Source organism: Ochlerotatus camptorhynchus, unplaced genomic scaffold, assembly GCF_037179485.1.
Source record: "Ochlerotatus camptorhynchus isolate MF236.1 unplaced genomic scaffold, CSIRO-AGI_Acam_v1.1 ptg000328l, whole genome shotgun sequence".
NCBI lineage: Eukaryota > Metazoa > Arthropoda > Insecta > Diptera > Culicidae > Ochlerotatus > Ochlerotatus camptorhynchus.
Window position 1 is genome coordinate 1,220,280 of NW_027040816.1, and position 565,724 is coordinate 1,786,003.

General features: G+C 40.4%; 10 protein-coding genes and 1 long non-coding RNA gene across 22 annotated transcripts; 5 read left to right on the forward strand and 6 right to left on the reverse strand.

Moving 5' to 3' along the window:
- Positions 1–29,393: 29,393 nt before the first annotated feature.
- On the reverse strand, positions 29,394–235,278 carry LOC135708171 (potassium voltage-gated channel subfamily H member 4-like). The gene is made up of 10 exons (XM_065230172.1): positions 234,576–235,278; positions 188,052–189,069; positions 113,044–113,274; positions 61,163–61,284; positions 60,913–61,103; positions 60,663–60,831; positions 60,495–60,600; positions 59,976–60,008; positions 43,721–43,969; positions 29,394–29,450 (listed from the first exon to the last, which is right to left on the reverse strand). Exons 2-9 carry the CDS (start codon positions 188,125–188,127, stop codon positions 43,932–43,934), a joined length of 966 nt encoding a protein of 321 aa, XP_065086244.1. The 5' UTR covers positions 188,128–189,069; positions 234,576–235,278; the 3' UTR covers positions 29,394–29,450; positions 43,721–43,931.
- Positions 70,713–75,159, forward strand: LOC135708119 (protein tolkin-like). Its single transcript, XM_065230065.1, has 2 exons — positions 70,713–70,929; positions 71,060–75,159. The coding sequence occupies exon 2, from the start codon at positions 71,229–71,231 to the stop codon at positions 74,769–74,771; it is 3,543 nt and encodes a 1,180-aa protein (XP_065086137.1). The 5' UTR covers positions 70,713–70,929; positions 71,060–71,228; the 3' UTR covers positions 74,772–75,159.
- On the reverse strand, positions 98,266–101,003 carry LOC135708121 (mucolipin-3-like). Of its 2 annotated transcripts, none has more exons than XM_065230066.1 (2): positions 100,712–101,003; positions 98,266–100,603 (listed from the first exon to the last, which is right to left on the reverse strand). In XM_065230066.1, the coding sequence occupies exon 2, from the start codon at positions 100,560–100,562 to the stop codon at positions 98,544–98,546; it is 2,019 nt and encodes a 672-aa protein (XP_065086138.1). In that variant the 5' UTR covers positions 100,563–100,603; positions 100,712–101,003; the 3' UTR covers positions 98,266–98,543. The 2 variants fall into 2 exon arrangements, with proteins under 2 accessions (XP_065086138.1, XP_065086139.1); XM_065230067.1 differs by having other exon boundaries at positions 100,707–101,003.
- Positions 235,279–252,415: 17,137 nt separating the features above from the next.
- LOC135708122 (uncharacterized) lies at positions 252,416–290,435 on the reverse strand. The gene is made up of 4 exons (XM_065230068.1): positions 289,789–290,435; positions 268,777–268,967; positions 268,235–268,705; positions 252,416–253,523 (listed from the first exon to the last, which is right to left on the reverse strand). Exons 1-4 carry the CDS (start codon positions 289,904–289,906, stop codon positions 253,209–253,211), a joined length of 1,095 nt encoding a protein of 364 aa, XP_065086140.1. The 5' UTR covers positions 289,907–290,435; the 3' UTR covers positions 252,416–253,208.
- A 30,871-nt stretch (positions 290,436–321,306) lies between these two features.
- cyst (cysts) lies at positions 321,307–418,419 on the forward strand. 9 transcript variants are annotated; one of them, XM_065230102.1, is made up of 24 exons: positions 321,307–321,477; positions 322,951–323,052; positions 335,507–335,923; positions 335,984–336,090; positions 336,147–336,319; positions 336,378–336,507; positions 336,576–336,709; positions 350,808–350,879; positions 365,694–365,800; positions 365,861–365,931; positions 366,016–366,071; positions 386,943–387,014; positions 387,656–387,821; positions 402,896–403,590; positions 403,655–403,787; positions 403,859–404,016; positions 404,076–404,188; positions 404,614–404,637; positions 404,797–405,737; positions 405,801–405,966; positions 406,027–406,132; positions 406,205–406,325; positions 406,394–406,491; positions 416,684–418,419. In XM_065230102.1, the coding sequence occupies exons 2-24, from the start codon at positions 322,998–323,000 to the stop codon at positions 417,129–417,131; spliced, it is 4,563 nt and encodes a 1,520-aa protein (XP_065086174.1). In that variant the 5' UTR covers positions 321,307–321,477; positions 322,951–322,997; the 3' UTR covers positions 417,132–418,419. The 9 variants fall into 9 exon arrangements, with proteins under 9 accessions (XP_065086174.1, XP_065086177.1, XP_065086178.1 ...); XM_065230105.1 differs by having other exon boundaries at positions 406,397–406,491; XM_065230103.1 differs by lacking the exon at positions 321,307–321,477 and adding an exon at positions 321,486–321,540.
- Positions 418,420–435,192: 16,773 nt separating this feature from the next.
- LOC135708184 (uncharacterized) lies at positions 435,193–440,960 on the forward strand. Its single transcript, XR_010518285.1, has 2 exons — positions 435,193–435,327; positions 435,380–440,960. It is a non-coding gene; the product is annotated as an uncharacterized LOC135708184 (long non-coding RNA).
- A 12,046-nt stretch (positions 440,961–453,006) lies between these two features.
- Positions 453,007–463,224, forward strand: Zip48C (Zinc/iron regulated transporter-related protein 48C). 2 transcript variants are annotated; one of them, XM_065230165.1, is made up of 4 exons: positions 453,007–453,198; positions 454,328–454,398; positions 461,664–462,734; positions 462,800–463,224. In XM_065230165.1, the coding sequence occupies exons 3-4, from the start codon at positions 461,746–461,748 to the stop codon at positions 462,876–462,878; spliced, it is 1,068 nt and encodes a 355-aa protein (XP_065086237.1). In that variant the 5' UTR covers positions 453,007–453,198; positions 454,328–454,398; positions 461,664–461,745; the 3' UTR covers positions 462,879–463,224. The 2 variants fall into 2 exon arrangements, with proteins under 2 accessions (XP_065086237.1, XP_065086238.1); XM_065230166.1 differs by lacking the exon at positions 453,007–453,198 and adding an exon at positions 454,167–454,251.
- A 14-nt stretch (positions 463,225–463,238) lies between these two features.
- Positions 463,239–478,101, reverse strand: LOC135708169 (retinol dehydrogenase 12-like). The gene is made up of 5 exons (XM_065230169.1): positions 477,872–478,101; positions 477,192–477,804; positions 463,606–463,673; positions 463,416–463,532; positions 463,239–463,357 (listed from the first exon to the last, which is right to left on the reverse strand). The coding sequence occupies exons 1-5, from the start codon at positions 477,934–477,936 to the stop codon at positions 463,249–463,251; spliced, it is 972 nt and encodes a 323-aa protein (XP_065086241.1). The 5' UTR covers positions 477,937–478,101; the 3' UTR covers positions 463,239–463,248.
- Positions 478,102–495,932: 17,831 nt separating this feature from the next.
- On the reverse strand, positions 495,933–526,697 carry LOC135708168 (retinol dehydrogenase 11-like). Of its 2 annotated transcripts, none has more exons than XM_065230167.1 (5): positions 525,957–526,697; positions 497,001–497,106; positions 496,777–496,937; positions 496,299–496,703; positions 495,933–496,236 (listed from the first exon to the last, which is right to left on the reverse strand). In XM_065230167.1, exons 1-5 carry the CDS (start codon positions 526,061–526,063, stop codon positions 496,020–496,022), a joined length of 996 nt encoding a protein of 331 aa, XP_065086239.1. In that variant the 5' UTR covers positions 526,064–526,697; the 3' UTR covers positions 495,933–496,019. The 2 variants fall into 2 exon arrangements, with proteins under 2 accessions (XP_065086239.1, XP_065086240.1); XM_065230168.1 differs by lacking the exon at positions 525,957–526,697 and adding an exon at positions 514,411–514,460.
- Positions 526,698–533,137: 6,440 nt separating this feature from the next.
- LOC135708156 (protein MTO1 homolog, mitochondrial) lies at positions 533,138–535,671 on the forward strand. Its single transcript, XM_065230153.1, has 5 exons — positions 533,138–533,244; positions 533,296–534,970; positions 535,036–535,139; positions 535,225–535,285; positions 535,359–535,671. Exons 1-5 carry the CDS (start codon positions 533,174–533,176, stop codon positions 535,452–535,454), a joined length of 2,007 nt encoding a protein of 668 aa, XP_065086225.1. The 5' UTR covers positions 533,138–533,173; the 3' UTR covers positions 535,455–535,671.
- A 96-nt stretch (positions 535,672–535,767) lies between these two features.
- Positions 535,768–544,048, reverse strand: LOC135708160 (synaptic vesicle 2-related protein). Its single transcript, XM_065230158.1, has 6 exons — positions 543,528–544,048; positions 543,339–543,463; positions 536,860–536,923; positions 536,676–536,801; positions 536,145–536,620; positions 535,768–536,081 (listed from the first exon to the last, which is right to left on the reverse strand). Exons 1-6 carry the CDS (start codon positions 543,999–544,001, stop codon positions 535,787–535,789), a joined length of 1,560 nt encoding a protein of 519 aa, XP_065086230.1. The 5' UTR covers positions 544,002–544,048; the 3' UTR covers positions 535,768–535,786.
- Between the last annotated feature and the right edge of the window lie 21,676 nt (positions 544,049–565,724).

Consider the following 565,724-nt stretch of genomic DNA (forward strand, 5'->3'; position numbering starts at 1 on the left):
TCCTGACTAACCTCTCAAAATTTGAACCCATTTGGTGAGAAACTGAGATGGCACAAACCATTTGAAGTTTGTATGGGAATTACTATGGTAAAACTAAGATTTTTGTTCGTGTCTATCTAATAATTCACCATATCGGTCTGCTTCAAAAACATTTAATTGTGCTTGTAGGAAATTTTCCCAGCTACAACTTTGCTCAAGACCACTTTTTTATTAAATGCTAGGATCGAAAGTTATCAATGGTTCAATGCGCTGATGTCTTATGATCATGCTCAATCAACTGCTCAGCAGGCAACATTGGTGTTTCTTGGCCGTTGAATAGGACACAAAAATCATGGCTACTATGTCACACTGCAAAATACAGTGCTGCCTACAGAGCAGCTGGTTGATCTTGTCATAAGTTTACCAATCTCTTAAATAATTAATAACTTTTTACTGTCTCGTTTTACATAGAAATGATCTTCAGCAAAGTTGTAGCTGATAAATTTTTTTATAAGAATGGCTATCAAACTGTTTCGCAGCTCAATATGGAAAAAGACTAGAAGGCAATGAACAAAAAGTTGAGATTTCCCATAGTAATTTACAAGTAAACTTCAAATGGCTTGTGCGAAGTCTGTTTCTAACCAAATGAGTTGTAACTTTGGGAGGCTAATCAGGACCCGATTTGAAACCATTTAAGCACTGTGGAGCGAAAAAGTCAAATTTTGCATCAGTCTACTGCAACATCAATCCATGCTGCAGTAACTGCGCTCACTAACACGCCACTTCTGATTGCCCTGCCGATGGAGCCGTGGCGTTAAAATGCGCCAACTGTGGTGGTGCACATCAAGGTTCCGACAGACAGTGCTCCAAACGCGAGGACTTCAAACGCATCCGAAAGCAGGCGTCAAACAACAATCAACCAGGAACCCCAGCATTCAGGTCGGAGGATTTCCCGCCTCTTCGTGCTCCCCAGCAAAGTCAAGCAAATGCGCGAGTGCAACCCACTCCTCTCAAGAAGCTTCCGGTGATTCTGCTGGCCAAAGCTCTCAATCCCCCTGGATTCTGGAGACAACCAACAGCGCAAAACAACAACCCCGATCTGTTCTCAGCGGATGAACTGATGGAAATTTTCGTCAACATGTCCGGTGCTCTTCGTAAGTGCCGCAATAAGCCCGAACAGATCCAAGTCCTCGGTAAGTTCATCATCCAGTATGGCGTCTAAACCGCTAACTATCGTCACCTGGAATGCTTGCTCTGTAAGAGCAAAAGAGATTGAGCTTGCCGACTTCCTCCGCAAGCACAGCATCGACGTGGGCCTTCTAACCGAGACCCATCTAAAGTCCGGCGACAGCTTCTGGTTGCCTGACCACGACATTATTCGGCTTGATCGCACCAGCTCCAGGGGGGGGGGGGGACTGGTGTTGCGGTCGTCGTCAAGAAAGAAATAAAATACCACACTCTGTCCCATATCCACACCTCTATCATCGAGGCCCTAGGTGTGGAGGTGGAGTCGTCAACTGGATACGTCCAGTTCATCGCCGTCTACTGCCCTCGACAGTGTGCCGCCAGCAGTGGACTAGCGGCTAAATTCAAGAAGGACCATCCACCATCGCCCGTAACGGTTCCCGCTTCGTAGTAGGAGGAGATCTAAACGCTCGCCATGAGGCCTGGTGGAACTACCAGCAGAACCAGAACGGTTGTCTGCTGTTCGACCACTCACAGCATGGGTTTTAGGATGAGCCAACATTTATCTCACCGGCGGGCAACCTATCGACGCTAGACCTGTTCCTGACAAATATCGGCTTGTCTAAGCCGGTAGCCTTGAACGAACTCAGCTCCGACCACCAACCGGTGGTGGCTAAACTGGGCTGCAACGTGGCTCCTGCTTCAAGCCTGCGCAAGGACTATCATCGCGTAAACTGGGCCCAGTTTGGACGCGTGGCACATCATCGACAACCCGCCGCTTGACTCCGTGGCGGACATCGACCGAGCGTTGGAGGGACTCCACCAAGCCATAACCGTGGCTGACAAGGCGTGCGTCCGACGAGTTCCTGTGAGGGGTAAGTTTATTGCCATTGATTCTCACACCCAACTCTTGATTCGCCTGAGAAATGTTCGTAGACGCCAGTTTCAGAGGACTGGAGATCTAGCGAGGAAACGTGAAATTGCCGATCTGAACAAGGAGATTGCTTCCAGAATGGTCTCACTCCGGAACGAAAGTTTCTGGAGTTTCAGAATCTGGACGACCGCTCCAGACCATTCTGGAAAGTTGCCAAGGTCTTAAAGACGCACCCCAAACCCATTCCACTACTCAAAGATGAAAATGATGACGATCGGCTCATAATCACCCCTCAGGAGAAAGCAAATGCGATTGGTGAGCATATTGCCAAATCGCACTTGCTTGGCTCCAACATCCAAAGTCCGCTCGAAGTTCAGGTTGAGCAATGCGTACTGAACCTTGATTCCTCCCCTTGTGCCATCAGAATCACAGTGGAACAGATTTGCTCAGCGCTGAATGCACCAAAAACATGATGGCCCCAGGTTTGAAGGAATATTCAACCTAGTATTGAAAAATCTCAGCATGAAGGTTCACTCTCTGCTGGCTGCTGTCTTCAACAGATGCTTGGAACTGCAATACGGAAGACAGCGAAAATCATACCTATCCGCAAGCCCGGTAAGGACCCAACGCTAGCTTCAAGCTACAGACCAATCAGCCTCCTTTCAGCGCTGAGCAAATTGTTCGAGAAACTTATTCTCAATCGTTTGCTCAAGTTTGTCGAGGAAAATAACATTCTCCTTCCGGAACAGTTTGGATTCAGAAAGGGGCACTACACCAATCACCAGCTAGTGCGGGTGATGAATAACATCCGAAGTAACAAAGCTGTATCCAAGTCCACAGCCATGGCCTTGTTAGACGTTGAGAAAGCGTTTGACAATATCTGGCACAATGGGCTTGTATACAAGCTTTGTAACTTCAACTGTCCTTTGGATCTTGTTAAAATCACCCGTAACTACCTTCAGCAAAGGTCGTTTAAGGTATTGTTGAATGGTTGTCTTTCAGACACGTTTTCCATCCCAGCAGGAGTTCCGCAAGGCAGTCTGCTGGGCCCCTTGCTTTACAGCACTTCCGACATTCCTCCCCTCGGTGACGGTTGCGTGTTTTTCCTGTTCGCAGATGATACCGCAATAGCCGTCAAAGGAAGGTTGCCTCGCGAAATAACGAACAAACTTCAACGATGCCTTAACGCCTTTGCTGATTATGCCACCACGTGGAAAATCAAAATCAATGCTTCCAAAACACAAACAATCATGTTCCTCCATCGGCAATTGCTCAAACTGAAACCGGCTCCATCTTGTACTGTAATAATGGATGGCACAAGGGTTGAGTGGTCTGCCGAAGTAACCTATCTCGGGATGTTGTTCGATGAAAAGCTTCTCTTCCGCTCGCATGTGGAGTAAACTGTAGTCAAGTGTTCTGCCTTGGTTAGGTGTCTGTATCCGCTGATTTGCCTCTACGCAGCTCCGGTGTGGGAATCATGTGCACAGACTCACAGGAACAAAATCCAGGTTGCTCATAATAGAGTGCTGAGGATGGTACTTGATCGTCCTTTCGACACTAGAATAACAAATTTACACGAAGAGGCAGGCATTGTCAAAATAGATTCCAGAATTAACGAAATTAAAACGAAAACGAAAAAAAACTAAATTTGCACAAAAATGTAATTTATAAGAACATGCTTTGATAAGAAATTTGTATATAGTAGATTAGGTGGTTATAGTAGTTATAGGTTAGTTGTAGTTGTAAATAGTAGTTATAAGTAGTCACCTTTTTCAAATTTAAAGAAACCAATCCCACCATTTAAACAGCCCTGATAGGACTAGGAACTGTAATTTATAATAATGGAAATTTCAAAGAAACTTAAGGGGGTAGTCCACTCTGGCGGCATGAAAAATGGGCCATTTTCATGATTTTTTTTGAGGGTGAATAACGATCAATTCAAAAAAAGAATGCATGGTTTTGTCAATTAAAATGTCCTCTTTAATTGAGATTTTTTTGGCGCGATTGGATGTCTCCTGTAGCCGCTGCACCAGGTTCCCCAGGAGACCTCCCGTCTGTGTCGTCGCGGGGTGGGACGTCTGGCGGTTACACCACTGGAGCTGGAACAACGCATTTTTTTGTGGCTATTCTCTGATAGATGACCCAGTCTTGTATGAAGCCGTTTTTGATTTGGTTGAAAAATATAAATTTGGCGACGTTTTGAAAAAAAAAAAACAGTCCGTTTTTGTACCCTAAAATTGGAGATAAAAGCTTGCACCAAAAATCCATTTTTGATTCTTTTGAAAATCGGCTATGTACAAGACTAAAAAAAAGGTACTTAACTCGAAAATTCAATCGCCGTTTAAATCGAATGAGCCGTTTCTAAAATACAGCGCCCAAAAACATCGTTTAGAGATAATCGCGGCAGCAGTTGGAACTACTAAGACACGCCGTTTCGCCGGTAACGGGCGGGTACTCCGAGCACTCACCTGAGCGCGCTTGGAGCGTCTGGACATGAGTCCACTAATCGGCCTATAACTTTGGAACGATGTCATTTGCGGACTTGCGGTATATATGTCAAAGTAGACATTCCAAAGTATTTTTTAAGCCAAAAATTTTTTTTTTTAATTTCCAGAGTGGACTACCCCCTTGAGTTGAAATGACGCATCTGTGTCACTTATTATTATTATAGTCCATCTGACTTGATAGTCTCAATGAAACACTTAAATCTAAATGTAGTCACTCATTAAAAATTAAAAATTGGCCGACAGCAAACGATGACGAAACCTGGAGGCATTGATGTCAAAGTCAAATAGGTCAGAGGCTTTGTTGAATTGATGAATCATGGCGACAAAGGAATTGTTTGCAGCATAGTTGGTTGGCTTCATGTAGCAAGGTTCTCGGACGGAGTGTTCGGGCAGGAGCATACAGATTAATTTTGGCCAGTAACTCAGGAACATCATATTCTGTGAGTAAAACTTTAGCAACGAAGACGACCTGCGATATGTTTCGTCGCTTAGCAAGAGTATCCAAACCCAGTAAACGACAGCGGTCAGCATACGGTGGTAAATTCAGCGGGTCACTCCATGGAAGATAGCGCAGTGCGTATCTGACGAATTTGCGTTGAACAGCTTCGAATCGTCCACTCCATACTGCTTGGTAGGGATTCCAGACAACACACGCGAATTCCAGTAGTGAGCGTACCAATGAACAGTAAAGGGCTTCAAAACACAGAGGATCACGAAATTCCTTAGATATCTTGAACATGAATCCAAGCTGACGATTAGCTTTGTCTATCATGGTTGAGAAGTGGCGAGTGTATGTGAGCTTTTCATCCAACATGACACCGAGGTCTTTAACGTGATCGACACGTTGAACTGCAGTCCCAGCAACGTTATAATCAAACAAAACTTGATAAGTAATACATGTTAACCACACAAGTACTAGAAATAAAGATCATTTAAAGTCAAAAAAAAGCCTCTTGGAAATGATGCTGTCACCTATACTGAACACGCCAAGCGTAAGCGGCCATCGATGTCGTCTACGCTTTGAAGCGACAGACGAACACTGTACAGTTTCAACTTCACCAACTTTGGCAACAAAACGGCTCTTTTCTGGGTCAACAAGTTTATTACAGTAAAAAGTTGGAATAGAATTTTTCTGTGTCTGTTTGTCCATATTCAGAACCTCACTCCTCCAACGACCACACAAAATGCTCTCCAGAGTTTTAATCTTGTAACCAAACTTGGAAGTGATTCCTACAAGTGACGCCTACAATTCAAAAACGGAAAGAGTTAAGATAATAGATGAACGATCAATTAAAAGAACTAAATTTTCTTCACATTTGTTCCGTGCCTTAGCGGTCCTACGTCTAGCTCCCGTTCGTGCCTCTAGCACAGACCCATCTACTTTTATCCGTTAAAACGACCAAAACGACAGCAACATGAGTAATCATTATCAGCGAAATCACAACATCAAATTTAGATTTCAATTTGATCTTAGACTTTGCTCGGGTACTCGAGCAACGTCTGAGATCAAATTGAAATCTAAATTTGATGTTGTGATTTCGCTCATAATGATTGCTCAGATTGATGTTGTTTTGGTCGTTTTAACGGTTAAAATATCAACATTGAGAGCTGTCATTTAGATGCTGGACTTTGCTCGGGTAGTCATACAATTCTCTTCCAGGCCCATAGTGCACTGGATGTGAATCACTTTGAGATGGGAGCAACTTACTGGATATCAGTGAGCAGACGAGTTTTGGTTGAAGCACAACGCTGTGCATCTTATGTTCTGTCATACTGAAGGAGGAATGGCAGTTGAGATGCACATACCACCTGTGGAGTGCAAAGTTATTTGTTAAATATCAGTTTTGAGATAAAGACTAATGAAGTATTTCGACATTTCGTGTAACTTCCGATTGGATGAAAAAGGTCTTCAAAACAAACACCGTTTGTTTTCGCAGAATACCGACACAGACTAAAATGTACGACCCATTTACGATTCTCCCGCAAAACAACAGGACGATTCCTTCATAACAGCAGAAGCAACACCTCCACACATACCGTGTATCAAATACACACGTACGGCTACAATCTAAGCAATTCTCTCTGATTCACCCCTTTGGCTCTCTTTTCTCTGTCTCACTCTGTCCTTTGCCACATGACCATCATCCACCTACACTTTTGCAAGGACATGCACAAGCACAAGCCTTTCATACATCACCGACCGACCGACCGACCGACCGGTCGTAGGTCCTTGCGATTCCGAAAGCACATCTACTAGAGCTACTAGGATCGGTATTAGCTAGGTAGGGGAGAACAGCCCATAATGCACCACTGTTTTTCGCTGCCTTTCCATTATCAATTCTGGAATTGAATGTACCCAAATCCTAATTTAAGTATTAAACTATCAATGCTGCATGTTAAAGTCAGGAATTGATAATGTGAAAGCAATGAAAAACCGCTTGGATCCATTTTACTTCAGGCGTGTGTTTTGGCCTGTCCTACCCTACCCACATACATCTGTGCTCCACATTCAGAGAGGGAGAGTGGATACCCAACTAGGGAAAAGACTCCCGTGGTCCTTTTCCGAGAGCGACTGGGAGAAATGTATTGAAATTCCCTAAACGGATATGTTTCGTTCAATTGCATACAACTTTATGGCTTGTTGTTGTTTTTGTTGTTGTCGTTATTGCAATTGTTGCTTTGCCGCCCCCCCCCCCATGATGACGATAATGATGATGATGATGATTGTGATGAGGGGGTAAAACTCTCTCGTATCTTGTATTTGGGTGGTCGACGCGCGCGAAAGTGGGTGGTTGGGTTCACAAAAGGATCAACGCAAGAGTGTCTAAAGTTCACACAACCGAGGGGATTCCCGATCGGTATGAAATTTTGATGCTGCTGCTGCTGGGGGAGATTAATTACAAGCTGACCTAGGTGCACGTGTACTTTTGTTGATTAAAGCACCGTAATGCACCGAATACGGGGCCTCCCTCAGCTCAGTCGGTAAAGGCGCAGCTACAAAGCAAAGACCATACTGGAGGTGGCTGGTGGAATTTTCCGGGTTGTCAAATTTCTCGACTTTCCTGAGCATACACAACTATACTAATGCAAAAGTGGTATAGAGACATCAAAAACTCTCAATTAATAACTGTGGAAGTGCATCTTAAGCACTAAGTTGAAAGCACGCTATAAACTAATATAGGCTGTTCCAAAAAGTATAAGCACACTTTCAAAATAACAAAAAAGTAATGTTTTTTTAAGTTTTAATAATTTTATTTGGCAAATCATATTTGTATTTGTATTTCAAATGATATTTTACTCTCGTTTAATCAACATATTTAATCATAGCCAAGACTCTTAACTTTTCCTCGAACATGACCCATTAGCTTCTGCACAGTGGTACTTCCCACCATTTTTACCACTTTAGGCCAATCTTTTTTCAATTTTTGGATGTCGTCCGCTGGTTTTATTAATTTTCGAAGCTTTGCTTTGGTTAAAGCCCAAAAAGTCTCGATTGGCCGTGCCTCCGGGCAGTTCGGCGGATTCATGTCTTTCGGCACGAAACATACATTTTGACTTTTGTACCATTCTAAAGTGTCCTTTGCGTAATGACATGACGCCAAATCAGGCCAAAATACTACTTGACCTTCGTGCTGCCTGATCATCGGCAACAATCGCTTCTGGAAACATTCCTTAACGTATTTCTGAGTGTTCATCGTCTCTGTTGTGATGCACGGACTAGATGTTTTACCACACTCGCATATTGCCTGCCTTCAACCTTCACGGATAGAAATCCCCTTATACCTTTTGGCAAATTTCCATTGCTGATTATTCATAAATTGTATAAGTCAACTAATAAGCAGACGCCTTGCAAAAAGTTAATAAAGATCATGTGTCAAATGAAATGTATAAGCGGTCACACATACCTTCTATGCATTCTAATAGGACCTATGTGGCTTGTCTTATGGAATGTATAAGGCTGATGCTTTGGCAAAAATGTTTAAGTGAAACGCATGAATCAAATAATTGATTTTCGTTTCGTGTTCTTTCCCAATTTTTCGGTAAAAATTGCCTTCTCCGTTTCGGGGATGTCCTTGCCTTCGCTTACAGTATAGAATTGTGGTCCGAGAAGCGTTTTGTAATCTAGTTTCACGTACGTTTCGTCGTCCATTATTATACACCCAGAATTTTGACACAATAACGAATCGTAGAGTTTGCAGGCCCGTGGTTTCATGGACGCGGCCTGTTTTGGGTTCCTTTTGGGTTTTTTCTGCTTCCGGTATGTTTTTGGCGCGCATGACGTTACTCGACGAGGTCCCTAGTTTTTTCGCAACATCCCGAACGGAAGTCGCTGGTTTTCGTTTGTAGGCATCCCTGTTCTTTTTATCGATATCCGGACTTACAGGACCGGACTTCCGGCCACTCTTCGGCGCATCTTCAAACGTACACTGTTCTCTATATGTTTTAATCGCAGTTCGTACCGCTCCGACGCTTACAGCCTCTTCTTTAGCCAATTTTCTCAAGGAGAGTCCGCTCACAGTGCACCATTTGTGCACGATACTTTTTCGTTGTTCCGGAGTAAGACCACGCATTTTGACAGGAAACACAAAACTGAGCACTTTTTTGATGCTATGTCATTCAGAAACGAGCAACCAAAGGACGCAGCCAAAACATGTTGAATTATTTCATTACATTCAAAGTGATCGTTAAAATAAGGTGTGCTTATACTTTCTGGAACAGTCTATATGCTATAAGCAATAAGCTTGAAGTTCGAGGAAGAAGAAGATGAAGAATTCACCGAATACCGGACAGTCTTTTAATTCGAACACTTCATATTTAATTAAAGATTACATCCACTTGGCAACATAATTATTATGTCAGTAGATCATGGATGACACTATAGGATCGTACGTTGTATTTGGAACAATGGAATTTGGCAATGATAATCAACTTTTAAAAGTGTCCGGATGTTGATGCATTCCGGTACTGTTGGAATAGTTTGAAAGTTTTCAGGGATTGTTGTAAGACCACCCGAAACGCACCAGTGAGGTAAAATGGAATTTTTAATTTTATTTGCTTCATTTCCTATATTTTGTCTGCACCGTATATAGTTGTGTTTTGTTGATCGATTAATGAAATATCTCGGCCAGAAGAAAATAGCATGATTATTGCATCTTGTGATATTTTGTTGCACAGATTTTTGTAACAACGGTCGTTACTATTTAGATCCCAGATGTAGTTAAAAGGGGGTCTCCTTAGCTCAGTCGTTAAAGGCGCAGCTACAAAGCAAGACCATGCTGGAGGTGGCTGGGTTCAATTCCCGGTCCGGTCTAGAATTTTTCGGGTTGGAAAATTTCTCGACTTCCCTGGGCATAGAAGTATGATTGGACTTGCCACACAATTATACCAATGCAAAAATGGTGCAGGCATCGAAAGCTCTCAATTAATAACTGTGGAAGTGCATCTAGAACACTAAGTTGAGAGCACGCAATAAGCTAATATGCCATATGCAATAAGCTTAAAAAGCAAAGAAGAAGAAGATGTAGTTAAAAAACAAAATATATTATATTAGTAAAATATTTTTTTCAGTGTTCCTGATCTCCAAGTTTTGCCAAGTGCTGAATTAGTAATAGTGACTCACTCTTTGAATAAAATTCGTTTTTAGTGTAGTTTTCCGTCTCAGCTTTCTAGTGATTCAGAATGCATAAAAGGGTGGGGCATAGCAAGCCGTTCCATAGAATAATTATTCAAGTAATTACAATGCTAATCTTAAAGCATATGGAAATAGAGGTACTGTCTGTTATTTCAGTGCTTGGTACTGAAATCTGTAATCTGTGATAGGGAAATCCCTTTTTTCCAACCGCAGAAACACTCCTTTTTATGCAAAATAGTTGATATGCCAAAACGCCCGAAATCTTAAAAAAGCAATATTTAGAGATTTTTTTTACTCCATCGGTAGATTAAAGATTTACCGAGAATTGATTGGAGGGATTTCAAGCTTACATATTCTGATGCTTTATTCAAAAACAGCTCGTTGCAAAGGTGAGTCTCCTTCCACCTCACCGCTGGTTGTCAAGGTGATGTCACTCATCACGCCGTCTGATGTGAAAATCAGCGGAGGCAGGTCAGCATCCTGATTTTTAACTTTAAAGTTTAAAGCAGAACGATTCGCAACCAAGTGGTTTTCGATTATGACTACTGGGTTAGGGAAAACGTTATTTTTTTTTTAATGAAAACAGTGATACATATTTTAATACATTTATCAAAAGTTTAACATTGAAAACTGTTTTTTACCAGATTCGTAGAATTATTTCCTATCGGTGTGGATATTTGGATTTTTATTTCATCAATAGATGACAAAGTTATAAGCGTTCAAAACCTTACACATTTCGTGACGGTCGCCATTTTAGATTTTAGATTTACCCCAGGTATTTTCCCGTAAAACGCGGCTGACCGAGGACTCGTACCATGACTCTTGTGATTAAAAGGCATATAAGAAGCGCTCGTAGTCGTCAAGGGAACTAATTCGTCTGCCCTTTATGCAAGCCGTCTTCCATATGAGTACAAGTACATGAGTTTGTACAGGAGTGTAAACTCGTTCATTGTAATTGAGTACAAACTTGTGTACAAATGGGCTTGTATGTACATATTCGAACATAGCAATAAGCGAAGCACAAGTGATTGCAAAACATTCATGCAATTTATACACATGTTGTACCGTGACGACTGTGTACGAATGTTTTGCACTCACTTGTTCTTCGCTTGTTATGTTTGAATATGTACAAACCCATAGACGAGTGCACGGATGGATTTTAGTTCACTCACTCGAGAAAAAGTGGCACAAGCTGCGGGCAATGTTTACTAATCATGAACACTGATGGCGGTAAGCTTCAACTTGGTTTTCCTTCAATAGTGTTCCTTATTGGACGATCTGCCAAATGTGTGTTAAGGATAGTATTGGTTAACATCAACGTCGACAACAAAACAACCTGTCATTTGTGATCGGGATTTAATCCGAGGATAATACCGGTTGGAGCTGAATAATGAACATTTATGGTGGTAGTAATCCTATATACAGATTCGCGGATATATTTTCAAACGATTTGGCCACGTGATATGTTTTGTTCACAAAAGCTGCCAACACTTGCCACGGAGCAAAATGTTCCAGCTTTGTGCGTGACTTGATCTTTGTCTACGCTACGAGTTTGTTTGTTTACGTTGTTTGAATTCTCAGTGCCCCGAAACGTGGGTAGATCACCTTTTCGTGGTTGGTACGTTACGGGATGTAAGATCTACCACTAGTTTGGCTACTTCAATCTAGAGGAACAGTATGTTTCAGTAATCAAAGGAACACATCTTAGATCTTGTTACTTTTTACTATATGCCTTGTTGATAGTGACAAGACTCGACTTTGTCCACCGAGGATGATCTTGAAACAAGGAAAAAATGAGTTAGTTATCTATGTGATTTCTAATCTTCTATTCGTTGTCCTCTAGTTTGAAGTGGTTAAGACTAGAGTTCTGGTGCATGGTCATTATCGGTGTCATTGCTTAATTTTGTTTGCTAAGGAGGCCAATTTTGACCGACAGAAGAACGTGCCTTTGGAGGGTGCTCTCACTCTGCGAAGGGTATAAATAGCGGAACCTTTCAATTAGAATCGATTCCTAGCGATGAAGGCAAAAATGGGCAAGCAAAACCATGAAGTTTGACACCCATATTGCTATGGTTCCAGTTATGGCCCCAAATGTCCACATACCCTGGGGCACCCAGAGCTTGCTCCAAGATTGCCAGAGCAAGTCGTGGATCTGATTGAACTTCCATGGTCATAGACAAGCAAAACCATGAAGTTTGACACCCTTATTGATATGGTTCTGGTCATGGCCCCAAACCCCCGGGGCACCCAGAACTAGCATCAAGATAACCAGAGCAAGTCGTGGATCTTATTGAAGTTCCATGGTCATACATGAGATTTGACACCTATATTGATATGGTTCCACTCATGGCCCCAATTGATCACATCCCTCGGGGCTCCCAGAACTTGCTCAAAGATAACCAGAGCAAGCTGTCAGGTCCACGAACTTCCATTGTCATAGGCAAGCACAAACATGAAGTTTGACATCCATATTGATATGGTTCCTGTCATGGCCTCGATTGGCCACTTGCCCATGGGACCCAAGATCTACTCCAAGATGACCATCGCAACTCGTGATTCTGAAAATGCTTCTGGAGATATCGAGCTGCCAAATAATGAGGATCGATACCTGTGTTGACGTTATTCAAGAGATTAACATTACGTTTCGCATTACCGGAACCGATTTCACAGAAATGGCCAGATCTCGGTTGTTTCTCAACCGATCTTGGATCTTTTACCACCAGTGAATTAAGAATTTATTCTAGTATTAGAAAAAAAAATGCAAAATTGAGGAAAAAATAACGCTCAAGAAAATACTAAGCGATGATTTTTTTTTACATGCCTCCGAATAAACTGGAACATTTCATCGGACTGGTTTATTAAAATTTCGATAAATTTCCAGGATTCATAAAATTTGGATCATTTTTCGAAAAGTTATGGTCATCTGAATTTTGACAAAGTTTAGCCTGTCTTAATTATTTTGTCTACCCCAAGGGGTAGGTCACTCCGCCCACCAATCTCTTTTTTCCTTGATTTGTTTTCCGTTGATCTCATTTTCCGTGCTGAGCACCAATGCTACCGACGCCAGGGAGGCAGCTCCCACACCTGGACCCTACCTATCGACCCATGAACTCATGAACCGGGGACCAACGGCTTTACTTCCCTTCCGAAGGAAGGCGTGATCAGAGATGTTATGCCTCAGAACACCCCGGCAGCGCCGACTGGGACTGAACCCAGGCTTGCTGGGGTGAGAGGCAATCACGCTTACCACTACACTACCGGCGCCGCTGTCATACCAATCTTTGGCCATCTTTTTTTTTTCCAGTGTGCGCAGATGTGCCGATTGTGGCGGTCATAGAGCAAGCTGCGATTGTTTATAAATTACCCATCCCGGCAACCCGGTATTTCTGACACCTTGAATGTTTTGGTTTGATATCGCAAGGATAAATCGGATTGAGGATGATGCGGGTGTTGGTGTTTTATGTTCATAGGTTTATCAGTCCTGGGTTTTAGGATTTTATAATGCTCTCAAAGACAGACCAGAAACCTAGCCTATCGCACTGTGGAAAACAACGGTCTATCAGCGGCCGGAAAGAGATGGAATCGGTGGGGAACATTGTTGTAGACCGACTATCTAGAGGATGATGAATTGACTAACTGAACTGCTGGTCTGAGTTCCTCTGGTCAAGCAGCACGTAATGTTGTGAAAAACTTCAATGACAGTTATTCAGCAGTGCTCCCCATTTATTTACAACAACCTAATGCCTACGAGATTGTACCCAAGCTGTGCCGAATCTAATTTCGGCACAATGTGCTGAGTGACTTACCCCTTGGTCTACCCCCTGTACGTTCAAGCTGAACATTCACTTTGATTTTTGTACACAACCTCAACATGGTACATACTTTCGTGAAGACTGTCTAAGAGTGATAAAGGGGATGTTTCATGCACCAACGAAGGCTGTCAAGCGCTGGCAGCCTTATACCAGAATAACCAGAAAAAACCACCCACGGAACGTATCGTATGAGTGATACTGTTTGCACCATCGTTCAAATAAGGTTCCCGTTTCACCTGTGCATACAATGCCTTGGTTTTCTTTGCATGCACGTAAACTATAGCTCATACCGTAGTAGGCTGTGTATAAAAGAAAATGATTTACTTAGTTTGACAGTTGCACCATGACGAAGTGGCAGCGTATTCGTGATTTGTCCCACGCGCAAATTGCCGTGGGAGTGTCCCAGTGGACCGTCAAAAGGGTTTTAGACCGAGAAAAGAAAGGACAACTATCCGCGAAGGTGGCCACAGGTCGTCCGAGGTCAGCCCGGGCTCCGAGGGTTATCGCTGCTATCAAAAGGAAGATTCGGGTGAATCCAGTGCGTTCAATATGGAAAATGGCAAAGGAACACAGGATAAGTGACTTTACGGCACGGAAGATCGTAAAGAAAGATTGCGGGGCGAAGTCGAGGGCACGGAAAAAAAAAACTCATAAGATTACCAACCGCATCCGGGAGCTACGAGTCGAACGATGCAAGAAAATCTTGAACTTCCTTCAGCGAAAAATTCGGTAATCCTGTTCACCGACGAGAGCATGTTTACCGTCGATCCCGTATCAAATTCCAGAACCGACCGGTACATTAGTTCTCTTCCGGTAAAAGACGTGGCCGACGAGCACAAGAACGTGTATCTGACCAAGCATCCTGCTAGCATTATGGTGTTTGGATTGGTGGCTTCCGATGGCAAAAAAAAATGGACCCGGTGTTCATTCCAGAAGGCGACAAGGTCAACACGGAGGTCTACATCGGGATTTTAAGTAAGTATGTTCTTCCGTGGGTCAAAGAACAGTACGGTCCGAAACCAAATGTTGTATTTCAACAAGATGGGGCTCCGTGTCACACCTCGAACCGCTCTCAGAAGTGATTGCAGGAACATCTTCCGTTCTGGGTGAAGGATATGTGGCTGCCATCCAGCCCCGATCCTAATCCGCTGGATTACTCAATATGGTGCGTCATGAAGGCCAAGGCCTGTTCTAAACGCCACCCGAGTACAGCAAGCCTCAGACAAACATTGACCCGTACCTGGAGAGAAATGGATCCAGACTACATTATTAGAACCTGCCGTGCATTCCGGAAGCGTGTGGAGGCCGTAATTTTTGAGATTTATTTTTTTTATTTTGACATTGCTCAATGGTGCAAATATTATCACGCATAAGGTAGCTGCTGTCGGAACAGTCGAAACTGCTGCAGACAAATTGGATTCCGCAAACATAAACAGAAAAATTTCATTTGGTGCTCGTGCATATGTGTGCGTAAGAGTATTTTTTTTAGACTGCGTTCTTTTTCAAAATACGAGATTTTTTCTGTAATGCTGAAGTCCGCGTATTACAGTTATATCCGAGATTAAAATTGCGGATAATACGGCATGGTGCTTAGCAAAATCAAGGATAATTCGAGATATCCGTATTATCTTCGAAGGAGCTCACTGCTTTAAATGTGTGAAGAGTCTTTCATAGTTTGCTTTTGAAATATCTTCGCATGGCTGAAGGCTGACTAAAAGTAAATTGGTACGCCCCTCGCGCGCCGCTAGCAAGCCTCTAGTGTTGGGAATTGAAAATCTTTCACAGTGGTTTGTTTACACTTCTATATAGGAAAACTGGTGCAAGTTTGATCAAAGTAGTCGATCGTGTTCAGAAATAACGTCAAATGAAACTCGAAAGAAGAAAAAATATTGTGCACAAACAAAATAAAAAATCCGGAGTGGTCCGCTTCCAAGCTGGCTAACGTGCTGAAGATGCCGAAAACAGCAGTTTGTCGAGTGCTCAAAACCTACAAGGAACCCCTAAGTGTGGAAAGGAATCAGCGGACCTACGAAAAAACTGGAACCAGGGATCGTCAGCTGCGCAGCAAGGTGTTGAGGTGCGTTGAAGCCAACCCCGGTCATTCGATCCGAGATGTGGCCAGAAGGTACAACGCCAACGCCACAAAGGGTGTGGAACATCCTTGCCAGGGAAGGATACAAGTCGTACAAAGCCAGTAAACATCCGAACCGGCACATGAAGCAGAATTCCGTGGCCATAAAGCGTGCAAGGCTCTTGTATTTACGACCGTGTTTTTATGAAATACTCGACGTACGAAGCAGCTTCCCGGTCAAAAGTATTACATCGTCGCGGCTGGACGTGGGGATGTGCCGGGAAGGTTCAAGTTTTTGTTTGCCGACAAGTTCGCGAAGAAGGCCATGATTTAGCAAGCAGTTTGCAGTTGTGGTCTGAAAACGGAACCATTCGTCACATCCTCTTCGATGAGTTTAGATCGAATACTGCCTGAAAAAGCGTTTATTGCCTTTAATCCTCAAGCATAGGGGCAAAGTCATCTTTTGGCCAGATTTGGCCAGCTGCCACTACTCCAAGGTGGTTCAGGAGTGGTATGCTGCCAAGAAGATTGATTTTGTCCCTAAGCTAATGAATCTTCCGAATTGGCCGGAATTTCGACCAATCGAAAAATACCGGGCAATTTGAAAGCAACGACTTCGACGAAGCGGCGGGGCAGTCAAGGACGTTCATCAAATGCGGGCAAAATGGAAGAAATGCGCTGATTCCGTGTCCGTTTTCACTGTGTGGGCGGCGATGGGCTCCATCAAGAGGAAGGTTCGAGATTTCGTTCAAACTGGAGAATTGTAACCATCTAACGCTGTAACTTTGAAGTTTTAAAAAAAAGTACTGTAAAGCAACCATTAATGGACTTTTTAAACGTATTGAATCACGAATTATAGGTCTTTTTGTGCGTACCAATTTACATTTAGTCAGTCTTTAATCAAACTGATATTTGAAATGCTTTCGTCTGAGTTTGAAAAATAATGTTCCCATTATGTACCAAAATCGGAAAATTAAAAAACCCTGTTCATTCTCAGGGAGTGAAAAGGGAGCTCCAGGGGTGCATAACACCTTCTGCACCCGCTTTTCCCAACGCCAATGCGTGTTGCTCAGTGTTTGATCAAACACATTTTTGCTTGAAATCAGACACTTCTTCTAGTGGAGCGACAATAGGTTGCTTCCAGCACAGGATGGAAAGTTTGAATTTAATAAATTTAATACGATTTTCAGGCCGGTAGGTTAAAAACTTTCGGTGTCACATTTTGATTTTACGCCACCAAGCTTAAATTCCTACACCGTCGACTAATCTCGCTAGGCAACTATACTCAATCTAGCACCTAATCATAAATTCATCAACGTGATTCTCGAAACACTCATCGGAATGCGGCTTCCTTCTCACCTTCCTATCACACGGAGCAGAATTCCATCACGGAACCTGAAGAACGTCTCGCTGCACCACCAAAAGAATCCGACACAGACATTAGACGGCCAAGGAAGGCAAAACGGAAGACAGCTCTCGAAGAATGTTTGTCCCAGCCATATGGGGACAAACTTCTAAGACGGAACAAGAATGGGGCAAAACCAAAAAAAAAAACCGTCGACAGTTATAGCATAGGCAAACGACAATTCTCACCGTGTGCCTGTGAGAAAAAGGAAGTCCCCCGAAGAAAAATGTGCACTACACTTGCTACTCGGAGCCGCCTGGTGTGTGCTCCTTCAAATATTGGCATTGGCCTTTCTTCCACCTACCCAGGAAGGCGACGACGGCTTGACTACATCCAACATGCTCCGGAGAGCGCTTTTCAAATTTCCCTAAAGCTGAATGTATAATTAAAATAGAAGATGTCGGCGCTTCCTTCTTCTTGTTTGCTATGAAACGGACTAGCTCTCTCCAGGACGGAAGGAAGAGACTGGAAAAAAAGCTAACCGGCCATGTGCCATGCAATATTGTGACAAAAGTCCATGTGTGCCGTCCAGCTCGAACCAAGGCCCAGACGGGTGAATTAGTGTGATGTATGGGCGCATAACTAAATGTGCGGTAGCCGAAATGTGATTTTAGTTTTTTTTTTTTATATTCTCCGTCCGTCGTCGGCTTTACACGACTTTCAGGTTTCGATCATAAATCTTGGCGATCCCTTCCTTTTCGAACCATTTTCCGAATATTTGTGTTTGGGCAAAAGCGGAGAAAAAGTTCGCAACCATCAGCACGTGGTTGGAGTTCCTGGTTAGAGTGAAGCTTTATTTCTTTCGTTGGTTTGCATAATATGAAACTTTTGCACACGAATTCCTCGACTTTCAAGACATGCAATCACCCCAGCAAAGGTAGCGTGAGCCGATGATTGAATTTTTGTCTTTGGGCTGGCTCACGCCGAAGTTCCCGCAATCATTCCTATGCTAAAGTGGTTACATTTATGTGACTAATATGCATAATCTTTTCGTAGTGAGTAATAGCTCAGTTTACTTGGCTTTGTTTTATTGCTAGGAAATAGCACAACCCAATCGTCACCTTAGCCCGTTACGCGCCAGTTAACGGCCTTGGAACAGTAAATACTGCAGTGCGAAGTAGCTGACCCGGGGCTAGGTGTCCATTAGCTCGTCAAGATGGAAGATATGTTGATCAGTTGAAGATTGATGGCTAGCACCAACTCTATTGCAAATATTCATATCACTAGTCAGCAGGGCCGTCTTTAACATTTGTCGGGGCCCTGGCTTTTTGTTATCATTGGGTCATTAAAGCTTGTTAATAATCATTGTTGGCAAAATCATCAAACAACTGATATTTTTTCCACTCTCATACGCTCTCAATATCACCCGTGATATTGGAACAAAATATTGATTTTACAGGCTCCTTTGATATTGCGAGACTGTTCATAAACATGCCGATGGACCTATTTCTATGCTGTTTGAGATAAAATATAAATGATCTCAGTCCGATTTTTTTTTTAAATTGTGATTTAAATATATGGAGAACTGACCATCACCAAACCTGAACCATGCAGCATGGATCCTTTGGCCATTCCTGCGATGCGTTGTGCCAACGAACCAACTTCATTTACATTCGAGGTGAAATTTCAATGAGCCTAACCCGACATTTTTATTAAATTGTAGTTTTAATTATTTATATGGAGATTTGAACCTTTTCAACACAGAACTGAGATCCGGAAATAATTTTCCTAGTTTTTCGAACTGCCGATGGGCCATCTTAAATGATATTTGAGATGAAATGCTATTGATCGCAGTGCGAGTAAATTCTAAAATTCTTATTTTCATGATTTATATCTCATTATCTTAAAACTTTATGGTTTGAGTTGGGAAATTTTGAAAATTTTGTTTGACTCCGTTGCTTAAAAAAAATAATCATAGAACAGGTTCAAAGTATTTCCTGAAGTTTGGAGAAGGTTATAGATGTCCTGAGATCTTGATTGAGTTGAGAGCACTTGGAAAAACATAACTATGAAACGTGAAAGTAGTTGACGGCACTTCGTATAAAGGGTGTCCACAGATAAATTGCATCACTTTAAAAAAAAGCTGTAACATTTTGCCCTTTGGGTTAATTCTAATGAAAATTTTGGGTGAGATGGCCTCAGCGTAAATTGTTTACACTGCGTGAGTTTCATTGTGAAATTTCTAGTAGTTTTGAAAATAGAGCGCGTGCGCGAAAAAATGTTGCACTCTCACCTGGACAACCCGCATCTTTCGCACCGATCCATGTGAAAGATGTTGGGAATCCAGTGCAAGAAAAAGTGATCCGTACTGCGTTGAAGATCACAAGCGAGTGGTTGCTGTCTTCAAACGCAAATCCAACTATTCCGTTCGGACTATCGCGAAAAAACTGCAACTGACAAAAAAGTTCCTGCAGAAAGCCAACAACCTGCAATGAACGAAAGAATACGACAGCTATAACGCGGGCACGTAAGCTGTACACACAAATGTTGACAAAACCACACTGCTGTATCATGGACGTAAAAGCGGACTTCAAACAAATTCCGGGAAACCAGTAAGTGACTGCGAAAGACAAGTTCGATGTTTCAGAGTCCGTCAGGAAACCGCAAGTGTCGAAGTGCTCTAAAAAAATCATTCATTTGACTGACGATTTATTCGTGCGGAAAACGAAGCAAGCCTTTCGTAACAACACACTACGAAAAAGACGTGTAAATTTCAGTGCCCTGAGACCAACACATGCAAGCGGCCCTTTTGACATAAGAATCAGTTGAAAAGGACGAGAAAATCAATTCAATCAAACGCACTTTTCGTCGAGTTGCATATGTTTCAGTTTCAGGACACTTAATTTTACATGCAATGTTTGTTTACGTTCCATGATTTACGTCAAAGATGAATTACGTCTCGTGTAAAAATAATAAATTCTAAGTGCGAAGTACAACCGTAAATGAATGAGTGCCTGAAGAAACGACTGCTTCCGTTTCTGAAATCACACAACGCTCCTACATTTTCTTTTGGCCGGATCTAGCCTCTTGTCACCACTCCAAGGACGTTCTGGAGTGGTACAAGACGAATGAGGTCAATTTCGTGCCGAAGGATCCCAATCCCCCAAACATAAAGCGCAGGTTGACGTAATCTGTACGGACCTAAAGGCGGCTTTTGACAAAATTCATCATAAAGTGTTGCTCTGCAAGCTATCGCGGTTGGGAGCCTCAAATCGATTGGTGTCGTGATTGTCATCGGACTTGACTGGCACGTTAAACACGGATCTTATGTTTCATCGCCATTTGCTAGCACGTCCGGTGTCCCTCAAGGAAGGAATTTGGGACCGTTATTGTTTGTGTGCAAGCTCGTATATGCTGATGATCTGAAAATCTATGTGGTGGTACGCTGCATCGAGGACTGCTTTCTCCTGCAAATGTTACTTAACATGTTCGTTCACTGGTGCTGCTCGAACAAGCTTGTCATCAGCGTCACGAAATGTCATGTGATGACCTTCTATCGGTCCAAAGACCCGAACATTTATGAATACCACATCGATCTCTAAGATTGCCAAGGATTTCACGGATCCACACTGTCTAAAAGCACTGCATTGTTCACTCGTAAGGCCGATCCTAGAAAATGCTTCAGCTGTATGGGCTCCAAACGACGTAACATGGAACCTAAGAATCGAGCGTGTGCAAAAAAGATTCATACGACTTGCGCTCAGAAACCTACCGTGGCGTGATCCTTTTAACCTTCCAGGATATCCCGATAGATGCCGTCTGCTTGACCTCGAAATGCTTGATCGAAGACGTAAGCTACAATAGGCTACGTTTATAGCTAAATTACTCAACGGTGACGTCGATCTTTGTCATCTTCTGTCACTGCTTGATTTCCGTGCTTCTGGTAGGATGTTACGTCAGCAATCCCTGATGCAACCGAGCTTTCATCGTACTCTCTATGGCTACAACCAGCTTATTTGTGCAATTGCTCTTATGTTTGTATCCGTCGAATCCGCGTTTGATTTTGGTATGTCCACACCTCAATTTGTGAATAGAGTAAGAAGACTTAACCTTATTTAAAATAACGAATAGTTTATCCATTAAGACAACTTTGTCAGATGAATTATTGAATAAATAAATACCGGAGTTGCAGCCGATCGAAAGATACTGGGCTATAATGAAGCACGAACTCCGTAAGCATCCTAAAATCGTTGCTACGGAGCAGAAAATGTTGAAGTCATGGTCTCATGGGCATTAGAGTTATGCAAAATTTGAAATTTTCGCTCCACAATACTTAAACGATTCCAAATCGGATCCTGACTAACCACTCAAAATTTGAACCCATTTGGTGAGAAACTGGGATAGCACAAACCATTTGAAGTTTGTATGGGAATTACTATGGTAAAACCAATATTTTTGTTCAATGGCTATCGAACTGTTTCGCAGCTCAATGTGGAAAAAGAATAGAAGGCAATGAACAAAAAGTTGAGATTTCCCATAGTAATTTACATGTAAACTTCAAATGGCTTGTGCGAAGTCTGTTTCTAACCAAATGAGTTGTAACTTTGGAAGGCTAATCAGGACCTGATTTGAAACCATTTAAGCACTGTGGAGCGAAAAAGTCAAATTTTGCATCAGTCTAATGGGCATGTTCATGGTCGTCGATCTTGTTTTACGTACTGAGTACCAATGCTACCGAGTACTTCGGCGAGTACTTCTAAGTGATGCAATTTAACTGTCGACATCCTTTAAGTTAAGAAGCATGGATAAGGGACCTTTGCAGATGTTCAAGGAACAGTAGAGCAATTTTTCCACCCCTCAGATTATGGTGGCAAATGCCACCTCTGTCACCTGTACTGTACTTAGTGCATTCCTTATTAACCGTTCTAATTTAATCTTTAGCGTATGACCTTTTCCGAGTCGTGAACAGATTCTTGCCAAAAATTGGTGTTTTCGATGTATCACATAATATGAATCAATTGCTTCTGTAAATATGGTTCAGAACTGATTCTGAAGTAGCTGATCCGAAATCAGCAAACGGTAATATGATTCTCGAAGAAACACGAGATGAGCATTATTTGCTTGTCACAGAAAAGTTTTTCTCCAGAAAATTTGTTCTAGAACCGATTCCAAAGAACCCGGAAAGAACTCATCATCGTCTCCAAACCTGATATTTATTTATTTATTTCGTCAACCAACGTAGACTAGTACAACTAATACAGTTTTGTTTTCTTAAATATATATTTATATAAAAAAAAGTAGTGTCAGCTGTCTTGTCTTTTCTTTTATGAGTTGTTATTTCTTATGGAATAAAAATATTGCTTTAGTTTATGCCGAGACATTGTAAAGTCAATGGTTTCGCTGTGTTTATTGTAAGAGGCCATCATGCGGTTTAATGGCCCATATTTTGCATAATTTGTGCGATGATGTTTTATGGCAAATAAATTTCGATTTCGGAGTTGCCGAGTGGGTGCATGGAAGTTTAATTTTGATAAAAGTTCTGTTGAGTCAATTCGCTGCGAAACGATATCATTTACAAATGAAACCATTGCATATTCACGACGCTCTTTTAATGTTTGTATGTTTATAAGCATGCAGCGTGCTTCATATGATGGAAGAGGAAATGAAGTCCAACCTAATTTACGAAGAGCGTATAATAGAAATTGTTTTTGTACTGATTCTAATCTTTCTTCGTGCGTGATTGAAAATGGAGACCATACAATGCTGCAATATTCCAGTATTGACCTCACATAGGCAATATATAGTGTTTTAATTGTGTAAGGGTCCTGAAAGTTATAGCAAAAGCGCTTGATAAAGCCTAGCATGTTATTTGCCCTGTGAATAATTGTATTGTAATGGTCTATGAAACTTAGCTTAGAGTCTAAGATAATTCCTAAATCCCTAACTCTTTCACATTTGTCTACAGTTTGATTTCTTAATGCAATTGAAATATTTGAAGTTGTTCTTTTTCTACTAAATGATATTAAGTTACATTTTTTTACATTCAATTCTAGTAGACTTTTTTTTGCACCATGTGTAGAATATGTGTATTTCATTCCGGAATATATTGATGTCTTCTTCATTTCTTATTTCCAAAAAGAGCTTCATGTCGTCGGCATAAATAAGCAATTTAAGTTTTTTGAGAATGTAAGATATGTCGTTTACGTATAGAATAAAAAGGAGAGGTCCCAAATGAGAGCCTTGGGGGACGCCTGAAGTGACTTGAATTGGGCTCGATTTCTTTCCGTTGAATTTAATTATTTGTTGGCGGTTACTTAAATATGATTCAAGCCATTTCAGGAGCCCTGACTTAATTCCAATTTTTTGCAGTTTAAAGAGTAACATTGGTATGTCAATGCGGTCAAATGCCTTGCTAAAGTCTGTATAGAGAGCTTCTACGTGGTTTCCATTATCCATTGCATTCAATGAATAGTCTATAAATTCAAGTAAGTTGGTCGAAGTCGAACGACCCTTGAAAAAGCCGAGTTGCATGTCAGTAATTCTATTTTTGATTTGGAGAATTTTAATTTTTCGTTGATAATTGACTCGAAAAGCTTAGGAATGCAAAAGATAATGGCTATACCACGATAATTACGTACGTCAGATTTTCGACCAGATTTAAAGATAGGTAATAGAAATGAGCTTTTCCAAATTTTAGCGAAGGTTTCAGATTCCAGGGACATATTAAAAAGCCAAAACAATGGAGCAGTGAGTTCCATTGCTAGACATTTAATAAATACTGGAGGAATTCCGTCAGGTCCAGAACCTTTTGAGGCATCTAAATTTTTTAAAGCCTGCAAAATGTCCTGCACTTGAAGTTGATTGAGGCCAATGTCCCTTGAAAATTCTGGATAAAATGCAAAATAATCGCGGTCATGATCTTCTTCAGAAAATGTCGTATAAATTTCTTGAAAAAAATTTGCGAATATTTTACTTTTTTTTCCGAAATATCACCGACATTTTCGTCTAGATGCATTATTGAAGGAAAATTTGTCAGATTTTAATTTCGTTTTTACGTAATTAAAGAAGTTCTTTGGACAGGACTTTATTTCACGTTCAGTTTTTGCATTATATTCTTCAAATGCAGTACTGATAGCTAAATTCAGTTGATTGCATAGATCCAAATAAATTAATAAATTATTACTACTATTGTGTTTTTTTATAAATTTTATGTGCTTTTTGCTTCCGATTTTTCAAGTTTTTTATTTGTCTGTTGAACCAGACTGGATTTTGTGTGTTTCTGTTACGTCTTTTTTTCTTCAAAGGTATTTCTTCCGAAATTATTTCTGTTAAAATTTTGTAGAACACGTCTATACAAATTTTGACATTTCCTACATTCCTTAAAATTAATTGCCAATTGACACTGTTTAATTTAAATTTTATTTTTTCGTAGTCTGCTAATTTGTATTCAAAGACTTCTTCGTATTCGCAGTCGTTGGGTCTTTGGTTTTCATGCATAAATAAAGAATATTCGATTGCTGTGTGATATGGGTCATATGATCTATGAACTATGATTCACGCCTTTCTGGGATGAGGTCTGAGAGTAGCAAAATTTTGCTTTCTTGACATAAATTAAATTGAACCAGATACAATCAGCTATTAAATATGAAATCAGAGGCCAAATAAATAAACTCGATCAACTGCAAACAATGTAATATGTCTGGTCAAATAACCATTTTGTTGTGTTTGTTCAACTATTTTCCAAATATCAGACAAATGTAATGGCTTAGGCAAACAAATATGACAAATAGTATTATTTGGCAAAACTTACGGGTCAAATATTTGACGTGTGGGCAAACAGTGCGATATCAGTTTTAAAACAGGGCAAGCAAGATGAGATGACTTCGTCATGTTATTCAAAGTTCCACATATGTCATGTGGTATTATTGTGCTTGCCACACAATATACAAATCCATGCATTGGTTGACATAGACGGCTCTTAATTAATAACACTCGTTACAGAAGCGTAAAAAGCTTAGAAGAAGAATAAGCTTTATGTCTCAGGATTTGAAAAGTTATCGGTCTATATTGGTGTACCATCGATGGGTTTGAATGGTGTGAATTTCTGCTTCATTCGAAGGGAAATCTCCCAATGCTGTAGTTTGCTGCTAAAATATGTCTTACCTCATGGAGCTTCTGGAGATGAAAGCCATGAGTTCTGGTTTTTCAAATAGCATAGCATACTTTGATCAAGTCGACACATACAGGGTTATTCTGCGTGACGAGTGAGGTGAGACGACTCGAGTCAACAAGCTCACGCGATTCTGACAGGCGAATGAAGTGAGAAAGGTCACCTCGGATGAAATCTCACTGCATTCTTGCAGTCAAAATTGAGCGATGATTGTCATTCTCAAATTTCATTCTAATTCTAATTGATAACCAGTGGAAATGGAAGCGAAGAAGTAAGTTTTTTTTCAAATTTCACGATTCGATTAAATTCAACAAATTTGGTGATGTCTGAAACCACCAATCCGGTCTATGTTTGGATGGCAGAAAGTAAGTACTGATTGATAATTACGGAGTGATTCGAGATTCGAGTGTATCTGCTTTTGTGAACAATGGCTCCAATCACCGATGTCTAACGAACAAAAACTGGCTCTCGCAAACAAACTATACCAACTGTGATGCTAGTTTTCGGAATTCAGGTTTGATACGCGAGAAATCGGTGATTATAGTCATTGTTTACAAAAACAGTTTTTCCCAACTGTCAAATTATGCCAGAATTGTGTTATTGCTTATTTTGTGTTTTAATGTAATTCATTGTATGGAATGATAATAAGTAGAAAACCAATAGGAAATTATCCCACATTAGCATTGAGGCACGTGTGACGGAAGGAGGCCCGAACCAGATGGCAAATCTCACATCATGTGAGGAAGCAGTTGTAGCACTGCTTTAACTAGATAAAGCTATTGCTACTGAAGGTAAGTTTTTGCATATAAAGTAATTGGAAAGTAATATAAGTTGTTTATAGGCAACGTTTTTGGGTTGGGACTGACTGTCACGTCCTCACGATCGGCAGATCAAGTCGATGTTGATTATTGAGAACCTTCGTGCTCTGGAATTTCACGATTAACAGAGCAGTTCGTCAAGAACCAGATCCAGACAGCAGTAATGAGGAGAACATTGATCCTCAGGACGATGCTGGATTTCCTGATGAAATGCCGATTTTAATCAACAAAGTGTGCAGAAGAAAAACCAACGTGCAGAGCTGCTGAAAACGCAAACAGGATTTCTTAAAGAAATCCGAGATGGTAAAAAGGACTTATCACGGTACTCTAGGAAAAGATATTATTTACAGAAGAAAAAGAACCTGCTCGATCATTAAAATGCCCTATGCATGTAGAAAAAAAATACAATACAAAATGGCCCTGCTGAATTAGAAAAAGAAAAAGTTCGAGCTATTGGAATGATCAAAAATGCTCTCGCAACGTGGGGCTTTAGGTAGTGATGAAAACGTCGCTAGAACTATTCCACAGTCGCAGTCAGTTTATGAGCAAAAGAGGGACGCACATTTTTGCCTGTAGACCTGGAGACATACTTCAAGTCTCCACGTACATCGTACGGGTTAGGCAAAAATGTGCGTCTATCTTTAAAAAAAAAACTGTCGCATTAATGGCCCTCCGCTCATTTTCAACTTCTATTCAATGTTCATACTGCCGTACTCTAACGGAACTATCCACCTACCCTCTTCTAAAGATCATTCTCTAGCTAATAAATCATCACACTAAAGCTTCACGTTAGCATTTCCAACCAACTCCAAAAATTTATTGAAATTTCGCTAAGATATGGCAATGTAAAATTGGGGCAAATTGACCCCAGATTATAGGTTACGTTGGTTTTTTTTGCACAGACGAAGGGATAATATCTGTCCGCGCGGATTTTCAATAACCTCCAAAGTCAATTGTGAACTTTCCATGTGATGTTTCCAAAACGTGGAAATCCCCAGCAGTACTGTTGTATGTTTGAAAAAAAAAAAATATTCTCAAGGGTCTCTTGAATTACTCTTGGGAGGTTTTTTTTATTATTATTATAGTCACTTTAACGCTCTTGGGTCATTCGTGACTGGGAGGTTTTCAGTTTTTAGTCTAGATGTATGTAAAATATTCTTTAATGGCATCATACTCCTACCTACACGGATTCCCGGATTTCTGAATGTCGGGTTACCTTGACGTCGGCTAGGGCCAGTAATTAAAATTAATCTGAGTTACGCCGTAGAGGGGGATGAGGGGGGTTGTAGTTCTGTCGCAAATGATGTACCATGGACCTCCGATAATCTGACCGTTTTTAATCTGAACACAATTTTGCCATGCAAATTAAATATTACTCCAATAAGGCGACCAAAAACTCGCTTTTCTGATGGTAATAGCTCAAGAAACAATTTGGGTTCTTTAGAACATGAGTTGGACTTGTAGAATGCTATAAAACTTCTATAAAGCTTGCAATGTCACTTGGGAGGGCTATGGGATTTTTTTCCGCATTCTCGGTCGAGGAGCTTCTGGAATAATTTTCTCAAGCCAGGAGTGTGGATTTGAGCGAAACCGAAGCGAACAATAAAACAGGACAAAACCCTTCATGTATACATGCATGTATTGGTGGGAGGTGTCACTGAAAGCTACACATAGCAAAAATGCACTGAGAAAATGCATTTTTTTTTGTTATAATAAATGCACCTTAAGTGATCTGCCCCTAGGCCCCGAGTGAGCTGTGTCGCATAGACTGCTTGTCATGAAAACAAAGGAAGCAGATTATATCATTACTGCTTTCCACTTCTGACATAGCGTTATCATTCGGTGCGTTGATCGCTTGTCATTTTGTCATTTTGAGATATGGGTAAACTATGTTGGGAGTGACAAGTTGACAAATGAACAAAATCGATCGGATTAATGTCGATGTTGTCCATTTGTCAACTTTTCACTCCTAACATAGTTTACCCATTTTTGGGCAGGTTCAGTTTTTACATTTCTGCATAGAAGAAATTATTTTTATCAGCACTGGCAGAATGTCTCCAATGAGCAAACGAGCAGCATCATGCCGCTGGGTGTTCCATCTACAGTGAAGCTCAGCACAATTTAAACAATAGTAGAACTAGTAGAAAACATATCAGCAGCAACAGTGCATTCATCAGCAGCATCAAAGAACACATCATCAGCAAGAAAACCCGCAGAAAATTACCAAATCGTCCAAAGAGTAGTAGTGGATATCGAAAAACACAAAATAATAGTGAAATGAACCATAGCAACTCATAAAAGGCACCCAGCGTTCATGGTCCGTTCTGGAAAAGCCTCCTCGAGTTCTTTCTTATGAACTGCACGGGCTTCCATCCAAATTGAATGCAAGTTCAGATCTCTTGATCAGATCTCGAATTGATCGCGTTCAAATGCATCACTGCAAATGGGTATAGCTTTAATATAAGTATTGTGTTGTGATACGAGGGACTCGGCTGCCTTAGACAGCCATTTTTGCTATCTTAAATAAGTACTTCTACGCTTGTTGCAAAACGGTTATTGAAACTTGTATACTACCAATTTAAGTCATAATCAAGCTTATGCCACTTATCACGATGAAATTGTGCGTCTCGGGTATTATAAGAACTAGGTAGTCAATTGATCGGATACTCTGATAGCAGACATTTTCTTTCATTTGCAGTTGAGCAATCAATATCATCAGCTTGTTGCAGTATCAATAACAAGTTCCACCTACCTGTGCTACTTTTTCACCCATATTTATTGTTTGTCTTGTTCCCTGAAAGTATTTCGCTGATCCATTATCCTGCTGCAAAGATAAGATGAGAGAACAATACTTCAATCAGTCGAACCAAATCTAACCATCGATTGAGCGCGGTTGTACCTTAGTTTTATTAGAGTCTGAAGGCACATTAGAAAGTGATGAACTGGTCCGCGGCTCGTGGCTCGAGTTCTGCTTTAATGGCACTGCTTTGTAGCGTTGGAGGTCGCTCTCGGACGAAACATACGGAAAATACTGTCGCGCATGGTATCCCGTGGGTCCTTGAGATTGGGATGCCACGTCACAAACAGAAAGCATAGAAATACGACAGCGACGACGAAGCCGTGCATTTGGGGATAGATATGCGGAGAAAAGACACGTGTTAATTCGATTTTGGGTTGCTCTCGATGCTCGGCTGGAGGTGGGATTTTTTTTTTCTTTTCTTTTGGTGGCATTATTTGATTGACAAATACGAATGAGGGGGCTCAGGAGAACGAGCCACCGTAAAGTAGGAGATCGGAAACGGAATATTTACAACATGGATCTACGCAACTACGTAGCTATGGGGGGGGCAACAAAGAGCGAGATAGGCGGTAATTTACGCACGCAAGCAATGACTCAAGATGCGGTGAGAGGGATGAATCGCAATAAAATTGATTGATTACGCATGGAAAGTAGAATAGAGGGAAAATTGATTACACTACCTTTGTGGCATGCCATGGTATCTACTTCATGAATCATTATTACAGAGAATGCTAGGCAATGTGACAGCAGGGGTTACTTTGCTGAGTTGCCATGGCGAGATACTATCGATCTACGAGTGAGAAGAATGCTGGAGGTCGTTTTGAATAGGGCCTATTTATTTTAAATTACGAATCGCGTTAGAAATCGAATCACGTTAATCGATTTTTCGATCGACAAATAGGACCTATTCAAAAATGAATCGAGAATGGATTTTTTGTTCGATTGGGTAACTGCGATCTGCTTACTCGTTTCCGGATTGAGGTTAGGGTGCACTTCCTCTCTGTAAATCAATAATTCCGGATGCGGTGGATCAATTAGTGTTATTAAAGCACGTTTCGCCTTCTTCCCATGCTCGCTCGCTCGTACGAATACGTCAAGGGCAATTCGGTTGGATGGCCTTTTCTCGTTGATGATGGTCCAGGCACGCCACGTGTGGGTGACAATTAAACACAAACATTGCGCCCTCGGATTCACCTATTCCGGTACCTACGTGCCTACACACAACAGTCGTCGTCATCGTCGTCGTCGGTGGCTGCAATTTAATTAGCCTGCATATTGCAAACCAAGTGACTCCATTTCCTAATTGAGCAAAAATTGGCAGCTCAGGTGTCGTTGGTGGGTACATGCGATAGAAGCATGTTTTCAGTGTGTGTGTTTGTATGTTTAGAAAGGTAGGGAACGGCGGTGGATGGAGCTTTCCGTTGATGATCATAACACGAGTGGCATAGTGGCTATTCTAGGTCACGAGAGCGATACAGAGATGTTAAATGAGGAGGATATCAGCTGGCACCATGAATGTAGTGATGAGACCCAAACGCAATGCTACTCGGTTGTACAACGTGTTGGTTAATGGTCTAGCGGGTTTTAATCTTCCGATTGGTTGAATAGGTTTAAAAGTCCATGATAACCGTCTTCTTAGAGCATTTTTTTTTATTTGTTGTACAGTCAACTTTCTTTATCTTGATATTGAAGGGACCATCGAGATAGGGAGAGATCGACATTGAGAACGATAATTTCTTAGCCTACTAGTTGGATTCGGGAAGCATAAGGTGTCAAAAAGTGTATTTGCTTGTCTTGCATCGAAAGCAATCGATATATCGACTGATTCGAGATTTGGGCGTAATTACTTGACTAAAAGATATTGTTTTCCCACAGTAATGTATATACATACTTGAAATGGTTCTGTTTGATTGTGGCTTCTTCCAAATGAGTTTAAATTTTGGGAGGCTAATCAGAACCCAATTTGGAATTGTTTAAGCACTTTGGAGCGAAAATTTTAAATTTTCAGACGCTCACATTGCCTCATATTGGTAGTCCATTCACATAGGAGTATTGAGCGTAATCCCAAAACTTGTTAACTTAAAAAAAAAACATAGCTCAAAAATGAAAAAGAAATACATCGTTGATTTTCTTATATCTTGTGTAAAAGAGCCTTAATTTTCAAGGAAAAATTTAAAAACATAATGCGCTCTCTTTCTTTAAATCATGAAAACCATAGAAAGCAATTACAATCTATGTTTTTTTGAATTCAAATTTATAGTTTCATTATATTTTTCCTATAAATTATTTTTATTTAACTTTCATTTTACATTTTGATCTTTGAAATTGGCCCAGTGGTTCAAAATTGAGGGTTGAGAATTGAGAGTTTCCATTAATTCTATCCATCCACTGGCGTTTGCGAAGACCATCACATGGTCGATATAAAACGCCACGAAAATAAAGCACCTACACACCCAATTTGAATTTGAAATCCAGTGAAGACATTTTTTCCCGCAGATATTTTGAAGACATTTCATGATTTGTGATTTGGCTTCCGAAGGAATTCCAGAGAAAGATTTTTTTTCTAAATAAATGAATATTTTGACTTCAGTTTAAGTTCCTTCTTGGTGTAGCTTATCAATTATTATCTATTAAAACATATCTACAGCACTTAACTAAAATCTTCGATTAGCTGGATATCTTCTGAATGCTTCCTGATCAGGCAGCCTTCTTGGAAGACTATTTTAGAGACGTTATTAGTGTTTTTGAACAATCGAATAATTAATCAACGCGATGTTTTAAAATAAAAATATTCAGATCTGTAGATCTTTTGAATACTTCCTGGCCATCTTGCCATCTAGGAACAATATCCGAGTGTATTTCCTTTAACTTATCTGAACTTGTTTCAATTTTTTTTTTTGTTGAGCTATCTTAATTCTACCAAGTCCTCAGAACATCAATAAACTTCACTGAACTTCCGGAAAAGCCCTCCAATATTCTATTAATATTTCTGATCATCTGGGATGTCCATGATATCAAACGAAGTTCAAAAGACAACCAAGAAGCTCATTGGGCTTTTTTGAAGTAAGATCTCTTAAAAACTGCTACGAAGTTCCTTAACCTGAAACGAAGGTTTCTGAAGTTCCTAGAAATTTGCTGAACCTTTACGAAATGTTTTGATCTGCTTCGGAATTCCCTGAACCTTTTCATGAAGTTATGCGTAGTTCCACGGTTTGCTATTTAATTTGCTTCTTTCCTACAAAGCTCGTTGCACTTCTAAGAAGAGAATATCCTATAGCTTCTAAAAGGTTTCCTGAACATCTACATAATTTCCAAACGTTCTTGAAAATATCCTCAACTTATACAAAGCTCCTGAATATGTCTGGAATAATGGAAATCTTGATGCTTGTTTTAAAATTCATTAAAATACATTAAAATGACATATTCTGGTCTGTTCCCTGGGGGTTCTCTGAAGTTATTTTCCGAATTTCTTTGAAGATCTCCTGGAGTTATTCTTAGATTTAATTGTAATCCTCCTTTTAGTAAAGGGGATCACCCCCTAAGTATTCACCATAAAATTACGAGGACTTATGCTCTGATTTCAAATGTGTGATTGAAAATAACTACGAATATTGAATTATTTTTAATTTAAAATGCATTTCATTGTCATGCCAGGTGATCTTGTTGGTCGTCTAAGCATCTTACAATACTTCCAAAGAGAACCAGTGATGAGTATGAATGGATACTGGATGAAACCAGAGAACAACTATGAAATTCCCTTCAACGTATGTGAAACGGTACGTTCGGATTGGGAAACTGGTGGTCCTAACGTTCGTCAAGGCTCAATCATGTATTTCACAGATGGCTCAAAAATTGGAATACGAATAGGTGCAGGAATCTTTGGCCCTGGGACAAATATTTCAGTTGCGATGGTACATTTTCCAACAGTGTTTCAAGTGGAAATTGTAGCCATACTTGAATGTATACATGTTTGTCTGAGGAGGAAATATAGATGTGCAAATATTTGTGTTTTTTTTTTCTAATAGTCAAGCAGCGCTGAAAGCACTGAGTGCCTGCAAATGTACATCAAAGATCGTCTGGGAATGTATTCTCTCGCTTCGGCAACTGTGCCAACGGAACTCAGTAAACTTATATTGGGTACCAGGATACTGGTGCATTGAAGGGAATGAAAGGGCAGACGACCTAGCAAAGTTAGGTTCCAATTCACAGTTTGTTGGCCCAGAACCATACTGTGGAATATCATACTGTACGGTAAAAATGGAACTCAAATGCTGGGAAGAGCAAAGGGTGCTGACTGTCACAAACTGCAACCAGTCGAAAAGATTTATAACTCCTAAGAGCACCCGCACCAATGCGTTGCTTTTCGGGCTACTAGTTTGACAACTTTAGCCTTTGCTATTTTAGTTAGCAACCGATAGTTGCTAAACTTATCGTCGAACTTCGAACTGAAATTGATCACAGAGTTTCGTGATTATTTTTTCGACGATATTGATATACCTAACCAGCATGCGCACTCTGGTGGTCACGAAACTGTCCTCTGGGAGACTTAGAACATCCATAAAAGTGGTCAATTCATAAAAATGATCGAAATATCGATCTTCGTATGCTCATCTTATAAAAGTTGCTCACCAAAATGCATAAAGGCATTTTCGGATGCCCATCTGGATTACTAGATTAATTATTTTCGCTTGTGAATGTATTAAGCTCGGTTGGTCGAATTTAAAACGGTAGATCTATTAACATCAGAAAAAAAATCGAAACTTTTAAAAAGTTCTGATTGATAGAAATGTAGGGAAGTTAAAAGATCTTTAAGAGTAAGTTTTGACAGCTCCAGGGCAATCTAATAGATTTCAGGAAAATTTATTTCAGCGAATATCAAGAGTTTCAGGGCAGTTCCATTAGATTCAGGAAAATTTAAGCTTAATAACGGGGGCCTCCTTTAGCTCAGTCGGTAAAGGCGCAGCTACAAAGCAAGACCATGCTGGAGGTGGCTGGGTTCAATTCCCGGTCCGGTCTAGGAATTTTTCGGGTTGGAAAATTTCTCGACTTCCCTGGGTATAGAAGTATGATTGGACTTGCCACACAATTATACCAATGCCAAAATGGTACAGGCATCGAAAGCTCTCAATTAATAACCGTGGAAGTGCATCTAGGACACTAAGTTGAGAGCACGCAATAAGCAAATATGCCATATGCAATAAGCTTAAAAAGCGAAGAAGAAGAAGAAGAAGAAGACATATGAGTAGGTTACGTGAACTACGGGTAAGTTCTGAAAATGTTAGGGCAGTTCCATGAATATCAGGATAACTGTGAGAACTTGAGGGACGTTCCTAAAACTTTAGATTCGTTTCTAGATCTTTATGGCAGTTCCATCTATTTCAGTGAAATAAAGGAAACCATCAAGAAGTTCCGAAGATTTAAGGATAGTAAAAAAAACTTCAGGGAATGAACTTAAAAACATTCAGAAAACTACACAGAAGATCTATGTTTAAAGGGAAGTTTAAAGATCTTCTGGTCAGTTTCACTAATTTCTGAACAATTCCAGAAACATCATTAACAACATCATAAGGGAAGTTCCGTCAGCTTTGGGAAACAATAGAGATCTTCAGGAGAGTCTGAGGAATGAAAAGAAGTACTGAGAATTTCAGGAAGTTTTATAGGTAAACTGCGGGAACAAAAGGGAAGTTTCGAAAACTTCCGGAAATTTTGGTGAACTTCAGGATTTCCAAAGTGGTTCCAGAAACTTCAGGAAACTGCAGGAACTTTTAGGAAAATTTGAGAAATTCAGCGATATCCAGCAAACAGCGAATTGACATTTTAAAGAACCTCCAAGTACCTCGAAGAAGTTAGACTAGATAGCTTTAGGGAACTTAACTAAACATAACTTCTTGAAATTCAAGAAATTCCAGACTTTCTGGGAAGTTCAAAGATTTGTTTGGTCCGATAAATTCCGGTCAGTTCCATAAACTTCAGAAAATCCTCAAGAATTTTTTTGACATAACGGCTCCGGTGGTGTAGTGGTAAGTGTGATTATCTCTCACCCCAGCAGGCCTGGGTTCAATCCCAGTCGGCACCGCCGGGATGTTCTGAGGCATAACATCTCTGATCACGCCTTCCTTCGGAAGGGAATTAAAGCCGTTGGTCCCCGGTTCATGAGTTGATGGGTCGATAGGTAGGGTCCAGGAGCTGCCTTCCTGGCACGTCGGTAGCATTGGTGCTCAGCACGGAAAACAAGATCGACGGAAAAAACAAACCAAAGGAATTTGTTTTTTTTTTTTTTTACAGTTCTGTTTAGTACAGGGTAATACCAAGAACTTCAATAGAATTGAGAGTATTTCAGGAATGCTTCTAAAGCAGAAGGACTGATCAGACTAAGAAAAGTCCAACTTATTTCAAGGAAATCGAAGAATGTTTAAGAATTTCCAAGAAACTCAGGGAATTTCCGAAACTTCATCAAAGTATCAAGACCTTTATTTCAATTTCAGCAACATAATAGATGTTACATGAGCATCAAGCAAATCTGAGATCATTTTAAGGGAGTTCCATGGTTTTCAATGCAGTTTAAAGAACTGCAAAAATGCAGGAACTTCAGCGACGATTAGATTATGTTCAAGAAAATCACGAGATCTTTTAAAATGTTCAGAAATCTTCAAGAACGTCTAGAGACCTTCAGAGAAGTATATAGATTTTTTGGTAGTTTCATTATATTTTGGGAAGTTTTTGGAACTTTATAGATGATTAGAGATCTTCATATCAGTTCCATTTATTTAAGGAAAATTGTATGATATTTCAAGGAATTCAAAGGAATTATGTGATATTTCAAGAATTTCATGAATTTTGCGATGCTTCAGAATCAATGCGAGGTCTTCAAGAAATTTTATAAATCTGATTAAAATTTCCGGAACAATAGAAAAATTAATGAACGTCAGGAAAGATTCAAAACCTCACCGAAGTCCAAATAAAACTAAGATTTTTACGCGAATTGTCTACTTTTGTGGATGTTCAAAATCTTCCAGCCAACCACACCGCTACCTGATTGCATATGCTTGTCCTAGATCCTAATTCATACATGTAGCTTCAGAATAAGTGAATTGTGAAGCTCTTGAATCTTTTTTATGAACTGATCACTTTTACGCATGGTCCGGACCTCCCGAAAGACCGGATTGTGGCCAGCAGAGTTCGCATGCTGGTCCCAGATCCAAATTCATTAATGTAGCATTAAAATAAGTGATTTAAGAAAATACAGAGCTCTAGGATGTTTTCTATGAATCGGCCCCCTTTACGGATGCTCCGGATCTTTCGAAGGACCGTTTCATGGCCACCAGAGTGCACATACTGCATGGAATTGGCCAATCAGGAGCTGGTTCACGTTTGACAGAAAAGTGGTTTATGTTCGCCCCCGTATTGTCACCTCTTCTCTTAGATAAATCTAGCAACACGGTAGCAACGCAACGCAAAGTTGCTATTTGAAACAAACGTTAAAAGTTTGTTTTGGTTTTTGTCCGCCTTGATTTTGTTTACGTGATTTTCGGTGCAAGCGGTGATTTTGAAAGTGTTAATATTACAGTTTTTTTTTAACAATGAGTGCTTCAAAACGCGGATCAAATAGGACCCCGCAGGAGGATGAAGCATTGGAGTTTTGCCGCAGTAAACGTTGGAGAAGAGCACATTTATGCTATTGTTGGATCCTGGCATTCCAAAGAAAGCGTGCCAAATCCACAGATCATACGACGCGACCGCTTCGAGGATTACTGTAGGTTTTTTCTCCTTCCCTTTATACTGCCCAGTCCAAGCAGTAGGGCAGTTTTTCCACTGCCAATGGCAGCAATCCAGCGATCCTAACATACCTGGAAAGCCCCGCTTTTCTCCTACTTCAAGCAATTGTTGCAAATCCATTTGCGTTGGAGAGTGCAAGTATTCCTCGCTAAAAATTTCATCAACAGTGCGACACAACTCAAGCAGGCACTTCCGAGCTGTTGACTCTTCGATTAGGACGTGTTCGTCAATAGCATCCGATGGTGAGCCATATGCGAGTTGCCGAATCATTTGCAGTACATTTTTGGATGCATATCAAACCCCTTTTTTCCTGTGACATCAGGTTTTTGACGGAAATATTCGTTTGTTTCCATCGCTGTTTTGATTTTCAGAAACAAATTCCGATTCATCCGAAATCGCCGTCAAAACCGTTCATTCGTATAAGTTGACATCTCAGAAAAATAATCTTCATACAAACGAGTTGCTCCTTCCTCTGCATATCTGTTAACCCTCCGTTACTCGCGCTGTTGTACTTTGCACAACACACATGAGTTTTCCATTGCCATTTTGTTGCTGAGTTACTAATCGATCTGAAACCAACGAGTATTCCTCAAAAAACTTGTTTTGATCTAAACAAGCTAAACTTTGATTACAGTAAACACCTAAGAAATGCGGATAATAGGGAAAATGAAAATGGAAACCGCGTAAACTGTGACCATACTACATGGGATTTGACTTAATTGATTATAACATGGAATATATCGAGATCCTGACCAGATAGAAAGTTACTGTCTCCGATAAAGTTGTTCAGGAGATCATAGCCTTGTCGCTGGCGGAGAGTAGTTCAGAATTTTCTCACTACGTAGCGCTAGTATACATGTGAAATTCTCGCATGTGATATAAGTATCTCGAGATCCTGACTAGCTGTCTTTCACAAAGTTTTTCAGGAGGTCAAAGTCTATTGCTTGGTGCCCAATAGTTCAGAATTTGCTCACTACGCGACGCTAGTATACACGTGAAATTTTCATAAAAAATATCTCGAGTGCCCAACCAGATAGAAAGGTTCTGTCTTCGGCATAGTTGTTCAGGAGGTCAAGGCTTTTTCGCAGGTGGACAGTAGTTCAGAGTTTTCTCACTTTGCGGCGTTACTATACATGTGAAACTCTCAAAGTTTTTCAGAACATCAAGATCTTTTTGTTGGGTGACAATAGTTCAGAATTTTCTCACTATGCGGCACTAGTATATACGTGCGTTTCTCGCATGTTTAATAGCTCGAGATCTTGATCAGCTAGAAAGCTGCTGTCTTCGGCAAAGTTGCTTAGGGGGTCAAGACTTTTTGGCTGGTAAACAGTAGTTAAGAATTTTCTCACCACGTTGCGTTAGTATACATGTAAACTTCTCGCATATGTTATATCTCAAGACCCTGATTAGATAGAAAGTTACTGTCGACGACAAAGTTGTTCAGGTGCTCAAGGTCTTTTGGCTGGTGGACAGTAGTTCAGAATTTTCTTACTTCATGGTGCTAGTATACATGTGGAATTCTCACATATAAAATATCTCAAGTTCATGACTAGATAGAAAATTACTGTCGTCGGCAAAGTTGTTCAGGATATCACAAAATTTTTGTTCGTGGACAGTTGTTCAAAACTTTCTCACTACGTATTGTTGGTGAAATGTAAAATTTTCGCCTGTGATATATCTCTCTATCCTGACCAGATAGAAAGTTACTGTCGTAGACAAAGTTGTTCAGGAGGTTAAAGCCTATTTTTTGGTGCACAATGTTTCAGAATTTTCTCACCCCGTGGCGCTAGTATACACGTGAAATTTTCACGTATAAAATATCTCGAGATCCTGACCAAATAAAAGGTTACTGTCTTGTACAAAGTTGTTCAGGAGGTCAAGGTTTGGCTAGTGAACAGTAGTTCAAATTTTTCTCACTGCGCTGCGCTAGTATACACGTGCAATCCTCATATATGCTACAGCTCCAGATCCCGAACAGCTAGAAAATTACAGTGATCGGCACAGTTGTTTAGGAGATCAAAGCTTTTTTACTGGTGAACAGTAAATAGTTCAGAATATTTTCGGTATGTGGCGCTAGTGTGCATGTAAAATATTTGTATATGCTATAGCTTAAGGTCAGGAAGTAGCTGTCATCGTCAAAGTTGTACATGCGGCAAAGTTCTTCCGGATGATGAACATGCAAATGTGTTTTGTTCAAAGCTCTCTCATTTTACGTCCAATTTTTGATCTCCTTAGGTTATTTGAATGGTATGAATGGTAAAGCATAAGGGTTCTGCTTCTTCTTTCTTCTTCTTCGCATTTCAAGCTTATTGCATATCGCATATTAGCTTATTGCGTGCTCTCAACTTAGTGTTCTAGATGCACTTCCACAGTTATTAATTGAGAGCTTTCGATGCCTGTACCATTTTTGCATTGGTATAATTGTGTGGCAAGTCCAATCATACTTCTATGCCCAGGGAAGTCGAGAAATTTTCCAACCCGAAAAATTCCTAGACCGGACCGGGAATCGAACCCAGCCACCTCCAGCATGGTCTTGCTTTGTAGCTGCGCCTTTACCGACTGAGCTAAGGGAGGCCCCGGGTTCTGCTACTACTTTTAATTTATCTTTTTTTTCAATTCAATTCTGAGAAAATTAATCATGATTCTTCAGAGTAAATTTTGAAAAATAGTGTAACTTAAGGTGAACCTTTGGTATACAACATTTAAAAATGATATTGAGCAATTTGGCTCTTCGTATTTCGATTCAAAATCTTTCAAATGTTCTAAAAAGAACGAAAATTTGATGTTTTTAGGGGGTGTCCTTAAACTTATGATCGGGAGTGTACGGTTTTATAAATTTCTATATTTAACTGAGCAAAAGTGCCTCACTCTCTGAGTTAGTCTCGTTGTCCGTGTACATTTTTTTTTTGTTCTAGACCCCTCGATAAGACATTTTGAAATTAGTCTAAAGGAAATTGACTCTAAGCATTCATTTGGTTGAATTTTCAGTTATATTGATATTTTAAGATAATGTTTTCCATCTGAGATACGTGTTACCACTAATTTATCAGAAGTATACAAGCGGAACGAAAAGAAATCCAGAATATATTTGTCTTATCCCACTTAGGCTGATATAAATTGTATTTTTTATTTCTGAACTACTGTTCATCAGCCAAAAAATCTTTATCTCCTTAACAGCTTTACCACATACAGTAAATTTCTATCTGTCCAGGATCGCAAGATATTAAATATGCGAAGACTTCATGTATATCCAAGCACCGCGTAGTGAGAAAATTCTGTACTGTCGACCAAAGAAAAAGTTTTGATCTCCTGGACAACTTTGCCGATGACAGTTTAGCAGTCTCGAAATATATCTAATGCGAGAATTGCACGTGTATACAAGCGCAATGATGTGAAAAAAAAAAATTTCTGTCCACCAGCCAAAAGGCCTTGGCTCCCTGAACAACTTTGCCGAAGACAGTAACATTCTATTTGGTCAGAATCTCGTGATATTTTATATGTGAAAATGTCACGTGTATAGTAGCGCCGCTAAGGAAATTCTCAACTTTTTGTACTCCAAGCAATAGGCTTTGGCCTCCTGAACAACTTTATCGAAGACAGTAAGTTTCTATCTGATCAGGATTTCGAAACAAACCACATGCGAGAATTTGACGTGTATTCTAGCGCTACGTAGTGAGAAAATTTGAAACTACTGTCCACTAGCGAAATCTATCTGATCAGAATATTTTACATGCGAGAATTTAGTGCGTATACTAACGCCACGTAGTGTGAAAATTCTGAACTATTGTGCACCAAGCAATAGGCATTGACCTCATGAACAACTTTTTCGAAGACAGTAATGTACTACCTGTTCAGAATCTCGAGCTATAGCATACGCGAGAATTGTACACGTTTACTAGCGCCACGTGGTGAGAAAATTCTGGGCTTCTGTCCACCAGCCAAAAAATCTTGACCTCCGGAACAAGTTTGCCGAAAACATTAACTTTCTATCTGCTCAGGATCTCGAGCTATTGTATATGCGAGAGTTACATGTGTATACTAGCACCGAGTAGTGAGAAAAATCTGAACAACTGTCCACCAAGCAAAAAATCATGACTTCCTGAACAACTTTGCAAAAGACATTTACTCTCTATCTGGTCAGGATCTAGTGATGTATCACATGCGAGAACTTAGCATGTATACGAGCACTACTTAGTGAGAAGATTCTGAACTACTGTTCACCAGCAAAAAGGCTATGATCTCCTGAACAGCTTTGCCTAAGACAGTAACTTTCTATCTGGTCAGGATTTCGAGATATTTTATGTGAGAATTTCACGTGTATATTAGCGCCGTGTAGTGAGAAAGTTGTGAACTACTGTCCAAAAATACCAAAAATACTTGACTCCCTGAACAAGTTTGCCGAAGACAGTAGCTTTCTATCTGCTCAGGATCTTGAGCTATTGTATATGCGAAAATTGTACGTATATACTAGCGCCACGTAGTGAGAATTTTCTGAACTACTCCACCAACGAAAAGATCTTGACTTCCTGAAAAACTTTGCCCAAGACAGTAACTTTCTATCTGGTCAGAATCTCGAGATATTTTGTATGAGAATTTCACGTGCAGCGGCGCGTATTGAGAAAATTTTGAACTATTGTGCATCAAGAAATAGGCTTTGATCTCATCAACGACTTTGTCGACGACTGTAACTTTCTATCTGGTCATGATCTTGATATATATCACATGCGATAATTTCACATGTATTCTAGCGCTACGTAGTGAGAAAATTCGGAACTACTCTCCACCAGCAAAAAGGTTATGATCTCTAGAACAACTTTGCCAAATACAGTAACTTTCTACCTGTCAGGATCTCGAGATTTTCCATGTTGTAACCAATTAACTCAAATCCCACGTAGTACGGACACCGTTTACGCGGTTTCCATTCACATGTTCTCTATTATCCGCATTTTTTGGGGGTCAACTGTGATAAAAGTTTAGCTTGTTTAGTTAAAAACAAGTTTGTTAAGGCATACCAGTTGGTTTCATATCGATTGGTAGCTCGACTGCAAAATGGCAATGGAAAACTCACACTGTTGTACAAAGTACAACGCGCGAGTACTCGTGTTACAAAAGTTGGCGCGAGTAACGGAGGGTTAATGTTCGGCCGTTTCCCAGGCTAGGGAACCACCCCTACTTTTTCAGCATTCAAGAATCCGGTTCCCTGCGCATACAGGAGTAGCTTCATAGCAAATTGTTCTTCCTCATCACTGGATTCTGAGAAATACTCAAATAAAATATCCTCGTTCTTCATTTCAAAATTCTAGATTGATTTTAGAGTAGTTCCTAAATCCATTTTTCGATCAAAGAATCGATCAACTTTATTCGGTTTCTACCGCTATCTGAGCGATGGATTTTCAACATCGACACATGCAATAAAAAGCTCAAACATGGAACTGTTGATTGCAAGTTTCGGTATTGCAAATCCATCGCTCAGATCGCTGTAGAAAGTAAATAAAAATAATCGATTACTTGATCGACCAATGAAGATAGGACCTATTCTAAAATCAATCGAGAATTATTGTTCTATCCGGCAGGTAAATTTAAAAGAAACTCAAACAACAGCAAACAGCTGTCACTCTTTCAAAGTTCTTCCTGCAACGGTGATAGCTATCAGCATTAGCTACTAGCGGTGCGAAAATTAGAAGGTAAATTAACAACTATGACAGCAACGGCCGGTGCGTAAATCGATAGTTAACTAAAATAGCAAACCACCAAAAAGCTCTTAGAGCTCAATGAAAGAGCTCTTAGTATATACACTGGCCTAGTAGCTGGTCACTGTCCTAGTAGATATGACATGAAGAACATTGGTCGGGTTCAGAGTGATATCTGTCGTTTCTGTAATTTTGAACGTGAAACCTCGGAACATTTGCTCTGCAGTTGGGGTAGATCACAAGCGTAGATCTAAATTTCTTGGAAGTATTAGCTTACAACCTAGTGAAATTTGGTCCATATTATACCGGACTGGAAAAAGATGTGTCCAGGCAATTAGTCGTCCATTCGTACAAATTCCATGCAAATGCTTTAATTTCCGATAATTATATTACTAACGAATCGACTCTAGAATCCTCAGTATTTGTTAAAAAAAAAAATTGAAAAACATGAATTGCTGTAACAAATATTTAGAATATACTTAAAAAAAACTACCAATGTTACCCCGTTTTACGGTACTCGAATGATGTCCGTTTCTTAGCTTTCATGAGAATTAGTTTGAGATTTGAGCAACTATTTATTTATTTACAATTCAATCCGCTGCTACTAATGAAAAGTTCAATCAAACAGGTTTTTATTTTATTTTACTTATGCACAATTTGCAACTCACCGGTGGGTCGTGACCCATAGGTTGAGAAACGCTGTACCTGTTATACCGTATTTCCATTCGCACAACCAACCCAACAAAGTCGTACAACCAGCTGCGCACTGCCTTCTCTCTGTGTGTATGTTTGTGTGTGTGGTTGGGACCCATGATAGGAAATGTGTTTTCTCCACTGCTGCGAGGGAGGGCATCACTTGACGGACGGAAATGGTGGCTAACAATTACACAGTTTTCCTAGTACAGAGGCTTTGCATCGAGCTTTTCTACGTACATTGAAGCACATTCCACAATCAACCGCATTTATGCGCATGATACACATTCATAATATAGACAGAGCGGAATAGGAGTAACACCTAGATATCGGAAGCACACCAATTCTCTTCCTCGATCGATACTCACCTTGCGCGGGAGGTTCATGACCATCATCGCCGTCATGCTACTCTTGACATTTTTTTTTTCTACAGATCGCAAACAATCGTAAACTTGTCTGTACAAAGAAGAAGTATGTAGGCAGAAAGCTCGTCGGGCAGCAAGCGAGCTTTCACACATTGGCGCTGCGAACTCTTGAATGGGAAGCGATTTTGCTTTGTGGCAATATTGTACTTTTTTTTTACTGTACGATTAAACGTGATTTTGAACAAAATGCAGCTGAAAATAATGAAATTTTGGATCGTCTTTAAACTTCAAATGGTAAGGAAAACGAAAGTGAACGAAAAACAATTAGATAGTAGGCGGTGAGGTTCATGCAGCTACCGGATGCTTTAACGAAAACGAGAAAAATGGGGAGGAAAACATAAACAAAAAACAGAATGGTTCGCCGGGTTCACTCAACAGATGTCACACTAATCCTAGTGACCCTTGAATTTGTGTTGTGATGTTTTTTTTATTTGCTACATTCTATTTCGCGGAAAGAAATATGTGCACAAGAAGAAGCGACATTCCCCCGTGCCGAGTCGATCCGGGACGGGGGGCGCCGGGAAGTACGGCAATTTATCATCTAAGTATGTTTTGATTCGATAAAAAAGAAGTAGTAGTAGTAGTAGTAGCAGTAGTAGAAGGAGAAGTAGTTGAGTAGCAGAGTTGCAGTATGAAGAAAGTTTGACCTACTTTGATCTAAGATCAATTGGTGGCATATTTGGAAAATTTTACCTCGCATAAAATCGTCTATCGTATGAGCACGCTTTTCTATCAACCCTCGACAATTTTTTGCGTGCGTACTTTCATAAGACTGCATAAGTTTAGTGTGTTCGGGATCTACAATTGGAGAAAAAAACAAACAAACAAAATACGGAGAAGCACAAAAAACAGGGGGGAAGAAAAAGAAAACGAAGAAAAACCACACGAGGCACACGCACACGCACATCAAAAACACATGGTAGTAGGTAGGGTGGGGTGGTTCAAAGGCAGGTTCAAAAGGTACCAAAAACGAGAGAAAAAAGAGAACGAGAAGAAAAACAATCTGAAGTGAAAACGGAAATGCTTTCACGAAATCGAATTTTTTTGGGGGATGTGGAAAATCGAATGTTGTATGCAAGTGGGTGGTGAGTGCGGTGGTGGTCGCTTACAAGAAGTATGTTTTCGAATATGTATGAATGGTGCTTGTACGGAATACTTATGTTGTTGCATGCAAACTTGAAAGCGGCAGCCGGGTGGAATACGCGATTTGCAGGCAAACGGCCGATTGCGGTGGGGTGGTGCAGCAAATAAAGTAAAATGAAGATTATTTTGATTAATTTGGGACTACTGTTTTCGAAGACTGTCTAGCTTATGGGTGAGTAAGGACTGGATCGAAAATAAGTTGTAACCAACATTTTCCTTCCAAATGAGAAAGAAAAACATTTTTTTTTATAAAAAAAAGATCTTCGATTATGTGTGTCACGTCCTTCTTTAAAACTTAACAAAGAAAAATAAACCAAAAAATATTCTTTAATGGACTGGTATCACGTTAGATTTAGTTTCTCATATTAGATTTTTGACAGTGCATTCTCGTGTTTTTGAACGCATCGTTACAGTATTTTTTTTTTTACTATTTCAACGTTTCAGAACTCTTAACATCCATTTAAAGATGCTCTTTAAAATTGCCATTCAGCATGAGAAATCGGCATTCAATAGGTTGTAGTTTCGAACCAGTTGAATTAGGTTGCTTTCGACGGAAGTCTAAATTTCTCAGTTTTTCTATTTTTCAGCGAAAATGACGTTTATATTGTATTCTAGAGATTTATTTCCGTTCTACGGATTAATTTAAAGAAAAAAGAACTCTTTGTTTGTTCCAAATTCAAAATTAATTACATTCCATTTAAACCTACAGCTGTGTTCGATAAAATAACAGCGCATGCCGATTTTCATACAAAATGGTCAACTTTGACATGATGTAACTTTGTTAACTTATGATAATTTGAACTGAAACGTTCACCAAAGAACTACAAATATGTTCAATTTTACGATCACAAAATACTAAATTTTTGGTAGCACTTGCTTTTTTAATTTTTTTTTGCAAATCCCGTCAGATAACTTTCATGTCAGGATCGTGTGTTCTTTGATATTGCCTCCTACGGACATTTTTAAGGTGGATCAAGAGCTGAAGATCGTCGTCTATTATAATTGAATCAAATTCAACCTCGCATTTTGGTACTGAGGCAGCTCAGTGCCAAAATGCTTGGCAATCAAGTGTGCTATGCGCGCTGCAAACAGACGTCAACAGCAACGCTCGGTGGGTTGAATTCGTATTTTACGCAACCGTTAATTAGCGACCCAACATGATGTGTTTAGTACGAAATTGCGACAAAACTAAACAAGATAGAAAATTGGTGTCTAAGAGAGAGTTGTAGAACGCATTGAGAGGCATCTTTTGATTAGACAAAACAACACACTTTATTACGTATTTGTTTGAATAATAAGGAAAAAAACCCGTAGGAAAACATAATTTTTAAACTCGTTTATCCCTAAAATGTGTTTAAATGCAGCTTACTTAAAGCAGAAATGAAACTATTAAGTAGGAAATTAATCAAGCTGTCCATTGCAGTTTTGCACTAAATATCATAGTTTTCGAGTAAAAGCCTATTTATGGCTAGCATCCCTCCCCATGGACATGGAGGTTGGCAGTACTGAAGCAAAGGGTTATGTTTAATTTCTTTATATTTGCAACGATGATGATTTCCTATAGTGATACATATCACCTTCTTAATGCTTCAGTATGCCTCAAACGATTAATTCTTGGTTGTTAATAGAACTTCCTTGATGAAATCGGCTGCTTCATGCAGACTGAGCAATAATATCAGATTTGTTCTGTATACAGAGGAACTGGGAGGTCTTATTAGAAACTTCTCACAAATAAAGTAATGATCTTCTAGTAAATTTTTCATATAATTTTAATAATATTTTATTTTATTTAAGCATATTATTTTTGTTACAGTCAATTAGCATTAGCATACGATACAAGAGATTTAATATTACTTGCTCGTTTTTGCGTAAAATAATCAATATTTATTTTACTTGTAACTACCATTGAAAGTTTTTTTCAAGTTTTTTTAGTAGTCACGTTTTGTTTGTTGTTTCTTTCATGTAATTATCGTAAATAATAGTCATTCAATAATAGATAGTTCATCCATATATTCGTACTTTGACGCGAAACGCTGTGGATTATGAGATGCTCGATGACCCTGGAGGGATCGATTTTGCTTACTGAGCAGAAAATCATGAATTTAACCCCAAGTTCTTCCACAGCACAATAAATCGCCACCATCATTTGTTTATTTGATATTGAACATTCACCTCGGCAACTATTTGCATATCAAGCGAAAACGTAGTCCTGTATTGTCGTGAAGCGTTATGGTTCTGAGATGCTCGATGACCCTGGAGGGATCGGTTTTTGCTTACTGAGCAGAAAATCATGGGTTTAATCCCAATAAACAATACATACTTTTGGTTGCATCGCCAACTTGAGGTGAATCCTAACCGAATACCCTACCCAACCCTCCAACTCCGTAGCACTTATGAGGGTGTCGCTAAGTCGGTGGCCTCTCGTCAAGTAAGTACTACATCAACATTTCCTTCCCGATACCTAGTTATGGTAAAGATGGGCGAGGCCGGGAATAGCAACAGTCATGCTTCTGTTACTCTTGTTTAGATTGGAACCAATGTTTACTCCCCAGCATTATTTCTGAAAGTAGTCTAACTGAGAATTTCAGAAGAGACGTCAGTGCCGCTAGTATCCAAACTACGAAGTATATCATAACAACGCTAACGCTAAAAGCCAATTTATGGCTAGCATAGACCAAAACAGGAAAAGTTCAATAACTCAGTAATCTTTGAGATTTGATCATATGCGTAGAACAATGTTTTACTTAAAATATGATCTTCTATCGCTCCTTAAATTATTTGCACTAAGGAACCGAATAATTATAAATAAAGAACGTAAATTATTATGGCAATACAAAGACATTAGTTCAAGAAGACGAAGAAGACTAAGACACCCTTGATCTCCTTCCTCATTTACAGCTGGTATAATCAGTTTGACATATCGAAGTCCTACTATACCACTTGAAATCACTGAAATAGGGTCGATTTTTGATGATCGAGCTCCACATATGTTCGGTCCCAAGCTAATCGAACCCCTCATTTTATCTGTCAAACTTTCATAGCGAATCAAAACAAACATAGTGTAGTACTAGAATTTCGACTAGAATGGGGTACGTTAATCGTTTGCTTGGGACCAATAGGCTAGTCAAGTAGTGAGCCAAATTTAAATCGTTAGTTTCCTCCGGTTGGTGGTAGGCTGTGCGTTTCACAGAAGGGTATACATCAACATATCGATTTTGCTTTACCAAGCTCAATCTTTTCTAAATCAGGTCCTGATCAATTTACCAATATTTAAGGTCATTCGGTTGCGAATTTATACTGCACTGGCCCTTTCAAGTTTATGTGGGATTTACTATGGGAAAAGTGAACATTTTGTTCTCATCATTCTAGCGTTTTCCATAATTATTTACGGGTAAGCTTGCTGTCCCCAACAAACAATTCAGAGTCACTAATAAGCATATGGATTGAATAAATGCTGTACAACAGTGTACAATGCTGAATAAAACGGGTTGTCGAAAAAAAGCTCATTGAGTTCGATAGATGCACCTTTGTTCCGCTGTTGGCTCTGATCTGATTAATTTATTCATTAAAAGCTTTATAAGCTTTGGCTGTCTTCCCGATTCAACACCAGCAGTTTGATCTAATAATAAACTGAATAAATGTAATTTTCACATACATTGACGCTTTAATTCAACTGTTCACAATTGATTTAATAAAATGCTTTATTAGACGTCTAATAATTGTTTTCTAGCTAAATTATTAGATTCCATTGCATTGCTTTACAATATTGCTGAATAAAGATGAATACAGTCAGCATTATCTCAATTATACCACTATGCGACCATGTTTTAATCGTATGCAGTCTCACAACAAGACAAAATCAGTAGAGTAGTGGTTACCGTTTCTGATTTTCAAGTAGAAGGTCGCGAGTTCAATGCCAACCTCAACCATTTATTTTTATTTATGTTCTACGTCAAATTAATTTAAATCGCAATCATCGATCACATCAATCACGACATCGAATTAATTGATCTAGTTAAGAAAAATAACCCAGCATCCTTTCCTTAGAAATTGGAAGGTGAAGAGGTAACACTGGATTCGTTCCAACAGGACCTAGAGCTGGAGCTAGAGTTGTGATCGGGAGTGCTGATAGATATTCAGTTTCATACAAGCTTTTATTAATTATCCAGCTGCCAATATGATGTATTCTAGGATAGCTCAGATGGTAAGGCAAGGGGCTGGTGATCAGAAGGTACTTGGTTCGAATCCCCGTTGAACGATGACATGTGTTTGTGTATGTATGTAATAAAATTTCTAATATCTGCTAGTGCGTGCTTCGCAATGAAAAACAATCATCACTATCACTAAAGGAAACCCCATCACCTGTCTCCCGTTTTTATTTTCATGTTAATGTTCCCGCAGTTTGATTAATCGTTTATTAAATGCATGATAGTGTCTAATTAAACGTTACTTCACATGAGAATCAAGCAATATGTAACAGTATCGCTGCTTAAGGAAGCAATGATGGTGTTCAATAAACACTGAATAATCACAAATTTGATTGAATAAGTTCTGTACAACTCATGCAAGTCGAATAAAAGCTTCTCGACATACCTTATACAGCACCAAAGTAGTTCAATGTTGGTTGAATAAATTCTCCAGATTTGTGTGAACACAGCTTGAGCAGAAGTTATGATTAAAAATAGTACAAGTATTATGAAGCATGCAGTTGAGTAAAATCGTCAAGAAGTCGTTTCTTCAATAGGCGATTGCTTGTTGGGTCTCTACTTTTGTAAGATTTTCTCAACTACAGCTTTGCTGAAGGCCATATTTTAGCTTCATTAACTGAAAGTCTTTTTGATAAAGTAACCTAACCTTACCTATGCCCAAGGAATTCGATAAATTTACTACCAGAGTGTTTTTTTTCTGAAAAATTCAATTCAGTTTCCTACAACTTTGATTCAGATGTAATTTTGATAAGATGAGCCGTTTTCGTGCTATGATTTATTGAAAAAAATATGAATATGCCCTTTTGAAAAATTAGGCGACAGTCAAATCGGCCGACTTTCAGCCAGGGCTGGCAAATGTCATTTTCAATGAAAGATCTCACGCGATATTTACAGAGATACTTCTGCCACTATCATCGGATGAGAAAATGATGATAGAATTTTTTTTCAAAATCTCATCGAATTTTTTGTCATTACAGAACGTGACAGTGTTGTGTTCATCGTAATTACAAGCTCATTTATTGCTTTTAATGTTACTAGTTCCAAAGAATTGTTAATACTATATTCACTCTACCGATTACATACGGTTGCTTGCTTTAATTCATCTAAATCAGTTAGTAGTGTTGATTTCAAAATCGCTTAAGAATTATTCTCATGAGTGCTTGATCATTGGAAAATGACAAGAAAGCCAATGATAGGTAGTTTCGTCTCGTGATAGTGAGAGGGCCTGTTTTCTCATTGTGACATGACGGCCGTAATATTTACCAGCTCTGCTTTCAGCACAAACTTGGTTCATTGCCCCTAGCGAACAATTATGAGCAGTTCCACGCGAAACTCGCAAATCGTATCGGATCGGTGTTTTTAGATATACTTGTTATTTAACAAAGTTGTTTGTTATAGCCAAGATTACTGCCAAACATTCCATTTCACACATTTGTTTCCTTAGCCTGTGTTCTATTTGGTGCATTTTCACTTAAATTTGTCAGATGGAAAATTTTCAAATAAACCTGCTATTCCAGCAAACTTATTTCTGACAGACAAGGAATCAACTTTCACAGTTACTCTTTTACGCTTTTCGTTAAAAAATATTCTCAAGATTGGAAAATAGCCCAAATTACACGATTAGTAAATTTTAAGCTATGAACATTTCGAAAGTAACAACACTGAGCAATGTAAGCATTATGATCGTTATGATAACTGTTGTCAGTATTTTCAAAAATACTATTTTTTGCCAGTAGTCCACACGTTATCTGAGCTTCAATTTTATATAAAATATTTTTTTTTTCGAATATGCAATTTGAGATATTTTGGTTTTTATTTCAGTGTTATTTTTTCGAGAAAGATACAATACTGCTCCACAACTTCGCCAAAGACCCTATTTCGAACAAACAAATCGTTCTCAAGATAGTTATTTTAGAATTAAAGGATATCATTTTGGATGAGCACTTTTTAAAGTTCGTTGCGTACAATACTAAGCAACCAAATGTGTAAAGTGAGATGTTGGGCAATAACACACAACTGTGCAAAATTTCAAATTAACGGTTGGTTAAAAAAATCGACAAACAATCGTCGCTCTTATGCGAAGATTCATGAGAGGTCAAATCTCAAATTGGTTTAGTTTTATGGTATTTGGCCGGGCACTGTTCGACTGTGTTCCATTTGGTAAATTACCATCTTTACACTACATCCGCAATCCAAACGATAACCCAAATGATTGAACTATTCCACAAATGGTTTGGAGGAAACACGTCGTTAAGCAAAATAACCATATTTTTTTTTATTTTGTTAATTTGTTTATTTGTTTATTTAATAATTCAACTGACAATTAATGTCTTAATGAATAAAACTTAATCTAAATAGTTATGGTCAACGAAACGAAAACGGTCAAGTAACCGGTGACGAAACACATTTGCTGATACGTTAAAGTCAAATTCGCAATAAAAGTAGTTAAATTGTCGGCTGATTGCACGAATTGGCTCATTCTGCGTATAATTTCTGCCTCGTGGCTCCAAAAACAGAAATTCGCGTTGACGAAGAGGTCTCTCAGGAGCATACATATTTAGCTGGGCCAGCAACGTTGGACAGTCGATGTCACCCATGAGAAGCTTTCCAGCAAACATAGCTTGAGCGACCGTCCGTCGCACCACTAGCGGTTCGATGCCCAGAAGACGGCAACGCTCCTCGTACGGTGGCAGGTTCGATGAGTCACGCCAGTTCAAGAAACGAAGAGCATATCTCACAAACTTTCGTTGAACAGATTTGATTCTAACGATCCAAGTGGCTTGGAAAGGGCACCATACAACTGCACTTGATTCTAATATAGACCGCACAAGTGAGCAGTAAAGTGATCTGAGGCATAACGGGTCCCGCAACTCATCGGCAATTTTGAAAATAAAACCCAGTTGGCGATTGGCTCGGGATATGATGTCGTTATAATGGATTTTGAAGGTGAGTCCGCAGTCCAGAGTAACACCGAGATCCTTTATTTGTTCTACACGGGCAATGCAACGTCCAAAGAGCACATAGTCAAACATAATTGGTTCGTTTTTACGGTGATAGGAGATGACGTTGCATTTTTCGATGCTCAGGCCCATCAAATTTCTCGTGCACCAGTCAGCGAAAATACATAGCATATGCTGGAGATCCCAACAGTCCGAGAGGCTTTTGATAATTTTGTAGATTTTGGCGTCATCTGCGTAGAAAAGACGACATCCAGATGGTAACAACAGAGCGATGTCGTTTAAAAAGATCGAAAACAGCAGAGGTCCCAGGTTGCTGCCTTGCGGGACTCCCGAGTTGTTGGAGAAAACATTTGAATCTGTCGCGCCAATCTTGACTCGTACAGAGCGATTCACTAAGTACGATCTGAACCATTTCACAGCCGTAGACGAGACACCTAGTATCTCCAACTTAGCAAGCAGGATTTCATGATCCACCCTGTCAAAAGCGGCTTTTAAGTCCATGTATGCAGCATCAACTTGCCATCCAGCGTCCAAGCTTCGCAGACAGTCAGAGGTAAACTGCACCAGGTTCGTGGAAACCGATCGCTTGGGGGTAAAAACCATGTTGGTCCGTATCGATATAATTTTTACAGCACATAAACAGAGCATCATTTACAATAATCTCGAAAAGTTTAGAGCAGGCGCACATGGAGGAAATCCCACGATAATAAGCGACATTCCGTTTGTCTCCTTTTTTGTGAATTGGAAACAGATAGGAAAGCTTCCAGCGGGAGGGGAATTCACTTTGCTGTGCCAAGAAATTAAAAAGTCGCGCAAGTGGAAGGCAGAGGTTGACTGCACATCGTTTTAAAACTGACGAGGGAATTCCGTCAGGACCAGCGGCGAATGAGTTCTTCATTTTGCGTGTTGCGGCTATCACCATGTCTTCAGTGATGTGAGGTATGTCAAAACTAAAAACATCACGTGGCATCCCGGAGGTTGCGACCAACACCTGTGTCGGTGAAGCGGAAAAATCGTGGAAGACTTGTTTGAATTGACGAGCAAACAAGCTGCATTTTTCACTTTCGCTGCAGGCCGTATCATCTCCGAGGAACATGGAACAAGGCAGCCCGGATTCTTTCCGTTTTGAATTTACAAACGACCAAAAACCTTTCGGGTTCGACCGAAGGTTCGCTTCCGTGCGTCTCACGTGCCGATTATAGAGGAAGTGGCTGTAGTTTCGATAGTGACGACTTGCGAATTTAAACTGTTGCTTGTAGAACGGTAAGCGAGAGCTGCAGTACCTTCGGAGTGCGGCGGAGCGCTGACGTTTTAGTTTACGTAGGCGTGGGTTCGACCATGGAGGCTTCTGCGGGGGACGTCTTGCTGGGACAGTGCGGAAAATAACTTCTTCCAGCGCAGAGCTGAAACAATCCACAGCATCATTGACACTAGCGGCCGTTTCGATACAGTGCCAATCTATTTCCGCAAGCGCATTGTTCAATGCAGTGTAATCGGCCCGGCGAAAGTCCAGAAAGGGTATCCTTAAATTCGTCATCAACTGATGAGCATCCATATGACTGTCCTCTATCAGATGACAGCAATTTAAGGATAGGATGACTTGCAAATGCTTCAGATTAGATTTATGCGATTATTTACATTTCCATGTTGAATAGCCATGAACAACCATTCTATTATGGATACAAACATCGTTTATTGGTAGAGGAAACTTCCTCCACCACGAAATATAAAATCTTCGGTTTCAACGGTTTACCAATGTTTGTATCATCTTTGATAGCGATGACTATGTTTCTACCTCGTTTGTCAGCTCAGATCAGCAAATGACGTTCGATGGAATTATTTACATCATCATTTTGGATGATTTGCGTTATGGGGCTGAACCAATGCCATATGCATTTCAATTTTAGATGACAATCATTCTGCAGAGAGCATTACGCAGAGAGCATAAGACTAGAAGGTCCCGAAATAACGTGCACAACTTTTTGGGTCAGCTCTGGTACTCTCTTCGGCCTATCTCGAAACTTAGGAAAAACCAATAACCCCTCATTTTATCTGTCAAACTTTCATAGCGAATGAAAACAAACATAGTGTAGTACTAGAATTTCGACTAGAATGGGGTACGTTAATCGTTTGCTTGGGACCAATAGGCTAGTCAAGTAGTGAGCCAATTTAAAATCGTTGGTTTCGTATTGATTGTTGTTTCAACTGAGGTCCGCTCGCTTCTCGTATAAATGTTCATCCTGTATTCGGGAGGAGCATCATCTGATCGCAAAACAACCATCATCCAGTTGCAGCTATCATTCGAAAAAGCGATTTCGGTTTCGATTTGAATGGTCTGAGTTTTCATTCGAACAAAGGATGATGTTTTGGTACAGTGTAGAGAAAAACGATTGAACGTCAAAAAGGTCTATGCAGATACATCGGCAGTGAGCATGCATAAGGGCGTAAACGCGATGATCGATTCTCTTCGTCTGTTTTCTCTTGTGTTAATGTTTTTGATGAATGTCCGTTGAAAATTAGTGCATGGTGTTTGACGGAGTTGACCAATGATGCCATTATTGCAAAATGATTTTTATATTTTAATTTTAATTTGGTTCAGAGTTTCTACCACAGTTAACACCTCGTACATCATTTTTGCTTAACACAATAAAAACAACCATAAACAAACAAAAATATCCATCCCTTAAAGCACGCCGTGGACCCTATTTTCCAACTTTCCTTCGCAAATATTAACAATTAACAACGCCATTGACGTCAACATTGATTCCGGCATCACTGCCAGTCAGATTGATGTGATCCCTCTGTCCTTTTTATTCTACGATTGCTACTGTCAAATCGGCCAATCAGCAACTGGCTCGGATTTGACAGAAAATTGGCTCAAAATCGCTACCCGATTGTCAAGTCCCGTCCCAGGTGTTAATAACTCGCTTGGATTAACGTTTCTCGGTGCGTTTGCTGGAGCTGGTGCTGTTATAGTACTGCATTGAACAAATTCTTGAAAATTGTTTCGCTTAGCTGTAGTAATGCAAAGAGAAAACTGATGAAGAGAATCGCTTTTATGCATGTTCACTGTCGACATTTCTGGCAGACAAGGAATCAATTTTGACAATCACCTTCGCGAAAATCGGCCGGTGATCAAAAGAAAGATTTTGGAACACTGAGCCTGAGCATTAGACTGATGCAAAATTTGAAATTTAACTTCACGGTGCTCAAACGGATCCTGAAATTTCGCCTCCCAAAATTTGAACTCATATATCACGCGCATCATTTGATAACGGCACAAAAGCTTTTGTAAACACACTTTTTAAGGCCCTTTACACGCGAACCGAAGTACGCTCACGCAAACCTACAACATCATTGAAAAGGGGCAACTCTCACCTTTCCGAAAGTGGTATTGGTTTGCGTGGGCGTACTTTGGTTAGCGAGTAAAGGGCCTTAGAAAGTTTGCTTACAATTTTTTTTTTTTTTAATTCTTTATTAAAGAGATTTTTAGCCTTAGGCTAGTTCATCTCTAATTTTTGCTTACAAATGCTTTTGTGCCATTATCAAATGTTACGCTTGATATCAATAAACTGACTTGGCACAAACCTTATGAATTTTATGTGGAAATTACTATGAGAAAACAATTTTTTTTTATTGATTTCTATCTCAAAATTAACCATTCCAATCTCTGCTTTTATAATTGGTAACTGTGCTTCTAGAAAATGTTCTCAGCTACAACTACAACGATCAAATGTAAAGAGCAAAAGTTTGATGATTCAAGTCACTAATGTCTTATGTTCAGCAGGCAACATTGGTGTTTCTAGCGCGTAGAATAGAGCACAAAAATCATGGCTACTATGTTACACTGCAGAAAACAGTGTTGCCCACAAAACAGCTGCATGATCCTACCATAAGATTATCAATCTCTTAAACAATTATTGTCTATTTAATTTCGCGTTTGCTGAAAAACGATCTTCTGCAAAGTTGTAGCTGAGAAAATTTTCCATAAGAATTGCTATAGATATTTTTACAGTGCAATAAGGCTGCCCACGAGACAGTTGCGATCAGCTGACTTTATTATTTACCAAGAACTTTTAACAGATCACATGTTTTATAAGAGACGCAAGGAGAGAATATAATAAAATCTGGTTGCTCAGCCAACAAAGTCATTTGGTCTGCATGGTTTGGCAACCCGCAATTTGGTGTTTACTTTGAGTGACTTTTAATTTGAGCGAATATATTTTTAATCATTTCGGTAGTATCGGTATTCAAACGAAGTATTTGACAACACTAAGTGAAACCAAATATACTTCATTGGAGCTGAGTACTGCGAACTAACTCAAAATGCTTGTCATCTGGGAGCCGAGTCAAACTGTCAAACGGGAGCCAAACATTCAAAAGAGCTCAGAAGTCACGTAGGTAGTTACTGTTTGAACCACAAGTAAAGGTGTTGCCACCTACTGAAAACAAATTAAGACCCCGGCGTAGTGGTTAGCATCCATACCTCTCACGCCAAAGTCACGAGTTCAAATCTCACCCCCGGACAAGTCACGAATGACCCAAGAGCGTTAAAGTGACTATAATTAAAAAAAAAAAAAAAAAGAATTATAATTATGAAACTGTCGAAACATCAACCTTAGTAGGCGGATAATGTATGCGTGATGCTCGAAAAAGTGTTTTTATTTGATATTAATAATGCCAAAACTGGGTTGCTGAAACAAGAATGTAATGAAAATTTATAAGAGTCATGTGAGCTTTGTGGGCAGGTGCACTCCCATCACCATGTATACGTTATTTTTGGAGCAGAGGAGGAGGAGCCAAGAGTTCATTTGACAGCATGTATATACAATTTCGTGAGCTGTTTCAACAAAACAAGATTTTCAAGATGTTTTCTAGCTCACTTGAAAAATAAAATCGGCTGAGTTCACAGTACTCAGCATCGGAGGGGACATTTTGTAGAGCGTTGCGCAAAATTATGCAATCTGTGGTTCGGCTTCCTACCGTGTATGAATGAAATCTCGATTTTTTTTTCGAATGGACGTATCTGCTTTTGTAAACAATGTATTTGCTCGTCGATTTAGCTTAACTGGTAGCTCACCCACGCATGCACTACCTGACGGTGGTGTCAGTATGCGTGGGTGAGCTACCAGTTACGCTCAATCGACGAGCAAATGCATTGTTTACAAAAGCAGATACGTCCCTTTAAAAAGTAATCGAGAAATCCCCTTTGAAGTCTTTTACCAAATTCACTATCTTGACAGATTACACTGGAAACGCCTTGATCAACGTTACAGGGCCTGTGTATATGTTTTTCGTTGCACTGGAGTGCACATTTCGTGAGAACATAACGAAAATGCATCTGGTGAATAACAATTGATAATTTTACATAAATATTTGCTTTTTGACATTGAGGGAAAACATTAAAAAATCTCAAATGATTTTACTTGTGCTTTACAATTGCAGTTTTCATACGCAAACTTAATTATAACCACGTTTGACGGTTCGATTGGAACTTTTGGGTTCAGTCTTCGCGCTTCTCTTATCGTCCCTGTTTATTCTCATATGAATTTCTGCTTTGCTTATGTTTACACTATGCACCATTATGACCAGATCACTCACACACTCTAGATTTCTAGCTGTCAGTTCCACTGAGAAACGTCTCTTGGATTACCTTATATGGCAAAATGTTAGAAGACAATGAACAACTAGTTTGGATTTCCTATAGTAATTTCCATGTAAATATCAAATGATTTGTGCCAAGTCAGTGTCTTATAAAATGCGCTTTAATTGTGGGACGTTAATAAGGACCTGATTTGGAACCGATTGAGCACTGTGGAGCAACAATTTTAAATTTTGCATCAGTCTACTGAGCATCCATCTATGAGTGAATCAAAGCAAAAGTTGACATCATGTCAAAACTCCAACTCATACAGGTAGCTGGTATGGAGCTTTTTGACGTTTGATCAGTGCACACTGCTGATCCATTTAAATCGAACGAGTGCGATCAAGAGGGAAACAGATTAGTGGGGAAAACAAACCGTCCATTCATCCATGTGTGCTAGATAGAGAAAGACGCTTAAAACGTCAAAAGGTCTATAACTGTGAAGATTGGTTAGTTTACCTAATTTGAGGGTAGAAAAGGGTTCAGGATCATTAGAGCCTCACTACGATGATCGATTATCTTTATCGATTTTCTCTTTACATTATTACAGTTAAGTGAACCAATTTTTCGATTTTTTCATTCCAATACAGTGAGTAAAAATTTATATTAGCATTGCATCTAGGCTCTTATGATTCTGAGAATGTGTTCCATTTGGTGAATTTTCACTTAAATTTGCCATTTCGAAAATTAATTAGGATGTTCGAAAATCCCTCTGTTGTCGATTGGCCGATTTTCGAGAAGGTTTTGGTCAAAATTGATTCCTTTTCTGTCAGAAATAAATCTGCTGGAATAACAGGTTTATTTGAAAATTTTCCATCTGTCAAATTTAAGTGAAAATTCACCAAATGGAACACAGCCTGAATGTTAAATATTTCCGTTTTAGGGAAATCATTTCATCGCAACTGACAGCCACAGCATGCTATCCAGCTTTCCATGCTCGGTAATGGCGGCCTGTTTGTATGAATAAATGTATGCTTCACTGTGCTTTTTGAAACTAACTGGAGGGCGTATGTTGTTCCATTTTCTTCTGTTCCTGAGAGAGAGAAAAAGAGGGGTAAAAATCCGAACATCCAGATAGTGTCAAAAATCACAGTGAAGGATACATTTATTCATACAAACAGGCCGCCATTAACGAGCATGGAAAGCTGGATTAAAGCTGATAATCTGAAGCCAAATGATGATTTTTCTCTGAATTGGCAATATGATTTTTGTTTATCAACACTGTGAAGTTAGTCAACATACAGTAAACTTTCCATTGGTCGGTGTTGAAGGCACTAGAGAGGGTCTAGTATAAGAGAGGAGACTGGCTGGTTTTGAGCATAACGAACTGTCAAAGCCAGAGCCAACCGAACAGCGACTATCTTGACTGCCTTGGCAGTGTTGCTAGAAACCACCTAGGCATCCAGCTTTCCATGTTCGGTAATGGCGGCCTGTTTGTATGAATAAATGTATCCTTCACTGTGCTTTTTTACACTATCTGCATGTTCGGAATTTGACCCCTCATTTTCCCTCTCCCAGGAACGAAATAAAAATGGAACAACATACGCCCTCCAGTTAGTGTCAAAAAGCACAGTGAAGGATACATTTATTCATACAAACAGGTCGCCATTACCGAGCATGGAAAGCTGGATAGCAGTTTATTTTTAATCTGCTCTTCTCTTATAATTATCTTTATACCTCTCTAGAAGGCACTATGATAACACTAAAATATATTAGATGTAGAATATGCCATACCCTCTCATAGCCAACAAGACTATTTGCGGGACTGCAGTTCAATCCACAACACTCGATTAGATCACAACGTTGATCGACAATGAAACGGAAAATGAATCAAATTATACAACTTGTTGAAACAAAGCGCTAGTACAAACATGTGCAAACAGATAAGCACGCAACGATCACAATTTCACAAAGAACAATGATATTCAACAGTTCAAAAACAGCACGCCACATGCCACAAACAACAGGGCAGCGAATTACCATCACAAATTGCAATTATCCTTTTTTTTATTTTTCATTTTTAATCAAACACAATCATCAGCTGGCACACGAAACGTCAACAACAGCAACACTACACGATTGATCAACTGTGAGGTATAAAATGTAACAAGTTCAAAAAACCAAAGAGTAAAACTAATAATCACAAAACGAACGGGGAAGAAAACTCCAAACGGGGAAGAACAGACTCCAAAAGTACACAGCGGAAATCAACAAATTGAGGTTTTAAATAAAATGTTTATTACATTCGTAAGGCGATTGCTTGCCAAATTGCAGCGCTATGAATATACATACGAAAAGCTTGTCAGTTTGTTTTTTAGTTTCACTCGCTATTCAACAAATATTTGCATATGTTTGTATTTCTTCGGACGGGTGCTAGCTTCCGTCGCCGGTATGGATCATGGCATATTGGATTGACGCAAACTGGCACCCAGCCCTAATTAATGTCTGTTGTTCTGTTCTTCGATTGATTGTAGAATGAGTGTTTAGTATTTGATTGCTTTTGAAAATCAATGCCAAAATAGATCGAAAAACAAAGTTCACGAAAATCATTCAAAAAATCACGCAACGGTGCAAAATATGTGTCTCTTGAAATCAGCTTGTAAGGCATGGGGAAAACGGAACCAAAAAAGTTCGTTAGTTGAAATCAAATTCAAAAGTGAACTGTCAAAAACCAAATCGAGTAACTGTGTGTCTTTGCATGGGGGGGTAATGCATTATTTCGCTTAATTGCGTAGCGGCCAGTGTTGCCAGACTATACCTACGTTTTGATTGTATCTCAAAGTCTAAACTTTTGGTTTGCTGAAACTCTGGTTTGGAATCGACGATTGGTGTCGGAAGCTCGATCGTTGTCGCTTCCACTTTGGCCACCTAAAAAGGGGGATTCGATTGTTAGAAAACGAATTCTCTTTTAAAAAATGGGTGAAACGAACCTCCGGGGCAGTTATCACAATTTCTCCTGGTCCACTGAGCGTATCGCCATCGGTATGAAGCGCTTCCAGTTCCTTCGTCCTCGTCAGTGCCGGCGTCGACATCGGCGCCCAGATGTTCGTCTCCACCTTGAGCACCGTCGTTTGGCTAACCCTGTCACTGCAAAACCCCCTAATGTTTGCGGGAAAGTTTAACCGTTAATTCACACATTCAGACTGACCATAAGTCAAGATCCAAAAAATCCAATCATACATGAAATTATACCTCTCAATCGCACTCTTGTTGATGCCCACTTCCTCCTCCTCCTGAGTGGCATCGGATGGGGGCGTGAGGTATCCGGCCAACCGGAGACCCCGATCCCGCAGAGCGATGTGTCCGATGCGAAACGATTGTCGAAAGCTCGCTCTAGCGCGGTCGACTGAAAGAAAACTGCGGTGGTGAGTCTGCAAGGGGTAAGAAACCGGAATAAGAATGTACAGTGCTTACATTTACTCAACTTCACCGGCTCGATGGGGTCCGGGCTGGTCGGGTTCGTCAGGTCCTCGAAGTTGATGATGAACAGCGAGATGTCATCGACCTCGGACCGGATCGGGGCAATCACTTCGGAGCACAGGAATTTCGTTCCTGGAAAAAGGAGAGATGGAGGAAATTGTGGAAATGGTTATAGTTTGGTCGTTTGAATCAATGCATTTTTTAATGATATTGAACGGGGGTTTGAGGAACTGCTAAGAAATAATTCGGGAAGTGTCGCAATCCAAATGCTTGAATTGTCCATACTAACGAGGTTCGGTTTTGACTTCCGGCCTCGACAAATTGTTCCCGTTTTTCGAAATCATGAAATTTGAGCATGGAAGTCATTAATAATCAATGTTCGAGAGTAAACAACACCCACCCAGGAATACAACACTGGTGTTACACCACTACCGGGGTTGATAAATCTTATCAACCAATATTGAGTAAACAATTACCAACACATGCTAGTTGTGATCGGGATCCAATTCAGAAGAGCACTCATTGGGTTCTAAGGCTGTGTTCCATTTGGAAATTTTCACTTAAATTTGACACTTCGAAAAGATGTTCATAAATCCCTCTGTTGTTGATCGACCAATTTTCTAGAAGGTGTCTGTCAAAACTTATTGCTTGTCTGTCAGAAATAAGTCTGCTGGAAAAGCAGGTTTATTTGAAAATTTTCCATCAGTCAAATTTAAGTGAAAATTCACCAAATGGAACACAGCCTGGGGGAAAAGTCTGAAGTGGTTTTGGATAAACGAGGAGGAAATAAGCCGAGAAAACTAGCGAATTAAGGAAAAACGAATTGAACTTTTATTGAAAACGTGTTTTACTTTTTGTTTATACTTCTTGATTGGCGCAGTAGAATAACTCACAGGGGCGTATCAAAAATAGGGGCAATTAGGGTACTGTGATTACACACTTAACACCCCCTGTTTAACCACAGTAGTCTCCAGTCCCAACCTGGTGCGGAGTCCTCTGAAGACGGTAACCGGTAGACCCTTCGTCATGATGTCCGCGTCTTGGTCTTGGTCCGAAGAACGAACTTGATACTCCTCAGCGATGTGAATGGTATGGGGCTTTCGATTGAACATCCAAGATCTCCAAGCATTCTCTTCATCCATACGAACTGACACGTGGCTGTACATAACGCTGCCAGTTCTGCTTCGGTGGACGATAAGGCGACCGTTTGCTGCTTGCGTGTCAGTCAGCTCACGGTGCATCCGTACACCTTACAAACACATCCCGTTACAGATCGCAGGTCTAGATTATTGTTCGCCCAATCTGCATCGGAGGAGACTTCCAATAACTGTGCGTTTGGCTGCTTCCGGTAAACTGAACCAACATCCAGCGTTCCTTGGACGTACCGCAATATTTGCTTCAAATAGTTCCAGTTGGGACATGATTGGAATTAGCTGAAATAGTCGATGACCGCCGACAGATTCGGTCTAGTAGTGAGTGAAGCATAAATCAAACAGCCAACGGGCTTCGGTTACGGCTTGTCTGTCCTCTGTTTCTCATCTCCCTTACTCAACTTCAAGCGATGTTCAATCGACTTGAATTCGCTCATCCCGAAACGCTTGAGTAAACCCTCCATATACTCCCGTTGACTTATCTTCAGCACGGCCAGCTGTCGATCATCATGCCTAAGAACTGCTTGACTTCACCAGCATCCGTCTCTTCAAACTGCTCCGACAATCTTTTCTTTACCATCTGTAGAAGCTGCAGTGAGGGACTCCAGATCCAAATGTGTAGAGGCATTGATCGTTGGCACTACGAACGAAAAGCAACTGCTCGACGAACGATGAAACTTTTCATTCCATGTCCGCAACGCTTGTTTCAGGCCATAAAGTGCCCGGTTCAACCTCCAAACAAGTCCACTCCCCTGCTCAAACCCGTCTGGTTGAGCCATGAAGATTTCCTCCTTTAGCTCGCCGTTCAAAAACCGTTTGCAAAGTATCCATCTTCGCAACAGGAGAGTAGGTCTCACCATAATCAAAACCTCGTTTTTGGCTAAAACCTCAAGCGACCAGTCTTGCTTTGTACTTCGTGCATCCGCTAGATTCACCGTGCTTTACACGGAATACCCATTTGCACGAGATCACCGAACGTCTTTCCGGTTTCTCAACAAGAGTCCAAGTGCTGTTACGCTTCAGCGAATTCAGCTCGTCTTCTATTGCAGCTTTCCAATCCTTCCAGTGATCACACTCCTGCAGCTCAGCGATTGTCCCTGGAATTTGATCAAAGTAAATAGTTGATGTGCAATCCATTTCGAAATCCTGATGCCACGCAGGGTCACAGCGGTTCCGCTGAGGTCTACCATGTAGCTCGCTCTCAGCTTCCTCTGGCTCAGACTCGGTAACTTGTTCCTCAGACTCTTCCTCTTCCTCGAAACATTCGAAATTCCCGTCGGATGTACCCTTTTCCGCGTCCGCTGATTGAACACTGACTTCGTCATCTTCATCACCGCCTGCAGAAACGCGGATAAACTCCACCAGGTTGCCTTCAACGAAATCGACATCGCGTGCAACTACAATCTGCTTCTTCACGGGATTCCAAACTCGGTACCCATTCTGGCGATATCCCAGCAAAATGCCTCTCCAGGCTTTCGCGTCTAGCTTCCGTCGCAGTTCATCCAGAACATGAACGAAAACCTTGCTACCAAAAACTCTTACCTTGGATACATTCGGTTTCCCGGACTACCACCGCTCGAACGGGGTTTGCTTCATGCTCAGCGAACTAGTGGGATATCTGTTAGTCAGGTAGGCCGCTGTCAACACAGCTTACCCCCAGAATCTCTTTTCCGACACCTGAATCCTCCAACATTGCCCGAACGAGCGTGCGGTTTCTCCCGTTCGCTCACGGCATTGTGCAGATGTAAACACCCCATACCCAAGTAACATTGCAAGCTTTATGGAGGATTTATAGCATTCTACAAGTCTAAATCATAGTCTGCAGAACCCTTATAAAACCAAAGTTGTTACTTGGGTATGGTAATGTTCATTCCCGATACCATGCCATACTGAACCATCTGCTTTAGACAGTTCTCGTTCAGATGGCCGAACCAGAGGTGCAACAGTTCCGAACTCTTCCGAATTTGACCTCACACGACAACAAGGCTTCACCGTTATTGTGCCCAACCGAGTAGAAATCAAGTATGTACAACTTTTCGCGACGAGACGCACTCGCGACGACTTCGGATCCTCGATAGACTTTCGCTTTCCCGGACTCGAACACCACACGCATTCCGGCTTTTTCCACCTTCAGCACCGAAAACCGAAATCAATCTGTTTCCCGTCAACGACCGAAATCACTTTCACAGTGCCAGTATGTTTCGCCACTATCGTCTCACCGTCCTTTGCTATTGCAATCTCGACCGGTTTCTCCAAGACAAACTGCTATTCCGTCGTCCGCTTCGGCAACGTAGGCTTTAGACTTTTGCTGCTTCTTCTGACTTACATGCTTTTTTCCGATCGAAGCAATCGATCTGCTTATGCCCTTCCCTCTTGCAGTGAAAACAAATCAGCTTCTTCTGCTCGACTACATCTGATCCGGAAAAAGCTGCTTCTCCGCTCTGCGATGGAACCAATTCCATACCTAGCCGCTTGGTTTCTTCATCCAGCAATCTGCACTTCACAAACTCGAGCAATAAATTCTCCTCGGGCATCGTCTCGAGTGCCGTTACAATTCCGGAATACGAAGACCGGATGTGGCAAACCACGTCCAAATCCTCCAGAACAGCCAGTTGAACGATATTCACGAACCAGCTTATCAAAGTGGAGAAAATGTTGTTGTAGTTTTCCGCCTTAGAACCACAGTTGCAGCATCTCCCGCTTCAAATGCATGTGGCTTGCAATGCTACGGTGCTCGAATACTCGATACAAGGCGTCCCAGATATCCTTGGGGTATTGCTTCCCTTGGATATACTCCAGCTGCGAATCATGAATCCTTGAAACCAAGCAAGGACTTGCTTCTGCGGTCTTTCTTCGTACGCTTCTCCGATTTCTTCGCCTTTTCCGCTTTCACCTCGTTCGTGTCGTTTGCCAGGACAATCAGGTGTATTGGATTGGATTCAGGTTAAGTTGGGAACTATGCCGCTAGAGGTGCTTCACTTGACGGGCGTTATAATATATGGAACGTTGGACCCTTGTTAGAATATTTCGTGATCCTGGCCATACAGAAAGTTGCTGTCTTGAGCGAAGTTGTTCAGGTGACCAAGTCCTTTTGGGTGGTTCAGAACTCTTTCACTACGCAGCGCTAGTGTTCACACGAGCTTCCTGTATAAGCTGTATCTCAACATGCTGGCCATATAGAAGGTTACTGTCTTCAGCAAAGTTTTTCAGGTGATCATGTCCTTTTGGATGGTGGCCATAATAGTTCAAAACTCTCTCACTATGCGTCACTAGCGTACAAGTGAACTTCCTGTATAAGCTGTATCTCGAGAACCTGGCCATATAGAAGGTTACTGTCTTCAGCAAAGGGGTTCAGGTGACTAAGTCCTTTCGGATGGTGCTCATGGTATTTCAGAACTCTCACACTACGCGGCGCTAGTGTGCATATGAACTTCCTTAATATCAGAGTTGGTTGGAAATGCTAATATGAAGCTTTAGTGTGATGATTTATTAGCTAGAGAATGATCTTTTTAGAAGAGGGTAGGTGGATAGTTCCGTTAGAGTACGGCAGTATGAAAATTGTATAGAAGTTAATATGTTATGTCTCGAAAGCTTGTCCATATAAGATATTGCTGTGCAACGTGAGAACAGAAACCGAAAAAGAGATGACGTGTAGAGGCTGGAAATCGATGTCAAACGCCATTTTGGAATCAGAGATGACGGCCATCGGTTCGAGAAAAACTGTTAAATACGCTACAATATAGATATTTTTGGAAAGGAGACGACGTGTAGAGGCTGGAAATCGATGCCAGACGCCATTTAGGAATCCAAGATGGCGGCCATCGGTTCAAGAAAAACAGTCAAATACCCTACAATACGGGTATTTCCGGAAAGGGGACGACGTGTAGAGGCCGGAAATCGATGCCAGACGTCATTTTCAAATCCAAGATGGAGGCCATAAGTTCAAGAAAATATAAAATTCCGCAATATGGGTATTTTCGGAAAAGGAACGATGTATAGAGGCCGGATACCATTGCCAGACGTCATTTTGGAATCCAAGATGGCGACCATTGGGTCAAGAAAAACTGTCAAATACACTACAATATGGGTATTTCTTGATAGGGAATGACGTGTAGAGGCTAGAAATCGATGTCAGACAATATTTTGGAATCCAAGGTGGTGGCCATCGGTTCAAGAAAAACTGTCAATACCCTACAACAGGATTTGCCGGGGATCTTCCAATATGGAATTTTTCTCGATTTCTGCTGAGATTTTCTTTAGACATTCTTTCTTATCATTCAGGCCTATTCTGTGAATCGTGTGACTCTCTGTCACTAGTGCAGTGACAATAATCACCTTTTGCACGCAATAATTTGATTTGCACGGAGAGTCACCTCACACGACGTGATTTTTGTCACCTCACTAATGCAACTTGTTCATCGCAGAGGCCCCGGTGTGATGTGTGGCCTTCCGATCGCTCAACTGTAAGACCTTACTGAATTTGGAAATTTGACTCGCTGCACAGTGAGTTTCGGCGCACTCAGTGGTTCCCGCTTGACGACCCTAAAGCAATTTGCTGTTTAGCAAGATCCTCGCAAGAGCCTATGGGATTAACCAACTACAACCACAGGGTGCTGCCTGCAGATGCAAAGCATATCTGAATCACGCTTTAAATATATGAATATATTTGCAATCTGAACTACTAGTAACATCTACACTAGACTTTTGAACAAATTATGGACAAGCTAGCAGTAGTAATAATTGTGCAATGCAAATTTCTGGAAATTCTTGCAGGGATGGCTCTGAGTCCGCACTAGGTACTCAACGTGTCGATTAGATGACCGTCGATCATCTGTTCATCCGTTCGAGTTCTTTGTTTACTTTAGATCGATAGAATTTCACATGATGTTGGTGACCTTTTCTTCCTCCATCGATCTGGCTACGACTTCGTTTCTGCACACCTGCAAGGAATCAGTAATTCAAATTGTCATCGAGTCAGAATCTTGTGGAACGGTCGAAGTTGACACACTTTGGCCCACAGCTAAAACTCTTGGCACAGATAACGGTGTGCAGAGTTGAATACCCCTTAACACGACCACCTTTTATCTAACAGGCTTACATTGTCAAGTATCGCCTCTCTGCGTACTTTGCAACGAGTCCTAGCGATTTGCCAACCAGTCCAAAACACTCACTCTTAAGTCAATCACTAACAAGTCCGATACCACCTAACGACTCCCCATCGTCTCCAAGCTATTCATCGTCGCAAACCACCGGTGCATGGTATTTTCCAATATCTGCATATTCACCCATAGCTTATACTTTCCCAACTTCCCCAACTATTCAACAAATTTCCTTTGCATATCGAGTAGCAAAACCTACTTTCTTTAAGTTCAATCGTTCAATCCATTTCGTATAGATTTCGTCAAATTGTCTAGCTTCTCATTATTCACCAATTTGCAATAACCAGACCAATTTGACAGATTTCAGATGAGCTACAAGCCTCAAATAGCTTCAGTAGAGTTCTCTGAATTACACTAAACATCTCAAAAGTGTTCTGCATACTTCATAGAAGATCAGATAACTTCAGAGAAGTTCTACGAACTTGACTCTGCTACCCTAAGTAAAGTCCTTTGCATTCTGATGAAGTCTGCCCTTCTTCAGAGTAGTTTCACAAACTTTCTCTTACCAATTTCCTGTATTCTGAGTTGTGTGAGATATTAAGTGGCTTGCTGTCGTGGTGAAGTAACATCCTAACTAACAATTTTAGCAGCAGACTAGCCTATACAACCAAAAAATGGCTTATTCAGATACTTTTTGTCTGTATAACCCAAGTAACCAAAAGTTCTGATAAAAGGCTATTTGTGGCTTAAGCAGCTTGGTTGAAGGTGATCTATAGAATTCTAAGCAGCCTCATTTTCAAGTCGTTATAAGAACTTGAAAGTTCCGGTACCCTAACTGAAGAGCATTCTAAGCAGCTTCTGGTGGAACTTGGATGGAACTTTTAGAAAATAAATTAAAAAAAAAAAAGGTTTTTTCTAAAGGCAGGTATTAATGTATATTGATTTATCAGCATTAGTAGTAGAATTGGAGCTGTTTGAAGAATTAAACCCAGTCCTTCTGCGTGAGAGCCCCAACACGAACCGCTACGTCATCTGAGATATATTCAAGTGAGCTGTTGTCCCGCCTGCTATTGGAGTTTTCAGTGCCAGCTGACTAACTTGAATACGAAACACAACACCTTGATGAATTTTAAATTGGTGTTTGCCCGCATGGTATTCCAACACACTTGTGGCGCAGTGGCTAGCGTTCGTAGATCGCATGCTGAATACACGGGTTAGGATCTAGAAAATTTCTCTTCATTTTTTTATGTTTGGATAGAATGTTCATGCACTGCATAAATATAAGAATTATGATTTATTCGGGCCATTGATCATTTCATATTTACGCACATTAAATTTTGTTACTAATAAAGACTTGTGCAGATTGCTTCATGTGGCTTGACAGTTCTGTCGGAACTTTATTTGAACTTTATGGAACTTGAAAGTTCTGTCGGAACTTTATTTGAACTTTATGGAACTTGGAAGTGATTTTAATCGTTAAATGTGGAACTTTTGGTTAATTGGGAAGCTAGTATGTAGCTAAAATCGTGTGTTGGGATGTCACCTCAACCTTAGGCATGATATTTTAAGATCACTGAAGATTAAACGTGAAGTTCGCAAAATTCGGAGAAGTTCTCAGACATTTTTGACGGTCGAATAGTTTCTCTGAAGTTTACAAAACAACTACGAAGTGCGTTGAACTTCTTTAGAGTTTACAATACTTCATTGAAAATCACAGAACTACTCCTAAGGAGCATTTAAGAATTCCTATACAATTTATGAATGATCTGATAACTTCAAGGGATGTTCTCTGAACTACAATCAAAGCTCTTTGAAGTTCAGGCGAAATTCTCTGAACTCCAAGGGAAGTTCTCTGAACTGAACTGATGTTCACAGAACTTTCAACGAAAAGTTAACAGCCCTGCTCTGAAGTTAAGAGTACTTAAAAAAATCCCCAAAGTTCACAGAACTTCCCTGAAGTTCACAATCAAAGTTCCCTAAGTTAAAGCAATTTCCGACTAGAAGTTTAGAGAACTTTATGCGAGTAGTTGAGATCTTCCGAGGAGCAGTTCAGCGAACTTCTGATGATATGTAATCATGCGACGAGAAGCTCAGAGAATTTCCGACAAGAGTATCAGAGAACTTCCGGCGAGTAGTTCAGACATTTTCCGAAGAGAAGTTCCGAGAAGTTCACAGCACTTCATTCAAGATCTCTGAAGTTCCGACGAGAAGTTCTTCAGAGAAAGATCGATCTTGACGGATCGATCTTATTTTCGGCTCTAAAATCGATCCATTGATTAAATCGGAACCAAAGAATTGATCTTTGGTAGATCGATCTATTATGATTTTTATTTTAATACGCTTGGTTACGTTGGTACCCCAAGAAATTCATTCCTTTATAATATTCAATTAAATTTTGTCGTGACGCCGCGTAGTGTGAGAGTTTTGAAATAACATGAGCACCATCCGCAAGGACTGAGTCACCTGAACAACTTTGCTGAACACAGTAACCTTCTATATTGCCTTCTATTGGTTCTCGAGATACAGCTTATACAGGAAGTTCACTTGCACACTAGCGCTGCGTAGTGAGAAAGTTCTGAACTAATATGGCCACCATCCAAAAGGACTTGATCACTTAAACAACTTCGCTGAAGACAGCAACTTTCTGTATGGCCAGGATCGCGAAATTTTCTAACAAGGGTCCAACGTTCCATATATTATAACGCCCGTCATAAGTAATATAAAAGTGAAGCGCCTCTAGCGGCATAGTTCCCAATTAAACCTGAATCCAATGGCACAGGCTTGTTGGTCTAACCCACTACAACAACTTTGTCCAAGACATTATATGGTTAGGTATTGAAACAAATGAGATAATCCATTGAATTAAAAAATACGATGTTCATCATTAAATCAAGCTGAACAAGGAGGATGCAAAGAGAAAGCAGACGAAGCGAATCTGTCAATATTACTTAGGACCTAATGCATTCTTCAACATCAGGTACAACATTGTCCCATTGTCCCAAACACATACTACTACCCAGGAAAAGCACGAGGATCACCGGTTCCTCCCATCAAATCGCATCACCAAGAGTGCTTTCAAATGGACACAGGTGGTTCGCCTCGTCCATGTGTCTGTGAAATGAATGTTGCATACAAGTTCTCTCTCTTTCATATACATACCTACACGTTACGAAAATAATCATCAATTTAAAGAGACCAACACTGTATAACACACCACCACATGCTGGAAATCACGCGAAGACGATCATCGCTGTTTGTTTGTCCAGCAAACACGCTCGTCGCCATCTGAGCGTTGGTCTCGCTGCTCGGTTGGTCAGTCGTGAGTGGATAGTTTACGAAACCGGTCGCGATCGTCCGCAGCTCGATCGTTTTTGGTTTATCAACGCACTTGCAAACGAAGCGATAAGTAAGAAGAGTCTGCTATCGCGTTCGGATTTTGTGTGATAAGTGTTGCAAATCCCCTATCAGCAAGCTGAAAGGAGCTGGGTCAGACGGGAAGGATTCTCAGAACTGTTTTCGTTGTTCGGGTGAGTGTGTGCGTGCTGGAAAAAAGTGCGTTTCTTTATCAAGAAGATGATCAGCTTGAGTTCAGGAGATCGAAGTGCTCGCTCATCTGTTTATGTTTTCGTTTTCTCCTTCTCTTTCGCTTGCCTCCAGGGCCTATCATCGGTCGTACTGAGCGCGAGACGTAAGATGTGAGCAGCATTAGCAGTATCAGTATCAGTGCTAGTGAGTCGAATTAAAACCAGGCGCATTCGAGTAATCGAGGTTCGTACGAGGAGGTCACGAGAAAGGTGTTCCTTGTCGTAGGGCGTAATCTTGCACGATGTCGTCCTTGATGGTTCGTTGTTCCTGGCGGAGGCAGAGGCGCCTGGAAGGGATTAGAATGCTTGTGCTGATGCTGGTGGTGATAGCGGTAGCGATCAAGGTGGAGGGCGTTCAACGAACTTACACAGTTGACGAGCTACTTCAGAGTACCTTCCCAACAGGGATATCCAACGATATAGACATGGATCCGTGCAAGTCGAGCGGATTCATGGGTGATATTGCACTGCCCAATGTGAACTATGAGAGTGAGTTTCATAAACAAAGACTGAAGCAGCGGCAGGAGGAGGTGGAGGAGGAGAGGTTGAAGAAAGAGATCGAAGAAGGGCTGCAGGTAGAGGCAGAAGGGCTTACCACGGTAGTAGCACCTGTTCGGTTGAGAGGGCATCCTAGCGATAAGAGAAGTGGTAGTGAGCTCGTGCGACAATTGCAGAAGATGAATGAAAACAAAAATGTAAAATCCAGGAAGCGACACAACAAACGTCGAATAAAGGATGATAATCGTGGCAAAACAAGGGAGGTGATTGCCACAAATGTTAGATCAGTTTCTAGGAAAATAGGGCAACAGAGCAATGATCGTAGATCGAGTGGAATAGGTAGGAAAAGGAGTTTAAAGCACAGGAAAGCAAATACACCCCGCAAGGTGCGACGATCGAGAGGTAAACAAGGCGATCGGGTGCTGCACCGATCTACGCGGGCAGCTACGGCAAAAAAGGAGCGAATTTGGGACTTTGGAGTGATCCCCTACGAGATCGATGGCAATTTCAGCGGTTTGCACAAAGCTCTATTCAAACAAGCCATGCGACATTGGGAGAACTACACGTGCATCAAATTTGTTGAACGTGATCCGGAGGTTCACCCAAACTTTATCGTATTTACCGAACGTCCCTGTGGATGTTGCTCGTTCGTGGGCAAGCGAGGCAATGGACCTCAAGCGATATCGATCGGTAAGAACTGTGACAAGTTTGGAATCGTGGTTCATGAGCTGGGCCACGTGGTGGGATTTTGGCATGAACATACACGCCCGGATCGCGAGGATCACGTTGTGATCGAGAAGCATAACATCATGATCGGACAGGAGTACAACTTCAACAAACTCACTGACGATGAGGTCAATTCTCTGGGTCAACCGTATGACTACTACTCAATCATGCACTACGCAAGAAACACCTTCTCCAAGGGAACGTACTTAGACACGATCCTACCCGTAGACCTTCCAGGACAAAAGCGACCGGAGATTGGTCAACGGTTGCGCTTGAGTGAAGGGGACATCATTCAGGCCAACCTGCTGTATAAATGTGCCAAATGTGGTCGAACATTCCAAGATCACTCCGGGTCGTTCACTTCACCCAGCTACCACTCGAAGATACCTCCTGCCGATCCGGAACGGTGCGAGTGGCGTATAACGGCAACCCACGGGGAGCAGATCGTGCTGAACATCACCGATCTGGATATCTTCAAATCGGAAAACTGCCGAACGGACTACCTGGAGATCCGAGACGGGTACTGGCACAAGTCTCCTTTGCTGGGGAGATTCTGCGGATCGGGCCGTAACAGCAATCTGATCGTGTCCACCGGAAGTCGCATGCTGTTGAATTACGTAACCAGCTTCCGGCAGGCCAGTATGCGAGGCTTTGCCGCAAACTACGAAGCGATTTGTGGTGGTGACATCAACCTGGAGAACGGAGGTCGACTGGAATCACCCAACTACCCGGCGGATTACCTCCCGAACAAGGAATGTGTATGGAAAATTACAGTGCCGAAGGACTACCAAGTAGCGATCAAGTTTCAGTCGTTTGAGGTGGAGAACCATGATAGTTGCGCGTATGACTACGTCGAGATTCGTGACGGTGATTCACCGGAGTCCAGGGAGATTGGCATATTCTGTGGGTATAAACTTCCTCCGGATATGCGATCGTCGGGGAACACCATGTACGTCAAGTTTGTTTCGGACGGGTCGGTGCAGAAAGCTGGGTTCTTGGCGACTCTGGTCCGGGAAGTAGACGAATGCGAAAGGATGGATCACAACTGCGAGCACGACTGTATCAATACGCTCGGTGGATACGAGTGCAGTTGTCAAATTGGCTACGAACTGCACAGCGATCGTAAGTCCTGCGAGAAGGCTTGTGGTGGGATTCTCACACAACGGACCGGAAGTCTTGTGTCACCGTCCTTCCCGAGGGAGTATCCGGCGATGAAGGACTGTGCGTGGGAGATTGTCGCTTCGCGACAGCACAGGATCACCTTGAATTTCACACACTTTGACTTGGAAGGGAACGTCCACTATCAACCTTCGGAGTGTGATTACGATGCTGTTTCGATCTACTCGCGCATCGGTGAGGAAGCATTGAAGAAACACGGAACGTTCTGCGGTACGAAGCTTCCTCCGGTGATCACGTCGGAGAGTCACATTCTTCGGCTGGAGTTCCGTTCGGATAAAACTATGCAGAAGACCGGCTTTGCAGCGGTCTTCTTCACCGACGTAGACGAATGTTCCGTGAATAATGGCGGTTGTCATCACGAGTGTAAGAATACGGTGGGATCGTATGAGTGCTTCTGTCGAAATGGCTATATTTTGCACGACAATGGCCACGATTGCAAAGAAGGAGGATGCAAATTTGAAATCGCCACCGCGAACGGGCAGATCCTCAGTCCGAACTATCCGGATAACTACCCAGCGAAGAAGGACTGCATCTGGCATTTTACAACTGCTCCAGGTCACCGGATCAAGCTGGTATTCAACATTTTCGACGTTGAGTTGCACCAGGAATGCGCGTACGACAACGTCGCTATCTACGATGGAGACTCGCAGGAGAGTCACACCTTGGGACGATTCTGCGGAGCGAAGCTCCCGCACCCGATTTCCTCTACATCCAACGAGATGTACATGGTGTTCAACACGGATGCAAGCGTACAACGGAAAGGCTTTCTCGCTACTCACTCAACCTCCTGCGGAGGCTATCTGCAGGCCACCTACGATATCAACCACTTCTACTCACACGTTGGGTACGGCGACGTAGTTTATGACAATGGCATCGACTGCGAGTGGACCATCGAAGCCGATTCCGGTCGTAAGGTCCAGTTGACCTTCCTGACTTTCGATTTGGAAGAGGAGAAAACGTGTTCGTATGATTACGTGGAACTGGCCAGTGGATTCGATGATACCACAAACGGACAGCTGCACGGTAAGTACTGCGGTAATCGCCTACCGCCGGAAATAATTTCCATGAGCGAAGTCATCGTGGTGCGGTTCCGTTCGGACGATACGGTCGGGTTCAAAGGCTTTTCGGCAGCGTACGCCGCCATCAGCCCGTACGACGATGAGGAACTGTCAACGGCCGAGGAGACGTACGAAAGTGCGGAACAGGCGGCACCGTTTGCCGGATCGTTACGAAGCATGTTCATCAGTCAAGATGAATACGACGCAGATGATGACGATAATGCCGGGGAAGATGATGCGGATTACGCTCCCTACCACCACAGAAATAAAGTGCAATTAGGGGTACTCAACGGGCTGGAAACGACTCAACCGGCAGCAGATTGATCAATTTGTGCGTGGAATACTCATTTAGTTTATTGATTTGAAACGACTATAATGGGGGCAGCGGCACTGGATGCGAATGGATGGGTGGAAGGTCGACAAGAAAATCAAGTTCAAACTCCAGTTCCTAGGTTGTTCAATTTGTGTGCATTGGAAGCTTGCTTCTTTGTAACATAAGAAATGCAATATGTTTACTTTTAGGTTATGAAATTGAATAGACTGAAATTAGTTGTAAATACATACGGTAGGTAGAATGAAATTCATTTCGCATTCCAGTTGAGAAAACGGCCTTATCGGATTTGTGTGAACAATGGTGATTCACAGGAATCAAATGGGGTTTTCGGTTTTGAATTCCCAGCATAACCGAATAATGATTGCGCTGCTCGGAAGGCTTATCAGTTCTGAATAATAAAACAAGTTTGAAACAAAAAAAAATCGCCACCAATTATTTATTCCGTTGAAAGTCCATGATAGTGATGAATGATTGTTGGTGATTGGTGAAAATTTTCTGGTTGGTAACAAATTGTATGCTTCGCCACGCATTGAAGGAAGTGATTGTATTTTCTAGTTCTAGATTCGTTGCTCAGGTCCTGTTAAATTATGTTTTTCTCTTGCTTCTCAGTAGCTGCCTAGACCTTTATTTCGAATTGAACTGCCTTCAAGGAGAAAAAAATACTACCCAAAATTAGAGTTCTTTTTACTTAATATTGAGTTCAGCCTCTCACTTGCACTCTTCAATGTTGTCAAAAAAGGAACGAGAGGTTCAACGCAACGATATAGTTCAGCCCAATAAGTTACTTTTTGAGTAAATTGCATATTCTCAAATTTACGCGAATTAAACTTAACTTTGGGTAGAATATACTAAAGAGTAGGTAATTTTGTTGCTGGTGTAAAATGGAAACTACTTTAAGCGAATTTCTCAAATTTGGGTAATTGGGCTGAACCCCGGAATTGAAGGAAAAGTACTAAATTTTGGGTAGTTTTTTATCTCCGTGTACACGGCGAATACTACTCCTCTTCTTCCCCAATTCTAGCAAATAAAAAAAACTATGAGCATTTATGATGGAACTTATCAATTTTAACGTTTGAAACATACACGGCGAATGAAAACGACCCAAATTTGAGTTTAGTTCACTCATAATCGCCAAAAGTGCAGGAACTCAGCGATGATTAAATTTTGTCTCATGGTTTCCTGTGGAAAACCTGAAAAAAATCTGCCGGAAAATGAGGAAATTGACGAAATTTTTATTCAGTCTCGGAGTAGTATCAATTGACTGAGTGAATCCAATCTTTACTTTTCTCAAATTTGGGAATTTTTCCCTGGAAAATCCTGGTAAAACCTGGGAAAACATGAGACAAACTTTACTCATCGTTGAGTTCCTGCACTTTTGGCGATTATGAGTGAACTAAACTCAAATTTGGTTCGTTCTCATTCGCCGTGTATGTTTCAAACGTTAAAATTGATAAGTTCCATCATAAATGCTCATAGTTTTTTTTTTGCCAGAATGGGGGAAGAAGAGGAGTAGGCTGTGCGTCCGTACGGCCGTGACGTTTGTTTTCTTTGTCGCGTTTGAAAATTTGAAAAAAATTAAAGTTAATAATTTATGTGAGATAGTTTGTCTCGTAATTGGAGCACATTTTCCGCGATTCGAAATTCCAGTGATGACCTGTGTTATATTTATACATGGGTGCTGATCCGGTCAACAACTACCATAGATGGACCTGGATTTGATTGCCCGGTTCTGGGTCGCCACCAAAGCCGAGATTCAAGACGTTATTTTCACGAGCAGCTCAATTCCTGGCGCAAATGGCCAATCATCAGCAACGGAAGATCTTCCATTCGGAACACCACGAGTGCACGTACATCGACGGTCTGCAGGACCTACAATATCTCCCAGCTTGTTCCTGGGGCCGCTGTCAAGCCAGCAAACCCCCAACGTCCCATCGTTCAGTGCGATCATGTTGCTGAGGTAGGACTTTCAAGTGCCAGATTACAGCTTACAGCTGACAAACGTCAAATGGAAATCGGGAATTTGGTTAACATTGGAGGCAATTAGTGAGATCCTTCCATTACACTGTATTTTATATTCCATTCATTACATTGCATATTACTGTTACATTCACTCATAACCTAGCTCGGAGCGTTTGATACGGTATGTCCACGCATCCTTCCACCCCTGAAGATTCACGAAATGCATCGCTGTTTAGATATACCATGCCAGCACCATATTTGACGCGTTCCTAATGATGACGCACTCGTCTATTTTGAAAAGATATTTTTTAAAACCTTGTAACACCATCATCCCTAGAGCACTGAAACTAACATTTGCATAAGAGCAACCGTACCAGTCGTTGCCATTTGCGGCACTATTTTACTTACGCACAGCGTTTCTATTTTGGCTTAATCACTCCTCTCCACACCGGTCGTTGCTATCAGAGTCATTATTTAAGTTACCGTTTTCCACACCGGCAAAACAAACTTTTGACGTTTATTAAAAATAGCAACCGTCTGATGCGTTGCTAAATTTATGAACTCACTACTTCCCAAGGTGCGGATTGCTATTTCCCCCACCTGAATAGCAACCTCCGGTACGCAAGTAGCGTTATGGTAGAGGTTAGTAAATGTGCCTTATTTACTCATTGGTACGGTTGCTCTAAGTAACATTAAAAAAAAAATATTTAAAATAGTCGAACATTATGGAGTGCTTCGATTTAGGAACTGTACGCTGATATATGGTCGTTAGCAATTTTTTAAATATATTTTTATTAAATTTCAAATAAATTTTGTTTCTCCAAATGTACTGGGTTTAGAAATCATCTAGTAAAGGTTTAAAAATTAATTCTGTAAAAACTTGCTTGACTACTTCAGTCCATTGTAAGAACTGACATTACATTTGTTGTAAGAAAAATTACAGGGGATGTATAAAATTGACTCTTAGATTTGATGTTCACCCCGTTTCTATTACATGTTGCCATCAAAGAGACAAAGAGTGCAGACATCAAGACATCAGATTTTACTACAGTTCAAACAGCAACAACACCACGTGCCAGTATGCTTTGACTGGTTGAAGGTGTCGCAACATCGCAATGACACGTTTGAGTGTTCGGTTTTTTTTAACAGACCAAAACTCGCCTCCTCCATTAAATTTCGCACAAAACGAGGGTTGCTATTAGTAACTGGTTTGCACAGGGGGGTGTAGGTCGGTCGCAATCCGATTTTCTTATGTGACTTGTTTTCATGTTCTGCTGCAAACTAGGAAAGTAGTACGCACAAAAAGACCTGTAATTAGTGATTCAATAAGTTTAAAAAGTTCATTAATGGTTGCTTTACAGTACTTTTATTACAACTTCAAAGTTACAGCATTAGATGGTAACATTTCTACAGTTCGAACGAAATCTCGAATTTTTCTCTTGATGAAGCCCATCAGCGCCCGCACAGTGGAAACGGACACGGAATCAGCGCATTTATTCCATTTTGCCTGCATTTGCACTGCTCCGCCGCTTCGTCGAAGTCGCTGCTTTGAAATTGCCCGGGAATTTCGATTGGTCGAAATTCCGGATAATTCGGACGATGGGGACAAAATCGAGCTTGTTGGCAGCATACCACTCCAGAACCACCTTGGAGTAGTGGTAGCTGGCCAAATCGGGCCAAAAGATGCTTGCGGATGAACGGAAATACACTCTTTTTCAGGCATTCTTCGATGTAAACTTGGGATGTTGTAACCGCTTGTTACAAGATTTGTATGATTTTTTATTTGCTTAATATACTGTCACATTTTTATAAGTTATTTGGTGTTGGTTAGTAGGATTATTAAAATATTATGTATTAAGGGGTTACGCCACCCTAGGATTTTCAAAAAATCTTTTTTTTTTTACAAAAAAAGGTACTCTGAAGTGTCAAGAATCAGGGACAATTGGTTCCATGTCGAACAAATTAAAATTCCGAAAGTTATAAACGAAATTACAAAACTTTGCATCACGCACCTAAATCTGTACCTCAAACTTCAACCGCGTTTTTTTTTCGATACAACATTTCTCTCCGCGGCCCACACGATAGCATCTGCAATTATGACTCAATTTGATCTAGACTTTGACCACAGACTTTGACGATTGCATTCTCTGATTAATTATCTAGAGAAGTACATACGAACTTTTCAATTGATCAAAAAATGCAATTGTGGTAAACAATTTGAGAAACAAATTTCAGACGAAAAAACTGATTTTTTGCAAAATCAAGTCCCATTTGCGTAAAATTAAAAAAAATTTCATCTCCGTATGTACTTCTCTAGGTATTTTTATATAAAATAAGAAAAACCACTCGTTTTTGTTCTAGGTTCATATTTACGACGAAGAAAGTGTGGGCCGCGTAACACTACACGGGAAGCAGTGCCAGGAACTCGCAGTGCTGCCAACTGCCACACATGGCTTCCCCTTTTGAAAAAATACTGTAAGCACCCCTAATTATGTGTACTATAAGCCCATATAAGTTAATTTAGTATGTGACTTTATTAAAAAACAGAAAAAAAAAAATTAATGATGTTGGTGCATTTTTCTGTATTCTAGAGTGGCGTAACCCCTTAAAATATTGTCAATTTGTCAGTAGAGAATTGTTTAAACTTTAAATTGTATAACAGTAAAGTGGGGATAGGTTGCAGTGGGTGCAACTACTACAAGGAGATGCAGGCGGGAAAATGAAGAAAGGATTTTTCTGATTGGGATATAGGATGGAGGGATGGAAAAGCGAAGGGACAGAGGTCAGATAGCCCACGAACGACCCGCCATTCCTCATAACTATCCAGGCGTTCACGTGTGAAAGGTGTTGAACAGTTAAAGTGCTTGAAAAGGCCAGTAGCGAGTGGTAATATTCGAGTGTGACAATTTGCTGCAGCTCAGCTCAATTCAGGTAAATAGTTCTCTGCCCAATCTATAGCTAACGGCTGAAATAACGTCCATTCGATACCTTCACAGGACCTTTTGTATTACCATTTGGTACACACCGCCTGATCGCGCACGGGTGGGATTCCTACGTTGTGTTGATACGAAAAGAAATAAAGCACACCGATTGTTCGACCGTCCTGCCATGGCGGAGGCATGTGAGATACTGTTTATTGTTTTATGAGGTTTTGTAGTCTGTAGTATCGATACTGTGTGTAAGGTAAATGTACATATATATGACGTTGTACAAACACCGCCATTTTGTCCGTTGACAAGAACAACCGACGCGCACGTGATCCGGCTTAGCAGTCTCTAGAGGCCGCTAGGTCTAAAAGCAAAGGAACTAGCCTTCCTCAAGCCAGACCAAAAATAATAATAATCGGCAGGAAGGAATTGGTGTCGGGAACCCTCCCTAACCGCCAAGGAGGCGTTCCCCTCTCGGTAGAGTCACTCCGGCCTTGCCTGGGCTCTGCCGATGTAAGTCTTTGAGGGAAGACGCCTGGGAGGACCTATAGAAGTTTCACGCGCCAACGAAACTGCTTCCTCATCCCGCCACTCAACCAACGTTGACCACGATCGCCACACTGGATCTGGCAGAATTCGTAGCACAATGAGTCTAGCGAGCGCTCGACCAACGTCGTCCAAGCCGTCCATCTTCAGCATCAGTCGTCATCATCAGCAGTACCGGTACGTTTTTTTTAAAGAATGAACCACCCACTTTACACCCACACCCACAATAGTAGTAGTATAAACCAACCCTCTCAAACAATAGTTGTCCTCAATAAATTGAACCAACTGTGGTTCAAAGTTGCATTTTTTCCACAACTTAAATCAGGTGACAGTATTCTGCACGTTTGGTCGCGTAGCCCCTCCGATTGCCCAATAGTAAGCCAACCTTGAGACCCAGCTCGAGAGGTCCCTTGCTATTGAGAACTTACCGGGAACAGACAGTAGAGCTACGCTAGTTACAATGTCATCGTCGATGATGTGACGAATGGTTCTGTTTTCCGGTCACAACTACAAATCATGACCTTCTTCGCGAAATTGTGAAACACAACCTTGAATCTTCCCGGCACATCCCCACGTCCAGTCGCGATGTAAACATTTTGACCGGGAAGATGCTTAAAATTGAGTTTGACGTATGTTTCGTCATCGATCAAAGTGCAGTCCTTGTGTTTCGTCAAAACACGGCTTTTTGGCCACCGAATTCTGCTTCATGTGCCGGTTCGGATGTTAACTGGCTTTGTACGACTTGTATCCTTCCCTGGCAAGGATGTACCGCACCGTTTGAAAGTTGGCGTTGTACTTTCTGGTCACATCTTGGATCAAAAGACCGGGGTTGGCTTTAACGCTTGCTGCGTAGCTGACGATCCTTGGTTCCAGTTTTTTCGTATGTCCGCTGATTCCTTTTCACACTCAGGGTTTGCTTGCCGGTTTTGAGCACTCGACAAACTGTTGTTTCGGCATCTTCGGCACTTTAGCCATGTGGGAACCGGACGACTCCGGATTTTCCAGGTGTTTGTGCACAATATATTTTTTTCTTCTTTCGAGTTGCATCTGATGTTATTTCTGAACGCGATCGACTACTTTGACCAAATTTGCACCAGTTGTTCTCTATTGACTTCTTGACGCAAGATCTCACTAGTACAATCTAGCTAGTGTAGCCGTGTATAATCGATTTGTTTATTATTTTCATCCACGAAATCAGCTGTCAAAGTGTTCGACTTGACAGCGGTTTGTTTTTTTTTTTTAATTTTCAACCAGTAAAACGCATGTATTAGTGAAACTGCTCACTAATACTAACGGTGGTAGAGAACTCTATAGAAGTGTTAACAAACCACTGTCAAAGATTTTCAATTCCCAACACTAGAGGCGTGCTAACAATTTACTTTTAGTCAGCATTTAGTATCTCATTATTTTCAAATAATCCAGATATGTTTCTGACATACACAATACATAGCTGCCGATTTTATTTTTATATGAAATTTGTAACACTGCAAATTGGGCAAAATGTACTGCGACTAAATTGTATACCTCGGCTGACAATCGGTGAAGTGTGAACAATGTTTTAACAAAATTTTCGTTATTTTATAAATTGCTGTTATGGCTCGAGTGAGACTTGCCTTTGATAAAAAAACACGTCTACTGAGGATTCATATTTCTAAAAAATCATCTATCAATGAAACAGTCATCGGTCGTCATTGAAAAGCAATGCAACTATGTTCTGTCAATCTAATTGAAACTTGTATTGGCTCTGTTATCTTGTGAATTATAGCTATAACGGTCTCTTTTCTTCTCTCAATCTATGGAATTTACACGAAAACTATGTTTGAACAAAATTTCAAGAAAAGTATAAGGAACATTATGCCATAAACTACACATTTTTATATCATATGGGTGGAAAGTTCTTAGAACAAATACTTCAAAAATTTTCACTTTTTAAGATATCTTCGAGCATGAAACTAATAAAATCACTTTGAAAAGTCAACCTTTGGTAGATAACACATTAAGCTTTGCTATGAAAGTTGTTTCATCAGTTTTCGTTGTTTCAGTCACGATATACAAATATTATAAGCCGTAAATTACCTTAAAAACATAAAATTAACTTGTACCTCCTAATCATCACCGATTTTTCTGAAAATATGCACAGAAGTTCAAATATACATGACGAACAGTAATCACGGTTGACCCGGTGCATCCTGAACATTTCTGTTAAAATGAACAGGTCTACTGAACATGTTATATATATTCTTAAGAGGCAACTAACAGTCAGTCTCAAAAGGTGTCATCAATGATGATAATCAAAAAGTGGGATTGTGACAAAGGGTAACTCACTCTGCCACCTTATGTTTAACAACTCCAAAATCACAGTTCGACGCACTCCAAACACACTTCCACCAGAATTTTCTATTAATTCTGGCACCACTTCCATGACTGCCATGCGTTGCCAGATATACCGATTTATCGATACCGATATACAGATAAGGTTCCTCAGAATACCGATTTTTAAGATTTTATCCGATTTATACCGATTTTTTAAATAATCAAAATTATTATTGTCTGCCTCCAGTCGAATTTGGGAGAAATTTTGTGTGAGTGACTTGTATCTCTTTGAATACCTCATATTTTGTTAGCCCTCAAAATTCTAAAAAATCATCTCTAAAGATGTCTTATGCTTGATACTCTTTTGACTAATGTTTGCATTTTCCTCCTTTTGATTAGCCACCCCTCAAACGAGAAATAGTCGATGGCTCTTTCCGGTAATTCCTAGGGAATCGAGAAATATTTTTTAAACATTATTTAACTTCCGTTTCATCCAACTTTCCCTGGAATTTTCTTCCACCTTACCTTGGAAGCTTCTTCAGCCTTTGCTCGAATGATTCTTTCATCATCTCCTGCCAGTTTTTTCAACTTTCCTGGAACTTCAAGGATGCTATCTGATTTTTATTGCGGATCCACACTAGCTGCAGGAACATTTAATAAGTTCTGCAAGTTCAGAAAAGTCCAGACTTTTGTGTTAGTTTCGATAAATTAAAGACAGTTTCAAAAACTTCTGTTACAATTCGAAAACCCGGAAATTTCAGAAAAGTCCAGCGAACTCCAGTGAACTTAAGAAAACATCATAAACATTTTGGAATCTTCACAAGCCTAAAGAACTTCAGGGAAATTTAATGGTTCAGGAACTTTAGTGAAGCTCAGAGAACATCAGGACAGATCAATTAATTTCAATGAAATTGCTGAAATTATAAAGGAGTTCCGAGAAACTCAGGCAATTTCCGAAAACTTCAGCAATGTCCTGAGGGGCTCATGTAAATTTAGGACACGTAAGGGAAGTTACATGAACAGTAGAACATTGCGAGTACATTTTATGGGAATTTCTGTACTTTTTTAATGGCAGTGTCGATAACCTATGAAAATTAAAAAAAAAAATCGGGAAGATCAATGCTTCAATGCTGATGTTACAATAAATTCGAGAAATTTGTGAGAGCACTTAAGAGATTTCGTAATCTTCAAGAAAGTCAGGAGACCTTAAAAGATTATTAGAGATATTCCGGTGGTCACAGTCCCTAATTTCATTGAATACGATGAATTGTACCATTGTTAGGAGGAACTTGTTGCATGGTAACTTAACTATTTACTATTTAGGAGTTTTTTTTACATCGATAAGATTAAATCATCGCCAAGAAAAAACTAGCATAGCATAGCATAGCATAAACCAGGTTGTACAATGTCGTAGGTGGTACGAGCTCCAAACTGTTGTTAAGAAGGAGACCCACCTTCATCCGTTGCTGTTAGATAGTAATTTGTGATTTATTACTACCTCTTAGATAAAGAATGTGGCTCCGTCCAACAGACCAAAGCTGTCCTGGCCACGTCCTTGCATCTGATGGGGAAAGGGAAGGAATGTTAGTACGACACTTACTTAAGAGGGCTGCAGAGAACTCTATGACCCCTCATAAGCGCCACGGAGGGTACTAGGGAGGGTACGCCCAAGGTTATTAATAGTATGTGGAATAGTAGATTAGAATGAAGATTCGCGTTTGGCCTAACTCCCACTGTCTGGCAGTGGCATTATGGATAAAATCTGCCTGCAATCATTTCTTATGACTGCAACAAGCTTGAACCCGGGAGTTAGAAGGTGACAGCTCTACCGCAGCTACAATAGCCCAAGAACGCAAGCTTTCCAAAGCTATTTTCACACATGTTAAGCCCCGATCCAATACATAATCGATGCAAATATACACCATTGATAATGTACTGAAACTTTCAATCAAGCAGTAGTGCAAAACTTGATTGACGCGTATTTAGTAAGTTTAAAATGATCGTCTTGAATTAGATGGGTATTTCCTATAGAGGACAAAGGAACGAAAAGGTAAATAAACTTAGCTGAGCGTAGCTACGCGTACACACTACGAAAAAGTCATGTAAATTTCCGTGCCCTGAGGCCGGCACATGCAAGCGGCCAAATGACATAAGAATTGGTTGAAAGAAACGAGAAAATCCGAGGGGGAAGACAGTGAGAAATTAAGAGCAATCCAGAGTAACTCTGAGGAACTCTTTTGCTCTCTGATGAAAGCCGGTGATCTATTCCGTAGCTACACGTAAATGCTGTAAATTCATCGGAAAACATGCTAGAAAAACAAACAACACGCAATAACGTTGCTGTTTTGATACAAAATAAATGGGGCTAGGGGGGCGTCTGTGTGAGGTTTGGTGGAATAGTTTGTACGTTTATATTTCCCTGTTCTAGCAACCGAAACCCTCACAGGATTCATCCTCAAGTAATGTTCCTACTAAGCATCTGGATGCCCAGTGCTACGATAGCAAGATCCCGGTCAATTTCATTGCAATTGCAAAGAGGAAAGCGCCCTGCAGAAAGCCATCATCAGAGTGATCTTAGGAAATAGCCAAAACTTCATTGAACTGGTAGAAAACGAGATCATTTCCATATTTAAATATTGCATCCATTTATTTTCTTCATTCATTGTTTTCGTTTCGTTATCGAACTGACATTTTCATGGTTAGATTTCAAAACTATATGCCCTACTAATTCTGTTTTCGTCACAAATTAGATCAGATCCAGAGCAAACCAGAGTAGCTCTGAGCAACTCTGTATAAAAGAGGTACTCAAATGAAAGCCGTCTTCCCCCCGAGAAAATCAATTCAATCAAACGTACTTTTGGACGAGATGCGTATGTATCGGTTTGGGAACACTTAATTTTACATGACATGTTTGTTTACGTTCCATAATTTACTTCAAAGATGGATTACGTCTCGTGTAAAAATAGTTATTTCCAAAGGCCCAAACGCAATGTAGACGGAAGCGGAACGAAAACGGAAAGTTTGACAGTTGTCACAAATGACATCAAGATGCCTAACCGAAATCGATTTGATTTTAACTAGTTTTCAATTCGACAAGTAGCCTTACTCAGATCGGGCTTTTCCGCTTCCGCTGTCATTGCGTTTAGGCCTTAAGTGTGTAAGTTAGAATAGTCGGCACCACATGCAACGAATAGGAATTTGAAAATTTTTACTAAATGCACTTTTCAATATCCTCTCTGTACTTTCAAATTAACACTTTTTAAAAATGAAATTGTAAACTTATAAAATTTCCACTAGAACGAAAACGACGCGGCAAAACAAAAACACGTCATTTTCGCAGCGCGGCCTACTTCGATCTCAAAAATATAAATAATGATAAATCTACATATTTTCTCTTCTGGATAAACCGGCAACACGACTAGTGGAAATACCATACACTTATAAAATAAATCACATTACCGGTGGAAAATATCCATGTGAATTTCACATAACTTTCATATGATCCCATAATTGGATATTGCTCCACTAAATCACATGAACGTTATGTGTCCAATGAAATCTATATGATTTCTCATATATAATTTCTAATGCTATGTGATATTCAGGTAAAAATCATTGTTTTTGTTTTTGAAAAAATACTATGTGCGTTCCTAATAGAAACTAAGTGAAAACTTTTTTCAGTGTATGTTCGGCCATATGTTTATGCTGATGTTTACAAACAAACAGCACACTGTAGCTGTGCGTGACTTTTATTTAGTCAATATAAGCTTCCAGTTGGACACACTGCTGAGCGCCGCCTACAAAAGGTACTCTCCCAAATTCTATGCCGCTGCCTGTCACCATTTGCAAGAGAGTTCGTGAAGCAATGCCAAGAGGTATTCATGGATGCCCGCGCTACCACGGACCAAATTTTCGCGATTCAGCAGGTTCTGTATGTCTTGGATTCAAACTCTCACTCTTTTATCAGTCATTTGTGGTCCTGAAAAGGACCGATGGAAAAAGGAAGCTTTAAAACTAGTTTAGAACAATGCTGTGGAAATTTGTCCTCGATGTTCTAGGAGATGATAGCGGTGCGGAATAGAAATATGTATTAGGGAAAACACATCAATCACAGAATCTGAACCTACCGGACGGTACCTACGTTTAAGCTTTTTGATGCAAATTTTAAGCCTGCCAGATACATCACGCTGGCAGCATGGCAAGCGAACATTCAATGAAAATTAGCTCTTAAAAAACAATCATTTATGGTGGTCCCGAAGAGAACCATTTTGTCGTGATGGTTGAGTAATGCTGAGCTATTAGGGTGTTCAACACGGATGAGGCTGACGAGCTGTATGTTGTTTGGAACGAGGGTGACACGCTCGGCATAGATGGCCCACAGTGGCCCACGACGAGCAACTGAATCCGATCAGTGGTTGAGGGCAGCCTTGATAGCTAGCTGCTTACGGGGAGCCTTTCGTTGTGTACTGGAGAATACGACCACTCACCACACGAGGTGATTGAATGAACAGCGCTCGGTGAGATCGGATGGAGTTCAATTTGGAAATCTGTGTTAGGGAAAGCGCTTTCCTCAGGTGACCATTTTATTATCATAGCAACACTTGCACATTATTGCAATATTCAATAGTGGCATTTTGAAAAATGATAAATCCTTAATTTTAACAGATTCGTAGAAAAATTTCCTATCGATTTGGGTATTCAGAATTAAAATCCATCATCTGTGGATCAAAATCAGACCACTTTCATGCCACAACCGACTTTGGATTCTGAAATTGTACTGCCAATGTTGCCTTAAAAATATATGGGATGTTAGATTTAAACACATGGGAACGGTCATCCGATTGATGACCTTGACAAATGGCCAAACTTTTTATCAAATTTATGGTAGTCCTGAAAGAGACCGTTTTGTCGTGATGGTTGAGTAATGCCGAAGACAACAAGTCAAGAAGACTGGCAAATCTTCCATTTTCCACAGGTACAATGGCGTAATCTGTCGCTCAAAAGTAAATGCTTCGAACGAATTTGATAGCAAAGATTACATTCTCAGAAGAAGGGTTTGTGTATTTGCTCATTTTTCTATGCGTTGCTTCCACCTTCACTCAAGCGCAGCGCCATTGTATCTGTCGCTTGGATTCTGGCAAAGTTGCCATTTTTTTTTTGATTTGCTGTCTTCGGTAATGCTGAGCTATTAAGGTGTTCAACACGGATGAGGCTGGCGAGCTGTATGTTGTTTGGAACGAGGGTGACGCGCTTGGTATAGATGGCCCACAGCGACTCACAGTAGCGGTGAGGCTTCTTCCTCCTTCTTCGGTGTGAATGGACGCTCATGTGGGATGCAGCTCGCTGCTTGCGGACAGCCTTTCGTTGTGTACAATGTTCAACGCCACGCGCCGAAAGCACTGCTACTGCTGCTGACGACCGACCGGACACCTCCACCAAACACGGTGATTGAATAAGCACCGTTTCGTAAGACAGGATCGAATTCGATTTAGAAATTTGTGTTAGGGAGCGCGCTGTTTGCAGGAAATTGGTGATAACTTTGACCAACAGTTGGACATTTGTGTAATTTTCAGTAGTGACCTATTGAAAATTAATAAAGTGCTCAATTTAGCAGATACTCCAGAATTAAAATCCATCCGCTATTGACAGAGTTATATGTGGTCAAAACCGTGGCGTGGCGTAACAAGGCGAAATGGCGCCCATGGCAAGTACTGAGATCGCCCCCCCCCATGAAAATGTACTGAATCATTGAAGTATCAACCGATTATCTTTAACCTATAAAAATAAGTATAACCACAAAATAAATCACATTGTATATTTTCAATCATGTATATTAACAATCATGTACATTAGAAGAAACTGACGTCTGCGTCCGTTCTAAACGTGTATCTTCCTCGCCTTCGCTGCGGCAAAAGCATCGATAATGGAGTTAAAATCAATCTTCTCGACCTCTTCCCGTTCAACACTCAGCAAAGCAAGGTCGCTCAACCGATCCTGTCCCATGGAGGCTCGAAGATAGTTTAAAATCAATTTTAATTTGCTGAAAGATCTTTCGCAGCTCGCAATCGAAACAGCAATCGTTAATAAGATCTGAAAGGCGATTCGAAGATTCGGGAACACGCTCTCATCTCCGTATTGCACGATGAACAGCAGAACATCTTCAGGTCGTGTTAGTTTGACGTTCGTCCTCGTACTGATCATCATTCTGAAGTCCAAAATCTCCTCGTACAGCTGCTCACCATCAACATCACGGTTGTAAGTCTGGCCGAAGTTCTCGCACTTTGTCTTCAAGATGTCCCTGCTGATACCGGTACATAATCCCTCGACGTCGAGAAGAAAGCCAAACTTCGCATCAGTGTCGTGCAAACGAGTGAATCTGTCCTCCATCTCGGTGTGCAGGCGGTCGATCGTCTCCTTCATAGCTCGTTCGATTTCCTGCGTTGTTTTCAATCCAGCATCTTTAGATGTTTCACCAGCCATTGTCTTCTTTCGTCTTGGTCGCCTTTCCGTCTCAACCTCCCACTCTTGACAGAGATTAAGCCCAACCTCCAGAGCTTTACTCACTAGTCTTTCCCTCTCGTTGTAGAAATAATCTCGTAGGCTTTCCAGGTCTAACGCGGCATCGTGGAAGTTCATCGCCGGATCTTGCAACCTTTTCTGGACTCGGACACGTTGGTCCAAAATCCAAGTAGGGTCAAAAATTCAGGAGTCAACATCCGGTTGTAGAGCTGCCTCGCTTCGCTCCGTGTGTCTGTGGTCTCCGTGGCACCATCCATCATGGCTTGAAGGACTTGGAGTATCTCGTCGAGGTGGTTGTTAATGGGCTTCACCGCTTCCACCCTTGCGCTCCATCTGGTTGTTGACTCCGATTTCACAACTTTAGGAACAGCAATCTTGAGTTTTTCCCAGCGCTGAGTCGAGGAGAAAAAGAATACGTAGAGAGCTTGAATGGTCCCAAAAAAAGTCACCATCATTACGTCCTGTTTGGCTGCGTTGACACCAACCAAGTTGAGTGAGTGATTGTCGCAGTTCACGAAAACTGCCAGGTGATTCTTCTCGATGATCCTTTGTTGAACACCACTTTTGTGTCCCGCCATCACAGCAGCGTTGTCGTAGCACTGCGACCGGCAATCCTGGAGGTCCATACCGTCTTTCTCCAACTGGCTCAAAATGGTCCCAACTAAGCTCTCAGCGTCTTTCATGTTGATCTGGATGAATCCTAGAAAAGATTCTGCAACACGTACCGTTTTCTTTGTAAAATCCACGTCCACATATCTAACTACTTCTGAAACTTGCTCACGGTGTGCTTGATCAGGGGTCGAATCAAACATGATACCAAAATATTTCGCTTGACGGATCGTTTCGAGCATATTTTCGCGAACAATAGACGCCATCAAATGGATAAACTCGTTCTGTGTGGCTGCCGAGAGGTAAGAAGTCGATCCGGGACGATTTTTGGCATTTTTGAGGTGCGCTTGCATGACAGGGTCGAAGGCGGCGAGAAGTTTCAGGAGTCCAAGAAAATTCCAGACGTTAGAGGCGTCGTCCGACTGGAGGGATTCTCGGTGTCCTCGCAGAGCCAGGTTTTGCGTCGCAAGAAACTTGATGCAGTGAATAAGTCGTTCCAGGATGTCTCGCCATTTTTGTTTCTCCACATCAATCTCTGACTGCAGCTCCACATCGATCAATCCTTTGTTCTCGGCCAAAGTCCGTTCCATTTGTTTCCATTGAGTGAAGCATTCACGATGATTCTTCGACATTTCATGAACAGTCATGCGCTCAAGTGCTTTCCAATGATTGAATCCGCATTCCTGCTCCAAACTCGACTGAGGGTTTGATCGAGAAAAGAGCAAACAGCAGATGCAGAAAGCTGATTGCTTTGCTGGAGAATAAACTAGCCAGGACCGAGTCACCTTCTCCCCTTTTGAACCAGGATTTGTTCATCGACCGGTTGTTTGTTGGTGCAAACGGCCCCTCGTCGTTCTGGAAATAGGTGAAACCCAACTGGACTATTTCCACTCTCAGAGAATCAGCAACCTTGACTTTTCCGGCAGCACCGTGGAATTCCAGAAGTCCAATGTCGTGCATATTGATGACATTTGGAATGACGGGTCCCCTGGGATCTTGAGCAGCGTCGCCAGCATCTCCAACCGTGGAACTGGCAGTGTCCGGTTCAGCGTGATCTTCAGTGGTTGCGGTGGATCTGTCTGATGTTTGGTCTTCCGGCTCCATCTCTGATGCATTAGAGTTCAAAGCAGCCAAACTTGACGACGATGAAAGGGGATCTGTAGGAGCGGGCTTTCCGAAAAAACTCTTCAGAAGCTGACTTGACTTTTTGGCTTCCTCTGTCTCCAACTTGCGCCTTTTCCGCCCCTCCGCACCAGACTCCTTTTTCTTTACAAGCGTACGTTTCATCGCCGTTTTCTATACGCTCTATAATATGCATATGTTTTTGATTAGACGAATAATTTTCAAACCTGACATTCACGAACTACGACCCTTATTATTCTTACCTCACATTTAACTAAGTTTTAGGTTGACTAAGAGTTATTGGCGTTCTTGTCGAGTGCAGATGACAATCTGAAGCAAAAGTAACAGCGTTAGTGATAGAACGAGGATATTACGGAAGTAGTTGGACTGTTGGACGTTACTGTACACAACGTTTTAAAACGTTAGATAAGATAAGTTTAAAAACGTTTTCAAAACGTTCAAACCGTTTAAATACAATGTGAACAAATCAAAATGTTTGATTTTCAAGTTCATAAAACTTTTTCAACACGTTTATGTAAAACATTCTCATATCGTTATTGACTATCGTTCGACTACATTTTAAACGTAGTTGAAACGATTTAAAAACGTCAGTGAGACATTCTTCTCACATATATGGTATTTCATTATCACGATAATACCCAAACATAAATACTTACTTGCAGACATTAATTAACAAACATACTTCATGATCAATTGATTACCTCGGAGCTGAAAAGCACGACGACGAAAATATGAGTTTCTCTGCTGTTTTTATTGAAGCGACATCTACATGAGAGGTCGGTATGGTAGAAGCCTTTGGCTCACTGCTTACCCCCAGTTACGACTGCTGGTATCAACCGCGATGCGGGAGATTTCAAACCGCTTATAAGAATAGGATCACAAATCTCGTTAGCTTACGCGCTTACAGCGCATTGCGGACTGTCAATTTACAGTCACGTTGGAGGCGAACCAGCCTAAGGCTGAAAGCCTCCTAAATAAAGCTAAATAATAATAATAATTTACAGTCATAATTATCAGCATGTTAATATTTATGAGAACAGTCGATGGAATACTGAAAAAATGAGTTAGTTTTTTTTGCGATAATTTTTTATGACCTTACAAACTAAATATCCGCCGATCAGCGAGCCCGGCGGGGGAGCAATCCGCCCAAACGAACCTTTCCGCAACGTCGGGCGCCGCTCATTCGCATCGGGCGCACTTTTCGTTTTCCGTGGGCGCGCTACGCGCCCAAATGTCATTCGCCGCGGCGCCCCCTCGACTGCGAAAATTTCTAGATATCATTAGAGTGGGTTTTTTTGTGATCGCTTTTTGCGCCCAAAATGGTTTTGTACCCAAAAAATTTCCGCAGCCAAGGGCAAGTGCCCTACCCTAGTTACGCCACATTACAGAACCTGACCACTTTTCGTGATGCGGCCAAATTTGGATTTTTGAAATTGCAACCTCGAAAGCCGAAATTCTACGTCAACAAATTGGACTCTCAGCCAAGGTTGCAAAGACTCATTTCAGCTAAAACAATGTTTTTCTAAATTATGAAATAATTAGATGCCATGATCAAATTTTGAATTGGTAGGATACAAGAAGAGGTTGCAAAGAATGTGTTTGACATATTAAACCTGTTTATTTCACTTCATGAGAGTCACAATCAGCGATTTTTCACAAACTCACTCACTCACTCACTCACTCACTCAGCGATCAGCAAATCGCTGATTGTGACTCATAGAAAGCAAAATTTACAGGTTTTATGTTTCCAACGCATACTTTGTAACCTCTTCTTGTAAGTTACAAGTAAAACATGCCATCATACCATCTGTTGGTTTTATTATTCCGAAAAACATTATTTTAGCTGAAATGAGTCTTTGCAACCTTGCTCTCAGCAAAACCGAAAAGTCGAAGTTTTGTGGATTTTTGGGTCCAACTTTATGTCTTGATGTCTTTTTTAAAATATTTTTGCACGTATTTTTTTTTTTAAATAGAAAAAATGTGTTTTTTAGATTTAGAAAAAAACAAAACGTAATTTTTTTTTTTTCGTAGTGGTAAACTTCCCTAAATGTGAGATTAGCGTCTATAAGGCATTTTACGAGACGTTTCGAGTCAGCTGTTTTTTTTTTTCTGTTTACCTATTTTGACGTTTACCAGCGGGCCGATTTGTTGACATCAGTTGATGTTTATAATTTGTACAGCGAAAGTTCTTCGGTGGTCTCAGTTTTTTGTAACTGCAGTTGCTTGTAGCGTTTTACAATGGGAAAAACACGATTTAGATGTTGTGTACCGGGATGCTCGGACAAGTGCATAAAAGGAAAGCAAGGAACGGATAAATTCTTTCGTTGTCCCGATCCAGATCGCTTAAGTTCGCCTTTCTTACGGGCACAAGCAGAACTGCAACTCGATGCTTGGCGGAAAGCAGTTTCCGAATATTTGCCGTCTACTGGTCGAATTTGTAGCAGACACTTTGTATCAGGTAGGTGTGTTTGATGAATTAATAATATGAAACATCCTGTTACAATAATCTTGTAATAAACATTGAAATGCCCATCTCCATTGTAGGTCGACCTGCTCAACCGGCATGCAAAAGTGACATTGATTGGATTCCCGTACTTTTGCTCCCAAACAGAACGTATAATGCCGTTCCGGAAGAGGCATTGGGAACGACCAATACGGCCACCGACTGCAAGTTCGAAAATCCAGATAAATTGTACGATGGTCACAAGTCCGCATCCGGAGCAACTGATACCGTCAAGTTTGTTGAAAATAAAGAAAATGATTCGGACGCTTCCTCATCATCTTCCGAAAGAACCCTCTCTTGTATCTCAATGCATAATGGTGTAGCATCATCAAAATATAACTTTCAACTTGTCTTTCGAGCTGTAGACGCTTCTTGTTCATCTTCAGAATGCACTCTCTCTTGTGACGGTATGTATCTTGTTTCATGAAAAATGAATTTTGTTAAAAATGTATGTGATCTTTTTTAGGGGATGATCAGCTTCCTCTCGATGAGCAGCAGTTACTTTATGGGAATCTGTCTAAAGGAGGTGGTGATGACCCTATTAAGAGACGCAAACAGCAGACACGTAATATGGCAGTTCAAGCAACACCATTCGTTAGAAGCCATTTTACGCAGACCGTGTCAGCTGAAAACGACGATCCCACCACAGATAATAAAGCTGCTCAGGAGGTTAAGCGATTGGAAAAAATCATAATGCGACAAAGCATGGAAATGGAAGATTTAAAAGAAACCATAAGACGAACGAAAGTTGATATGCAAAGCTTGAAGGAGAGACCATTGGATATTAAATATTATACGGGACTCGACAACTATCATGTTGTAGAAATTATTTTTCGAAGCATTGAACCATATATGGTTGCCCCGTTAAATCTGACTAAGGAGCAGGTTTTTCTCATGACACTGCAGAAGCTTCGATTTGACTATTTTTACAAATCACTAAGTATTGCCTACGAAGTGTGCCCAGCAACCACCTCTAAATACTTTCTTTCAACTATTTACACTTTATACAAAACATTTCATAATGTTGTTCACTGGCCGTCGAGGGACACCTTAAGAGAACATACTCCTCAGTGTTTCCGTGATTTGTTTGGAGATGAAACTTCGATCATAATTGATTGTTTCGAAATTCGTGGTGAGCGATCATCAAACCCCAATGGTCGGATTACAAAAAAGGAAACACTTTGAAATATTTGATTGGAATAAGTCCAGCAGGATGCGTGATTTTTATTTCAAAGGGTTATGGAGGTAGAGCTTCAGACAAATATATTACTACAACGTGTGGATTCTTGGGTGATGTTATAATGTGTCTGAGGGTGATGTTATAATGGTGGATCGTGGATTTCTTATAGATGCGGATATTAAAAAGAAAAATGCCAGATTGAATCTACCAGCTTTCAAAAAAACAGGGGCTCAGCTAACAGCTTTAGACGTGGAAAATACCAGGAAAATTGCAACCGTTAGAATTCACGTCGAACGAGTGATTGGACTAATCCGTGCGAAGTATCAGCTATTGAAGGGACATGTGCCAATGACCCTGATCATGCGAGAACATAACGGGGTTATGGCAATGGATATGATAGTGTATGTAGCATCGATTCTCGTCAATATGTGTAAACCCATAATTGATTAAAACCAAATAGGACAAAATGTTCTATTTGTCCACACTGTTTCTTGTATTGAAATAAAAACAATTCAAAAATTTCTTCAAATCAACTATCAACACATTCTGTACATTTTCAGGACGTCTGCATTATTCTCGCTTCCTTGTAAAATACTTTCCCATTAGCTCAGGTAATACCACAGCCTTAAAAAATATGTTCGCTTTGAATACTGCTTGCTTCCAGTACTCTTCATCTTTTGCTACCTTGATAAGCACATCTTCCTGTTTGGTCCATACGTAAAAGTACCCATAGTCAGCTTCGGTTAGCATAATTTGCGTCTGAACTTGCGCATAGTAGTCGTGTGTTGTGACAAGCTCGAAACCATCTGCTGTTTGTCTAATGTAAGGCTGCGGCTTCTGCGAGAGCTTAATAAGAACATCTGTCTCGTCCTTAAATTTGAAGGGACACTTAATTTCAAGGGGAATCTTTCTGCAGCAACCACAAACCAGGAGCCCATCAGGAGATGCAGCTATCTCAGGATGTTGTTTGCTTATTATCAAACCCGTTTCGATAATAGAAGCGTCTGCGTGATTTTTAATCAAATAAACAGATAGCTTGTTTAAAGTGACTTTTTCCATATTCTTGCCATAACGCGTTGCTTGTGTAGAGAAATACGTTGTGTCGGGATAGCAAATGGCTTTTAAAAGTGACAATGATGGAGCGTCTATTTTTGTCGATACAACCTTTTTTAAAATTGATGCAGTAATTCTTCCAATACGAAACTTTTTCCACAGGTCACATTTCCATTGTCCTCTCGTTTTTGTCTCAACTTGCAATTGGACTTCTTCATTCATTGTCTCTCGCATTGTGTCATACAAATCACCAGCATTAAATCTCAGTCGTTCAATAGACATATCCATTAGTGTTTCGTCGTACAAGTCATTGAGCAGCAAGCAAGATTCGATTTCGTTCTCCTGAGCATTCTGCAAGCACCGAAAACATTTACTATCATTTATGCAAAATATTTGCATTGCAGTACACAGAGAATTTAACTGATAGACCTCGTTGAAAATATTTCGGATGGAAGGATGGTCAAGAGTTGGAACATTTCCATATACTGCATCTGTACTACTGCGAGTATAACCAAAGTCTATTTCTTGGAGGGGTTGTTGCAAATTTTCTTTTAGCGTTTTACTGGGCCTTCCCCATTGCTGCTCTACATCGGGAAATTAACGGCATCTTAAGATCAATTAATTATGTTACCTGATCGCGCTGAAGATGATGCAGTTTTCAACAGTTTTGCTGCGATATGTTTAGGAGTTTTTTTCGGAGGCATTTTTAATTTTCACTTTCACACGATACAAAATCAAAATACGACCAAAATCAAAACAAAAACATCATACGTAAACAATAACAATGCCTCGAGCGCGTTCGAGTGGCCCGCCAGGAACTGTCATCAAGACGTCACGTAAAATAGCTTATATTCAATGGTCAAGTCAAGTGAGATATATTGGATTAGTACTTGACCAAAAGTTATCTTTTAATGATCACATTGAGGGCATTCTAGCTTAATGTAATAAATATATAAATGTAATGTTTGTATCCTCTGATAAACAGGAAATAAACTTCTGGTAGGGTAGAGAACTACTTCGGCCTAATCGCCCATTTTGGGCCTATCGAGCAGAAAACTTCAAATAAATCCATGATTTCAGAGTTAACAAGTCAATTATGCGGTTGGTACGATACTTTAGTTAATAAGCTACCGAACGAAGTCAATGAGAACGCGTGATATGAAGGTTTGCACCCATTATTCCAAAAAACAAAAGAAGAGCTCCGACCGAATCATGTTTTATCTTCATCCGATAGGCCGAAGTGAATTCATTGGCGTTTCAATGGCGTTTCAAAGCGTTAGGCCAAGTTTAGAACCCGTAGGCCGAGTTTGGCGTCAAGAAGCAGTGTTAGACTTTTGACAATATCTCATCAATTGGTTTCTCTTTATCAAATCTTACGGTACATACGGAAAGGTAAATAAATTTGGAAGCCATCAGTAATAATAACATTCCGTTTGGTGCTAAACTGCGCTAGATTAAGAAAGACTAAGTGCGGGTTGTGCTTAATAGGCCGGAAATGGGGTAGTTAACCCTATTCAAACAAGATTTAAGACTGGCCATGCTTTATACTGTGCCAATATAGTCTAGTTGTTGCACTATCTGGAATTAATCACTTCAAATGATTCCGAACAAAGTTCTGACGATGATTTTGAAGTTGCCTCCCTGGTACAGTACTATCGACGTACATAAAATTTCGGATGTTGAGTCCTACAAAATATTAAAAAATTACAGGCAAAAATCGTTACAATCCTCACTTGCAACGATCAATTCCCTTTACATTTAGATAAGATTTACAGGGTACGTGACGAATTTTTGCAGTAAATTTCAAATAGTAATTTATCATGCTTGTGCATCATGATTTAGATATATTTGGCAGCACTGGATAGCTTATACTGTTAGGTGTAAGATTTAAACAAACAATGTTGAGTAAACGTAAAGATGTCGAAACAAGAGAGCAATCTGTCAGCCGTTGTCGCTTTGTTGCGCGCCGGAGTATGCATGAAAGAAATAATTCGGTCGGTAAATGTGTCTGAAAGAACAGTGTATAATATTAAAAAAGGCTGCTAATAAAGCACAGAAATGGCTTACGGAAAATATTTCGTAAATTTGGGAGGAAGAAATTTGGCCCCCAAGCAGTCCCGATATCAATCCGTTGGATTATTTTGTATAGGGCGTCGTCCAACGGGATACCAATAGAACCCCTCACACCACACTTAAGTCGCTAAAAGCTAAAATCAAGGCAGTGATGACATCTATGGATCGAAACATTTTAAAACGTGCATACTGCAGTTTCCGGAAGCGTCTTACTACAGTCGTCGAAAGGGAAGGCAATTTTTTTTTAATAAATTTACTTACAACTTCCATATATGCCATTTACTGCAAAAATTCGTCACGCACCCTGTAGTTTTAATTTTTAGTTTTAAGATGTCAATTGTTATACTGACATACAGGCATAGACAACCTGTTAAAATCCTGAATTGCTTAAGCATAAACAATGTAAAAACACTTAGATATATATCATAATACTTTAGGGTGGTAAATTACTGTAGTATCTGGAACAATCTAGATTAAAATAAAATGTATTTTAATTTGAATATGGAAAAAATAAAGAGTAAAAAAAACAGGTGTAAAACTATTCCAAGACTTTCCTGGGGGCATGCCACAAAATTGAAGATTATGTAGAGGATTTTCGGTAAACAAAAAGAATAGTATTTCATAAGAATAGTGGTAATTTTATTTCATCACATAAAATTCAATTCATCCCCTTATTTTTTGAAGCATTGTTATTTCCCCAATGCTATAATATTTGCGTTATATTTGAGCGGCTACGAAAACGAATAACTACTATTTAACCTAATTTTACAATGGCTTGCTGGACAGTGCTCTAAAGAAAGGGATTTCTAGTTTTTGGTAGCAGTTCCAATTTCAACTTACGGGCTAATCGTGATACATAACAGTGAATGTTAAAACAAAGCCTGGAATATTTCTCCGGGTACAAAATATCAACTTGCAATTAAATTCGCTACTTTATTTACGAGACATAGCCTTCGGCGGAGGAGGAAGACGACGCCTTCGGTATGAGGGACGTGTATCCGGTTGGGCCTCGGTCGCGATTGCTTCGCCAAAAGCAAAATATCCGTTTCAGAGACTCCAGAAAGCCGATTCTTTGATCACAGTCGAAATCGTCGTCGCGGAACACTCCGGTGGAGAAGTCGTTCGGGTGGTACGGACCAACGAATAGCCTCAGATCGGACTGCGGGAAGCCGTCCTTGTAATACTTCTTGATCGTGTCGTAGGCGTCCATGATGACCGAGATGAACAGCGACAGGACCACGTAGATATACAGGCTGGTGAAGGAGTAGAGATAGATGCGGCAGAACCACCACAGCATGACGGATTTCTCGGACATGATGGTGAAGGTGGCGAACATGTCATCGCCGTTGATGAGGGAAAAGAGGCACTCGGAAGTGGTGGAAAGGGAACGGAACTTGATGTGGTAGGGACCGAGGACGAGCCAGCCGCAGAAGGTGAAACCGGCGTAGATCAGGAGAGCGCACAGCAGGAATCGGAGGATTTTAGGGGCGGCTTTCTTCAGGGTAAGGATGACGACATTATAGGTTTTGAAGAAGCCCAAGTATCGCAGGACGCCGAACCAGACCAGTAGGTTGCCTATGCCAAGCAGCAAGGAGCAAAGGTTCCAGTCATCGGCGATGAAGTGTTTCTGCTCGATTTGCTCTTTGAGGGCCGAACCAATGATAAGGAGGACGTCGTTGCAGACGATCATGATGTACCACATGTTGACGAATTCCATCTTGCCTTCGAGGGTGAGGTCCTTGCCGTACACTTGCTGGAAGAAGTCGGCGGTGATGATCCGGAGAAGCTGCGCCCGGTAAATGGCACGAGCGCAGAGGGCGAACGACACGACGCATATTACGATTACCAGAATGTTCAGGGCGCTACGGAGAGCGTCATCGATTTGTGAGTTTTTGATGAACTCAACGTCTCCGTGGCAAATGAGACGCATGGGTTCCGCTTCGAGTTTCAGCGTCATTTGACCGTCGTGATCTTGGTTGTTGAAGAAGATGAGGATATCGAATTGGTAGCAGTCCGGGGCCGTTATTGGGCCGGCAGCTTTAAAGTTGACCGTTTTGATGGCAAACTTAAGTTCGGCCTTCACCAAAGCCGAGAAGTTGATATGGATATCTTTCTGGTGGAGATACTTGCGACTACCGATGGCCGTAACGTTGCTGTCCAGGTCCAGACAGAGCGTGTCGATTTCCGGGTTGAAAACGTAGCTCTCGTTGAATCCGAAAATTGTACCGTCCTTGTAGCGGTACAAACAGAACTGCATCGGAGGCATAGTGTTGTCTTCGTTCGGGTAGGAGTACGGCCCAATGGCTTCCGACAGATTTGCGTAGCCATCGATTGCGTAGTCGATGGTTTGGAAGAATTCATCAATCGCATAGACGGAAAGCGGTCCCGTCTCCGGCGGATAGGTGCTGACTTCCATTGTGATGTCCCATCCCCGAAGGAACATGTGTGAGAACGTAATTGTATTGTCCCACGTGTAGTTCACGTGCATGTATCGGGAGTGCGCAAAAAGGCACAACTGGAGCGTGACCAGTACAATCTTTATGACCTGAACGACAAACTTGTAGGGAAATCGTCTTTTAGCTTGCCATTTCTCGATTGGATTCATGAAGAAAAATTGCAGCTTCCTACGTAGTCGTTCCTCGCTCAAGGACGTCTGCGAGCCACCCAACACGGGTGATTCCACCACCCCCTCATCCGCCCTTCCTCCGTTGATATTCATCTCGTTGCAGTCTTCCGTGAAAACACTACCAACACTATCACATCTGCCCTTCAATGCAGTTTCTCTTTGGTGCACTGCTGCTCCGACTGCACCCGCAGAACTAGAACTGTAGTTGCTGTTGCTGTTATTATTGATTTTCTGCCTTACCACCAGCTTTTCATTGTCCGTGCGAATATCGGATGTCGCCTTTCCAAGTTGCCCGTTTTGCTCTGTAGACGATGAAGAATAGCTGCTCATCTCAAGAACGCCGAGGCCGCAACTGCAGGAAGAGCTCACCACTGTTGTTTGGACAGCCAGAATGGAAAGAGAAAAGTGGGATTTAAGGGGACACAACGTTATCAGTTTGTTTGTTGACTGTAGCTCTAGCTCTAAGGAACACACATCACCACAATACAGCCACTGCGGCCACCATCACCATTATTGGAAGGTAGTTTTATATCACTGAGTAGTTTTCACATCGCTCACAGGCACGGGACGAACACTTTTTCGAAAAAAATGTAGGCAGACTAATCAAGTTCGAAGCATAGAACACACAGAAAACAGTGGTTAATGACCATCCGACAGTAGATAATACTTTCTTTCTTCTGTACGATAGACCAGCAGTTTGGGTCGATTGGTTTTGCTATAGAGCTCACCACGAGCAGGCAGTTGTCAGACGAGTACTGAACTCACTCGCAGTATATTTGCATCGTCATAAAAGCCAAAGACTCCCAGTGCAGCACCACCAACAACAACATCTGGCATCTGGCAGGCGGGCATCTTGCTCGAGGTACAGTCAACCGAACTAAAATTGAGTGTTCTCGACCCGGAGAGCCTCCATGTGACCAGGTGAGTCAGAGCGAATAAGCAAGCCATTGTTTTTGTATGGCGTAAGCGCGTGTTTGCCAGACGAAGATGGACGAGGGCCGGGTGCGCGCATGTGTTGTTTGTGAAAACATCGTGGCAGTGTCGGAGAGAGCGTTTCTCTCTCTCTCTCTCTCTGCCTCTCTTTGACTCACTGCCACTTTGGCTCTCTGCCGGAAGAGATGCATTCTGATTAGGTTCCAGGAAAGCTTTTTGGTGCATCACACAGCGCTGATGGTGTGCATGTAAACAAACAGGTATCGATAGAATTAAGCCCTCTAGTAAAAGTCTGTCCCAATCGAAGTGTCAAAATGTACTGGTTTTCTTATTTAAAAAAAAAATACAATAGCGATTAGTGACGTTTAACGCTCGCACACTATAATGGGTGTATCGCCGTATAAAGTTGTTTATTATTTTCCTCTGGCTAACCTAAAAAATGTATGAAATTGGATCTGTCAAAATGAGTTTGACAGCGATCTGTTATGTATTTTCCTCGGATTTTCACAAACACGCTCTCACATATCGCACCAATACAACCGGACGTGAAAATCTCACCACCCGAGCGATACCCCAGATGATAGAACTATTCCACAAATGGTTTGGATGATACCATGAACACGTAGTTAAACAAAATAACCATTCAAATTTTCCTGATGAATGAGGGTGTCTTAGTGGAATAATTGTGTTAAGAGAGAGAGAGAGAGAAGTATTAGTAATTTCCATTTAATTCCACTACTTTATTTGCTTATTATTGACGGATACGCGTATTTCGTCTACAATGTGCAGACTTCTTCAGTGTCTTGTACTAGTTCGAGTATTAGTATAAGACACTGAAGAAGTCTGCACATTGTAGACGAAATACGCATATCCGTCAAGGATAAGCAAATCAAGTAGTGGAATTGGCGTTGACGGCGACTCTGTAGTTCTTTACTTCTATGGTAAAATCCATAAGCAAGCTGTGCGTGAAACATGGCGGCCATCGTACCAACAATCAATACAAAACTAACGATTTTAAATTAGCTCACTACTTGACTAGCCTATTGGTCCCAAGCAAATCAATTAACGAACCCCATTCTAGTCGAAATTCTAGTACTACGCAATGTTTGTTTTGATTCGCTATGAATGTTTGACAGATAAATTGAGGGGTTATTGGTTTTTCTTATGTTTCGAGGGGTGATACGATTAGCTTGGGACCGAAGAGTGTACCAGAGCTGAGCCAAAAAGTTGAGCACGTTATTTCGGGACCTTCTAGTCGTAGAGTTACCTCTATGATCGTACTATCAACAATCAATACGAAACTAACGATTTTAAATTGGCTCACCACTGTAGTAGCCTATTGGTCCCAAGCAAACGATTAACGTACCCTATTCTAGTTGAAATTCTATTACTACACTATGTTTGTTTTGATTCGCTATGAAAGTTTGACAGATAACATCAGGGGTGTGTGGATTCATGCAGAACATGCAGGGGTGAGTGAAATAGCTTGGGACTGCTTGGGACCGTTGTTCTGGTACTGAGTGAGCCAAAAATAATAATGATTTTCTTCGGGACCCAGTGGTCTTAGAGTTACCTCTATGGTACTATCCTTTCATTCCAATGAAAATTTCCATAAGAAACTGTCAATTTTTGCTAGAATAGACAACTTCTCGACGGTGCCGTCAACGCCAATTAAATGGAAATTACTAATCCTTCTCTCTCTTTCTTTATACAAATTTGATTAGGGTTGCTCGATTGGAACAACTTTTTGCAGTTTTCTGGTTTCAGTCAGTCCATACTTTTACTAGAGGGCTTTAGATAGAATGGGTAGTGTGATGGGTAAATCCCACTAAATATGAATTACAGTAATCTCTACATTTATGCGGTGGGTGGTACGGTCCACCTACAGCTATTTCTCTGCAGTCCTTCAACCAATTGAGCTGGTGGTCTGTGGATAACTAGTTTATGGTTGACACTAATCACATACAATAAATCAAAGTAACTAATTGGTTGAAGGATAGCCAAGAGCCAGCGGTGCGTGGACAGAACCACCCACCGCATAAATGGAAGTATTACTGTATGCCTTTTTCAGACAGGGTGTCGACTACCCGGAAAAATCTGGAAGATCAGGGAATCTCTGGCAATTTCATTCAAATTCAGGGAAATATTTCTTAAACACAGAAACTAACTAATAAGCATGACTGACTTCGTTAGTTCTTAACAAATTAATTACTCAGTGTAGTTTGGTGTAGTTTGAGGATGGCTGTCCATTTAAAATTTTAAATAGAGTTGCAAACTTGTGGTTCCTCAATGCTTGATGATACATTCGATGATTTTGGATCTAATATAAATTCAGTTTCCACTGGGTTGATACAAACTCATTTCCGTAGACACTACACACTTATCCAGCATTTAGTTGTTCGGTATTTTTTTTATACTGGGCTTGCACCGTAAAACGACATTTTTACTGAAAATTCAGTTCAAATCTGGGAAATAACTGACAATCTGTAAAAACAAACTGAATTTCGGTAACGTTTGATACAAAACACTGTACACAGAATATAAATTTACTGAGAAAATCGGTAATTCTTAATTTTTCGAGATTTCACGAAAAGTCAGTAAAATTAAATACTGTGCACTAAGTAGTTCTTATTTTTTTACTGGCCAGTCAGCAAAATGATCAGTTTATTTTACCGACCAAGAATTGTAAAATTATAAGCTGTCAATTTTTTAACCGCCACCAGTTTGGCTCCAGAAAAATCCGGAAGCAAGTTATCAAGATCGACAATAATTCATTGGCTGGAATCGCAGAATGGATCCAAGTACGTACGAGTATGAATAATTTGGCTTATGGTTTGTGAAACAAATATTTTCTTTTCGTTTAGATGAACAATCCAATACCAACATCAAAAACCCAACATTTTTCGTCCGTGGAAAATTTCCAGAAGACATCACCGATGGAATTACCTTCTGGAAGAACGAGACTGTTCCTTGGCAAAGGAATGTTTCCATAATGTTGTGAATGTCTCTGTTTTCAATGTTGACTGCACCGAGCGGCCGAGCGACAAGCAATAATTATTCTTGTATTCCTTAAAACAGCTTTTATCGGGGTGCGGGAAACCAACTACGAGTTTCTCCGTAGTTAACATTCCCCCCTATTCTGCGAGTCACGTGACTCTCTCTCACCGGTGAGGTGACAATAGTCACCTCGTGTGAGGTGACTCTCCATTTGATTTACATGGAGAGTCACCTCACAGAGGTGACAATTTTCACCTCACCGGTGACAGAGAGTCACGTGACTCGCAGAATAAGGGGGATTGATTTTATGGATAACAGCAACCCTACCAATTCTAAATATATGAGTAGTGCAACATTTGCTAACAAAAATTGAAATAAATGAGTTTTATGTGCGTCCAATTATTATTAGAATGAAATGTTTATTTTTCACCTAATTAAGCTTTTAATATAACTGGGTTACCCGGTACAAGCATGCACAAAATAACTGACTTGCCAGTTTAATTGTGACAAAATAACGATCACATTTACTGGGCTTTCCAGTGTCCAGGCAACTCGCATAAATTACTGGATATACAGTTTTTTGACAGATTGACTTTTACGGACAGTTCGGTAATGATTTGTTTTGCTGTGATGATTACTGGGCGATCCGCAATTCAAAAACCCAGTAAAATTTTACTGCCTCCAGTAATCTAAAGTTAGTGTGTAGACGTTGTTAGCTGTTGCAAAATTTAACCTCATAATGGGTATGTGCTGTTCTTAGGGTGTGAAGAGTGCTGTGGTTGTGGGTAGTCGCGGGTAGTCGATGACTACTTAGCTCCAAAAAGAGTAGTATCTATCCGAAAAAGTTAAATACTTAACATACACTGCACTAGCTAAGGTTACCTTCGAATACTTGCGCCCCTGATTCGCAAATCTCTGATACACATGTTCAGGTGAAAATTGAAAAATCCCTAAATTTGAAATGGCTTGCGCTCCTGGTAAACATGTGCAGGGACAAATTGATAAAAAATATTATCATTTGAAGTGGCTAGTGCCCCTGATATAAACGAAAAGGAAAATAAATTAAATAAATGTAAAATTTGAAATGACCCTGGTATACAAAATCAGAGAAAATTTTAAGTTTGAAATGTTAAGTTTGAAATGATTTGCGCCCCTTGTCCACATGTTCAGGATGACAAAAAAGTGATAAAAACCTTGAAATTTGAAATGGATCATAGTCATGTTCAAAAAATAATTGAAAAATAATAAATTTGAAATCGCTTGCGCCCGCTAAGGTTGCATGATTAGGGATAAAAAAAATCGTTAAATTTGAACTCATCAAGTCGTTTAGAACTTTTTTTGAAGTAAATCATTACCTTTTCAAGTTCCAAAGACGAATAAAATCAGAACCATTCAGTTCTTTTAGAAGTGATTTTGAAGTGGTTAAGAGCTATCCGAAGTGATTTGAACCTTTCCTTTGTGATTTAGTACTTTTCGAAATGATTTCGATCGTTTGTGAAGTGATTTGGTACTTTCCAAAGAGATTTTGGACATTTATGAAGTAATTCAGTGTTGTAGGAAGTGATTCCGAATATTTCTGAAGTGATTCAGTTCTTTTAGAAGTTGTTGTTTTATGAAATGCTTTAGTATTTTACGAAGCGAGTTCGAACTTTTCTGAAGTGAATCAGTACTTTTTCAAGTTCCAAAGAAACAAATTCTATCTTCCCCAAGCGTATTCAGCACGATTTTCAGCTTTTTCAACATTTTTTAGGTGTTGCTGAACTTTTAGGGGGTTGATGCAACATTCCAATGAGTGTTGCAATACTTTTCTATGCGGTGTCACAATGAATAAAGCTGCAATTGTGGCAGTAGGAGTTGTAGAGAACGCTCTAGACAAATCCATGAGGTACATCCGTTGGAGATGGCTCAATTTTGTCTGAACTGTTCTTACCTCTCATTTCTACCACCACGCAAAACATCTAGGCCAATATTGGTCGCATAACTGTTGTGTAGGTCCATTTTATGTACTTAGGTATTAGGCCCCAGGTTTTTCCAATGGTTGTTCTGCATTGGCCAAAGGTCATGCATGCTTTTTTGACTCTGAATTCAATTTAGCTTGACTACTCACATCGGTCTCACAGCCAAACCAAACTTAGAAAATAAGACAGTAGATGTTCTGTTTGGATTAACCAAATGACCATCATGGTGAAACCAACGTTTAATTACTCTAAGAGCGTTCTGCAATTGATGTATAAAGTGCATATGCACTAACCAACTACCAGAATGAGATAGTCGTCTACTAAACCACAGGTAGGAAAACCGCTGTTCCCTCAACAGCGTATCTGCATCGAGATTCATTCCACAAAAGTGGTGGCATAACTACTCCTTGAGGGCATCTATGCACACTAAATTTCAAAATATCTGCTTGGTGTGGAGCATAGATAGCGGTTCTTGATCATCTGGTAAATGCAATTTGTAATAAGGTTGTTGATCTAATTTCCATTCTACTAAGCATAACCTGCACTTAACCTCTTTTTTTTCGAACGCATATGAACCCAATTATTCCAAATTTATTTATCTTTCCAAACGTAGACTGTAGATGTTCAAGGTACATTAAAGCGATTTTCGTGGTGTGGTAAATGCCACCTTCACCACCTGTAGAGTACGGTGCTGCTCATCGTGCAGCAGCGATAAAATGCAAATATTTTGCAACATACCATACCAACTATTTGAAACGTCATTTTTAAAGATCGTTATTTTAGGCAGACTTATATTTTAATGGCGCAGGTCAAAATTGGGTGCACACAGCACAGGAACACAGCACTGGCTGTGAACCATTTGCTGAGTTACATTTACCTCGTGGTTAAAGTGACATTTCAAAAGTTATTTTCTATGTTCGAAAATCCCTGTGGTGTCGATCGACCGGTTTTCGAGTCACGGTTGTCAAAATTTAACTTCTTGTCTATCAGAAATAACCATGCTCGGATAGCAGGGTTCATCGATAACTTTAATCTCATCATCATCTGTCAAATTTTAACCAATAGTTAAAAACAAAAATCGCCAAATGGTTCAGAGCCTTAATAAATGTTACACCTAATTAACCACTTCATTCGAGCAGATAAAATGACGTTTACTACCACTCGAACTTTCAAATGAAACATTATTTTAAGATTTTTTCTTCTAGAACCTCGAGAAAAGTAGCCAACATTTGTGCGTTTCACAAAAAAATAGAAATTAGTTGGTCCAGTTTTGTGAAATCGCTGGTAGAAAGTCACGCCAAAACTGCTTGACAAAGTGGTCAATTGCATCTGACAACATTTCAACTTCGAATAGCATTTTCCAACAAAAAATCAATTCATAGAGCGCATTGGAGCGCATTAGAATAAATGCAAGAATGGTAAAAAGTTAAGAGAAGAGGATGATTATTTTCTGAATACTTGTAGTTCTTGTTCCTTATTTTGTTGTGCACAGCCTGATTAGCTCAGAGAATTAACTAAATGAGAATTTAAGATAATGGTTTTGCAAGGATTGTTTTTTTTTTGCTAGTGCATATAAAGGTTGAACACGAAAAACCCCTGACACGAAAGTCTTGTTGGGGTTTAAAAATGCGTTTTATTTTTCATAGTTCAATGTAACAGCTATACATAAGTAAGTATTTTGCTTACTGTAAGACCATTGTTGGAGTCCTCCTTCTCAATCATAGGCCATTGCTCAAACTTTTCTTCGTACACGGTCGATCATCTTTTGCACGAGCCCTGTTCCCACTTGTTTGGCTACCAAATTCCATTTCCGCTTGAAATACTTCAGGTCAATTGAAGTTCCACGCTTTTTTTCAGCATGTGCTTTACATTTGACCAGTACAGTGCTTTCCCGATTTTGTCAGCTTTTTTTTTTAGCGATTTTGTCAGCCTGCAGATTTCACTAAATTGTTAAGTTTTTAAACATGAATTCTCAAACTCTACGCTATGAATAATTGTTATTCTTACACATTGCTGTAATGTGATTGTTAGGGAAAGCTAGGGTAAAATGTGCATACGGGATAAAATTAACAATTGACGATTTTAAGTGCTTTTCTATTCAAATATAAATAAATTTAACGCACAGGTCTTTCATCCAATGTACCTTTTGAATTTTAATTCATTTACGTTAATGTAATATAATCCTACTAGGAATTATAAGTTTTGAATTGTTGTTTGCTGGAAAAATCACTTTTACTTTGGAAAATCTGTTTCTTTTTTTGCAATTGTAATAAAAACATTGCTTCATTGTCAGTAACAATTATGCTTAGAAAATAAAAAAAGTGCATTACTTATTGCATTGAATTGTTTGATTGACTTTCAATTTTCAAGAGATATCGTCATCGCAAATTCTCGAATTCAACGGAGATAAACAAAATCGTCAATTGAAAGGGACAAGTTTGGATTCCGGAAAGGGAGATCAACGGTGGATGCAATTCGGACAATGGTCAAGAGAGCCGAGAAGGCATCCAAACAGAAGTGAAGAGGAGATCGATATTGCACCGTGATAACACAATAATGCGTTCAACAGCGCAGCTGAAAAGCCATTGCCAAAGCGCTGCATAGAATGAGGGTCCCTGACTACCTGTACAGGATTCTGAGGAGTTACTTCCAGAACTTGTTTCTGGTCTTCCAGACAGACATGGGACAGAGATCGATTAGGATCACAGCGGGAGTTCCACAAGGCTCCATCCTTGGTCCTACGCATGCCTTTGCCTCGAAGCGCTGGGAGTGATGATCGATGACCGGCTAAACTTCAACAGCCACGTCGAATATGTCTGGGAGAATGCTTCGAAGGCCATCAACACAATAGCTGGAATTAAGCTGAACAACTCTATTCCCAGCAATATCAAGAGGCGTCTTCTGGCTAGATACTGAAGTATGGAGGTTCAGCCTGGTTTGCAGCACTGGAAACGAAGCAAAACCAAAGGAAACTGAGCTCCGGCTCATGGCCATGCGCATCGGTTATTACCGATTCTTTCGACCTAGGTGAACAGAAAACACGTAGAAGGCAACCACCACCGGAAGAAGTTCATGTCTGGCCACGGCTGCCTCAGGAAATACCTGCATCGGCTCGGACACGCAGCGTCACCCCTCTGTCCGGAGTGTGGCAACGTGGATGAAACGCCGGAGCATGTGGTCTTCGACTGTCCAAGGTGCGAGACAGTGCGAAGGGAGATGCCTGTCCTTGACGTAGAGAATGGCTTCGATGAAATGTGTCCAGAGGAAGGCACTTGGAATGGAGAGAAGAGCAGCGGGGGGATTCAGGCAGAGGAGAGAGTAAGGAATGGGCTTTTTTACAAATAATAGCCATATGTAGGACAAGGTGGGGTAAAACGCACCCTGGCGTTATACGACCAACAGCGTTTTATCTCGAACTATTAACAGACTAATTGATATAAACAATTTCCCAGATGCCTGTTCTGCAGTTCTTCTAGTAAATAAGGGTGGAACTCCATTAAATTTGTATTGCAAAACACGGAAATATGCGCGTAATTTTTTCTCGATTTTGTCAGTTTCCCGCTTTTGGCAGCCTAAAATTTGAGAAGGGGCTGAAATAATAAGGAAAGCACTGTATTCCTCAACTGGCCTTAGTTCCGAAGTATTGGCCGGATTCATCTCCTTGGGAACCACTGTGACGCCATTTTTGCTGTGCCACTGTTTGGTGGAATTTGAGTAATGGCATCTTACCAAGTCCGCCAGAATAGGCCGTCCACCTGATGCTTCTCCAGAAAAGGCAGTCGTCTCTTTCGTAAGCACTACTCCTGGTAAATTTCGTGGTCCCAGAAGTAACGAAAGTATCGCTTTTCAGCACACAACTGCAGATTGCTTGCCAAACAAGGGGGAATTTCGACTTCTTTTTGATTTTACATTCTTTAGGGGCACTCTTCCGGTCAACCGAAAACTGCCAGTAGCAGATAGACCGGGATTTTCGTTTCGAGCGTGCAGGATCGAATCGTGACGTGCTTGCTCCGGTGAATCCATGATGTAAACAAATGAACTTATCCTCACAACCTTTGCCTACTATGATTCTATACACTTTTGGCTTGAACTTTTTCGTGTTCAACTTTTAGTAGCAGTTTTAAGATTCAATAATGATGCAAAGATACCTAGGCAACCGTAAAAAAATAATAATAAAAAACAATGATTATTAATATTAAAACATTTTTGACGATTATGCGCAATTTCCCGAGCTACCTGGATAGGGGGGGGTGAGCACCTATTTGTTGTATTTTCATTTTACGTTCAATCATAAGCCGGTGGTGTATTGGTAAGCGTGATAACCTCTCACCCCAGCAGGCCTGGGTTCAATCCCCCCCCCCCCTTCGGAAGGGAAGTAAAGTCGTTGGTCCCCGGTTTATGAGTTGATGGGTCGATAGGTAGGGTCCAGGTGTGGGAGCTGTCTCCCTGGCGTTGGTAGCAGATTTCGAAATGTTAGTTAGTTTCTTCTCTTTACAATTTGTCGAACCTCTTAACGGAATCCCTTTTATGAAGAGCTTTGAGTGTGTTGGTCCATTTCCTTCAAATTCCGTTATAATCAGTGCTGAAAAATATCAATATCAATACCTACAAAATGCTAAATTTCATTAGCCACCTGATGTCAGTATCAGTTTACATAGTGATAAGATCAATATCATTCGCGTCAATGTCAGTGCGCAAATGACATTGACATCGTAAAGGGACAGCTGATATTAAAAGCTTGCGGCAAATGTTTCTTATACACGCCATTTAATCGAGAACCGATCCTTATGAAACTCTTAAGTAATATTAAAACAATGCAACGGTTATACAAAAAAGTTGATTTATTAGGATAAAAGTAAGATTTTCAACTTTTCCCCAGTGATATTCATATGACTAGTAATATTAAAGCCGTATCGTCTGATATTATGCTTACCAATAATATCAGTGTCGGAAGTGAAATTAAGTGCTAGGCCAATATATTACGTCAATTTACATTGTTGACAGCACGCAGCACTGGTTATATTTGCTTATCTTTTGACAGATACACGTATTTCGTCTACCACTTTCAGACTTCATCAGTGCCAAGTACTCAAGTTTCTTCTATTATCATATTAAATTACAGTAAAATATATTAAGCATGGTTCTCGTACAAAAAAAAAACCCTCCGTTCCCGTTAGGTAAAACTAGTTTCGCGGAAATCGGGAAATGAGAATTCTGGTAATTTCCCAGTTAGGAAACACTAGGTGGTGTGATTTCAAGACCAAGAAAGTTTGAGTTTGGCCAAATGTTTTCAAAAGATTATTTTAATTCTCAATCCCTCAAAATCTGTCGAAGAAGTTCCTCATCTTGTTGCATTACATCACAGATTACATGCCTGAAATGAATAAATTCAACATAAATTTTAGTTGTATTTACAAGCCTTCATAACGGAAGAGGGATATAAATCTCTAAGAATATTTAGCTAGAACAAGTCAGAGATAGGATCAACTGTCTCCAGAAATTTCCGTGACGATACGAGTCGAAAAGGGTGAACAGAAGCGGGTTGAATTTTTATCGTCTGGTGTTGTTGTGATGATCCATATTTAGCACAAAAGTGGCATTGCTGAATGCGGTCTTTTATTTAGCTGATCATCCCAGGTCAAAATAGGTTAGTTCTGGCCAACTTCAAAGTTGATTCTATTCTGACGTACAGGGGAATTGGATATAATGTCAGCCTAAATGCCCCTAATTTGGGCCCATAAATACATCAGCAATCGACTAAATTTTCAATAGCGACTGAAAATATCCATAAGTACCGCCCGTATGACGCGTTCATCTTGATAAAATTGATAAATAGCAGATTTTTAGCGATGGGCCCAATCTTAGATCCATAGGCCAACATTAGAGCAATTTCCATATGAAGTTTTTCAATGAGCGATCGTCGAAGGGATGCAGGAACCACCACATCTCATTTTTTTCATACTAGGATTGTCCAATATACCCCTTTGGAATGACTCCCTGTTATTGTCTGGAATCCCCCCTGGACTGTCATGAATCCTCCTAAAAATTGACTAAAATCCTCCCTGGTCCTGGGGCTGTGATGAAACCTTCTTGGGACTGTGCGGTTGCTAATGTTTGCAGTACTCGAACGTCATCGGCATGGCAGTCAAGCAAATCGTCTCTGGTTGTTCCGTATGGTCACTATAAAAAAGCCTTCCATCGATTTTGAGGGGGTAGCTAGTGCAATTGACCTTCCATTGCCGAAATATCTTCCCAGTTAAACATTGCAAGCGCACCGTTTAAAATGGTGCTGAAATACGTAAATTTGCTTTGTGGCAGTATCGGTTGCTGTGTGTATTTGATGTTGAGCTACGCAAGCTAATCAGAGTTACTCAAAATTAACTCCTATTTTACTCATGAACAAAAGCTGTTTTGCCCCAAAGTTTTATCAGTTACATGCTACCAAATGTCATAATTTTCGATTGCTGAAAGAAAACAGTAAATAAAAACTGCTGAAATCTTTGCTGAACTTCAGTAAAATGTTGTCATTTTGACAGAAGTTAGAAGATTCAGCAGCATTATTTTGCTAGAAAGTTTTCTGATATTTCATCAAGTCTTAGAATCAGCAAAATTTCACTGATTTTCTTTGATTTAAATTTCGTGTGTAGTTCTAACTACCATGCAATTTCTGAACAGGTATTAGTCGTGGAGACTCTAAACAATTAACTATTTAGATTTTTCGGATAGGTAGCTCTGTATTTTAGATTATAATCACCCAAAATCGGTCCGATCCTTTCTATTGGTCATCCTGCGGAAGTCCCCCAATAATGATTGCTTAACCTCATTTTCATCACATTCATGCAGTCATCGCCAACGAATGAATAAGACATCGGCCGACTGTTTCTAATTAAGAGCATCAAATCGCCAACTTCATCTACACTTACCATTCTTCCGGTAGTACAGGATCTCGAAGTGCTTCTCCTCGCCCTTCCGGAGCGCCTCCTTGATCGACTGGACGACGGCCGGGGAGGTCATCTGGCCCTGCAGGAACTCGGTGCAGGCGGACCGCTGCATCACCTCCGCCCGCGTGAAACCGGTCATCTTGCAGAAGCCATCCGAGCAGAAGATGATGTGGCACGATTCGGGCTGTGCATTGGCCACTAGAAAGCTACGGTCTGCAATGTGAAGGAAAATCGTATCGCATTAACTATTCATCAGATTTTGTCAAGTCCTAGGCTCTACAGCCGTAGGGGCTATGTGCAGCAGTACCTAGCCATTTCATAACTGTGGGTGGGTGGTGAGAATCGGATTGTGGAGGTGGTGGCGTTGAAAGGAACCTGAAATCTGCCTGCCATGCACGGCAAACCTCAGCTCAGGGCTGGATACCGTTTAATAGGGTCGATAAGGTGCATGGTTTTCATGTTTGATTCCGGTCTCTATTAAATTTAATTGCCGATAATGTTGGGCATTTCCGCCCAATCAGCAAATGATCGCCTTTCACTCAGTAGGATTGGATGTCATCTTGACACGGCATAGCCAATCAGGGTTTGCTTTGATAGGATTAATTAAAATTCGTTGCATTCGGTTGCTTGTTTAGGATGTGGTGACGTGGCATTCTTCGATGAAGTGCAATTTCTTCACTCAAATTTGTCTGTAATAAACATGTTTTTCTCTCTCCAAAAATCCTCGCGTGACCTTTGATGGCACTCAATCTATTTTCAACTCAATTTTCCTAGTCATAAATCACTCCCTACTACGAATTGGCTCATCGCACCTATAGCACATAACGATTGGCCCTCCATACGACAGAACGCAGATAAATATTTACGACCCTGTCTCATTGCAATCCGGAGAGAGGGAAAAAACCCAAACGAGCGGAAATTTCCCCTCCCCCTCAGAAGACAATTCCCTCACATGACGGGCAAGCCTGCAATGTTTCTTCCCGGTTGCTTAGGTATTTCGGCACTAGATAAATACGCTAGTCTTAATTTATTGAAATATTTAAATAATTCCACCATTCTGTTTCACCTCCTTATATATTGTCGCTAGTCATGCCAAGTAGATATAAAAACCACATTTGCGTTAAAATCTGCATTGTAAGAATTAGCCGCTTCGTTTCGGGTCGAGCAACATTCCGGCAGCAAGGCTTGGGGTTAGGGCAGGGCTGGCGACGAAACGGCAAAACGACAAAAGGATTAGAGCTGCGGTTTCCACCTTCGCCGGTGTGTCTGTGTGAGTGTATGGTTATTTGTTTTTGTGTGTTTCATTAGTGCAAATGCCTGCCTTCTCTTTCCCGTGTGTTTTGATTTATTGCAGCAACCCCAGAAGGCAGTGGCTTTGCTCTAGTCTCTAGTGTATACCTACAGTGGGGTGGGATAGCTCGAGGCTTCATGTATGTAAATGCGCGGGGCTCAAGAGATTTGATAGTTTAACACTGACCACCACCGGCGACCTAGTTGCTACCTCCCTGCTACTGGTCGTGGTAGTGACTATGTTGCTGCTGATGACTGGAAACATGGCTCGTGCTTCGGAATGCGGATTTGAGGTTATGTTACAGGGATGGGATATGCGCTTTGAGCTTAAAGTTTTTCTTAGATTTAGAGACGTTGATTTCTAAATCGTTAATGAAGCGAGAATTAACTGCTGTTTAGGGCTCGAAAAGTTTTCACGAGCGTCCTTTCAGTATATGACTGAATTACATTGGAACAATCCTCTTGGATCGTTTCATAGGATTTCTTCATCATCCTTAAATTTCTGCAACGCATTTGTCAGATTTACATTCTCTGTAGTTTTCTACATCACAGTCCATTCCCTTTTTTTCCATAAAACCACTGCGACCAGTAATTTGACCTATGGTAGTATATCCCGTGTCTTTAGTTTAAAGCATGTCGTATTACTCTATCACTATTGAGAAATGATGAAGAATTCGGTTTTGATACAGTTGTCATTCTTGCTTTATCGCAAGGAATCGATTCTAATCCTCGGTGGACAAAGCCGAGTCTTGTCACTATCAACAAGGCATAAAAGTATCAAGGACTAAGATGTGTTCCTTTGATTACTGAAAATCCTGTTTCCCTAGTTTGAAGTAGTCAGGACTAGGAATCGGTGGTAGATCTTACATCTCGTAACGTACCATGGAAAAGTGATCTATCCACGTTACGGGACATTCCCTCTCTTAGCTCAGTCGGAAAAGGCGTAGCTACAAAGACCATGTTGGAGGTGGTTGGGTTCGATTCCTGGTCCAGTGTAGGAATATTTCGGGTTGGAAGTTGGAACATTTCGCGACTTCCCTGGGCATAGAGTATGATTGTACTTGCCACACAATTATACTAATGCAGGAATCGGCTCCTCTATGATGTTTCACGACGCCTGAGCGGGGCAAGGATGATCCCAAGGATGCCTGTGAAAGATGCGACTGGACAGTTGCTCACCGACCCCACTGACCAGTTGAAACGTTGGTTTGAGCACTTTGAACAACTTCTCGAAGTTTCAACGGTCAACCAACCATCGACATCTCGGCATGATCCGCTAAGGTCAACACTGAAGCTCCATCATTGCAGGAGATAGAAGCAGCCATCCAAAGTATGAAGTCCAACAAAGCCCCGGGGGTCGATCGCATATCAGCAGAGATGCTCAAAGCTGACCCCATGCTATCCTCACAAATGTTGCATCAACTATTCGTCAATATCTGGGACACCGCGACTTTTCCGCCCGACTGGATGCAGGACGTCTTGGTAAAAGTCGCCAAGAAGAGGGATCCAACTGTATGCGACAACTGGCGAGGCATCATGTTACTGTGTATTGTTCTCAAAGTTCTGTGTAAAGTTATCCTCAATCGGATACAGAAGAAGATCGACGCAACTCTCCGACGACAGCAGGCAGGATTTCGTGCTAGAAGATCCTATGTGGACCGCTCCGCATCATATTGGAGCAGGTCAATGAGTTCCAAGAGTCCCTGTACTTGGTATTCATTGATTACGCAAAAGCTTTCGACCGACTAAACCACGAAAACTTGTGGGGCGCTCTGAGACGCAAGGGAGTCCCGGATAAAATCGTCAACCTCATCGAAGTGCAGTACGAGGCTTTCTCATGCAGAGTGTTGCACAACGGAGCTTTGTCTGACCCGATTCGGGTAATCGCGGTTGTGAGGCAAGGATGTATATTATCACCGCTACTGTTCCTCATCGTAATCGAAGAGATCATGGTTGGAGCCGTTGACCGTGTACCGAACCGTGAGTTGCTGTGGCAGTCTATTACCATGGAGCATCTCAACGACTTCGATTTGGCTGATGATGTTGCCTTATTAGCACAACGGCGCTCTGACATGCAGAGTAAGCTCGACGACCTTGTAGAACGCTCCTCTGAAGCAGGTCTAACCATCAACGTCAACAAGAGCAAATCGTTGGATGTCAACACGGAAAACCGTTCCAATTTCACGGTAACTGGGCAGGCAGTGGAGAAAGTCGAAAGCTTCCAATATCTTGGCAGCCAGATTGCGTCGGACGGCGGCACCAAGAGCGACATAGGTGCTCGGATTAAGAAGGCGAGGGCTGCTTTTACCAGTTTGCAAAATGTATGGAGAGCTAATCAGATCAGTCGACGCACCACAATCCGAATTTTTAACTCGAACGTGAAGTCTGTGCTGTTATACGCCAGTGAAACATGGTGTGTATCAGCGGAGAACACTCAGACGCTACAGGTGTTTATCAACCGATGCCGTACATAATTCATAATTCATAATTCGTTCCTGGAGGCCCCACAATTGGATCTCAAATTCCGAGCTTCATCGTTTGTGCCATCACAAGCCGATAGAGACAGAAATTCGTGAACGGAAGTGGAGGTGGGTCGGAGCGGAAACGAAATCTGCAAGCAAGCACTGGACTGGAATCCAGCAGGACATCGCAGCAGAGGCAGACCCAGAGGCTCGTGGCGGCGGAACCTAAACAGTGAAATTAAGAACGTTGACCGAAATTTGACTTGGGCACAGGTCAAGGCCAAAGCTAGTAATCGCCCAGGATGGAAATCTTTCACAAAGGCCATTCGAATCCCTGGAGATGCGCAGGATCGTTAAGTAAGTATGTAAGAAATCGGCAGGCAGGCAGGTAAAGGCATAGAAAGCTCTCACTTAATAACTGTGGATGTGCATACATATAGAATACTAAGTTGAGAGCACGCAATAAGCTAATATGTGATATGCAAAAAGCTTTAAATTCGAAGAAGAAGAGAAATAAGACTTAAATACCATGGAATTCTAATCCTATATTTTTTTTTGGATTCTTGACCTTCCTCCTTTCCCTGCGTAGACAATTGTCCATACACAATTTTTAGACAACGTGACTTAACACTGGGCCTTTTGCGTGACGTAAATAATTGACGTTCCCTTTATAAAGAATACTTTTGACCCTTCTTGACGGCACCGGTGGTACAGTGGTAAGCGTGATTGCCTCTAACCCCAAAGGCCTGGGTTCAATCCCAGTCGGCACCGCCGGGATTTTCTGAAGTATAAAATTCTCTGATCAAAGCCGTTGGTCCCCGGTCCGTGAATTGATGGATTGATTGGTATGGCCGACGTGTGGGAGCTGCCTCCCTGGCCTGGCATCGGTCGCATTGGTACTTGGTATGGAAAGCAAGATCGACGGAAAACAAATCAAAGAAAACAAAGTTTTGATTGACTTCCAATTTTTAAGAGATTTTGTCATCTTCAGCTTCAGCTCAATCAGCCCTGGAAGGTTCTGCCCGGGCAATAACGGAATAAAATCAAATCGATCCCAAATCCTGGGATTTGTGCAAATTCCAGAAATTTCCCGAAAATTGAGAATTTATAAGCTGCAAAACCTAAGTGGAATAGCATACAACATCAAGTTGCTGGTGCGATTTATCAATTTACAATCATTTAGTCAAGGCAGCACAGTATTTAGTTGTATTTAAAAAAATATTCTTCGACGGCTTGAAGCCTATTTGATTTGTCAATGAAGCGCGTCGAGATGCTAGGTTATCAACGTCTGAAGGAGGTTTGAGCATTTTATGACGTAGGATTACGTCTTTCGACAACATATCGGGGTTGTAATTTCAAAAAATCAAAATCGACCGCGTTACGAAAAATGGTCAGGTTATGATCACTTATAAATCTTTCAATAGCGGATGGATTTAAATTCTAAACAAGCCAATCGATTGGAAATTTTTCAACAAATCTGCTAAAATGAACACTTTCAATTTTCAATAGGTCACTATTAAAATTATACAAATGTCAATGATGATCAAAATTATCACAGATTGCCTGCAAAAAAACGCTGTCCTTAACACAAATTTCTAAATCGAATTCCATCTGGTCTCGCCGAACGGTGCTTATTCAATCACCGTGTGTGGTGGTGTCCGGCTGGTCGTCATCATCATCAGCAGCAGCAGCAATGCTTTCGGCTCGTGGTGATGAACATTGCTCTCCAGTACACTACGAAAGGCTGCCCGCAAGCAGCGAGCTGGAGCCTACATGAGCGTACATTCACCGAAGAAGGAGGAAGAAGCCGCACCACTATTGATCGGATTCAGTAGCTTTTCGTAAGTCGCTGTGGGCTATCTACCGTATGCGTGATAATGTCTGCACCATCGTACAAATAAGGTTCTCGTTTCACCTGTGCATACAATGCCTTGGTTTTCTTTGCATGCACGTATCCTATAGCTCATACCGTAGTAGGCTGTGTATAAAAGAAAATGATTTACTTAGTTTGACAGTTGCACCATGACGAAGTGGCAGCGTATTCGTGATATGTCCCACGCGCAAATGTCGCAAAAAGACATTTCAATCGCCGTGGGTGTGTACCGGTGGACCGTCAAAAGGGTTTTAGACCGAGAAAAGAAAGGACGTCCGAAGTCAGCTTGGGTTCCGAAGGTTATCGCTGCTATCAAAAGGAAGATTCGGTTGAATTCAGTGCGTTCAATAAGGAAAATGGCAAAGGAACGCGGGATCAGTGACTTTACGGCACGGAAGATCGTAAAGGAAGATTGCGGGGCGAAGTCGAGGGCACGGAAAAAAACTCACATGATTACCAACCGCATCCGGGAGCTACGAGTCGAACGATGCAAGAAAATCTTGAACTTCCTTAAGCGAAAAAAATCGGTAATCCTGTTCACCGATGAGAGCATGTTTACCGTCGATCCCGCATCAAATTCCAGAACCGATCGGTATATTAGTTCTCTTCCGGTAAAAGACGTGCCCGACAAGCACAAGAACGTGTATCTGACCAAGCATCCTGCTAGCGTTATGGTGTTTGGATTGGTGGCTTCCGATGGCAAAAAAAATTGACCCGGTGTTCATTCCAGAAGGCGACAAGGTCAACATGGAGGTCTACATCGGGATTTTAAGTAAGTATGTTCTTCCGTGGATCAAAAAACATTACGGACCGAAGCCAAATGTTGTATTTCAACAAGATGGGGCTCCGTGCCACACCTCGAACCGTACTCAGAAGTGGTTGTAGGAACATCTTCCGTTCTGGGTGAAGGATATGTGGCCGCCATCCAGCCCCGATCTTAATATTGCTGGATTACTCAATATGGCGCGTCATGGATGCCAAGGCCTGTTCTAAACGCCACCCGAGTACAGCAAGCCTCAGACAAACATTGACCCGTACCTGGAGAGAAATGGATCCAGACTACATTATTAGAACCTGCTGTGCATTCCGGAAGCGTGTGGAGGTCGTAATTGCAGTAAGTGGAAACTCGATCGATGATTAACATAGTTTTAGACTCTGAGAAACATCCCCCCTTTGAATAAATTAAAAAAACTCGAAAACGAAATTTTTGAGAATTTTTTTTAAATTTTGACATTGCTCAATGGTGCACACCACGAATACAACGTGCCCACACATAATTTTTTCATCGATTTCAAATCCGCATATGACACAATCGATCGAGGTCAGCTATGGCAGATTATGCACAAGTACAGATTTCCGGATAAACTGACGCGATTGGTCAAGGCGACGATGGATCGAGTGATGTGCGTTGTTCGAGTATCGGGGAAACTATCGAGTCCCTTTGACTTTCGAAGGGGGTTACGGAAAGGTGATGGACTTTCGTGTCTGTTATTCAACATCGCGGTAGAAGGTGTGATCAGAAGAGCTGGGAAAGACACGAGTGGCACGATCTTCAGGAAGTTCATCCAGCTTCTTGGCTTCGCCAATGACATTGACATTATGGCACGGAACTTTGAGACGATGGCGGAAACGTACATCAGACTGAAGGCTGAAGCTAGGCGGATTGGACTTGCCATCAACGCATCAAAGACAAAATACATGAAAGGAAGAGGTTCTAGGGAAGACAATGTTAGTCTCCCACCCCGAGTTCAGATTGACGGTGGCGAAATCGAGGTGGTCGATGAGTTCGTGTATTTAGGCTCACTAGTGACCGCCGAAAATGATACCAGCAGAGAAATTCAAAGACGCATTATGGCAGGGAATCGTGCCGACTTTGGACTCCGGAGGACGCTCTGGAAATTCGCCGCCGCACGAAGTTGACTGTCTACAAGACGCTGATTAGACCGGTGGTCCTCTACGGTCACGGGACCTGGATTATGCTCGTGGAGGACCAACGCGCCCTTGGTGTTTTCGAACGGAAGGTGTTGCGTACCATCTACGGTGGAGTGCAGATGGATGACGAAACGTGGAGGAAGCGAATGAACCACGCATTGCACCAACTGGTGGGAGAACCATCCATCGTCCACATTGCAAAAAATGGGCGACTACGGTGGACTGAGCACGTCGTAAGAATGCCGGACGAAGACCCAGTGAAAATGGTTCTCGACAGTGACCCAAAAGGAACAAGAAAAAGATGCGTGCAGCGGGCAAGGTGGATCGACTAAGCAGAAGGTGACCTGCAGACCCTTCGCAAACTACGAGGCTGACAAAGTGTGACCATGGATCGAGTAGAGTGGAGACGTCGGACATCAGAGGACAACAAGGCCTTAGCCTGATTGGTAAGGTAAGTCATGCAACATTCATATTTCATTATGCACCAAATAACAAACAATGCTGGGATTGGGAGGGACCATCAGGGCACCCGATTGAAGCGATTTGGATGGAGGAGTGGGAATGCCAACTTCCTGTTAATAACATTTTGTGGATAAAGGGTGGGCTCTTCTCCCCACTCATTGAGGTATCTTCCTGTTTGGGAGCTCCATCTTTTTGACCAATTATGCCAGGTTGCTAGAAGGAGATTATCAAGAAGACTGGTAACTTTGCCAGAATCCAAGCGACAGATACAATAGCACTGCGCTTGAGTGAAGGTGAAAGCAACGCATAGAAAAATGAGCAAATATACAAACCTTTCTTCTGAGTATGTAATCTTTGCTATCAAATTCGTTCGAAGCTTTACCGTTCGTATGAGAAAATGGAAGAGTTGCCAGTCTTCTTGATTTGTTGTCTTCGGTTTTTGTCAACTATTATGTTATATTTTTTATGAACGAGCGAAACTAACTGTTGTACTGGATTGTTACTATTTAAAATCCTTACAAGTATGAGACTTATTATTTTTACCCAAATAGTGACATATAAAATCTGCGGCGCGGAATTTTTGAACTTTGATAGGGAGATTAATATCACTAAACTAACTTCAACTAAAGTTCAATTCGATTTAACGTAAGCATTCTATATTAAAAAGTAATGAAAAAGTACCAGAAGACCGATTCAACTCTGTCAGGAATCTTTGTAAGCTGAACGATAGCTAAATTTGATGCTATTACTTAAATTTGTTGCTAAATTCGGATTAATCTTTTAATCGTTTCACGATGTACGAACACCCCCCAGCCCCTCCCATTGGCGCATCATACGCCATACGTTGTCGTTCTCTTCGACGGCCCCGTCCATTTCAGCATCAAAAACCACCATAAAACCATGAAAGCCGCACCCCGACAATCGGAAAACATGTTCACAAACACGCCCGATGCCATCATAGAGGCATAAAACCATCGAAAGCCGGCATAAAAAAAAGGGTAACCTTCTCGGGGCGGATCAGTCCTAGGACCTTTCTGAAGTCGAAAGTTCCGGCTAATCAAGTGGGCCTCGATTATGTCCATGTCCGTCCGGTCGTTCGTCCACAAGCTGACCGAAAAATCATCAACCAAATTGCGCGGTCGTCATCGTTATCAGCTATCAAAGGAAGAAGCAGTCCCGTTTTCGAGGAAAACCGATTCCACACGCTCGTCGTTTCAGGTAAAGGTTCATTTTCACGCTCTTTTCTCCACAAAATAAAGGAAAGGAGGTGCGTGGTGTGTGACATATAGGTGTGTATTTATGTGTATGCGAAGCTCAAAAGCGTTTACGATGCTCGGCGCGGGTGCCATTGAATACGAAACGGGCAAGTAGCCAACGACGGTTGCTAGGTTGGACCGAAACGTTCCGAAAGGGAACAAGCATGCCATGGCGGGTGGAGTCGGCAACACTGGTCGAAATAGAGTTTTTTTTGCTATCCCCTCGTTTTGGGTAAGTGTATCACTATGCATGGAGCAATTTTCTCCCGGCCCTAATGGTGATGTCGACGAGGACAGTGCCGTTTTATTTCGCGTATCCTTTTTCATTCGCCGTACCTACTGGCCCTGTCTTGTGTTGTTTTCAAATATTGCTTTCGTTCTGTTTGTTGTGATCATCGCACGTTTTTTTTTTTGGACAAGAAGAAGCCTCAATTTGCCCTGATGTGGCTGGCACCAGCAACCAAACGGACGGACGGATGTAGGCGGTTGCTTTTCTTCGCCTCCGTCCGTGTTTTCATTATACTGCAATAATTATACTTTATATCGTTATAGTTATGTGCTGAAACGTCACGATTATTGTTGCTGCTGAAACTATGACACATTGTGTGGTAGGTAGTGGCTTTTTTTTTCGTTGTGTTCTCTCTTTGCTTTAATGGGTTCAGGATAGTAGGCTTTGGAGGAGAAAAGGTGGAAGGTTGCAAATATCGGTCAGAAGCATGAACCCCCTCTCGGTAGCGGAGGCTTTTGGGTACATAACATACGAATTATTCTAAATTGCTCGACCTGCTGCTACTTGGGAAAATATTTATTTGCGGTGTTTAAGGTCCTGACGGACGTTGATAGTGGTGTTTAGGATTTGCTATTTTTGAAAAGAAGGGTTGTTTATTTGCACTGGTGAAGCTAGGTCGGGGTACGTCGGAGTATTTAACTAAGTGTTTTTATTCTACTCCTGGTGAAACAATATATTAACTATCCCGGAGAATTTTCAAGAACGTATTGCTCCAATTCGTTTGACTAAGAAAATCAAACCCAGTCAAGCGCAATGACAGAGCCGAACAGGTACGAACCATTTGAAGGGTAAGCCTTGGGGAACTCTTGTACCAATTAATTTAAATCTTCAAGTATGATAGGTAAACTTAAACCACCCTAAGTACAGTTCCAGATGAGCCCTAAAGCATGTTAAAAAGTCTTCGAGACACGCTTCAAGATAAGCTCTAAGAAGTTTGAATCCATCTCCATTCAATTCAGTAGGAATGTCCAGGGATCCCTGAGACAAATAAAAATCACGCTTCGATTTTTTTTTTTGACGTACGACTACGTCTTTAATTTCTATACTGGGGTACACTTTGTGAAAACCGAAAATGGGTCATGAAAAAAAAATTATGAAAGATTTTGAACATTAATAACTCAGCTGCCCCTGGATCAATTTCAATAATTTTATCACCAATCGATCAGAAATATGTCCACACAATGCTTCCAACTGATGATTTTCAACAAGAAACTATTGAAAAAGTGGTAATGTAAAGCATTATCCAAAGTACAAATAAAAAGTGATAAAATGGCCCTTTTCTGGGCCAACAAGCTCATAACCGTAAAAAGATAGAGTAGAATTTATCTGCCTGTTGGTCCATATTCAGAACCACATGCCCCAACGACCACACAAAATGCTTTCCAGAGTTGTAATCTTGTAAACAAACTTGGAAGCAGGGGTGCAAGTGATTTTGATCGATTCTCTTCATCAACTTTCTTAAAAAAAATACTAAAAATTTGGTACGCCTTCATTTCAAAAACGGAAAGAGATAATCGATGATCGATCAATTAAAAGAACTAAATTTTCTTCACATTTGTTCCGTGCCCTATTGGTCCTACGTCAAGCTCCCGTTCGTGCCCCTAGGCACAGACCCTTCTACTTTTATATCCTTAAACGCAAATCTACTAACATTGTGCCCAAGATGAGCGGATCAGATAAGTCGCGCATTGTGGAAGCGGACATACAAAGTCGCGCAAGCGGATCAAAACGTCGCGCATTTGAAAAGCGGATCGGTAAGGTCGCGCATTGATGAAATAATGACAAGTTTCTATCAGCGGATCATACGATCGCGCATCCGAGACCGGACCGAAAACATCGCGCATTAATAGCATAGAGGTAACTCTAAGACAAGTAGGTCCCGAAGAAACGTGCTCAACTTTTTGGTTCACCTCTGGTACTATCTTCGGTCCCAAGCTTGTCGAATCACCCCTCGAAACATAGGATAAACCAATAACCCCTCATTTTATCTGTCAAACTTTCATAGCTAATCAAAACAAACATTGCGTAGTACTAGAATTTCAACTAGAATAGGGTACGTTAATCGTTTTCTTGGGACCAATAGGCTACTAAAGTGGTGAGCCAATTTAAAATCGTTAGTTTCGTATTGATTGTTGTTAATAGAGCGGATTGGAGAAAAATCACGCAGCGAATCTCATGATCGCGTGGACCTGAGAGCAGAGCCTAGAACCTCAGTATTACTAGCATAATCGCTCTTATAGCGAAACACTCACGCTAATTTGAATGTTTGCGCTTGTCATTTAAGAATAATACAAGGTATTTAAAAAGAAAACAAAATGGCGAATGATGGCAAATATGTTCGAGTGGTTGACGAACCAATCGACTGCGCTGAGGAAGATGTTCCAATTGACTCTGAGATGATGGATAACCGAGAAATCTCCAGTAGTGACAGCAGCAGGACCTCAGAGGAGAGTGATGCTAATGACTCCGATACCGACACACACGATGACGAAAAAAATCTAACTCGGATGGTGCATCTAGTGCATCTGCATATTCATCGAGATCGCCATCGGTTAGCTCATCTACCCCTGAAGCAATCCCCACCGAAAACGCAACCCAGGACACATTGAAACACACCACCCAAGTAACAATTTAGGTTTTATGAGGGTTCTGCAGACCATGATAAAGACTTGTAGAATGCTTTAAAGCCTTGATAAAACTTGCAATGTTACTTGAGCAGTAACGCCGAACGGACGTATGGAGAAAATACTGTCACCCTGAGCCGTTTTCAATCAAATTCTGGACCGAAGATGACTGGAAGTCCTGATAAGGGTTGATGCATATATTATTTCACGCTCTAAGGGGGGGGGGGAGTCTAAGATTTTTTACAAGCAATGCTTTAGGTATAGGAAAAACGTCACGATAGAAGGGGGGGTAATCTTTTGCTCGATTTAATGTGACATAATTAATGCATGGGCCCTAATAGCTAGAACTTCTCTAGCGAATTAAACGCTTGTGCAAGTGTCGGTGTAAGTTCCTCCTCCAGCATCCGCTGGGACCACATGAAACCGTTCCCAGGTGGCATTGCCGCCAATAAAATGTGGGATGAATGGAATTGTTACATTGACATCTTTGAGATAGGTGCACCCAAGGTAACTACATATAGATGTTCTAATGTGTCAAATTCATGATTCAGCCATGTTGGATATTTTTATGGGACAGCGACCGAGTTTGTTTACAATTTGCTCTAAAACCTAGCTTTTCTACCCGCGCACAGAGGAGTAACTGGAACAAAAACCTGGCCAAAATAAGAAAACAAGATTTTCTTGATTTTTCATGCTTCTATATTTTTTTTATATATTTCAATATATGCAGCATAAAGTGGCAACGAAATAAAAACGTTACATTTTGTTTACAAATTTTGAGACGTGTTCAAAAACTGAAGAAATTCGAAGCTTCTTGTTTTCGAAAAAGTAACCATGTAATAATTACGCCTACCAGATATAAACAATTTGAACAAGAGTTAAGTGTTATAATAAAATGGATACTTTGGGATCTTTTCTAACAAGTTATGAGATAAAAACCTTTAAATTTAAATAATGTCTTATTTTTTCAACAATATGAAAAAAATGTATTTTATATATTTTTTTGTGCTGTTTCAGACTTGAAAAAGTTGTAGAATCTTGCGCGATCAGATCATATAATCTATAGACGAATGAAAGTTCACGTTATTATGAACACATTGACATTGGAATCTCGTCCGGAGTCGTCCGGATTGGCGATTGCGAGCCATTTGAAAATGGCATGTTTTGCATCATTTCGAGGCAAAATTTTATCCCTTTATAAGGTCATACTTCTAGAAAACTTCCGTAGCACAACGGTTTTCTGCAGATACCTATGACAAACTTACCGAGTAATAATTCTGTCCTTCTTTAATCTATTACATCAATTGTGGTACTAGATTAAAATTACACTTCAGTAAACTACTCCCGGTTTGATACCCATGGCCAGCATCATTTTACTAATGTTACTAAGTTTTTAAATCTAGTACCTCAATTGATGTACTAGCTTAAAGGAGTGTAACGCTAGAAAAACCATGTTTATTTTTTATAATTTAAGGTTAGAGTAAGGTTGCTTTGCCTTGTAATTCAATGTTTATCACAGACCGTTTACCCCATAAAGTATTTCACTTTTCATGTAGAAACTGTAAATTTTTAAAATTAGCGAGTGCCATTTGGTTGTAATACTCTCTCATACACACACACACATTTACCCATTCGATTTTACATACACATAGGTTCGTTTAAGCTAAACTAGCAGAGCGTCTTAGAGATTTTCATGTCCGGTTGTATTGGTGCGATATGTGAGAGTATGTTAGTGAATATCCGAGGAAAATACATAACAAATCGATGTCAAACTCATTTTGACAGATCTACTTTCATACATTTTTTAGGTTAGCCAGACGAAAATAATAAACAACTTTACACGGCGTTGCTCCCGCTAGTGCGCGTGCGTTAAACGTCACTAATCTCTATAGCTGGCGATAACGAATGAAAATAAAGCAGAATGTGTGCACGGTAACTGCTCAATATTCAATACAAAGATTCTAACTAATCGAACGTAAGAAATCGCAAGTTATGTTATTAAAACTTTCGTTATTTTTTATATTTTTTTTTCAGGGCAATGATTCTTGGCTAATTTCTTTACTCTTTTTTGTTGAATAATCCTTATATTAAGCAGAAGAATAAAAAAATCCTACTTTCAAAACCCATTATGGATGATGAAAGGCCAGATATGCACTGCTAAGTAGATGGATTTTAAAATTTAAAGTTAACAGAAGTCTAAAAACCTATTATTATTAAATATTTTAATATATATTAGCAGAAAATTGCTCAAAACCAGTGAATATAATTTTGGCCAGGTTTTTGTTCCAGTTACTCCTCTGTGCCGCGGTCTCCTCGCCCATATATTGTCAATCCCAAAAATGGTTGGAATGATACCCCGAACACGTCGTTAAGCTCTCTTTTGTATATTTACATATGAGACAATTGTGATTCCAAAATAGAATCTTGGAAGCAGTCGTACACTCTAAACTAATTTTTAGTGAAGACTTTCCCCATGATTCTCATGTGACCTCATATATTATCGGGACAGTGCCAATTTTCGGCCCAATGCTTCTCAGTGCGGTGTGCTGAACATTAAGCACTATCGCAGGGACTCGTGGTCAGCCATGATGAGCGTTGTGAGGACAACGAACTGGACACTGCATTCTCGTCAATATCGGGTATCGGGTATATTCCTTTCCGGCTGATGATCAGTTATTCACACCTACAAATATGAATTCACCTTGCTTGCTTGAAAGCTTTCTTGACTTATATCGTAGGTCGGTGCAGCAGTGCTGATAAAAATGATTTCTTCTACACTCAAATTAGCTGGAAATCGACTGGAAACCAACTATGTACCTGCGGGACTTTAGTGAAATATTCAATTTACTGGAAATCTTTGATACGATCGAAGTAGGCTCTGCTAGTGGACGGTTCGGATTTCCTGCGCTGTCAATCTTTCGCATAAAGTTCAAACGAACATTTTCCTTTTGGGCGGTGTGTATAGTGTGATCTGTGAAAAATATCGCTACGATGACAAATACCTTGAACCTTCGGGTCGTGTTGCGAGCCGCGAAGTGAATTTTTGGTTGAAATGAGAAGAGGTGGTCGAACTAAAGTTAGTGCTGATTGGGAAACGCGGTAAGAAGAAAACAGAAGAGAACGAAGATCCGTCTACGGCGTTCGTTGCGATCATTACATTTTTATCTATAAACTAGCTGAGTGTGCCTGGCCTTGCTCGGGATTCAATATTAGCTTGAACTTAAGCTCCGATTCAAAAAAGCAGGCTATATTTTTCGGTTTCATTTGTATGGAAGCTTATAAAAATTGCCCCCCTGGGAGCTTTTGGTGAGATCCTTCAATTATACGATATTATATAAACCATTCACATATGATTGTTAAATTCATTCTAACATAACTCGGAGCGTTTGGAACGGTATGTCCACGCATCCTTCCACCCCTGTTGATTCACGAATTGTATAGCTGTTTAAATATATTTATTTAAACTTGAATTATTTTACAGCATCATCGTAAGAAAGTTTGAACATGCTGAGAGGTTAGCACATATCATCGGTAAGAGACGTGTGTGTGAGAAAATTTGCGAAAAAATCTAAATCTAATATCAGTGATCTCCGTTTTAAATAATTCAATTAAGGTGTGACTTGGCTCTATCTTTTGTAATTTTATCTAGTTACATTTTTGTTGAAACAAAGTTATGAAGGTCTTATTTTTCGGCTCCATACAGTTTATTGAAAATAACAAAGGTTATTATTTTTTTTGAGTTGCCATCCATCTCTCGAACCGATCAGTCGCTTTATCACCAGACACTATATTCGAGATTTTTTTTTTGTGCGGCGTGCGAGCGTGTGCTTTTTACTTTACTATGAAAGTGTTACGAGAAAACTGTGTCGTATTAGACACATCGATCCTTCCCAAGCGACCGTGTATTTCAGTCATAAAAACATTCATGGACAATGAGCTGCAGCTCGATATGTCACTTGCAGTGATGCGAAATATCATGACACTCACGTGACACTCGTCTTCGCATCAACCGACTATCGCTGACAGATCGTTTTGTCACGCAGTGAGTGTTAGAGCCATGGCAAACAACAATCACCAGTAATGGTCGCTGCTCATAAGCAAAACGTTACACTCGCTGCTGATGATGAAAAGCACAACGAAAACAGTGAAGACTTCTGCAGTACGATCATGAGAAAAAGCGAAACGACAGAAGAAAATGAAAACAATGCCTACGCATTCCAAGTTCGTCTCGGCAGGCGCGACTGTGTGAGTTACAAACAAAGCAGGCAACATTAAATGAAAGCTGTTGGGCTCACTCATCAACACACTCACATATGCAAGCAAAGCAACAACTGCTTCAAAACGAGCACAGATGAGTGTCGTGATTGTCGGGAATGACTGGATCACAACAGAAGACGACATTCACCAGTTGCTTTTTACTTCTTTCGTCAACTTGATGGATTGTCATGGAGAGAGCTTCGACGAGCACATTGATAAGAATGTACAAAGCGTTACTACCATCAACTGTTTGGCGATCGTGATTGTGATAGGTCGCAACTCTGGTCGCTTGTGACAAGTATCCAGCCTCACAACATAAAGAACGTTGTGTACAGTCATGAATCCTTATTGCCGGGGTAACGGAGGCGTGAATAAGGAACCGCGAATAAGGATACCCACAGCTTATGGGATTTTCACTAATGGGGACTGTAGTGGATTATCTCATTTGTTTCAATACATCAAGCTATACTGACTTCGACAAAGTTGCTGTACTGGATTAGACCAACAAGTCTGTGCCATTGTATACAGGTTAAATTGGGAACTACGCCGCTAGAGGCGCTTCACTTTTATGTTACTTATGACGGGCGTTATAATATATGGATCATATTTCCAACCTAGAATATTTCGTGATCCTGACCATATAGAAAGTTACTGTTTTCAGCAAAGTTGTGCAGATGATCAAGTCCTTTCGGATGATGGTCATATTAGTTCAGAACACGCTCACTACGCGGCGCTAGTGTGCAAGTGAATTTCCTGTACAAGCTGTATCTCGAGAACCTGGCCATATAGAAGGTTACTGTCTTGAGCAAAGTTGTTCAGGTGAATAAGTCCTTTCGGATGATGGTCATATTATCTCAGAACTCTCACACTACGCGGCGCTAGTGTGCACATGAACTTCCTTAATATGTTATGTCTCCAAAGCTTGTCAATTTAAGATGTTGCTGTGCAATGTGAAAAAAGGAACCGGAAAAAGGATGACGTGTAGAGGCCGGAAATCGATGTCAGATGCCATTTTGGAATCCAAGATGGCGGCCATCGGTTCAAGAAAAACTGTCAAATACCCTACAATATGCATATTTTTGGAAAGGGGACGACGTGTAGAGGCCGGAAATCGATGCCAGACGTCATTTTGGAATTCAACATGGTGGCCATCGGGTCAAGAAAAACTGTCAAATACCCTATAATACGGGTATTTCCGGAAAGGGAACGACGTGTAGAGGCCAGAAATCGATGCCAGACGCCATTTTGGAATCCAAGATGGTGACCATCGGGTCAAGAAAAACTTTTAAAAACACTACAATATGGGTATTAAAAAGTTAGAGACAAATGAATGTAAATGAATGCACGAAATGAATGTAAATGATTTTCCATCACTGCATATGAGCCTTACAAATAAACAGGCTGAAAAAACAACAACAAATAAACAGATTGAAAAAAAAAATGAGGGGAGGGGGGTGACAAATGTCTACGGTTCATACAAATTTTAAAAAAATTATGCACGATTGTCTTCGCGGGGGGAGGGGGTCTAAAACCTCAAAAAATCGGTCTACGTAGTTTATGCACAGCACCTTAACTAATATGAGTAATTCGCATTGGACAAGAGCCCTTCCACAAGAGGTTCCACAAAGTCAGCAAAACTTCTTCAAAATTTGCTGCACTGCTAGAATGTTACCTGAACCTTGCCTAAAGTTCTACGAAGTATGATGAAGATCCATACGGTCGTTCAGAACGACTCAAATTTGAGTCGCGTCCACTCAATTTCGGCAAAAATAGATTTACTCAAACGTGAGTTAAATTTCCCGGACTCTTCCAGCCACATTTCTGATCGAAATACCAGGGTTGACTTCAACGCACCTCAACACCTTGCTGCGCAGCTGACGATCCCTGGTTCCAGTTTTTTGAAGGTTCGCTGATTCCTTTCCACACTCAGTGTTTCCTTGTAGGTTTTGAGTAAAGAGACTGAGCGCATTGTATGAATATTTACGCCCATTGTTCTCAAAACAAAAGAAGCGCTCCTAGCGAATCCCCTTTTTCTACGTTTATCCGTGGGACGAAGAAAATCTAATGGCGTTTCAATGCGTTAGGACGGAATTGAAACTCGTAGAACGAATTTAGAATCAAAAAGCAGTATTAGATTTTAAACAATATCTCAACAATTTGTGAATCTTTGACAGGAATATTCAATTTTTTGTTTGATCTCGTTCAGAAAAGAGAGGTAAAGCGCGGCTTGTGCTTAGTAGGGCGAAATTAGATCAAAACCCCTATGTTTAGTAGTATGAAAAACCAATATTCTTTTTGTAAATGCATACTGCACAACATACTGAAACAGTTCGAAAAGGTCACATGCTGTAGATTCTTTGGGAAATTGTGGACCTCAGTTTGCCCCTCGTTGCTCCAAAGGACTAAAACATTATGTTTTTAAACTTTCGGTACCTAAGCTATTCAGTCTAAAAATTACATATTGCTCCCATTTCTTCATTTCTGGATCGATTTTGATGAAACAGCTTCCAATCAATCGAAAATCGATTCTAGTTTTAGTTTTTTTTTAAAGTAGTGGATATTTTTTGAGTTATATAAAAAAATATTTGAAAATTTCTTGTATTTCTTAACCATAGTTCTAACCCCACGTAGAGGAAATGGCTCTAATGTTGGCCTATGGATCCTAGATTGGGTCCATCGCTAAAAATCAGCTATTTATCAATTTTATCTAGATGAACGCGTCATTGGGACGGTACTAATGGATATTTTTGGTCACTATTGAAAATTTAGTCGATTGCTGAATTTATGTATGGGTCAAAATTGGGGGCATTTAGGACGACATTACATACATTTTCCCTGTTCCTTAAATTAATTTAAAACTCAGCCAGAAATATGCTTAAACTTGCACCAATTCCTGATCGATTGAAAAAAAATCATCTATATCGGTCAAGAACTGATGAAATGGAAGTAAGATCTAATTTTTACGCATAAAAGCTAACTTAGCTTTTTTAACATAAACATTTGTGATGTTCAAGGGGTTGGAAGGGGTTGCATTAATTTAGTAGCTAAGTAGAATTAGTAAGAGTTGGTTTATTGTTCTTAATATAGCGTGCTTATGAACGGTACCTTTTTGGATTTGCTTAAGGTGATTTCGATGGAATTAATTTTGTTTCATTTACCAACCATTTTATTTTTTATATTGTGTAATATACACGCATAAAGTACTCATGGGTAAAAACAGACACATTTTGAAGAAAAGTGGCTTAATTGTTTACCCATTAATGATATCTGTTATCCATTAATTAGTAACTGTTACTCATTAATGGGGTAATAAATACTCATTAATGGGTAACAGCCCAAGTAACCAAAAGTTCCGCATTCAAAGATAACATTTTTGTGAAAATTGTGAAAATAATTCAAATAAAGTTCCGACAGAGCTTTATTCCCAAGCAACCAAAAGTTCCGCACTAAACGATAAAACCTTTGATCGCGCACGGATAGGACCCAATTTGTACGTTGTGTGATAGTTGAAAATAACGATTTTCGATCGATTTACCGTCCTGCCATGGCGGAGGTAAAAGTACTACAGACGTTTATTTACTGTAACATAACAAGAACAGTACATAATAAGCTATTACAATGATACGAGGACAAGTGTTGGCACAGTACCTATTTTATGTTAAGGGTAGAGGCAGTAATCATGGACCCAAAGGTCAGGACCAATAGCGTGGAAGGAATTTATCGAAAAATCATGGTTCTCGGTAATAGAATGGAAGTGCACGCAGTAGTAGAATAGAGGTAACTCTAAGACCAGAAGGTCCCGAAATAACGTGCTCAACTTTTTGGCTCAGCTCTGGTACTCTCTTCGGTCCCAAGCTAATCGATTCACCCCTCGAAACATAGGAAAAACCAATAACCCCTCATTTTATCTGTCAAACCTTCATAGCGAATCAAAACAAACATTGCGTAGTACTAGAATTTCGACTAGAATAGGGTACGTTAATCGTTTGCTTGGGACCAATAGGCTACTAAAGTGGTGAGCCAATTTAAAATCGTTAGTTTCGCATTGATTGTTGGTAGTAGGTTTTTTTAGATTTGTGGGTAGTTATATTTTTGAGTGCATGGGGGAATGCTGTCAACAATGCTGTCGGTTTGTTTACCAACAATAGCTGACGTTTTGTTTTAACCTAACTTTTTTCCTAACCTGAACTTCAGAGCTAGGATTAATGTCATTGTTGATGTTGATCAAAATGGAATCAGTTTTATCACTTAATTGTTGGGGGTCCAACTAGAAATCATGCAAGGCGGACCCAGATACGATCCTTGTGTAGTGAGGACCGAATGGACCAGATCCCGCCAGTCAGATGATTGTCCGCGGGAAGATTGTTCAAAGGAGGATTGTCCGCATGAGGATTGTTTGAAGGAGAATTGTCTGCTACCGACGAGTCAAGGAGTACGTGGAGGAAGAAGATTATCCGGAACTCTGAAGCTCTTTATATGTTCCAGGGGGAACGATACATTCGGATGCATCCTGTATCCCCATCAAATTTATCCATAAAATTCTGCTTATATATCCAGAACATCAGTCAGAACTTTTGTTCTCTAGACATCTTTATTCGATTTTTTGTCTATTTTTCAGTATATCCTGAATATCCCTGTTGATCCTTCTGTCTATTCCGAAAAATCTTTCAATTCCGCTCGCATGCCGTCACAGTGTTGCCATATCTTTTTTGAAGCAACATGCATCAGGATGAGTGTCGTTCCCCAACGTTTTCCTTGAACGTCATTGATTGTCTCTGAAGATCTTTCCTGGAACTATCTTCCTGCGGACAATCGTCCAGTGGACAATCTTCCTCTGATCAATCTTCCTGCGGACCAGTGTTGGAAAAGTTCGCGATATTTCACGAAGTTCACCAAGGGAAAAGATCGCAAGTCATAGGGAACTTTGATGAACTTTTCCATCACTGCTGCGGACAATTCTCTTCCTCCAAATAATCTTCGTGCGGACAATCCTCTTTCGAACAATCTTTCTGCTGACAACCCTCTTTCGAACAATCTTCCTGTGGACAATCCTCCTACGGACAATCCTCTTCCGAACTATCTTCCTGCGGACAATCGTCCTGTGGACAATCGTCCTGTGGACAATCTTCTTCTGAACAATCTTCCTGCGGACAATCCTCCTTCGAACAATCCTCCTGCAAACAATCTTCCTGTCGACAATCTTCCTGCGGACAATCCTCCTACGGACAATCCTCTTCCGAACTATCTTCCTGCGGACAATCTTCTTCTGAACAATCTTCCTGCGGACAATCCTCCTTCGAACAATCCTCCTCCAAACAATCTTCCTGTCGACAATCTTCCTGCGGACAATTCTCCTGCGGACAATCCTTCTTCGAACAATCCTCTTTCGAACAATCCTCCCGCGGACAATCCTCTTCCTCCGGATAATCTTTCTCCTCGACTCGTCGGTAGCGGACAATCTTCCTGCGGACAATCCTCCTTCGAACAATCCTCCTGCAAACAATCTTCCTGTCGACAATCTTCCTGCGGACAATCCTCCTACGGACAATCCTCTTCCGAACTATCTTCCTGCGGACAATCTTCTTCTGAACAATCTTCCTGCGGACAATCCTCCTTCGAACAATCCTCCTCCAAACAATCTTCCTGTCGACAATCTTCCTGCGGACAATTCTCCTGCGGACAATCCTTCTTCGAACAATCCTCTTTCGAACAATCCTCCCGCGGACAATCCTCTTCCTCCGGATAATCTTTCTCCTCGACTCGTCGGTAGCGGACAATATTCCTGCGGACAATCCTGCTGATAATCCTCCTTCGAACAATCCTCCTCCGAACAATCTTCCTGTGGACAATTCTCCTTCGTACAATCTTCTCCCGAGCAAACTTCCTGTGGACAATCCTCCTTTGAACAATCTTCCTGCGGACAACCCTTATTCGAACAATCTTCCTGGGTACAATTGTTCTTCGAACAATCCTCCTGCGGACAATCCTCCTGGGGACAATCTAAATATATGATGTTCAAGGGTCCTGGAGCTAATGAACTATTAGATTAGATAATTAACTATTTTAACTAGTTCCGCTTTTTTTTTTGTTAGCATCCATGCCTCTCACGCCAAAGTCACGAGTTCAAATCTCAAAATGGCGAAACAAAAAGAAACGTGCTAAGGGATATGACACACCTCAATCTGACTGCCACGGCAGCGGGTACCGCGCTTTTTTTTGCTGGCGCTTTTGCTGGCAGTTGTGCTGTCTTTGTCACTTTTGACACCTGTTCTGGCACAAATTGCTGTCTTTTGCTCTAGTACCGGGTGCACCAGGTACACTAAAAAAAACAGCTAGGTGAACCAAAAAAAAAAAATCGCGTGAAGGAGGTCCTTACCCTTTGGGTCCATGGCAGTAATAGCAACAATCAATACGAAACTAACGATTTTAAATTGGCTCACTACTTGACTAGCCTATTGGTCCCAAGCAAACGATTAACGTACCCCATAAATTCTAGTACTACGCAATGTTTGTTTTGATTCGCTATGAAAGTTTGACAGATAAAATGAGGGGTCATTGGTTTTTCCTATGTTTCGAGGGGTGAATCGATTAGCTTGGGACCAAAGAGAGTACCAGAGCTGAGCCAAAAAGTTGAGCACGTTATTTCGGGACCTTCTAGTCTTAGAGCTACCTCTATGGTAATAGTCGCCTGCACGAACAACCTGTAATGTCCCATAAAGTGCAAATGAAGTTCCAAAACAACATTCTGGCTACTGTAGAAGCTATAGAAATCACACGAGGAACTTCAGGCTCCCAAAAGTTCTGATGCGTACTCCTAGTTACTTGAAGTTCAGAAAAGTTCCAAAAAGCATCCCCAAGCACTTCTTAGGAGCTTCAGGCAAGGCTGTAAACATGGCCACAAAAAAGTTCCGAACAAGTTCCCAGTGGAACTTCTTAGCAACTTTGAAGTTTCTTAAAAGTTCCCTAAGTTCCCCTTTTAAGTTTCTTAAAAGGTCCGTCATAGCCCACATGAAGCAATGCGCACAAGTCTTTATTAGAAACAAAATTTAATATAGGTAAATGTGAAATGATCAGTGACTCAAATATCATAAATGTTCAAATAATGGACGCAGTGGTTTTACCATAGAGGTAACTCTAAGACAAGTAGGTCCCAAAGAAACGTGCTCAACTTTTTGGCTCACCTCTGGTACTATCTTCGGTCCCAAGCTTGTCGAATCACCCCTCGAAACATAGGAAAAACCAATAACCCCTCATTTTATCTGTCAAACTTTCATAGCGAATCAAAACAAACATTGCGTAGTACTAGAATTTCGACTAGAATAGGGTACGTTAATCATTTGCTTGGGACCAATAGGCTACTAAAGTGGTGAGCCAATTTAAAATCGTTAGTTTCGTATTGATTGTTGGTTTTACTCCCCTCTTCATTGTCATAATTCTTATATTTATGCAGTGCATCAATATCCTATCCAAACATAATAAAAAGTAAATAGCAATTTCCTGGATTCATATTCAGCAAGCGATCTCCAAACGTTAACCACTGCACCACAAGTGTGTTGGAATCCATGTGGGCCAAACACCAATTTAAAATTCATCAAGGTGTTGTGTTTCATATTCAAGTCAATCAGCTGGCACTGAAAACTCCAACAGAGCTCACTTTAATATATCTCAAATGACGTAGCAGTTCGTGCTGGGGCTCTCACGCAGAAGGACTGGGTTTAATTCTTCAAACAGCTCCAATACTAATGCTAATGCTGATAAATCACTACACGTTCATACCTGCCTTTAGAAATAACTTTCACAAAGACCTGACTTTAGAATTAACTTTCATAAAAGTGCGAACTGAATACAAAATTGGTGTAGAGGACAAAAACCTTTCTTTAACATATTTTCTAAAAGTTCCGTTCAAGTTCCGCCAGAAGCTGCTTAGAATGCTCTTCAATTATGATACCGGAACTTTCAAGTTCTTCTAACGCCTTAAAAATGAGGCTGCTTAGAAGGCTATTGACAACTTTCAATCAAGCTGCTTAAGCCACAAAATGCCTTTTATAATAACTTTTGGTTACTTGGGAGATACTCATTGATGGATATGTTTTATCCATTAATGGATAGTTTCAAGTAAGCGTGTAGATTAATTATCCTTACAATATAATTATCATCTTCACTATAGACTAAATAATACTGAGCTTTTCGATTAGGCACTGTTCACAAGCTACGTTGAAATTGTTGATGCAAGAAATGTTGACCCTTTCTACCGCTGCATTGATAATCATCAGTACAAATCTTTAAACAGATGAAGGACCATATACACTCGAACATTCTCCAGCGTAGACGGCCACTAATGATAACAATAACTTGTTTTGTTCTGATTTCTTTTTAAATAATTTCTGCCCGTTTATACTCAATATCCGAGTAAAGCATCTCAGAAATAGTTAGTATGGGGTTTAATGAAACACAACTGATTATTTATTTTATTTTAGCTATGTTCGTGATGTCCTGAATAATGAATTTAGCATCCTAAATAAACAGAAAAATATTATGAATTAATATAGCTTAACAAATAATCAATCAATGCGTTCATCAGAAAGATAAGATTACACTTTAGGGGAATTAGTTCACATTTATCATGACTTCCGACGTCAAAAATTACTTAGGGGAATTTACGTATTCTCGTCAATCTAAGCAGCGTCCGAACTTCTATTAGCGATTTCTCAGCGTCACACACATACATGACAGGTTTGTTTGTTGACATTTATCTGCTGCTTGCTGTTCTACCAATTACAATCGACAGAATTGATCAAAACGGGTTGAACATGTTTTTACAACGATCCAAACTTCTCAGGTGAGAGTGACTATTGTCGGCAGTCTCTTTTTCTTCGGCACCCTTTCCATTTGAACTGCGTGTTAACCAGCTGTTCTATTATCGGCAACTCGAAATCAGCCGTATTTTGTAGTGTGTATGTTTAATTTAAAGAAAAATATGGCATAACAGGATTGCACAGTCGTAAAAATGTAATCAGATTGAAGCTGAAAAGGTAAGGAATCGGCTTAATACATTCAGCGAAGAGTTTTGATGGGAAAATACAGTGAAATTAACGTTTCAATTTCGGTTGCCGAAAATAGTCAATGGGTGCCGAAGCCATAATTTACCCTATACAAAATATACTTTCAGCCAGATTCTGAAACATTTTAGGTTTTGTCCAACTTTTGTATGGAGGCCCGCCACTGTGCGGTGATCAATTTGCCACCGGATTACGGTAATTGAAAACCAGGGATTTATTTTTTTAAATTTAAAAATTCATGGACTAAGACGTGATGGGTTTTTTTTCAATGCACTGTATTTTATTTGATACGAGGAAAAAGGTTAATTCCTCGTCCCCTCCTAGCTACTGCTAGGACGATTTGAATACGGACTTTGCGTGCACTACGTTTGAGCGTTCTATTTGGAGAACATCTTTTGGACGTTTGTTTATTTAAAAAGCAGCTGCGAACATGCGGCGGAGAGACGGACAGGTTGCATATAATTTGTGCTGGACGGTTCTCTTATCCGTGGCACGCACTTGTTTGTTCATTTTGTGAGCTCTTCAGAGTGTTGCAGATCAGTAGTGTGGTTGACCTCGCTCAGTCCCATTGTGTGAAACATTATTATAATTTATACAAACTGGACAAAATTTCTCATTCAGAAATGAATAAATTAAAGGACATGAATTCCACCTCCCCCCTCCCCTTTTCTATCCATCCGGATGCCAATAGATTCCAAATCGGCGAATCAGGACGAGCCAATGAAATGATCCGTGCAAATTTGCATTTAATGGCAGCATTTCATATGCGTTATTGCATCGCCACGTGCTGCACTTCCCAAGTCGTAAATACTCTCCAAGTATAAAAGAAAATCCTCAATCACACACCCCCGCGAAGCTCGTTTGCTAAAAATACCGAAAGAGAGCGTATTAAACAGCAACAAAATAATTTAGACCACCCCTCCCAAATACGGTCGATGAGAATAACTTAGTAATTGAGTCGAATTCAACTCTAAATTGGAACAAAATTGAAGATACTCAGTGAGAAAAATGTTCCTCCACAAAACTGCTTGAATGTGAGGAAGTTTGACCAAAATTTTACTCATTCTTCATATTCAAGAAGTTTTTCCTGGTTTGCAGTTTTGAGTGAAATTCGACTTAATTCTGAGTTACTCTCATTGGCCGTGATCACTTTTGCAGCAGTACCGTTTTCTTTCGCCGTTCTCAGCCCGCTAAGCCTCAACTTATTGCTCATCGCAAAACCATATGTGCGTGTGTGTGTGTGTGTGTGTGTGTGTGTGTGTGTGTGTGTGTGTGTGTGTGTGTGTGTGTGTGTGTGTGTGTGTGTGTGTGCGTCTGTGTGTCTGCAGAATGGCGACGATTCCGATTCTCAGTTGGCATCGGATTTTGGAGCCTCAATGGTGCTTGCTGCGTTTTTTCCATGTCGTTTTTTTTTTCGTTTTTGCCGCACTACCTAGGTACCTACCAACCTACTCCTGCTGGGGATTCCAAACTGAAGTCGGTGTGAGTCCGTCTGAACGGTGCCTCGGGAATGTTTTCTGCTTGAATCGTTTTATGGCGATTTTCTCAGATGATGGTGCTTCTTGCGCCAGGACGAATAAAGTCGATACCCATTAGAGTGATGCAAAATTTGAATTTTTCACTCCACAGCGCTCGTCGGGTCCTTATTAGCCTCGCAAAATTTGAACTCATTAGGAAAGAAACTGACACTGGCACAAACCGTTTGTATGGAAAATTCTACAGGAAAATCATTAAATTTTTATTGTTCATATCTCTTTAACATATTGCCGATTTAAGTGCACAGAAAAAAATATTAATGAAAATATTTAAGTGCACAGAAAATAATAGAACTGGTGATGTAAACATCCATCCATGCAAACATTCATGCATGTAAACTTCCTTTTCACGTAAATCAGCAACTTGTATGAAATGTTGCTTACAAAGATTGACGGTTGCATACAATTTATGGAATATCTCATTTGATGTCTCATAAATTTACGCGATCTATTACGTAAACTTGAATGATATATAACGCTCCATTTATGTGCATCATAGTAACGGAAATTTACACCACTTTTTCGAACTGTGTGGATCGTCAAAATACATGAACTGAATAGGCAATTGTTGAAGAACACCTAAAGTTCTTGCAACCAGTGTTGCAATCTGCAGTGATCGTGAAATTTTGGAATATTTTTCGACAGTGAGCATGCATAAGGGCGTATACGCGATGATCGATTCTCTTCGTCGATTTTCTCTTTGCATTGCTACACACCAAAAAATTCAGAATTTTACTGGCGATGTAAACATCCATGCATGCAAACATTCATACATGTAAACTTTCTTTTCACGTAAACTAGCAGCTTGCAAGAAATGTTGCGAACAAAAGTGGACAGTTGCATACAATATATGGAATATTGCATGACATGTCTCATAAATTTACACGATCTATAATCTAAACTTGTATGATATGTGACGCTCCATTTATGTGCATCATAGTAACGGAAATTTACACTACATTTTTTTAGCTGTGTACAGCTAAGCGAAACAGTTTTCTAGAATTTGTTCAGTGCAGAGTTGTAACAGGTTGTATTGGCTATCACAAACAAACGCAAACCCTAATTCTAGTGAGTTATTAACAAAAGAGAAAATCGACGAAGAGAATCGATCATCACGTTTACGCCCTTATGTATGCTCACTGTCAATTTAATAAGATGTGTTTGCATTGTCCAAAAATTTAGTAAAATCCATCACATTTTACAAGCTTGTGGTTTATGAGCTAACAAAGATCAATACGGAAAAACTCACCGAAAATCATGGTGAAAACCTTTAATTTGTATTTTGGTTGGTGAGACCGGATGGAAGTCAACTTTGAACTCTGTGTTAGAGAAATTGCTTTTTGCAGGCAATCGGTGATAATTTTAACCATCATACCAACAGTTGCACATCCGTGCAATTTTCAATAGTGATATTTTGAAAAATTATATAGTCTTAATTTTAACAGATTCGTAGAAAAAAAAAATCTATCGATTGGCATATTAAGAATTAAATCCATCATCTCAGGATCAAAATCGGACCACTTTCTTGAGCTTTGACTTTCAAGACATCATCGAAAAAAGTCATTATTTATAAAAGCTGTTACGCCCTTATTCCAACTCTATCTTGATATGGAAACTGACATCCGATTGATGACCTTGACAAATGTCTAAAAAAACTTTTTTATAAATTGATGGTGATCCTGAAAAAGACCGTTTTGTCGTGATGGTTGAGTAATGCTGAGCTATTAAGGTGTTAAACACATATGAGGGGTGTGAAGTTGTTCGCCTCCTTGTGGTGCACCCTGGAAACGATGAACCACCAGTGCTGCGGTACTGATCCAGTCGGCTAATCGAACAACAAACGAAGGGATGTGCCAGACGGCGCCTTGCGATCGATGTCAGTAAGATCGCAAGTATGTTTACTGACACACTGGCCGTATGTAGGAAACACAGCGGAAACTTCTCATAAACTACGCTACGGGCTGGCGGCCAAGGTATTTCATCCTCTTAGTACAGTCGGGTGGAACCGACCGAAACGACGTTTGAGCTAATGCCTTGTCCGTCTCCGTCCCATAAAACCCTGGCAGGCCTTAGAATACGTTCCTTCCGTGCCACCCAGTTGGGAGACTGCGGTGGGAATAGGTTCGGTTGAGTTATTCCCGTCTTACGCGATCCAGCTCTGAACATAACGCCCCATGAAGGCCTATGTCAACCCTTGTCATGGACCTCACTGCTTGCATAGGCACCCATGGGGATCAATCAGCGACTATTCCAATTGCACGGCTAGGATAGCGGTCTAAGGGGGACCCAATAGTCGGGATGATGGATCATAATCAAAATAGCTCAAAATTCCAAACCCCCAGAGAACAAGTCGCCGAGGAGGTGACCGCGAATCCATTCGCGAAGGGTGGTCTAACCAGATCTCCCCAACATAGTGATCCGAACAAACGGTCGAAATCTCCGCGAGACGCAAAGACAACGGTTGAGATCGGTGGACAACCGGAGGAGCAGCCGATGGACGGACCCAGGCTAATCAGAGCCATGAATAGCTTTGGGCCCGTCCCTAGGTTGCTGGCAATCGCGGGACAGCTCGACGCCATCATTGAGTTCACGAGCACGCGGAACAACATCGCGAAGGACCTAAAGCAGGCCTTGTGACAGCTCCGCGCAACCGTGAATGAGGCCCAGGACGACCACGAGCGGCTTAGGAAGCGACTAGAGGTCGCCGAGAGGGCGGAACAGAAGGAGCCGAAGTCTACCCAGACGGACGCCTTCAACTTCGCGGGCAACAACACGATGGCCAGCGAGGCCCTCCACTTTGCCGTTACGCAGGGACAGAAGCGCGGTCGGCCCTCGCCAGTAAACCGAAAGTCTCTGCCCAGGTGGAGTGCGTGGCGGTGGCCCATCAGTCCACTGCAACAGTGGACGATCCGCAGAAGAGGGCTGAAATAGTGAATAAAATCAGTTGAGAAAAATAGCGGCTCCAAGCAGGGTGGTAAGCAGGGCGCTCCCCCGAAACCCCCGAAACCCCCGGACAAAAATGCCACCAAGAGCAGCTCTGCCCAAAACAGGAACAAGATGAAGGGCGAGGCTCTCATCTTTAAGACGGAAGCGTCGAAATACGCGGAAGTCTTGAAGAAGATGAGAACGGACGAGCGTCTTGCGGAGATGGGTGGCAACGTGCAGAGCATCAGGCGCACTCGTACTGGCGAGATGCTCCTGGTGCTCGAGCGTGGCGCTAAAGACCAGGGACCAACCTACCAGAAACTGGCAAAGGAGGTCGTTGGTAATGGGGTGCAGGTGAAGTCACTAGGCTCGATGATCACCATCCAGGTCAAGGACCTGGACGAAGTGACGAAGGCGACCGAGATAGTCACGGCGCTCAGGGAGCAGTGTCAAGTCGAGGTATCGCAAACAGCGATTACCTTGAGGGAGGGACTGTTTTCCACCCAAGTGGCTACCGTCAAGCTCTCGGTAGCTGATGCCAGAAAGGCGGTAGCCATGGGGAGGGTGCGAATGGGCTGGTCGGTTTGCCCCGTGAATATTCCCCGACCGGTTACAGCTTGCTTTAGGTGCTTCGGCCAGGGCCATGTGGCTCGGGACTGCAAGAACACCGACAGAAGCAAGCTGTGCAGATGGTGCGGCTCGGAGAGTCACAAGGCACAAGGTTGCCAAAAGCCGCCGAGGTGCACTATATGCGCGGAGAAAGGGAAATCCCCTACCAACCACATGGCAGGTGGCCCACGCTGCCCATGGGCCAAGAGCAATGCTCAGACATGTTCGAGGTAGCGCAGTTGAACCTGAACCACTGCTCGGCTGCCCAGCGATTGTTATGGCAATCGGCAGCGGAATGGGGAGCGGATGTCGCAATCATCTTCGACCCGTACCGCATCCCAACCGACAACGGGAATTGGGTCATGGACGCGTTGGGGATGGCGGCGATATGCACGATTGGGAGCTTCCCCATTCAGGAGGTAGTCGTGTCCAACTCGAGCGAGGGATTCGTGATCGCCAGGGTTAATGGAATATATTTAAGTAGCTGTTATGTTCCGCCCAGGTGGTCTATCGAGCAGTTCTCGCAGATGGTGGACAGACTCACTGCGGTACTTGTCGGTCTAAGTGTTTGGAGGGCAACCTACACTGGAGGGTCGATGAGGGTTACACCCATAGTGACCATCAGGCGATTCGGTACAGTGTGGGGCCAGGTGAGAGGCGAGTGGCAGGAGGAAATCCTTCCTGCGCTCGAGGCTGGTGGACGTCGTTCTTCGAGGAAGAGGTCTTCGGCGAAGCACTGAGGCGGGAGCGAATAACCCCGGATCTGACGGGGGAAGAACTGGTAGCAGCGCTGACAAGGGCGTGCGATACAACCATGCCTAGGAGAGCCCATCCCAGGCATGGCCATAGACCGGTGTACTGGTGGAGCGAGCCGATTGCTATCCTTAGGGCGTCTTGCCTCCAGGCGAGAAGGAGGATGCAACGAGCTCGTACGACCGCATCTCGGGAGGAACGCCGCGTTGCTCTTCGAGCGGCTGTGGCGGCCCTCTATAAAGAGATCGCCAGACGCAAGCGTGCGTGCTTTGACAGCTTATGCCAAACCGCCAACACCAAACCATGGGGGATGCCTACAAAGTGGTCATGGCAAAGACCCGCGGCGTCGCGGCACCCCCGGAGAGATCGCCGGCGGTACTGGCTCCGATCGTTGGGTTCTTGTTTCCACGTAGGGACGTAGACTCCTAGCCGCGGATCCCAGGCGCGGATCAGGGAGCTAGAGTGACGAACAGATAACTTAGCGATATTGCTAAGTCGCTGGCGGTGGGCAAGGCCCCGGGCCCAGATGGGATCCCGGTTGTGGCTCTGAGGGCGGCCGTTGCGGAAAATCCAGACATGTTCCGTTCTGTTTTTTAGACCTGTCTGGACGTAGGCATCTTCCCAGATGCGTGGAAGCGGCAGAGGCTGGTGCTGCTCCCGAAGCCAGGAAAACCCCCTGGGAACCCGTCAGCATACAGGCTCATTAGTTTGTTGGACACCACTGGGAAACTGCTTGAGAGGGTCATCCTCAACAGGCTGTCGGCTTACACTGAAGGTGTAGACGGCCTGTCAAGCAGCCAGTACGGGTTCCGTAAGGGCAGATCCACGGCATCATCCAGACGGCAGAGGTGGTCCACCGGAAACGAAGGTGCATTCGTTACTGCGCGGTGGTAACCTTAGATGTGAAGAACACGTTCAACAGCGCGTGCTGGGGGGCGATAGCCCGCTCGCTACACCAGCTCCAAATTCCCGGAGGGTTGTACAAGATTCAGGAAAGCTACTTCCAGAATCGTGTGTTGACGAAGAAACACAGAAGATGGCGAAAAATGCGTAAGAGTCAACGCAGCAGTGCCACAAGGCTCCATCCTGGGCCCAGTGTTATGGAACGTCATGTACGATGGACTGTTGAGGATAAGATTCCCGGTAGGCGTGAAAATTGTAGGTTTTGCCGACGATGTCACGCTGGTATTCTACGGGGAATCCCTCGAGGAGGTAGAGTTGACAGCGGCTCACTGCGTCAAGCTTGTGGAGGAATGGATGAGATCCAGGAAACTGGAGCTCGCCCATCACAAGACGGAAGTGGTCGTAGTCAAAAATCGCATGTCAGTACAGCATGCGACGTTGACAGTCGGCGGAAGCACAATTAGGTCTGTGCGCTCTCTGAAACTCTTGGGGGTTATGCTCGACGATAAGCTCAGCTTCGGCTGCCACGTCGAGTACGCCTGCAAGAGAGCGTCTATGGCTGTGGAGGGATTATCCCGTATGATGTCAAACAGCTCGGCAGCGAATGCCAGTAAGCGCAGGCTCCTCGCCGGGGTCGTAGTATCTATCCTCAGATACAGAGGACCTGCGTGGGCTGCGGTACTGTATCCTGACTGTCACAGGCGGAAATGAGAGAGCACACACAGGCTAATGTTCTTGAGGGTGGCCAGTGCATACCGAAATATCTCGAGGGAGGCCGTCTGTGTCATAGCAGGGATGATGCCAATCAGCCTTATCATTAAGGAGGATGTGGTGTGCTATGACGCGAGGACCGTTCGAGGGGTGCGCAACAACGCGCGAGCTGTGTCGACCGCGAGATGGCAATCGGAGTGAGAAAACTCCACAAAGGGGAGGTGGACTTACCGCTTGATACCTTCTGTATCAAGCTGGGTCAACAGGCGCCACGGGGAAGTAAACTTCCACCTGACACAGTTCCTGTCAGGCCATGGCTGCTTTAGGAGCTACTTGCATAGGTTCGGACATGCAAGTACTCCCATCTGCCCCAGGTGTACTGGCGTTGAGGAGACCGCCGAACACGTTGTGCTCGCCTGTCCACGCTTCGAGCCAGTATCGAGGGCTATGCTATCGATATGCGGAGCGGATACCAGTCCGGATAACATCGTTCCTTGGATGTGTGGTACCACTGAGAACTGGAACGCGGTGGTGACTGCGGTCACCCACATAGTTTCGGAATAACAACGACAGTGGCGTGCCGAGCAGCAGTTGCCTACTGCCCGACTAGATCGATATAGTATTGCCAGATTATTTTTTTCATTATCGGCAGCTTCTCAAAACTTTTATCGGTAGTTATCGGTAGGCTGTCTTAAGAAGGCTTTCCCGGTACTTGAAACCTTTGTGAGGGGGGGGGGGGGGAAGACTGCTTCAGAACAATACACTGTCTTTCAGTTCTTCTGCTTTAAACGTGTCGAAATCAATATTTCTTGTTCTACGATCAATTGAGCGAAAACGTTCGCGACAGAACTACAAATATGTTCAATTTACGATTACAAAATACCAAATTTTTGGAAGCACCTGCCGGAAAGTGAGACACTAGGTAATATTGTTCAAAATAATAGTAGTACTAATAATTTGCATTTCAGCTCAATCTTGCGATTTTAAATTATGACATTACTCAAAATTCTAACAATCCCCATCCAATTAACATATGTACATAATAGATAAAAATGTTTAAAATATTTGCGGTACATAAAAATTCAAATCAATAACTGCTATTATTTCGACAAATTTTACCTAGTGTCTCACTTTCCAACAGGTGCTTCCAAAAATTTGTTATTGTTTACTCGTAAAATTGAACATATTTGTAGTTCTGTGGCGAACGTTTCAGCTTATTTGATTATAAGTTAATAAAGTTACATCATGTCAAAGTTGACCGTTTTGTATGGAAATCGGCAAACGCTGCTATTATATTGAACACAACTGTAGGTATTGAACATTTTTCAAGATTTCTAAAAATCTGTGATTCTCGGTAGGAAAAGTGAAAAATCCCGAAAATCGGTAGGACTACCGATAAATCAGTAGGTCTGGCCACCCTCCCGATGTCAATCCGGATGAGCAAAACGTACGGCGGCATGCAAACGGCGGACTGAAACCGATCAGCGGTTGAGAATCTTGATAGCGGTTGAGAGCCTTGATAGCTAGCTGCTTGCGGGGAGCCTTTCGTTGTGTACTGGAGAACACCACCACTCACCACGCGGTGATTGAATAAACACCGTTTGGCGAGACCGGATAGAATTCAACTTTTAAATCTGTGTTAGGGAAATCGTCTTTCGCAGGCAATCGGTGATTATTTTAATTATCATAGCAACAGTTGCACATTCGTGCAATTTTTAATAGTCACATTTTGAAAAATGATAAAGTCTTTAATAAGGCAGATGCGTAGAAATATTTCTGATCCATTGGTGATAAAATTATTGAAATTGGTCCAGGGGCAGATGAGTTAATAATGTTTAAAATGTTTCATATTTTTGTTACATGTTCTATTTTCGGTTTTCACAAACTGTACCCTCATATATAAATCACAGACCTAGTCCTACGTCAAAACTTTGAAAATGAGTGCGTGGAAATTGAATAAATCGGATGCCTTCAGTGCTTTTGAACACGATGAAAATGAAACGATTGCAACTCCTGGAGCATCTACAGTTATGGGCTCCCTCATTTAACATAAGGCACAGTGCGGTGAAAGAGCTCTTAAAAATATTGAACAAGCGGCTTTCCGAAACCCTTCCGAAAGATCCACAAGCCCTTTTTAAAACAACGCAGACAGTTTCACTAAATCCGGTTGGAGATGGTCATTATTTGCATCACGGCTTTACACCTTGTATTGTAAAAGCTTTTAGTAGAGGCAATGAGCATTTCTTACATCTTGATTACAAGAGAAAATAGAAGGATGATGATTACAAGAGAAAATAGGAGGATTTTGACAGGTTGCCAAGGTTTTTGTTTTGTTTTGATTCGCTGTACCTAATAACCAGCAAGCTAGCTATAGAGCTAGCATATAACTTAACGCTCTCAAGTTGGACTAGGAAATGCTAAGATACAACCATTAAGTTTATGTTATGCTTTAGAATTCCAATCTTTATGACGACGAATGTTTGAAACAGGATCACTTAATAAACAGATTAGCTGTGAGGTTGACGAAAGAAATAGTCATAGTTAAGGAGGAGAAAGAAATCGTGTTTGGAGTCACAGAGAGAATGAGGAAGTCAGAGCCCTATATTTTGGAAATAGTCGAGAAAGATAGTGAGATGGAATTTTGCGCGGTAATTACAAGACCTCATTTCAAGCATAGTTCTAATAATCAGGCATTTAAATTAGCGGAAGACAGGTACTTGACTGAAACAAAAGAAGAGTATTACAATTTTAGCTTACAATCATCTAAGGAAGTTCTTAAGATTAAAAAGATAGATGGAGATGGGAATTGTCTGTTAAGAGCTGTGTTGGATTAGCTTGGAAGAGTGAAAAACGAATACTATATGTCAGATTGCAATGTAGCAAAGCTTCGTTATTTTATAGTTAATTACATTAAGATAAACAGGGAACGTTTTGAAGTGTACCTAGCAGAATACATTGAATTAGAAGGAAGTTTTGAAGCGGCGTTGGAGAAGTTGAACCAAAATGGGTATTGGTTAGGACAAGAAGCAATAATGGTAGGGGAAACGCTCCTATAGTTGCGGTACGTTAGTAGCGTTAGGCTCCTATAGTTGTGTACGGAGTCTCCATACACAACTATAGGAACCTAACGCTTCTAACGTACCGCAACTATAGGAGCGTTCACCCTACTAGCAGAAATTTTTGAGGTAGAAATTAAAAAGCTAGATCAAAATGGAAATATGTATGAGTTCGGAGAAGCTCAGAGTGGAAGGAAACAGCTTAGACTATCTACGACAGTATAATTGATAGAACAATAGAAAATGTTTCAACTATAACTCCCGCTCAGGTTTGTCATACAGAAGTTATCGATAAGAGAAACCAAAATGATAGAAGTAAGCCTTTAAGTAGGTGTGCAAGCGAAACGAATAAAGTAAGAGAACCAGCAATTTTCAAACAAAAGAATGAAAGAAATCGAAATAATTCTGAATATTCGGTTGAAAGCAAACCAGTAGAAAGGAGCATAGGAATAAAAATTGCTAGTTGGAATGTAAGAGGGTGCAAAACATTAACCAAAAGGACCGAAATTGACGGTACGTTCGATGCATATGGAGTAGATGTAGCAGTATTGCAGAAAGCAAATACCCTAGGGAATCAAATACACACAGCGAATTTCACTTGGATGGTGGAAGGCAACCATATTAATAAGGCAAGAGGACTAGCAATTTTAATTAGGAAAGGATCAGGAATAAAAGTTGTTCATATCTAAGAAAGAAAAAGAGGCATTATGTGGTGTAAGCTTCTAATAAATGGAATTAATTTAATATTAATAAATGTCCATGCACCTAATGTTAGACAAAATACATTTTTATCTAATCTTAGTGATTTAATATCAAAAGACAAACATAGAAAGAACTTGTTGATCATGGGTGATTTTAATGCACAACTAGGAACAAAAGACATGAGTAGTGAGGACCATAAATATATAGGAAATATGATCGGTCATGATTTCTGTAACGCAAATGGAGAACTGCTCAAATTATTCTTGCATACATCAAAAATTAAAAACGTTTCATCCAAAATAGGGAAGGATATAAAAGTAACTTGGAAATGTAAAGACAAACAAAGTCAAATAGATCATATTCTAGCTCCGCAGTATAACAATTTTAAGATTAAATTTATTAAAGGATATTGGACGCATGTCAAAACGGACCATAAACTGATTCAAGTTGGCATTTCACTTATAGATGTAGAAATTCAAGCATCAAAAGCAAAAGAATCATCTCGCATCTGTATAGAATTGTTTAAGGATCCAAGAATAAAAAGATGAAAATAGCCACTTCTAGCATATTAAGAGTAAGTAAAATCCCAAGTACACCAAAGCGGAGAAAAGCTTTTAATAATTTAAGAGATGCTCTGAGATTTTCCAAGAAACATCCTGACATGCAGAACTATAAATACAAATGAGATAATCGCAAACAAGATTTAGCTCAAGCTATAAAAGACCATAAGGAAAAGGAAATTATGTTATTCTTTAAATAATTAAACGATTTTGACGTAGGAATGAGAATAAGAAAAACATACAGTTATCTAAAAAACTTCAGGAAACAGAAGAACAACAAGGCGTCAAAAATTAGTACACGAGTATGGGATAATATTTTGAAGGATTGTCAAGGGCCAGAAATAGATTTTTGTAATGAACACGATTACGTGCCGTTACCAAACCCTCCTACCTTAGATGAAATTAGATTTATAATCAATACTTCTAGTAATGGAAAAACGCCAGGGCCAGACCTAGTTTAAATTATGAAGTTGGTATATGTAGAAAACATAATGCCCAAAGACTGGAACAAATCGACGCAAATTCGCATTCCAAAAAAGGCAGGAGCTTCAGAAGCCGATCATTTTCGTAGAATATCTCTTTGTAATGTGGCTTATAAAGTAAATGCTAAATGGATAGGTAACCAGCTTCGAAAATTCACAGGCGATCCAGGGCTCCATCACGCAGCATTTACAAGAAGTAGATCAACAGATGATCATATATTCATTGCTAGGCGAGTCATGGAAGAATATTGGAATGCAGGAAACAATCTAATTGTTTTAGCGTTGGATATCAGTAAGGCATTTGATACAGTAAATGTGAAGAGTTTAAGAGAAGTTTAACTTAATTTAAATGTTCCATCTAGATTAGTTGACAGGGTGTTATTATGTGTTAAGAATGAACTCACTAGAGTTTTATGGCAAAACCAATTTTCTAACAATTAAACAAGGATGTCCCCTGTCACCTCAACTTTTTAATTATTTAATACAAGATGTTCTTAAAAACGTTGCAAGAGATATTTCTGAATTAGAATTGATCGATGTAGATTGCTTAAAACTGCCGATAATTTTAGCATTTGCCGATGACATATTAATAATAGCAAGAAGTATAAATGAGTTAGAGAATATTCTTAAAGTACTAGAAGAGGAGCTATCCAAAGTAGGTCTTAAAATCAATAGGGAGAAAAGTCAAATTTTAGTCAGATACCCAAATGACAAAGCAGTACAGCCAAACGAATTAATGCTTAATGGAACTGCTTTTAAAACTAGTGAATATATTAAGTATTTAGGAGTTTGTCTGACAGCAACCCTAAACAGGAAATTAACCAATAGGCATAGATCTATAGGCACTTTGAAAACTTCAAAATTAGTTGTAGATTTTTGTACAAGATTTCATCCGAGCTGGGAATTAGGAAAGCTTATATATAATACAGTTTTGGCGTCAGCGTTATTATACGGAACTAAGGTAGCGGTATTAACAAAGAAAAACAGGGTGGCACTAGAAACTACGAAAAAATTATTCTAAGGAACATTTTTAATAGCTGTAAAAAACCAAGAAAAATGAAATTTAATGCAAGAAAAATTTTAGCAGGAAAAACAATAAATAGACGAGTTAGGGTAGGCAGAATAAGTTATTTTGGACATATCAGAAGAAGAGAGATGAATCATCCACTGCAATTGGCGTATAGATTCAAATTCAACAAAAAAAAGAGGGTAGACCAAGCCTTACTTGGAGGAAATCATTAAATCATGACTTGGATATATATGAAGAACTTAATATAGAAGAATGGGAAGAACTAGCTAAGGACAATGAAAAATTAAAAAAAAAAGAAAGTGGAAGAAATTTATAATAATGAGGATAGCGAAATTTCAGATGGTGTATCGACAGAGGAAGAAGATCGAGGAAAAGGAAATTATAAACACTGGAAGAAAAAAGGATAAGACAGAGAATGTGTAGCAAGGACTCTTGCAAAAAAAAACTAGTCCTGGTTGTATCTCTTTTTCATTTGCATGCATTCCGGGTGACGAGCGAACATGATGAAGAAGATGGCTTTATCACAGAGCCCCGTCTCGGAACGAGTGGATTGTTGAACGACATGGTCTACGATTTAAAATTGGTTTCTGTAATGATAAGTATCACGATTTTCATCGAAATGTAAGTATTATTGACAATAATCATTACAATCAACTCGTATATACATTGAAATACATAAATAAAAGGGAAGGGACGGTCCAACAGGGCACCCGATTGAAGCGATTTGGACGGGGAGAGTGGGAATGCCAACTCCCTGTTGATAACATTTCGTGGATAAAGGGCGGGCTCTTCACCCCACTCATTGGGGCATCTTCCTGTTTGGGGGCTTGTCTTTTTGACCAGTTGGCTGATTAAGTTGCTGGAAGGAGATTCTCTTGTTTCGTAGATGCGTATAGGCGACTTTGCCTATCGATCTACCCAATCCGTTTTTGGCCCTTCCTACAGCGACATGTTGAGGACAATCAGAGGTTATTAAGCTTGATCAAGACAAACAGAGAAGAGAGCCCACTGCTCTCGGACTTAGTTTCCGTGCTACAATTGGTGGTAAACCACTATCATGCATCATGTATTTAGAATTCCAATCTAGGAGAATATGAGGCATTCTTAAGGAGCAGCTAGTTATAACAAAAAAAATGTCGCCGTATGAGAAAATTTCACACAATATGAATAATTACGCTCTAACTGGCAGGCGACAAAACACTTACATACATCTACGTATAATTAAATTATATGTTACTGGTCATTGTTCATCAATAATAACAGTATAAAAAGAGAAAGAGAGAGCGAGAAGGATTAGTAATTTCCATTTAATTCTACTAACTTATTTGCTTACCCTTGACAGATACGCGTATTTCATCTACAATGTGCAGACTACTTCAGTGTCTTGTACTAATACTCGACTGGTCGACTGGACTAAGACGCCCACATTCATCAGGAATAATAATGGTTTTGTACTAGATAGATGATCTTTTAATGATTCTTTAATGTATGGTGCTAATGTAGACAAATTAAAAATATCCCTATATTTTGATATTCAAATGGCGTACACGTCATGCTCTGAAGCAAATAGATTGGTTCCAAATTGTAATAAAGTCGTCTTATTTTCAATATACAACAATATCAGCTATTATTACAAACTGACATTGATCATGATTTCACATCAAACATCGAAAGAATAAAACCGCAATAAAATATTTCTCAAAATTAACTATCATCCAAATAAACCCAACTTAAAACCTCCAAGGTTGTCAAAATGTTTTGCGTATCATGTTTTATCAGCTTCTTCAGGAGTGATTTATGAGGTTGTAATATACTTTTATGGCAGCATCAAAAGGTTGTTAAAACTTACATACAAGGAGGAGGTTTTATGCTTTGATTTTTAACAACCACGTGTAGAATGTCATAAAGCTTACATAAAACCTATGCTCTAAGGTAGTTCGCATATCAAGTTTTAATGATTACATTAAAACTGGGCCAATTGGCGGTTTACAGGAGGTTTATAAGGCAATGTGTTCGTCAGTGACGGTTTTATAATTTTGTTATATCAACGGCTTTAAAACTTCAATAAAACAAACATTGTTTCTTGGGATATTCCAAATTTTGCATCACTCTAATACCCATGTGCGTTGAGGATGAGAATGACGTAGCGTTTGGCTGGCATGCATCTCGGACCTCGGACTCGGCACGTTCGAAGCACCTAAGTAAAGGCATTAAGTATATAACGGCGTCGTAGACATGTGACGTGCTGGGGCTGTGAAATTGGAAATGTACGTTCTGTGCACTGTTCACTGTTTCGGTAGGTACATAACGTAGTTATTCCCACAGGTTGAGCTCCGATTTGAAGGCAATCGTTCTGCATTACGCTATCAACCATCAACAATAGAATCGGCTGGTGCAGTTGATAACCGCTCGGAAGATGCAGCCAGGTGGCACCAAAAGGCGTGGCAAATGTTTTCGTCACTGTGCGAGAATGCATGGAGCTTAGTGTTTCTTTGCCAAAAAAAATATCATTTTTACTCCAAGAGTTGGTATATGAGTTTACAAATCACATAACATAGTTAAATAAACACACTACCTATTTCTTGAAATAATCGAAGAAGGCTGATTTAAGTTTCATTTATGCTTTCCGTCCATGAAAGGGACTATGTTCTGGCGTTTCTTCTTATTTCCTTTAATAACCATGGGACATGGCCATTTGCGATGAAACTATTGCGTATAGCACTTTGTATGTCTTCTAGAATGTTTCTTCATTTTTAGAGTACTTGATTTGGGATGTGAAAAGTTTTGATTATGAGGGAATATACACTAGGGTGGCCCAAAATAACACTGTGTCCGGAAACCTGGGGGCTCACCCTCCAAATGATAGCCGTGGATGTTACAACAATCCCAACAAACAAATGAGAACACTTATAAAACATCTAAGTTGATCAATCGTTGAATAATAGCTTCCAGAGTTGAACAAGAATGTAGTTGTATTGCCATTTGGTTAAAAGCATGGAGCGCATTTGAATGATTGTTTCCGTTCGGTTTAACTATATGCTTCATAAGACTAACGGTACCTTTTAAAGCACCTCAGTTAAACCGATTGACAAGACCTGTATAGAGCGTGGAATAAAATATAAATATAAATTATGTGGAGTGCTATTTAGCTAGCCGAAAGAAGAATGATAAGTAGAATAAGAAACTGCAGGCACTGGATGGCAAATTACCTCACTTCGATGAGACATGTGAAAAATCGCATCATTCCCTCCATCTGGTTTGCTTCTAGCATCGAAAGTGCGCATCACTCACAGAAAACGACCAATTTACATGTCCTAAAATTAAAACTTGTCCCATTCTCCGAGCCACATCAATACTGTCAATATAAATTTCCCCCTTGGGTCAGCTCCCTGTCCATTTATTATCAACCCATACTTTAACCGCAAGCAATTCAAACCCCATCCCACATTTCGAAACTGACCGGAAAGCTCATCAACCGAACCCTTCCGATCGTGTTCGGCATCATGCTGTCCAATTGGTTCGAATTTTCCTGCGCTTTCGTGACTCCTGATGCCTTGCTGCAGCTTGGACGGACCGCTCTACTGCTGCTGCTCTGTTCTTGCCTGCTTCCTTCCGATATGACACCACTATGATGATGATGATGATGATGATGATGATGATGATGGCGATGACGACGATGACAGAGTCCAATTTTCGCAGTTCTATTTCGGTGAACATCAGCACAAAAGCCAAGGAGCGAACGGCCATTTAACGACTGTTTGGCTTTCTAAAAGTCAAATCGGAAATATGCATACATGACCACGCGCGGGTGTGTGTTTATTTTGAAAGGCAAATTAAAATCCACCTTTCACACACCACCCACTTAATTTACAACGTTGCAGAAATTCCGGTTCTCTTTCGGACTAAGAAGCATAATGTAGGTGGTTTGAGGCTGTCAAAAAGTTTGCAGAGAAAAGCGCTTAGCTGGAGGTTGAATGATGTGTGCAAAATTGGCTTCCGTGGGCTGCTGCTGTTGCTGTTGCTGATGGTGATGGTAGGCATAATTTTCACGCTCTGCTTGGGGGGTTGGTCATTTTCTGAAGAGTCACGTCCATCCTTAAGCACTTATGGGCCGAGGATTCTCACTTCCCTCTGCCACACGTCGCTGGCGCTGACGAAGATCGCTTGTACAAATATTGGCAAATGCTTTTTGTTTTGTGCATCATAAGCAGGACTAAAAATATTCATGATTTGTTCTTGCACCACTATGCTGGGAGGCTCGTGCCGCGGAATGCATCGTGTGAGGTGTTTGCGGATTCTGTTTAGAGCTCACAATGTGAGAGTGATTTATAATACTTGGATCATTCAATGCGGTATCCGTTTAGAAAAGATTGTTGTGATGGATATACTGTTCTTGTGGCATTCATAAATAAGAACGTCAAATCACCTTTACTCAATTCATGGCCAAAACAAAATTATCATTTTGATTCTGACAGCTGTTACCCATTTTAATCACAGTACAAAAAATCAGACCTTTTTTAAAAGGGTATGATTTCAATAAAATTCTGAGAAGATTATTTTTTAAATTCCAAGTATAATTCCAATGGCATTTAGAGACGAACATAGACCGGAAATCGAACCCCTTTACTAGCTAGGCTATCTGAGGTCCAATACATCTATCACCGTTCGTAACTTCACGCAATTGATACCTTGTGGTAGGATTAAAGAAACGTCGTTTTGAGGTGCCAGTTAGCATTACTTCAAAACGACATTTCTCAAATCGTTCTACAAGGTATCAGTTGCGTGAAGATTTGTTCATGGTGAAATTGAATTACAGTATTCATGACTTGCGTGTATTTTCCGAAAAAAAAATCCACAATCTCCGAGCTCCACAATACATTGCATGTCCATTACTTCGTAAAGCAAAACAAAAAATAAAAAGCTTCCAGGAAAACGTAAATTGTGTACCCTACAATTTCCCGTCCCCCAAACGATCCATTACAAACGCCCTGTAGCCTACAAACTACCGAGGCCGTGCAATTCGCACGGAGAATTTCACTCACCAGTCTCTCCCTCTATCATAATCAGCATCTAAAATTATTAAACTTTTCCCGACTGCAGTAGAAATTAAACTTTTTCGTCCCCCAGTCAAAACTTGAGCAACTTTTATCGCCCCGTTCAACATGTCCTCTACTTCCTCTATGGGGTGTGCGATTTTGCTCTATCCGATATCCTACCCCTCGGTCCCCCTTCCGAGTTCCGCACAATTTCCGTGCGGACTCACGACATCACTAATTCATATATGTAGCAGCAGTGACACACTAATAAAGATTTTTTTTTCTCTGTCAGAACTAGCCACGAAGCTTCAATGAATGAAAAGCGAACCATACCTCTATATGCGGAGTCGCTTCATTTGCTCCCGTTAGCTTTGGGTGTCCCTGTTGGTACTTTCTTGCGCTCAGTTCCTTTGCCACCCTTCGAAGCATTTGTTGTTGTTTGGGTGGCGTCAGGTGTGCGGTGGCAAATTGTGATTAAATATGTAAATTTATGAATATACTGCAGTAAATGTGTTTAACGGACCGGGCCATTACTCATGTTTGATTCAGGTTGAGCCCTTCTCGGGCTGCTGCTCGGCCGGGTCTGTGCACGTCCATCGCCTCACGGTGCGGTGGTGCACAGATTGCGCCCGCAAAGCTCGATACCGAGACCACCGAAGAACCGCAGCAACGAACAGCTCTCGAACGGAAATGTAGCCACGGTTGACAGCTGCACGGGGGGAGGAGGAGGAGGAGGTGGTTCACGAAGTGTAGGCGATGAGGATGGGTGGTTGGTTAATCACCAGAAGCACGGTGGGAGAGATGGCACTCAGTATGACCACAAGTGATTTAGTTTTCGAAAGTCGTTTCTTACTAAGTCAATTTTTGAACCAATTCCTAGGTGGTATTCTGAATATGCCCAATGTGATCAAAGGACACTTGGTTTGGCTGTCGTTAAGCTTTTTTTAACTCTGATGTAATTTGATATTTGGTATAAATGTTTTCAATTCGATGCCTACAACCGTGCAACTACACTTACAGAATTTAAGCTGCTTTAAAAGCTGTTTATTGAGTATTTATTTTGTTGACGTTGGACTACGTCTGTGATTTATATATGGAGGTACATTTTGTGAAATGGAACATGTTACAAAATTATGAAAGATTTTGAACATTAACAACTCAGCTGCCCCTAGACCCATTTCAATAATTTTATCACCAATCGATCAGAAATATTTCTACGAATCTGTAAAAAATTATGACTTTATAATTTTTCAAAATTTCACTATTGAAAATTGAACGAATGTGCAACTGTTGCTATGATATTTTTCGTATATTCCCTCCGGTCTCACCAAACGGTGTTTATTCAATCACCGCGTGGTGAGTGGTGGTGTTCTCCAATACACAACGAAAGGCTGCCTGCAAGCAGCGAGCTGCACCCTTCATGAGCATCCATAGAAAGAGGAAGAAGCCGCACCGCTATTGATCGGAATGAGTAGCTCTGCGTGAGTCGCTATTGGCCATCCATGTCAAGCGCGTCATACTAAAGAGTTAACAAGTTAAGAGTGCAGTTAACAAATAAGATTTATTATATAGGACCCCGTAGTCCTACGTCACCATTGCGTACAACCGCATAGGGCTGTCCCTTGTAGTTTTATGAATAAATAAATAATGTATCTTGACAAATTTTTTTTCCTCTGTTCGGGACCTAAGTTTAGCGTGTCGTATTACTCCATCACTATTGAGAAATGGTGAAGTATTCGATTTTTTTTACAGTTGACAGATCCTACTCTAATTGAAAGGTCCCGCTATTTATACCCTTCGGAGTGTTGAAACACCCTCCAAAGGCGCGCCCCTTTGTCAGTCAAAATTGGATTCCTTAGCAACAAAATTAAGCAATGACACCGATAATGACCATGCATCAGAACCCTAGTCTTAACCACTTCAAACTAGGGAACAACGATAAGAAGATTAGGAATCACATAGATGAAGACAACTAACTCATTTTTTTTCCTTGTTTCAAGATCATCCTCGGTAGACAAAGCCGAGTCTTGTCACTATCAACAAGGCATAAAGTAAAGTAACAAGGACTAAGATGTGTTCCTTGGATTACTGAAAAATCCTGTTCCCTTAGTTTGAAGTAGTCAGGACTAGGAATCGGTGGTAGATCTTACATCCCGTAACGTACCACGAAAAGGTGATCTACCCACGTTACGGGGAATCTTGACAAAGTTACCTCTAAGGGATTATCTTGTATGGACACTGTCATAAAGACATTTTAGTAATTTGTGTAGCATACTCAAAAAACTACATTGTTCGCCACGATGGTCATGATGGATTTTTAGTTTTTTTTTGTAGTAGTAGGTAGTAATAGAAAAAAAAAACTTGAGTAGTCTACAATGGTTTGAGCCTCGCGTGCGAAATACAGGTATAAATGGCTGGAAGTCGGTTCCCTGGATATGGTCCTGGCACTGTGGAAGCTTATACGTGTAAATCCCGGGTCCCGTGTAAATGGAAGTATTGTCGAGAATTGTACTCGCACTCTTGATAACTGGTTACACCTGTGAATGTTTTGTCTGGAAATCTGGTTAAAATATTTATATTTAATTATCTTAAAGATAACTCGTCCAGCTCAAACCTTTGTGGGACCATCATCATCATCATATGTGATAGGTATTGGTTTCAGCCAGGACCTGGATACTTATTCTGGAGAATCAGTTTGTTTGTCATTGATCTTGTTATTAAATTCTGATGTAAATTTTGGTCTTTCACATAATGGGTATTGGTCCTAGTCAGTTCCTAGCCACTTCCTGGGGGTACTTGGAACATGGACGGATGCAGCCAATGTGGTTCTCGGCACAAGATTTCACTGTTATTGATTTTGTATTTGAATTCTGATATAATTTGATATGTCACATGCTGGGGTTTGGACAAGTCAGAAGCTAACCACTATGGCCGGATGAGACCAATGTGGTCCCGAGCACTCGATATGACCAATGAACTTGTTGCTGAATTTTCATGTGATTTGAGGTATCGCATGATGGATTTGGCTCGATTTAGGTAACCTCCACTCTCGTAACTCATACAATACCTCCGGAACCAGTTGATCGAGATTGGAGTTCAATGAAACCATAGTAGCTTTCATTTGGCGGTTCTGGAGTCGAATTCGGCTCAGTAGTTGCTGAGAAACATGAGCAAATTAATTTCGTTATCCACTCACAAAAATTTTCCCATCTAGTCGAGTTGAGTCTATTGGTATATGACCCTTGGCCCTCTGGGCCTTGGAACGAAAGTCGGGTTTTCAAGTGATATGTACACTGTAAGAAGTGTATAAAATAGCTATGCTAAGATGTTCTTGAAATTTCTTCATTAACAACAAGAAAGCATTGAGCTTATGTATAGTTCAATTCGTAAAAAAAAAGAACATAGATACCAAATTTATAACATCCTACGTGTCCTACAAAAACTAATCCCAGAAAATTATTCAAAAACCACGTTTCCCGATTCCTGGGACGCTCGATTTATTTTCCAAGAAACATGTATTTTTTATCAGAATGCATACTAGGTAATTGTTACTTTTTACAAAAAATAGGCTACACCACTCCTGGACTTTTTTCCATACGAAGAACTATCAATAACACTTAATAATACTCAATAAAAAATAAAAAATAATCTACTCAATTTGGTAAAAAGTGCAATTACTCAAAAGTGAGTTGAATTTTCCGGGATTTTCCTGGAAAAACTTCCTCATATTTGAGAAGTTTTTCCTGTTTTTTTTTCTCAAGTTTTTTCCCGGAAAACTCAGCTCACTTTTGAGCGGATCGAAGTGTGCCTTGGCCGCGATTAAACGTGTTTGTTTTCTATTGTCGGGATTTTTTGCGATAATCTTCTGTCAGCGCTACGCCATCCGGAAGAATTTTCGTTTGAATTATTTCCAAATGTATAGTCCAGTTCAGTTTTTACGTATTCAGTAACCGTGTTGTGCCAGTGTTAGTGATTTAGACCGTGAAATCAGCATGGAAAGAAAAGATTCCCATTGGTTAAACCCTGTTAAGCCGTGCCGTTCTTTTCTGGATACTAATTTGGTGAGCTCGTTCCTTAATTTTTGTGGTAATTCTATCGTAAATATTTTTTTTAAATCATTAAATACGCGTCAATAAAATTTTGCGCTACTGTTTTATAGAAAGTTTCAGTACATTATCAGCATCGATACTGTACTGGAGCGGGGCTTATTGTAAGCAAAATCTTCGGAAGCATGCGATCTTGAAATGGGCTAATGGGTATACGGTGGAGCTGTCACCTTTGAACTCCAGAGTTCAAACTTTTTGCAGTCATAAAGAAATGGTTACAGGTAGATTTTATACATACATATTTTATACAGACCACTGCCAGACAGGAGTGTGATTGTAGATACATACAGTACATACAATAAATGAACGAATGAAAAATTGCATCAGTCAAATGTGTCAAAATTAGTCTGTTTTTTTTTATAAAATCTTTATTCTAATCCTAACATATAAACATGTCTAACAAGCTAAGCTATTCTAAACTAATTACAGGCATTTATTTCTAAGAAGAATTTGAAGCTAGGCAAGGAGATCATATGTCGTTCTGTTTCCAAAATATATTAACTAAACTGAACAAATTTTCTTAGAATCATAATTTTGTCATCCCTGCTAAACTCTTCTAAGGTTGGAGCTATCAAACTGGAAAAGGTTAAGAAGCGCATTAAACGAGGATCAAATCTGTTTAGTAAATGTTTAATAAAATATTATTATTATTATTTAGTTTTATTTAGGAGGCTTTCAGCCTTAGGCTGGTTCGCCTCCAACTCTAATAAAATAGTTCCATGACTGATTGACCGAAAAACGTTTACAAAATATATGCTCAAGATCTTCGAGGAATCCGCATGAAATGCAATTAGGGTTGTCAGCAATACCTATGCGATACAAATGAGCTCTATGATCAATTTTCCTATTATAAAGTAAATAAAGAATAGATTTTTCATTTGAGTTCAGGTTCTTTAAGTTAATATTATTCCAGACACGTGGCCAATTGTTTTGTTCTTTAGTTTCAATAGTTGGTCTAGGCAATGATCCAATTTTATCAGAATATAGTTTTGTCATAGAAAAAGGTTGTGTTAGATCATGTTCGTAAAACAAATTCATGAAAGAAGGATACATATGTGGTAATATAGTAACAGGTTTCCTAATGACTACTGACTGCTGATATTAGGCAGAATATAATTTTTCAACAAACACGTGTCGGTCGAATTAGGATTTATCCCAGGCTACTATTGTAGAAAAACGTAATTGATAGATATTGGGCGGAACGCGTCGGAATGTTTAGAAAAATAGGGCGCACGCTTGATCCGGTTTAAGATACATTGTTGACTGCTTTCGGGAACATGATTTCATTTTAATAACTTGTTTACTTGTTTAACCAGGGCTTAAGCAATCGTCACGTCGGTCATAGCTTGTTATGATAGCCTGAACAATGCGTAAAGAGCAAACAACGAAACATTGAACGTCGCGTGAAAGTGGAACTTAATGAAGGCCTAAGTGCTCTTTCGTAACTTTTAGTTTTCGGATTAGAAAAATCATCGGTTGCAGGACAGTGTGACCGATTTATATTGGATAATCCAAAGCTATGTTGATCATTATAACATTAAATTTTGAATAACAAATGATAAGACAATCTTTTTCAAATGTCGTAATAATACCTCTGACCAAGGAAAAATGATTTATATAGTTTTCTTAAAAGTTGACAATACAAATACTAATGAGGAAAGGAATTCCGCATTTCCTTTTCACAAGTCCTTTTCCTCTCCTTCCCTTCCCTTCTTCTCTTTTCAGAAAGCGAGTAATGGCGCTATAACCATATGCCATATAGGGCTAGGACAAGAGTTAGTGCTCAGGTCCCAACCGCTAGAAGAAAATGGTAGCGAGCAAGGGCGCTATAACCTAGGTGAATACAGCATTCCCTCCGTATAGGTTACGTCCGCACACCGCTCTCTGTTGTCCTTCGACTGAGGTCGGCTGGATCGATTGAGGGATGGCAGTGGGTTGGCGGTGCCGTCCACGCTTGTACGGAGGGAGGACTGTACGCTCGAACACAAGGGGTAAATACCTGTGTTCCATCCCAGGAGATCGGACAACCAAGGAGTGTACATTAACTTTCTTAGCTCTGTCACTTCCAACGATTTATATAGCCTATTTTCAAATCCTGCATACGGAGCGGTTGGTACGGTATGTCCCCGCTCTTTGATTACCTGTGGATTAAATGTTAACCACTGTCTATACTTATTAAGTAGACATGGTAAACATTCACTTCCACAAAAAATAACTAAACGCTACACAATAGGCCTGGCCGCTTTATTGTTTGTTTCACATCCTTGATGTGCAGCAGGCATTAATAATGACACGAAAAATGATAGATGTATCATTATCCAGGATTCTTTCAAGTACTGGCTGTGTATGTGTAGACTAGACTAGACTAGACTGTAAAACTCAGCTCACTTTTGAGCAAATCCAGTTTTGAAGAAATAGAGTACATTAAACTCAATTTTGAGTCGATCTGATCGACCGTGTAGAAGAAAATTCCAAAGGGAGTTGACAGAAACTTTCTAAAGAAATTTTAAAAAAACCAACAAAAATCTAAAGAAGTTGGACGAAACTTCCTGGTGAAGTCAGAAAAACTTTTGAGGAAGACTTCTGGGGTAAGCTGGCACAATCTTTCGGTAGATTTCAGAAAGAGCTTTTTGGGGAATTTTGAGAAAAGTGAAATACTTTCAGAAGGTGTCGGAAGAATCTTCCGAGGTGTACCAGACGAGATTCTAAAGGAAGTCGTGAAAAAGTAGGAGGCAGCCTGCGGTGGAAGTCACAAGAAACTTCCAGACGAAATCTGGAGCAGTTCTGGAGGACGTTGGAAGACATTTTCGGAGAAGTCATATCGTGAACGTAGGTTATTCCACGCAGCTTGACAATCAATTTGAAATTGTGTATGCCTTATGTATGCTCTGTGCCACTGTCTAAAACTTACAGGTGTTTGTAGATTATAACGCTCTGAAAAGGCGAGGAAATAATCAATGCTAAGTATATATTAAACAGTGCAGCAAATTCGAAAAAAAAAAAAATATATGCTAAGGTTGCAATTTTAATTAGGATCTACGCAGCTAGGCCATATGGAAAGTTACCGTCTTGAGCTAAGTTATTCAGATGACCAAGTCCTTTCGGACGGTGGTCATATTAATTCAGAACTCTCTCACTACGTGACGGAGCAGGGGAAACGTGTAGAGGTCAAAACTTAAAGTTGGACGCCATTTTGGTTGGCCATTTATTTAAAAAAAAATTAAAGGGTTGTGTACTAGACACGACCGCAGTATGACGTAGAACTACGCAAAATTGATGTATGCATTTTTGATTATTATACTTTATCTTAATTTTTTAAAGTATTTCAATGTTTCGGTTATGGTTCAAAACTCGCGACAATTCATGTTAACATGATCAGACGGTTCATGTATTTAAATTTAATGTAATGGTTAAGAATTGACAGAATTTCCCCTACATAACTACCTTGGGTTGATCAATGTTGATTTACATTGTATTGTACACTAAATTTGACATCGTAATCGACTACAATAGGAACTGAAACTATTTCGTCACACATATTTTGTTGATTTGCACCTCAGTATAGTACACAAAAACGCCATGAATGTTGTTGGATAAAACATTTGCCAAAAAATACATTAATTTTTTCAGTAGCTCCATCATTAGTTTTAAGTTAGGTTTCTGAAGCAGAGAAGAAAGTGAAGATTGAAAAATTTGTGATTTGGTTAAAAAGTCTAACTTTCTAGTTTCTAATAACACTAAAAAATGAACAATTTTCTCAAAATAGGATTTTATTGAAACGCGGACTCTTAATCACACAAGCATTCCTGAGTAATTGCTCTAATTGGGTTCTTTAATTTTAAAAAAAGTGTGTCGATTTTTATATATCATCTGAAAAAGCTTCGTTTTTTGAGCACAACGATCGAACGAAACCGTAGACTTTCATCTCGATTTTTAAATCAAAGTTTAAAGCAAAATTAACTCCACTGTTTGACACTAAACTAACAAATTGACAGCTCGCTCCCACACAATGTCCCACCGAGGGGCGCTAAGATGGTGATATTTTCTAATGTAATCGCACTTATTTAAAATAGTTCCAGTTCTCAAATTTTGATCAAATTTCGGTTTCATGTTTAATGTAGATTGCGAATATGCCTTTACTTCAATACCCTTAAAAAACCCAATCGGAAACAGTAGATAGGGCTTCTTTCGCTATGATGCACGGTATATGCATTTGGGTTAACATCCGACGCCCCTCCTTCTTTACATATTCTGCACAAAAAATACTTTCTAAGCCCCACCCCTGACAGGATTTCCCGCCGTTTTTTTTTTATGAATGGGGCGGGGCAGAAAGTATTTTTTGTTGAGAATATGTAAAAAAGTATGAACTTCGGATGTTTATCTAATTTCATACATAGAGGTACCAGATATGTTTTACAGTCAGTTGGTGGTAAATCACCCACAGAATAACATCAAAATATTGTGAGCGATTTTTTTCAGAGGCAGTAGTTGGGTAAAAATTAACGGCATTAAACTTATTTTTTTACTGCATTGTAGTTTGCTTTACAATTATTTCCCGTCCATGTTTTTTCAGGTTGTCGTTGTAGGGGGGGGGGGGAGGGGGGGTTTGAATAAATAACTTTTCCTGGTTTCGTATTAGGGGCTGTTCATTAGCTACGTAGACAATTTTTTGGGGTTCTCAACCCCTCCCTCCCCCCCTCGTAGTTAATGAACAGCCCCTTAGTCGAACGGGACCCAAGTCACCTTTAACGACTGACTTGCTCCTCCTTACTGTAGGACCAAGCGCTACGCCGTCCGAAGCGGTAATGAGCAGAAGCGCGACAGCAGTGCTGTTTCATATCTTTTCAGAACGATGTGCCACCAAGTGGTACTCGATCATGATGATTGGGTTTGGAAAAAAACACGTATTTCATGAAAACAGTGATAAAATTATCATTTGTACATTTTTCAAATGTTTTATTACAGAAAAATTAGAAAAAATATTTATTTCAGCAGGTTTGTAATGTAATATCCTATCGATTGGCGTATTTGGATTTTAATTTCATCTATAAATGACAAAGTTACTAGCGTTCAAAACCTAACACTTTTTCACCACACATATTTTTTGATTTTCACCCCAGTATAGTCGACAAAGACGTAGTTCTACGTTAAAAAAAACTTTTAAGCACCCTAATATACGTGTGTTTTCGCCATCATTATAGAATAAAAATATCCTTGCGAAATCATAAAGTCCCCGCTCTGAAAATACTCATATTACAGGGTATTTGTCAATTTTTTTTTAAAACCGATAGCCTCCACCGTGGATTCCCAAATGGTGGCAGCAATTGATATTCGACTACTACACGTTGTCCCCGTTCGAATAATATCCATCGAAGGGGTCCGCATTCTAAACGTACCCATATTGTAGAATTTTAAATTTTTTTTTATAAACCGATTACCACGATCTTGGATTCCAAAATGGCGCTGGACACGTCGTTCTCGTTCCGAAAACACCCATATTGTTGGATATTTGACAGTATTTCTTTTAAGCTAGATATTCACACCGATATACAGCAGTAGCAAATCTCAAGCACTGCAGCTTGGGAGAACCAAAATGACGGGGATCAGGAGGAAGATCGATGAACTCTGTGTGTTTGTAAAGGCTAAAAACAACGTACACAAATAGATCAAGCAACTTGTAACCGGGATCGATTACAGCATAACCGGGAATTCCAAGAGTGGAGAAAAAAAGCCTAAAATGCCGAAAAGGCTCTGCGGAGGCCAAGGAGAGAATAAGGGTGGCTGAAGCACATGATACGCTGAAGGGATCCACAAATCCACGATCTGAAAAGGGAGATAGAGAAACGTAAGGAGATGAGGAGGAGCCCAAAAATCGCAGGAACGACGAGGAAGACATCAAGGAAATAATGAGAGGAGTAAAGTGGAGAACCAGAAGGAGAGGAGGAAAAAACAGAAGGAAGATGCAGTGAGGAAGAAGTAAGAAGAAAGTCAGGAAGAAGAAGGAAGACATGAAGAGCAAGAAGAAGCCTAGGCCTCGTAGGGAGAGAAGCAAGGGTGACGCTCTGGTTGTTGAGGCGAAGGATAAAACGTCCTATGCAGCACTCCTCCGGAAAGTGCGAGAGGATCCGTAGTTGGTGAACATCAGGCGAACCCAGAAAGGCGAGATGTTATTTGAGCTGAAATGGGACCCTACGGTTAAGAGCGCAGCTTTTAACACTCCGAATACGGAGCCTCCGAAAAGCGTGAAACGGCAAATTTGCAATGGCATAGCTTAGCCATTTATTGATGAATTTCAAAAATTGCGATACCTCTAGAATTCCTAGGGTCTTTAGATTATTTTGATCGTAAAAAGATTGAAAATAGGGTGATCTACTTTTTAAAAAAGCGAAAAAAGTCGTTACAGGTGTGTTTATGGGCTTTGCCAGTGGCTTAAGATCTATAATTTAGATTAATGGGCACAAATGTTCATTATTAGCCACCATACAGTCATGATTCCTACATATGGATCCTGGAGACAACGGAACGGTCCTCCGGAAGTTCCGGAACATCCGTAAAAGTGGTCAATCTATGAAACTGATCCTAAAACTCCGCGTTTTTTCGAAAACATTTGGAACTGTGATATAAGAAAGAATTTGGGGTCGTGACATAAACACCCCTAAAAGTGGTCCATCGATGAAACTGATACTAGTGCTCCGCGAGGTTTTTTTTAAGACTTACAAGTCTGTGGTAAACATGTTTGGCATACACAGTTTTCCTCACGAACTGCTCATTTGCTAATAACTTTGCACAGAGTTGACTGTATTTGTTTTTGCGTTGCAAAAACAAGTGAGAAATGCTCGCTGCACATCTCGAACTTCAAGTGTAAAAAATCATTGGTGTTATTAACAAATAAGCAGTTGGTGTGTACAACTGTGCATGCCAAGCATGGTGGTTAATCCATAAAACTGAAAAACTTAAAAGTGATAAATCCATAAAACTGATCCTAGAGCTCCGCAGTTGTTGTTTTTCAAAAAATATTAAGAACTGTGCTATAAGATATAATTTGGGGTCATAACATAAACATGAACCTCCGCGAGATCCGAAACATCCATAAGAGTGCTAACATATAAACAAGATTGTTGATTGGCTGATGCCCATAGCCATCCGGGCCATGTTTATGTCACGACCCAAATTCATTCATATGTCACTGTTCCTAATATTTTTGAAAAAAAAAAACAAAACTGCAGAGCTCTAGGATCAGTTTCATGGATGGACCACTTTTACGGATCTTCCGGAGGACAGTTCGATGGTCATTCGGGTCAATGTTTATGTCACGACCCCAATTTCTTTCTTATATCACAGTTCCAAATGTTTTGGAAAAAAACGTGGAATTCTAGAATCAGGTTCATGGATTGACCATTTTTAAGGATGTTCCAGATCTTCCCGAGGACGAACCCCAATTAATTTATACATGACAGTTATAAGTATTTTTGAAAAAACCGCGGTGCTCACTCCAGGATCAGTTTCATAGATTGACCACTTTTGTGCAGGTTCCGGATCTTCCGGAGAATGGTTCAATGGCCACGGGTTCATGTTTGTGTCACGACCCCAAATTCTTCCTTATATCATAGTTCCTAATGTTTAAAAAAAAACCGTGGAGCTCTAGGATCAGTTTCGTGGATTGACCACTTTTACGAATGTTCCGGGTCTTTCGAGGACTGTTCCGTTGTCTCCAGGATCCATGTATAGAAACCATGACTGCATTCTGGCTAGTTATGAACATTCGTGCCCATTAATCTAAATTCTTAAAAGATCTTAAGCCACTTGCAAAACCCATAAACACAACTTTAAAAAAAAACGTGTAACGACTCTTTTCGCTTTATAAAAAAGTAGACGACCCTATTTTCAATCTTTTTAAAATCAAAATAATCTACAGACCCTAGATACCACAATTTTTGAAATACATCAAGACATGGCTATGTTATGTTATTGCAAACTTGCCGTTACACGCTTTTCGGAGGCTTCGCGGTCGGCGTAAAGTTTTTTACCCACCGTATTCGGAGTGTTAAGAAGCTCGTTGAAAAGTCTCTTGGCGAGACAGCGAATGTAAAAGCCTTATCCCAGGAGTCAGTTGTCGAGTGCAGGGATCTGGACGAGATCACGACGGAAGACGAGCTGAAAAGTGCGCTGAAGGTGCAATGCAACCTGGGAGCCGTACTGATGGCAAGTTGGTTGAGAAAGGCGTATAGTGGCACGCAGATGGCGTCGATACGACTTTCTTCGGATGCAGCTAACGAGCTGCTGAAGACAAGCCGAATCAATGTTGGGTGGTCAGTGTGCCCGTTGAAAGCTATTCCTTGGGTGTCTAAGAAAATGGAGAGATGCTTTAAGTGCATGGGCTTCGGTCACCAGACGAGAATCTGCAAAGGCCCTGACAGATCTGATCTGTGCAGGGAATGCGGAGAGAAGGTGCACATTGCAAAAGTCTGTACGAAGCAACCGTGGTGCATGCTCTGCAAAATGGCCATGTGACAGGAAGTTTCAGGTGGCCAGAGTTAAAAAAGGCGATGGTGGGCCAACAATAATGGAGGTAACTCAAATAAATCTGAATCATTGCAACACAGCACAGCAACTGTTGTGGCAGTCGATAACGGAAACAAAGTCCGACGTTGCAATCATTTCAGAGCCATATCGAGTCCCTCTCAATAACATTAACTGGGTGGCGGATAGAGCAGGAATGGCGGTCATACAAGTCGTGGGCAGGTATCAAATTCAAAAAAGTAGTGGCGGACTCATACGAAGGTTTCGTGATCGCTGATATACCAACGTAAGAGGGTATAGCCTGCTGGAAACTCTAGCAAAGTTGAACGTCAGTCTGGCCAACTTAGGAACCATCAGCACCCTCAGCAAAGATGGTAGGTCGAACTGGGGAGTGAGCGAGGAGTATTTCCATACCCAAGTAACATTGCAAGTTTTATCGAGGTTTGTTGGTTGGGTAGTTATTTTGTTGCTTGGGTAGTTATCATTAAGCGATCCGGTACAGTAACACAAACTTTAAAAATATATTTTTTTATTTATTTTTTTTTATTATTATTATAGTCACTTTAACGCTCTTGGGTCATTCGTGACTTGTCCGGGGGTGAGATTTGAACTCGTGACTTTAGCGTGAGAGGTATGGATGCTAACCACTACGCCGGGGTCGCCCCCTTTAAAAATATATATATTTTTTTTTGTGTAAGCACAGATTTTTTTTTCAATATGTCTATATGGACCGTAGCATACTGTATTTACGTTGGCATCAAAATCCAATTCTTTGAAAATATTTTAGAATGTGAAAAAAAAATACATAACTCAGCTTATCATTTACCAATCCGAAACCTGATGCAATCCCAATCCACTTATCCATCATCCTACTGATTTATCATGGTAGTTCCGATAATTTCTCACTTCCACTTCCGGATTCCTACAAAGCGAGTATTACCGCAGCACATTCTTTGAGGATGAATGCTTGAGCAAAGCATCATCTGCGGGTCCTCTCTATAACCGTCATCAAAAAGGGGGCTGTGTCATTTCGTGTTTCGCCGAATGGGTCGTTTCGCCGAATTTTAATCTAAAAGAACTGGTCATGTTTAAAAGAAGAAAGCATTATTATAAACCAAAAATATTGATTGGTTCAAAAATTCTTAAATCAATACAACTCAGAAGAACAAAAACCTTCATAATATTTTTTCGAGACTGATTTCAAAAATTACTGCTCTTCGGCGAAATGACCCATTCAGTGAAATGAAGTGAAACGTCCTTCTCCCGCTCCCATCAAAGAGAGTTTAGGACCTGAGTTCAATTTGGTAGATCTATACTCCATAACGCATCCTGTGAAGGTTATCTGTCAGCGCTACACATTACATGAAAAAATTGTGGATTTTTTTTTATCTAGGTCAATTTGGCTTATCTAGAGCAGTTTTTGCAAAAACAACAATTGCTTCCTTTTCTTCAATTTTCTCACGAGCAACCGCACCAACTTTTACCAAACTTGGTCAGATGAAACTAGAACTCACGAGCCAACACTGGTCAAAATTTCAGATAAATCAGTTCTGCTTAAAAGTAATTGCGATGGGTTTTTCTTTTTGAAGTTAGTGCCAATTTTGCAGTAAAAAATGTTCTGTCCAGAAAATCATAAAATATAAATTTTTACACAAATATACAAAATGATTTCCCGTATGATCCAATTTATTCCAAATGTTCATGTAAATCCTGGTGACCAACAAATTGCGATTAGTCGATACATTGGTCCTCAGAAATTCGAAAAAAATGTTGTTTCGTTCCTTATTGCAAAATATTAGACCCATATTTTTATGTTTTATGATTATGGTGAGGCTTTTTTTTCAATATTTCTTAATGTTTGAACCACTGTGCCAATTGCAGAGATCAAAAAATTAAATGATAGGTAATTAAAAATAACTTTAAGATAAAAGAATATAATAATACAGAAAATTCTAGATTTTGTGTGAAAAACATTTATTATATTTGCTTTTATGGTTTTCATGGATTTTAGATCGAGTGAGCAATATGTTTTTATATTTTCTTTTAAAAATAAGGCTTTTTTACACAACATATAAAAAAATCAGCGACACGTCTGCATTGTTTTAAAGTGACAGTAACATGGTCTCGAGTGTGATAAATCTGAAATTGTTACTTGTGAGGTCACCGTATATTGAATATTCTAACTCAATTCAGTTATATATTTAATTCGAGTCTTCCAGATTATTGAAGATACTTGGCATTTCTGATTTAAGTAAACATTTGCTTGATTTTCATGATTTCTACCATTCATGATTATATTGTTCACACACTTTCATACAGAAATTCTCCCACAGTGTACACAAGCAGCAAGTACCAATGTTAGCCGACTGTGATTCCTCACACCGAGCCAGTCGGCCTCATTTGACACTCTCTATCGTTGTTTTGAAACAACTTCTATCGCACCACCACCGGAGGCACAGCACCATTCCATCATCTACACACATCTAGGTACGTACACCTGTCTACGAACAGTTGCTTCTGTCCGTATGTTTGCCAACCAGATTTCCACTTCTCGGTCGAAATTATGATGAATGTTTAATTAGGTTCTCCACCTTGTTTAACCATGATTTTTTCACCAGAACGGATCTCCTCTTGACGGATGGGAAAATTCCTTCCACTCCCAGCAGCATGGCAGCCTATGGGAGTATAATTAGGATGCATCACATTTCACGCCATCAAATAAACAAAAAGGTTTAGTGGCAAAAAAGTGGAATTGGAATGGCCAAAAAAAAAAATTACCTCAGGGACCAGCGATTCGATAAGAAGGTCATGGATTTATTGACAGTGCTGCGTCGGCTGTCACTCGGAACAAAAGCGGTCCGCGGTTATAAAACTGAAAGCAAAACGAGCCCCCGCTCGCACCTCTGTTCAGAGCCAGGACGCAAAAGCTGTAAACAACGATTGTTCATTATTTAGATTGGCATCGCACACGACCGAAACGGATTAGCTCCTGCGAAACCGGCCGATGATGAATTGCACCGGTTCTTTGGTTGGACAGGATGGGTGCGGCAGGAGGGACTGAATTTTCATAAAGTTACAACCAGGTGAGGGAGGGAGGAATTTATATTTTGGACAGACTGCTTGCTGATGTATTGGTACTGGATATTTTATTCTGCAATTACCTTTGATGAATATTTTAAAACTACAACTGTAGTTTGTTTTGGTGCATCCTATCTGATTGGAAGAAGTGGAGTCGTCATTGTATTTTCCCTGCCATTTTACATTAGACGACGACCGCTTTCTGTTATCTGAGCTGATGTATCAAAATAGACTTGGATTGAAATTTGTTAAAATGCAGCAAAGTAAATTTCACCGAGCACTCCGAATGCGATGCCTCCGGTAAAATGTGTAACGTCAAATTGGCAATGATTGAAAAATCATAGCTCAGCAATTTATCGATCGATTTTATTCTATTGATATCGAAAACAAAAATCCAAAGTCTGTAGTTTCAAATGGAACAAATAGATTTGGATTTTGTTAAAAAACGGTTGAACAATGCTTTTTTTCAAACATTTCAAGTTTGCCGTTACACATTTTACCGGAGGCATCGTGTTCGGAGTGTTAAGCTACTCATGGAATCAAACAATTTTAGCTACATCAAGCAAATCTGCAGCTAAAATTGTTTGGGTGGGTTCTAAGGTTTCTCTTAAGTTTTTGGTGCTTTCCTGTACTTCCTTCAATTATTAAGAACTTTTCGGAACTTCCTGAATGTTCCGGAAATTTTCCTTACATTAATGGAGTTTTCGTATTTTCCCATTACTCCTTGAAACTTCTTGATAGTTCTACACTGAAAACGAATCTTACTCGAAGCGTGAGTCACTTTTACTCATTCGTATGGAGAAATTTCTAAAAGCGTAGATTACTCATGCGCAGAGAGGCTCACTTTCTGAGTTAGTTTCGTGTTCAATGTGAAGTTAATTGAAGTGCTCTGAACCCAAATGATAGAACTGATTAGGATTCGATCTTGCTCGACCTTTCCTTTACCTTCTTCTTTTTCTTCTTCTTTTTCTTCTTCTTCTTCTTCTTCTTCTTCTTCTTCTTTGCATTCCAAGCTTATTGCATATCGCATATTAGCTTATTGAGTGCTCTCAACTTAGTGTTCAAGATGAACTTCCACATCTATTAATTGAGAGCTTCCGATGCCTGTACCATTTTTGCATTAGTACAATTGTGTGTCAAGTATAATCAGGGAAGTCGAGAAATTTTCCAACCCGAACATATCCTATAATGGACCCGGAATTGAACCCAGCCACCTCCAGCATGGTCTTGCTTTGTAGCTGTGCCTTTACCGGCTGAGCTAAGGGAGGCCCCTTTCCCTCTGAAATTCTTTGGACTTCCCTGAAGATAAAGCTCTGGATTTTTTTTTTCAGGAAATAATGGGACTGTCTTGAAGCTATTGAAAATTCATGTTTAATGGTTCCCGCTTCTTTTCGGTATTCATGGAACTTCTCTTAAGAATCCGAAATGTTCCAGAAACTCTCGAATCTTTACTAAAGTTTTCGGATATTTCCTGAGATTCCCTGAGTACTTTCATGAAAGTCCTGTAATTGCATTGTAATTAATTGCTCTGATATTCTCTAATGTTATCGAAGCTTTCATTGACAATCTCTTCGGAAGTGCTTCACTTAAGTTCTGAAATAAATGGAAAAGTCCATACAATTTTAAAACATATCTGAAGTTACTGAAATATTTTTAAAGTTTTTTTTAACTTCTCTCCTCGATATTCCCAGAACTTCTTATTTTTTTTATATAATATTGAAATTCTTGAAAGTGTCCTAAATTGTTCGGAACGTGCGCTTGTAGGTTACTTAATTTCCCCAAAAGTATTTACTTTATTTATTTACTTCATATTTATGGCTTTGATACGTTCCTTCTGAGTTAAATTGAGAGCATTCTCCACCTCTACCTTTTTTGCATTAGAATTACTGGGTGAACAATCATATTCTATGTCCAGGGATGTGGAGACATTTTCCAACCCGAAAATTCCCTCGACTAGACCAAGAATCGAACCCAGCCGCCTGCAACATGGTCTTGCTTTATAGCTGCACTTTTACTGACGGAGCTAAGGGAGCTCCCCTGGACTTTCCTAAAAATCTTGAAATATCCCTGATGATATTGGAACTGCCTTCTAGATTCCCTGCAAAGTTTTACAGTTTTTCTCAAGGTCTCAGGACATCTCTGAAATTTGTTTGACTTCCTAGAAGTTCTTCAAATATCCCTGAAGTTCACAGAGCATTTTTAAACAATTTGAAATGTCTCTGAAGCTAATAGAACCACCTTGAAGTTCTTGAAGCTCTTAGTCCTGTAGCTCTGGGAGTTTTCCTTTTGGATCCATAGGTTGTTCACAAAACTACCCAGACACTATCGGAACTTCCTATCAAGTTTAAGGAAGAGTTATTATTTTTGTGAAATTTATACGCTACCGATGATAAGTTTAAGGACACCCCAAAAAACCATGCAAATATGTTTTGTTCAATTTTCGATCTCCAAAGGTTATTTGAATGGTATTAATGGTATAGCATAAGGGAAGGTCCATTAATTATGTCATGCATATTTGGCCCATTTTTAATCCCCTCCCCGCTTTGTCACATATTTTATATGGACCCTAATTGTTTTTTGTAAGGCTCGTCACAGTTTACAAAACCCCCCCTCCCCCCTAAAAGTGTGACATAATTAATGGACGATTCCTAAGTGTTCTACTACTACTTTTATTTCGAAATTTGGCCAACCCAATTCTGACTTCGGTTCTGATCACTTTCCAGTGTCGTCTGTGTGTCTTTACAGACAGATGAAGGTTGCAGGTTCGTGTGTGTCTTTACAGACAGCTTCGGGCTGTGACATCAAGGACAGGATACTAGAACATGTAGATGATAAATTTGTTTATTCTTCAGTTTCAATTAGCTTTTATATGTATTGACAATTTCTAACTTCTTTTCACCTCTTGAGAGAGCTGGACTAATTCGTGAGTAATGTTTCAAATGCAATGTATTGTGGTGAATATAGATTCGAGAGGGAATGGGAGAGAATGGGAGCGTAGTACGATGCGCGAGTGAGTCGTTCTAATTTCCCGCGCCTCGACTAAGAACTAGGTTAAAACAGTGTTGTAATTGGATTCCTTTTTGCTTCTGCTACGTTCTTGGACTCGACCAATGTTACCACTTATAGTGTATTGATCGTGAGGAGTGATGGGAAACAGGTCTGTGGTATGGTTGAAATGTTGCAATGATTCAAGTGTAATGAATTGTTGTTTTGTCAAATGTAAGATGGGAAATGTGAACTAAACCTTCTAGTGGAAATTGGTTGGGTAAGGCATGCAATGGAAATTTATGATGTGCTGTGTAACATGGGTTTTGTTAGATTGGTTTTCTCGTGGGAAAAGATTTGTATGAGGAAGGTTGGTTACACCAGTAGCCTTAGAAATATCCAAGTAATAATTTCTATTCTTAACAGCTCTACTTTCAATTACCATAGAGCTTATTGGGAGCAATATCGACCGTTTATGGAACATAACTTTGAAATGTTGGACCGATTAAGATCTTCAAAATCATACATGATCGAGTTGAACCTTGAATAAATATTCTGAGAACTTTTTGGAAATCCCTAATGACTTGCCAGTCTTTGAAATAATTTCTGAACAATCTGTTATTTTAGAGAATAGCTGATTTGTGATTTGAATTGCTGAGCATTTGTTAATCTTCAAAATGATTAACCTAATCAAGCTGAAGTCTTGAAATAATCTAGATAGAGCTGGAATTAGGGCGTAACAGCTTTTGTAAACAATTTCTTCTCACGATGATATCTAGCAATTCAAGGCATGCCCACACAAACCATCATTACCGTCGGGTAGGGGAAGTCTTACCCTACATGATGGTGATGTTGATTTGCTTGAGCGAGCCTTGACTTTCAAGACATCATTGAAAGAAGTAATTGTTCACAAAAGTTGTTACGCCCTAATTCCAGCTCTATCTTGAAATATTTTGAGGATTTTTTGGAGATTTATGATCACCTAGGGATCTTTGCAATAATTTCCGAGCAAGGGAAATGTGATTTGAATTGTTGGGCAGTAGAAGATCTTCAGTATAATACACGATCCAGCTGAAATCTTGAACAAATAACTTGTCGACTTCTGTGAGGTCTAGATATTTGTTCAAGACTTCAGGTTGGACAGATTTTTTTCTGAAGAATTTTTACTATCGATCACGCCACGTTGGAAGATCTAATCTAACTGGATATTGATAAACCTTGAATAAGGTGTATCAAGTATTATTCTGAAGATTTTTCACTATACAACAATTGAAATCTCAATGCTTAAATATTCTCACATTAACCAGAATTCTGATACACTTTTCCATGGAATCAATTATCGACATATTGCCCGCTGGATATTTTTTTTTATATTTTTAAGATTTCTTGTTTATCGGGTTTTATTCTGGAGATCATAAATATTCCAAATAAGTAAAGTCATAATCAGTAAAAAAAATAGAAGGGTATGTGCCTAGGGGCACAAACGGAAGCTTTACGTCGGACCGCTAGTGGACGGAAGAAATGTGAAGAGCATTTAGCTCTTTAAATTGATCGATCATCTATTATCTTAACTCTTTCCGTTTTTGAATTGTAGGCGTACCATATTTGTATTATTTTTTCAAAGAGAAATTGATGAAGAGAATCGATGAAAATCACTTGCACCCCTGCTGCTTTCAAGTTTTGCTACAAGATTACAACTCTGGAGAGCATTTAGTGTGGTCGTTGGAGGTGTGTGGTTCTGATTATGGACAAAAAGGCACAGATAAATTCTATTCGAACTCTTTACTGTAATAAGATTGTTGGCCCTGAAAAGAGCCGTTGGTGATGATTTAACCTCCGAAACCGTACAGAGTGCGTCTCTGTCGCTTCAAAGCGTAGATAACATCCATGGCCGCTTTCGCTTGGCGTGTTCAGTGTAGGTGACAGCATAACGGGTCTCATTTTCCAGGAACACCTTCAGCACACCTCGTAGATCAGACTGGAGATACGTTTGACACCGCCACGGCGAACCAGACAACGGATGGTGGTTTTCACAAAGAACCTTGCGATGACGCTTGGCACCTCCTTTACCAGACCCTTTCCTCCTTTACCAAGACCAGTCATTGTTGCTTGTTAGGTAGAATATTGAACTTCCTAATCTGCCACCACCTTCCTACTGCTGCTATTGCTGCTTCTTCTGCCTGCTCACCACGCCGTCCGAAGAGAAAATGAGTTGAGGCTGGACAGCAACGCTCTTTTATATCTTTTCAGGTTAAAGCAGAATGATGTGCAACCAATTGGTACTCGATTATGACGACTGGGTTTGGGAAGAACGTGTATTTTTTTGAAACCAGTGATAAAATTATCACTTTTTATTTGTACATTGGACAATGTTTGACATTTAACACTTTTTCAATAGTTTCTTATTGAAAATCAACAGTTGTCAGTTATCAATGCGTAGAAATATTTCTGATCGATTGGTGATAAAATTATTGAAATTGGTCCAGGGACAACTGAGCTATTAACGTTCAAAATCTTTCATTATGTTGTTACATGTTCCATTTTTGGTTTTTACAAAGTGTACCCCCATATAGAAATCACAGACGTAGTCCTACGTCAAAATATCACAATAAAATCCTCTGGATATACAGTGAACTCTCCTTTACTTAATTTCTCCCTAACTGGATGGAAGTCTATGCTACTTGGACCATTCTTCCCATAAAAAATTCCCAAATTTACCTCTCTATCTCGATATCCTTCCGTAATGGTCCATTCAATATCAAATTAGGACGAAGTGACTCTATATTTGAATAAGATTTGCATAAAGCCCTCTAGATGTTTTTTCAAGACTTATAGTTCACCATGTATCTTTATGAAGATCGGATTATGAAAGAATACGAATAACATTTTGCAGATATTTTTTTATAATATCCAGCAATATGAAATTATTGCAGACTATTGAGGTATTTTTCTGTAGACCTCCAATAGATCATCATTTCAAATAACATTTATTGGATATTTGCTCATAATGCCATGTTGACAAGTTCGTCATCTTAGATTCCAAAATGGTGGTGAACAACGAGTTTTGACATCTACACGTCGCCTTCGTTCCAAAATTACCCATATTGTGGGTGTTTGACCGTTTTTTTAGAAACCCGATGGCCACCATCTTGGATTCAAAAAAGGCAGTGGGCATCGAATTTTAACATGTACACGTCGTTCTCTTTCCGGAAATACCCACAGGGTAATTGACAGTACATATTTCTAAAATCGATGGCCACCATCTTGGAATCTGAGAAAATGTGTGTCGATTTATGTTGATATAACTGGTTCTCGGCAATTTGGTTACCACATTCTTAGATTGAGCCACTTTTTGAAGGCTATTTTTTTATTTATTTATTTTAATATTTCTCATCTGACTTTGATCTGAAATTTGATAATTTGATGGGGAAAAGCCGAAATGGCGTAAAAACCCCACATCTTTTCACAATACACAATACAAAATACAAAATTAGGAACATAAAATTTAAGAAACATGATGTCAGCAGCAGTCAGAAGCATAAAATGTGTAATTGGCATGGTCCATCGTTGGAAGCAAACCTCGTCGTCAAGTAAAATACAGAGAACATGAAACAAAAAAGATCCAGGCAGCACATTTCTTAAGCTGTGAGAGCATTGGAATGTTACTTACCTGTTGCAAAATGCAATTTTGCCCATCATTGCACGTCGAGTTATTCCAATTTTCAGTAGATTTCATCCCTCGTGCAGACTTCGTTAAATTCGGTTACGAAACGCAGCCGCAGAAATGTTGAAATCGAAGTATTCGTAGAAGCTGTTAAAACTAGCAGACATGAATCTTATTGGATCATGCAGGCCATAATTTGATGCGCGCGTCCCAAGATGTAAGAAATTCCTTGTCCGCAATGGTCGTTCAGGAGCATAAATTTCTAATTTTCCTAGCATACTTGGAGAGTCGATACCGCCCAAAAATACCTTAGCAACAAACACTGCTTGAGCGATAGTGCGGCGTAATGCATAACGTACGAATTTTTTTCTGGGCACCAGATGACATCTCCAAATTCCAATATGGAACGCACGAGAGAACAGTACAGTGCTTTCAGGCATATTGGATCACGGAATTCATCAGCAATCTTGAAGATAAACCCGAGTTGTCTATTAGCTTTAGCGAGGATCTCAGAATAATGCAGCTTGAATGTAATTCCAGGATCAAGCGTAATTCCTAGATCGCGGATACTGCTCACTCGTTGCAAAGGTTCATTGTTGATTGTATAGTTGAACTTGATTGGCTTCTGCTTGCGATGAAAAGAGATGATGCTGCATTTTTGAATACTCAGCGTGACGAAGTTTCTGGAACACCAATCCTCAAAGTCTTCGATCATATGCTGTAACTGTAAACAGTCAGTAAGGCTTCGAACTACAACATAAATCTTAACATCATCTGCATAGAAAGAAAGACAGCCAGCCGGAATAATCAATCCAACCTCGTTAATGAAGATTGAAAATAGCAACGGTCCTAAGTTGCTGCCTTCAGGGACACCGGATGTATTGGTGAAAGAGTTTGATTGTGCTGCTCCGATTTTCACGATTTGTCAAGTAAGACTTCAACCAACGAATGAAGCCCTGTGACACACCAAGCTTATCCAGTTTAGCTAGCAGGATAGCATGATCAACTCGATCAAAAGCAGCCTTCAAATCCGTATAGACGACATCTGTTTGTGCTCCTGCTTCCATATTACGAAGGCAGGAGGATACGAATGGTGCTAGATTTGTAGAGACAGATCTCTTAGAGTAGAACCCATGGTGGTCCGGAGAAATATAGCTACAGCAGCTTGCAAATAGGGCGTCATTAATGATTATTTCAAACACTTTAGAGCAGGCACAGAGTGAAGTGATTCCGCGATAGTTTTCAATTTTGCGCTTTACTCCTTTCTTGAATACTGGGGACATAAAGGAAGATTTCCAACTCCTAGGGAATTCACCTTGCTGCAGTGAAAGGTTGAACAACTTCGTTAATGGCTTAGTAAGTGCGGAGGAACATTTCTTCAGGATACATGCGGGGATCCCATCAGGACCAGCAGCAATCGAATGTTTCATCTTGTTAATGGCAGACTCCACTAGCTCCTCGGATATCTTAAAGATGTCGAAACGAAACACATCATTTGGCGTGTCTCTGGTTGCCTCGTTCACTTGATCCGCTGAGGCAGTTGTGTCGTTGAAGGCGTGTCTACCAGAAGGTTACATTTCTCGAATGGAGTGCGCGCATGTCTATCTCCAAGAGAGATTTCCGTAGGAAGGCCAACTTCGTTTCTCTTAGTGTTGACAAACGACCAAAACAATTTAGGGTTGGTGCAAACGTTGTGCTGCATTCGCCTAGTATACCGTTTGTAGAAAAACCGATTATACTTCCGATAGTTGTTGCTAGCTCGAGAAAACCATTGTTTTGTGAGAGCGGTGCGTGTTTGACAGTATTTTCGAAGGGCTGCTGATCGCAGTCGCTTGAGGTGACGGAGTCGAGCGTTTGACCAAGCGGGTTGTAAAGGAGGTCTTCGTATTTGTTCAAGCGCATGAGTCAGTGCAAGAAAGTCTGCTTTGCGGAAATCAAGAAGTAGCACATCTTCGGTGGGTTCAAAGCTGATGGGAGCATGGAGGCTGATGGATGTTTCCAACGCGGGGTGATTGGCATCAAGACTTATCAAAGGATCTGCAGCTTCAGATACCAAGCATTCCGGGAGAGCGAGCTCGTTCGCCAGTACAACGTCAAGCAGTCGAGCATTCCTATTTAAAACGGTGTTGATTTGCGCTAAGACATGCCAGGTTGAAACCATCAAGTAGAGTGCCACATGATGCAGATATACTTGAACGAAGAACATCAACAGTTGACAGCTGATTGTTCATGTCTGTATTCCAAATCAAGCCAGATTGGTTGTAATCACCGAGAAGCAGAGCCAAGTCATTGTTGTCAAATCGAGATAACACTGCGCCAATTGAGTTGACATGGTTTTCAATGCAGTTTAGGTCAGATTTTCGGTCCGGTGGTAAGTAAATAACCCCCACGCTAACTGTTCTGCTCGTAGTTTTGATCTTAACCCACAGTTGCTCAAGCGAAGCAGTGATCGGTGTAGGGTCGAGATAGCAATTTAAGCGCTTTGCAACAGCTATGAGTATACCACCTCCACGAGATTTAGTGTTGTTTAGACGTCTACGATCATTGCGAAATACTGTGAATAAAGGGTGATACGGTCAAAATTTGGTCAATATCAACTTGACGTATTTCTTTCAATTTTGCATTTAAAAAACCTGAACACCCCTCATTTTGAAGGTGTGTGTGTGTAGAATGTTGCTCCTATTTTGATTTTGGAATTCACTCTTCAGTTGTCAAAATGCCGTCCAAGCAAGAAGAGCAGCGTATCAAAATTTTGCTCGCGCATCGCGAAAATCCGAGCTACTCGCACGCAAAGTTGGAAAAATCGCTAAAAGTTGCCAAATCAACCGTTACAAATGTAATTAAAGTGTTTGGGGAACGTTTGTCGACAGCCAGGAAGTCTGGATCGGGGGGAAATCGAAAACCGGAAGCCGCTGAGACGACAAAGAGAGTTGCCGGTAGTTTCAAGCGAAACCCTAACCTCTCTCTCCGAGATGCCGCAAATAAGCTGGGTGTATCGTCTACAACCATGCATCGAGCCAAAAAACGAGCCGGACTATCGACTTACAAGAAGGTAGTGACTCCAAATCGCGATGATAAACAAAATACGACGGCCAAAGCGCGATCCCGGAGGCTGTACACGACGATGCTAACGAAGTTTGACTGCGTGGTAATGGACGACGAAACCTACGTCAAAGCCGACTACAAGCAGCTTCCGGGACAGGAGTTTTATACGGCAAAAGGAAGGGGAAAGGTAGCAGATGTTTTCAAGCACATGAAACTGTCAAAGTTCGCAAAGAAATATCTGGTTTGGCAAGCCATCTGTACCTGTGGCTTGAAAATAAGCATTTTCATAGCTTCCGGGACTGTCAACGAAGAAAATTAACGTGAAAGAGTGTTTGAATAAACGTCTTCTGCCTTTCCTGAAGAAACACGGTTGTTCCTTACTGTTTTGGCCGGATTTGGCATCTTGCCATTACGGTAAAAAGGCCAAGGAGTGGTACGCCGCCAACAACGTGCAGGTGGTTCCCAAGGACAAGAACCCTCCCAACACGCCAGAGCTCCGCCCAATTGAGAAATACTGGGCTATTGTCAAGCGGAACCTAAAGAAGACCAAAAAAACTGCTAAGGGCGAGCAGCAGTTCAAGGCAAAATGGCTTTCTGCGGCGAAGAAGGTGGACAAGGTGGCTGTACAAAATCTGATGGCAGGGGTCAAGCGTAAGGCCCGGCAATTCGGATTTGGAAAAGCGGAAGCCTAACTGAATATTTTTTCTGAATTTCATACTAATTGAACTTGAAAAAGAAATTTAATTTGATTTTTTAAATAAACGATTTCACCGATTTAAACGCGTTTTCCCTTGACCAAATTTTGACCGTATCACCCTTTAAGCTGCCGAAAAGTTGCAATGAATTGATTCGACCGTCAAGCCACGTTTCGGTAAGCACCACAGCATCATAATTGCACTCGAGAGCAGCCAGGAAAAATTCATCAATCTTCGTACGTAACCCACGAACGTTTTGATAGTAGATCAGCAGTTCACCAGGTGATCCAGATTGAAGCGCAGAAGTACGTTGTTCGGCTAGTGACGATGGTTGACTACCGATGGATAAATTGCCTGATTGCACAAGCTGGAAGCCTCTCTCACCAGATCTTATCATAGAAGTAGCTCTAAGACCAGAAGTTCCCGAAGAAACGTGCTTAAATTTTTGGCTCAGCTCTGGTACTATTTTCGGTCCCAAGCTAATCGATGCACCCCTCGAAATATAGGGAAATCCACGAGTCCCTCATTTTACCTGTCAAACTTTCATAGCGAATCAAAACAAACATAGTGTAGTACTAGAATTTCGACTAGTACGGAGTACGTTAATCGATTATTGCTTGGGACCAATAGGTTCCCAGTTGTGAGCCAATTTAAAATCGTTAGTTTCCACCGGTTGATTCAACTGAGTTGATCATTTGACTTGCCTAGTCTAAACCCAGTTTTAGTAAAGTAGAAAACTGATATTGGCCCTTATTACCGATGTCACTTCACAGTTCAGTGACAACTTATCACGCACGGCGAAACTATTTCATTATGGGCGGCACAGTCGACTGTCAAAATATATGAAAATAGTTTCCCTATTGTAAAAATTCTCGCGTTTCTATACAATCGCCTGACGAATCAGGTGCTGGATCGCGTTTGGCAGAAAAAATGGTTCAAAAAGTCCCCATATTACCTCCTCTTGCTTTAATGTTATTTGCTTGAAGGGCGAAATGAGAGGCTAGGCTGATATTACATCCCGTAATCCCAGCAATCTGAATGGCCGTCGTGTGCAGCCTCGATCAAGGGTGCTCGAAATTTCTACGCCCACTTAGTTTTGAATAAGAAAAAAAAATGTTGAGGGTTGTGTCCAAAACACGACCGCATTGTTGACGTAGAACTACAAGATTATTTTCCTGCTTGATTAAATAATATATAAATGACAAAATAAATGGTTAAGAAATTTAATTGAAAATTGAAAACCCTTGATATTTTTCACAGATGTCCCTTGGAACTTTCATTAGAATTCACTTGAAATTATCTTTCTAATTTCCTCAAAATTCAAAACTCTCGGAATTTCTTTGAAGTTCTCATAAGAACTCTCTTCACATTTTTCTCGGAATTTATTTAGAATATTCATTAGAAATTATCCTGTAATCCTCTTTACAATCGTCATGTAATTTCACACAGAACCACCTAATAATTCTACTTTGAACTTAAACAATTGTTTTGGCAGTTCTTCAGAATGATTGTATCCGCAAATTCTAGTAGTTGAGAAGATTATTATTTTCCAAATAGAGGACGAAGTATATGTTTTCCCGGTTCGTCATCGAAACTCACGTACTTCTCCCGGTGATTTAGAATTTCCGGCTATTCCCGATTTCCCAGTTCACTGGTCACCCTGTGTTCAGTATAAAATAGGTCTTATCCATCTGAATAACATTGCTAGAGATAGCAATCTTCGAAACACAGAAAACGAAACTAACTCAGATAGTGAGTAACTTTTGCTCATTCGTAAGGATGCATACCTAAAAGCGTTGGTCACTCAGCGCATGAGTAAAAGTTACTCACCCTCTGAATAATATTCGTTTTCAGTGAATGTAGACTGCTTAAGTAAGCCTTTTGAATCAAATGCTACTAGCGCTGCAAAGTGAGTGAATTCTGAACTAAGAGGCCAATCATGCAATAGGTATTTTCCATCCGAATAACTTCACTAAACACAGAAACCTGCTTTCTGGCCGTGTGTGTGTGTGTGTGTGTGTGTGTGTGTGTGTGTGTGTGTGTGTGTGTGTGTGTGTGTGTGTGTGTGTGTGTGTGTGTGTGTGTGTGTGTGTGTGTGTGTGTGTGTGTGTGTGTGTGTGTGTGTGTGTGTTTTTATTCAATCTTACTTGCCTGCAGTGGTATTATAGAAGAAATTTTCTTACAACAATCCTTGATGTTATAATTTAAAGCAAGTTTAGTCCGGGAGTTAGAAATCGTTGGCTCCATTGCAGATTCAGTAACCCATTTCAGAATGTCTGGTAATTCACGTCCATTCCGAGATTACTTTCCCATACAATAAGCCCCGCATGTAAACACTACCGTTATCCTATGGATAATGGTACTGCAAACACACTTCCAGATTTCGAAATGTGATGTTTTGAAATCCGGCGCGTGTTTAGTAATATATGGAAATCTGCATTTATGATTGATTTATTATCAGATAGATCTTACCAAATTCTGCCTCCAAAAAGCACCACCTAACCCGCGGTAACCTAAAAATTCTTCTGCGTTGTTTTTACAACCGAACACAACATTTTGAATCACATGCGAAGCTTTTCATTTGCACCGAATTTTTGCCTAACACCTCATTCGCGTGCATCCTCTGGAATGCAGAACTCCAGCACCAAGAAAAGAAAAAAAAAATACTCGCTAAAACTCTTCTTGGGAGGGAGGCAAAGCACCAAAAACAAGCGAAAATAAAAACCGATCAACGCTTCACCACAGCTACTCGAAACAAATTCTTGCTCCAGAGTTTTCACGTTAGTTACAATATCACTAAAAAGTTTCTTAAACCGTGATGGATCCTAATTTACGCTTATCCACACGAGAAAACTAATCTTTGACCGATCACAGTAGAACTGGTAGTTAATTTTCCAAAACAAATCAAACAACGCAGGTAGCGCCAAGTCCTCTGATGCTTCCAAACATGATGACTCATGTATTCTTTCGCGATTCTAAAACTTCTCGGAAAGTGAGAAAACCACCAATCACACACGTATAACCGTCCGGGAGGCAGAGTGCCAGCGCTAACCCGGCAAATGCAGCCGAAAACTATGAAAACGACGCACGCACAAAACAGAGAGCAAACTTTAAACACAACCGTATCCAAAGGGGTTCGAAACTGCACTCGAGAAACCTGCTTTCTGGCCGTGCTGTCAAATTAAAACATGGAATTTGATGCTAATGGCACACTGAGCTTGACTATCCAGTATCCAATTTCTAGCCGAGATGGCAAGCTAAATCTCGAGCTAAATACATTGAAAACAAATATTACTCAGAGAATAAGTCTTTTCTTACTGATTTGTATGGAGATTTTTTGACGTCGGACTACGTCTGTGATTTCTATATAGGGGTACACTTTGTGAAAACTGAAAATGGAACATGTAACAAAGTTATGAAATTTTTTGAACGTTAATAACTCAGCTTCCCCTGTACCAATTTCAATAATTTTAACACCAATTGATCAGAAATATTTCTACACATCTGTAAAAATTATTAATTTACCATTTTTAAAAATGTCGTGTGCAACTGTTGCTATGATTATTAAAATTATCACCGATTGCCTGCAAAAAGCGATTTCCCTATCACAGATTTAAAAGTTGAATTCCATCCGGTCTCTCCAAACGGTGTTTATTCATGCTTTTCGTGAATCGCTGTGGGCCATCTATGTCAAGCGCGTCATACTCAAGAGTATAAACAGAAAGAACACCGCTCAAATTTATCTTCCCACACAAAACACAAGCTCCTACTACAGTTAACCAATAAGATTTATTATATAAGACCACGTAGTCCTGCGTCACCACTGCTTACAACCCCATAGGGCTGTCCCCTGTATTTTTTTTTAAATCTTAGGTTACTCATGCGTTGAATAACCTACGCTTTAAGAAAAAAATTCATACGAATGAGTAAAAGGGACTCACAACAGAGTAAAAGTTATTCACTCTCTGAGTTAGTTTCGTTTTCAGTGAGCAACGCAACCAACACCCCTGTTTATCACTTGGCAGCCAAACGATGATTGCAGTCAAACTTTCTAACGCTTACTTAAGCATTTGGATTATCATTCTATGTCCCTCCTTTTTTCTGTATTTAGCTGTTGTAGGTGAATGAATAGAAAAATGCTACGATGCCCACGCTGCAACGAAGACGTTCGAGGTCGACCCGTCCAACGTGTAACGCTGAATGATTATGCGACTTCGGCTTGAACAACACAATACGAGAAAGAAAAGACAACTGGCTTTTTACTCTTTAATCTCTATCTCTAACTCTATCTCTATCTTACGCACTTCAAATCGCCCAATCACGAGCTGGTTCGCGTTTGACAGAAAAGTGGTTCGTTTTCGCCCCCCGTATTGTCTCCTCTTCCTCTTAGGTGTTGTTAGGGACCCACTTTCTGATGATTGTGTTAGGGATGAGCACCTTGTGGTCGAAGAAAATGTATGAGAAATTTGAATGTTTCCATATTTCTTAATTTTTTGCTATTTAAATATCTAGCATTTATAGTGTGTGACAAACCACACTAATTTAATAAAATTGCCGAATCCAAAATAAAAATTGCCGAGTTACAAGTCGACATACAAATCATCAAAATCCATTGATTATTGGGCCAAATTATTTGCATTTAAAGTCCAACCAATTTTCGTTGCATTTTCCTGAATCGGCAAAGACGTAGTCCTACGTCAAAATCAATTTTCGGAGCTGGTTGCTAATGGAGTAACCATGAGTAACCACCATAAATCCCTACGAATTTCAATCACCAATCTAAAGACAAAAAAAAAAACGATGACAGCACCGTTTCACTACGTCCTCAATCATCATTTTCGCTCAAACAATCGTATCGATACAAGGTAGGCATGAGGTAATTGAATCCTGCTCACGGGGGCTCCATCCAGAATATCAACACCAGAACAATCACCATCGACACCCACGATAGGAGAAGGAGCAGGGAAGCGAGGTCGATCGGTGCTCGGTGCAACAATTAATCATAATATAACATCGCACCACACCACAATCCGATTAATGAATGCGGCTGGAAATGGGAGGAAAATGGGCTATGAATGAGTATCCACTTACTATGCGTATCAAATTTCCTGATTATCGTTTCAATAAGGGTCGTCTTGGGAGCGACGTGTCCTCTTCTGACAGGCATTTTTGCACTTGTTCTTTTTTTCCTTTCCTTCCTTTGGTTGCTGTTGCTTCTCTTTTCTTCTTTTTTTTATTTGCCGCTTACTTTGTTTTGCGAATCACTTTCTCACTCACTATTCACTACGAGCGCGTTTTGCAACGAATGGGGTTAGGGGAACTTTTGTTTTCGCACTTCTAGTCGTATTATAAGTAGGCTAATAATACGAACGATATATTGGTAAATTTCACTAAGAAAGAGAGCACTAATAACTTCTTTTTTTTTGGTGTGTAGCTTGGTAATTTTGTTGTTGCTATTTTCTACTGCTAATATTACTATTGGTTACGGGTGTATTCGTAGTATTTAGTTGGAGTAACGAAATGATTGCATTGAATTTGGGTATTCTGCTCTACGGATCTGATCTAGTAGTTGTATTCGACGATAATTTATTTTGCTACTATTTCTTTATTTTCTTCGTTGAAGGCAACAATTCACTATCGATTATTTGCTGTATTTTCTTCTTGCGTTATTTTTTTCTCGTTTTCGAATAAATCCACTTCATTAACACAAACACGTGAGACCGACTTGCACAGTAGCTAGAGAACCCGCACCAGTACTAGCACTTTCTCTTCATAGTAGGTCGCGCTCCGATGCTAAATCTTTTGATTCTTCCATGCTGCCCTCGACGGAGTGGGCTTAGTAGCAGTCGTCGTCGTCGTCGTCGTCTTGGCGGTTTTCGTCGAGTTTGCCAAACACAATTTCGATCTTGGCAAACGCTGGCTCGGCTTCATCTTTCCGCCTGCCTCGGCATCTTCTTCCGCGGAACGGGGTGGCCCAGCTCAGCAGCTCCTCAAACAATCGGGTCTAATCCGATTGGCGTATTAATTTCAGACTCACTCAGTGTTGTTATTATTTCGACTTTTCGCTGAGCCAGACAAGTTCAGTTCTGCTTTCATGCACTTTCCGTGACTGCAAAAAAAAAAGAGAAAAGAAAATGAGAAATCTAGGATAACAATTAACCTCGCACTGGAATTCCACCATGGCACTCCGTGAAAAACAGGGAGATTGAGGTGGCAAAAATATTTGAACCAAAATCGCGGACTCTGCTCGTGCTCTCCTCTCTCCCTCTCCCGGCCACTGGAGTTGAATACTATTTTTTACACTCTTCCAACCAACGAATCCTTGTTCATCTGTTTGTAATTTATTGATTGTTTATATTTATTATGTTTTTTATTTTACCTCAGCGCTTCGGGAAAATAGCAGCAGCAACGGATGACTATCCTTGAATGAATGAACCCCGGCCAATGAGGGTGAGCCCATCGAACAATGTTCTCCATTGTTGCAGCTCGAGCCACCCTAGTCCCCCTCATTTTATTGCGATACATTTTTTTTTTTTACATGCCGACAAGTGTTTAAAATTATTTGATTCGTCAATCGACAGACAATGTTTTATGCATCCGTGAGCAACAGAATGTAGTGCAGCGAGTGTATCATAGTAGGCGAAACTAAAAAGCGGTGGACGAATTTGAACTCCCAAGTGGGACGCGGGGAAAGCTCGCAGCAGGCGCGGTGTGACGCGATGAGAAGGAAGGAAACAAAGGAATATGGCTTTTGCCCATCAGGGAAGGATCATGGAAGTGTATATTGTAGGTTGCTGGCTGAGCTTCCTACACAGCTAGTAGTAGATCAAAATGAAATATTGGGTCCGTGATTTTATACATTCGGCCATGACGGTCGAAATTGATATCGTTACTGCCTACGAGTACCGGAAGTAGCCTTCGGTTGTTTGGCGATGGTCTCGTGACATGATGAGGCACCTAATTTTAAGGGATTCCCGTGGAGCGTTAAAATTTATTAGCTTGAAGTGGGTTAATTTGCGTGTCTGGAGAGCATCGGTTGTTGTGAATTCAAGAACTGCGTTCTATAGGTGGTTCAGGTTTGCTTGCATTTATAAACGCTATTTCGTCCTGGGAAGCCAATGTTCATCAATTACGTGAAAAACATCATAGACAAATTGCCACAACTTTATTATTCCATCAACCTTTTTTGCTCATTGATAACATTATGATATAAGAATTAAAAAAATGCACTGAATCCTGCAATAGTTGATTTTACATGATCATTACAAAGAGATACAGAGATCGATTGATCTGTACGTAATACTCAAGGTGTTAAACGAATATATTTTTAAGCAGTTTTTTTTTTAAACTGTGTTCAAGTGTCAGCTTGGCTGATAGTGGGGTTAGAAATTTCATTCGTTTCCGATTTCAAGCAGTCATGGACGTGATGGTTTGAGGATGTTATGAATCTGTTTTTAAAAATCATCACTCGTGTGACATTTTCTAGAAGCTGAAATCTCCACGATTGAATTAACCATTTATGTTTCGCTATATTAAAAGGTACAAAGGAACTAAACTCGTTCTAGGGGCTGTTCATAATGTACGTAAACAGTTTTTTAGAATTCTTACCCCCGCCCCCTCCCCCTGCGTAGACAATTGTACATACAAAATTTTTAAAAATTGTTTGGGTCGTGGATAATTGTCAACACCCCCACCCCCCTAAACTGTCTACGTAGTTTATGAACAGCCCCCTAAATCAAGGCATATACGCATCGCCAGGCTTCCAGAATTTCTTTAACTCAAACGTGCGTGCCAGCGGTGATACATTTTCGTGACTAATGTGGCTGGTAATTAAGGCAACGGGAGAAAGATTTCAATTTAACTATGCTAAGTTGAAGGTTATATATGGGTAGTGTATCCTAAATATAGTGATAACAATAAAGCATGCAAGCGTTCAATCTTTATGACCATTAAGTGACAGTTACTTCGCCTCATCCAGTATATTGAAGAGACCATCGAGTTAGGGAGGATATTGAGATAGCCTAGTCTGTATCTCCAAGTTGCAGGCGGCGGGTTCAATTCCTGATCCGGTCTAGACAAGCATTCGGGTTGAACATTTTCACGACTTCTCTGGGTATAGAGTATCATTGCTCAAGTAACAAATTTGGGTTTATTATTGTCTTGTAGACCATGGTTTGGACCCTGTGCTTTGGTCAGATATCGTATAGGGCGTCGTTGTGCCAATTTGGTCGTGGCACATTTCGAATATGAGAGAGTGATTGCAGTTTGCTGAAAAGTGCCTGGGTAAAATGCAAGTACTTTCGATGATTACTTGTAGCTGTTACAGTGAAGATATACACCCATATTCTCGTTTATGTTTGAACGTGTTTGTCATACAGAAACATTTTTATTTGATTTTATGTGGTATAGGGTTTCGGGCGTGGACGGGCATATGGGTGATAATATTAAGTTTACGTTAGGATAACGTTAAATAATTGAGAAATGTGTCGCTTCAGTTTGAGAAGCACTTCAATTCGCAACCGATGAACCATTCTGAGGGCCCACATTACTGTGCAGGTGCCGTTTGTTTGCAGGGTCCAATATTGGGCAGTTTGATGTTTAAAATGTACCATCAGTTAAAATTGTATTTTTCAGCTTTATCTTTATACATTCGTAAACTCCGTACAGACTATGGCTTATATCATGTAATATGGGCTTTTTTTTTCCTTTGGTTTGTTTTTTTCCGTCGATCTTGTTTTCCGTGCTGAGCACCAATGCTACCGACGTACCAGGAAGGCAACTCCCACACCTGGACCCTACCTATCGACCCATCAACTCATGAACCGGGGACCAACGGCTTTACTTCCCATCCCAAGGAAGGCGTGATCAGAGATGTTATGCCTCAGAACATCCCGGCGGCGCCGACTGGGATTGAACCCAGGCCTGCTGGGGTGAGAGGCAGTACTGTGCATCATCATAACGGTTATTGTACCTTGACGGTCATCCTTATATAACCGTCACATATCAAAAATGACGGTCAACTAGCATATCACTTGGAAACACCTTTACCTCACTAGACCGTCTTTATCATAGCCATATATGACAGTTAGATTAAATGACAAGGAGAGAGTAGCAAAATCATTCACTCACTGATCATCTCTGTTGTACATTTAAAAGTGGGAAGTGAGAATAATGCTCCCTCATTTACCTGTTCTTGTTAAAAGCTGTTAAGTTCAGAACATACGAAGCATTTTGATGAAAAAGTTGGATTTTCATTTTCCTTGTAACAAATAAATATGTGGGTGCTGTTACGTTACAATGTAAAAAAAATATCCATTTATCTTCAAAAATGCAATTTCTTAACTTGCCACTATCACTTTTTTATATTCCATCGGCAATATCAATACTCTCTTACGTACGCGTCATTGCGTACGATGCTTAATAAAGGGTGATACGGTCAAAATTTGGTCAATATCAACTTGACGTATTTCTTTCAATTTTGCATTTAAAAAACCTGAACACCCCTCATTTTGAAGGTGTGTGTGTGTAGAATGTTGCTCCTATTTTGATTTTGGAATTCACTCTTCAGTTGTCAAAATGCCGTCCAAGCAAGAAGAGCAGCGTATCAAAATTTTGCTCGCGCATCGCAAAAATCCGAGCTACTCGCACGCAAAGTTGGCAAAATCGCTAAAAGTTGCCAAATCAACCGTTACAAATGTAATTAAAGTGTTTGGGGAACGTTTGTCGACAGCCAGGAAGTCTGGATCGGGGGGAAATCGAAAACCGGAAGCCGCTGAGACGACAAAGAGAGTTGCCGGTAGTTTCAAGCGAAACCCTAACCTCTCTCTCCGAGATGCCGCAAATAAGCTGGGTGTATCGTCTACAACCGTGCATCGAGCCAAAAAACGAGCCGGACTATCGACTTACAAGAAGGTAGTGACTCCAAATCGCGATGATAAACAAAATACGACGGCCAAAGCGCGATCCCGGAGGCTGTACACGACGATGCTGACGAAGTTTGACTGCGTGGTAATGGACGACGAAACCTACGTCAAAGCCGACTACAAGCTGCTTCCGGGACAGGAGTTTTATACGGCAAAAGAAAGGGGAAAGGTAGCAGATGTTTTCAAGCACATGAAACTGTCAAAGTTCGCAAAGAAATATCTGGTTTGGCAAGCCATCTGTACCTGTGGCTTGAAAAGCAGCATTCTCATAGCTTCCGGGACTGTCAACCAAGAAATTTACGTGAAAGAGTGTTTGAATAAACGTCTGCTGCCTTTCCTGAAGAAACACGGTTGTTCCGTACTGTTTTGGCCGGATTTGGCATCTTGCCATTACGTGCAGGTGGTTCCCAAGGACAAGAACCCTCCCAACACGCCAGAGCTCCGCCCAATTGAGAAATACTGGGCTATTGTCAAGCGGAACCTAAAGAAGACCAAAAAAACTGCTAAGGGCGAGCAGCAGTTCAAGGCAAACTGGCTTTCTGCGGCGAAGAAGGTGGACAAGGTGGCTGTACAAAATCTGATGGCAGGGGTCAAGCGTAAGGCCCGGCAATTCGGATTTGGAAAAGCGGAAGCCTAACTGAATATTTTTCCTGAATTTTATACTAATTGAACTTGAAAAAGAAATTTAATTTGATTTTTTAAATAAACGATTTCACCGATTTACACGCGTTTTCCCTTGACCAAATTTTGACCGTATCACCCTTTAGATCTCAAAACTGACACAACTCTCAATTGACAAGCTCACGAGAATTAAATAATGTCAAAACAAATAACTTTTCAACATGGTTACGTTTCAGGACTAACATCAAATGTTTCCACTATGGGATTTCACAAATTTGACAGTACCCTCTTAACTGGTCTATAAATTTATGGCCCTTAACAAACTTGAACAACACATACGAACTTTGCGGCTGTATTGCATATTTTACAGCTGCCGCTTACATCGCATGTGTTTGTTTTGCGTTGGTTGTAAGCGTGTGAGTGAAAATTAGCAGACAACAGAAAAATGAAAAGTGAAGTAAAAAATCTTAGTTTTTTGAATTGCTCCGAAAAATTGCAAGGACCATCATGGAACCAACAGCTGGACCTTCGACTTGTCAGTGCGCTGCGTTTTAAAAGCAAATGAACAAACTGACGTTTGACAGAAAATAAGCATAAACAATCATGATAAAAAATTCAAAGTAACGATTTGCAGATTTCTTTGTTGATGGATACCAATGGTTGCTTTGATTGTTGAAGAAAATGTGTATTTATAATGAACCGTGCAATAATTCAAGACCAACAATTGCAAAGGCCCCAACTCCATTTTGTAAACAAACCTTGCAAAGCCATTTTATCGCGAACCGAAGTCCGCCAACACAAACGAACAAAATTAAAATGTAGGGAAAATTCTCCTCTTCCCGATTCTGATTTAGGTTTGTGAATGTAGGTTCCGTTTCAATATACATATGACATATACAATGACTTGTTCAACAGTTCAACGTTTGATTACTCAGCAACAACACCTCTAGCTACAATTCATATTTAGAGGGGAATTCCTATTTACGCAAGGATTTTTTTACGGATCTCTTGATACTTGGGAATCGGTAATGTGGATACGATATGCGGTCCAATGAGATGTATACAGGTGAGGAAATGATTGTAAAATGGTATTCGTGTAGTGCAAAATATGTTATAGTGTTTGTGAAGTATACCTTCCGTGACGTCAAACTCCACTTTTTTCATGCCAATTTTTTTGGAGTTTTTCGTCATCACCGATTGTTTACCTCTTTTTTGCTACTAATACCAACAAATACCCTCTTGTGCCACACCTGTATATATCTCATTGTATGCGGTCAGCATCCTTATTATTCGAGCTCAAGCGTCACGGTATCCGTAAAAATAAATAGCTGCAAAATCTATTTCCATGAATAAGCATTCTTGACTGCAGGTAGTACGTGTTCATGCAGATATGAATTCTCACAATAATAATTTCTGGTAAGACTTTTTCCTTGATACATCTCAACTATCGCCTTATCCGTGATTTAGGAAGAGGAATGACCGTCATAACCGTATTTATTAATGAAATGAGATGACGGTCAATTTATATGACTTTTTATTTTTCCTCGGTGATATGATGGTACCACATGATAGATGTTAGTGATATTGCGAATGGGTGAGAAAAGCAAAAAACGATATCTCACGGTTGTTGTATCATACTGGTGAGAAGTTTTACGGAGAGAGGGTTCTCAGTTGTTTTGATTATTAACCGTAGGAATCTCTTTTGTCAATCTAAAGGCTGTCAGTACCGTGATGCAACTCAGCACTGGTGAGAGGTAATCACGCTTACCACTACACCACCGGCGCCGTTCGGCATGTAATATGGGCTGTCTTGCAATGAGCACTCATACATCTAGTTGTCACTGGAAATCCTATGTGTGAGTGCTCATTGCGGGACAGGTTATGTTACATGATGTAAGCCATAGTCTGAACGTACTATTAGGCGTTTCTTAGAAGATTATCATGTTGGTGTACGCTGATTCAAAGAGCAAATGGTATGGTAACATTGAGCTGTCCATAGTTGGGCGTTGTTGAACTTGTGGTACATGCACAACATTTCATGTGAGTACCAAAGTAACCATATAATCACAAAATAACTTTAAATGTAGGTTCATGGTAAGACAATGCCACTGCGATATGTTTAGTTGGGTAGTCAGATGAAACTATTACTTTAAAAAACTAATCCTGGTTGTATCTCTTTATCGTTTGCATGTAACACTGTTTGATAATACTAACCGCACCGAGCCTTCATTCCGGGTGGTGAGCGAACCTGAAGAAGAAGAAGTTTACCATAAACCCCTTCTCAGAACGAGTGTATTGTTGATGGACCTGGTCTACGATTCAAGAATGGATTCTGTGATGATGGATATCACAAAAAAGGTAAAATAAGTAGCACGATCTTCATCGAAATGTAAGTATTATTGACAATAATCATAACAATCAACTCGTAAATACATTTAAATACATATATAAAAGGGATGGGACGGTCCAACAGGGCACCCGATTGAAGCGATTTGGACGGGGAGAGTGGGAATGCCAACTCCCTGTTGATAACATTTCGTTGATAAAGGGCGGGCTCTTCTCCCCACTCATTGGGGCATCTTCCTGTTTGGGGGCTTGTCTTTTTGGCCAATTGGCTGATCAAGTTGCTGGAAGGAGATTCTTTATTGTTCCGTAGATGCGTATAGGCGACTTTGGCTATCAATCTACCCAATCCGTTTTTGGCCCTTCATACAGCGATATGTTGAGGACAATCAGAGGTTATTAAGCTTGATCAAGACAAACAGAGAAGAGTGCCTACTGCTGTCGGACTTTGTTTCCGTGCTACAATGGGTGGTAAACCACTATCATCATCATCATTATTATCATCTTGTAGACCATGGTTTGGACTTGAGGAATACTGCTTATCGCCAGCTAGAAAATTTATCTGGAAGGGGCTTGCTTAATTTTTTTCTGTGACCAATAACACTAGTTTACAAAACAACATAAAAAATGTGAACTTTAGTGGTTGACCAACGTTTCTAATGCAAAATCCTACGCTGAATTCAATGCCGTGGTCAGAAAAAAAATTAAAGTAGAGCCATTTTTGAGATATACAAAAATTTTGATTTTTGAATTTTGGACAAAAGTACGATTACTAAAATGTCAATATCTTTGGAACTAGTGCACCAATTTTAAATCTTTTTTTTATGAAAATGAAGCTAAATAAATCTGCTATCGTTCACTAGAATATTATGTCTTGATTAAAAATTTAATTTTGAAGTTATTTAAAAATTTACTGCATTTTTTTTTATTTTTCCTGCGAATTTTCCATAAAAATCTTGTTTTAATCAACATTTTTAATGGGATAAAAAGATTCAAAAAATCATTCCATAATTTATTCTTAAAGTCCATTAAAAACTGGAGAAAATGAGCCTTTAATGGAAGAAATCGGTTGGAAATTGTCGAAGTTATGAAATTTTTTGTAAAATCATGGAAATTGAATGTTCTAAGATTGGCCGTTGTCCCGCTCCTAGGTTCATGTACCACTTCCAGTAAGCCTTTCTGCGGACGTGTACGCATACGGTGCATTTCACTAACACTACCAGCTGTCACGCAAAATTAAACGGGATATTTTCAACAATATAATTTACGCTAGTGTTTGTGAAACCGCTCGGCGAGAACCTAACGCAACCAACTCAATTTGACAGCTTTCTTTCTTTAACATTGCTTAACGATGTATACGACAAACGTGAATTCAAGTGTAAAAATGATCCTCAAAAGTTTTGTTACCCGTGTGGCAACTATATATTTACAAAATCGGTCAATTTCACTGCTTCGTTTCAAACTGCATACAGGCTTTATTTTAAAATTGATCCTGGAGACTTTGACGAACCGTGGATTCCAAAAGTATTATGTAGTTCGTGCAAAACGTGCTTGGCTAGGTGGATGCCAGGCGCAAGGTAAATTGATTTTTTGAATAACTTTCATATAAACAATATATGTACAGCATGGTAGTGCTTTGTTCTTTCCTGATCGACATTATCTTACTTCATCTATTTTTGATAAGTGTTAATGTCTTACTTACTAACTCACTTATTTGTTATCTGTCATTCGCTATTTGTCCTTTGACATACCAACCATATGGCGTCGACCGTTTTGTCATGCAACGGATTGTTATTTCTGCTTGACAAAAGTTAAGCAACAAGGACGTCACAAAACAGTTGAGTATCCACAAGTGGCTTCTATGACAAAACCTGTTCCACATTCAAGTTCGGTCCCGTATCCTGTTTATCCAAAGCGGAAACGAGCGCCCTCTGTTGAATCGACCGTTACAAAAAGTGAGGAGGAATTCAAGGAGGAATGCGAGGAAGACTTCGAGGTGGAATTGGAAAGAAACCCAAAACTGTTTACACAATCCGAATTTAATGATTTGGTGCGAGATCTCGACTTATCGAAGGAGAAATCCGAATTGCTGGCATCACGCTTGAAAGAACACAACATGCTGAGCAAGGAGGTCAAAATTTCTTGTCACAGGAATCGTCACAAGAAATTTGACAAATATTATTCTACAAAGGATAAGGCATGTTTTTGCCATGACGTAAACGGCTTATTTGAAGAGTTTGGTGAGCCATATGATCCAGCTGAATGGCGTTTATTCATCGATAGCAGCAAGTTGAGCTTGAAAGCCGTTTTACTGCATCAAGGGAATGAGAAACCTTCTATTCCATTAGCTCATGCCGTTAATATGAAGGAAACGTATGAATCAATGGCTCTATTGCTCAATTTGATAAATTACAATCAACACAATTGGAAAATTTGTTCCGATCTTAAAGTGGTTGCCATGTTGACTAGATTGCAACAGGGATACACAAAATATATGTGTTTTTTGTGTAAATGGGACAGTCGAGCTCGTAAAGAACACTTCGTCCGAAAAGATTGGCCAAGACGGAATAATTTCACAATTGGTAAAGACAACGTTAAAAATGATCCTCTTGTGGTAAAAGAACGCATAATACTTCCACCACTACATATAAAACTTGGGCTATTCAAAAATTTCGTCAAAGCGTTGCAAAAAGAAGGGCCGGCATTCCAGTACTTGAAATCAGTATTTCCAAATTTATCTGACGCAAAGATAAAGGAAGGTGTATTTGTTGGCCCACAGATCAAAAAACTGCTCAATGATTCCGCATTCAATACAGTTTTGACACCAGATGAGGAAGAAGCGTGGAAATCGTTCCAGCGTGTTGTCACAACCTTTTTAGGAAATTTCAGAAGCCCAGATTATGAGGAAGCCGTCGATGAATTGCTCAAAAATTATGAGAAAATAGGTATAAATAAAAAATATTGTGTTTGTTACATATAATTAATTTCAAATCCTTTTATTTCACTGAACACAGGTGTGAATATGTCTTTGTAGATACATTTCCTACATTCTCACATGGATTTTTTCCCGACGAACGTTTTCATTAACAAATGAAGATGATGGAACGTCGTTACCAAGGGTTTTGGGATGAAGCAATGATGGGTGACTATTGTTGGTTTCTGATTCGAGAAACAAGTTCAAAACATCGAAGACAAAGTCATTCGATTCTCAATCATTTTTAATAAAACCTAAATAAATTTCTTTTGTATCAACTCGGTTTTAAATCCTGATATGCCTTAATCAAATTGATATGTAGAGAAAAGAATCTCCCATGAAAACTTTACATGCGATTTGGATGCTTACAACGACACCTAGAAAAGGAACTCTAAAGCTGTTGTATTTCAGAAACATTTTAAGTGTTTTACAAAAATGCTCATAACTTCGACAATTTCCAACCGATTTCATCCATTAAAGGCTCATTTTCTCCGGTTTTAAATGGACTTTAGGAATAAATTATGGAATGATTTTCTGAATCTTTTTATCTCATTAAAAATGTTGATTAAAACAAGATTTTTATGGAAAATTCGCAGGAAAAATAAAAACAAAATGCTGTAAATTTTTAAATGACTTCAAATTAAATTTTTAATGAAGACGTAATATTTTAGTGAACGACAGCAAATTTATTTAGCTTCATTTTCATAAAAAAAGATTTAAAATTGGTGCACTAGTTCCAAAGATATTGACATTTTAGTGATCGTACTTTTGTCCAAAATTCAAAAATCAAAATTTTTGTATATCTCAAAAATGGCTTTACTTTAATTTTTTCTGACCACGGCATTGAATTCAGCGTAGGATTTTGCATTGGAAATGATCATCACCTTACCGAGTTCAAAAATGCTGTAATCTAGTGTTATTTTCTAAGCGTTAACAACTAGTGGTTAAGAAGACAAAGGCCCCGTAATATCAGCATCCTTGGTTCGATTCCAGTCTGCTCCGTTTTATTTTTTTTGTATTGTTATTTTTCATAAGGTAAATTAATTAAATTCATTCTGAATTTAACTAGCTAAAAAGTACAAGGCAATCTTGTCGATATCGATTGCTTACTTCGCGAAGCGTACCGTGACGGATTTGTAATCACTTTGGGTTTGAGTGCTTAAATACACAAATCGGTTGGTTCTGAAATATTCTATTAGAAAAAATGATGCAATTTTACAAACTGATTTGAGTTATTTAGCGCCGTTCCTGTTCCCAAATATTTATATAGTAAATTACGATAAAACTAATTAAATCAAGTAGGGCTCTGCGCTGCTTCCTCGTTTCCGTTCTATGTGCTAAAAACCATAGAAACATAACTTTTCCAGATTAATTACAATTGATGTTGACATATTTGCGCTTATGCGTAAAATGAGCGATTTTAAGCGAAGTGGAGCACGGTGAAGTAGTGCAGAGCCCTATTCCCGTAAAGAGTATCTTAAATCCAAACGATTTAGGATCGTTAGCACCTAAATTTTATGTTTCCGCCACTTGGGCATAGCGTGCGCATGTGAAGTAAACTGCATTAGGAAAACATCAAAAATTTTATTTGCAGCTACACGATGGTCACCCAGTGAAACAGCAGGGGGTTGAGGCAGACCCAACAAGCCGTCCTGGAAAAAATATAAAGTTGCAAATACCGAAGAAAGAAATGCGGATCGGAACAATCGGCACATACCTACGCGACGAAATAAGGACTACGATTGGAACTGTGGATCGAGTAGAGTGGAGAAGACCATAACCTGATTGGTAAGGTAAGTAAACCGCTTACTGCGTGATCACAAAGCCCACAAGCAGATTTTTTTAGTTTTCTTTCTTTTGAAAAATCGAACTTTGGGAGGGGGATTAAGCTCAAACGTGACATCACATTTGTTTAGGTTAGAAAACATACTTTTAGATAAATCGCACCGTGCAAAAATAAGCACTGTTATTTCGAGTTTAAATAAAAATCTGTCATGATCAAGACCAGATTGATAATTTGTATAACTGAGTACCCTGAAAATAAATCTTACTCAGAGTATGAGTCACTTTTGCTTATTCATATGTTTCTTTTAACCTTCATTGTGGGGATTTTTAGCCAACAGTCATGCGCTGAGTGTCCTACGCTTTTGGAAATTTATCCATACGAATGAATAAAAGTGACTCACTCTCTGAGATAGTTTTGCTCAGTAGTTCTGCAGTTCAGAAATTTTTCACTACGCGGCACTAGTGTACAAGGGAATTTCCTGTCTTTAGATCCTGATCATCTATCAAGCTACTGTACTTGGGAAATTAATGGTGGCATCGACTGGGACTTGAGGGGAATTGCTTAGTTTAACGGCTTTCTCAGTCTTAAACACTCTAACGAATACTATGTAATTGTGGCCAGTTGGGGATGGATGGTGAGGGTGCCTCCCCCGCCACCACTGCCAAAAAGATGATCGTCGATTTGCTCATGTACCTACTGGGGAGTTTATATAAAAATTAAAAATTACATAAAAATTACCACTTTAAGTCTGTTATTTGACGCTTAGCATCTTCAACAATGTTAATTGTTAAATTTACGCATGAAGTGATACAAACATAAATAGTTAAAGTTATAATTATGCTTCTCAACACCTTTGGCTCTCCTTTCACCTACATATGCATCCACGCTTCTATATTAAGAATCAACTTAGTCCTCATTCATTTTTGGCAGATTTCAATCGACTAGTATAAATGATGAATCATTCTATATGACATATAAGTATATATTTAAATACATACACAAAAGAGTCCAACAGGGCACCCAATTTAAGCCATTCGGACAGGTAGAATGGAAATGCCAACTCCCTGTTGATAACATTTCGTGAATTAAGGGTGGGCTCTTCTCCCCACTCATTGAGGCATCGTCCTGTTTGGGGGCTCGTCTTTTTGGCCAATTGTGCGATCATGTTTCTGAAAGCAGATTCTTTACGTATTTGAGACTTTCCCTATCAATCCACTCTATCCGTTTATTAGAGGTTATTGAGCTTGATCAAGACAAACAGAGAAGAAAGCCCACTGCTATCGGACTTAGTTTCCATGTTACAATGGGTAGTAGACCACTATCATGCATCATGTATTGCTCCTTATCTAATGGGACAATCTATTTGGTTGATATAAAAAATCCAGAATAAAGTTGTTGAGATCATCCAGTAATATGAAAATATGGGTGATTAGCTATCATTTCCATTAAAAAACTCAGTTTTGACAAAACGCAACTGGAACTGACTTGCGATGAGCAGCAGTATACTCTAGATCATCATCTTCAAAGAAGTTGTTTACCGATTATAACCGCCGATTAAAAGAACAATCTAGTGAACAAACTATACCAAATGATAGAGGAACCATTCATCTACCTGTTTGTGTTGTTAGATTTTTAGATTGAGTTTTAATTCGCGAGAAATCGTCAAATGAAGTGTTTGTTTACAAAAGCAATTACGCCCTAATCTCGAAGTTCTCCGGATATATGGCATAACGATGAACGTGCATATGAACTTACGTTTACATATTGATCTACATATAACAATCGGCATACGTGCTAAGTTGGTGTGATGAGAGCAAATTTGTACGTTTGTGGTTGTGTTTGATTTCCCTTTTTTTCTCGAAATATTTCAAAATTTGTCTAAGGTTGTGTTGGTGCTGCGATAGTGATTGTATTTGGTGAGCTTGTTCCAGTTAAAAACAATCCGTTTGTTTCCTAGCGGGATGAGCTCGATCGCGCGTGATATGTTTTGCGGTTTCAGATAGAACATAGGAAAAGCAATACTGTCGGCCACTATTGTTAGAAAATTTACCTGTTAAATCTTGGGCAATAATGCTTTGGAGTGTTTAGAAAAAGTAGAATGCACGCTTGATCCCGTTTGGCTGGTTTCGAGAACGTTATTTCATTTTAATATCTTGTTTTATCAGGGCCTTAACAATCGTTACGGCGGTCAAATTTTGTTATGATGTAAGAAGCATGATAGCCTGAACAATTGAACGTCACGTGAAAGTCGCTGCCTAAGTGCTTTTTGGTAGTTTTTAGTTTTGGAGTGGCAGTCGGTTGCAGTGGCTTGCTTTCTGAGGAGAAAATGCGGTCCCAAGTCCTTAAATAGATATATGGTCAAATCGCTATATCGTATATTTTGCGAAACTTCGTCCTCGTCGGTGCTTGGTTTGAATAGCTACAACAACTCGAGTAAAGGTATGATGTGATATGAGGTGCTCGGTGGCCTTAGAGCGACCGTTTTTGCTTACTGAGCAGAGCATAATGATTCTAATCTCAGGCCCGTCCACATTCAAGATTCGTTAATCGCTCCATTTGTTAATATGACTACATGGTCATAACAACAACTCGATGATTAAAAAGGAGTTCGTTTTTGCTTACTAACAATCCCAAGCTCCTTCGCGTTATATGATCGTTATGACATCAATTCAGCTTATCATTTACCAAAAACGAACCCGATTTTGACTAACACAATAATCTCTATAACTCGGTGGAAATTCAGAGTACTCAAACCACATTTCCCTTTCAAATTTACTGTAACTCGATATCCTCTCTAACTTGATTATCCCTTAAATACCGGTTTAGAGAGAGAGTTCACTTCATCTTTCTTTCCCTCTCTCATTTTCTCTCATTCTTTATCTATCATTATCTCTCTTTATCTATTGTTCTTTCTCAATCTCATACACACGCTGCATCTAGCACATGAATACTGATTGCGATAGACCAATTCGACAGTGAGCATGCAAAAGTGCGTAAACGCGATGATCGATTCTCTTCGTCGATTTTCTCTTTTGTTAATAACTCGCTAGAATTAACGTTTGTCGGTGCGTTTGCTGTTGCTTTTCATAGCCAATACAACCTGTTACAACTCTGCATTGAACAAATTCTAGAAAATTGTTTCGCTTAGCTGTAGCGTATACGCCCTTATGCATGCTCACTGTCAAATTTATAAGCGTAAGTCCATATGCGTGTTCATCGTAACATCATATATCTCAAGAACGTGTTTACTTATACATGGATAGGTTTCATTTGAAAATTGAATTGATATTTAGGACTTGGACCACTTACGCCACATTTAAATGTTAACGAAAAATGCAAATTTTGTTAGGCGTTACTTAATTAGTCCCAGTGATCATTTTCCACATGGGAAAACATGCCTCCGAACAATTTTGAATAATAAGCCCCTATCTAGCGCTTTATGCCATCCTCACACTCGTCGACAATCACCAGGATTGTTTGTCATTCTAATCGGATATTATTACTTTTGTTCTGATGTGTTTGTTTTTTGGATCAAGTAAATAAAGAATATTTTAAGATTTCGATGTTTTGATAATAATATATTCTGCATACAGAATAGATATTATATAATTGATAAACCTTTTGAAAAACAGTATCAAAAATAAAGATACTGAAATCCACCAAAATCACGAATCTTCTACGTGATAATTCTGTATAGCTTAGGCATAGTTAAATGAGTGCCGTTATTTCCACATAAATAACATATTTAGATTTTTGTAGGTGAAAACTCCACAGTTGATATTTAGAACCTTGTTAACTTCAAATGACCTAATTTCCAAGTTATAGCCAAATAAGCATAAATCCTAGGGAGGATGATGAGGATGATGATGATGATGAGCAATGAGGAATGAACTGTCCTGCGTGGAGCAATAAGAGAAACTTCAACCGCACCAATATTGATGGCCTATGAACAAAAGAACCTACATTAAGGTGTTTCGCTCTGAAATCCTTATTCTCGTTACGACTTCGAAACTTTAAGTGCACAAATATCAATTGAAATTTCGAAGTGGAAGTGCATGTACAGCCTACGTGGTGGCCATTTGTGGACTCTACAAGGAATCACCTTAAACTCGTTGATTTAAAGATATCTTCACCAAAAGCTTGCCATCATAATTCAACGCCGCAATCGTAGCCATCGCTTCGTACAGGCCTGAAAACTTCTGGCAAAACTCCCCGCCACTCCAATCAGGTCACCGAGCAAAGTAGCCCGACGAGCTTACATTCAGCCAAGTCCATCAACGTCCTCGTAGTTCTCCCGAGAGATTGCTCCCCTCACGTGCAGGTCGAAGAAAGCCTGCAAACTTTTCCGCCCGATTTAAAACAATTATTCCTACTAACAAAATTAATGTACTGCAGTCGTATTTTCTCTATCTCACTTCCCACCTACTGTCCCTTCCTATTGCTTCCAACCTTCCAAGAAAAAGAAAAAAAAAAGTGCTTCACTCTTAACCCGCACTGGCTTGACCTTAGTAGGCCGTTCGGTCGCTTTCTGCTCTGCATCACCAAACTTCTGTTGTTCGGTTTGCTGCTCTGCTCGGGTGCTTGGTAGGCTTCTGCTGGCGAGTGTGTGTGTGTGTGTTATTGTCGCTGGCTTGGATCGGAACCAATGCTTTTCACTCTCAGCCCTCGAGCGGGAAAAAAGGGCACCGGCAGCGGAGGGGCTTTAGAGAGTGTGCTTTTATGCGCCGCCGGCTGGCCAAGATATCACTAAATCACTTCTGTGGCGACTGAAATATTCTCTCGTGTTCACGATTTTTTATTTTCCAACTGCTGCTGATGCGGTTTTCCAATGTAGCATGTAGCAATCGCAGTGCTAGCCAGCAGTTGTAGAGATTATTTGTAGGCTCTGGAGGATTTTAGAGAAAAATATTTTTCTTTGTTCTCGCGACCGAGGTTGGAGTTAAAAATAGCTTGAGATCTGATGCAATTTGTCGGGGAAAAAAAGGGAAGCCATCCTGACGCCGTCTTGGTGGTGTGAGCGCTAACGGACTTGTTTTGCCGTTCGAAGTGACCTTCCGGTATCCGCGGAGGAAAACAACAGCTTTCAAGAAGAAATTGAAAATATTTACAACGCTTCTGCAGCGTTTCATTAAGAATTCAAATGGAGCACAATCTGCGAACCTTTTACGCTAGCTGTCATGCTAGGAAGCAACGTTCTCAGTTTGGATTTTAGCTCTTTATCAGGTCTGCCTAGGGACGTTCCGATAGTGCAAATACTTATAGAGGAGGGTACACTCAAAAATTACGTCATCATCATGTGTCTCACACTTCATTGAGCACTTATTGTGAAACGCATCCATTTTATGTGTGAATCTTATGCTTTGAACCATACCTCCCGCACTATTGGTTCGAATTGTGACACACTTGGAGTCTATGTGCCTCACATGGTGACATCAATAGCTTTGCACAGCATAGTTCAATGCTCAACAATATTCCAATTTATAGACTACTACTTTACCGACCCTAAAATTCAATTCGATCTCAATGGGCCGGCTGTCATATATGAGGCTGGTTGATAAGAATGCAGTCGCAACTCATGTGTTCGATTTTTACCATGCAGAACAAGCAATTCACATAACATTTAAATGCAAAACACTCAAATCCATCTGTTTTGAACAATAGTATGCAGGCATGGAAAATCATTGGCATTCATTTCGTGCATTCATTTACATTCATTTTCCTCTAACTTTTTTCATCAGCAGCATTCCGCAAAATGATGTATAGAGCTTTAGTAGGTTTTGTTATTAGCTACAACTTTTGTTAACAACTCAAATCCGTATCTCTTATGCATGACAACCCAGAGCAAACAGAATCCACTACTGTTTTTTCAGTTAATGTATTTTACATTCACGAAAAAACATGTGCGAGTTCTGCCCGCTCTAATTCATGATGCATAAGATATACAGATTTGAGTTATGGGCAAAAATTGTAGCTAGTAACAAAACCTACTAAAACTCTATACATCATTTTGCGGAATGCTGCTGATGAAAAAAGTTAGAGGAAAATGAATGTAAATGAATGCATGAAATAAATGTAAATGATTGTCCATGCCTGGTAGTATGATTCAATGTGCAATACACTTGAAAAGATAGTGAAAGATTTTCAACATTTCAAAGTTTGGAACACTAGAAATCAACGTGTAGATCACGCTTGATTTTCGCTGACAAAAATCAACAAGCAAACATCTGCGGTTGATTTTGCAAGCTGTGATGTTGCAGCTCAGAATATCAAGCTAACAAAACTCACCAACTGCAAATCTCACCAAAATGTGGTCAGATTGAGTTTCATGATTTTTGCTTTACACCTGAATGCCACCGAAATTTCAATAAAGTTGGGTTTGGACTAGGCAAATCAAATGATCAACACTCAGTTGAATTCAATTGGCTTGAAAAGTTGAGCCTGGTTCATTTTTTTTTCAATTCAAGCGCGTTGAACAAGTCAGTTGAATGGCATGGCTTAAGCTGGTTTTAGACAGGGCAAGTCAATTGAGCAAGTCAGTTGAATTCAACTGACTTGAACGCGAATTGAACGTGTAAACCATGCCATTCAACTGACTTGATCAACTTACTTGAATTGAAAAAAGTTGAACCAGGCTCAACATTTCAAGCCAATTTAATTCAACTGAGTTGATCATTTGACTTGCTTTACACGTTCAATTCGCGTTCAAGTCAGTTGATTTCAACTGACTTGATCAATTCACTTGCCTTGTCTAAAACCAGCTTAACGGCTGGCAGAAGTCCCTTCGTATCTGCCATCGATGAAGATTAAAAAGAGATACCAAACTATGCTTTCTCTTTCTAAGAAAACGATGCGGAACGGAATCATTTTTGTGTCGAGTCAGCTCTCAGCTTGATTTTTGCACGTTGTGAATAGTCTCGCAATATCAAAGGAGCTTGTAAAATCAATATCAAGCATGATATATTGTTCCAAAAAATGTTATTTGATAAATTATTTTGCCAACACTGGTTTAAACACTTCAATCAGACGTGTGGACTTTTTTAGTGTAGCAGAAAAGGTCGTTGCGAGAGCATTTCCGTCTAACTTCAAAAACTGTCGTATTAATGGCCCTTCGCTCATTTTCAACTTCTATTCAATTTTCATAGTGCCGTACTCTAACGGAACTATCCACCTACTCTCTTCTTAAGATCATTCTCTAGCTAATAAATTATCACACTAAAGCTTCATGTTAGCATTTCCAACCAACTCTGAAAATCATTTATATAGGGGAATTTACGTATTTCCGGCAACCTAAGCAGTGACCTTCTTTCTATAGCCTTTTTCTCTAAGGAACGCACACATATGCAGTATTAGTTTGTTTACAATCTTTTGCTGCCAGCTGCTCTAACAATTTCAGTCGAAAGAATTGTCAAAAACTGTTTTGAAACTCTTTTACAAAGCTCCAATCTTCTCTAGTGAGAGCGAGTATTGTCGGCAACCAGTTTTTCTTCGGCAACCGTTCCATTTGAACTGCATGTAAATCTGCTGTTCTATTATCGGCAACTCGAAATCAGCTACAATTTGTAGTGCGTGTGTTTCATTTCAAGAAAACCTTGCTAGATTGCTTTTTCTCTGTGGTAAAAATATAGTCAAATTGAAGCTGAAAGCATAAAGAATCGTTTGCATGCATTCAGCGAAGTGTTTTCGTAAGAAAATCCAGTGAAAATAGTGTTTCAATTTGGGTTGCCGAAAATAGTCTGGCATGCCGAAGCCGTCATTTCCCCTATATATTGAAGATTGAATGGAACAGCAAAATGGTTTACATCAAAATAAGGATTTTTCACAACGCAAGTTAAAGCATTCAATGATATACAGTCGATCGTTTGCACTTCACTCATTCAGTCCAGTTGATGTACATTTATGGTTCCAACTGAGACTCGAATAGTGTATAGTAGTCAAGCAGTTTAGTCCGGTTTTGGCTCGCTCAGTCGAGTTGTTCGAGTTGCGCGTTTGTTCGTGTCGTAGTGCCGGTTGCATCGTGTGATGGGAAGGCAGCGCTCCCGGAGCAAGCTCCGTGAGAAAGTGGAGAATAGTGGTGAAGGTAGCTCGTGCGTACCTATCACAAATAGGTACGCTACTCTTCCCACCGATGTTGGGAATGCCCTACCAGCGGAAGTGAAGCGGACGAAGAAAAGGAAGAAGAATCAGGGCCAGTCCGATGGTGCGAGTGGCCGTGACACCATGACGAACGTCAGCGACATCGGTGAATTCGGCGGTACCGTCGAGCATGAAAATTCTGCCGTCCCGAGTACGGCAAAAGTCAAGCTTCCTCCACTGGTGGTGATGAAAGTGCCACTCAACACGCTCATTGGCGATCTCACATCGCTGGGTGTTGCAGCTGAATTTAAGCACCAAGGTGATGCTGCGTACCAAAGCGGAGTACGAAGCAACCGTGAAGCATCTGAAGGATTCCAGGGCGGAATACTTCACACATGACATCCCCGGTGAGAAGCCCTTCAAGGTAGTCATCAGGGGCTTACCGAACTTCAACCCCAAGTCGATCGAAGAAGAGCTTAAGGACCGTTACAAGCTAGCCCCAATCGCAGTCTTCCGGATGACGAGGAGAGACGAAAACGTGAAAACGTACCCGGATTGCCTTTTCCTGGTTCATTTCCAGAAGGGAACGGTGACGCTCAATGCGTTGAAGGCCATCCGCTCCATCAACTTCATCATTGTTCAATGGGAGCCATACCATGGCGGCCGTCACGACGTCACCCAGTGTCAGCGTTGCCTGAATTTCGGAGCTCATCAAGGGTCCGACCAACAGTGTCCCAAAGGCGAGGATTTCAAGCGGATCCGAAGGCAAGCGTCCACAAGAAGCCAACCAGGACGGAAGAAGGAAAACACTCCGCCATTCAGGGTGGAGGACTTCCTGCCTCTTCGTGGTACGCAACACGGTCAAGCAAATCCACGGGTGCAATCCGGCCCCCGTCAAGAAACGTCTGGTGCCTCAGCTGGACAAAGCTCTCCATCCCCCCCTGGATTCTGGAGACAACCAGCAGCACAAAACGCCAATCCCGATCTCTTCTCTGCGGATGAGCTGATGAAGATTTTCGATGACATGACCAGCGCTCTTCGACAGTGCCGCAACAAACCCGAACAGATCCAAGTGCTCGGTAAGTTTATGATTCGGTATGGCGTCTAAACCGTTAACTATAGTCACGTGGAACGCTTGCTCTGTACGAGTCAAAAAGTTCGAGCTTGCTGACTTCCTCAGCAAGCATAGTATCGACGTGGGCCTCCTATCAGAGACCCATCTAAAGTCCGGCGACAGCTTCTGGTTGCCTGACCACAACATTATTCGGCTTGATCGCACCAGCTCCAGGGGGGTTGGTGTTGCGGTCGTCGTCAAGAAAGGAATAAAATACCACACTCTGTCTCATATCCGCACCTCTATCATCGAGGCCCTTGGTGTGGAGGTGGAGTCGTCGACTGGATACGTCCAGTTCATCGCCGTCTACTGCCCTCGACAGTGTGCCGCCAGCAGTGGACTAGCGGCTAAATTCAAGAAGGACCTGTCCACCATCATCCGTAACGGTTCCCGCTTCGTAGTAGGAGGAGATCTAAACGCTCGCCATGAGGCCTGGTGGAACTACCAGCAGAACCAGAACGGTCGTCTGCTGTTCGACCACTCACAGCATGGGTTTTAGGATGAGCCAACATTTATCTCACCGGCGGGCAACCTATCGACGCTAGACCTGTTCCTGACAAATATCGGCTTGTCCAAGCCGGTAGCCTTGAACGAACTCAGCTCCGACCACCAACCGGTGGTGGCTAAACTGGGATGAACGTGGCTCCTGCTTAAAGCCTGCGCAAGGACTATCATCGCGTAAACTGGGCCCAGTTTGGACGCGTGGTAGACAGGCACATCATCGACAACCCGTCGCTTGACACCGTGGAGGACATCGACCGAGCGTTGGAGGGACTCCACTAAGTCATAACCGTGGCTGACGAGGCGTGCGTTCGACGAGTTCCTGTGAGGGGTAAGTTTATTGCCATTGATTCCCACATCCAATTACTGATTCGCTTGAGAAATGTGCGTAGACGCCAGTTCCAGAGAACCGGAGATCTAGCGAGGAGACGTGAAATGGCCGATCTGAGCAAGGAGATTGCTTCCAGAATGGTCTCACTCCGGAACGAAAGTTTCGGGCGGCTTGTCCAGAATCTGGACGACCGCTCCAGACCATTCTGGAAGGTAGCTAAGGTCCTGAAAACTCGTCCCAAGCCCATTCCACCTCTCAGTGTCGAAAATGATGACGATCGGCTTTTAATCACCCCACAGGAGAAAGCAAATGCGATCGGCAAGCATGTCGCTTCATCGCATTTGCTTGGCTCAAATATCCAAAGTTCGCTCGAAGATCAGGTTGCGCAATGCGTTCAAAACTTAGATCCCTCCCCTAGTGTCGTGCCTCCGGCGGATATGATTACAGTACAACAAATTTGCTCAGCGCTGAAATACACCAAGAACATGAAGGCTCCCGGGTTTGACGATATATTCAACATGATCTTGAAGAGACTCAGCATGAAAGTGAAGTCTCTTCTAACCGCTATCTTCAACAGATGCTTGGAACTGCACTACTTTCCAAGCATCTGGAAAGTAGCAAAAATCATACCAATCCGCAAGCCCGGTAAGGATCCAACATTGCCTTCAAGCTACAGACCAATCAGCCTCCTTTCAGCGCTGAGCAAATTGTTCGAGAAACTCATTCTCAATCGTTTGCTCAAGTTTGTCGAGGAAAAACATTCTCCTTCCGGAACAGTTTGGTTTCAGAAAGGGGCACTCCATCAATCACCAGCTAGTGCGGGTGATGAATAACATCCGAACTAACAAAGCTGTATCCAAGTCCACAGCCATGGCCTTGTTAGACGTTGAAAAGGCGTTTGACAATGTTTGGCATGACGGGCTTGTGTACAAGCTTTGTAACTTCAACTTCCCATTACATCTGGTTAAAATCACCCGTAACTACCTTCAGCAAAGGTCGTTTAAGGTATCGTTGAATGGGTGTCTTTCAGACACGTTTTCCATCCCAGCAGGAGTCCCGCAAGGCAGTTTGCTGGGCCCCTTGCTTTACAGCATTTACACTTCCGACATTCCTCCCCTCGGTGACGGTTGCGTGTTTTTCCTGTTCGCAGATGATACCGCAATAGCCGTCAAAGGAAGGATGCCTCGCGAAATAATGAACAAACTTCAACGATGCCTTAACGCCTTTGCTGATTATGCCACCACGTGGAAAATTAAAATCAATCCCTCCAAAACACAAGCGATCATGTTCTTCCATCGGCAATCGCCCAAACTGAAACCGGCTCCCTCTTGTACTGTAACCATGGATGGCACAAGGGTTGAGTGGTCTGCCGAAGTAACCTATCTCGAGATGTTGTTCGATGAAAAGCTCCTCTTCCGTTCGCATGTAGAGAAAACTGTAGTTAAGTGTTCTGCCTTGGTTATGTGTCTGTATCCGCTGATTTGCCGCAGATCCCGCCTCTCAAGGGTAAACAAACTGGCTGTCTACAAACAAATCATAGCATCTGCGGTCCGGTGTGGGAATCATGTGCACAGATTCAAGGGAACAAAATTCAGGTCGCTCAGAATAGCGTGCTGAGGATGGTTCTTGATCGTCCATTCGACACTAGAATAACAAATTTACATGAAGAGGCAGGCATTGCCAAAATAGATTCCAAAATTAACGAAATTAAGACTAAATTTGCACAAAAATGTAATTTATCAGAACATGCTTTGATAAGCAATTTGTATATAGTAGATTAGGTGTATATAGTAGTTGTAGGTTAGTTGTAGTTGTAAATAGTAGTTATAAGTAGACTCCTTTTTCCAATTTAAAACAAACCAATCCCACCAAGGTGGTCATTCTCTAAAACAGGCCTGATAGGACTAAGAACTTCAAATAATAATTAAAATCTCAAATGTACTAAAGTTTAAAAGACGCATCTGTGTCACTTGAAAATTCATACATGTAAACCACGCAAAGACAAGAAATAAAGATCATTTAAAGTAAAAAAAAAAAGGAACAGCAAAATAATCTCGTAGCTCTACGTCAACGATGCAGTTGTGCTTTGGACACAACCCTCAACTTTTTTATTTGTTGACAAATTATTTTGTATGGATAGCTGTGACTTTTTAATAATTATTGTATCACTTCAAAAACTATTTTTGTTTGTTACGGTGATGATGGATTTTTATTATTTGATATAATAGGAGTAGATTAAAAAAAAAGTTGTATACAAAGGTTAAAGCCTCGCGCACCTTTCACGGTTATAGAGGAACAAATTTAACATTTGATAACCTTGATTTAGTAATAAGTTTTCTGGCAAATGTTAGGGGTTCGTGAGTATTCCTGACATTACTGAAAATTATGATAGCATCAGATTGTGGGGTTGCTAGTGTAATAGGATGCTTTGTTGATTGTTCATTAACTCTTGATTGCTTGTAATACTTATGATTATTTTAGGTGGACGAAAAGGCGAACTAAGAGGTGGACGCCTGAGCTTTTCCACATTTATATCGCTGTGAAGCAACTGTAAACTCTAGAGGGAATTTATATCTGTAACTGAAACCAGTTCGATTTTGTTTGCCAACCTGGTTAAAATGTCATATTTAATTATCTTAAAGATAAATCGTCCAGCTCAAATCTTTGTAGGGGTAAGAGGTGGGACCATCATCATCATCTAACACTGACGAAGGCATGGATCATTATCATTTGAGAAAAGCTATATCTCATTCAATTTAGTGTAACCTACACATAAACGGAGCTCTGGTTGACATTCCGGCGAAAAAACTAAGCCAACCCGACACCAGCCTGACTTCTACCAAACCCCAACCCGATGTTGACCCGAAATTGACCCGAGATAAACCCAAAATTTACACGATAACAACACGACATTGGTTCGACATCGACCTTAAATTAGCCTTACATTGATCCAACATCGGGTCGACTTGTCTGTTCGGGACCATTTTTCTGGGTTTCTTCCACACTCCATTGTCGTATATCAAATGATAGTGAGTGACTCAATTGATCATTTTGTCAAGCTTCTGCATTCATGTTCCATCAGATGTCACAGCTGTTGTTTGCGATGACATCTATCGGAAACTACCCACGGTCTGTTTTTCTATAATTGTTCACAGAGGACACTGCAGTGCAAAACATGTCTGGTACCTCTATATATGCATTTAGATTATTATTCGAAGTCCCTCCTTTTTTACACATTCTGTACACAAAATAGCTCACCCCTCACAGAATTTCCCGCCGAATTTTATGTATGGGGCGGGGCATAAAGTATCTTTTGCGCAGAATATGTAAAAAAGGAGGGACTTCAAATGATAAAGCAAATGCATATATAGAGATACCAGACATGTTTTGTAGTGACAGATACTCTATTTTGTAATCTGTGAAAGGGAAATCACAAATCGAGTGTCAACAAAATACATGGCATGTTGAGAGATTGAGCTTGTGAGAGAGAATTTCTCTCTAAAATTTGAATTTTTTTGGCTCTCTGGGGACTGGTAGTAAAGTGGGTAAAATTGTATGGGGAAAAATCATTTTTAATTAATTGTAGCTTGATTAACTATAATTTCCGGGAAAAAAACTGAACGACAAAGTCCCTGATTAATTTCTTTAGGTTGTCATTCACTTTTTTTCACCTGAATATGCACCGAAAGCGAATTAATCCCACTTCTCTCAATTTCTATATGGGGATTTTTATCACTTCCTACCAGGGGAACAGCGCCATCTCTGTGTAAAATGGTCGAACAAAATGATTAATTGACAGTGGCAATGCGCTTCGAATGAGAAAGGGGCTCTTCAAATTATGGTCATGTGAGAATGGTTGTATTGGTTCATCATCCATCGAATGATATGAAAATTTACAGCACTTGACAGCGCAGTGACCACTCAAGTGTATACTTCTAGAATAAGTAAATTTTTCGACGAGTTTTCTTATTTTCGAAAAGATTTATAAAGGCTCGGAAAATTTTACTCAGTCCACAAGAAAACTACGTTTTTTAGAGTATACTTCTAGAAATACTAAAAAGTATTTTTAATAACCTTTCATTTGATATGCTGATCATTCAAATCGGCCCAGTGGTTCAAAAGTTATGACTTTAAAAAAAATTCAGTTTTGGAAAAAAAATTTAAAAAAAGATTTTTTGGCAACCCTAACATGAAAATGGTCACCCCATTGAGAAAAAAATACGGGTCTAATATTTTTCAATAAGGATCCAAACTACCAATTGTTACGAAATTCTGAGAACCATCATATCGTTTTGCTATGGAATGGCTGTATATGTATGTATATAAATTCGTATGAGTGTAACTCACTCAATTTTGATCCAGAGATGGCTAGACCAATTTAAATGGAACAAAATGTTTTTCAGATCCCCATAAATCGCTATTGATTTTTTCCCGATCGAAATTATAGTTCCGAAGATATGAACAAAAATGTGAATTCCAGATTCCACTGGGGAATTCGCAAAAGATTGATGCATCAAAAATTCATCATGCGACACCTCAAATCACCTCAAATGGCGGACATATTCAGACCCAATGATCATAATGGTCTCTTTCAGATGTACCGGGTACCTCCGGAAAGTGGACAGATTCTGAAATTCGTCGTGCGATACTTCAAATCACTCAACATAATGATTAGTGCAAGTATTAATATTGATTTTGCACAAAACCTCATTAAAATTTATTTATATATTTAAATGTGATCGAAAAAAAGAAGTTTTGAAATGTAAACGAAATTTCTCACTCACTTTTCTCGACGATTGCTTCACCGATTTAAGTGAAACCACTTTTATTTTGTTTGTTTGGTTTTCTCATAGAACGCTAATGAATTTCATCCCGATCGCACATTGGGTTGCGGAGATGTGGCCAAAATAATTCAGTAAAACTCACTCACTTTTTTCGACGTTGGCTAAGCCGATTTGAATGAAACCACTTCAATTTTGTTTAAACTGTTCTCCCATAGGACGCTTTTGAATTTTATCCTGATCACACGTTGCGTTCCGCACATTTGGGTTTTTCAGTGGCAGTGACTTTATAGTCAAGTTATACATAGACCGGTCAACGTGAGTTGACGTATCTAAACAAACCGTCAAATCGTATGGAAAATGTTCGTTTTGGATACAACATGACAGCACATTGACAGGTCTACAACTACACTGTACCAAACCACCGTCCTCTGTTCGAATGAAACCTCAGACCATTCAAATCGAAACATAGAAATCGCCTTTTCGAATGATAGCTGCAACCGGATGACGGTTGTTTTGAAATCAGATGATTTTCCTCTCAAATACAGGAAAACGATGATGCTTTGAGTTGACAAACGAGGTGGAAGCATAGTCTTTGCTATCAGAAGTGGTCCAAACATTGGTAAAGGGTGGAAACCGTAGATTTCTATTTTGTGGTGGAGGAAGTTTCCTCTACCAACAAATAATTTTTGTATCCATGATTAATGGCTGTTCATGGCTATTAAATATGGAAATGTAAACAATCGAATTAATAATCTAATCTAAACATTTGCAAGTCATCTTTTCCTTAAATTGTTGTCCTCTGAGCCCTGTATGTTTTACAGACAATTTTCAAATAAATATCATCCTTTATTTGGAGGACAGTCATATGGATGGTCATGAGATGATGACGAATTCAACCATAAGGAAATCATCCGAAATTCGACAGCATATTGATAAAGGGCTCGAGCAATACTATAATCAGTCGAAGTATTGCGGATGTTTTCGTTCAGTGTATGACCCTCTATGACAGTGACAGCTCGTTCGTGTGGTGGATTTTAAAACGCGCGAATTTCTAATGCGTGTTGCAAAATGCATCGCACGTGTAATTTGATTAAAGATGTAAAACAGTGTAACCAAATAAATTTTAAAATGTTCCCTTCACGGTAACCAGCGTAAACACATTAATGTGTAAAAATTCACACATTTCGTGAAAAAAGGGGTCTACTCATAAAATGTGTAAACTGCGTTTACACATTTATGTGTAAACCCATCAAACGTCAATAGAAGTGTATTTTTTACACATTTTTCAAGTACGGTTTTTACTGCAAAATGTGTAAAAAGTAATCATTTATAGAATTTTAATATGATGGGGACGAATGGAGCCAATGATTGAATTAAGATTACTCGGATTCAATACTATTTAATTGAAAAAAATCACAGCCAGACAGCGGGCAATGAAAAACTTAAAAATGATTTTTTTTCTAGGGTTAAGGTATGAAAATAATATAAACCACTTACCCTCTAGCTTGTCCATCGTTGCTCTTTAAAGCTTGGACCGTAGTTCCTCATCCTTTGCCTAAAATTGCTGAAATTTTTTCGCTTAGGCAAATGGCGTGCATCAACGAAGCAGTATGCAGCAAGTTTTTAAGTTTTTTTACCCATTAATGAGCATTAAAATACACATTTTTTGACTGGTACTATATTCTTAAAATTTGTATTTTTTCACACATTTTAAGATCTCCTAATTTACACATTTACACAGCTGCATATAAACATAAAAAATGTGTATTTTTTTACACATTAATGTGTTTACGCTGGTTACCGTGTTGATTACAAAAGTCTGTAAATATCTGTGAAAAAAAAACTAAAAAGTATGGAAATGTCTGTAACGATAGTTTGTAAATTCACAGACATGTCTATAAATCTGGCATCTCTGGTTCACGGCGTTTTATTAAATGTTTCAAAATCAATACTCGTTGATAGTCCTACTTTAGCTTTAGCATTTTCCAAATGACCAGTACCTAAAATATCGGTATTTTCACAAGCCAGGGCCGGTATTTTCACATTTCAGTACCAGAAAATCACCCAGAATTACAGGTAAAACCGGAACCGGTACTACCGGTACTACAAGCCAAATTGAAACAGAGTGTGGAAAACGGATGCATAATTCGTTTCGATTGAATTATGGAATAGGTAGGTCATTGGATTGGAACAGTCAACAGTTGCTACATTTCATAATCGATCAATGCCGATAGGACCTTTTGAAATGTTCACCTAGTTTTAGAGAGAATTGTCTGAAGCTATTAAAAAAATCTTCTCTCATAATTTCAGTCACAACGCCAACAAGAAAAGAAAATTGAACAGCGCCCTGATCAACTCTCGGATCAACTTTACTTCAATCATCGTCGTCATACGGTACTCTACATTATGCGGCGTACCAAGCGTCTCCACTCCATGAGCAAACCAACAGTGGAAACTGTGCACGGTTGCTTGAATATTCATGCCTTACATAGCTGTTACCGAGTAGGTTTTGAATGCAGCGTCATTTCTCTCCGCAATCGATCTGACGAAAAGTTACCAAACGATTTCATCGAATGGCAAAACAACAAAGATAACAAAGTCACACCTTCGAAACATTTGTCCGCATCCATCCGAGAGGGCAGTTTTCTTGTCTTCCCTCCCTTCCGCGCTCGGCCGTTCATCGACCGTATGAACCTCTAAAACATTCATCCCATTCTCACCAACCAACCTGGCGACAGCAGTAGTAGCAGCAGCAGCAGCAGTAGCGCCACTTGGCAAGAGGCACCCCGGTTTCGGCATAGGAAAATGAACTCGGAAAAGGAGAACGACAAAACGAGAAAAACTAGCTGGCACACCATCATTGGAAAAATTTGTCAATACACAAAGAGTTTGGCAGCCACACTACACACTACAGCAGCTAGCTATAGCTCTAGAGTCAACCAAGCAGCGTGCTTTTATTCTCTCCGCCGTCCGTCGCAGTGTGACTGTTTCATGTCGTGAACGGAGGAAATGAGTTCATCATATATGTGGTGATAATTTTGCCCCTCCCCCCTGGCACCACCTCGAAGGGGGTTAAACCTGTTTCCTGCTGTCGTTTTTCGCCACTATTCTCACTTTGCCACAATATTTCCCGCACGACTTTTTCCGCCACGAACGCCCGATAGTGGCAGGGAAAATGAGCCAACCACGGCACGGCGGCACTCGGCTCCGGTTGTCTATTTCAGCTAAAATCGAGCATTATTTCCACCACACTATGCTGCTCCAGCTCCAGTGAAATTGCATTCAATATTTAAACATTTTATATGCACATATTCTCGCGCTGTCCCCGTCCAGCTCGTCAAACGGTCGTACTCCGGCTTCACCATCCTCAACGCCATTTTTGCCCTTTTTTGGCTAGGTGGCAGCAGAACGCGGGACGATCCGAGTTTTTATGAGTGATACACGAAAATAAACAAATATAAAACGGTGTGATATGAAATTGTAATGAGCTTCCTTTTCGTGTTATTGTTTGTTTTCCTGATGTCAGGCACCTGGAAACTGAAAACTGCCATCCACCTTTTGCCAACTTTGGCCAAAAGGTACCTATCAACTTCATTCGCGGCCACCGACCGTGAGCGTGCATAAGTGAGTGGGTGGATGGGTGCGCTCACGAGATAGTGAAAGTCGTTCCGGTTTCCGGATTTTTTGTTTTTTTATTAAATTTTAAAAATTTATTCAAACCTGTCCAGATCGATTGTGGCCACATTTGGAGCGGCTTGGTAATAGAATTTGAGGGGGAATTTTATTATTGTCCCACATTCACCCATTCCCAATCAGTTCGGGATCTTACTGCATTGAAATCTCGTTTTATTTGTTGACTGGCAGCAGCAGCAGCAGTTGGAGGTTTTGCTTGGAAATGCCATCCGCCACGAATAGAAAATGAATCATTCAAGGATGCCTCCATTCAAATGAGATTTCCCAGGCAGCGCACCTACGGAGACTAACAAAGAACCGGCTGATTTGCATGGAATGAAAGGGACGATTTTGCCATCAGAAGTGAAGAAGTTGGGAGTTGACGATTAGAACAAAGGACAATGGAAGACAATTTGTGGAAATAGTCCGGGTTGTTGGACAATACGTTAGGATTAAACTGATTGTTAGTTTTAGCAAGTTTCTGAATCAATTTGAAGCTAGGTGAACACTGGCGATTGTGGACACCGCCTGTTTAAGAAATGCTTATCTCAGGAAGCTACACCTTATCAAGGCAGGTCCAAGACCAATCACTTTCTTCTTTGGCACTTACGTCCAGACTGAAAATTTATGCCAGATATCAACTTAGTGTTCTCTAACACTTCCATAGTTGTTAATTGAGAGTTTTCTAAGACTGTATTGTTTTTGCATTAGTGTACGGAGTGGTACTAGCACAATGGAAGCGAACGCTGGCACGGTAACCATAGGACGACGACAAAGCAAATACTTCTCCAATCCCGAGTGTCAATTCACCATGGAAGTGCAACTCAACAGTCTGACTGGCATCCAACGGCTGATAGAAGATCTTAAGCTGGGTTTAGACAGGGCTAGTCAATTGATCAAGTCAGTTGAATTCAACTGACTTGAACGCGAATTGAAAGTGTAAACCATGCCATTCAACTGACTTGATCAACTCACTTGAATTGAAAAAAGTAGAACCAGGATCAACTTTTCAAGCCAATTGAATTCAACTGAGTTGATCATTTGACTTGTCTAGTATAAACCCAGCTTTAGGTTAACCGACTGCTGTTTCCTAAATCTTCAAATTGTTTCAGAAACCTACAAAGAGATGGTTTAACGGCAATGACTCTAAGCACAAAACCTGAATTAATCCACCTATGCAAAGAGGAGTACTTGAACAAGAATGCTGACCAAAATGGCAAAACTGGACAAGATGCCTAGCACATTTTGGGCAAACATACTTTTGAACATAAAAACCAATAAATGATCCATAAAATATTGGAAAACGTTCCATTAAAAACATCCAAATGATCCATAAAACTTCGAAGAAAATCCTTAAAAAAGTGTGAATGATCCATAAAAAATATCAATATGATCCATATTTAATGTAAAATTTAGCAACCCAATTGTAAAAATGTACCGCTAAATTTCTAAGGAATGAGCATTGAAATTGTACGAATTACCCATAAACATATTGCAATTGATCCATAATACATTCAGCAGTGAACCTTAAACTAAAGAAAGTGATCCATAGAAAATCATGTTTGCGCACTTAAAAATATAGCCATGTTCGTATTAATGAAAGCAACTTCCTCAGAGAAGTCTCGTTTTGGACAGCTTGAAGCTGAAATAGGTTTTATTAAACTAATATAAAATCAAAACCAATCTTAATGCTTATAATAAAACCTATTTCAGCTTCAAGCTGTCCAAAACGAGACTGCTCTGAGGAAGTTGCTTTCATTAATCCGAACATTCTTGAAGAACAACATCGGATATAACCTCAAAATGTCAGAGGGATCAACACCACCGTTGAGTGAAGAAAAGGACAGCGATAGAAACTGTACGCTTTGTGAAGGCCATGACCACGTAGATGATATGGTCCAGTGTGATGTCTGCGATTTCTGCACCCATTATAGTTGTGCTGGTAAGACAACAGCTGTAAAGGAGGTTTCGTAGACGTGCTCTAAGTGCACAAATATGCTGAAGGTGGCAAAAGGAACCAAGAAGTCTGTCCCAAAGAAACCACCTAGCAGAAATAATAGAGCGAGGAGTGATGCCGCAACCGAATCTGGAAAAGGAAGTACCAATGAGGTCAGCCTGGAAGAATCCCTAGACCAGTTGCTGCAGGAGAAAAGCGCAAATAAGAAAGCGCTGGAGGAAGAGAAATTCCTTCATGAAAAGCGATAGGAGGCTGAGCGGGAGATTTTCAAACCGAGAGTTATATTCCGTCACTCTTTCAACAAAAATTTGGCTAGATTTAGCATTTAGGAATTAAATTATTATTTTAGTTAAGCACGCAAACGATGTAGAATGAGCTACTTACTAGTTACTTAGGGTAAATCATGTATATAGCGTTTAGGAACAATTTGGAGGTTACCAGATTTTAGGATCAAATTGTAGTATCTAGATTAAGCAAATATAGGGTTATTAAATTCAATATTTGCACGAATTCCACCTCCAACTAACCTACTTCAGTAGCTACATAAAGGTAACTTTAAGACCAGAAGGTCCCGAAGAAATGTGCTCAACTTTTTGGCTAAGCTCTGGTACTTTCTTCGGTCCCAAGCTTATCGATGCACCCCTATAAAACACGAGAAAATCCACGAACCCCTCATTTTACCTGTCAAACTTTCATAGCGAATTAAAACAAACATAGTGTAGTACTAGAATTTTGACTAGAATGGGGTACGTTAATCGATTTGCTTGGGACCAATAGGCAAGTCAAGTAGTGAGCCAATTTAAAATCGTTAGTTTCGTTTTGATTGTTGGTAGCTAGTTCACTACAAATAACTACAATTTAATTAAACGATAGGTATATTAACAAATTTAGGCAATTAAAATAATTTAGCTGTAAAACGTTTTTTAGATGGTTTGGAATTGTTTCTTCTTTACCTCTTTTTTTTCTCGTTCATACTCCGACCTATCTAAGGTTTGGTTCAACGGAACTGTGAGTTCACAGTTCCGTTGAACCAAACCTGACGTCTGTCATTTCTGACAGCGACCGTTATCATAGCTCTCTGAATCTCCCACAGGGTTGTCACTGGGTTTGGCGGTACAGGGTTATCCCGATATTCCGAACAGCCATGATCCATAAATTAGACGTATATTATTCACGTTTTGAACACTGTATTATTAATTTTGATTCATAAACCATGAAAAATTGCTCCATTACTGCTTAACTACTTAGATTTACTGTCCTGCCGTGTTTTTAGGCAGATGTGCGGAGCGATGATCAAGCGTCTAGAATTAGTTTCCAAAAGAAGCTTCTATAATAATCTTCTTAAGAAAAAATGAAAAATAAATGTGTTCCAATTATAGGGGGGCGACACATCCAAATCTCAATTCTAGATGCTCAACAGATCTACCACTAGCGAATCAATCTTCGAAAAATATTCTTGCATTTCTCGCATCTACTTGCATCGCGCCTCATCTTTCTACAGGAAATCTTCAGAATCGTCATCAATCTTCTTTCTATCTACTCAGCGTGCGCGCAGCTAGCCGAAACAAAACACAATTTTTCCTGCATCGTAGCTAGAGTCGCTCCCCTCGGTCTATATACATATGTTTTTTAATTTGATCAATAAACCTTGGAAAATTGCTAGATTACTGCGTAGCTACTCAGGTTTACTGTTCTGCCCGTGTTTTTTTTTGTCAGAAGAGCAGAACGATGGGCGAGCGTCTAGAATAAGCTTCTTAGTTTCTAAATGAAGCTTCCATAGGAAGCTTCTTAAGAATATTATTATAGAATCTTCTTTTGGAAGCTAATTCTAGACGCTTGCCCATCGCTTCGCACATCTACCTTAAATACACGGGCAGGACAGTAAATCTTAGTAGATAAGCAGTGGAGCAATTTTTCAAGGTTTATGGATCAAAATTTAAATAAAAAGGGTCTTAAACATGAATAATACACGTTAATAATACGTAATACGCAAACTTGATTTTTTATGGATCACTTTCTTTAGTTTAAGGTTCATTGCTGAATGTTTTATGGATCAATTGCAATATGTTTATGGGTAATTCGTACAATTTCAATGCTCATTCTTTAGAAATTTAGCGGTACATTTTTACAATTGTATTGCTAAATTTTACATAAAATATTGAAAGTATTGATATTTTTTATGGATCATCCACACTTTTTTAGGGATTTTCTCCGATGTTTTATGGATCATTTAGATGTTTTTAATGGAACGGTTTTCAATATTTTATGGATCGTTTTATCAATTCTTAAGGTGCAAACTTAGGGCTGTCATCATTTTGCACGCAACTGTGTTTGTTGGTGACGTTCCGTAGCAAACTTGCAATGTAATTCCCGAAGACCTGGAACTCGTCCAGGCGCTGGAAGGTTCTTATTGTCCGCAGTGCCAAAAATCCATACAGAATTTTGCTCTTCCACCAGCTGGATAAGCAGCAAGGTTTCTTGACCCGACCACTTATAGTACTGGACAAAATAAATCATACGTTCAACCCAAAAAAGTACATTACATTATATTCAGAAAATTTCAAGTATTTCTCATGGTGCATTCAATTAGCTGAATGAAAATTGTGTTTATTTTCTGCTATTTTTGTTACAAATTTAAATAAATATATGCTCACTTTTGTGCTTGGACAAAATAAATCATACACTCCTAAGATTTTATTTTTTAGCCATCGAATAAAAACAAAATCTGAATATTTGGCATCACGGCAGTTCTTGTTCTGGGAAGCGTGCGGATCGCACCATTGTGTTTTGTTTGCGTCATTTGAAAAGTGAAAAATGACGGGAAAGCAGATTTCGCTCGATGTTAGAAATTTGGTGATTCGCGATCGTGAAAAAGGAATTTCTTTTCGGAAAATTGCCGAAAAGTACTCGAACCCAGTTGGAGCTGTTCAGCACATATGGAAAAAGTACGAAACATGAGAAATTGTGAGGAATTTATCCGGACAAGGACGTCATCGTGCGACAAGTAATCGTGATGACATCAGAATTGTTCGAATGGCTATGCAGAATCCGAAGTATTCGTCGAGGCATATTGTGGAATCGATGGATCTCAATGTAAGTCGACGTACTGTTCGCCGGCGACTTATTGAGAGCGGTTTGAAAAGCTGTTTGGCATCGAAGCGTCCTTTTATCAACAAGCGGAACCAACGGAAGCGACTGGAATTTGCTAAAAAGTACGCCGGAATCACTGTGGACTTCTGAAAACGAGTTCTGTGGGCGGATGAGAACAAATTTGAGTTATTTGGACAGAAAAGGCGAACAAGGGTTTGGCGAGGTTCCGGTGACGCTCTTAAGGAACCATACATTCAAAAGACGGTTAAACACGGAGGTGGAAATATCATGGTATGGGGAGCATTTGCGTGGTCTGGTGTTGGAAGCTTGGCTCATATAAAGGGAATAATAACTGTAGGTGTGTACATTGACTTGTTAAGTGAAAATCTGGAAGTTTCGCTACTGAAAACTGGCCTGGAATCCAATTACATTTTCCAACAAGATAATGACCCAAAGCACACAGCGAAGAAAACAACGGCATTTTTCAAATCAAATCGGATCAAAACGCTGGAATGACCAGTTGGAAGCAGTGTTGAAAGCAAAGGGTGGTCATACCAAATACTGAGAGTGTTAAAATGTAAGTTGAAAGTTGAATTCAACAAGAATTTTCAATAAGAAATCAGGCGTATGATCTATTTTGTCCAACACGAAATTCTCCTTTTATAACTTATAAATGATGATTGAGAAAGTCATACAACATATTGAATATTTTATACCTGCACAGTTTTAGCGAAAAACATACAGAAGTATTGCAGAACAAACCATTATTGTTTGTTTGAATCTACCTGATATATCGAGCTCCAAAGAAAAATTATATGGGTGTATGATTTATTTTGTCCAGTACTGTATGAGCCACAGTTCGACGATTCCGCTTTGCTTTTGGTTCACTGTTGGAATTTTCATCCCTTACGTCCATTTTCTCTCCACTTGTGATCAAACAACCAAAAATGGGGCGCTAAAAATTAAAACAAACTACCTAAATATCTGTGACAGACAAGTTCTGCAGAACAGTTTCAGAAACAGAAAAATTTGTCTTCACATTCATCACAGTCATCAACTGTCTGCATACCCAAGATGCAATGAATTTCAACGCGCAAACATAGTAATTATCAAGGTAGAAGCTAAACCGCCTTGGTCTTCCACCGTGGATCGTTTGTTGGTTGAAATCATACTTATCATCCAGGAAGACTTTCGTTAAGGTACGTGATTCCAGATCCGAGGTATTCCATATATCATCGGGGGTTGCACAAGGGAGTCACCTAGGACCTCTTATTTTCGTTCTGTTTATTAACGACGTGTGTGATATGCTATGTTCCTGTAAGTTGCTATATGTGGATGATCTTAAGCTGAACCGTGTGATCAAATCGATCGTGGATTGTTGCGCACTACAAGCTGATATAGAACGATTGTCATCCTGGTGTCAGATGAATGGAATGCAAGCCAAGTGTGTGATGTTTTTGATTTTAATATAAGTGGACCAGTTTTTAAGAATAGGATTAAGGCACTTTAAACAGTCTGTATGGCTAAAATGTCAAAGATATAGTGGTTAAATAAATAAAGAAGCAAGTCACGGTTTTTGCTTATGTGTTTATGTTTGAAAGGTATTTTTGTTAATGTTTCGGGCAGAATTTTTGATACTGTTGGGTAGAGTAGGGCTCTAACAAATTATCTAAAGCAGAAAATTTTGCGATTTTACGATACATTTGTATGTTTTGCCAAGAAAGATAGTTCATTTTGTGTGTGTTTGCTCGATTCAGCAAACTGTTTTGCATGGCGTCCTACGTTCCGTTGGTTTAGATTTGCCCGAGGGGGACGATTCTATCTACAATGCAGAAAAGATTGTGTTATGCTGTGGCTAGCTGCGCGCACGCTGAGTAGATAGAAAGAAGATTGATGACGATTCTGAAGATTTCCTGCAAAAAGATGATTCGCGGTGCAAGTAAATGCTCGCTAGTGTGAGATTTGTTGAGAATCTAGACTTGAGATTTAGATGTGTCGCCCCCCTCGGATTTGCCACCTGAATTGCTACCTTTATAATTACTATGTTGGCACTTTGAAACTCATTGCTTCTTGGGTTCAATATATTTTAAATATCTTCATCTTGAAGATCCATTTAAATTCAAGTTCATGATCAGGTTAAAATTCAAAACACTTTTGAGAGAATTTTTCTTAATACAATGAGAGAGAGAAGGATTAGTAATTTCCATTTAATTCCACTACTTTATTTGCTTATCCTTGACAGATACGCGTATTTCGTCTACAATGTGCAGACTTCTTCAGTGTTTTGTACTAATACTCGACTCGCAGTCGATTATTAGTACAAGACACTGAAGAAGTCTGCACATTGTAGACAAAATACGCGTATCTGTCAAGGATAAGCAAATAAGGTAGTGGAATTAAATGGAAATTACTAATCCTTCTCTCTCTCATTATACAGGTATTCCACTAAGACGCCCACATTCATCAGGATTCAGAACTTTTCTTATTTTCAAACAAAATTTTGACATGCAACTAACAGCAGACAGCTGCCAACGAGATGAAAACAAAACAAAGGAACCCAAAATAGCTGCCACATCGTGCAATTCTTCGCTGCACACTGCGTTAATATTTACGTTTTTATGACAAAACTCAGGTAATCATGACAAATCTTGATGCAGTAGGTCTCTTTTTTCATTCGCGTTATTTTCTTAGATCAAAACGTCATGATTACCTGAGATTTTACAATGCTATAAATATTCACACGTCGTGCAGTGAAGAATTGAGAGTTAGGAACACAGTGGCGTGTAAAATGATGTGCTAGACAGCTTTTTGAGTTTTACCATTTTGGTCAGCTTTCTTGCCCAAATACTCTTCTGTGCTATGGTGAGATATGAGGGGGTTAGAAGGAAAGGGGTGTAAGTGACTTTCAGGGCGTCATAATATCAGCTTCAATCGACCAAATCGACGCGACGAAGAGACTGCTGGCTTTCTTTTTCTGTTAAAGTCGAACAACTTCGCAGCATTCTAAAACCTCAGTCAGCGTGCACAAACAAATGTTCTATCGCTTGTTTCTCTTTTTCCCCTCGCTCCATTGGTCTTTCTTTCAAGCTTCGCTGAAACGGACGAGCGAAAGAGCGCTCGAATTTGATAGTTTCGTCTTTCATGAAACACATCAACAGAGGTTTCATGACGTATACGATGGAAAATTAAAATGTATATGTAAAGCATTTCTCACGTTACATGTTTAATTTATCTTCCATCCATATATTTATCTAAAAAAATAAACGGAAACGGAACATAACGCATATTAAACACATTGAAAGAGCGATGATAGAGTGTTCGTGAAAGAGATGGAAAACCAGAATGAGGTTTCGTTGAACTAGAAAATCGACGTTACTTAAATTGAAAGCGATGAGCAAAGGAACGCCGAGAAGGTCCATAGCCAGCCTTTAAGCATGGTTTAGACGTTCAATTCGCGTTCACGTCAGTTGAATTTAACTGACTTGAACGCGAACTGAACGTCTAAACCATGCCATTCAACTTACTTGATCAACTCAATTGAATTAAAAAAAAGTTGAACCAAGCTCAACTTTTCAAGCCAATTGAATTCAAGTGAGTTGTTCAATTGACTTGAATTTTCTAAGCCCAGCTTTACTTCTAAGCGAGCTTCATTTTCATTTTCGTTTCTTGCTGAAAGTCAAGCTAGGCGTTATTGAAATGAAGCGTTGAACACGTTTGTATGAGAGAAACAAAACTCGAGTAACTCGATCTGCATTGATCGTTTCTCTTCATGGACTTTCTCTTTCGTCAATAACTCAGCTGCAAAACCTTTCCCTGTTGTATTTGACGTTTTGGACGCTATATAAGAACCTCCTTTATCAAACTATGTGGTCTAATTAGAGTAAAATCTCTTTGCATAACAGTGGTTATCAAAAGAGAAAGTCGATGAAGAGAATCGATCAAAGTCACTTACACCTCTTTCTTTCCAACCCCCTCATATGACCCTTCTTACTAAACCATATTTTAAGCAACTTCGTTTATGATCGGATGCGTCCAAAGAGCTCCTAAGCACTCGATATGGCATGGCTGTCATTGGACTTAGTTTTGAATTCTGATGTTATTTGATGAGTCACATAATGGATTTTGGTCCTAATCATGAACTGGTCACTTCCTCGAGAGTACCTTATTTTCCTTATGCTAGCAACATCAACTCGGTGAATCCTATGGCTTACTTTCCCTACTTACAGCTCTGCACCTCTCTTAAGTAAATGTTGTTGGGCTAACATTCCATTCCTATCCCCATCAGTTGTAAGGACGTGGCCAGGACAATTCTTAACTGTTGGAGAGGAATATGTCTTAATCTGAGAGATAGTAATCAGACTCTGTTTATTATGTGTTCAGCAATAGATATCCGTTTTTCTCTTAACAACAGCTAGGAATTCGTACAACCTACGATATTGTGTAACTTGATCAATGCTAATTCAAATTCTAACACCATAAAAAAATCAGCGATGTGTTTTGTTTTTCGTTTTTGAGTTATAAAGGCTGACTAAAAGTAAATTGGGCACAGCTAGCACGCCTCTAGTGTTGGGAATTGAAAATCTTTGACAGTGGTTTGTTTGCACTTCTATAGAGAACCACTGGTGCAAGTTTGATCACAGTAGTCGATCGCGTTCAAAAATAACTGCAAATGGAAAATCCGGAGTGGTTCGGTTCCAAGCAGTCTAAAGTGCTGAAGATGCCGAAAACAACAGTTTGTCGAGTGCTCAAAACCTACAAGGAAACCCTGAGTGTGAAAAGGAATCAGCGGACCTACGTAAAAAATGGTGAATGCAGGGGCAAGCTTTATTGAACATTTCTGGTAGAAAAACTATAACGTTTTGGTGAATGGGCGGACAACTTAAACTTGACTTCCGAGAAGAAGCTCTAGGGTATTGAATTCTGAGGACTGTTTCAAAAGGAAAGATTTCTGGGGATAATTCCATGAAAATTCTGCGAATAATTTCTAGTGAATCCTACAGATAGTCCCAAGATAATTTCTAAAAGAATACCGAATCAAATTTTGAATAAAATTCCAAAGGGATGTTGAGGACAGTTTCCAGGGAATTCCGAGGATAATTTCAAGCTCATTCCGGGAAAAATTTCTGGAGAATTCAGAGGAAATTCTTCTGAAACTTTAAGGGAATTTCAGTTCCAAGGTGTTCTGAGAAAAAAGGAGAATTCAAAGAAAATTCTACGGATAATTTCCAGTGCATCCTGCAGATAGTTCCAAGATAATTTCGATAAAAAATACCAAGAAAGTTAAATTTTGTCTGAAATTCCAAAGGGAATAATTTCTGGATAATACTGAGGAAATTCTTCTGAAACTCTAAGGGAATTTCAGTTCCAAGGTGTTCTGAGTAAAAGTCAAGAAGAGTTCTAAAAATAATTTCAGAGGACTTCTGAGAAGAATTTCAATAGAGCTCATAGAGTTCTTAAAATTTCGAAAAGACTCTCAAGGAATTCTGAGGATGAACTTTTTCGCAACTGTATAAAGTTTAAAGACAGCTTTTGGATGCACTAATTGAAAAGTGGGTATTAGGTTTCGAGTGAACCTTGGTCTATTGTTGTTTTACTAAATTAAATTACCTAAATTGAACAGTAGGGAAACAGTGGTGGGTGGACAGCACCATCCACCACGCACTTTGGAGTACTCCCCATCCCCAGATTAAATGCACCATAGAAAAAAAATTACCCCTCCTTAACGCTAGTGCTCTAGAATAAAGATAGGGACCCGTATGGAGACTCCTGTGGCGGTGTTCAAAGTAAGTACAGATAATGTGACCATGTTACAGTCACTATAAATCAATGGAGACGTAGGCAAGTCTAGTCGCATAGGAGTATTGAGGGAAAACTCAAAACCTGATAACTCTTCTAAAAATATAACTCAAAAACGAAAAAAACGATATGTTGTGTTAAAAAACCTAAATTTTCAAGGAAGAGTATAAAAACATACTGCGTCCTCTGTCTAGAAAACCATTAAAAATACAATCAATGTTTTTCAATACAAAATCCGAGATATTTAATATCGTTATAGGGTAAATGTCGGCTTCGGCACCCATTGACTGTTTTCGGCAATCAAAATTTAAACGTTAATTTTACTATGTTTTACCATCAACACACTTCCCTGAATGTATCCAAATGATTCTTTAGTCTTTCAGCTTCAATCTGATTATATTTGTAGGACCGAGCAATCCTGTTATGCCAGATTTTTCTTCAAATGAAGCATACGTAATACAAAATGGGGCTGATTTCGAGTTGCCGATAATAGAACAGCTGGTTAACACGCAGTTCTAATGGGAAGGTTGCCGAAGAAAAAGAGGCTGCCGACAATAGTCACACTCACCTGAGAAGTTTAGAGCGTTGTAAAAACGCTTTCAAACAGTTTTGAAGAATTCTGTCGATTGGAATGGATAGAGAAGCAAGCAGCAGATGAATTGAAATAAACAGACACGTCATATATGTGCGTAACGCTGTGAAAATGCTAATAGAAGTGCGGACGCTGCTTAGATTGACGAGAATACGTAAATTCCCCTATTTTTTTCTGAAAAGTATTTTTAATTAACATTCATTTTATTTTTGATCTTTGAGATCGGCCCAGAGGTTCAAAAGTTATGAATTTTGATTTTTTTTACCACCATAACATGGAAATTTGTACCCTAATGACATAATAAAAAATACGGGTCTAATATTTTGTGAATAAGGAACTAAACTACCCATTTTACGATATTATGAGAACCACTCGTTTTGCTATGGAATGGCTGTATATTGGAACCGACCAAATTTTGCGACGTGCAGTTCTCAGTTGAAGTAAATTGAGTTAAACGTCTAATAAAGGTCTGTGAAGCCATCTGGGATGGATTGGATATGTAGGACCTTTACTTCTAAGGCTTGAACTCGAAAAAAAGGCACCATTTTTATCCGTGTGTAACTTTTTTATCCATGGGTAAAAATTGATGAAAATCTGGGTAAAACTAGTTTGGAGTGAATTGTTTCCATGTGCAAAATTTCATAACAATCGGTTCAGCGGTTATTGAGATGTCGTCGAAACAAGAAGAAAATCGCCGGAGAATTTTGCGCGATGTCATGGAAAATCGGACTGCGACCATGACATCGGAACAGTGTTGTGAAAATATCAAAAGATCTAATCTCACCAATGTGCATAATCTCATTTGAGTATCGTAGACCAAAAACTCAACACGCAAACAACAGCCGATGATATTACAAGCTGTGATACGGTTGCTATGATATCATGCTAACAAAACTCCCCGGCTACAATTCTTACCAAACTGTGTTGAGTTTGAGCTTCAAGATTTTTGCTGTAAATCCGAACACGAAACGAAACTTCCATCACTGCTGGCAGCAGTAACTTCGTGTCTGCCATTTGTGAAGCGTAAAGAAAGATAGCAAACTATGCTTTCTCTTTCTAAGAAAACGATGTGCAAAGGAATCATTTTTGTGGTAAGTTAACTTATGGCTGCAATTTTACATGTTCTGAATAGTCTCGCAATATCAAAGGAGCTTGTAAAAACAATATCATGCTTGATATTTTATTCCAATATCATGCGTGATATTGGGAGCCCTTGAGAGCGAAACAAAATCATTTGAGTGAGGATTATGCCATCACTGCATCGGAAGACAACTGGGAATCACCCATACAACTGTGTCTCGGGTGGTAAAATCGTTTAAGGAGTCCCAGACGACCGAGCGGCGGAAGAAATCGAAGTGGAAGAAAATCGAAGACAGCTGACCCTGTGAAGGCCCGGAAGGTGTTGGATTATTTCAAGCGTAATCCGACCTTTCGATTCGCAACGCGGCTCTGAAGGCAAAGTGTTCCGCCTGGTTCGTTCAGCAAACCATGAAACGAGCTGGGCTTCGTGTATTCATGGTCCGGAAGGCACCGAACCGGCGTGATCAACAAAACACGGCGGCCAAATCCCGCGCTAGGAAGCTGTATCGAGAGTGGTTAACGAAACTGATGTGTGTGGTTATGGATGACGAAACCTACATCAAGGCAGACGCAAAGCAGATACCGGGGCTGGAGTTCTACGTTGCCAAATCACGGTTTGATATTCCAGAAGATATAAAGAAGAAGAAAGTGGACAAATTCGCCAAAAAATACTTGCTCTGGCAGGCCATATGCCAATGCGGTAAACTGAGTAAACCGTACATCACAATGGGTACCATCAACAGCGAAATTTACCGCACCGAGTGCTTCCAGAAGCGTCTGTTGCCCTTCCTGCGGTCCCACGGAGGCGAAACATTATTTTGGCTGGACCTGGCATCATGCCATTACGCGCGATCGACGTTGGATTGGTACACAGACAATAACGTTGTTTTTGTACCAAAACCCGCCAACCCCCCAAATTTACCAGAGATTCATCCGATGGAAAGATTTTGGGCCATAATGAAGGCCAAAGTTCGAAAATCGTCCAAGGTGTTTAAGAACGAGCTGGAGTTGAAGAAAGAATGGATGAAAGTGACCAAAAAGGTCGGCTCCACAATTGCACAAAATGTAATGAGAGGTCTTAAGGGAAAGGTGCGGGCTTTCAGCGATGGAAAGGAAATTGAATAAAGTAATTATGCCGAATCATAATCCATATGTATTAGTTCATTCCCTGAAAGTTTCAAGAAAATCCGACTTAAAATAAATTTTTGGCGAACACTTTTGTCTGGTGCATTTTTTTCGAGTGCAGGCCTTATTCCCATAGGTCTTCTTTTGTTCTATTGTAAAGTCCTACAAGATACTACAGCCTGTTGTAAATCACTTCAGAGCGATATTCTTCAAAAATCGTGCATGCTTCAATAATAAAGTCGAATCAATTACATTTCATCAAACATTCAGCTTCGATGTATGATGTGAAAAACAAATTGTTGCATGCACTGTTGTTATAATAAATGATTTAGTTTCTTCGATTGTTTCGAATGACAGTTCAATTGGCTTGGCTTTTGACGGGTCGTTTGGCTTCAAAACCATATGGCTTTGACAGATCGGTTCAGCCCGTTCCTCTCGTACACTATACCCTCTCTAGCTGATTACATCGAGCTATAGCAAATATCGAGTTGTGGAGTATTGACTGTATTTAAAAAAAAACTTATCAAAACTTTATTTGTGGAGATCGGTTGGATATCAAAGAAATATGTTCAACGGAATATTTGTTGCACGTCATCGTCAGGGCTCGGAAACTTACAACAAAAGAATTCGAATGTTTTTCTATCTTGAATAAATGATTACACAGTACCCAATCAACCGTCGCAGATCAACAGTACTTCCATGCTACAGAACATCAGCAAATATATGCTACGTCACATTTTCCCTTCCTTGCATAAATTTAAGCGGACGACAAAAGCTTCGTAGATTCTGTTTCCATGCCCCGAGGTGATCAAAACTGTGCAAAAGAAGTTCCGACCCCCGCCCACCTGCCCGCCTGCCTGCCTGCCTGTAGGTGTTGTACACCCCCCAGCAGTAAGAGAAGTACTAGGCCAGTACATATAGCATTTATCGGCAACTTTTTAGTGCGGCACTTGCCTACTTTTCTTCCATCCATTCATCGTCAACGACACAACGACGACGAATTGCCGTCGAAAGGAGAAACGAATAGAAAACACCAACACACGACTTGGCAGTAGGCGATTTTGCGCACTCTTTTCAAAAATTTAAACACTTTTTCCTCAATCACTCCCAACGGATATCGGTTCGTGTCGGTCGTTGTTGGTTTGGAAGAAATCGGGTGCAACCAGGCCGGCGGTGGGAAACAGGATATGCGAATGGTTATGTCGGTATGTATGCACACCGGTCGGTAGGTATGTATGTTAATGCTGCTGCTGCTGCCAGTAAATGCCTCTGGAGGTTAGTTAGGTTCGGTAAGTCTGATTAAAGTTGGATCGGTGCCAAATTTGATGATTTTCGGTTAGTTCCAAGGATCCGCATCCGGCAATCGTCGTCGACGCCCCCCTGCCGTTTCCTTGGTACTAGTGTGGGTACTTCAAAAGAAACTAATTTCAAAACCAAAACGAACATTCGTGGCTTCGCTGCCTGCTACGCGACTTTTCCTCCGTTTCGGCTGTATCCGTTGCCATATAGACGTGGTTGTATTTTTATTGACGGGGCTTATAACTAGCAGAGTGCCATTAAAGCAGGAAAATCGCGCTCCACTATCTAGGTGCTCTCGCGCTCCAGTCGATGTACTATCAAATTCACAAGTATAAATTTTTCATTACATAATAAGCATTTTTTTGTGCGACGGAAGAGGGCACGATCAGAGTCACTCGGATGAAAGGTTCGATGCGTTCGAGGACACGAGGAATGTTTGGAATTTCTGATCACAATGTCGTTCCATCACTCGTTGAGCTCGAACAGTCAGTCAGCTGATTCCGGATAAAAAGAAAAAAGAAAAAAATGATGATGGATTGCCGCAGATGCTCTACCTTCTTTGCTGGTGTTTCTCTTATTTTCTTTATATAATCGTAGCTATCTACGATTTATCAGCGTCATCATCATCATCAGTTTAGCACAGCAACATCCAAGCAACCATATGATTCACGCGATTCACACTCTCACGGTTTCTTCACGCTACTGCTGCAGCATAGAGAACGGTTCGTTCGAAATTATTCCCGAACAAGGAGGACACAAGCCACGACGGAGCCTTCTTTTCGCAAACAAAAACTCGGCTTGAGAACTTCTTGAAACCTTCAACTGAGAACTTTGCATCTAGGCACCATCCAAGACAGCAAGTTAACCCGAGCGAACGCGGGGGGGATGTGGAAACCACTAGCAGTAATTCAATTTCCTCCCCGGGCCGCACGCGAAACCACCGGAAACCGACGAATTTCTATCAATTTCGACAGGAAATATCCAACTTTTAACTATATATGGCACTGAATGTAACACACCGAAAATTTACACACATAAAAACACACAGACGCACACGTCGACTGCAGTAGGCTAGGACGACGATGACCGACGGTAAGTAACTAAGGGGGGGATTGGAAATTGAAAATTCCCTGGTACAAAACAAGAACGAAAAAAAGAAACTCAACTTTGGTATTGCTTGACGGTTCTCGGATTAACTCGGACTTCAACTGTCGTTCGGAACGGAACACGGACAGGGACTATTACCGGACGCGCGTGTGCTTCGTTCGCCAAGTGTCTGCATGAACTGAGCGAGCGAGCGAGCTTTCGAATGCGGCTTCCAAAACACGTCATCGTAGAGACCTTTTCGCTGGCAAAATCCCACCTCCCTCCCTGTCCACCTGCTACCGGTACCAGTTAGTGCAACCACCTTGCTTCCGCAAATCCAGAAAAGGGCCCCGCTCTGCCACTCCGGTTGATGATGATGACTCCAAACACGGAACACCCCACACGGGCACGTGCTTAGGGTGAAGCCCTTATCGCTCAACACCATCGAAATCCCCCTTTACACGCTCCTGTGGAAACACGAAGCTCAGCACGAGAGAGAGAGAGTGGAAAGCAAACTCGGAAAACTCCTTACTGCCATGCCAACCCACGAAGAGCCTCGCCAGAAGTAGCCTACTGCTGTGAGGAAAATTGGCAAACATCCGAAGTACTCTCTCTCTCTCTCTCGTTTCGAAATCGAGTGGAAACTCACTGCTGCTGACAAGCTGTTGGGAAAATTTCGTGCTTTGTTGTTTGTACACATATGAACACAACGGACGGACGGTGTGTGGCGAGGCGATGACGGTTAAATGATGACGACAGCAGAGTAGGGCAGTGCCAGCAGCCGTCGGCATCGTGACTCGTGAGTTGGGTTCGGAAAAGCTACTGCCAGGCTTACTTTGATGCTAACGACTCGTGTCGATGTTTTGGATTATCGCGAGTTGTTCGGTTTTTCATTTTGCCACCCTGCTACAGTTAGGGGGGGGTGGGAGGTTTATGGCTAATGCCGAAAAACGGCGATTAGGATGCAAAACAGTGATGTAACTCGCCGAGTCAGCTGTCAAGCTGAGAGTTGCGGGGGTGAGGGACGATAATCGGAGCGAAGGGATGATGGTGGTTGTTGGCATTTTGAGGTTAATATTTACTTTTGATGCGTGAAATTTGAGTAGGGCCGGGGGAAATCGGTGGGAACTGATTGCTTGATATGGTTTTATTGATTTAAAATTTGGCGATAGACACGTGTCATTGGATAATATGTCACAACTGGGTTTTGGAATCTGCCTATGGAGCATTGGAATGCTTGTCTTCTAAGCCCCTTTCCCCGCCTTAGAAGCCTTTTTTTTTTCAATTTCACAGTTGTTAATTGAGAGCTGTACAGGCAAACAAAATTTGTCTTACAGTCAATGTGAGCATGAGCATGAGAATGAGCTTGATTGACCGCCCACGGTTGCTACTCTGTTATTGCCAGATCAGCTGTAATTACACAGAGAACCAATAGACGATGCTTGGGGCTAGTAATCATCCTCAATGTGTAAAAACTGGTGATCTAAAACTAGGCAATACCAGCGCCGGCCGCACCCGAACACAGGTCAAGAAAGGAAGGGGTAGGAATGTGTTGACGTGACCCTCGCTTTGATGGAAGCCGAGAACACCTCTGCACTTCCACGAGGAATCACTGGGATATTGGGTAATAGGGTTGGGTTTGCAGCAGGGTTCGTTTTGGTAAACGATAAGCTGAATTGATGTCCTAACAATCATATAACGCGAAGGAGCTTGGGATTGAACCCACGGCCTTTTGCTCAGTAAGCAAAAACGTTTGCCACTAGGCAGACGAGCTCCTTTTTAATCGTCGAGTTGCTGTTATTATCATGTAGTCATGTTAACAAATAAAACGATTGACGAATCTTGAATGTGGATGGGCTTGAGATTAGACTCATGATGTTCTGCTCAGTAAGAAAAACCGGTTGCTCCAAGGCCACCGAGCCCCTCATATCACATTATAGCGTTACTCAAGTTTGTATAACTATTCAAACCTGGCACCGACGACAACGAAAAGTTTTACAAAATACACGATAAACAAGCGATCTTACCATACATGTTTAATATGAAAGGACCTGGGACCGCATTTTTCTGCTCAGTAAGCAAGCCACTGCAATCGACGATCTTTGAAATCCTAAATGGTTAATTTTAAATATACTAACGGTACTGCCTACGACTATGACGGCTATTACGACAGCAACTACGACGGTGCCTACGACAACGACAACAGCGAATTTGTAACTTACCATATGTCTAGGATAAACACCTTTGCCCGGCATCTCCACTGGTTCTTCATGTCCGCTATCTGTCACTGTTTTCAAAATATCTAATAGCAATTACCTTTGTTGTAATACTTCCTGTATTGCCATGGTCATCTGGGATGAGGGTCGCATCTAGTGCTTTCCCTAGGAACCGTTCACGGCCACCAGCTACCGCCCGTCCAGTCTTGGGCGTATCCAGCGAGACATCCTTCAGCTTACTCACAAACTCCGACACTCAATCACAATAAACTGTACCGAAATCAGAACAGCTAAACTACTCGATAAGTTTTTGGCATTTCTATTTAATTGTATTAAGCTATCTCACAGACACCAGACGTCCAAGTTCGGTCAGAAACTTGTGTAAAGTTAAGAGGAAACGTTGCCGTTACGTAGCGCTAGCATCTCCTGATTTCCTCTATAAATTTATCACTTTCGACCAATTTGGCGCTAGTATCGATAAATTATCTGCTGAAAATCGCCACTTCGCGCTACCAGCACTTAGTGTCTAGTGTAAGTTTTGCAACGCCAGCGCCATCATGTTGTCAAAGAGGGTTTTTAAGTGGGGAAGTCGCCGTTAGTGGCGCTTAAGTCGAATAGGAATCTTACACAAGTTTTTACAGAAATTTTGGAGCCTCAACGTCTGTTCTCTGTGGTTATCTTATATTGAGCTCTTTTCAATAATTGCAACATGTGTTTAAAATTGTTCTAGAGCCAAATTGGTTTTGAAGGAAGGTCAAACTACAAACGAACAGCTCAGCCGCTTTGAACCCTATGAAAATTATGCTTTCCCAATATGGTACATTCTCTCTCACAGTCAATGTGAGGTTAGATTTATTACATCCTCAGCATATGTTTCATGCAACAAATGTACTGGCAGTTATTTCAATGGAGTGCAGCTTACAAGTATGTTTTTCCAGAATGCATATTTTTGGATGAAACTTTAACGAAATGATTTTCCAGACGCAATACATTTGGGTACTACGGTAGCGAGGGCGGGGGGTTTTGGTTCAAACCGCCCTCCTCTCCACAAAGCCTTGAGGCAAATATAAAATTGTCTTTTTATAAAAAATATATAATTGTATGAAAATTGTACTGTTCGGATGTTAATCGAGGGGTGCGACACATCTAAATCTCGATTTTAAATGGTCGAAAAATCTCACACTAGCGAATCAATCTACGAAAAATCTTTTTTCATCTCTTGTATCTAAACCCATCTATTCGCTTCGTTCTCCACCTTTTTGCAGGAAATCTTCAAAATCACAATCAATCGTGTTTCTATCTATTAAGCGCGAGTGCATCTCGCAACAGCAAAGCAAAAAAATTCTTGCATCTTAGATAGAGTCGCCCCCATCGATGTTAATGGACCTGCCATGAAGATCCTGCAATTTGCATAAATTTCTCGGAACTGCCGTGAAGTTCACGTAACTTTCTCAAAGTTTTTGAAGCTGTCCCAAAAAGTTTTCAGAACTCCCTAAAAGTTCCCGGAATTCTCCTGAAGCTAACGGAATTTTCTAGAAGATCTCTGAGATCTCTTGACATTTTCATGATGTTCATGGAACATTCATGAAAATCTCAGATTTGCTCTGAAGCTCTCGGGACTTCTGCAATTCACGGTTTTTCCCAGAAGCTCTTGAAACTTCCCTCAAGTTCCTGAAAGTTTCCTGACCTTAATGGTGCCTCTCTGAAGCTCCCAATATTTTCTCGAACTACTCGGAATTTCCTGATTTTTATGGAATTCTCATCATGTTCTCCAAACTTCATTACAGATCCTGCAAAATCGTTGAAATTAATGGTGCTGCCCTGAATATCCCTGACCTTTCCTGATATCTTCGAATTTTTTTCTGAAGCACCTAATGAAACTTCCAAAAATATTTCTGAACTTCCTTGAAGTTCTCCTAAATTCTGTGAATTTTCAAAAATATTCCTGATGTTTTCAAAACATCTCTTTAATTTTTTGAAATTGTTTTTAAAAACTATTTTAATGAGAGTGCACTGAAGTTTTCTAACCGTTTCTAAAGTTCTCTTAATTTCCCTGACCTGCTAGGTTCTGCCCAAAAGGTTACTCTTAACTTTCTTTAAATGTTCTGCATTTCCATTATGTTTTGAATATTTTCCTGATGTTCGTAAAACTCTAACGGAATTGCCCCCAAATTTGTCGGAGGTTACCTTTAAAGCTCTTTGAATTTCTCTGAAGTTAAGGACGTTCGTGAAGATCTTAGAACTTTCCAGAATTTTATGGAACTTCCATTAGGAACCTTCCTGAAAATCTCCGATCATCCCTGAAGTTATCGGAACTGACCGTAAGATATCTGGACTTTCCTTAAGATCTTCCTAAAACTTCCTAATGTTCCTGCAATTTCCCTAAAGTAAGTAGAGCTCGGAACTTCAAAGGTCTTCCGTAAAATTTGAGAATCTTCACTGATGCTCCCGTAATTTTCCTGAGGTTCTTGAAACTTCCCTTAAATTCACTAGCTAAGAAAGAGTGTCAAGCCACTTCACAGTGGTTCCCCTTAGAACAAAAGTTGGCCAAAACCTCAAAATTGTTGCAAATAAGCAAAAAACAGTCGAAATAGATGTTTTTTAGCTGTACGAAGAAAACTTGACAATCAAGACGTCACAAAAAGGAGTATAGTAGAACCAAAACCAATGCACAATGTCCCAAAGTCGTATTTAGGAAGACAAAAATGTTTGCACCCAAACCGTCAGTTTTAGGTAGGGGAAATGACGGCTTCGGCATGGCAGACTATTTTCGGCAACCCAAATTGAAACGCTAATTTCACTAGATGTTCTTAAGAAAACACTTCACTGAATGCATTCAAACGATTCTTTAGGCTTTCAGCTTCAATTTGATTATATTTTTACCACTGAGAAAAAGCAATCTAGCAGGGTTTTCTTGAAATGAAACACACGCACTCTAAAAGGCTGCTGATTTCGAGTGTTTAACACGCAGCTCAAATAGAACGGTTGCCGAACGATGTTGCCCACAATAGTCGCTCTCACTAGAGAAGATAGGAGCTTTGTAAAAGCGTTTCAAAACAGTTTTTGACAATTATTTCGACTGAAATTGTTAGAGCAGCCGGCAGCAAAAGATTGTAAACAAACCAATACTGCATATGTGTGCGTTCCTGAGAGAAAAAGGCTATAGAAAGATGGTCACTGCTTAGGTTGCTGAAAATACGTAAATTCCCCTATATTTTCATATTCATATTTTTTGTTCAATCTTTTTATGTTCGTAAAACTAGGGTGGTCCATGAGATTGGTGAATTCAAAATACAAACTTTTTATTTTTTGAGATAGACCAAAGCAGTGTTCTAAACAGTTGTAGAACATTCAAGTCAAAGCAATTTTGTTGAAAACACAGCGTTTTTATCTCGTATGGTTCATGAGCTATGATTTTTTTCAAACAAGCTGAATAGGGTGGCCACTAAAATCGGTTTTCTTTGAATATCTGTTCATGCGTTAATTTCTCTTGAAAACATTGTTCTGATTACATTTAGAACTTTTGATAACGCATATTTTTGCTCAAGCAGCTAGGTTACTATATTTTTTGATTAGAAAGTTAAAGGCTATTTTCGTCGAAAAAAAAATGGCTCTTTGTAATTGTCAATATCTCAAAATGGATCCAACCGATTTTCAAACATTAAATTTCATTGGACACAGCGTATTTTCTTAATTTTTGGTAAAAATATGCAAGAGTTTTTTATTCTGTTTAAAGCATTTAAGGTTCAACCAACCATCATTGTTTTTTCAATCATCATCAAAAAATCAAAAGCAGTTTTTTCGTTCAAATTCAAAATTCTGCCAACAAAAATGTTATCATTGCATTTTACTGGCCTACCGGAACACAATGATGACATTTTTATTGGCAGAATTTTGAATTTGAACGAAAAAACTACTTTTGATGATTGAAAATTCAAAGATGGTTTGTTGAATCTTTAATTAAAAAATAGGAAAAAATTCAGCAAAAACTAGACATAACCTTTCAAATAAAAGAGCTAACAACTTAGCCAAAATATGCGTCATAAAAAAATTCTTAAAGTGTCCAGTACAAAAATTTCACGAGAAATGAACGTATAAAATTACATTTAAAGAATTCCGATTCTCTAGGGGCCACCCTAATCTGCTTGTTTAAAAAAATCATAATGCATGAACAATAAGAGATAGATATATGGTGCGTGTGTGTATGTGTGTGCCTGTTGGTGTGCTTTGAAAAAGGCATTGTGAAGCTTGCTACAGTATACACCGCAGATTATATAACTTAGAAATGGATATTTTCCAAAGAACACTTTACTTGTTATTCCTAATTTCAACATCTTTCGCAAGAAATCGCAAAACACATAAGGACCTATCTGAAAGTTAACTTTTCTAGCTATCTTTTGGTTGGTAAAGAATAGTGGGCGGATGTGTCCGTCATATGTTTTGCTTAGTCTAAATGTGAAAAAAAAGTATATTTTTGCTATTTTTATAAAAAAAAACTGTCACTTAAAACAGTGCAGACACTCTTTTTCACCATTCATTTGACGTGAAATAAGTCGAGGAACATTTCTTTTCAAGCAACCAAGTTGCTACACTCATTATTTTTTGCTATATTTGAGCAAAACAGTAACAAGAAACATTACATTTTTTTCAAAAATTTGTGATATCGCTATACTATAACAACCATAAAAAAAATATGTAATCAACAGAACTGCACAAATCATTCAATTTAAGATACTCTTAACATGTAAAAATGATAAAAAATATCAACTTTAATTTTTGAGGTTTTCGCCAGCCAGGAACCACTGTGCACTTCCCTGGAATGTTTAAACACAATGGAAGTTTCCTTTTATCATTTTGAAGTTAAGTGAACTGCTATAAAGCCCCCAAAATTGAGGTGACGTTTGTAGAACTCCCCTGAAGCTCTTAGGTCCTTCTCGAGGTTCACGTAATTTTCCAAAATATCTTAAAGCATTTGTAAAGTTTTCCGTACTTTCCTAAGATCCTCGAATCATCTATAAACCTCCCGCATTTTTTTTTTAGGTGAATGGAACTACCTTCAAGCAGGCTTGATAAAACTCCACAAATTCACCGGAGGTTAGCTGATACCGAAGACTACAAATCAAGAAGACTGGCCACTGTTCCCTTCTTCCATACAAACGTCAAACGTCACTGATAACAGCGCCTCTGACAATCAAAGCTGGCACTTTAAAGCACAAGTGTTAGTGAGACTGCTCATTAACAGTGACTGCGTGTGTGACCTAATGTCACCGAAACGAATAATCATAACACGGTACTCGTTGTTGTTGTTGTTTTGCCCTACAAAATTTCACGGTAATTTGTATCCTAATCACAGCAAGCCGGTGTGGTTTTTCAACTCCAAACCGAAAAACTTGTCACGGTGGATCAAGTAGAGAATTGAAACTCGGATCGAGATAGGATAAGAATTGGCAGCTTCCACCTCCGTTGAGTGGACTACCGTCATTCGAAAGCTGCTGAAAATTCAAGGATTCAAAACGAAGAAAAATCCGGTACCTACATCACGATTCAACGGAAGGCGCAGCAGGATCTAATGTTGGAGAAAATGAAAATGAAAAGTTGAAGGACTACCATCCCAAACGGTAGGTATTGATAAAGAATATATTTCCATTTTAGATGTTGTCAGAACATGAAACCACCGGATAGCGATCCTCTGTATGCTTTAACAATTCTTGGAATCGACCGACCCACAGTGGGGTATTTATTAATTCTAGCTGGCCAAAAATATTTAACCACTCTAACTTGTCGCATACATCTTATTATTCAAGGACAATAAAATTGTTTGGTCAAAAAAGGGTGGAGTCATGTTTTGGAGGAGGGGAGGGTCATGTAATAATTATGTTTTTTTTGAAAACTTATAAGTCGTTAAGTATTGTTCGGATTTAGTTACCGGCAATGGATGAAATGTTGGAAACTAATAATACTTTAAATAAAAAATATAAAAATACACTTACACTTGCGGTTAATAAAAAAGCACGAAAGACCGAACTTTGTTTACAAACTTGCCGAATTTGACATGTTGTAACTTTGTTCTGTTATGATCAATTGAGCTGAAATTTTGACACGGAACCACAAATATGCTGAATTTTCCATGAACAAAAGGCCAAACTTATTGAAATTCCTGGAGAAAATGGCGATATGGTTATAAATGTTTAAAATAATAGCGTTTTTGATATTCGAAATATTTCAAGATCCTTATATTAACTTATTTTTCGTATACGCAAAATTCACCATAGTTTGGCTCTGCATAACAATATTAGCTTAATATAATAATAAAAAAAAACAAAATTACATAAAATTTGGTAACTTTAGATGAAAATCCGCCTATGATGTTATTTTTTTGGCTGCAGGTGTAAAAAATTATAAGAAAATAAAAAATTAAAGATTTTTTTTTTTTAAGTTTTACAATAAGTCATTGTAAAATAAGTTCAGCTGAAAAAGAACAAGATATTTAAAATAAGATTTGGGATTTAAGGTGAAAGTCGATGGAATCCACATATGGCCGCTTTTTTGTTTATTTTGCCTTGCCACTTCGAATTTTTGGCGGCACAGATCTCAGAAACTAAAAGGATTTCGTGTGCCAAATTATAATCACTCTTTCGCTGAACTGCAGCATACATGTCATAACAATTTCATGCACGGAAACTTTATAGTTTCTGAGATTTGAGGCGCCAAAAAATTCAAAGTGGTAAGGCAAAATAAACAAAATAGTGGGTAATTTTGGATTCCATCAACTTTCACCTTAGGAAAAGAATTATATTACACCGAGTATTACACAGCAACAAAATATTTAACAATTCGTAAACAAAAACAAAACAACAAGTAAAAAACAAATGAAATTAAAATCAAAAAATACCTCATTCCGCATGTAAAAATACATTTTCTTGTTAGAAACGTCTATTTCATGTTTCTTCCATCTCTTATTTTCCAGCCGATCTTCGCTTTCTTGCATGAAGTCCTCTGAGAGTAACATTTGCAATGTTTCTGTCGTCAAAACCCTTGACTTTTTTCGCGGGATTTTTATTAATCCTAAAAGAATATTTATTTACTTTCACGTATGATAATCTTTACGTTGTTCACCTGTGATTTCAGGATCAGAACTAAGCAGCAGTCTATTCAGTACATCCATGTTGTATAGCTTCTTTTGACAACTGCCCTATTGATATCAGTGCATGTTCTATAACTGTGGATTAAAATTTTACGCAGAATTGGAGTTATCGTATACCATGTATACAGTCGAACGTATGTCTCCGCTGTTTCTTGAGTAAATGTTTCAAACTTTTCCGTATAAGTTTTAAACCCACTAGCTTGTGTCTCCAATATAACTTTAAGCCGGTAGATTAAATTAAAATCAAACCTGTTATTTGAACAGCGGTTTCCGGATCAGCAAAGAATCTAATACTAGTGTTGCCACCCGAATTCCCAAAGCCTGGTTTTGGAAAATCCACAAGGAGTCCCAATTTCTTTCTGAAGTTTTCTTGAACGTGTGTTTTTTTTTTCTTTGACGATTTGCTTTTCATTGCCAAACCGCCATTTTTGATCGGCAACTTGTGAGAAAGATGTAAAATTGTCTCGAAAATACGAATCCTGGCATGAAAAATGGATAATCCGAATTTAAGAGAATCTGTGTTAATTTCCTCCAAGATTATTGAATTCCTTTGAACTTGCGCCACATACATAACATTTCATCGTTGATGTCGTTTCAGCTGCTGCATTACACACTTTCCCATCAACCATAGTGAGCATAAAAGTATGTCTAATAGTGAACTGCTTGCCATTTAATGTAACTTTTGTTGACCGTAGCGAATTAATTGCATTTATAATATATCTGATCTCTTCATTAATTAGCTCAGATGATTCCTTGATAAACTTAATGTGGATTGGGCGACAGTAGCGAGGTGAAGATGGAGTTGGGTTTTGCCAAACTATGTTTGCATTGGATCCACAAACTATTCTCAACTGTGGAACACGCTCGTATCAGAATCCATATCCACACGCACCTGATGGAATTATGAAACAAGAAAAATATACCTGAAAGGCAACACCCCCCCTCCCCTTCCCGCTCCCAAAACAAGGCCTTGACCGCCGTATAATGAATGAAAATGTCAATAACTGCATTTGAGTACTTTTTTTTGATAAATTCACCTATATGGACACGCCATCTTCATTTTCAAATTTCTCGAAATATCGCAAATAATCGCAGCAGATTTTTTATTATAATCTTCTATACATATGTACATATAATGCCTCATATACGGCTTTACAGGATATTACAGGATAAGTCAACTTTTTTTATCACGATACATTTATTTTATAGTTCAAATAGCACTTGAAGACAAGATTTTTATAAACTGCTTCTACGAAGTCAAAACTAAGTGAAATCAGCTGATGTCATGTGGAATACATATAACAATATACCTGCTTGATCACTATCCATTATTGCAAATTAATGTGATTATCCCAACAATAAGTAGAGACACGAAAACAATGGCACTGCGGAACGATTTTTTCTAACAAACCAACACGATTCAACAACAGGCAAGTTTGAACTGATGCCACAACGCGGTCAGTTTAGAAAAAGAAATAATGAGTACAGGGCAATGTTACCCTATCTCTGAAGTATACAATGCATGCATTCATAATCTGTTTTGGCTTATTTTGAGAAATCGAATTTTGGCCAGCTAGCGTAGAACAAATACCCCTCCGTGCGACCCCTAACCCGTTGTGGCCAGATGCCAAAGCCATGCGGAACGGGCAATGCACCATACGAAAACCCATAAATGCTTCACTAAAGGTCTTAGGAAAAGTGCAAGATAACTCTGAGATAGCAAATTAAAGATCGAGGAAGGTCCCATCATCATTGTGAATGGCATCATTGCCATAGTTTTAAGTTTCAAAACAAACTTACTTACGCATCTGTTCCATTTTAGCTGGAATTTTACTCGTTGTCAGCATAAAGCAAAGAAAGAATCGTTTCACTTTTTACGACAATCATAACAAAACCAATAATTGACAGCTATTTATTTCTACCTATGTGTGTGAATGCACTCGTGAATTAACACACACCATCATACACAGGTTCCACTTTTGTTCAGAAGAGGTGTTGCCGTTACTGTCTCATGATTTTTGGCAGAGTTGCCAGTCTTCTTGATTTGTAGTCTTCGCTAATACTCTTGCCCAGTGAATTGAGCAGCCTTCATCTTGACTACTGACTTATAACGAATATACGTTGAATACGAGTATCCCGAATACAACGTACTGTATGCGTGATATTGTTTGCACCATTGAGCAATGTCAAAATTAAAAAAATTCCTAAACATTTCATTTTCGAGTTTTTTTTTATTTATTCAAACCAGGGATGTTTCTCAGATTCGTAAACTATGTTAATCATCGATCGAGTTTCCATTTGCTGCAATTACGGTCTCCACGCGCTTCCGGAATGCACGGCAGGTTCTAATAATGTAGTCTGGATCCATTTCTCTCCAAGTATGGGTCAATGTTTGTCTGAGGCTTGCTGTACTCGGGTGGCGTTTAGAACAGGCCTTGGCCTTCATGACGCGCCATATTGAGTAATCCCGCGGATTAAGATCGGGGCTGGATGGTGGCCACATATCCTTCGCCCAGAACGGAAGATGTTCCTGCAACCACTTCTGAGTGCGGTTCGAGGTGTGGCACGGAGCCCCATCTTGTTGAAATACAACATTTGGCTTCGGACCGTACTGTTCTTTGATCCACGGAAGAACATACTTACTTAAAATCCCGATGTAGACCTCCGTGTTGACCTTGTCGCCTTCTGGAATGAACACCGGGTCCATTTTTTGCCGTCGGAAGCCACCAATCCAAACACCATAACGCTAGCAGGATGCTTGGTCAGATACACGTTCTTGTGCTCGTCGGCCACGTCTTTTACCGGAAGAGAACTAATATACCGGTCGGTTCTGGAATTTGATGCGGGATCGACGGTAAACATGCTCTTGTCGGTGAACAGGATTACCAATTTTTTTTTCGCTTAAGGAAGTTCAAGATTTTCTTGCATCGTTCGACTCGTAGCTCCCGGATGCGGTTGGTAATTTTATGAGTTTTTTTCGTGCCCTCGACTTCGCCCCGCAATCTTTCTTTACGATCTTCCGTGCCGTAAAGTCACTTATCCTGTGTTCCTTTGCCATTTTCCATATTGAACGCACTGGATTCACCGAATCTTCCTTTTGATAACAGCGATAACCCTCGGAACCCGAGCTGACCTCGGACGACCTGTGGCACCCTTCGCGGATAGTTGTCGACTTCTTTTCTCGGTCTAAAACCCTTTTGATGGTCCAACGGGACGCTCCCACGGCGATTGAAATGTCTTTTTGCGACGTTTGTGCGTGGGACAGATCACGAATACGCTGCCACTTCGTCATGGTGCAACTGTCAAACTAAGTAAATCATTTTCTTTTATACACAGCCTACTACGGTACGGGTAGGGTACGGGTGGAAACTAACGATTTTAAATTGGCTCACTACTTGACTAGCCTATTGGTTCCAAACAAATCGATTAACGTACCCCATTCTAGTCGAAATTCTAGTACTACACTATGTTTTTTTTGATTCGCTATGAAAGTTTGACAGATAAAATGAGGGGTTAGTGGATTTTCCTATGTTTCGAGGGGTGCATCGATTAGTTTGGGACCGAAGATAGTACCAGAGCTGAGCCAAAAAGTTGAGCACGTTATTTCGGGACTTTCTAGTCTTAGAGTTACCTCTATGGTATGATTGCATTTGCCACACAATAATACTAATGCAAAAATGTTTGTTGGGAGCTGTCTTAGCTGATGGGCAACGAAGATCCCAAGATGATCACGATGGTGTGAATCCAGCAGGCTTATAGTGATACTGAGAGATGCTGGACTGTTGCATTTGATGCATCTCTTTCTGAGGGCTGGCAACGAGTAGCGGTTTTCCAAAATCAAGATCAAAGAAACTTTTCTTAACTTTATTGGGAGTGCTGCGGCCCCTGGTATATACGACATGGAGTGTCGTGAACCGCCAATTTGCCCCAAATGGGGCGATACTTAGCTGAGTTGATCTTCAGTGATCGAAGCGATGGCCGCTAGCGAGTTGATCCATATCTGTCAAAGAACAACAGCGATTGGGATCCGAAATTCAATATATGATAGATGAAACGTAACTTAGGTGTCGGCCCCCTCGGCAGATGTGACTAGAGTGCCACGGGATTGCCAACGGTTGCCCCAATGGGGGCATGCTTAGCTTCGATGAAATTCAAATGATGAAGCGATGGTGTATTCCGGAGCACATGATGTTTCCATGCAGAACTCGTATTATCGATGGACACTGTCGAAGGAGAACGCATCAGAATGTTCCCGGACATACAAAATAATTGAATACATAACTGTAGGGTTGCCCCCAGGCAATAGCGACATCGCAGATATCGCAGGATGCCTAAAAATGCTCCAAACGGGGGCAGAAATACTTAGTTCAATGTGATGCATTATTGCGACTCATCGGATTGGTTATCGCGGATAGGCAGAATACAAATCTTGGAAATAGCTCCCCGAAAATAACCATGCTTCGTGTTCACGGTGACAACTCTAACGTTTCCGTCTGGACCGGGGTGGATCTCTGTCACGCGTCCCAGCTTCCATTTGAGGGGTGGAATGTTGTCCTCCTTCAATAGAACCATAGCTCCGACGTCCAGGTTATTCCTGTGCCTTGTCCATTTGTTGCGACTCTGGAGGTTTGACAAGTAATCAGTTGACCAATGCTTCCAGATCACCTGACTGTAGCGCTGCACTTGCTGCCATCTGGAGAGCCTACCCTCTGGTAGCTCGAGAAGACTTGGCTCGGGTATCGCAGTGAGTGGACGTTGTATCAAAAAGTGTCCTGGAGTCAGCACTTCTAGGTCACTTGGATCGTTGCTCAGGGGAGTCAGAGGTCTCGAATTAAGGCACGCCTCTATCTGAGTCACAACGGTAAGCATTTCGTCTTGCTTCAGCATCCTGTTGCCGATGACCTTCCTCATGTGTCCTTTCAGCGATTTAACCGCAGCGAATCTCGAGCAGCTTCAGCGGACAATTTGTAGTAGTTGCTACGTCTGTCTGTTCGTTTGCATGGTCTGCAAGGCCGTCCACGTTGAAGTCGTAATGGACCTTACGGCCGAGGCATTTCTTGCCGCTCTAAGGAGATTTGTTGCCAGGCGCGGAAGGCCGGATCAAATATACTGCGATAATGCGACCAATTTCGTTGGAGCACGCCGACAGCTAAGCGAAATTACGAAGCTTCGATGATGGCCTGACCTCACTCTTTGCTGCAAGATCCGATAATTCCAGCGGGAAACATTCCGATTGCGCTAACTGCATTAGAACTAGCAGAGCTTCTTCATGTTCAGCGGCTGTTACAACTCCGAATCTTTTCTGCAACTTATTTCGTGGTTTGCAATTAAAAGAAAATCCTGCTGACATTATCTCGAGAGGAGCCACTCCAGTTCAGATAGCGAGCAACACTCTGTGGTGGAATGGTCCAGAATGGCTGAAGAAGGAAACACAGTACTGGCCAATTAACGCGCAGGTTCCAGATCAGCAGTTCGATTCGGTGATCCTGGAGGAGAAACCGCTAGTGGCAGCAGTCCTACAGATTCTGATTCCAAGTGAGATCTTCACGTTACGTTCGACTCTATTAAACCTTGTTCGTCAGACCGCTTGGTTACGCCGGTTTTCTTTTAATTGCAAACCACGAAATAAGTTGCAGAAAAGATTCGGAGTTGTAACAGCCGCTGAACATGAAGAAGCTCTGCTAGTTCTAGTGCAGTTAGCGCAATCGGAATGTTTCCCGCTGGAATTATCGGATCTTGCAGCAAAGAGTGAGGTCAGGCCATCATCGAAGCTTCGTAATCTGAATCCAGTAATTATGCCAGTGTCTGATCTGAGAGCGCTTGTTAAGCAGGAACGTCATGCTTGGATTACGTTGGAGAACATTGAAGAGTTCTTATCAACGTACGAAGAAGAACGTGATAGAGGTGTAGTGCAGTTTCGTATGAAGAAATTAGATGAAGTGTACGATAAATATTGTGAAGTGCGGGTGAAAATCGAAGTTCTCACTGATGACTTGAGATTTGGAAGGCGAAGTACTCCTGGGATGAACCACTAAGCAATGAGCTTCAGTCCCGATGGTTGGAGTTCAGAACCAATCTTTGCGAGTTGGATGCTGTATCTGTTCCTCGATGGATCAGGTTCGGAAGAGATGTAATCTCATGTGAATTCCACGGATTCAGATTACGAAGCTTCGATGATGGCCTGACCTCACTCTTTGCTGCAAGATCCGATAATTCCAGCGGGAAACATTCCGATTGCGCTAACTGCACTAGAACTAGCAGAGCTACTTCATGTTCAGCGGCTGTTACAACTCCGAATCTTTTCTGCAACTAATTTTTTTTTTTCAAAATTTTGGGTAATCCACAATCCGTGCGCACCCGCGAGTCAATTGTTCGGACTAAATTAATAAACCCGGTGATACGATCAAGAAGAACTATATTTTCAAACGCACTTATAACTTGACGCGAATGGACTGTAAATTTATTAATACACGACGTGATCACACGGTCGATCGGTACCGTCGGCGGTCGGTGGGTAACTAAATGAACTACCTATTGGTGATGCTGTAAGAGCGTATTACTGATAGCTTATTGCTCTCGGCTACATACACAAGGACGGTCGTGCGTTCGTGGTCACTCATTATCAGATTCCTTACTCTACAGTGACGCACACAATTATTGATCTAACTTTCCCTAACAGGGAGTTTCAAGGATTATTCGGGTGAGATCCTTCCTTTTTATTTATTTAGCTCGTTACATTATGTTCCATATAAATTTCACTAATACAGTACTTAGAAACCAAATTGAGGAACTCGGCTAGCTTAGCGGCTGCTGGGTTTGCTTACTGTGCATAAGATCGTGGGTTTATTATCAAATTCCTTTTGGTTGTATCGCCTGGTTGAGGCGTATCCTGACTTAATACCGTACCCCAACTACAACTACATCAATATTTCCTTTCCTATCCCTAGCTACGGTAAATATAGGCACACAAAAGGAAAACGACCAATCATTTATAACAACGGAACGTACGGTACGAGATGTGCACGTTTCATCCATTTATTGGATTCTGAAGCATCGTGTTTAAATCTTTGATTTGTACAGGCCCGATGTTTCTAAATCATCTTGTCCCCTAAATGCTACACAGTAGGCCTGGCCGTTTTGATATATTTTGCGCATCTCTGATGTATAAAATATACCACATAGACAAGAAAAAGGATGGAGGTATATCTTTCACTTTCCAGGATGCTTTCATGAACTGACTGTGTTGGCGTTAGATGAGATTTGATTAGATAAGATTTTACAGAAGTTCCTGACATTTTTCTGATGTTAATGGATTTTCTCTAAATCTTTTGCAATTTTATCGAACTTGTAGGAACTTTCTTTTTTTTCGGATCTTTTTAAGTTTCCTGTATTTTTTCTAGAGTTAATGTGGCCGTCCTGATGTCTTCAAATAATTTTGGAAGCTCTCAGAATATCTCAAAATATCTCTTAACTATTCTTAAATGCTCTGCACTTTCATTAAACTTCCGATATTTTCCTGATGTTCGTGAAACTGCCTTGAATTTCTCTGAACTGCTCCGTATGTCATGTAACTTAAAGTAAGGTCCTGGAGTTCATGGATCTTCTTGAAAGTTCTGTTAAATTCCTGCCAGTTTCCTGAACTTAATGAAATTACCCTCTTCTCTGATCTTTAGTGAAGCTCTCTAAATTTTACTTAAGTCTATGGAACTGTACTGAAGTTATCTCTTTGAATTTCCATTAAGTTAAGGGCTGTATCAAAAAATAATTTCAAACATTTGACACGTCGATTCGCGGTGATCAGCGTGAAGCAACGTGTCAAATGTTTGAAGTTATTTTTAGATTTTAGGTCATTCGTGACTAACTCGCGACATTTAGTGTGAGTGTTGTAGTTAAAATTGGTTATTTATCGGTCAATGTTTCGGATAATCATAGCATAGAAAGCCTCCAATCACTTACAACAATAGTTTATATTTATCAACCATACCACGTGATCAATAATTAATTTACAATATTCGACAAATAAGGTCTAGTATAAGTCTTCTAATCATGCACCTCAGACATTTACGTATGTATATTTATCCTTGTTTGTGATTCCACTGAACCATCGACAATAACAATAATTTACCATGCTCTACAAATGTTAAACCATTCATCCAAATTGCTGACATCCGATCCGTTCCGATCTGGGATCGTTGAAACATGTTGACAATAAAAATGACAATTCAAAATAAACAAAAGCAAAACAAAAAAGAACGAACACTACGCCGAACAGCATACCAATTCAATCGATTTACATTGTCTCAGTCTCAGCCTACTATGTGGTTGGAAAGTGCAGCGCCCCTATCCCGGACCTCCCCCTCCCCCTGGCATGCATGGTGTGAGATTTTGTGTTTTAAACATTTTTCATTCAACAAACGTGCATCCAATCAGTTGGTTGGGCGAGAGGTGGCTGCGCGGGGTTGGTTTCGATTTATGATATTATTTTCTACATGACAATTTTTTCCACTGAATTACACTACCCCACCGTTGCTTCATTCGGGACTCTAATGCCGCCATCGTCGTCCTGTGGCAAAACAACCGCTCTCATATATGCTGCAATATTGGTTTCATGTTTGGCTCGTGTTATAAAATGATGGCTGTTTGGATAGAGGTGCCTATCTTCTGTACTTTTTGGCATTGAAAGTGTCGCCCATCGCGAGCCTTGTTAGCATTTTCGGTTCCAATCTTCCTCCAGCCCCTCGCTAGAAGAGCTTCACTTTACTGATGGTCTTATTGTCGAGCATGGGCGGAACAGCAGTCCTGCTTCTGCTCCTGGGCACCATGTCGCAGCGGCTCGTCCTCGTTGACCCCGGACTGGTGACTGGGACCATCATCATCATCATCTTCCTGCTTTGCATCACCGAGGCCACTTGTTTGCTCACCGCTGCCAGAAGGGGATGGATTCCTTTTGGTTGAGTAGGCGCTTTCCGGGTTACTTTCACCAGGGCAACCGTCATCGAGGGGGGTTTCGTGCTCACGAGATCCGTCCCTTTTGGGGAGCATTGGTTGAACACGATCTGAAAGGAAAGGACATGGAATTGGAAAAATTAGAATTGAATAAATGTGTCATGTTTAATTAAAGTCGGAATATGCATGTCGAACGGCTATTAATTAGAATGAAAACTTGAACAGTGGCAGCGGTCGTTCAATTTCCCACACATGCCACACCAAAGTAGAACACCTCAGGGTAGAACTTGAGCTTGACTATTTCCAACGTGCTCGATTCTATAAGCGGATCAACGACGACAAACGCCCCACGGAAGGGCATTAATTGCGGACACTGCGATTCTAAAACGGAATTATACGACCCAATTGTAGACCTTAGAGGTACTACCGGAAAAATCGCGCACGGAAATGCGAAACAATGTAAAAGTTTGCAGAATGTCCCCTCGCTCTCGCTCGCTCTGCTCAGTACACGGGGTTGATTTATGCGAACATAATTATAACGCGGTTAAAAAGTAATGGCCTCCACTCGCTCGGTTGCCGAACTCATTTGGAGTTGTTTGCCCCGGCGAAGGGAAATCTTTTTTGTGAAAACCCGAGGTCGTTTTGAATTAACAACCTGGTGAAGTTTTTGCGGTTTTATGCAAAGAAGATTATGTCTCATGTACAAACAAGTTAATCTGATGATAAATGCATGTCATCAAGGACGTAAAATGAGTTATTCACGTCATTGGGTTAGCGCGGTCTCATCGACGTCATGGTACGGAACTTTAGGACATCTAAAGTACATCTGACTGGCGGCTGAAGCCAGGCGTGACTTGTCCAGGGGTGATATTTGAACTCGTGTCTTTGGTGTCTTTATTGACATTAATTTAAATCTTCTTCAATAGCCTAGACTTTCCTGGTATTATTAAATCTGCCTAAACGATTACTGAATTTTTTAAAAGTTCTCTGGATTGCCTTGAATTTATCAGTATTTTTAAGTACCCACAACTTTACTGAAATAAATTGATTTGCCTTGATGTTGCAACAATTTTCTTTAAGTATTCTAACCATTATAAGCGTTCACTACTTTTCCCTAAGCTTATGTTAACCTGAAGTTCATAATTCCCTGGCGCTTCAGACGTTTCCAGATTAATCATATAATTCTGAAAATACGCCACAATTCCACGGAACTCCTTGTAAGTCGCTTCAAATTTGCTGGGATTTGAAGAATGGGAATATTCTGAAACTTCACTGAATATCATGAAACTATCTAAAAATATCTAAATTTATTAGAAGTCCTCTGCAATTCCTTGAAGTTTGCTTAAAGTTCTCGTATTTTTTTTAATTGATTGAACTTCGTTGATGTTTTCTTACCAACATAGCTAATTTTTTACATTTTTTTATGTTCTTGAAATCTCCATAATATAGTATAACATCCTTAAAATACTCTCACGTTTTTCGGATGTTCAAGTAATTTTTATCACGTTCCAGAAATTCTTTTGAAGCTGTGCTGAAGATTCCGGAAGTACCCTGAGTTTATCGAAACTTTTTTATGGTTGCTACAATTTCCTTGAAATTATTTGAACTGCCCTTTGATACTCTGATCTGTCTTGATGGTCTTGAAATTTCCCTAAAGCTCTCAATTCTATTGAAAATCTCGGTTTAGTTCGGATATGAATGAAATTCCCGTAAACACCTTTAAATTTCCCTGAAATTCTCTGGACTGCTGTGAAGTTCCTGAGATTTTTTTGAAGTTTTCATAAATTCTCTGAAGGTTTCTGTACTTCCCTGAAATTCTCGGAACATCTTAAGGGTTCTCGATTTTTTTTCAGCACATCATGGAACTATCCTGATTTTTTTATTCTAAATTTACGATTATAGATTTTTAAACTGCTCCAAACGACTGGACTAAAGTTACGGGAACTGCTCTTAAAATCTGAAAATCCCCAAAGATCTCTAGATCTAGCTTTTCTGAGGTGCTTAGAACTTCTTAAAAATTTGCACAATACCCCTCAAGTTTTCTATAGTTTCCCAAGTTCGCTTGACACCTGCGAAGTTCTCTGAAATTCTACGAACTTCATCAAAGTTCCTGAAAATTTTCGGGTGCTCAAAGAACCACTTTTAGGGTCTTAAAGCTTCCAGTAAGTTTCCCATATTTTCAGCGTGTTAACATCGCTTATGTTCCTGTGCTTTGTTTATTCACTGAAATTCCCAGCATTTCCTTTCATTCCTCAGAACTTCTCCAAAGTTCCTACAATTGTTGTGAAGCTGATGGACTGCAATGGAGATATCTAATCTTTCATAATGTTAATTTCGAACTTGAAATAAATCATATTTTTTCCTTAATTCTGACACTTTGAAACTTTTCAATATCTTGAACTTGTACATGGAATACGAAACTTCCCGACATTTAATATTTTTAGATCTTGGACTAACTCAAATTAACTAAGTTTTTTTTTAAACTTTATTCAAGTGAGATATTAAGTAAGTGTCAAACTTCAACATTCAATAGATTTGATTGTTAACCTGTTTCTTTAAAACTGATTGCCATGTCTTAAAAATGTTTAGGTTAATTGCAGTTATTTTTGATCTACCAAAAAAAGCATATTTTTAACGTATTTAGAAAACAGCTTTCTTATTATAAGCCTGGAATTTATCCGTTATAGTTCTGGAAAAACCTGTAAAACTTAGGTCATTTTATTTTGAAAAAATGAGTAGACACCCTGTAGATAGAGAAAGACGATTAAACGTCGCAAAGCAAAGAATGATCAATCTTGAAATAAATTCATGCTAAAAAAGTTGAAAATAGTGACTGATTATAAGAAAAAAGTGCAAAAGAGACTTTTTAGTGACTGGCTTGAAAAAAGTGACCAAGTCACTAAAAAGTGACTCGCTACCAGCCCTGCAGGTGTATTTAGAAAACATCTTCTGCGAGATGGACGAAATGTCTTAACATGTCTTTAGCGCTAGTTTTCAAAAGTTCAGTTAATTTTGCAGAACTTCATCAATCTTTATAGAAAACTAGCGAACTTTAGAGGAATTTAATTAATTTTGTAAGGACTCGGGAAATTTGGTTGACGATCAGAGATTTGCCTTCAACTTCTTCTTTTTTCAACTTATTCGCATTTCAAGCTTATTGCGTGCTCTCAACATAGCGTTCTAGTTGCACTTCCGCTATTATTAATTAAGAGCTTTTGATGCCTGTGCCATTTTTGTATTATTTTGTGCCAAGTACAATTAAGCCTAGGGAAGTCGAAACTTTTTTCAACCCGAAAATTTCCTAGACTGGACCGGAAATGGAACCTAGCCACCTCCAGCTGCGCCTTTACCGACTTAGCTACGGAAGGCCACTTTAACTTCAGGGAGCTTATTTAAACTTCAAGGACATCGTAAAATTTTAGGCAACATCAAAGACACTCATACAACTTGGTAGATATTCTGGATACTTCGTACAGTTTCAAAAATCATCGTAGCAATTCATGGAACTTTGTAAAAAAAAGATGCTCACGGCTAAAAGTCTTAAAACGAAAAAGAAAAATAAACCGTGAAGAAGTGGAACATTTTTTAAAGTCTCTTATATTACATAGATCTTCATTTAATTGAAGGAAACCTCACAAAAGCTCGAAGATCTTCTTGAGCAGTTCCATGCCAAAAAAGCGGCTTGACTTTCTCGGATTTGCATGAAATTCATGTAACTTATTGTATGCTATGGACAATCATTCACATTTTTACTACAAGTTGATCATTTTGTCACGCGCTTTTTTTCAAAATGGCGTCTGTGACATTTGTCAAAAAATTGGCTAAATTTATTTTTCGAACATCTCAACTGGGCAATTAGTGAACAATTTTGATAAGTAAGGAAAATAAATAATTGTACTAAGTGGGCTACATTAATCCTAGTGCCCTGTAGCCCTCCATAGTTATGCCAAAGGTTTCAGTTCAGTTCAGAATTCACTCACCAGGTGGTGCTAGTAGGTCATATTTTTTTAATTTGCTTTAACTTATCATTTTGACTAAATAGAAAGATTTTGTCTTCGAAAAAGTTGTTAAGTTGAACTAGACCTTTCCTACGGTAAACATTACAGCTCAAATTTGCTCACCTGTTGGCTAGCTCATCATTACATTTTCAATTATTTGTTTTAACTAAATATCTTGACTGGATAGAAAGTTCCCGTCTTCAGCAAATAATTCATAAAGGCTAAACCTATTTTAGAGTGACCAGTTCAGATCTGAGTTCACTCAACCGATGGGTCATGGTAATGGTGGTAATTGATTTCTGAACTGAACTGTTTACCCTAAAATAGATCTAGTCCATCTGAACAACTTTGTGCAAACGTCGTGCGTCCATATATACACCCCGTACATCTGTGTATATGTCGAAACCTAAGTCCGCAGGGATATTTTCCCGAATGACATGCTGTTTCCCCAGCACCAACGCTCGATTGCAATTCGGACCTCTGGTGGAACATCATAAACTCACACGTATTAAACGTTATCCCCTGCAGACGACATGCGTACCTTGACTGCCTTTCCATCAACATAATGGAAAATTAATTGCAAAAGGCTATGCAGCAAAGCATGAAGCATCGATTCATCTGAATTGAACTTTAAGAACAGGGGTTACTCCTCCGCTATGCGGTAAGTAGTTATCAGCGAGATCCACATCGAGGGGTTTTTACTAAATAGGAAATTTCTCCCACGATGGGTCTCGCACTTCCATTTGCGAAGCTGAATCTCATCAATGCATTTTACAGATTCTCATCCAAAATATGATCTCTTATTTATTTCAGATTATGTTTTATAAAAAGTAGTTTATATCCTTTCTGAGCCAAATTTATGCTACGCCTTAAGACAAGAATGCTTGGAGAGTAATTATAAATTTATCGATGTGAAAGCTAATATTCATTTTAGAACGACAGATATTACAGGGTGACCAGTGAACCGGTAAATCAGGAAACACCGGGATAAAGCCTAACATTTGAAATTACCGTGCTAGTATTTCCACCGTGAAAATTGTCATTTGAACCGAATTTTGAGCGGACAGTCCTCAGAATAGTTTTAAGAGAATTTATCGCATAGTCGAGCAGTTCTGGAACGACTTTCTGCCATGGATTATAATACAATTTAAGACCCTATTTTCTCGAGGTTCTTTTAGAATCGATTTTAGAATTTTCAGAGAAAGTCTGAAAATAATGTTGCAAGGCAAAGTTCGAGTGGTAAGGTACGTCAGTTGAAACTGCTCGAAGGTTGTGTCCATTCTGTAGGGTCCTACACCTCAGGGGATTAGAAGAAAATGATCGATCAGAGTAGGTATAGAAAGACGGGGAGTTGGATCTGGAGTGAGAAGGTGAACGGAAGTTAAAGACAGTGTGGGCGTGAAATAAAGACAAATTGTGTAACATTAATACTCCACTTTTATTATAAAGAATCCTACAAGTGGCGACGAGGATGGGATGGTAGAAGTGATTATCATATTAAATAATTCAGGAAATTTGAGTAAATGGCTAAGCGGACTAAAGTTAAAATTTGGCAAAGTATGGCCCGTAAAAAAAAAAATATATGAAAAATATCAAATTATTGCAATATCGGATGATGTGTTTGTATAAATTGTAAATTACTTCTGATGAAATCGGTATTCAAAAAATTTGGAAGGGTTGTATATGTACTAGATACGACCGCAGGGTTGGCGTTGGATAACGTCTGTTATGTGTTGTACTTAATTGTGTATATTATATTTTAGGAATATTCCTTAATAACTCTTTTGCGAAAGTTTGGTGGCCCTGAAAAGGGCCGTTTTGTTGGGCTGATGTTTTTGGGTTTGCTCTACTCTGTCGCCCTGGAGGAGCTTTGGAATGATGTTGGTAGTTCGAAGACAGACAGCATCTCCCCTTCCAGCGTTCCCACACCCCAGTATAGTCCCCAAATTTAAGTGTAACTGTGATATTCTGGAAAGAAATTGTCTTCAAAACTAACTCTTTGTCGAATAAAAAAAAAGGGCCGTTTTGGTTGTGGTTTTGGAATGATGGTTATGCCGAGCATGGGTTCCGGATGGCGATGGCGATTTTGATGAGCGGTTTGCATGCCGGGCGCTTTGCTTCAACCACGAGTGCGGTGAACTCCGGGTAAATATTATTACCAATCAGTAGAACAGCGCTAGGTGGTATGATGAACCGGTAAATCCACTCGAGATGTCGAGAGGGTAGATGGTTGTTTTGGAGGTTGTGATGAGGACGATTTTGGAACGGAACGGATTGTGCTCGATGATGCATCGTTCTTCTTCACACAGTCTGTGAAGACGAGTTCGATTCTGAAATAAGTTTTGTAGAAATGCAATAAAAATGGAATCTATGGCTCTGCGAAGATTCAACTTTCGAATTAATCGTTAAACTCTTTCTTGATAATGTTGTGGCCCTGAAAAGGCCCATTTTTCCAACGCGCTCGGCGTAGTTGCCCTTGCGAGCAGACGGTGAATACGACCGACTGAGAACTGCAGCAGCTGGGCATTCCATGACGGCGGCCCAGTATACCGGAGCATTGGCACCAACGCACTCGGCGTAGTTGCCCTTTCGCCCCCAGGCTCTGCTGCCGCTGCTCTGGTACTGCTGCTCTGCTGCTCTGCTGCTCTGCTGCTGGGTCGACGATCGGATAGACAATGATGGAACGGGCGACCTTGTTGGACGCTTATATAGTAGAACAGAAAATATCAGAGATATCAGATACTCGCATCTGATGTCTCGGTTGGAGAAAGTATAAGAATATAAAAAATCAATCGATTTTCACCATCTTTAGACAATGGTTTACTTTTAACCATTTTTCAATAGTTTACAGAATGAAATCAATAGTTTTGAAACATTCAGCAAATTACTAGAAATATTTCCAATCGATTGATGCTATTATCTCGTAAATCTATCGATAGACGGTTGAGTTATTATCGTTCAAAATCTTTTAATTTTTCGTAACGCATCCAAAATGACTATTTTCAATTTTGTACCCCCGTATGTTTCCGAAAGACGTTATCCAACGTCAAAAAAAAAGTATACATACCTATATACAGAGTTTGAGCGTGGTGTAGGGAAGGAGTCCTTTGCCTTGGATTTCAGAAAAAGATTTAAAATCGCTCAGGCAGGAAAGTGAAAAAAAAACACAATCAGTTGTTTCTATGGTTACATTGCATACCAGCCGATAGGATGGCTATATGTATTGGTAATCAGTTGTTTCTTCTGTTAACAGTGTGGATATAGAAGGAAAAGAGGAGTGCGTATGCATGCGCGTATTAATACATAGTGCGTTTATATTGGATGTCATGAAAATTGGTAGCATTTGATCAATGGAGTGTATACAGGTTGCTCGTAAAACGGTGTTCGTGTAGTGCAACATATGTAATAGTGTTTGTGAAGTTATACCTTCCGTGACGTCAAACTTCATTTATTTTCATGTCAAATTTTTAAGAGTTTTCGTCATCAACGTTTGTTTATCTCTGTTTGCTACCAATACTAACAAATACCCTCTTGTGGCACACATAGATTCATTGGCATTTGACAGCTTATGGATTTATGGGCTATTTATTAATATCAGCTGAAAGCACCTGCAACTACACCACTACACAGGTTCTAGGAGAATGAATTTAACCGCAGGCGCCTGTTTTAGTCTACACGTTTATTCTGGTATTGGTTTATATTCGGTTTTGATTTGAGTTCTGCGCTTGCGAATGAAAGTACCGGTAGTAAATAAAAAAATGTGAAGAACAAGCAAAACAGTAGAGCTTATTATTATTTTTCCTTCAAAGTTGTGATTTGTGAATGGATTAACGATTGTTTTGCATAGTATTGATAGTAATTATAAATTAAATATGTGATAGAATGTTATGATGATGAGAAAATGGATGTTGCTGATTGAAAATTCAAAACTACGATGCATATTTTGGATAGTGAACTAGTATCGTTTACCGATGGTCATAATGAAGGTAAAGCATTTCAAATAAATGCTAATTGTTTGATAATGTTTTGTAATAAATTGCGTTGTAACGAAACCAGAAGTATTTATTATTAATTGTTTATTCTGATTCTGAACGTTTTGAGCGTTCAATAAGAAAGATTTCAGTAGTGTTGATGAGACTACTAATAGAGTGAAACAGGAGCGTTCACGGCTATTATGAAACCATTGACCAGTAGCGCTTAATGGTATGGATGGTTGAAAAAAAAAATTGTTGGAAGATGGTTATCAAATTGTATGGGTTGAACCAGTAGCGTTCATAGGAGGATGGCTGAACCAGAAGCGTTCACGGTAAAATAAGAGCCAGTAGCGTTCTTAGGATGATAACCAAACCAGCAGCGTTCATGGAAAGGTATGATTGGACTAGTAGTGTACACGGAACCAATGATATGAAGTTATAGCTATACGAGAAGTATATGGACCAGTAGCGTTCAAAGGATATAACAGTAAGCCAAATGAGTTCAGTTCTGTGTTTTAATATCATTGAATAATTTATTATTTTTTATTTTGGGATTTAAATTTTAAGATGTAATTATGTTTTCCATACTATGTATTTACTACAATGGAAAAAAACATTAAGTTCTATACATTTAATAATAATAATAATAATAATAAAAGTAACAGCCATCATCCGACCTCATAATTTTAATCATTTTAATTGACATATGAAATAAATCATAACATGATACATTTATACATAATAACATTACAGATGGAAGAAATGCGTCAGATTCCATCATTTCGTTGCGAAACAATTGAAAAAAATAAGCTTTCCAGAGAATGGGAGTCATGGAAATGGTCTTTGGAATACTACTTCGAAGCATACGGCATTGTCGATCAAAAAATGAAGCGTGCTAAGTTGCTTCATTTGGGTGGAGTGGAGCTTCAAAGAATTTTTCGAAGTTTGCCTGATCATGCCAAGATTCCATTGGTAACTCTGGAGCCGAGGGTTTACGATTTGGCCATCGAACTCCTTGATGCATATTTCCAAGCGGGTAGGCAGGATGTCATCGAGAGACGAAAACTGCGTAAATTTAAACAGAAGCATAGTGAAAGGTTTTCTCATTTTGTCATTCGTCTTCGGCAGCAAGCGTTAAACTGTGGTTTCGAGAAGTATTCAGTGGAGGTCAGGGAAATACTGAAAGAAATTTATTTGATTGATGTGGTAGTGGAAAACTGTCGATCTGATGAACTTCGTAAGGCTATTCTCAAGCGAGACCGTACATTGAAAGAAATTGAAGAAATTGCTGCAACAATCGAAGACACGGATCAACAACTAAAAGAATTGAAGGAAAATAGCAACACGGTTCGAGAAGCATCGGTATACAAAGTAGGACGAACTGTACGGAACACATCGCCGGTTGAAGGGTTTAAGCGGAATGAGAGTAGATCTGGCCGCGAACAAGGATACGAGATCACACGAAAGCGTCCAGTTATCCAAAGATCAGCAGTTGGAAAGGCAGCTTGTTTTTCTTGTGGTCAGCAGGGTCATCTATCAAATTTAACAGATTGTCCGGCTCGAGGTCGGGTTTGCCGATGTTGTCAACAGTTGAACCATTTCGAAGCAGTATGCAGGAAACGTAAGCATGATTCAGGGGTGGCAGAAGAGTTTTCAACATCGAGCATCTGTCTGAATCGCGTGAACTGCCTAATGAGGAACCAAATAAAACCGAGGAGCATGAGAAGGTGTATTACGCTTTTTATGGAGGAAATGAAAGCAATGTTTTATATGGCACAATTGGAGGAATGTCAGTGAATGTGCTGATTGATTTGGGAACTGATGCAAATTTGATCCAATTGGAGACGTGGGAAATGTTGAAAAATAAGAAGGTTCATGTGCTAAAGTCGTCTAAAGGCTCATCTCGAGTATTGAAGGGTTATGGCAGCGATAAACCACTTGACGTAGTAGGAACATTCGAAGCCGAAGTTTCCATCGGAAGCAGGAATACCTTTGCTGAATTTTTCGTTGTGAAAGGAGGTCAGAAAGATATTTTGGGAGATTCAACAGCCAAGGCATTAGGTGTGCTGAAAGTGGGCATCGAAGTCAATAACATCAATACTGATCTAAAACCGTTCAGTATGATAAAAGATGTACAAGCTCATATAAGGATGATCCCGAATATTACACCGGTATTTCAACCGTTACGCAGAGTACCGATACCAATGGAAGAAGTTGTCAACAGAAAATTGGAACAATTATTGAAGCGCGATATCATTGAAGTGAAGCAAGGACCTGCAACTTGGGTATCGCCATTGGTCGTCGTTGGCAAAACGTCGGGTGAACCAAGAATTTGTTTGGATTTACGGCGAGTGAATGAGGCTGTAGTTCGAGAACATTTCCCAATGCCAGTAGTGGACGAGTATCTCGCACGATTGGGCAAAGGCAAAATGTGGAGTAAGCTTGACATCCGTGAAGCTTTTCACCAGGTGGAGTTGGCCGAAGATTCCAGAGATATCACAACATTCATCACGAATCGGGGTTTGTTTAGATTCAAACGACTTCTCTTTGGACTAATAACTGCTCCGGAGATTTTTCAAAGGGTGATGGAAGAAATGCTTTCTGGATGCGACGGAACATTTTGGTATCTGGATGATATCATTATAGAAGGAGAGACCAAGGAAATTCATGACATGAATTTGAAAAAGGTAGAATGAAATCATACTTACATGTATATATAAATAAATGAATGAATTCAATAGTATAATGAGTTGTATTATTTTAGGTACTCGATAAAATCAAAAAGAGAGGCGTAGAGCTGAATTGGGAAAAATGTGCTTTCGGGGTTACAAAGCTGGAGTTTTTAGGGCACCGTATAATGAAGGCATTAGTCCATCAAGCACAAAGGTGAACGCGGTTCTATCATATCCCTTCGTCTGAATCAGAAGTTCGTAGTTTCCTTGGTCTGGCAGTTTACATGAACAAGTTTATTTCAAATCTTGCAACTATTGCTGAACCTCTGCAGGAGCTTACAAAGAAGGAAGTAAAATTCGAATGGAAAACGGAGCATGACAATGCATTTCAGCAGATCAAGAACAAGTTAGCATCGGCTGTAAAACTGGGATTGTTTGATCCAATGGACAAAACTAAAGTGGTTGCTGATGCCAGTCCTTCTGGACTTGGTGCCGTATTGTTGCAAACAAACAAAAAAGGAGAGTCTCGTGTCATTTGTTTTGCTTCAAAATCATTATCTGATACTGAACGCAGATATTGTCAAACAGAGAGAGAGAAGCTCTGGCCCTGGTATGGAGTGTGGAACGTTTTCGTATGTACCTTTATGGCAGATCATTTGATTTGGTAACAGACTGCAAAGCACTGCAGTATCTCTTTGTACCACGATCAAAACCTTGTGCAAGAATTGACTTGACAGAATTAACTTCGCGTATGAAGTAACATAAAAAACACTTTGAATGTAACAACTCAAGGCGGGAGTAGCCGTCAACAATGCTGATGATGGTACAGCACGCAACAACCACCCTACTGCTTTCTCTCTGAGATGATCACGTTGGTCATGACGAGAGGAGCAACACAATAGTTGGGTAAAGAAGAACTGCATTATAACACACCATCGACTGGAAATGCTCTCCCAACGTGGGGCTTTAGGTAGTGATGAAAACGTCGCTAGAACTATTCCACAGCCGCAGTCAGTTTATGAGCAACAAGAGGGACGCACATTTTTGCCTGTGGACTTGGAGACATACTTCAAGTCCCCGCGTACATCGTACGGGCTAGGCAAAAATGTGCGTCTATCTTGTAAACTGTCGCTTTAATGGCCCTTCGCTCATTTTCAACTTCTATTCAATTTTCATACTGCCGTACTCTAACGGAACTATCCACCTACCCTCTTCTAAAGAAGAATTGAACGTTGGGTTCTGCGGCTACAATCCTTTGATTATCAAGTCGTGCATATTCCGGGACCACAAAATATAGCAGACTGTCTTTCTCGTTTGGCCACCCTTCCGTCAAATACTTTCGATCCTGAAGAAGAATTGATTGTAAGAGAGATAGCAGAGTTGACAAGTTCGGCTGTCGTTTTAAAATGGAACGAAATTAAAACAGAAAGTCAAACTGATGAGGAAATATCAGAAGTCGTCGAAAAGATAAAAAATGGACAAGAGCAAGAATTGCCATTATCTTATAAGGTAATTGCAAATGAACTGTGTATCATTGATACAATTCTGCTACGAATGGATCGGATTGTGATTCCTGGCAGTTTGCGAGCTCGTGTACTACAAATTGGACATGAAGGTCATCCAGGAATACGGATGATGAAAAGCCATCTACGGACAAACGTTTGGTGGCCCAAGATGGACAAAGATATTGAAAGATTTGTGAAGCAATGCAGAGGATGTATGTTGGTTTCTGCTCCAAATCCACCAAATCCACCAGAACCAATGATTAGGCGAGAACTACCAAATCAACCATGAGTCGATGTTGCAGTAGATTTCTTGGGTCCTCTTCCGGAAGGACAATATTTACTAGTGGTGATCGATTATTATAGTCGATTCATGGAAGTTTGTGAAATGACAGAAATTACCGCATCCGAAACTATCAAGGAGTTAGCAACTATTTTCTGCCGTTACGGTCTTCCTGCAACATTACGAGCAGACAACGGTCCTCAATTCAGCGAAAAGTGCGATTAATTCCGGGAATTCTGTGAATCGAATGGTATTATTCTTGTCAATACTATTCCATTTTGGCCAGCAATGAATGGAGAAGTTGAACGGCAGAATAGATCATTGTTAAAGAGATTGCGGATCGCAAAAGAGTTAGGAAAGGACTGGAGAACAGTAATGCAGAAATATCTGTTGTCATATCATTCCACCAATCATAGTACGACAGGGAAATCACCCGGAGAACTTATGTTTGGAAGGAGAATTAGGAGCAAGTTACCAGTTGTCCCAACAACTGCATTAAATGATGGAGAGGTACGAGATCAAGACAGAGTGATCAAGGAAAAAGGAAAGATGTATGCTGACAATAGGAGAAAAGCCTGTGAAAGTGATATTGAGGTAGGAGATTGTGTGCTAGCAAAAAAGGATGAAGAAGAACAATAAACTGGACACCGATTTCCCAACAGAAGAGTTCGAAGTCATTCGTAAAGTAGGTGGGGATACAACAGTTCGTTCACGTAAATCTGGGAAGGAGTATCGACGGAATGTAGCACATTTGAAGAAGATTGAGGTGTCGGATACTTCGGTTGCAGAAACGAGTTCAGGAGAAGAGCAACATAACGGAAAACGTGTTAGAACGAAACCAGCCAAAAATAAGGACTATGTTCCTTATTAATAGCTACATTATATTCTAACATAATAAAAGCTAAGGGGGATTGTAGGGTCCTACACCTCAGGGGATTAGAAGAAAATGATCGATCAGAGTAGGCATAGAAAGACGGGGAGTTGGATCTGGAGTGAAAAGGTGAACGGAAGTTAAAGACAGTGTGGGCGTGAAATAAAGACAAATTGTGTAACATTAATACTCCACTTTTATTATAAAGAACCATACACATTCCAAGGGCATCTCGAGAAGAGTTTCTAGAGTTTTTTTTATGAATAATTCCATGTGAAATTTCTGAAGAGCTTAAAGGAGAAGTTCATGATAATTGTGAGAAAAAATTCAATTCTGAGGTGAACTGCATAAGAATTCTAAGGTGCATTTAACCTTTCAGCAGTCGCGCTGGTGCACTGAGTGCATGTGCCAAAAACAATTGCAGAAACATGATTTTTATCAACAATTTCTTTTGATATTTTTAAAATGTTTGTACATCACTAGAAAGATTGAATTTTTTTTATATTCACTTGCAAAAATAACGCTCATTTTTCGGTGCCTTTATGCGACTGCTCTTGGGTTAAGTGAATTTTAATTAGAATGATTGAATGGGACTCCAGTGAACTATTGGAATAATCACTACAAAATCGAAGAGATCCTTAGAATGAGTTCCATTAAATGTTTGGAGTGTACTGCAGAGAATGTCTGAACTGTTATTTATATGTTAAGGGACTTCCAGAGATAATCTGAAACTGAAACAAACGCTGTGCGCAAAATGATTCTTGAAATTTTGAAGAACATTCCAATAAAGTCTTGTGAAAAGTTCTAAGCGAATTTTCAACGTTTAACTATATCGACAAATGTTGAAAACCGATCTCGGAAACAAATTCCATGTTCAGAAAAGGCCCGGTGTTTCAAATACTTCTCTTAGAATCTTGAATATTTCGTCAAGACCAGACATTTTTACTTACTCATAGCTCAGAATATCAACAATTAAGTCTGAGATCTAAAAAAGTAGCTATTTCACAAAGTCTGGCATTTTAAATATTTTTGATAATGTTAGACCGTTGGCAACTTTTCACAATCTGAAAACTTGCCGACCAAACGGTATTCGGCTAAATTATCCATTCGGCCATATGGCATTCGGCCATATGGCATTTGGCTAAAAGGCTGGACAAGCATCCCCTTCATAGATCACACGGGCCATTTGATACTTAATGCAGCCAACATCAAACTAAAAATTCTAAGAACATTTAAAGCATAATCTGAATCCTAAAAAAAAATAAACTCAGATCCGCGCAATCTCCATGCAAACCAAGCTGCAAACTGAGCAATCATCATACAGCTTCATTTGCTCCCAACGACCTTTGTTTGTCTGAATTTGAACTACATTTCTGCGGTCGATTCTTGCGCAAATTATCAATTTGCCAATCTATGATTTATGGCCACATCGTCCAAAGAACACCACTTCCAAATATGCAAACAAAATTCGTCACAGATGAAGTCGAGCTCTATCGCCCGTCCCAGTTTGTTTTGACTTACCCTCATCATCACGTATCCGATATAGGCGACTGACGAAATAAGAAACACCAGTCCGGGAGGAATCCTCGTCGCCACGTTCAGTAAGTAGGCAAGGACTGATAACTGGGCGAAACAGTAGAGCACACAGCCGTACACGATCACTTGGAGGGAAAGCTGTTTGCTTCGGCTTCGGCTGCTGCTGCTGCTGCTGCTGTCTGACGGAGGTGAACTTTCCAGTAATCTGAGTAACAGTTCTTGCGATGATGGTTTCGAAGGTGTGACATTGGAATCTTCTTTGCAGTCGAAAAACTGTTCCACAATTTCCCGCGGCTCGGTTGCTTTCGGGGGCTCCGTTTGGACAGCCGTGTCCACGCATTTGGCTGGTTGTTCTGATATCTCATCTACAGCGGAATGGACAAATCGGCCCTTATCGCATTCTACTTCAGCCTTTTCGGTGGAAACGATCATAGACAGTGTCAGTTTAAGGATTAGCTACAATTGGGGTGGGGGAAAAGACGAATGAGCATATCATTAATTGACGGTTGTAAAATTTCAATACCAACCCTGACAGTGCTGAGTCGACCATCCTTGCCGGTTGAAACTGCGGCAGCGAGCGGAGCGCTAACCAGCTTGCTGAACGGCGTCAGAAACAGAAAGCACAGGATTCTGTACGTGACCGACTGGAAGACGCCACGCGTCGTGACGATGAGCGATTCAAAAACCGACTTTAGGGCTTCCCGGTTGGATTTAAAACCTGCAAGTGGCATGAGAAAGAAAGAGAAATTTAGCATGAATATAATGCTGCATTTGGATCATCTGGATAGATCATCGATTTCGTGTAAATATTATGGTTGCAATATCAATTTACAAGTAGCCGCACGTTGCTGGCAGAAGAGCGATTTGCAGGCAAGCGAGATTGCGGAAAGTATGTTGAATTTCATTATCATATATTTCACAAACAAATTACCTACGTCCGAACTGCAGTCGGGGCCAGACGGTCGAACAAAGAATCGCGTTTGCACAGACGTCGCTGAATGTGCGATCTTTATAAGAGGTAGAGAAAGGTAACCTGAAGGCAAATCGGAAATTGCACGCCGAAGTCGTTTGGAAATGCGATTCAATCAAAGTGAATTTCCCCGAGTGCATGATTGATGTCATTACAAGTGTTTACAAACTTCAGCTGCACTTCGTTTGAAGATTTGTCTACGGTGATGATGGTAAAGCGATTAGCGTTGCACGAAGGCAGTTACATCAATTGTGACACGTGCGGAATCTTGCATGGACATGGGTAAGACAACGTGCTCCAGGAAATTCAGAGATTGATAGGCGATTATTGTTCAAGGCACCGTAAGTTATTGAATAGGTGCAAATTTAATTTTAAACAGGTTTATTTTTCTCGATGGTTTCCATGGAAAAAAAAATTAAAGGGTTGTGTCCTATACACGACCGCAGTATGACGTATAACTACGCAAAATTGATGTATGTCATGCATTTTTGATTATTATACTTTATCTTAAATTTTTCAAGTATTGCAATGTTTCGGTTATGGTTCACGACAATTAATGTTAGCATAATCAGACCACGGTTCATCTTACGCATGGGATAGTGTATTTAAATTTAAAGTAATGGTTAAGAATTCACAGAACAGACCTTGGGTTGATCAATGTTGAAATATTTTGCTGTGATCAATGTACACAAAATTCGACATCGACATCGACTACAATAGGAACTGACACTATTTCGTCACACATTTTTCGTTGATTTGCACCTCACTATATTTAGTACACAAAATGCCATGCATCTTGTGGGATAAAACAATTGCCAAAAAATAAATTATTTTTTTTCAGTAGCTTCATCATACGCTTTAAATTAGGTTTCTGAAGCAGAGAAGAAAGTGAAGATTGCATTTTATGATAACGCAACAGGCAGTTGTTTTACCTGTCAGAAGACGGTACCTTAAATATTGAACAAAATGTTGGTTCATATGTCAACGAAGTAGGGGAGGAAGGGGTATAACGATCATACGGGGTTTAAGCACCTCTTTGTTCTCCAATTTGGAGGACAACCCTAAAATAAAAATTACCATGCATCATCATTATGTACTTTACAGCGTGTTCGTAGAATGATTGCAAAATAGAATACTGTGACTTTTCTTTTGGTTTTGGTTTGAAAATAAGGGGATTCAGCTATTGAATTTCAAAGTCTGAGCAAAAGCTCGTATACAGGTTCTCCACCTGTTTAATGTTTTGATAGTAACATCATAAATAAGGTACACCGGTGCAAGTAGAAACAGTACGTGTATCTCTTAGTGGAAGTGAATATTCACTGAAATTATTTTTGAGAGGCATTGTGTACAACCGCAAACTATATTGGAAATAATCGCAGTGATTATTCACTTCCGCTAAGAGCTACATCTACCTTCCCCACGCGTTTCTACTTGCCCCGGTAGAGTAATGGATTTTGGTTGGACCTATTCATGTCATTTTTGCACTGCGTCTAAATGTATTTTTCTATGAATATTCCAAAGGGACTTGAAAATGTGTGTTTGGTGAAAAAGTCTAACCTTCTAGTTTCTAATAATACTAAAGAATGAACAATGTTCTCAAAATAGGATTTTATTGAAACGCAGGTTCGTAATCACACAAGTATTCCCGAGTAATTGCGCTAATTGGAAACAGTAGATAGAACTTCTTTAGTAGTAGTAGTAGTAGTAGTAGTAGTGAAATTCTTCTTTATTTTGATTTGTTATGTGGTTTACAATTGCTAATACAGGGCAAGAGGTTAGCCAGAATGGCTCTTCATCTTTGGTGAACTTTTTGATATTGTGTTGTACATGTTGTTTTTAACTGTGTAATGTTTTTCAATTTTCTTCTTGTGAAGTATGTTGTTTGAATGTATTAATTTGTTATTCTACCTTCTTAACGTAACTTAACCTAACGTGCCAGATCCCTGACGATCTGTTGATCGGATCGCCTACAGCAATCTCTGAACCTTGCGATGGAGTCGGCTCTCCGTAACTCCAGTGTCTGAAAACCAGCCAGGCGGTGGACCTCAGAATTTCTAGTCCGCGGGGGACTGTTAAGGATCATTCTCAGGATCTTGTTCTGGATCCTTTGAAGTTTAAGATGGTGGCATTTGGCGCAACTCTTCCAGATTGGTATCCCGTATTCTATTACGGGAAGGATGATTTGTTTGTAGACAGAAAGCTTATTTTTCAGGGACAGGGTAGACTTCCTGTTCATGAGTGGATTCAACGATCTTATCAAGATGTTGCACTTGGTTTTGGTTTTGTCAACGTGCTCCCTGAAAAGAAGCTTGCTGTCTAGTGTTAGCCCGAGGTACACGACCTCTTTGGACCATTCCACCTCTGAGCCGTTTAAGCAGATCTTATCATTTTCAGACGGAACAAGTCTGGGAGATTTTGAGTGTGGAAAGATAATGACCTGGGTCTTTGCCGCGTTGATACGGATCTCCCAGCTGTTGAAGTATTCAGACAGGACGTCTAGGCCTCTCTGAAGTTTGGCAGTCAGAACTCCGATGACCCTACCCTTGTAGACGATGGATGTGTCATCTGCGAACAGAGACAACGATCCACCATCAGGGAAAGCTGGCATATCGGAGGTGAACAGGTTGAATAGAATGGGGCCAAGGATGCTTCCTTGAGGAACCCCGGCACCGATGTTGAAAGAATCCGATGTGATGCCATTCAGAGAGACTCGGAACGTCCCGTCCGATTGGTAGTTGTTTATTATCTTCACTAGGAAGATTGGAAGACTGCTGCAATTTAAACACCAGGCCATCATGCCAAACATTGTCGAATGCTTTTTTCAACGTCCAACAACGCCATGGCAGATGTTTTCGAAACAGACTTGTTCCGTCTGAGAATGTTTGTCACTCGTGTCAGCTGGTGGACGGTCGAACGACCTTTCCGAAAACCAAACTGTTCCTCGAGTAAGATGTTGTTTTGTTCGGCAGATGTTAGGAGCCGGTGGTAGACTGCTCTTTCGAACAGTTTTGATAACCCTGAGAGAATGCCGATTGGTCGATAACTTGAAGGAGAGGAGGGATCCTTCCCAGGTTTCCGGATGGATATGACTTTAGCTGACTTCCAACACGAGGGGAAGTAGCCAAGTCTGAGGCACTGATTAAAAATCAGTACCAGATGGTTGTAGAGTCTGGAACTCAAGTGTTTGAGTTCCAGATTCAGGATGTTTTCGAAACCTGGGGCCTTCATGTTTTTAGATGATTTGATAAAGGCCAAAGATTTGATTGTATTTTCAGCAACCTCAGATTCATGAGGGCTGACGATGTTTTGTCCGAGATTATGGGAGCTGACGAAGTGTTGACCTATCGTGGCAGCCTTCTCTTCAGGAGTTATCAGATGAACCACTGGGTCGCCGGGACGATCCAGTGCGGTCAGTGGTGGAATGGGTCTGGGCTTATTTTTAAGGATTTTCGTTAGTTTCCAGAAGGGCTTTGCACAATCTGGGAGCAAAATCTTGATTTCTGAGGTCCACCAGGCTTGGATGGTTTTTGTAAGACGATTGCAATGGGTCTTCAAGACACGTAAACCAGAACGCTGGTATTGCCTTCGGATGGAGTTACGGAGTCTGATGAGATCTTTGGTAATTCTATCAAGGTTCAGAGTATTGCTCATCTGTCTGGATACTGGCACGTGTTGGTCCCTGGCCCGGGATATCGCCTCCTCGATGGAACGCAGACACTGGTCAACGTCTTCGGGCGTCTCCGGAAGGACACCGTAGTCGACAATGGAGTCGACACAGTGTTGGAACTGCTCCCAGCTGACACGATGGTAGTTGCGTCGGGAAGCTTGTATTCGGTTGACGGATGAGCCTACTTCGGCCACCACCGGATAGTGGTCCGAACTCAGCTCCTGATGGGTGACAGGTAGCGAGATGTTGTCTCCCATGTTTCTGATGAAGATGTCTATCGTAGCGAGCCTCTTGCAGGTCGTCGTTCAGGATGGTGCCGTTTTGGTTGCGTCGACTGTTGCCCCAAGCCTGGTGTTTGGCGTTCAGGTCGCCAGCGATGATGTACTTTTCGCGCCGTCGAGTTAGTTTGATGATGTCCCTCCGCAGGTCTGCTGCCGACCCGTCCCTGATGGTGACTTGCTTGGGGCAGTAGGTCGCAATGATGGTGATAGGGCCGACAGGAGTGGAGACTTCTACCCCTAAGGCTTCGATGGTTTTTAGCTGGAAGCTCGGTAGAAGCCGACAGCAGATGTCTCTCCTTACAGCAATGGCCACTCCTCCTCCCCCGGAGCTGGTTCGATCATGTCTTAGAAGCCGGAAGTCAGGAAGGTAGATGTTTACCTCCGGTTTCAGGTGGGTTTCGGTGATAACGGCAATGTCGATGTTTTGTTTGTTGAGGATGATCTTGCGAGCAAGTGTTCCAGTTGGCGATCTTGATGGTTTCACGGTCCATAACTTAGCATGAAGGTAGCCACAGCTTGGAACTGGTCGGATTTGTTCTTGATGGTGTTGGCAATGTCGTGAATCTTGAGGAAGATGATGATTAGTTCCGTTGCGGTGAACCACGAACCATCGTTGATTTCTGGCTGCGGTAGGGACGGTCCATCCTGACGCCAGTTTAGCCCAGGGGCTGTGGGAAGATCCTGCGGCTTTGGAGCAGCGGTCGTCTCTTGGCTTGAGCTTGCAGGGACTCTGACCATATGCAAATTCTTCGTTCCATGCCCGAACAGCAGGCAGTTCGAGCATTGGGTGACTCCACGGCTGACCGGCTTGTACCGCTCCCACTTCACCACAATGTTGAACAGGACGCAGATGCCCTGGAGGTCCATCAAAGTTGTTGAGTTCTTCTCAAGGTCGACCAGGTATAGCTGGTCGCAGTACTTGACGGCCTTGTTGTGGCGGGCCGTCTTGTGAATTTGGACCGGCTTCAGTCCATTAGCCACCAGTTCTTCCAAGAGGACGCCTGTGTCCATGTCGTATAGTCCGCGCAGGACCACCTTGAACGGCTTAGCAGCCTCGATGTCGTGGGAGAAGTACTCCACCTGTGATTGGTCCAGTATGGTCTTTACCGCCTTGTAATATTTCAATGCCGGAACCATCAGTTTGTATCCTTCCGTGCACAGCTGGATGGCCCTACGTGATGAAGAAGTTTATTTTTTCCCGCAATCCGGGAGGGAAGCCCTTCACGTAGAAGGGCGGCATTCTGTCCTTCTTCGGCGGTCCTGTTGTTTCCGTTACCGGTTCTGCACCGTCCTTCAAACCGGAGAATCGATTGTTGTTGAGCAGCTTCTTCGCGGTTGTCACACTGTCACTGTTGTCTTCAGGCCTAGACCGTTTCCCGAGATTGCCGGCACTCGCGCCACCTCGCGATTTTTTACCCATGACTGGGTTAGCGAGAGCGTCACTATTCAACGCGAGAAAAAAAAACGGAACAACGCAATCGAGCAACGAAGAGAGCGAGAGTAAAGATGTCGACTGTACTGCTCAACAGTCTGGCAGCGAATGGTGATGAACAGAAGCGCGACTGCAGTGCTGTTTTATATCTTTTCAGAACGATGTGCAACCAAGTGATACTCCATTATGATGACTGACGTTTATTTCATGAAAATAGTGATATAATTATCATTTTTACATTTTCCAAAATTTTTATTATTACGGAAAATTTGAAAAATATTTATTTCAGCAGGTTCGTTATGTAATATCCTATCGATTGGGGTATTTGGATTTTAATTTCATCTATAAATGACAAAGTACAAAGTAATGCTTGTATTCAAAACCTAACACTATTTCACCACATTTTTTTTTTTTGATTTTCACCCCAGTATAGTCGACAAAGACGTAGTTCTACGTCAAAATAAACTAAATGTTTCTGAATTATTAAAAAAATACATATATCCAAATAAAATATTACTCCTAATTATTCAGTATGCTATTTACTGATTTGAATGAAACACGTCCAGTCAATCAGGAGATCATTCTAGTTTAAGAATGAATGAAAAGTGGGCATCATTTTTTAAATTTGCTCAGCATCAAAATAAAGGGTGTTCCGATCACAATTTGGTCGACTTAAACTTGACATATTCCCTGACCACCCCTCATTTTGTAGGTGTGTGAGTGCAGAATGTTGTCTCTAATTTGATTTTGATATATACTCTTCAGTTATCAAAATGGCTTCCAAGCGAAAATCCGAAATACTCGCACGCCGAGTTCGCGAAATCGTTAAAAGTGGCCAATTCAACTGTCATTAACGTAATGAAAGTGTTCGGGAAACGTTTGTCGGAGGGAAATCGAAAGCCGGAAATCGCAGCGACGACAAAAAGAGTGGCCAGCGGTTTCAAGCGAAACTCCAACCTCTTCGACCGAGATGTCGCAAACAAGCTGGGAGTGTCGTCCACAACCGTGCATCGAACTAAAAAGCAAGCCGAACGATGACCATAAATTATTGAATAGGTGCAAATGAAATTTTGAACGGGGTTATTTTTCTCGTTGGTTAAAATATCAACAGAAGAACGATTAGTTGGATGGTTTCAGTGGAAAAATAAACAAAATGTTTCCCTGAATTATTAAAAATATGTGCCTTCGCAGGTCCCATATCAAAATAAAACCTAAGATATTACTCCCAATTAAAGGGTGTCCCCCATCAAATTGCATCGCGGAAAAAAAACGCTGTAGAAAATTACCTAGTTGACCGATCCTTTTCAAACTTTCAGACAATAAATATTACCCATTAGTAAGCTTTTGGCATATTTTTTTTCGTTCAACTTCAATACCATAACCGTACGCTCGCACCTTACGCTCAACTCCACTCATTAGGTTATGTACAACATCTGGCTGCAGCTTCTTCTGTACGGAAACCCACTTTTTCTTCATGTCTTCCTCAGATTTAACCTACTTGGGATGCTTCCGTAGTGCCTGCTTCATAATAGCCCAGTATTTTTCGATGGGCCTTAGTTCCGGTGCGTTGGGTTGGTTCATGTCCTTGGGTACAAAAGTGACCTCGCTGGACTCCAGGACAACATTTGAATAGTGGCACGAAGCTAGATCCATCCAGAAGATCGTAGAGCCCTCGTTTTGCTTCAACAGAGGAAGCAGAAGCTTATGTAGAAACTCCTTGAGGTAGATCTCCCCGTTTACAGTCCCGGTAGTCACAAACAACGCACTCCGTTTGCCACATGGGCAGATCGCTTGCCAAATCATGTATTTCTTGGCAAATTTTCAAAGTTATCAATACCATAGTGTCCTGGTACCCAATATAAGTTTACTGAGTTCCGTTGGCACAGTTGCCGAAGCGAGAGAATACATTCCCAGACGATCTTTGATGTACATTTGTAAGCATTCAGTGCTTTCAGCGCTGCTCTGCTGACTATCAGAAAAAAATACAAATATTTGCACATCTGTATTTTCTCCTCAGACAATCATGCACACATTCAAGTATGGCTACAATTTCTGCTTGAAACACTGTTGGAAAATGTTCCATCGCAACTGAAATATTTGTCCCGGGATATTCCTGCACCTGTTCGTATTCCAATTTTTGAGCCATCTGTGGAATACATGATTGAGCCTTGACATCAGTTTCTCAATCCGAACGTGCCGTTTCACATACGTTGATGGGAATTTCATAGTTGTCCTCTGGTTTCATCCAGTCTCCATTCATACTCATCACTGGTCCTCTTTGGAAGTATTGTAAGATGCTTAGATGACCAACAAGATCACCTGGCATGACTTTTTTTAGATCTTTTGATCCTTAGAGCACTTCTGTCCGCTTCTAGTTGCACATGTTCATGCAATGCATGCTATACGTTGAAGTTTTGCTAGTTTTCTCTGTGCAGTGGCCTCTTTTGATTTCGTGTAAATCCTCATTGTCATTTTTGGTTGCAAACACCACTTTCTGCCCACAGGGCACTGGTTGCTTTGTTAATCACAAAATCAAACTGAGCATTCCAATTCAACTTGGCGTCCCCTAGGTATTTAACCTGTTCCCTAAGATGGATCTGCTCTCCTCAAAGATTGAATTATTTTAGGTTAATCCTCCTCTTTCTAGTAAAGGGGATGATTACGAATTTTGATGGATTAATACTTAGGCCCTCTTTAATACATAAAAACTAGGTAAACTTTAGGGCCTCTTGCATTCTTTCAGAAATGATAACGTCAAACTTTCCTCTTACTATAATGACTATGTCATCCACAAAGCCCACAACTTCGAAACCTTTTGCTTCCACCAGGCTTCTTAGAAGATCATCTACAACTAAAAACCACAGCAGTGGTGAAAGAACTCCTCCTTGAGGACAACCATTCGTTGCATTTACTGTTATAGATGAGCTTCCCAGCCCAGAAGTGATTTCCATTTTTGCAAGCATAGTCTGAATCCAGTTGACGATGCGCCTATCGAAGTTCCTTGGCCATGAAACCATCGAGGAATAGGATGCGTTATCAAAAGCTCCTTCAATATCAAAGAAAGACCAGAGTACAATTTCTTTAACTGAAAGGGATTTTTCAGTTTTTGTTACTAAGGTATGGAGGTGTAGTGGTAAGCGTGATTACCTCTCACTCCAGAAGGCCTGGGTTCAATCCCAGTCGGCGCCGCCGGGATGTTCTGAGGCATAACATCTCTGATCACGCCTTCCTTCGGATGGGAAGTAAAGCCGTTGGTCCCCGGTTCATGAGTTGATGGGTCGATAGGTAGGGTCCAGGTGTGGGAGCTGCCTTCCTGGCACGTCGGTAGCATTGGTGCTCAGCACGGAAAACAAGATCGACGGAAAAAACAAACCAAAAGGAAAAAAAGGTATGGAGAGCAGTAATTATTGACTTTCCGGATTGATACACAAACTGAAAATTAGATAATGGATGCGTGAACATGTGAGTTGAATTGATGAAATCATTCAACATCTTTTCCATAGTCTTTAACAAAATTGATGAAAGACTGATGGGCCGGAATGATTTTGGATGCGTTTTGTCGCGCCTCCCATTTTTCGGTATTTTGATGGAATATAATTTAACCTTATACTTGCCTTAAAAATCTTAGTTAGAGCCGGAATCAGCACTGCTTCACCTATTTGAAGCAGCGCCGGGAATATTCCGTCCACACCTGCAGATTTAAAGGACTGAAAAGATCTCACCGCATTTTCTACTCTGGCCTCAGTGAATATTTCATCACCTATATCTGGTGTGGTGTCTCCTGTTCTTTGATACTTCATCAACCAAATCAGAGTTAGCCGATTCCTCAAACAAGACTGATCCTGGAAAATGTTTTTCCATCATTAGATCTAAAGTTACAGAAGGAGATTTGGTGAAACCGCCATCAAGACATTTAAGATTACCAAGTTCAGTCGTATGATCTTTCAAAAGAGTTTTTTTGTAACCTTGCCACTTCCGGAATACTGTTTATGCTTTCACAGAATTCGAATCCAAGACCGCCTCTTAGATTTCATTATTTCGTTATTGGGTTGGAGGTGAACCAGCCCCAGGCTGAAAGCCTCCCTAATAAAGATAAATTAATTAATTATTTCGTTATTATATTCAGATAGAGATTTCTAGTACTGTGTCCAATCAGAAGTGATTTTCGCCTTATTGAAAATCTTACGAGAAGTTTCCGAAGTTTTTCTGGATTCCTTAATGCCTGGTTTCTGGTAATATATATACCATTTACGGTCATTATTCTTTCTAAAACCGATCAGGCAGCTAGGAATTGTAAAAAGGAATAGGGTTTTTGTTTTAATTTCCGTCCTACTAAGCACAACCCCCGCTTTACTTCTCTTTTCTGAAAGAGTTTGAACGAAAATTGAATATTTCTGTCAAAGATGACTTCTAAATGTATTCACCTTTCCATACGTTGGATTTGATAAAGAGTCACAAATTGTTGAGATATTGTTTAAAATCTAATACTGCTTCTTGATTCTAAATTCATTCTACGAGTTTCAATTCCGTCCTAACGCATTGAAACGCCATTAGATTTCCTTCGTCCTAGGAGCGCTTTCTTTTGTGTGAGAACAATGAGCGTAAATATTCATACAATGCGCTCTAACAGGATTTATGTTGTAGCTAATGAACTAACCCATCGGAACAAACCTATTATTGGTTTGTGCATGGTGAAATCATTGATATTATTGATCTTTTCTGATCGATAGAACGGAAATGGGCGATTACGACGAAATAGTGCCCTACTCTACCAGCAAAAACTCCATCCGCAAACAACGATTATCGCTCTGCATCTCGATATTCTCTCAATCTCGATCGTTCTCTATGTCAATGGTCCCTAGACAATATTCGGGAACAAATGACTCTCCATATGCCGATAGAAAAATCTAGTTCACTAGTTTTTTCTACGTTTGAAGTAAACGATCGTGGTATGCTTTGGATACGGGATACACTTTTGAGCCCGAAGTGCTTCTAGAATCATACTACCCAAGTAACAATTTGGGTTTGATGAGGGTTCAGTAGACCATGATTTGGAATTGTAGACTGCTATAAAACCAAGATAAAACTTGCAATGTTGCTTTGGAAGTAGGCTAATAAATTACTGTTCCGAATGTCGATCTCCCCTTATCTTGAATATCGAGAAATGAAAAGTTGACTGTATTAATGCCGTGGATACAGTTGCATGACAATCAATGAACATGAGCCTTATTTCAAGAGCCACATGTGAAAAAGACAAATGAGCTTTTTGTAAACAAACCTTTGTAGGCCCTTTTCTCGCCAACCGAGGGTCGCCCACGCAAACTAACAACATCATCGGGAAGGGGAAACCTTCTCCTATCCGGCGATGTTGATGGTTTGCGTTGGTGTTATATGGGTGGCGAGAAAAGTGCATAAGAATGTTTGTTTACAAAAGGTTTGTATGCCCTTTTCACATGTTGTTCTTGATTTGTGTAATGAGTTAAGACCAAATCCAAAAACTATACAAGTGTAACCATGATAATTTATAATACAAATAATACTCATGCTCATATTTGGTCATACACGTGTATCCGCGGCATAAGTACTTTCAAAATTCGAAATTCAGAACAGTGTTAAATTTTTGAATAAGCTAAACATTTTTTTTTTACAGAATGTGGCTTAATTTGGATTTCAAATAGTAGCGAACACATCGTAGAATCGGGAATCATTAGCTGGATAGAAAAATCCACGGGCTGGGTACGAGTACTTTGCCAAACTCATCGCGGGCCGTACAAAACTTGGCTGCGGGTTGGATTCAGGTTTAAGTCATAACTTAAGCAAATTAGTAAATTAAGATAATGTAAATACTACAGTTATTCAAGATTGCTTTCATGTCATTGCCCACATCTTGCTGGATCTTATTAATGAATCATTACAAACTGGACATGAGCCACAAATTTGGAAGGAATCCTTAGTGGTCCCTATTCAAAAAGTTGCTGGAACGAGTAAAGCCGAAGAGTTTCGTCCCATCAACATGTTGCACACATTAGAGAAAATTTTAGAACTTGCTGTTAAAGGCCAGCTGTTGGAATATTTAAATAGTAATAGTTTATTGATACCAGAACAATCGGGATATCGGAAAGGTTATTCCTGTGAAACCGCGTTGAATTTGGTATTAGCGAAGTGGAAAAATAACTTGGAGTGTAAAGATACGATTGTTGCTGTTTTTTGGATCTTAAACGCGCTTTTGAAATAATGTCTGAAATAAGAACACCACATTTCTTGACTTGAGCTTCACAAAATTCATTATATTTTAAAGGAATAAATGTTTTCAATTCAATGCCTAGACATATCAAACGTTCAGCAACACTTAAAGAATTTAAAAGACACTGCATTTCATACGTTAAAACTGTCGTTTGAATAGTTATTCAGTGATTTTTTTTTAATTAATTGACAAATTATGTATCTTGACGAAGTTATCTCCAATGGATTATTTTATATGGATAGCTGTCAAACAACTTTTTAATAATTATTGTAGCACTGAAAACACTATTTCTGTTCGCCACAATGGTGATGATGGATTTTTAATATTTGATTTATTAGTAGTTGATTTAAAAAAAAAGAAGTCTGTCCGATCACGGACACTGGAGATGGTGTGGCAATCCTCGGCTCGGAGGATTCCAGCTGATTTGGCCAATTCCCCCTGTGGGAATGCCAACAGGAACACAACGAAAAGCTCGACTGAAATCCAACTCAACTCATAGCCCTGAAAAGGACTGTTTTGGCTTCGGCTTGTCCAAAGAGGAAAAACGAGAATGAATTAAAACTTTCAACGGCGCTATATTTCGGTGTTTGCTTTACAAAGCTTGTGGACTGTATCATGGCGACGCGCAAAATGCGTCGCTTTAAATGTGTTTGGCTTTCTTCTTTTTGATGTTGCATTCATTCATTTCTCCTTCATTCATAACCAATCAGCACTCGCTGCACGCTCGTTGGTTTGTGGTCGGTCGGTCGCTCGTCGCTCGGTCGGTGCTGCTGCTTGCATGCTCGTGCCAAGCCAGCGGCAGCGTAAGGAAATGATCAAAGCTTGTTTTCAGGGTCTTGATACAAATTAAACATGTAGCACATTAGGGTTAGTTTCGGAAACCGATTACCCGCGGTCGCCTCGGGGTTAGTAGAGTTTTAAAGGATTGGGTAAGTGGTTAGGGCGATTACACAAAACAACTACTACTACTACTTCTACAACACATTACGTTCGCTTCAATCGCGAACATTCTCCCCCCGGGCAAAGAGGAACTTGATGAACAACAGAGGGCTGGGTTGAATCAAAGGGTAAAGGGGCCAACTTCGAGATTGGGCGGCGGAAAATACCATGAGAGGTTTGGACATCTGCAACCCTAACAATTGAATCTGATCCGGGGTAGACCTTCAGAATTCGAGCCAGTTTCCACGCCTGAGGTGGAAGGTTATCTTCCTTCAACAATACTACCATCCCTGGAGTTACATTCTTGGAAACCTTTGTCCATTTTTGACGGGTTTGTAGGGTATTCAAATACTCGCGAGACCATCGCTTCCAAAAATGGTCACGGATACGCTGGACAAGCTGCCAGCGTGTAAGTCTATTAATGTTTACATCTTCAAGTGAAGGTTCCGGAATAGCAGTCAATGGGCGACCAATGAGGAAATGCCCGGGCGTAACAGCTTCAAGCTCATTGGGATCTGAAGAGGAAGGAAACAGTGGTCGGGAGTTAAGGATCGCCTCGATCTGTGTGAGCACAGTGTAATACTCCTCAAACGTCAGCGAAGCATCACGAAGAACTTTTTTAAGGTGTGTTTTGGTACTCTTTACTCCAGCTTCCCACAACCCCCCAAAATTGGGCGCCCTGGGTGGAATAAAAGTCCATTTTATCTCCCGAACCTGACAGAACTCATTCAACTGTCCATGCAGTTGATCACTTTTGAACAACTGGAACAAATCGTGCAGATCAGATTTGGCTCCTACAAAATTTGTCCCGTTGTCCGAGAACAGTTCCTCGATGAGACCTCGTCGAGCAACAAAACGATGAAGTGCTGCAACAAAGGATGAAGCAGACAAATCCGATACCAATTCCAAGTGTATGGCCTTGGTGGTCATACAAATAAAAAGACAAATGTAAGCCTTCACTAGAACAGGTTTCCTACTGCCTTGGCGAATGAAAACTGGCCCTGCGAAATCAACTCCTGATTTCGAGAAAGGTGGAGCTGGAACGACTCTAACCTCAGGTAGATCGCCCATAGATGGCTGAAGCAACCTCGGATTGGATCGGAAACATGTAACGCAAGACCGGATGATTTTCCTGACAACAGAACGAGCATTCAGAAGCCAGAATCTCTGGCGGACCAACGAAATGAGACCAGACGGACCAATGTGCAACATTTCGCAGTGCATTACTCTTAGCAACGATTCGACAATTGGGTTTTTGTCAGGGAGTACGGCTTGGTGCTTTGAACCATATGGCAAACATGAATGCTTCAGTCTTCCACCCACTCTCAACACACCATCATTCATAATAACATTCAGACTACTGAGTCGACGCAAAGGTTCACCTGATTCAAGCCGACGAATTTCGTCAGAAAATGCAACTCCTTGAATATACTTAACAATCAAATTCAATGACTCTTTCAACTCTCGCACAGTTAGGTATTCCGAAGTGATGCGTTCCGATTTGGGAGACCTTGCATTTACAACAAATCTCCTGACATATCCAATCACTCGCTGAAGCTTTCGAAATGAACTAAAGGCAGTCATAACTGGGAGGGTTTCAGGAACAAGAACGGCAGTAGACGCGGTTACTGGTTTCAATTCCGGTAGTTTATCATCGGGAAGAGGATTAAGCTCATCAATCTGATAGCTATGACTTCGCAGAAACGGAGGTCCGTTCCACCAAAGTTCGTTCGAGGCAAGGAGTTGGGAGGGTTGACCACGACTGACAACATCAGCTGGGTTTTCGGACGACTTGATGTAATTCCAATTAGCATCCACAGAATGATCAACAATTTCTGCAACTCGATTGCGAACAAAAACATCAAGTTGAGATAGAGGCTTTTTTAACCATGAAAGAACGATCTGACTATCCGACCAATAATGGATTGAGTGGAAGTTCATCTTAATTGCCGGAAGAACCTTCATGGCCAATCTGATTAGCAACAATGCAGCACACAGTTCGGATCGGGGAATCGTCAATCCTTTGATTGGAATGACCTTCGACTTACTACAGACAAGAGATACCTTTACCCCATCATGGGTTACGGTTCGGATATAAAGACATGCTCCATACGCATAGGCAGAAGCGTCGGCAAAGCCATGAACTTCAACATAAACATCATCAGGGGCACACATATACCGGGGAATTCTTATTTGGTGGATGTGATTTAGAGAATCACGAAATATGGTCCAATTTTGCATCAACTGACCATCCAAAACATCATCCCAATTCAGCTTACTCATCCAGATTTGCTGCATTATCACCTTAGCAACTATTATTACAGGTGACACAAGACCAAGGGGATCAAATAGTTTAGAGATCTGCGAGAGAACATTCCGTTTGGTAGGAGGAGAGTTGGAAAGACTTGGTAGTTCCATGTGGAATCGGTATACATCCTCAGTCGGATCCCAAAGAAGTCCAAGTGTCTTGATGGCCTGGTTAATATTCGCATCTTGAAAAGACAAGAACCTTTCCCTTTCTTCTTCTGGAACTGACTCCAAAATCGCTGAGTCATTCGCACACCACTTATGAATGGGAAATCCCCCTTTTCGGAGTAGCTCCGTGAGCTCGAGACGACATTGGATGGCCCCTTCTATGGTTTCAGACCCAGACAGAACATCATCAACATAAAAATCTTCAAGAACGATCTTGGCTGCAATCGGAAATTGATCACCATCATCAATAGCAAGCTGCTGAAGTGCCCTTGTGGCTAAGAATGGCGCAGAAGATGTACCATAGGTTACTGTCGTTAATTCCAAAACTTGTAAGGGATCATTTGGATTTTCTCTCCAGAAAATTCGAAGCAAAGAAGTGTGGATTCTGGCAAGTGCTATTTGCCGGTACATTTTACTAACGTCAGCAGAGAAGGCGAACCGATGCTTACGAAAACGCAGGTTGATCGAGAGGATATCATCTTGGACCACTGGTCCGATCATCAAAGCATCATTCAGGGAAGGTCCATTACCCTTCGATGAAGCATCAAACACAACTCTGAGCTTCGTTGAAGAGCTCGTAGGCTTCAAAACCGCATGGTGAGGGACATAATACTTCAAAAGCTTTGGAGGATCTTGAGACTCATCAATCTGAATACAGTGACCGAGGGATTTGTACTCATTGATGAACTCTGCATATTGTTTTTTCAGCTCAGGGTTTTTCAGGAACCGTTGTTCCAGCATGAAGAATCGACGAAGAGCAATCGAACGATTGTCTTCTACCCGATGAATAGAATCTTTCAGGGGCAATTGAACAATGTAACGACCATTCTGGTTACGATGGGTTGTGGAGCAGAAAATTTCTTCGCACAACTGTTCTTCATTGGTGAGAGGATTACATGAATCCACGGATTCAATCGACCAAAACCTTTCCATAGAATCAGCAAGACTTTGCAGACCCACAGAGTAACAATGTTGTGCAACATGAGACTCTTCGATAGAACCAGCAACAACCCATCCAAGCCGAGTTTCTTGGAGGATTGGAAGTTCATCAGTCATCTTGACTTGACCTGGCAGCAATAATTTGAAAAACAACTGAATTCCAATCAGCAAGTCAATTTCACCAGGAATATGAAATTCAGGATCTGCAAGTGGAAGATTCGGAGGGATGTTCCACTTCCTTATATCAAATGGAACAGATGGCATAGGGCCAGTAACTTTGTCAGCAACAAGACACTCAAGTTGCGCAGCATAGTTAGAATTACAAGAACGTATCTCAATTCTAACCATCTCAGATAGCGTTGAACGCTGACCATTTGCTCCGACTACCTCAACGTTAGTGGAGAAACGGGGTAGATTCAAAGACTTAACCAGACTACGAGAAGTAAGGTGAGCCTGGGAACCACAATCCAAAAATGCTCGACAGTATTTCAGATTTCCATCCGAATCCTTAATCTGAACCCTAGCGGTCATCAACAAACTATGACTCAGACGTGATGGTTGCTTCAGTGAACGCGAGACTGCACTATTGGACTGGGATTCCTTGGGAACAGATTGATATTGCACATTTGGGACATTCGATTTCAAGACAGACTGCGAAACATCAGGAAAAGGTTGAGACTTCGAAATTGACTGTGAAACCTCAGAAACAGACTGGGATTCAGCGTTCGAGACATTGGATTTCGAGGTAGACTGGAAAACCGGTTTATCACTATGCAGAAGGGTATGGTGTCTACCCTTGCATTTAGAACACGTATATGACGATGTACACGAATTACTTAAATGACCCACTTTCAAACAATTAAAACAAGCTTTGATCTCTCTTACCTTGGCTTGGCGTTGCACGACGGTCATCGCTCGGAAGATCTCGCACTTGAAGTTCGGGTGGGCTCCAGTTCCACACACGTCACAGGACTCCTTTCCGGTGACAGCAAAAGCTTTGGTAGAGATGCTCTTCACTTGATTCTTGCTTGGTACAGATGGCTTCGTAACGGGCGGCTTCACGATCGCATCCTCGCACCGCTCCAGGATTGCGCAGCGCTTCTTTAGGAACTCCATCGTGTCCTTGTACGTGGGAATTTGCTTGTGGGGAACGGTTGATTCCCATTCCATCCGGGTTTTGGCATCCAGAGCTGTTGCCAAGAGGTTGACAACGAAACGCTCCGACATACCGTTCATCACTTCCTCCATGAGCTTCAATCCATCGATGTGTCGGGATACTTCGTCGACTAATTCCCGAAGATCCTTGGCACTTGTTCGGTTCATTTTCTTCAGGCTAAGCAGCCCCAGGATGTGTGTGTCTACGATGAGCCGCTTGTTTTCAAAACGTTCTTCCAGCAGCTCCCATGCTCCGGCATAATTATTCTCGTTCAAGGTGCAGACGTCGATGATTCCAGCGGCATTACCAATCAACGCTTTATCAAGGTGGTAAAGTTTGATGGCGTCGGAATCGGTGGATGTTCTCATGACGTCGAGAAACATGGCCTTGAAACGTGGCCAGTTCTCGGGTTTCCCATCGAAGGTGGGAATGGGAGCCTTGAGTGGTTGCTGCTGTACGATGATGCGAGGAATCCCTTCTCGCTGGGACGATGGCATCGGACGAGGTTGCGGCTCGGTCATCGACTGGATTAATGTTTCGACCAACATGCAAGCCTCGTTGTGTTGGTCTTCGAATAGGATGTACGTTTCATCCTGGTTCACTAGTTTTTCGGCGGGAGTCAAAGCGACGATTTGCCGATGAATATCACAATACTCCTGGTAGTGCGTTTCCAAATTGCGTGTGAAGACTTTCAGCTGCACCATACTCAATTGCCTTGCTCCAGCTCCAGATGCTTCTTCAACGGCCTTCCGGATCCTCGTCACTTTGGCCTTCGCTTGCCCACGAAGGTGAACAAGAGTCTTCACTTCAGCCATCTTCTCGTTTTCGGTCTTCACAGGTGTGTGTTGAATTGGCATCAAGCACAGCGATCACCTGCACAACGGTAGGCAGGAACGGACAGGAATAAACACGTTCCACCACTGGCGCACGACGTAAGACGTTCGCGTATGTTTTGTTTTGCACACGCGACGACGAACAGGTTCGATTTCACTCGCGACTGTACTTTCGAAGAAACTTGCGGTTTTCCTTTTAGCCAAGCCACAAGAAAATTCTAAAACAAAACTCTGCGAGCTTTTCGTGAGGTAGCAGGAAATCCGATCGGCTGATCACAGCGACGAAAGGCAGGAACTTTTCGACAATCGTCAGATTGTCAAAACGCTGTTGCGGTTGCAACAGAAACGGATGGGATCACACGGATCCGGTTCGGCAGGACCAAAAATGTCCGATCACGGACACTGGAGATGGTGTGGCAATCCTCGGCTCGGAGGATTCCAGCTGATTTGGCCAATTCCCCCTGTGGGAATGCCAACAGGAACACAACGAAAAGCTCGACTGAAATCCAACTCAACTCATAGCCCTGAAAAGGACTGTTTTGGCTTCGGCTTGTCCAAAGAGGAAAAACGAGAATGAATTAAAACTTTCAACGGCGCTATATTTCGGTGTTTGCTTTACAAAGCTTGTGGACTGTATCATGGCGACGCGCAAAATGCGTCGCTTTAAATGTGTTTGGCTTTCTTCTTTTTGATGTTGCATTCATTCATTTCTCCTTCATTCATAACCAATCAGCACTCGCTGCACGCTCGTTGGTTTGTGGTCGGTCGGTCGCTCGTCGCTCGGTCGGTGCTGCTGCTTGCATGCTCGTGCCAAGCCAGCGGCAGCGTAAGGAAATGATCAAAGCTTGTTTTCAGGGTCTTGATACAAATTAAACATGTAGCACATTAGGGTTAGTTTCGGAAACCGATTACCCGCGGTCGCCTCGGGGTTAGTAGAGTTTTAAAGGATTGGGTAAGTGGTTAGGGCGATTACACAAAACAACTACTACTACTACTTCTACAACACATTACGTTCGCTTCAATCGCGAACAAAGTCTAAAAAGGTTTGAGCCTCGCGCACGTTTTACGGATATAGAGGAATGAATTTAAAATTTGATAAAACAAAAATGCAATTTTGCAGCTTATTTGAAAGATACCTTGAGTTAGTAGTAAGTTTTCTGGCAAATGTTGGGGGCTCGTGAGTATTGCTGAAAATTCTGATAGCATTAGATTGCGGGGTTGCTAGTGTTATAGGATGCTTTGTTGATTGTTCACTAACTCTTGATTGCTTGTAATACTTATGAATATTTTAGGAGGACAAAAAGGCGAACTAAGAGGTGGACGCCTGAGCTTTTCCACATTTATATCGCTGTGAAGCAACTGTAAACTCTAGAGGGAATTTATATCTGTAACTGTAATTAGATCGATTTTGTTTGCAGATTTTGTTTGCAAACCTGGTTTAATTGTCATATTTAATTATCTTTAAGATAAATCGTCCATCTCAAACCTTTGTAGAGGTGGGACTATCATCATCATCATAGAACCGCACTATCATTCAAACTGGCGACAACGCTCTGGTGAAACTACGAATCCCCCCCAAGCCAGGCTCCTACCCTGATCCTTTCCTTGGAAAATGTACCTCTCTAACCTCGGGTAAACCGCGGGTATTCAGCCCGACTCCTCCTAGACATAGAAATTAGTGAATAAGTGAATAATGAATTATTGGCTCCGTAAATCTAATGCGATTAAACCTTGTTCAATAAATGAACTATATAAAACAAATCAATCAAGTTTTATTTAACACTGTTCAAAAAGTTAGTATTGATTAAAAAAATCGAACGAAAGTTATTTGAATTGAAATGCAAATTAAGGAATCTTTTTATAATCTTATAAAACCTAGCTTATATGTAGACAGAATGACACTGGATAATTGAATTTAAGTTTTCTTAGTTGTATGTAACGAACTAAAAGAAACTATTCTCCATCTAGTCCAATCACACCAGCGATCGTAATTCATTACGTGATCCAATGAAGTGTGCCATTATCCTGTTATCTTAAGCTATTTGCTCACTATCTCCATCCCATCGAGGCAGCCCTTCATCAAGTTCTTCAGACACTATTCAAACACGTCCCACCGCAAATATTGATTATCAAGTGCAGTTTCACTAAGCATCCTCTTGGTATGTGCCGGAGAAAAGCGACACAATGACCTGCTCCTGCTGAGATAGTGCCAGTCGACCTGCTAAGATAGCCAAAGTCACCTACTGACATTATATCATCGAGTGCAATCGCGGCACCCGTACTGCGTCATAGAGAACAATCGAGTGTGTCACTATGTATTCCGTTCTAGTATCTTCCCTTATTGTTACGTGCCAAGTTAACTTCTTAAAATCACATAACGCCATCGCTTCGCCGCCTCTCCGTTGGGTGCAACAAGTACACTACACACACACATCATACATCACCACATAGTGAGGGGGGGGGGGGGGGGAAATCGATCGATATCCGCAAGAAACCCTTCAACTTCTTCGCCGGACCGGGAATGTGCGCTGTTTTCCGAGTCTTGCATGCACACACGCGATAATTGCACTGGAACTAACTGTGAAATGCACCATGTAACATACCTTTCAGCCTCATGGGATGCGCCAGCGAGCACAGCTTCTGGAACGAGTTACTCCGGAGGAACATTTTCGATCGGCTTTCCAGCACCGGTAGCTTGCTTTTGTCCATAAGCGATGACATCTCGTTGAGAAGCGATCACACACAACAATAGACAAACAGTTCTTCCACTTCACTTGTACCCACTGCCTTATCACTATATCAGGCACACAGGAGAAAGCGAGTTTACCACCAGGTAGGAGCAAGTCTTCTTTCGTTCTGACTCAACAAGAGCCGGTCGGTGGCTTGTTGTGTTCTGCCGGGTGGCTGTGATAATGAGCGATTTAAAAAAAAAAAAAAACAACTAGCAGGCGGGAGAGATCAACTGGACCGAATCGAAGTCAACATTGTTCTCGACTGGCTGTTTCAAACTGCCTATTCTTCACTCGATAGCAACGCCGCACGATGCTAATGGGTAATGTTCGCGAATCTAATTTGTCCGTTTATCGAATCGGAACCCTTCTCCATTGCAACGGGGACTCGTGGTGTTGGGAAGTGCAAGCCAAATTGCGATGCGCGAGCGCGAATTATGAACTGCTTGTGCCTTGGACAAAGCGAAAAAGTGCACCTTTCCTAGACCAACGACGGCGCTGAACTGGGGTGCTTGCCTGTTGCTCGATCGGCTTCTATGCCTGGATGCGAAACTACGGTGAGGGGAAAATTACTGATAAGGGCACACGCCGTCAAGGCAAGAACGTTTCAATTTTGGTGCGTCCCAGTGGCTTGCTCAGGCAGAGGTCCAGAACCAATGAGTGAGATGTGAGTGGAGCGTTATGAAACACGGCGTGATCGAGGAGGATCTACTCAAATTGCATTATTTTTGTTCTGTGACGTTTAGAAAGGTCAATTCAGGATTTCGATCCGGGTGCGATCCAGCGGATTTCGTAGAAGTTTGCGATAAGAAATCAATTATCAAACTGGAGCAGTGTGAGTCACAACGGAAGATACGTTTTATAATCGCGTGGCGAAATACGGCATTATTCCAATGTCAATTTAGTCCGGGTATCAAAAACAATCTGTTTTGACTAATTAATTATCTCAATGTTTTTTTTTTAATATCTCTACTATATGTGCTTTCAGATTTGAACCTAAGTAAAAGGTGAATAACTTTTGCGATCTTAGACAAAGCTGTTCTGCAAAGTTTTCCCATTTTAGGTATCAGGTTTGGTCAAAATTAAGCAATTTTGACGTAGGACTACGTCTGTGATTTCTATATGGGGGTACACTTTGTGAAAACCAGAAATGGAACATGTGACGAAATCTGAAAGATTTTGAACGTTAATAACTCAACTGCCCCTGCACTGATTTCAATAATTTTATCACTAATCGATCAGAAATATTTCTACGCATCAATATCAATGCTTCAGACTGTTGTTTCAACTATATGATAACTTTTTTGAATTCTCATGACATTAATCGCAATTATTGTAAGATTTTGCTCAGAAATATATTGGCATTCCTAATACCAGAAAACTCTTCTCGTAATACCTTGAAATTCTCTCTGAAATTCACTTGAAAATTGAAACTATCTTGAGAATTCCATCACTTTGACATTCTTCTCTAATTCTTCAAATTCTCAAAAAAATCTTTAAACTCGAGTCAAAACTCTTATCAGAAATCCCTCTGAACATTATTCTCCATTATATTTCGGTATTTTTCTTGGAATTCAATTGATTTCACTTTATTTTTGAAATCTCACTAGAATTCTCTAGAGGTTCTTTTTAAAATTACGCTAATGTTCTCCTCAAGATTCTCATACAATTATCATCAAAATAACGTAGGTATTTTCTTGAAGCTCTCCTCACAACTCCCTTGGAATTAGTTTAAGAATACAAAGAATTTCTTTCACATTTATTCACACCCGAAATCGCATGGAATTAATCTCAACATTATGTTGGAATTCTGATTAGAACTTACGATTTTTCCAAGAATGTTGTAAGAATTGTCCTCGGCATTTTTTTTTAAATTAACACTTAAATTCATTCTATGTTTTACCAAAAAAAGTAGCTTTGTTTTTATAAAATTGAAAATTATCCGTCAATTTCCAGGAAAAACCTGAGAAATTCAGGTAATTTTGACGTAGGACTATGTCTGTGATTTCTATATGGGGATACAGTTTGTGAAAACCAGAAATGGAACATGTAACGAAATTATGAAAGATTTTGAACGTTAATAACTCAGCTGCCCCTGGACTGATTTAAATAATTTTATCACCAATTGATCAGAAATATTTCTACGCATCAACATCAATGCTTTAGACTAGAAACTATTGAAAAAGTGGTAAATGTTAAGCATTGTCCAAAAACGTCACCAATTACGTACATTCATATGCTGCTTCCCCAACACAGTCATCAGAGAATCGTTTCTAGACGAAATATGTCGATGTAGCATTGCTGCTTCCCCAACACTATCATGAGAGAGTCGTTAGTAGACGAATCAAGTCGAAGTGAAATTCGCCTTCGATCTTCGGGCGCTTGTGAATAGGGACGATGTAATTGCGTAACATTTTGCACACTCATCGCCATATTCAGAATCACACGCCCCCAACGACAACACAAAATGCTCTCCAGAGTTGTAATCTTGTAACCAAACTTATAAGCAGGGGTGCAAGTGATTTTGATCGATTCTCTTCATCGACTTTCTGTTTTGTTAATCACTCGACGACAAACACATTCATTGATACGTTTGTTGTTCTTGATGATAGAAGAGCATGGCAGAAATAGTGCGGAATAGGTTAGTGAAGCCATGGCCATTAAAAGAGGAAATCGATGAAGAGAATTGACTTTGACCCCCCTGCTTCTAAGCCCCTTAATTCAGTAGTCGTCATAGTAATGAAAACTAGCATCGCACCGCTTTGAAAACAACAAGAAATTGCACTACTTTCTAGGGATGCCTAAAAGTCCAATTATTCGCTCTGCTAAAGGCTAAGATTTACCAACTTGTTGAGAGAAAGAGTTTAACGGGGGAAAAGAGGAGGAACTTTAGTTAGGTGGACACTAATATTCTGCGGCCTTCCAACCTGTCACAGACACCAGTTCAACCCCTGTCCAGCAGCAGACGGGCCGAGACTCTTGCGAGTGCCCAATCGTTGATCCGAAGAATATGGAATTGTGCGATCCGATTTGCTGATCCAGCTGCCTACACGTCATCATCTTTTTCCAAAGGCTTTAAGTCTGTACTATCATCGGCCCTTTTCAGGGCCACCAAGATTTACCAAAAGAGTTAAAATTCTGAACATGTCCCAACTAAAATTCATATCAAAAGGCTCTTTTCAGGGCAATCATAGTCATACTAAAGAGTATAAACAGAGAGAACCCCGCTCAAATTCCTATACCTACACAAAACACAAGCTCCTGCTTCAGTTAACAAATAACATTTATTATATAAGACTACAAAGTCCTACGTCACCATTGCGAACAACCCAATAGGGCTGTCCCTTTTAGTTTTTATTTAATTTTTGGCAAGCGTTATTAACAGTTTTTGATTCCCATACAAACTTTGAAGTTCTCCTGCAAATCCAGATTGTAGCCAAATTCGATCAAATTTGGCACAGTTTCCGATCGAACGAATAGTGGGGAGCATGGATTTGTTTAGTTGACCCACCCTAATGTATACAGTCAACTCTCCATATCCCGATGCTCTATATATCGCCATATGACCGATGCCAATGGTTATCTCGGTAGCTTCAAACGGTCTAGTAGGCTAATTTAGTTGTACCTATACCTCGATGTATTCTTAGAGGTCGAGAGATGGTCCCTTCAATATCGAGATATGGAGAGTTGACTACAGCAAATAAAACGAACCAAATTTTTACCGCAACAAAATCCCAGTAATACACTTTTTCGAGCATCAATAAGTGCATAAGGCCTGGTTAAAATGTAAAGCTGGATGTATTTGGGCCTCCCTTAGCTCAGTTGGTAAAGGCGCAGCTACAAGACCTCGCTGGAGGTGGCTGGGTTCGATTTCCGGTACGGTCTATGAATTTTTAGGGTTCGAACATTTCTCGACATCCCTGGGCATAGGGTATGATTATATTTGCCACACAATTATACTAATGCAAAAATGGTACAGGCATAGAAAGCTCTCAATTAATAGCTTTGGAAGTGCATCTAGAGCACTAAGTTGAGAGCACGAAATAAACTAATATGCGATAAGCAATAAGCTTGAAATACGAAGAAGACGAATAAGAAGAATAAGAAGAAAAAGTAAATATTTTAATCATGAATGAAACAAGGGCCATATATGAATGTACACCCAAATTAGTTCTCTCTAATCAAAAATAAGGGTACGGGTAAACTTGCCTGACATCAGCTCACCATAAAACTTAAAAGTACATAACAATTTCGGTTATTGGAATTTTAATTTATTAACGGTGGATCAAAACGCTAGGATATTATATGTCCAATGTTTCGGTCTTTGGACTTGGCCTTCTTCAGAGTTCATATATTAAGTTGTACCGCCATTCGTTCAAGTCAAAAATCTTTACGATCTTAAACTAAAACTAGCCCTGATGACGGTCTCAACCCCTGGACCAAAACGTCGATGATGATAAAACTGTAAAACTTTTTCTTGAAGAATGAAAACCGAAACAAAAGGACGAATTCTTCAAGATCTTTATACTTCCCCGAAAGTCTAAACTTTTCTGAAGTTTTCGAAGCTTCTCTGAAGTAATTGGAATTGCCTTTAAGATCTTTGAGTTTCAATAATACTCTATGGAACTGATTTTCTCAGAGGTTTTCAACAGTTTTCGGAGCATCAGGGTTACTTCCACTTACTTGCTATAAAAAAATGTTTTTCAGAATTATGAAATCATGAGATGGTATAGTGATAATTAGAACTTGTAAGCTACAAGAAGAGATCGTGAAGTATGTGTTTGACACACAAAATCTGTCAATATTGTTTTCAGTGCGCCACAATCAGCAATTTTACGATTCGTGAGCGCTCACTCTGAGTGAACGCTCACGAATCATAAGATCGCTTATTGTGTCGCTCTGAAAGCGAAATTGACAGGTTTTATGAGTCAAACACATACTTTACACCCTCTTTTCTTACAAGAACAACATATCATTATATCATCTAATGATTGCATAATTCCGAAAAATATGTTTTTATAGCAAGTGAGTGGAAGCAACCCTGCGGAGCATCTCTGAAGTAATCGGAACTACCCTGAAGTTCTTTGATCCATCCCGAAGCATTCCAACATTTTTTCTTATATTCATGGAACTTCCCTGATGAACGCACTTATTAACAGAAATGTTAGATCATCCCTGAAATACTTGGAATATTCCATAATTCTTTTGGACTTCCTGGAACTTGACATTAATGATCTTCTTTGAAGATGTCAGAGCTTTGCTGAACTTTTCAAAAATTCCCTGAGTTTCATGGCACTTATGTGAAGATGTTCTAATTTTGCTAGAAGTTAATTAAACTGCCCTAAAGTTCTCGAAGCCAACCAGAAGTTCTTGATAATGCCCTGAAATAAATGAAATACACAAAATATGTCTATAGTTTTCTTTAATTGGCTTCTCTGGACTTCCCTGATCTTCTTAAAATTTCTCAATATTTTGCTGACGTTAAAGCGTTTTAAACATAGTCTAGACGTCCCTGAAGTTATTGTGACAGCCTTAAGATCTCTGAGCTACCCTGAAAATCTCTAGGCCTATCTTCCCTTTGGAACGTCTCTATTTCCTCAAGTTTTCCGAACTTCTCTGATCTTTTCTGCACTATCCTGAAGCTCTATGGACTTCTCTGAGGTTTCAATAAGAAAGTTCTTGCAGTTTCCCTGAAGCTGATGGAACCACTTTAAAGTTCCCAAAGCTTGCCAGAAGCAACCGAAATTTTACATAAATTTCTTTATTATCCTGCAGTATGTCCATAAACCTTCTTCAAAATCCTTTGTATTTCCTTTCATTCCTCAGACAGTTTCCAACGCATGATGACGATAGCCCTTAGCGGACTACCGCCAGAATGTGCATTTATGTACATCGATGACATAATAGTCGTCGGGTGCTCCATCAAACATCATTTGAACAACCTCGAAAATGTTTTCCAACGTCTTAGAAAGTACAATTTAAAACTCAACCCTGCAAAATGTAAATTTTTTTGTGCAGATGTTACGTATTTAGGACACCATATTTCAGCAGAAGGTATACAACCCGATAAAGCAAAGTATTCAACTATTCTAAATTATCCCAAGCCACAAAATGCGGACGATTTTAGAAGATTCGTCGCATTTTGTAATTATTACCGAAGATTCATTCCTTATTTTTCAGATAAAGCAGCTCCATTAAACGCACTTTTAGCCAAAAAATCAATATTTAATTGGACAGAAAAATGTCAAACCGCCTTTGAAACCCTTAAAAACGAACTCCTAAGTCCAAGAATTCTCCAATTCCCAGACTTTAAGAAACCATTTATATTAAGCACAGATGCATCAAAAATAGCATGTGGTGCCGTACTTGAACAAGAACATGATGGCATCAGATTACCCATAGCATATGCCAGTAAAAAATTCACTAAAAGAGAAAGTAATAAGTCCACAATAGAACAAGAGCTCACTGCAATCCATTGGGCGATTTCTCATTTCAGACCATATCTTTACGGTCGTAAATTCACAGTCAAAACAGACCATAACCCTCTGGTGCATCTATTCTCAATGAAAGATCCCGCATCTAAACTAACTAGAATGCGACTAGACTTAGAGGAATTCAATTTCGATATTGAATACGTTAAAGGAAGAGAAAACGTAGGGCCCGACGCTCTTTCACGTATAGATATTGATTCTGAAGTTCTTAAAAATTTATCAGTTCTGCCAATGCAGACCAGATCTAAAACACGAATGACGACAGAAGCCATAGTTAATGAATCAAAAACAGAAAAGATTGATCACCTTCAAGTTTATGACTCTATTAACAATAATGATGCTTTTTATTTACCGAAATTGACCTTTCAAACTTTGAATAACCATATAAATATAAGTATTAAACAAAAAAACCTGAAAGGAATTATTGCTCAAGGGCAAATATTCCAACAAATGGGAATGATTTATCTAAATGAATGCATGAAATTACTAAATGAAATGGCCAAAACTGCAAATATTACAAAGATTGCGATCAGTGTAATGGATCCAATATTTAACAATTGTTCCCGGGAACAATTTAAAGAATCATGCAACAAGAATTTAAGTGACGTCACGATTATTATATATACACCTGCAATGGTGATACAAGATGAAAAAGAAATAAATCGATTGATAAAAGAAAACCACGATACCCCTTCGGGAGGACACGTTGGTATTAGCAAATTACTTCAAAAACTTAGGCGTAACTATTACTGGAAAAACATGAAGGACAGCATTTCCAAATATGTGAAGAACTGTACTCCATGTAAATTAAATAAACATACAACTAAAACAAAAGAAAACTTTGAAAAAACAACGACTCCTACAAAAGCTTTTGAACTAAATTCAATTGATACAACAGGACCTCTAACTAGATCAAATAAAGGAAATCGTTATGCATTAACTATACAATGCGATCTAACGAAATATGTAACTACTGTACCAATCGTAGATAAACAAGCGAGTACACTAGCCAAAGCATTAGTGGAAAACTTTATATTAATCTATGGTTGTCCACAAGCAATAAAATCTGACATGGATACTGAATATAAAAATGAAGTACTCCAACAAATTTGCAACATTCTTGAAATAAACCAGAAATTTTCCACAGCCTATCACCCAGAAACCATAGGAGCTCTTGAAAGAAGTCATCGTTGTTTAAATGAATATCTCAGGCAATTCATCAATGAACAACATGATGACTGGGACTCCTGGTTACCATATTTCACATTCTTTTACAACACAACACCACACACTGAACATTCTTTCGCACCATTCGAACTCGTTTTTGGAACTCAAGTTAATTATTCACCAAAGCTGAAAAATATAACTAAAATCGATCCCATCTATAACTACGATGCATACTTCAAGGAATTACAATTCAAATTACACAGTGTTCACTCGGCTGTCGACAAAAGCAGGCCACTCTCGATGTGTGCTACGCGATCGTCTGTTTTCTCGGCAGCAACCATTGTGTGGTCCTCCTCATTGTTCTTCATCAGCAGTTCTTTCGGTCGATGCGTCGTCGACTTTGGAAAGCAACCGTTTCGTGATCAGTGTGTGAGTGCTGACCACGTTTTGCGTCCATTGTTGCAATGGACGCTCTCTGACCCTCGTTGGCGTACAACAATTTGCCATACAATGAAACTACTGGAAGCGGCTCCAGTTCTGAAGGAGGAGGCTTTTTGGATAGCGGAAGATAAAGTGTTTATTGTGTTGTACCTTTTGACTATAGTTTTAAGATGTATTGTATAGTGACCAAGAATCCTCGGCTCTGTAAAGTTAATTCGGTTGAGCCTTATCAAATAAATTAATAAAAAAAAAAAAAAAATTCAAATTACAAACAGCAGCTCAAAAAGCAAAATTTTTACTAGAAAAATCCAAAGAAAAGAGAATTTTGAAGCAAAAGCAAACATCCAACCCAATAGAGATCCAGATAGGAGACCAAGTTTGGTTAAAGAAAGAAAACCGCAGAAAATTAGACCCAGTTTATTCAGGACCATTCAACATAATTAACATTCAACAACCAAATGTAATAATACAAAAACAGAACTCGAGTGAAATTCAAACTGTCCATAAGAATAGAATTATAATTTAAAAATTTTATACCAACTTATTCCAAATGTTTATAAATATCGAAAACTATCAAATATTATATAAGGAAACAAACACTAAGCTATAATAACTATCGTAAGAAAACCGAGCCTAACCTCTAAAAAAATAATAAACAAAAAAAAAAAAATAAGTGAAAAAAGAGGTAGGTAAAAAGTCTAACCTAGAGTTGGACGTGCGAATTTTGGAATTTATTATTAAGTAGCATAACCAAAAAAAAAAAATTACTTAAAACCGAGACACTTGGAGGAATTTTTCAAAATGGTTACATTCTAATTTTATCTTCATTACACCATTTTTTCTCAAAGGGGGATGGTGTAGTAATATTTAATTTGAGAACCACTGTCGATCCATATCAATCCACACCAAACATCAACAACCAGTCGTAAAGGTCGTCCGCCTCAAAAATGCATTGTAACCGAAATTAGGAAATTATTCAATTGCAACCATATGTGACACTGCAATACTACACACCACCGATAAGCGCTATTTTCATTCTCCTCTTTTCGCCCCGCGTGTGGCCGTACCGACGGGTATTCCAACGGGTGGCGTCAAATTGCACAACTCAATAGATCCATAGTCCACCAAAATTCTGACACAGCAGTCAAGAACCTTTTTGCCGATAGTCACTCCAGATGTCTCGCTCACTCATATACAAAGCATAGGTTAAGACCAAAATGTAAAAACATATATAAATGAATAATTCTTTTGAATAAAGACAATCTTTGACTGAGAGCTGACTCTGACAGTCTTTCGGTCCGAACAGGAGGTTACTTTTCGAAGCCCTCAATGGTTCGGTTACCGATCTGAACTAAAAGAAAGCCTTCTCCAACTCAAAGCGTGCGGCGCCCAACGCAACTCTATCAAAGTTCCTACATTTGTTGTTTTTTTTCCTTGATTTGATTTCCGTCGATCTTGTTTTCCGTGCTGAGCACCAATGCTACCGACGCCAGAGAGGCAGCTCACACACCTGGACCCTACCTATCGACCCATCAACTTATGAACCGGGGACCAACGGTTTTATCAGAGATGTTATGCCTCAGAACATCCCGGCGGCGCCGACTGGGATTGAACCCAGACCTGCTGGGATGAGAGATAATCACGCTTACCACTACACCACCGGTGCCGCTACAATTTTTGTTCACCGCCCTGAAGTTCTCTTATATATCCTGGAGATCTCACTACTCTTCTGATCAGTGTTGGGAAAATATCAAACAAATCAAATCTCACCAACGCCCAAGATCACGCTTTATTTTTGTAGACAAAAATCAACAAGCAAACATCTGCGGTTTTTGCTTTACACCCGAATGCAACCGAAACTTCCGTAACGGTGTCTGCCATCGGTGAAGAGTAAAAAAAGATAGCAAACTATACTTTCTCGTTCTAAGAAAACAATGTGGAACGGAATAATTGTTGTGTCGAGTCATCTCTCAGCTTGATTTTTGCACGTTGTGAATAGTCTCGCAATATCAAAGGAGCTTGTAAAATCAATATCAAGCATGATATTTTGTTCCAATATCACACGTGATATTGAGAGCGTATGAGAAAGGTTTTTTTTTTTATTTGATTCATGATTTTGCCAACACTGCTTCTGATGATGATCCTGGAATTGCCATGAAATTTATAAAACCACCCTCAAGACATCTTATCTTCGTGACGTTTTCTTCAGTATCGTGACAGTTTTTTTTTTCTTTCGGTGAAGCTTCCGACATTTTTATTGTATTCTAAACTTTCTAATGTTTACTCTAGATTGTCATTAATTTTTTTTTTAATTTTCTGAAGGTTCTCGATATTTTCCTAAATTCAGTTGGGCTTCTCATAAAGTTCATGACGTCATCCTAAAATTCTTGTGATTATTCTGAAGTTCTTGGAACTGTGCTAAAATAAATGGAAGTGTCCTAAAAATTATTAAACTTCCTTGAAAATCTATGACCTGCTTTGAAATTCACAAAATATTTCTAAAATTTTCAAGACTACTCTGAACTTCCTTGAAATTCCTTTTTTTTAACTAGTTCGTTTATATGGAAGGCTCAATCGCGTTAGCTTTATGGAGCCAATAATTCATTGTATTTGAAAAAAATCACTTAAATCTATGTCTAGTAGGAGTTGGGCCGAATACTCGCGGCTTACCCGAGGTTAGAGGGGTACATTGTTGAAGGTTAGGATCAGGGGAGGAGCTTGGTTTGAAATTCCTTGAACTTATTAAAATTTTTGAAAATTATGTTGACGTTCATGGTGGTTGTTGCCCTGAATTCATAGAAACCAACGTTCAAGATTTTTAAAATGCGTTTAAAAGTTTCCATGGTCTCGTTGATCTTTTTGAAGCTCAGGATTCTGAAAAGTTTGCAGAAGCAAATGCATTTAGAATGAGTTTATTTTAATATTGTTTTTTATACATACCGGATGGATAACGTCATCAGATTATGAGTCGTTACCCATGAGTTCAGCTACCGGGATATGTCCTATGTAGGTGCAGAATACGATTTCCGGATTGGATCCCAGATTAACCCGGTGCTGTCTCAGTTGACGCGGGCGAGCTTTTCCAATGGCATCTTGCTCCAGCCAATATTAGAACTATTTCCCTTCTGGCGCTCCTAAGAGGTCCAATGTTGACACTCTGACTCGTATGGGACAGCGACAGCAGACACCGGAACCACAATGGACCATGTCTATAATAATTTTAAACATGAATTAATATCTTAAAACTCACCTGGATTACGTGAACTTACCACATCGATCAATTCGGCAGCTGCAAAACTGTTGCTATCGGCAGACGACAACTCATCCAAAACGAAGTGTAACACTTGATTATGGATACTTTCAAAGCATGGAAAACCGAATAACTCAAAATAAAGATAGAAAGTCCTCAAAACTAAGAACCCTTGTAAGACTAATGTGGGGTTAAATTGTTGAAGGATAGGATCAGGGGAGGAGCTTGGTTTGAAATTCCCTGAACTTATTAAAATTTCTGAAAATTATGTTGCCCTGAATTCATAAAAACTAACGTTTAAGATTTTTTAAAAAATGCCCGAAAGTCTGGACGTCCTTGAAGTTATTGTGACACCCTTTAGATCTCTGAGGTACTCATTATCTCTAGACCAATCTTTCCTAAGGTTACTGAACGTCTCTGAAGTTTGTTTAATTTTCCTGAAGCTCTCTGGATATCTCTGAAATTCCAATATCTACTTAAAAGTTGCTGCAGTTTCCCTGAAGCTTATGGATCCAATTTAAAGTGCCTGAAGCTAGCCTGAAGTGCCAATGAGAGGCCAATATATGCTTCTTCAGCAAAATAATAGCAAATTCAGCCTTTAATTTGCTCAAATTGTTTGTTGGGGTACATGTCAACAAACAAATGTATACTAATACAATTCCACACGTTTTTATTGACGAATTTTCATGTCAAATTCCATATGATTTTCATGTGACCACACATGAACAAAATTCATCCAGAAGCATACATGACATTTATGAAACAAATGAATGGTATGTGTGGCACATATCTAAGTAATTTTTGTCTCTTTTTTGTAATAATTAGTAATTACCTAAATAACCTATTCAAACCTTGCTACAATATAGTTTCTACTATCTAGACATCGACTCTGCTTGGGAAAGAGAATCCAATAAGCTCTCTATTATTTTGAAATAGTCTGAATGCCTAATGGGCCGGGTTAAGGTGATACTCTGGGGCATGAAGTAGTTCGCCTCCTCGTGGTGTACCCTGGAAACGTTAATTATCGAACCCAAGGGAGAGATATTGCGGCTAAACGAACTACAGCAGAGTAAGGACGCTGGAACCCCATCCAGCTCGGCCCAGGAGGTCGATAAGCCCTGCACAAACCCTCGTTGTGCAAAGGCAGGAGTGACACCGGGTTCTTAGAGTGCTTAGCACACGCGGCTGGTAAGCGGTCACATGTGTCCTGTTTGGCCCTGGACAGTTGGCTGGCTATCACGTCTGCTCTAGAACTCAGGCGAACAACAAGAGGAAGGCCCTGCACAGCTGCTCACTGTGCAGTAGCGAGTGTCACGTCTGACACACCACTAGTGATGCGCCATAGTGCAACCGGCCCCCTCCCATGACGTAATGCTTTCGGGCGGTTCCGGGGAGGGCAAGGGCCTAGAGCACAGGGTAAGGTTTAGTGGGTCGGGAGTGCTAGTTCTCCCATCCCCACACCCTGAGTTATCTTCTTAGGTGCCTGGGAGCAGATTCTCCCCTGCATTAAAAAAAAGGTGATACTCTAAGGAAGCCTTAGCGTGAAACTTTAAAGGCACAAATGTCAGCTTCCACAAAACATACAATTTTGAAATTGCTACTCCTTGTTTGCTGTGCTTACATTTCACACTGGGTTAGGAATGCAACCTAGCGGAGCAAAATTAATAACTCCGAAACGAAGCACTTCAGCGAATTGGTGTCTCGGGCAAAGTTTCTCAACATAATAACGGCCATCTATTGACATGAACAAATAGTGCCGGATGGTGCCGGAATCTAACTTCTTTCTTTGACGTTTTGGAGACTTGATGTCTTCGGCAAAGTTGTTTATCTTTACAAAATGAACAGCTCTTTCAAAGACGTTTAATTTCCACAGTCTACTGGGTCCCAGTTATATGGAGATAAAGAAAGAAATGTCGAAAATATGGTTTTTTCTTTCTGTTTCGGTGTTTTTGCATACAACCATATTATGTTATATACAGTCATACCTCGATACAAAGCAACCTCGATATAACGTAACTCGATATAACGTAAATCGATATAACGTAACTCGATATAACGTAACTTCCACCTCGATATAACGTAACTTTTTTTTTATTATAGAGACTTTCAGCCTGTAGCTGGTTCGTCTCTTTGAAGGATTGGGGCTCCTGAAGGGGTCCCGGAGAGAGAAAATAAATAAATTACATAGTGTTTGTTACAGAGTTTAAGTATCTTAGAGTTCTGTGTCGATTGTTTTAACAGTAAGGAAGGTGAACGAAGTTGTGGTTAATTTCCGAGAGAGTGAGCGTCAATGTCCGTAACCTGCGGGGTTGTCATCGTTGTTATTCCGTTTGACATGTCATTTAGAGAGCTGGTGTTGTCCAAGTGCCGTCGTTCGTCCGTTGTCGTGTCATTGTTCGTTTCGGGGTTCTCCGTATATTGATAATAACCTGTGTCTTTAGGAAGTTGAGAAGTGATCTTTCCCTGTCTGGGTCATTGGATAATGCGTCTCTGATGCTGAGACCGATACCGCATTGGTGTCGGAGGTTTTGATGTGCAGGGCAATTTATTATGAGATGCTCAACTGACATTTTGGTTGAGCACCCCATACATTGTTTGTGGAATCCATCACGGGATCCGAGATCGTGTGAGAATCTGGTGTAGCCGCAGTGTAATCTGGACAGTACTCTCTGGTCCTTCCAGTTTATGGTGTCGGACCAGCATTTCGTATCTCCTTTTATTTTGCGTAAGGAAGGGTCTCGGGTATTGGTCCATTCCTTGTCCCATGCCGAATCGTTTTGATCCAGATTTTTAAATCCGCTGCAGGGACTTCCGGTTCCACTGGTGTTTTCGATCTGCCGATCGCTGCCAGCTTGTCCGCAGCCTCGTTTCCACTGATATTGCAGTGGCTGGGAACCCAGACATATACGGTGTTACTGTTCGAAGCCATTCTGATTGCTTGCACCAACAGGTGTCGGTTCTTCGGACTCTCAAGGGCCTTCAGCACACTGGCCGAATCGGTAATGATGGCCTTCCAGGAAAAACTGGACTCCGTAACGGCTGAGAAGATGGCAGCTGCCTCAGCCGAGAAGATCGATGTAGGCTTAGGAAGGCCTCTGCTGGTATCCCCGAATACGCCATAGCCGACTTCTTGAATAAACATCATTTTTATCCTAGAGAGAGAAGCCAGCTCAATGACGAATGGTTTGTTTTCTTTGTCTTCTTTTTTTTTTCTCCCCTACCCAATCGTGTTGTTGGTTTGCGAAGGCAAGCCTGGGCCCGCACGAAAAAAGCTGTTTTCAAAAGGATGATAGCCCCATTTCTAATGTTCGGCCTAGTTTGCATTGACAGTTCATGACTGGATCTCGATGATGTTTGCGTGATCGATAGCAAAGCTGTCTCCTCTCTCTCAGATTTTTATTATTTCAGGCATGGGAGGCATGTAACGAAAAGTTTATAAATGGAGAAATAAACCAATACATACTGGGAAATATTTCATTCGAAACATCCAGCAATTTTGACGTAGGACTACGTCTGTGATCTCTATTGTGAAAACCCAAAATGAAACATGTAACAAAATTATGAAAGATTTTGAACAGTTATAACTATGTCCATATCGGATGGATTTTAATTCTAAATAAGCCAATTGATTGGAAAGTCATCTACAAATCTGTTAAAATGAACACTTTATCTATTGTCAATAGGTCACTATTGAAAATTACACGAATGTGCAACTGTTGCTATCATAATTTAAATTATCACCGATTGCCTGCGAAAAGCGCTTTTCCTAACACAGTTTTAAAAATTGATTTCACTCCGGTCTTGCCAAACGGTGTTTATTCAATCACTGCGTGTGGTGAGTGGTGGTGTTCGGTCGTCATCATCAGCAGGAGCAGTGCTTTCGGCGCTTGGCGTTCTCCAGTACATAATGAAAGCCTGCCGGCATGCAGCTAGCTGCATGCTCTCGATTCAGCCTTCGATTCTACGAAGAGAGAGGACGAAGCCGCACCGCTACTGAACCCTACCCTATTGACCATCAACTCATGGACCGGGGACCAACGGCTTTACTTCCCGTAAATCGTGATCAGATATTTTATGCCTCAGAAATACCCCACAGGCACCGACTGGGATTGAAGCCCAGGCCTTTTGGGATGAGAGGCAATCACGTTTACCACTAAACCACTGGTGCCGCAGTTCATTCACTGTTGGTATCGATTCCATGTTCACACAAACGGAACCATTTGAAATATTTAAAGAGTTTAAGGATATAGATTTTAAGCAACGAAAAGAACTAAGCACAAAAACAAGTGTACCGACCAATCGCGGTCCTAAATCAACCTTCCGTTCGTGCCCCTATGCACAGACCCTAGTACTTTTTTTTTTTTCATTTTAATATCTTTCATGTAAGCTTTGGGAACTTAGCTAATAAAATTGGGGAAAATTATATAAGAAAGGTTTTGTAAGCCTGTAAGATGACTAGAAAAAAAATTGGGTCATCTTTGGGTTACAATAAACAATTTTCAAAAAATTATTTTTTTTTTGCTTCGATATAACGTAACTCGATATAACGTAACGTTGCTTTATATCGAGGTACGACTGTATTATATTCTTCTCTTATTCAAATACATTAAATAAATAGCTTTTGTGAAGAAACATACTGGATTAAGCTTCAAATTTCAAAGATATTGTTAAAAAAAAAACAAACAAAAAATACAATTTTTGAACTTTAATACTTCTAAAGCGCTAAAAATCTCAACCTCACATTTTCAGCAAAAATCAAGCAATACTCGATAAACAAAATATCAAAATTTGAGAGAGGTATATTTTGGTGTTTTTTTTTTTAGATTTCTTCATTTAAGTGGAACATGATTTTTTTCTATAACTTTTTTTAATGCATTGAACTTGTGTTTTGAAGACTTGACGACTTTGGCAAAGTTGTTTATCTTGATAAAATAAACAACTTTTCTTAAGACGTTAAAACTTCACAGCCTACTGTTTAACTCCATATAACTTGGAATCAGTAGACTGTGGAAATTTCACGTCTTTGAAAGAGCTGTTCATTTTGTCGAGCTGAACATCTTTGCCCAAGACATCAAGCCTCCAAAACGTCAGAGAAAGAAGTTAGATTGTGGCACCATCTTTGCGGAAGAGTTTTGAACTATTTGTTTATGTCAATAGATGGTCCTTATTATGATGAGAAATTTTGCCGAAGACACCAAGTCGTGGAAATGCTTCGTTTCGGAGTTATTAATTTTGCTCCGCTAGGTTGCATTCCTGGCCCAGTGTGCATTGAATGAAAGCAGAACAGAAAAGCATTTTGCATGATTTTATTACGAGCACTATTTTCTTTTTACAAGAGCAATTATTTTTTTTTATTTGAGGGCAAATGTATATTCCTATTCTACGGGTGCAACCGATGAATTTTACAAATATTTGAAAAAGTTTTGAATGGTACATTAACCTCTATGAAAAGTTATGCGTGATTTCAACTTTTTGGTTCTAGAATTGTCACAATTCCATGTATTTCGACCAAGATTCGACAGTGTCACCCCATGTATATGCGAGCGAGAACGGAAGAATTATAGAGATTGCTGACGTTTTTCTTAAGCACACTACCTAAGTAACCATCAGTAGTTAGCGGGCTTAGTGGTTACTTGGGATACGTCGCGTATGCGTATACACGAAATGTTTTCATGCTCATGCTAACAATTTTGTTGATTTTCTTTGCGCTCCGCTTGGAAGTACCGGAAAGTTTTGATTCTTTTCTATGTTGTAAAAATAAACCGCCTATGTACCCTTCTGACAAGTTTCAACTGAATGCTTATAATTGTTTTTAAAATAACTGTTTCATGGCCAACTAGTTTTATTGCACTGACTTATAAAGCAATATAAGGATTTATTTTTGGGTTTTATAAGGGCAATTCATATTGCTTTTTTTATACTTCAAGGCAATCATAAAACCTTTATTAAGTGAAAATATCATAAGCATCAGTTGGTTTTTTTATAAGCTTTATAGGGGTTTTGTAGATAGCTATAAAATGTTCCTTGACTTGCATTGTATATAACCGTCATAAAGCTGTAGGTAATGGTTGCAGCTGCAATAAAACCTTTATAAATTTTGAATACAGTCAAGAAGCTCTAGATTTGTTACTTGGTAACATTGATCGATACTCTTCGTCGATTTTCTCTCTCGTTAATAACTTGAGCATATAAACGTTTCTTGTTGTGTTTGTTGTATTAGATGCTAGAAAGAAACTTCTTTTATCGATCTGTGCACTGAAAATACCTGCGAATTTCTTTACATGACCGTGACGAAGCAAAGAGAAAGTTGACGTAGAGAATCTGTCAATGGTACTTAGGACCTAATGCCTTGTTCAGCTTGATATGTAAGAAAGAAGGGACTGCGGATGTTATTCTAACTATATATATAGAGATACCGTACATGTTTCGACCGCACTGGCCTCTGTTAACAATTAACGGAACTAAGTGTACGCATAATTTCCGACATTGGAAGGAAAATTAATGCAGAATCATGGAAACAGGCTTGCAATTGCTCATTTTAGTTTTGACCTTCTGAAAGCAACATTGACAAATTTTATATGCCATATGCAATCTTTACCTTGTCTTCTTGCATCTTGCAAATAAAAATTATCATTATAGTATCCCATTGTTTCATAATAACGAAAAATAGCATTTTAGCTGTAATGAGCAATTGCAAGCCTGGGTTGAAAATTGGCACGTTTACCTAAAGCAGCGATTGATTATCCTGAACTAAGAAAAAGAGGAGACAATAGGGGGCCTTTTTTGAACCAATTTTCTGTCAAACGTGAACCAACGTCTGATTGGTCGGATGAACGTATAGAAACGAGAGAATTTTCACAACAGGGAATTTATTTTCTTGTATTTTGACAGTCGACTGCGTCGCCCAGGCGAGAGAAGAAGAACACATCACAAACAAAAATAAGCCAGTTGTCTCCTCTTCCTCTTAGATCCTGAAAAACGTCGTTGCCATGGCAACATACGGACGTTTCCGTCCAAATAAATAAATAAAGAAATATGGACCTGTAATCAGTTTCGATTGTCCTTTGTCGGTTAACGTTCGGCTCATTTAGCAAATTTTCGATTTGAAACGTGCCGTGCAGCGTTACCTGCTGCAAACAGTTCAACCTTCACATATAAGCTCAGGAATCTCCCACTCCCCATCTGCATGGTGTTTATGTTTTGTTTCGATGGCTGTTATGACCGGTAGCCGTTGATAACATTTAACCCGACCATCTCGACTGGTTGGTTTTCGTCTTTCGGCTGTTGGTTCTATTTTTGTTCCGCAGAATCACCCGTAGTTACCATCAGCAGAGAATCCCAACACCCAACACAGAGAATCCACTTTCACAGCACCCGGTCGTGTAGGAGAGACGCATCCATCGGCGTAATCTAATCACGTTTCTCCAAGCTGATGGCGCATGCTGTCGAAGCGACGGTCAAACGAATCCAGAACACACGCTACCTCCGATGCATTTGTTCCGATTCCGAGGGCGGAAGTGATTCATCTGGAAGATGGCCCTTGGAATTTATGTTCGAAGGGAGCTTATGGCTCGGTCCAGTTTGTTATCGCACGGTTCGCTAGATGGGTAGTTCTTCGACATTCGGGTTGTTATGTGAGGTAACCGTTGGGAGAGTTTACATCATGGTTTTCTTCAATTTTATGGAATAAACTACGTCGCTTGTTCTGATAAGGCAGTTTTTTGGAAGTCATTAAACCAATCAACAAAATGTGCAGAGTACATTCACCATAAGCAAGTTGTACCTATATGGCTCCAACCACGTGAAGGTGATTCCGTTAGTTTGCGTTTTGTGACTGGTTTCGAACTGTTATCAACTAGTATTTCCTGGATTATTAGACTAAACAATTCTGAATTGATTGACTGGTCTAGTCAAAGCAGCAGTGCACCTAAATGTTGTTTAATTTAGGAGATTTAATATAAACACGAATACAGTGGTGTTCCGTTTTAGGCAACATGGTTATCGTTTTCAGTTGCTAAAAACGGAACAGTGTCAAAATTGATCTCGATATATTTGGTTGAAAATTCAGGGCTGGAAAGCACCTCAGAGCGTTAGCAAAGCAACTTTGTGCATGCATCTCACAACATTCGACAAAGAGTGTGTGGTTCTCACATTTGCCTCGCAAACTCTCTTCCAACTAATCTGTGAGAAAGCGATCCACACAATGAGCGGTACACTCTGTGCGGCGCAGGGAGCGAATATAAAGTGGACCCTACACGATTGCTTTTATTGACAATAATCGTATTGTCAATACATTCTATATTGACGTCAATATATCGAGATTGTCAATATTTCTGAATTCACATTGTTGGAAATTCTGGAGTGCTTTTAGTCAAACTCGCATAGTTTTGGTTGGAGTTGCTTCAAAGCTATATTTAAGAAAATACAAAATTTAGTTACATGAGTTCTGTGTTGTAACATCGATCTTACATTTTAGTTTCTCCTTATTTCCAAACGTAAATAATAATAAAAGGCAAATAATATAAGCAATATAATCAACGTGATTCCTGTTCACTACACTTTTGCAAAATGGCGGATTCCACTGCGAGTCAAGCCACAGATCTCTACGTAGCATTGAGCGATTTCGTTCCAGCCTTCTACTGCGATGGATTTGTCGATGTAACATTCCCCGACTCGTCACACTGGTTCCCTGCTCCAGTTTTACCCAGAACTTCCAAAACTGCTACCTTGGAAACCGGGCGCTTTAGTATTCCATTGTTTGTTTGTACTTCTACTTGTCGTACTCGTCCATCTGCAGCTGTGATCACCTTAGCAATTCGTCCTCTTATCCAATCATTCCGCTTTTTCTCACCTACAATGACCACAAGATCACCCAACTCCACAGGCTTAGTATCGTCGAACCACTTTGTCCGACGAGTAAGTGAAGGTAGATACTCTTGTACCCAACGCCTCCAAAAATAATCCACCAAGTTCTGTCCCAGCTCCCAGTCTCTCTTCAAAGCAAGCTTGTCCTCTGTGAACGCTTTCGAAGGTTGTTTGACTCCACTCGAACTGAGCAACAGAAAATGATTAGGTGTGATTGCTTCTTGGTCATCCGAATCCAAAGGAACGAATGTCAGTGGATGAGAATTAACTATGGATTCTGCTTCAATTAGCACTGTAGTCAAGGTTTCATCGTTTGGTTTTCGAAACGCAGGCATGGTTTCCAGAGCGGTTTTTACTGACCTAACCATTCGTTCCCATGCCCCGCCCATATGGGGAGCCTCAGGAGGATTCAATATCCACTTAGTATTCACATTGGTAAGCGATTCAGCTATATCCCCTTGATCCAACTGTGACATCAATTCATTATTCGCGCCATGAAAATTAGTTCCATTATCCGAATAAAACTCCAAGGGTGATCCTCGCCGAGCAACAAATCTTCTTATTGCCATCTTGCACGCTTCTGTTGACAACGAATGTGTTACCTCCATATGTACTGCCCTTATTGTCAAACAGGTAAATAAGCAGACCCATCTTTTCTCGTTGCTGCGTCCTACCTTAACCAAGTTTGGTCCAATGTAATCGACCCCAACAAAGCTAAATGGTCGAAAGTTTGGAGTCAGTCTAACTGCAGGAAGAGCTGCCATCCTAGGAGTAGTTGGTAGCGCCTTGTTATACCTTGCACCAGACGCATTGCTTGACTGTTCGGTCGATCAAAGTACGCAGTTTCGGTATATAGTAACGCTGTTTCACTTCGTTCAGAACAGTGTTTTTGTTTCCATGTAGATAGCGACGATGATAGGAATCCAAAATCAAAAATGTGACGACATGATCCCTAGGTAGTATCACCGGAAACTTGGTGTGCTCCGGCACTGTCGGTGCGTTTTTGATGCGTCCGTCCAATCGAATAATTCCATCTTCATCCGCAAATGGTGACAGCTTGTAAAGGGGGCTTGACTTTTCAACCATGTGTCCTCGAGCTTTGATTTTGTCACGTGTGAGAACAGCCACTTCATCCGGATATTTACTTGTTTGAGCCATTTTCCAAAGGAGGGTTTCCGACTTTTCGAGTTCATCTTGAGTTAATGGACCTCCTTGCATTGGTATCTTCTTGCACTTCCTCTCACAATTCTCAATGAACCGGATGACATATCCCATTGCACGCCATATACGCTCCCATTTAGAGAAGCGCGAACAATTCACAATCTCAGAATAACCAGCCACTTGGTGTACATTACAAGCTCTCAGCTCTTCTATTGTCTCATTTGAGTCTTTTTCTAGAACATCCTGCGTTGGCCAACTTCCTTCGAACAGCTGCAAAAAATTCGGCCCTGTAAACCAACGACTCTCAGGTTCGAAAGATGGTATCTTCTTCCACTTGGTGGCGTCATCTGCAACATTCAAATTTGACGGAACATACCGCGACTCATTAGCTTCAGTTTTCATCAAAATTTCGCCGATTCTGAATGCGACGAACTGTCGATACCTCCGGCTATCTGAACGGATCCAAGCCAAAACTGTTTGTGAATCGGTCCAGAAATATCGCTTCGTTATTGGCAATGAATGTGTTTCTCCGATTGTTTTAGCCAGTCTCGTGCCCAATACTGCAGCCTGCACTTCCAACCTCAGAATTGACATCGCCTTCAGAGGGGAAACCTTTGATTTTCCCGCCACGAATGCACACCTTGGTTTACCATCTATAATAACCCTGAAGTAGGCGACGCATGCGAATGCCAACTCGCTTGCATCAACAAATACATGCAGCTCTATTGTAGTTGGTTGCTGTGCAACGGAGAAATAACAACGGTCCACTTTCACGTAGTCAAGCTGATTGAAAAGTCGCGTCCAGATTCTCCAGTGATCCAGAATATCCTCTGGAATTGCATCGTCCCATCCTATTCCGGATCTCCAAATATCCTGTAGAATTACTTTGGCATAGAACACGAAAAAGGCGATCATACCGAGTGGATCAAAAACACTCATCACGCATCGAAGCGCTTCCCTCTTCGTTGGAACCTTTTCACCGTAAACCACATCTTGAAGATTCGGTCGCACTTCCTTGGAAAAAGTGAACACGTCATCCTTTGGGATCCAAATCATTCCCAATACCCTTTCGCTTGTCGTTTCAGCTTTATCAAAAACATCAGTCATTTCCTGTTCAGCACAAGTTTCCCCGACCCGTTCGAGAATTTCCAAACTATTCGACATCCAGTTTCTAATGTGAAAACCTCCAGCAGCATGAATCTCCTTCACTTGCAGCATCAATTGCACAGCCTCATCGACGGTATCGCAACTATCAAGAAGATCGTCGACATAATGGCTTTTAATTATTGCTTCAGCCGCTCTCGGAAACTTCTCGGCGTGGTCCTCAGCATTTTTGTTTTTGATGTACTGTGCTGAACTTGGTGAACAACATGAACCGAAGGTTGCGACATCCATGATGTACGTGTCGGGCTCCTCGTCCAATGAATTTCGGAATACAAAACACTGTGCTGACTTGTCCTGGTGTCTTATGAGGAATTGGTGATACATTTCCTGAATATCACCTACCACAGCTACACGCCTTTGACGGAAGCGGCCTACTACAGCTGGCAAGGGAGTCAAGAAGTCCGGTCCCTTCAACAGCATTGAATTCAAACTGACTCCATTAACAGTGGCCGACGCATCCCAAATTAGTCTGACCTTGCCTTGCTTCTTTGGACTTACGACGACTCCAAGAGGCAAAAACCAAGTTCGTTTTGGATCCATTTCCTTCAACTCTGCAACCGCAGCCTTATGAGCATATCCTTTCAGCTGATATCCTTCGACCTGTTTTCTGACGTTTTCATAGAGATTTTCATCCTTTTTCAATCTTCGTTCCAGACACCGCAGTCTGCCGATTGTCATGTCGTAGCTAGCCGGAAACTCGAACACGTCATAGCGCCAAAGAAGTCCAGTTTCAAAGCGGTTTGTTTTTCGAATCGTCGTGTCTTGTAGAATCTTCCGTGCACGCTTCTCATCATCCGATTCAGGGCGAATACTTTCTACGCCTATGGCATCTACTGCAAAATACGCAGCAGTCGCACAACCTCACCCCATGATAGCTCACCAGATTCTGCTTGCTCGAAGAACCCCCAAATACGGACTATCCCAAACGGGTTTTTACTGCTATCGGTTCACCAATGTGACCTTCTCTAGATCTCATCGGAACCAGAAGATGCGCGTTGTCAAATTCAATGAAAACTTGTGGAATAGCATCCTTGTAACCTTTAATCGGAATTCCATCCAGGTGTGGGAACGCCTCAACCAGGCTTCCGGTCTGCATCGTCTGCTTAGGAAGTACCAATTCCGAGACTGTTCTGGCGTTGATGAGAGGGTACTTATCTTTGGCGTCATATCCAGACACTTCCAGATTCATCCTTCTAGAGTTGGGCTCAGTCCTGGTCCTATTTGCTGTCCAGACTAAACACAATGGGTCAGCTTCACCTTCTATACCCAACAGTTTGACGAGATTCTCTTCCAATAAGGTAACCGACGATCCATCATCCAACATGGCATAGGTGTGCACGACTGAACTTTTTCCATGCAGTGTGATTGGTATAATCCGGAATAACGCTGCATGTAACATCCGGTGATGATTAACTACCGCAGTTGTTTCGTGCTCCGACGGTCTTGAAAATGGCTTAGAATGCAGCAGCTTATTATGTGTTCTTGAACAACCATCAACACCACAGTCCTCTCCGCTGGGACAAGTCCATTTTCCTTCAATTTTGCCATGACGTCCCAAACACTGCCTACAAAGTTTCAGCTTGTATACCATTCTCCAGCGATCCTGTACTGACAACTTCTGGAATTTTTCACAAGTTGCTACACCGTGTTCCTCGTTTTTGCACCCAGTGCAGAAATTAACAGACTCGATGTGTGACTGATTTGATGAATCATTCCTGGCTTCATGTACGTTGACGTATGCTTTACCTTTTTGTTTCAGGTTATCTACTCTCGCTCCCTTCACTTCCGAAAATACTTGCATCGTCACCGAATTTGCCTCCAGGACGAGGATTTCCATAAAATCACCGAACATCCGAAGATTCACTGTTGAATACTGTTTCCTATACCGGGCCCAATCCATTCTGTACCCAGCTGGCAATTTTTCAATCAACTCCTGTAATAACACTGGATTGCACAGATGCGACGACATCTCCGCTGCTTCCAAATGATCACACAGATTTTGTACTGCCATTCCGAACGTAATTAGCATATCCAAGCGTTCTGGTTTCGGTGCTGGTACTTCTCGTACCTTCTTCAACAGGGTATTTACCACAAGTTCCGGTTTGCCAAACAGCATCTGAAGGGTGTTCAATACGGATGGTACCGCCGATGGTATCAGTAACCGACTACGTACTGCTTCCATAGCGATGCCCTTAAGACTTCGTTGCAATCGCATAAGATTTTCCACGTCAGAATATCCACATGCTTCGGTAGTCATCTTGTAACAGCTCAGAAACATTGGCCACTCTTCTGGATTACCATCAAATGCAGGCAACTCCCTGGGCATAACTTGGCGAGGAGCAATTTTATCCCGGGTCAACTCAACTCGCTGCTGGTCTATGCGCTCCAATGGCATCGGATTAGTAACGGTAGGACCTGCTAAATAGTGGTTTCTTCCGACTGCTCGTGTAGTGGTAAGAGGCTCTACTTGTGTGTGTTCCAGATCCCTATCTGCTAGGCTCAATTTCGACATTCGATCAAGATTCGAATGGAAATGCTGTTGCACTAGCTGTTCGCCTGCAGGAGGCAAAGATAAGTACATCGTACTACCACTAACGGTACTCACCGTTGGTTGATGATCCGCGCCAATTGTTGTTCGAGGTACATTCTGCCGTAGCTGCACATAGGTGGCTGCCTGCTGGTTCCTTGATACCTTATTTCGATCTGCTAGGCTCAGTTTCGGCATACGATCAATATTCGAGTGGAAACGCTGTTGCACTAGTTGATCGCCTGCAGGAGGCAAAGACGAGTACCTCGTACTACCACTAACGGTACTCACTGTTGATTTGTCTAATCCTATGGATACTTGAGGCACATTTTTCGACGAATGAATTCCCAGATGCAACTGCTGCTGCTCTCGACTTTGCACCTGTTTACTGGCTTGCTGATAACGTGATTCCAAGATCGCAGTACTTTGTTGATTGACCTGGTGAGCAGAATCCAAGGAAGGCATCTGTTCAACAAATCCTCCAGACTTTGCAGCTACCTGATGCTCCAAATCAGTCCTTTCACTGCTAGCCTGACTTTGTTCTACTACCCATTCCTCGACTCTGCTACGGCTACTCCGTACACTAACATAGCTCCTGCTTCTTCCGCTCCTCCCATCCGTCTCTTGCTCATCAATTTGCGCAAGCTCAAGTTGGTGTTTCTGCGCAAGATACTCCGTTTCTTCCTGGATGCTTAGCAGCTGCTCTTGTTCCTCCTCCTTCAATAATTTCAAACGAGCTTCACGAAATGAACGTTGTTGCTGTTCATGTTTCAGCCGTAATGCTTGTGCTTCTTCCAGTTGATGAAGCTTTAGAAGAAGCTTTTCAGACCGTGTGGACGAAGCCGTACTCTTTACGCTGCTAACAGGTCCCGTATGGCTACCTCGCTGACTATTCCGAGTGGCCACGGTTGATTTACAATCATCGCAAAAAAAGTCATCGGTTTGCACCGTAGCAACGTTGACTGATGCACATGAATAATGAAACCATTTTTCACAACGATCACATGCAACCATGTCTTCCATACTGTCCGGTCTGTCGCATCCGGCACAGCTATACTCCTGTGCAATCGATGTCTCCATTGCCTGCTTCCTTCGTGATGGCATTTCCGTGTAGTATCCACTGGTCCTTATTTAAAATCTTTGAAGATTGTTGGAAATTCTGGAGTGCTTTTAGTCAAGCTCGCATAGTTTTGGTTGGAGTTGCTTCAAAGCTATATTTAAGAAAATAAAAAATTTAGTTACATTAGTTCTGTGTTGTATCATCGATGTTACATTTTAGTTTCTCCTTATTTCCATACGTAAATAATAATAAAAGGCAAATAATATAAGCAATATAATCAACGTGATTCCTGTTCACTACACCTTTGCAAAATGGCGCATTCCACTGCGAGTCAAGCCACAGATCTCTACGTAGCATTGAGCGATTTCGTTCCAGCCTTCTACTGCGATGGATTTGTCGATGTAACACACATCATCAATATTATTGTTAATAATTCCCCTTCGCGTCAATATATTGATGCGTGTGAGGTTTGCTTAATACAACAAGCGCTAATGTCTTCTTTGAGTTCTTTGCAGACTTTGCTTACCACGACTACATGCATAGGATGTGAAAAAGGGCATAACGAAGAATAATTTTGTCTTTTTGCTGGGTTTCCTATTTGCAACCCTGGCAACTCTATACCGAGTGGCGGCTCTTTACGTCGGACCCGTCGGAGCGATGGCTACACACTGAGCTTTCGTTATTTCTGGATGTGTGTCTGTCTTCTCTTCTCCGCTGCTTTACACTTGCGCAGGATGAAATACAAGCAAACTTTGTGTTTGCTTGATTCTCACTTTGTTTATTTCAGAAAATCAGCACATTGCACGCATTGAGTGACCAGATGACAGCACTGGTTTAAATTGACAGTTCCAATTTCGCAAAAGCTTGAAATGGCATAATACCTTTCTTTTGTACAAAATTAGTGTAGGGGAATTAGGGGCATAATGAACACCTTAAGGGAAAATACATTTATATGAACACATAGGTCTCGAAGGAAAGTTTTCTTGTAAAATTTCCTAGGAAATAGTTGGGTTGATTTATTTTTAGATGACAATGGGTGACCTCACCAGATTTTTATTTGAAAAAGTAAGTTTTCCCATAGAAAATCCTATGTAAAATTGAAACCGCTGGCGCTAAAATAAAGTTTCACCGACCGACCTGAATTTTTTCACTGTTTTTCTAGGACCCAGAAGGCGCCCGGAAATCATACTGGAACTGGAATTTGAATTTTGTCCCACCCTAATACCTACGGCAATGTGGAAAACGAAAGTAAGCCAGCGAAGGCATTCGACAAGGATTTCTTTGTAGAGGCTCTCCGAGTAGACAGCAGCGTCCCAGACCAAAGCGCGAACGAGTAGACCGAATCGTTAGCGAGGGCATGCGACACAACCATGCCGAGGAAATAGGAGCCAAGGAACAGACGGCGCCCAGCTTACTGGTGGAACGAGGCACTTAGCGCCCTCCACAGAAGGCGTGTTCAGAGAGCAAGAACTGATGCAGACAGAGCAGAGCGAAGGGTGGTGTTTCGAGCAGCCAGGGCCGCTCTAAAACGGGAGATAAAGCTGAGCAAATCAAACTGCTTCAAGGAGCTGTGCCGAGACGCTGATGGCAACCCCTGGGGTGACGCATACCGAGTCGCGATGGCAAAGATTAGAGGTCCAACGACGCCCGTTGAAAAGTGCCCAGACAAGCTGAAAGTCATCGTGGAGGGACTTTTCCCGAAGCACGACCAAATGACCTGGCCACCTACACCGTACGGCAAGGCAGAGGCAGACAACACCGAAGGTAGGCTGACTCCCGGTCCGGATGGAATCCCCAAAGTGGCGTTGAAGGCGGCGATCCAGGCGTTCCCGGACATGTTCATAGTAGTGCTGCAGAAGTGTCTGGATGAAGGTCACTTCCCGGACCGATGGAAGATACAGAAGCTAGTGCTGCTGCCGAAGCCCGGAAAACCGCCGGGGGATCCAGCATCGTATAGGTATATGCTTGCTGGATACAGTCGGAAAGCTATTGGAGAAGATCATCCTCAACAGGCTAACGAATTGCACGGAGAGTGAGCACGGATTGTCGGCGGTGGACGCAATTCGGACAGTGGTCAAGAGTGCCGAGAAAGCGTCCAAACAGAAGCGGAGAGGAGATCGATATTGCGCCGTGATAACGATCGACGTGAAGAACGCATTCAACAGCGCCAGCTGGGAGGCCATCGCCGAAGCATTGCATGGAATGAGGGTTCCTGATTACCTGTGTAGCATTATAAGGAGTTACTTCCAGAACCGGGTTCTAGTCTACGAGACGGACATGGGAGAGAAATCAATCCGGATCACGGCGGGTGTTCCGTCGTCCATCCTTGGCCCAATGCTCTGGAACCCGATGTACAATGGCGTGCTAACGCTGAAGCTACCCAAAGGAGTCGAGATCGTAGGATTTGCGGACGACGTCGTCTTGGCGGTAGTAGGCGAGACGTTGGAAGAGGTGGAAATGCTGGCAACCGAGGCGATCGACACGGTTTCCAACTGGATGCAAGGAGCGAAGCTGCAGATAGCCCACCACAAAACGGAAGTACTATTGGTCAGTAACTGTAAAGCTGTTCAGCGGGCAGAAATTACCGTCGGGGAGAACGCCATAGCATCAAAGCGCGTGCTGAAGTATCTTGGAGTGATGCTCGATGACCGGCTAAACTTCAATAGCCACGTCAACTACGCATGTGAGAAGGCGGCGAAGGCCATCAATGCGATAGCTAGAATCATGCCGAACAACTCTGTACCAAGCAGCAGCAAGAGGCGTCTTCTGGCTAGTGTATCGTCGTCGATAGTGAGGTACGGGGGTCCAGCCTGGGATATACCGCTGAAAACGAAGAAGAACGAAAGAAAATTGAACAGTACGTTCCGCCTCATGACCATGCGAGTCGTGAGTGCGTACAGAAAAATTTCGACGGAAGCAGTATGCGTTATCGCCGGTATAATACCCATCGTCATCACCTTGGCGGAGGACAGCGAGTGCTAAGTGGCAGCAGGAGTGGGACGCAGCGGAGAACGGTAGAATGCTTAAATAAAACAGAGAAAAAGGGTTATCTTCCATTTAATTCCACTTAAATAATTTTGGTATCCATGACAGATACTTATTTCGACTACAATGTGCAGTGTCATTCCCACTAAAGACTTATCAAAAACCTAACCCCCTTAAGTACTCATCCCCTAGGTAAAAATGTCAAGATCACAGGTATAAAAATCATTACTTCAAGATGCTTGCGTTGCATCCGGCCGCGTGCTGTTGGTATCGTCGTGCCTGTAGATGTATCTGTTGCTGGGTGTCAGGGGTGCTGCGGTTGTATTGGCAGGTTGTCTCTGTGTCGGTGGAGTATCCACTGTAACTATATATATAACACTCGCCAATTTTTCACACAGCAGACTATACCTTCAAAGCCCTCGGTTTGACGGATACAGCATGTTTATGACTCCGTTTCGGCTTCTTCTGCTTCTTGAACGATTTCAATCCGCTTCTTGCCTTGGTACGTTGGACGTCACTCTTCGATGTTCTCAGTTTTTTTCCAAATCTCGAACGAAGGGAATTTTTCTTATTGACGAAAGCTTGGTGATCTTCTAGTCCACTTTTCGGTCCACCGGTCCCGGTTTACTACCAGATTCCGATGTGTCCTCGAATGTAAATTCTTCACCGAACTTTCAGATGGCGGTTTGGACTGCTTCGATACTTACCTCCTCCATTTTCGCCAACTTCCTTACTAATAGATTGGGAATCGTGCACCATTTGTGCACGATCTGTTTGCGCTTTTCCAGGGAAATGCCTCGCAGTTTGAAGATTTTAAACTTCATTAAACTGATAATCTTCATCGAGGTAGAAATGGCGGCGAGTTGACAGTATGCTTATACTTTCTGGGACACCCTATAGTACGACCATGGTTTACTGCACGGTAAGAAAAAAGCACCTAAAAGTAAGTTCTTTTCACTCATCTCGGCACTATAGTGCAGGCACCCAAAAGTAGGTAATTGAGGTCAAAGTAGTTCTCATTTACTTGTGTGCAATTCTTATGGAATTTCCCACACGCTTTCTACCCAAAAGTAAGCTGTACTCAAAAGTAGGTAAAGATTATACTCAACGTAGGGTTCCCACACTTTACTACCGCTGTTTGGTGGTTTTGCTCCTCCGTTTTTGACAAGATTAGAAGGAGAAAAGAAGACAAACTAGGCAAAAGTAGTTAAAAGTGAACATTTTGGGATTTTTTTTTCCAACCGTGTGGAAAACGTAGATTTGATGTGGTTTAGCATTTAGGAAGTAACTGTCATATGCAAAGCTGTCCAATAGGCCAAGTGCTATCGAAAAAGTTCCTCATTACTAGAAATACACAGAGGAAGAGATGGGCGGAGAGAACGTTTTGAGCCAAAGAACTGTCAAAATTTGAGCCAATCGAACATTCCCATTAGAATTTTTCCGATAATTTCTTATTCTTACTAGATTAAATTTGAGAGGTTTGCAATCGAACAGTAATTTAATCACCTTTACGTTTCGTGTGCGTCTCAAATTCAACTAGTTTTTGGAATCAAAAGCAATATTTTAACTCTATTGATTAAGGTTCAGATTGCAAAAAGCTCACGTCATTCTATTCTCTATGCTATTTCACACAAAATGACGCAAGATCTTTGCAATCTGAAATGATGCGTCGAAAAAAAACTGCATTTGAATTGTTTGAAACGGTATCAAGTTAATTGAACCTTAATTGATCTTAGTTGGTTAATTAATGGCACCAAAAAATGTGTGAAATATTTCGATGCAATCAATTATTATTTTGCCCGTAACTCGAATCAAAAATAAAAGTCATGTGAAATGCTAGCTTCTAGCAAAGTGTGCAAGATAATTTAAGTTCAAATCCCTGCTGCCAAATTGTGTTTTGTTTTCTCCGCCCATCTCTCACTCTGAGTATTTCTCGGTATCTTTACTCATTAACGGTACTTTAGGAACAAAGATGGGTTGCATAGCTATATGCCCTATTGTATATTCTGCATAATGTTATTCGTGCCAAAAATAAACTATAAATTAAGATACTTATGTTCCAGAGTGGTGCTAGAACCGAAATGAGTTCCCATCGAGTCATCCACATTCCGTTGCGCGGCGCTGTTCCGTGTTGACAGCTGTCATCCATCGCAAAACCTACCTTCAATTGACACACCTACCATCGCAGCGCATCGCAAACCATTAAGCAGAGGCTAGTGTTGCCCGATGGCAGCTCTTTTTCAGTGTAGTGAAGTTTTTTCGTCGTCTCCCCATTAAAATATCGCAAAGTGCTAGACCCAGCCACAGTGGTTTTTCGTGTCGGAGGGGATTGAGAATTGGAAAATTTCTAGTATTTCTGCACGGAAAAGTGACTAAAAGCGGTCCAGAAGTGCCGGAAGAGACCATGTAACACGCAGGTTGTCCAGTGCTCAAAGTGCGGCCCGTAATTGTGGTACGAATCGTGTGTGAAAATGTGCATTCAGTCCAAAATGTCGATGTAGGAAAAGAGCTACAGGTTCAAACTTTTTTCCTCCCCCACCTCACACTCTCTCGCGCGATGCTCTCGTGTCACCCCCTTTCGTTGTTCCTTCCTTCCTTCCTTCCTTCCTTCGTACTTGATGTGCTTGTAGCTCTCGTTTATACACGCAACAACCATTATTCCTTTTGCACTCGCTCGCTCTCTCTCTCTCTCTCGCTCTCTGCGTACTTTATGCACAAGTGTTTCTCGCTCTGGGTCTCCTCCTCGTCGCCACTTTACACGGCGATGATGACGATGGGAGCCCAAAATCGAAGAAAGTACCTGAACCGCCTAAGTCTGTGTGTGAATGACTAGCTTTGCATTATTTCGACATTGTGCACCTCAAATTATGCACAAATTGTGTGTAGCAGACTCATTACTGAAAACCCCCTTTAGCATCAAACTGACTGATTGCCAGAAGAAACCGAGTGTGCCTTGCGCGATGCAAACGCAGTGTATTCCCACTCTCTCTCTCTCTCTTTTTTTGCTCTTATATCGGTGTGTCTCTCTGATTGGACGGAAAAAATATTAAAGAAACGAGCTCGATTGTTTTTCTTTTCCTGCATAGCCTACTTGATGTTGTTTGTTTGTGTGTGAACGTATATTATGTTGCATAGTAGTTTTTTTTTCGGTGTGATTTTCAACATTCAACAATTTTCCTCGATTGGGAAATCCTTTCGCTCGCCACTTATTTTGTGTTCTTGCATTTGTTAAATTCTCCTAAATAAAAAAAAAAAAACAACAACCAGTGTCAGTGTAAATACGCGTGCTAATGTATGAGTGTTTGTGAAATCATCATCGATTGATCCTTCCAGTGTGCAATAATTGAAGAGTGTCCAAAATTAAGAGTGCAACGCGATCCGGATCTGGTTCGAAGAAGCCTGAACCTCATAAAATGTGCACCACAAAAGCTGAACGGTTTGATTTTTGGTAATGGTTGTGTTGACTGCCAAAGTGCTTTCGAGTGACTGGTTCTTTTTTTGGAGTGTATCTTTTTTTTTTCCATGGTGCTCACCCTTTCGCACAATGGTGTGCTCTTGAAACGCATCGAAAATCTAAATGAGCTGGCTTTCCTGGCCATTTTAAGTAGTAGACCCCCTAGTCTTAACCGTGTATACAGTAGAAATCATAATAGCACAAAACAAAAACGAGCAAAATTCCATCCATCCCATCGTAGAGGAGAGGCGGTATCAAGTGTCTGTGGAGTTGTTTGGTGTGTAAAATAATGCTCGCTACACTTCAACCTGAGCCAGCAGGCGAAAATTCCATTCCACCGACCGTATCAAAGCCGCTAGAAGTTTTATAATTCACACTTAACTTATTGTGTTTTTGTTGTTGTTGTTGCTTATTTTCTTTTATCTTGATTTTTTTTTTCGTATTCCTCCTTTATATCGCTTGTGCACCCAGACGAGAATCAGTAACAGAGATAAGAGTAAAAACAGTTAATTTTGTTCATGATGGATAGTAAAGATCACCTCGCTTCGGAACAGTTGATACTGTTGTCATCAGGTAATAATGATTTATTTTGCTTCTTCCGTTCTTGTTGCGTAGAGTAAATTCTAATTAGAAGGTGTTTTTTTCATAGAAGGGTTCTTCCGTACGGGAGGTTTAAATCTATTCAGCTAATGCGTAGACTTCTTTTGCTCAGATAATCAACAACACTTTAATCGTTATGGATTCGATTCTTCTGTAGCTTCTTCAGGGCTCAAGTTATATGTTAGATTGTTAGGATATTTAGCATGTTATGTTAAGTTTAAGATTTCGGTTGACATATAAATTAGTTGGTTACTAACAGTCTGCTTCGCTATAAACTAATCAGAGGTAATCAAAACTTTAATGGATGCAATGCGGATTGCCATCGAAAACGTTAACCGTTGACGTTATCGGCGATAATGTCATTATCAAACCTGGTGTAGGAATTTGCTTAATGTGGAATTACCATTTTGTGTCCAACAATCACCATGGTAAGGAGTTGACCTTAAATAAGAAATACATCAATAACTTTGCTTGATTCTTTTCAAGATGGCTAATTTAAAATCAGATGTAAATTTGTTCGTGCTGAATGAACTTTAGTAAAACTAAAAGCATATAAAAGATTAATGTTTTGACTACAACAACAGAGCAACGTTCAGGGCTCTGCTTGTGTCCCTTCTAGTTCGGAGAAGTTCTAGGTCGATAAGTTGACAACGGCTTTCGTAACTGGGTATTCGAAACGGATCATTTCAAGGCAATCGGAACAGATTCGATTCTCTAGACACCGTTGTTATAGTTTGGGTTCCGAACCGTGGAACAATACTCAAGCAACGATATCGAACAAGCAATACCGTATGCGTGATAATGTTTGCACCATTGTAAAATGTCAAAATTTAAAAAAAATTCTCAAAAATTTCGTTTTCGAGTTTTTTTTTTTTTATTATTCAAAGTGGGGAGGTTTCTCAGAGTCTTCAACTTTGTTAATCATCGATCGAGTTTCCACTTGCTGCAATTATGGCCTCCACGCGCTTCCGGAATGCACGGCAGGTTCTAATAATGTAGTCTGGATCCATTTCTCTCCAGGTACGGGTCAATGTTTGTCTGAGGCTTGCTGTACTCGGGTGGCGTTTAGAACAGGTCTTAGCCTTCATGACGCGCCATATTGAGTAATCCAGCGGATTAAGATCGGGGCTGGATGGCGGCCACATATCCTTCGCCCAGAACGGAAGATGTTCCTGCAACCTCTTCTTAGTGCGGTTCGAGGTGTGGCACGGAGCCCCACATTTGGCTTCGGACCGTACTGTTCTTTGATCCACGGAAGAACATACTTACTTAAAATCCCGATGTAGACCTCCGTGTTGACCTTGTCGCCTTCTGGAATGTACACCGGGTCCATTTTTTGCCATCGGAAGCCACCAATCCAAACACCATAACGCTAGCAGGATGCTTGGTCAGATACACGTTCTTGTGCTCGTCGGCCACGTATTTTACCGGAAGAGAACGGTAAACATGCTCTCATCGGTGAACAGGATTACCGGATTTTTCAAGATTTTTTTCAAATTCAAGATTTTCTTGCATCGTTCGACTCGTAGCTCCCGGATGGGGTTGGTAATCATATGAGTTTTTTTTTCCGTGCCCTTGACTTCGCCCCGCAATCTTCCTTTACGATCTTCCGTGCCGTAAAGTCACTGATCCTGTGTTCATTTGCCATTTTGCTTATTGAACGCACTGGATTCACCCGAATCTTCCTTTTGATAGCATCGATAACCCTCGGAACCCGAGCTGACCTCGAACGACCTGTGGCCACCTTCACGGATAGTTGTCCTTTCTTTTCTCGGTCTAAACCGCTTTTGATGGTCCACCGGGACACTCCCACGGCGATCTTTTTGCGACATTTGCGCGTGGGACAAATCACGAATACGCTGCCACTTCGTCATGGTGCAACTGTCAAACTAAGTAAATAATTTTTCTTTTATACACAGCCTACTACAGTATGAGCTAAATGTTACGTGCATGCAAAGAAAACCAAGGCATTGTATGCACAGGTGAAACGGGAATCTTATTTGTACGATGGTGCAAACATTATCACGCATACGGTATATGCTTGAATGATAGCTGCGAAGATCACACCCAAGTCTTTCACCTGATTCACGCATTCACTACCATTATGTTTAAACTGCACCAACTAGCGAATGCATTCAGCTGACGTTAAAGGAAGTAACAGTCTGCGATCGCTTGGATTCGTAGGAAGGTTTGAGGTCATCTGAACGTGATAACCACGGAGTTTCGATGATCAGATGCCCGTCGTTGAAGTACAGTAGAAAAATCAACGGTCCTAGTTAACTTCTCTGAGGTATACATGATGTGGCGAAGCTAGGTGATCTGCAATCTCTTATGGCAACCTTTAGTTGGTGACCGATAAGATACGATCGAAACCAACTCTGAAGATTACCGCATACACCAAGCCTGTCGAGCTTAGAAATTGCAATAGCAAGGTTCAAATGCTGCGGATAGGTCTGAATAGTGCCGTTTGAGACCGATCCGACATGCTTTCGGTTATAAACGATGTGAGACACAGCAGATTAGTGGTTGAAGAGCGGCCGACAGTAAACCCATGTTGATCAGCACTCAATGGACAGCAACGGTTCCATAATCACTAGCTCGAATAGCTTCGAAACGGCTTTTAACGATGTAATTCCTTGATAGTTATCCACACAGCTCGTTTTCTTCCTTTTTTGTGGACAGAAAACATGTGCGCAAATTTCCAGCAGGATGGAAATATGCCACTGGATAGAGACATGCGGAACAGACGATGAAGCAGAACTAACAAGCTAGCAATATATCTCTTCAAAAATACAGATGGAACTCAATCAGGTCCAGGATTGAAGGATGACTTGAGCAGAGTCACGGTCCTGGAAATCATCTCAGCATTAACATTAATTGCAACCAGTGTTTGATCATTTACTGGAACGTTCCTGGCAGCAAGGGTGTATATGAATTTCGCAAGCGATAACGTCGTAAATCTTCTCAATGCTTTTCTCTTGATTGACTTCAATCTACGTAGCTCCATAGAGTTAACTCTACGACCAGAAGGTCCCGAAGAAACGTGCTCAACTTTTTGGCTCAGCTCTGGTACTATCTTCGGTCCCAAGCTAATCGATTCACCCCTCGAAACATAGGAAAATCCACTAACCCCTCATTTTATCTGTCAAACTTTCATAGCGAATCAAAACAAACATAGTGTAGTACTAGAATTTCGACTAAAATGGGGTACGTTAATCGTTTGCTTGGGACCAATAGGCTAGTCAAGTAGTGAGCCAATTTAAAGTCATTAGTTTCCACCGGTTGGTAGCTTTCTCGTCTGCCAGGGAGGGTAAAGACATATGCCAAGACACGTGAAAAGGTTTGCACTGCAGCCCCAACATCATCAGGATCAAGGATGTTCTCCCATATCATGCTAGACAATACATCTATGATGGTGGTCAGCTTAACGGAAGTCATAAGAAACCGCATCAAGATAACCGTCGAAATCACGCACGAGTTTGTCCTCAAGTGAGTGACAATTAGAGGAGGGTGATGTGGAACTAGCTTAGTTTGTGCACAAGGAGCCGAGGAAATTAATGGATCCCTGTCCTGAGTGCTCACGAAGCAGAGGTCCAAACTATGATTATTTTTGTAGACTGCATGGTTAATTTGAGAAAGCGTTGCTGCGCTGCAGCTGTCGAAATGTCGATTGAAGTCAACCAAAATGAATATCTCATCAACTTGAGTGGCACTTTCGATAACTGTGAAAACTGACCGACAATGAGTTTCGATAAGTTCATTGTATCGGATTCGATCAGGTGGAATGTACAAGAGCGCATAGCAATAGTGTGCGATCACCCAGATTGATGACTGACCAAACCTGCTCCACATAGTTGCAAGATGGCCTTTGCCTCCAACCCGGCATGATTTGAATTGATGAACAGTTCTAGATCTTCAGAATTGGTCATTCTGAAGTCTTGGAAAATCTTCAGAGGGCTTTCTTGTAACCCGACAGCCTTACGAGTTTCCCGTTTTTTTTTTTAGTAAAAATGGCTTAAGCGCCACTCCCGAGGGAGACCATCTACCGAGACCACACACTTAGAAAAATTCTTGTAAATGTAGGTGCTCTGAGAGTGACATATACGAGCGTCAATCTTGACATAAATTTGAGTCATAACAGGCGCAAAATATAGCTTAATCAAACGTACTTTTCGTCGAGCAACGAACTATTCAGTCTCGGAGCACTTAATATTACATGACATGCGTGATTACGTCTCATCTATTATGTCAAATATGGATTCCGTCACGTGTTAAATTAGTTATTTCTAAGTGTGTAGGGTTGCCCGACTGCATGAGACCTTTCAGGGAAGGTTGCCCAAGTGAATGGGCGGGAAGCATGTTGGCTGTCGCTGTCGATCGATTAAAGGGTGATACGGTCAAAATTTGGTCAAGGGAAAACGCGTGTAAATCGGTGAAATCGTTTATTTAAAAAATCAAATTAAATTTCTTTTTCAAGTTCAATTAGTATAAAATTCAGGAAAAATATTCAGTTAGGCTTCCGCTTTTCCAAATCCGAATTGCTGGGCCTTACGCTTGACCCCTGCCATCAGATTTTGTACAGCCACCTTGTCCACCTTCTTCGCCGCAGAAAGGCAGTTTGCCTTGAACTGCTGCTCGCCCTTAGCAGTTTTTTTGGTCTTCTTTAGGTTCCGCTTGACAATAGCCCAGTATTTCTCAATTGGGCGGAGCTCTTGCGTGTTGGGAGGGTTCTTGTCCTTGGGAACCACCTGCACGTTGTTGGCGGCGTACCACTCCATGGCCTTTTTACCGTAATGGCAAGATGCCAAATCCGGCCAAAACAGTACGGAACAACCGTGTTTCTTCAGGAAAGGCAGCAGACGTTTATTCAAACACTCTTTCACGTAAATTTCTTGGTTGACAGTCCCGGAAGCTATGAAAATGCTGCTTTTCAAGCCACAGGTACAGATGGCTTGCCAAACCAGATATTTCTTTGCGAACTTTGACAGTTTCATGTGCTTGAAAACATCTGCTACCTTTCCCCTTCCTTTTGCCGTATAAAACTCCTGTCCCGGAAGCTGCTTGTAGTCGGCTTTGACGTAGGTTTCGTCGTCCATTACCACGCAGTCAAACTTCGTCAGCATCGTCGTGTACAGCCTCCGGGATCGCGCTTTGGCCGTCGTATTTTGTTTATCATCGCGATTTGGAGTCACTACCTTCTTGTAAGTCGATAGTCCGGCTCGTTTTTTGGCTCGATGCACGGTTGTAGACGATACACCCAGCTTATTTGCGGCATCTCGGAGAGAGAGGTTAGGGTTTCGCTTGAAACTACCGGCAACTCTCTTTGTCGTCTCAACGGCTTCCGGTTTTCGATTTCCCCCCGATCCAGACTTCCTGGCTGTCGACAAACGTTCCCCAAACACTTTAATTACATTTGTAACGGTTGATTTGGCAACTTTTAGCGATTTTGCCAACTTTGCGTGCGAGTAGCTCGGATTTTCGCGATGCGCGAGCAAAATTTTGATACGCTGCTCTTCTTGCTTGGACGGCATTTTGACAACTGAAGAGTGAATTCCAAAATCAAAATAGGAGCAACATTCTACACACACACACACCTTCAAAATGAGGGGTGTTCAGGTTTTTTAAATGCAAAATTGAAAGAAATACGTCAAGTTGATATTGAACAAATTTTGACCGTATAACCCTTTACGGTAAGGACGGGAATGCGCTCGACCTATTGTCGTGAAAATCAATAAAACGAATGAAGCATTCACGAAAACGATTTCTGCCAACGATCAGTTGCTCTCGCGAATTTGATCACAACGGGCAGACTTGACACAACACTTCGAACGGATCCCGTTCGAATAGAGAGATATCCTGGCTGGTTTCGGGGCCAACTTCCCCAGTAAAACTCTGCAAAAATCTCAAAAGAAAGTGACCGGAAACGTGAAAAAGCCCGAGGGGGGCGACACATCTAAATCTCACTTCTAGATATTCGAAAAATCTCGTACTAGTGAATGAATCTGCGAACAATCTTCTATCATTTTTCGCATCTACTTGCATCGCGCATCATTCTTTTTTGCAGGAAATCTTCAGAATTGTCATCAATCTGATTTCTATCTACTCAGCGTGCGCGCAGCTAACCACAGCAAAACAAAATTTTCCTACATCGTAGATAGAGTCACCCCCCTCGAAAAAGCCTTACATTCGCCTTTCTAGATCCCTTCGGAAAGGAATGTACAAATACTTTTTATTTGAAGTGTGTTGGTTTATTGAAAATGTATCCTATTAAATATAAGACTACTTTATATGCCCCGGAACCGCTGAGTTCCTGAAGGGAACCCCCTAAACCCCAAGCTGCTGGTCTTAACCAACGGCAGCTCCTGGGGTGGGCACTCAAGTCCCTTGTAGGTTCCGGGTCTCAGGGCGTATTGGCGTGGGAGACTTTTCGGATGTGAGGTGACCTGAAATTATGTTTTTTTTATTACCTTGTATTTTATTGGCCGGCGATGACAGTGGGGCGGGGCAGTATCGAACGGTGAACGGCTGGGGGTTCGGTCGAAACTGGCCGGGAAGCGGTGATGTTAGCAGGTGGTCCGGGCGACCCTGGCCGGGATACGGCGCTGGTAGACGCCCGTGTGAGTTTGCCGGGAGGTATATCGGGTGCTGATTGGCTGCCGGGTGGGCAACGGGAGGACTTGAATGGTCGGGGTGATCTGGGCTTTGACGGGTAGTCAACCTGCAATGGCAGGGGCCGACGGCGAACAATGTGGCGAGCCTTCTACGAAGGCTCGCCGGTGCCCCAAAACGGTGGCGATTGATGTCCGACTGATGATCGGCTGGCCAGCTGGCGGACTGACCGGGCAGATTCGTGAATAGCCGGGTAACTTGACCGGTGCCAGGTTGATTCGGCCGTCGATAGAATAAGCCAGGGGCGACTAATGGTGGGTTGACCGTGAAGCCGGGTATTGATTTAACCTGGAGTGGCAGTATTGCGGCGAAAGTCGTCGGACTGAATAACAAGCCGTCCGATACTCAGGACCCCGTGTTAACCGGATCACTTGACCGGTGAACGGGTGATGGTCAGGTCTCCTAGCGCTCCAGAAAACAAAGCGTTCTCACACAGCGTGGCTTGGACCGATGGCGAGGGTGACTAAAATTTCACTCCACACGCAACAAACTTTCCTTGTCGCTTCTACGAGGGCTCACGACTTACTGCCTAAATCCACTGACCGTCGGGCTCTCTCTTACCTCTTCACATCGACCGTGGTGTTGCGTTTCTCTCCATCCGCCCCCGATCGTAGGCAGCCTTCACTCCTATCTCCTAGCTTCTAATACAACCCTTACACAAGATCCACACATTACGAAACCGATTGCCCCCCACTTTGAATCGGCCGTTATTTCACTACAATTTATTGGCCCTACTCCCCACATCAATATTTTAAACAATACTATGTGACCCGCCGGTAACACTATTCAGATTCAACTAGGGCAAACGCTCCTATAGTTGCGGTACGTTAGAAGCGTTAGGTTCCTATAGTTGTGTATTGAGTATCCATGCACAACTATAGGAACCTAACGCTTCTAACGTAACGCAACTATAGAAGCGTTTTCCCTACTCCATGTTCATTATGGTTTATTTCCGTACTCCTACTTTATCGACAATTTATTATTCTAGGCTTATCTCGAATTCATTCCCTCTAGCTAGCTATCTTTTTCTTCTCTCTTCTTCTGGCGGTATTCATTTAGTGTGCTGTGTGCCGAATAGTGTTCATTTTGTGGGTGTGCTACGAAAAGCTGTTTGGCGTTACCGGCGCTTGCGCGAATTGAATAAAGGTAACGGCTGAACGAACAGCGGCCACGCTAGCGGTTATACCACCGACAAACCGACATGACACTTAATTCTGACTTATGCCCGAAAATCATAAATTTTTGATCTAGATAAAAATAATTTGTCCAGAATAGATCAGACACGAACCAAGTCATGGTTTAGCTAAATATTTTCCGCGAACACGGAGCCAGACGTCAGTAGTGAGGTTTGACTGGAAATTTTATTATTTTTGCTTTAGTCATTCATGTCGGTATGTTAGGGGCTTTAACTAACCATGCGCATGAGAATTTAGTGAACATGTATGTTACTCACGTTTTGACTCGCTACTTGCGTGGAGGAATTGGCGGTTGTTCGATGATGGCGGTAGGTCCCACGTGTATCACACGCGGTTACTCCTACGGACTCCGAAACGATGCTACTGCGGAATGCACATAGCCGATGTCGTTTTCCAATGACGCCTCACACGCTGAGTTGTGGACTTCTACCTAGACGAGGTACGGCCTCAAGTTTGGTTAATGGTCATCACCGTCGACGGGAAACTGCGGAAAGTGGTTGCCGCTGAAGACGAAGGTCCCCGGTTCGAAAGCAGTGGGTTGCTGCTTGCTGTGCCTAGGGCGTTGGAAAACCTTTTGCTGCCCTCTTCCGGCCTCGGGTACCACCGGGTGTCCTTCGAAGCTGGAAAATGGGGTCGAAAACGATCGCTGACCGATGTGGGTGGTGTGACGAGCTTCGCAACGTGCAATAAATCTGCCAAAGAGAAATGCCGTCGCGTGGCATTCATCATCTGCACACTAAACACACTTATGCACAAGAAATTACCTCGATTTCAAAACACGCAATAAGCACTTTCTGCTTTAATTTCGAAAACTAACGAACTAATCGAGGGAATTTATAAATAAAATCTAAATAAGCAAAGTTAAAGAAATTTTCACGTTTACTTTTATCACCTTTAATTTCACACCACGGCGCGATAACTAAACTTGGACCGCTCTCGCCTCTTCCACAGACCAGAACGAAGTGAAAGAGTCAAGTCTGAAGATCCTCAGATTAGGCGCAAGAATTGCAATCTTTGTCGTCAGAAATTACGTGGAATCAACGAAGTTCTAAAAATCGCCTTCACGCATACTAGTTTAACAAAAATACGAAGGAAAGCATTCTCCATCTATTAAGTTAACGCATATGCCAATTCGCTTCCCACCCGAAGTGCATGAAAGGATGGGACGGGTCAACAACTCCTGAAGGAGGATTTGTTCAAGTCGATGTCATTGCTTTTACGCGTGGTTTGCTTAGGCTCTTCGTATGGCTATCGAATTACGCTTTGGCGCCCGAAATGGTACAGAGAACTCATTTACCATCTAATGAACATTTCGATGAGTGAACTGTTTGAGAACGCTTCATAGACGAGTGCACGGGTGAACTTTTGTTCATCTACTAAATAAAAATTGATACATCAGCGGGGCCCTGTTTACTAAAAATGAACACATGAATAATACTCGCATAACATTTCAAACGGGCCTATCAAATTTTGTACACAAATCTTGTTAAAACCTCTTCGCGCAAAACGAATACGCCCACGCAAACTAACAACACAATCGGGTAGGGGACCTTTGAAATCCTAAATCCTGACTTTCTTGATATCTTATTTAAAATCCGTATATATCTAAGTTCCGAAGTTCACTAAAGTTCTACGATATTTTTTAAAACTTCTACGGAGGATCCTGTACTTCCATAATGTTTCTTGAACATAAACTTAGTTCCATGAACTCATACGAAGTTCCATTAACAACTTTCCAAACCATTAAGCTCATCCAGACTTCCCTGAGCCTCTATGAAGTTCCCTGAACTTGTGAGAATCGTTTTTTCAAACAACTTGTGCGTCCCGCAAGGCAGTGACCTGGGTCCGCTACTGCTTTCAATTTTCTTAAACGACGTCTCCTTCCTGCCACCATCAGGTTGGCAGTTCTTCTACGCAGTTATGTACTTTTGCTGACCGGTGCTCAAAAAATGTGATGAGTGTAAGCATTGAAAAATATTACATAAGTTCCTATCATCGTAAAAACGAACCAATAATCTTTGACTATGTCGTCTCCGGACCTAGTCTTGCTCGTGTAGAGAACATAAAGGACCTCGGTGACATTCAGAATCCACTACAACGACATTGTTGCCCGAGCGAATCGTCAATCGGGCTTTATTTACAAAATTGCCGACGAGTTCCGTGATCCGCTATGCCTCAGGTCACTTTGCTGCTCACTCGTCCGGTCTCCATTGGAATCAAGTTCTGTTTTATGGTGACCTTTCCAAGCCAACTGGATCGCCAGAATTGAATCCGTACAACGAAAGTTTGCAAGATACGCTCTTCGTTTTCTCACCTGGCGTGAACCAACGAACCTGCCACCGTACGAGGAGTGCTGCCGTTTCCTGAGCGGTCTCTCAAGCTATGTTCACTGGAAAGCTGCTCACGGGTGACATCGATTAAACTGAATTTCTGGCACAGTTAAATCAGTACGCTCCCGAGAGACCTCTTCGTCAACGTGACATTCTATTTTTGGAACCACAGAGCAGGAATTCTGCACTACATGACCCAATTCGAGCAATCAGCCGGCAGTTCAACAACTTGTTTGGTGTGTTCGACTACAATGTGTCAGCTGACGTATTTTGTCATCGGCTTCTTGGCCTTTTTCGTACCGTGGACCGTAACTAATTAGTTTAAGTTTTATTCATTTAGACACTAACTGTCAGTAGAATTACTAATAAACAAATACAAATGGGTCATTCCAGCTCAAGTGGGTACACCACCTGTGGCGATGCCACCGATTTGAGCCAAACTTGGCCAAAACCGTTATTTTGGCATTCTGAACAAACGCCTTTTTTGATTTTGCTCTGAAGTGTCTAGATCTCTCTCGGCTACAACCCTGGATCTTTGAGATTAAAAAAAAAATCGTGATCTTAGCACGTCAATTTTGATTTTTTTTTTAATGTGGCTTACCCACATTTTGTTTTTGTAGTTACTATAGTAAACAGACTGATTACCGACAGGCATCCAAATTGGCAAAAAAATGGCCTATTTTCACCATGGCGAGATTTTTTATTGCTTAATATTTTGGGCTCAAATTTTCGCCACACTTTGGAAAACTCTGCTACTAGATGTATTTCCAAGGGCAAATAATTTGAGAAAATAGTTTTAGAGATATGACCAGATGAGTGAGTGCTAGTTTTGAGCTTTTCTGAGAGAAAATCAAAGCTATTTATTTATTTTTTTTTTTTCTTGAATTCAAAAACAAGATGTGGCACATCTTTAAAAATCTACATTAAAAAAAACCTTCAAATTGACGTTCTAAGATCACCAATAGCTTATTTCGTAGTGAAGTAAGCTCGCCTGAAAGCTGAAATTGTTCAAATCCAGGGTTGTAGCCGAGAAGGATCTAGGCTTTTTAGAGCAAAATCAAAAAAGGCATTTGTTCAGAATGCCGAAAATAAGCGTTTTGGCCAAGTTTGACTCAAATCGGTGACAGAGACTACAACTTTTTTAAATTCTGTACCCACTTGAGCTGGAATGACTCAATTACAAATACAAACACATATCTTTACTTCTAGAAATTTTCACAACTTCTATGAAGTTCCATTAAATAATAATTATGGAACTTCTTCCAAAATTCTAACATATTGCTTACCATGTTCATGGACATTGATGACCATATCGATTCTAAGTGGTTGTTATATGACTTATGGACTTAGATATCCGAGACAGCCTGTTTTGCTAATTGAGCAGACAACCAAGGCCCCTTCATATTAAATATTTTAGAGTCAAATTGCATCTTCACTTTTCTTCATCGTCATCGTCGGTGCCGGGTTTGAATGGTTACAACAACGTTGAATGATAAATCATAAATTGAGTGATTTGATATGAGGAGCTCGGTGGCCTCAAAGCGACCGTTTTTACATACTGAGCAGAACATCATCCGGAATTGCTTATTGTATATTCGCAACTTACCATTATTCGTTACGTTATCTGTTATTCGTAGCTTACGACCTGTCTGGTAGCTAGCAGCCGTCACTTACTCAAGCGATACTTCTGAATAAATGCATTTTTTTTTTTAATTTACGTTAGATTTTACTAAAACTAAAACAGTTTCATTATTATCGAGTTAGGGGGAGTTAATTCATTCGAAATAAACTATAATAATATTACTAGCTACGACATTTTTGCATGGCTTCTCGTTACATTGCTTTTCTATGCTATACTACACGCTTTCACCTGAACTTCGTTCCTAAATTCCATGAATCTTTCCCTCATTAAAATGACTTCTCATAAAGACGTTTCGCTTAATTAAATCGAACACACTATTTCGTAACGATTATGCAAAACATCTTTATGCGGAACGGGCTACCCTCATCTGATCACAGTTTAACACTATTCTCCTGAAAACCTGGTGTACATTGTTTCTCTGGAAAACTGATTGGTTAATGTTAGAGTATCTTAATAAACTTTGAACCGAAACGGCATTAAAACCGAATCGTAAAAAGTATTTTTCATACCTCGTAGCTATTGACGACTGTTGGTCAAAATAGAACCCTCCGAAATGTGCTAACATTCCGATCCTCCCCTTTTCCCGCCAGACGACGAAAACGATGGGGACGTGGTAATCGATTATCTAAGCTCTGCCAACCAGCCACCTTCGCCGTCTTCGCAGCCACTGCTCGCACCGGTGACCACTGGTCTCCTGAGATGCAATGAACCAACAGCGACACCGCCGAAGGAGCTCCCTTCTTCCGTAGTCACCTACAACAATAGTAATAGTAGCAACAACGTTCACAACTACAACAGCAGCATCGTTGAAAAGTGCAACAACAAGAGCAAACTGAGCGACATCGTCATCGACACGGGCATCAACGCTTACGGTCATTTGCAGCAGCAGCAGCAGCAGGGCAACCAGAATTTTAACAACAGCAGTGTTGCCAACAACCATCACGTCAATATGGTGCCAATCATCAGCGTTACCCCGCACAGTCCGGGTGCCAAGTACAACTTTCTCGGTAAGCGCAACCTGACCTAGGATTGCCAAAGATTTTAATTCGTTCGATTTCTTTTCCCAGAGGATACCCTGAACCACCTACAATGCATTCGGGAAAGCGTGGTCCAGATGAAGAACTCCACCATCCAGAATACCAACTTTGGTGGTGCCGGATTTATCGGATCAGCGGTAATTGTCATAGGGTCGTTTCTCTTCCAAAACTCAAAAAATCCATGTAATTGCAGCTCTCGTCGAACAAGCTGTTCTCGTCCTGTCCTTCGCTGCCGGACCTGACGATCTCGAACCCGGGGAACATCTGGCCCCATCAGCAAACCATGTACGGTCTCAACACCGACCGGCGGAAGTCCTGGACGGCGATCGAGGATTTGACCGAGTGTGCCAAGTCTTCTCACAAGAGGTTTGCATTTCTGTTCGGTTCACGAATCGAACAGCTTGATTGACTTTACTTGTTTCAGTGTCAGCCTATCGAGCCTGGACAGCGAAGAGCAGGAATCTCTGCGAGCCGCCGAGAGGTTGCACAACCGAACCAGTCGCAACAGCACCGGAGGGATATCGACGCACTCGCTCAACGAAGCTGAACTGGCGGTAAGCTGAATAGTGGCGGAATGTTTATTTTCAATTCTTAATTCAACCTTGGTTCGTTTGAAATTCAGCGGGACTTTGAGAAGATTGTAGCCAAGCGCAACCTGGCACCCACAGTTTGCCGGATTCCCCTGCAGAAGAGCATCTCGACACCATCGATCGCGCCGGTTCGCAATCAGGGTGCCAAAGAGGATACCGCCACACCGTGAGTATTGATTTTGGAACTAGTTAAATTTTTAAGAATAAAATACTCCATGAAGACCATAGCATCATTCGCAAATAAGTCATTAATCTATGCATCGTTATTCGCTGCCTTAGAGTAGTTGAGAGTTTTTCACCAATTTAATCGTTTCGTATCGTTTTAGGTACAGAATAGATTCACCAGTTGTTCACAGTTGAAAATTTTCTTTTAGAGGTTAATTTATATTTTAGAATATTGAAAAATGACATGTGTATGATCTGAAATTGATAAAAAGATGATGATTTATTAATAAGAATCGAAGAATTAATAAGTGTCATTAAATGTTTGATTTTAATTCATGAACCACAAGGCTTTCTTCAAGAAAATATTTCCGGGAAGGTTTTGTCCAATTTTAGAATATTAAGATTGAGGTATGCATTTTGCTAAATTTCCTCGACAAACTTCAGAGAACTTTGAATGAGTTTAAATATTCGAAAATTTATGTCATATTTCTGGGGAAAATTCAGGTGCAAAAATTTCCACCCCGCAAATTTCGATTAAAGGGTGTCCCACATCAAATTGTTGACCCAATCTTTTCAAACTTCCAGACCATAAAATATAACCCATTAGTAAGCTTTTGGCATATTTATTTCATTCAACTTCAATACCGTACGCTCGCACCTTACGCTTAACTCCACTCATTAGATTCTGTACAACATCTGGCTGCAGCTTCTTCTGTACGGAAGCCCACTTTTTCTTCATGTCTTCCTCAGATTTGACCTCCTTGGGATGCTTCCGTAGTGCCTGCTTCATAATAGCCCAGTATTTTTCGATGGTCCTTAGTTCTGGTGCGTTGGGGTGGGGGGGGGGGGGGTGTTCATGTCCTTGGGTGCCAAAGTGATCCCGTTGGCTTCGTACCACTCCCGGACGTGTTGCTTCAACAGAGGAAGCAGACGCTGCTGTAGACACTCCTTAAGGTAGATCTCCCCGTTCACAGTCCCAGTAGTCACGAACGGCGCACTCCGTTTGCCACATGAGCAGATCGCTTGCAAAATCATGTATTTCTTGGCAAACTTTGAAAGTTTCTGCTTCCTTGCTTCCTCCGGAACATCAAACTTGTCCTGAGCGGTGAAGAACAGTAGCCCTGGAAGCCGCCGGAAGTCCGCCTTGACGTAAGTCTCATCGTCCATGATGAGAAAATGAGGATTCGTCAGCATCTGGGTGTACAGTTTCCGGGGCCGTGACTTTCCCACCGTATTTTGCCGTTCGTCACAATTTGGAGCCTTCTGCACTTTGTACGTATGCAGTCCCTCCCGGTCCTTGGCTCTCTGAACGAAAGACTTGGACAGATTCAACTTTTTGGTCACATCCCTGCCCGAAGCATTGGGATTCCGCTTAAACGCTTTCACGACACACTTGTGATCCTGATCACTAATAGAACATCAATTCTGACCACATTTCTCCTTCCGTTCCATGCTCAGAGTTTCGTAGTAACGTTTAATTACACGACTCACCGTTGACTGCACGATTCCGAGTTGTTTTCCGATGTCCCGATGAGAGAGTTGAGGATTTTCCAGGTGCTTGCGCAAAATCAATTCGCGGCGTTGCTTTTCGGGTGACAACTGACAGCGATAAAAATACAGTGTAGACAATACGCTCTAAACTACTTCTACCCAAATTTTCAAGAGAAAATACCCAATTGGTAATTTTCTACAGCGTTTTTTTTTCGTGATGCAATTTGATGTGGGACACCCTTTATCAGTCAATTTTGATCACCAATAGTCTAGGATAGGTCTTGTCCATCTGATGAACTTTCCCGAAGACGGAAACCTTCTATCGATTCAAGATGGTAAGTTATGGCAAACAATGAAAAATTAATGTCACACTAGCGCCGCCTGGTGAGTTAATTCCGGACTAAACTCTTTTCCTTGTTAATCTGAACAATTTAGCTGAAGACGGAAACCCTTCATATGACCAGCGTTGCCAGATTGTTTGAAAGCTTATCGGTATCCTCCTCGTATCCTCGTCAGTATCAAAGGTTTTAAAAATCGGTATTTATCGGTATTTACTGTTTCAATTCATCTTATATTTTTGCCGTTTTTGAAAATTTTAACTTTTAAACTACACACTACGAAAAATACATATAAATTTCACTGCCCTGAGACCGACACATGCAAGCGGGCCTTTTGACATAAGAATCAGTTGAAAAGGACGGGAAAATCAATTCAATCAAACGCACTTTTCGTCGAGTTGCATATGTTTCAGTTTCAGGACACTAAATTTTACATACCATGTTTGTTTACATTTCATGATTTACGTCAAAGCTGAATTACGTCTCGTGTAAAAATAATTATTTTCGAAGTGTGTATGGTGGGATAATGCCGGAAGAAAACTCCAGGGAATGTTTGAATTAGCTTCTGAAGGGTGTTGAAAAACTATCCAGAGAAAGAAGAAAGAAGCTCTCCTGGACGAAGTTTGAGGAAAGTTCTGAGAAAAGTCGAAAAAACATCCGGGGAACTTCCAAAACAAGTTTTGAGAATCTCGGAATGTCACATCCGAAGGAAGCCGGAAAATTTTCGCAAAATCAGAAGTAAATTCCAGAAAACGCCATATCCAGGGGAAGCCAGAAGAAGCTCGGAAAAACCCTTCAATAGAAATCCTAAAAAAACTATGGCTTATGGACAAACGTCCAGAAGAAGAGAAAGAAACTTTTGGGTGAAGTTTAATTGAGATTTATGGAGAACACGGAAGAAACTTTCTGGAGACGCTGGCAGAAACTTCGTTAGGTAGATTGGAAGAAACTTCTGGAGAAAGTCAGAAGCCAGAGCGCTTACGGAATATTCGAAAGAAACAAGGACATATTTCCGCAAGAAAGAGATTTCTGGGGGATGTTCTAATGATACAGAAAATTTTCCTGATATTCATAAAACATCCCTGAAGGCCTCCCAATGCCCCTGACGTTTTTGGAGCATTCCTGAAATACACTTAGGAATATTCCATAACTGCACGGAGTTCCTTAAAAGTTCTTGTTATTTTCCTGAAGGTAATGTGGCTGTTTTTGAGTTCTCTGCCTAAGTAACATTGCAAGTTTTATAGAGGTTTTATAGCATTCTACAAGTCTAAATCATAGTCTACAGAACCCTCATAAAAGCAGAATTGTTACATGAGTGGTCATCCTCCAAGTACTTGGAACTTCCTAGATTATAATGAGGCTACCGGAATATCTCTAATCATCTTTGAAGGTCTCTGGACTTTCCTTAAGATTCTAAAATTTCTTAAGTTATCTCACAATTTTCTTGAATTTATGATAACGTTGGCATTAAAGTTCTTTGATCTTCCCGATCTTTTTTTTTTTATTTTAAGTTCTCGACACTGCCATTAAAAAGTTCGGGACTTCCCATAAATGTTCTCACCATGTTCATGTAACTTCTCTTATGTGTCCTAAATTTGAATGAACCCCTCGGAACATTGCTGAAGTTTTTGGAAATCGCCTGAGTTACTCGGAACTCCTTTAAAATTTCTGCAATTTCGTTGAAATTAATCGATCTGTTCTGATGTTCTCGGAGCTTCCTAAAGTTCTATAAATTCTCCTGAAACAAATGGAACTGTCCTGAAACCCCTAAGTTTCCCTGAAGTGACTTGTGAAGATTCCTAAATATTTCTGATGTTTCCGTAAGTTCACTGGAAATTGCTTGAGTTTCCTGAAATTTCCGAGTTTTCTGAAACTATCTTTAATTTATCGAAACTTACTCAAAAGTTTAAACTTTTCCAAAGTTTCAGAACTTCTTCAAAGTTCCTGTGAAACCGCAATAAAAATATGGAAAACTGGCGGAAGAAGACGGAAGAACTAATTTACGGTGTAAAGTGGAAGAAAATCCAGGAAGTAAAAAATGAACAAAAACTTCAGGAAGTTAAATAATGTTTGAAAAGTATTTCCCGATTCCCTAGGAATTACCGGAATGACCTATTGACTGTTTCTCGATTCATGGGTAGCCAAAAATGACGAGGAAATAACGAGCGTTCAATAAAAATTTAGATTTTTTTCAGTCATATAGCTAGCAAAAAAATTTTTTTTTTCAACGAATTCACTAGTTTTTTTTTTATTAAAAACATAATATTTATTCTTCAAAAAAAAAACGTCAATGATTATTGGAGAAGGGGCCCTGGTCAGCCGTACGACGCAACTTAGTCGCGATGCTATCACAAGAGCGCTGGACGGATACAATTCCGGATCCTTGTGGTCAACTGCTTTGTATCCTTGGCCCGCCAATTATAGGGAGCCGAAAAAATCCTCAGTGGGACGGCACTGGGGCAAGTTGGTCGGGTTCCTTTCTTCCTTTTTCTGCTCAAGATACTCCAGCGTCTTCTTGGCGTAATGGGAAGACGCCTTGTCCGGATGATGCTCCTTTAAGAACGGCAGAAGAATTTTCTCAGGACACTCCTCCTGGTACATTTGTTGATTGATGGCCAGACCGCTCGGCTTGAACCATGACTTTGAAATCCCTCTGTCAGATATGGCGATGTACAGCATAACTTTTTTTTTTTCAAATTTATGCTTAAACTTATATTTTACTTCGGGGGGTGTGGCCGACTTGTCGCTGGAATAGTAGCTGTCATTTCCTGGAATGTGGGCTTTCAAGAGCGACACAAACGACGTCCCGCGGTAGTTCTTCGTCATCCACAAACACTGCGATTTCACGGTCGTTATCACTACCGGCCTTCCGCTCCAGGCTCAATGCCAGGATCCGGTAAACTGTATTTACTCACGGGCACATTTTCGTCTCGAAAGTGGTCTACCGTAAACTTTTTTCCACGATGACCATGCGTTTCGTAAAACCGTACAACAGGCTCGCGGAGTGCTTGTTGTTTCGACGCCATCTTCGATTGAACTGACAGCACCCGAACGAAAAGAAACATGCCTCCCATTTTTAGGGAGTCCAGAGAGCAATTCTAGATAAACATTTCAAAAGGTCCTTAAAAAACGCAAAACCTTTCCCTGTTGTATTTGACGTTTTAAACGCTAGATAAGAACCTCCTTCATCAAACTATGTGGTAGAAATAGCGCGAAATCTGTTTGCATAGCAGTGGTTATGACGAGAGAAAGTCGATGAAGAGAATCGATCAAAGCAGATAGGACCATTTGAAATGTTCATCGAAAATTATTTTCGAGAGAAAAAAAAATTACGCTCTTTACTTTAATAACAGAAAGGTATTGAAATCATTCTCATTTTTATTGAACACCCGTTAGAAGCATTAGTCGGAAGAGTATCAAGCATAAGACAATTTTAAAGATGATTTTTATTTAGTATTTTGAAGGCTAAAAAAATTTGAAATTTTCAAAAAGATACAAGTCTCGCACAAAAATTTTCTCCGAAATCTGTGCGCGAGCAAGCAATAATAATTTTGATGACGTAAAAAAAAAATCGGTGTAAAATCTCAAAAATCGGTATTCTGAGCAGGGTTCTGCATTTTCGAAACAAAGACAAGAAAATGAGCGTTCCGCAAAATCGCTTCATTTTGAGCAATATCATTTTCGTGTAAGACATTGTGTTTCTTGCTATCGAGTCACAATGAACACTCCTCCTGTCAATCATGACATGACTATCGGTTGTTTCGTTCGTCAAGTGCATCAGTTCATTTCATTTGAAGCAAAAAATTGTTGCAATTGCTTCCTTCGTTTTTTCCACTTTCACTTCAATTCGGGGCTCATTCGACTTGTCACGCGTCGCGTCAACAGGCATCAAAATATAGTATCCAGATAGTCAATATCGGTTGCCGATAGGGATGGCATCCGGGTTATATTCGGTAATAAAATGTTATTTTATATTAAACGAAAATTAAATTAACGAGGCCATTCTGGAGTCTAAGATGGCGGTCATCGGGCTCAGGAAAAGCCACAAATATCCTACAATATAGTTTTTTTTCGGAACGGTGACGACTCGTAGACTCCGAAAATCGATATTGGACGTCAATTGGGAATCCAATGTTGCGGCCATCGAGTTTCATCAAAAGTATCAAATTCCCTACAATATGGGTATTTTTTGAACGGAGACAGAAGCTGAAAATCAACACTCGACGCCATTTTGGAATCCAATTTAGTGGCCATTGGTTTTCGGAAGTGTCAAATACCCTACAGAACGGGGACAACGCGTAGATGCCGAAAATCGATACTTGACGTTTCACGAAAAGTGTCAAATACCCTATGATCTGGGTATTTTCGAAACGAGAACGACGCATGGATGCCGAAAATCGATATCCGACGCCATTTGTAGGATATTTAACACTTCTGCAGAAATCGCAAACTACCATCTTGAATTTCAAGATGGCTTCAGACATCGATTTCCGGCCTCTAGATGTCACCTCGATTCCAAAAGTTCTAGCATTGATCGGTATTCGACAGTATTTTACTCTTTTTTTATGAATAAGATTTTAAAATGCCATCAAACATCGGTTTCTGGCCACTACACGTTACTGGGATTTTGAAAATATCCACATTGATGGGTATTTGATAGTATTTCCCACATGTTCTATAACCAGAAATCGCCCTTTGGGATTGCAAGATGACGTCTGACATCGATTTCCGACCTCTACGTGTCATCCCCATTCTAGAAATACTCATATTTTAGGGTATTTGATACTTTTTCTCAAATCGGAAGCGGTCGTTTCGGTTTTAAAAAATGGCGATATCGATTTCCGGCTTCTAGACGTTAACCTGATTCTAAAAAAACATATGTATGGTATTTGATATAATTTCTCACTTTTCTTAAACCAGAAGCCACCGTCATGGATTTCCAAATGGCGTCGGATATCGATTTTTATTCTCTAGACGTCATCTCGATTCCATAAATAACCATATTGATGGGTATTTACCAGTACTTCCCACTTTTTCTTAAAATGGAAGCCACCATCTTGAATTTAAAAATGGCGTCGCATATCTTTTTCCACTCTCTAGCCACCACGATTGCAAAAATACCCATATTGATGGGAATTTTTCCAGTATTCAGTATTTTGACACAGAAGAAGTCTGCATATTGTAGACGAAATACGCGTATCTGTTAAGGATAAGCAAATAAGGTAGTGGAATTAAATGGAAATTAATATTTTGCACTTTTTATTAAATCGGAAGCCGCCATCTTAGATTTCAAAATGGCGTCGAGTATCGATTTTCATTCTCTATTCATCTTACCGATGTATGGGTCGGAATCAGTTTTTCCCACTTTTATTTAAAAAATCAACGATTTCCGGCTTCTTAAATCTTCTATATTGATGGGAATTTGACAGTATTTCCCTCCTTTCAGTTAAAAATCAAACGATTTTCGGCTTCTAGATGTCAATCTGCTTCCAAAACTACATATATTGATGGGCATTTCCCACTTTTTCTGAAATCGGAAGCCGCCATCTTGGATTTTAAAATGTCGTTGGATATCGATTTCCGGCCTCTAGAGGTCACTCCGATTTAAAAAAAATACCCATATTGATTTCATTCTCTAGAAATCATCCCGTTTCCAAAAATGCCCATATTGATGGGTATTTGATAGTGCTGCACCGAATATTTGGCCGCCACAGTATTCGGCCGAATATCAAGCGTTGACCTAAAAGAATCACTCAATCGTTTTGTCGACCACTCATTTGTTCGAAAATGGTTGAATATTAGCGAAACTTTGCATGTAAAAACCGAATACCAGGCCAAATAGCACTGTTCGGTGCAGCTCTAGTATTTGACAGTATTTTCCACATTTTCTGCCGCCATATTGGACTTCAAAATGGCATCGGATATCGATTTCCGGCTTCTCCCTGACTAAAAAAAACACACATTTGATGACAATCAACAAAAGTCAGAAAATCTGCGCGAATGTGGATCGAACAGTTTCGCTTCAATACGAAAGTAAGTAACAGACAAACAGGCATAACACTTGCAAATTGTTCATCGAACAAGCTTTTAACGGTCAATTTAAAAGTAACGTAGTTGGTAGTACCGCCACCTGTGGCGCGCATGTTCAATTCCCTTGCGTTTGACGTTTACACACTGCCGCCATCTGTTCAGCGTACTACGCACCACAGTGCGTTCAACAGATGACGGTAGTGTTTTACCGACGAGAAATATAAAATGTGTTATGTCTGTTTGTCTGTGGTAAGTTCATTTGACAATGAAATACGAAATGAACACGAGTCAAGCCAAAACAAACAGCATGAAAACTGATCGAAAGTGGTTCTGTTGATGTTGAAGGGGATCTGCTCGAAGAGATGACGGAATGACTTTCAATTGAAAATGATGGTTGACAGCTTCGTCGTCGCTTGACGATTTTCGATTGAAAGTGACTTTGTTGGACCCTGATTCTGAGAAGCCGTATCTGAATATCGGCATCTAGTTCGGAAATCGGTATTTTTGTCAACGCTATAACAACAATCATTACGAAACTAACGATTTTAAATTGGCTCACCACTTTAGTAGCCTATTGGTCCCAAGCAAACGATTAACGTACCCTATTCTAGTTGAAATTCTATTACTACACTATGTTTGTTTTGATTCGCTATGAAAGTTTGACAGATAACATCAGGGGTGTGTGGATTCATGCAGAACATGCAGGGGTGAGTGAAATAGCTTGGGACTGCTTGGGACCGTTGTTCATATACTGAGTGAGCCAAAAATAATAATGATTTTCTTCGGGACCCAGTGGTCTTAGAGTTACCTCTATGGCTATAATGCGTATATAAGATGGCATAACTTGATCATTTTCGATTTAGCGCCATCTAGTGAATAAATTTTGTCATACGTCATGCATATTTTTGAAAACCTCCTATTTGGTTGAGATTTAACATCAAAACACGGACAAACCGACATGAATGACCATACAAATTATCGTATGCGTGATAATGTTTGCACCATTGAGCAATGTCAAAATTAAAAAAAAAATCTCAAAAATTTCGTCTTAAACTATGTTAATCATTGATCGAGTTTCCACTTGCTGCAATTACGGCCTCCACATGCTTCCAGAATCCACGGCAGGTTCTAATAATGTAGTCTGGATCCATTTCTCTCCAGGTACGGGTCAATGTTTGTCTGAGGCTTGCTGAACTCGGGTGGCGTTTAGAACAGCCCTTGGCCTTCATGACGCGCCATATTGAGTAATCCAGCGGATTAAGATCGGGGCTGGATGGCGGCCACATATCTTTCGCTTAGAACGGAAGATGCTCCTGCAACCACTTCTGAGTGCGGTTCGAGGTGTGGCACGGAGCCCCATCTTGTTGAAATACAACATTTGGCTTCGGACCGTACTGTTCTTTGATCCACGGAAGAACATACTTACTTAAAATCCCGAAGTAGACCTCCGTGTTGACACCGGGTCCATTTTTTTACCATCGGAAGCCACCAATCCAAACACCATAACGCTAGCAGGATGCTTGGTCAGATACACGTTCTTGTGCTCGTCGGCCACGTCTTTTACCGGAAGAGAACTAATATACCAGTCGGTTCTGGAATTTGATACGGGATCGACGGTAAACATGCTCCCGTCGGTGAACAGGATTACCGGATTTTTTCACTTAAGGAAGTTCAAGATTTTCTTGCATCGTTCGACTCGTAGCTCCCGGATGCGGTTGGTAATCATGTGAGTTTTTTCCGTGCCCTCGACTTCGCCCCGCAATCTTCCTTTACGATTTTCTGTGCCGTAAAGTCACTGATCCAGTGTTTCTTTGCCATTTTCCTTATTGAACGCACTGGATTCACCCGAATCTTCCTTTTGATAGCAGCGATAACCCTCGGAACCCGAGCTGACCTCGGACGACCTGTGGCCATCTTCGCGGATAGTTGTCCTTTCTTTTCTCGGTCTAAAACCCTTTTGACGGTCCATCGGGACACTTCTACGGCGATTGAAATGTCTTTTTGCGACATTTGCGCGTGGGACAAATCACGAATACGCTGCCACTTTGTCATGGTGCAACTGTCAAACTAAGAAATCATTTTCTTTTACACACAGCCTACTACGGTATGAGCTATAGGTTTGCATGCAAAGTAAACTAAGGCATTGTATGCACAGGTGAAACAGGAATCTTAGTTGTACGATGGTGCAAACATTATCACGCATACGGTACCACGAAATTTCTGCTCAAAGCACACTACCGACATCTGCCTCCGTGTTCGCGGGAAACGTTTATCTGAGCCACGAACACGAGTGCAAAATGTATGAGTTGGTTCGTGTCTGATATATTCTTGACAAGTAATTTCTATCTAAATCAAAAGTTTCTTTAGCTTTGACAGATGGGATCGCTGCACATTTGAATCGGCCGTTATAGATTTTCGAGCGAAAGTTTAGTTTGAGTTTCATGTCGGTTTTTCGGTGTTCGAAATATACCACATCATAGGAATATTTTTACAATGACCCCTCTGTTTGAGAGATCCGCCCTTTGAAATAAACTTTTATATTTTAAACTGAAAGTGCATTAAATTTACTTAATAAAACAATTGAAATTTTACAAATCGGTTTATCCTTCGCTGAGATATGACAATTTGAATTTGGGGTCAATTTGACCCCAAGTTACAGACAACTTTAGTTTATTTTGCACAGACGAAGGATTACTTGATCCGGCTTCAGATCATCCAGGCAATCCAAGAGCAGCATCTACTTGAGGAAATTTGAACTATTGTTTTTATCTGGCCCTTTTCAAATGTCCATCTAGATGTTCATAGTCTGGCGGATAGAATTTCGATCGATCGAAAAGCTGAACCAATTCAATATATTTTAGACTAACAATTGAAAAGGTACTATCAACTTTTACAAACAAAACGTTGACTATTATTTGTTCTATAATCGCTATGTTCATAGTCTGGCGGATAGAATCTCGGGAACCAATTGAGCTGCCAAATAGTGGAATCAATCGAGCAAATCACGACCAACAACAGTAAAGAGCACATCAGCTATTGCGAACAAAACTTCGGAAACCATTTTCTCGTGACTCAAGGCTCGCCTACACAAGCTAACACCATCTTTGGGATGGGGAAAGTTTCCCCAATCCGATGATGCCGATAATTTGCGTTCGATTGCCGAGAAAAGAATTATCAACGTTTTGTTTATAAAAGTTGATACAACCTTTTCAATTGTTGGTCTACACTATTGATGAATCTACGCAAAACTGCACCAGTGCATGCGACACCTAGGTTTGAAATCCAAAACCACAAAAGTGATGATGTACTAAAAAATATTCCATACGATTTGACAGCTAGTAAACCGTCATTATCATTTTCACATCATTTCCATCTACTGGCTGACCGTAACGTAGATTCATCAATATTGAATTGCTTCCGCTTTTTAATAGATCGAAATTCTATCCGCCAGACTATGAATATAGCGACTATACTGGCAAGGCCATTGTTCGTGTTATTTTCGTGCTCGTCAACTTCGGTCAGTTTATTGTATAGACGGTCATTTAAAACACACACGCCTAACGAGTGTTACCTGGTACGATTTGACAGTTCAGTTGGATACACCAGCAGGCATCTTTAGGATTAGTACACGAGTTTCTAAAGTTTATCATCATTCGGAGGCTTGACTGATCAGTTAAATGCATTGGGAGCATGTAATCACACGGAAAACGTACGTATTATCCATCTTCGCTATTAAAGCCAAGCAGATTCCTGGATTAATGGCACGATCCAGCCAATTTGACAGAATTACGGTGGTGCTTAAATAGCTAACGGAATTTTTATGGCAAGCATTCGACCGTTCGACGCTTTTAGGCTGCTTCTTTTCCAAAACAGCCCCTTAATCAATGAGAAAAAAGCGTCTTCAACAAAACGGGATTGCATTTTGTTCCTGGTTAGGGTTACCATATGATATCCTAAAGGAGGACATGTCCTCCTTTTTCAACATTTTTTCACATGTCCTCCTTTTGCCTCAAAATATCCTCCTTTTTAATCCTTGAATATTTTCAAGCAAAATTTTAATAAATAAATTTTTCATTTCATTTTGACGCAACCTCATACTATTTTTAAGGTTTTGAAGTTTATTAAACTGATGTTTTCATGCAAAACAGTTCAATAGTTCACAGAACCGGTCATATTATTAAGGGTCTAGTATAGGAAAGGAGCGGACTGGCTGGTTTTAAGCCAAACGAACTGTCAAAGCCAGAGCCAACCGAACATCGCCTATCTTGATTCCATTGGCAGTTTCTCCAGAAACATCCCCGGCAGAGGTTGCCAAGGCAGTTTGTTTTGAACCTGCTCCTCTCTTAAGTCATATTAAAAGGCTCATTGTAATGTGTTTGTCTGTCCAAAAAAAGTTTAAAGAGCTGTAATTTTTTAGTATGTGCATTTAAATTGCTGAAATTTGGGCTGCTGGTTGATCAAATATTCAAAATTTACCGGTATTTTTTAGAGAGTTGACTCTACATGAAGTATGAGTAATTTCAATAAAACGAGTCTTGTTTAAACATCGTTTAAAAAATTGTTATTTCTTGAAGCACATCAATTCTTAATTTCAATTCAACTTAATAAGTTCATTTTATTATTTAACCAACCAGTAGTAACAATTTCAGAGGGTCGGGGGTGACCCCGGCGTAGTGGTTAGCATCCATACCTCTCACGCCAAAGTCACGAGTTCAAATCTCACCCCCGGACAAGTCTTGAATGACCCAAGAGCGTTAAAGTGACTATAATAAAAAAAAAAAACAATTTCAGAATTTTCAATACCAATATTAAAAAGTTTCAGTCCATTAAACTTGTTTAGAGGGAGTCAAAATTCCATTATTAGTACCCTAATATTACCGGTACTTCGTCCTAGTATCCGTTAGAAAGGATTACTGCTTTTCAATTGGACGTAACCCAATAGACAAACTACCAATTACCGAAAGGGAACATCATTAATTTTCAAATTTATTCGGTTTAAACGAAAAAACTGCTTCTGAATTTCCAAAAAAATATGACGTCCCCCTTTTCCTTTAAAGAATAATGATTATAATCGAATTGATGACGACTACACTACACTACACCTTTTGAAAATCATAAATTTTGAGTAAGTGCATATGTTTTAAAAATGTTTGGTAAAAACTCGTTGTCCTCCTCCATTGATGATACAAAATATATACTATGTCCTCCTTTTTCTCTAAAATTGAAATTAAATGTCCTCATTTTCAATTTTTTGAAATGGTAACCCTATTCCTGGTATGCATTGTTTTCAATATTGTTTGTTGTGACTTGCATCAATATGAACTTTAAAGAAGGCAAATGCAAATTGTAGATGTACACAATGAAGTAAGCCATTAGTAGTTCACCTTCTCGTGAATCAACGTTCCGTAAATTGAATAAGGTAGCCGGAATTATACGAAGATGCTGGTAAAATTCTTCGACGAGATTCGTGTAAGATTTTCGAAAACTTATCATTGCATACGTTTTGTGAAAAACCAATGACGAAATAATAGACTAGATGAAAACTATGCGTCAAAACTAAGAGGTAGTCGAACGAACGGTTTCTGATTTCTGATTATGATTTTCGATTCTGATCTAAAGATTTATTTTTTTATAATGTGAACAACTGGTTGAAAACCTAAAATTCTTAAAATTTCATCAGACAGGATTCAGGCAGTATCCATAACAATCAATATCAGCGAAAGTAACATCACTCACATCAATCAATAGTTAAACACTTGTATATAAATAGTACCCAAGATCAATGTGCACGATGTTTTATCCTTTACGAAGATATTTTTGATTGATGCTCATTCCACATTAAAAAAACTCAAAGCATTTCAGAAGAGGATGGAAAAGCATGTGTTTTTGATTGGAGCTTTGATATTTTGTCGATGTCCAGTAAATACCGATTTTGAATACATATTTCTTAAAACGAGCGCCAAGATGCAATTGGATTCATTCATGCATTTCACCACGATAGCAATCCTATATATAACCAGAAAACCCATTCCCATTCCATTCCAAGGCAGCAAAATTTATTCGAAAAACACCGAAATAATCGAAATTGCTTACCGCTTTAAATTTTATGTGTTGTTCGTTTTCTTTTATTCGTTTTTCCATATTTTTGCCTCTACAAAACGTACATTCAAAATACACATACACACATACACTCGTACAAAAATTGCCCCAACAAATCAAACAAACACACCCACAAACCAGTTCACGGCATCTTTCCGACAGTGAAGATGAAACCCACGACGATCGATCACTGCTTTGTGTGAGAGATAAAACGTAAGTCCAGTTAAGCTCAGTTAAGTTACACTCTCCTCCTAACCTCCTGTCCTCTCTTCGTTTCGTTGATTTGTGCTAATCTGTTAGTAATTACTCCCTCCAAACGCGTTCTACCACTTACTAACCGTTCGAAACATAATGTGTCCTTCTAATTGGCAAGATCAACATTTACTTCCGGCAAGATCCTCTCCTTCTCTGTCTCACTATCTCACTCGAATTCTACCTCTCATTTGTATGTGTAGTTTTGAAGTTTGTGTTGACGTTTGACTAAACATCAAATTTTGAGCTGGAGTTTGATTGTTGTGTCTGTTGTGCGCTTTGAACTACATCCTCTTCTATCATAGCTCAGTGTTTAACGTTTGTGTTCTGGATTATTGTTTACATCTAGTTAAAATACAATGACAGCCATTTTTTTGCAGGAAAAGTGACGGCAACCTGTTTGCAACATGTCAGCGTTACAAAACGGTTGCCATAACTTGATTCTGCGATGAATATGGGCTCTACTGATGTTTTATGGGTGTAGTACTAACCCCGTTGAGGATATTTTATATCAAATTCTGTGTATTCTTTGTCATTCATATATGGGTTCATTGATCATCGAGGAAATCTCCTATGCTACTGACAGTTCTTGGAAATATTTCCTCGAAATTGAGTCAAATGCGGTAAGCGTGGATCGGGCGGAATGGGCCGATTGCAATATGACATTGAGGTTATCATTATTTTAATGGTGAAACTACAATAACAACGATTGGGACCTCGGTGGGGGAGCCTTAAAAGCTTACTGATTTTGAACAAGCAATGATCGCAAACGATGATGAGCGCATTATGGGACGCCATGGTCTCGGAGATATGAGCGAGACCGGCGAGCTGCTTGCAGAGTTTTGTGGCAACAACGACATGGTGATCGGGGGTTCGCTCTTCCCCCTCCGTCCAATGCATAAAGTAACATGGGTCTCCTGTGATGGATATACAGAGAACCAAATCGACCACATCTGCATCAGCCGAAAATGGAGACGAAGCCTTCTTGATGTTCGGAATAAACGCAGCGCTGACATCGCGTCTGACCATCATCTCCTGGTCGGTAAGATCCGCCTACGCATTGCGCGGGTTCAACGGCGGGAGGAGAGACTCCGGCGACGATTCAACACAAGCTGACGTCGAAGGCTCGTGCAGCTAATATTCCGGAAGGTGGCAGCGTAGAAGAACAGTGGACGAGCATCAGGAATGCCTTTATTGAAACAAGTGAGAACAACCTGGGTGAGCTGCACACATTCAGAGGAAGGAGTGGATCACCGATGAAACCTGGAGGAAGATCAAAGAGCGGAGAGAAGCAAAAGCCGCGATAGAGCGAGCAAGGACCCGAGGAGCCAATAACGAGGCCCGTCAGCGATATTCGGCTCTAGAGAGGGAAGTTAAGCGCTCCTGTATACGGGACAAGCAAGCGTGGGTGGACTCCCTGGCTGATGAAGGGGAGAGAGCCGCAGCAACTGGCGATATCCGCCTCCTCTATGATGTTTCACGACGCCTGAGCGGGGCAAGGATGAACCCAAGGATGCCTGTGAAAGACGCGACTGGACAGTTGCTCACCGACCCCACTGACCAGTTGAAACATTGGTTTGAGCACTTTGAACAACTTCTCAAAGTTTCAACGGTCAACCAACCATCGACATCTCGGCATGATCCGCCTCGCGTCAACACTGAAGCTCCATCATTGCAGGAGATAGAAGCAGCCATCCGAAGTATGAAGTCCAACAAAGCCTTTTTTTTTCTTTATTACCGTGATGTTTATGGGTCAGGCCAGATGGTCAGGCTAGATCCTGCCTAAACATAGGTTTCAATTTGACACGAACGTGACGTATAACCGGCTCTGATTACCCAACGAATGAGACAGACAACATTTTAAAAACTTAATGTAAGGTGAGGATTAGATCGGGGCTGCGGTCAAGACTGGGTGCGCGAACAAGGTAGAGCTCCACCGTAGGGGACAGTGCCCGGTCCGGCGGAGAAACCCCGAAGGCAGAAAAAAATAGAAACGTGAGGAACACACGATCAGTGCAGCCACCGACGGGGGGCTAGATTTGGTCATACAAGTGGGCTTCTTTCAGAAAGGCGATCAGCGCATCCAACGTCGAGGGGTCGTAACCAAGCAGATTGCTGACGTTCTCCGGGAGTCCATGTTGTTCGCGTAGCACTCAGGGCAGACACACAGCACGTGTTCCACCGAGGCGGGGATGCTGCAGATTGAACAGACCTTGCGGAAAGGTGTCCCACCGAAATTACAGGAAATCCTTGCATGGCCGGTCCGGAGTCTTGAGATGATCCGCTGGTCCTTGTACTTTTGGCTGTCCGGCCAGGAGCGTACGGTTCCCTTGATCTCCTCAGGAAAGTGGTCCGCGACTGGAACCATTCCTGCTGCCAGGCTTCCATAATGGTATTCACAATCCAACGCCTGACGTCGAGGAGGGGTCCGTTCCTGGTGTAGCGGGGACGGGATGCGCCAGATTCCGCCAGTCTGTCTGCAGCCTCGTTTCCGGGAACACCGCAGTGTCCGAGGATCCACGTAAAGGCGGTTGAAGGTGGGGCGTACCGTGTAATGGCTTGTATCCAGGGGTGGCTCGGGGCTTCGGCTTCCAGCGCTTGGATGACGCTGTGTGAGTCCCTGCCGGAGTGATGGCTGCGTCTAGAATAGCTGCGGCTTCAGCGGAAAAGCCGGAACACTCCTCCGGTATACTTTGACTCGTTGCAGTGTTCGGTCCTGCCACTCCGAGTCCAACTCCAGCCCGCGACCGCGATCCGTCCGTAAAACGATGAACGTGCCCCGGATAAACCGACCCGAGAAGCTCTGCAACAGAACGTCTCAAAGCTACAGAGTTATCTCCGGCTTGGAATTCACTCTTAATCCTTCTTCTTCTTCTTCTTCTTCTTATTCTTCTTCTTCTTCGCATTTCAAGCTTATTGCATATCGCATAATAGCTTATTGCGTGCTCTCAACTTAGTGTTCTAGATGCACTTACACAGTTATTAATTGAGAGCTTTCGATGCCTGTACCATTTTTGCATTGGTATAATGGTGTGGCAAGTCCAATCACACTTCTATGTCCAGAGAAGTCGAGCAATTTTCCTACCCGAAAAATTCCTAGACCGGACCGGGAATCGAATCCAGCCACCTCCAGCATCGTCTTGCTTTGTAGCTGCGCCTTTACCGACTGAGCTAAGGGAGGCCCCTCACTCTTAATCCGCTTATCTATTTTGACGACGTATGATCGCCAACTTTTCTCTCCATGCCAGTGGACCCTGTCCACCGGGGGGAGGTCACGGTTGGCTGCAGTGTGGAGGGCTCTGTTCCCCTCGTTAAAGAGAAAGACCATTTCATTCCCGGATGTCTTAGCAGCGAGGGCAGCGGCTTTCGTAGCAATGGCTGCAGCAAATCGATAGCGGAAAGGGAGGATTCCGATTTCCACACATTTGGCGTCTGCAGGCGTGGAAGGGAGAAGGCCGGATACGATGCGTACGTAGGTATTGTATACCGAAGCGAGGGTGTGGTTGAGCTTCTCGGTGGCTAAGCAGGTTATTTCGAGGCCGTAGAAAAGTCGACTGTCGATAACAGCCCGAGCGACACGAAGGCGGATCTCACGGTTGCTGGAGCGATGTGGGCGGGAGATTGTCCTGACTATGTTGATGCGGCTATGACAGTTTTCTTTCACCATCCTGAAGTGCTGGATGAAGCTTAGGGTGCAAACCAGTACTACCCCCAGAACACGCACTGTTTTCTTGAGCGGAATCGGGTGATCTTGGATGGTGATCGGTGGTCCTCGAATCAGATGGCCCGAGTGACAGATATGGCACACTCTTTGGAGCGGTGAGCTATGTTCCTGGTCCGCTTAGTCGTTCGTCCCGTTACGACGATGAGTATGTCGTCGGCATAAACGATTACGTGCACGTTCTTGGGCAATCGGCTGAATACCCCGTTCATTGCCACCAGGAATAGCGTTACCGCTATGACGGACCCCTGGGGCACTCTAGTTTCTTCGGGGAACGGATCCGAGCAAGTGTACGATCAAGGAGGAAATTCCATACTAAATGTGTGATGTGACCTTCCAGGCCCCAGCCGATGAGCTGCCTGATGACACCAGGTGTCCATGTCCTGTTGAACGTCTTTGAAATATCAAGGGAGACTAACTCCGCATGGTGACCGTTGTCCTGGGCTTCCTTAAGTACTTTGCCGAGGGCTGCAAAGTAAGTGGAGGAGCCGTGTCCTTGCCGGAACGCATGCTGCTGTTCGTCAAGGAGGCCGTTTGACTCCAGGAACTGCCTAAGACGACGATTTACCATTCTCTCCATCACTTTTGCCGCGCAGCAAGTGAGCGCAATCGGCCTAAAGGAGGAGGCTTCTTCACTCTTCGTGTTGTTCTTCGGAATGGGCACAACCAAGCTTTGTTTCCAGAGGTCCGAATACGAGTCAGTGAGATCGGTGAAGAGGGCGAGTAGCCTCGTTTTTCCGTCGAGGAGAGGTTTTTCAACACCGGGTTTCCAATCTCGTCCGACCCGGCAGATTTACCACTACTGGAGCTCCAGGAATGTAAGAGCTTCGTTGATCTGGAGAGCAGGAACATCGGGTGGAATTCGCAAGTCGCGAATCCTGCTTGTGGAAGGTTTGACGCGCTGGACGAAATCACTGTCGTAGCCACTGACAGCAGACAGGCCGGCAAAATATTTTCCTAATTCGTCGGCGATTTCCTTCGGTTCTGAGATCGAGGTGCCATGAGCTTGGATAGTAAGTGGAGTAGACCGCCGCTTGCCACTCAGAGTGTTGACGCGATTCCACAATTCACTCGATGATTGGGATTCGTCGATTGAATCCAAGAAATCCATCCAGCTAGATCGCTTTGCGTCACGGATCACCTGTCTGCACGAGAGATGACGTTCTCGGTAAAATTTCAGCGCTTCCTCCCTCCCAGGGTCGTCTAAGGCGAGACGCTTAAGCTGGCGTAAAGCTTTGTGTGAGGTGTGAGGCAAGGATGTATATTATCACCGCTACTGTTCCTCATCGTAATCGACGTGATCATGGTTGGAGCCGTTGACCGTGTATCGAACCGCGGGTTGCTGTGGCAGCCTATTACCATGGAGCATCTCAACGACTTCGATTTGGCTGATGATGTTGCGTTATTAGCACAACGGCGCTCTGACATGCAGAGTAAGCTCGACGACCTTGTGGAACGCTCCTCTGAAGCAGGTCTAACCATCAACGTCAACAAGAGCAAATCGATGAATGTCAACACGGAAAACCGTTCCAATTTCACGGTAGCTGGGCAGGCAGTGGAGAAAGTCGAAATCTGATTTTGCCAGTTTGCGAAATGTATGGAGAGCGAATCAGATCAGTCGAAGCACCAAAATCCGATTTTTTTTAACTCGAACGTGAAGTCTGTGCTGTTATACGCCAGTGAAACATGGTGTGTATCAGCGGAGAACACTTAGACGCTGCAGGTGTTTCTCAACCGATGCCTGCGGTACATAATTCGTGCCTGGTGGCCCCACCATTCGTGAACGGAAGTGGAGGTGGGTCTGCACATACTACGACGGAGCCGGAACGAAATCTGCCAGCAAGCACTGAACTGGAATCCAGCAGGAGATCGCAACAGAGGTAGATCCAGAGGCTCATGGCGGCGGAGCCTAAACAGTGAAATTAAGAACGTTGACCGAAATTTGACTTGGGCACAGGTCAAGGCCAAAGCTAGTAATCGCCCAGGATGGATATCTTTCACAAAGGCCCTTTGCACCCCTGGAGGTGCAGTTAAGTAAGTAATGATCGTTTGTTCATGCTTTTTGCAATGAAATCACATAGCGTTAATATGTCATGAAGTTAAGCATCTCAAACTTAAGAAAATGCTCAGAGTTAGGTTATTCCATGAATTTTGTAACTAGCTGTTTTCTATTAGATTTTGAATATTTCATCATCAGTTAAATCTCAGGCATAGGAACCAAAATTAAATTCTAGGAGTTTGAATTTCAAACATGGGAAAGTGCACACTGAATAAATTTCATCCATTTAGGACTTAGGAAAATATTCAAGATATATGTACATGCACAATTCTTAACATTCTGAATGTCAAAACAAAAAAAGTAGTAACTAAAAAAAAAATATCTCTGACATAGATTGCTAGCATAAATTCTTCGAAAACAAATGTAAATAAAACAACGAAATTAGATCAATAGTCCTAATTCTAAGAATAAGTTAAAAATGTAAGATCCTTTCTAGACAGTCATTTCATAAAAAAAAATCTTCCTTCAAATTCAATTAACTGGCAATCTTTTGAATACTTCCTGAACAACAAACAGTCTTGAAAGTATGTACATTGAAGTTTTAAGCAGCTGGAGATCCTCAGAACTTAATCAACCTGAAGTCTTGAAAAAATATCCAGAGAACTTTACTAATATCTTCGTCTATACAAAGATCTTTTGAATATTTCCTTCTGTCTAGGAAGGATGTCTGAGAGAATATCTTGTAACTTAAGTTTTACAATATTGAAGTGGCGGAAAGTGAAGTTCCCTGAATTTATTCCAAATTCCATGTTTTCAAACTTCCTTAATTTTACGAAGATCTCTGAACATCTGTGTACTTCTGGAAAGACACCTATCATCTAAACATATTGTTGAACATCTGAAAAGTTCCTTGAAATTTAACGAAGTTTCCAAAACCTTCAAGAAGCTGATGGAGCTTTTTTTGAAGTAAAATCGTTGACAAACTGCAACGAAGTTCCCTTAACTGAAGTGAGGATCCCTGAAGTTCTTAAAAGTTTATTGACCTATTTTTAGATCTTCTACAAAATTTCCTGAACTTTTTCAAAATTCCTTACACTTATATGAAGTTCAACGCAGCTTTTAAAAATGCTACGAAATTCGCAAAACTTCTGCAAAATTTCGCGAAGTTCCAAGAATGAAATTTCTTGAACTTGTAAGTAATTTCCACAACTATTCCAAGTCTATCACGCTTCAAAATGTGCCCTAAAATTATACAGAGGTTCCCGATCAAAAATGAGCTTACCTTAAATAAAATAATGTTCCCTTAACTGCTACTCCTCAAACTTAAATAAGTTTTCCACTTCTACGCAGTTTTGAGAACTTTTCCAAGTTCCTTATGTCTACTAATTTTTCTGAAGATCTATGAAGTTCCCAGAATTTCTACTAAGTTTCCTCAATTTCTACGATGTTCCCTGAACTTCTTAGAAGTTCTGGAAAATTTACGAAGTTCTACTCGTTTATCGCTTAAATGTGCCTAAATGCAGCTTCCTTAAAGTAGAAATGACACTATTAAGTAGAAAATTTACCAAGCTGTTCAAAATTTTGTGGTAAATGGCATAGTTTTCAAGTTAGAGCCAATTTATGGCAAGCATAGACCTAAACAGAAAAAGTTCAATAACTCAGTAATCTTTGAGATTTGATCATATGCGTAGAACAATTTTTACTTCAAATATGATCTTCTATCGCCCCTTAAATTATTTGCACTAAGGAACCGAACACCCTGTATACCAATGAGTCTGCCAAAATTTCAGCCACCATTTTAGCCAATATTAAAATTAATGCTGATATCAAATTGAATCCAATATTATTTTAATTTCTATGTATTAAAGATGGTTTATCACTCTAGGTCATTCCTAATTTGTTTGAGTTTGAGATTTAGACTCGTGACTTTGGCGTGGGAACTATGCGTGTTAACCAATAACCAATAATTAGGCCAATCTTTCTGCCTTTTCAACGAATATTTAAATCTATTTGTATGCCAATATTTCAGGCACGATTGAAGCCAAATTTCATTCAAATAATCATGGAAAATTTCTTATTCCTGGTTAAGCCAACATAGAAACCAATATTTAGCATATAAGCCAACATGTAAACCAATATATGAATCTTTATTTAAACCAAATTTTAGGCCAATCATAAAGTCAATATTGAAGCCGATAGCCAATGTTTCTTCAAGATTTCAGACATTTTTTTTTTTTTTTTTTTTTTTTATTATAGTTACTTTAACACTCTTGGGTCATTCGTGACTTGTCCGGGGGTGAGATTTGAACTCGTGACTTTGGCGTGAGAGGTATGGATGTTAACCACTACGCCGGGGTCGCCCCCATTTCAGCCACTGTTTTAGCCAATATTTAAATCAATATTCAAGCCAATATTTGTTTTTATTATGGTCACTTTAACACTCTTGTTTATTCCTGACTTGACCGGGGATGAGATTTGAACTCGTGATTTTGGCGCGGGAGGTAAGGCCTATATTTAAACCAATATTTAAGCCAATTATCAAGCTAATATTTCAACCAATATATATGCCTATATTTAATCCAAGACTTAGGCCAATATTAACGAAAACTAACCAACTTTCAAACCCACATTCAGGCCACTTTTTAAACCAAAATTTAGGACATCTTTGAAGCCGATATTTTTGAATATTTTTAGTCAATTTTCAAAATTCAAACCAATATATAAACTAATCTGAAGGCAACTTCTGACATCACGATGCCAATATTTAAGCCAATACTGAAGCTTATATTGAAGCCAATATTAAACCATTATTAAAACCGCTCTTAAGGTGAAAGTACATGGAATCCATCCACTTCGCGTTTTCACTGGCACTGAACTCGCCATCCAGAAGTCATATAGATCTGATAATTAAATGAGATGCTTGCTTCTCTGCAGCAGATATGTAGATACATTTTGAACTTTGTCTTTTAAGTAATTCGCCAGTTGTGTGCCCGTTAAAATGCGAAGTGGTAAAACAAATTGTAAAGAAATTGTATTCCGTCACTGGTGTCCTTAAAGGCAATATTTAGGCCAATATGAAAGCAACAATTTAAGCCAACATTGTCGCATACATTTAGCTTTAGTTTAAACCAATGTTTAGGCCAATATTAAAGCCAATATTAAAGACGCTATTGCCAATCCAGAGAAAAATTTGCATTACATTTGAAAACCACACCATGCCTCCAATGCTGCAGTTGTCAAATGCAATGATGTTTTTGTTTCTCTGAATTGGCTATATTCAAGTCAATATTAAAACCAATATTTAAGCCAACATTGTAGCCTAAATATTTGGACTTGATTAAATCAATATTTAACTCAAGCTGCTCGAAAAAAAATATATTGGCATGTTTTGGTTTTTCTTAAAATGTTGGAAAAACATATCGAAATACATAAAACACAGGGGCTTCATTGGAAAGTCGAAACGAAGCGATTTTCATACTTGTATGAAAGAGTGGTTTCGTCTTGGTTACATAATGTGACCCCAGTTTTCATATTTTATTTTTCAAATAGCTGATTTAATTAGATTTTCGATATGTTTTTCCAATATTAAAAAAAAAAACTAAAACGTTCCAGAATCTTTTTTTTGGGATGGTAAACTTCCCGTTTAGCGGGTTAGCCAATGTTTAAGGCAATATTGAAACAAATATTGAAACAAATATTGCAGCAAATGAATAAACCAATACGGTCATAACATAAAGTAAAAGTAAAGTAAAAGTAAAGTAAAAGTAAAGTAAAAGTAAAGTAAAAGTAAAGTAAAAGTAAAGTAAAAGTAAAGTAAAAGTAAAGTAAAAGTAAAGTAAAAGTAAAGTAAAAGTAAAGTAAAAGTAAAGTAAAAGTAAAGTAAAAGTAAAGTAAAAGTAAAGTAAAAGTAAAGTAAAAGTAAAGTAAAAGTAAAGTAAAAGTAAAGTAAAAGTAAAGTAAAAGTAAAGTAAAAGTAAAGTAAAAGTAAAGTAAAAGTAAAGTAAAAGTAAAGTAAAAGTAAAGTAAAAGTAAAGTAAAAGTAAAGTAAAAGTAAAGTAAAAGTAAAGTAAAAGTAAAGTAAAAGTAAAGTAAAAGTAAAGTAAAAGTAAAGTAAAAGTAAAGTAAAAGTAAAGTAAAAGTAAAGTAAAAGTAAAGTAAAAGTAAAGTAAAAGTAAAGTAAAAATAAAGTAAAAGTAAAGTAAAAGTAAAGTAAAAGTAAAGTAAAAGTAAAGTAAAAGTAAAGTACAAGTAAAGTAAAAGTAAAGTAAAAGTAAAGTAAAAGTAAAGTAAAAGTAAAGTAAAAGTAAAGTAAAAGTAAAGTAAAAGTAAAGTAAAAGTAAAGTAAAAGTAAAGTAAAAGTAAAGTAAAAGTAAAGTAAAAGTAAAGTAAAAGTAAAGTAAAAGTAAAGTAAAAGTAAAGTAAAAGTAAAGTAAAAGTAAAGTAAAAGTAAAGTAAAAGTAAAGTAAAAGTAAAGTAAAAGTAAAGTAAAAGTATATTAAAAGTAAAGTAAAAGTAAAGTAAAAGTAAAGTAAAAGTAAAGTAAAAGTAAAGTAAAAGTAAAGTAAAAGTAAAGTAAAAATAAAGTAAAAGTAAAGTAAAAGTAAAGTAAAAGTAAAGTAAAAGTAAAGTAAAAGTAAAGTAAAAGTAAAGTAAAAGTAAAGTAAAAGTAAAGTAAAAGTAAAGTAAAAGTAAAGTAAAAGTAAAGTAAAAGTAAAGTAAAAGTAAAGTAAAAGTAAAGTAAAAGTAAAGTAAAAGTAAAGTAAAAGTAAAGTAAAAGTAAAGTAAAAGTAAAGTAAAAGTAAAGTAAAAGTAAAGTAAAAGTAAAGTAAAAGTAAAGTAAAAGTAAAGTAAAAGTAAAGTAAAAGTAAAGTAAAAGTAAAGTAAAAGTAAAGTAAAAGTAAAGTAAAAGTAAAGTAAAAGTAAAGTAAAAGTAAAGTAAAAGTAAAGTTAAAGTAAAGTTAAAGTAAAGTAAAAGTAAAGTAAAAGTAAAGTAAAAGTAAAGTAAAAGTAAAGTAAAAGTAAAGTAAAAGTAAAGTAAAAGTAAAGTAAAAGTAAAGTAAAAGTAAAGTAAAAGTAAAGTAAAAGTAAAGTTAAAGTAAAGTTAAAGTAAAGTAAAAGTAAAGTTAAAGTAAAGTTAAAGTAAAGTAAAAGTAAAGTAAAAGTAAAGTAAAAGTAAAGTAAAAGTAAAGTAAAAGTAAAGTAAAAGTAAAGTAAAAGTAAAGTAAAAGTAAAGTAAAAGTAAAGTAAAAGTAAAGTAAAAGTAAAGTAAAAGTAAAGTAAAAGTAAAGTAAAAGTAAAGTAAAAGTAAAGTAAAAGTAAAGTAAAAGTAAAGTAAAAGTAAAGTAAAAGTAAAGTAAAAGTAAAGTAAAAGTAAAGTAAAAGTAAAGTAAAAGTAAAGTAAAAGTAAAGTAAAAGTAAAGTAAAAGTATATTAAAAGTAAAGTAAAAGTAAAGTAAAAGTAAAGTAAAAGTAAAGTAAAAGTAAAGTAAAAGTAAAGTAAAAGTAAAGTAAAAATAAAGTAAAAGTAAAGTAAAAGTAAAGTAAAAGTAAAGTAAAAGTAAAGTAAAAGTAAAGTAAAAGTAAAGTAAAAGTAAAGTAAAAGTAAAGTAAAAGTAAAGTAAAAGTAAAGTAAAAGTAAAGTAAAAGTAAAGTAAAAGTAAAGTAAAAGTAAAGTAAAAGTAAAGTAAAAGTAAAGTAAAAGTAAAGTAAAAGTAAAGTAAAAGTAAAGTAAAAGTAAAGTAAAAGTAAAGTAAAAGTAAAGTAAAAGTAAAGTAAAAGTAAAGTAAAAGTAAAGTAAAAGTAAAGTAAAAGTAAAGTAAAAGTAAAGTAAAAGTAAAGTAAAAGTAAAGTAAAAGTAAAGTAAAAGTAAAGTAAAAGTAAAGTAAAAGTAAAGTAAAAGTAAAGTAAAAGTAAAGTAAAAGTAAAGTAAAAGTAAAGTAAAAGTAAAGTAAAAGTAAAGTAAAAGTAAAGTAAAAGTAAAGTAAAAGTAAAGTAAAAGTAAAGTAAAAGTAAAGTAAAAGTAAAGTAAAAGTAAAGTAAAAGTAAAGTAAAAGTAAAGTAAAAGTAAAGTAAAAGTAAAGTAAAAGTAAAGTAAAAGTAAAGTAAAAGTAAAGTAAAAGTAAAGTAAAAGTAAAGTAAAAGTAAAGTAAAAGTAAAGTAAAAGTAAAGTAAAAGTAAAGTAAAAGTAAAGTAAAAGTAAAGTAAAAGTAAAGTAAAAGTAAAGTAAAAGTAAAGTAAAAGTAAAGTAAAAGTAAAGTAAAAGTAAAGTAAAAGTAAAGTAAAAGTAAAGTAAAAGTAAAGTAAAAGTAAAGTAAAAGTAAAGTAAAAGTAAAGTAAAAGTAAAGTAAAAGTAAAGTAAAAGTAAAGTAAAAGTAAAGTAAAAGTAAAGTAAAAGTAAAGTAAAAGTAAAGTAAAAGTAAAGTAAAAGTAAAGTAAAAGTAAAGTAAAAGTAAAGTAAAAGTAAAGTAAAAGTAAAGTAAAAGTAAAGTAAAAGTAAAGTAAAAGTAAAGTAAAAGTAAAGTAAAAGTAAAGTAAAAGTAAAGTAAAAGTAAAGTAAAAGTAAAGTTAAAGTAAAGAAAAAGTAAAGTAAAAGTAAAGTAAAAGTAAAGTAAAAGTAAAGTAAAAGTAAAGTAAAAGTAAAGTAAAAGTAAAGTAAAAGTAAAGTAAAAGTAAAGTAAAAGTAAAGTAAAAGTAAAGTAAAAGTAAAGTAAAAGTAAAGTTAAAGTAAAGTAAAAGTAAAGTAAAAGTAAAGTAAAAGTAAAGAAAAAGTAAAGTAAAAGTAAAGTAAAAGTAAAGTAAAAGTAAAGTAAAAGTAAAGTAAAAGTAAAGTAAAAGTAAAGTAAAAGTAAAGTAAAAGTAAAGTAAAAGTAAAGTAAAAGTAAAGTAAAAGTAAAGTAAAAGTAAAGTAAAAGTAAAGTAAAAGTAAAGTAAAAGTAAAGTAAAAGTAAAGTAAAAGTAAATTAAAAGTAAAGTAAAAGTAAAGTAAAAGTAAAGTAAAAGTAAAGTAAAAGTAAAGTAAAAGTAAAGTAAAAGTAAAGTAAAAGTAAAGTAAAAGTAAAGTAAAAGTAAAGTAAAAGTAAAGTAAAAGTAAAGTAAAAGTAAAGTAAAAGTAAAGTCAAGGTAAAGACAAAGTAAAGTGAAAGTAAAGAAGAATTCAATGGAGGATTCAATGGAGACTTCAATGGAGATTTTTGGGAAAAAATCAGGAGCAATAAGCAAGCAATAAATCGTAGGGATTTATGACTTACATCCAAAGAATATTAAAAATATTTCCAAGGGAAGCTACATATAAAGGAATTCTACGGATAATTTATAATTCTAGGCAGCGATTACTATAGGAATGCGATTTGAATGGCAATATATTATTTAGGGAATGCTGAGGATAATTTCTGGATAATAGTTGCAGTAGTTTTGTGTTAAACACCAAAACGTGTCTGACTCAGAACTTCTGAAGCCACTGGCTGAAAGTCAAAAAAGAAAAACAAAACTTTTGATGAGAATTTCATGAGGACTGCAAGGTAAATTCCAGAAAAATTGTCATGAAAATTGAGAAAATTTCTTACGGAATTTTGAGGAAAATTTTAATGGAATTTTTCAAACGGTAAGGCAATTCTGAAAATAATACATTAATTCTGAGGATAATTCCAAAGAAATTCTGAAGGATGTTTCAAGGTCGTTCCAACACAAGCTCCTTGGAAATTCTGGCAAAAGCTCCAAAGGCTCTCTGACAAGAATTGGAAATGAATTCTGATCAGAAATCAAACGGAATCTGAGTCTGATGATAGTTCTATTGGAATTATAAAGAGAATTTTCTGGAAGCATTCTAATGCAATCTTGAGGAGAATGGCATGGATATTTCAGGAGACTGCAGAATATTAATTGATCGGTGGGAGAATTCCAACGACATTTTGTGGAGCATTTTATACGAGAAGAATTCCTATGGAATTCACAGGAGTATTGTAAGATTGGATGCCAAGGTAATTCCACTGAGAACTACATGGCTCTTCTGAAGGGTACACTGAGGCAATATTTAAGAACATTCCTAGAGAACATCAAAGAGATTCATAAAGAAAAAAACATGTGAGTTTTTGCGAGAATGATTATCAATTTGAAAAACCACGAATTATCTGAAGATAATTTCTTAAGCGATGTAGAGAAAATTTTAGGGAATACCACAGAAATTACTTAGATTATTGTTGGCGTCCCAAAAGAGGTGTCATTTTCATGATTTGTCAAGGCCGTAGCAAATCCTCACTACGGCGCTGGTAATAGCAATTAGGTTTGATATTATATGCGATTATATCGGATTTTGTTTGTACTACAGAGCCTTCCCGTATTTGGCATCTTATGATTTTTGTCTTCTTTGCTATTAAGAAAATTCATCAAACTCGTTATTCCGATTGCGATTTAACTAGATCCGTCTTTAGCGATTAGAGATTCTTAATATTTTATTTTAAATTGTACAGATATTACTATCAAAAATTTGAGGAGCTAAAAAGCTGATGAGGTAATGCTGTCAAAAACGGGATTTCACTGTATTGTACGATACCAAATAGACCAATCGTTTAAAAGTCAGGAATTTGCGTTGTAAGTGATTCAAACTAAACGTCATGCGACTTATATGCGATTCCAACTGAACCTGTTGTAATTTACGATTCTAGTTGTGTATTTGTATGCGAGTTTGGTGTTGTCTGTACTTAACTTTTCATTTGTCTATAAAGCATTTCTCAATTAATCTCATGACTTTCTTCTACACCGTACTCCTTAATCTCTGTGTCATTATTCAAACCATACCATCGTTTAGTTGTACTAATGTTATGTTTGTTGTTAACACTATTACAAACTCATAGTTCTAACCGTTCCGTACCTACCTAAGCGAAACAATAGTTGTCAATGTGTTACATCACGAGGTCTCTAACACATTACCGCATTCATGGTATCTGAAACATTTCAAACAAACCCCGCCCCCTCTCAGATCTATCCGCATCGACGATGTACAGCAGCAGATTCGGCTCGATCGACAAGCACTAAACCCACCCTTTTCCAATCATTTCAGTGAGGGTTACACCGATCACCCGGAGAAACGCCGGAAACGAGGTTCGCTCTTCTTTCGCAAAAAGAAGGACAAAGCCAAAACCAAGGGCCAGAATTCCACCTGCGATGGTTGGTTTCCCACTGAAGCTATTGCAAAATCATTATTTATTGAAAGTATCTTCATTTCAGCTTGTGGCGCGGTCATCAATCTGGCCACCTACAAAGAGCACGCCGTGGAATGTAAAGCTAAAATTGCAAAGGTAAGTTCGGTTTCAGCAGTTGCTTGCTCGTAACCCTATTTTCGTCCGGTTTTATTCACGTGATACAACATTGAAACATTTCAGAAATATTTCCAAGTGCAGCCCAAGTCCGGTTCCAACAAGAAGAACTCAACCAACAGGTAAATTTTGGATTTATTTGTTCGCCTTTTTTGTCCCGTTGACTGTTGTTGAAGCATTTTTGCATATTGATACTTCTTAAAACTAATATGAGAAATATTTTTTTGATCATGCGATTTTTTTACTGTACGTGCATCGAGTTAGTTTTGTATATTGATATTCTTAAAAAAAAGAAGGCGAACGGTGTTTTCTATTTCGCTTTTAAAGAATAGTTATCATTTCTTTTGTTTTGTGGAAGTTAAATTTCCGAATGAAACTAACCTCAAAGATAAACTAATGACGAAAATATTTGGCGACCTTGACTGCCGTTCGTCGCCAATTTTAAACCATCCTTGCCTAACTAGTGGAACATAAATTGCATCCATGCTGTGGTCGATGAATAACTTTTTCGTGCTTTTTTCATATCAATTATGTCTTAGTGAATGATGTGGGACTGAATGTGTTTAGTGGAATTTTCGTTTTTTTATAATTCTCAAACTAATTTGTATCGAGCGCAGAATGTTTTATCGCATACAGAATTTTGTGTTAAGGCTTGAACTAAGTTCCGATTCGCTTTTAAGCTTCACACGTTTCGTTTGCTTTTTATCGGTTTCAGTTCGTTCCATACCAAGAAAGATGTAAGAACATTTTAGGAATCATTACCATTTCAGTTTATCAAAACAAACGTGTGCAGTTTCGCTTGTCAAACATTGAAACATTTATTTTTTCGTTCAAACCAAATATCTTCAGTTTCTGATTTGATGAACATGTTTCTCACTTTGGTTGTGATTTTTTTTTTCTATTTTGAACACACTTCCGTTCTGTGAGACAACATTTATCCAATTGTCACGGTAATAATAATGCCACCAATGTCTCTGTTCTTGTTATTGTTAATGCCAACCCCAATCCGCAAAACAAAACCGACCCATTGTGCGCGAAATTTGATCAAACCATAAACAAAACAATCCGACACAAACAAAAATGTCACTCTTATCATCCAAATAACAAATAACAAAAAAAAAACGCGACCACGAAATTGACCAAACCAAAAAAAAAACCGAATCAGTGAAAAAAGCGGCAAGAAAATGACTGGATGCTACTCTCCGTGGAGATTGGTCGCTAACAAGTTAGGCGTGGTTTCAACTCACGCCAGGTAACGCTAGCCAAAATTGTCATTCTCACGTTTTTTCTTCTCTCGAAAAACTCTCTGTATCTCTCACTCATTCTCTCCCTCTCTCTCTCTCTCTGTCTCTCTCATTAACATTACGTCTTGTACTGTCTGCCTCTCCTCTTTCTCTCTGTCCATTTAATCACCAAAACGATTTTGATGCCACTTTTCAAATCGTTGATGTCCGTTTTTGTATACACTAAGCAAAGTATGTTATTGAACAAATGTTAACCTGTTTTTGATAGTTTTCCATATTTCGGTCAAGAAAAGTCTTTCTCGATTGACAATCTGCCGCTCTTCTCGATCATTTTCAAGACTGATATAAACATCTACTCTTCTATCACTTTGTAGTGTTCACGTTGCTGTAATTTTACGAGTAGTTAGCTACTAGTGTTTTCCATTCCAGCTTCCATTCTTTTGACCGAATCCTACGTTTTGAACCAGTTTTGAATTTTGTGTAAATTTTTGACCGATTTCAAGCACCTTTTCACACTGTAGTTGGGTGGTGGGACATTGTTTTTTTCCTGTAGAACAATTGGATTGGGAAGGTTTTTAGAGGAATATTAATCAATTTGCTTACCTCGCGAATGGATCAGTTAAAGTGCTTTTATAGTTTGAAATGGATGGCCAACGATGCTCGATACCAGTTAATCATTAAACACAATGCACACCTCTACGGAACATTCTCTAATTGAAGCTTTTTACTTGTAGGGTTATGGGATGTAATGTCAGCCTAACCCCTCACTTCGGCCTATCAAGCAAATAACTCATTCATTCAGCTATGAGGCCGGAATAAATCATAAGTTTCTCTTCTGTCACCGTATATTTCATGTAAATATTACTTCTTAGCCTTCGCTTTAGCTTTATACTTCTTTGAAGCGATGATGTTAGAAGCTAATGCATAGCAGGAGCCACACATGTTGACTTTATTACTCGGGTTATCAACAAGACATTTCGCGCAAAAGTTTTTTGTATCCTTTCAAGGAAGAACATTGGCTAAAATGTAGATCAATAGGATAAAAGCAAACTGATCTTTGGGTTTTGATAAACTCCGGTTAAGCGGAATACCACAAACGTAAAAGTTCTTAAAAAAAGTAAGAGGTTGTATCCAAGACACGACCGTAGATTTGACATAGAATTACGAAAGGTAGTTTTGATGTTACAGCAAAAGTATGGTAAATATTAAATTGATTGCTTAACGCGTTATCAGTGAAAAAGTTCGAAAGGTTGAAATCCGGAAGCAATTTTAGAGTTCTGTTTTTGAGGTGCTCTGTCGATGTCCTTTCTGTGATTCGTGTTGAGACTGGAGTTAGTTTTATACAAAGGTGAGCACATAAGGTGATAGTATTCACAAAGTGTGAAACACGTTAAATGTAAACTACTCACAAGTTACTACATTACATCTTTCTTTTTTTAGAACGTTAATAATAATCAAAATCTTTAAACCTCAATGGTTCAACAATACGGCCGCTGTGTGTTGTTCGCTGTTGCTTTCCAACCATTTGATCTCCACTCGGTTCTTCAGCTGGTTGGTTGACTTCTGAGTTGCTCTCTGAAGCAACATCCTTAATGGATGTGAACTGTTCTCCTGGTATGGGTCGTGGCTCCAACGCTTCTTGGCCTTCGTTTACTACTGCTTTAGCTGGCCGCAAGTGGTGGGTTTTCCTCCTGAGTACAGTTTCTCCGTCACTTACAGCATACGATCTTCTTACGTCGATACAATGCATCACTGTTGCTGGTCTCCATGTTTCGGTATTTTGATTCTGAAGCAATACTGGTTCTCCTGGCTGGCATTGGCTTAACTCCACAGCTCCTCTATCGGCGTACTGCTTCTGTAGCTTTCTTTCTTCCGACAATGTCTGTGGAACTCCAGTGATTAGCTTGGGCTGCAACTTCTCATCAGTGACCGGTAAATTTGTGCATAAAAGTCTTCCCATTAATCTTCACATGGAGCGGGCAATCCAGAAAACCTCGGCGTGTTCCTGGCGTGAAGTAATGCTAGTATATATCTGACTTATCTTCAGCACATTTCTTAAGAATCATTTTAGCCGTCTGCACGTAGCGTTCGGCTAATCCGTTGGCTCGTGGAAAGCTTGGGCTGGAAGTACTGTGATCAAAGCTCCACTCCCTTGCAAACACTTTGAACTTCTCTGACGAATACTGAGGTCCGTTATCCGATTCAAGTACAAGTGGGATACCATGCACTGCAAACCATTCCTTAAGTTTTGCGATTATGGCACGTGACGACAAATCCGATAGCTCCTTGAAATCGAAAAAAAACTCGAATAGCTATCCACAATGAGTATGTATTCTTTGCCTTTGAAGTGAAATAAGTCCGACGCTACTCTCTCAAATGGCAAACCAAGAATTTCTTTTGATACGATGGTTTGTTTGACGTTGTCTCGTTGATGCTTTTGGCAGACTCTGCAGGCATCGACTATTTCTTGGATGTCGGAAGTCATGGTTATCCAAAATAGGGACTGTTTCGCACGCTTCACACAGTGTGTAGACACCAGAATTTATGCAGGATAGGATTTACATCGTCTCGTTGATCTGGCCAACCAGTCATGATCACTTGTTTCAGTAGTTGCATTTCATGATCAATCGTGACGTGATCTCGAAGCTCGGTGGCTGCTCGCTTAGACATCTGTAGTACGATATGAACCTCGAGTTCTTCCTCAAACTCATCTTTATGTTGATTCAAGACGTCCCGACTCAGTATATCCGGGATTGGTATATCCTTGCCTCTTACGTGGACGACACGTGGATTATACTGCGCAACATCCAGCCTAATCCTCTTCAACCTTGGTGGTGCGCGGTCTAAAGGTTTCCGAAAAATTGACTCCAGTGGTTTATGGTCACTCTCGATGATCAATTCTTTGCCGTATATGTACTGGTGAAATTTTTGACATGCAAAACGAATTGCTGCAGCCTCTTTCTCTATTTGCGGATAATTGAGTTCTGCTGGATTTAACGACTTCGAAGCGTAGGTGACTGGCTGACCACCTTGCAATAGCACTGCCCCCATCGCTTTGGAACTGGCACCCACCGACAACGTAACAGGTGCATTGACGTCGTAGAAGGCTAGTATGGACGGAGAAATCGTCATGTTTTTTTTTTATTTTCAGAAAGGCATCTTGTTGTTCTACGTTCCAATCCCATACAACGTTCTTTGCTAAGAGCGTTCGAAGTGGACTTGTAATTTCTGACAGGTTTTTAATGAACTTACCGAGGTACGTAATCATACCTAGAGCTCTCTGCAGCTGCTGCCTATTAGTAGGTACTTGGAGATTCCGTATTGCATCAAGTTTATCAGCATCTGCTTTTAATCCGTCGGCCGACAGGAGGTGTCCCAGGAACTTTACTGATGGCTGGTCAAACAAGCACTTCTCACGGTTCAACTTTAGCCCTGCAGTCTGGATTTGTTTCAATACGATGTTTGAAATTTCCTGCAACTCCCTTGAGCTCCTGGCGTGAATCAATATATCATCCATAGAGCATTCAACGCCATCGATACCTAACATTACCTCTAGCATAATGCTTTGGAATACCTCAGAGCCGATGCCAGGCCAAATGGTAGTCGCTTACAACAATAACGGCTCCACGGCGTTCCAAACGTGAGGTATTTTGATGTGCGGTCAGTCACTTTTATCTGCCAGAAACCTTTTTTACAATCCAAGATTGTGAACCGACTAGAATTCTTAAGGCGTGCAGCGATTTCCTCAATCGTTGTAAGTGGGTGATGTCTTCTTAAGAGATTCTGATTAACCTGCGATGGATCTATGCAGATCCTCAATTTTCCTTTCTTTCGAACAATAACCATGGCATTAACAACGGGGGTTGGTTTACGTATCTACTCCTAATCTTTCCATACTAGAAAGTTCTTTTTTAACATCCTCTCTGATGCTGTGGGGTACGTTTCTCGATGGGCGGATCTCCCATGCTGGATTACCAACGAGATCAATATCATAAACGTAATTTCGCAAACATCCCAGTCATTCGTACAGATCACTTTTGTTTATTTCAACAGTGTTAATCCTGGCTATCAGTTGAAGGACAATTCCAGTTTTGCGGCCTAGCACTGGGGTGACGTCTTCCTTCACAACTTTAAAAGTAATTGGACTGGACCTACCTTTTATGAGGCATTGTGTAGAAATTACACCTACGACCGGAATTTTCTGGCCGTTGTATGTCACCAGATTTTTCGTCACTGATGGTTCGATTGCTACGGAAATATCCTGCAGAATCCTCATGTGCAGCACGTTGCACTGGGCGCCGGTATCCAGCTTGACTGATACTCTTCATGCATTATTATTTCAATGCAAACCATTTTATTTTTGTAACGCAATTCCAAGCATTAGATTTCGTTTTCCTAAGCAATCAACCGGTTTTTGCATGTATCTGTGCGTAAGCATGCTCCAGGTTGAAGAACAATGTGATTTGGAAACCTCGTAAGATATCTATTGGTATTTCCATTCGAAATATTTTGCGAAAATTATCGATAGTTGAAAACGGATGCTATTAGGAGATATCACAAGAACTCCATTATGAAAGTGCTTGAAAAGAAATAGTAAAATATTTCTAAATTGAGAGAATTTCTAAGTCGTGTTGGAAACGCGTGTGTTTGTGAAATAATAATAAAAACAATTCAAGTGTGTGTATGTGTAAGCTAATTTAAGGATACTCTGTGAATGCTTTTGCCTATTTGATGGAAGTTTTCATATATATCTGGATATTTTTAAAGATAATTTGAACTCTTTTAGAAATCACCATTGCTAAATGGAATATTTTTCAAATCAAAAGGTTCCTCAATTTTCACATGTATTCGTCACAAGTATTCGAGGATATTCTGCGAAAATTTCAGACTATTTGATGAAGGTATTCTGTTATATCTTGGTATTTTTAAATATAATTATATAAATTGAACTATATCTTTAAATATTGTAGAAATCATCCACCTTTTCCATTGATCAATAACATATTTTTGAAAATCAAATTTTCAAATTTATCAAGTTAAATCACAAGTATTTGAGTATATTTTGGAAAATTCCTGCCTTTTTGATGAAGGTATTCTGATATATCTTGGTATTTTTTTAAATATAATTAGATAATTTCACGAACTTCGGCATAGCTTCCCTGAACTTCGACAGAACTTTCGGCAGAACTTCTCTGAACTTCGGCAGGACTTCGCTGAACTTCAGCAGGAGTTTTCTGAATTTTTACAGGCCTTCCCTGAACTACGGCAGAACTTCCCTGAGCTTTGGCAGGCCTACCCTAAACTTCGGCAGAACTTCTCTGAACTTCGGCAGAACTTTTCTGAACTTCGGCAGGACTTCCCTGAACTTCAGCAGGACTTCCCTGAACTTCTGTAGAACTTCTCTGAACTTCGGCAGGAGTTCTCTGAACATTGGTACGACTACCCTATACTTCGGAAAAACTTCCCTGAACATCGGCAGAACTTCCCTCAACTTCAACAGACCTTCTCTGAATTTCCACAGAACTTCCCTGAGCTTCAGCAAAACTTCTCTGAGCTTAGGCAAGGCTTCCCTGAACTTCGGCAGGACTTTCGGCAGGGCTTCCTTGAACTTCATCAGGAGTTCGCTGAAGTTCGACAGGCTTTCCCTGAACTACGGCAAGACTTCCCTGAGCATTAGTAGGACTACCCTGAACTTGGAATCTAGGAATTGAAGTTGTCATTTCAGTAGTAGAATTATTATAATTATACATGTTCAAAATTTCAATACTTCCTCTTTTTCTGATTTGCAATGCTTGTTGGTATTGGTGTATTTCGAGTTTGGGTGTGGTTTGAACATGTTTTTCAGTATCAACGGAAAAGCATTAACTTTTACCTTAATAGGAGGGGTTTCAAATTTGCACCAAAAGGCATAAAGATCGGTACCGTACCAATCTGTATTTTCATCGCAAAAAATCTTTTTAATCTGTATCTTGCTGACAAAAATCTGTGAAAAAATCTGTATAATTTCTATATTATGGTCTCAGTGCGAATTTACGTAAATCTCCATCGATCAAATTCATAGTTCAGAAGGAGTTTGTTCAATCTTTAGAATCATGAAAAATTACTAAAGTTTGCTTTCTAAAGAATTTGTTTATTTTAAAAATCTTGAAATCCTACAATCTTGATTTTTTGTAGTGTTTTGTATCTCTTCTACTGTCTGAAAATACAAAACATTAAGTACCAGTTGTAAGAGACAAATCTTTTTTCCGACTGAAGATTTCCTTAATGAAGTAACTATCACAATTCCCTAGAATTTGATTTATTTATGTCTCAGATTACGCAAACCTTTATCTGGACATTGGACCTAACACAGAACTTTTACAGGAAGTTTAGTCGAATTGCATGCAATATTCTATATTTCTATAATTACGTTTTTAAATATACAAATATCAAGTTGCTTCTTCGACTCACAAACTGTAATCAACCACTTTGGGGGTTTTCTAAAATGGCTTGTTTACCGATTGGACAAAATATATTTAATTAACTTCTTGACATCTACCAGCTCTCAAATGCAACTACACGCTGAACCTTCCGTTGTTCCCGAACAGCGGAGGTCGGACATAACGATTTACTATCAGAACATTGGTGGTATGAACGGCCTCGTGGAAGATTACCGTCATGGATCACTGCTACGACATTTTAGTTTTGACCGAAACATGGCTCAATTATCGAACCATTTCAAACTATGTCTGGCTACGAAATATTTCGCTGCGATCGAAACACGAATAATAGTAGGAAAACTACTGGGGGAGGCGTCCTTATCGCAGTTAATTCCAAGCTGAAAGCAGAAGTTATCGAGGACGATTCCTGGAACAGGGTTGAACAAATGTGGGTGGCTATTCAACTTGGTGATCGTTTGGAGGCGAACCAGCCTAAGGCTGAAAGCCTCCTAAATAAAGCTAAATAATAATAATAACTTGGTGATCGTCAATTGCTTCTCTGTGCAGTGTACATTCCTCCAGATCGAACCAGTGACTTGGAGCTTATTGACGCACATTGTCGATCCGTCTTGGCCGCTTCAGACAAAGCAGGCCCTTCCGACGAAGTTATTGTTCTTGGCGATTTTAACCTACTGGACATTGCATGGACTCCAACCCATAGTGGTTTCTTTTGTCCTGATCACGAGCGTTCATCTTTCCACGTAGGAACCATCCAGCACCTGGACAGTTATAGTACCGCAATTCTGTCACAAATCAATGGCCTGTTGAATGAAAACAACCGCACCCTGGATCTCTGCTTTGTGAGTGCTCGTGATACAGCTCCTTTTCTCTCCACGGCACCCGAACCTTTAGTCAAGGTAGTGCATCATCACCCTGCTTTAGTTATCGTGATCGAAAATAATATTGTCCATGATTTCACCAGCACTCCAAACGCTGTGTCATATGACTTCCGTAGAGCTGACCATTGCAGTATCGTCCATGTGCTATCTAATCTAAATTGGGAGCATATTCTAGATCCTGTAGACGTCAACATTGCTGCACAAACCTTTTCTCACGTCTTGGCATATGTCATTGACAGACACGTTTCCAAAAAGATCATCCATATCGACTCTCGCGTCCCGTGGATGACGAAAGATCTTCGCTCGTTGAAAAGAACTAAGAAGGCTGCTCTCAGAAGATTTACTAAACTCCGCACACTGCCACTGAAATGCTACTATGTCAGACTCAACCACGAGTATAAGTGGTTAAGTCGTCTCTGTTTTCAACGCTATCAAAGGAGGATTCAACGGCGGCTAAAATCACACCCGAAATCCTTTGGAACTTCGTAAATGAGCAACGCAGGGAAGTCGGTTTACTCTCTTCCATGATTTTTAATGGTGAAACTGCTGGAAATCAACAAGACATTTGCAACCTGTTCTCAGCCAAATTTGCTAGTGTGTTTGTAGCCGAGCAACTCTCCGCTAATATCATTACTTCCGCGGCCAGTAATGTTCCTTTGATCAACCAAACGCTCAGCATGGTCGAAGCCACTACAGATACGATTTCTAGAGCAGCATCTAAACTTAAGACTTCAACTAAGGCTGGACCCGATGGTGTTCCGTCGATTATTCTTAAAAAGAACATCACTTGTCTTTTAGATCCACTGCGCCGCATATTCCAGCTCTCTCTTTCCAGCGGCATCTTTCCGTCTTGCTGGAAGACTGCGGATATGTTTCCGGTTCATAAAAAGGGAAGCAAACGCGACGTAAACAACTACCATGGAATCACATCGCTGAGTGCTGTATCAAAACTTTTTGAATTGGTTGTCATAGAGTCCCTAAATGCGCATTGCAGACAATATCTAAGTACAGATCAACACGGATTCATAACTGGGCGTTCCACAACTACGAACCTGCTGTGCCTAACGTCTTACATCACAGACAGTTTGATTGCTCGGACCCAAACGGACGTTATCTACACAGATCTTACGGCAGCCTTCGATAAGCTGAACCACGAAATTGCGATCGCTAAGCTTGATAGGCTAGGGATCGGTGGAAATCTTTTGAGATGGTTTCGTTCATACCTCACGGAGCGCCAATTGACAGTAACTTTGGGTACTTGTCGCTCAGCAAGCTTCTGCGCAAAGTCCGGTATACCTCAGGGCAGCCATCTGGGGCCATTGGTATTTCTCCTCTACTTCGACGACGTTCACCATGTTATCACAGAGCCACGATTATCGTTTGCAGACGATCTGAAAGTTTTTCTGCGCATCCGCTCACTCGCCGACTGCCGTTCTCTCCAAAATCAGATTGACATCTTTGCTGACTGGTGTAGTCTAAACCGACTGGTGGTCAACCCAGCTAAGTGTACAGTTATTACTTTCTCACGCAAGAAACAACCGATTATTTTCAACTACAAACTACTAGGCACGACTATCGAACGGGTGCACTGCGTGAAAGACTTAGGCGTTTTTCTAGACTCAAAGCTGACATACTCACACCATATATCGTATGTCGTCGACAAAGCGTCCAGAACGCTTGGCTTTGTCTTCAAGATTACTAAGAACATCACGGACATTTACTGCTTGAAATCGCTCTATTGCTCTCTCGTACGATCTACGTTGGAATACTGCTCTGCTGTCTGGAGCCCGAACTACAATAATGGGGCCGAGCGAATTGAATCTGTTCAACGACGTTTTCTTCGCTTCGCGCTCCGTAAGCTGCCTTGGAGATACCCACTTCGTCTTCCAAGCTACGAGAATCGCTGCCAATTGATCAATATCGAGCCCTTACGTATCCGAAGAGATGTTTTCAGAGCCTTAACCGTCGCCGATACTCTGCAAGGAAGAATTGACTGCGAAGCAATTCTGCAACAAGTGAACATTAATGTTCAACCTCGATCACTACGCAACAGTCTTATGCTGAGACTTCCACTTCTTCGAACTAATTATAGCATAGGGAGCGCTATTTACGGCTAGCAGCTAGTGTTCAACCGAGTAGCGTCGATGTTCGATTTCCACTTGACACGGAATATGCTTCGCCGAAGATTCTCTGCCTTTTTTGCTGACCGAAGGCGCTTGATACCCATCAGCTAAGTGTAAAATTTAAGACTTATAAATTTTTAGTAACTTGACAATGCTTTCCAAGTTATTTTCGTTTGTAACTGTAGTAACTGTAGTATATGTATGTCGTCTGTATAATCTGTACTTTTTTACAACACATCATTGGGACTATTTCTAGTCTGTTGATGCAACTATAACAAATAAACAAATAAACTTCGTATCTGAAGGGGGAATAGAAAGGGAAACTAATATTCCTTCCAACGAGAAATCAGAACATCTGAACAGCAGAAGTCCATTCGAAAGATTCCAAGTCCATCTGAAGTTAAAACAATAATAATTTACTTAGTGAAAAATACGATTTGAGTTTGATGCTCAGATTGAATTCAAGCTGCTCAAAAGAAAGAAAAGATTATATATCGAAATTAATAATAAAAAATAAAAAATAATGCAAAATATATTCCCTTTATTTGAAAAAATCTGTATATTTTTCAAAAATCTGTAATCTGTATCTACAGATATCTGTATCAAAATATTGAAAAAAATCTGTATGATTACAGATAAATCTGTATATGTGGCATCACTGCTGGCATGCTCAGTGCTTGGTTACAATATTCGGCGACTGTGTTAGGGAAACCACTTTTCCCATCACGGAAACACCTCGTTTTCTTATGTCAAAATTACGCATTTTCGTGCACAAAGCGCACGGAACTTTTGGTTTATTCAATGGATAATAAAAAAGCAAAAATTGATTGGAGGAATTTCTTGCTTCTCGGTATTTGTATGCCTTTTCTATCGTCCTGGAGAAAACCTTACGAAGTGTTTCTGGTTAATTTACATAGTCATGTGGTATTCGGTCATTGCAAGAATTTGTATGTACCCCTTCAATATTTGATGCATTTGACCACAAACGTTTTGTTGCTGGGTACATTATCAAAGAGCTTTAGGGGTGATGTGGCTTGCAGCTAGGGGAGCGAACGTTCAATGAAAACTAACTCTTAAACAACAATAATTTATGGTGATCCTGAAAAGGACCGTTTTGTCGTAATGGTTGAGTAATGCTGAGCTCTAAGGGTGTTGAACACGGATGAAGCTGGTGAGCTGTATGTTGTTTGGAACAAGGGTGACGCACTTGGCATAGATGGCCCACAGTGACTCACGAAGATGGATCCCGATCAGTAGCGGTGAGGCTTCTTCCTCCTCCTTCGGTGAATAGACGCTCATGTGGGCTACAGACCGCTGCTTGCGGGCAGCCTTTTGTTGTGTACTATGTTCAACACCACGCGCCAACAGCACTGCTGCTGCTTAGCACCGTTCAGTGAGACCGGATGGAATTCGATTCTAAAATCTGTGTTAGGGAAAGCGCTGTTTGCAGGCAATCGGTCATAGTTTTGATCACTATTGCAACAGTTGGACATTTGTCTAATTTTCAGTGGTGACCTATTGAAAATGGTTTAGTGGGCTTCGTGGTCGTGCGGTTAGCGGCGTCACCCGTCGTTCAGGCGTATTGTGAGTGCCACGAAGTGAGGGTTTGATTCCCGCTCCAGCCGGTGGAACTTTTCGCAACCCGGAAATTTCCCTACTGGTCTACTGGGTGTTGAGTGTTGTCCGTTGTCTAGTGTTGAAGACGGTGTCAATTGTCTTTTTAAAAATTAATAAGGTGTTCAAATAAACGATTTGTAGCAAAATTTCTAATCGATTGGCTTCCTTAGAATTAAAATCCATCGGCTATTGGCAGAGTTATATGTGGTCAAAACCTGACCACTTTTCGTAATGCGGTCAATCTTGTTTTTTTTTTAATTGCTCCTCCAATATGTTATTGGTACTTCTTGGGTTCTGTTACGAAAATATTGAAGTATTTATTTATTTAATTTGTTTTTCTTCATCGGACTTAACGTGTCTACATGAAGGCTGATGGGGAAAAGCCTGGAAAAGGCGTAAAAACCCCATATCTTTTCGAAATACATGAATCACAATAATACAATACAATTACAACGAACATTAATCAAGTCTATAGCATAAAAAAGTTATCCTCCTATGGCATAGAGTTGTCCGTGAATCATGTAGAAGTTCTCGTCCTTCTCAGTAGTCTGCGTTGAATACGGTGACGAAAGGTTTCCGCTGCACAGTTAAAGTCGAAAAACTCGTAAAACTCGTTGTAACGCCCAGACATGAACCGTATTGGGTGATGCAAGTTGTAGTTCGCACGAGGTCCAAGATGCAGGAAACTCCTCGACCGAAGAACTCGTTCGGGTGCGTAGATTTCTAATTCAGCCAAGATCCCTGGAGAGTTGATATCACCAATAAGTAATTTTGCTGCGAACATGGCCTGACTAATCGTCCGCGCATGGATTAGTGTTTCGAGACCCAGGAGTTGACAACGATCTTCGTACGGCGGAAGGTTCACAGGGTCATTCCAAGGAAGGTGACGAAAGCCATACCGAACAAATTTCCTTTGAACAGATTCAATCCTCGCTATCCAAACTGCTTGATACGGGCACCATACTACCGAGCTGAATTCCAAATTCGATCGCACTAGAGAGCAGTATAGAGCTTTCAGACAGGCATGATCGCGAAACTCGTCAGCGATCTTGAAAATGAACCCGAGTTGCCTGTTAGCTTTCGCAACGATGCCCGAGTAATGAAGCTTGAATGTTAAGGCGCAGTCCAGCGTGGTTCCTAGGTCACGAACATTGTCCACACGTTGCAGAAGTTGGTGATTTATCGTATAGTTGAATGCCACTGGTTTCAGCTTGCGATGAAATGAGATAATATTACATTTTTGTACATTCAACGTGAGATAGTTTCTTGAGCACCACTCTTCGAAAGTATCGATTAGGTGCTAAAGCCGCAAGCAATCGGCGAAGCTACGAACAATCACATAGATCTTCACATCATCCGCGTAGAACGATCGGCAACCAGTTGGGAAGATCAGTCCGGCCTCATTCACAAAAATCGAGAATAGCAATGGTCGCAAGTTGCTACCTTGAGGAAAACCAGAGCTGTTTGTAAAATAGTCCGATTGCTCTGATCCGATTCTTACACAAAGTTCCCGATTGGTCAGATAGGACTTGAACCAACGAGTTAAACCCGAGGATACACCGAGTTTTTCAAGTTTAGCTAGCAGTATGGAGTGGTCAACCTGGTCGAATGCAGCCTTAAGATCTGTATATACAACGTCCACCTACGCTCCAGCTTCCATACTCCGAAGACATAAATAAATGAACGGAGCTAGATTTGTTGAAACTGATCTGAGAAATGTAATTTCTACAGCTAGAGAATAATGCGTCGTTGGTGATGATTTCGAAAACTTTAGAGCAGGCACTGAGTGATGTGATCCCTCAGTAATTTTCGACGTTTCTCTTGTCTCCTTTCTTGTAGATCGGGAACATGAATGACGATTTCCAACGCGTAGGGAACTCCCCCTGCTATAATGAAATTTGAACAGCTTCGAAAGCGGTGCTGTAAGCTCTGAACAGCATCGTTTCAGGATGCTTGAGGGGATCCCGTCAGGGCCAGCAGCATTAGAAAATTTCAGCTTCTTGATGACGGATTCGACGAGGTCTACTGTAACCGAGGTAATCGAAAAATTGAAAGCATCACTGGGAGTGTCCCTCACCGCTTCAGCAACTTGGGACAACGAAGCCGTAGTGTCATTGTTAAAATGCTTTTGAAATGTTCTGCCAGAAGATTGCATTTCTCAAGGGAATTGCTGGCGATTCCATCACCCAGGTGAATTTCGACTGGTAGCCCCTTCTCGTTTCGTTTGGTATTCACGAGTGACCAGAGCTGCTTTGGATTAAGCCGTAAATTAGCCTGCACACGACGCCTTGTGTAGCTCTTGTAAAAAATGCGGTTATATGTGCGATATTCGTTGCTCGCTATTGGTGAATGGGTTACGAGAACGACAGTATTTACGGAGGGCCTTCGATCTCAGATGCTTCAAATTCCGTAGTCGAGCATTGGACCATGCGGGTTTGGGAGAGGGTTTCCTCAATGGGACAGAATCAGTTATTGCCCGGTCAACGACCTCAGCGAAGTAGTTGACGGCTTCATCAATAGATGAACACGTGTCAAGGAACTGCCAATCTGCCTGGGCAAGCGAGTGACTCAGCGCAACGAAATCTGCTCTACGAAAGTCGAGCTCATGTACATCAACAGGGGGGTTATCGTAGCGAACAGGAACAGATAGGTTGATGGAAACTTCCAACGCAGGATGATTGGTCTCGATGCCAATCTAAGGCTCTGAGGTTTCTAGGATAGAACATTGCAATCCTGCAGCTTCGTTCGCCAGAACGAGATTAAGCAGCCGACAGTTGCTATTCAGTATCGAGTTGATTTGCGTTAAGCCATGCAGGTTGAAACCATCAAGGAGAGCACAGCAGGATGCGGGCATGTTCGAGCGAAGAACATCAATGCTAGGAAGATCGTTTGCAGGAACGTTCCATGAGAGCCCAGACTGTTACCCAAAGACGTAATCCTATGTCAAAAGTTCTGTTTTCGATAGTTCCTTCTTATTCATATATAACATGGCAGAACAGAAAGCCCAAATTGATATGAAGATACCTACTTTGTGAATTTAAACCCAGTTTTCTCAACAATTGTACGTGCTTCAAAAAATTTAACTAGACGTATGGATTTGGAAAGGTCTATTCAACATAATCCAAGCCTTATATTCAAAGAAAGGAGCCAAAATCCACCTTGGCGGAAATAAAAATCAAATTTTAGCAAAAATACGTACTTTAGTCAATTTAAACCTAGTTTTATGTGTGCTTAAAAAATAATCATCAAATAATCATAATAAAATACAAGCCCATTTTTCAAAGCAAGGAGCCTAATTTTAGTTCGTCAGAACACACAAATAAAATGTCTATGAAAATACGTACTTTTGTAAATATTAACCCGGTTCGTCCATCACGTATTGATTCAGAAATTTTATTAAATCCATTCCTATTGTTCAAAGGAAGGAGCCGAAATTCAACTTGGCTGAACAGGAAGAACCAATTTCAATAAAAATACGCACTATTGAGAATTTAAACCCAATTTTCTAAAAAAAATGTACCATCACGTATGAATTCAGCAAGGTCCATTCCATAAAAAACCAAGCCTATTTTTCTAAGGACGGAGCCAAAATCTAACTTGGCTGATCAAGAAACCAAAATGTCTATAAAAATCCGTACTTTTGTGGATGTAAACCCAGTTTTCTCAACAATTGTGCTTGCTTAAAAAAATATAACATCAGGTATGAACACACGTAGGTTCATTCTTTAAAATCTCAGCCTAATTTTCAAAGGATGTGAATCGAGGAAGAACGAGGAAGCCGTCTATGGGGAGCGAAATCTACGTTAAAGGTTGATTAAATCACTTCAGGAAGCTCAGACTAACAAATATAATTCAATCACTCAACAGAAAAGTTTGGCCTCCCTAATGAAGGTATTGAACCACTTCAGAAAAGGTTGGACTTAGTTTAGAAAATTTATGCTAAAAAAAGTGTCGGTTCACTTCGAAAAACTCTCTACACATTTAGGAAAGCCAAACAAGATTGTGTCCTTGACAAATGCCAAAACATTTAACCAAAATCTGGGACTCACTTTGGAAAATGTCAAACCCGTTCTGGCAAGTTTGGATTCAGTTCGGAAAAAGTTGAATCAAAGCAGGAAACCTTGGATTCATTTAGAAAAGGGTTTAAATCAGCACATTCGCCTCACTCCAGAAAATGCGAATCCAATTCTTTAAAGCTTGGGTTCGGGATATGTTGGATCACTTCACGAAAGCTTTGACAACTGCAAAAAGGATTGAATAACAAAACACAAAAGTTTAGACTCGATTAGAAAAATGTTGATGACTTATTCGACTCAGTTTTGAATCTGCTTTGAAAAGTGTCACCTCAATTATGAATTTCCTAAATCTTTTCTGATTTGGTCTACTAACAGTGTTAAACCAATTTTGAAAAGATTGGATTTAGCTCGGAATTTGTTGAATCACTGTAGAAAATAATTGAATTAATAAGTAGCATTGCTGCAGGTTTGTAAATTCATAAATTTAGATCGAATGCGATAATCGAGCGACTGGGCCTGTGGGCTGGGCACCACGCTTGTCAGGTTGATTTAAAGTTTATCGGCATCAAATGTTTTAAAAAATCAGTATTAATCAATATTTACTATTTTTTTGTCGTTTTTGAAAGCGAAATTTAATCTTTTGAAAAAAAACACGGAAAATTTACTACTTTAGTGGTAAGAAATGTCCTGGGAATGTTTGAATCCACTTCTGTAGGAAGTCAAAAAAAAGTTCCAGAGGGCGAATAAAGAAGCCCTTCTGGAAGAATTTTGAAGAAAAATAAGTCGGAAAACATCTGCGAACTGCCAAGAAAATAGTGATAAACCTCTGGCCTTTACCTTTAACCTTTAAAGAAACTTTCGGTAAAAATCGGACGACATCCGAAGGAAGCCAGAATAATGTCGGAAATCGGAAGCAAAGTCCAGGGGAAGCTTGAAGAAACTTTAAAAAATCTTCCAATAGAAGTCGGAAAAAAGGGAAAATGGCCTCTGTGATAATTCGACAGCTACATCCGGTAGGATATTAATGGAACATCCTGAAGAATGCAGAAGATACTTTCTGGAGACGCTGGAAGTAACTTCCTAAGGTAGATAGGATAAAACCTCTGAAGAAAGTCGGAAGTCAGATGACTTATGGAACAGTCGAAAGAAACTTCAAGGAGAAGTTGGGGAAACAATTCAGGAAGAAAGAGAATTCTGGGGGTGTTAGCACAATATTCCCTGAAGTTCCGTACAAGTGACCACTTTCAGGCCAAATAGGATAAAAAATAAAAATGTAAGACTCGACCTTCTCCGATGTGCATGAAACTTTGCATCATTATGTGTTCTGGGCAATCATTGACATTTTTGCAAAAGGGCGGCCATTTTGGGTATTGTTATATTTCAAAATGGCGTCTTTGATAAAAATAAATTGTAGAGCTAAAACGTCACTAATGATCGAAATGACAACTTAAGAAAAGCAAAGTAAAGGGAAAAATATACACGGTAATTAGTTTTTAGTAATTTTGAGTAAAATTCAAGGTAGTGTTAAAAACTTAAATTACTCAAAAGGTGTACATGCAATATTTATAATCTATTTTTTTTATATAAAGCTAATGACAAATGCAAAGTTCTTGCTCAAAGATTTTTGTCAATTTTCAAGTGTACATGTTTTCAAATATTCCTACAGTTAAAAATTTTATGAACTTTAAAAAAAATTGAAGATACTTTTTTGAGATATTTGAGCTTTCAAAACATTGTTTAAATTTTACTCAAAAGTACTAAAATAAAAATACCGTGTATATATCAAGAAGCAAGATTTAATTTTTCTCACTTTGACTCAGACGTCATTTCGATCAGAAGTGACGTTTTTGTGCTGCAGTTTATTGAAAAATTTCAAAAACGCCATTTTGAAAATAAATACAATATCCAAAATGGCCGAGTTTTTGTAAAAATGTAAATGATTTTCAATAACAATTTATTTATGCAAATTGGAGAAGAGTGAGTTTTTTCCGATTCATAATTTGACGTGGCAAAACTCATGTTCTAATGATTCAAATATTTTCCTGATATCCATAAAAGATCCCTTAAGACACGCAATGTCCCTAGAGTTTTAGGACATTCCTGAAATGCACTTCGGAATATCTCATAATTCCTCGGAACTCCTTGAAAGTTCTTGAACATTTTGCCGAAATAAATATGGCTGCTTTGAAGTTATCTGATCATCGTCGAAGTACTCGGAACTTCTCTGATTATGTTTAATGAAAATTCCGGAAAATCATCTTTGAAGGAGGTCTCTGGAATTTCATGAAGATTTCGGAACTTCTTAAGAACTCTCACAATTTTATTATTATTATTTATCTTTATTAGGGAGGCTTTCAGCCTTGGGCTGGTTCGCCTCCACTCTCACAATTTTCTAGAAATTAATGGAAAGTTCTTTGATATTCCTAATTTTTATAATTTGTTAAAATTCATGTTCTCAAAATTGTCTGATGATCATGTTAGATCCATTTCCAAACCTTGAATCTCAGAACTTTGCTAATGTTTTCGTATATTCTCTGAGTTCCACTGAATTCCTTTGAAGTTTTGAAAATTTCCTTGAAATTAATAGATCGGTCCTGATGTTCTCGAAGCATCCCTACAGTTCTCTAAATTATCATGAAACAAGTGGAATCTTCCTGAAAACCATTAAATTTCCCTGAAGTTCTATGAACTTGTGAGGTTTCCGAAATATTTATGATGTTTCCTTAAGTTCGCTGGAGATTAATCATAACTGGCTGTGATTTAAAATGATATAAGATGGTCAATATCGAATTAGGTGGTATGGCAAATGATTTTCAAAGACTCAAACTAAGAAAGAGTTTGTAGAAATATGTATTCGATCGCATAATGAAACTGTGATTGTCTGAGGTGCCATTTCGCGAATGAAATGAGTGATTTCTAAGGAATTTACCTCATCTCGGACGTTAAAGCTTTTATCAGAAGTTAAAAAAACTGTCTTTAATTTAACTCACCCTTACAGATCTTTGAACTAACTCAAAAGTTTGACCAATTCTTTTGTTCCAGTACTTTTGAAAAGCTCCTGTACTTTTCAGGATGCTAATGAAACCGCAATAAAACCCTGATAACATCCCTGAAGATCCGGGGATGTTGAAAAAAAAAACTGGCGGGAAAAAACGCAAGAACCTTACGAGCGCAGCCAGAAGAAGGTTCCAAAAGAAACTGGAATAACTTTCCGGAGAAATCGGAAAATACCTTACGGGATAAGGAGGTAGAAATCTATTCGACCTATTCTTTTACTGAATAAAAGCAAATTCCCGATACCCTGGGAATTTCTGGGATAAGCTTTCAGTTGTTTCTGAGTAGCCAAAACAGCGAGGAAATAGAAGCATTAGTCCAAAGGAGTATCAATGTTTTGAGCATTTTGAGGCTTCAAAAATTTGAGATATTCATAAACAGGAAAATAAAAGAAAGCCTCTCATAATTGATTCCTCTGACAGTTCAGCATGAACAAACAATATTCATTATTATTATTTAAAAAAGTAAGAGGCTGTATCCAATACACGACCGTAGATTTGACGTAGGATTACGTGCTCGTTATCAATATTCGGCGACTGTGTTAGGAAAACTCTTTTTTGCAGGCAATCGGTAATAATTTTGATTTATTTTTTGAAAATGTCACCTGAAAGAGGGTAATCCAAACATGGTCGATGTACTAGCAATTGATAAATTTACGGTGCTGTTGATCCACCACCAAGTCAGCATTTATGAACACCAATCAAAACGAGGCTTACAAAACGTAGAAACTCAGCTAAAATGGACTGAATCTTTCCCTCACCTTCTCTTGCTCTTGACTCATCATCGTGTTGAAGCTCCCATTCGAACTGCAACCGCATCGAGAGTGCACCTTCTTACTTTTTTTATCTTACTACACTTTTTCCACACCGATGCTGTGAACTGTGTGCTCTGTAACTTCTACTGCTATTGTTAACTGCTATCACTCACCGAAGATACCCCGAACTGTGCCGAGTCACGTGTGTGTGTGTGTGTCTGTGTTATTTCACCACTTTATTCTCACTTCTTATCCGTTGCAAAAGTTTTGATTCTTAAATTTTCAATTTTCTTTGAAGCTACACCGAAAAATTTTCACTCTTTCTCTTCTATTCTGCTGTAAATTTGTACAGATCATAACTGCCGAGCTGTTTTATAGTGTAACATAGTTTTGATTTTTCACATTTAATACACAAACCGCATTTTCAAGCTGTTTTGTTCTTCAGTTTATTTGCAGTTCCGTTTGTCTTCGTTTCTAAAATATAATCAACATCTACGATATTCAGCAATTTATGACATTTTACAGATATATTTACAACCAACACAACACCTCCATTACTTATACTTTACTCACGAAAAACAATCGTCACAGAGTTTCGCCACCTGCGGTTGTTTCCCGAGTGATTCAGTTCTAGTTTTATGAGTTGGACCCCTCGTCTAAACATGCTCTCCTCCCCCGTTTCTGCGATTGTTTATTATACTTACTATTAATGCTGCAGTTTGAACTTCCTCCCACACCACTCTCTCTCTCTCTCTCACTGTCTCTGTCTCTCGGCTGACAACGTTGTTTTTTGCCTTATGTTTGATTTTATTTATACGTTTTCATATTTTTTTTCTTTCTTTCGTTTCCGTTTTTCGCTTGCTATAGCCACAGTTCCTCGCACCACGATGATCAAGCTAGAGACTATTACGATGGCCACATACAAAATGACAACTCAAAGTGAGTATTTATTTACTTTTCAGTTGATTTGCTAACGAACAGAGAACCAGAAAAAAAACAATCACCCGAATCACCCCTCGTTGAAACAATGCAGGAAATTCGAATACTCGCAAAATGCTAGGCCCCCTTCCGTTGAACAACACCCGCGAAAATTGCTGCTCTCTGTGGGGTTTCCACGACCTAACCTTACATTTTTCCCAACTTTCGTTTGCTTTCAAAATCGTTTACAAACAAATCCACATTCCGTCTTTCGACATATTCTTCTTCGGTTCCGTTTCATCAGTTGCATCTTTGCTTTGGTTTTGCTACAATTTCTATCTCTCTTTGATTATATATTATCCAGTATAAGTGAATCCAGTTGTACGAAAGCATGAACATTTTTTCTTCTCTTGAGTATCGTTTTCAATGTTGGATTTTTGCTTTGAAATCTAAACCACCTTTAAAATGAAAAAGAAAACCCACCTTTAAACAAAAACCAATAGACTAACCTAACCCCTCCCGTGACGTCGGTGAAGAGTTGACCCTCAGCAAGGTGTGAAATCTGCAGCCACAGGACAGGATTTTCGTCGAAATCGAACCGACTTCTGTTAGCATGTGAATGTGTGTTTGTTTTGGATCCATTCTCGCCTTTCTCTTTCCAGCTACTCGGACGATACGCCGCTGATACGGGATGAATTTCTACACGAGGCACCAATCGGGCCTCACGATCTCGGAGCGGAACCGATCCTAGGCGTAGCCATCGACGAGCACGACTCGTGGAGTCCCAGTGTACCAAAGGAGATCGTCAAATCGCTCAAGGATAAGCAGGTGAGTGTTTCGGGGAGGGATTATCGGTCAGGTAATTGAGGGTTGCAATACCAAATTATAACTTCAATATATGATACCAGTAATGTTCTTGATTTTCGTGTTATAAACATGTTTTGAGTACAATTATTGCATTTCATGTTTTCTAGAAATAACACTATTTATTTTTTTAGTAAAAATTTGATGATTTCAAAATTGGGGAATTTTATCCAGAATTGTTTGAACAATTCATTTTATTGTATCAAGCTTTTCCTAAGAGCAAATGAGTTTTTAAGAAGTATAATGCAAAGATTCACCATAAATTTGCAACCGAACAAAAGTTTGGGAGTATGGAATCTCATGTGCCGCTCAATTGAACTTTCCTGCATTTAAGGTGCCTTGTTCGTCCATCTGAATATCTTTGCTGGTATCCTTCTATTTGATGAGAATTTCGATATTGGAAAGAGTCATTCAAGTTGACTTTCAATAGTGTCCTCCGTCATATCCGCAGAAAAACTATCATAAAACATAGTGATAATAGTAAAATTTATATTTATTTGTTCGTTCATTATGTTTGGCTCTTCAACTTTGTTCGGTTTAATCGATTATTCTACATTTCGTTTAGCGCTAATCTACACAATACACTTCTGAGGGTTTGTTAAGTTTGAGTTTTAAAAATGTGATAGTCGTCCTACTTAATTTAAAGCTTAACCTAACGTGCCAGATCCCTGATGATCAGCTGATCGGATAGCCTACAGCAATATCTGAACCATTCGCTGGTAGCACTTTTCCGTAACTCCAGCATGTGAAGAACAGCCAGGCGATGGACCTCAGAGTTTCAAGTGCGTGGAGGACAGTTAAGGATCATCCTCAGGATCTTGTTTTGGACCGTTTGTAGTTTGAGGTGATGGCAATCCACGCTACTCTCCCAGACTGGGACCCCGTCTTCTATCACGTGAAGCATTATTTGCATATAGACAGCAAGCTTCTATTTTCATGGACAGAGTGGATTCCCTTTTGATGAGCGGATACACGGAGATCTCATCAAGATGTTGCATTTGGTTTTTGGTTTGTCAATGTGTTCCCTGAAAAACAGCTTTCTGTCGAGTGCAAGGCCGAGGTAGACTACCTCTTTGGACCATCCCACCACTGTGCCGTTCAAGTTGCTCTTATTATTCTCAGATGGAACAAGTCTGGGAGATTTGTAATGAGGAAAGATGATGACCTGGGTCTTTACCACGTTCATACGGATCTTCCAGCTGTAGAAATACTCAGACAGAACATCCAGTCCTCTTTGAAGTTTGGCGGTTAGAGCTCTGATGACCCTACCCTTATAGATGATGTATGTGTCATCTGCGAACAGGGACAACACACTTAATCTAGCTCGGTAAAATCTCCAACAGCCGATTACTTCGGCATTCACTTTTGCTGAAATCTCTGCAAAATATCTGTTTGTTAGCTGATATCTCAGCAAAATGTTATTTGTTAGCTGAGTCTCGGCAATTGTTTTACTGAATCTCAGCAAAATAAATTGCAGAATTACTCGGCTGTTGGAATCTCGGCGAAAAAAATTAAGTGTGAACGATCCACCATACTTCCTTGTGGAATACCCGCACCGATGTTGAAGGCATCCGATGTGATGCCATTCAAAGAGACTCGAAATATCTGTCCAAGAGATACTTCTTTGAGCTGCCAGACATTGTCGAACGCTTTTTCAACGTCCAACACTGCCATGGCAGATGTTTTAGATAGAGGAAAAGTTGGCTCCGGCAATACCTTAACCTATTATCTTCAGGGGGTAAACAACGTCCTTGAGAGCTCAATTTTGGCATGTGGATACATTGTGTTTCAAAGCAACTAGTGGCCAAATTTGAGTGCTCTAGGACTTTGTTTACCCCCTGACAATAATAGGTTAAGGTATTGCCGAAGTCGACATTTCCCCTATATCTTTGTTCCGTCTAAGAATGTTTTTCACTCGAGTCAGCTGTGAACAGTCGAGCGACCTTTACGGAAGCCAAACTGTTTCTCGAGCAACAAGTTGTTTTCATCGGCAGATGCCAGTAGTGGGTGGTAGACTACCCGTTCGAACAGAAAAGATAACCCCGAAAGAAGGCTGATGGGTCGGTAACTTGAAGGAGAGGAGGGATCTTTCCCAGGCTTCCGGATGGGGATGACTTTAGTTGACTTCCAGCACAAGGGAAAGCTAGTTGAAAAATCTGGAACTCAAGTGTTTGAGTTCTAAAGGGTGATACGGTCAAAATTTGGTCAAGGGAAAACGCGTGTAAATCGGTGAAATCGTTTATTTAAAAAATCAAATTAAATTTCTTTTTCAAGTTCAATTAGTATAAAATTCAGGAAAAATATTCAGTTAGGCTTCCGCTTTTTCAAATCCGAATTGCCGGGCCTTAAGCTTGACCCCTGCCATCAGATTTCGTACAGCCACCTTGTCCACCTTCTTCGCCGCAGAAAGCCAGTTTGCCTTGAACTGCTGCTCGCCCTTAGCAGTTTTTTGGTCTTCTTTAGGTTCCGCTTGACAATAGCCCAGTATTTCTCAATTGGGCGGAGCTCTGGCGTGTTGGGAGAGTTCTTGTCCTTGGGAACCACCTGCACGTTGTTGGCGGCGTACCACTCCATGGCCTTTTTACCGTAATGGCAAGATGCCAAATCCGGCCAAAACAGTACGGAACAACCGTGTTTCTTCAGGAAAGGCAGCAGACGTTTATTCAAACACTCTTTCACGTAAATTTCTTGGTTGACAGTCCTGGAAGCTATGAAAATGCTGCTTTTCAAGCCACAGGTACAGATGGCTTGCCAAACCAGATATTTCTTTGCGAACTTTGACAGTTTCATGTGCTTGAAAACATCTGCTACCCAAGTAACAATTTGGGTTTTATGAGGGTTCTGAAGACCATGATTTAGACTTGTAGAATACTTTCAAACCTCGATAAAACTTGCAATGTTACTTGGGTAACTTTCCCCTTCCTTTTGCCGTATAAAACTCCTGTCCCGGAAGCTGCTTGTAGTCGGTTTTGACGTAGGTTTCGTCGTCCATTACCACGCAGTCAAACTTCGTCAGCATCGTCGTGTACAGCCTCCGGGATCGCGCTTTGGCCGTCGTATTTTGTTTATCATCGCGATTTGGAGTCACTACCTTCTTGTAAGTCGATAGTCCGGCTTGTTTTTGGCTCGATGCACGGTTGTAGCCGATACACCCAGCTTATTTGCGGCATCTCGGAGAGAGAGGTTAGGGTTTCGCTTGAAACTACCGGCAACTCTCTTTGTTGTCTCAGCGGCTTCCGGTTTTCGATTTCCCCCCGATCCAGACTTCCTGGCTGTCGACAAACGTTCCCCAAACACTTTAATTACATTTGTAACGGTTGATTTGGCAACTTTTAGCGATTTTGCCAACTTTGCGTGCGAGTAGCTCGGATTTTCGCGATGCGCGAGCAAAATTTTGATACGCTGCTCTTCTTGCTTGGACGGCATTTTGACAACTGAAGAGTGAATTCCAAAATCAAAATAGGAGCAACATTCTACACACACACACCTTCAAAATGAGGGGTGTTCAGGTTTTTTAAATGCAAAATTGAAAGAAATACGTCAAGTTGATATTGACCAAATTTTGACCGTATCACCCTTTAGATTCAGAATTTGGTCGAAACCTGGGTCCTTCATGTTTTTCACAGGAAAACTGTTGGGAATTTGATGGAGGTTGGCTGAATTTTCATCAACCGTAGTATGGACTAGCCATGTTCAGTTCGAGATTATAAGAGCTGACAAAGTGTTGACGTATAGCATCAGCCTTTTCTTCATGGGTTATCAGATGGGTGGCTGAATCATTGGCTTGATTCAACGGCACAAGTGGTGGAATGGGCCTTGACTTATTTTAAGGAATTTTGTTAGTTTCCTGCCACTAAAGTCCTCATTTCTCAGGTCCACTTGAATATTTTTTGTTAAGCGATTGCAATGGGTCTTCAAGATGGTCAGTCCAGTGCGTTGGTACTGCCTACGCGAGGCGTTACGGAGTTTTATAATGTCTTTAGTGTGTCTATGAAGGATCAAAGTATTGTTCTTCTGTCTAGAAACTGGCACGTGTTGTTCCTCGGGGTATAGCCTCTTCTATAGAACTCAGGCACCGGTCAACGTCTTCGGGCGTGTCCGGCCACCACCGAATTATAGTCCGAGCTCAGCTCCTGGTAGGTCACAGGTTGTGAGATGTTGTGGTCCATGTTGTTGATGGAGATGTCAATGGTTGCATGAACTCCAGACCGAGACAGCCGGGTGGGAGTGTCCGAGGCCAAGATGGTGTAATGCCCCTCTTGCAGGTCCTCGTTCAGGATGGTGTGTTTGCCATTTATGATGATGTCTTGCCGGAGGGCCGCTGAAGACCCGTCTATGTTGTTGGTTTGGTTGGAGCAGTAGGTTGCGATGATGGTGATTGGGCCAAGCGATGTGCTCACCTCAACCCCGATGACTTTGATTGTTTTCAGTTGGAAGCTTGGTAGCAGCCGGCAAATGATGTTCCGTCTCGCAGCGATGGCCACTCCCACACCCCCGGAGCAGCTGCGGTAGAGTCCTACATCAAAAGATTGACGCAAGGGCGTGGCCAGATTTCAATATCGAAAAATTCTTTTGGAATTCTTCGCTGGACTTCAATGAATTTTCAGAACAATTACCTTTGAAGCATTCCATAATCATAATCATCTAATCTAAATCCAATAGTAGTGGGTTCTCCTCAATATTTGATTTGATCAAGTTTAATAATTGCCCAAGTTTAAAAATTGTCCTCAACATTGTGAAAACTAATTTATATGAGACGGGAGAATCACTCAGCAAACACACAACGCACTTACCGCTTCAACCGACTGACTACGAATGAGGCGCATAATGCGAGAGCAGCAGCGGCGGCATCGCAGACGCTCCCGTTCGCCACAGTTGATAATGCTGTGCTCAGACAATGTTGCTGAAAACCACTCAAATATACTGTTCCATACAGTGCAACCATTCTATGCCTCACATCTCACTTCTCCTCACAAGAAAAAAACAAAAAAAAAACAAAAAAATGAGAGAAAACAAAAAACTTTTATCACTAAATGTTAAAAACCGCTCATGCTCTTTCTATGTCGAGAAAAAACAAATCCTCATTTTGAAGAACCTTTCATTGGTCTTGTCAATTCCAGTAAAGTCACAATAGTATTAATCATTGCCTTCCTGTACCGACCGTACATAATCATCTAAATAGGACGGTGGTTTCCTATCTCTAGAGAAGCGTTTGTTTAATAAACCATCACATTGATCACCATCTTGATCAGCCAAGTTCTCTTCTGATAAATTGCCTTCATCAGTGAACGATTTGGCAACTGAACTTCTCCCGGGACTCCTCCATTTATGAACTTTCTTTGTTTGTGATACGTGGCGCTTTACGGATTTTCCCTCATCGTCAGTTAACAAAAGAGATCCATTTCTTTCTTCAAGCCCCGTGAACCTCTTCAATCCAAACCTAGTATCACCCTTTGCACGTACATGACGCTCCACTATTACTTCATCTCCTGGTTTAACCCGACATTCTCTGGCACATCGTCTGGCATCCTCACGCTCCTTTCCAACTGACTTCGCGTTCCAATTCCGTTCCTCCAACAAAACATCATCGTGATTCACCTTACCCCTACTAAGCAATGGCAGTCCGTGCCTTATTTTCCTACCAAACATCACTTCTTCAGGAAGAACTTTCGTTGTGCAATGAGCTGTGGCGTTATGAGCCTGAACTGCTGATTGTAGTTCCACATCATAGTTCATTCCAGAGGATATAGCAGCTGTCATTGCCTTGTTTATCAATTTCATACAGTTTTCTGCCAAACCATTTTGCTGAGGAAGTAGTGGAGTTGAACAAATAGGCTTGATTTCTCTCGAATTGCAGTAGTTTCTGTACTCTTCGCCATTGAATGGAGGACCGTTATCGCTTTTAACAGCATCAGGTAATCCCTCTTTGTTGAAGATTTCATCCAGTACCTTCTTGGTGTTCTCGAAACTAGTTGATTTCACTGCACGAGCTATTATGTATCTTGATCGATAATCCACTACACCTAATACATATATTCCCCCACACTTCAAAAATGGACTGCAAAAGTCAACTGCAATAGTTTCCCAAACCGTTTTAGGAACCAAAGTACGTTGCATTGGAGTTGATTTCTCTGGTCTTCCATTGGCTGCACATAGTCTGCAAGACCTGACCCAGTTGTCTGCATCACTAGGCATTCCAGGCCACCAGACATGTTCCCTTAATATACTCTTTAGTTTCGCACTCAATGGATGTCCTTCATGGGCGATTTCCAACGTTTTCTGGCGTAATTTCTCCGGAATGACAGCGCTCCCACTTTTCATAAGAATGCCATTTTTATAACTGAGATCATCCTTCACTAACTTGAACCTTCGCAGTTGTAGAGGCCATTCTTCTGATTCCAGCGCTCGAGACACCGCGCCAAGAGTTTCATCAGCAGACGTTGTTTCTTTAATCTCTTCCTCCGTTAAGAATCCTACCGCATTTGTTTCCAACCTGGCAATCTCCCACTGTCTTGAATGCTCGTCAAAGGGTTGATCTTCACCTACATACAACCGCGATGAAGGATCCGCAATGTTATCTCGACCATTCACAAATTCCACCACATAATTATAATTAGCCCTTAGAGCCCAACCATCTGCTCGTGTCAGCACCCTCTTTGTACTTTCACGGTGTCTATCCAAAATAAATGACACTCCTTTTGCATCCGTACGAAGGACAAATTGTCTTCCCAAGAGGAAATATGAAAAATATTCTACTGCCCAAACAGCACTGAGTGCTTCACGTTGATTCTGCGCATACTTCCTTTCTATCTGAGTCAGTGCTTTTGAAGCAAAACTTATTATCCGTGCTCCATCTCTCTCATTCTCCTGCACCAGAACTGCTCCAAGTGCTGTTGGTGATGCATTGGTATGCACAATGGTCCTATCATCCTCCGAAAAATACCCCAGGGTTAACGTTCCATTGACTATTTGCTTTTTAATCTCTTCAAATGCTTCAGCTTGTTGCGCACCCCAGGACCAAGATTTCGAAATAGCTACCGCCCACAATGGTCGAGTCAAATCAGCAAAATGTTTTATATGTGGACTTATAAACGACGCCAAACCCAAAAAAAAAACTTCGCAGCTCCGATGCTGATGAAGGTTGACGGAATTTCTGTATATGCTTCACTTTAGCCTCATCCACATGGAAGCCATGCTCGAACCTTACCGCACTTTACACGTCAATGTACTTTGATAAGCTTGCTTTGCTGAAACAGTCGCTCATCGTGTTCAAAGAAAAAAAAAATGAAGGTCTTCTCGACCCACCAAAAACAGTCAACGAGCTTTCTGCATTCTATCAGCCAGCTCCGTATTCATCCCGATACACGGCAAGCAACACAAAATGGTGGTCATCCCGACGCACACAGATCAATTAAATTATAATGAGCATGTTTAGCTTCATGCATTATGTTCATGTTCATCCCGATACACGTTAAACAAATCAGAATGCTGGTCATCTGGACCTACCCAAACAAGTAACTTGATGAGCTTTCCTTACTCTATCATTCAACACCGTGTACATCCCCATACTCGATAAACAATGCAAAATGGTGGTCATCCCGACCCACCCAAATCAATCAAATTACGATGTGCTTCTCTTGCACCATTATTAGGTACTGTATTCGATCCGATACACCTAAATAAATGCAAATTGTGGCCATCCCGACCCACACATATCGATCGAATTATAATGAGCTTCTCTCGTTTCATCATTCAGAACTGTGTTCATCCCGATACACGTCGATAAAAGCAAAATGGTGGTCATCCCGACCGACCCACGCACACAATTATATTATCATGAGCTTTCTTAGCTCCATCAGCCAGCTTGTTCCGTGCTTATCCCAATACACGAACAGCAACGCAAAATGGTAGTCATCCCGACCCACACAAGTATATTAAATTAATTTAGCTTCATATACATTCAAATGTACGGAAATCCATAATAGCAACATCTGATACCCGAAAATACAAATGGCACGGTGATGGCAACCGGACACCAAAAAATAATAATCAAATACCTCAGTCAATCCGGTTTTTAATTTTTTACACACTACCACCACAGACAAACAGACGTAACTCTTCATTGTGTATCTTCGTTCATGCATTTAACGGTTGATTTTAATATTATCAGTTCCGCGAACTACTCGTCGCAGCGCTTGCATCGGATCATTTTGACGTTTCTATATATTCTATAGAACTTTTATGCAATATTGTTTACGAGTTAGCGAGCAAGCTTGTTTTCCGCGAGAAGCCAGAGAGATGTCGTTACTGAGGTTATATGTTTGGAGATACTATGTTTTCAAGATCAAGTTTTTCTAAGAGTTACGTCTGTTTGTCTGTGCTACCACTATTCTAACAACATTTCTTTCTCTTCACTTCACTTTTACTTTTTCAATCTACGTGCTGAGCGATTCTCCCGAATAATGCATCTTAAAACTGTAATTATTTGCTTCCGCACACGCGGAAGCAAGCCTACCACGGACGCCATTGTGAAAACTAATTTATATGAGACGGGAGAATCACTCAGCAAACACACAACGCACTTACCGCTTCAACCGACTGACTACGAATGAGGCGCATAATGCGAGAGCAGCAGCGGCGGCATCGCAGTCGCTCCCGTTCGCCACAGTTGATAGTGCTGTGCTCAGACAGTGTTGCTGAAAACCACTCAAATATACTGTTCCATACAGTGCAACCATTCTATGCCTCACAAACATGTCACTTTATCTAGGGAATAATTCGGGGTGGATTGATCGATAGGCAAAGTCACCAATGCGCATCTACAGGAAAGTAAAGAATATCCTTCCAGCAGCATGATCATAAATTTGTTCAAAAAACAAGCCATCAAACAGAAGCATCCACGAAATGTTAACAACTGGGGAGAGTGAACCCCTATCCAAATTGCCTCAACTAACCTTATCCCCACCATAGGTATATATAATATATGATTAATAACGAAATAATCAGAGTAACATTATATGGACTGGTCTCACCAAATTATGCTTCGATGGATTCTTTCTCAAGGCATTAAAGTCGCCATCGTCTTCCTCTTCTTGCTCATAGAGTGTCCCAGAAAGTATAAGTCTTTCAACTCACCTCCATTTCAACCCCGATGAAGTTTATCAGCTGTTCATCGATGTGTGTTGTTGTTTACTTACTGCTCAACAAGTTTTGAGTGCGCAAAGTACAATTTTTTACAAAATCATCAAAACGCGAGGCATTTCCCGGAAAAGCACAAACAAATCGTGCACAAATGGTGCACTGTTCCCAACCTATCAGTAAGGAAGTTGGCAAAAATGCAGTCCAAACCGCCATCCGGAAGTTCGGTGAAGAAGTTAAAATCGAGAACACATCGAAATCTAGCCGTAAACCGAAACCCGTGGATCAAAAAAATGGACCAAAACATCATAAAGCTTTCGTCAAAAAGAAAAGTGCCTCTGTTCGAGATTTGCCAAAAAAAAAAAAACTGAGAACATCGAAGAGTAACGTCCAACGTGCCAAAACGCTCAAGAAGCTGAAGAAGCCGAAACGGAGTCAGACACAAGCTGCATTCGTCAAACCAAGGGCTCGGAAGCTATGTGATAGCCTGCTGTGTGGAAAATTCGCGTGTGTTATCATAGACGATGAAATATACGTCAAATTTGACTACAAGACGCTTCCGGGAGACCAATACTACCAATACTACACAGTCCGTGATGGTCAAGAAGTGGACGATGCCGATTTGTCAATGTTTACCGAAACATTTGGTAAGAAGGTCATGCTTTGGCAAGCAATATGAATGTGGCAAGTTGTCAAAGTTATTTGTGACGAAGAAGAAGCTGAACACTGACATTTACGTTCGGAAGTGTTTGAAAGACACGACAGCTTGGTACAAAGCAAACAATGTGCAATACGACCCAGAATCCCCCGAAATGTTCGGAGACCCAGTCAATCGAATCTTTTTGGGCCCTTTTCAAGGGATATCTACAAAAACACTTTAAGGCAGCGAATTCAATAGAAAAATTTTAAAAAGACTGGACAAAATTGGCCAAAATTATCGTTAAGGAATCTGTGCTGAAGCTCATCCCAAGTAACAATTTTGGTTTTATGAAGGTTCTGTAGACCATGATTTAGACTTATAGAATGCTATAAAACCTCTATAAAACTGGAAATGTTACTTGGGATGTGCAGTGTCAGATGAAAAGTTCGCTCTTTGGCATACGATTAAAAGAACTGCGGATTATTTTCATGCAATTAAAAGTGTATAGTATTCACTGGCACCACTGGGGGGGACACCCCTCACCATCCCTCTCCAAAGGGCCACCACTGGGGGGGACACCCCTCACCATCCCTCTCCAAAGGGGGAGTTTGGTAAAGAGAGATGAAAAAACCGATTTGTGCCTTCCTTAAAAGTTGTCCTAGCTCGCTTGTCTAATATCTATATACAATCTTCACACTGCCGTACTCTAACGGAACTATCAACTCTATGCTTTCATCTACTCCATCTATCGTATAAAAATTACCACTACAGTCTGTTATTTGAAATTAGCATCTTCAACTATGTAAATCGTTGACTTCACGTAGAAGTAATACTAAAAACATATAGTCAAAGTATCTCCTAAAAGTTTTTTTTTTAACTTGCCCTGTAAGAATCTTCCACCTCCTTCCGCAAATTTCGTCCATTGTGCAACGGAAGTTTCATCATCTTTTCATTCCAACAGTATCAGATTACAATCAGAAGTCCTACCGCTGGAAGTGGAAACTATTTCCAATTTCATCCGGACTTCCCACGGAAAACTTTTCTGAATTATTCTGAAAGTTTCATCCGGCTACCTAAATTTGCATGGAAGCCTCTTCTAACTTCGCCGGGAGTTTCTCACAGATTGTGTCAGAAGCGTCTACCGGTTTCGTTTGGAAGATTCTTCGCCAGAAAGCTTTCCTGACTTCGCACTAAAAATTCGTCAAACTTTCTCCGGAAATTTCTATCAATTTTCCCACTAAATTTGTGTGGTCATTTTTAATATAACATATGTTTAACATGGTTTTCGTACAAAAAAACTGCTTCTCGGGAAGTGAAACTAGTTTTCTGGGAATCGGAAAATGATAATTCTGGTAAATTGCCTGGACCGGAAACACTAGACGGTGTGATTTCAAGACTAAGGAAGTAAGAATTTGGCCAAATGTTTTCAGAAGATTAATTTATCTCATGAAAATTAATACTCAATCTCACAAAATCGGTCGAAGAGGTTTCATATTTTGTTGCACTACATGCCTGAAATGAGGAAACCCATAATTAATAATTATTATTAATAATTACGGTCTTTAGTGATAAGCAACATTTTATTTACCAGCATTCATTAAGGAAGAGGGATTTATTTAATTCTCTAAGAATATTTAGCAGGAAAATGTCAGAGTTAGGGTCAACTCTCTCCAGAAGCGTTCGTTGTTTTCCCTGATACTCCTGCAAAAAGACATCAATAGACACGAGTTGAAAAAGGTAAAACATTTTGAATTTTCATCGTCTGGTGTTGTTGTGTTGATCGATATTTAGCACAAAAGGAGCATTGTTGAATAGGGTCTTTTGTTTAACTGTTCATCCCAGGTCAAAATAGGTTAATTCTGGCCAACTTCATAGTTGATTTTATTCTGAAACTTATATGAAGTATGTCAATGAGCATTCGTCGAAGGGATGTAGGAACCACCACATACCATTTTTTCATACTGGGATTGTCCAGAATCTACCTTTGGATTGACTGGATTATTTGGAATCCTCTCTGGACAGTCATGAATCCCCCTCAATATTGAGTTAAATTCCGAAGTTACCTTTGATATTGTTGGGAAACCGAACTGGGATTGTCTGAAATTCCCCCTAGGTTTGTTCGGAATCTCTACTGAGACTGTCATAAATCCCCTTTGCGATTGACTGGAACCCTCCTAGAGATTGTACAAAATCCAGCAGTAAAGCAAGACAGCTATGACTGTTCCGTAGGGTAACCACAAAAATCTTCCATCGATTTTGAGGGGGCAGCTTGTAGTTCCTTTCATACACGTGCAATTGCCCTTTCATTGCTGAAAGATCTTCCCAGTAAAGCATTGCAAGCGCACCGTTTAAAATGTTGCTGCTTTGCTTTGTTGGACAGTATCGGTAGCTATGTGCATATTATGTGTTGAGCAACGCGAGTGACTCAGAGTTACTCAAAATTAACTCCGATTTTACTCTTGATCAAAAGCTGTCTTGCCCCAAGGTTTAGACAGCTCTTCCAGAGTCTTCAGATAATTTTTGATCACTTGAGGTCATTTGTGGATTTAGTTTTGCCGATTTACCACAATGTTGTTGATTCTAGCGATTTTATCTTTCTACGCATTATTTGGCGTTTCAAGCCGTCAAAATATCATGGCTTTTAAACACCATTTTGGCCTAATAACATCTTCATTTAATATTGGTTGCTCGCGAGCTTATACAATTCTTAAATGTGGGTTGCAATAGCAAAAAGTTTGAGAACCGCTGCTATAGGGAAAATATATATGAAAAAGGAAATTTGAGTTTGTTAACTTAACGTTGTTTTATTCCAATAATAAACCGTGCTTATACTTTCTTGGACTCCCTATAGATGGTTCTTGTCAGGAGCAAAAAATAGCAAAAATTCGACAAAAAATGACTGAAGCAACAACAACAAAACAATAAAATGAACCGCGACCGAAGAAAAGAAAAACACATCCACAGAACAGCACACTTTGATCAAGAAAGTGGCTACATTTTTCTTCATACAAAAAGCTCACGTGACGCATCAAATCAAATCATGAGAACATGGTGATCCACAACGATGTTTCGCTATAGAACTGACAACTAGAAAGCGTGTTAATTTTTAATTGTCCATCGTGAAAATTTCACATAAGATAGAATTTTTTAAAAGCTTTTCGATTAGAAGTATTAAAAAAATACCATCTTCAATATGTTTTGTCATACTGTGGACCTCCGTTAATCTGAACGACACTTCGTGCATATTAACGGGGTTCATTTTCAATTTGAACTTCTAGTAAACCTACGACCATCGGAAAAAATTAGTTTCTGGTAACCTTACTTGCTGTTTTGTTTTGATTCTGCGTTCCGTTACAGAGCGTTCCATTTCACTTTAATCCATTCCATGTGCTAAATGACGTTTAAGCAATTTTTAGTTTAAACGGCATGCAGTTTAGTGGGGCTCAAACCAAAAAGAGTTCAGATTGAAAACTGTCAAATTACCTGGAGTCCACGGTATAAGTTTTAAGCAAAATTTTGGAAAATTTGAATGATGCATATTTTTTCTTATAAGGAATTACTTTTTCCTACAACTTTGTCTCAGGCATCATTTCGATTGGGAGTCACGTTTTCGTCGTATGATTTGTTAAAAAGCTTCTAATACGCCATTTTAAATTTTCGCTAGATTCAAAATGGTCGAATTTTAGCTGATATGTGAATAATTGACCATAACAAACAATAATTGCAAAGATTCCTTCAAATGGCAGAAGGTGGCGTCAGATCGAATCGACAGTTGGGGTGGAAAGTGATGTCCGATTACTACTCGATAAATCGAAATAATTGATTATCTGTTAAAATAATCGATTAATGTTTAATCGATTATCCAGTGCCTCGATTATCTGCTAATTTTCATAGGAAGTAGAGGTGAATTTATTTTAAGGTACATAGACCACCAAGCCAACAGAGCATCGATTAAACTATGTTCCATCCCAACTTGAAGTTTAGAACGTCTATTCTCTTAAGCAGATCAGACAATGAACCATTTAGTCAAGGCTATTTTTCACGATGACATTTTATTTGTGATTTCCCTCTCACACACTACAACATAGAGTACCTGACATGAATCTGAAAAAAACATGTCTGTTACCTCTATATATGCATTTAGATTAACATCCGACGTCACTCCTTTTTTACATATTCTACACAAAAGATACTTAGATTCCTGTGAGGGGTGAGCTATTTTGTGTGCCGAATGTGTGAAAAAGGAGGGACTTCGGATGTTAATCTAAATTCATATATAGAGGTACCAGACAAGTTTTGCACTGCACTGTCCTCTGTGAAAAATTAGCGGAAAACATATCATGCGTCGTTTCCGATAGATGTCACCGCAAACAACAGTAGTGACATCTGATGGAACATGAAAGCAGAAGCTTGACAAAATGGTTAATTACAAAGCTGAGCAACCGTTTGCCTGTCCCTCATCTGAACATGATACTATTCCTACAATCTTTTGGAGAAGATGTTTGATTTGAGTAAGTGTTTTTTTTAGACAATTATATTGCAGTTCAAAGACAAAATAAATTCGTTGTTAAGATGCAAGTTGTCTTTTCTCTCACTATATTTCTAATAAAAGTGTTATTCAGCGTAAAGAGTAAAAGTGTATTTTATTGAATTGTTAGTTAAAACACTTTCTTAAAGACGTTTATTTTCTTTGTTATCAGATAGTTTTGAAATTAATCGATTTATTCGATTAATCGATTATATCATGTAGATTAATCGATGTCGATTACTATCAATAAAAAAGTAATCGATTAGTAAAGAATCGATTAGTTGGGAAAATCGGACATCACTAGGTGGAACTGCTCCACTGTATATTCTGATGGTATTCAATAAGGTTCTAAGGAAGCCTTGGTACCTTTAAATTTAAAAATTAATCCATGTAAAATAATTATATATATACAGTTAAGATTCGTTAATCAAAAATGAAATACGTGTTATTTCTCGAACTTTAGGTAAAACATAACCTGATTTATGTGGAGTCTAAGGCATGCTTTAAGTGCAATTTATTACTTGGATTGGATTTTTAAATGCTTGGTGGGAAATACATCACTGGATCACATGTAAATGTGCATGGAACTTGCTGTGCAGTCCCAGGCAGTCTATCCAGATTTCAAACTTTGTTCAATTTACCTAAACTAACTCGATTTTAATCAATACATTACAACCATGCCCATTTTTTTTGGAAACCGTTCAGACACTGAAAGCCACATTCTTCCCTCAGGTCAAACGCCAGGAGCACATCTACGAGTTCATAATGACGGAGAAGCATCACTGCCAAACCCTACTAGTCATGCAGAAGGTGTTCGTCGAGAGCCTCCAGAAGCACTTTAGCCACCTGAACCTGGAACGGATGTTCCCGCGGCTGCTCGATCTGACCGAGCTCCACACGGGCTTCCTGAAGAAGCTTCGGCTGAAACAGCGCGAGCACCACATCGTCGACAGCATCGCCGACATCCTGTTGGACTTCTTCTCGGCCATGTCGGCGCAGAAGCTGAAATCGGCGTACGGCGAGTTTTGCTCCAACCACCGATCGGCCCTGAGTACCTTCAAGTGCTACATGACCGGAGACAACACGTTCGCCGAGTGGTACAAACACTGCCAGCAGAATCCCCTGCTGAAGAAGAAGGGCATCCCGGAGTGCATACTGTTTGTGACGCAACGGTTGACCAAGTATCCGCTGTTGATCGATCCGCTGCTCAAAAGTTCCCGCGAGGACAAGATCGAGCAGGAAAAGCTGCAGAAGGCGATGCAGCTGGTGAAGGAAATTTTGGTCGACGTGGATGCCCGCGTAGCGGACAAAGAGAAGGAGGACCGTCAATTAGAAATCTTCAAACGAATCGATGCCAAGTCCTATGCGATATTCAAGAAGGATAAGTTTAAGAAGTCCGATATTATTTCCAGCAATAGGAAGCTGAAGTGAGTCACGCGGGTGGTTTGGATTTGAGGATTGTCGATTCACGTTGGTGTCATTTTTTTGCAGATTTGAAGGGGTGGCCACGCTGATGCAGGGTAGATCCAAGATGCAGACTGTTTTGGTGGTAGTCCTGTCGGACTGCTTGTTCTTCCTGCTGGAGAACTCCCACAAATACTCGTTCTTTACTCCGGAAAACAAGGTAACGGATTGTTGTTTGAATGTTCGAGGGGTCCATCACTGATTGGAATGATTTTCCATTGTTCAAAACAGGCCGGTGTGGTGTCGCTGCAAAAGTTGTTAATCCGCGAGAAAGCTGGTACCGAATCGAGGGGAATCTACATCATCTCGTCCAATCCAGCGTATCCGGAGATGTTTGAACTGAAAGTGCAAAATCCAAAGGATAAAAACGTGTGGATACAATCGATAAGGTTTGTTAGGTTCATTGGAGGGTGATGCATTAGTGAGTTTTATTTTTAATAACCGACAGAGCTGCCGTTTTGGACTGCCCGTCGGACGAATCCGAAGTGGAGGACTACATGACTGCTGAACAACGCCAAAAACTGATAGATGCTAAGCAAGCCAACATTCGTGAGATTATCTGTAAGTATTTGAGCATAGTTTGCTAAAGCAAAAGTGTCTGATTCGCTGTACCAGGAGATGTACCAAAATCGTCACAAAACGACCATTTATTGCTCGTTGGTACACCTCGCAAACCATACTTATCAGTGTAACGTTTTCAAACGTATGCATATTTAAAAAAAAAAAATTGGTGCACTTCTTAGAATACTGAATTATTGCTAGGGCCTTCATTCACCGAGCATGAATGATGTCGTTGAAGAACACTTCTATTTGGTGTCCCAATACTACCAAGTATCAAATACCTGTGTTGAGTGTAATTTGGTTCAATGATTTCAATTGGCTGGAAATGTAGGATGATTTGATTTGTTACCGCTAGAACTGGATGTAATCACTAAAACTAGACATTGTGCTTGTTCTGTTTCTAATCACTTCCATTATTGCTAAAGCGATGGGGACGACCGAATTGGAAGGTAAACATGTGGCAAACGCCACTCTATTTTGTAGCAATATTTTTCTGTTGTGAGTCTCTACTCGCTCTCTGTACTAGTAGATGTTATCTCACTTGTTTGTTTTCTTCAAATCCAAGAAGGTTAAATTCTAAAATTTTCGATGTACTTCCCTTTTTGTAGGCAAAATGAGGCAAAAAGACTTTGAACAGGCAATCCTGCTGGAGGAGAAGATCGCCCTGCAACTGAGCCTGCTGCTGGACAACGAGCACAATACGGAACAGCTGGGACCCACGGTGGAAGCATTCATCTCCAACTACGGCTCCTACCGGGATCTGGTCTCGGATGACTGTGATACGATAGAGATTTGGAAGCGCGTGTTGAACACGATTCAGGAGATTAGCACCCTCGCAGCGTCCCTGTACACGGCGGCCACCGGGCTGCCACTGTCCCGGTCGTGCAGTTCGGTCGGCGAACGGCAAAGCGAGGTGTACATTTCGCCTACATTACCAAAGCGAGCGGAGACGTTCGGAGGATTCGACGAGCGGAGATCCAAACAGCAACAGAGTATAACGAATTCGTCACGAGATGCCGTTCTATCAACCCTCTCGGCGGGATATTTCACCAATCGGGAAAGCTACGAAAAGCGTGAATCCAATGCTTCGGAGTTTGACGGAGGACCGTTCTCTCCCGGAGCACAGCACGCTCCAGTTAAACTGAATTTGGACGGATTGACCACCGAGCAAGCCAAGGACAACAACTACGCAGCACTTCACGTGTCCCACCATTTGCACACATTGCTGTGCATAATCTCCCAACAGATGACGACGATTCAAAGTCTGCAGCATCAGTTGAATTCGTTCCGGGAGAATCCGAAGAACATGTATCGGCACAACGATCAGCTGGAGGAACTTCGCAATCTACAGGACAAACTGCAGGAGGAGAAGACAGCCTGGCAGAAGCAGAAGGATACGGAGGAACGTGAACTGGAAGAGCAACGTCGGTCACAAAAGACCTTGCAGGACCAGATTCGGGCCGAACAGGAGGATATCAAACAGCAACGGGAGCAGCTGTACCGAAAGATGGAGATTCTATCCAGTCAGGGTCTATTGCTGTCACCCAGTGTAAGTCGAATGTGTTTCGTGGATTTGGAAAATGAATGATGGGATTTTCGTTTCCTCAATCAGGTTGCCCTACCAGTTCCCGGCGGCGTCATGCCATCGCAGCACGATGAACAGCCCAGTAATAGTGAAGAGTACCACGTGGATAGTGCGGTAATGGCGGCTGGATCGGGCTCTCAATCTGTAATATCAACCATCGATCGAAGAAAGGACAAGTGGAGAACTGCTAGCAGTAAGATGATCTCGCATTGCCATTTCATAATTGATCACTAAATGAAGATTTCGCTTTCAGTCAACAAATCTCCTCCCGTGAATCTGGTCAGTGCAACAAATGCACCAAAAGTCAACGCAGCTTCCATCAAACAGCAGCTGCCGTTGAAGTTGTCCTCGCTGTCGAGGTATGATCCAATGGTCGGCGATGAACTGCCTGCAAACATTTTTAGCAACCCGATTTCTGGTTTTAATTTCAGCTCTAAGCCCAGCTCCAACAACAACTCGATCTCGTCGCCCAGCGGAAGCAGTCCGAGCCTGATGAACAGTAGTAGTGCCGGGATAACGCAGATGTTTCCACTCAAACTAGCCGATAAGAAGGTAGAAGAAATTTAGCATTGTTTGTGATCGCATAACTAATTATTAAAAACAAATTATTCATCTTTCAGCAGATGAACTCGAGCTTACCAAATCACTCACGAACCGGTAGCAGCCCTGCGGTAATCCAGCAGCAGGTACCGGTTCAGACGGGAAACCCAGCCACGAGGTGAGTAGCACTAGACATTCGTTTATTTGTTTGAGCTGATTCGAGGGAAGCTAGAAGGCCTCACTCATATTTGAGTTGCGTTCACTCAACTTCAGAAAAAACGTAGGTCACTAAAGTTTGAGTGACATTTACTCACATTTGAGTAAAAATTTACTTAGTTTAATCTCGAATATGAGCTAGATTCAGTGGCTGTTCAAGGTAGTTTAGTAGACTTAAGAATAATTTCGGAAATTTCTTAGAAGATCCAAGAAATTCACGAAAGTCCTGCGCGAACTACAGTGAAGTTCTGTGAATTCCATGAAAGATAAGAGATATTAAGGGTAGTCCTATTAACTTCACAAAAAATGCAGGAACTTTAAGAAGGTCAAAGAATCGAAAGCAAATGCCGAGAATTTTAGGGAAGTTTCAGAAACAAGCTGCGGGAACATAAGTTTCATGAGCTTCATGAATTTAAAAGCGTTTCCATTAGCTTCAAGAAAACTGCAGGAACTTTAAAGAAGTTTTGAAGAACTTTAGGGATATCCAGAGAATTTTAGGGAAGTCAAGAGAACTTCAGAGAAGTAGAGAAAACTTGCGGAAAACTGCTGAATCTTCAAAGAAGATTCAAGCTGTTCAGATAACCTAGGTCTAGGGATCATATGGGATTTTCGGGGATTTTTTTTTTAAACTGTATTAGAGAGATTTTTAGCCGTTGGCTAGTTCATCTCTATAAAATGGGATGCTCCAGAGGGGGTTTCTGCCAGAAAATTTTGTTACGGAGTTGGCTTACAATTCACATGTACTCAAATAGAAGCAATTAAAACAGATTCCAGTAAAAAGACTAACAATACAGGCAACGAGAAAAAACAACAATCTGGTACATCAAAGTTAGGTAGGGTTTTGAAAGAGATCGGAGCTCCACCGTAAGAGGGTAATCCCCCGGCCGGTAGAGATGTACCGTCAGCCAAAAGAAAGTTAAAAGGACCTAAATGTTGTTGTATAGCCCAGCGTCCTTGTGGAAATAAATAACTGTCGCTAAAGTGGAAGGTTCGTCGCCCAGTATGTCCCTAATGCTGTTGGGAAGTGCGTACTGCTCCCGTAGTTGTTGGTAGTGCGGACACAGGCATAGGATGTGTTCCACCAATGCAGTGGTTCCGCAAACGTAGCACATTCTGTGGAACTGCGTCCCACCAAAACTATGTGAGATCCTTGTATGGCCTGTCCTAAGACGAGAAACCAGCTTCTGGTCCCGTAGTTTCGACATATCCGTCCACTTGCTCGTCGTTCCTTTGATTCTTCGGATGAAGAGGGATTGGGATTGGCACCACTCTGCTTCCCAGGCTTCCCACATTTTGCTGACTATCCATCGCTCTATGTCCTGTAGTGGCACTTCGTCGGTGTAGAGGGGGCCAGCTGGTCCAGACCCTGCCAGGCTGTCGGCTTCGCTGTTTCCAGGGATACCGCAGTGCCCAGGGATCCAGGAAAACACCGTGTTCGGAGGTGTGGCCTCCACAATACCCTGTATCCAGGGGTGAGTCATGGTCTCCGATGTAAGGGCTTGCATCACACTGTACGAATCGGATAGCACCAGTATGGGCCGGTCCGAGGGTGTTGTACCGGCAACAAAGATGGCCGCAGCTTCGGCGGAGAAAACCGAGCATTGTGGCGGTAGGCTGCTACTCATCGGTGCTGAAATTCCGGCTACTCCAATTCCGACACCGGCACGGCAAAGCGATCCGTCTGTGTATATGTGGGCATGGGTTGGGTAGTCCGAGCCTAGCAGTTCGGCTATTATTCTCTTCAGCGCTGCAGAGTTATCTCCAGCCTTGAACCTGCTTTTTATCCGACTCTCAATTTTTGATGGAGGTATGCGCCAACTTTTGACCTTGGCCACTGGGGGAGCTCCGAATTGGCAGTCATGCGGAGGAGTCTGTTCCCCTCATCGAGGAGAAAGATCCTGTCATTTCCGGAGGTCATTACGATAAAGGCAGCGGCTTTCGTTGCAATTGCTGCGGTTATACGATAGCGGAAGGGCAGAATACCCGCTTCGATGCATGCGGCATCGACGGGCGTTGACAGAAGTAGGCTGGAGACAATCCGAACGTAGGTGTTAAAAGTTGGTGCTAGTATCTGCACGAGCTTTTCGGTGGCGATGCACGTCATCTCAAGACCGTACAGTAGGCGACTATCGATGACGGCTCTTGCAACCCGGAAACGAGTTTCGCGATTGTTAGACCGGTGGGGGCGTCGTTCTTGATCGCCTTAAAGTGCTGCTCGAAGTTGAGGGACCGGTCAACAAGTACCCCCAGAATACGGACCGTCTTCTTCAGTGGTATGGGCTGGCTTTGAACTTTAATACGTGGCCCGCTGACACGGTGCCGGGATGGACACACGTGGCACCTGACGCTTTTGGTGGCCGAAAGCTGGAAACCTACCGCGCTGGTCCCCCTGGCTACAGCGGAGACTGCTGCCTGGGCCTTGATCCTGTTACGTGCTGCTGTTGGGCCGGTAGTTACGATAAGTACATCGTTGGCATACACGAAAATGTAAACATTTGTCGGCAGTTCTCCGAAAACTCCGTTCATGGCCACAAGGAAGAGGGTAACGTTGATAACTGAACCTCGCCCGTCTCTTCTCTGAAAAGCTGGGACCTCGTGTTGCCAACTGCGCCTCTGAAAGAGCGATCGGTCAGGAAATTTTTGATGAAGTGGACCATGGGTCCACACAGCCCCCAGTTGACAAGCTGCTCTAAGACGAGGGATGTCCACGTCCTGTTGAAGGCCTTCGATATATCCAACGAGACGATCTCGGTGTGGAGACCGCTATCGTTGGCACTCTTGAGGACCTCCCCTAATGTTGCAAAATAAGTTGACGTTCCGTACCCTTGACGGAAGGCGTGCTGTCGATGGTCTAGCAGGTTTTCGGCTTCAAGGAAATGCTTTAGCCTCCTGTTGACCATTCGGTCCAGGACCTTGGCCATACAGCATGTCAAAGCTATTGGCCGGAACTTGCTAGCTTCACGGGTTGTTTCATTGGCTTTTGGGATGGGAATGACTAAGTTGGTGAGCCAGGGCTTGTTGAAAAGCTCCAGCATCCGTAGCTGGCCTGGCGTTGGTAACCGCCGACTTTCCGTTGCTGCAGTGGAGGGCATGCTGCAATTCCTGCCAGGAGAATGGCTGGTTGATGTCCGAGTTTCCAGCGTCAGAAGAAACAGAAAAACTTGCAATGGATGACGTCGAAGGCTTAGCTTTCCGCTTGAATTCTTCTTCGTACTTTTCAGGGATCTTAAGGGTGGTTCCAGTTATTTCAGGGAAGTTCCAAAGACTGTATGAAAGTCCAAATCAGGGTAAGTTTCAATAAATTCAAGATAGATCCATTAACTTCTGGAAAAGAAAAAAAATCACTGAAACAAACCCATTTAGGGATTTTCCGGGATTTATCCGGAATCTCAAATGCTGAGATTCTCCGAAATTCCACGTGGGATTGATCTCTGAATCTAGAATCCTACTTGGGATTGTATAATGGCACTGTTTTAGGATTCACCGTAATTTCCAATATGATTCTTTTGAATTTTTCTTTGATTATAGGGTGTCTCTTTCTGAATGAGAATTCCTTTTGGAATTCTAAATAATCCCATTTGATGTACTCCAGAATCCCACTGAAGCATCTTTCTTGGGATTCTCCAGAGTCCTGTGGAATCATGCCGAATCTCTTTTGGAATTATCGAGAATTCATCTTTGATTCTCGTCAATCTTGGGCTTTGACGGTATTCCTTTTAAGAGATCACTTGTGGGATTCTCTAGACCATTTCATTTAGATTCTCCCGGATAATGCTGGACATTTACCGGAATCCCTCCTGGGAATCACTGAATCAAACCCCTTTTAGGATTTTCCGAGCGGCGCCGGTGGTTTAGTGGTAAGCGTGGTTGCCTCTCACCCCAAAGGGCCTGGGTATAAAATCTCTGATCACGCCTTCCTTCGGAAGTAAAGTCGTTAGTCCCAGGTTCATGAGTTGAAGGGTCGATAGGTATGGTCCAGGTGTGAGAGCTGCTTTCCTGGCGTTGGTAGCATTGGTACTCAGTACGGAAAACAAATCAAGGGATTTGCCGGGATTTCTATTGAAATTCTCCGGAATCTTAAATGCTGCGATTCTACGGAATTCCACGTGGGTTTTGTTGGATATAGGCCACTCTATTATATAAGAACAGCCCTATTGAATGAGAGTTCACTCGTGGCTATTATCCCGCCAGTTAGTGCTCACCCTTGCCATAAGTGAATATCTTATTGGAGAGTAATCATCGGCTCTCTCTCTCTCTCTCTCTCTCTCTCTCTCCCTGTTCCCTCTCCAGTTACCCTTCAATCCCTTTCTGAGCACTTGTATTCGCACGAAGCAGACTCTGCCTCTTTGCATCTCGGACCATCGCGTGGATAGGACGTACATACGCGTAAGTAGCTGATCATCCAAGCATCGTCCAACCATCCGATCCCCCACTGAGTATTGGATGGTAGGACGCCACAGGTTTCATCTCCGAAATGCCACCTTGGATTCATCTCCAAAATTCCTCCTAGGATAATCCAAAATTTCGTGTTGAAATAATCTGGAATCTATCTTGGGATTCTACGTTGTCATTCTTTTAGGATTCACCGGAATTTCCAATAGGATTCTTTGAAATCTTTCTTGGATTATTTGGAGTCCCTATCTGAACGAGAATTCCTTTTGGAACTCTATACAACCCTATTAGATGTACCTCAGAATTCCACTGGAGACTCTCGAGCATCTCTCTTGGGTCTCCACAGTCTTTTGGAATAATTTTGAATCCCACATGAAACTCAGTATAAATTTCGGAAAATACCTATAAGGGCACTAAAGAACTCCAGTGTCCTTATACTGAGTTCCGAGGGATCTTCTTGGAGGTTCCGGGGGAGCTTCTGGGAGGTTCCGGGGATGTTTTGGGATGCTCCGGGGGAAGTTGTGGGAGAATTTGTGGGGGGGTTCCAAGGGAGCTTCAGTGGTGCTCTGGAGGAGCTTCTAGGAAGTTCTGAAGTAACTTCAGGAGAGCTTTTGATGAGCTTCAAGGGGTTTTCGAGGGAACGTTAAGGGTGTTCCGAGGGAGCTTCGGGGAAGTTCCAAGTGATTTTCAGAGAAGTTCTTATGGAACTCCAGGGTAAGTTTTATAACAATTCAGTTTTGAAGTAACTTCACAGAAATTCAGAGGGAATGTCAGAAATGTGCAGAGGAAGCTAAATGGCAATTTTAATGGAAGTTCCGCAAGAAATTCAGGGAAGATCGGTATAAGAGTTTCCTCGAAACTTTCCAGAAGTTTGTTTGGAATAAACTTCGGACCGTTACGATAAAGCTTTCGGAACAGTTTATGTGAAATTCCGAATAGTTTCAGGGGATCTTCTTGTATGTTTTGAGGGAACATTGCAAGCTTCATGGCAACTTTTGAGAAGCTTCATGAGTTGTAGGACAAAAGGTCGAAAGACAAATGGTCGAAGGACAAAAGGTCGAAGGACAAAAGGTCGAAGGACAAAAGGTCGAAGGACAAAAGGTCGAAGGACAAAAGGTCGAAGGACAAAAGGGCGAAGGACAAAAGGTCGAATGACAAAAGGTCGAAGAACAAAAGGTCAAATGGACGAAAGGTCGAATGAACGAAAGGTCTAATGGACGAACGGTCGAATATACAAAATGTCAAATATACAAAAGGTCGAAGAACAAATGTCGAAGGAAAATGTCGAAGGACAAAAGGTCGAAAGGACAAAAGGTCGAATATAGAAAAAAAAAAAACAAATGTACAAATGTAGACTGTATAGAAGGTCGAATGGGCAATTGAACTTAGAGAGATAAATGGTCAAATGGACAAAAGGTCAAAATAATCACAAGGTCCAATCGACAAAAAGCCGAATGGAAAAAGGTCGAAATGGAAAAAAAAGTTCGAAGGATCGAAAGGTCGAGTGGACAAAAGGTTGAAATGTACAAAAGGTCGAATGCAAAAAGTGTAGAAGTGGACAAAACGTTGAAATGGACACAAGGTCGAATGGAAAAAAGGTCGAATGGATAAAAAGTCGAATGGATAAAAGGTTGAATGGACAAAAGGTAGAATGAATAGATGGTTGAAATTGACAAAAGGAAGAACTGACAGAAGGTTGAATGGACAAAAGGTCGAATGAACAAAATATCAAATAGAAAGAAAAAAAAGCTCGAATGGATAAAAGGTCGAATGGACAAAATTTTCGCTTGGCAAAAGGTCGAATGGATAAAAGGTCGAATGAATAAAAGCAAGAATTGACCGAAGGTCGAATGAACGAAAGGTTGAATGGAAAAATGTCAAATGAACACATGGTCGAAATGGACAGAAGGTCAAAACAAACTGGTAAATTTGTAGGAGGATTAAACGGGAGGCTAACTCTCAAGGAAAAGTTTCTTAAGAGTATTGGCATAGTATTTTCATAAAGTTCTTTTTAAGAGCGATAATTTCCTAAACAATATTTTGTAAATTTTGATGTTGGTTTTTTTAATTGTTGTCCACCTTGACTTTTTGTCCATTTCGACCTTTTTTCCTTCGAAGTTAAATTCATCCTTTTGTCCCTCTTTGTTCAATTCGACCATTTGTTTATTTAACATTTTGTCCCTTCGACCTTTTGTACTTCTAGGTTCAATTCGACCGTTTGTGTTCATTCGACCTTTTGTTCATTTTGGCCTTTTGTCTATTCGACCTTTTGTTCATCTTAGTAACATTCAATCTTTGGTCCGTTCAACCTTTTGTTCAATTCGACATGCTTATCATTTGACCTTTTGTCCCTCTAAGTTCAATTCACCCATTTGTCCATTCCACCTTTTGTACCTTCAACTTTTTGTTGATTCGATCTTTTGTCCGTCTGACCTTTGACATAGATTCATGCGAAGTTCTGAGTAGTTTCTAGTAGGATCTTATGGTATGTTTTGATGGAGCTTTTAAAGCTTCAAGGGAACTTTTGAGAAGCTTCATGGAACTTTTTGAAAAGTTCCGCGGGAACTTTTTGGACGATTTAGGATAACTTGTAGGAACATGGGAAGGAACTTCTGGGAAGGTCCGTGAAACCTCTTGAGTATGTTCCGAGGGATCTTCAGACAAGTTGCAAAAGAACTTCTGGCAAGTTTTAAGGGAACTTCAGAGGCGACTAGAGGTAGCTTTTATGAAGCTTCCTCGGAACTCCCTGAAAAGTGCGGTGACCTTTCGAAGTTCAAGATCTATGAGCTTGTCTAAAGTTCCGTAAACGTGTCGGATGTTCCGTCAACTTGTCGGAATATACGTCAATTTATCAGAAGTTCCGTCAACTTCTTGGAAATCTCGTGAATTTCTCGGAAGTTGTATAAACTTGTCGGAAGTTGTATGAACTGGAATTTTTATGTACTTCTCGGAAGGTAACGACATTTCCAACTTCTGATAAGTCCACGAAACTTCTTACTGTTCACAGATCTTCCGACAAACTCTCATAACCTCACTTATAACTTCTGAAAATTGCATACGTCTTCCGACAAGTTCTCGGAACTTCTAAAAAGTGCAAAGGTCTTCCAATTATTTCACGGAACTTCTGATTAGTTCAAGGATCTTCCAACTAGTTTAAGCTTCTGCTGCCTTGTTCACGAAACTTCAGATAAGCTTAAGGATTTTCCGACTAATTATTGGAATTTCAAAGAAGTTCATCGATAGCCTGACAGGTTCACAAAACTGCCGATAAGTTCCCGGAACGTTTGGAGGATTTTACGTTGCTTTTAAGAACGTCATTGGAGGCTTATAGGACTTATAGGACTTCAGAGATATGTATAGAGCTTCAGTAAAAACAATCTGGCCAATTGGTTCCAATTGAAATATTTATACAGAAAGTTGCTTGCTTCTCGCTAAAAAGTTGATTATCATTACATGGAAAATCTCTAAAATTCGAATTAAGAAAAAAATAACTGCACACCCAATTAAGCATAAAAGTGCATTAATTTATAACTTATATATCTATTCTGCCAAAATCTCCATCAAAACAACTCTTATAGCAACCTCAAAAGCAAACAAAACAATGGCTGAATGGAAAAAATGTCGAATAGACAAATGGTCGAATAGACAAAAGGTCGAATAGACAAAAAGTCGAATAGATTAAAGGTCTAATAGACAAAAGGTCGAATAGACAAAAGGTAGAACAGACAAATGGTCGAATAGACTAAATTTCGAATAGACAAAAGGTCTAATAAACAAAAGGTTGAATAGACAAAAGGTCGAATAGACAAAAGGTCGAATAGACAAAAGGTCGAATAGACAAAAGGTCGAATAGACAAAAGGTCGAATAGACAAAAGGTCGAATAGACAAAAGGTCGAATAGACAAAAGGTCGAATAGACAAAAGGTCGAATAGACAAAAGGTCGAATAGACAAAAGGTCGAATAGACAAAAGGTCGAAAAGACAAAAGGTCGAATAGACAAAAGGTCGAATAGACAAAAGGTCGAATAGACAAAAGGTCGAATAGACAAAAGGTCGAATAGACAAAAGGTCGAATAGACAAAAGGTCGAATAGACAAAAGGTCGAATCGACAAAATATAGAATAAACAGAAGGTTGAATAGACAAAAGGTCAATTTGACAAAAGGTCGGACAGACAAAAGGTCGAATAGACAAAAGATCGAATAGACAAAAGGTAGAATAGACTGAAGTTCGAATAGACTAAAGGTCGAATAAACAAAAGGTCGAATAGACAAAAGGTCGAATAGACAAAAGGTCGAATAGACAAAAGGTCGAATAGACAAAAGGTCGAATTGACAACATATCGAATAGACAAAAGGTAGAATAGACAAATGGTCGAATAGACTAAAATTCGAATAGACTAAAGGTCGAATAGACAAAAGGTCGAATAAGCAGAAGGTTGAATAGACGAAAGGTCGAATAGACAAAAGGTCGAATAGACAACATATCGAATAGACAAAAGGTCGAATAGACAAAATATAGATTAAACAGAAGGTTGAATAGACAAAAGGTCAATTTGACTAAAGGTCGAATAGACAAAAGGTCGAATATACAAAAGTTCGAATAGACAAAAGGTCTAATAAACAGCAAGTTGAATAGACAAAAGGTCGAATAGACAAAAAGTCGAATAGACAAATGGTCGAATAAACAAAAGGTCGAATAGACAAAAGGTCGAATAGACAAAATGTCGAATAGACAAAAGGTCGAATAGACAAAAGGTAGGATAGACTAAAGTTCGAATAGACTAGAGGTCGAATAGACAAAAGGTCAAAGATACAAAAGTTCGAATAGACAAAAGGTCTAATAAAAAGCAGGTTGAATAGACAAAAGGTCGAATAGACAAAAGGTCGAATAGACAAAAGGTCGAATATACCAAAGGTCGAATCGACAAAAGGTCGAATAGACAAAAGGTCGAATAGACAAAAGGTCGAATAGACAAAAGGTCGAATAGACAAAATGTCGAATAGACAAAAGGTCGAATAGACGAAAGGTCGAAATGGATAAAAGGTAGAATGTACAGAAGGTCGAATGGACAAAAAGTTGAATTGGACAAAAGGTTAAAAAAAATAAACTGGTCAAATTGATGGAGGATAAAATGGGAGGCTAACTCTCAAACATTTTTTTTTTTTAAATCATGACCAGTTGTGTGGAAAATCAAGAAATCAAATAGATTCTGTGCGTGTCACGGCTATTTAAGAGAAAAATGACTATCTTTCTTCAGAATATGTTCCTTCTTTAAATCATGAGTAATTCTTTGGAAGTATTGACATAGTATTTTGTTAGTTTTGTGTTTGTCTATACATTTTTTGGAAATTTTGTTGTTGATTTTTTGAACTTTTGTCCACTGCTATTTTTTGTCCATTTCGGCATTTTATCTATTCAACCTTTTTTCCCTATAAGTTCAATTAGACCTTTTCTCTAATCGACCTTTTGTCTAATCGACCTTTTGTCAAATTGACCTTTTGTCTCTCTAAGTTCAATTTGACCTTTTGTCCACTCGACTTTTTGCCTTTTTACCTTTTGTCCTTTGACCTTTTGTCTTTTGACCTTTTGTCCTTTGACCTTTTTTCCTCTGACCTTTTGTTCTTTTACATTTTGTCCTTTGACCTTCGACACTTTAGCCATTCGAGCTTTTGTCCCTTCGACCTTCTGTCCATTTGAGCTTTTGTCATGGATTTTCCCAAAACTATACTAACTCTCACCTACCCCTTCTCGCCCGCACAGAACCAACACGTACCCGAAAATCCCGGAACGGTATCGGCTGCGAAGTTCGGACACCTACCAATCCCCGCAGCACCACTACGGCGTCAGCAGCAGCCCGCAATCGCATCCGCACTCGCCTTCATCGCCGTCGCCTTCGCACACATCCTCGCAACGATCGGCGTCGATCCACGAGCAATACCTGCAGCAACATCATTACCACAACCAAAATCAGCATCAACATCATCATCATCAGTTCCACCCGCAGCACCACTCGATGCACACGACTCCGCTTTCCTCGCGCCACTCCAGCCTCCAGTCGCCTCCGCCGGTGGGTGGTTCGTCCTCGTCCCCAGCCGATATCGGTAACATCGGCAGTGGCGGCGGTGGGGGCAACAGCAGCAATAACAACAACGGCAGCAACAAGAAGGACTCCACCAAGGGCAAGGAGGAAGAGGTAATCTATTTTTGATACATGCCAGTTGAAGTCGAAATATAATCACCTGGACGTGCTGGACTGGATGCTGCTGTTTGCGCTGGTCGTCTCGCTGCTACTGTACGTTGTGATTCTGATCTTCCGACTGATCTTTCCTGTGTGATCTCACTCAGTTTCCTTTCCATTGTTTTTTTTTTTAATGCTATCAACTGCTATTATTTTGATTTGGAAGGCTCCCAGGTGGGCACGACGAGTTTTTAGGATTTAGTGAATGCATTCCGAAATTGTGTACAGGAAGGCGAAATACTGACATCAATTAAATTGATACACAATTGTACAAAATTATAGTTTTGGGTCCACCTGGGCGGAGAAAACCTTCCGCAAAGTCTCGCAATGCCACGTGCAATTTCCTTTCTTGTTTTAAGTACTATTTTACCCCAACACTGCTCTTTATTTAGAGCAATTTGGAGCGATTCAACTTATGGCCTATTTCTAAAATAAAAAAAAAAACATACAAAAGACATCAGAAGCAAATGAAAGCGAAAAGTGGACGATAAACGACTTAAGTGAAATGAAAATTAACTCAAAGACTCATAAAATACGTGTACTTTCAAACAAAAAAAAAATACATTGTAGTAAACCATCAGAGTTAAGACGTAGTGGGATTCGTTAGAGATGTTAAGGAAAAACTTGTTTAACTAGTAATTCACATATCTGTTTATGTTTAGCAAAAGGTAAAAAACAAGTGGGTTTTCGTAGAGAGAATGTGACGTTTTCCAATTCTATTCTCTTAGCCAATCCATTTCGCGTTCGATATCACTTCCGAATACGCACAACTACGATTTCTATCAATAAGAATTGAAGAACAACTCATTTGCCATTTCGCTCATTCCGAAAAGTCGATTATGATAATCATTCCACCTTGATCTTGATTCTTTCAGTGATGGTAGTAGTGTTGTACTGATTTTGACCGTAAAAGAAAACACAACAAAAAGACTCGAAAAATTACATTACGTGTGTGTATATGTATATAGCAGTAATGGTTATCTCTAGTTGTAAATTGAAAACCATAATCAGACGGTAACAGTAGCGAAGGTGTTAGGAAACTCTCATTCGCTGGAAATCGAAAACGATTGTCGAATATTACAAAACAACTTAAAACCAACAAGCAGTTAAACAAAACAAAACAAAACAAAAATTCAAACTCTGTTTCCGTTTCCTAATAAGCGTTTCTCTCGTCTCATGTGATCAAGTTGTTAGTTTTTTTCTACACATACACACAAATCAGCCGATGTTATATAGTAATAACAGACAAAGAGAGAGAGAGAGAGAAGAGAAAACAAAACATAAAACAAGAGTGTTGCATTTATAGCGGTAAGTTTTCACCGAGCGCGTATTTAAAGTACATACTATACATACTCTATATTTACCATACTATACAAAACTATTACGGATAACAAACAATGTTGCGCTAGATACTCTCAAACTAGCATTGCTACTTCAACAAATTTTAAAGAGACTGGAACTGGTTTAGAATGAATACGAAAAAAAAAACACAAACACACTCACACACATGCAGAAACACACACTCACACACACACTGAATACGATTAGAGTTAATGAACGTACCTACTGCAGTGTTCCGCACCATGGTTCAAACCTGAAACTGATCTTTTAGCTTGTAAACAACTGGAACACGAACACAAGACACACAGGAACACACCGGTCAAGATTGGTTTCGCGAGGAGTCTTGAGATCTTTGATTGTTCGTTTGTTAGCGTGCATAACCGAAACAAGTTGTCGTTGAAGGGTATGCCCTTATGTCCCTTTTCATTATTTTTCAATTCAAATTGTATGCTAAATGCTATCCTATGTACAGGAATACTATATTATCTTGAACAGGCATGGAAAATCGTTTGCCACTAACTTTTTTCTTCAACAGAATCCCATCAAAAGACGGATCAAGCTTTTGTAGGTTTTGATATTAGCTGCAAATGTTGTCAACAATTCAAATCTGTATATCTTATGCATGACTATCTAGAGCGGACAGAACTTGTTATTGTTTTTCAGTGATTGCAGTTTACATTCACTAAAAAAAACAATGGTGGGTTCTTCCCGCTTTGGTTTGCATAAGAGATACAGATTTGAGTTAATAACAAAAGTTTTTTGCTAATATCAAAACCTACAAAAGTTTGTTACTAAATTTTACGGAATTCTGTTGATGAAAAAAAGTTAGAGGCAAATGAATGTAGGTAAATGATTGTCGACTGAGAAATCCTATTACACCAGATTTGTTTTTTCAAATTGCGGCTGATATCGAGTTGCCAATAAAAGAACAGCTGGTTAAAACGCATTTCATATGGGAAGGTTGCCAAAGAATAGAATCGCGGACGCTGCTCAGATTGACGAGAACGCGTAAATTCCCCTATCTTTATTTATTTTTCTTCCGATTCTTCAAAAACAAATTTCTTTTTTTAAATATCAAAATTGTTGGAGAAAAATACGAGCACGCATTTGAAGTTCAAACTTTAAAAGAAGCTAATATGCCCTCCCTAAGGATAGCAGCTCCGTGCATGGAAACATTTCCGAGATTCTCGGCTATAAGCATCTTTTCTGCTGATGAATTTTTAGGAAATCATTTTTCCTACCAGCGTTTCCCTTCTTTCAATTTTGAGCATTTCGTTCGAGTTTCAAGATTTTGCATCGTCATAATTATGCCTACGTCATTAGCTGCCGATTATTTTCATAATCTGGAACAAAGCAGATGATCATGAAAAGTGAACAAGAATATCAGTCTAATGACCCATTCGGTCTAGTGTCCCATTCGGCCTAGTGGCATTCGGTCTACTGAATCATCACGAAAATATATAGGGGAAAGGTTGGCTTCGGCAATACCTTAACCTATGATCGTCAGGGGGGTAAACAAAGTCCTAGAGCACTCAAATTTGGCCAATTGATGCTCTGAAACACAATGTATCCACATGCCAAAATTGAGCTCTCAAGGACGTTGTTTACCTCCCTGACGATAATAGGTTAAGGTATTGCCGAAGCCAACATTTCCCCTACAGAGATATACAGTGCCTTCCCGTTTTTGGCAACATGATCTCATCAGCTATTTCTTTCCACAATTTTGTTTTTCTGATTCCTTTTGGAATTTTTTTTGGGAAATACTAAGTAGAGAGGATCCCTCCCCCCTAAACTGTCTACGTAGTTTATGGACAGCCCCTTACTGTTCACCAGCAAAAAAAAGCTTTGATCTCCTAAACAACTTTGCCGAAGATAGTAATTTTCTAGCTGTTCGGGATCTCCAGCTGTAGCATATATGAGGATTGCACGTGTATACTAGCGCAGCGTAGTGAGAAAAATCTGAACTACTGTTTACCAGCCAAAAGACCTTGACCTCCTGAACAACTTAATACTCCCCATCTTTTTTCGGTGGACCTTCGGATGCTAACATCAAATGGACTCCTGTATGCGTAAATGGATGTAGATATAGCTTGTGTATGTGTATGTGTGTGTGTATTCAATCTAACCCCCACTGGCCGGCAGTGTTATTTTAGAAGAACTCTCTCTACAGTGTCGCATTTATGGTCATTGTAGACAGCTTTAGTCCGGGAGTTAGAAGGTGATAGCTCTATTGCAGATCCAGCAGCCCATTTCAGAATGTCTGGAGAGTCACGCCCATTCCGAGGTTACTTTCACTTACAATAAGCCCCGCATGTATGCATCACCGCTATCAAATGGATATTGGTATTACATACACGCTTCCAGGTTCGAAAATATATTTTTTCAAACCTGGCATGTGTTTAGTTTAATTTTGATAGGGGAATTTACGTATTCTCGGCAACCTAAGCAGCGACCTTCTTTCTATAGCCTTTTTCTCTATGGAACGCACACATATGCAGTATTGGTTTGTTTACAATCTTTTGCTGCCAGCTGCTCTAACAATTTCAGTCGAAAGAATTGTCAAAAACTGTTTTGAAACGCTTTTACAAAGCTCCAATCTTCTCTAGTGACAGCGAGTATTGTCGGCAACCAGTTTTTCTTCGGCAACCGTTCCATTTGAACTGCATGTAAATCTGCTGTTCTATTATCGGCAACTCGAAATCAGCTACAATTTGTAGTGCGTGTGTTTCATTTCAAGAAAACCCTGCTAGATTGCTTTTTCTCAGTGGTAAAAATATAGTCAAATTGAAGCTGAAAGCATAAAGAGTCGTTTGCATGCATTCAGCGAAGTGTTTTCGTAAGAAAATCCAGTGAAAATAGTGTTTCAATTTGGGTTGCCGAAAATAGTCTGTCATGCCGAAGCCGTCATTTCCCCTATATATATTTTTTAATAATTGGAAAGCTCTCACCATATTCTGCTCTTCCGCCGTCGTTGATTACTTCTTTTGGAATCCCTTGGACTTTTTCTCTAACGCTTCGTATTTCACTCCGTGCTTCACCGGCAATTTCCTTCCGTAGATCGTCCTTGGTTAGTTCTAATATGAATCCGCCTTTTTTGGACGGTTTCATTGAATTGAAATGAATTGCCATGGTGATCTGGGACGAGGCTCACGTTCAAAGTCGCTGTTTAACCGAGCGCTCCGTGTGCGAAAAGAGAATGAAAGAAATACGAAAGGGATCAGTTTCAAGAAGTGACACTTTCATCAGATTCCCCAACTAACCATAGTCAAGCAAAGTAAGAATATTCAAGCTATATTGCGACTATATGGTTACTTGGGTACTCATATGGCCGTCAGAATGGTTCATCGGTTGCGAAGTGAAATATTTCTGAAAGTGATGCGTTATATTTCTCAATGTTTTGATTTTATCCTAACGTTACCTCCATGTTAATTCACAGACAAGCAAACACAACACATTGACCATTTATCATTGTAAACCCTACCGCCATCTGTCGTATATACTTTGATGGGCAATACACTCAACAGATGGTTGTAGCACGTTGTAGTGTGTAAACGTCAAACGCTAGGGAATTGATTATGAGCACCACAAGTGGCAGTACTACCAACTAAGAAACATTTAAATTGACCGTTAAAAAAGATTTCGATGAAAGTTTTAAGAGTGTTATGTCTGCTTGTCTGTGATCATACCTTCACTATTGCAACTTCGGGTAATCTGCGAAAGTATTTGCATTTTTTCTCTGGCACATGTGATCTAACTGCAGTTACTCTCTGATACTCGAAATGTGCCACGACCAAATTGGCACAACGACCTCTCTGACCGAAACGCAGGGTAAATGCCGCTTGACTCTAAAATCAGGTAGCGCTGCCATCACTGGAGGGTTTGGTCTGGCTCTCAAAATTATACATTTTTGGCAGTACTTCTTTACATTTTTGAGAACTGCGCGTGTCGTTATTACCCAATCCCCCTTATTCTGCGAGTCACGTGACTCTCTCTCACCGGTGAGGTGACAATTGTCACCTCGTGTGAGGTGACTCTCCATGCAAATCAAATGGAGAGTCACCTCACACGAGGTGACTATTGTCACCTCACCGGTGAGAGAGAGTCACGTGACTCGCAGAATAGGGGGGAATATTTCGTTTGAAGAGCTCCAATAACTGTTTCATCTCCATGATGGAGATATTTTTCGTGATATGATTTTACGATAAGGTGTGTAATGTGGTGTTTTTGTGGCAGAATTATAAGTCGTCGGGCTGACTCTGGTATAGAAGCTGCATTTTCTAGACGTCCTTTACTCCTCATTACTCCTAATTCATCCAGAAATGGACACAAACTGGATAAATTTCCCTTTTGTGTTAAACGGCTGTTTTTAGTAAGGTCATCTCATTCGGGAACATTTCCCATTGTGCTTTACGATGTAGAACTGCTTCGGCTGTCTCTCGATCTTTCCGAGTGATAGTAGTTGAAAATCGTTGCTTGTTTTTCAGCCGATCGATGAACTTTTTAGAATGCATAGATGTAGTACCAACTTCCACCAGTTGGAATAGCGGTTTTCTTGAATGAAATTGTATTGTTCCACTTTCGAATGCATTGCCACTATTTCTCTCTTGTCTTCGGCCGTTTCCAAATTAGCTTTCTCCGCTGGCCATTGGTGACCGGGTAGATGTAAGAATCCTGGTCCATTTAGCCAAATGAATTTTCGTTTTACATCTTTCGTAGCTTCATCTGCGGGGTTCTGAAGCGATGGCACCCAACGCCATTGGTTATTTGTAGTGGTGTCTAGCATTTCACCTATGCGATGAGCTACGAATTGTTTGTAGTTACGGTGGTCAGATTTGATCCAGGATAGAACGGTTTGTGAGTCAACGGATCGTAAATACTCATCACAAATTAGAGTATCTCTCTTTTTGTAGGGAAGTGTTTCATATTTGTTCCTCCTGTTACTAGTTTATCCAGTTTTAATTGATAGACGAGATAATCTTGCTGTGTATTCCAGTGTATCCCAAGAACCTTCTCTGCTTGTGATTCTTTGTCGTTAATATTTTTTGTAGTAGTTTCCTGTTCTCGATCTTGAGGTATGGTATCGAGTAATTGTTGTTTATTCAATATAAAAATTCCTGTTTCCAAAGCAATCCTATCTCATATCTGTTCCCGGTGTAGTTCAAGATATTTTTAATTATTTCTTCAGCTCTTATATCCTCCTTCGATTTTGAAAGTGTTTCGACTTGCTTCACTCCAAAGTCTTCTGTGATGAAGTATTGCTTCATCATGTTTCTCATCTCATCTTCTTCCTGAATAGCCATAACATAATCTTAAACAATATTTTCCTTTGCGTTTCCAAATAGAACCCATCCTAGTTTGGTTTTTATAGCCATGGGTGATTTGTCGTCACCCATTCTTTTATCTATCGGCATGTGAAGGTGTGCGTTATCAAGCCCAATTAATAGTGATGGTCGTGCCCTTGTATAACTTTTTATGGGCGGACCATTTAGGTGTCTGAAGCTCTTTTCCATCTCCTGCATAATCAGGGACTGCACCGGTAACTGTAAGTTTTCGATTGTTCGGACTCCCTTCAGGTTTATCTGTTTATTCGAAGGTCCGATGATTGCTACATGGACCTGTCTGCTTTGCGACTCTTTAGTCACATTCTGTGTCCAAGTAAGTTTTAGTGGGTTTTCGTTCCCTTCTAGGCCCAGTTCGTTTGCAATTTCTTCTTCCAGTAGTGTTAGGGACGATCCAGCATCAAGACATGCGAACGTCTTAACTTCACGATCCTTGTTTTTTAACGTGACTGGTATCATCTGGTAGTAGATTCTGTTTTTGGAAGTTTGATGATAGTTGGTTGATCCTTGATTGGAGGTTGATGGTTGGGGTTCTTTATCATCCTGTAAATCTCGTTTAGATTCATTCTTATTTGATTCTGCTTCTTTATCCGAGTAGCTCATTTTTTTGTTTATTTTTGTCCTGTAACCACCGGCTATGCTTTTCTGTACATCCATCGATTGAACAAGTTTTAGCTCGATTGCATTCCTTCATTTGGTGATTTGATTCAAGGCATCCAAAACACAACCTTTTTTGAGTTGTGATTTTTCTACGTGTCTCAGTATTCATCCTTTTAAATTTCTCGCATTCAAAAATCTTGTGGTCCTCCTGACACACAGAGCACCCTTTTCGCTTCTCATTCTCTTGTAAGTTGACTCTTGATTTTCGTTCGTTGTTTTGTGTAACTGGATTGAGCGTGCTCAATCTTAGCTCACATAGATCTTTGTACTTGTTGTCATCTTTGCTTAAATCCTCCGCCCATTTTAGCTGAGTGCTGTAGGGCAACCGTTTCACAACAGACTCGACCAAACGGTGATCCTTCAAATATTCGTTACGGTTTATTATTTTTATTGTGGACACTAGATTGTCCAGTGCATCTGATAATTCTACTAACGCGTGCTTATTTTCTTTGCGTATTTTCATTGATTCATGTAGCAGTTCGTTATAGATCATATCCGGTCGTCCGTATGTTTCCTCAAGACGATCCATTATTTTACCAACGTTTTCTGGATCGATGGGTAGTTGGCTTACGCTTTTTTCCGCATTTCCTCGCAGAACTCTTTGAAGTCGAGTGAGGTTTTCCAGGTTCGTAAAAGCTCCTGCCCTTGTTGTTTCAATGGTGATCCGTCAAATCTAGGCAGGTCCGACAGGGCTTGCCTTTTCAAGTATATGGTCCAATCTGCTGAATGATTGGATGTCGTAGCTTGGCTCGTTCCAGGAGCCGGTTTCAGTTTTTAAGCCTCGTAGTGATAGTTTCCCGTTGTATGCGAAGCATCTCTTCTGCTGTAGCCGACCTTTCAGTTGACGGCGTTCTTTTGCTCTTCACAAGAGCTTCCAGTTTTTTTTTATTTTTTTTCTTCCTGCTCATGGATCTCTGACAAATCCAATGTTTGCCACTTTTCAGGGCACGTTTCAAGCCCACACACACATAGTGAAACCAACGGTCACACTCCGAACACTCCACTAAGTCACATTTATCGTCTGGTTCAACGCATAAGCGGCAGTGCCCGTTAGGGTTGTCCATAAATTGAGCAGGCATTTTTCACTTTGTTCGTCTTACTTTAATGTTTTTCGAATGTCTCTATATGCGCACCGACGCAATCGATTACCACACAATTATTTGAGTTCCTACAACACTTGTTCCTCTCTGGAGCCACCAATGTTACGCGCGCTACTAAGTCTCCCCGCGCGAAGGTGCGGGTTCACGAAACTTCGTCAACCGAACGAAACAGAAAAAAATTACAAAATGGAACAAACTCACCAAGTTTAGCCAATTGAACCTGAAGGCTGCTTGACATGTGTTGATGTATAAGTCCAAATTGTAGACGAAGCTTGACGAAGTTCAACATGAACTGGTCCGGTTTATGGTAGTTGCGCGGAATGTCTTCCGTCGATTTGAGATAATCAAATGTTCGCATGTATGTTGCCGATTTTAGATGTGCCTTGGCAACCCTTTTCGTGACCAATAGTCAGGTTCAACGCTGCGACTCATCGAATGATGGAACGAATTATGGGACGCCTCGTTGAGGTTCTACTTGGCTTCGGAACAGCTTCTCAGCGCCAAATAATAGGGACCTAGAATGAGGAACTAGAAATTGTCTCTTGGGCCTGGGCCAGATTAGCAACCGATTATAGATTCAGAAAAGTCTCACCAAATTCTACCAGATACCCAATATTATCCAAAGCCGTCACGAAACTTCCTTCTCCCATTCTTTGCGAGTATGCGACATCTTAACTCTTTTTCTAAATTGTCTTAAGGTTCAATTTACTTTGATGCTTTTTGGAAAATTTCAAAAGCAGTTTTTTTCGTCGCATTAGTTTAGATTGCAAAAAGCTCGCGTCATTTTGTTTAAAATATCAAAAGGAATCGAATAGTGCGAGCTTTTTGCAATCTGAAATAATGCGTCGGAAAAAACTGCTTTTGAAATTTTCCAAAAAGCATCAAAGTAAATTGAACCTTAATGCACTTCTCCCAGGTTTTTCACACAATCATAAAATCATACAAATTCACTCGAAAAAAGTAAAGCTGCAAACTTTTCATCGCGGCCTACCAAGATCTGGCGACAGGAATATGGAAGAAATAGACAAAAACTCCTCGAGAGAGAGAGAGGGAGAGTGAACTTCAGCGAGAAGATGATTTGACGTGAAGTGCGCTTTTCGAGACTCCGGATGACTTTTTTGATCGACGCAAGAAGCTCAGAGTTCACCCAGAGTGCACGTTTATCGACGCAAGCCGCGGTGTGCTTTGAGTTTAATTTGTCACGTCGGTAACAAATACCTTCGACTTTATTGACGTTTTGTTTGACTCCCTGATCGGTGACAATGTGACCTAGGAAAGCTACTTCTTTTCTCAGGAATTCACATTTGTCTAACTTTAATTTTATATTTACTTTTTCGAGGGCATTTTATACTTTTTCCAAATTTTCTAAATGCACTTACAGAGAGGTAGAGAAAACGATAATATAATCCGTATAAATGAGACAACATTTTCCAATATATTCTCTGAGTACATGATCCAGAAACGCGCTGGAAAGTAGCCGGAGCGTTTTTTAGACCGAATGGCATACGCAAATACTCGTATGGACCATAATCTACTTGAAATGCTGTTTTTGATATATCTCTGGGATCCACCTCGATTTGATGAAAACCAAATCGAGTGTGCTAAAATATTGATTCACGTGTCTTATTCTCAGAGCGTATCCAAAATAAGTGTCGGTTTCCATGGATAGGTTGAACATTTGGAACTTTCGCACTGTGCGTTAAACCGTTAGAAGCTTCAAGTACAAACGCTGCTAGAATTGCGAAGAAAACGAAGAATCCCCTATTACGAACTCAGTAAGCGGGAGGACACAAATTTGTCGATAGCAATTCGGCACTGATTTCGGAACAACTCGCAAACCAACTTGAATGCATTTCACACTTTAACACACAAACACACAAAGGAAAAACCGAAAACAAGACTACCCTTGGTTGTTACTGAAATCGTTAGCGTTAGTGTCAAAGTAAATTTACCATTACGAGCAAGCTTATCATACAAACAAACCATCACCGTACCGTTGTAAGGATCGGTGGACAATATATTTAGCAAACAAAATATTTTGGGAAAACCACATCAATGAGCAGGAGATTGAATGAATAAAAACACACACACACACTTATAATTCAACTCCGTTCGCGTAAACAAGGCTCAACACAATCAATCCACCAAACAGGGCGCGCGAGAGCCAAACATGTTCCGCTAAACCGGATCGAAATTATCTCCTCGGGCATTATTCCGCTTCCCATTGTAGCATAGAAAACCTTTATTTGAACCCACTTGCAAACTCGTCGTATGAAAAGTTAGTACATGAAAGTATTATTAATTTTTAAGTGCAGCGGGCAACTTGACGATGATGATGATGATGATGATGATGATGAAAAAACACTGTAATAAGAAATAGGTACTTATTTCACAGTAACATGTAAAAGAAAACTTCTTGACAATACAATTGTACTATTAACCTGAACGAAAACAAATCTTTGCGAGTGTATAGACAAACGATAGGAAACTTTCACAATCTCTAACTCACCCAACCGAATTCAAGTGTATGTATGTATAGACAACAGGAAACAATTATAGAAGTATCAAACAAGCAGAAAACCATTTCCTCCGGAGAATGAAAAGAGCAGAAAACTTGTAAATAGTAGTGAACAGAGACTATTTAATGTTCCAGAGAACAGCTATTTTTAAGAAATCTGGGTAGGAAACTTAAAATTAAAAACAAAAAAAAACAAACAAAAACCAGAAACAGATTATATATACACTCCCACTGGCAAGGCAACTTGACAAAAAAAAGACTTAATCTGCTCAACTCTTCTTACATCGCTACATAAATGCAAAAAAAAAATCCAAAAGCAAACTAGAAAGTGAGAGTCATACATTTGGAATTTTACGACATTCAACCAGTTCAAACGTTCACAAATTGTTCAAGTCCCATATCGGATTTTCAGTCTCAGCATCTTCCCAAAATCCGTTTTTTTTTTTCTGGAACCGCATACTTTCGTCAAATATTTAACGAAAAACAAACAGACGGCAAACAATCCGCACTTATAATCGCTAAATGTTCCGCAAAACCAGCAGCGTGAGTAGGCACAAGCAAAGAGGGTGCACGCACACAAATTCGCTGTCCCTGCTTATGTGAGAGTTTGACAAGCAGTATGTCTCGATCCACACGGATTTATCCATTCGAATTTTTTTTTAGTTTGTTAAAATTGTTCTTAAGTTATTATTTATTATACTCGAATAAATTATTAAAACCAAAATTCATCGGAAAACGCACTGAGGACGGACGTGTATCGGTTTCCTATCGAGATTCATTCATATAACTATAAATATGACACTTCCATTTCAGCTAGTTTCCATTAGGACCTGTTACAAAATTAACGAAACGTATCAGCAGCGCTTCGGTTTTTTCCTGAGAGCGCGGGAAGCAATTGCCACCGAGACAAAACAAACAAATAAAAACAAAAGATGTGCGTACACACACAAACGAGAGAAACAATCAAGAATATAGACTGTTTGTAAGCTAGTTTTTTTTTTCATTCTCTTGTCCTCTTGAAAGTGTTGTAATTTTTATCATAGTCATATTCATTCAATGCACTGAAATATTTGTTCGTTTTTTAAAGAATTAGTCGCAAATTTTGCGATCACTTTCCTCATTCCGGCGACTTTTGACTATTGTCAAATCATTAGTTTACCTGAGTAGGAAATCGTTGAACTTTCTGTTGGAACAAAACAGCAAACTCATTATCTGCAGGGTGGTCCAATCAATTAATTTGCGTTAATTTTCGTTCAAATGTCACTGCTGTTCTTAATGTTGACATCTATCAGAAATTACGCATACACTTAGTTCCGTTAATTGTTAACAGAGGGCAATGCGGTCAAAACAGCCCTATTGTTGCGGTACGTTAGCAGCGTTAGAAGCCTATTGTTGTGTATGGAGAGTAGACTGATGCAAAATTTGACTTTTTCGCTCCACAGCGCTTAAATGGTTTCAAATCGGGTCATGATTAGCCTCCCAAAGTTACAACCCATTTGGTTAGGAACAGACTTCGCACAAGCCATTTGAAGTTTACTTGTAAATTACTATGGGAAATCTCAACTTTTTGTTCATTGCCTTCTAGTCTTTTTCCATATTGAGCTGCAAAACAGTTCGAAAGCCATTCTTATAGAAATTTTTTCAGCTACAACTTTGTCGAAGATCGTTTCTATGTAAAACGAGACAGGAAAAAGTTATTAATTATTTAAGAGATAGGTAAACTTATGACATGATCAAGCAGCTGCTCTGTAGGCAACACTGTATTTTGCAGTGTGACATAGTAGCCATGATTTGTGTGTCCTATTCAACGCCCCAGAAACACCAATGTTGCCTGCTGAGCAGTTGATTGAGCATGATCATAAGACATCAGCGCATTGAACCATTGATAACTTTCGATCCTTGCATTTGATCAAAAAGTGGTCTTCAGCAAAGTTGTAGCTGGAAAAAATTCCTACAAGTACAGTTGTTTTCTTTTGAAGCAGACCGATATGGTGAATTATTAGATAGACATCAACGAAAATCTTGGTTTTATCATAGTAATTCCCATACAAACTTCAAATGGTTTGTGCCATCTCAGTTTCTCACCAAATGGGTTCAAATTTTGAGAGATGAGTCAGGATCCGATTTGGAATCGTTTAAGTATTGTGGAGCGAAAATTTCAAGTTTTGCATCACTCTAATGGAGAGCTAACGTACGGCTGTTTCCTCTATGGTACCTCCGTATATGCATTTAGATAAGCATTCGAAGTCCCTCCTTTTTACATATTCTGCTCACAAAATTCTTTCTACGCCCCGTCCCTAACAGGGTTTCCCGCCGATTTTACATGAATGGAGCGGAGCAAACAGTATATTTTGTGCAGAATATGTAGAAAGGAGGGACTTCGGATGCTTATCTAAAATTGCATATATAGAGGTACCAGACATGCTTTGCAGTGTTAGGTACTCTTTTATGAAGTCTGTGAGAGGGAAATCACAAATAGAGCGTCATCAAAATACATCGCATGTTGAGAGATTGAGCTCGTGAGAGTGTATTTTCTCTCTCAAATTTGAATTTTTTGGCTCTCTGGTGGCTGGTTGGTAAAGAGGGTGAAACCACAAACGAAGTCACAGACGACTAACTGGCGAAGACATTCATTAAAATAATGTGGTTCACTGTAATAGAATTTTCTTAAAAGCTTGTGCCATCACTAGATGGGCTAGTATTTTTGTTTTGATTTAAACAAAGTTGATTTTGCGTGCAATGAGTGTATCATTTTGTAATTTTTCATTCATTTCAGTTTTGAGTAAAGTGAAAGAGATAGAAGCAAAACATTCTAGTACATTTAGTGTTGCCATGTTGTACAATCCAGTAATAGCAACAATCAATACGAAACTAACGATTTTAAATTGGCTCACCACTTTAGTAGCCTATTGGTCCCAAGCAAACGATTAAAGTACCCTATTCTAGTTGAAATTCTATTACTACACTATGTTTGTTTTGATTCGCTATGAAAGTTTGACTGATAACATCAGGGGTGTGTGGATTCATGCAGAACATGCAGGGGTGAGTGAAATAGCTTGGGACTGCTTGGGACCGTTGTTCTGGTACTGAGTGAGCCAAAAATAATAATGATTTTCTTCGGGACCCAGTGGTCTTAGAGTTACCTCTATGGTAATAGTTTTGCCATGTGGTACACTGAAAAATTGCAATAGCAGGTTCGTCACCAAAGTTTTCGAGTCTGTCTGTCACTTCGTTTGTAGTAAAACCACCGACAAACTGACATGAATGACCATAGCCAAAACCATAAAATTTCTGTCCAAAGCACACTATTGACATCTGGCTCCGTGTTCGCGGGAAATATTTAGCTAAGCCATGAACCAGCATGCAAAACTTATGAATTGGTTCGTGTCTGATCAAATGTGGATAAATTATTTTTATCTAGATCAAAAAATCCTATGGTTTCGACAGTTCGGATCACTGCTCATTTAAATCGGCCGTTTACGATTTTTGGGCAGAAGTCAGAATTAAGTGTCATGTCAGTTTGTCGGTGGTAAAACTGTTTGGAGAAAAATTATTTTTATTTATTCGTAGCTTGTTTAACCATAATTTCCGGGAAATAAGTGAACGACAAGTAAAGTCCATGAATGATTTCTTTGTGCTGTCGTTCATTTTTTTATGACTTGAATATGCATCGAAAATGAATTATTCCCATAACATATATGGAGATATTTATTACTTCCTACCAGCGGAACAGCGCCATCTCTGTGGAAAATGGCCGGACGATAAGATTCATTTTAGCAAACTGCTTCACTTTCTCCATTTTTTTGGCAAGTTCTATGATTTCTGAACATGTTCTTTTATTCGATATTCTGAACTTTAATAAAGTTCTGCAATCTTCCATGAAGATCTCCGGAAAGGAAAATTTTATGAACTTCAATAAAGTTCTGCGATCCCAGGAAATTATTGCAAACTCCAGAAAACAGAATTCGTCAGGAAAATTCCGCAAACTTTCAAGGCACGCATCGAGTTTCAGAGAAATTCTTCAAACCAGTGCTGTAATGGAAAATTTAGAGCTAGATACACACTGATTTTGGATAAGTGCTCCCTCTTATAGGAATATAGAAATGTATTCCAGCTGGTCACTCTCTTTTTTCCGCAGTGTGCCGGCAGTGCCGAGACCAACATTGTTTGCTTGTGAATAACAGCATGCTTGGCAACTCAGTTCATTTGACAGTTCAAATGTTTTGTTTTCGAGGCTATTTTAATTCATGAAGTTTGATATATGGCACGATGGGTTTGGTACTTGTCAACAATTGGCCACTTCCCCGGGGCACCAAAAACATGCCCGGGAGTGCATTACCGACCAAGTTTTGTAAAATCATGAAGTTTGATATGTCACACGACGGGTTTGGTTTTTTTTTCGAGGATTTGTGTTAGAACATAGTAACCGTTGAAATAATTCAAGCGTAACTATTCAAATCGACGTATCTGATTGTGTAGACAATCACTTCAATTGACGATTTGTGACAACTACTACCTCACTCACAGAAACTAACAACATCAGCTAGTAGGGGAAAGATTCCTCTACCTGATGATGGTGTTTGTTTGCGTAGATGCGTTAGCAGTTAAGACAAATCGTAGATTGAAGTAATTGTTTACAAAAGCAGATACGTCGATTCTTAATAATTACGCTTGAATTGTTCGATAAAACTTTATTCGCTACTTGCACTCAGGCTTGCTGCAACTCCTCAAACTTACTGGAGGTTTTAAAACACTTTTGTCCTGCGAGTTTATCGACCCCTCACCTCGAGTGAGTAGTGAAGGAATATGGAAGAAATCTAATCTAATCTCTAATTTAACACCAACACAGCCAGTTCATGAAAGCATCCTGGAAAATGATATATCTACCTACATAATTTTTCTTGTCTGTTTGATATATGTTTCACATCAAAGATGCGTCACACTTATCAAAATGGTCAGGCTTACTGTGCAGCATTTAAGGGGCAAGATGATTCAGAAAACATCGGGCCTGTTTAAATCGAAGGCGAGATCGATGATTTAAACACGATGCTTCAGAATCCAATAAAAGGATGAAACGTGGACATCTCGTACCGTACGTTCCGATTTTGGGAATTATATGATTGGTTGGTCGTTGGAAGCGTCAAAACTAGAAAGTGATGCTCCATTTTCTTTTGACGGTTGGGGCATGAGCACTAACTCTTGTCCTAGCCTTTTATGACTTATGGCTAAAGCGCCATTACTCGCTTTCTGAAAAGGATTATGTGAAATCTATGAACAAAGCAACATTTTTGATTTGAAATATACAATATAGAAATACATAACGGTGGTGGTCACTACCCGAGTCTTGTCAATATTATCCAGTCATAAAAAGTAACAAGGATTAAAATGTGATCCTTTGATAACTGGAAAATCCTGATTCCCTAGATTAAAGTTGTCACGACTAGAGTTCGGTGGTAAATGTTATACCAGTAACGCAGCACAAAAAGGTGATCTCCCAACGTTACTAGTTTGAGAAGATAAAAATTTACAAAATGGAACGAACTCACCAACTTTAGCCAATTGAACCTGAAGGCTGCTTGACATGTGTTGATGTATAAGTCCAAATTGTAGACGAAGCTTGACGAAGTTCAACATGAACTAGTCCGGTTTTTGGTAGTTGCGCGGAATGTCTTCCTTCGATTTGAGATAATCAAATGTTCGGATGTATGTAGTCGATTTTTGATGTGCATTGGCAAGCCTTTTCGTGACCAATAGTCAGGTTCAACGCTGCGACTCATCGAATGATGGAACTAATGATGGGACGAATTATGGGACACAGCTTCTCAGCGCCAAATAATAGGGACCTAGAATGATGAACTAGAAATTGTCTCTTGGGCCTGGGCCAGATTAGCAACCGATTATAGATTCGGAAAAGTCTCACCAAATTCTACCAGATACTCAATATTATCCAAAGCCGTCACGAAACTTCCTTCTCCCATTCTTTGCGAGTATGCGACATCTTCACTCTTCTTCTAAATTGTCTTAATGCACTTCACCCAGGTTTTTCACACAGTCACGGGTACCTCCGTTTTGCTCGCGAATCGGTTCCAGAGGATTCCCTCCTCGACATTTCATTTTTCGGAACTTCATTTTTCGGAATCGGTTTCCCTCGACTAGGACACATTTCTAAAGATTTTTTCCTGAATCACGAACACTAAAAGATACTTTTGAAATCATCAACCGCGTTTGAAACTTCATAAAATCATACAAATTCACTCGAAAAAAGTACAGCTGTAAACTTTCATCGCGGCCTACCACGATCTGGCGACAGGAATATGGAAGACATAAACAAAAACTCCTTGAGAGAGAAGGAGAGTGGACTTCAGCGAGAGGATGATTTGACGTGAGGTGCGCTTTTCGACACACCGGATGACATTTTTGTTTGACTGCAATAAGCTCAGAGTTCATCCATAGTGAGAGTAAGAGTGTGTGATAGAAAACATGAACATGAATGACAGCAAACTTCACTCTCATTTAATCCCTCTTCGCTCACAAGCTCTGAAGCTCAGTGGAATGATTTGGCAGTAGGCATTCTACTCCTCAGAAAAAATGCTTCGCTACGCTCATTTCAAACTAACGAGCACGGCTCCCTCAAGCCTGTTTGCACTCTAACTTAAGTAGACGTTTCTATCAGGGAAGTTTCCATCATAGTTATACCATAGAGGTAACTCTAAGACTAGTAGGTCCCAAAGAAAATCATTATTATTTTTGGCTCACTCAGTACCAGAACAACGGTCCCAAGCAGTCCCAAGCTATTTCACTCACCCCTGCATGTTCTCCATGAATCCACACACCCCTGATGTTATCTGTCAAACTTTCATAGCGAATCAAAACAAACATAGTGTAGTAATAGAATTTCAACTAGAATAGGGTACGTTAATCGTTTGCTTGGGACCAATAGGCTACTAAAGTGGTGAGCCAATTTAAAATCGTTAGTTTCGTATTGATTGTTGGGTATACCACAGACAGACATACAAATTAGTACCGTTGTACTTCTTTAATCTAGTACCTCAAAACGTACAATTTGTGGTACTAGCTTAAAGCAGTACAACGGTAGTACAAGAGTGAACTTTGTATGTCTGTACAAGGTATTACGGCTGTTGTTACCGGCCGAAAGAGATTTTCTTCTTCTCGAAGTCACCGAAGAAGCGAAGCCATGGGACGAACTGGTGGCACTTCAAGTCAGAATGCGCCGGTGGTGAGCGGTTTGAGGATTTCAAGCGGCAGTATTTCGCTTCCGGTGGTGCAGAAACTCAAAGGACGGGAGAATTACGTGACCTGGACCTTTGCGATGCGAATAGTGATGATCCGTGAGGCACGCAGTATATTCCCCGGAAGGTGTTCAAGTCAACCAGGATTTGTCGGACTTGGCAACCATCTGCCTTCGTATTGAACCGTTCCACTACAGCCTTGTCCAGCGGGCCAAGACTGCGAAGGAGGCCTGGAACAGTCTGAAAACGGCGTTTCCAGACTGCGGACGGTACCGGAAGATAAACTTGCTGAAGAAGTTGACAAGGCTGGAGCTGGAAGATTGTTCGTCAGTCGAGGAGTACGTTGACGAAATTGGTTTCGTGTTCGATGACGAATGGTTGCTGCTCATCGGCCTCCCAAAGGTTTACTAGCCACTCGTGAAAGTAAGTTCCAGAAGAAGAAGAAGGATAAGTCCGGTGTAAAATGTTTCAAATGCGACAAGCTTGGGCACTACGCGTCCGAGTGCCAGGTGAAGCTGAAGTCGAAGCCCGAGAAAGGATTCCACGGAAAGCAAACGGCTTTGATTTGTTTGTTTATTAATTTATTTGATAAGGCTCAATCGAATTATCTTTACAGAGCCGAGGATTCTTGTTCACTACACAATATATCTTAAAACTATAGTCAAAAGGTACAACACAATAAACATTTTATCTTCTGCTATCCAATAAGCCTCCTCCACCAGAACAGGAGCCGCTTCCAGTGGTTCCATTGTATGGCACTATCGTCAACGGGGGTCAGAGCGCTTCCATTGCAGCAATGGACGCAAAACATGGTCAGCACTCACACATTCATCACGAAACGGTTGCTTTCCAAAGTCGACGACGCATCGACCTCGGCATCAACTGAAAGAACTGCTGAGGAGGACCACACAATGGTTGCTGCCGAGTAAACAGACGATCGCGTGACACACATTGAGAGTGAACGGCTTTGATGGCGTGCATGATACCGAAGCTGGAGACGGAAGACTGGATTTTGGATGCAGGAACAGGACGGCACATGTGTAAATCCGAGCAAGCGGTTATCAATCAGAAAGATGTCTCGGAGAGCATTTTTGCGGCCAATTCAACCGATGTTCCTGTTCCGGCCGTCGGCAGCGTCAAACTGGATGCCGATGTAAAAAGTATGTGCAGTACTCTAGATATCGCTGATGTTCTGTTCGTTCCAGACCTAGCGGTCAACCTGCTTTCGGTGAGCCGTATTTGCAAGAAAGGGTACCGGATCAATTTCTCGAGGAACTTTTGCGAGGTAGTCAACGAGTACCATCGGTGAGATCATCCCTAACGGTACGGAGGTGGATGGGCTATACAAGCTGAAGCAGGGCATTCATGGCAAAACCCTGGGAGAACCTGGAGTTGTGGCATAAATGGTTCGGCCACCTAAATCTGGCCGTCAATGGTTGCTGGGATCGAGAACGAGCATCGAGTGTGCTGTAGGTAAGCACCTCAAGCAATCGTTCAAGTCGGTGAGTAGGCGACACACACTTACTTCCTGAAATCCAAAGCTGAGGCATTTGATGCGTTCGTGGAATTTAAAGCGTATGTCGAGAAGCAGACAGGCAAATCTATGAAGCGGAGTATGTCGGAAATAAATTCGAGCAGTTCTTGAAGGTATGCGGCATCCGTAACGAGACCTCGGTTGCCTACAATCCGCAACAAAACAGACTTGAGGAAAGGATGAACCGGACGATCGAAGAACGCCCCAGATGTTTGCTCTTCGATGCTGGATTGGACAAGCGGTTCTGGGCTGAAGCAACCTCAACGGTGGTGTACTTGATTAATAGATCGCCAACAAAAGGTAATAGAATCACACCAATTGAAGAATTCACTGGAACGTAGCCAGATGTTTCAAATCAACGAGTTTTCGGATCGGACATTCATCACTGCGTTCCCGTCACACGAAAAGGAAGAATATGTTGGATCGCAACACGATTCTGGGCATAGTGGCTTGGAGTATGCATCCGCAATCCTCTACTCCACAGATTTCTAGCGAACGCGATACGCTTCAGCAAGCATTGGAACGACCGGACCGCGATGACTGGATCGGTGCAATGGAGGCCGAGCATCGGTCGTTGTGCGATAACGACACATGGGACCTCGTCGATCTACCGGCGGGACGGAGAGCACTCAAAAATAAGTGGGTGTATGCGCTGAAGACGGGTCCGGATGGCTTCATCGAACGACATAAGGCCCGACCGGGATTAAAGGGTATTCCCCAGTCAAACGCGAGCATTACGACGTCACGTATTCTCCGGTGGTACGGTATGCAACCGTGCGCTACCTCTTGGAAATTGCGGCCAAATACGATCTGCTGGTGTGCCATATGTATGCGGTGACTGCATTCTTGCAGTGTAAACTTTATGGAGAGGAGATCTACATGGATCAACCGGAAGGGTTTCGGGACGCGCGTGCACCGACGAAGGTTGTACGGGTTGAAGCAGGCGAGCCATGTCTGGAACCAGAAGGTGAATCGGAAACTCAAGGCGATTGGGTTCCAGCGATCTAAATATGACTCCTGCATGTACTTCCGGTTCGGCAACGGAAAGGTGATTATCATTTCTGTCTATGTGGACGACTTTCTACTGTTTTCCAACGATCAAGCGAGTTCCAAATTAAGGACCTGGGGGGCGTCAAGCAGATCTTGGGACTGCCGGTCAACCGATCCGATGCCATTGTAGCCATAGACCAGGAGCATTATATTGACAAACTTCTGCAGCGATTCCGGATGGAGGGATCCAACTCCATATCGTCACCCCTGGACGTGAACCAAAAGTTGACGAAAGTGATGCAACCCGAATCTGTGGAAGAGAAAGAGAAGATGAGAAGCACTCCGTTCAAGTAACTCTTCGCTGGTTTGCAGTGTGTGGCGCAAAGCACTCAGTCAGATATCAACCACGCGGTGAGTGTCGTCAGCAGCTTCAGCCATGAACCTGGAGCAGCTGGTGTATCGGGCCGACTGCGAGCAGAACTTCCAAGCATACAGCGATGCGAATTGGGCGAACGACGTCGAAACTTAGCGTTCCATTACCGGCTACGTGTTCCTGCAAAGTGGAGCTGGAAGAGGCAGTCCACCGTCGTACTTTCCACCACAGAGGCTGAATATATGGTACTCTCTTCTGCCACCGTGGAAGCGGCATGGTTGAGGGGATTCCTGCAAGAGCTTCGCGGTGTTGAAATTTCCGTTTCGATCAACTGCGATAACAAGAGCGTTATAAGTCTCGCGGAGAAGGATATCGGCTACTCTTCAAGAAGCAAGCATATCGACATAAGGCATCATTATGTACGAGATCGATAACGATTAGATTGTAAAGCTATTACATTGAATTATGTCCCATCAATCCTTCAGGCAGCAGTTATCTTCACGAAAGCACAAGCGAACACAAAGCTGTTTGAAGATAGAAAAATGTTAGGAATTCAGGATTTCCCGCTAAAAGGGGCATGTTCGAACATAGTAAGCGTTGAAATAATTGTTCAATCAAACTTCATTCGTTACTTGCACTCTATCTTGAGTAGACGCTTCTATCAATTTGCCACTTCCCCGGGGGTACCGGAACATGCCCGGAAGGGCTAGTGTGACTGTGGACTGTCAATAAGGCCATGAAAGTTGTTATGAATTCAATGGCTGCCATCTTGGATTTCAAAATGGCAGCGGACATCGATTTCAATCATCTACATGTCATCTCCGTTTCAAAAAGAACGCGTATTTTTTCTAAAACCAATGGCCACCATCTTGGATTCCAAAATGATGGCAGAAGTAAGTTTCCTACATCTGCATGTCATCCCAGTTCCAAAAATATCAATATTGTAGAACATTAACAGTTTTTTTTTCTCTAAATCGATGGCCACCATCCTGGATTTCTAAATGGCGGCGGACATCGATTTTCGATCTACTGTTCCGAAAATACTCATTGTCTTGCATGGGGAATTTTCAGTGACAAAACTTGATGATGATGATCGGAGATTATCGCTATTTCATATGATCGTGACCTGTAACACAAATGATAATCGCATTATCGGTTCCAGAACTGTCCGTTGTGTTTTTTGGGTTTGTACTGATCATGAGTGTAACCAAAATGAGAATGACTTTATCTTTATCTGAATCGTTGATTTCGATTCCCGCTACACTACAGGTTTGGTCAAGGGGTAAGTCACTCAGCACATTGTGCCGAAATTAGATTCGACACAGCTTGGGCACACCTTCGGCACAATTTCGTAGGCATTGGATTGCTGTAAATAAAATGGGAGCACTGCTGGACAACTTTCATTGAAGTTGTTCACAACATTCCGTGCTGTTTGACTGATGAGGAACTCAGACCAGCAGTTCAATGATAGATCTAAATGCGAAATGTAGGTTCTAGAGTGGGCTCAAGAAAAAGAGGCAGTTAATCACACCCCATTAGTACCCTTAATTCAAATAATGCTGCAAATCACACAAAATAAATTAAAGAAGTCTATTCATCATCCTCTATAGTCGGTCTCCTATAATGCTTCCCACTGGTTCCAACTCTTTCCGGCCGCTTATAGACCGATGCATTTCACATCACAAAAAGCTAGGTTTTGGTCTGCCTTTGAGGGCATTATAAAACACTAAAATACAGAACTTTTATCACCCTATGAACATAAAGCACCAACATTTCGCACACCAGCCACTTCCCGCGTCATCCACAACCCGGTTTATCCTTGCTTGAAAAACCAAAACATTCAAAGTGTCAGAAATACCGGGTTGCCAGGATTTTACAAACAATCGCAGCTTGCTCTATGACCGGCACACCTGCAGCGCACTTGCGGCACACTGACAAACAAGATGAACCAAGATTGGTGTGCGGAGTGACCTACCCCTTGAGTTTGGTTCTTGTAGAGAAATAGCCGCTTTCTCTGGGGCACCGGAACTATTCCGGGATGATCAATGTGATCATGGATCATCGGTAAGCCGTAAATGGTCCAATTACATAATTTGAGTGAGAAAATATTAAATCTATGCAAATTTAGACGTTAGACCCGCAAAGGTTAATGATTACCATGGTTTCCATAGTTACACAAAAGAACTATAAGAGTTGAACAACGCAGCCATTGAGCCAAAAGTGAATAATTTGAAGCACAAGTTCTTGAACGCTATTACGACCTAATCAACATTCAAATGTTTTCGGACCACCTTTTTACCCCTCCAATATACCATTCCATCCGAGATTTTAATTTAATTCCGATCGTAGAGTTGTATGCTCCTTCTGTATTTGTATTTGTAGTATAGAAACAGTTTAAAGCAGTAAATTCCATTTGCGAGCGCGTTATCCAGTAACACGTCTCCATTCAATCAACCAACCAACATAAACAGACAAAAAAAAAGACAAAGATTAGAACGCGTAACCAATCAATTCGATGAAGAGAGAAAATCAACCGATGTGAACAGATAAAACTAGAAACACACTCTAAACTGAAGAAAAAAGAAACACAGAGAGGAAGAGAAATGAAAGCAAGAAAAAATGAAATATAATGTTATTCAAATGTTATTTCAATCACTGTTGAAATGTTAGAATAAATTTAAATAAAACCAAAAACATTCGAACCATTTTCGTCCCCGATGACTATCACCCTACCCTGCTAACACGCGCGAAGTTTGCAAATTGATTTTTCACTTGTTTTGCATTTCCTATTCTCCCATTCATCCAACAATCCAAAAAAAAAACAACCCCAATTACTCAACGGATCAACAACAATGTCAAACATTCCGCGTGCCGTGCAGCATCCGAAATAAAAAAAAATTAATGTTCTTCGACTTAGTGATAATTCTTATCAGAAACACCCAGAATGACGGGTTCGGTCTCGGTGCTGTCAATGAGTCCACCTAATTTAGAACGCTAATCGCTTGCTTGTGCCGCAACCAGGGCCTGCCACACTACGGTTTGTCTTGCGCTCGGAGCAGACCAGGCCTGCTGCTGTTCTTGCTATGGTGGGTTCAGTCACGATCGGATGCTGCTCGGATTCGAACGCTACTTACAGCATGTTCTGCTCGCATCCCGCCCTGATATGGGCTATCGCGTTCTGCTGCCTGTGCGCGCTGGTGAGATCATTAAACTGACCATTTTCAATTTCCGTTCCAGTTCTCCATTCATCGGTTGCTTTAAATAATCAGTTTGACGTTTGATTTGAATTCGGTAGCTCTACCTCTGCACGTTTGGCTCGTACTTGAAGGGTGTTAAGGGATCGATCTCACAGATGGCCAACATCATCCCGATGGCCAGTCTGAGCCCGAAAGCTCGCACGGCGGCGGTCAGCGTTTTCGTCGTTGATGTGGAAGCGAACCGAGGAGGGGAGCACGTGTACAGCAGGAGTCCCACGTTGAATTTGGAAGCCATCTTGCAGGATGGAATATACCATGCCAGCAGCAGTGAAGTTCAAATGAAGTCTGATAGTTTAACGAATTTGTTGATATGTGATGAGAAGAATGACACGTTTAGTATTTATGAAAATGTGTATCTGTGGGTGCCGAAAATGTCCATGCTACCTCCAAATGCTACTTCCTTTAGACAAAAAAAATCGTGTTCTGATTTTGGTAACTTAAAATAAGAATGTTTGATTTAATGAAATTCATCGATTCAATATGATAATTTGACAATCCTAAAATTAAACAAAAATGTGAAACTGTGAAATGGAACAATGCATACCAACACACCTCCAAAAACCATTTGATTTGTACGGCAATCACGGCTCTTATTATGAGTATCACTTCCTTATCACCGTGTAGTGACACCCGTAATAAGGCCCGTATTATAAAAAAAAAAGTTTGTCTGGGCAGAAACACTGCGGTGTCTGCCGGGGTAGCCTACGGCGAGTAGGCAATCCGGTGATTCGTCACCAACGTCGCCGGGGTGGGGGGGTATCCAATAGACGAAGAACAAGACCGCTCAGCACAGGCCGTGCTTTGTAGCAGCAGAACCGCCGCCAGGCCGCCATCGAAGGGCCCCACCGAACAGCAGCAGCAACAGCAAGGAGGACATAGATAAGTGGATAATATACGTCTAAAATTGCATTTTCTTTTTGTTGTTTTGTTTCACCCAAATCCGAACGACTTTGGGGGAAGTACCTAGGCCACCCCAATCTAAGGCAATGGCGGTCTGCCTGGCGGATGGAAAATCCATCAAGTCAGCTGGAAGTGGTATCGGTAAGCTAGTCTTCTTGAACGGAGATGGCATCAGGATGAACGTTGGGCTCGAAAACGTCCTGCATGTTCCATCGCTCGCTGGTAACCTGCTGTCGGTGAGTAAAATCACAGATTTGGGTTTTCGGGTGCTGTTTGGGAAAACGGAGTGCCATATCCTGAAAGGAGAAGATACAGTGCTAGTTGGGCAGCGTGAAGGAGGGCTGAAGCAAGCGCCGAAGAAGGCATTTCTGGTTGATCCGAAACATTTTTTTTCCTTGATTTGTTGTAGGAGGCAGATCCTACACCTGGACCCTACCTATCGACCCATCAACTCATGAACCGGGGTCCAACGGCCTTACTTCCCTTCCGAAGGAAGGCGTGATCAGAGATTTTATGCCTCAGAACATCCCGGCGGCGCCGACTGGGATTGAACCCAGGACTTCTGGAGTGAGAGGTAATCACGCTTACCACTACACCATTGGCGCCGCTTGATCCGAAACATGCATCAACGTTACCAGATTGTTTTCAATATTATCGGTATCAAATGTATTAAAAAATCGGCATTTATCGGTATTCTATTTTTTAAATTAAATTAATATTTTTACCGTTATTGAAGGCGAAAATTCAAACTTTTGGACTAAGAACGAAAATTTTGCTTTGCAGTAGAAGTCGGATGAAGTTTCCAGGAAATGTTTAAATTAGTTTCTGAAGGAAGCCGAAAAAACCCAGAGAAAGAATAAAGAAGCTCTTCCGGAGGAAGTTTGAAGAAGTTCTAAGAAATGTCGGAAAAACATCCGGGAACTTCCGAGACAAATATAAAAACTTTTGACGAAAATTTGAAGAACCTTTCGGAAAAAAGATCGGATGACACATCCATAGGAAGCCAGAAAATATTCGGAATTCGGAAACAAATTCCAGGAGTAGTCATTTCCAGGGGAAGCGCAGAAGAAGCTCAGAAAAACTTTCTATTGGAAGTCGAAAAAACTCTAGGAACTTATCGCTTATGGAGAAACTTCCAGAAGAAGACGAAAGAAATGTCTACAGATACATTCGGTATAAATTTAATTGAACCTTGTTGAGAAGATGGATGAAGCTTCCTAGAGACGCTGGAAGAAACTTCGTAAGGTAGATTGGAATAAACTTTTGGAGAAAGTCCAAGCCAGAGTGACAATCGAAAGAGATTTCCAGGATAAGTTGGGAAAAAATTCCGGAAGAAAGAGATTTCTCGGGGATGTTTGAACAACATTCTCTGAAGTTCCTTACATGTTCTAATGATTCAGAAATTTTCCTGATATTTATAAAACATACCTGACGACCCCGCAATGTACCTGAAGTTTTCGGAATATTCCTGAAATACACTTGGAAAAACCCATCATCCTCCTTTAAAGTTCTTACAATTTTCCTGAAGTTACTATATTTGTGCTGTTTTGTAGTTCTCTTCTGATCATCCTAGAAGTATTTGGAACTTCCCTGATTATAATGAAACTACCGGAAAATCTCTAATCTTCTTTGAAGGCCTCTGGACTTTCTGGAACATTTTGAAACTTTTTAAGTACTCCCACAATTTAATTGAACTTAATTTAACATCAACATTGAAGCTCTTTGATCTACCCGATTTAATTTTCATTCTAAAAAGTTTTAGAAACTGCCATTAAAATGCACGAACCTTCCCTTAAAGTATTCTCACATTTTTCTAATGTTCATGTTACTTCCTTTACGTTTCCAAAATGTTCATGAACCTTGGAACTTAGCTGAAGTTTATGGACATCCCCTAAGTTTCTCGGAGCTCCATTCAGGTTTCTGTAGTTTAATAGAAATTAATTGATCTGTTCAATTTACTGTCCTGAATACCATTAAATTTCTCTGAAGCTCTTTGGACTTTTCTGAACTTCATAGGTTCTCGATTTTTAACAAAAGTTAATGAACCTGTTGTAGTAGATGTAGGTTATATTATGAATAAAATGATGCTATTTATTTGAACGTGCAACGAACGCGCTATTCAAACGTGGATACACCCCTAACGATAACGAAACAAACGATCGAAACTGAATGATAATCGGTTATATGCGGAAAACGAATACCGTATAACGGATACGATCGAGCTTTATGTTCGTGTTGAAATAAAGAGAGAGAAAAAGCTCTGAACTCGAACCTCGTGAAAGTCGACCCGCACATCGCATCAACGGAAAGCTTTTAATGAATTTCGAGCATTCTGTCACAAACGAAGTGACAAACGGAGCGGCTCGAAAACTTTGGTGACTAACCTGCTATTTCAATTTTTCAGTGTACCACATGGCAACACCACTACTACTGGATTGTACCACATGGCAACACTACTATTAGATTGAACTAGCATTTTCAGCAAATGTACTAGAATGTTTTGGTTCTATCTCATTCACTCTACTCAAAACTGAAATGCATAAAAAAATGACAAAATGATACGCACTCTTTGCACACTGTCAAAGAATCATTGTACACAAAATCAACTTTGTTCAAATCAAAACAAAAAAACTAACCCATCTGGTGGATGATGGCACAAGCTTCCAAGAAAATTCTATTACAGTGAACCACATTATTTTAATGGATTTCTTCGCCAGTATGTCGTCTGTAACTACGTTTCTGATTCTGTTAACGATAGTTGAGACGATTGGATGTGCATTGAAGTACGGAAAGGCTGCCGTCACGACACCTGTCTTTAATTTATCGGAACTTACCCTAACAGATCTTAAAACTTACCCAAAAGTCTGGAGTTTTCTGAAGATGCAGAACTTCTTAAAAGTTCCTGCAGTTTTCTTGAAGCTAATAGAAAAGCAAGTAAACTCTGGAAGCATCCCTGAAGTTTCGGGAAGCTGAAAACAAAACATAACCTACAGGGTAACGTGGATGAAAATTCCAGGGGAAAGATGCAATAAACTTCCAAGGGAAGAAAAAAAACTTCAGAAAGTTATAAAATTAACATGGAGTTCACTGAATAAAAGCAACAATCAATACGAATCTAACGATTTTAAATTGGCTCACTACTTGACTAGCCTATTGGTCCAAGCAAACGATTAACGTACCCCATTCTAGTCGAAATTCTAGTACTACACTATATTTGTTTTGATTCGCTATGAAAGTTTGACACATAAAATGAGGGGTTAGTGGATTTTCCTATGTTTCGAGGGGTGAATCGATTAGCTTGGGACCGAAGAAAGTACCAGAGCTGAGCCAAAAAGTTGAGCACGTTATTTCGGGACCTTCTAGTCTTAGAGTTACCTCTATGATAAAAGTATTTCCTGATTCCCAGGAATTACCCGGATGAGCCATCAGCAGTTTCTCGACTGCTAGTTAGCCAAAAACGACAAGAAAATGGAAACATTAGTTGAAAGAGTATCAAGCATAACACATTTTTATAGATGAATAATTTTTTGAGCAGACTTAAACAATTTTAGATATTCAAAAAGATAAAAGTCTTTCAAAATAGTTTCATCTGACAGTTCAGCGGGCAGACAATAATCATTTTGATTATTTATAAAAATCGGTATAAATCGGTATAAATCGGTATAAAATCTCCAAAATCGGTATTCTGAGAAAGCTTATCGGTATATCGGTATCAAGTTTGGAAATCGGTATAAATACCGATAAATCGGTATATCTGGCAACCTGTGTTGTCATTTGTGGCACCGTCTTTTCGGACATCGTGATGTGCAAGTTGTAGACAAAGGTGCCTTATTATGGGTGTAAGAGCCGTGATTGCCGTACAAATCAAATGGGAATCACTTCACCGTGATGACAAGTTACAAGTTTTCACCGTGAAGTGAGCCCCGTAATAAAAATAATACGTGATAACCTGGGGTACGGGTTAAAAGTGGAACCTTGTGAAGTTCAGTCAGTGTGTGGTCCCTGTTGTGAGGGGAAGATAGTTCGAGAGTCGTTCCCAAAAGTGTCGGACAGCAAATCTAGCGCGGTAGGAAATCTAGTGCACACAATCCTCTGCCAAGAAGGACGGTTGCTGAAGCCACCACCACTCGTGGTGTCAGCACTGTAGCCTACAGTTTTTATGCTATAATTATATGTGCATTGACGACACGTATGCGTTAAAAAAATCTTATGTAAATAGTCATTAATCAAACTTAAATTTTTCATGATTAGCTTGCCTAATTTAAAAATAATATAATAAATATTTAATTCCTACAAGAACGCGCTTGTTGAACATTTATCACGATTATTTTGCCGCGCAACAAATCAAACATCTATGTGGACGGAGCATATTTTCTCAATGTTTGCATGAGCTGTCTTAGATTGACGGCAGCAGGGTGGCCAGACCTACCGATTTATCGGTAGTCCTACCGATTTATCGGTAGTCCTACCGATTTATCGGTAGTCCTACCGATTTATCGGTAGTCCTACCGATTTATCGGTAGTCCTACCGATTTTCGGGATGCCAACCGATTCACAGACGAAAGGTTAAAAACTACCGATTTTTCACTTTTCCCACCGAGAATCACAGATTTTTAGTAATCTTGAAAAATGTTCAATACCTATGTTTTGTTTTGAAACTAGAATTAGAAATATTAATTTCGACACGTTTAAAGCAGAAGAACTGAACATTGTATTATTCTGGAGCACAGTCCCCCCCCCTACCCCTCCCCCCTCACGCTCACAAAGTTTTCAAGTACCGGGAAAGGTTTCTTACAACGACCTACCGATAACTAGCGATAAAAGTTTTGAGAAGCTACCGATAATGCAAAAAATAATCTGGCCACCCTGGACGGCAGATAATCGAGCCAAAGAACCAACAACTGTGGCTTCAAGCAAAATGTTCGTGGATGACGTTTCTGCCACCGGAGTGAGTGCAGACTGACTTGGGCGATCCGATGGAAGAAGAAACGCCCAGTGGTAACGATTCTACATCGTTTTGGTCGATGATTACAGTCGTTACACCCCAAGTAACCAAAAGTTCTGATAAAAGACTATTTGTGGCTTAAGCAGTGTTGTATTTCAGATTTTAATTAAACAGACACATCCGGGTCATTCGCCATTTGTGTATATTGTCCCACTCCGCTTTTTACCACAGACCTCATACAGATGAACCTCTCACATTCTACAGACAACATCATCACATCTCCTCTTCTTTAAATAAAGACAACAAATCAATAATCAAAAATGCAATCATCAAAGCGCTTTGGTTTCCTGATTTCTCGATGTGATCTGCTCCGATCTGTTCGATCGCCCTGGTTGATGACAGCCTCTTCGGATGGTTGACCCACAAACCCTGGATTTGAATCAACCATATTACCTGCAATCACTGGGGTTGACTCGTTAATCCGTTCCGCATCCGTTGGTATATCATTGCCCTGGTCACCATACCCAGAAGCTACTTTTTTTAGATGGCTGAAATTCCTGTCATATGATCTCCCAGTTTCGCTGTTCTGGACTGTTACACGAGAGCCTTGCTTTGCGGTAACTGTCATAACCGTTGGATTAAACGTAGGCGTAAGCTTGTTCCCTGGAAGGACGTTCTGCATGCATACCTCATCTCCTATTCCAAGATTCGATGGTTTCGCTCTACGACGAAGATTCTCTGCAGCTTTACCTTTTTCCTTTTCCTGCAAATCGCGGTCTCCATGTTCGGTCAGTGTCTGAATCTCCCAAGGATGGCAATTTGGTACGTATATTCCTTCCGAACATCAGTTCAGCCGGAGTTTTCCCAGTTGTGCTATGTGGAGTCGAATAGTACATCGACAAGTAAGTGAGGAGGTCACGCTACCAGTCGCGATTTAGAGCCTGGCTGATCTTAAGACGCCCCATCAAAGAGTGGCTCTGTCGCTCTACATCCATTCTCTTGAGGCCAATACGGCGTGGTTTTATTCAGGATAATTCCTCTATTCCGGCAGTAACGTTCAAATTCTATGCTTACAAACTGTCGAGCGTTCAACAAAGTTATAAATAAAAAGCTTTCTGGTAGAGTCGAAAGCGTAGATAGCACACGCAATAAAATAGGCAAAAAACCATTACATCGTCTGCAAGGTCAACTTCTAACATTCGCTGCGATGTTCATGAACAGAGGTTGGTAAGAAATGTAACTAACATTCATTGCACTAAATTTTTGGTTTGCGCGTAGGAGATTGTGCTGAAGGTGTGCCAATGTATGTGCCCTAGCTGTGCCGAATCTAATTGCGGCACAATGTGCTGAATGAAGGTCCCTCCAAACTGGCGCGTTTTTTAACCGCAGCGGCAGTTTTTTTCGCAGCGTCGTAGCGGTCGTGAGCAATGGATTCGTCGTTGAATGAAGAAGAGGCGGTTTTGCTAGTTTCTTTACAAGCAGAGAAAAATGCATCGAAGTATTTTGTCAATTTCCTTCATTTAAGTGATTTTTGTTTTGACGATTATACATAACGAGTTTGTTTATCTTCAGAGAAATTTGCAGAACTTCAGGAAAATTCGTAGATCATCAAAAACTTTGTAGAATTTCAGAGAGGTTGAGTTCGTTCTTAGTATTATCCCGATATTTCAGGTGAATTAGCTCAGGAATATTTTTTAGTTCTGCTAAAAACTGCTCCTACGGAACGCACCTTTGAATTCATATGCCGTACTCTTAAGAAATTAATTTGAATTATTCTCAGAACTGAATTTATTTCTAAATTCACTTTGGATTTTCTCCTTCCTTTGGAATTTAACTTAATTCTCCTTATAAAATAAATGTACTTCTAATAACATATTCCTTAGATTTAGCATAGCATATGCAATTGTACAAATCGTGGGTGGTCAACTATCTGCACAAATACCTTAGATTTCTCCTCGGGAAGCTTCTTTGAAGGGCAGTGACTTTATAACGGTTTACCGATCTTTGTACAAGTTGAGCGAATTTCTTATAATTTCGAGAAAGTTTGTAGAAGTTCATGGTTTGCTAGAATTTCAAGAATTTCGGGGGGCTTCAGGGAGTTTTGTAGATGGGAATATTGTAGAAATTACAATGATTGTCTGAGATTTTGGTCAAATTTCAGGGAAGAGTAAATTAAATTTAAATAAGTTGTAGTTTGTGTGATTCCAAAACCATTCAATAGCATTCAATGGGCTACAAGACCTATCATTTGGCGCTGAGTTTGTCCAAGGATGAGTGGTTGCCGAGAAACATGAGCGTATTAATTTCGTTACACACACACATACACACACACAGACATTTTTCGATTTTCCGTTTTTACCATTGTGTACAACAACACCAGCACACAAGAATGAAAACTGCGCTTCTTCAGCGGCAAAAACGCTGCAGACAGCGAACCGAAAGCGAACGCAAAAGAAACGCTGCAAAAACGTCGACCCGCCGCGTTGGTTTGAGCGCTGCCGCGGCGGAAAAAACGCGCCAGTTTGGGGGAACCTTGACCGCTTGGAAAGAACAGTATTTCAGTGGAAGGGTACATCGATCGTGTTGCGGAGTTTTTTGGGCTCCGTGATGCTAAGCGGGCGAAGACGCCAATGGAAGAGGGTTTCCAGAGCACGGAAGATAAGAGTCCTCAACTATCGGACGGGATGGATTATCGGAGTATTGTTGGAGCACTTCTCTACATTGCCGTGTGTGCTAGGCCGGATGTAGGAGCTAGCGTAGCGATATTGGGTCGTAAAGTGAGTGCGCCTACGGAGGCGGATTGGATAGCGGCAAAACGTGTTGAAGGCAACGAAAGAGTGGAGATTGAAGTACAGTGACGCGGCTGGAAATCTAATCGGATATTCGGATGCCGATTGGGCTGGTGACGTTGGTACAAGAAGATCAACAACAGGATTCGTCTTCCACTATGCCGGTGGAGCAGTATCGTGGGCTAGTCGAAGGAAAAGTTGCGTCACACTATCTTGTATGGAATCCGAATATGAGGCGCTGAGTGATGCTAGTCAGGAGCTGATCAAGCTTCGTAGCTTGCTGAAGGACATGGGTGAACAGCTAAGCGATTCTGTCAAAGTGATGGAGGATAACCAAAGCTGAGGTGCGGGGACATTTCGTGAAGCAACTGTGTGATGACGGATGCATCGAGTTGCAGTACTGTCCAACTGAAGACATGGTGGCTGATGTACTCACTAAACCGGTGGGTTCAGTCAAACAGATGAAGTTTGCACGGATGCTGGGATTGTCGTCATAGGATGGCAGTGTTCGTTGAGGAGGAGTGTTGGTGTAACAACGGTCATGCCACCTTTCACTACACACCTTGATGCAAAGAGCTATCCTGTAGTGACAGTGATATCGAAAGAGACGGTAGCAGAGCGAGAGCGCAGCATCAGCCTTCTGCTGTGTGCGCCTTTTTTTATCATTCGCAAAAGTAAACTCGATGTGTGTACATCTCGTGTTAATTAAGTTTATATCATCAAGCATTAAAAACTCGGCCTTTTATTCCGCAGGAACTTCAGTCCGAGAGCTTCCTCTAGTTTTGGTAACAATACTTCCCACGCAAAAGAGTCAGTTTGTCTACTATGCTTGATAGGTAGACGGTTTGACAGTTCGATAGGTAGATTTTGGTTTCATTCTGCGTAACTCTTCTATAAGGTAATCCAAGAGACGTTTCTCAGTGGAACTGCCAGCTAGAAATCTAGAGTGTGTGAGTGATCTGGTGTTTATGCTGCTGAATGTAAACATAAACAAAACAGAACTTCATATGAGAATAAACGGCCAGTTCTACTGTGGTCTGTCAAAAGTTCTTGGTAATCAAAAAAGTCAGCTGATCGCAACTGTCTCGTGGACAGCCTTATTATCAACTCTGCGTTCCAAAAAATATGTTACATTACAACAGGGATACTACATTTGAACAGACGCGTCCTGTCCTAGGTTTATACTACCCATGATTCGCTGGCAACTTACCCCCGATGTACTATGGTTTTTGCTTTGACGTGTTGTTCCATAACAATGTACTTGATTGGCTACTTTGTTTACCTATGCGTCCTATAAGATTATAACTACTAGGCAGAATTTAAGGCTGATAAAATAAAATAAATTATATCATTTTTGTTTTTAACGAAACAGGAGAAAATTGTAGAAAATGACAAATGTTTTGAATGAATAAATTTAACAAAATTATAAAGTTAAATTTGGACGTCTATTTTCATTACTACCTATTAACTTACTGTCCGTAATCAATTTTTAAATAATATTATAATGATTTCGCTATTCATATCTTAGTTATTAAGTTATTTTAATCGTCAATTTATTGTAAACGATTTCTCCAAATAAAGTTTGTTTTGTCAATTTCAAAAAAACACAACCTGTTTGAAAAACTGAACTGCTATCGCAACAAAAAATTAAACGTAGCTATAACAGACATGATTGTACACATTGGTTTCCGTCAGCATGGTAATTTTTTGTCCAGCTTTGCACAGTTGAGTGCTCGGCAATCAATTTGACTGATATCTCAGTAAACATGACATTTGTTTGCTGAGATTCAGCAAAGCATTTTCCGAGACAAAAAAATTAAGTTTGCAGTACCGTTGTAGGTTGTACCAACAATCAATACGAAAATTAACGATTTTAAATTGGCTCACTACATGAGTAGCCTATTGGTCCCAAGCAAATTGACTTACGTGCCCTATTCTAGTATAAATTCCAGTACTACGCTATGTTTGTTTTGATTCACTTTGAAAGTTTGACACATAAAATGAGGGGTTAGTGGATTTTCCTATGTTTAGAGGGGTGAATCGATTAGCTTGGGACCAAAGATAGTACCAGAGCTGAGCAAAAAAGTTGAGCTCGTTTCTTCGGGACCTTCTGGTCTTAGAGTTACCTCTATGGTTGTACTCCTTTAATGTAGTACTACAATCGTCGTACTAGATTAAAATAGTACAAACGTTAGTTCAATCATATCTGTTTGGCATAAGTTAAAAATGAATGCAATAGCAAATAATTCGTTTATTATCAGGGTTGGAATATGCTCCCATCCCCATTGTTGAAGCAGACTTTTTTTAAAGATATATCTAAATCCATCTGCTAGCTCGGAGTCCCTAACATAATCCAGTACATCTAGCAGACTGACTTGGACGTCGATTTCGGGATGGGAATCTGCAATCATACAAAAGATAACTTAAATAATATCGGTGCATCAAAAAACGTATTTTCATTATCTTTCAATGACATTTCAATGAAAATACATGTATCATCCATAATAATGATCGTATCTCACTCTTCTGAACTTTTGTTTTTCAATAATTTATCATTCAAACTCTGGAATTTGAACCGGCTGTCATACATTTATGACCATCGAATAGTACTATTGCCCGCCACTAGTGACGCATAAATTTCACTTGGATTCTACTATAAGTTGATCTTAATCTCGTACAAGTTAATCAAACAGCATGTATATGCCTCGTTCATGCCACTCGCGCACTTGTCTTCCTAGCAAATGTCAGTTGCCTACACATTCATCCCGTTCGATATTCAATACCACAGCAATATCGCTTTTTTATTTACTGGTGAATGTGTGCCCGACTTAGAAGTGTTTCTGCAGCACACATCTTCCTTGGGTTGGTTTGTCTTCTGCAGTCGCACATCACTGGCACTGGAGGAAAGAAACAGCCGATCCCACGGAGGAAAATGTTTGTGTAAAAAAAGAAAAGAAAAGAAACAGTGGAAAAAACAATGGATACTTTCCCGGTCGCGTAGTTCTACAATCCATTGACTGAATTATTGCCGAAAACGTAAGGTAAGTTTACGCCAGTTCGGCCTTTTCCCGTATCGATTCGGCGATGTGATGGCAGCATATTAAATCACACATAGCTCCAACTAGCGCCGCTGACGACGTCGACGGCTCGTTTTGATTGACCACGTAATACAAACAATTATCATTTCCATCTCCAGCCACTTGGCGATCCTTTTGCGAGCTTTCCGTCGTCGTCTGATAGTGGCATTAGCTGAACGGGAGCATCTTCGATTTAAAATTACAGCACTTTTGGTCTATCTGGTTTCAAAATCAAAACAAGGTGTTTCCTGCGAGGTGAATGTCTTCTCAGATGTAACTCTGAAACTAATCTGATCATCCAAGTAGGCATTCGTTGCTCATTTCGAGACGGTTGTCATGTTACAGCTCGAAAATTGATTTACGGTGCTGCTGCTGCTTTGAATGAGTGAGGTTGTTTAGTGCGAGAGATAAGACTGGAGACGCGGCCTACTGCTGCAAGTTGTAGGAGTTTTATCAATTGCACGCCGCAGATCACGTATGCCTTGTCAAATGTAATTCACTTGAATTTGTGCTACACCGAGGGGATTTGTGATTGCGTTGTGAAGCTGCTACTGCTGTCCGAATTTGTCTTCTCAAATCACGCTGATTAAGCTGAACGCACAGACGGTAACCTTGAGCGAATCAACGTGAAAGTCTGGGGGTTTAATTGATAGATTTATAACCAGTACAGCAGCAGCAGCAGCACCAAGCGGATCATGAACTAGTTTTGTGTTGGAGGTCAATTTTGACAGGAACGTTCATCGATCAGCCCCTCGGCTGAGCAAAACGATCCGAAGTACTGCCCCACTAAGGATCACTTTTACAATGTTTGCTTTCACTGGTGAACCATAAACAAGATCTTTGCGTTTTAGAACGAAATAGAGGTGTGGGACGACTATTTAAGATAGATAGACGTTCCGTTTAAAGGAATTGCTATCAGTTGGTACGTTTTAGTTCTGCACTCTACCAGGCTATACATTTCAACCATTCTAAGCTAGTTGGCTGCTGTAATCTGATGAGTTACTACACATCATTTGGGTACGATCTATTTAGGACTTCCGAATAATCTATTTGTATATGGAAAGAATTTTAATCATTTCTATTTCAATTTTAGGACCACTACGAAACGATTGGCTACGATTCAGACGATTTCCAATATCAGCTCTCTGAGACCGGTTATATGACGTGAGTAGTTTAAAACCCACATGATTAGTTTAGAGCAGCGTTTCTCGATCCGGGTGGGTCTCGGGATGACCTCTGGTGGGTCGCGGGAATGCACCCAACTTGGTCATATTTGTAATATTTCGTGCGAAATTCATCTGAATTAGGTTGTTAAGGTGTATTGAGGTAATTGCATATTCGTAATCTGCATTACAAAAGGAACTTTTTTTTAAATAAGTGTGATTAGATTAGCGAAAATCACCACCTTAGCGCCCCTCGGGGGTACTTTCTTCGGGAGCAAGCTGTCATTTTGCTAGGCTTATGTCAAACAGTGAAGTGATTATTTTGTTTTAAATCTTGGCTTTAAAATCAAAATAGATGCAAATGGGATCGAAAAAAATATCCTTTTGCTCAGAAAACGAAGCCTTTGCAGATGATGTATAATAAGCTATATAATTTTCAAAATTAAAGAGCTCAATTTAATACTATTTGTGGATAATCCAAATTGAATAACAATTGGCTTGAATTGCAAATTTTTCAACCAAATTTATTGGATATTTTTTTGTATATATTTTGGTGTTAAGAAATCGTTCAAAAATTAGAATGCCATTTTGTTTGGCGTTTCAAAGGTTGTTTTGGTTTTTGTTTATCTGTTCTATCAATAATTTCAAAGCTATTCAGGTGCCATAATTTCACGGAAAATTCTTCATTAAAGTTAATTTGGATGTTCTAGGCCAGTTTTGACATTGTTGGGAATTTTTGGGGCAATTTTAATATTTCAGTTGTCCTAAAAAATACAATAAGAGTGGTCTGGCAGATTTAGCGATAAAGCCATATTGGTATTTCTAAAGCTATTCTAGGCTATTTAAGTGTTTTGAACCAATTGGGCATTGGAGGCTAGTTTAATTATTGTGAGGGCATTTTTGGTATTTTGACGTTTATAAGGCTACTAGCTAAGTGTGCTCGGCCTTGTTCGGGACTCAATATTAGCATGAGTTTATGCGCCAATTAAAAAGAAGAGTGCTATATTGTACGTAGCCACCCCCTATGATCTCCGCATGCCAAATTTGGTTCCATTTGCTTCGTTAGTTCTCGAGTTATGCAGAAATTTCTGTTTCATTTGAATGAGAGCCCCCCCTTATAGAGATGGGAGGGGTCTCGGACCATCAAAAGAACCTTTCCCTGCATCAAAAACCCCTGCATACAAATTTTCACGCCTATCGGTTCAGTAGTTTCGAGTCTATAAGGGTCAGACAGACAAACAGACAGACTGACAGACAGGACAGACAGACAGACAGACAGACAGGACAGACAGGACAGACAGGGCAGACAGGACAGACAGACAGACAGGACAGACAGACAGACAGGACAGACAGACAGACAGACAGACAGGACAGACAGACAGGACAGACAGGACAGACAGACAGACAGGACAGACAGACAGACAGGATAGACAGACAGGATAGACAGACAGACAGGACAGGACAGACAAACAGACAGGACAGGACAGACAAACAGACAGGACAGACAGACAGGCAGACAGGACAGACAGACAGACAGGACAGACATACATGACAGACATACATGACAGACAGACAGACAGGACAGACAGGACAGACAGACAGACAGGATAGACAGACAGGATAGACAGACAGGATAGACAGACAGGATAGACAGACAGGATAGACAGACAGGATAGACAGACAGACAGACAGGACAGACAGACAGACAGGACAGGACAGACAGACAGACAGGACAGACAGACAGGACAGACAGACAGACAGAACAGGGCAGACAGGACAGACAGGACAGACAGGACAGACAGACAGATAGATAGAACAGACAGACAGACAGGACAGACAGACAGACAGGACAGAATTTCAGAATTTCAGAATTTAGAATTTATTTACTTCGTCAACCAACGTAAACTAGTACAACTAATACAGTTTTGTTTTCTTAAATATATATTTATATAAAAAAAAGTAGTGTCAGATAGACAGACAGGACAGACAGACAAGACAGACAGACAGACAGACAGGACAGACAGACAGGACAGACAGACAGACAGGACAGACAGACAGGACAGACAGACAGGACAGACAGACAGACAGACAGACAGACAGACAGGACAAACAGATAGATAGGACAGACAGACAGGACAGACAGACTGACAGGACAGACAGACAGATAGATAGAACAGACAGACAGACAGGACAGACAGACAGACTGACAGGACAGACAGACAGACAGACAGGACAGACAGACAGACAGGACAGACAGACAGACAGGACAGACAGGACAGACAGACAGACAGGACAGACAGGACAGACAGGACAGACAGACAGACAGGACAGGACAGACAGACAGGACAGACAGACAGATTGACAGGACAGACAGACAGACAGACAGGACAGACAGACAGACAGACAGACAGACAGACAGGACAGACAGACAGACAGGACAGACAGACAGGACAGACAGACAGGACAGACAGACAGACAAGACAGACAGACAGACAGGACAGACAGACAGACAGACAGGCAGACAGGGCAGACAGGACATACAGACAGACAGGACAGACAGACAGACAGACAGGACAGACAGGACAGACAGGACAGACAGACAGGACAGACAGACAGGACAGACAGACAGGACAGACAGACAGGACAGACAGACAGGACAGACAGACAGGACAGACAGACAGGACAGACAGACAGGACAGACAGACAGGACAGACAGACAGGACAGACAGACAGGACAGACAGACAGGACAGACAGACAGGACAGACAGACAGGACAGACAGACAGGACAGACAGACAGGACAGACAGACAGGACAGACAGACAGGACAGACAGACAGGACAGACAGACAGGACAGACAGACAGGACAGACAGACAGGACAGACAGACAGGACAGACAGACAGGACAGACAGACAGGACAGACAGACAGGACAGACAGACAGGACAGACAGACAGGACAGACAGACAGGACAGACAGACAGGACAGACAGACAGGACAGACAGACAGGACAGACAGACAGGACAGACAGACAGGACAGACAGACAGGACAGACAGACAGGACAGACAGACAGGACAGACAGACAGGACAGACAGACAGGACAGACAGACAGGACAGACAGACAGGACAGACAGACAGGACAGACAGACAGGACAGACAGACAGGACAGACAGACAGGACAGACAGACAGGACAGACAGACAGGACAGACAGACAGGACAGACAGACAGGACAGACAGACAGGACAGACAGACAGGACAGACAGACAGGACAGACAGACAGGACAGACAGACAGGACAGACAGACAGGACAGACAGACAGGACAGACAGACAGGACAGACAGACAGGACAGACAGACAGGACAGACAGACAGGACAGACAGGACAGACAGGACAGACAGGACAGACAGACAGATAGATAGAACAGACAGACAGACAGGACAGACAGACAGACAGGACAGAATTTCAGAATTTCAGAATTTAGAATTTATTTACTTCGTCAACCAACGTAGACTAGTACAACTAATACAGTTTTGTTTTCTTAAATATATATTTATATAAAAAAAAGTAGTGTCAGATAGACAGACAGGACAGACAGACAAGACAGACAGACAAGACAGACAGACAGACAGACAGGACAGACAGACAGGACAGACAGACAGACAGGACAGACAGACAGGACAGACAGACAGGACAGACAGACTGACAGACAGACAGACAGGACAGACAGATAGATAGGACAGACAGACAGGACAGACAGACTGACAGGACAGACAGACAGATAGATAGAACAGACAGACAGACAGGACAGACAGACAGACTGACAGGACAGACAGACAGACAGACAGGACAGACAGACAGACAGGATAGACAGACAGGCAGGACAGACAGACAGACAGGACAGACAGACAGACAGGACAGACAGGACAGACAGGACAGACAGACAGACAGGACAGACAGGACAGACAGACAGACAGGACAGACAGACAGGACAGACAGACAGACAGACAGACAGGACAGACAGATAGATAGGACAGACAGACAGGACAGACAGACTGACAGGACAGACAGACAGATAGATAGAACAGACAGACAGACAGGACAGACAGACAGACTGACAGGACAGACAGACAGACAGACAGGACAGACAGACAGACAGACAGACAGGACAGACAGACAGACAGGACAGACAGACAGGACAGACAGACAGACAAGACAGACAGACAGACAGGACAGACAGACAGACAGACAGACAGACAGGCAGACAGGGCAGACAGGACATACAGACAGACAGGACAGACAGACAGACAGACAGGACAGACAGGACAGACAGGACAGACAGACAGGACAGACAGACAGGACAGACAGACAGGACAGACAGACAGGACAGACAGACAGGACAGACAGACAGGACAGACAGACAGGACAGACAGACAGGACAGACAGACAGGACAGACAGACAGGACAGACAGACAGGACAGACAGACAGGACAGACAGACAGGACAGACAGACAGGACAGACAGACAGGACAGACAGACAGGACAGACAGACAGGACAGACAGACAGGACAGACAGACAGGACAGACAGACAGGACAGACAGACAGGACAGACAGACAGGACAGACAGACAGAAAGGACAGACAGGACAGACAGACAGGACAGACAGACAGGACAGACAGACAGGACAGACAGACAGGACAGACAGACAGGACAGACAGACAGGACAGACAGACAGGACAGACAGACAGGACAGACAGACAGGACAGACAGACAGGACAGGCAGACAGGACAGGCAGACAGGACAGACAGACAGGACAGACAGACAGGACAGACAGACAGGACAGACAGACAGGACAGACAGACAGGACAGACAGACAGGACAGACAGACAGGACAGACAGACAGGACAGACAGACAGGACAGACAGACAGGACAGACAGACAGGACAGACAGACAGGACAGACAGACAGGACAGACAGACAGGACAGACAGACAGGACAGACAGACAGGACAGACAGACAGGACAGACAGACAGGACAGACAGACAGGACAGACAGACAGGACAGACAGACAGGACAGACAGACAGGACAGACAGACAGGACAGACAGACAGGACAGACAGACAGGACAGACAGACAGGACAGACAGACAGGACAGACAGACAGGACAGACAGACAGGACAGACAGACAGGACAGACAGACAGGACAGACAGACAGGACAGACAGACAGGACAGACAGACAGGACAGACAGACAGGACAGACAGACAGGACAGACAGACAGGACAGACAGACAGGACAGACAGACAGGACAGACAGACAGGACAGACAGACAGGACAGACAGACAGGACAGACAGACAGAACAGACAGGACAGACAGGACAGACAGATAGACAGGACAGACAGACAGACAGACAGACAGACAGGACAGACAGACAGACAGGACAGACAGACAGACAGACAGAACAGACAGAACAGACAGGACAGACAGGACAGACAGACAGACAGACAGACAGGACAGACAGACAGACATACAGACAGACAGGACAGACAGACAGACAGACAGACAGACAGGACAGACAGACAGACAGACATTGTGGGTGTAAAGATTTTATTTACTTAAGCAACTTTGCTTATCAACGTGTTTTTATGTACGTAGTATGAAAATTTTACAGAAGTTGAAAATGAGCGAAGGGCCATTAATGCGACAGTCCCGTACGATGTACGCGGAGATTTGAAGTATGCCTTCAAATCTACTGGCAAAAAAGTGTGCGCCCGGCTTTGCTCATATACTGTCTGCGGCTGTGAAATAGTTCTAGCGACGTTTCATCACTACCTAAAGCCGTACGTTGCCTATAGAATTTCTTCTTTACCCAACTATTGTGTTGCTCCTCTCGTCATGACCAACTTGGTCGTCTCAGGTTAGTCAAAGAAGTGAGCGTTTAACTTTGTACTGTCATTTTAATGGCCCTTTGCTCATTTTCAAGTTCTATTCAATTTTCATATTGCCGTTCTCTAACGGAACTATCAATGCTGATGATGGCACAGCACGCAACAACCCCCCATGATATTCCTGAAGATTCTGCAATGTCGGTAAACATTTCGGACCATTCCTGAAATTCTCGGAATATTCCATAATTCCTCGGAACTCCTTGAAATTTTCTGAAATTTTCCTGAAGTTCATGGGGCTGCCCTAACTCTGATCATCCTTGAAGTACTCGAAACATCCCTGACTATTAATGAAACTACCTAAAAATCTAAGATCTCCCTTGAAATTCTTTGGACATCGTATCGAAGATTTCAAAACTTCTAGAAAAGTTGCGTAATTTACTTGAAATTAATGGAACCGTCCCTGATGTTCTCTGATATTTGCTGAAGACTTCGCATAATATTTTTAAGTTCTTGAATCTGCCATTAAAAAACGGAACTTCTCCCAAACCACAGACAAACAGACGTAACTCTTTGAAAAAGTTTTTCTTGAAAACATAGTATCTCAAAACATAGGACCTCACTAACGACATCTCTTGGGCTTCTCGCGGAAATCAAGCTTGCTCGCTAACTCGCAAACAATATTGCATAAAAGTTCTATAGAATGTATAGAAACGTCAAAGTGATCCGATGCCAGCGCTGCGACGAGTAGTTCGTGGAACTGATAATATTCAAATCAACCGTTAAATGCGTGAACGAAGATACACAATGAAGTGTTAAGCTTGTTTGTCTGTGTCCAAACTGTTCTCATATTTTCCTCATGTTAATGTAACTTTCCTAGCGTTTCCAAAATTTTCATGAACCTGTAGAAATTTTGCTGAAGTTTTCCGATTTAACAGCCCTAAGGTTTTCCGATCTGTCCTGATGTTCTCGGAGCTTCCGTGAAATTCTCGCAAAAGGCCGGAAGTTATTGGTTCTTCTTCTTCTAGGCGTTTATTCGCTCAAATTTTAGGCGGCTAATCAGGACCCTAATTTTAACCGTTTGAACACTGTGGAGCGAAAATTTCAAATTTTGCATTAGGCTAACAACAGACCTCCTCCAAAATAAGGGGAACGACTCTACTTTCGCTTATTCACATTCCTGAAAGAAATCGAAGTAACCTATTTAAATTGTAGTGTGGAGCTGCTTGGCATATTTTCCATTAGATGCACATGATTTCTCAGCACCTACCGTGTGTATCCTTCTCAATAATTTATATTAAATATCTCCACATAAGCCCTCACCTGATAGGTATGGTAACCATTTTACGCTTGTTTATCAACTTGATTATTCCTTTGTTCCAGATTTGCTTCTCTCGTCCCCCACTTGGACCACCACCGTTCGAACTAGACGCAGCGAACCCCCGTCGACGCAGCCACCGCCACCATGATCCAGGGTTACGGGCCAGTGACGCAAGCCCTCCTAGGTACCCTGCTGACATGGGGCCTTACCGCACTCGGTGCCGCATTGGTCATCTTTCTCCGCGGCAATCAACGCAAATCGCTGGACATTTCGCTCGGATTCGCCGCCGGTGTCATGATTGCGGCCAGTTTCTGGTCCCTGTTGGCACCGGCCATCGAGCTGGCCGAGAATTCCAAAACGTACGGCAGCAAGGGCGAGTTTGCCTTCATTCCGGTGGCAGTTGGATTTCTGCTCGGTGCGATATTCGTCTACGGGACGGATAAGGTCATTTCGTTCCTGGGGATCAACAGCCCGACGATGATGATTGCTTTGACGCATACCAACAAGGATAAGGCCGATATTGCGATTGATGATCAGGTTTCCTCGGTGGAACATGGACGGAGTTCTTACGCAGGGGTGTCGCCGAACCCTCAGGACAATTCCCTGGCCATCGGAATGGACAGCTTTGCGGATTGCCTGAATGCCCAGCACGGGAACGTTTCCCGCAAGCGTAGGAAGGGCAGCGGATCGGTTAAGGAACAGTCCCTGTATACAAACACCAGTCAGAGTCAGATTGATGCACAACTGTCGCAATGGAAGCGAATCATGCTGCTCGTGGTGGCCATCACGGTACACAACATCCCGGAAGGGTTGGCCGTTGGCGTGAGCTTCGGTGCTATCGGAACAACGGAATCGGCGACCTTCGAAGCGGCTCGAAATCTGGCTATCGGAATCGGTATTCAGAACTTCCCCGAAGGTTTGGCAGTGAGTCTACCGCTGCATGCTGCTGGTTTCAGCGTCTGGAAGAGCTTCTGGTACGGTCAACTGTCCGGAATGGTAGAACCAATTTTCGGAATTCTCGGTGCTGTGGCCGTGAGTGTGGCGACCATTATTCTGCCGTATGCCCTGTCCTTTGCCGCCGGGGCCATGATCTACATCGTGGCGGATGATATTCTGCCGGAAGCGCATGCTAGGTACGTAGACTTTTTAGACTCATTTTCGGGTAGCTTTTAAACCAATTTGTGCATTTTCTTCACAGTGGAAACGGACTGATTGCAACGTGGGGAACGATAGTCGGGTTCGTGGTCATGATGTGCCTCGACGTTGGCCTGGCGTAATCATCTCTTCCCACGACCACCACAACTAAATAGAGAACTACTTTGATACCGTAACATACCGATGTGATCGAACTGTTGGAGTGTACTTTAATTGACTAAGTATTAATTGTATTCGTTTAGTGAAGTAATGGACACCATTGGAAGTGCAGAGAATCGATTTCTACGACGAATAAGATTGAGCTTGAAAGTACCCCATCTTGGGTACTGCTTTGAGTGGATTGTGTATCATATAGGGCGTAGAATCAGATGATCAATCAATTTTTCCACAAATTTTATTTTATCTCTAGGATAACATTGTACAAATCAAATAAATACACATTTACGACCGAGTAGATGAGCTTTCAAATTCGCTGGCTGGGATTTATTCTTATCACAATGTCTTCTCCGATAGGCCTACCATCTTTTCGCTTACGTCCCATAGCCAATGGGCGGTTTCGTTGTCGCAGCCCTTTTTGCTTGGCTTTTGTGCACGGCAATCTCTGGAAAAGGAATGATTTCACAATTATGCTGAATGACAACGGAGACGATGCAACTTACGCGTAGTACTTTCCACTCTCGTTGGCCAAATCTTCGTCCAGTGCGGCGTACAGGCTGGTTTGAGCTCCTGATTGTGGTGTTTTGAATACGAAGCGAAGAATCGGTTTTACGAGGTTACTGAAGCAATGGAAAGTGGAGCATTACTTTAACAATGGAGAAGGGACCAGTATTTGATTTTGTTACAACTTACTGTTCGAAGAGGAAGAAGAAGGTACCCATGTGTCTTGGAAGCTCGGTGTCGACGGTTCCTGGATGGACCTGAAAGATTTTTTTTTAATTGATAAGGTACAGGATATTACAACAACGTATTTGAGTATGTGCAGGATCAAGATGCCATTTGTACTTGTGGTACTCCGGAGCAGTCTGATGTCCTCTTTTTCTTTCCCTTTTTGTTTGTTTAGAAAATCTAGATCACGATAATAAGAGGTTGGAGGTACAGTTTCAATATCTTCAATAGCTGGTAGCTTGGACCTTATTGTCCTTCCGCAGAGTAACCGTAGAGGTAACTCTAAGACTAGAAGGTCCCGAAGAAACGAGCTCAACTTTTTGGCTCAGCTCTGGTACTATCTTCGGTTCCAAGCTAATCGATGCACCCCTCGAAACATAGGAAAATCCATTAACCCCTCATTTTATCTGTCAAACTTTCATAGCGAATCAAAACAAACATTGGCTCACTACTTGACTAGCCTATTGGTCCCAAGCAAATCGACTAACGTACCCCATTCTAATATAAATTCCAGTTCTACACTAGTACTGGAATTTATATGAAAATGGGGTACGTTAGTCGATTTGCTTGGGCCCAATAGGCTAGTCAAGTAGTGAGCCAATTTAAAATCGTTAGTTTCGTATTGATTGTTGGCACCGTTGTTAACCGTTTGGCAGTAGCGCTTTTCGATACTAGTTAGGCTCTTACTGGCATAGCAATTTATACGAGGATCATTGTCGGTAATGTCTTTAAATTGAACCAAGACAGCGCCTAATGCAACAGGTGAGGCGTCTGCTACCACCCTAGTACGCAAAGCATTATCAAAGAAAGCGAGAGTATCAGCGTTGGATATCATTTGTTTCAGCTTTTCAGAACTTCGTTGGTGTTCATTCGACCAGGCGAACCTACTGGCACTGCATATCAATTCCCGTAATGGTGCAGTAATGGTTGCTAAATCTGGGTTAAACTTTCCAACGTATGTGACGAGACCTAAAAAACTTCTTACTTTGTCAGAAGAACGAGGTTCACCGAATTTCTGCAGCGCTTGCACCTTTTCCTCCGTTGGGCGTATTCCGTTAGAGGAAATAATATGACCCAAAAAAAGCTATTTGCCGTACTTTAAACATGTATTTATCTTTGTTCAGCAGAATTCAAAACTGAAAGAACTTTGTTTAAAGCCGCATCATGCTCTTGTTCAGTTTCCCAGATACTACAATATCGTCAATATACCTAATTAATGACGTTGTCACACCCAGCAAGTATTTGTTCCATGGTTTTTTGAAACATGCGGATAAGGTGTGGGTATATTTATCGGCGTTTTACCCCAGTACCACGAACGAAGATATTACGTCACTCGTTCGTGACTGTCTGGCACTGGACCCTAGTGAAACACCAATGGTGGCCAAACTGGTACCCAAAGGTAGAAATCCAACAACGCTGAACTTCGTATCGTTCAAAATTGGCGTCAAGAAAGAACTGCGTGACCTGGCACTTTCTTGCGACCTGAGAGTATCCAGTTCCGTGAGTTCGAAGATTCACGAAGCCTGAAAATCACCCAATTGACGAATGCTGCCCCTATGGAGTGACAGCTTACACTTCCAGAAATTCAACCGAGACGCACCGTAGAAAGCCTGATGGAAGCTCCCAATCGCCCCAATCCAGTCCGGCATATCGCAGCCTCCGTTCATCACAGCCGTCTCGGTGCTGTGGTTGGTGGTGGAAAGGGAGTCTTCCACCATGCTTGCACAGGCAAGTACTGTTTTGATTCAAGCTTTTCGTTGCGTGACGAGTTTTCCCGCACCCAGGTTATCATTAGCTGTCCGGACCATGATGAAGTGAATCCTGTTGCTGCTGCACTTCGGACAAATAGACGCATCGCAGGAACGAACGATGAGTATTTTCAACCGGGGCGCACGGTAGAAAGCACTTGGGAAGTCCTCGGTTCCTCTAACTCAGTCGTGCCGATTCCTGCCAGCGTACATCAATGTCGTCCCGGCCCTGAACTTAGATGTGGATCGGGGGTCTTCCAACTTGCTATGTCAGGCAAGTACAAATATTATTCTGAACTTTCGCTGCCTGATGCCGAGTTGAATTTCAGCACTCTGGATGTCACCGATCGAGGAAATGCTTCTACTCCTATTAATTGGAACCTGGGACGCGCTGTAGAAAGCATTGTGGAAGCCCCCAATCCCTCTGACCCAGTCCTGCCATCTGCCGCCTCCGATCTTCATAGTCGTTCCGGGCCTGTGGTTGGATGTGGAGAGGGGATCTTCCAACCTACTCACTACGGCGAGTATCTACTTGAGATTGTTCATGTCCATTCGCCACCTGATATGTCCATGACTTCCAGGGAAAACGCCTTACCTCGTGCGACCACCGACCGTAGTAAACACGACGTCATTTTTTACTACCAAAACGTAGGCGGAATGATTTCTGGTGTTCTTGACTACCACCTAGCTGTATTGGACCGGTGCTACGATGTCATCGTTTTTGTCGAGACTTCTCTCGATTCTCGAACGCTTTTCATCCAGGTGTTCGGATCCGAATACGAGGTTTTCCGCTGTGACAGAAATCCGAAAAACAGTCGGAAATCTACTGGAGGTGGTGTTCTCGTGGCAGTTCGTTCCGGGTTAAAGGCGAGAGTTATTGAAAACGTCTTGTGGAACTGTGTGGAACAAGTTTGGGTGGCCGTAGAACTGAGCGATCGCACACTGTACCTATGTGCGGGTTCGTGACAACGAACTTATCGATACCCATTGCCGGTCTGTTTTCACCATAATGGAGAGTGCGACACCAACTGATGAGATAATCGTTCTGGGTGACTTCAATCTACCCGGTGTTTCCTGGAAACCATCTTACAGCGGCTTTCTCTACCCAGACGCTGTACACTCTGTATTTCATACAGGATCAGTTAGCCTTCTCGACTGCTATAGTACAGCAACACTATCTTAAATAAACCACGTAGTCAACAAAAACAACCGTAGCCTGGACCTCTGCTTCGTTAGCGTTCAGGACACCGCTCCTTTTATCTCCACGGCTTCATTCTCCACTAGTAAAGCAAGTACATCATCACCCTCCCTTGGTTGTCACTGTTGCTGACAATCACGATCGGGTCTTTGACGACATTTCCACGACCGTGTCATACGATTTCCGGAAAGCCGATCACCGTAGTATCGTCAACGTGCTATCTAGTATAGATTGGGAGAGCATCCTCGATCCTGATAATGCTGAAACCGCTGCGCAAACATTTTCACATGTCTTGGCTTATGTCATTGACAGGCACGTTCCGAAAAGAGTTCACCGTAAAATGTCTCATCCTCCCTGGCAGACGAGTGAACTGCGTAGGTTGAAGTCGACCAAGAGAGCCGCATTAAGAAAATTCACTAAGTATCGTACGCTTTCGCTGAAACGTCACTACGTTAGGCTCAATTATGAGTTCAAGCGAGTTAGCCGTCGATGCTATTCGCGATATCAACGAGGGATTCAGAGGAAACTCAAGTCGCACCCGAAGTCATTCTGGAATTACGTAAATGAGCAGCGCAAGAAATCCGGCCTACCTTCTTCAATGGTGTTGAATGGAGCAGTTGCTTCCACTCCTCAGCAGATCTGTCGTTTGTTTTCTGAGAAGTTCGCCAGTGTTTTCACGAATGAGAGATTAACTGACGAACACGTTACCCTAGCAGCTAGTAATGTTCCACTGTACGGTCAAACACTGGGTGCGATGGATGTCAACGTCGAGATGATTTCCACTGCCGCATCACAACTCAAGTCGTCCTTCAATCCAGGACCCGATGGCGTTCCATCCGTATTCCTGAAAAAGCATATCGCCAGCTTGCTGATGCCCATGCTTCACCTATTTCGATTGTCCATCTCGAGTGGTACATTTCCATCTTGTTGGAAATTCGCACATATGTTTCCTATCCACAAAAAGGGCAGCACACGGGATGTGGACAATTATCGTGGAATTACGTCATCATGGAGCCTCTACTCTCTCATTGTAAGCAGTATCTAAGTGGTGATCAACACGGCTTCACTTCCGGTCGTTCTACTTCCACAAATCTGCTGTGTTTGACATCGTATCTTACGGAAAGCATGGCAGAGAGGACTCAAACAGACGTCATATACACCGACTTGTCAGCTGCCTTCGATAAGCTAAACCATGCCATCGCGATTGCCAAGTTGCATAGACTTGGGGTCAGCGGCAACCTCTTGCGATGGTTTCGTTCATATCTCACTGATCGGCAACTGATGGTTGCCATTGGTGACAACCGGTCCAATATCTATCTAGCTACGTCAGGAATACCTCAAGGAAGTCACCTCGGACCTTTGATTTTCTTACTCTACTTCAATGACGTGAACTTGGTCATCGAAGGCCCACGACTATCGTATGCAGACGATCTTAAAATTTACCTACGAATCCGCTCGATTGATGTCTGTCACTTCCTTCAACGCCAGTTCGAAGCCTTTGCCAGCTGGTGTAATTTGAATCGAATGGTGGTTAACCCCACTAAGTGTTCAGTGATCACTTTTACTCGGAAGAAAGAACCAATCACATTTGAATACAAACTTATCGGCACTGTAATCGACCGTGTGAACCATGTGAAAGATCTGGGTGTTATTCTGGATTCTCAACTTACGTACAAGCAGCACATCTCGTACGTTGTCGACAAGGCGTCTAGGACATTGGGATTTATCTTCAGGATAGCAAAGAATTTCTCCGATATCTACTGTTTGAAGTCACTGTACTGTTCCTTGGTGCGATCCATTCTGGAATATTGTTCTGTGGTCTGGAGTCCAAACTACAACAATGGTGCTGAGAGAGTAGAGTCCGTTCAACGCCGTTTTCTTCGATTCGCTCTGCGGAAGCTGCCTTGGAGAGACCCATTTCATCCGCCCAGCTATGAAAGTCGTTGCCAGCTGATTGATCTGGAGCCTCTCCGAACTAGAAGAGACACCTCTAGGGCCCTGTTCATTGCGGACACTTTACAAGGTAGAATTGATTGCAGTGCAATCTTGGGGCAAGTCAACATTAACGTCCAACCCCGTGCGCTACGTAACAACGTTATGCTGAGATTACCACTTCAGCGCACGAACTATGGCATGAACGGTGCAATAGGTGGGCTGCAACGAGTGTTCAATCGAGTCTCGGGCATCTTCGATTTCCATATGCCTCGACAGCTGCTACGAAGATACTTCTCATCGTTCTTTTCTGGCACAGTTAACCGTGAATGATTGTGTGTTTTATTTATGTATTTTATTCTTAGTTTTTATTTTTTGATTTACCAATATAAGTTACTTAAATCATCATTGGGGCTATATACAGCCTGTTGATGCAGACAAATAAATAAATAAATAAATAAATAAACATTTCTGGGGCACATGAAATGCCAAACATCAGCCTTTTGTATCTATACAATCCTTTATGACAAATAAAGGCTGTAATAGTTCGAGATGCTTCATCCAATTCAATCTGATGAAATGCGTCTTTAATATCCAGACGGCTGAAAAAATGTGATGGCATCATGTGATGTTCTCTCATGATGGCTTGATTAGCACGTCGCATATCTACACACAGACGAAGATACCCATTGTCTTTGATAATGATTACCAGCGGTGAAACCCATGGTGTTTCTCCTGACACAGGTTCGATGATGTCAGCAACCAGAAGTTGATCCAACTTTTCTTCGATCCGACTAAGGAGCGCGATTGGAGGACGTCTGACTCGTTGAACAACAGGATACACGTCATTGTTCACTGGGATTCTCAGCTGCACGTTCTTTATTTTCGGAAAAGGCCTTCCTCCTACGGGCACGATACTGTTGACTGCCGGATCCAGTGTGGGCAGTCCAATCTTTAGCACCTCTAAGAGCTTTGCTGTATCTTTTCTTATTACAGATTCAAATACATGAGACACAACCAACGGCTTTGCATCTCGACCATAACCTCGCAAAACTGTATTCGGAACGTTCCTTGGTTGCCAGCTTTTGACTCCTTGCGCTAGCATGCTTCTCCAAGTGGTGTCGATCGATAATATTTTTACTGCTGCCAGAATCTATTAACATTTGGATAAGTACATTTCCAACTTCGACAAAAAAAATCCATCGCCGTCCCTGATGTTTAACTCAGCATGGCCTTTCTCTTCCGTTGACATAATCAAACAAGAAGATACGGGCAAGACAGCTTTGCCTTTATTAGAATCTGTCTAGTTGGCCCATTCCGAAGAAGGTTTAGAAGGGCATATTTTCGAGGCACTTCAAGATTGATTTGCTGCAAAATGGCAGCTAAATGGTACAGATGGAAACGCGGTTTTGAAATTTGCTTACGAGCTTCGAAGGTCTCACTTTCCGATGAAAAAAGGATCTATCCCAACAAACAATTTTAGTTGCAGACTAGCTTATACAGGCAAAAATTAACTGTATAAGCCAATTTTTGGCTGTATAAGCTAATCTGCAGCTAAACTTGTTAGTTGGGATTGCCGGCAAAGGGTGTTATTCTTTAACCGACATAACCCCAAGGCTGCAAAATGCGTGTCGATGCATGTTGACATGGCTGGTTCTCAGCAATGCAATGACCAATCGTTATGATTCAGCCACCAATCGAAAGATATGGCTGTATAATTTTATTTTGAATAGATATAAATCCAATTGGACCTATAGTTGGCCAGCCGGAACGGAAAAACCCGGAAAAGTTCCGATTGGCCACCCACAACTCCAATCGGTTCCTTGTGTGTTCCGTTTGAAAGAAGATAATCATACCTTTCATGTAGTGCCTCAATTTTAAGATGTGGTAACCAAATTGCCAAGAACCAGTCCTTTCAACATGACAGTTCATCGATCATTCGCTGCCAGACTGTTGAGCAGTTCAGTCGATTTTAATTCTCTCTAGTTTCGTTCGTTCGTTCGCAAGTCGAATTAGCTCCGCGTTGTGTAGTGACGCTCTCGTTGACCCAGCCATGGGTAAGAAATCGCGTGGTAACGCGAGTGCCGGTTTACCGGGAAAACAGACTCTCCCAGGAGACGGCGCGACCACGGAGCCAGCCCAGAAGAAGCAGAAGAAAACCCCATTGCCCGTCTCGACAGGCGTTGCGGACCCACAGCCGGGGCCTCCCGGAACTAAACGACCCAGACCTGAAGACAGCAGCGCCACCGCATCGGCAGCAAAAAAGCTGCTGAGCAACAATCCGTTCTCCGCCCTGCAGAACGGAGCCCAGCCGCAGTCGGACCCTGAGACGGTGCCTAAAAAAGTTAAGTTGCCACCCTTCTATGTGAAGGGCTTCCCTCCCGGGCTATGGGAGCAGCTGGATTTCTACATTAAGCAGGGCCTTCGCTGCACCATTCAACGGTGCACGAAAGGCTACAAACTGATTATCTCAGCCGAAAATCACTACAACGCAGTCCAGGCCCTCTTGGACAGGATGAAGCTGGAGTACTTCTCCCACGACGTCGAGGCCACCAAGCCGCTGAAAGTGGTGCTGCGTGGGCTCCACGACATGGACCTCACCACCTTAATGGACGAGATGAAGGCGAACGGCCTCAAGCCGGTCGAAATCCACAAGATGACCCGCAGCAAGGCCATCAAGTATCGTGACCAGCTCTACCTGATCCATCTGCAGAAGAACTCCACAACCGTGAAGCATCTCCAGACGACACGCACACTGTTCCACATCGTAGTGAAGTGGGAGCGGTATAAGCCGACCCACCGTGGCGTCACTCAGTGCTCGAACTGCCTATTGTTCGGGCACGGCACCAGGAACTGCCGCATGGCCAGCCGCTGCATCAAATGCGGCAAAAACCACAAGATCGACGACTGCGACAGCATCGAGGAAGCCGCTCCCACATGCGCCAACTGCGGTGCCGCCCACAAGGCCACGAGTAAGGCCTGTCCGAAGCGGGCCGAATACGCTGAGATCCGGAAGAAGGCCTCGTCCAACAACCAGCCCGGTCGCAAGAAGGTCCCGGAAAACAACGCGCAGAACTTTCCTCCATTATCACCGGTCCAACCACGGCCAATTCCAGTGTTGGCGCCGCTCCCGCTTAACCAACAATTGGCTGCTGCCCAGTTGGCTGCCGCTGCAGTACCCGGTCATGCCTCCGGCCCATCGACGGATCCCCCTGCTCCGGGGTTGGCCGGTACAACCGGCGAAGCATTCGACGATTCTCCGCTGTCAACGGATGAGATCGTCACACTGCTGGCCCAGGCCATCATCATCAAGCGCACCTGCGCTACAAGAACACAACAGCTCCAAGCTATCATCTCCTTCGTCGCTAATTATGGACCGTGAAGCCATAAAGATCGCCAACTGGAACGCTCGCTGCGTAGGGGCGAAAAACATTGAGCTTGCAGACTTCCTCCGCAAGCACGACATCGATGTGGGCCTTCTCACCGAGACCCACCTCAAGACCGGTGACAGCCTCTGGCTGCCCGACCACAGCATTGTCCGGCTTGATCGCACCAGCTCCAGGGGGGCGGTATCGCGGTCATCATCAAGAAAGGCATCAAGTACTGCACCCTACCCCACTACCGCACTTCCATCATCGAGGCCGTCGGCGTAGAGGTGGAAACATCGACCGGAAACGTTCGGTTCATCACCGCCTACTGCCCCCGGCAATGTACCGTTAGCAATGGTACAGCACATCCGTTCAAGAACGACCTTGCCATCATAACCCGCACCAATGCCCGCTTCGTAATCGGAGGGGACCTGAACGCCCGGCCGCCTGCTATTCGACCATTAACAGCATGGTCTCTATTCCGTCTGGTTTCCGGACGAACCAACCTTCACATCACCGGCGGGCAACCCATCGACGCTGGACTTGTTCTTAGCAAACACTGGATTAGCCAAGCCGGTTGAGTTCGGACCACCAACCGGTGCTGACCGAGCTGGGCTGCAACGTGGCCCCTGCACCGTGCCTGCGGAAGGACTACCATCGAGTCAACTGGGTCCAGTTTCGGCGCGTGGTCGACCGCCACATCGTTGACAACCCACCGCTCGACACAGTGGAGGACATCGACCGGGCCCTGGAGGGTCTCCATCAAGCCATATCCGTGGCTGACGAAGAGTGCGTTCGACGAGTTCCTGTGAGGGGTAAGTTTCAAGCAATTGATTCTCACACCAAACTCTTGATTCGGCTCAGAAATGTTCGTAGACGCCAGTTCCAGCGGACTGGGGATCTGCAGCGTAAATACGAAATGGTCGATCTGAATCGGCAGATCGCTTCCAGAATGGTCTCAATCCGGAACGAGAGTTTCGGGCGGCTCGTTCAGAACCTGGACAACCGTTCCAGACCATTCTGGAAGGTTGCCAAGGTGCTGAAGTCTCACCCCAAGCCCATTCCACCTCTTAGAGTCAATGACGAACGGCTTATCACCAACGAAGAGAAAGCCAATGCGATTGGGGAGCACATTGCCCAGTCGCATTTGCTTGGCTCCAAAATCCCAAGTCCACTTGAGAACCAGGTTGCGCAGTGCGTCCAGACGTTAGATGCCTCCCCTTGTGCCGTCCCTCCAGAAGAACGGATTACAGAGGAACAAATTTGCTCAGCGCTGAAATATAGTAAAAACATGAAGGCTCCCGGGTTTGATGGAATATTCAACCTAGAGTTGAAAAATCTCAGCGCGAGGGTGCACTCGCTGCTGGCTGCCATCCTCAACAGGTGCCTGGAGCTGCACTACTTTCCAAGCATCTGGAAGGTGGCAAAAATCATCCCGATCCGCAAACCTGGGAAACACCCTTCACTACCGTCAAGCTACAGACCGATTAGCCTGCTCTCAGCGCTGAGCAAGCGGTTCGAAAAATTGATCCTCAGCCGACTAAACAAGTTTGTGGAGGTACATGACATTCTTCTTCCGGAACACTTCGGGTTCCGCAAGGGGCATTCCACCAATCATCAACTAGTGCGGGTGATGAATAACATCCGAAGTAACAAAGCTGTATCCAAGTCCACAGCCATGGCTTTGTTAGACGTCGAAAAGGCGTTTGACAATGTCTGGCACGACGGACTTATATACAAGCTTTGTAACTCTAACTTTCCACCATACCTTGTGAAAATCACCCGTAACTACCTCCAGCAAAGGTCGTTCAGGGTGTCGTTGAATAGTTCCCTTTCGGGACAATTTCCGATCCCAGCAGGTATTCCGCAAGGGAGTCTGCTGGGACCACTGCTTTACAGCATCTACACGTCGGACATCCCTCCTCTAGGAGACGGTTGCGTGTTCTTCCTGTTCGCAGATGACACCGCGATAGCCGTCAAGGGTAGGATGCCTCGTGAAATTACGAACAAGCTCCAACGATGCCTGGACACCTTTACTGATTATGCCACCACGTGGAAAATCAAAATCAACGCCTCGAAAACCCAAGCGATCATGTTCCTTCACAGACAATCGCCAAAACTCAAACCGTCTCCCTCCTGTACCGTAATAATGGATGGTACAAGTACAGACAAACAGACATAACACATTGAATAATTCTCACTGTAAAACATCGTCGCTAAAACATTACCGCCATCTGTTGAGTGCACTGTGGTGGGTAGTACGCTGAACAGATGGTGGTAGTGTGTAAACGTCAAACGCAAGGGAATTGACTATGTGCGCCACATGTGGCGGTACTACCAACTATGATACTTTTAAATTGTCCGTTAAATGCTTGTTCTATAAACAACTTGCGAGTGTTATGTCTGTTTGTCTGTGGTACAAGGGTCGAGTGGTCCACTGATGTTACTTATCTCGGGATGTTGTTCGATGAGAAGCTCCTGTTCCGCTCGCACATAGAGAAAACCCTAGTTAAGTGCTCCGCCTTGCTTAGGTGTTTGTATCCGCTCATTTGCCGCAGATCCCGCCTCTCAAGGCAAAACAAACTTGAAATTAAATCAAGGGGCTTGGAACTACACTGTTGAGATCATTAAAGCCTATCACGCTTTTCGGACTGAGTTAGGAAAAGGTGGTGATTTGATAGTAAGAGGTAGTAAAATAATCGTACCGCTGAGTTTGAGAAAGCGTATGTTGCAGTTAGGACATGAAAGTCACCCGGGTAAAACCTAAATGCAACAGCGATTGAGGCACACTTGTTGGTGGTCTGGAATGGATGACGCCATAACTCGAGTCGTAGATGCTTGTGAAGGTTGTCGTCTGGTGAGCCAGCCAGAGCGCCCAGAGCCTATACAGAGACGGAAGTTACCGGAGGCCCCGTGGCCATTGATTTTCTGGGACTTCTGCCCTCCGGAGACTATCTTCTTGTTGTCATCGATTTTATGTTTTAGTAGGTACAAGGAGGTTGAGGTTCTCAGAAGAATTACGGCACAAGAAACAGTGGAGTGGTTGGACACAATCTTTGTAAGACTTGATTATCCAAAACCAATAACCCTGGATAATGGACGACAATTCGTCAGTCGTGAATTTGAGTAGTTCTGCAATCATCGTGGAATTGTTATAAACCGGTCTCAAGAGAACGGACTGGTGGAACGTCAAAACCGGTCACTGACGAAAAGGTTGAAGATAAGTCAAGCTATATGTAGAGATTGGTGGAAAGATCTTAACGACTACCTGACAATGTACTATTCTACGCCACATTGTACCACGGGAAAAAACTCCCTCTAAATTGATGATTGGACAAAGCTGCCTTCGTTTAGTGAACTGACGTTTTCGGTACCAATGACAGACTATAGAGTTCTCTACCGCCGTTAGTATTAGTGAGCAGTTCCACTAATACATGCGTTAATAAAAAAAAACAAACCGCTGTCAAGTCGAACTCTTTGACAGCTGATTTCGTGGTTGAAAATAATAAACAAATCGATTTTACACGGCTACACTAGCTAGGTTGTATTAGTGAGATCTTGCGTCAAGAAGTCAATAGGGACAAAGATCAACAAGCCAAAGACAAAGGCAAAGTACGTCGACGGGCAAAAGTATCAAATTTGGAGATCAGTGACAAAGTCGTAATGAAAAGTGTATTAACTGGTAACAAGCGCACTCTCACGTTTGCTCCAAACAGGATGACAGTTACGACAAAGCTTGGCTCACGGGTAACGGTACAAAAGGATGAGACACTCAAGCAATATGATAGGAACACGAGGCATTTGAAAAAAAAAGGTAGTTCACCCGTTGAAGAACAGGATGAAACGTGATCCGATCAGCCGGTATCATTCGAAGTGGGTACCCAACAAACTGAGGACACACTAGAGTCAACGGTCAGATATCCAAGAAGATCCATGAGAGCTCAGCAAAAGTGACATTTGATTGCTGAGTCTCGGATAACGCTTAGCTGAATCTCAGCAAACAAATTAAATGTTTTTTGCCGAGGTTTGCACAGCCGAGCTCGGTAGAAAAAACTTAGTGTGTGTGATACACTTTAGCGACACCAAAAAGCAGCAATATATGCTTTTTGCTCCCGAACGATTTTATAATTGCTTTTATAATGATAAAACACCTTTATGGAGTATTTTGCCATGACATCAACAAAAATAAAAGAAAAAATAAAAAGCGGGCCGGTTTATGATTGACTAACTGAACAGCTTTATTCAGTGATAGAGTGCTGCATTAAATTCATTTTTTAAACCAGACCCGTTTTGACTTTATCGTCAGACTTTAAAATGTTTTTATAACAGCAAAATGCTGAACTTCTTATCAAGAATGCGGTGCACTATTAAATGCTGTATTTAAACTAAAAAGATTTCTTATTGCCGTTATAAAACCACAATATATCAGTGTGAAAGCCCAAAGGCTGTTAAATTGATACTTCGACAGTGAGCATTCATAAGGGCGAATACGCGATGATCGATTCTCTTCATCGATTTTCTCTTTGCATTGCTACAGCTAAGCGAAACAATTTTCAAGAATTTGTTCAATGCAGAGTAGTAACAGGTTGTATTGGCTATCAAAAGCAACAGCAAATGCACCGAGAAACGTTAAATCTAGCGAGTTATTAACAAAAGAGAAAATCGACGAAGAGAATCGATCATCGCGTATAGGCCCTTATGCATGCTCACTGTCGACTTTAAAATTGAAAATTTAAGACGATCTCACCAACTTTCACTGTTCCTTCACCCTTCTGTCCAAGTTTCGTGTCTATAACTCGTTGCCTTTTCTGCATCACTGCTAGTCATTACTAGTCTCCAGAAAGTCTCCCATGTTATTTCTGTTGTTTTCTACGAAATTTCGCACTTGTGCACTTGTCACACAATAATACTAATGCAAAAATGGTACAGGCTTAGAAAGCTCTCAATTAATAACAGTGGAAGTGCTCAAAGAACACTTTGTTGAGAGTTGGCTTGAGGTTCCAGTGATGATGGAATAAATCCATAAAATAAGGACTTTTAATCTCTAAAAAATGCATAAGCCACGATTTAATTCCCCACCTTCATGCATCAAACTTGTTCCACTTAAAGTGAAATCCACAGTTGCATGACGATGACACTCTACCATTCCACAAAGTAGTCAACTGACCCTATCTCTATCAATTAATGACGACGGCTAAAAAACAGTAAATTACTGTTAATCCATTGCCCACTCTCTTCGCACTATGCTCCAAAAAAAAGACGGTCAGCTCTCATTTAGCACACACCAAAACTAAACACACTCACCGCGTACGTTGTCACTCCGGTTCCCTCCAGCCGTTTGGCCAACTCCCGCGTAAAGAGCACATTGGCCAACTTGCTCTGGCAGTACGCGCTAACCTGATTGTACGACTGTTCGCTATTCAAATCACGTCTGTTAATCGTTCCGTACCGATGCGCCAGGCTCGATAGATTCACAACCCTCGACGGGGCCGACGCCTTCAGTCGGTCCAGCAGCAAATTCGTCAGCAGAAAGTGCCCCAAATGATTGACTCCCAGCTGCTGCTCAAACCCATCCTTGGTCAGAGCCTTCGGACAGGCCATCACTCCGGCGTTGTTGATCAGAATGTCCAACCGTTGTTCCTCTGCCAGGAATCCCTTGGCAAACGTCCTCACTGACTCCAACGAGGAAAGATCCAACTGCCGCACGTGAATGTCGGTCTTCCCCGTTTCGGCCATCAGTTCCTCCCGGGCCTGGTTCGCCTTGTCCAGCGAACGGCAAGCGATGTACACTTTTCCACCACGCTTCAGCAGCTCCTTGGCGGTTTCCTTGCCGATCCCCGTGTTGGCACCGGTAATCACAATCACCTTAGCATCGCAACGTGTTTGTTTCCGAAACTGGCCTCCCTCGATGAATAATCTGCAATTACCAAGTATCGAGATTAATGACCTTGAACGAGATGCGCAGAGTAGGCACCAGGGACTACCTTAGCAACTTGAAACCGATGAAAGCGATCGCCGAGAACACTACGATGTGGATCAAGGGAATCATATTTCCCAGCTCAGCTCAGATTATGGTTCGTTTGCGGTGAATTATTCGTCGATAGGAGGAGCAGCGGAAAACCTGACTCGAAGCCGACGAAGCGCTGTGCAATACTAACCGACCTGGTGGGCTTCTTCCCTTCGTTCGTTGGTGCAGTCCGCGGTTTGGAATGTCGAAAAGTGAGTATTTTTATATATTCAAACCCTGCAGATGCAGCGAAGACTTTGGACGAATACTAACGAATGAATGAACGGACGGCGTAGCTGATGGAAACTGGTTGTAGAATTGTTTACTGAGCTTACATATTTCGTCAGACAGCGAAGATAAGATCATGGGCATTAGGGTGAGTCGACCTGTTCCCAACTGGTCATTTCGATTCCAAACTTTAATCATCAGCAGTCTTCTACAAAGTTGTTCTGCATTGTTTGCAACAACACTGAGTAATGTGGAACTTTTATCAAGCAAATTGATATTGTAATTCGTCTCCTACATATTTTCCTAAATTCTCCCGCAAATCCAGATCAAAAACAAATTCGTTCAAATTTGGAGCTGGTGGCTGGAGCTAAATACAAAGCGAAAAAGCATTGGTACCGCGCGAATGTTTAGTTTACCCACCCTAATGGGCATGTTTGTAGACAGCTTAGCGTTCGTTCTGGGGCAATAACAGATGCGAATAAATGATTCGGTTTGTGTTTTATTTTTTTCATTTAAACATAGGTATGTGTAATATGAGAATTTTGTAAATACAATGAGGCAAATTTTTCGATGTGTTGATGTTATGAAGACTGATTACGATATTATTGTTATTGTTTAAAATTCGGTTATCAATACCTTTATCAAACTCGAGATAACTTTCTTAATCTCTCAGCAGCCACCCTAATGCACTCAAACACAAGGCCTAATAAAAACCGAAAATAAAAGTATTCGAAACTGAATTTTAACCGATCCGGTTGATGATTTTGCTCCACTGACATCTGATCCTCTTCCAGTAACGAAAAAAAAACATCAATAATAGAAAGTTTTTACATGTGCACCCGAAAAAAAAAAACAGTAAAAATACATTAAAAATTATTGTAACAGTACCTTAATTAACAATGATTTTACAGCGATTTTTGCTGTGCAAATTTCTATATTTCCACAATAAAAAATATGCTTGAAAACATTAAATAACATGGTTTTAGCGTTTTTTACAGAAAAAAAGGGGGGTCGTTAAGTATCTTAACAATAAATTTCCGACGTTTTCCCCATACATTTTGGATTGAGTTACATTATTTTTTATTGTAAAATTACTTTCCAAAATGCATACTAGATACATTAAGAATTATGGTTAAATCGTTGTTTTACGAAAAGATGTTTTTTATTGTTGAGTAGTTGTAATACATAGTATTTCTTATTTCTCTTTTTAATGAAATAAAACAGATTTATTGTATTTTCCATGAGAATTAGACTCTTTATTGGTTCTGACTGTTTGAAGTTTAAAAAATACAGCTGGTATTCAAAAACAAACGAATAAATGAAATAATAGAAGGACAAGTTAAAACATGACCATTACATGGTTTTAAATGAGAATTGACTTCAATAAACAAACAAACAACTTGAATTCATGTGAAATAATAATAAAAATATGACGGTACCAGAAGCTAAAATCAAGATTGACTTCATTATCAATTGTTATATTGACATGCAGGTTTAAAAAACCTGTTTAAAATACTGAATTGTCAAGACAGGAACAATGTAAAAACACTTAGATATATATCATAACAATTAAGGCTGGTAAGTTACTGTAGTAACTGGAGCACCTAGGTTAAAAATGAAATGTAATTTATTTTGAATTTAGAATAAATAAAGAGTTAAAAAAAAAAAAAAGATTGACTTCATTATGTACGGTTCTGACTGGTGGGCACAACAGAAGCGTTTCGAAGAGAAGCATGTCTACGCGCCTTGTTTATATTAGCGATTTTTTCTGCGAGTGCTCGATTTATAGTTGACTTGTCAGCAAGTACAGCAATTTGTTCGAGGTTTCGATTTCCTACTTGGAGCGCGACCCGCTCACGTGCTGCGTCTGAAAAAATAATGTTAGATAGCAGAGTTATTATTGATATACTTCGAACAAAGCATTATTTTCTAAAACTCACTGTAAATAAAATTAAGTTTTAAGGGTGAAATCGCTGGTTTTGACTGATAATCGTTCTGTGCTCCTTTATAATTCCTCCCAGTGACGGACCTGTTACTCAATTCATCAGCTCCGTAAAAATGCATAGCCAGGTTTTGTGAAAATGCCGCAACACTCTTCGATATGGAGTTGATATGCTCAATATCAGCAGTGGTAGTGTTCAAATTTTCATCCGGAGTAAATGTCTAAAATATCATAGAAAATATTCAAAAATAAAGTTACATATAGGAATCACGAGAATCATGCATCATAACAAAAAATTAATTGCCTTAAAACATGTTTAAGGAAAATTCTATTAAGATAGACTTTTAACATGTGTTATTCACCAATCCTGCCTGTGATTGGCCGCCGAACAAATAACAAATTCATGACGTACTAAGGTTGTGTTCCATTTGGTGAATTTTCACTTAAATTTGACGCACCGAAAATAAATTATAATGTTCAAACATCCCTCTGTTGTTAATCTTCCGATTTTCGAAAAAATGTTTGTTAAAATTGATAACTTGTCTGTCAGAAATAAGTCTCGTACAATAGCAGGTTTATTTGAAAATTTTCCATCTGTCAAACTTAAGTGAAAATTCACCAATTGGAACACAGCCTATGGATCGAATAAATCTCGCTTTCAAAATCATTAAGGCCTAACTGCGCTGATCGATCGCTGTTGATGATCGAAAATACTCACGAATTTAGCATTAGGATCTTCCTTTGCCGCTTTTGCTTCCGAGACCGCATGCACAACTAAATCCTTAAGCTGAGCAATGTCGATATCCTTCGCGTCAATTTTCTTTTTGTACTTCTTCAGCGTCTCTGCCTGCTTACTGCACCGGTTCTGTAGGCGTACGTTCGATTGGTCTGCATCAGTCTCGGAATCAGAACCAACTGGGACCTCCGAATTCGGTACCTGGGCGCCAATTTCAACGTTTACTACAGCAACTTCCAACGCGTTGTCAGTATGAATATTGTCTGGTGGATGTACTTGTTTGGGAGATTCCTGGGTATCATTCATCACATTGTCCGTAGTGATGTCCAACAGGTTGTCGGGTTGCTCGGTGTTATTTTCCGTTGGATTTTCCAGTGGCCTTTCGGTTTCAACATCAACAGCGATGTTAGCAGTTCCATTGACTTTCTGATAGACGATCGGTTGTCCACTGGATACAGCGGTTGTAATAACACCGAGAGCAGAGCTCGTTGCTGACATTTCTAAAGGATTGTTGAACGATTCATCCAATTCTCTGACCGAACCCTGCAAAGCAACATCGACAAACTCATGGCCACTCTGGCTGTAGTTTGAAAACATCATTTTGGGTTAGAACGGTTGATAACTGAAATAAAAAAAAAATACACAATTAACAGGCCTGGGTTGTCACTGGATTTGAAAAATCTATTTCTGGGTCCCATAACGATTCATATATATATCGATAAAGAGCTGAAATTTGCCTTTGATAATGGTTGTATGTTCTTACCATGGATTGCAAATAGCTGTGGTTCTCTACGGTTGCTTTTTTAAGGTCGGTTTGCTTCTGACTGGTGGCCCGCTTACGTTTGTTCGAAGTCGCTTTTTAATAAACATAGGCATTATTTTTTGTATGTACAACAATATTATGCTTTAATTTTAACTTACCAGCGTTTCAATTTTCATATCGTTTGGTTTTGTTTCGTAGTTTCGGAGGCATTTAAAAAAATGGAGCACACTTTAGAGCGCACTTTGCACTGCGCAACAAAATTTTAAAATGGCGGCTTGTGAAACAAAAGAAAAATCTCTTTAGACCGACACAATGCCATTTAAACCAGGTCCGGTAATGTGACTTTGTACTATGTTATTATGCTGTGTGACGTCATACTCCTTGCTGCATTAGAACCACGTCAGATATTGACAGAGGCGGAAAGTGAACATTACAGGGCTTGTAATTTATTACATTTCCGACAGTTCAAATTGTCAATGGATGTGGTATCTTATCAGAATTAATTCAACAAGAATGCTTTGATGAAACCTCTGCTATGATTCTAACTAAAGAAGCTGAATTTATAAAGAGACGACACGTCAAAATTGGAACAATCGATTATCAGTCAAAGTCATAGGAAAAGCAGAGGACCTGTCAAATGTATAAGATGTCGCCTCTTTACCCAATTCAGTCTCTTTAATTCTAACCAGTAAATATGACGTCACAATCTCTGCTGCATAAGCACAAGCTCACTTTGCCAGACCTGTGGTTTATCACTTGGATAGAACTCAATCTGTCTGAAATGTCAAACATATTTGTGATAAACATTGCGTAAACGAAGTTTTATTGAAAAAAAATGAGAAATTCTCGAATGAATAAATTGTTTTTCAAAAACAAGTCGACTACATATGCTCGTCGTTCTTATGTAAGTATAATTAAAGTTAAATACCTTCACTGCAAAAAACCGCTTTTATATTATTTTTCAATTTAGGTACACAAACGAATTCGTAAGGTGGTTGTTACTCGGAGAACTGAAACATTGGCTGAAATGCATCCGGAAGCTCAACCCGAGGCTCTTCTTGAGCCGGTAAAGGATACTAGTGATTCTGGTCAAGCCAGTCAAACCCGCATTTTGCCGGTGGTTCAAATTGGATCGAAATGGCAGGTGTGTAAAAAATATGTCTATCTGTGACTCATTAGTTTAATTGTGAGTTTGCGCTAATGAACAAAAATATTAATTATGCCTATAATGTTCTTCTACGACTGTATTCTTATTTTTTTTTTTTAAATAGGTTCCTGTACCGACTTTGGCAGCACTCGAGGGAAATGATATGCATAAACCGATCCCTGCTTCTAGTGCAGACGTATTTCAGCCTAACTATCAATCCATCGAGATCAAGCCTCACCTACAGGTAAGTATCGAATTTCGTTCATATTGTCATCAAGTCATTCACATGTTTCTATTTGCATAAGGCCCCTGCCGGTGTCGTTTCAGAAAACTTGCCTATTAGTCTTCCTGAAGGTGAAGATTCAGGCCAAGATGCTCAACAAAATATATCGGATGACGATGAGCGATTACCAAATAATCTCTGCTCTGGTGAGAATGATGCAAGCATCTCCGACCATATTTCAAATGCAACAACTTTGAATGACTTCCATGAAACGCATTATGCTAATGAAGGATTATATACCGACGAAGAGGACATGGCTTCTTCTACCAGTGGCTCCTCTAAGGATAGTGAACCAGACGTTCAGTTCGATGAATGGGACGATGGAGAGGTAGAGTGCTGGCTTGTACGAAGATTATCATTATTGTAAATAATTTATATTTTAGGGCTCATTCTTCGAAGATCTGCTGCACAAGGACTTAACAGTAACCAAAGCATGCTGCTCCATGTTTACATCAGACATAACCTCTCCAACGCTGCATTGGAAGACATTCTAAAATTAATCAATGTGATTGTTGATTATGCTTCAATACCGTCGTCGTTCTACATGTTCTCGAAATTTTTCGGCGGTAAACAATTCGAGCGACATTTTGTATGTAAAACTTGTGGACTCTACTTAGGGTCTAATTCTAGCGAACTCTGCCGTATTTGTCGAAGCGATCGAAAATCTACATTCGTGAACCGGAACAGTATTCAAAGCTACAAAAGTCTCCTTCGTGATGATGCTATTAGTGATATCATGGATGGAAAAATTATCAAAGGCTTCACTAGACTGGCAGATATATTCGTATCATTCAACACAGATGGTGTTGCCATGTTTAATTCAAACGCAAAAAATCCCTGTGGCCTATCATTGTGCTTATAAACAATTTGCCTCCAGCTCTTCGTTTCCTTCAAAAGAACATTATCGTGGCCGGAATTTGGTTATCGCATGGAGAACCTGATTTAACTTTTTTCCTTAGGCCATTTTTTGACGACCTGCGCTACCTCCCGGAGTACGGTGTTACATACTTTGCAGAATAGTATTGTGTGTAAAGTGCAAGCAGTTTGTTGCTGCGTAGATAGCTTTGCTCGTTGCAAGCTTCAGCAAATTAGGCAGTTTAATGGATATGATGCATGTAGCTTTTGCTTGCACCCAGGTAGCTTAGTAGATGGCCAAGACAGGTACAAATTTGAGTCCAACATTCCTGCCCGTGAACATCTTGACGTGCTCAATGCAATGGCCCTTTTTCACAGAAGAGGAGAAGCTGTCCAAGGTGTCAAAGGCATATCTCCATTGATTTCATTACCTAACTTCAACATTGTCGACTTTTGTCCCGTGGACTACATGCATGCGGTGCTGCTTGGAATATCGAAACAACTTTGCAAGCTCTGGTTTGAGTTCCCTAGTTTGGAGTGCTTTATCAAACATAGAGTGGAAGATATAGACAGCATATTACAATCCATCAATCCATTTGCTGAGATCTCAAGGTATCCAAGAAAAATTTCGGAAAGAAAGTCTTGGAAAGCCAACGAGTGGCAAAATTGGCTGCTTATTTATGGTCCAATATGCTTATATGATATTCTTCCCAAAAAATATTATGATCATTATGTTTTATTTTCACAAACAATCAATCGGTTCTTGTGCGGTAAACTTACGGAGAATGCTATTGAAGAATGTGAAAAAAAACTGATTGATTTTGTAAAAAAAATTGAAATACTGTATGGTTCTGAACAGATGACTTATAATGTCCATTTGATGTTTCATATTTCCGAATGTGTAAGGAACGGGCCTTTTCATTATTTTCATTTGAAGATATTAATGGCATGTTAAAAAAGTATATGAAAGGACCCAAAGAACCAGTTTTACAAATTGCAACAAAATGTGTATAATCTCACGCACGACATAACACTTCTCATTTAGAAGCTTACCAAGAAAAGGTAAAACAGTTTTGTGATTCTAATAAGAACCAACCGGAGTTTATCGAAGAATTTCGAATTCCTGATTCTGTGGTGAACTCATACCCAAACACTCCATTTAGAGCTATAAAAGTATTAAAATTCAATCAATATATTTTCAAAGCTTGTAAACAAACAAAACCCAGAAATAACAATCAACAAACTTGTAACGATTCAACATTTACTATGCAGATTGGTGGAGTAGATAATTTTGGTGTTATCCAAACTATTTTATGGAATGATAACTATTATTTTCTTTTGTATTTTTCAATAGAAATAAATAATCCATGCAAATTTCCCTTGTACGGAAAAATAATTAACAAAGATCTTAAGCTCATAAAAGTTAACCGTTCTTTAAAAAAAGTGCGTACGAATTACCGTTCATGACAAAATGTATATTCGTTCTTTAGATTTTATTCTATTGGTGGATTAACTGCTGATTTATACATAATAGACAAGAGTAATAAAAATGTTATTGTTACATATTCAATTATGATTGTATTTGATTATAAGTAATAAAGCATCTTCTTAAATAAACATAGTTTTAATATCTCTAATACTATTAAGAAAGGCAATTATCAGTATCGTCAATACCTTTACCTATTATTGTCAGGTGGTTAAACAAAGTTCTTTGGCTAACAAAGTCCCCTTGCCGGTAATCCTAAATTCTCAATGCCACTATATAAATACAATTTGCTAATGATAAAACACACCAAGTTCCCTCGCTTATTTGCTTTTTTGACATATACCTAAATCAATTTGTGTATAATTTATAGCTCAATACAAAGGATTTTAGTTATTGTGCGATTTGTATTTCCAGAAAGACGGTTAAGCTGGCTTGCGGTTACTTGAGACGCTTTTACATTAAAAAATGTGGTAAAAATACTGTATTGCTCAAATATGTTTTCTTAGTGAATTTTTGTATACAGTAACTTAACAACGTTTATTATGAGTGACAACATTAAGTATGGTAAAGTTATTGTTTCTACCGTAGAAGACATTGTAAATTTTTTTTCGGGCAGTTAGTGCACAAGTGTGACCGCTGGTTAGCATTTTCGATTGGAAATTCGATATATTTCATTAGTAAAGACCACCACTGCTAAATCTATTTAGCAACCTTCACCATAACACAGCAACCGCACCGGGGGTTCAAGTGCGGGAAATAACAATCTACACGGCCAATCAGAACGCCTGAACGACTGAATTCAATTGACTCAGAGCTCCTTTCCATACAAAATTTACTCATATTTTGGAAAACCTGCAGTTACTCATTAGGTATGAGTTCCTGCAGGTATTCCCAAATGATGAGTAAATTTCGTATGGAAAGAAACTGCTCTGTGTCAATTGAATTCTGTCGCTGAGTCGTTCTGATTGGTCATATGTCTCTCGGTGAACAGCCTGTTAACAAATTTAGCAGTTGTTATTTGTGAAATGCAGTTTTTGTTTTTCATTTGGAAATCGTTAAAAATCACTTGCAATGATGATATATGAATAAGTTTAATCTGGGACAGAAATGTAGACTCAAGGTACAGCGAAGTGGTCCTCCGAGAGAACCGGAACATCCGTTAAAGTGATCAATTCGTAGAAAAAAAATCTTGAGCTCCGCAATTTTTTGTAACAACTTGTTGTGGCCACGGGATGGACCTCCGAAAGATCCGGACCATCCGTAAAAGTTGTCAATTCGTAAAAAATATCCTAGGGACCACCCATAAATGATGTAGCATAGTTTTGACCAATTTGAGATCCCCCCTCCCCCAAGTGACTGGTCCCAACTACTGCAGACCGCTCTCCCCCTAAAATGAATCGTCTCCTAGAGCTCTTCGATTATTTTAAAATCGCTTGTTTTGATGCTTCATGAATGAACTAGTATCTAGAACTAGCATATGCACTAGGGTGGTTCAAAATACCGAATTTGCTCCGATCAAAAAAATTTCGGTGGCGGCGTGATATGTTATTTTCTGCCGGCGGCGGCGGCGTGGCGGCGTTACGCCGTTTGCTTTCGGCGGCGGCGGTGTGGCGGCGTGCGTCGGCGTGAGTTTATTTTTAATGATTTAGAAACTTTTCAAGCCAATCGCACATGTACAAAAAATGCTACCCACATTTGAGTTCAGATTACTCAAAACCACTAAAACGTAGGTCACTCATAGTGTGAATAAATTTTGCGACATTTTCCCGCGGAAAACTTCTTGCATATTGGGAAAATTTAAGAAAATTGTACACAGATTAGAAGTTCACTAGTGGACAGACTAAAACCATATTCAGTTTTCCTCATATGCGAGAAGTTTTCCTCGGAAAAGCGTCGGAAAATTGCCTCATTCTATGAGAACGTTATGTAGAGGTGGATAGTATTGAAAAGAAATCTGTTGCATTACGTAATAATTGAATGGGCCCTAGGATTTTTTTTTTTTCATTTATAGCATTACACGTTATTAATATGTTGATAGCGATAAATGATGTGCTTTGAATGTACGCGCATTGTAGTCATATAACTTTTTGTGTATGTATTTGAAGATGATGTCTTTCGGACATACGTAGAATTCCGCACAACTTGGACCTGTAAGAGATTAAAAAAAAGTCAAATTTCAGCGTGTTGTTAATAATAGTCCCTTATTCACCTCTATGTAAATCCGATCCTCGTCAGTAAGCCAGTGTTTATTGCAAAACTCTATTTTTGCAAATGCTGTAATTGTCATGAATTAAGATTGTTGATTGCGGATTTCGGAATTTACGCGGATTTCGGAATCTACGCGGCTACCTTCGATTCAGTTGCTCCTTCATCCCAAGCTTCATACGTGTGATGATAAGCAAGTCCTCATTTTTTTCACTGATACAAGCTTCAATCTCAGATCGCAAGAGCATGGCAATGTAAACTGTTGCATTCTTTTCAACAGACAACAGGGTTACTATAATCTTTTAACCAAAACGGAATTTTACTACAATATGTTCACCACCACCATGTCTCAGAAACAGACTAGAGTAAAATCACATTGGAACTAAAATGAAACTTTTCACACTAGTCGTTCACTACGTGATCGACTTTTAACTGGCACGTTTTTAACTTGTCTGCTAACTGATAAAATTTTTAGTTAAAGTACATTTTCTGCCAAAATGATGCAATTTCAAAATGTCAATATTAACTGGAAGAACACTGATGCTTCTTAAATGCATTTATATTAGTGAATTCCGTTCGCTAGGTGAAAATCAAACATTATTTACTCAGCTATCGTCTAGTGTATCAGTAAACAAACTTCTGATTTTCAATGCACTGGTTGGATATTGATTTTCAAACCCTATATGGTCACCAATCGGTTAGATGGAACTTATTAGTAGCATAGAGGTAACTCTAAGACTAGAAGGTCCCGAAATAACGTGCTCAACTTTTTGGCTCAGCTCTGGTACTATCTTCGGTCCCAAGCTAATGGATTCACCCCTCGAAATATAGGAAAAACCAATAACCCCTCATTTTATCTATCAAACTTTCATAGCGAATTAAAACAAACATAGTGTAGTACTAGAATTTCGACTAGAATGGGGTACGTTAATCGTTTGCTTGGGACCAATAGGCTAGTCAAATAGTGAGCCAATTTAAAATCGTTAGTTTCGTATTGATTGTTGTTAGTAGGCTTAGTTGCTCGAGATATAGCAACAATAATTTACAATTCTAGATAGAGCTGGAATTAGGGCGTAACAGCCTTTGTTAACAATGACTTCTCTCGATGATTTCTAGGAACTCAAACCACGCTCACGCAAACCAACATAACCATCGGGTAGGGGAAGTCTTCCCCTATCCGATGGTGATGTTTATTTGAGTTGACGAGCCTTAACTTTCTATAAATCATCGAAAGAAGTCTCTTTTACGCCCTAATTCCAGCTCCATCTAGAATTATAGTTTCAGAACCACGACTTTAAAAAAAAAACTCGCTTCAAACGGCTCAAGATAGTTTCACAAGTCTTCAACTAGCGCCCACTCATGTGCTGTGAATATGAGATCGTGCTTATTAAAACGGTTAAATAAAGCATTCACGCCAGCTCTATTCAGTTCGAGACTTATCATCATCTTAAGTAATTAATGCCAACGTGTTACGCTGATTGTTTTAAGTCTTGGGGCTTATTTAGATTCACAGTCAAATTGAACATTGATATTCGTTTCACACGAACTTGCAAGTTGACCATCTAGCTCCTCCTCTATAATAGATAACGGGTGTTGCTCATCCATATCAAGTCAATCTCCAGATTCTTCGATATCGGTTAATATTTGTCTGATTATTTTTTTTTCATTTCGAGGTTTTTTCCTTTCGAAGTATCAATCGACAGAAAATTCAAAGTAATTTTATTTAAATTCAAATTCGACATCGTGGAAGTTGTCGTGAATGGGAAACAAAACGTCAAACATCAAATGTGTAACTGAGACGAGACCGATGTGCAGGATCCATAGGTGAGGCAGAAGGAAACTTTAGTCGACTGTTTCATTCATCCAGGGTTCTCATCGGATCGAGAGAAAGAAAGAGTCGGCTATTTTCCTTCTGTCTCACCTATAGATCTCGCCGTTCTCGCTCTTGGAGACGAAACCAGTGAACTGAGATTTTTGACGTTTGATCAGCGCACCAAAACACTATCTCGAACAAGTACGAGCTGGAGGACAAATAATGATTTACCCATGGGGTAGGTCACTCCACACACCAATCTTGGGTCATCTTTTTTTAGTTGTGCCACATGTATGCCGCAGGTGTGCCGATTGTGCCGGTCATAGAGCAAGCTGCGATTTTTTTGTAAAATACCCATCCCGGCAACCCGGTATTTCTGGCACCTGGAATGTTTTGGTTTGAAATCGCAAGGATAAATCGGTATAGCGGCATTTCGGATTTAAATCTATTAGTGAACCAAGAAGTGAACTGCTGGTCTGACTTCCTCAGGTATATCTCATTAGAGGATGTTCCTGAATATACAACCAAACAGCACGTAATGTTTTGAACAACTTCAGTGACCAGCAGTTCTTTCATTTTATTTACAACAATCAAATGCCTACGTGATTGTGCCAAAGGTGGATGTGCTCAAGCTGTGCCGAATCTAATTATGGCACAATGTGCTGAGTGACTTACCCTTTGGATTCATCCCTGTGTGCTAGATAGAGGAAATGCGAACAAACGTGAAAAAACTAAACGACGCGAAATCGCTGCCTCATACAGGCTTGTTAGAGATTACTCAAACATGAGTCAGTCGTATTCATTTTCATAACTTCTTTTTAAACGTCAAAGCATGAGAAGTTGGGATTTTTGAATATGAGTAACATTGACGCAACAATATATAAATAAATAAAGGCGGATCTCAATTTTGAGTTTTCAGGCCATTTGTTGACTCAAAAAAAAAAAAAACAAAATGGAATTGTGAGCAGGTCTGAAAAATCTTATTACAGCTAAACCGCTACTTTTCAAAATTATGAAACTATGAGATATAATAATAATATTTTTTATGTAAGATGCAACAAGTTTGTGTAGGACACATAAAATCTGTCAATTTTGCATTCAGAGGGTCACAATTAGCTATTTTAGCTGTAATGAAATATTTCAATGAGTGAGTACCCTTCGTTATAACTAATAGCTAATTGCGACACTTTGGAAGTGAAATTGACAGGTTTTTTTTTTTGTGTCATACACAAACTTCACCTCCTCTTCTTGTATCTTGCATATAAAAATTAATATTACAATAATTCCTAAAAGTAGCATTTTAGCTATAATGACATTTTTCAGTCCTGGAAAATACGAAGTTTGCTTTTCCGTCGTAGAAGAAAATTTGGAAATTTCGAAAGAAATCATAGATTGGCGGCCAGGGGCTTTAATAGCATACTGTGGCCGTCAGTTGAGTCGAATTATTTTCTTTAAAACATAAGAGATAAGGATATAGTAAATGGCTATTTTGATTTCATTTGACATGTGGAAGTTTTTGCTCGCGATACTTGAATAGGTGAGTGATTTAACAGGTTATAATATTCGTTTTATTGGTATTAAATGAACGATTTAAAAAAACATATTAACATATGAAACAAAACGATTAGATGGTCGGAGTGTTAAAGCAGGTAAGTACGGAAAATATTTAATTCGGTTATCCCAAAACTCATCCGAGAGGGATTCCAAGAAAGCTCATTGAGCCATGCGTTTTGCATTGCACCGATATCGATTCTGAGTGGTTTCACCAGTTTTAGAGAATAGCCTTGCTGGATTATCTCTCTTGCTTCAAAAGGATCGACAGAACGTGGGAAAACAGGCTAATGCAAGAAATTTTGTAATTCTGCCGATATGCCCCCATGAGGGGACAGATGTGTGTCATGAAAAAGAAGCAAAGTCATGTTTGAGCAAAAAAGACCTTCTTTTAACGAATTGAACCTAATTGAAGTTGGGGATGCCATGATGGTCTGCGCACCAAGCAAGAAGGACGAGCTGCCTGCAATGGTTCCGCATGTTGATTAGGATTTATGACATTGTCTTCAGAGTTTGATGGTGTTTCTTCAATATGAATAGAACAAGAGCTGGAGATTTCCTTGAGGTGAGCGGTGTTTCTGCCCAACGCAGGATCTTGAAGCTTCACTCGGATTCCATTCCTTTCTTCCGAAAGTTGGAGTGAATTTTACGGCTGAGACGAGATTTTGCAACAGGACACGGTCTTCGTTTTGAATATTTGAAAACAGCACGTGACACTTTAAAGCTTCTTTTTCTTTTCGTCTGTATTTCATAATAGTGTCTATATCTTGAACACCGAAAATCACTGGCGGTGCTGTTTCTATGTCGCTTATTAACGGAATCTTGGAACGGATTAACCTGTTTTGCAGTAGCACGGAGTTGGCTTTAACTGTTATACTATGTGGGGTTGCGGGGGGGGGGGGGGGGGTGTAGTCATGAAATATATGCGAAGTCATGTTTGAGTAAGAAAGACCTGCTTTTAACGAACCTAATTGGAGTTGGGAATGCATCCATTTACGCCGTATACGTTACAAGCAAATAATAAAAAGATAAATTACGATTACACGACAAATGCGGTCGACTCAAAGTTGAGATTAGTTCACTAATATTCTTGAAGACGTAGTTAACCTCAAAACTTTCCGAGATTTTCCAGGAATTTGTTTTCTAATATGAGCAACATCTCCATGTACATATGAAATTAGTACACGGAAAAAAGATTTCATTTAGTTTCCATTGGGAATGCACATTACATTTTTCCATTAACAAAACCAATGATATCTATCTGAATTTCACATAACATTCATGTGATCACATGAGTTCTATACGATAAATCACATAAATTTCATTTGACACATAAGGTTCATGTGATTTTGTGGTGCAATTTACAATTATCGTATCACATGAATGTTATTTTAAATTCTAGGGAATATTTTCCATTGGATATGTGATTTATTCTTTGAGTGTATGTATGTTTCTAGAATAAGTAGATTTAAGTATTCTAGAATAAGTAGATTGGCATATACCAATAGACTCATCTCAAAGGGATCGGAAAATGTTTCTGTATGTGTCTATATATGTATGTATGTATGTATGTGTGTATGTATGTATGCATGTATGTAAGTTCGTTTGAGTGTTACTCACTCAATTTTCGCTTTGAGTGGAACGGGATGTGTTTCAGATCCCCATAGATCGCTTTTGATTTTTTCCCAGATCGGAATTATGGTTCCAAAGATTTGAACAAAAATGTGAATTCCAGATTCCACCGGGGAATTAACAAAAAGATTGATTTATCAAAAACTTATCATGCGACACCCCAAATCACATTATAGTTTTACTTTAAGATTAATGGTTGGTCTTAACAATGATCACAATGGCCTCTTTCAGATATTCCGGGTACCTCAAGGAGGTGGACAGATTCTGACATTCACCCAATTGCATCATGCGATACCTCAAATCACACGGAACTCAACATAATGATTAGTGCAATTATTTATATTATAGCTTATAGCTTACCAGATCCAATGAAAAAGTTCGTAATGGGGTTTCCTCTCGGTTTCCCTTGGATTTTTCTTGATTTTTTTTCCACATTTTTACGACTCTTATTCAGGTACAAATAGGCGAAAATGTCTGCTTCGTTCAGCACTAAAACTGCTAAAACTGCATCCGGGGTGGGTGTTCTCGAATAAAAAGATGGAATAGGATGGGAAACACACTGTCCGTTTCATTCAAGGGGGACAAAAGTAATCTGTTTAGATTTCATATAACGGATTTCTATAAAATTTGCTTGAAAATTTCGATTTTTTAAGAAAAAATTCGAGTTGTAATGAATAATAACAAGCACCTGCCGATATTATCCGATTTGATACACTATTCATCGATAATCTTGGATGTGTTAGAATTATCTAGCATTATGTTGATGTTGTTTTAGTGTGTTTAGTGATGTCAACTGTCAATTTCTTAAGCACCTGCTTTTGTAATTGATGCATGTTCAAACTCTGTAAGCAACGATATTTGCTCGGAGATTTGGCAACACAATTGATGACCAAACGTGACCAAACCCAAGACCAAAGGATAGGTGCTATCGATGCTGATCTTCACCGGATGCCTGAGATTGGGGAAGTCTGTTGAGGTAGTGATGGAAATCAGTAATGACCTTGGAGATATCCGAGAATTCCCAGTCGAGAATATGCGTTTCCGCACTTCCTACAATGTGTGTGATACTATCACCTCAAAATTTCAAGAGCACAGCTGCCACAAAATATACAACAATGAAATTAGAACTTCACATTTGATGCAGCAAACAGGGAGTTCCAACTTCATGAGTGATGTCACAACTGTGTCCTAAATTTGTGCTCTAGAACACTCGAAGTGATAGGGTATCTCAGCCATCATCAGGCAATTTGTGGCCTCTTCAAGGAATCACCATAAATGATATTTGAACAGATTTATCAACCGACAATACTAAAAGGTAAATCAGTAAACTTGTAATGACCTTATCGTGCAAGCTGAAGCACCAATTCCACTATCGGATAGGAGAGAATTTTCCCTAGCCGACGGTGTTGTTGATTTGGCAAGGCGACCTTCGATTTGCGAGAAAAGTGCATTACAAGATTTGATTACAAAAGCTGATCCGCCTTTTTGAATTGTTGGTTGAGATTTCACAACGTTCCTTTCTTATAAACAAACGGCTGTCATTGTTACCTGTCACGATACTGTCATGATAGATGTGACCCGATATGAGAGATGTGACCGATAAAAATCGTTAATTTTTACGATTATATCGGATGAATTCGATAAAATGGATTTCTCCGACTATAAATCATTAAATCAAACGTTAGAGTATCTGTGAATCTGGGACTTTCATCCCCCTCGGTTTCATTCACTTTTTCGGTGACAGTGGCTGTAGACAGTCAAGTTATAGACCGGCCAACGTGAGTTGCCGTATCCAAACAAACCGTCAAATCGTATGAAAACGATTTGCATGCATCGCACGAGTAATTTGATTAAAGATGTACAACAGTGTAACCAAATATTGGTGGTTTTGGGAGCTTTGTTTAGTCCGAGTACATTTGTTTTCTCTTCAACTTTTTGTCAGATGTCATTTCGATCAGAAATGCCATTTCAGTACTAAATTTTTTTTTTTGAAAAATTTCAAGGACGCCATTTTGATAATATTAAAAGTTCCAAAATGGCCCAATATCCGCAAAAATGTGAATTATTGCCCAGAACAAACAATTACGCAAAGTTTCATACAAATCGGAGAAGATCGATTCAAAAATTCTATGTACTATTGTTACAACGATAATAAGTTGATAAGTTGAGATTGTCATCATCGCTATCAAATTCGCTTGGAGATTTTACTATATACTACGATATTGTGTTTATCTCATATCGTTTTTGTGATACCAATCTTCTTGGTATGCTATCTTCTAGAAAACAGAAGCGTTTTATCTGGTTGGGATCGCCTAAATATGAATCGATATTTATGTGGTGAGATATGTTGCAAAAATGGTGGGAATCGAACCTACATCTCCCTGGGTTCGATTCCCATCTGTGAGCAGTGGATTTTTGTTTTCACCATTTTCGCAACATACCTCCCCACATAAATACCTTGCCTTCTAGTATCGTTTCATAACAAGTAGAAATAGTGTGACTCAATATTAGTCATGTACCCTTGCAATTAATCGATATTAAAAACGCAGAACGCCATTTGACCTCTAGCACAACCAAACGACAGTATGCCGTGTGCTTAAGTCTTGTTAAGTCAATAAGTGACATATGTTGGGCCAATCAATAGTCCTTCACCATGAAAAGTTTGCAAAAACTGATATGAACACAGATTAAACAGGATTATATTTGTGTCGTCTCCTACCTGTTTTACGCATATCGTATTACGTTTGCTATTTGCAACCTTCGAGTATTTGCCTTCCTCACTTGCCTCCATTTTTGTCCTTCATTTCACCGGTAAATATGTGGCTGGAATTTGGCGCCTTTCTCACGCCCGCCCCCGTAGGAAATGCTTCACACACAGTTATTATTCGATTACGCCATAGCCCTCGACGACAACGATGAATCGCGAAAGCACGTGCACTAGAAATGCAAGACGACATGTGCATACCTTCTTTCTCCCTTACTGTATGACTGTTATGAGTAATTATGCACTAAACTGAGTAAACTTATAAACGACACGCGACTAGTTTACTAGCAGGCATGGGAATATAAATCGATGCCTCTCACAGCTCCAATGCGATTGATCCGGTGGCCTACTATATAAAGGGATTTATGATTCACGAATCTGTGCTGCACTGATTAAAGACGTCGTGCTTGAATTTGCAATTTGCAATTTTCAATAGCGAAGCCAGTTGTGGATGGCTCTTTTGTTTGTCGACTGGCTCGAAGTCTACTTTGATGGATTTATTACCCTTCGGTGTGAATTAATCTGAATTAATTTCCATTATTTTGTTCTACATAAATGAGTAATAAACTTTATTTTTATCATATTTTATTCAATAACTTATTCAAATTTGAATACTCTGAAACCTATCATCACAGCGGAGGCTTTTCCCAAGATCAATTTCATGAAACCGACGGTGATGACTTGTAATATGAAACATTACGCATCGACAGTTGAAACTTCCTATCGAATCATTCCGGTCAGCTTCTCACTGATGTTCCACAACCACTCGGCCATTGCATCATCCTTTGCGTGGGGCTCCGGTTCCTTGAGCTTACAATCGCTGTAATACTTCCCGGTGTCTCCGGCAATCGTCGGCTCCATTGCACAGTACAGCGAGGTCTGGGCACCCGACTTGGGCGATTTGAAGAACACCCACAGCAGGGGCTTCGCCGCAATCCTAAAACCATGCAATCATATCAAAAACTCCTAAAGCAACGAAGAAATCTCGATTAAACTTACATCATGCACCGATTCTGATACCTCGTCAGTTCCGTATTGATCGTCCCTGGATGTAGGCAATAGGTGTGCACTCCAGTTCCCCGTAGTCTCTTTGCCAGATGCCGGGAAAACAGAATGTTGCACAACTTGCTCTGCATGTACGCTCCCCACTCTCGGTAGTCCTTCTCGCTGTTGATGTCGTCCTTGTTGATTCGACCCCACTTGTGGCCCAAGCTGGACACCGTCACAATCCTGCTGGGAGCCGTCCGCTTCAGTATGTCCAGCAGCAAATTCGTCAGCAAAAAGTGCCCCAAATGGTTGACTCCAAAGTGCATTTCGAAGCCCTCCTTGGTGAACTCTTTCGGACAAGCCATCACACCGGCATTGTTGATGAGCACGTGCAACCGTCGCTCCATGCTCAGAAATCTGCAATGTAAATGAAGGCAATCGCGTTACTGACACGCACTCATTGCGTCGATCTCCGACGATGGTCACTCACGTTCGCACGAAATTCCTAATGGAATCAAACGAAGCCAGGTCCAGTTCCAGGCCGAACACATTTTGGCTGCCAGATTTGTCCAGGATTTCCTGGCGGGCTTTCTCCATCCGGTTGGCATCCCGGCAGCCCATGTAGACTCGGGCTCCCCGTTTGGCACATTCCTGCATTGCGCGAAGACGTTGATGATAACGATCTATGCATTAATTCAATTAAACACCACTTACTATTGCAGTCTCTTTCCCTATTCCGGAGTTCGCACCGGTTATGATGACTACTTTTGCGTCCAGTCGGATGTCTTTGTTTTTGAACTGACCTCCTTGGAAGAATTTCCTGCAATGGGCGGGAAGAATATGAAGTGAGTTAGAGAATTTACCGTTAGGATCAGGGATTGTGAGAATTGTTGCTTGAGGGATAAAATATGCCCAAATATATATATCTGGAGTATCAATCAGTACGAGTGACAGTTGGAAGCTGGAATTAAGGACATAAGATCCTTTAAAGGGGACATAACACGAAAAGTCTCAAGAGAGGCTACCATGACTGATCTTTTCAACAGGTACGATTTTTAATATTATCAACTGTAGCATAGCAAAGTTATGTAAACATCAATGCTAAAATTACCAGACAGAACGAATGAATAAATAAGTCAAGAAATGAATAAATGAATAAATAAATAAATTAATTAATAAATAAATAAATGAATAAATTAATTAATAAATTTAAAATAAATTGAAAAATAAATAAATAAAAAATAAAGCAATAAATAAATTTAGAAATAAACGAATAAATGAAACAATCAATAAATAAATAAATAAATAAATAAATAAATAAAAAAATAAATAAAAGAATAAATAAATAAATAAATAAATAAATAAATAAATAAATAAATAAATAAATAAATAAATAAATAAATAAATAAATAAATAAATCAATAAATAAATAAATAAATAAATAAATAAATAAATAAATAAATAAATTAAAAAATAAATAAATATATAACTAAATGAATTAATAAATAAATAAATAAATAAAAAAATAAATAAATAAATAAATAAAAAAAATTTATAGTATATAAATAAATAAATAAATAAATAATAAAATAAATCAATAAATAAATAAAAATATAAATACTTAAATAAATAAATAAAAAATTAAATAAATAAATTAATTATTACAAAAATGAATGAAAAAATAAATTAAAAAATAAATAAATCAAAAAATAAATTAATAAATTAACAAATTATTAAATAAATAAATTAATAAAAAAATAATATATATATAAATAAATATATAAAAATAAATGAATTAATAAACAAAGAAATAAACAAATAAATAGATAAATGAATAATGAAATAAATAAATTAATAAATAACTAAAAAAATAAATAAATTAATTAATTAATAAATAATTAAATAAGTACATTAAAAAATTAACAGTTGATTAATAAAAAAAGCCTAATAAATAAATGAAGAAATTGAGCAATTAAAAAATCATTAAATATATGTTAAAAAAATTAATAAAATTAAGAAAATAAATTTTAAAAAAATTAATAAATAAATGAATGAATAAATACAAAAATTAACATTTGAATAAATAAATAAATAGAAAGAAATTAATAAACAAATAAATAATTAAATTAATTAAATAATAAAAAGAAAATATATATATATATATATAAATAGATTAATAAATAAATAAATAAAAACATAAATAAAAACAAAAGAATTAAATAAATTAATAAATTTTAAAAAATAAATAAATAAATAAATAAATAAATGGGTAAAAATTTTATAAAAAAATATAAAAAAACTAATGACTTAATGAATATATAGCAAAATAAATAAATGAATAAATAACTAAACAATAAAATTTATGTTTAAAGATAAAAGAAAATAAATTATAAAAAAAAAATAATGCAAAAAAATACTTACAAAACAAACAAAAAAAGAAATAAATAAAAAAATGAAAAATACATAAATAAAATAAAAAATAAATAAATAAATTGATTACTAAATAAATAAATAGCTTAATAATTTAATAATTAAATGAGTAAAAGTTTTATAAAAAAATATTGAAAAGAAAAAAAACTAATAACTTAATGAATATATAGCTAAATAAATAAATGAATAAATAATTAAACAATAAAATTTATGTTTAAAAAAAAATTAATTATGAAAACTTACAAAAAAAAACAAAAAATTAATAAATATATAAGTGAAAAATACATAAATTAATAAATAAAGAAATAAATAAATACATGAATTAATAACCAAATAAATAAATGAATAAATTTATAAATAAATTAAATAAAATAAATCTTATATAAATAAATAATTATCTAAACAATAAAATAACTAAATAAATAAAAAAAATGAAAAATAAAAAAATAAAAATAAATAAATAAAAACAATATATGAATACATTAATAAATTAATAAATTAATAAATAAATAAATTAAACAAAATTAAAAAAAAAAAGAAAAATTAATTTAAAAATAAATAAATTAAAAAAAAAATAAATAAATAAACAAATTATTCAATAAATAAATTAATAAAATAAATAAAAAATATATAAATGAATATATAAATAAATGAAATAATAAATAAAGAAATGAATGAATAAATAAATAAATAAATGAATAAATATATAAATAAATAAAATAAAAAATAAAAAGATAAATAAATGAATTAATAACTTAATAAATAAATAAATAAATAAATGAATAAATACTTAAAGCAATTAATTAAAAAATTAAAAGTCAAATAACTAAATCAAATCATAACTAAAAATATAAATAAATAAATAAATTGATAAATAAATTAATTAATAGCTAAAAAAATAAATAAATAATAGAATGAATATATCATAAAAAACTAATAAAAAATAAATAAATAAATTGTTTTATAAAAAAAAGCCTTATAAGTAAATGAATAAATAAAGCAATAAATAAATCATCAAATATATGTTCAAAAATAAATAAAATAAAAAAAATAAATAAAATTAATAAAAATAAATTAACCAGTAAAGAATTAAAATAAAATAAAAAATAAATTAATAAATAAATTACAAAAAAATGAATATTTGGATAAATAAATAAATGCATAAAAAATCATTAATAAATATATGAATTAAAAAGAAATTAATAAACAAATAAATAAAAAAATAAATAAAACAATAAAAAATAAATAAATATATAAAAATAGATGAATAAAAAATAAATAAAAACATTAATAAAAAAAGATAAATATATATATATATATATATAAATTAATAAATAAAAACGTAAATAAATAAATCAATAAATAAATAAATCAATAAATAATTACAAAATTAAATAAATAAATAAATAAATTAATTAATAAATAAAAAAATGAGTAAAAAATTCGTAAAAAATATTAAGAAGAAAAAAAAAACTAAACACTTTACGAATATATAGCTAAATAAATAAATGAATAAATAACGTTACAATAAAATTTATATTTAAAAATAAAAGAAAAAAAAAAATAAAGAAAAAAAAAATAAGAGAAAAAAAATAAAAGAAAAAAACATATAAAAAAATCTAACAAAAAAAAATGGAAAATAAATAAATAAATAAATGAAAAATACATAAATTAATGAATTTATAAATAAATAAATAAATATATGAATGAATAAAAAAATAATGAAAAATAAATATATAAATTGATTTGTAAATAAATAAATTAATAGATAAATAAATTTATAAAAAATATTAAAAAGAAAAAAAACTAATAACTTAAAGAATATATAGCTAAATAAATATATGAATAAATAACAAAAAAGTAAAATTTATATTTAAAAATAAAAGACAACAAAAAAGAAAAAAAAGGAAAAAAAAGGAAAAAAATGACAAAAAAAAACAAAAAAAAAATAAATAAATAAATGAAAAATGCATAAATAATTAATAAAGAAATAAACAAATACATTAACTAATAAATAAATAAATTAATTAATCAATAAATTATTAATTAAATAAATAAATTAATATATTAATAAATAAATAAATAAATAAATAAATCAATAAATAAATTAATTAATAAATAAATAAATAAATAAATAAATAAATAAATAAATAAATAAATAAATTAATTAATTAATTAATTAATAAATAAATAAATAAATAAATTAATTAATAAATAAATAAATAAATAAATAAATAAATAAATAAATAAATAAATTAATACATAAATAAATAAATAAATAAATAAATAAATAAATAAATGCATTAATAAATAAATAAATTAATAAATATATAAATAAATTAATATATAAATAAATAAATAAATGAATAAATAAATAAATAAATAAATAAATAAACAAATAAATCAATCAATAAATAAATAAATAAATGAATTTGTTAATTAACAAATGAATGTATAAATTAAAAAGAAAAATTAAATAATATGTAAAACATTTTTATTAAATTAATAAATAAATAATTTAAAAGATAAATAAAAAATTTAAAGATATACAAGCAACCAATTAATAAAAAAAATCAATTTTAAGATAAAAAAAAATAAAAAAAATAAGTAAATAAATAAATAATAAATAAGAAAGAATAAATTAATTAATCAATGAATAAATAAAAACGAAAATATAAAAAAATAAAACAAACTAAACAAATAAGTGAACATTAATAAAAAATTGATAATATATAAATTATTCAAAAAATAGATGAATAAATTAATAAAATAATAGTAAATAAATAAATAAATAAATTGCTAACAAAAGTGTTCAGGGTATCATCCAGACCATTTGTTGAAAAGTTCTTTCATATTGTTACAGTATTTCTTTTATAAGAGAAGTCGAGAAATTTTCCAACCCGAGAAATTCCTAAACCAGACCGGGAATCGAACACAGCCCGCTCCTGCATGTTATGCCCAAGGACTAAGTCACTCAGCACAGTGTTCCGAAAGTAGATTCGGAACAGTTTGGGCACATCCATCGGCACACATTCGGCACAATCTGGTAGGCATTAGATTATTCATTAAATAAAATTTGGAGCACTGCTAAACAGCTATCATTGAAATTGTTCAAAACATTATGTGCTGTTCGACTGTATAGTTCAGGAACATCCTCCAATTGAATACACCAGAGGAATTCAGACCAGTATCTCAGACATCTCGGTTCACATTTAAATCCAAATGTAGACTCTAGTGAGGGCTCTAGAGTAAGTGGCATAGTAAATCAGACGCCAATAGTCCCCGTATTTCAAATAATGATGCAACTTACACAAAACAAGCTACAGAAGTCGTACTCCTCATCCTCTACATTCAATCTCTTGCAGTGTTCCCCACCGGTTCCAACATTTTTCGGCCGCTGATAGGGCCTACAATCGATCAGATTGAAGTAGAATCTGGTCCGATAATAGAGCTAATATACTTCAGAGGAAGAATAGCGCTGGTGTTCCCTTTGTTCCGATGTTGAATAATACCGGGTAAAGAATTGTCAAACTGCATAGTTTTTTCTCGCTTTGACAGTTGTGTCCCTATTAAACGCTGGCCAGACTGGAGAGCAAGGTTGCAAAGACTCATTTCAGCTAAAATAATGTTTTTCGGAATAATAAACCCAAAAGATGGTATGATGGCATGTTTTACTTGTAACTTACAAGAAGAGGTTACAAAGTATGCGTTGGAAACATAAAACCTGTAAATTTTGCTTTCTATGAGTCACAATCAGCGATTTGCTGATCGCTGAGTGAGTGAGTGAGTGAGTGAGTGAGTTTGTGAAAAATCGCTGATTGTGACTCTCATGAAGTGAAATAAACAGGTTTAATATGTCAAACACATTCTTTGCAACCTCTTCTTGTATCCTACCAATTCAAAATTTGATCATGGCATCTAATTATTTCATAATTTAGAAAAACATTGTTTTAGCTGAAATGAGTCTTTGCAACCTTGCTGGAGAGTTATAACATGTTTAACGGTTGTCAAATAATTGCAACACAGAAAGCACCATCAAGATAGCGCTATAACATATTATAACTCTGTAGTCTGAACCTGAGTACTGCGGACTCACTCAAGGTGCTTGTCACTTGGGAGCCAGTGTGAACGGGAGCGGGAGCCAAACATTCAGAAGCAGCAAATGCAGTTACTGTTCTTATCTACCGTCAAGCATTGTAATCTCATAAAAATGTTCTATACTTTTTCATAACACATTCTTAATTTTAAGCTCAAAGATAAAACCAACAGGCTTAGTGATGAAAGTATAAAAACCAGCATAGTTTTTATGAGGCAGCTGAGTTTTCAATTACAGTAAAACCTACTTTGGCGAAACATGTATGTCAACAAACTTTGAAAGAGTCATGGGGGCTCGAGCACTCCTGGCTCAGAGCTTTTGGCGGGAATCAACTGAGAAAGAGCAAATCAATTTCAAACTTGAGAAAATTTTCAAGCAGTTTTCCATTAGCTTGCAAAATAAAATTGGTCGACTTCGCAGTATCCAGGTCTGTACGTACTATTAGATATAAGGAAAAGATGACGGCAGCGCTATTCTTCCTCTATAGTTTATTAGCTCTATTGGTCCGATCAGTTCCCATGAGGTAGTAACCACATTTATGAAAGCATGTTTTCTTCTCATACGTTGACGGAGGTCGCTCCTTCCTAGTATTTTTCGAAGTTATTTTCTTGTTTCGACATTGTATCCCTCTTTTTTTTTGTTTTTTTGTTGTTTCCTGTCCGCTTACAGTTCATTTCGCCAGCATTCCTCCTTGGATCTCGCCAGTCCGATGATATCCTTGCTATCAGAATTACCAGGTTGCCAAATATACCTAAATTAATATTATATATTTTACAAAAAAAACGCAGCTTGCTCTATGACCGGCATTGTCGCCATAATTGGCACACCTGCGGCACATTTGCGGTACACTAAGAAAAAAATTTACCCAAGATTAGTGTGCGGAGTGACCTACCCCTTGTGAATAATACTAAGCTTAAAATTAGTAATTGTTTTGTTTCGGAGGAGCTTGGAAGTAATCCCACGATATTCTACTCAGTAAGCAAAATCGGTAGCCGCTAAGCTAGCCGAGCTCCTAAATTTAAATTCCAATCCTGTTTAAAATTAAATTAAGCAAACGAAAGGAAGGGTCTCACTCCAATGACGGTCTATAGTGATGAAGATTAATTCGCACTCGTGACGATTTATATTCTTCTGCATTCAGTTAAACAAAACTTTTTCGAGAAGCTGGACTATTAAAAATAAGCAGAGTGACAGTAACGAGTGAAAAAAAAATGCGACTGGGAAAACAATCACGTCCACCCATTAGCATAGCACACTTCGATTCCGAGTTATAGAAAATATCAAGTTATAGAATTTCGAGTTGTGGAGAGTGGACTGTGTATTCACTTAATTTATCGAAGAAACTTTATATAGTTGTGGTATAATTTTACTTTAAGGTTATGATAGCCGTCTTACCCCGTAGTTCCCTGCAATGATCTAGGACTTGTGCAATTTGGTTATTGCGACTGTGAATGCAAAAATAACAGCTAATAATTATACTTTTCTAGATCCTCTATCTATCTACCAGCATCAAATCCATCATCAATTTCCTATAGAATCCGATAGTTTTAACGTTCAGAATGCACATAAAAAATATTTATTCATGATTCCATCGCATCACTCATCTCTGTAGAGTGGACGAAGGCATGCTCGCATACTAACACAACATTCCGCCGATAAATCCACGCGATGTAGCTGGATATGTCAGTTCGTCACCTTCATTATCATCAACATCATTGTCGTAAACCGCAGCCACAAACAAAAACCAACAAAAACAAATAGGTAGGTACACTCTGCTAGTTGCCACCTGTTCAAACGAACAGCGACTGACGATGAAAATCGTCGTCATCGGAGGAAGGGCGGATGGGCGGTGATGCATGCAATTTAATTATAATAGTCGATTAGCCGGATAATGAGTGGCTGCCTCCCCAGTGCGCGGGATGCTTGCAATTCATGAGCTAGAAAGTGGTGGAAAGCCATCGTGGGTGGGAATGGATTGTAAATGGTCCTTCTAAATCTTTCATGTTGTGTGATTTTAGAATTTTAACTATCTCTTATTCCGGATTGGTGCCTTCTTCGCCAGGAAGGGTACGTTAGAAGCATTAGGTTCCTATAGTTGCTTATGGAGACTCCTTAAGCAAGTACAGAAAGCTAACGCTTCTAACGAACCGCAACTATAGGAGCGTATACCCTACCGTCCCTAACAAGATGTTCCAAAACGTTTCGACGAATAACAAACGTATTCTTAATTAGATAATCTTACTGATAAGTCAATATTAGAGATAGTATGAAGCAAGCTTGCAACTACTCATGTAGCATAAAAACGCGATTTTCGGAATAATTAAATCACAAGATGTTATGTTCACCATAAAACCTGTACATTTTGCTTTCTAAGAGTCAGAATCAGCGATTGCTGCAATCGCTGAGTGAGTCTTCTTCTTATTATTATTCGCATTTCAATTTAGCTTATTGTGTGCCCTCAACTTATTTTTTCTGGTGCACTTCCACAGTTTTTAATTGAGAGCTTTCTTAGCCTGTACCATTTTTGCATTAGTATAATTGTAAGACAAGTACAATCATGCTCTATGCCCAGGGAAGTCGAGAAATTTTCCAACCCAACCGGACCGAGAATCGAACCCATCCACCTCCAGCATGGTCTTGCTTTGTAGCTGCGCCTTTACCGACTGAGCTAAGGGAGGTCCCACCGCTGAGTGAGTCAGTGAGTGGAAATTGTTAATATCGCTGATTGCGACTCTCTGGAACCAGAATTGACAGGTTTGTGTATAAAACACATACTTTGTAACATCTTCTCGTATCTTACTAATAGAAAATATTATCTTAACATCTAATAATTTTGTAATTCTGACAAACAATTTTTTCATGAAATGAGTATTTCCAACCATTCAAGCAATTGACTGTATCATGGCCCCTTATTGGTGAATTCATATCTTTCGTTGGATAATTCAAGATATGATCACTGTATTACAATGGAACTGTCGTAGTTTAATACCTTAACTAGACTCGTTCAAATATTTGATTCACAATTCTGATAGTGATATATTTGCGCTCTGTGAAACATGGCTTCCACAATTTTAACATTATCCGCAAAAAGTGCTACTCAATCCCAACAATTTCAGGCATTGAAATTGTCGCTTGCCAAATAAATGTGAAGAACAGAGATCTTTGCATAGCTTCTGTATATGTTCCTCCCAGGACTTCCATAAACCACCATCAGCTTGGGAGTTCAGTTAATATCCTTCCATCTCCAGTTCTAATACTGGGCGATATGAACTCACACGGTACTGGATGGGGTGAATCATATCATGACAATAGAGCGGGTATGATTTGTGTGACGATTTTAACTTGACTATCTTGAAACCTGGTGAAGCAGCACGTATAGCAAACCCTCCTGCTCGAGAGAGCCGTCTTGACATATCTTTGTGCTCTAACTCACTATCATTAGATTGTCTGTGGAAGGATATCAATGATCCCCATGATAGTGATCACTTTCCAATTATTTTTTTCAATCAAATGTGGTCGTTTAAAAACAGATCAGTCAATTCAAGTTCCTTTTGACCTCACGAGGAACATTGATTGGCAAAAATTTGTATCGGCGGTAACTCTTGGTATTGATTCTACCGATCCTCTACCATCATTGGACGAGTATCGTTTCTTTACCGAACTAATCTACAAAAGCGCATTAGAAGCTCAGAAACGACGTGTTCCAAGTGCATCCTTCAAAAGAAGACCCGCCACCCCTGGATGGGATGACGAATGCACAAAGTTGTATCTTGAGAAATCCGTTGCCTTTAAAGATTATCGTAGACATGAAAGATCTGAGCTTTTTGAAAAGTATCTAAAGCTTGAAAACAAGCTTAAAACTTACGAAAAGCAAAGGAACCGAAATTACTGGCGTACTTTTATCGAGGGACTTTCTAGAGAAACTTCGATGACAACGCTTTGGAAAAAGGCATGCTATATGCGAAACCGCTCATCTTTAAATGGGAGTGAAGAATACCCTTCCCAATGGATATTCAACTTCGCTAAAAAGGTTTGTCCAGACTCTGTACCAGCATTACCAACTTTACGGGATACAGCTCGAAGTAACGGTTCTCTGGATGAACCATTCACAATGCTGGAATTTTCAATGGCAATTCTTTCATCGAATAACTCTGCTCCGGGAAGTGATATGATCAAATTCGACCTTTTAAAAAACCTACCCGATATCGCTAAAAGTCGATTATTTAACCACTGTAATTCATTTAAGGAATTCGATGTAATTCCACCAGCATGAAGACAGGTTAAAGTAATAGCTTTTCAAAAGCCTGGGAAACCAGCGTCTGATCAAAACTCTTACCGTCCGATCTCTATGTTATTATGACTGAGGAAGTTATTAGAAAAAAATATCCTTTCCAGACTTGACCATTGGGTTGAATCAAACAAATGCGCAGTTTGGTTTCCGAAAGAGTAAAGGAACCAGGGGTTGAAAAAGTTGACGTTTCTTACTACACTCGCTTCGATATCATGCGCAACAGTCTGTTTGTATTCCTACACTCATGCTCTACCGTTGGCTCTCTCACACAACACAAACGGTAGAACAACATTCGAACAGAAAGAAAATTATCAAACAACTATCATATGACATGTGTGATTTCATTCTAATTCTTAAATTTGGTGTAAATTTAAACCATTTCTGATCAAAAATGTTATTACTAGAACATCTTTGCTTGCTATTTTCAGAATTTACACAAGCACAACATCAGCAGTTCTTATTATGAGAAAAACTAAAATACATACAAATGTGATGGTCTTCGGCGACAGTGTCATATGACAGAGCCTACCTTATGACATTTTAGTTTGGTACTGTCATTTGATAACTTGTTTTGCAAGTGTCGAAGGCAAAGGCAGTCGATTATCACAGAAAATGTGTCGACTACGGTGACCGCTTACAAGACTGAAAGGAACAAACGAGTGGCTAGCGATGCTTTCATCTGATATTCAACTGGCCTTTGTGAAATTGGCTTCAGACTTTTTGGATATTAAGGGCACATTTGTCTCTGTTTCCATAGACATACTGTCAGGCAATTTGCACAGTAGTGGATTACCCGGTATTTTGAATAATTTCTTGTATAATTTGCTGTCAGAAAAACAAATGACCTTCAATCTAGGTCAACTGACAACTTCTAGAATTAGCTGCATGGGCTTACCCCAAGGTTCATGTTTAAGTCCAGTGTTGGAAAAGTTTGCGATATTTCACGAAGTTCACCAAGGGAAAAGTTCGCGAGTCATAGTGAGTTTTCGCGAACTTTTCCATTACTGTTTATGTCTCTTACTTTATAATTTCTATGTCAAAGACAGTGTTGGCAAAATCAGAAATCAATTGATATTTTTCCGCTTTCATGCGCTCGCAATATCACGCGTGATATTGGAACAAAATATCATGATTGATATTGATTTTACAAGCTCCTTTGATATTGCGAGATTATTCACAACGTGCAAAAATCAAGCTGAGAGTTGACTCGACACAAAAATGGTTTCATTGCACATCGTTTTCTTAGAAAAAGAAAGCATCGTTTGCCAACTCTCTTTTTAATCTTCACCGATGGCAGACGTGAAGGGACTGCTGCAAGCCGTTATGGAAGCTTCGGTTGCATTCGGGTGTAAAGCAAAAATCATTAAACTCAATCTCACTACAGTTTGGTGAGATTTGCAGTTGGTGAGTTTTGTTAGCATGATATTCCGAGCTGCGATATCACAGCGTGCAAAATCAACCGCAGTTGTTTGCTGGTTGATTTTTGTCTACGAAAATCAAGCGTGATCTTGGGCGTTGGTGAGATTTGATTTTTTGATATTTTCCCAACACTGGTCAAAGATATTTATAACTGCTTAGATAATCTATGCACGCTTAGACAGCTTGCAGACGATGCCGTGGTTTCCATGAGAGGTCCACGTGCAGAAATCTTGCAAAGACCATTGCAAAATTCCTTAAATAATCTGCCTCTCTGGGCAATAAATTTAGGGATCGAGTTTTCACCGCAAAAAAAACTGAATTGGTAGTGTTTACAAGAAAGCGGTTTCCAGCTCAACTGCGTCTAAATCTTTTGGGCGGAGACATTACCCAATCTTAAACCTTTAAATACCTTGGAGTCTGGTTTGATTCAAAATGCACTTGGGGTACCCACACTAAGTATTTGAAACAAAAGTGTCAACAAAGGATCAACTTTCTACGATCAATTTCCGGGACATGGTGGGGTGCTCACCCGGAAGACCTAATTAAACTGTATAAAACGAATATTCTTCCAGTTCTTGAGTATGGCTCTTTTTGCTTCCGCTCACCAAGAAACAGCCACCTAATTAAATTGGAACGCATTCAATATTTTTGTTTACGTATTGCCCTTGGTTGTATGAATTCAACACACAATATGAGCCTAGAGGTTCTAGCGGGCGTAAAATCCCAGCAGAACCGTTTCTGGGAGCTCTCATTAAAAGTATTGATCAAATGTAGTGTCAGTAACAACCTTGTGATTGAAAACTTCGAAGCAATACTCGAATTGAGCACTCAGGCTAGATTCGTGCGAATCTATCTTAATTATATGTCATCGGATATTTGCCTTCCGTTCTATAACCCCCCTCGTGTACGCTTTACTAACTACAGTTCCCCCATTGACTATGATCTCTCCATGAAACAGGCTATTCAAGGAGTTCCAGATCAACTTCGACCTATCTCAATTCCCCGTATTTTTGCTGAAAAGTAGGGTAATTGATTCTGGTCGGACCTATCCAAAAACTGATGATGGTTGGACCTATTTTTTCAACTGCAAATTTAGTCAATATTCGCTATTTTTTTTTTTCAAAGATTGCTTTATAATCATAAAAACTCTTTTTCTTCCAGTTACATGCATGTTTTATAAAAAAAAAAAAATCAAAGCAATTGTGTTTCAATGCGTTTTCAAACCAGTTCACTTTCCACGCATTAGCTCAGTAGCCTTACATACAGAAAAGTCATATTTTTTACATTTTTTTTTAATTTTAATGCAGTATAATACTGCTTTAAGATGTTAACAACACGTTAGTACGCCATTTATCCATTGGTTTTACTAAAATGTTTGAACAATTGACGAAATTCGAATGGATAAATATGATCATGGTTGGACCACCTACGCATGATGATGGTTGGACCAATGTGTATCTTAAGACGGCCGCTAGGTGCGCTTCGGTTTGTTTACATCCTTCATGCGCAGCTGATTTGAAATTCGATTTCGTGTTGGCCGACTGTTCAGTTTCTTCGATTGAAAAAAGAAAAGAGTTATACGGCAAAAAATCTTCAAGAGGCTGTTATTTTAGTGAGAAATAAATCGCTTACCGCGTATCAGGCACAGAAAAGCTACAATATTCCGAAAACGACACTTCAGGCAAAAATTAAGGGAAGCCACGGCAAGAAATATGGAAAAGAATTAGTGTTGAGTATTGATTTGGAGAACCAGCTAGGGGATTGGGTTTGTATGTGCGCTGTTTTTGGCAGTTCCAAGACGACCAAAGAGATCTTTGAAACTGCCAAGGACCTTGCACCCCTAGTTTGGCGTAAATTTAAAGGAGGGATTCCATCGTCAGGTTGGCTGAAAGGGTAAGCATTAAAAATCTTCAAAAATTGTATGCCACAATATGCAATTCATTCTTTTCTTGTAGTGTTATTCCATTATCTTATTTTGTATTTTCAAGTCTGAGGTAAGATTCAAATCGCATTAAATTGTTCCTTTAATATAAAATGTATTTTCTGGCATAGCTTTATGGACCGGCATCCAACAATCTCAAAACGTACTCCTGAGGCACTGGCACATTCTGAAGATACCAACAACAATAGCTGTTCATAAGCAACATCGCCCTTGAAAAGGTCTGAAAGTATCCTCCGATTTGGAAATTATATCTGAAATCGCAAACCTCGAATTAGAAGAACTGAAAATTGCAGAGGATCGTAAGAAGGATGAAAATGCTTAGCTAGAACGGAACAAAAAGTTGAGCGAAATCAAAGAAAAATTGCTTGCTGAAACCGAAGCCCTAAAATCCACACGAAACCAAATGAAGAATCTTGAATCGCATGCAGAGCAAGCGATTTATCCCTCCTGAACCACTGATTTGCCGAACCACCACGAAAGCGCCGAAGGAATCAGTTAAAATTAATTTACATTAAGCTTTTCTCAAACACCTTCTAAGCGTAATTTAACTTGAAATAAAATGTTAACAAACTAAAAATTGCTAACTGAAACTTATTTCCGAAAAAAAAAAATCCGAGGAAAAAAACTATAAAACCGGAATTAGTTCATCTGTGGTGTGATCTGACCCTTCATATTTCTGTAAGTTCTGGCCCCTGAATTTCCCGGGGACACCCATAACATGCCCGGTAGTGGTCAATGTGGTCCACTCAATAATGTTATTGATCTTGTTATCGAATTTGGAAGTAATGTCAAATTTAGGTCCCTGGTCCATTAGCCTTGGAACTTGTTCCGGCTATATCTCCGGAACCAGTTGACCGATCCCAAAAATATTTGATACCTTTTAATGTGACCAGAATACCTATAGTTTGACGTTAATTTTTTTTTCCAAATGAAGTCAGTGATTTCCGAGAAAATGAGCCATGATGAATTTAGCTATTAGCGAGGAAAGTGAACTTTTTTAAAAACGCAGTGAGACTCAAATTTATTGATTTTTTTTAAATAACAAATTCATAAAAACTGTTCATACCTTAAACAAAGTTTTTGAACAAATATGGGCTAAACTAGCATTTGCAAAAATAGGTCCAACCATCATCATTTTTTAGGTCCAACCAACATCTTAATTATTTGCTGAATAAAAACGTTTTATAAAATCATTTGTTCATAATATTTACTTTTTATGTTATTATTAGAAACAAGAAAGGTAGATCTTTCCCCTAAGCACGCATTCATAAAAAATACGACATGAATTTTGACGTCGTGTGAAACTGGCCTAAATAGGTCCAACTATCATCAGTTACCCTACCAACAAGTCAATTGCAATAGAAGATTTTTCACTGATGGATCACGTATTGATGGATCCACTGGCTTCGGTGTCTTCAATGAATACTCAACCGCCTTTTGGAAACTTCAGGAACCTTGTTCCGTTTATGTTGCTGAGCTTGCAGCAATCAACTTCGCATTGGGGATGATTTCCGATATGCCCATAGACCATTACTTCATCTTCTCGGATAGTCTCAGTTCGATTGAGGCTATTCGGTCGATGAAACAAAGTAGGCACTTATCTTATTTCCTTTCAAAGGTAAGGGAGCAGATGAGTTTGCTGGTCGAAAGATCATATATGATAACCATCATCATATATGATCATATATGATGGGTCCGATCACATTGCTCAATCCCAGGCAAAAATGGGCGCACAGCGAGGTGAGATTTATGATAGAAGAATTTCACATGATGAATTTTTCCCATTAGTATGCCAGAGCTCTCTTTTAAGTTGGCACAACGATTGGACAAGTAATTCTCTTAGGCGGTGGTTACATTCCATTATTCCAAATGTGGCCCGAGGTAGACAACCCTTCCGTGAAGTAAGAGATGTATTGGGAACCCATGATCTTCCCTACCTGCAGGCGATCTACGAAATCCTTTGTTTGTCTGATGTTAGAGTTTGATGTGACCATCCCCTCCTTTCCAAACAATTTACAGCCATTGTGTCCCAGGATTATTATCCTCCTGTTTTTGTGCTACTTGCTCCTGCCCAGCCAGGATTTCGCCGTCTGAGAGTAGTATCTGAAGGCCTAGCTCCTTCGAATCGAAATTGTTACCCATTAACCTCAAGCCCGCCACGAGTAATTGGTACCCAATACTAACCTAGAACTACTGCTGTTTAAAATGTAAATTCACACATTACTAATTTTTGGCTCCTCAAAGTGTCCCACACGACTGAGCCTAGTAAATAAACGAACAAGTTAAAAAAAAAGTATTTCCAGCCTTACAACACTCTCTCCATACCATATTAAACAAGCCAAGAAGTGCAACGTCTCATATTTCGTATAGAATTGCTAGCCCACATTCTGATTCTTACAAACTACACTCACCATACTCAAGTGCACAGCTCAACCCGCAAGTCTATCTCTCTCCACGATACATATATAGCTATCTCTTTCCCGTGCAGTACCCGGAAAAAATAACCAAACAATTACCATAAAATAAAATACAATGACAACCAAATCTACTGCCAACATTCGATCTTATTGTGCGTATATTGTACAAGAGATTTTAACATATTGTTATTACAATAGATGTACAAAAGGACCCATACAGTAAGGGTCTTCAACAATAGAACAACAATACAATTAATGTTGAATGGCTCAAGTTTGTTCGGGAAAAAGTGATTTTTCGTATGGTTAAGATACATAACAACCCCCTTGTTCTATTGTATATTTCCCCATTTACCATAGATTCTATTGTGGAAACAATACATTCTATTGTTATTTTATCGTTGTGTAGAATACGATTTATTGTAAATCCAATAAACTCTATTGTATAGTTACAATACCTTATGGTTCTTTATTTTACGGGTAGGCCAATGATAATCGATTCCTATTGGATTGATAGTTTAAACGCAATTAGACTAGAACCGATATAGTGGGAATGGATGTAATGTCGGCCTAAATGCCCCTAATTTGGGCCCATACATAAATTCAGTAATCGACTGAATTTTCAATAGCGATTTTCATTACCGTCTTAGATCCATAGGCCCACATTAGAGCCATTTCCCCTATGTTTTAATATGCTAAAGGAAAACCAACTGACAAGTTTCATTATTGTAAACGATAAAGAGCATGACTTATCAATTGAACAGACAAACCGCCGAAAACATTACACTTGATTCCGCCGATTGCAGTATCGATAAGCTTTCAAAGCTGTATTCAATCAACTGATCTGCTTCGCCATATGTTTTTACATTTTCACGGACAATTCACACATCTACCTCGTTGCCACTGGTTTGCTCCCAATGGGGGCGCACAAGCACAGCTCTAGAATTTTCCCGAAGCACGCGATCAAATGATTCGCCCCCCATAGGACGAGCAGATTGTTCAGCTGAACGTCCGAGATATCGCGGTACTGCAACACATAAAGAGGAGATAATTTTACGCTTTCGATCGAAATTGTTTTGTTTTGCTCTGCAGCTCGTCGACCGCGACGCATTACCTAGAGCCCTATCGCTACATCCATACGTATAAAGTTGCTGGAATCCATTATCTCGTGATTTGTTTTCGCGAATTTCCATCCGGCTGCTTTGATTTATTCAAACATCAGCATATTAGGAAGGGAAGAACCAACTGTCAATTGCTTCTGCGCGAATAATTAAGACCGATTTGGAGGAAGTTGAGTCCATTATTGCTAGAATCCCAGCCCAAGCGACAATCAAACCAATTCTGCGGTGGACATCGCCAAAGGGAGACACCAATTTGCAATTCAGTCAGTGCGAATCGCGTCGTCGATCAACCGATCAATTAAATGGCCACCGGCAACCTTGGAGCTTTCTTGACCGTGCAACTGTCGTCTGCATTGCAATTAATGGCTTCAATTTGTGCACATTATATTCCCGTACGTGCTATCAACTTACATTGTTTATGTATCTTTTTTTTGTTATCGAGGATATAAGTATTATCAAACTGACTTAACACTTCTTTTCTTCTTTCAATGTCGGTTTAACGAAAAAAAAAATTGGAGCTTGTAGCATTGGGGCAACTGAATCAATACTGTTTAAATTTAGACCTAAAATGGTTCGCACTCTTCAGGCTGTGTACACGCGCTACTAGCACCTCGAAGTTATTCTCGAGATAAACTTGCGAGTGGAATTGTTTCACGTGGTCTTATCTTATCATACCCAATTGAAACTTATTTGCTTCTAAAATTCGGTCGCTTGTTTTGCATTTATCATTTACGATTTCTATTTGACAATCCCATGGAAGATTGCTTGCCCCAGGTAGTGGTTCGCAAAAATAGAATTAAATTATTAGTGCGTGGTAAATTTAGAGTTGGCTACTCATTGATTTTTCATAGTAATGAATAACGAACAATTTTGCTAAATGTTACTAAAGGTTTAGCATGACACAATTTGGACACGAAAGTGTTTTCGGTAATGCGTATTACTTTTCATAGTTCAATCCCAAGTTACAATTTTGGTTTTATGAGGGTTCTGAAGACCACGATTTAGACGTGTAGCATGCTTTAAAATCTCGATTAATACTACTACTTGGGATGTAACAGATATACCAACAATCAATACGAAACTAATGATTTCAAATTGGCTCACTACTTGACTAGCCTATTGGTCCCAAGCAAACGATTAACACACCCCATTCTAGTCGAAATTCTAGTACTACACAATGTTTGTTTTGATTAGCTATGAAAGTTTGACAGATAAAATGAGGGGTTTCCCTGTGTTTCGAGGGATGAATCGATTAGCTTGGGACCGAAGATAGTACCAGAGCTGAGCCAAAAAGTTGAGCTCGTTTCTTTGGGACCTTCTGGTCTTAGAGTTACCTCTATGGATATACCACCCTTAAAAGCATTACAGTCCCATATGTATTTTTGGCAGAAATTAGTAATCCATTAGAATCGATTGTAAACCACCCGAGTTTTACATTGTTACAAGTTTTGTTAAAAAAATATCGCGAAAAATACCAAAACTAGGCTGTCCTAGAAAATTTTTCAACAGCGTTTCTCTCGGCTTGCTATATACATAAGTAGGTATTATGATTATTGTAAGACCATTGTTTCAGTCTTCCTTCTTACCATAAGCCATTGCTCGAACCAGGGCTGGCAATTTTTTTTTTTTTTTTTTTTCTTTATTAAAGAGATTTTTAGCCTTAGGCTAGTTCATCTCTAATAAGGGCTGGCAAATGTCTTTTTCAATTAAAGATCTCACGATACAGAGATACTTCTGTCACTATCATTGGATGAGAAAACGATGATAGAGACTGTTGCGACAACCACTGGGTCGTCACCGGGCGATTGTGCGACCGGGCGCTCCCTCGACTTGGTCGAATGACATATCGTATCAGGAATGACAACCGTTGAAATCGAAAACAGTAATCAGAAGTGTTTTTCTAAGAACCACGTTAACACAAAGTGAAATTCATCAGCTTGTGGAATTATTTAATATTGATATAAACCTAATTGCCTTTAATAACTACTAGAATAGTGGTCTGGATTAGTAAAATCTAAATATTATAGATCCATAAGTCATTTAAATTATTACATTCAGAATTTAATCTAATTAGTTTCCTAACCTAGATTCACCACTACCTAAATCTAAAGTTGAAAATAGGATAATTGGAATCTAAATTCGTTATTCTAATACTAAAATGTAAGTACATTTGATACCTATATATCGTTAAAATTAAAACCTAAATAAAATTGCAGCTTTGAAGCTGTAAGTAACAGCTAGTAGAATTTCAGTGTTTTGTTTCCAAACTATCGCAACACAGACTTACTTCAAAATATCATCGATTTTTTTTGCCATGACAGAAAGTAACAGTGTTGTAATCATCGTAATTACTAGTTTATTTAATGCTATTAAAGTTACTTGTACCGTGGAAATCTTAATTATATATTCACTCCACCGATTACATACGGTTGTTTGCTTTAATTCATCCAAATCAGTTAGAAATTTTGATGTCAAAACCGCATAAGAATCATTCTCATGAGTGCTTGATCATTGAAAATTGGTAGTTTCGTCTCGTGATAGTGAGAGGACCTGTTTTCTCATCGTCACATGACGGCGGTGATATTTTCCAGCTCTGGCTCGAACTACTCTTCGTGCACGGCCTATCATCTTTTGCACGAGGCTTGTTCCCACTTGTTTGGCTGCCAAATTCAATTTCTGCTTGAAATCCTACAGGTCAATTGCAGTTCTACCCTTTTTCTTTAGTATGTGCTTCACAACTGACCAGTATTCCTCAATTGGCCTTAGTTCCGGAGCGTTGGCCGGATTCATCTCCTTGGGAACCACTGCTTGCCAAGTCCGGCCAGAATATGCAATCCACCTTATGCTGCTCCAGAAAAGGCAGTAGTCTCTTCCGTAGGCACTCCTCCTGGAAAATTTGCTGATCCCAGAAGTAACGAAAGTTTCGCTTTTCAGCCCACAACTGCAGATTGCTTGCCAGACAAGGCACTTTTTGGGGATTTTCGATTTTTTTTTACTTTCATCCGGGGCACTCTTCCGGTCAAGTGAGGTGTAAAACTTCTGCCCAAGAATTTGATGGAAAACTGCCGGATAGAACGGTATTTTTGTTTGGAGCATGCAGGATCGAATTGCTACGTGCTTGCTCCGGTGAAGACATGATTTAAAAAAAAAATTCCCCTACTGTGATTCTATACATTCTTACACGGTAAGAAAAAAGTACCCAACGGCCAGTTCACTTTTTTTTACCTACTTTTGACTACTCAACAAACAATTCACAGTCACAAATAAGCATACACATTGAATAAATGCTGTATAACAGTTTACAATGCTGAATAAAACAGGATGTTGAATTATGTGCTGAAAAAAGCTCATTGAGATCAATAGATGCGCTTTTATTCCGCTGTTTGCTCTGATATGATTAATTTACTTATTAAAAGCTTTATAATCGTTGACTGTCTTCCTGATTCAGAACCTGAATCAGTGTAATTTGCACATACATTGTCGCTTTAATTTGACTGTTTTAAATTGCTTTAATAAAATGCTTTATTAGACGTTTTTTCTAGCTCCATTGTTAGATTTCATTGCATTGCTTTACAATATTGCTGTATAAAGGTGAATACAGTCAGCAAAATAGCTCTTTTACCACTATGCGTCCATGTTTTAGTTGAATGCTTTGTTAATGCTTTATAAACGACGTATTAGATTCATTATTCCACAACACTGCCCAAAAAACAATTCAGAGTCACAAATAAGCACATAGATTGAAAAAATATTTGATAACAGTGTACAATGCTTAATAAAAACGGGTTGTCAAATTATGTGCTCAGAAAACCTCATTGATGGTGCACCTTTATTCCGCTCATTGCTCTGATTTGATTAATATAATTATTAAAATCTATACAAACGATGACTGTCTTCCTGATTCAACACCAAAAGTTTGATCTAATAACAAACTGAATCAGTGTAATTTGCACATACATTGACGCTTTAATTCGGCTGTTTTCAATTGATTTAATAACATGCTTTATTATACGTCTAATAATTGTTTTCTAGCTCCATTACTAGATTCCATTGCATTGCTTAACAATATTGCTGAATAAAGGTGAATACAGTCAGAAAATTGGCTCTTATACCACTATGCGTCCATGTTTTAATTGCATGCTTTGTAAATGATTTATTCAACCTTATTCAACACCAAATATTTCGATGTCGTGGTTGAATAAATTCTCCAGATTTGTGCGAACAAAGACTGAACAGAAGTTATTATTTAAAATAGTACAAGTATTATTAAGCATGAAGTGGAATAAAATCGTCAAGAAGTCGTTTCGTCAATAGGCAATTGTTTATTGGGTAGTTTGTCTCCTTTTCTCCTACTTATGTTGTCAAAAACTGAGGAGCAAAACCACCCAACAGGGGTAGGAAAGTGTGGGAACCCAACGTTGAGTATAATCATATTACCTACTGTTGGGTACAACTAACTTACTTTTGGTTAAAAAAGCCAGTGGAAAATTCCATACGAACTGCACACAAGTAAATGAAAATTACTTTGACCTGCTTTATCTACTTTTGGGTTCCTGCACTATAGTGCCGAGATGAGTGAAAAGAACTTAATTTTGGGTTCTTTTTTCTAACCGTGTAGACTGTGTCCCATTTGATGAATTTTCACTTAAATTTGACACTTCGAAAATAAATTATAATGTTGTAAAATCCCTATGTTGTTGATCGTCCGATTTGCGAGTAGGTGTTTATCAAAATTGATTTTTGATCTGTCAGAAATAAGTCTCGTACAATAGCAGGTTTAATTGATAATTCTCCATCTGTCAAGTTTAAGTGAAAATTCACCAAATGGAACACAGCATTAGCTTACCTTAAAAGAATTGTGTATAAACTATTGACTTAATCAAAAAAGTGACATCAGAGAAAATTTTCACATAAGATTGTTCACGATTCTACAATTGCAAAAAATTATCATGGACTTTTTCCCCTAAAGAGACAAAAGGATACTTTTTCCGACAAAGCTGTAGAACTACTCAAATTATGAAACTTTCTTGAACATACCAATGTTCTATGTCTAATAGTTTTGGAGATTTGGACCGTTTTCTATGATTACCCCTTTAATTTTAGTTTTTAATTATTAAATTTTTATTTAAGAATTTCTCATGCAAGCAAAAAGGGGAAATCAACTCTGCACTTTGTGCCGATACACAGCATGGGACACTGTTCGGCACGTTAAGGCACACTTTGAAAAGTAGGACTCCAATAATATAAAGGAAAAATGGCATCACTGTTGAGTGTTGGCATTTTGCCAATCGTTGCTAAGGTTTACTACTCTGTTCAATACTTTGTTTACTCAAACATTAAGCTGGTGAGAGAATTTGGTATCGTTCTGGACAAACGATTCGTTTTCGATTGAAAATGCCCGATGGTTGCCATTGATGGTAGGTTTGGAAGGCCACACAAACTATTTCATCTATATCGAGCAAATGAAACCCAACTATATTACGGGGATGGTGGAACACCTACACTATGCTGTTATTCATATGAAAAGGAGAATACCATGCATCTGCGGAGATCGGATTTAAGTTTGGAACGGTTTGCATTGAGCATCTACACGTTTAGAACTTTTGGCGAGATTGTAGTATTGAGTATTGTAAAACTTCACCAAAACTCATTATGACTCGTGAACTTTTCCAACGCTGCTCACATTCACGCCAACATGCTGGAGGCTTCTTATTTTTGAACTAAACAGTTTGTATTGTCGTGGGTATTCAATTTCGAAGCGTACAAGGGGGAATGCGTATGCGTACGAAGGATCAGAGCAGGATCTTCTGCGAGAGCTGAGCTACATTAACAATTTTGTTATGGAGAATGAACAATAACGAAGAACGAAAGCTTATCATAGGGAAAACGGCCAGATTCGAATCCCGGTCTTGCCGAGGATCTTCTGGGATGGCCCTGCACTTTTTTTGGGATATTATCTCCAACAATCAGTTTTTTTTTTTAAATATGGACTTCAGCTGGGGGATGTCAATACGTAATAATCCCAAATATATAAGCTCTTGAATCACGAATTGCCCTCGATTATCATGTGTGTGGAGATGAGAGAATTGAGCAGAAACTGCTCTAGTTCTCCTACAGACGTACAGGCGCTTCCGCTGAAGTCTGCGGTGGCCGAAAATCCTGTTTTAGAAACACGACGATGTTTGATAATTTCCATAGATGATACATTGCGGTAGGAGCCACAACCGGGTAAAATTAAAATATAAACTTCTGGATGTCCAAAATATCAAAATAAATGTTGATATAAAATAGAGTCTTCTCCTCCAATTGGATGAAAAAATTAAGTATTTAAATTTCGATCTGTTAATAATATTGTAATAGCTCCGGCTAAAACAGGTAATGATAAAAGTAATAATACAGCTGTAATAACAACAGATCATACAAATAAAGGTAATCGATCTAATGTAATTCCTGAAGATCGTATATTAATAACAGTAGTAATGAAATTTATGTAGCTTGGTGTAGCTAAGGCATCATAATCAGCGATACGATAGGTTTGGGTGATATCTTTGTTGAGACGCACTTCTGAGTCGTTCAGATGATTTAAAACTGGTTCGACGATGTTGCTCTTAGGGTGGAATTGAACTCTCGCCCGTTCAGGTTCTGGGTTTACTTTATTCGGGGAGAAATTGATATGCAGAAATTCATCGATCGGATTTCTCATTTGTTTCTGTACACCTGCACGAAATCAACAGTTCAAAGGGACGTCGAGCCAGAATCTTGTGGACGGGTTGAATTCCTCCAGCTCCTCTTCCACCTTCCGACCCGCTAACGCTCTTATGAGAATGAAGGTGAATGTTTGCCATGATCAGAGATATTGAGAATGTAAACACAATCACAAAAGTCATAGCTTTTAGGGTTGCCAAACTCATGAAATATTGACACTTTGATACACGCAAACCAAAAATCTATTACAATAAATGTTAGTTCCGTTTCCTATCATCCTCTGTTCATGAACATCGCAACGAATGTTAGGAATTGACCATGCAAGCGATGTAATGGTTTTTTGTCTTTTTTTATTTCGTGTTAGCGTGGATATTTCGACAATACCAGTAAGATTGTAGAACGACGCACATTGTAGAACATTGTAGAACGACGCACACACTTGCCTCGAATCTCTCCAGCAGAAAAAGCATACGAAGCCGAGTATGCGAGAAAATGAGCGCTTCATGTTTGCTTTTAGGCTATCCATATTCAGGAGCATGGAGAGAGCAGTGGAGAAAGCACAGGTCTGATAATCGAAGCGTTCTTGGTTCGAGTTCAGTCGGCAATCGGATTCCTATTTTTTCGACATAACTAATTTACCTCCCTAATACACTCTAGATTTTTCGGTCTCCAATTTTCTTGCATTGGACCGCAGCTATGTTTATCGCATCCTCGGTTCATGCGGTCTCCACTAACATCCTCTGATGATGAATCCCACATAATTGTAAGCGAATCTTACATCCCTCGGTTGGGTGTAGGCACACTTTGATTGAGCTTGACAGGCACGCTCGGCACAGCGCTTGGCATAGCTTTCGGCACAGCTCAATCACTCGGCACGAATTAAGGTGTGCAGAGTTGAGTATCCTTTGGAAAGCAATGTTCTAGACAAATATGAACAAACTAAAACTACATGTTTTTGCTCAAGACAGTATGTGCTATGTGCATTCCTTGTAAAGTTATAGCACTTTTTGGGGTTTGATAGTTCAAACATGAGCAGTTCTTTGGCAGACAAAAGCTATTGAACACTCCATCTAAAAATGCTAGAACGTTTTTAATCTCACTTGGAGTAAACTCCTTCTCTGTAAAAGGAACTGATAGACTGAGATATTGAAAGTGCAAAACTTGATCTATAGTTGACAAATTTAATTCTGTATCATTTTTGCAAGTGTTCAGGAATATTTTTGTTGAGAAAAAATGCAAAATTACAATAGTGACTTAGTGGTTATGATGTTGCGGATTTCTTGTGTGTGAATAGCTTAGGTGCAAGTCTCACGGCAAATATTTCTGCTCACAACACTCTTTTTGACGTTTTCATATTCACCACCAGATGAATCGATCGCTTGGTTCCTATTAAAAAGGCGTATTTTGATTATTCTAAAAAATCGTTATTCTGTGAAACTATATCTGTACAACGATATCAAGTTCGAAAATAATATAACTCAGTATACCTGGTAACGTTGTTACTGCTGATTGTTGAATTTTTTGCTGATTTTCAGTGTTGCCATTTTGACAGAAGATGGAATTGCTGGACAATTCAGCAGTATCATTATGCTGGATAGTTTGCTAATCTTTCATCAAGTCTAAAACCAGCAAAACATTTCTGATTCTCAGCCATTTAAATTTGGTGTGAGAGACGAATTTAATTGATAATTCAAACTGAATTAAAAAACAAAAGTTCATGGAAAATTTTGAGTTTTGAGCTTTGAAAATTCATTGTAAATTCTAAAAGTAATTTTGATTATGTTTTTACAGATATTTTTATAAGTATTTCAAGGAAATTGTTATACATCATCAAAAACATGCTGACAGAAAACTCAAGTGCATTCTGATTTTTTTTTAAACTAGTTCGTTTATTTGGTAGGCTCAATTGCGTTAGCTTTACGGAGCCAATAGTTCATTGTTCTTTGTTTGTAACAAAATTCACTTAATTCTATGTCTAGTAGGAGTTGGGCCGAATACTCCCGGCTTACTCGAGGTTAGAGAGGTACATTGTCGAAGGATAGGATCAGGGGAGGAGCTTGGGGGTAAGGTTTCGTTGTCTCATCAGAGTGTTGTCGTCAGTGTGAATGGTAGTGCGGTTCTAGTTTCGTCTGGAGTTTGACCGGCTATGGTGACCAGTGGGCGACGATGAGACTCATTGAGACGGGGCGACAAGACAAACAAAAACTATTAAAGGACAAAAGACAAATGAATTAAATTCTTATACTAGACATTTGAAGAAACACATAAACCGACTGCATATAGCAGATATCGCGAGTTCCCAACGCGTCTCTGATAGGAACATAGGGTTGTCTTCCTTGGGCCTCAAGGGTATTCAAAAGTCGCTCTCTGGCGGCGTAATTATCCGTACATTGCCAAACTGCGTGAACGATGTCATCGTTACCGTTTCCGCACCGACAGATGTTGCTGTCCACGAGGTTTATTCTATTGAGATGAGCATCTAGCGAGTAGTGGTTGGACATAAGTCTACTCATCACGTGAATGAAGTCACGACTTAAGTCCAAGCCTGTAAACCACGCTCTCGAAAAAACATTAGGAATAATTGAATGTAACCATCGTCCAAGATTTCCATTGTCCCATTCGGTTTGCCAACTCGAAAGGGTACTCTGACGCACTAAATCGTAAAATTCATCGTGTGAAATTTGCCTGTCGTAAAATTCGCCTTCCTGCGCGCCCACCTTTGCGAGAGAGTCCGCCTTCTCATTGCCTGGGATTGAGCAATGTGAGGGGACCCATACAAAGGTAATCATATATGATATATATGACACTAATCTTCTCCCTTACCTTTGAAAGGAAATAAGATGAGTGCCTACCTTGTTTCATCGACCGAATAGCCTCAATCGAACTGAGACCATCCGAGAAGATGAAGTAATGGTCTGCGGGCATGATGGAAATCATCTCCAATGCGAAGTTGATGGCTGCCAGCTCAGCAACATAAACGGAACAAGGTTCCTAAGGCTTTCGGAAAGCGCTAGAGTTTTCATTGAAGACACCGAAGCCAGTGGATCCATTGAGACGTGACCCGTCTGTAAAATAACTTTTCACGCAATTGACGTGTTGGTACTTTTCAGTAAAAATACGTGGGATAATAATAGGTCGAAGTTGATCGGGAATCCCATGAGTTGCTTGTTTCATGGTCAGATCATATTCAATTGAGGAACTGCGATTGGTGAAGTGAGCACGGTTTGGAGTGTAACAAGGAAGACACATATCTGACGATATGTAGTGGTGGTAGATTCTCATAAATCGAGATTGTGTGTTCAGCCCAAGAATTTCTTCAAAATTTTCAATTATAAGTGTATTCGTCACTCCGCATTTGATTAGTATTCTGAGAGAGAGCTCTCAGAAACGGTTCTGGAAGGGTGTTACTCCTTCCAGAGCCTCGAGATTCATGTTATGCGTTGATTGCATAGAGCCGATAGCAATACGCAGACAACGACATTGAATTCGTTTCAATTTTATTAGGTGAAATTTTCTTGCCGAGAGAAAGCAGAAAGAGCCGTACTCTAGAACAGAGAGAATTGTTGATTTATAAAGCGTTATAAGGTCTCCCGGATGAGCACCCCACCATGTGCCGCAAATTGAACGGAGAAAGTTGATCCTCTGTTGACATTTTTGCTTCAAATACGTAATATGGGTATTCCAAGTGCACTTTGAATCAAACCAGACCCCAAGGTACTTGAAAGACAATGATTGAGTAATGTTTCTGAACAAAAGATTAAGATGCATTTGGGCTGGGTACCGCTTTCGAGTAAACACTACCAGTTCAGTTTTCTGCGGTGAGAATTCGATCCCTAGATTCCTAGCTCAAGAAGACAAGTTATCTAAGGAACTTTGCAATGGTCCTTGCAAGTCCATGGCATGTGGACTTCTTACGGAAACCACACCGTCATCTGCAAGTTGTCTTAGCGTGCATTGTTCTGCCAAACAGTTGTCGATATCTTTGACATAAAAGTTATAAAGAAGAGGGCTGAGACATGAGCCTTGGGGCAGGCCCATGTAGCTAATTCTGGAAGTTGTCAGTTGTCCAAGGGAAAAGTTCATTTGCTTTTATGACAACAAGAAATTATTTAAAATTCCAGAAAGTCCACATCTGTGCAGATTGTCTGACAAAATTTCAATGGAAACTGAATCCTTAATGTCCTTAATGTCCAAGAATACTGAAGCCAATTGCTCCTTTCCATTCACAGCAAGACAATTTAATTCTGTATCGTTAGTGCAATGATCCTGCTGATCTTCTTCTTCTACTTCATCATCTCAAACCTAGTGTTCTAGATGCACTTCCACAGATTATTAATTAAATTTTCGAGAAAATGATCCTTCGGAGACTCGATCAGTGGGTCGAAACAAATAACTATTTGTTTCGACCCACTGATCGAGTCTCCGAAGGATCATTTTCTCCAAAACTTAATTAATAATCTGTGGAAGTGCATCTAGATATAGTTATTTCTATATATTTGGATTATATCTCAGATGTATACTTTTATCAGGAAATGTGAAAATGTGTTCCGCTTGACTAAAAATTATGCCCTCAACACACGTTTCGAAGTTTTTATTTTCACTACCAGATACTGAATCAATCGTTTAGTTTCAACCAGACGCATACTAACATTCGACTATCATATCCTACTAATTATATGCCACGTCTAGGATGTATGTTTATAAGCAAAATGCGAAACTCCTGTAGCTAAGTTTGATAACAGCTACTGATAATAATTATTCAATTATTCAAAACATGCTCCATTACTTACGGAATGCTATAATTATTGTCAAGTAACTCTAAGACAATTGGCTCTATGCAAACGCTGCCATCCGAAGCGGTCCTCAATCAAACAGTATTGCAGAAATCGCAAGCGCCGCTATTATGTCAAGATACGGTCATTGATTACAACGGTGATAGTTTCCAGCAGGTAATTAGCAGTTGTGGCTTCCTGCTTCGATTGCCTTGCTGATCGACTTTTCCCCTTTCGAGTGCAAACGTTGTCACATGTACGCTTAATTCGAGACATTATTTTATCGTATACAACAAGTGTCCAGTGTGCAAATTCCCAACCAGCAATTCGACTGCTTAACTGAGACACATTTAATGGCAAGCAATGGCAACTTGCTTGCCTTATTATGGCACCAAGTTCATGTGCGTTTGTGCGTTTGCCAATTGGCGCAGCCTTATCGAATCGCTCCGATTAATCGCTTTTCCCATACACCTTGCTTACCTTACGAAGTAAACGAACGCAAAGATGAGTAGCCCGGAGGCCAGGCAGATGCTGACAATCATGAACGTATCGTCGGTCTTGTGGGTCATTTCGAATCCACCTCTCATTGTCCGAGTGACTATTTCGCACAATTTTTCGTGCGTGGGTTATCTAACTGTTCGCAAAATCAATTGCTGCCCGAATATGTAACAGACGATCATAATTCAGCACCTGCCGTGTGGAACATCTAGGGCTTCTCTATGTAGGCCCAATAGGTTACTCCTATGCTCACTGCTTCTCTGCTTTGCTTCGGGCGATGCTCACGTTTTTCGATGTGCGGTTGCAAAAATTAATAACGTTCACTTTTTTTTTTGGCACACTTAGCACGGGGTCATTAAAGGCTATGTTGATGATGCAGGTAGTTGACTCCAAAAACTATGAAAACATGTTCCTTCAAGTTGGTAGCATTCAGTCGCTAATTGATTCGCGGGTTTGAATTACACTTTATCTTCCAGTTCGATCTTGATCATGGGAACATCTACAATTGATGCATTGTATATCCGTATTATCGAGTCTCATCCCTTATTTCACTATCTACCACGCATTTCGTTGAATCACTCCAAAAAAACTCAATTTCATATGCCATTAAAAATGTCACACAAATTATCCTTTTCAGGGAAGCTAACTGCCCGTAACTAATCGACACCGGATGCTACGAAATTGCGTGCGCAGTTTGGGACTTGTTAACTTCGAGTAAAATCAAACGGCTAACTCGATCTCAACGCGACGGCCGCGATCGTGCGAATGAGCAGCCCAGGTTCCCACCGCGATGCCGACAGCTCATCAAAAAAGTGTTTGGCGCGTGTTTTGTTCGGTGCGCTGCTACTTAGTCGAGCGTGGGATACGCTGAACAAAGTAGGCTTACATTGTGCCGATCGCGAGTGCGCCCGTGCATGTGCCTGCTGAGATCAATTGATTCAGCCGGACGATGTTGCATGCGTGCGGGAGGAAAATGTTGCACTACATTTCAATGTGGCAGGGGAAATATAGAGTTAAATTGATAATATTTTTCACGCAATGAGGGTACCTATGGGACCGTCTAGGAAGTATCCATCATTGGAGAAGTTGGTGCTCTCACCACGTGGCACTAATGTGCATGTGGACTTTATATATAAGCTATATACATTGATAGGGTAGAGCACTACTTCGGCCTAATCGCCCATTTTGGGCCAATCGAGCAGAAAACACCAAATAAATCCATTGTTTGAGAGTTAACAAGTCAATTCGTACGGTACGATACTTTAGTTCAAAAGCTACCGAACAAAGTCAAAGAGATCGCGTGGTATGAATGTTTACACCCATTTTTCAAAAGAAGCGTACCGACCGAATCAATTTTTATCTTCATCCGATAGGCCGAAGTGAATTCAATGGCGTTTGAATGACATTTCAATGCATTAGCCCTAATTTAGAATCCATGGGGTCAAGAAGCAGTGTTATATTTTCAACAATATCTTAACAATTTGTTTCTCTTTAGCAAATCTTACGGTACGTACGGAATGACATTTAGAAGTCATCCGCAGTGAAAAGATTCCATTTTGTGAAAAAAAAATTCAAGGGACAGCCCAATGTGGTTGTACGCCATGGTGACGTAGGACTACGTGGTCTTATATAATAAACCTTATTTTTTAACTGCAGCAGGAGCTTGTGTTTTGTGTAGGAACAGGAATTTGAGCGGGATTCTCTCTATTTATACTCTTTAGTATGACGTGCTTGACATAGATGGCCCACAGTGACTCACGAAGAGCTACTGATTCCGATCAATAGCGGTGCGGCTTCTTCCTCCGTCTATAGTTGGTCATGTTCACTGCTTGCAGGCAGCCTTTCGTTGTGTACTGGAGAACTATGTTCAACGCACCGCGCAAGAGGCACTGCTGCTGCAGCTGAGCTGATGCCGACAACCGGACACTACCACACATGGTGATTGGAACTGAATTCGATCAGCGGTTGAGGCCAGCCTTGGTAGCTAGCTGCTTGCAGGCAGCCTTTCGTTGTGTACTGGAGAACACCACCACTCACCACGCGGTGATTGAATAAACACCGTTCAGTTAGCCCGGATGGAATTCAACTTTGAAATCTGTGTTAGAGAAATCGGTTTTCGCAGGCAATCGGTGATAATTTTAATTTTCAAAGTAACAGTTGCACAGTCGTGCAATTTTCAGTAGTGACTTATTAAAAAATGATAAAGTTTTAAATTTAACAGCTGCGTTGAAATATATCTGATCGATTGGTGATAAATTATTGAAATTGGTCCAGGGGCAGCTGAGTTATTTACGTTCAAAATCATTCATAATTTTATTACATGTTCCTATTCCGCTACCAAAAAGTGTACTCCCATATCAAAATCACATACATCAAAAAATCCACTCGAAAAATAGAGGCAAAGGGTGGGTTGTGCTTAGTAGGCCCAAAATTATATCTAATATCTAATATCTACAAAATGGTGAGTTGACAACCTGGAAGGAGCGGAATACCTAGCCCTGGTCCTCACAAGTTCCTACTTCACGCCTCCTCGAGTCATATGATAACAAAAGACTACCAGCTGAAACATGGACACAGCTGGGTGGCGTAGCCTGGGCAATGTTGCCAGTCCGACAATAGCAAAGTGAAGAGGTGCGACGCGAACACTGGCGCGGTAACCATAGTACGGTGATAGAGGAAATGCTTCACTAAACCTGAGTGTCTATTCACCATGGAGGTGCGGCTCAAAACGGCGTCTGCTCTCCATGTTAGGAGCGGCTGATCACCGTCCTAGTGCCAGCGTGGGACTCTAAACAGAGCTGTGCACGATGGTCCCCCGGCGAGACAGGGGGTTGGGGCAGGCCCAACAAGCCGCCCTGAAAAAAAAAAAAAAAAACAAAGTTGCAAATACCGAAGAAAGAAATACGGATCGGAACAATCGGCACAGACCTACGCGACGACATAAGGACTACGATTGGAAACTCGGAACATGGAACTGCAAATCGCTCGGCTTCCCGGGTTGCGATAGGTTAATCTATGACGAACTTCAACCACGCAACTTCGAAGTCGTAGCACTGCAGGAACTTTGCTGGACGGGACAAAAGGTATGGAAAAGCGGGCATCGAGCGGCTACTTTCTACCAGAGCTGTGGCACCACCAACGAGCTGGGAACCGGCTTTGTAGTGCTGGGTAAGGCGAGGATGTACAAGTTGAGGATTAAGGGCCGTTTCTTCAACTACAGCATCATCAACGTGCACTGCCCATACGAAGGGAGACCCGACGACGAGAAAGAAGCGTTCTATGCGCAGCTGGAGCAGGTGTACGACGGCTGTTCGCAACGGGACGTCAAAATCGTCATCGGCGACATGAACGCTCAGGTAGGACGGGAGGCAATGTATAGACCGGCAATCGGGCCAAACAGCCTGCATGCCGTATCGAACGACAACGGCCAACGATGCGTGAACTTTGCAGCCTCCCGGGATATGGTAGTTCGAAGTACCTTTTTCCCCCGCAAGGATATCCACAAAGCCACCTGGAGATCACCTGACCAACACAGAAAACCAAATAGATCTCGTTCTAATCGACGGGAAATTCTTCTCCGACATTATCAAAGTCCGCACGTACCGCACTGGGTAATTGCCAAGATTTGGGAGGAGGAGATATTACCGGAGGAGTGGATGGAAGGTGTCGTATGCCCAATCTACAAAAAGGGCGACAAGTTGGATTGCTGCAACTACCGCGCGATCACACTGCTGAGCGCCGCCTACAAGGTACTCTCCCAAATTCTATGCCGCCGTCTGTCACCATATGCAAGAGAGTTCGTGGGGCAATACCAGGCGGGATTCATGGGTGCCCGCGCTAGCACGGACCAAAGTTTCGCGATTCGGCAGGTTCTGCAGAAATGCCGCGAATACAACGTGCCCACATCATTTGTTCATCGATTTCAAATCCGCATACGACACAATCGATCGAGATCAGCTATGGCAGATTATGCACTAGTACGGATTTCCGGATAAACTGATGCGATTGGTCAAGGCGACGATGGATCGAGTGATGTGCGTTGTTCGAGTATCGGGGACACTCTCGAGTCCCTTTGAATCTCGAAGGGGGTTACGGCAGGGTGATGGACATTCGTGTCTGCTGTTCAACATCGCGTTAGAAGGTGTGATCAGAAGAGCTGGGATAGACACGAGTGGCACGATATTCAGGAAGTCCATCCAGCTCCTTGGTTTCGCCGATGACATTGACATTATGGCACGGAACTTTGAGATGATGGCGGAAACGTACATCAGACTGAAGGCTGAAGCTAGACGGGTTGGACTTGCCATCAACGCATCAAGGACAAAATACATGAAAGCAAGAGGTTCTAGGGAAGACAATGTTAGCCTCCCACCCCGAGTTCAGATTGACGGTGACGAAATCGAGGTGGTCGATGAGTTCGTGTATTTGGGCTCACTGGTGACCGCCGGAAATAATTCCAGCAGAGAAATTCAAAGACGCATTATGACAGGGAATCGTGCCTACTTTGGACTCCGGAGGACGCTCCGGTCGAATAAAATTCACCGCCGCACGAAGTTGACTGTCTACAAGACGCTGATTAGACCGGTGGTCCTTTACGGCCATGAGACCTGGACTATGCTCGTGGAGGACCAACGCGCCCTTGGTGTTTTCGAACGGAAGGTGTTGCGTACCATCTACGGTGGAGTGCAGATGGATGACGGAACGTGGAGGAGGCGAATGAACCACGAATTGCACCAGCTGTTGAGAGAACCATCCATCGTCCACATTGCAAAAATTGGGCGACTACGGTGGGCTGGGCACGTCGTAAGAATGCCGCACGACGACCCAGTGAAAATAGTTCTAGAAAGTGACCCAACAGGAACAAGAAGAAGAGACGCGCAGCGGGCAACGCGGATCGACCAAGTAGAAGGCGACTTGCGAACCCTTCGCAGACTATGAGGCTGGCGAAGTGTGGCCATGGATCGAGTAGAGTGGAGACGACTTCTTCGGACAGCAGAGGACAACAAGGCCTTAGCCTGATTGGTAAGGTAAGTATCTAATATCTATCCTGATCATCTAGAAAGCTGAAAGATGAATCAGTTCATAATTTTCTCACTATGCAGCTCTAGTGTGCATGTAAAATTCCAGCATAGACTATATCTCAAGATTCCGAACCACGCACCCCTCATTTTATCTGTCAAACTTTCATAGCTAATCAAAACAAACATAGTTTAGTACTAGAATTTCGACTAGAACGGGGTACGCTTAGAGATGTACTTGGGACCAATATAGGGTGGTCAAGTAGTGAGCCAATTTAAAATCGTTAGTTTTCACCGGTTGGTTCTACCAACAATCAATACGAAACTAACGATTTTAAATTGGCTCACTACTTGACTAGCCTATTGGTCCCAAGCAAACGATTAACGTACCCCATTCTAGTCGAAATTCTAGTACTACGCAATGTTTGTTTTGATTCGCTACAAAAGTTTGACAGATAAATGAGGGGTTATTGGTTTTTCTTATCTTTCGAGGGGTGAATCGATTAGCTTGGGACCGAAGAGAGTACCAGAGCTGAGCCAAAAAGTTGAGCACGTTATTTCGGGACCTTCTAGTCTTAGAGTTACCTCTATGGTTCTACCATAGAGGCAACTCTAAGACCAGAAGGTCCCGAAGAAACGAGCTTAACTTTTTGGCTCAGCTCTGGTACTCTCTTCGGTCCCAAGCTAATCGATTCACCCCTCGAAACATAGGAAAAACCAATAACCCCTCATTTTATCTGTCAAACTTTCATAGCGAATCAAAACAAACATAGTGTAGTACTGGAATTTATACTAGAATGGGATACGTTAGTCGATTTGCTTGGGACCAATAGGCTAGTCAAGTAGTGAGCCAATTTGAAATCGTTAGTTTCGTATTGATTGTTGGTTCTACTGTGTCGATTCAACTCACCCCTGATCTGGCAGTCAGTGTTCAATTTACGTGACATCGAATAGAGCAAGTCCAACATGGACCAGCTTTTTTATCGTTCACTTCCAGCGAATCCTAACACATAAAGTAACCAACGATAAAGCAAAACGCTTGCTTGTACTACCATGATAAACTCTCTGATGGAAGTTGTAGAAGGATAATGATAAACTCAGGCTGCATCACAATTGGCGAGTTAAATTTAACTCGTGGTTAAATGTGACAGACTAGAAGTTAAATTTGGCTGAGTCCTGTTTGAAAACAGATCGATCGAGATTTTCGGACATTAAAAATAACTTTCGAAATGTCACTTTTAACCACGAGTTAAATTTAACTCGGCAATTGCGACACAGCCTCAGCATCATTTTTTTTGAACCCTATTAAACCGAATGTTTCCATCGAGTCACCCCTCGTGTACCAACACTATTGACGAGTGCACGGGTGAACTTTTGTTCATCTATTGAACAAAAAGTGACACAACAGCGGGGCCCTGTTTACTAATTATGAACACATGAATAATGCTCACGTAACATTTGAAAAGGGCATATCAATTTTTGTAAATAATTTGCTAGGTCCTTTCCACGAGAACCGAAGTACGTCCACGCAAACCAAGAGCTCTGTCGGTAAGAGGGGAATTTCCCCTACCCGATGGAGATGTTAGTTTGCGTGGTCGTATTCGGTTCGCGCGAAAAAGGCTTAGCAAGTTTTGTGTACGAAAGTTGATAGGCCGGTTTCAAATGTTACGTGAGTATTATTCATGTGTTCATTTATAGTAAACACCCAACAAACAATTTTAGCTGCAGATTAGCTTATACAGTCAAAATTTGCTTATGCAGCTAATTTTTGCCTGTATAAGCTAGGTTGCAGCTAAAATTGTTTGTTGGGCAGGGCCCCGCTGTTGTGTCACTTTTTGTAGAGTGAGTGAACTCAAATCCATCCGTGCACTCGTCTATTGACGAGTGCACGGATGGATTTGAGTTCACTCACTCGACAAAAAGTGACACAACAGCGGGGCCCTGTTTACTAAAAATGAACACATATATGTTCATTTTTAGTAAACAGGGCCCCGCTGTTGTGTCACTTTTTGTCGAGTGAGTGAACTCAAATCCATCCGTGCACTCGTCAATCGCACGGGGTTAGATTTTGACATTTCTTCTTCACTCAACGTTTGTTTGTAAACATTTCGCTAGTCTAAACACTGCCGTGCTGCGTACGGTAGTTATGCCATCATTAGTTCGCTGATACATTAATTGAAAATGTGGCTTAAAGTTCCTTCAATTATCAGATTAAGCAAACGATTTCCGTTGAATACCAACCTAATCAATCGGTAAGTACTGCTGAAAGTGTACGAAAATAAGTATACAACCTATAATTTTAGTTACTGCACCTTATCCGGTGGCGGTGATGATCAGCCACCGCTGTACGACGTGGTCGTCGTCGGTGGCGGTCATGCCGGTACGGAGGCATGCTCGGCTGCGGCACGGATGGGAGCTCGCACGTTGTTGATTACCCACAAACGGGAAACGATAGGGGAGATGTCCTGCAATCCTTCGTTCGGTGGAATAGGGAAGGGACATCTGATGAGGGAGGTCGATGCACTGGATGGTGTCTGTGGACGATGTTGTGACAACAGTGGCGTTCAGTATAAGGTGCTGAATAAGCGGAGGGGACCGGCGGTGTGGGGTCCTCGGGCACAGATTGATAGGAAGCTGTACAAGGCGGAGGTTCAGAGGGAGTTGGAATCAGCTCGAAACCTTGAGATTGTGGAAGCTTCCGTAGAGGATATCATTCTTGAAGGGAGTGGTGATACATCCAAGAGCAAAATTAAAGGAATCAGTTTGAAGAATGGAAGTGTTGTTTGGACTAAATCGTTGGTAATCACAACGGGCACGTTCCTTCGAGGTCAAATCAACATCGGGTTGAAGACGATACCTGCGGGACGAATCGGAGATGAACCTGCAATTGGACTGGCGAAAAGCCTTGAAGATTTGGGCTTCCGAATGTCCCGTCTGAAAACGGGAACTCCACCTCGAATCAAGGCGTCTTCAATCGATTTTAACATACTGGAACGCCATCCAGGTGATAATCCACCGGTACCGTTTTCGTTTATGAATGATCGCGTGTGGTTGAACAAAGAGGATCAGCTGGACTGCTTCCTAACGCACACTAGTCAGGATGTAAACGAAATAGTCACGCGGAATTTACACTGCAATCGCCATGTTACTGAGGAGTTGACTGGGCCACGGTATTGTCCCTCGATCGAATCGAAAGTTCTTCGATTCGGTGGAAAGACCCATCAGATTTGGTTGGAACCGGAAGGATTCGATAGCGATTTGATCTACCCGAATGGGCTATCCTGTACTCTTCCGGAGGAAGAGCAAGTCAAGTTGGTTCGCTGCTTGCGAGGATTGGAGAACGCTGAAGTGGTCAGACCAGGCTACGGAGTGGAATATGACTTTATTGATCCACGGGAACTGTTTCAAACGTTGGAAACCAAACGGGTGGAGGGGATGTTTTTCGCAGGACAGATCAACGGAACGACTGGATATGAGGAGGCGGGTGCGCAAGGGATTCTGGCGGGTGTGAACGCCGCTGCAAAGACTCTGAAAAGGAATCCGCTGACGATCAGTCGAACGGAGGGGTATCTTGGAGTGTTGGTGGATGATTTGACGACTTTGGGGACAAACGAACCGTATCGGATGTTTACCAGTAGAGCTGAATTTAGACTGAGTTTGCGACCGGATAATGCTGATTTGAGATTGACGGAGAAAGGATATCGGTTGGGGTTGGTTTCAGAGGAGCGGTACCGAAAGATGGCGTCGATGAGAGAGCGGATACAGAAAGGTGTTGAGCTGTTGAGTGATATCAAAAAGGGTAGCAATACGTGGAAGGAGCTTCTGGGTCTACAGCTAGGGAAGGTAAGCATCCATAAGAGTGCGTTCGAAATGTTGGCCATTACTGTGGAGGATATTACGACGGAGAATTTGTGTGATTTGGCACCGGAGGTGCTCGGTTGGATCAAGGAAGATCGAATGCTGTGTGAGAGACTGAAGGTAGGTGTTTTTTTAGTAGGTGAGAGTCAAGTTTGTGACTGAAATTTTTGTTAAAAAAAATTTAGATTGAGGCTCTGTACAGTCTCTCGATTCAAGAGCAAGCAAAGGAAGTCGCTGAAGTTCAAAGGCACGAGCTGCTACAGATCCCTACTTCAATTGATTACCTTTCGTAAGTTGATCAGTTTTTGTACTGAGTAATGTTTAGCCCTAAGATTAAGAATAAAAAATTGAATCAGTTTTCATTTAAATTCCAGGAGAACTCTCAATCTTTCCTATGAGGAACAGGAAAAGCTCGTCCATATTCAACCACAAACCGTGAGTATTTTATGCTAATAGTGATCACTTCTGGTACGGAATGGAATCCTTATATCGCCTGTTCCGTTAACAGATTGCCGCAGCTAGTCGAATCCAGGGAATCACCCCATCCACGATTGTCCGCCTGGTGAGATACGTTAAACAGCAGGAGATGGCTGCCCAGTGCTGATCCAATCGCTAGAATATGGATTCCAAAGAAATACGCTTCCCCAGTGTTTAACACGGAGTACCGGACAACTTTTTACTCAAACAAATCGTTTATTAATAGTTTAGTTTTAAATATAAATAAATAGTTGTTTATATACACACATTTCTTAATCTCTAAACAAAAAAAACAAGATCAGAATAAATTCCTAACTTCAGTTACAATAAAGAGCGATAACAAGTGGGTTTGTTCATTCCTAATTCTTCGAAGAGGTATCTTTGTGTCTGGTTTCGGTTTCTTTCCCCATATAATAGTCAACAGGTGAGTAACTATGTTTAAGTAAAAAGAAAAGAGTGTCACTGGCCCATGTCGGTTCCCCTCGTCTCGTAAGGCAGCATTATACAGGCAACGCTGGCGCACACGGCGAAGAACCCGTACACGGACACGGCACTCCAAATGGACGATTGAAATAGGACTTGTGCCACGTAAGGCGTTGCCATGGCACCCAGCCGAGCGAGTGCCGAACAGCCGCCTACTCCAATCGAGCGCAGCGCCGTAGGGTATACTTCCGGTGTGTACACGTACGCCGCTTGAAAGAGACCCGCAATGACGCCGCGGGCCATGAATAGGATGATCGTGAGGAAGACGCGACTGAAATTAATAACAGACAATTACTAATCCTTTTTCGGGAGGGAGCATCCAAATGCAACTTACACATCAGTAACGGTGATCAGCAGAACGCATCCCGCGTAGACCAGAAACTGCAAGGCCATCGTTTTCTTGCGGCCAAATCGCTCGATCACGTAAATGGTAGTGAAAATTCCCGGGAACTCCGCCAATGTCGTCCACAGGAGATCCATATAATCGGTTGTTGCCAGCGGATGACAATCGTTCTCCGTTTCCGGCACGACGGTTTTGTTCTTACCGCCAAACAGCTCCGTGGACATCAGCACCAAACCGTAGTAGCAGAAGGCACACGACATCCAAATGAACCACAGCAGAAGGGTGGTTCGCCGTAGAGAGCTTCCGAGTAGAGCCTTGAAGCTTCCGCGGGATCCGCTAGGACCTTCCACGACCAACCGCCCCAGGAGCATGGGTCGCTTGTTGTCCTTGGCGATCTGCTCGAGGGTGCTCAAAGCCTTGTCGCTCTGGCCGCTGGTAACGTGATACCGAGCCGATTCTGGTAACCACTGAAATGATTGGTTAGTAGTGATAAACCTAAATGGGAAATTTATGGGATCTTACTGGAGTAATCACGGCGAATGCAAACAACGGTGCAGCAGAGAGACCCAACAGCCAGCGCCAACCTAGGTTGGGCCCAACGGCCAGTGCCAGGGCCACCTCGAAGCAGGCTCCCAGAGCCCAGAAACACTGTTGATATATGGGACATTTTTAAGTTGAACAGGTAATAATGAATGGTGGAACTCACGTCTAGCAGAACAACACACTTGGCCCGTTGCTTTGTGGGGAGGAACTCAGCATACAGAGTTACACTAGAAATATAAATCCGTTAGGAAATGTGTAGTTTTAACGTGGTTTAAAGTAATAAAAACAAATAAGCAGTTATCGATGCGTTAAAATTCCCTTGACTGGTGCTAGGCAGAGACTGGTGGAGATGGATATAGAGAAGGTCACTACCGCACCAGATTAGATTCACTACGCACCAGATACGTGTATTCCATTAAACGGGAATATTTTCGCATGCCTCTCATGGTCGTGGTTGCGGTGGTATTCGAATTCATTGGCAACTCATAGGTACTCGCTAATCGATCTCAGTTGATGCACATATTCATGGTCCCATCTCAAGTAGTGACCATTAGTTAACAAGACGAACAGTTTTCTTTTAAACGTTACCAAGTTTTCGCGTTGGAAGTTGTCCGGTTATCTCGTGTGTGACGAAATCGCTCAAGGGCCAAGCAAAGGATTGAAGATCCCGGTGAAGGAAGCTCGGGTGGTGTGCCTATTTCAAATAGGTTCGCCACTCTACCCACCGCTGGTGGTAAAAATACATCCCTCAATATGCTCATCGCTAGTTTCGCGTCGATTTGCATCAAAGCTGAGTACAAAGTGAATTTTTCACCAAGGTGATGAACCGCACGAGAGCGGAATACAACCTGGCCGTAAATCACCTGAAGGATTCCAAGGCAGATTTCTTCACCCATGATATTCCCGGTGAAAAATCCCTTCAAGGTGGTTATCCGAGGTCTACCGAGCTACGACCCAAAGTTCATCTCGGATCAAATCAAGGACCACTGCAAGCTGGTCTCAACTGCCGTCTACCGGATTACGCGAAGGGACTAGAACACGAAAAAGTACCCGGATTGCCTTTTCCTGGTACACTTCCAGAAGGGAACAGTGACGATGAAGGCTATTCGCTCCATCATCTCCATCATTGTGAGATGGGAGCTATACCGTGGCGGCCGTCACGACGTCACCCAGTGCCAGCGTTGCCTGTATTTTGGACACGGCACCCGAAACTGTCACATCAAGCCGCGGTGTGGCAAATGCACACAAAACCACGTTACCTCTGAGTGTGTTGTCGATGAGGCGGAAGCGATAAAATGCGGTCATCATGGGTCCGACAAAAAGTGCCCCAAACGCGAGGATTTCAAGCGGATCCGAAAGTAGGCGTCCACAAGAAACCAACCAGGATGAAAGAAGGAAAACACTACGATATTCAGGGTGGAAGACTTCCCGCCTCTTCATGCTACGCAACACGGTCAAGCAAATTCACGGGTACAATTCGGCCCCCGTCAAGAAACGTCTTGTCCCTCAGCTGGCCAAAGTTCTCCATCCCCCCTGGATTCTGGAGACAACCACCAGCACAAAACGCCAATCCCGATCTCTTCTCTGCGGATGAGCTGATGGAGGTATTCGTCGACATGTCCAGCGCTCTTCGTCAGTGCCGCAACAAGCCCGAACAGATCCAAGGGCTCGGTAAGTTTATCATTCAGTATGGCGTCTAAGCCGTTAACTATCGTCACTTGAAACGTTTGCTCTGTACGAGCAAAAAAGTTCGAACTTGCTGACTTCCTCCGCAAGCACAACATCGACATGGGCCTCCTAACAGAGACCCATCTCAAATCCGGCGACAGCTTTTGGTTGCCTGATCACAACATTATCCGACTTGATCGCACCACCCCCCGGTGGTGTTGTGGTCATCATCAAGTTCAATCAATCATCAAGTTTCACACCCTGCCCCACATCCGCACAAACGTCCGGTTCATAGCTGTGTATTGTCCTCGCCAGTGTGCTGCCAGCAACAGATTAGGGATGAAATTCAAGAATGACCTCACCGTTATCACTCGCACGAGCTCCCGATTCATTGTTGGGGGCGACCTGAATGCTCATCAGGAAGCATGGCGCAACTACTAACGGAATCAGAACGGTAGTGTACTATTCGACCACTCGCAGCATGGCCTGTATACAGTGCAATTTCCAGATGAACCGACATTCATCTCTCCGGGGGGAAACCCTTCCACGCTGGACTTCTTCTTGACGAACTTCGGGCAATCCAAGCCGGTGGCAATCAACGATTCAAGCTCCGAACACCAACCGGTGGTGGCTGAGCTCGGCGTCAACATAGCTCCTGCTCCAATCCTACGAAAAGACTATTACCACGTCAACTGGGTCCAGTTTGGACGTGTGGTTGACCGGACATCGACGAAAATCCGCCACTTGACACCGTAGAGGACATCGATCGGGCACTGGAAGGACTTCACCAGGCCATATCCGTGGTCGACGAGACGTATGTTCGTCAAGTTCTCGTGAAGGATAAGATTGTTGTCATTGATTCCCACACCCAATTATTGATTCGTTTAAGAAATGTTTGTAGATGCCAGTTTCAGAGATCTGGGCAAAAACCGTGAAATGGCCGATCTGAACAAGGAGATTGCTTCCAAAATGGTTTCCCTCCGAAACGAAAAGAATTTGGGCGACCACTTCAGTCCATTTTGGAAGGTCTTGAACCACCTCTCAGAGCCGAAAATGATGACGATTGGCTCAAAATCACCCCGCAGGAGAAAGCAAATACAATTGGCAACCACATTGCTTCGTCGCATCTACTTGGCTCCATCATCCATAGTCCGCTGAAAATCAGGTTGCACAATGTGTACAAAACTTGGATGACTCTCCTTGTGTCTGTCCTTCCAGCAGAAAATATTACAGTGGAGCAGATTTGCTCAGCGTATAAAACACCAAGAACATGAAGGCTCCCAGGTTTGACGGTATATTCAACTTGGTATTGAAGAAGCTGAGCACGAAAGTGTACTCGCTTTTGACTGCTATCTTCAACAGATGCTTACAACTGCACTACTTTCCAAGTATCTGGAAGGTTGCAAAAATCATACCAATCCGCAAACCCGGTAAAGATCCATCACTACCTTCCAGCTACAGACCAATCAGCTTCCTTTCAGCGCTGAGCAAATTGTTCGAGAAACTAATTCTCAATCGATTGCTCAAGTTTGTCGAGGAGAACAACATTCTCCTACCTGTACAGTTTGGGCTTAGGAAGGGGCATTCCACAAATCACCAACTAGTTCGGGTGATGAATAACGTTCGAAGTAACAAAGCTGTATCCAAGTCCACAGCCATGGCATTGCTAGACGTTGAAAAGGCGTTTGACAATGTTTGGCATGACGGACTTGTGTACAAGCTTTGTAACTTCAACTTTCCTTTGCATCTTGTTAAAATCACCCGTAGCTACCTTCAGCAAAGGTCGTTTAAGGTATCGTTGAATGGTTGCAATTCAAACACGTTCTCCATCCTAGCAGGATTTACTTCTATGGTATAAACACTGAAGCACTTACTGTACGAATTGGAATTTACAGAGAATGCTACAATGCATAATCACGATGGTGTTTCAATATGATGTCTGTGTTTGGGAAACAATCACAAAATGAAATTTTGATTGCCTTTCTTTTTGCACACGCCGGTAAGCTACACTGACTCCTCCCATCATGAGTAGTTTGCTTTCAAGTAGCGACACTCTCCTTTTGCATAGTTTGCCAATGTCAATACCTTGCAAGCAAAGGTGGTGTGCAACCAAGAGGTACTCGATTATGATGACAGGGTTTGGGAAGAACGTTTATTTCATGACAACAGTGATAAATTATCACTTTTTATTTGTACAATGGACAATGCTTGACATAATTACTTATTCAACAGTTTCTTGTTGAAAATCATCAGTCGGAATCATTGCCATTGATGCGTAGAAATATTTCTGATCGATTGGTGATGAAATTATTGAAATTGGTCCAGGGGCACCTGAGTTATTAATGTTCAAAATCTTTCATAATTTTGTTACATGTTCCATTTTCGGTTTTCGCAAAGTGTACCCCCATATAGAAATCACAGGCGTAGTCCTACGTCAAAAAATACACTGTAGTGTTGGCGTTTTTAATCAAAAGAACATTATTGAAGAACGTATCCTTCTATGTAGCACATATAACGAGAACTTTATTCCATAAAAGTTGATAAAACGTAGTATCTGCATATTATAACTAAATAGTTAACCATTTTCAAGAGATTGGCAGAAAAATATTGGTGAAGACACGTTTAACTGGTGAGCTCTAATTCCTCGACAGCTATCAAAAATGTAACTGATCTATACATAAATCACTGGGCGTTAATGGGTCAACTGACAACTCGTGCCAAGGAGTATACCAAATTGGTAACAAGTTCTGATACCCGGTTATCAAGATTTGATTACTGAACATGTTAGCATTGTGGTGGAATTAACAGAAACATTACAAAAATTTTAACAAAAGATTACTTCTGGGATATCACAAAAATAACTGATTTAGTTATCATTGAAAACATCCTGATAACAAATCCTGTGATCCATGCCAATTTTTTCAACAAATTGCAAATTATTTTATCGATTCGGTATTAAAGCCTTACGTTGATAACTGAAACATGATTGACAGTGATTTTTGTCTCACGATATTCTTTCATGATAGTAAAATTATTCGATCTTGGTAACTAAATTAGTTATCCGATAACATCTGAAAACTAAATGATATCTGGAATAACAAGACTTGTTTACAAGATGATATCAAGTTGTTATTTTACTTTGCTCGGGTAAACCCCAAGGCTGCAAACAGCGCGTCGATGCATGTTGACTAGAGTGATGCAAAATTTGAAATTTTACCTCCACAATACTTAAACCACAGACAAACAGACATAACTCTCGCAAGTTGTTCATCGAACAAGCATTTAACGGTCAATTTAAAAGCATCGTAGTTGGTAGTACCGCACCCTGTGGCGCGCATAGTCAATTTCCTTGCGTTTGACGTTTACACACTACCGCCATCTGTTCAGCGTACTACCCACCACCGTGTACTCAACAGATGGCGGTAATGTTTTAGCGACGATGTTTTACGGTGAGAAATATTCAATGAGTTATGTCTGTTTGTCTGTGCTTAAACGATTCCAAATCGCATCCTGACTAACCTCTCAAAATTTGAACCCATTTGGTGAGAAACTGAGATGGCACAAACCATTTGAAGTTTGTATGGGAATTACTATGGTAAAACCAAGATTTTTGTTCATGTCTATCTAATAATTCACCATATCGGCCTGCTTCAGAAGCTTTCAACTGTATTTGTAGGAAATTTTCCCAGCTACAACTTTGCTCAAGACCATTTTTTGATCAAATTCAAGGATCGTTATCAATGGTTCAATGCGCTGATGTCTTATGATCATACTCAATCAACTGCTCAGCAGGCAACATTGGTGTTTCTGGGGCGTTGAGCAGGACACAAAAATCATGGCTACTATGCCACACTGCAAAATACAGTGTTGCCTACAGAGCAGCTGCTTGATCATGTCATAAGTTTACCAATCTCTTAAATAATTTATAACTTTTTCCTTGTTCGTTTTACGTAGAAACGATCTTGAGCAAAGTTGTAGCTGAGAAAATTTTCTATAAGAATAATTACCGAACTGTTTCGCAGCGTAATATGGAAAAAGACTAGAAGGCATTTACATGTAAACTTCAAATGGCTTGTGCGAAGTCTGTTTCTAACCAAATTAGTTGTAACTTTGGGAGGCTAATCAGGACCCGATTTGAAACCATTTAAGCACTGTTGAGCGAAAAAGTCAAATTTTGCATCAGTCTAATGTTGACATGGCTGGTTCTCGGCAATGCAATGATCAATCGTTATGATTCAGCCACCATTCGAAAGGTATGGCTATCTACTTGCATTTGTTATGAGTAGAAGCCCGATTAGACCTGTGGTTGGCCAGTGGGGTCGAAGAAAAAACCTGGAAAAGTCCAGAGCAAAATGTGTGTTGATTCATGTTGGCATGACCGGTTCTTGGCAATTTGGTTACCAATTTTTAATTTGAGTTACTTCTTGAAAGGCATGACTATCTACTTACGAACGGAACAGACAGGGAACTGATTGGAACTGTGGTTGGCCAGCCAGAATGGGAAAACCTGTGAGAAGTGGTCAATTCCTGATAGTAGAAACGATCCTCTGGATATCCGGAATCACCGGGATTTCCAGGTCTTTTTTAAGGAACTGGCCATTTTCCCGGTGATTCAGAATATCCAGAGGACCGTTTCTGACCTCCAGGTAGCAAAATTGATATGATGATGGCATATTTTCTCTATGCTCATGATTGTATACAATTAGGAAAAAAACCTTGGATCTCTAGGTCTACTCTCAGGAATTGACCATTTTATCGGTGAAGGCTAATTTCCGCAGAGCCACATCTCACTCATCCTTTCAAAAAGTGGCACAATCTAAAAATTAGGTAACCAAATTTCCGAGAACCAGTCATGTCAACATGAATCGGCACGCTGTTTGCAGTCTTGGTACTTTGAGGAAGTTTTGATGGCTTGGGGTTTTGTCAGTTAATCAGGGAAAAAATATCAAAACCGGGAAGATATTGTATACTCACGATTGAGGAACACATCCAATAGCAAATCCCACTAGGCCACGCAATAGTAATAACCATCCGAAACTTGGCGCCACAGAGCTCAACAGTCCATATAGGAACAGTAGAACACCGCATAACGTTAGTGCCTAGAATTTAGTAAAATAATCATTAGATGAATAGCTACTACTACCTATGTATGTGATAACTTACCGGCTTCCTCCCGTAGCGATCACTCAAATGCCCCCAAAAGGTTGAACTCAGCATCATCCCCAGGAATACAACCGTCGTAACCAGTGCCTGCTGGTACCTCGTAATACCCCAATCACAGTGCAGCGCCGGTCCGAGCACACTCAGAATGGTCATCTCCATCGAGTCGGCCATCCAACAGAGTCCCACACAGAGGGACAGCTTCACCTGGAACCATCCAAAGCCCAGTGCATTGACGGCCTGGGTCACCGTGAACGTATCGTCCGGAACCACACTGACCGAGGCCAGTTCGAACTCCGGCGGTGCTCCCCCGTTGCCGTTGATCGGACTCGTCGGGTCATTGCTGCCCGTGCTTCCGATCGGCGATGCCCCATTGGCTCCTCTGCGCCCCGTTGGTGTCACTCCGTAGTTGGGCACATTGGAGCCATCCATCTCCTCGTAGCCCCGGGACGTACCCGGGCGCCGTGGTTTAATCATCGTGGCACGCTGCCTTATCAAATTTTCACCGCTTTTCTCGTTGCTGCTGCTGCTGCTACTGCTACTGCTCTTACTGCTGCCGAGAGAAGAAATTGGGGTTACTGGCTTGTTCCACTGTTGAGCTTCTTTTCATTGCTGATGGTCGGCTTTCTTCTGCCAAAATTATCCGATTCATCATGTTCTTCTAGCTCTCGCCTCGCTGTCGTGTGTCAGTGACGACGAGACGCTTCGGAAACATTAACCTCTCTGCTTTAATTGGTTGTAGAAAATGCACCCGCCCGCATAGCAATAATAATAATAATAACAACAACAACTGAGATAATGAAAAATATGTTTTCCTAGGACTGAAAGGGAATGCGATTAACAATGAAACCTTGCACGGCCGATGAGAGTTACTCAAAATTGCAAATAGTAGGGTTATTTATTTAAAAAAAAAAAAAAAAAACTTCTTTAGTATGAGTAAAATCTATTTTTCAACTCACTGAGTAGCCCCGCTTTTTTTTTAATTTAGAGTTGAATTTGACTCAGTTACTGCGTTACTCTCACCGGTCGTGTGCAAATTTCCTCTGCCCATTCCTCGGTTGGAAGTGCAATTCGAGGAGATGCACATTTAATGGTTTTTAATGGCCGTGAGAAAAGTCATGGAATCGATTAAAATTCATGCATTATGTCAATGTCGATCAACATCAGTGAGGTTCCAACAGCTATAGCAATGAAAAGCTTTTGAGTGGGTTGTGTTATTTAATTTTAATTCCGTCGTAGTTGCTTATCTATTGACAGATACGCATATTTCGTATACTAGGGGTGAAAAATAGATTTTATTTAAATCGTCATCATTATGAAGCACCATGAGCTGTACTGAAATAATCACGTAACTTCTACGTGATAACCCAGTGACGTTGAAGCTCACTCAAATGAGTATCACGTAGCGTTTACGTGAAAAGTGAAAATCTATGAAAATTTTTCCAAACTTCCCATGCGTCAAAATTTCCGCAACTCCCTGATAGGTGGATCGACCCTCCCGATTAGCATTGTTTTCATTTTAGGGAAATGAGACGACCGCTCCAGCAGTCTTGGCTGTTGTCGCGCCATCCGAGCATGTCTGTTTGTTTGTGAAACTGCTCGTGATGCATATGAATATGAAATATGACTTTCGCACCCATTTGAATCAAATCAAATGCATTGACGGGGAGGATCGCAAACACTCCCCCATGCACACCGTCATCGACCGATTCGAAATCTTTTCCAAAGCGCTGACGTCGATCTGTTATTTTTTTCTACATTCCTCCCTCCCTTTCTCCGAAAACTGGAAAACCGTAACGTCTTCTTTTCCCGAAAACAGTTGCGGTTAGATTGCTTTCTTTTCGGGCACTGACTCCAGATTTTAGCATCAATTAGCACTTGCTTGCCCAATTTTCGCTTTGCTTGCAGAATAAACACACTCGGTTTCCGACATTAGGGCGATCGTGTACAGTTATAGAAAGTTAGTTAGCCGCCCAAGATGTCTACCACCCTCTGATTGCATTTCCCCCTGTGATCCCGATGATCGCATTTCACTTGCGACAAAGTTGTGCCTCACCAGATCCTGCCCCAATTATGCAGAGCTCCATACGCAGTTAGAAAATCGGAAAGTGAGAATCGATTTCAAAACCAATCACCGAATCGATCGATCCAACTGGACGGGAACGGGGGACTACCTGTTGATACTGATGATGATGATGATGGTGGTGGTGGTGGTGGTGCAGGGGCAGTGGTGCGGAGGAAACGTATATCCACATCTCCTTGCCTGTACGAGGTATGGATTCGCGCGCGCACTTCTACCGATACCGAACGATGTTGAAACAAGACTAAGGTTTTGCAGTTGGAGCGATCGTGTGAGGATCGCGACGGTGTTAGGTAGTGTTTGTGTAAGAAATGCACACGGGAGAAACGTCAAGACGGAGCGATAAATGACTTAAGACAGTGAGGCGGTAAGAAAACATCGCCCAGGTAAGACACAGGTAAGCGGAACAGGGTGGTCCGAAGAAAGACCAAATGAACGAGGGATCGTGTTTTGAGAAAATCTCAGTAGGATGGGTGTTCCATTAATAGTGGTGTACCTACAAGTTGCGGTATGGAGGTTGTGCCGGAATAGTGAGGAATATAACAACCACAGGCCAAAACGAAGTTGAGTGGAAAAAGATTTTCAATTATTACGGTTCACTACGGGGGAACGCAGCTCACTAAAGATGATTGATGCAACCATAACAAGAAATGGGATAACAAAGTTCAGTAGAAGTATGCTACGAAGTGTACCTTATCAGCAGCAGCAAGCATCAACATTGACATTGACAGAATCCGTTAAAACGAAAATTATGGATTTTTTTTAAAAAAAGTGTTATTGGCAATATTTAACTCAGGAAACTTCTAATGAGATGCAATATATTTACTGATATGGCACTCCACAGAATGAAAATTGACTTGCGGAAATACACGGTGCCAATATAACCATCTCCTACGACGGTAGTGGTAGGAAAGCACTGGTGTCTAGCCCATTTTGCGGTACCATTGTTATGATTTGTCCAGAACCGACGGGAACATGGAAAGCGTTAAAGTTTTCTGCTCACATCCGTTCAAAGCATTTGTCTGAACCGAACTCCAAACAACCTAGCCAAAACCGTGGAACAGAGCGGCCATTTATGATGAGCAAAATGCACAAAGTGTTCTCATCGAAGAAGGAATGAATGGATAGAGGAACGATTCAATAGAAAAGAAGATGAATGCAGCGAACAAGAAGAAGAGACGCAAAATCAGAACAGTGAGTTTCAGGAGGTAGCACTCAAAACTGCACATGCGATTTCAGCAAACTGGGAAAACGATGAAGACAGCCGAAAAGAAGAGGCGAACGATGAAATTGATGTGGGAAACATGAACGTGGAGGATCGGAAATTAGACCAGATTACTGGGCCTCAGAAAGCAGCACTCGAGCCAATTTGGATATAATTTTCAAATATTTTAGCAGAATCAGATAATCCTAAAAATTTATTTTGGGCGGTAAGTTGAGCAAGCCCTTAGTTTGATGTCTCCCATTTTTTTTAAAGATCAATTATTTCCTTAATGAGAGAGAAAGAGAGAGAGAGAGAGAGAGAGAAGGATTAGTAATTTCCATTTAATTCCACTACCTTATTTGCTCATCCTTAACAGATACGTGTATTTCGTCTACAATGTGCAGACTTCTTCAGTGTCTTGTACTAATACTCGACTAGTCTCAAGTATTAGTATCGTACTAGTCAAGTATAAGTACAAGACACTGGAGAAGTCTGCACATTGTAGACGAAATACGCGTATATGTCAAGGATAAGCAAATAAGGTAGTTATTCCGTTATCTCTCTCATTATACAAGTATTCCACTAAGACGCCCATATTCATTAGGAATTATTTCCTCGTAACTATCCCAGGACTTCTCCAGAGTTCTCTTCAAAATTTCCCGGATGGATTTGATTTCTGATTTTCCCCCTGACAAATCTTCCACAACCTTCTAGGCAGGGTTACTTCCACTCACTTGCTATAAAAAAAAATGTTTTTCAGAATTATGAAATCATGAGATGGTATAGTGATAATTAGTGCTTGTAAGTTACAAGATGAGGACGTGAAGTATGTGTTTGACACATAAAATCTGTCAATATTGCTTTCAGTGCGTCACAATCAGCAATTTTACGACTCGTGAGTGCTCACTCTGAGTGAACGCTCACGTTTCATAAGATCGCTTATTGTGACGCTCTGAAAGCAAAATTGGCAGGTTTTATGAGTCAAACACATACTTTAAACCCTCGTCTCGTTACTTACAAGTACAGCATATCATTATACCATCTAATGATTGCATAATTCCGAAAAATATGTTTTTATAGCAAGTGAGTGGAAGCAACCCTGCTTCTAGGATTTCTATGCCTAACATTCTCCGAAGAAGTCATATGCAATTTATGTGCGTGTGGCAGTGGTTATCACGAGATCGAGCATGTTGTTTGGTCATGTACCCTACACCGTGTTGCCAGATATGAGTTATCCAAATCTGTGCAGCAGTGCCAAGAGCGACATAGGTGCACGGAATAATAAGGCGAGGGCTGCTTTTGCCAGTTTGCGAAATGTATGGAGAGCGAATCAGATCAGTTCAAGCACCAAAATCCGAATTTTTAACTCGAGCATGAAGCCTATACGCCAGTGAAACATGGCGTACACTCAGACACTGCAGGTGTTTATCAACCGATGCCTGTGGTACATAATTCGTTTCTGGTGGCCCCACAATTGGATCTCAAATTTCGAGCTTCATCGTTTGTGCCATCAGAAGCCGATAGAGACAGAAATTCGTGAACGGAAGTGGAGGTGGTCAAATTACCTAGTTGACCGATCCTTTTCAAACTTTCAGACAATAAAATATAACCCATTAGTAAGCTTTTGGCATATTAATTTCATTCAACTTCAAAACCATAACCGTACGCTCGCACCTTACGTTCGACTCCACTCATTAGGTTCTGTACAACATCTGGCTGCAGCTTCTTCTGTACGGAAACCCACTTTTCTTCATGTCTTCCTCAGATTTGACCTCCTTGGGATGCTTCCGTAGTGCCTGATTCATAATAGCCCAGTATTTTTCGGTGGGCCTTAGTTCCGGTGCGTTGGGGGGTTATTGATATTGATACGAAATTTATTGCTTTTTGATAAAACTAAGTTTTTAACATTGTTTAGGAAATTTCACTCAAAATTACAAAAAAAAAAAAATACCATTCTGATTCGTCATTTGGCGTAGAACTGTTCATTTGAATTCTGCGATTGTGAAATTTGTAAGTGGATTGCTTGGTAAAAACTAATGCAAACGAATGGATACATACTATATACTACTGTTTTTTTCTTAAATTCTCAGAATTTTGCTGATGTTCGTACATATTCTCAGGAGTTATCAGCATATTCTTAAAGTTTTCTGACCTTATCTAAAGTGCTCAGATTTTTCCAAAAAATTTCTGATTTTATCTGAAGTCATCAGAATATGTCTGTAGTTTTCTGACCTTTTCTGAAGATTCCTGGGTTTCTCTAAAGTTCTCGGTTAATTTACTGACCTTCTGTTAAGTTCTCAGAATTATTCTGAAGTTCACTCATTTTCTCTGAAGTTATCGGAATATTCCGGAAGTTTTCAGGTCTTATATACCGTATGCGTGATAATGTTTGCACCATCGTGCAAATAAGGTTCCCGTTTCACCTGTGCATACAATGCCTTGGTTTTCTTTGCATGCTCGTAACCGATAACTCATACCGTAGAAGGCTTTGTATAAAAGAAAATTATTTACTTAGTTTGACAGTTGCATCATGACGAAGTGGCAGCGTATTCGTGATTTGTCCCACGCGCAAATGTCACAAAAAGATATTGTAATCGCCGTAGAAGTGTCCTGATGGACCGTCAAAAGGGTTTTAGACCGAGAAAAGAAAGGACAACTATCCGCGAAGATGGCCACAGGTCGTCCGAGGTCAGCTCGGGTTCCGAGGGTTATCGCTGCTATCAAAAGGAAGATTCGGGTGAATCCAGTGCGTTCAATAAGGAAAATGGCAAAGGAACACGGGATCGGTGACTTTACGGCACGGAAGATCGTAAAGAAAGATTGCGGGGCGAAGTCGAGGGCACGGAAAAAACTCACATGATTACCAACCGCATCCGGGAGCTACGAGTCGAACAATGCAAGAAAATCTTGAACTTCCTTAAGCGAAAAAATCCGGTAATCCTGTTCACCGACGAGAGCATGTTTACCGTCGATCCCGTATCAAATTCCAGAACCGACCGGTATATTAGTTCTCTTCCGGTAAAAGACGTGGCCGATGAGCACAAGAACGTGTATCTGACCAAGCATCCTGCTAGCGTTATGGTGTTTGGATTGGTGGCTTCCGATGGCAAAAAAATTGACCCGGTGTTCATTCCAGAAGGCGACAAGGTCAACATGGAGGTCTGCATCGGGATTTTAGGTAAGTATGTTCTTCCGTGGATCAAAAAACAGTACGGTTCAAAGCCAAATGTTGTATTTCAACAAGATGGGGCTCCGTGCAACACCTCGAACTGCACTCAGAAGTGGTTGCAGGAACATCTTCCGTTCTGGACGAAGGATATGTTTATATTACTCAATATGGCGCGTCATGAAGGCCAAGGCCTGTTCTAAACGCCACCCGAGTACAGCAAGCCTCAGACGAACATTGACCCGTACATGGAGATAAATGGATCCAGACTACATTATTAGAGCGTTCCGTGCATTCCGGAAGCGTGTGGAGGCCGTAATTGCAGCAAGTGGAAACTCAATCAATGATGTACATAGTTTAAGACTCTGAGAAACATCCTCCCTTTGAATGAGCATGAGCATGAGCATGATTGACCGCCCACGGTTGCTACTCTGTTATTGCCAGACCAGCTGTAATTACACAGAGAACCAATAGACGATGCTTGGGACTAGCAATCATCCTCAATGTGTAAAAACTGGTGATCTCACACTAGGCAATACCAGCGCCGGACGCGCCCGAACACAGGTCAAGATAGGAAGGGGTAGGAATGTGTTGACGTGACACTCGCTTTGATGGAAGCCGAGAACACCTCTGCACTTCTACGAGGAATCACTGGGATATTGGGTAATAGGATTGGGTTTGCAACAGGGTTCGTTTTGGTAAACGATAAGCTGAATTGATGTCCTAACAATCATATAACGCGAAGGAGCTTGGGATTGAACCCACGGTCTTCTGCTCAGTAAGCAAAACCGGTCGTGCTAAGGCCACCGAGCCCCTCATATCACATTATAGCGTTACTCAAGTTTTTATGACTATTCAGACCCGGCACCGACGACAACGAAAAGTTTTACAAAATACACGATAAACAAGCGATCTAACCATACATTTTTAATATGAAAGGATCTGGGACCGCGTTTTTCTGCTCAGTAAGCAAGCCACTGCAACCGACGATAATGAAATCCTAAAACTAAAAACTACGAAAGAGGCCTTTATTAAGATCCATTTTCACGCGACGTTAAATGCTTCGATTTTCTCTTTACGCATGGTTCAGGTAATCATAACAAGCTATGACCGACGTGACGATTATTTAAGACCTAGTTGAACAAGCTATTCAAATGAAATTAGGCTCTCGAATTTTACTTGGCATGTAATGAACAACAGAAATACGCAATAATTCATATTTTCAGCGGTTGGTGGTTAATTATAAATATACTAACGGTACTGCCTACGATTACGACGGCGATTACGACAGCGACTACGACGGCGCCTACGACAACGACAACACCGAATTTGTAACTTACCATTTGTCTGGGATAAACACCTTTGCCCGGCACCTCCACTGGTTCTTCATGTCCGTTATCTGTCACTATTTGCAAAAAATCTAATAACAATTACCTTCCAATACCAATACTTCCTGTATTGCCATGGTCATCTGGGAGGAAGGTCGCATCTAGTGCTTTCCCCAGGAACCGTTCACGGCCACCAGCTACTGCCCGTCCAGTCTTGGGCGTGTCCAGCGAGGCATCTTTCAGATTACTTACCATCTCCGACACTCAATGCAAATCGCAGGCACACTTATGCTAGTTACAAAAAAAAAAACACAACCGTGTAAAGAAACGGATCAAATAAACGTCCACTGAGAAACATCCTCCCTTTGAATAAATAAAAAACTCGAAAACGAAATTTTTGAGAATTTTTTAAATTTCGACATTGCTTAATGGTGCAAACATTATCACGCATACGGTAAAGTTCTCAGAATTTTCCTGAAGATTGCTTATTTTCTTTGAAGGTTTCTGGTCTTCTATGGTTCTCAACATATTTCTGTAGCTCGCTGATTTTCTCTGAAGTTCTGAGAATTTTTGTATATTCTTGATATTTGCTGGAGATATTAGAACTTTCATTAAATTTGCTGATCTTTCTTAAGTTCTCAGAAAACATCTGAAGTTGACTGGTTTTCTGGGAATCACAATATGAAGTTTTCTGAATTAAATTATCAGAATTTTCCTAAAATTTACTGTTTTTTTCAAAAACTCTCGGAATATTCCTGAAATTTTCTGATTTTGTCTGAATTTCTAATTTTTTTTTCTTACAATCCCTGATTTTCTCTGAAGTTATCAGAATATTCCTAAAGTTTTCTGATCTTCTTTAAAGACTCCTAGTGTTCTCTTAAGTTCTTTGCAATTTTTTGGAGTTCACTGATTTTCTCTGAAATTCTTCTTCTCTAAAGCTCTTAGAATTTTCATAAAGTTTGTTGATCTTCTCTAAAGTTCTTAGCATTTTCCTTAAAGTTCTCAGAATTTCCCAGAAGTTTTCACATATTCTCTGAAGATTTTTGGTCTTCTCAATATTTCTCAGAACATTTTTGAAACTTGCTGATATTCTCTTAAGTTCTTCATAAGTAGATCTTAAGCTTAGGGTGGTCATCTTACTCCGTCGTCCCATCTACTTCTACTTTTTGAACACTGTGCATAGTGACTAATCCCTTGTGTTTAACACATACAACCTGTAAATTTCGAATTTCAAAGAGTCATAATCAGCGATTCTATTATTCGTGAGCGCTTACTATGTGTGAATGCTTACAAATCTTAAAATCGTTTATTGTGACTCTGAAAGCGAAATTGTCAGGTTTTATGTTTCATACACAAAGCGGCGCCGGTGGTGTAGTGGTAAGCGTGATTATCTCTCATCCCAGCAGGCCTGGGTTCAATCCCAGTCGGCGCCGCCGGGGTGTTCTGAGGCATAACATCCCTGATCACGCCTTCCTTCGGAAGGGAAGTAAAGCCGTCGGTCCCCGGTTCATGAGTTGATGGGTCGATAGGTAGGGTCCAGGTGTAGGATCTGCCTCCCTGGCGTCGGTAGCATTGGTGCTCAGCACGGAAAACAAGATCGACGGAAAACAAAACAAGGAAAAAAAAAAAGTTTCATACATAAGCTCTACAACCTATCCTTGTAACTTATAAGTACAAAATCATTATACCATCCAAATGATTCCAGCTGCAACATCAGCATATTCCAGATAGCAAGTAAGCATACTTTGATTCAAATCTCGCTCCTTTAATTACTTGTCAGATTTGTCATGAAAATGAACCACAACTGGCACGCACGTTTTAGTTGCTGATTTTTTGGAGTCCTGGCGATGCATCTAAGCTCTGATATTGAATGTTTGTATGAATTAAAATAAGACTGAAACGTGTAGCTTTTCTGAAAAAAATATTCACGGTTAATTTTTTAAATAATTTTGGGCATAAAATCTAAAAAGTGCTTCAAACATAAATCACAAAAAATGACCCAATATGTATTAATATTTTATGCGTATGACAAATGTTATCTTCTGAGATAATATCAAGTTGAACACGTAAAAATTAACAAAAATTATGAAACATAAACTTTGAACTACTTTTTTTGAAATTGATGCAAAGAGAAAATATACGAAAAGAATCTTTCAATTAGGACCTAAATATCATTACAGTCGAAGCTCAGCTTGATCTTAGAAACAAGAATCTCACTTGATCGGGAGCATATTTAAATAGGAATCAATGATTTACCATGTCAGAATGTATGAAGTGTCTGGTATTTAAAACAAATTGTTTCAGAAGCATGGTTCATCCTGTGGACAGCGCTTAAGTTTCTGCTTAAACATCTTCACCACCTTTCAGCTTAATCTGTTTACAGTGCGGAACGGGTTTTCAACCTGCGTCGGATTTCTGGTCCAACTGATTCGTTCGTAATAAGTTTTTATCACTCATGACACAGCAGTTTTAGCGATCATTGATATTGTTTTTTTTTCGAATTTTATGGTGTGATAAATCGTTATTTTCAAGGTTAGTGCGCAGAATATGTTCGGGATCACTGGTTTCTTTTTCAGTCTATGACTATAGTTTATGTACTTATTGTTTTATTGCATTATAGTTTAATTGCTCATGATTTTCAACTGGCATCAAAGTTTTCAGCAAAGGTTAGTTGCTGAGTACAGTTTATCTAGATGACTCATTTGATATTATTATTTAAATTGATGTGACCGTTAATTATCTGGCATCAAGTTCAAATCATGCTACGGGCTGTTCCATGATTTGGTGAAACTCTAGCAGCATTTGTTTGAAGGGCAATCTCCATAGACCATAGCAACCTTCACAGCGTAACAAAAACCTACCGAAACTAGCTCAACATTATGTTGCAACTCAACCGGACAAGTAATTTCCATAACGAAAAATCGGCACAAGAGGCACCGAGCCGTTCTCACTATGACCAAGTGCAAAGCATGCATAAGTAATAAGAAACCATCGTCTGTTCAAGGTTTGCCCACCCAAAAGTAAGCAATGAAGAAGAAACAAAAGTCACACACCCCATAATTCAGAAACCTCTTCAAACCTCGCACTGCTGATGAAGCCAATGACACTCACTTTCAAGAGCACTTGACATTAAGCCCTTTGGCTAGGTAAACAGCATATTGACATGATTGGTGATGGAACGCAACGCGCAGTTTGTCCGTCCGTGGCTGCAAACTCGGGACGATTGACCCTTCAAGCCCTTGAAAGATAGTTAGTCGACACCATCGAAGCAACCGCAGCAAGTGCACCTGGCTCAGCATGCTGCGATTGAGTGATATTACCTACATTGGTAAAGGTCGCTCGATCTAGCTCCGGGCGAACGCGCAAATTTCCGGCTTTCCAGAGAGTACGTAATCACCAGCCAGCTCAGTCAGCCCAGCGTATCATGTTGTTATGACTGATGCTCTGCCACTCGTGGCAAGTCCGTCCCATAGCACAAATCAGCAAGCAAGAGATTGCTTCGTAACATTGCGACAAATTTTCCAGAACAAAGTTTTGCTAGTATTATGAAAATATGGCATTTCAATTGGAAAACTCAGTTGAGACAAAAACGCAAATGGGACCGACTTGCGATGAGCGGCAGTAGCTACTATCGCTCTCGCACCGGTTGTCAACTTGTTCTCCACGGTGAGTCGTCAACTATTATTCGCGGTGAAGTTCATGGTATGGCATAGATAGGTCGGCCCGTTGAATCACCGCCCTTTTGTTATGATTCAAGGACTTGCTGCAGTGCGCACTGCTGTGAGGAGAAGAAAACGTGAGTTGAATCGGGGAGAAGATTATGCTCACCGAACTGAAGAGAGCCCATAAATCAGTGCTGGTCGTTCAAGGTTAGGTGCCAGATAAAAGACGTGTTGCGAATGCGATGCAACGTAGGGTATACGTCCCTAACCTCGGTCTAATATGCAGCCATAGATTACGTTTTTAATCATAACTCATCAATTAATTTACCTGCAAACGATATTCTACTGCTAAATGGTATGCTTAGATATGCTTATCATGTCGTTTGCTATCAGGAACCGCAAAAAGTTGAAAAACTTACTTTTTTTAAGACAAAAACTCACCAGGGAAATGTATGTAATATCGGTCTATTGTCCCCAAATTGGGTCTATTTATGGATGCAACTTCGTCCTATCCTGTTTGATTCTCAAAAAAAACGCTCTTGGTAACGTTTTCTTATGTATTTTTTTTTATCACTATCACTGTTAACTTAATACTCTTCATTCCTCAAAACATTTCTTAGAGAAAATTTTACGAAAACTACATTAAATCACTCAAGTTAAAAATTAAAAATTAAAAATTTCGCTTATCGTCTTTCGACCGCAGAATATCTAAATCAAAACATTGTGATGTTCATTATACAGATTTGGCAGAAAAAATCTCCCTTCCTGTTCGTTCCTTATCATCCAAATGCAAACCACATTGTTGACGTTACTCTTATTGCTATATGCTGTCAAATGAATTTCATGGGCCAAAGTTAGGAACATAGAAAAGAAATGTGTCCCTAAAGTTGGGTCCATGATTTACTTGTGAAAACGTTGTTAAACAATTAAAATAAACATAAAATATTCAAACAGTAACTGTGAGTTTTACGTCTAGTGTGTATTATCAGGTAATTCCATTCAATAAATGCCATAATCAGGCCATTTGATGATCGTCAGTGCAACCTTCCCATCTTAACCTTAGAAGTCATGGCGGCTAAAAACTCCGAACAGAGTGATATTCTCAACCAGTTTTATTACTTACGAGAGCTGAAAATGTATTGAAATGTTGTGATATAAATTGATTTGTGTGTGGTACACATTTATCAATCATCAGTGATCAATATTTTCCTTATTTTTTGTGTAATATTCCTTAATTAATTATTTATTTGCGTGATAGGCCGAATGAAAGGACTAGACCCACATTACATACCGTAACCCTAGCTCGTTTTTTTTTTGAGGATGGTGCATGCAACATCTTTTCAAGCATCAAAACTGATGGAGAATATTTTTTGGCATTGATTTGTTTAGGCTAATCAAGCATGCTTTGTTTTAAGGCGTTTGAAAAATATCGAGTTGATGAAGACATTTCAGCTGGCTACTTGCACAGTAGGCTTACTATGGACATTTTAGTTCGCTAGACAACATATTTAGAAATATTATTCTAAAATAGGAACGATAAACAATTCATGTAAACATATGCAAAAAAAATATTAAAACAACATATGAAAGTGATTCCATTTAGCAGTAAGTTCAAACCATTTAAAATCAACGTAAAACGTAAAGTTAAAACCTCGCAGACCAATGTAATAAAACACCTCAGATCGGCATATCTTTTTTTTTTCATCCTGCAAAGCGCTTCTGCCTTTTACGCCTCTTTACTCTCGTGGCGGCCGTGCGGTGCGGTCGGTCAGCGTGCAAGGTGTCAATGATTGTTGGTTTATAAAATTAAGAAAATTCGGTCTAGGTCATCGGGGTTGCGAAATTCCAGCTAAACAATGGTGCACATCTCCAATTGCGGCTAATGGTAGGGGGAAAAAAATTAGCAACCGCAGTCGGTCGTTGAAATTTACCCAATTATCGATGCTGGTTGGTTCGGTAGCTAGATTCTGTTTGCTCAAATATTTAGCTACTGTTCGGTTCATTTGTTTCAATATATTTTTTTGCAAATTATCCAAACTGCTTCGTTTATTGAGGATGGCGTAACTGCGATTATAGCTTCGTAAGAAACTCCATGGGATAATGAAGACGTACATTTGATGTTGAAATTGAAACAGAGATTGCTTCGTGAAGCTACCGAAAATATAGTTAACGCACTTTTATAGACCAATTCAATCAGGGTTGATCATTTGAAGACATTTTGAAGGCATTTCATGCAAGGTTGCTGACGAATGATAGTGGTTACGAATGTCATTAAATTTCTCTCAGTGTTGATTGATTTGGTTGTTTTTATCTGCTGGATCTTATCCTTCACACACACACACACTCAATCGCTGGTAGGATGAACACTTCGTCGATCATTAAGTTACCTTTCGGTGTTTTCCTGATAAATGGCACATTCAAGCTTTTTTTTCCTTGATTTGTTTTCCGTCGATCTTGTTTTCCGTGCTGAGCACCAATGATCAGAGATGTTATGCCTCAGAACATCCCGGCGGCGCCGACTGGGATTGAACCCAGGCCTGCTGGGGTGAGAGGCAATCACGCTTACCACTACATCACTGGCGCCGCGGCACATTCAAGCTCTCAATTCTTTTTTCAGCATGAACAATGTTCATCCATATGATAAAAAGTCACATGAAAATATCGAGCCGATTCTCAGCATGAGTTTTGATCAGCACTCTCGGCACTAATTCTCATATATAATAAGAAACAGTGACTTACTTGCCATGATGGGTATGCTGTGGAAGGCATATTTTTTAACTTGTGCAATGAGAAATAACAGGTCTTACAGGGTCGACAGTTTTAGTTAAGTAAGCAGGGGAGGCATTCCACGAAGGTTCGCAAATCGATCCTGACCGATCATTTCCAATTACGCTGAAACTTTGCACAGTTGTTCCTTTTTAGTAAAGGCGCCATTTTGTGCTCTCAGTTTTTCAAATTGAATCACGATTACTTTTTGAAAAGGGCCTGTGTAAAAATAGTACTAATGAGTTTTAAAATATATATTGCCGAAACGCTTTGTTCGATTGATTTGGTGTCTTCAGCAAAGTTGTAGAAATTATTTTGGCAATTGTGTAAAAAATATACACTGTAAAAAATTTCGTTTGTATCAATGAAAAAAATATATATTTATTATTAAAAAAGTTAATTTCTAAAAAGTGCATTTTTGAAAATTTTCGTTTTAAGCCTCATTGAAGCTCATAATGTTTGCTACTAACTGGCAAAATTTGGTGATGGTTGTGGTTTTTTGAAAATTTCACGATTTTTACATTTTCATTAAAAACACATGTTTTTTACCCGTGTATATTTTTTCAAGAATTGCATTTTAATTTTGCACAACTTTTCCGAAGACACCATAGCAATCAAGCAAGCCGTTTTTGCAATGTATTAAAATGTTTATTTTGTAAGCGCTTTTCTACACAGGACCTATTGGAAAAGTAGTCGGGGTTCACTATTACAATTTGTAATAGCGAATCCCGACTATTTTTTTATTTTCAAATTTCAACTTAAATCCACAAAATACATTTTTCTGCTCTTTTTTACTTTTTTTTTTATTCGGAAACCTTATGGACAGATGATACATATTTTATTTTCATTGTAATACACTTACTTTTTATTTTTATTTACATCACTTCTTAAATACATCGAATATTTAGGCATCATTATCATTACAGTTTGAGTAACGTTTGGCTTTAATTTTATTTTCTGAAACAGGAATGAAAGAATCAAACTTGTGAGTTCCTTGAATTATGTTTGCATTATTATACAGCCATTCCATAGCAAAACTATATATTGGTTCTCAGAATTTCGTAACAATTGGCAGTTTTGTTCCTTATCGAAAACTATAACACCAGTATTTTTTTAATTTTCTCATTAGGGCGACCATTTTCCTGTTAGGGTGGTCAAAAAAATCAATTTTTTTCTATTTTTCCCAAAAATGGCATTTTTTAAAAATCATAAATTTTAAACCATTGAACCGATTTGAATGATCAAAATATCAAATAAAAGGTTATTAAAAATACTTTTCAGAAAAAAATATAAACTTGTTTCAATATTGGAGTTTTGTATCGAAGAATTTTGATTGTATTTGTTTTTTTTATGGTTTTCATGGTTTGTATACAATGGGCGTAACATGTTTTTATATTTTTTTTTTGAAAATTTAGGCTTTTCTACACAACATATCAAAAAATCAGCGATGTATTTGTCTTCGTTTTTGAGTTACGATTTTTTGAAATTATCATGTTTAGAAATTTCGCTCATTACTCCAATACGACTAGACTACCCTGCGTCTCCATTGATACATATCGAATGTAACATGGTTACATTACTTACTAATTTCAATTTCTGATACTAGACTACCATGATATTCATAGAAAATTGAATCAAATTTATTGATTGCTTTTAATAATTACTACAGTGATTCAAAGCATGGGGATTCAAATAGAATATATTGATATTAAATTTGGATAGTACATCTTTCACGGACTGTTTGGAACTCCACATCTAGTCCATATTTGGACTAGAACCAATGCTTTGATAAGACAATCTTATGGTTTCCAACTATGCACATGGCTAGTTTGAAATAAAATGCATTAATTTTTTGTTTTTTTTTTTATTTGTAGACGAGAACGAGAATCGTTTCACAATAATATAATTTTCATGTTCTGGCCTAAAACTATGATATGACTGTGTTCCGGAAATTTGTTTGACACGATTATAACGGGTTTTTAGTTTTCTTTCTATCGCTTTATGATCTGCGTCTGAAAAAAAGCCATAGTGCATTTTTGAATCGATTTTAGAAATTGCCCATGTATAAAGCTTTTTAGCTTCTTGCAAATTTCACAATACTAATCTTCGTTGTATATTAACCTTACCATCAACATTCTTTACAATAACATAGTCGCGTTTTCCTAGACAGGCTCGGCTTATTTCGTCACTGGTATAGAAATCACGCACGAGTGATAAAGTTTCTTCTGCTATAGACGCCCTGCTCAGCTTTCTTCCTGGTGTCATCATTATTCCCTTGTCCTCCTGTAGTTTTTTGGTCCCATCCGCCATATATTGAGAAACACCGAATTCCTTCGGTATTTTACATGCTGACCAGCTTCTAGGTAAAGTCGTGAGAATGCGATACTTCTCATTATTATCATGAGTTTCTAAAAACTTTTCCTTGAGTTGCTGAATGATTTCATCATCGTTTGTGGTAGGCACACTGTCAGTACTTCTGATCGATTGTAAACTGGGTGCTTCTAGTGATTCTGAAAATGAAGTTAAAAAAAACATTTTTGACAATACTGTAAACACTACACTACATTCGAGCCTGACGTTACAATGTTTTCAGATTGCTATAATGTGACGTCATGCTCGTTTGACTCATGCCTACCAATGTAAATACATTTTTTAAATACAATATTTACCTTGGCTGTTGACAGCAGGAACTCCGGATGGGTGGGCTCTTCGGGTACGGGTTTATACAGTTTGAGGTAGCAATTTCTGCATATGAAGGAACTGTCATCTAATTTCACTTTTTTCTTCACCGCATGAACTTGAAGAGCTTGGGTAAGATTCCTCTTTAAAGCATTTGAAACCCACAAACAACAACAAGAACACTTAAAATTCATCTTTTATAAAACACTGGCTGTACAGAATATCTTTGGATTAACAGAGCTTTTGTTTCCTTACTGATTATTTTACTTCTAAGTTCATCCTTAAATATACCACCATGCATTGTACCTACGAACGAACACCTTACCTACCAAGTTTTCCGTATGATTTTAGCATGTGCTCTGTCTAGGTAGCTATTTACTTGGTGAAGTATTCACTTTGAATAAACAAGCCTATAAATGCAGAAGCAGAAAATTGATATGGATTATGTGACTATGTCAGCTATGTAACCAATGGAGACGCAGGGTAATCTAGTCGTATTGGAGTAGTGAGCAAAATTTCTAAACATGATAATTTCAAAAAAAAATCGTAACTCAAAAACGAAGACAAATACATCGCTGATTTTTTGATATGTTGTGTAGAAATGCCTAAATTTAAAAAAAATATATAAAAACGTGTTACGCCCATTGTCTACAAACCATGAAAACCATAAAAAAACAAATACAATCAAAATTCTTCGATACAAAACTTCAATATTCAAACAAGTGAAAAGTATTTTTAATAACCTTTCATTTGATATTTTGATCATTCAAATCGGTTCAATGGTTTAAAAGTTATGATTTTTAAAAAAATGCAATTTTTGGAAAAAATAGAAAAAAATCGATTTTTTGGACCACTCTAACAGGAAAATGATCACCCTAATTAGAAAATAAAAAATACGGGTCTAATATTTTTCGGTAAGGCACAAAACTGCCAATTGTTACGAAATTCTGAGAACCATAAATAAGTTAACAGCCACTGAGTCATGCCTTAACTCTTCAGAAATTATAATAAAACTTAAATGTTTAACTTGCATATTTTCTCTAAAATATATAACAAATGGATGAATGGTAGCTTGTTGGACATTCCAGTGATGAGACTGAACTTCTTCCTGTAACACAAAGCTGTAGTTTTCGGAAAAATCGCAAGTAACTAAAAATTCACCTTCTTGCAAATTATTTCGTGTAGTTTTCAAAAAATTAGATTGCTGTGTTTTTATGAAATCATGTGGTATCAAACTTGTCAATTTCAAGCAGAAAAATGAAACAAACTCGTCTGCAGGCTTTACAATAGTTTCTAAATCACATCTATCGCTGATCAATGCATTTTTCCTCTAATTGTTTTAATAAAATGTTTTCTAATGCGGAAGAGTCTGGACAATCTTCACAACACCGTAGATAGCAATATGTTGTCTTGTTTTCACAAAGTAGGCTGGTTAAAAGATTACATTACTTAGGGCGGAGTTTTGCAAATGAAGAGAATCCAATTTTTACAGTGAATTTCATTGAATCGTTTATAAGCTTCTCTCAAAGTCATCATTAGTAATCTTTTTTGAATAGCTTGTCGTTTTCCTTCTTTCTGCACAGACACATATCTTTTTGACCAGGAATTGCCCGGCTTATATCATCATCTTCAAAAAAAAAATATGACTGCCAATTTTGTTTCATCACTTAAGGCTTTGCGGTTTTTGACGAATGACCTTCCTTTATCAACTATGCATCTGTTGCAATATATCTACTAGCATTAAATTGATCCATAACTTTTTGTGTTGACCATGAATAAGGCAATAACGATAACATTAATATTTTTTCACTTCTTGCAGTGGATGCATTGGAAAACTTTTCCTTCATGTTTTCTAAAACTTCTTTGAGTTCATTCACTTCGTCAGCCTCAGGCTCGAAGTTGAAAAGATTCTTTCTAATACCTTCGTTGATTTCATGGTGCTTTTTTTTTCGGGGTAGTGGATGTAGTTGAGTTTTCCCACGTCTATCGGTGATACCTGGATTCCTGCAATGCCTCGGTTGAATATATCGATGTTGACTGGTTGAGTGAATTCTTGGTACGATTGAACTGAAGTAACTGATGTCATTGGTGGTATAGTTGTAAGGCTTTCATAGCTCGGTACGACAGGTACTATCACTGTATTTGGCATCTTTGAGCTTCCAGCAACATGCTGTTCCTCGTTTGAGATGAAAAGAGCTTGTTTATCAACACGAAGACGACAGGAAGTGCAAATACGAAAACCAGTATTCAATCCTGATGCTTCAGAATATCCAATCGATTTTAATTTCTGGATGGTAATATTCGAAATATTCCTCAGCTCTTTCGAGCACTTGACTTCCTCGAACGGCCGAATGCACCTGATAAAACATGCTCGTTCACTCATGTTGCTTCCTGTATTAAAAAAATTAAAAATATTAATCTTTAAAAATGATTTCATTGAAATACAACTGAAGGTTATGCTTACCTTTTAACCAAATGGTGTTACACTTATTTCCTATGATAACTTTTTAAGATGTATGCGGTAAAAAGCAATCTTTGTGATCAACTGCTTGTTTTCACCATTCAAACTCATTTAAGTATCAGATCGATAGGTATAATTTCTACATTAGGTACAGACAGATGTTTTTGGTGTTTACTACTACAGTGTTGGGTATTTGACTTATTACCGTTAAGATCACTGATACAACTATGCAAAATTGAAGACAATGAATAAAAAAGAAAATTAAAAAATCGTCAATTTGAATGGAATTGCTCCTTCAGTAAGGGTCGCTAGTTTGAACATCATATCACTTTTATTTAGTTCTAGCTCAATATTCATCAAATGATTTTTTTAGTTTTGTTAGTAACGATACCTTTTCATGGTATCAGATATAATGAATCCTAACTTTTCAATAGAGCCTGTGTATAAAAACACTAATGAAATAAACATACCGATATTGCAAAACGGCTTGCTTGATTGCTAAGGTGTCTTCGGGAAAGTTGTGCAAAATTAAAATGCGATTCTTGAAAAAATATACACGGTTGAAAAACATGCGTTTTTAATAAAAATGTAAAAATCGTAAAATTTTCAAAAAATCATAACTTTTTTAGTTTACCATCACCAAACTGCACTTTTTGAGGAGTTAACTTTTTTAATAACAAATATAATTTTTTTCATTGAAACAAACAAAATTTTTACCGTGTTTATTTTTAACATTATTGCCAAAATAATATCTACAACTTTGCTGAAGACACCAAATCAATCCAACAAACCGTTTCAGCAATATATATTTTTTAACTCATTAGTACTATTTTTACACAGGCCCTGTTAGAAAAGTAGTCGTGATTCAATTTGAAGAACTGATAAAACAAATTGGCATCTTTACTAAAAAAGAACAACTGTGCAAATTTTCATCAAAATCGGAGCCGACTAATTAAAAAAAAAATTAAAAAATTCGTCAATATGAAGAGAATTGCTCAGGGGCTTTTCGTGAAAATTTAATCTCAGTGTTTGGTAAACAAAATGCTGAAAATTAATAATTGAATTTTTCTCCATTTGACTATTGTTTGTTTAGATGAAAATCGAAGCGCTTCACAAGTACTAGCGTAGTATGATTTTATGTTTTGGCAAATGTTGTTACAACTGTTTAATCGGGCAAACCAAGGGGGTGGTCACTCCGCACAGTGGGCCAAAAACAAGCTTGGGCACACCTGGGCACAGTCATTGGCACTGTTTGGCACCCATGGTTACAATTTTTCTGATCTATAAAGTTATTGGCAACACTGAACTTTTTCTGCGCCTGCGCAGTGTGCATATGTCAAAATTTGTTATTGATGTTGCCACAATATAAGTCTCGCCATGGATTCTCACAATCGTTACACCCGTGACGGCAGTCGCGTCCACATTTCCTTCCAAACGAAGAACAGCTGACAGCGGTATCTTGACCTGACCGAGGTTTCCGGCCTTGGCTACACGAACTAGCGATGCAGCTCCCACGGCTGCGGCTGCTTCCAATGCTGCTGCTGCTGCTGCTGCTGGGCCGTCTTTTTTGACGAATTTTAGAGGAGACGGACGCAGCCATGGGAGCTGTACAGCTAATTCTGGAAATCTCGGTCTGGTCACGACAAGCGGTGCTTGAGTTTTAATCGGAAAGTCAACAACCAAACAAAAACTATACCATCCAACCCTTTGAATTACTACGTCCATGGCGGTGGCTGCTACACCAACCATTCCATCGTCCAACACATAATATTGCAGGACCGTCTTAGCAAAATCTCAAATAATACAGCAAATTATTTTTACTCTCCTGCCTTTTGACACTCCCAACTAACACAATAAGATTTTAGAATTATGAATCTTAACAGAAAAACTCAGAAAAACTAAACTTAACTCAGAAAAAAACAGCTTCCGCTCTTTCCAAGCTAACGTGTGTGATCAAGTGCAAATGGGTCCCGGTCGAATTTATTTCAATCTATTTTTTTATGCCGATGGATTTTAGTCTAATGCGAAATCACGAATACCTTTTATTTAAATCGTACCAGAATCAACATCATTATAAACCACCATGAGCTGTCTGAAAGAATCACGTTACTTCTGCGTGATAATACAGTGACGTTGAAGCTCACTCAAATGAGTGTACTCTGGATCAGTGGAAAAAATAACAGTTTTTTTTTTAATATACCATTTTCATATAGGTTTCCAAACATGTGTCACAAATAGCCCCATGTACCAACCAAAATGATTTAAACTCAATTGCAGTCATATTAAAATAGCCTAACCATAGCATAGTCGTCCATCTAGGTATTGCATTTAAAGCTATTTTTTGTTTGTTTCGAATTTTTCAGGTCACTTACTTGCACGAGCAGATAAAAAATAAAATAAATGACCATTTCACCAACAACAGGTCAAGTGCCATGTACTTTCGACCTGCAATAAACCACCGCACAGGTACACTCCTCTGCAATCCGCCAAAAACAGTTTAATTGCTGAAAAATCAAGCAACCATCGCCGTTGTGCCGTTGCCATCGCAACCATTTAGTCAGTCAGTCAGTAAGTCAGTGGGACAATGTGGCGTGTGCATTATGAAAAAGTGACATAAGAAAAAGTACACACATTATCTCATCGGGCAATGTCACTCCTTGCCGCGCTCTCTGACACACATCCCATCCCATCCCATCCCATCCCATCTCATCGCATCGCCACAATTGGTCACTTATTACTACCTACTATCAAATGTAAGCCAAACGCGACTTGCTCAAACACATAAAAAAATAACTTATGTAAACGGTCTTTTGAATGGAGAGTAAAAAGTACAACCCTGCTGGGGAGGGGGGGG

Excerpts from the sequence above, each read along its gene's own strand:
- LOC135708121 (XM_065230066.1), bottom strand. The coding sequence starts at position 100,562 with ATGAGCAGCTATTCTTCATCGTCTACAGAGCAAAACGGGCAACTTGGA.
- LOC135708122 (XM_065230068.1), bottom strand. The coding sequence starts at position 289,906 with ATGTCATCGCTTATGGACAAAAGCAAGCTACCGGTGCTGGAAAGCCGA. Across the intron at positions 268,706-268,776 it reads GTCGACTCAGCACTGTCAGG|CTAATCCTTAAACTGACACT; the intron begins GTTGGTATTGAA and ends CCCCAATTGTAG. Across the intron at positions 253,524-268,234 it reads TCGGATACGTGATGATGAGG|ATCGTGTTCAACCAATGCTC; the intron begins GTAAGTCAAAAC and ends CTTTCCTTTCAG.
- LOC135708168 (XM_065230167.1), bottom strand. The coding sequence starts at position 526,063 with ATGAGAGGTGGATTCGAAATGACCCACAAGACCGACGATACGTTCATG. Across the intron at positions 497,107-525,956 it reads GCGTTCGTTTACTTCGTAAG|GAAATTCTTCCAAGGAGGTC; the intron begins GTAAGCAAGGTG and ends CGCCCATTGCAG. Across the intron at positions 496,237-496,298 it reads TATCAGAATCGGTGCATGAT|GATTGCGGCGAAGCCCCTGC; the intron begins GTAAGTTTAATC and ends GCATGGTTTTAG.
- LOC135708160 (XM_065230158.1), bottom strand. The coding sequence starts at position 544,001 with ATGATTAAACCACGGCGCCCGGGTACGTCCCGGGGCTACGAGGAGATG. Across the intron at positions 543,464-543,527 it reads ATCGCTACGGGAGGAAGCCG|GCACTAACGTTATGCGGTGT; the intron begins GTAAGTTATCAC and ends ACTAAATTCTAG. Across the intron at positions 536,924-543,338 it reads ATTGGATGTGTTCCTCAATC|TGTAACTCTGTATGCTGAGT; the intron begins GTGAGTATACAA and ends TTATATTTCTAG.
- cyst (XM_065230102.1), top strand. The coding sequence starts at position 322,998 with ATGATGGATAGTAAAGATCACCTCGCTTCGGAACAGTTGATACTGTTG. Across the intron at positions 350,880-365,693 it reads CTTTGTGTGAGAGATAAAAC|TGAGGGTTACACCGATCACC; the intron begins GTAAGTCCAGTT and ends CAATCATTTCAG. Across the intron at positions 404,189-404,613 it reads CAACATTCGTGAGATTATCT|CGATGGGGACGACCGAATTG; the intron begins GTAAGTATTTGA and ends TTATTGCTAAAG.
- Zip48C (XM_065230165.1), top strand. The coding sequence starts at position 461,746 with ATGATCCAGGGTTACGGGCCAGTGACGCAAGCCCTCCTAGGTACCCTG. Across the intron at positions 462,735-462,799 it reads CTGCCGGAAGCGCATGCTAG|TGGAAACGGACTGATTGCAA; the intron begins GTACGTAGACTT and ends TTTTCTTCACAG.
- LOC135708119 (XM_065230065.1), top strand. The coding sequence starts at position 71,229 with ATGTCGTCCTTGATGGTTCGTTGTTCCTGGCGGAGGCAGAGGCGCCTG.
- LOC135708156 (XM_065230153.1), top strand. The coding sequence starts at position 533,174 with ATGTGGCTTAAAGTTCCTTCAATTATCAGATTAAGCAAACGATTTCCG. Across the intron at positions 533,245-533,295 it reads AATACCAACCTAATCAATCG|TTACTGCACCTTATCCGGTG; the intron begins GTAAGTACTGCT and ends CTATAATTTTAG. Across the intron at positions 534,971-535,035 it reads TGCTGTGTGAGAGACTGAAG|ATTGAGGCTCTGTACAGTCT; the intron begins GTAGGTGTTTTT and ends AAAAAAATTTAG.
- LOC135708171 (XM_065230172.1), bottom strand. The coding sequence starts at position 188,127 with ATGCCTGTCAGAAGAGGACACGTCGCTCCCAAGACGACCCTTATTGAA. Across the intron at positions 61,285-113,043 it reads CCTGTACTACCGGAAGAATG|GAACGAAATTCCTGTGCTCC; the intron begins GTAAGTGTAGAT and ends TCCTTTTTCCAG. Across the intron at positions 60,601-60,662 it reads TTGTGATAACTGCCCCGGAG|GTGGCCAAAGTGGAAGCGAC; the intron begins GTTCGTTTCACC and ends CCCCCTTTTTAG.
- LOC135708169 (XM_065230169.1), bottom strand. The coding sequence starts at position 477,936 with ATGATTCCCTTGATCCACATCGTAGTGTTCTCGGCGATCGCTTTCATC. Across the intron at positions 463,674-477,191 it reads CCGGAGTGACAACGTACGCG|GTCCATCCAGGAACCGTCGA; the intron begins GTGAGTGTGTTT and ends AAAATCTTTCAG. Across the intron at positions 463,358-463,415 it reads GAGAGTGGAAAGTACTACGC|AGATTGCCGTGCACAAAAGC; the intron begins GTAAGTTGCATC and ends TTCCTTTTCCAG.